Here is a 576716-nt window from a genome sequence, read left to right as displayed (position 1 = left end):
ATTTTGCTTGCTTTCCTTACTTACGAATTACTGCCTTGGGGGAAAGAAATGTTTCGAACCTTTGAGCCAGTCTGATCTATTTTGGTGCAGCAGTTGTTCATTTATTAAATCAAGTTCTTTCCTTGCTATGACTGCTCCTTCTAAGTTTTTGATTTCCACAAAGCTATTGTTTACTACTCTGAGTAATATGGAATGTTACCACAGTTGGTAGCAGGAGGACTGGATCAAACAGCTGACAAGCCTTTACTCTGAAGTGCTGGTAAGCTGGAGGCCCAATTCAGTAACACAATGGAAGGCACAGAGTAGGATATGGACTAGAGAATGGGAGCACTTGACAGGAAAAGTCACTACAGGTTATTTTTCGTGTACTGAGGTAAGAAAAATCCAAAGCTTAGCAGCTTCCTTAGATCAGTAAACCTCAAACCCTTTTTCACATGAGGGCTCGAATCCACCCCTGAGGTAGCCTAACTCATCTCACTTCCTACCTTTGAGGATACAAGCAGCACCTTTCTCTGCCTCTCTAGAAACCACAGCACCACTGGCCTAGAGCCCAAGGGTTTTCACCTTTGGCAGATTTTTTGGTTAATGTTTTTTTCATTCTGGATCTAACTTTTCCACTGATTTCATTTCTTGTCAGTTTATTTCTGCTTTCATCAATGAATTAAACAAAACAGATTAACCTGAGTCAAAGTGATATAAAAAGTAAGGTAAACACGAAGTCATGAGATTTGAAGAGGAATCTCATGAAAATTTATTTCCATCCTTTAAGTCCTAAAAATTTATTCTCTCTCATCCAACCAAATGTATTTTCTAGCAAAATTAATGTAACAGAATTAAGTGTTCTCTATACAACAAAACCTGTTGATCAACAGTTCAAAGACTTTCTAAGGAACAACAACGTGCAGGACTTGGCATACACCAATTATCATCTAAAATTACGAAAACATGAACCAAAAGCCAAAATGAAAATAGTTATGAATTAATCTGATTCTGTCCAAGTTCTGTAAAGTCCAGCAAACCTCAACAGTATGTTTTTTTCAGCAGAAATGCATTGGCAGGCTACTAATTTTTCCAGGCATCAGATGAATACTAAGGAACAGAAGTTTTAATTATAAATGCAAACAAACTAAAACACTGTGGACATTTAACAAACATGGGGGCATCAGTATTCCCTAATGTGTGCCACATAAGAGATTAAGTCAGCCCTCAAGAAGTCAGCTTTAGAGGTGCAGCAGGAATTTTCCTATTGATGCTGCTAACTGTGCATCTCTGAGATCACAGAAATATTTAGTGCCTTGCCCTTTTCTATACACATATATCAACACATTTTACTTTTCCCCCACTCCTCCTCCCTACCAACATCTGTCCATAAACCTGAAACCCAACAGCGACCGAGACCCTTAGGAACTGAAAGCTTGTAACAAGTCAATGTAGATGATGCTTGTAAATGCTTCAGTAACTCTGAAGAAACGGTCTGTGGACAAGCCCAATAGTAAAACTGTAGCAGGCATAGGTATAATTGTGTTACGAATAATTAAATTAGCTTAACTAACACAATCAGCAAACAGCAGCACCGAGTAAGCCAACATGGACTGGACGTTTTGCCTCCTGGAAAAGCACAGGGGCTGGGAGTAAAGCAGCACAGCTCACAGGACTCCTTTGCCACATGCCATCATTGCAGCTACTCTTCCACACTGGGTAAAGCTGGGAGGTGTGGGAGGTGTGTGTCTGCACACATCACATTTGCTACATCTTGCAGGTAGCAAATCCTGTACAACCAGGGGAGGGGAGGCAGAACAGCAGCGTGATGCACATTACCAGCTCTAGAAATACATGGCAGACATGCCACTTCATTTTGCCTCACTTCTTAAAATGGAAAGAGCAAGACAATGGACATCACTCTTGCCCATCTGCAGGATGCCACAATACAAATAATGAAAAGGTTTACATGTTATTCTAGAGTCAGAAATAACCAAACTCAATATAATGCTACCAGCATTTTGAAGATGCTCTGTAGCAAATGGAAGAGAGCTATACAGGCTGTTGTTTCTCCCAGAAACTGCAAACACTGTATTCTGCACTGGATTGTATTTGAGCTGCTGAAAGTTCTCTTGGTCCCTCATCTTGATTTAGGTTTTTCATAAACTGTACTTCAGGTGGGAGTTCCGTGAACACTCTGCCTGGAGGATACAGTCTTGTCTGAACTCCAAAACACTGTAACTCCCTACTGGCTGATCTACAGTTAGGAGAAAACTGAACATTGTTTGGGTGTTTCAAGCTTCATCTCCATTTCAAGTGGCACTTGACATTTTCTGCATGAAGAATGGATAAAAGCAAATGCTGAAGGACTTGTGTGCTTTTTCAGGCTTGATAAGCGCTACTTGAATTTTGACTACTTGGCCTGATTTTGGCTGGGATAAAGTTAATTTTCTTCCTAGTAGCTGGTGCAGTGCTGTGTTTCGGATTTAGGATCATGATTAGCCAAACTCCATGTGGCGTACACCAACACTGTTTGCCTTTTCTATGCAAAAAACCCCTAGAGCTCTCACTTCTTTGGATCAGCTGACTGGTTCTTGGTTCACTGTCCCAGTCTTAACCTAGAGTAGCTCTACTAAGTTTTCCAAATACTCCAACTGCCTGCTGCAGTATTTAGACACTATAAATTGTAAGTACATTTTTTCCCATGAAGTACTCAATTACATTTATTTTTAAACACTTAATTCTAATAACTGATCAATGTTACACAGCAAGTTGTTTCCATATATCCAATATAAAGGGGCAATAGCATTGCTGTAACCAAAATTGCCTAAGAGTACAAGCAAGGTAAGGCTTTGGTTTAGCTCCTGGGAACTTGTGAGCAGGTTGTTCTGGACGCCCCCTCTCAAACAAGCAGGGGTAGTAAAACACCATGAATATCTTCTGGCTCTACTGAACTCCTATCTGACTGGTTTTAAGATTAATACAGGCTTCATAATGGCATTCTCACTTGGAGCCAAACTTTAATTCCAAGTGAATAAGGACTTTGTAGGAAATTGCTGTTCTGTTTTAGAAGGTGATTCTGCTTTGTGTTTTGCTGGGAGATGGAAACGCTTTGCAAGGACTGCTTTATGGGTATTGTCTGCTTTCAGCACTTTTGAAATCAAGGGAAAAAAGCAGCAAAAAACCCGGTTTCTTTTCCACACAGAGTTTGTATCTGTATAAGATGCTCCCCACTACCTGATTTCACGTCTGCTAGAATTCTGGGGTTCTCTCCTTACTAAGCTATGCTATTAAATGAATATATTGCTCAGTCTTAAGCTGTAACTCAAAGGACAGCTCTGCCGCGGTGACCCAGCCCACTGCGGGGCTGGGGCAGCATGATGCCAATCAATCCCAGCCCCTCCCCTGGATCGAGTTTCCCGAAGAGGCAGACTCAGAGGGTGGGTCGGTGGGCGGCTCAGAAGCCTAAGCCGCAGCCCCCCTGGGCGGTGCCCGGGTCCAAGCCGCCTCCCCCGGTTCGGGAAAATTCTCGGTTACTCGGTTGTTCACTGGTTCTCTGTTTTAACTCCCCTCTCCGTTTCCCCCCCACCCCAGTGGTTCTTGTTACATTGTATCCTCCCCCGGCTTGTAACTCATTGGTTGTTTTCCCCTTTCACCGCCGTTTTCAAACTCTCTATAAAACTGAGGACAAGCCTCGGGGAGGCTCCCATCGCATTCCATCCCTTCCGAGCTCGTTCGGGTTGTGAAACTTCTAACAATAAACGTGTGTTAGGAGCCAGACCAGAACAGCCTCTCTCTTCCTTTGTCTCCGAGCTGATGTGAGCCGACCCTGTCGGCTCCTGCCGTGTTCCCTCTGCATAGAAGCCAGCTAGCCAGCTCAGCCAGCAGCTCTTTTCCTGATGCCGAAGTCGCTTCAGCGACGCACAGAACGCAGCTGGGCTCTCTCTGACCTGGGGCACGCCAGAGCTCGTGCCTCGAGCAGCAAGAACTGCGTTACAGTTCAGATCCCATTTTGAAATCTGACTGAAGCTTTATAAGCATGGATTATGGTTGAGGGCTCTGAAAAGCAAGCCCAGTACAAGAAATACTTCCTCCTCCCTTTTCCCACCAAAAAGAAGTAATACATTTTAAGACTCCAGGATGCCAGGGCCTGAACTTAGGTTTGGTGACTTTTAAAATTTCTCTAATATGCTGTGACGTTCAGGAGATTGCTCTTGGAAAAGCCTTTTTATGGCCTGGCTTTCATTTCAGCTCTCTGCATAAAGATTCTATTCAGAAAAGTTTCAAATGTATTTATGTGCAAGAGCAGTTTCTCCTCTCTGAGGTTTTTTTTTGGACTGAATGGGATTGAAGAAGGGCTATGTTGCTTAGGGCATTCCTTTTCCTTCAATGCCTCATCCAGACAGACAACGATACGCTGTATTTGTTTTAATACGTCTTTGTGCGCTACACAGAGTAGTTTAATAGTGCTGTTTGTGAAGAATGCTTTGGTCTACATTGCTGCAGGCTAGGAAAACTGTGCTTACAAATTCTAATGGAGAAGGATACAGAGCTATTTTTAGTTAACATATTGCAAGGTTTCGGTTAGGCAGTAATACAGGCGTGTTAGAGCTTTAAATATTGGTGATAGAATCATGGAAATGTGTGGCTGGAAGCTCTAAGACAAGATTAATTATATATATATGCTTCACTATAGTTACATTCAGCCATTTTCCCTAATTCTCCTAAATAGTTCTTGTCGTACCCCAAGGGGCACCAAAAATCTAACTGTCCCCTTTGAAGTACCCCCACTTGTTTTCCCATTATGGCATTTGACATTTTCAAAGAAACTGATGAATAGAACTGGATTGAGAATGAGAGGTTAATTTAGTCCCAAGACTAGAAAATTCAACTCTGTCTATGAAATTTCAGTAAGCTTCCTAGCTCAAAACATATCTCCTTCTTCCTGTTTATCTGATCTGCTGCCTTTTTGATCTAAAGAAGAAACTAGATTCATTTGATGTGATTTCTGATCAGCAAATCTGTGCTGATAATTCTGCACAACCTTATTCTGTTGTTGAGGCACAGAAACCAAGCGTTCCCAAATTTACCATGGTACCTGTCTGAATTATCCAGTTACTCAAACCTAGACTTGACTCTTCAGGTCCTCATCCTTCATTTTTGATCACTGCCAGCCTGGTTGGACCCTAAACTGTTTCCTCCAAATTCTTTTCAGTAAATGCTCTGGGTTTCAGAGGCAGCTTGGACACACTCCTTAATAAGAGAAAGAAATTTACATAGCTGAAAGCCAACTTGAGTTGATGTACCCCAAAATACTTTGAAGTTATTTTAAAGTCACCATCTTTGTCCTCTGTTACTCTTCTTATAATTGTTTTATCCAAGTGATAAAATTCATGGTAACAAACAGAACATTAGGCAAACTAGAAATGCCTGTGAGAAGAAAAACCACAAATCACACACAGAGAAGGTTCCCTGGATGCAGCTGCTCCAACAGCATCAACATGCTCCATGTGACATAAACTTGACAGACAAACTACAGGAGGAGGAAACTGAATCACGAGTTGAACAAAAGGATGGCAGAAATGGTGAAAGCTAGAACTCCAGATTATTTCTAAATGTTTAGAGGCCACATACATTTGCATAAAAGCACAGACTGTAATTATAATATACACAATCTCTGACAATATATTATTCCTATATTTTAGGTTTTCACTTGCTATTTTATTCAGTTTATAAAATATATTCATATATTAAATCAATCAGCACTTAATATAGGCCAAGCTGCATAGATTACTAAATACTTTCTCAGTCTTCAGGGCTAATTTGATACAATCACAAATGTTAGATTTTCATTAGCCTGAAGTTGAAATGCATAATTGAATACAGCATAATTCTAGATAGAATTTATTAAGAAGAAAATGAAGGGCTAGGTTTAATGAAAAATGAAAATGGTACCACTCTGCCTAGAATATGTTTTTCCATGCCTCTTGGAGCTTTTTTCCCCTATTTTGTATTCAGCAAAATGAAAAAAGTTTACAATCTGAGCAGAGATTTTACAGCGTCAATTGGCTCTTCAAAACAGTTTCACTTTCCTCCACACTTGAAAGACTTGTTTTTCTTTTAAGAAAAAAACTAAACAAGTAAACACTTGATGTGGCCTTTCAGTGAAAGAAAGGTTGAGAGATGGGGCATCTTCTAAAATTTAACAGAAACCAGAGCCAACTTGCATTTGGTTACAAGAAGATTATACTGACTTCAAAGTGGGAGGTACATTACATGAACTACTACATAATGAAACAGATGGGGACCTAATATTCATCCCAAATTCTAGTCTGACTCATGCAGTGATGTAGCCATTTAACATCTATGAATTGGAGCCCAACTGCATTAGGTGCTGCTGGAAACTCTCTCTGGATGGGATTGGTCAAAAGCTGTGCGGACTCAGACACGAAATCTGATCCCATGGAATGTCCTGGTCTGCATGCCCTGTGCCCAGCAACCGGGGTGGAAAATGAGACCCTGAAATACCAGGTATCAAAGCTGGAAGTGAAACTTGACATATTTCATGTGGGATGGTCAAAATGCTTGCTTTTAAGTCCTGCTGATTTCTAGAAAAACAGTAAATATGAATAATCCAGTATTTGTGACAATAACACACAGCTCACTAAGTGGCCACAGAAAATGTGTGCCATTGATTGTTGAAGATTCTATGCTTCTCTTCTTAGGCAAAGTTCCAGTGTGGGGCCCAGTTTCACTAAACACACTTTATTCATTGCCTAATAATTACAGATCTAATTACCAAGTTATTAAAATGCTGCTTCATAAAGGCTTGTAAAAATCCAACATATTCTCATGAAAACTGTTAACAATGTTTTCTGTAGGATAAGCATCTTAAATGACTGTCAAAGGACTAATGATGTCTGAACATACCTTAACCTACTACTTTGTTGCAGATGATTACATCAAAGACAGGTTTTTCACTTTGAATAGATTTCTGAAAATGTGCCAATGGAAAAATAACTTAGACTTTAAAAACCAACATTCTGGCATTTATTCAATTACTTTGATATCTCAGACCCAGATCTACAAAAAAAGACGAAATTGCTGAAAGGAAACTAAAATGGAATAAAGCATCAGTATCCCAGCAGGTAAATCTCCAACCATCATCAATCCTCTCCAGGTCAATGTTTTTAGTAGTCCCTAAGTTTTCTTGCATGTGACTAAATTTGCAATTTCTGTGCCATACCTAGAATTGATGCTGTCTTCATGGAGCTGAGTAGTCTGACCGACCATCAAAACAGACGCCCACCTGCTTGTCTTCCTCTAAGTCCAATCAAGCATGCAGATACTCTTCAAACCTGCAAACACACTCAAATATGAAGCACAGCCCTTGAGCACTCCCTTTCTACAGTGCATAAAGCCTCTGTAGGGGATGTAGAAAAGCCACTCTGTTCTCTTTAATCCAAAAGCATCGAAATCAGGATGTCTTAACTGATCGCTCCCTACACTCAAATGTAAATTGCCTTGGCCTTGGGGGAGATGCTGTCCACACTTGTGCTGCAAGAAAGGCTTTTCTGGTCTCTTTTTAAAAGGAATCCTTAATTGAAGCAATATGTGAGAACACAGGTGAACTTGACATTGCAGCACCGTGACTATGGCAGGTAACCCAAAGGAGAGGAGACCTGAACTAGAGCTCAGCTTGGCCCTGCTCCTAAGAACTGACAGCACATTTCATATTCACCAGTTAAAGTATGAAATGCACCCAGCTGTGAATTCTAGTCTGACACGAGCTCCTTTTGCTGCCATAGAGTTATTAACTTAACCTCTGGAGAAGGAAAGGATTAATATATGTCCTCCTTATCCATACCCCTTTCATGTTAAGGAAAGACTCCAGAGCCACTGAGCTGGCCTGCTGTGACCCTCCTCTCCAGCACAGGATTACAGCTGCTGGGAGGGCCAAAGGAACCAGAAGTTAAAGATGCCTTTTGGGGTTTCCAGCCATTGCCACCTTGGTCTCCACCACTGCCATGATCTGGCCTTCTTACAACCTTGTGATGCTTTGGAAAGGCGTTTGTCCACTTACGAGTTCAGAGGAGGAACAGGCAATGTCAGATATGTAATATTCTTCAGTATTACATGTCACTTAGATACATGAAGGAACGATTTAAGTTATTTTCTACTGTCATGACAGTTCAGTCCTAAATACCCGCTAATCACAGTTGAGATTTCCTGACAGGATTCTCCTGGATAAAGGCATTTATTATTCCCCTTCATCTTAACAAACAAACAAACCAAAAAACAAAAACAAGGAAAAAAAGAAACAATTTCCCTGGGGCATGATCCCCATCTGAAGTCAAGAGCAAGATTTTCATTTACTTCAATGGGACCATAAATTTCTCCAAATACTCTAGGAGGTACCATGCTGAAGTACGCTGCTCTAAACATACTTAGAAGTAGTATGTGAAAAATAAAATACAGAGGTATATTTTTAATATGGAAAGATAAAAGTGGAAAGCCCTGCAAAATCTGCAGCAGTACTTTCTCAAGGAGCTACTTAATCCAAACATTTATGCCATGTCCAATCCTACAATCCTACTCATAGCAATAACCCCTTCTGAAGGGAAAAGGAAAAATTAGTTGCCAAAGTCTATAATTAAGTATAAAAATATCAATTAGTTATAACTTGATTAGCTTTTACGGAAAAAAACGAAGTAAAACCTCTCCTTGTAACTGACATAATGCTGGAAAGACATTCCTCACAGCAAATCAGCAACATGCAGACATTTTAGATCAAACCCTTTCACGAAGTGCCATCCCATTTGAATCACAAAGCATAAAAGCTGCGAGTCTTCAAACCTGTCCAAACACCTCCAGCAGGTGCCACACCATGTCATAATTAGTCATCCACAGTGCTTCTCACAATGCCAAACACTTCACAGCACACAGAGCTACTACGTAACTTAAAATGAAGAGCACAGCCTCATGCTGCGAGACAAGTTGACTAAAGGAAGTATAAAACACTGAAAAATAAAATCCTTACAAATGAAAACATGCTCTGCTGAGACGCCTCCTCGTTATTTATCACTGCTGTTGGAACATCTTAAAATGAGCCATTAAAACCAACCTGGCATTGGAATGGTAATGAATTACACAGACTAGACTCAAAACACTCCTAAACAATTGCTCATGCAGGAAACTCTTGTGACCAGTAAAGCACTCTCACGATGGAGGTGTTCTGTCTTGGAGTGAGGAACAAGTTTAAAAAGTAAAAAAAAAAACAGACTAGGGAGGTAGGAAGAAAGCAAACTGCTTTCCCAATTATCTTTGTCAAGGCTAGTACTGCAAAAAAGGCTCTTCTTAAATATAGAAAGCATGTGGGAAGTAGAAAAGTGTAACGTTTTACTAAGTCTGAAGGTTGCATAATTGAATTTGATAAACTGACATTTTCCTAGGAAGTTTTAAGATTCCAGAAGATAAATACATAATGAAAATAAACCTAGTTCAGCAGCTTTTGATATACAAAATTATATGCCTTCACTTCAGAAAGAAAAAAAAATATTAATTTCTCCTGTCTTTCAGAATAGAGTCAGCACTCCCTTTCCTGCTTATACTGTTCCTCAATACTTTCAAAAGTTATGTGAGAAACACAAGGGAATATCAGAACATGGAAAATACCTCCTCATGTAGTTTATGGTTCACCCAACTGAAATTAAATGTAGTGACTAGACAATGGGGAATGGCTTCAAACTGACAGAGAGGCAAGTGTTAGATTAGATATTAGGAAGAATTGTTCCCTGTGAGGAGGATGAGGCCCTGGCACAGGGTGCCCAGAGAAGCTGGGACTGCCCCATCCCTGGAAGTGGCCAAGGGCAGGTTGGATGGGGCTCTGAGCAACCTGGTCTAGGGGAAGGTGTCCCCCCCACGGCAGGGGGCTGGAATAACATGAGCTTTAAGGTCCCTTCCAAATGAAATTGTTCTATGAAGTCACAGGAATTTCACGAATCTGGTGTTATTCTATGAAGTCACACCAGAAATGTGTTTTTCTACAAGCTTCAGCTCTACCACATCAAGAAGGAATAGTAGAGACAAATACTATACACCAAGAAACCAGAGGACACTTTTTGCAGTACCTGGATAGCTTCACAATGATCTTCCCCCTTTCTGACTCTTTACAGCAGGACAGTATCCCATTTCCATAGCAAAAGCACTGATAACTTCCAGTTTATTGAGATCAGTTTCTATCATTTTAGGTTGATTTTTAAAAAAATCTTGAATAAAATGATGGATTATTTAGTTGCATCTCTTAGGTATCTACTGGTAAAAGCACAAACAGACTTAGGTCTATGTTTGTCTATTTTTCGTTGTCATTGCTGCCACTTTTAACAATCCTAGATGCCAGCTTCTAAGAAAATTCCTGGATCAGAGCCTGGAATGTTCATAGCCATTTCTGTTGCCAATGTTGCAGTCCTGAAGTGGCAAAGAAAGTCCTGTAATCTGGGTACACCTAAACCTCAACCCAGGTATCTCATGTGACCTGGCTCTGAGTTGCCTCCTATGAGTGAGATGACCAGCCCAGAGGCTGGTCAGAGCAAAGTCCAGACTCAAATTTTACTTTTCAGGGAGCATTCTGGACACAAACACAAAGTTTCTGTCAAATATTACTTTTCCAGTGAGAGCACAAGCCTGTGTAAAGGAAATTATGATGAGTAGCCAGAAACTGAAAAGTATTAATTTGAAAGTAAAAAAACCCCCATACTTTTCTGCATTACAAATGCAGATGAGCTTTTCAAACCAGCACAGAAGCTTTAAATTCCAAAGCTGAAATTTCAAAAGAGTTTGTTGGGAAATGAGCACTAAACCTCAGAACCTCAATTAGTGTTTAGTCACGCAACTCCCTATGAAGCCAACAGAAATCCTACCCTGAAAGCTGTTTTTATTTCTCACCTCAACAGAAATAGTCTATTCACAATGACACAGATTGAATAATTAGTCAAAGCTACAGAATTTTGAGCTGTTGGCTCTCATGGATGGGTTACATCACACACTTGGTCTGTAGGCTGCCTTAGGCAACATGCAAAACTTTTTCTCCACTCTGAATAACTAAGCAGTGCAGCATCTGAAAAAAGTCTGGCCTTGCCAGTGGTGCACCTCAGAACTAATTTGCTCATCAACAGAGATTTGAGGCTGTCCTCTGTAATTTCAGTTCACAAAATGTGATGTGAAACCATGACTGACTATACTAGCACCAAGTGTCACAGGTAAAACACAGGTGAATTTTTTCAAAGTAAAAAGACACCAAGGAAAAAGCTGGAACCATGGTACCAATTTGCCAGTAAGTTACAGACAAGGATAATGAAGGCCAGTGTTTGGACATTTAAGCACTGGCATCTTGAGGATACAGTTGAGGACTTTGAAGTTGCCCAACCCCTCACTCAGCAGAAGTATGAACAAAAGCAAGAATTGCAGTCGTACAGCTCTCTTCCTCATCCAAACAAAGCCTCATCAGATCTCTCACATACAAATATTTTTGTGTCTGGCTTATTTGTTCACCAGCATGGCAAAGCATACAGGAGCCATCCCATCTGCATTTAGCCACCTGTGCCTACCTGAGCCACTTACGTCTGTCTCCTTAGGTCTGTAGTAGCTAGAGATGGTCATGGGGGAGTTCAAATCCTCACTGACTGTAAAAAGAACGCGAACTGAACGGCTTTTACCTCTAGTTAAATGACCACGTTAGCAGACATAAATGCTTACACAGTTAAGCAAAAGCAGGCTGACAATTCTAGGGAATTTTCCAGCTTGACAGAGCACCTGAGCTACAGTGATATATATGAAATCCATTTGAATTTGATAGATCAACCCCACATTTTTTCACTGGTAGAGCTAAGAACAAAGCTATTCTTTTCTACTCACAAATGCATCTGACCTCTAGAAACCATTACCCATTGTACAAAAACAGCCATATATGGTGACTTCTCTCAGTGCTGTCAGTTTGATTTCTTAGAGAAGCGTATTTTCACCTAAGGAAAGAAGGAAGGATCGAAGCAGTTCTGCAGTCTCTCTCTCTCTAGCAGTCTCCCTACTTAGATGCTACCATTCCTTGGTTATGTTCCCTGCTGTATCTCAGGGCAAAATCAAACTTGCACTAATAAGCCATAACAGTCATAGCTGCAAACCCTTACAGATTGTTACAGGTCAACTACAGAGATAGGAGCTTTCTATAGTGCTAATGAAGGGCTTTGGGAGGTTACAGTCCTTGAATGCAAACTTCCATTTCTGTCCCAATGTTCCTGAACAAGAAATGAAGCAACAATCAACCCCCCATAATGGGCCTAGAGTCAGACTTTACTCTCCCTTATTACCCGTGTTCAGTATTGAGTAACTGCATTGATACAAATGCAGTTACTTCAGAGTCACAATACAGTAAGTATTAGACTCCAGCCTCATGATTTTCATTTTAAATCATGTCAAGGGAGAAAAGAGGGGAAAAAGAGAAAAAAAGAGGACCATCTAGGTGTGTATTTTCATTACCATGACTCAGTTTGTTTAGTATGCTTTAACTGGGAAAATAGACAGTGCACAGCACAATTGCCAACATTAACTGGCACGGCAGTTTGTCCCCCAAACCAAGCAGAAATTGAAATCCTTCCTTATTCTACTCTCCTCCAAAAAGAATGGGTTGGGGCTCAGTAAGGATCTCGGCAACTCTGCTCTTTGAAAAGATTTGAGGACTAATTCCTATTACACAGCTGGTGTCAAGAAGGGTAGTTAAGCAAAGCCTCTCCTCACGAGTCCATGTTTGTCACACCATACACGCATTAAAAACATTTTCCCAATGCCTCTCTCGTGCCATGCTGGCACTCTCAGAAGACAAGAGGGAACCTCCCAGAGTGACACAGCTATTCTTTATCTTTCACTTCACAAAGTATAAATTGTCAACTTGGCACTTTAGATTTCTCCTATTTGCAGGCTACAGAGTATGCATGAAGCACCCTGTGTCTTCCCTTTTATCGCCTAAAAACCTGGTAGCCACAAGGGTAGGATGTCTGCCTGTAGTTCTTCCACTTCTCCTGTGATTGTGACGGCAAAATGAGAACCAGGGAAGTTGCTGAACAGACCCAATGTAACTGCACTGAAGCAGAGAGCTACTGCTGCTCTTGTATTCCTGAAGGTGACTGTCTACTTCTTGCATGTTGCTGTACAAAATTAATATTGCTGAAGGTGATTGGAGAGGAAGTTACCTAGGGGCCATATCCAGCTGTAACAACACTCAGCAGGAGTTAATTACTTAACTAACCTCAGCACCAGCTACACATGGGCAAGGGGCAGAGCAAGACAGAAAGTCTTGAACTAAAGCTTAAAAGGAAAAAGTTAAAACCAACTGACTTGTGTGGTAGAATTGCAAGCAACTAAAACTATCTTTTAGGCAGAAAAGTCCCTAGGTTTTAGTCTGGGGTTTTGGTTTTTTTTCAGTAGGAGGAAATACACTACAAACACTGCCCACAATGTCTGAGCAGAAGAACAAAGGCTGCATCAAAGTTACTATCTTCCATTTAATGTTTTCTTAATTGCTTTCTTTCTAGCAATTTACCCAGACCTCAGTGGTTGGAAAGCCTGGCAAAGACCTGGACAAGCTGTCTGGAAACAACTCTTAAGAGACGTAGAGTGGTTCTATGACAGTCACAGAACTTTGCCATCAGAGCTAGATTTTCATTTTCAAGGTTGTTTTATACATTACATGATGCATCCTCCACTGAATCAATGCCTCGGAAATATCTCTGGAATGTTACAGACCTAACAACAAATTCCTCTTTAAGAAGCGCATCATCTGAAACTAAAACACCTCAGTGGTTATGCAGTAAACTATCACAGTATGGGATATGAGGCAGAAAGTACTTATTTTCATTTTGTTTTAGGAGAGAATACAGCCATAAATATGAAGTACAAAATTTCAATTGCTTATTTCTTATGCTACTGGCAAAAGACTCAAAGTAAAGAAAAAAATCAAACAAAATTCAGGTCCTGTTGTATTTGAACTATACTAAGAGCAAGCAGATACCTTTTTCTGCCAGGTTAAATAAAATAACATCCCCTGGGCATACAAACTTAGCACTACAAAACAATGAGAAGCGCTTCTGTGAGTGTTATGAAGACAACACATATCAGACGCTCTTCAGTGATTAACTGAACTCCAACAGAGATATAATCTAGCAAATACATTTACTGTGGAGTTATTTACCTGAGTAACTTCCTGTGTGAGCTTTGCATGTTTCTATTCACACTTATCTCTCTATTCCACAGTGGTATATAATACTACTAAAAGAAAAAAAAAAGTCATTTGAAGGACTGTTTCCTGTGCTTACTCAATTTATCCTCAAATCAGCGTGAACCAAGTAACAGCAAAGGTAGATTTGGGTCTACAATGTTCCTCAAGAAAGAATATTATTTAAAAACAACCATGATTGACCTGGAAGTCCTTTGGGACAGGTGGAAATAGTGAAGCTGCCCAACACCCAATTTTAATGCGCACCTTGATAACCAAAACATTAAATCCTCTTTACTATCATCAGCTTTCCCTTCTTTATTTGGATACAACCAGTGACAGTGGTGTCCCACCGATAGAGGTCCTCACATGCCAGCCAGCAGTACTGGACGTGGATCCTTTGCCCGGATTCTGCCATTTCTCTAACCAAACCCAGCAAGTCACCCCAATGTGATCCCTACCACGTGCTTTTGGAATGCGAGAACAGCAAGCTTCAAATATATTCTTTCTGCAAAGGAACAAGACCACACGGAAAGAATACCTTTTTGCTTTTCTTGTGTTTTCTAAGCATTTGGTACAGAATCTCTTTCAAAATTACTTGAAAACAACTCAGAGAAGTTCACAAATAGAACAAAACTTTATACATCCAAAGCTCTCTTTTTCCTGCTGTGAGGATATCACAAGGCAGATCTCTCCTGGAGCTTACAGGACCAGCTCCCATCCCAGCTCAGTCACCTGCTGATAAGACTACAAAGAACTCTGATCCTTCTTTTTTTTCTAACTACAATAACCTGAAGCACTAAAATCCCAAGCATAGTGAAACCTGTAGAGGTATTCCAAGGAAGCAATAACTGCAGGAGTTATTGAACTTGCACAGAGATATTGTCTCTTGATCTCTTCTTCCCCTCCCTGCTATTTTATGCATATTCCGGGTAGTAAATGTTTCCTGGAATATAGAAAGGGTTAAATAAAAAAGGGGAGGAAAAAGGAGTTGAAAAACCCCCACCATTTCAAAAATAATGACATGGCATTGAAATGAGAAAACCTGTCAGGGCCAAATATCAGTATTGTTAGTGCAGTTACACTTACTAACATGAGACCTGCTGTTTGTAGCACTTGGACTCTTGGCACAGTTTACATTCATACAACTTTTCTTTCAGTTGGAAAAAACAGATCAGATGGCAATGCTTAAAAAGTTTTTGGATAATTATCTCCTTATTTCTTCCCCATACTTCCAACTCCAAGGTGTGTGTGAGGGATTTCAGTTAGCTTTATAGCAGCCTTGAGTAAAATCTGAATTATGGCCTGGTAGCCATGGTTAATGGGCAGCTGCTGCTCGCTGCTGCCACCGCATGGGAGCGGGCACGGCCCAAACGCTCAGCAAAACGTAAGGGAATTTTCTTACTTTTCCAATTTTACAGGTGTTCATCAGCTTGTAAAGCCGGGTTTCTCTGCCCATATTGAGCTTCAATTCTAAAAAAGTTATTAAAAATAAAAGCATATAAAGATAATATGAAGCATCAATGAACTTTCCACTTTTTTCTTCCCATGGAAGCTTTATATTTGGCAAACACAAAGCAAGCGCTGAAAACAACTATATACCCACAAAATAACCAGTACTAGCCCCTGAGAGCGAAGCTCGCTGTTGGTTTTCACATCTCTGATAATACTAAGGAAATTGTCCCTTTGGGGAGAAGGCTCAGCACATGGCAAGAAACTGTGACACAAAAATGGAAAGTCAGTGAGGGAATCCATTAAATATTAAAACAAGGAAAAGAGACAGCTCCTGGCATGATGGCATGCCAGGATTCGAATATTGCTTATTTAAATAAATACGTTCACTTGAGAATCCAAAACAAATCCAAGAATGTTTTCAGTGCAAAGCAAATCTTTTCTGCAAGTCCCTTTTCAGTTTCCACTCATTCTAAACCTGAACTTTGTGAGGTCCAGCCTAGACCTCCATAGAAAAGCAAAATATATACTTGAAAGAGAAACTGGAAAACACAAGGATATAATGCAAATAGCACATGATAAAGTAGATAAACACAAAGAAAAATTTTTGCTTTAAACTACCCCCAGTAAAAATTTTAGGAGGCAGCTAAATGTTTGCCCTTCTGAAATCCCAAGTGAAGTCACAAGTTCTAAATGTAGAAAGATTTACTGATTAGTTCTCCCAGGTGTGGAAACGCACAGGGAAGAGAAGAAGAAAAGGCGAAGGACCCAAAGACAAAGTAAGCAGTAAAGGAAGTGACTGAATAATAAATAATCTTTGGCGGTCTTCCTTCAGAAAAGCAGACTGCAAGGTCACAGTAGGGGGAATCTGATTAACAGCCTGCAATGTATTGGCAAGATCACCAATGTATTTGAGCAGAGACAATGCCAAGGCCTGAGAAAGATGTGAATTAAGTAAAATAAGATCTTTAAAATGACCTGGACACAAAGAGACAGCCCTAGAAGGCAAGCAGAATACAAGTGCGGCCCTTCACACCAGGGAGTCCATTTGCTGCTACACTCTAGGTCAGCTACAGCTACGGACAGACACAAATTATTGCCTTGTTAAGAATTAATATTTAAGTATCAGTTCTAAGTGCACAGAACGGGCACTGTTGCTCAGCAGAAGCCATGGCTGCTATAAACTCTACACTGTGATAAATGGTGCTGTATCTGAGGCTCCCTGACATTTTCTGCAGGCAGGATTGTGAGTAATGCCCAGTTCCTGCACATTATTGACTCCAGCCAACTGCACAGTCTCACATTTTGGGTCTGCCAGTGCAGTTTGCTGAGGTGCACAATCCCATCACATCACTGATGTTACCTCTAAGCACAAACAAGAACCGCTTTCCTCCAGAACAGAAAAACCAAGAGTAGCAATTCCAGCATTACTGTAGAACAGGACTGCACAATACTGATCACACCTCCATAGAAGAATTAATCATTGGCTCTTCAATTTGTGACTGTCATGTAAAGCTAGCTGGTAAACAGGTAATTATTTTTATATTATCGCATTGAAGGCATTGATAATTGTTACTTATTGAGTTGTTTTGCTACTCCTTTTGCTCTTCCTTGAAGACGATGAACAGCTCTAGAGTTTACCGTAAGCCAGGCTCCCCAGGCTGCACCATCTCAGCAGCTGCTGCTGCCAGATCCACATCCTGGCACCATTAGAACGTAACTGTGGCACGATTATTGGGTTCCTGCAGTATAACCTCCCTCTGATTTAGTGAGTCAGGCTGGCAGCTCATATGTTCAGCTTTCTTTATTAGCTGAGGTGCAATTATGCAACAGATAAAGTCCCCTTTAACGCAAATACCATCTCTTTATGACGCTATATGTGTGTTCATTAGAACTCTTGGTGTCTAATGTTTTATGAGTGTTGTGTCTCCCGGTTCTCAAGGAGAAGTGATAAAGTCATAAAAATTCTGGTATTTGCTTCCTTCTTCTCACCTTTCATCTTCTATTTACATGAGGTTGCACTAATGCTGTCAATTATCCAAGCATCATTTGGTTTTGGAAAGATGTACTTTTCCTACCTACTGCTTAGATAAGAGAAATGCTCTGAACTGCATAATTTCAATTCTTTACAGCATGCATGCAAAGAGAGAGAGGTTATTGCTGAATTTTAGGACAGTCCTCATTTTATTTATGACTTCAGTATTGCTTTTCATTTTCATTTTTAGTGATAATGACTTGCTGTCTTTGATACGAATTTTCAAGGTCCTTTGTGAACACTTCCTTGCTATGGTCTCTTGGATAGATTAAAAAAACCAAAAACTTCTCAATGCTTTACAAATAAAGCTATCAATTAAAGTCTCATACAAGCTTGGATGAAAGGAACTTATTTCAACTAATTCACAGGGAATATAAACACTGGACAAAACATAATGAAGCTGTGCTTCTTCAGTTGTAGAAATTTCCTTCCCGGTGACATCCTGCTGTGATACACGGTCACCTAGGCCAGTGAAGAGCTTTGACTATAGACCAGCACTGATTCAACCACTGCTATCACACCAAGAGGCATCAGTGAACACTAAAGTGTTAGAAATAGATAGGAAAGACCCTACCAATGCATTTTATGCAATTTTCAGATTTCCAAGAAAATTGCTTTCCTTAAAAGCAATTCAAGGTATTGTCTATATGTTAGTATATACATACTCTGGGCACAGGCTGTGATATTCTAGCTTGCCAAACATGCAGCAAGATGTTCACAGTCTCCGACCCTACACCAATAAATCATGTTTCCATATAATTTTACTAGCATTATAAAGTATTTCAACTTTTAATAAATCTAAGACTCACTGAATTGTAGACAACCTATCCTTTACTTGGATACAAATATCTTTTCCTGCTGCACCTGAAATTATTAAAATTCCACAGGAATTAAATTTAGTACTCAATAAAATGAGAAAAAAAAATATCTGTAAAAACTGCTTTAACTGGCTCTTTCCCAAGGTGTTGTAAAAAGTCCATGATATATTGTCAGTGGGACTTAAATGTTCTACAGGGGCACATTGTATTACTGTTCCATCCTGAATCTCCAGAGAAATGACAGATTTTTAGTTGCTATTGTTGCTGCTGGTTGGTTTTTTAAATGTCAATACAGCTAGTCCTTTAAGACAACAAACCCAGAACCAGCAGCAATCCCCCCTAGTATGAAATGCTATCATCCTGGATTAAACAAAAGTAGAAACAATATTTTCAAAAAGCTTCTTTCTACTAAGACAATTAGCAAAATGGCTGAAATCTGGCACTAATGTATGAAACAGCTCTCTCAAATAATAAAAGTGTAACTTGTTTCCAAGAGTCTAAGTTAGGGAGGACTCCAAAGCCTGTTAAAAGCAGCCAGGCAAAGAATGCCAGGGAAGGTTTCTGACTCCTTGGAGCATCACACCAATCAAACTCATTTTGGGACTGCCATCCCCAGGTGGAATCTCAGGGGCCTGAACTCAGGATCCGGGCTCAATGCACAAGAGGAAGAATGAAGATGCTGGGACTGATCCTGAGTCCCCCACTGGAACACTGCGATCAGTCAGCACTGGGGTCAGTTTGCCTTCCCATCAAGGCCCACGATCCCTCTGTGCTCCATACAGAGCCTATCCCTGCCCTGCAGTACTCAGTCATCCCTCCAGCAAACCCCGCTCGGCTCCAGCCGGAGGAACACCTACTTCGTGCTCAGAGATGCCCAAGGGCTCAATTACTCAGACTTTCTAAGTCACTGGGAACCCCGGACATTCACACACTTGGAAGGTATCCCTGAGTGACAGGTAAGCACCACACAGGAAAAATCTGAAAGAACATCATGTCTAAAAGTAGCAATAAACAGCTACTAGGATTTTAAGAAGCCACCAAAAATACCAGTCAGATAAATCCAGGTATTTCCATTAGGAAATAATGATGCAGCTTTCATTGAGCACTTTACAAAACCTCACCATTATTAAGCACCTACCTCACCACCTTTAAAAATCTTACTCAAAGTGACTAAATCCCTTTATGAAATAAGAATAACCACTGGTTCTACATTCCAATCCAGACTGAAGCAATTAGTATAGGACTTCAGTAGTTTACAGTACCATTGTAGTAAGAAATTATGGACCTATCTTTTATTAAGCTTACTATGGTGAGGAGGTTACATGGAATTACTCCAAAAATGAACACCAAAACCCCTCCAAGTTAGAGCTTGATAGTGTGTCTTGTGATCTCTTTATCTGTCATCCACACTGAAAAATCCTTTGGACAATGAACTAACCACCTTTCCTTTCCAGAGCAGTAAGTATGAGGTACACATATAAAGAATAAAATTAATAATGTATTTATGTGCCAACTCACCTAGAAACATAAAGGACCTTTGTGTTGTGTTTCTCCACCCCCCCCAATCCTCAGGTTTTTTGACACAGAATCTGACCCTCAGAAAATAGCACAAAATCTCCACATTATTATAATAAGCCAGGCCAAATTGCAGAGGGAACAAATCAAACTTCTTAATTTGTGGGGTTTTTTTCATATAGCCATCATTGGATTAGTCACCTTCCGGTTCTCCCCATAAGCAGGCAACAAAAAAGAAGCCGAGGAAAATCAATGTGTTTTGTCAGGGAGAATTCAGGGCACCCTCCCTACAATCTCATGCCTTTTCTATCACCCATTCCTGTGTTTCTTTCTCCCCTTGGAATGTGAGAAGTTTTCTGAAAGGAACTGAGTGCCAGTAGCTGCTGCTGCCAAGGAAGAGAACAGCAACAGGGGAGAGCTGAGAGCAACACAGGACCAGCTCAGGGACAGGAAATATACCCTAAAAATCTGTGGGGGTATCAAAAGGATACCAGAGCCAGCTATGGGTGCCTTTGGTTTGCATCACAGGGCAGCCCCGGACAGAAAACTGAAATGTGGAAACATCTTTGTGACTACAAGTATTTCCCGCAATGGTACTAAGCTTTTTATATCTTCAACATTCTTGACTTCACAAACCCACAAAAAAGAGACACAAGACTGTACTCAAACCTACCAGAATATACACCATCCATATTATATTCTAACTATAGTAGCTCAGGCTGAATATTTGTAGTAATTCATTTTGCTTATTAGGCACCACTATATCCTCAAGCCAAGCTGAGGATAGCTGACTCTATTCCCCACAGTATGGCAGTGTTTGCCCTCTTCCCAGTGATGGCCTTCTGGGTACTGAGGTTTCTGGTTTAAATAAGGCCAAACAGATTCTCTATCTGTACCAGGGCGTGCGTGTGAAAGGTTGTTTTTGGGGGGCTGTGGAGGTGGAGTTTTTTTGGTCTCTTTTTTTTTTCCTGAGGTAAATTTTTAATTAAATGTCAAATCCAGCTTGGCACTGGAAACACACTGTATGACTTATTTGAGGAAAAGCTGTCAGCTTGTCTCTTCCCCTGTCAAACTCCCATCTGCTCTACAGAGATTAGTTTGGGCGATGGATCACCATTTGGCAGGGATTCATTCTGTGCATGGCTCAATAATACGCAATGCAGGGCACAAAAAAAGACCACCTATGTTTTGGAGTTGCAGTTCCCAAAGTACTTGAGAGTATTTGGGGAATTTTCTATGCCACTAAAATAAAATAAATGTAAAATGTTACTTAGCTTTCAAGCAAAGGCACAAAGAGCAAATCCATTCACATCCACCACTCTTCAACCAATTTTCACTATTAGCTGAGCTATATTTAAACCAAATCCTGCTCTTCCTAGAAGTGACATTTCTACACTCTGGTGGCCTAGTAGACAGAAGAAGGTTTTAAAAGCTAGTGTTCCTGGTTTTCTTGAAAACTACTGACTTCACTGCACAGCCTCAAGGAAATCACTTAACTTCATTAAGTCTGTTTTCATTCTGCTAAATGGTTATTGTTTTTGCACCAACACCTTGACTGCCTTAAAATCCAGCTACTTAAACTCATTCCTAGCGGCACACATGCACATGAATTTGATTAGTTTTGCTACTAGGTTTTAGTAAGACCTTAATTATCTGCTTGAACTTTTCCCTTTGTCTAATTTATCTACTGCTCCCATCAGAGTTCTACACCCTCTCCCATAGTGCTTACAGAAATTATATAACTAACCTGGAGACCAGAAGAAAAGTTGGGCCCAGCTCCATTTTGCAGTAACAGGAGCTATCCTGAATGGATTATTGAAGCAGCTGCATGTTGTATCAATATCAGTACAGCCTGTACTTGGCTATAGATCTTTCTGCCAGAACATGTTAAGGTTTAACACCTCTCTTTGAAAACTGGCTGTTTCTCCCCCGCAAAGACCAGATGCCAGGATTAAGTGAAGACCCTTTAATAATCTCACATCACAGCTTGTGGCTCAGGGAAGGCATCTTTGAAGGGTTTAACATGAATAAGAGAAACACAACAGGGACAGCTTATGTGAGAGGAGAATGGAGTCTAATTCACTGCGAGCTTCTTCACATGTGCTGAGCTAATTAAGACCACTTTTAGCACAGTAAATTTACCATAAAGAGAAGAATCCTCCATTATGCACAAGAGTATGTCATAGCACACGGTGTATGCAACAGAAGAGCAGAGGTAACAGAAGATAAGCTTGCTTTAAGGTCCAGTTGTAACTAGGCTATACAAATTTGTCCTTAAGCTCCAGCTTTGAACAGAGGTGTTTACCAAAGATCAGGATAAATACCAATGTAACTGATACAAAAGTGGAGTTTGTAGCATTTGCAAGTTGTTACTGGAACTTTCCCCATTAAGATGTGGGTATGCTACCTCAAAAGGAACATTAAAAAATATTCAAAATAGCAGTTTAATTCTGTTAGTTTTATTGGGAAGTGGTAATAACTCAGCAGTATTAATACTCCAGTAATGCATTATTTAAAAGAATAAATTAAAGTAATATATGAATTACAGTTCACAATTCAAAATAACATTCAAGAAACAAATTTCAGATGAACTACAGGACAGGAAAACTTTTAATCAAACATGAAAAGAACTTCTAAAGTGGGCTAAATATATACAGATGCATACATTACACTCAATATTAAAAAGTGAAGAAAAAGCAAGCATCTCTGCCTCAGAAAATGGACTGAAATTGCCCATTCCAGAACCTACTCTGAATGAGGGTTCATTTAGATCCAGAGCTAAATTCCATGCATGGCATGGTAACACCCATTTTAATGTAGGAACTACTGAATGTAGGTGTAATTTACATGATACCATCACTAGCCAGCCCTGCCCAAGGAAGCTCACTGTGCTCATGACGAACACAAATGTGAGGGCATTCCCATACCTTACAATTACTTAATTAGTCTTCAAAGTGCAATTCAAACTTCAATTAAAACACCTGACTTCTCTGGCACTGAGTGGACATAACACCACAGCAGGCAACATGTCTTACCACCGCAGCATTCTACTTTGGGTCTAATACTCCAACTACTGTTTTCAAATATTTACCTCAATTTTGTGTGTTATGCAGATCATAAGCCATGTGTTGAAAAAACCAGAGGATCTCACATGCTTTTCATTTACATTCACACTAACTTGTTTTTCTTCCAAGTTCAGATTGACAATGAAGAAATAAACATAAAAGACAGCTGGTTATTCTTTGCATTAGATGTGTACTTTTCTAATCTTCTACCTCTTTGTCCCTCTAACAAATACCAAGTTTTCTACCCTGATGAAGTTGGCAAAAATTAAGATGTAGATATTGCCAAACTGTATTCTCCCCGTAATTAATCTGTCCTCGCAAATATCTTTAACACGTGCAGAAAACACACGTACGTGAAAAAGGAGTGACTATTTCAGAAGATGTCTGCACAACAAATAACAAATTAATGTTTTAACATGAAAAACCCCAGCTAGCTCATTACGCCAATCACTCCTGCACATTTACTGAGAGAGAATCAAACTTGTGAAGGAATGCAGACATCTACATCCGGACTTGGTATTTCTCAAAAAATCCAGTGACCTCTGAAGTAATGGAAAGCTTCCGTGCTGTTTGGCATTAAAATCATACCTGCAGGACATTTACATATGCTGACAGCCTGTACTCCGAGATGCTGAGAAGGAGAGTTGTAGCTTTTAAAAGCTTCAAAAAACCCCAATGTCACATTGCACATGCCCTTGATTGTGCTAGACATATTTTAAAAAAGAGGGCATAACATCAAAAGCAGAAGAAATCATCTGCCATAAATACTGCGCCTCATGTTGCAGTCCACAGTCAGGTCAAACGTATTCTGTTGTTAGGGCACATATCATCTTGAGCATTCCCAGCAGTCACTCTTGCATTGCATAAATAAAATTACCCAGGCTACCCTTCAAATACTGGTAGTTGCAGTTACAAGAGTGGCGCAGTGTGGGGAGAAAACGGTTTTTTCTCTAAACAGGTACACTGCCTCTGAGCTGTGGGTTTCGCCCAGGAGTGAGAACCCGATGTTCTCAGGCAGCTCCTTTGCACCCCTCGTGTCCTCTCAGCAGACACGAAATCCTGCAGGAGGCTGGAGTACTGGAACACACTGGACTAAGTACCAGCTCATTCAAAAAACACACATTAGACCAATCCAGCTTGTGTGGTGCTGCTTCAGATTGAATTCAAGGATTTACCTGCAATCCACCTTTGAACCTTTTTCTGTCCTTACACAGAAGTTACGAATTAAAGATCCCTCTCCCAGATTTCAAAGCAGATAACTGTATTTATTTTCTGTATGTACTTATCAATATAGAAAAAAATGAGGAAAAGCAGCCTGGCCATGTACATCTGAGCATCCAATCTACAACAAGGAGTGCTTTTAGCTCGCATTGCCAATTTTATTACAAAGTACTTATTCCAATAACATATTGACTCTTCCCCTCCCATTTTAAGTTTTCCATGTAAAAGGTATTTTCCAAGTCTGAATTAGTCCTATTGTATTTCTCCCTCCACTTCACTCTCATTTTATTCCTTTTTTGTACAGGGAATTTCCTCCCCCTAGCTCAAACACAAGGGGATAATGGGGAAGTTCTACAGTAAAATGTAATGACTTTTTTCATTTTGAGGTTAGGAATTTTTTGGTTGGTTGGTTTTTGCTATGGACTTAACAAAAATTGTTAGACTTCTTCAGGTTTAATCTCAGGCCCTGGTAATATTAAGCCAAAGCAGTTTTTTAAAAATACTATATAGATGAGTTTTCACATTTGCACCCAGAACAGATTCAGCACACCACGATGAAAAAATGGCTGGCTGGCTAGTTGTAGGTGCTAGTTTTGAGTTCAACAAAAATAACTGTATCCAGATAAAAAAAACATGAAACTCCTTGAAGGACTGGGGATAAAGCTTTTATTTCCAGGATTTCAAAAAGAATCTTAAATAAATGCTACGCAATTTTTGTAGCTATTAAGCTGTGATTATCCACCCACCCTTTTTCAGTTACTGCAGGATACTGCCTGTTTAATTTTTGTTGCCTAAGTGACCTGCAGGTCCCCTGGGACTCACAGCTGTTAATGAGATGGCTCTTGGATTTCACTTTTTAAATAAATGTTTTCAAGCAATTCCCATGGTAAAGAGAGCATGAGGATCAAGACTAAAACAACAATAGTTTGCTTACAGTCTGTGAGTAGTGGAAGACAGAATGCTTTCAGACTTGTCACCACACATCTTGTGCTTTCAAATGCTGCCCTGATCCGTTCTGAAGTGTGCTGCCCAGAACTGAGAAGAAAACCATGTGCTTTCAGAGACAGAATGGAGAGGTTTTCAGTGTCTGAGAGAGTATTTCAAACACTGCAGAGAAGATGAGAGAAGGAAAGCAAATGCTGGAAGACTTCATGCCTCTCCTCCCCACCAAAGCCAACAGCACTTGAAAAAGCATTCCCATTTCAGTAGAGCCTTACAACACGTCTTCTGGCTTTTTTTATGGAAGCATTGCTGTTTTCAATAGACTTGTTCATGGTAGTGAAGGGCTTTTCCTAGAGGGTTTATTCTTTCAAGAGAACAATTCTTTTCTGTGACCCTCTGAACTTCTGGATTAGGACTCATTTCAAGTAGGAGAGCGATAGACCATTTCCAGGATTAGTCCAGAGGTATTATGCTTTGATGGTGGTAACTCTACCCTCTAACAGATAGAGTTCCTTATTCTGCAAGTGATGTTCGTGTACTATGGGTAACTGATTGGATGTGAATTTGGACATGAGAAGAGGGGCTAATTTAAATTTCAAATTCTAGACAAATCTTTGAGTTCCTGACTTGTATGTGCGAGGCAGCACTCAGGAGAAATTTTTTTTATTCTCCAAGGTGTCAGGTTCTTTTCAGCATTTCTTCAAATTACTTGTGGATCCAAATCTTGGAGTGCTAATACTGCCATTAACTTTTTATTTTTACTTTTTCGAAACATAACTAACAGTGGAGTTTTAAAAGACACACTTTACTGGAGTATTCACACAAGGTACTTAGGCCTCTTGAACCTTAGGAACAGGTTCTCAGGTAAGGACAATGCACCAATATTGTCCTCATATTGTCCTCAACTGGATTTATTAGCAAGCTCATTATCTTAAGACCGGGAATAAAATAGTTAATAGTCATCTTTGATTCCTGGCCATGAGATGCTAATGTATGAAGGTGAATTGAGCACTCTCCTTTCATGCTAATCTCAGGCCCTCCCTGTGGCTTTAACACATGATCAGATTTAATAGCAAAAGAATTGCCTGTGAGCCCCGTTTTAATCAACTAAATCATAGAATATCCGGACTTTGATGATCCTTGTGGGTCTTTTCTAAGTCCAACTCCATGAAACAAGAGATTAATTTTTTAAACACAAATATCACAAAGCATGATGTACAAGGATGATGAAGCCATCCTGCATAAGCACAGCTCCTGGATATCATTAGCACTTGCCTTTAAGCAAGCACCAGAAAAAGGAGCAAAAGGATAGAATACCCTAAGACTGTGTGAGACTAAAAAGCAGAACTAGAACCACCTCTGTCACTGGACCTAGTATGAGGTATAACAGTTTTGTTTATAAGATAGCCAAGAACACCTGAAGTTGAAGTTCTTGCATTTAAAATACCAAGTGTTTTCATTTAAAGCGACTGTCAATAAGAGGCATTCCTAGTACAATATGCCATTTGATCCTTCATATTTTTGGGATGGGAGACTGCTTACTGCATGCCCACCCACTACAGATCTGTATCTGGCATGGCAGACTGTCATAAACACTCTCTAATAGTCCGTGTCTGGCCACACAAAATATTGCTCCATAGCCATTAGTATAGGGACATATTTGGCAAGTGATGGCTAAGCAGAGGGAGGACATGAGTCTGAAAACTCACAGATAGATAAAGATAAAGAATTTACTGTTCTATACGCTGTAATAGCAAAAATAAGAAAAGGAACATATAGTGTCATATCAAGGAAAAATATTTTGACAGACTCTGGAGAAATTTTCCAGGGAGATTTCCAATTGAAATGTCACTGCTTTTAAAGGGAATGTAGGAAAGCATTAGGAGACAGTCTGGAAAGTAAAACCTCTGACTTTATGAGATGTGCCAACCACTCCCAACTTCTTGAGTTGATGGTGAGGCACACACACCAAAACAAACCCACAAAGGCACTATGTACCATACAGTCCTAATCCTTTCTCGTGCTTACAGCAAAGCAGATGCAAACTGGCATTCTCACATAGCTGAAAACAGCTCCTTGAGTGCTTGCTTAACATATTCCAACACCTCATTGCCAATTCCTGTAAGGACAGAAAACTGATGTAACAGAGAGTAGTCCAAAAATAACAAAACTTGACCATCTTTCATTTGGCATTCTAACAGAAATGCTCCCTTGTGTAAGCACAATGCACTCCTGAGACTGATTCCCATTAGCTATTCTATCAGCTTTATTTTATTCTACAGAAGATAAATAGCAAATGTCTTGCAATATTAAATTCCTTCCTAGTAAAACTTCCACTGGTAGCAGTATCTCAGGATATTTCTGAGCAGTTTTGCTGAGCTGACCTCAAGGAAGAATCTCTTTGCTTAGCAGAAGTCCAAAATAATCACCCGAAATAACGACCTGCTCTTCCTCCCTAACTATTACTTTATTCAATTTCGATTTGGAGTGCAATATCTTGTAATGGTAGATACAAATAGAAATTATCAACACAGGTCATTGCCAAATTTTTGCTGTGCACTTACATTGAAGTAGGAATACATTTATAAAATTACACACAGAGGTAAGAGAATACATGCAAATCAGGTTTTGATTGATAAGAAACCATTGCCATGTTTTCAAAGATAAATGCCTCCCATAATTACACAATTTATATGGGACTAGTTCCCATAAAGCTTTAAAGAGCACTGATGAATTGATACACAGCAAAGTTTGAGCATTCACGATCATTTTATGTAATTTCAGTTCACCATCCCAGCATTTTGACTCTCTACAAAACAAGTAACTACAACAAAACAGAGTTTCAGCGAGACGAAGCTTCTCTGCCTGTCATTTGTGTGTCTGTATTGCAGAGCCTTGAGAAACAAGGATGTCTGATGAGCCACTGGACATCAACATCTGGGCTGCTGCCACCCCATCTACAGCTGGCTACATCTGTGTTACCAATAACACCCCTAAGATTTCCCCTCCAGGATTTCCCAGAAGCATCACATCTGTTGCACAGCATTTTCCTTAGATCCACTCTGTACAGAGCACAATTAAGACACACAGAAGAGACAGAGGCTAAAAGCTTTTCATACAGGTTTCTAACTATTTCCAAGCCTGTCACTACCCTTGAGCAGAACAATGACTCCAGGAGAAAGAATGAGAATAATAGAAGTAACAGAAGAGTTGGCTTCAAACTCTGGGTACAATATTTTTATGGAGAATATGGATATCAATAAATCTGTATGCAAGCCTGTGACAAGGATCTGTCCCTCTGGATCCTTATCAAGAGATTCTAAGTTATGTTTTAAAGGCTTGTAAATAACTTCATGAATAAATCTGCTCAATCCAGTACATTTATACTTCCAGGATTATACCAGAACAAATGTCTATAAACAGCTAAGGCTCAAGTTTTCAATCTCCACGTGCCATGTTTATGGGCATTTTCTCATTAAAAACTAACATATTGACTTTCATCATCTCATCTGCAGTAACAAAATTTGCCTAAAACCAGAGTGACTTTGTGATCAAAGGTTCAGGTTCTTTTCCCAGATACTATGAAGAAGTTGCTTTAAAATTCCAAGTATTCACACAGATATGCTGGCAAGCCTGTCTGTTCATCTGGGTTTGGTTTGGGGTTTGTTTTTTTTTTTTTTGACATAGAGCAATGTGGTTGCCATTACTGTAAAAATTTGAAATTATGGAACATAGAAAGCATAAGGAGGTTTTCCAAAGCAGCTAGAAGAATGAGTCAATAAAATCCACTAATGTCAAAAGGAGTAAGACATAAGAGAGTGTCATGAAAATACCTGAAATTAAGTAACAAAAGCAAACATATTATTTTAGGAAGAAAAACACCCCACTCACAAATTTTTAAATATACTGCTGTCTTGAACCAAGTTTTACAGTTAGACCAATACATCAAGACTAATAAAATACACACCTCCAAATATAATGTATCCAATGTACAGCTGATCTGAGTAAATCCCGTAGTACAATAAAAGCATTAGTCTTGAAAATTTGTTGTTTTTTCCCTGCTGTAACTTCTGCAAGTTTCAGGCCACATATATAATACATTTGTAAACTGTAAATTCAAACTCACAACTAGCTTATAATCTTGGTTTAATCGCTGTTCTTTTAAAAGATTAATGAGTCTAAAAAAGCTTATAAGAATAGGAAAATGCAAATCCTCTGTTATAATAGAAGAAAAATCCAGGCCTGAAAACTTCTGTTGGGCTTGAGTAATGTATTTTGGATAAGCCAGAGACATCCTTCCAATGTATCCCTTGATACAGCTAAATATCATTGCACAAGCTACAATAATATATGCATTACTGTCCCCTCACTTGGCTCCCAAGGCTCATATTGCTATTCAACTCTACCACTTGGCATGCTAATAAGAGGACAGAAAATGATAATTACCCTTAGGGACCACATTCAAAAGCTGCCCTTTTCATTAAAGAGGCTCGTTCAGAGCCCAGGTTAGCTCACAGTTGAAAGGAAACCTTATGCCATTTGCCAGTCTCCTGAAACTTCCAAAACAGCATTATTTGATTAACAACCTTTACTCTTTATTGCTGTTGATTCTTGAATTCAGAGTAAATAAAATCACAAAACATCAACGCTGTTATTCTAAAAATAATGCAATTAAAGCAACAATTTCTATTCATTCAGAGAAGGACTGAAATGCTAAATAGACTTTAAATATTCAAACAACATGAACACTGGAAAGCTGCCAACTTCGATTCTATAAATACAGCCCAGGTAAGGCTAACCTTTGTTCCTGCTCTCCTCTAATCTGGCCATATCCCCACCAAAAACAGCAATAACAGCAAAAAATTTATTTGTAACACAGAAACCCTGGAGACGATTGCCAAAAGAACTCTCAAGAAGCAATGTACTCAACCCCCATCTACTTGTCAGCATCCATGGGATTTAAGGAGTCAGGTTATACAACCTCATAGCTATAAATCACTTGCATTTGTGAGACAAGTTCCGTGTGGGGATTTTTTCCCAGGACAAACATAACTTACAAAAGTTGCAGTCAACTTAAGTAATTCTTAATTATAAGATTACAGTTATTTCTCCCATGTAATTCTCAGCCTTTTGATTCTGACACCGGCAAATTTCTAATTCTGCAGAGTCAGTACAGAAATGGTCACATCAAAAATAAGTGCTCCAAATTTTTGGAAAAAATTAGTATTTGTGCTTCAACTTAAAAAGCTTTGGAGGCTCACCATTAGTCCCCAAAATACCTCTTGTTTATCAAAATAATCAAATTAAATGTAATTTGAAATCAAAGTAGACAGAGATTAGTGCTTTTACTTAGAAAACTACTATAAATCAGGTTTGCAATGCTCATTTGTAGACGATGAACGACCATGAGCATCACACGGGTGACTAATGATTACTGAGCACATTACCTTGGTCAAGTGGGTTATTTAGTTCTTGTCATCTATCATCCTTTATCTCCCTCAAAATAGCATGAATTAATCTTTCATCTCTTATATCCTCCCCTTAAGTTAATCAGATGTAATCAAAATGCAAACCATAAAACACAACAGACTAAAAATCAAATCGACGCTAATATCTCTCTCAAAGTAAAAGATGCTGTTAAGAACACCTTGTCTCCTTCTAATCTGATTTTCTTCTGAAGCACAGGCAAAATGTACTTAATGATAAATGTCTGAGAAGTAGAAAGTAAAGGGGCTTTAAGGGGAAGGCCTGTAATAGGTTGTCTCAGGCAAACAAATTGCCATGATAAGACAGTAAAATTTGTAAAATAATGTGCAGAAAGAACAGTTCATTCACTTAGAGGCGAAGCAGAAAATCAGTTATTGACAAGGTCTGTTTATGCATCTAGAATATTTTGCTATTCTCATGAAATCTACAGGTAAACAAATATACTGTAGATGGGCACAGGACAATGACCTTCGTTACCAAACCCAGTCATGTGATGTCTAACCGTCCACAGGATGGACCCTTGCCTTGTTCTGTAAACAATTCTCCCCTTGTTTGGCAAATTGCTCCCTGTCCTCACTTCTGCTCTTTGGTTGCTTCATGAACTTTCTAGAAGTCTTTTGTAATACTTCATTCTCTTAAACCATCGAGAACATGAAAAACGAAAGAAAAGGAACCCTCTCATTTACAACAGCCTTTTTTTTTTTTTTTGCTCCATTCTTATGCAATTTCTTCAAGAGGCCACATATGCTCTGTGGTATTAGATGAAGCTCAGCAGGAAGCCACACTAAAAAGAAAAACCTGTTCTTATCTAGGGCTGTGCAAAAGCCAAAGATTCGTTTTTTATGATACTTGTATTGAATTAAACCCACAGGGCAGAGAGGATGATACGATCTCATGGGGAATCACTTCTATCCGAATGACCATCCTAACGACATCCTTACTGCAAAACCTGCCTTAATAACTCCTTACTGTTCCTGGTTTCTGTTCCATCTAAACAATATCCTAGTCCCCATAATGGGTTAGGAATTTTGCTGCTGTGCTTTGTTGAACTACACTGGTAAACCTCAGAAGCAGGATGCTAGGTTTGAATTCTGTGCTAGTGTTTAACTAAAACTGTATTCCTTGGCTTTTCATAGCACTTAGCTGTAATGGTCCTAATGAGCTCTGTCATTACTAGGTTCATTACCTCCACAACTGCTGAAGTTTCAGCATCAAGTCTGCAGGCAGAAGAACCTTGCCAAAACACTGCAGTTTGTGCAAGTAAAACCAGAACTACTTATGGAACACGGGCTGAACTTTGGAGCAGGGGAACTGAGAGCCAGAGGACCTGAGACACAGAAAGCACCATTAAGGCAGAGTTTTAATGAAGGTGAAAGAGCCTCATAAGGCTCTAACATTCTCAAATGTGTTCAGCAAGTGAGGGATAAGTTTTCCCTGTGGGACTTCAGGGTAACTGAGCTGAAAAAACCTCAATGACCTAATGCTGTGGTCATTGTGAGGAGTTCTTTTGATTCACTTGGAGGTCTGTAGACAACGTTAACGACACACATAAGACAAGAAAACGCAAAGCACTTTAGAAAGCACCTTAGTTTCAATAAATAGAGGACTATTGCCAAACTGACTTTGTAAAGGGGTATTAGTTCCTAGTACCTGCCAAAAGTTGAATGGACAGCCCGACCAAATTATGACATGTTAATATGCACATTAAAAAATCAAAGATAAAGGTTACTAAGTTGATTTATCTATTTGGACTTTCTGATCACACCATAAATAAATCACTTAAAATTTTGGTAAAGACTTCCATACACAAAAAAATATGTAACTGGATCTGTAAGTCCTATTTTACCATCATTTCTCTTCTGAATAATTTTCTTATGAAGAAACTGAAATCACCATAATCATTTCAGCATTCACTTTACATTTATTTTAGCTTTCATGTTTATCTCCGTATAATTTTGCATGTGTCTCCATAAAAAAAATTACCATGACAATCTGGTTTTGAATCGGGAACTGAATATAGATAATTGACTCAATTCTTCCATTTAACTAATGCTTTATTTTGATTCAAAAATGTTAAGTTGCACTGTTTATGCATATGTTGTCAGCATAAGCTCCTGTACCAAGAAAACATCTGTCAGGACCATAGGGATTTTACTATTATCCACCACTTCCTTGTTAATGTATGGTCAATACTATGACAAGTAATCTCTCAATAAATATGCAGTGGGGAGATAAATTGCCAGAAAGTTGGGAGTACCAGCTGTCAATACAATTAGAGACAAAGGAGGACTGGAGCTGGTCTCAGAGGATTATACAGCCATTTGGGAATTGACTTCCTTGGGGGTTACTGTTCAGAGCTTTTTGTCATAAAATGAGCCCATTTGTTGAGAAATACCATTTGTCTGCTCTTTACTACATTTACATGCATTATTTCTGCCTTTCCCTGCCCAGACTACTTTTGTAAGGTTGTCTCTATAAAAATGTACTTACTGTACTGTACATTTTCTCTACGGACATAGAGATTTTTATTTATCCAATTGTACTGGCCCAAAGTATGAACTTTTAGATCTAAACTGAAAAACAGGACAATACACTTATGCAAGAAATCCCCCACTTCTCTGTTCTCATATTCAGGTCTTTGTTAGGGGAAAGAAGACAGCAAAGAGAACACAGAATGGAAATTTATCTCTGGGAAACGATGGAGATCACAGAAGACAGGCAGTGAGAAGCAGATAAAATGAGCACTTCCTCTGTCTCTCTCTTCCTGCTCATTCTTAAGTAGGAATAATTCTGCTACGCAAAACAGTAGAGTTTTTCAGCTTTCCCCACAGAAAAATCACTGCATGCCATCCTCTTTGCTGAAGATTGAAAAGGCAGAAACGAATTTTCAGTCCTCTCCACAGTAGCTTGCTTTCAAGGCTTTCAGGCTGCACATGTAAGCAGAATAAATCCTCTCTTGCAGCAAAGTTTGCTTTATCCTGCAGATATCAGAGTTGGTCAAAACTCTTCTGACAGAATAGCTTTACGAAAGCAAATGTCAGTTTGAAAGAATCCTAGCACACTGGAGGAAACACATTGATTTTGTCAAAATTCCAATGACATTTACTGGAACCCTGCCCAGTTTCACGTCTGCTCATCTTCCCACCTCCTCAGCCAGTATTTCCAGGCTCACAATGAAAACAAAAAGCAAAAACAAAGCTAAATTAAAGAAAGTTGAGGATTAAAATTAAGGAGTTGTTCAAAAGCCTATGTAAATGAATTATCTCAGTTTCTTAAGAATAGTGGTATTTCAGAACTGATCTAGCAGGATAGTTTACTACATTTTTTTTTTACTCTCAGACTCTTCTTTTTCACATTTTGGAATTCTGTCTAAAAGAAAAATTCCCCATTCCGCCCAGGCACCGCTGTCCATAAAACCATACCAGCCCCCTTTGTCTTAGTTGTGCTGCTTGTTGGTTGGCACAACTGAAGTACTGAGATTGTGGCCTCAATTGCCCACAGAAAACAGAGGTGTCTGAGCAAAGCTTCCCATGACAACCTGCAGGGCCACTTGTTCTATGATTAGTCTTGAAAATTGCAGGAAACACCATTCCAAAGCACGTTTATCTTGGGACTGCTTCAAACGGCAGTAAAGAATGGTCATGGGGGGTTAATACTTTTCTTGGTTGTGCTAAATGCCAAGCTAGCATTTACCAAACTATGAAACACAAGAACACAACTGTACAACATCAGATCAGTGCTTGTGCTCTTACACAAAAGCTTGGAGGATCCTGGACGAAACAATTCTGACCCAACTGAGCTCTCAGCTCATTCATCCTTCAGATCTTTACTGCTACCATAAATTTGTCTTCATTGCTTCTATCCTATTTTCATCTTTTTCTACATTTTTGTAGAACTATCATGCCTCACTTCTTGTTTCTTATAATTACAACAGCATTATTGCTGTATCACAAACAAACTAAGGAAAATACAAATCAAAGTAGTGTCTAAAGTAAAAGTCTAAGAAGCACTAACCCATGCCAGGCCCAACTCCACTGATATTAATTAAATTCTCTGTGTTTGAACTACAGCGCTCTGCGCTTCTTGGAATTGATCTTTTCCAGCTCATTTGTTGCTGACCGAATGCACAGCCTGCCAACCATCCTTCTGCTGCAGCACTGATCACCTTGTTAACAACTGCCATTAAAGAACTGGTATACAATGCATTAGAAATCTCTCAATATTTAATTAACTCAAATCTTCACTTCTGTTTTAAACCATATCTTCTCCTAATGCACCATATACTTCCCTGTTTCACTGTGATTACCATTCATTAAAATACAGTACTTGGGTTTTGTTAACATGACAGCCTTGTGATTCTACATCACTGTTGTGATCCATGACCTTATTATTTAGTCCATAATCTCAAATTCAGCTTTACTACAAGAAACAAGCAGCTTGAAATGTCAGTCATTTGTAAGGTGAACAAAGTATCAGATCCATCAAGTACAACACGTGCAAAACAAACTGGTATTTAGGTGTGTGAAGCAAATGCCAGCAACCACAGAATACAAATGTAATTTAATAATCCATCTCAAAGTAGCAGTCCAGAACAACACCCCAAAGCCCTCTCCCAACAAACCTCCATTATTTGTATGATATTATTCCCTCTTCCCTTTATCTGCCTCCATCTGTCTTGTTTGCTTCCTTTCCTCAGTGTCTTAAAAGTTAAGTACACTTAAAAGTTACACCAGACTAACCTAATTTGTCCAATGATTGAATTCTTCCTCACCATCTCAGAGGGCTGTGTTGTACTTGAGCTGTGTTCAATATGTTTTAAAGGAATACTGTTAATAACAGTACCACCTGTAGATAGAGCGGTCAAGGGGCTGGAACAGAGCCTTGCTGAGGGTAGCTGCAGTCTTTTCTTTATAGGCTCCCCTCTCCCATTTGTTGTGTGCTGCCCTGGCAGCAGCTTATTCAGAGCAGGACTCCTGTCTCTCAAGGGGAAAACTCAACTACACAGATGTCTTTTAACATCAGAGAGAAACACACATTTCTAAAACACCATTTTTTAAAAGCAGAGAATAAAATAATCTGGAAAAAAATGTATCCCAGAAGAATCTAGTTCTTCCTACTGAATACAAAGCTCACAATTACTGCCTTTAATGTAGGCAATTAACTGTTACTAGAGATGTGAAGTTGAAATTGAATACTATCCCTGGTTTCTCTCGGATAAAAAGCTGGAAATCTTTGTGTGTTTTGGTATAAGATTTTCTAGATTCTGTTTCGCATGGAACAAGCCCAGTAACAGTTGTTCAATTCCATATGTCTCAAGTAGTCTGTGACTGAACAGTTCTTATAGATCAACAAAAATCTTTGAATTCTGATTAGATTAAATGAAAAATAAACCTTGACATGTTTGAAAGCTTTCTTTTAATTGAAGCAGGATAAAAACCAACCAAAGATAAGGAACTGAAGGGAGTAAAAAAGGTAATGAAAACCTGCACCATGCAAGACTCCAAAAAACAACCACATCCACACTATACCAAGGAAGCAGGGACCACCGAAGAGACAGAGGGCTTATCTTAGAGCACCAACACAAACATGTTATTTCTCAACACATTCTTCTCTAATAGTAAGTTCTACATGTGCTGGCTACAGCTTTCAAAACTGTAACTTTTAACTCTTCCTCAGCTTTTCCAAGAAGACCAGAATTGCCTGGCAACTACAATCAACAGCAACTACCCTTTTCTGTGTTAAATGAAAAAACCCACAAGCCTCTAGAATTTTCCATAATTGTTCAACTATTCAACAAACAGCACAAAAAAGTTTACGTGTCACTTTTAACACCCTTACCCAGGTTTTTTTCATACTTGTTATACTTTGCCCATTTAACTCCTATGATGGACTGAATGGAAATTGTTTCACTTGCACAGTTTTAGCACCATTTGTGACAAACATGTATTCTTCCTGAATTAAAATAGATACTGAAAATAATGGAAGTTTTTCTAAAACTCTGAAGAAATAGTAGCAACTTTATGACTCTGGAATGACCAGGATATTATCTATTTATAGCCTGAAAGACTAAGAATGCTTTTCAGATATGTAATGCAATTTACAGAAATCTTGTTACTCTTCATTGGATCATTAATCATTTTTGTGGTGGTTGATCTATCAACTGCCAAAAAAAATTAATGAACAAAGCTAACTAGACAACAACTTGACTATTATTTGCTTGGCTTACCCATAGTATTACACCCAAGTATTGCTACAGATGTGTTTTACATTCCATTAAGAACAATTTTAGCGGCATTGATGGAATAAAGAATTAAGCCTACTCAAACCAAAAATTAAACAACTCTGCAGAAGACACAGGACTAGCACAAAACAGAACAGTCCCACAGCCCCTGGTCAAAACCATGTCTTACTACAGAAAAATTAAAGATCTGATTAGCAGTAACACTGCATTTTCTTGTGTCCTGAAATGTGTATGGATGAGAGTGCTACTCCAAGGAAAAAAAAATATGGAGGAATTCTAGCAAATTACCGAAAGCATGAGACAACTGATCTAATTTGGGCAGTACTGAAAGTAACCTACCTAGCGGCACACCAGGTAAATTAAGAAATAATTTCATAATGCTGAGAAGTCTGTACAGTGAAAAAATCAGGTCTCTGTTCAAAACTTTTTGGAATCAATCTCAATTAGTTTAAATTACACTTGATGTTATTCCTTTTTCCTAAAACTCTTGATATTAACTTCTGTATTTTACCAAATTACACACAGATACTGTGCTCTGCATATGAATCACTTCATATGATGAGCTGTCTGCATTAATTTAGATTTTATTTAACTGGATTAATACTAATAGTCTGTTTTGACAATTAGAAAAGGTTTCTCAAAGACAGAAAATATGATACATTAAATTGTGTTATCTTATCCTGGCATCTACAAACTTAGAGATTACTGTTCATTCGAGGCATCAAAAGAGAACATTAATGAAATATTGATCCTCAAGAATATAAAAGGCACTTTTCTCCCTCATTAGAACCAGTTTTGATTTGCAAGAACTGTTGGTTGACTCACACCAGAAAGATACCATTTAAGTATTTTCCTGAGAATGCCTACATTTTTGCACAAGTTTAGCATATAATGGTATTTCAGAAAATACTGATGCTAGTTTTTAACTTCAAATGTAAGAATTCAGTGGCTGCTAGGCAGAAAATAATTCATTTGGGCTTTGCTTATGGATGTTCAAATGTTGCAGGGTGTAACTCAAACCCAGCAGTTATGCTGGTTTGAATTTGCATAAGCAGTTCACATTTTCAAGCCCTTAAAGTCAAAGTGGGCATTTGAAATATTGTGACAGTAATGATTTAAAATCTGCTTTCTTAGTGGCTAGTCAATGAACTGAGTATCAGTTTGAGCAGTATTGTGAAATAGGATATGGACAAGTGGTCTCCTCATCCAGGAATTTCTTAAGAGATGTTATAGAATAAAGACAGATTGGTGAAAAACAGTCACCTACATGCAGATACACTTCCAGTTAGCATCAGCTGCAACTCCACTTATTAAAGGATTATTATTCTATACAGCCATCATACTTACATAACCTTTAACTTCACTTAACTTAGTTGGATTTTAGAAAGGGCTAGTAACACCACAGTAAAGGTATTTACAACAGCAAATCAGGCTCAATGAACCTGAAACACAGATTTTTAGAACTAGTATAAGAGATGTCACCAAAAAAATCTAGTGTCTGGTACCAGTTGTTCTTCCCCTCTAAGTAAGGTCAAACCTTTACAGAAGCCTCCCTTTGATCTGCCATTTAGCAAAGGACTAAAGTTTCCAAGATTTCACTTCTCTAGTTCACTTGAGTACTTGGAGAAATAAAACTATGATACTAGACAGAAAATAAACCCCAAAACTCAATATCAAGTGTTTATTTTCATCTACTGATAACCTGAGCAATACAGTATGCACATTTAAAATGGTAATATCCTGGACTTCAGTAAACTTATCCATATTTCAGAGACTGTGCCATCTGACCATCTCCCTGCCAATCATCTCCCAAAATCCTGCACTCCCAGCATCATTTCAGGAAACACCATTACCGAGATCCGTGTCTCTCTACCAGACAAAATCAGAACTTCCCTTGTTTCTCTCAGTCTGGTGGTGGCAGGGAGGTGTTTTTTGTTTATTTTTCTTTCCCTCTGAACAGAAAGCATGCATTGCAGGTGGAGTAAGAAAGTGCAATTTTCCACTCATCTTCATCCTTTTTAGTCATGTTAAAAAGGAAGCTTCAGGTACTCACAGGATTGTTAATATGTAAGAAACAAAGGGCCTCTCTCCAAGGATGTTCCCTGGTTTAGCTTTTTAATGTTGTATGAAATCACAGAAGGATTTTTCACACTTATGAACATGTATTAGCTATCACAGAAAAGCATTATACTTCCATAACAAGAAGAGTGGCAATGAAAGGCAAGATTTTTGGAACAAAAGCTTTGTTTAAAAATAACACTCCTATTCTTGGTTGAACTGCATTTAAACTTACTGCAATATTCTCCTAATCTAAAGCTACAAAATTTCTAAAAGGGTGTTATGGAAAACTAATAGATGTTAAATGAGTATATTAGTTCATTAAATTTTCACCTCGCAGCCAATACCGCAATGAACGGTATTAATCCATAATCACTCAGCCCCTTATTACTGCAAGTCAAATTAAGTTCAACACTGTTTTCTTGGTGCTGTGGCTAAATAAATGTTCTTCCATCAACTTTGTTCTTCTCTAAGTTTTTAGCCATTACAGCAATGTACTTTGTTCAGACCAGACTCTGGAGGCAGCTGCTGAAGGAGTCCCTGCTCGTTGGTTCCTTACTGTGCTGCAGTTACACAGCCACAGATACACCTGATTCCTTGCTACAAACCAAAACAGCCTTTGAGCTTCTTTCTCATATGTGGTTTTATGATCCTTACAGAGTTAGCTGCTTAATTGGAATAGCACAGGATGTGACTGCCACTCTCAGTATTTCTCTCCTGATGAGTCTCATCTGGAAGGAATTGTTGTGGATTCAACGCAACTGAATGAGAAGCTCCCACATGTCATCGCAGCAGCTGACTTGACACTCAGTAGAAATCTTTCTGAAAAAACTGTGAGGGAAATGATCCTAAGGAGTCTTTCTAGGAGACTTGGTTCAAACTTTTATCTTTGGTTCTGATACTTTGAGGCTGCAGGATATCGTAACACAAAAGAAATGCAAATATTGTAGTTAGTTTGTTCTAGTGGATAAACTGTGGGATAATTTGGCTCGTTTTAATTAGAAAATCCAAACTTAAGGTAGTTCAGGATAACAAACACAAGGAAAGCATGAGTGAAGTTGTTACAGTATTTGCATTTTAAATACATGACACTCAAGAAATACAAATCTGAAGTGCAGGAGTTAATTTTTCACAAGTTTGTAAAACAGTCCAGAGTCAACAATATCTAGAGCCAAAATTTGACCATGGTATTTTTAATGGTAAATATCAAAGAACAATTTAAGACCATGACAATGTCTAAGAAGATACACGAAAAGAAAAAAAGGCAGACAACAGAAAGCTCATTACTTTGAAGCTGAGGGAATTATTATAGCTGAAAGGAAGGAAAGCAGAATTTGCTAGCAGAGAATTTGGATAGTGGGTCAGCACTGATACGAAATACAAAGATGCCCGAGGAAAGGAAATGTTTATCCCCCCTCTAGAGAATGCAGAGGCACCTGTTGGTACTTAAGCAAGTAAACTAATCCACAGCTGGGAGTCATTCTTGTCTGATAAAACATTACCACCTACCTCCTCAAAACAGGGGAAAAAGTACAAGGAGAAGCAGCCTGATGATACAGAAACAAAGGGAAAATTCGGTAGTGTGTGAAAGGTGGTATGACAGTACTAAATGGAACTGGAATAAAAATTTCAAGTTGTAGACCAGGACTGACAAAATTCCACTAGGGTTTATATCCAAGACTGCGCATGGTGGAAATTGAAGAAAATCCTGTTCTCTGCTTTCAAAAAGCCCATCTCCTATTGAACAGTCTAATTTTCTGCATTAACAGTAACTATAGCAACTAGGAATACATGTAGGAAAATCATCTGTACCCACAGCAGTAACAGAACATCTGTGTACCAAGTCTTCAAATTACCAAGTTCTCAGTTCTGAATACAACTGGATCATTAGAGGACTTATAACACAAAGAATACCATCAGAACCTGGAATTTTTCAAATGGCATCTAAGATCTTGCACGATGCTTTGAGAACTAACACCACTCCTTCTACTAGAAAAAACTATAATCTTGTGGCAACATTTGTGAACGTACCTCAGAATATGTGAATCAGTAGTATTTCATCTACAACAGCTCTTCCTAATGACAAAATTACTGTGGTCAGGCTAGACAGTAAAGACAGCAGCAGAGAAAGGGTCTCAGCAAAGAAGTGTTAGAGAAAACAGCCAGAACAGAAATACACTTTTTCTACACTGAGATTCTAAGTACAGAGTAAGAGCACTTCCCCATCACATTCTGAAAACCTAAATGTATAGCATATTGCAAAATGGTTAGAGGAAAAGATTAGCTGGAGACCCCCACAGAGATTAAGTATGTGAATATTTATTATCCTTGTATTTCCAAGAAATACCCTAACTTACTTCGCAGTTCAAAGGAGAGAGAATATTTGTTAATAGGTATCTGAAGTGTTCAGCAATTAGGTGGCAGCACTCTACTGCAATTGCTTCCAGGAGATGTGTTCATGTCCTCGAACTGCCACTTACAGCCTAAATGATGTCACTCCTCTGCCCAAATAGAAGGACTTGTGCCAAAATTGGTTTTCCTAAAATCCCTTCAGAAATAGGTGCATCAGCTTCTCATGAGGTAAAAATTCTAAAAATCAGAGGCATCACATAACCAAAATTCCTTTGTGTCTACACTATCAAGATAGAGAGATTTGACATTAGATACTAACCCCATTCCTGCTCTGCCATTGACTGGTGGACTTGGGGCAAATTAAATGTTTCTGTCTCTCCCATCTTTTTCATTGACAGGTCAATCTCTACATAGTACAGAGGAACGCTGGCAGACTTGGCCACAGTACTTGTAAAGCACGTTGATCAATAAATCAACCTTTGGACTACTTTAGTGGAGGAATACTTTTTTCCCCCCCGACAAGCCCTGTACTTAAAATTCTGAAAATACAGTGGTTCCTTTTCAAAGCATTGGGAATCACAGTCACTGTTTCCACTTCTCTCTTTGCTCTGTTTCTGGGAATCAGTGCATTCCTCTGTATGCATCACCCTTCAAAACTGCTCCAGTCTTCTGCAGCTGAGAGCCAATAACAAAGTGGTAGAGAAATCAAAGCTAGCTGTATGTTCATAGGCTTTCAAAAATCAATAAGTAACTCATGTTTTTAAAAGCATTATTGATACAATTAGAATCTCTTTACAAAGATTCTGATGACAGGTTTTGTTTCAATTCTTTTCTTATTGCCTGGCAATGTGACCTGTATATTCCCTGGGTGAGTGACATGAAAAACTGTTTTTCCTGTGAAATAAAGTATCTGATGTTGGCTCTCCAGGATTCACATCGAGGATTGTCAAAACTTGTTTGAAATTGGTCTTTGCTTGCTTGTTAGTGAAACAGATACAGCACTATCCATTTTACTCTACAGACTGCATTTAAAGATTGCACCTGCAGCATAGGGTGTTTCCAATTTGCTAAGCACCACTGCTGCCACCTAAGTAACAGCTGATTTTGCCTAAAAAATGATCAGGGTTACTCACAATGAAGGAACACCAGGAATTTCAAGTATGACCTTGATGTTTTTTCCTTCTGATCTACTACAGTTACTAAAATAAAGGTCAGGCTGGAAATATATATCCATTTCTAAATGGCTAAAACATTATTTCATTCTGGTAAGTAAAACTCAGCTGTAAAATATGAATGCCTCCTTTAAACCAGTCATCTATCTTACGAACTATTATTGAGGACTGCTCTGTGGTCTTCTCTATTAAGGTTATCTATCATGTCCCAAATTAAGAGCTTGAGCCTACACAGAAAGTACATGTATTGTAATAACTTACATCAGTTGAACCCTGGTGCCATTGGAGGCTGCATTTAGTTGCTCCTTGCCCTCAAATGATTTAAAAATCAGCAGGATTTTTGCTTTTATGGGACAGTCAACTTTTCTTAAACAAAGCTAACATACCAAGAAACAAAAGATCAAGACAAAGGTGAAACAGCTGGGTTTACTATAATGTCTGTTCAGCTTTAAAGCTGGTAAAGGACAATATGGCAGTTACAATGATGCACAATCCCATCAAAGGATTCTCATGTAAAAAATCAGGCCAAAACAATAACTAGTTGATAAAGTCTCAATTTAAAAACTATAACATACATAGTAATTATATTCCATGATGTTGTTATAAGCAGAAACAATTAAGCCTTTTAGTTAATGCCATCAATTCTCAGTTTGGTCACTGTTCAGCTTCCTCAACTTTCTGAGCTTAAGTCATACCCTATTTGACAACAAAAAATCAGGTACGGCTGGGGTCTGCAGGTAGAAGCCAACATCAAGCCCTCCTCCACTTTTAAAAGAATGTACAAGCTATGATCTGTGAAAAACATGTTCTTTCAGTATTCTGCTAGCAAGTGTCAATGTACCTTCAATGTAGAAGTTCACACTGAACAGGCTGTTCAAGCCTTGCATCAGCTCTTAACAGCCCTGAGCAGGAATCAGGACCAAACATGCAGTCTTGAGGAGAAAGATAAATACATAATATTCCAAAAACTCCAGGCTATAAGTCATCAATAAAACCTGAAATTCTCTACCTCTATCAATTAAAGTAAAACACAGCAACAAAAGTATGTTCCAAATGAGTAAGGAATCAGCACAGAATACTAGCACATGTCAGCACAGATCCACAAAACCCCCATGCTTGTAGCTGTATCCAGAAACTTAAGATCCTAAAAAGCAACATAAAAGAAAAGAGACCAGCAAGTAGATACCTTCACTCACATGAAACTGCACAGACTTCTCTCATATGGGCAAGAGGATTTCAAACCATGCGGTCTAAAGCAGTGTCAGCCACAGGTTCCACACCTGCAGGGCACAGGTGGGCCTCTAACGCACACTGAACACCATGCTGCCCTGTCGGGAACAGGCACTGCAACGTGGCTCCAGCAGCTTGTGTGAGAATTTCAGTCTCCTTGGTGCCAGATGCTTGCTTAATGACTTACTGTAAAGTTTCTTTCCTACAGGTGGGTAGGGAAGCTACATTTGTTAAGGTTCCAGAGTAACATGCGGCATGGGGACAAACTTCTTCAACAAGTTCGCTCAAAAAACTTTCTTGCTGATGCTCACCTTGGATTTATGGACTGAGCATTCTTGATTTTAAAAAATTAGGAATATAAACATCTTTGCTAGATCATTACTGCCCAGCTCTTCCTTTTTTATATGCAATATTTAATATGCGTGACTATACAGTATACTATAAGCTAACAGCAGTCACTGTTGAATCCAAATGCATGTATTAGTATAGTACATATTATATACACACTGTGCACTCTTTACATATGCACAGCAATTCTTACAAGCATTTTCTATTTGCTTTTAAACGGGTGCCTTAAGCTGAGACAGCTGGCTGCAAAAACGCCCTCTGCTGTTGCGATGATTCCGTTTGGGTCACCTCCCCACCTGCTTCCGGCACAGATACATCGCTGCCGGGTACCTCCTGAAGATCAGCCGACCTTTTCCTTGGTGCTGGTGCTAGAATGCCAAGTGGCTACACGTGCTTTGCTTTTTGCCAGCACTCGAGCAAGACCCACACCAGCATGAATTTGAGTCATTCTCTACAGTTTTCCCCTTAACTCCTTTCATCAGCAGACTTTGATGTCATTCTTTTTAAAAATTAATGCATTAATGCTCTGAGCAAAAAGACCTTGGCAGGGAATAAAACTAGTTCCAAGTTTCTCACATGCTCATTAGCTTCTTTCTAAAGATTTCCCATTATCTTGTGATTTTGTTAAGTATGAACCCTAACACCGCATAGAATTACTTTGTATCATCCCTTGCCTACTAATAGGATTATAATTATTATGAAGGACTAAGCCATGGACTATCAGTTAGACAATGGCCAAGAGAAAAAAGTCTCTTCTTTCTTTCCCTTATACTTAGTAAAAGACAACCACCATGGACAATGTAAGCAACTAAAGGCTGTAAACATTTTATATATCTAGCTATATGGGGCCAGATACCCCACAAAAACCTAAACTGTTCCACAACACTGTTACACACACTATACAGTTGTTCTGGCCAAAAACCCCTTCAAATTTCCATAATCAAACAACTAAAGCTCACACAAGATTGAGTATGAGGCTTTTCTACCCTGAATTCAAAAGCAGACAGCCAGGTCTGGTGTTAACTATCCAATGACATAAGGTACCCAGTAAAAAACCAGCCTGTACTTAGGAGTATATGACACAAGAATTGATGTAATCTGACATGCTCCTCAGTACCACCCAGTTGCCTGTAAAATGCTGCTATGATTTCCCAAATATCTCTTGTCAATATTTCAATAGTTTGTCATTTAGACTTTCTTTCAAAGAGAAAACCAGAAATTAGAACTATTGTATGTTTTCCTGAAGAACCCGACAATTTGAAAGACTTGATACCATAGAAATTTAGGAAGTATTTCCTGTTTAGCTGTGCCAACGTGGTATCTCTGTATATTTAATTACACTGTTTCAGAAACAATCTCTTATTTCACAACAGTCCAATCGTTTCAAAATAACTTCATATAACACAGTATGGTCATTCAGAAGCACAAAGACAAAAAGACAAAACCATTCACTGCTTAAGGGCAGTGACAGCAGTGCAGGATTAAAACTCAGCAAAATACTCCTGCCAATCATCTCTGCCAAAACTAATTCCTCTGCTCAACTGCCCACATGACAAAAAAATTAAGTGAACAAATTATCATAAAAATGACAAGTGAATAACCTGCCGTTAATGTCTTCTCTGCTGTAGTTACCTCTAAGTCTTAGAATTTGGTATTGCATGGCCCCAAAAATGCAACAAGTAAAGACACTTTGCAGTTTAGTGATCAGATCTACATTTTGCTGTCTTTTCTGGTGAAAAATATCCAAGATTATGCAGTGAGCACTTCCCAGTCTTCCTCCCTTTCTACAGTGTACTAGCACCTACTACAGCAAGTCATCTGCACAGTGGAATGCAACAAGCTACAAAAGAGCAGTTTTGGGTTGGATTTACTTCTGACCCACATTATGCTCTGTACCAAGACAGTTCCGAAACCCAGACGTTCTACAATCATAACTGATACTCATGAGGCTCAAGGAACAGGATATGAATTCTGGATGGCCAGAGTAACCCAGCTAAGCTTGCTTTCCACCTACAAGGCCTCTCTCCCTGCTTCCCACCTCCTCCAAAACAAGTGCCTGCAGAGACACTTCAAGTTAGATTCAGAGCTTGCAAACAAAACTTGCTCTGATTTTTGGGAACTCTGCATGCAGTGTTCTCTGCTATCTCATCTGAAATGAGAGACTCATTAAGGCATAGAACAACATCAAGATAACAGCCCAGTCCCTAGTGGTTGACAGCTCTATCAAAGCTCTGAACCTTGTGGTCATTAGGCACAGCAGATGGTTGAGATTTTAACACAAGTCCCTGCAGTTTTATTTTTGCTACAGCTTGAAGAAATTAATGCACAAATGCCATTTGTCAAAAACTAACTGAAAAAAGCCACGTTGGGCAAAACTGCATTTGCTAAGAATAAACTTATTGCTAATAATAGTCAGATTTGGGTAAACAAATATTTCTCTCTTGTACAGATAATCAATTCTCCACAGATACACTAAAATTCAAAACTGACAAATACCCTCCAAGCCAGCAACAGTTTATTATGTTGCATAAAGACAATACAAAAGGTGGCTTAGAGCACATTACAACATCAGCTATCTAAGACAATTCACAGGTAATAGTCACTGATAGCAATTGGAGGTAGGTGTTTTTATCACAGCTTGGCTTCTGTTTATGCAGAAAACATGATTAAATTGAACTTTATTTCTACATACATTACTAAATCAAACAAAGCACAAAGGATTTCCTTTTAATAGAGCGCTCTCCAAGCCGTCCAGATGAAACTCTAGGGGTAACACACGACTTGTATCTTTTTAAAATTTAGTTGTAAGCACATAAACATTCCAAATTACATTATTTTTATTTTCTGGTATTCCTTTTACAGTATCAATTGAATCACTAATTACTTCAGGATTAAGTACTCTTAGAGGCTAAACTAATAGAAAGAAATTGGTCACTAGGTAGATGCAAGAGCTAAATCTCAGGGAAAGGGCAGAGAGGCAGTTTCACAGTAAAAGTTAAAATAGGGATGAGGGAAAGCCTAGAATCAAACTAAGGCCATATACTTGGAAATACGTCACCAAAGCATGAGCAATCTCATACACAAAGGATCCACTGAACGGATATGACAAAGCCTACTACACACTCACACTAGGTGCCATCTGACTAACCTGTAACAACTGAAAACCTTCTGAAAAGTTCATTTGCTTCTTGTGTGTAGCTGACCAGCTGGACCACAGACAAACAACCAGCTTCTTGCATCAGCTCACTGAATTGCCAGCAGTTGTGACAGTAGCTGCAGCTACACTTGACTCTGATATCCAGAATTTACACCTTTGTGGTTGCCTGGTGACTTTTTAAGGGATGAAAACTTGTCCTCATGCTTACCAGAGTCTGGAAGTGCACTGGCAAGTTTCCTAAAGGTGCAGATGCTTTAATAAGCACAAAGAACAATAAGACTTCAGGAACACCCCTGTTTGACATACCTCAATGTACTTTTTGCTTGTATATAGTTAACCTGATTAGTATTGTACCACACAACTAACCGGTGTACCAGAAATTACATTCTGCTGTTTAAGAGGTTGCTTTAATAAAATTAATTCCTTCCTTACATTTTCAATATGGTTGGACTGGAATAAGCAATATTTGGCTCAAAGACAGCATCCTGAAAGACCGGAGAGAGCACTTCTGTGTGTCTCTGAAGATTCATCTCAGATAGGAATATGATCTGCAACTGTAAACCATCCTTAAACAAGCTGTCTCTGTCCCACCCAATGCTTTTTGGAAAAGGACAGCTTAACCAATTAATAGAATCTAAATCCCATACTCAGAGGACCAACTGTTTAAGAAAAGACAACATGGCCTTTCACCTGCTATCTCTATGCTGCCTACTGCATGGTCACAGTTACAGCACCCCCACAGCTGTGAAGGATCCTGGCATATACACTGCCTTCATCACATCTGCAGAGAAGGAATATATACTGTGATACCTAATCCACCATAAACTCTTCTACACAACTACTAGGCAACAAATTCTCTTGGTTGTATCAAGCATCACTGGGGATGAAGAGCAGTAAAAACTTGTTTCTCTTTGCTTCACGGTCACAGACAAAGCTATTTACCATATTCATGGAAAATAATGAGATGCTCAGCTAGGGGCTTATCACTATGATGAAACCTCATTACCAAGTAAACTTCCAAATATTGAGTAAAGGGACTGTGAAGGAGAGGAAGGGAGCTGTGCTCATCTACATCCACTGCTCACACCAACCCTTACACAATCTGTGATCGACAATGTACCTCAAGCTTCTAAAGGGACACACTCACTACAGAGATACTGAACAGAGTTTGGGCAGACTTGGACAGTAAGAAAACGCAGAACCAAATTTCAGAAGAAACATTCTTATCAAAACACAGAAATGCAGACACAATATATATTTAGTACAACTACTCTTCAAGCCAGAGTTTGTCCTCTGTCTAAAAGTTAGCCTTTGAGGTAGTTTGCTGTCCCATAACTCACATCACCCCAAACCCACTTCATACCCACTATTATTGTGGCTACAAAGAATGATTTTAAGAGAACAGAAAGTGATCTCACTCACCAGTGCACTCACTAGCAGAAAAGAACTCTAAAGTCTTTTTACTGTAATAAGCAGAATATACTCTGCTGTAATTGCTGGGCTGTTCATTTTAGTCCTCTGGTAGCATTTACTGAAATGCCATCAATTCAAATTAGTTTTCATAAACTCTGCAGTCTGGGACATTGAAACAGCAACCTCTTTCTAGTATTCCTTTTCTAATAAATAGCAAACTAATTAACTAATATCTGATAAACAGAAAAAGCAAACCAAATTCTATTTATGTATCTTGTTTGTTCCAAGGCAATTAATACCATTACAGAAACAGCACCTATTAAAATTTGCAAATACACATGAATATGTTGCAAAGTTATGTATCTGCTATATAAAAACAACGATGTAAAACCAAATCAGTTCACAGAAGGTATCTATAAGATAACCCCATTCTGGCAAAAAATACCCCCTTTAAGCCCTTCTCTCTCAAAAAAACCCCCAACACCAAACCCCCAAACAAAAAGAACACCCTCCACAGAAAATTCTCCCCAAACTTCTTCCCACTTTTTAAATTGAGCAAGACAAACAAACCAAAAGCCACAGACACCTTATTTCATCCAAAAGATCAACAGTAATTGCTGTTAAAATTTTAGCCTGCTAGATTTGAGTTTCACAATCTAGCTTTGTTTTGTTTCATTTCTCACATGTTTCCTGTCACAATGAATGTCCTTTCTATGCACCTACACCACTGAAATGAAAGACAACTGGGTTGATTACAAGAACCAGAGACTACAAAACACTGGCAAGGCCACAGAAGACCTTGCAGTATTTATTGCTGACAAGAAGAATGACTTTAATGTCCCTATGCCACTTTCCTCACAAATTTCTTTCTACCAAGGCCATTAATCAATATGTGTCACTGACACGGCAGAGGCTGTCAACCCTTTTGGTTGTTATATTGCTGCAGAAACCACCCAGGGCAGCTTCACCCAGAACTGACACCTGAGCTGAACTCTGGAAGCACTGTAGCAGTTGTCAGTGAAGAGGTGATTGAGACCTACCTGCTTTGCAACACCCTCCGTTTCAGGCTGGGTAAGACATTTCTAGGGATCCATTACAAACACCAGTCGCCTTTTAAATTTTAGTTCCCTGTCGCTTAAATACATTTTCATTACTTTAAAAAACCCCTTATTTCTCTCCCCAAGAGTGATTCAGTGGGTCAGAAGAGATGCTTGAAGATCACTCAAGCTGTATGTTATGATTATTTCCTACAGCATTTGGCATACAAAATTTCAGCTTTGTTTACCGATAACCACATTTCCCCAAGTGTTTGTGTGACCCCACTTCTTCCACTGGGTCATAAAAGAAACAAGACATCACTATCATCTTCCTCTTTTGAAGACTGAGGAAAAATATACCAGGTCACTTGCTACAATTACATCAGAAAATTATGGCACCCTCTACAGTACAAATTGCATTTAGCAAATCTCAAACTTATGTCTTTAATACTAAGTCAGCTTCCCTCACCTGCTGACCTTACTTCCAGCTCAATGACTCAAACTAAACAAGCTAGAAGTGATCTCAAACCACACCCTGAAACTTTGGTTCACACATGGACAGGCAGGCCAAAATCACCACAGGAAGAGGGTACGTCTACAAACTATATGTAGGGTACTTGCACAACAGACTGATTAGCTCAAACCTCACTTATGTAGAAAGCAATGATAAAATCACAGTAGGGAACTTTGGAAACACATACTACCTAAAGAAAAGATTCTTTAATCAAACAAGTAAATTCAAGAATGAGAAAAATTTAACTTCCAACTACAATTAAAAATTGCCAGCTCAGCCTCTCCCCTACTTTTTTTGGTTCTACTGGTAGGACCATTTGGCTACAACAAAGAAATCCACAGCCAAGTGAAAAATGTGTCACGAGGAGTTAAACTCCTCTGATATGTTGCAAACATTTTTTTTAAACTCAGAGTAATTGTTATTACCTTTTAAAAGAAAAAAACACAGCACTGACAGGAAAAGGAATTGTTACACTGCATTCCCACTTGCATAACTTAAACGCAAGCCTGTGTTCCTAGATGTAAATATACAGTACTCATCCCAACATATTTTCCAAGTTAGACCACTGAGTTATTTCCCTAATGCCTTGAAAACAACTTAATCCCAGAACAGTGTGGGGTCTGCCCCACCCTGCCACCCTCCAAACTTTTAGGGTAACATCCAAATGCATTCCAGTCCTTATTCCCACTCAGAGTGCACCAAGCCAGCTGAATGAGAAAGCTTCAGTAGTAAAGATCAGCAGTAAATATTTTTATAATCAAATACAGGGCATTGTTACAACACAGGCTGTCAACAAGTGAGCTGTAAGCTCCAGAGGGAAAGAAAAGCAGAAGACAGCAACTGGTAGTTGATGAAGACAGCTCCTAGTAAGCTTGTCATCCATAATCAACTTTAATAAAATTTCCTTAGAAATTTTTAAGATTTTTCAGTACTCCCAAGCATAGTCTCGTAAAATAAATACACTTCTCTTCCTCTGAAATCCAACTGTTGGCACTCAGAAAACACACCCCCTTCTATCAATTTAGAGGCCTATCAATCACACAGCACAGCAGGTACACAAGTGAATCCTGCCTTTTTCCTCACTCCTCCTGACAGAGGAATAACTTACAAGTAACAGGAGTATTGCTTGGCTCTGATATGCAACAAACTCCAAATAGTAACAGTCCCCTTTCAAGCATTATTCACAAAAACACTCTAAGCACAAGAACTCACAGGTTGTCAAAAGGAATGACAAAAGTCCTTGACATTCATCATTACAGTCCCGTCTTCTGTTTGCTGCTTCAATGTGGGAAAACACAGAGCTATTCCCTCAGAACAGGTCTGGAAGAATACTGCTGATTACTTGATTATTAGGTAGGTTCTAATTTAGAAAAAGCAAGATTCCCAGTCAATATTACTACACTGATGTAAATAAAGTCTTAGCTCAACTTAACAGCATGGAGCTTTCAAGAAACAGCAGAGTCTGGCCACATAACAATCAATGAAATTTTGTCTGGTAGTTGACAGTTGGAAAACATGAATTTGAGAAAAGTGTATCTGCATTTCATTAAGGGACTGGCACTATGAAATTCTTACACATTGCTGTACCATGAAGTGGTACATAAAAAAGATGGAGGATGAGAACCACTAGGAGTGTAAAGTGAAAAGCCTGGTGGCCATATCTATTTAAACATGTACAGGACAGAGTTTCCCAGCCCACTAGTGAAGGACAAGACCAGAACTCAGCCACACAAATGGTCCTACAGCAGTACAGCTCCACACACAGGAACACTTTAAGCCACACCTTTGACATTACTGTACATATTCTAGCCCTAAGTTTGCACATTTTATTATCTGACATAATTACCAAGAGGAAAATATACACAATTGAATATTTACTGTACTCATGAAAATTTATGTAAACTGTTGTATTTATAAACTTCCACTACCTGTTAACACCAAAACACCCCAAAGCGTTTGTTGCTTTGCTCTTCACTAAGGATGCCATTTCTATTGCCTGCTCATAATTGCATTAAACTGTAAAACATCTGGCAAGAAGATAGGTCTGAAATCCAAGCCAAGAGACGTAAGCAGACAAAAATATGCAGACACAGGAGGATTTTTCCCTACCCAATCCTCTGCTGCTGCTCTTGTTACATGGTTATTGTTTCCCACCCTACCTCAGCCTACTCAATTACCAGGTGCTTGCTTTATCTTGGCTTCTTCAACACCTCTTGGGCTACAACCTGAATTCCACCAAACTAAGAGTACTGCTCCAAAGGAACGCTGACCCCCTGTTCCCTCAGTGGGTGGGAGATCTAACAGCAACAGAAACCATTTTCTTTTCTCCCAGGCTGACAGCAGGGGTTGCAGTCCAAGTTATGTAGCCTGAAGCAGTTCTGGAGTCTGCTCCTTACCCACCATGCTACCGAATCTCTGCCTAAGCGAGAAATAAACAAAATGGTTACTTCTAAGCTACCTTTCCTCCCAGTTTGCAAGGTTAGATTCAGTTTGGAAACTGTTTTTAATACTTACTAAAAGGCACTACAGAAAAACTTGGAAAAGCCCCACTGTCCAGTTGCTACTGTTACCATACTTGCCCACATTTATTACCCTGTAAGTATCATTTGCAATACTTGGTTAACAACATCTTCAATCAAGTACAGGACAAAGTTTGTTAACAACACAAACATAATACTTGCCTTATATACATGCTTTCTAAATAAAACCAAGGTAATTCCCCCCTGGCTTGCCCCCTCTATAAATGGTGGGGGGGGGGGCAGGGGGATGCAGAACTCTTCAGTAAGCAGCAGTCCTTACACCCACAGTTCATCTAAAATACAGGTGTTATACTGGTGCATGCAAAGCTTAGGAATCACATGCATGAATCCGTGCAAGCCAAATGCTTAAGTATTTAAGGATTAATTTCAATATTGATTTCCACAGTATATTTTTTTTGACTCTCTGCTTTATGTGGATTTGGCAGACATGAAGCCCGTATCAGTACTTTATAATTTTTTATCAAACTTCAGTAGAAGATTTTGAGCATGTAAAAAAACACTCATGGCCCCTCCCAAACATTCTGGGCAAGTGCACTCAAGCCTGCTTAAATATTATGTATACATGAAAAAAACAAATAGAGCTTTCTGTATTTGAGAGAAAATAAAGCCCTCCAAAAAACACCCCAAAACCCTACATGACAAATCCCTTTGTATTTAGCTGCTAGAAAAGGATTTACTTATTTTCTCTCACAAATGATTAAAAAAAATAAAAAAGACAAAAGGCTGTGAATAGCTGTTACTTAGCTGGTGTCTTTTCAGAAATGTATTCCTTAGCACAGAAATTGTACTTCTATGTCTTAATTGGTTTAACTTGCAATTATTTAAACAAGACCCTTCTGTGAGCTCATTTCCTAAGATATTCAACTAGATCATTTTACAGAAGTTTACTTCATATTCAAAAATCAAGCAGGGATGGATTTTTCACAATTGCCTTCCTATATTCAGATTATTTGTTTAAAGACAGCTGTCTTTCACCACTGCTTCCCTTAATCACACATCCAAGTGATGAACTACTATGATTTGTTATCTCACATTTCTCTTGTATTGGAGATCAGCTTGGGATTGTAATGTTTTGGCACTGCAATTCAGCTGTGTCCTAGTTCACTTTCCCTCCTATTTAGGAATGGGTTATTAGGCCTATCTCTAAACAATGAGATAAATAATAGCTGTTGAGTTTATTATATTTGAAGATCATTTTTCACTCCACCTTCAGCAATGTCTGTTCACAAGCTGACCAACATCTGTTGTGTAGAAACCGTAAATTCTTTATGGGGAAATAATTGAATCACTAGACAGAAGAACACCAATATGAAATACATTGCCATTAATTCCCTTCCCCACTTCCAAAGTTCACAATCTGCTGGGAGAGGTTTGTTAGAATGATGTATGTATTTAATTTAATCCAAATGGGAAATACACTAGGTTCTAAAATGTTAAGCATACTATGGCCATTATTATCACATATTAGCTGTGATCCACCACATGACCCCATATTTTCCCAATAATATAGGGATTTCTATTTCTCCATAGTTTATTATTTCTCTTCTTCCATCTTAATTCACACATGGCTGCATTCACACATAGCTGCACATATCTTCATTATACAATACACAGAATAGAACACCTTGTTCTCTGTCGTGGCAGCCCCTATGGCTGCTTTCACACAGGCAAACATTGGAGATCAGTGGAGGAAACAAAGTTGCAATACTGCTGTAAAACTCTACCCCTCGAGAACGGGGCTGTTTTATCTCTTGAGCTGCTGGATAGTGACAAGAAAGTTCAGAACTCTGGCATCCTTTTATAATTAAATAAGCTGGGCAGAAAATTCATTAAGCTCCCTTGCACATTACACAAGCAACAACACCCTAAGACTGCTCATGTCGCAGTTCAAGACCAGTTACTGCTTTGCAACTCAAGCATGGAATACATCAACACATAGTCAAGTCACAGAAAACATCAGTAAACATCAGAAGTGTTTGTACAGGTACCTCCTATATTTTAAAAAGCAACCCAAAAGAGCTGACAGTAAATAGCAGGTTTTAATGTGAACGTCACTGCAAATTGTGAAGGAAAAAGCATAGGAACAATGACCAGTGGATTACATATAACATCCTTTTCCTCATGAATCTGTGATTAGACAAGAAACTAAGGCCCATTTTAAAATTAAAACCAAAATTGAAGATATTGGGCTCTATTTTACTGATTAGTATAACAACAGAAATGCAAATGATTACTATTAAAAATGAACTTGCACAAATCCTTTTGATCCAGATTACCATACTATCTAAAATGAGTTTTAGAGCCTAGAGGGACTTTGATACACATCAGCTGCATCAGGATCTTGTCAAACATTTCTGGGTTATGTTGTATGAAAAAGCAAAGAGCCTGGAACACGGACTGGCAGAATTCTGCGAAATACCTAATGGGGATTTTGGCTCAGGAAGTACTGACAGAGGACACAGCAAGGTTATCAGGCCATCTGGCAGTCCCTGAAAATACTCAAAGGAGACATGATATCAAGCGCTTTATGCTGAGGGCGGGAGGCGGCAAAAAAAAGAAATGTTTACTGAAATTAAACCACAATAGGCTCAGAAAATAGTATTCACCTCATACCTAATGGAACTAATCAGTAAACAGTGACCCATAGATAAAGTGCTGAGGAAATTAAAATAAAAATTCAAAGATGCTTTGGGAAAATACAGGTGAAAAATAAAATAAGTTACCTAGTTGGAAGAGACTTGGACAAAAAAAACCACTGCAAGTGTCTTCGATATCAGTGAAGATACTGAAAATGCTCTGGGCTGAACTGTTCCATGCTTGCAAGGATCAACACAGCACAATTACCACTCCCTTCATAGGCATAGCTGGGACATGAATCGGTGACCTCTTGTTTTCCTGGGGAATCTATCCAGTTGAAAGGCAACCAGCACAAGGAAAGAACGACACCCATACAAATACAGTCCCTCCCCCTCTGCTCAAGTGAGGAGTGATTCAAAGGCACAGCAGTGCCCCACACAACCAGAAACTTGCTGTGGCAGAAGGAACTCAGGTAACATTATTTCAGCCTGTTCCTACGATGACATAATACGACCACTGAAAAAGACACCTCTTCATCTGGTGCGTCTTCTCCTTGACGCCACTGCAACTGCCGTGTGATCAATGAATTTGAAGTTATGGAGAGCTGATCTGGCCCACTTGGCCCAGACTCAAAACACAATGCTTGTTCAAGGAAAAGGAAAAAAAATCTCCAGAGGGAGCTCAGAAAAATATCTGTGTACTCTCCCTAATTAATCTCTTAATCAATATATTCTCTTGCAGATAGTATTACTGTCTCAGTAAGTTTCAACTTTAAAAATTCTGATATTAAACAGACAATATCAAGTCATAACTGTCCAGTACCACGAGAACCCAGTCATTTTCCTCTGAACACAAGCCAAAGAAGAAAAACATTGCCTTTTTCATTCTATCCAGAAATATTATTGTAACAGATGATTAACAACCTTTCTTAAATGAAAAATGAATACTTGCATTTTGAAGTTGTGCTTGATGTTATCTTTTTTCTCAAATTTTATTCAGAGTTAACTTGAATCAGAGGGTGGGTTTTTGCTATTCCTATTAATTTGTTTTGGACTAAGAGCCACATATTTCTAAATAAAACAGGCTATATGTGAAGATAGACCATTAGAATCCAGTTTAATATGGAACTAGAGCATTGTTCAAACAATTTGGTTTAATGTGTCTTGGTCACATGGATTTACTGACAAACCCTTGTTTTCATGTAAAATACAGAGCCACAAACAAAAGTCACCACACTTAAAACCATACAGATCTGCCTAACTGCAGGCAGCATTGCAATCCCCTCAGCCCAAGCTATCAAATCCCTGTCCATCTGTACTTTAAACCACAGCTCAATTTTCAGCTACTCCATCACTCTTCCACATGGGGAGAAACGAGAAGCATCAAGAGATACTGAACATAGAATTTTCACAGTTGGTCAGCACATCAGTGCTCAAAACAGCTGTTCTTATAATCATGGTGCAGTGAAAAAAATATATTCATTAGCCTCCAACTCATACTCTTTTATGCTGTTATCGTGTTAGATACAGCTCTTAAGCTATCTAAATATTGGAGCTTTAATGTCTTAGAAGAAATGCGTCATGTAAACCACAACATCTTCAAGGACAACAGACTCTTAACACAGTTTGCCTTGTCAAAATGAGCTAACCTCACCATTTACAAACAAGTTAGATTTGTGAGAATTAGGATGCAGGAGCAAGACTCAAAACCAACACAGAGCTCACATCTACTCTAATACTTCTGAAGGCACCAGGCTACTGTGTTTTTCCCATCCCTCTTCATTCCTTGCTATTATAATCATCATACAATCACCTTTCTTCTATTAGAAGCAGGAACTTTTCCTTTCCAGCGTATGTCTAGAACACAGAAAATACCACAGGGGGACAAGCTTCCAATACACTGAAGGCACATGCTCCTAAAGAGGAGAGCCATGGGAGAAGTCCACCTCTGAACTCCAATCAATCCAAACAGCTCTCAAGACTCAGAGGCTCTGAAAGAGAAGTTAAATTACTAGTCCCTACGACACTACTGCTTCACCAACAGCTTTGTGTCTGCTGACAAGCTGTCCCGACTTTAGGTCAAAAAACAAACAGTGCTTGAGATCGCATTATTTTTAATGAGGCAGTCCTACCCACATTTTCATCCCTTTTGTTCAGCCACTTTTCTAAAGGAGGGAAAAAAAAGACTTCAAACAAACTAACAATCTTGAATCCCTTCAACACTGCAGACACTATCCAACTGCTTTCAGTTCAGGTTAAAAAATAATTTTAAAAACCCAACAAAACTCCTCAAAACACACCAAAGAACTCCAGAAACTATGAAAGTGATACCAAAGGTAGGATGGCCTCTGACCCACAGATCAACAGCTGCTGCATGGTTCATCAGAAGCTGATGACCAACTTTTCCTCTACTTCCACAGGGTGACACCTGCAGAACTGTCCATCTTTGGCACTCTATTCCCCTACAGCAGCTCCTGCAGGAACAGATGTTATGAGCTCATTTTATGTGTACTGGTCGTAAAAAATACCAGATGTTTGAAAAGGAGGAGGAAAAATTTGGAGAGAATGTACTTCAGCAAGGACAGTGTCTGAGGCAGCAAGCATTATGGAGATACCAAAATACTGTGTTGGTCTAAGCTGAGGAAGAGAAGGTGTGATGTTTAATCCTGCAGCAAGGTCAGCACTGTGCAGAGCAGCTGGCCCACACATCCTGTGGCAGAAGAGCCTGCCAGTCCTTCCCTTGCAGACTCCCTTTTGCTCCAATATCCATTGCAGAAGCAAACACCAGCCAAGTACATCTCTACTTTGTGCTCTGCTCCGTGCACTACTGTCAGTACTGACATGTTGTGACTGTGCTTTTTTTTTTATGAGCAGTCAATGGGAATGTCATTAGTAACCTGACAGCTCAGCTTAGGGAAAAACACCAGGATTTCAGGAAAAAAGACATGGGGTAGCATCTTAAGCAATTACTCTAGGTGACAATTCCCAAGCTATGACAGTCAGATGACAGTGCAGTGCCAGACAAAAAATGATCAACAACTGCAAGTGAACTGGGTTAGACACTTCAGTGGCCACTGGCTGCAGCAGGGATGCCACTAATTAGACATGGAAGCACAGGATGTACTGGAAACCTGTCACAATATAACACTACTTGGCTGCCAGACTGCAGCTGGTATTTCCTCCAGCCACAGATACAATATATTAGTTTATAATTTAAGTGTAATACTGCTTATAACATTTAAGATATTAGAACAAAATTTCCTTATCCTAGTGAGCAGGAAAAAGGCTCCTGACTGACAGACTTGGCTCAGTCTTCTACGCTTCAGCAACAGTAAAAGCTCTACAGTGCTGAAAAGAAAACATGCTGCTAACAGACAACAGCTGCACACACTGCTCCAGCTCCATGCAGAGGAACTCAGAAAAAGTTCTGCTTTTTTTTGACCGAAATAAACTGGGACCAAGACTGAACTTCATGCATTTTGCAGCAGCAACTCAATTTCTTTCAAAGCTCTCAACCTCTGAGTAGCTCAAGAACCACCTGTCATTTAGGTTTCAGTTAATTCTATGATAAACCCCAGTAGTAAAACAAGAAGCTCAAGGTTACCCCATAATTTCTATTAAAATTTCAAGATAAAAATTTCAACTTATGATTCAAACCCAGTCATTTTATATGAAAAAAATGCAGATATGAATTTTACCTCAAAGAGTGTAGAAACGTGGGAAAATAAAGTGGAAAACAAGAGAACAACCTGCAAACACCATGGATAAAAGGGAAGTTCTCCCCCCTGCTGTTTGTATGACTCTCCAAACAGTTTCCCACCTCCTTCACTGGAAAAATATTTTGCAGAAAAATAACCATTTCCAATGTATTTTTCAGAAGACAGAAGACTGTTTCTTTCACAGTATCTCAACCATCATCAGCAGTGACTACCACTGGTAGAAACATCTGAATTCACAGTAAGGAGATTCTCTCTTACTTCTGTTGTTACTTCTAAGAGATCTTGAACAGGTGAGATCTCAAGACTAAATTTCTGGATGCAGTTTCGTTGGTTTGTTTAGAAATGGATTTACCAATTTCTTCTCAACACTGCTGCCAGATTTCCTTCTCCTTGGCACCATGAACAAACATTATTTAAACAGGATCCAGGTTGTGGACAATTGACAATTTCTCCCATAGCTGCAATCTCTTTTTTATGGTGTTTCACCTATCATCCTTAAATCCTTTGTACCTTCCATGCCCTTCTTCTTGCTCCCCTCAGTGTGTTACTATGCACTGAGCGAGACAAGCTCTGCTGCCTGAGCAGTGCTCAGGGACTGCGGGTGGAAGGACAACCATTCCAAACCTGTGACTGCTCACTGAGGTCACAGCAGGCAGCAAATATCTGTCACGGAGGGGAAAGGGAACACCTCGTTTCAAACCATTATCACAGCACACAGCTCAGTAAACTTCACAAGCTGAAAAAAAATAACACCAAGATTTTACACTGGGTGTAGGTAAAAGTCCTTTCTGCCCACTTCCTCTGTGACAGACAAACTGCTTTGACAGAAATGACACGTGAGTTTTCCCAAGAAATGAAGAAAAGTGGTTTCAAATGATTACTTGTGTGACAAAATGGATTTTTAAACTGTCCTAGAAGTCATGCTGCTTGACCAATAATTAGATAAATAGGCAACAACAACATTAAAGATTCATGTTACTCATTTTAAAAAATACCAGCCTGTCAGAGGTGCTAAAAATGTACATCTGAAGAAATCTGGCAGTAAACACATAAATAATATGTAATAACCAGCCATTTATCCCCATGTGCCTAACATTACAACAAAGAATAAAGGCATTCTTCCCCAAACTGGGAAAAATAGGAAAAAATAATTCAGGGTTCCACCTTTTTTCTCTATAATGCTTAAATGGAAAGAATCCCGCATTGCTGAAATACTTTTAATTCTAAAGCACACTGTACTCTTCATCCTCCCACTCCTCAAAGAAAGAGATTTGGCACTAAAATTTAAGAGATTAGTGCCCAGCGGGTGATGATTACAGTAGCATGAAATGCAAGAACCACAATATTAAATTGTGAGCAATGTTAAATCAGCTTAAAAATAAACAAAAAGCCCCTCACAAACTACACAACTAAAAGCACAAACCATACCCATTAAAGTTTTTGTTTGAGCAGAAGAAACACTCTCAATACAGTCCTTTCCACTAGACATTTAAGACCCACTGAAGGAAAGCAGCCTGCTCCCACTCCTTGACAGTGCAATTCAGGGTTAGCTGTGCACAAGAACCATCTACTGATGACCAACCTTTAATTTAAAAATATAAATGCATGAAAATCCCCACATTTGTATAAATGTGACAATCTGATACTCCAGTCAGGCCCTTGCTAGTAAGAGGTCACTACACTCACACTGTGCTTACTGCTCTCCTCACCTAATACTTCTCAAACACAGCAACAACCACTACAGAAATAAATGAGTTTTATAAAGTAAAATAACACTGTGTAAAATACATATATAAGTAAAACGAATATACAGTAATTTGGTTAAAGATTTTTATCATCTCAGCTGCAACAACTTTTAAAAAAATTTCCAACTTCTCTGAAGCATAATTTGCCTTGAAAACAAAAACCAAACTTCCATTGTTCAGTGTCTGGGCTGCAGGTTAAAAAGGTCTGCTTGAGTCAAAATATTTATGTGCCTACTTAGCGTCAATGACAGACAATTACTTACCTTTAGAGACCGATATCTTGTGGGACACTGCCTGTAGGATTCTGCAATAAAGATGTACTAAATACTTACCATTCCAACGCTTCCTGAAATTTGTTTTATTTTCCATTTTTTCCCTTTGTACAAACGTGTCAAATTTTGTCCAAACCAAAAGGCATGAGACATTTAAAAAGGCAGTGAGTTTATTTGTGGACAGGACAAGACTTTATTTGATGTTACCCTCATTCTACAGCACATATTAACCCTCACATTTTTTTAGCTGACGGAATTCACCTTCTTTCTTCCTGTTGTTTGTAGGTTCTGTGCATAATCCTATAATTATTTTAAAGAATTCTTGAATACTGATGGCAAACCTGATAGCAGTTCTCAGTGTTTAAATAAATATAATTCAAAACAGTAGTGACTGCACGTGATATACGTCATGGGTTGCCCAAGAAAACGGTGGTAGTTCATGTCCTACTACAGATTGTCACATACACAAAAAGAAGATTCCATTAAAAATTCATGTTATTTGCTCTTCAAAAGAAGCATCACATTTTTGATCTTCCAATATTTTGTCAGAATAACTACCACAGCACTTAGCTTGCAGGAAGTATTTCTGCTACCCTACCTCAAATATTTAGGGTACCCAGTGCAGTATTCTAGCACATCTAGGTTCAGAATTCTGCTGCATGCTCCTTTAAAACTAAAAGGATAAATTTTAAGTCGGAACAAAATTCTTTGCTGTTGCTGTTCCAGAGGGAAAGTGAAATTCCTAGCTTTAGCTCTTAATTGAACATTGAAGGCTATTCATGCTTTATAAAACCCCAGACAATGAACACAGACATAAAAACCTCACTTCATACTTCAAAGGAAAACCAAAACCATCTCTCACTCGTTACAAATCTGGTTGAGTTTCACAAGTTTCACCAGACTTAGAGACGAGAAGGTTTTTTCTCTCCTAGACATCTTCTATATTCTTATAAGCTAGCTCAAAGTCTCAACTTTTTAATTTTTCTTGACTTTATCAACTCCGAAGTATTAAAACTGTAAAATTAACCGAACTCATTTATTACTCAGCCATGGTGGTGTGGAGCAACAAACCCCTCAGTAAAGTGTCTGTCACTAACCTTCATTTTTTTTCCCACAGGAAAGCATTTGGGATCTGCTCACTATACTGCTGCCTTCACCAGCATCTCCTGTTCTGTTCTGTCCTTCCACAGCATACGGAGTTGGAAAAGCAGCACCATCTTCTCCTCGGAAGCAACAATACCAAAGCCATTATGTTTTACTGCCTTCCCTTAATCGGGTATTCCCCAGTAAGTGCTTCTCCCTCTGCAGCCCTCAAGGCCTTTATGTCCCTTTCGTGATCAACGGTCCCTCAGGAGCATTATTTATTAAATGAACGGGCATTTGTCTCTGCCACCTCCCAGCATTTGCATTGGGTTTTTTTCAGGAAGATCAGTCACTAACCGTGCCTTTTCGAAGCTGCAATAGCCAAAACTCACCCTGTTGCTGCAGCCTCCCCTCACAGGTCAGGTGCGGGAAGGAAGACTCACCACCGTCTCTCAGCTCACCTCTGGCCAACCGGGACCCACCTCTCAGCTACTTCTGCTCGCTTTGCAAAGTCAAGACAAAAAAACCCGAATCATCCTCTGAGCTGAAGTGCCCTTCTAATCCCCTCTCTCAGCGCACGGAGGGGCCCCTCTCGCCCCCCTGCCCCTCAGGTGCCCGCTCCGCCTCACGCTCGGCCGCCACAAGATGGCGCCGGCGGGACCATTGCGAAATGGCGGCTGCAGCGCCCCTGTGAGGGGTCGGGGAGCAAGAGCTCGGGCTTGGCGCCACTTTTGCCCGACGCGAAATTGGGGAAAATCCGTAAATAGTTCCTCAACACCGTGCCTAAGAGCCTGAGGCACGGGGTGGGATTTCTTCCCCTCATGTCACAGTTCTGACAGCCAAGGAGTTCACTCCTGGAGGCCCAGGACTACTCTCCATTTCCATCGAAATAACTGATAAACACGCCTCTCATAATAAATACCCATCAACAAAGCCTCCATGTAGTCAGTGAAAAAATGTAAAAACAGTAAAGGTAAGCCATAAGATGAGTCTTCTTCCACGAAGTCACTTCAAAAAAATAAAGGTAGGAAACACGTCGGCCACAAGTTAATCCAAGTGAGTAGCAATGTGGTTACTTTGCATCCTGAGGAGGCTGCTTTGTAACAAAGAAGAGAAAGGAGGCATTTGGGATTTTTAAGCACCATTTTGGCTACAAGATACACTCTTTTATTGGGAAAAGACCACTCTATCCGTTAGCCACGGGGGAATTGTAACCATGGCAGTAACACAGTTCCGCTCTCCTGTACCAGAGCGCATCAATCGCCTTTTGAAAGCACTGACAAACCACTCAAGGCGAGTCTCCTTCCTCGCAGAAATGGCTGGGCCAGCCTGGGGAGGTAAACAACATGTTGACAATACAGTATTAATCTCAGCACCAAGAGGAAAGGACAGATGGACTCACTTTTCCTCTGAAGGATAAGTGTGAGGTTGTACCAGGCGGCTTAGATAACAGAAAGGAAAAAGCAACAGAGATGAGGGAAGGAAAGGAAGCAAGATTGACAAGGTAATTTACTACCTATTCTTTGTGTTTCAGGTAACACACCTCATCGCTCTCTAATAAAGCTTTCAAAGTTTCCCAGATGCTCTCAAATGGAATCCTGGCATAAAGTGATTTTTATGCATGGATGCATTATTTTCTCTTTACCTGCTGTATATTAAGGACAAACTGGAATGTGCTCTACCAAATTTCCTACCCACTCTCCCAGGCATAGATGAAACAACACAAAGTAACACTTTCCAACATGAACAGCCGTGAAGAAAAAAGAAGTAGCAGAGCAATACTAAAAATGCCCAGTTCATTTCTCCTTGGATTAGGCACATTTATCTGCCAGCTGAGCTACTGTTTCCTGTAGCACACCACATTCCAGCTTGACCTTTCCGTTTTTAGTCCTACCAGGACTGATATGAAACCAAAGAGGAAGAAAACTGGACTCTCTATTTCAGCAGATGGCATCTTCCCTCCTGAATCCAGGGCTGAACCAGGGATCCCGGGCTGTGATTTGGGGCATTTGGGCAGCAGGACTCGCCAGCTCTCAAACAGCCTGAACAAGGACAAACTGTTTCAGCCACTTGTGTCCTTGGAAACGTCCATGTTTTGTTTGTAAAAGACAAGCAAGAGAAATATTGCCTCAGCTTGGGAGTCACCCAAATCAGGCAGATGGAATCATGTCACTTTGCTTACACAGTTATTCACATCCCCCCTTGGATTCAGCTCTTCTTTCCTTTAACCACAGACCACAAAGTTGTGTTCTTCAGTAGATTGACCTCACACAGTTAGACCTATTCATTGAGCTTTGTGTTGACACTTTGTCCAGATCCTCAGAGGCACAACACAAGATCTTGTCAATATTTCTTTAGTAAAAATACTGGTTTCTAACCATAAATCTAAAAGCTATATCAAAGGAATATAATATCTTTTTTTTTGGTCAGAGCACATGACTCCAGGGAGATTTGTCTGCAGAAGAGGTCGCACGTGTAATGTGTGCAAATGCAACTGTTTTGTGGGCAACTTCATTTTCCAAAAGACACAGCAAAAAATTGGTAGCCCCAGTAGTTTCAAATCTGAAAGCATACTGACTGTGGTAAAATCTTTCTTTACACTGCAGAACAAAAGATGCAACATATTTTATGTGCCTGATTGCATCTCAGGAAAAGATAACAAATACAAGGAGACTGATTGCAACAGGGAGAGGACAGACTCCAGAAGCCTGTACTGTTCACTAAAAAATGCCATGAGATTTGCCCAGAGGCACAGGGAATTCATAGCACAGTGAACTTGACCTTTTACAGGTGCTATCACAAAGCCAATGGACACTTAGTTTTTTGTGCACTATTTTTTTCTGTAAGTATTTTTGATGCAGGAATATTTGGGCACCTCAGTAAATAGAGGGACACTATACTTGCATATTCAGACACTGAGCCAGCTACCAGTGAAGTGATATGAAGAAGAAACAGATTCTAAGATTCTTCTGTTCTTACTCTACCACCTGTTAAAGGTCATGTTTGGGAAACTAAGACCTAAGGAGATGTCATTAGGGGCATTCAAGCATATCCTGGACAGAAGACATCACTTGGAATTAATGCAACTCCCTGAGAAGACAGCCCTTTAAAAAAAACCAAACTAGCCAATGAAAAACAGCTACAACATTTTAAAGGGGTAAAAAAAATACTCTAAGTAGAGCCAAGTTTTAAAATTTTCAGTGTTCACATCTGATCAGAAAGAAACAGGATTTCACAGAAAAGTGGCAGTATTTCTGTGAAGATCAGACCTAGAAGCTGCAGTTACTTCAGATGCTCTGCCCACAAAGAACCTTTTCATTTTTTGCTTTATTGTTTGTGACTATGAAATGAGTTAAAAAAAGAAAAAGTTATTAAGCATTCAGTTTGAAGTTCTGCTTGGAAATCATACATTATAGCACTTCTGATGGAATAATTATTGACTACATATTAATGAATTAAGTTAGATATGTTAACAAAAGTTTGACAGAAAATTGTTAAGAGTGTAGTGTTTGCCATTCCCTATTGATTTTCACCAAATACATATAAAGCAGTACTTTCTCTATAACTAAAGCTTTGTGTTTGTTACAGTAAGTTTAACTTCTTGATTAAATTTCAGATAGGTGCACTGCAATCTTTCTCTCCTGCCTTTTTTGCCGATAGAATATTTGTGGAAATGAAACCTTATTTTAAAAGCTAACCCCCCTACTGGGATTTGTTCTTAAGTATCTGCCTTCTGCCAGCCAACAGGTCACACTTCAGACACAGCTGTGATCTCATTAAACACCACTGCACTGCCTCACTTCAGCCAGGAAAGCACTGAAGGGATGAACACGACAGAAATCTTTTTTTACAAATCATGGTGGTTTTAACTATTGACGGATATTTCAGGAAGCATCCGTCAATAGCTCAACAGTAACCCCAAGATCCTGCTGTACATTCTAGAGCTGTTGAGGAATTGTTACCTTAATCTGGTTGATGATTATTAAAGTATCTGTATAGGTTTTCTTCACCACAGTTACTTTGGTCTCACCCCCAACATGACTTGCACATAAGGCTTTAAAGGCAGTCTGGCTGTGCTGTCTGCTGGGAGTCACTGCAGAGCAGCAATAACAAAGACCAGCATTGCAGCAGCATCTCAGAACACCAATGAGGTCGAAATAGGCCTGAAATAAAAACCTAAATTTAATAAATTTGAACTGGACAAATGGCCTAAATATGTGCTTGTGTTCGGGAAGGCAGAACTGGCGAGCAATCTGGCTGGGGAGAAAGCAGATAAATCCGGGAATGAGCTCCAAGAAAAAAGGTACAATGATTATTGGCAATCGTGGAATGAAGAAACAGGAAATACCTCCAACACATGCAGAGCAGAGGGGGATGCCATCAAACCCCAGACCTGAAATTTGTGGCTCAGTACTGTGTCTGTAACTTTAGTTTGATCTGGATAACAAACACACAATGGGCTGTCAGTCTGTTCTCCTCCCACAGCATAAAGGAATGGGTTACTTGTAACCTTCTGTTAGGGGAAGGTCACTAAAACTTTCCTGAAGAAAGCACTTTTGGCTACCTTGGGGACTAATAATACCTTTTTATTCTGCTTTTGGAGAAATTGACTGAAGCTTCAGTGCCATTTAGCATCATCTTTCACACACAAGCAATTGTCCTGGACAATTAAACACCTGCAATACAGAGCCTGGTGAGAGTCCCTTCACTGCCAAATGTCTCTTTCACTGAGAAAACAACATGTTGAAGGGTGAAAAACAAGATTTCTTGGCTCAGAAGAGCTCTCCAAGTCTCTTCCTTTTCTTTCCTTCACTTTCACAGCTTGTTGCTACTCTGAACAAGGTATTGACAGGTATCTCAAAATGCCATTTTTCTCATCAGTGGTAGAAATTATATTATCATCTGCAAACTGCTTGCCCTAAATTCTATTGGAATTCTCTCCCACAGGGGAGAGACTCAGGATCCTGTTCATACACAAATAGAAAGAGCCATAAGCCATGAATTTCTATGAAGACCTGCAACTTTCCCTCAACACTGGTCAGTAAAAATATATATCCCTTCCTGCAAAAAAGAGATGACAAAAATCCTGTCTTTTGCCCCAAGCCAAAAATTGAGTTTCCATGAATTTTCCAAAGTTTGTGATTTTAATGAGATATTTAAAAAAGTGATTAACAAGAAGAACTACTTCTCTAATTATAATAACCTTCCCTATTCTTTCAGAATAAATTTTGTTGAACACTTTTCATGTGATTTGCTTCATTATCTTTTCATTTAAATCATCTTTGATGACACACCATTTAATTAGGTTTATTGTGCAGGTACGGATAGTTAAACTTGTGCATTCAGCACATGCATTCCATTTGACTAACATAATACATCTTATTCATGCCACTGTCACCATCCATTACAAAAATTAACAAGGCATCATCCAGTTAAACTAAGTCTGCAAAATGTTGTTTATGAAGAATTTTTCTTTCACACCACGATAGGATCCCTTATTGATGACTTTGCTGGTTCTGTGATCCCAGTCAAATATTTACTTGTCAACATAAACTGTGACATGTTACCTTCCAGGGAGTTAGCCACTGTTCTCCTCTAGTAATAAATATGATTTCCTTTGTTGTAGTATTATTAATGTTGCATTTTTTTCCTGTTAGGAGATTTTACAGCCAGGAAAAGAAAGAAAATTGCTTAGTAGTTAATAGCAATCATTTTATACACACACAGCCAAAGTCTCACATAACTTACAAATTTACTTTAGCCTGCAGCAAGAGTATACATTCACATGTTAAATTTGCAGATAAATATGTATTCATGTGCACAAACTCATTATTGTCAAGACATATTGTTCAATGGCTAAAAAAAAAAAAAAAATTGGCTGAATATCTGAGTTCTGGCTGTGACCATTAAGGGTCCTACAAAATCCCCTCCACTTCCATTACTGTTTGGAACAGCTGCTTTTCCAAATGAAGCAAGATTTGCAGGGAGGAGTCGTATGCGTTCTCAGACCAGCTGATATAATTGTCAGACAGAAGATAACTGCCAGCCATGGCAGTAGATTTCTTGTGCACCACTGAATTCACAAGGCCTGCGGCTGGGCCCCTTTCTAGGCCCATCTGTTGAGAGAGAGCGCCAGGCAGTAACACTGAAGAGCATCACAGGACAAAACCCTCCTTGGCTGACACCCCAACTAAAGAGCCGTGGTGCTTACACCTGGAAGTGAGCTGGCTGGATTGCCTTCCCCCAGGAAAGGGATCTGCTGTGCTCTTCTGGCAATAGATTGAAGTCCAGGATTCTGAGATGGCTCAGACAGTTTCCCAGACCTAAAGATTAACTAGTCATTACTTTAAATAATTTCAGCCACAGTACCTCTTCTCCAGAAAAGTGCTTCACTGTAAAATAGCTTCACTTCCAGCATTTTGCTTCCTATAAGCTGCCTTGCTCAAAAAAGAAAAAGCAAAATTGCTGGGACCACAGAAAAACAACCTCAGTCCTGTTCATGGTGGGTCTCTTCTCCAAGGACTGTGCATTCAGTGACTGTTTCGTCAAGGAATGTCAGGCAAGTGCTCACAGATAGGCTCAGAAATACGTGGCTCAGATAAGAACAAAACCAGTCATAGAAGAAGATCTTTTAAATTCCTGCAGAACATCTGAGGAAAACCAAATAAGAATGGCTAAGGATGCTCCTTCAGAATAACAAAGCTACTTTGTAGGTCAAGTTCACTGCAATGCTGTGAAAAGTGCTTAGGGGATCAGATGTTTGAAATAAAAGCCCACGATGAACAGCCACAGCTGCTATGCGCCCACCCTTCCAGCAGGTAGAAAGGCAAAAAAAAAAAAAAACTTATTCCAACTATGGACATCAAGAAACATTTTAAGACCTGTTCTCTGGGTTTCGGGCTTTGTGACAGTAGCCAGGACTGTCGTGCTGGGGCATCAGCAAATGAGAAGGTCCAAACGGTTTGAAGGCAGGTTTGAAAGAGGATGTCAGTCAGACAATGAGAGTAAAGCTGGAGCAGCTCCAAATGAAGAGAGAAACAGCCACCACTACATCTAAGAGTCATAGGGAGATTTCAGAGAAGAAGAGATGATGGCTAGAGTAGAACAAGTAGACGAGCTGGGCATTAAATCCATAAAATTTTTAATGGGACTATTTCCTGAGTGCTCTGTTTTGTATAGCTACCTGAATGAATCTGTGGTTAAAATATATAAATACATTTCAAATAAGCAGAAAAGGTGCTTTGTACTCATGCCCTATTTTTCTCTTTTGCCTTGTTGCTCTGATACTAGCTTGATCTCTGAAGTCTATACATGCAGAGGTAGTTAAAATTCTAATTAAAACTTGCGCATTTTTAACATTTAAAATTGTATAATTAAAGACCTAACAGTAACAGAAACACGAAGAAAGAATAAAAATTTTCTGAGATGTTGAATTTCATAGTTCATGACTTTTCAGCACTTCATTATGCAAATCATGTAGCACATGCTCCATGATTAGCACAGCTTTCTCAATGGAATATGTCTTTCTGCTATTAAATTAATTTCCTATGTCTGCTTCTTCTACATTCTCTTTGTACTTGCTGTCCTCAGCACAAAACATTAAAATGTAGGGTCATACTAGAAATCCATGTATATAGACTTAAGTCCAGTGCCCAGAGAAAGAAGGAAAAATAATGTGCAATGTAAAGTTTATGCCCAATGTAAATAAGCAACTATTATCTGTGCTCGTCAAAGTCCTCAAGGACAAAAGCACAACTTCTATTTTTTTAACCTCTATATTTTACTGCAGGTTGACAAAAGATAAAAATCTGTTGTGCTGTGGTAAAAACAAACATTCAGGGGCTATATTTTATAAATGGAAATAAAATGGCTAGCCTTAAAGTTTTTAGTGGGTTTTTTTTCCCTTTTATCTATATTTTCATCCAGTGCTATTCTCCCTCAGGGCAACTATTTTTTTCTTGGCTGGTCTCCCTCTCACTCCAGTATATATTTGGTTACGTCATGGAGCTTGTACTTCACGTCAGGCAGCTGTTCTTATTCTACCAGCAGCAATAGCAAAGCATCACTGGCTTAATCTCTTTTTTGCTTTTAAGACTGAAAATGATAATCAGTATCTGTAGCAATTGTTTTATTTGCAGGAGAATCTAGGCTGTACAAGGAAGGTGCTAGATTTCCTGTTTACCCTTACATTATATGAAATACTTACAGTTTTAGTAAAGAAAACTATGCCTGTATATGGTTGGATCAAAAGAGAGATATTCAATGCTACTGGTCCCATACTTCCCAGAACAGGGATTTGACGTAAAATTGAAGTTTTGGCCAGCCAGGCAAGCAACCAAAACCAGCTACAATGCTTAATGTCATCTGTGTTTTAACAAGTATGAGAAAAGACAGCAGACAGCAGTGGAAAAAAATAAGCAATCGCTCAAATAAAATAAAAAATTGTATCTCATATTTGCTGGTACAATGAAAGTGTAGGTGTTATGAGCATCCAAAAATCACTCACAGTTCAGAATTAAGTCCCTCCAATGTGTTTTCTCCAAATGTCACCCATGTGCCTTCTGTAATATGTACTTTAAAATATCTTTTAGATTTTTTTTTTGGTCTACTTAAAAATACATGATTTTTATATTTAAAATTTTGAAATATTTATTTGGTTCTTGGGAATTTTCATTCACACGCTTGTTTAAAATAATAGTTATAAAAAAAGGAACGCAACGAAACACACAATATTTAGATGAAGCCATAAAACCAGTGTGAAAATGTAAAACCCCATGTCCTTAATCCTTGTCTGACTTAACATAATGAAGAACACTGACTTCCAGACCAATGAAAAGAAGCCTGACCCTGATAACACCCACCATCTTATTATTATTCCTGTGAAATTCCTATTATTATTTCAGTGGAAATGTGTTTTATACACTCCCATACAGTTTCTCCTGTCCCTCCCATTCTTGTCTCAGAGACAGTTTTCCAATTTCCTCCCACCCACATCACCCCTCCTTGATTCTGACAGCAGGTCAATCAGTGGGAGTCCACTTAAAACCCCATTCTTCCCTTAAAAAACTCTTTCCTGTTACTTAATCTGGTATTTTTGGGGAGGGGTATTCTACAGAGGATCTAAGCTACCGAAGTACTGCTGAAGAAAATGAAGAAAATAGACGGAGATACAAATTAACAACTTCCTGTTAGGTGCACATTCAAAAGGGATTTTTGTGTTACTTCTGGCCAGGAGCAGGAACTGAAATAACACCCAAAGAACACAAGCCTTAATCAGCAGCATTTGCAGAGGTAATCCGTGGGTTTTGCTAGAACTCAGCAGTACAGTTTTGTTTAAAATGGTATGTAAATGCTGTTCAAGTGTAAGGAGAGAGCTGAAATAAAAGACTACCACCAGTTTAAAATGTGGGTTAGAGTGCTTGTGTTAGGGTGAAATGATTAAAATTAATGCTTTGAAAGATTCAGTAAATCAACTGGATTTTTTTTTGTGTGTGTCTTCGCACACCTAAAGCTCCACAGAGTGGCAATGAATTGCAATTTAGAAAACCTACAGAAAAGAGTCTGCTGTAACACTTCAGGTGCCTCAATTCCTTTCAGCCCCTGTTAAAAGAATCCCAGGTGGCCCTTCTGTCCTACTGTAATTTCTGTTGTTTTTTATCCAGAACACTTCCCTAATACTTAGTTATTCACAAGGAAATCTCAACAGATTTCAGCCACTTGCTTCCTCGCAACCATAATATGTAAATTTCTAACCTCAGTCTTTGTCCACAGTGCATTCCTTTCAGTTGTGATTCCCTCCTCCAAATGATTTCAGCTGAAATAGATACACTGCTTGGTTACACAGCAAGGCTTACAGAGCTATCAACAAGCAGGGCTTGGGTATACCCCCCAAACAAAACCATTTAATAAATGACTGCTTTCAGCACTGCCCATGGAAAAACTCCCAGGAGTCAGGAAACACATCCTGGTAAAGCACTGTGCATCAGCACACTGACATTTTGCTCTGTTTTCCACATTGTTCCCTGTAGAAAAGTTAGGAATAAGTGCAAGCTGCCCCTGTGCCGCAGTGGACCAGAGTTTCCACAGCTTTGCTACTCTCTGTGCAATGGAATTGCACTGCAGGATTTGTCCTCTGGCATTTAAAATGATACTCCAGCCTTCAGTGCCACTGCAGGGGAGAGACTATTTGCTACTGCTGAGTTCAAACAGCCACAAAAATACAAAATAACCTTCACAGTAAGGCTCAGCCATTTAATCATAAAGTCTATAATCAAGCAGGCTACTCAACTGAGAATGCACACGGAGCCAGCTGGGAATAGAGGAGAAAAATAACCTAAGCCTTGTTCAAGACTGTAAAGACACAGCACAACCTTCAGTTCCATCCCCCCTCCCAGAATTTGTCTCAGCATTAACCTAGAGCTGAAATTACTTTGGGAAATACTTTAAAATCTCCTAGATACCATAAAGCTTGTGAAAACACTTGGCTATTTCACCAGGATGCTTCAAAGACATTGCTGAATGCCCTTTGCACTGACTTTTTCTTCTTGTAAACAAAATTCTGACAGACTGTAGGAGCAGGCAATGGCATCCAGGTGATTCATAACAGTTGAGGCTGTTTCCCTCTGCACCTTAACTATCTCTCTCCTTTCTCATTTTGCTCTTGAGGCACTTGTTTGAACGTAATTAGGCAGAATTTAACGTGCCAGCCAGTACATATTTCAAACAGTTTCCCACTGCATTTTTCCATAGGTGGCAGCAATGGATAGACACCTGTCTGCCTCATCTTCCAGGAATTTAGTAATAATAACCCTGAGCAGAGATTTTACTCATCAAGAGTATCTTTGTTGAAACCTATCCTTGCAAAAAGCCCAGAATGAACACTTACAAATAGCTCACTAAATTCTTTGCACATGTTGTGAAGGATGTCACCATAAAAAACAAGGCAGTATACTTCAACCACATAGAAGATGATGATGAATTACTGCATGAATTAGACTTGATACATCTGATTTTAAGGAAATATAAGCACTGATACATCCTTTATGTCTCCAAAGCATTTAGAGGACAAGAAAGAACTATGTGAACCATATAAGCTTCACAAGCAGCACAAATCTCTATTCAACCAATAGAAGTTAGCTTATTTCTTTCACTTCTGTGATTTAAGGGCCAGCTTTCCCTGTCCCAACACAGCACAAAAAACCTTGCAGCTATTTCATAGCAATACAAATAGGTCTATTAAAAATGAGCAGAAAGGGATCCTGAGAACACAGCAGCACTGACCCAGGTAGAAATGAGGTGTACCCGAGTTAGCAGTTCTTGTGCAAAGTTTCGTGCTATACTCTTTACTTGCAGTAAAGGTGTTTAGCACCTAACATATTTGTTATGCCCTTAACCCTCATGGATGGTGATTTAGAGCTCTGAACTAGTTCTGCTCTCAGGTCAAGATTTTTCCTGTTAGAACTGGGGTTATTCCACCTATGCTTCACACAGTTAATCTTTATACTCCTATGTAATGCCTTAGAACTTTCAAAAATTCCCTGGAATACTGCCAGTAGGTTAAAGACAGGACACATCATCTGATGAGAGGTCAAGTATCTCTAGAGTTGTTCTGTGGTTTAAATGCTTTTCATTTGAGACTAATATTTTTCTAAAGGGAAATAAACTCCTGCTGCTTTTTGCTGTATGATACATATATTGAGGAGAGGTGGGTTGTGTACGTGTTTGTTTCTGTTTAAGCTGCATCCCTTCCAGTATCTCAATAAAAGAGAAGTGTGTATTTCCAAAAGGAGAGGAATCAGCTGCTTACTAAGTAGCTGTAGTTGGTTCAGTTAATAAACCGGGCAGCTTCCTGTAGCTGTGCAAACCCATGAGAGAACCTTCAAATCATGGAATGTTTAGGGTTGGAAGGGACCTTAAACACCATCTTGTTCCACCCCCCTGCCATGGGCAGGAACACCTTTCACCAGACCAGGCTGCTCCAAGCCCTGTCTAACCTGGCCTTGGACGGTTCCAGGGATGGGGCATCCACAAGTTCTCTGGGCAACCTGTAACAGTGCCTGGAAAACTTTGGTAGTAATCTTCTTGTAGTTCTTTAAATTCACCCCAAAATCCTTTACAGGAACACTTCAAAAGATAAACATACGTCATTTTCAGAGCTGCAACATTTGTACCACAATACAGACAAGTTTTCTGCGAGGTTTGTCATTCAGAACTTTTTATTCCCCTCCATAGATCCAGCTGTTTTTACCATGTTTTATCATACCATTTCTAACTTGATGCTTCCCTCCCCATTATGCCTTTCACTTTGGGGTGATTTAGAAATGTTAATTGTGAACAGCTCTTTTCAGTAAAACAATCCTGCGTCCTTGACCACGCTGATCATCCAGCGGCAGCAAAGGAACCCCGTTCCCCATTTGAACTCAAAGACCACATTATAAAACTGCTTATTTTTCACAAGGTCTGTTGCTAGTTAAGCTAAGATTTATTTGAGACTTTATAGAAACCATTGTGATCTTTGGTGTTTTTATTTGTGGGCCAAGTGCTATTATTATCTTTCCTCATCTTTCAGCCTGGGAAAGAATGCTGTCTGTCTTTGCAAGCAGTTAAAAAAACCTCAACGAATATCAGTCTGTAAAATCAATTTTAGCATGATGCTGATGAAATTTGCACTTTTGAACAGCTGTGAAGGTGGTTTCAAGGGTGAATGGTGATGCCATATTTAGAAACAAAACCGAGACAGGTAAATAGCATTAACTGCTGAATTTTAAAAAGCATCTCAGAACCCTAAGCAAGTGATTATGTACCAACAATCCTTACCCAACCCTTTCAGATGACCATACATTTCTGTAATTACCTTGATTACTGGTCCTGTGTGGTAACTTGAAAACCACGAACAAGCAGACAGGCAATCCAAGTCATAACCCTACAACCACATACTTGGAAAACATTTGAGGTAATATCATTTGGGCAAGTTTAAATTTTCAGTAGAGAAAAATTCTAGAAGTTCAGAAAATATTTGATCACTATTTCCCCCTGCAGAATCTGTCATCCAAAACATCTCTTTGCAGACAATGTTTTTTATATAAGTAGATCAATGTGTTATGCATTACCGGGTAAGGATAGCAGCTGAGATCTGACACAAAGACCCGAACTTTGTGTCACTAAAAGTAGCTAGACAAGGAAAGCACTATTGCCCACTAAAAGAATAAATCTCCTCCATTTGTTCTAAATGCACTCTGTTATATAAACCACATAAAATGTCAATATGACTTTCACAAAACAAGGAGCATGTCACTCTATATTTTGAATGATCACCACAGCACTTTTTGAAGCACCAACTTAACTTTAAGCCTCCATACCCATATTTAAGGTATTATAAATATTTTCCTGTAGTTCACTAAGGAGGGTGGCAGGATGATGAGTGTTAACTAAGATGATTAAAATTAGTTGAGTGAATATTTCTCTTACAGTCCTGAAAATGATACCCCCATTGAGCCTTTGTCATTAGAACGACTTTTGACAGGAATGATTATTCAGGTTTGTAAGCCTGAGTTCACTGGAGGCAGAAAAGAGGAAAGGATACGAGTGACAACTTCACATTGCCTGCAGCTGTCCAGCGGTGAGCATGTGCTGAAGGAAGGGAAGGGTAAAGTAGCAAAGGGAAGTATAATGTACAGGCATCTGCAGAAAATGCCACCCGTTCTGGCCAAGACAGCCACACCAAGGGAAAATGACAGGAGTGCTCAGGTCAAAGGAGCAGGGAATAATAAGGATGCTGGGATTACTAGAAATAAAGCGCTTACCATAAAGCTAAGTGAATTTGGTGATGGTAACCCTCCTATCAACAAAATGACTACAGTGTTTCAGGACATGGTTTGAAAACACCATCAAAAGTAAGGTACAGACTGTTTTCTTCCTAACAAACTCCGCTTGCCATATTTGAATTCCACCAAGGAATTCATTAAGCTGTATTGATTTATTGATACAAGAACCTGATCTAATTTGCATGTGTAAATTAGCAGGAAGAACATTTCCCTTTACTTTGCTATATAGCTGGAATGATTGTTTACTTAATTTCCCACTGCACAGCTCTGGTTTTGCAAAATGCATTTGCAACCAGGGGTGTCATCTCAGATTTAGTTACATGTTACATATGCTTCATAAAAAGGTGAAGCAGTGCAAATATAAATATCTGGGAATTACAGTTTGCTACCAGCATAAGGCTCTCAAAACAGAACACATCGATCCTTCAGAGCACTTGAGTTTTTCCTCTGTAGAAGTACTAGAGAAAGCTTCTTTGCGTCTTCAATTTCTCTTAAGACAAAAGAATTTTCTGTTATTTTTAATATAATCATCTTTAAACTGTTCTGTACACACCTTGGTTCTAGTAGTTTGTTTATCTTTGTGGGAGGTGTGAGATACAACTTGCTTGAACGTGAATTAATACATCTGTTTTAAAAGCCTTTTTTTAATTAAAAAAATGGCCATTTGGACAGTGTGTTACTTGATTCATCTAATTCAGTTTGACTCGGCAGAGTCCAAATGTAAAGTTATAATCTCATACTGTATCATTCTATCAGCTGCTGAGGATCAGAGAGTTGAACACCTCTAGTTGCACTACCAGCTTCCTTTCAGAACTCCAGAAAGGAGAAAACCAGTGAAGCCCATTACACTGAGGATTCAGAGTAGCTGGTTTCCAGCACTGTGCAGCGGGAGCTGACCCAAAGGCTGCATCATATTCCAAAGGGTCTGGTCCTTCAAAAACATGACATGATACAGTAAGGCAACAAGCTCCTGTCAGTAGTTAACTTCCAAGGAGTGACTCTTATTTCATCTGAGATGTGTAACTGCATTACTTTTAATTCTTGGTTAGTAACTTGGAAGGAATAAATAAGAAAGTAAGATAACTCTAAGGCTGTGACTTTGTATTTTATAAACTCCCCAGAAAACTGTTGTGAAAACAACTTAAGTGACTGAGGAATACTGTGGCTGTTTACTGATCTGTCCAAAACCCAGCAAGGTCACATCTGCTCTGAAGTGGAAATTGAACAGGATGTTTTTGTTTTGTTTTTTTGGTGTGCTGGGAAGCAAGTCTTGGAGTGCTTCATTTTCTTTTAAGTAAAATTTGCTAGGAAGCCACAACAGAGAAGAAACACAGAAGATAAAGCTCCCTTCCACATGCAGTGTGTCAGGACCTGCAGCACATCAACATGTCAGATCTAAAGTTTATGGCAGCATCAATCAAGACACCAAATTCATGGGGTTTGCACTTAGCGATTAAAAACAAAACAATAGTTATTTAAGCATGGTATGCAGTATCCTGCCAAACCACCTTGCTGGCAGAACACTAGGAGATGACTAGAAAGACTTTTAAATATAACATTACAGAAAATTTCTCCCAAATTAATATTACTGACTTTTATTATTATTATTACTCCCAATTGTTCTGAAATATGGTCCAGGGGAATTATTGGAAGCTATAAAAAACCACTCCCAGAATTAGCAAAGCCACAGTAAGTAGGCTCTATTACATAGGAATCAGCACAGCTTATATAAATGCAAGGCACATACCAAAAACATATTGATTACCTGTGTTGCCAAGAGCAATATGTGTAAGAGAGGTGAGATTAATACAAAATACAGGGATTGCCAAAAGGCCTCCAACAGGAATCTTTTAAAAGCGTTTCCAAACAGGCTGAGCAGTCATGAGAAGGAAGGTCCTCCCATGAATAAAATAGGTGATTAAAAAAGGAAGATATTGAAGGTCAGTGTAAAAGCCATTTCTCTCTCCAAAGAGAGATACTCAGCAGAGTCTTACAGGATTTATGAGAGACCCTGGTGTTCAGCATGTTTTTAAGTTATCTGGAAAAAGGAGTGGAGAGTGTGATGACAAACTTTCAGGATGCTACTGTTATTCATGGTGGTAAAGATAGGAATTGACTGTGAAGAAGTGCAGAAAAACCTTGCAGCCAAGGGATGGAGTGAGATAATGGCAGATGAAATTCAGGAAGGATAGCTGTAAAATGATGCACAAGGGAAAAAAATAATTTTAGCTCCACAGTGATAAGCCAGCCACTAATACGTAGGAACAGGATGTTAAGGTCAGGGTAGATAGTACTGTGAAAACATAAATCCAGTACCCAAGAGTGCAAAACCAGACATGAACATTAGCAATTACTAAGAAAGGAGAAAAAAAGCAAACCAAAATATCATTAGCTCCTTCTGCAAATCCACCATGCTGCTGCATCTTGAAAACCGGATGCAGTTTTGGTCCTTCCCTTGCAGTGAGGGTAATTCAGGATACAGAATGGCTCCCATGAAAGGGCCCACTGGATACCCCAGCTCTTCCTAAAGCTCAAGCAAATTGGTTATTGACAGCTGTCCTTTCACTGCTGCTGCAAAATAGAGGAGATGATGCAAAGTCCAGAACATCGTTCAGTGTTTTGAATGATTATTTGCTGCAGTGTGGAGTCTTCTGATTTTGATAAGGGAAATAAAAATAAGCTTTCAAGCCTAAGGATGGTAAAAAGCAAGGAGAATGACTGCAGTACACTGAACATATACTGAAAAAAGCCAAACCAACCTTTCGCATAATCTTGTCTTCCATGTAGTTGAAAGAACAACATATCAAATTTATGGGAAATGGCATTTAGAAATTACTAATAATCTAACCTTCTTTTTCTCTCTGCTTATGCTGGTTAGCCTGTGAAGCTGGAGGAGAAATTATTCCTTTGACCTGCAGGGAATAGCTATAAAGAACTTAAGCAGGAATTCGCAAGACCAGAGATCAGGTTTGGATTTCGTACTACAGGGAATCAATCCATCAATGCAATACAGCAGTACAAAGGTATACAGTGTCAAGAAGCCAAATGTTAGGGAATTAACAAAGTTAACAATCAGCTTGCAATGGGAATTTTTTTTAATAGGAACCAGTAAACTGGAACAGAACAATGCAGACTACAATGTAATCCCATTCAGAGTGGGGCTACTCAGGAGCAGAACTGCCTTGCTACACGTATTATCTTTTCCCTCTGTCATTCCATTGCACTACCAAGGATTCCAAGAAATTGAGACTTCTTTTCCCTTTTAACCTAAACAGCTATTTGTTTATGAAATAAAAGAATATGTATCATAGAGATACCCTGTAATTAAAAAACCAGTGTTAATATAAATCAGTTATTTTAATAAAAGCAAATGGCTACTGTAGCAATTTATTACAGAGAGACCCAATAAATTGAAATCCACGTACAATACTGGTTTGTTTGTTTTTTCAATAACACATGAAGGTAACAAAAGTAATAACTACTGAGGAAAGCTAAATGTTTAAGTCAGGAAAGAGTGAAGACACACTATGGAAAATGTGAGAAGGAAACAAAGCATCACTCAGCTCACTGAAGTTGGATGTTTTAAGCTTCAACAATCAATGTCACCTTTAGTACAGTAATAAATATCTATGTATATATATACACACACATATAAGCACTCCAGCAAATTATACATGCACTCTTCGTTGGCTGACTTCTCTTCCATCTCATTAAAGTGACTCCTTCCTCCTCTCATCCCCTCTCTAGGTGTAATAGTGTCCCTGCCTTCTGGCTAGGTGATAATTAAATCCACTACAGAAGTGGCAAGTGGATGGGAAAGAAACTATTTATGCTTATTCAAAGAGGAGGGGCTCAATTAGCACTTCATTTAGGAATTTAGCTATTAAAATTTTATCACAACTCGGATGTAATTCCGAACGCCCAGTTCCCTCCATCCATATCAGGCTGGTTTGGTTCTTCCTGACTGTAAGGTTGTAAGTCTTAAACAGGAATCTCAGCTTGGAAACAGGAAGGTCAAACAGGAAAACAAAGATTTAAGTAAACGTATGTTCATACCCAGAGATCATGAGACTCCAATACCTTGGATAAAAGAGATGCAAATATCTGCAGTGTCTGTGTTCAGGTAGCTGAGACTATTAACAGAGATGGAAATAAAAATTCTGTTGATACACCTCTACCTATTAAGACGCCCTGAGAGCATTTCAGGTTGTTCTGCACTACAGGAAAAGTAAGGCTAGTGCAAACTAATACTGATATGCCCCCCCCCTCAAAAAATCCACGGATAAAATAGGATTTATACTTAAAATTCCTCTTACTGCTCTCTATTACCCTTGGAATAACTCCAGAAAATTCCTCTTTTGTGAAGGAGTTAAGTGCCCATTTCACTTTAAAGTGTCTGAGAAACACCATTGAATTAAATATTCTGTATACAAGAGGGGAGAAAACCAGTTTTCGGTACAAAAGATAAAGTAATTAATTTAAAAAAACATCAACCAGTTTCCAGGAACGTCTTCAGGGATTTGCATGCATTACCACTGAACAAGTACAGAAACACACAGGCAGAAATGGAGATTTATTGGTCTAGGCTGGTCTCATCCAAGCAACAATAAATTACTCTGCTCCTGATAAGAAGCAGGTATTAAGCAAACAGCAATACAGTTCTTTAAACACCTAAATTATCCCAACTTGGCAACTTCAGAAGATCATAAACAGCAAAGAACTATTATTCAAATCGCAGTCATTAGAATTTACAGGGAACAGACCAATATTGCTATCAGAAATATTGAAAATATGGATAGCATGCAATTCCTAATCTCCTTAGGTTCATTTCTCCTGCTGAAGCTGTTGAATGACAGAAATAAAAGGGTGAACAAGCTCTTTTCAAGAATATCTCTCCTCTAATGGAGGAGTTGGAATGGTTGTGGTTAATCGTCCCCTGAGTAAGACTGAAGATCCAAGACTGTTATCACAAAGCTAAAATCTCACAAGTCCTAATCACATATTTCATGAAAGAGCTCTTCTAGTCAGGGAGAAAAAAAAAAAAAAAAAAAAAAAAGAGGGTGGGAGAGAGAAAAAAACCAAGTGATATTGTTCTGCTTTCTAGCCAAGCTCCAGTAGTTTGGAAAGCTGAATGGACCTAATTGAACTTCAGCATGAATCGCCCTTTCTGAAAGGACTGCCCAGATTCCCAGACCATCTAAGGCCAAGCTTCTCTCCACTGCAGTGCTTTGAGAAGATCCCATTTGCTGTCAGGGATCCATTATGCCCAGAAGCTCAGTCCCATCAAACTGTCAAAAATTCCCAATAAGAATGTGTTCTGAAATGCTGAGTTTCTAACAAACTGTGCATTCCTTCTTCCCAAAGGTAAATGTATGTTCTGAGCTGGATTGTCTCACAGAGGGCAAGTAAAAGATTACTATAAAAATGAACAAGAATTTCCCTTCCCCTGCATCCACCCACTGAGAGCTGAAAACATCCCTATCATTTCCAGGATAGCTCTGATTCTGCTGCACAGAAATCTCAGAGTGACTTCCCCCACAACGGTCACGTTATTAATAAGAGTGGCTTACAACCACTTTTGCAGTCTATTGCATTCCAGGGCCTTGGCTTTTATTACATTAGTTTTTACAATACTAATACATACTCATCTGCTTACACAACCCTTTCCATTGGTTTTTCCAAAGAATTAGGGGTCAAATTTCTAATTGGGGGGGTGCAGATTTTTGTTCCGAATTACAAGATTGAAAGGGCAGCCAGTATGAGGGGCACTGATTCTTTCACCCATGTGGCAGTCATCTTTCACGAGGTATCTGAGCCCCATTTTCAGCTCAGTGAATAGGTCTGGAAGCAGCCTCTGCCCCAGCACAGCTTGTCTGTACTAACAGCAAGTTACATACCACTGGAATACTGCATTGCCTTAACTGAGTTCGTGAATTTCTGCAGATGTTATCTGGAAATTAAACAAGAAATTTTTCAGGTTTTAGCACACTCAATTTAAAATATAGCAAAGTAGTCTAATTTAGACTGCAGATCTTTTGATAATGCTTCTCAGTATCACATTCATTAGTTCAAAAAAAAAATTACAAAACTGCTAATAGTGATTTCTACTAAGGAATAGGCTCCTGCTCTTCTGGTCCATTTTAATCAAAGTGTCATTAATTATAACTAAATTAGTTTTATCACCTGAAGCCCAGCACATGATCTTTGCCCTGACATTCAGCATATTAAAAGCTTGTATAGCTATCTCAAATACTTCTGAAATTATGAGTATCAGGCAGATCATTTTTATACCTGCTATCTTGAATCCTTTGACATCTTCCCTTAGAGATTACCTTGGCCATTTTTCCATTCAAGAATTTCACTCTCTTCTTCCAATTATTTGTCTTGTAAATTTCTCAGTACATCCTCTCAAGAAAAGTTGTTAACAAACAGAGAAAACAAATGACACTGGCTTCTTCAAAGCTGTAAACTCTTGACTTCTTCCAGTTATCCATCATCTGCCCATGTAGAAATTATTACAGTCTACTGCAGTAGAGATTAATCTCAATTTTAAACATCCTGATGGTAAAGAATTCACACAATTTCAAGATGCATCTTGCCAATCTGGCACTTTATGTATAAGAACAAAAATTTCCATAAGATTAAAAAAAACACTCATACACAAAGTTGATGTGTAAAATCAATGCTATTGGAAGAAGTGAAAACTGTGTAATCACTACAGTTTTTGCAACATGTTAAAACCATATGTCATCCTTCTTTGATTTGAGAAATTAAGGAGTCCTACCGTCACAAAGACTTGGGTTGAATTGATTGTGGTGATTAAGCCAGAAACTATTTTTGGAACTTCTGTCTGATTTCATACATATTTTAAGAGTAAATAATAATAAAAAAGCAAAGAAAATACAAAGAAGATTAGGAATGACCCCATTACTCTGTTAGGAAGGCATGGAAAGATCAGGGTTGTATGAGTAGAGTCCTATCTTCCTTTAACAAATGAAAGCTAAAATAAATGTTACAGGAGACATTTATACAAAAACCTGGAGAGGAAAACTAGACTGAGGCTAAAATGTGTAAATCGCTGAAAGATGATTCCTAAATACCAAGAAATACTTAAAACAAAGCTTTGAAACCATTTTTACTGAGCAGTAAATCAGTTAAAACCATTTTTACTCATCAGTAAATCAGTTAAAAGCACTGCTTTTTTTCTGTTTTACTCAAACTAGTCATCAATGAGTAAATTCAGTTACCAAGTAACTCTTAAAAAGACTGATTTACTGCATGTTTACAGTGTTACAGTATTCAGCCAGGCTGTGAACAGCATCAGCAAGCAAGTCCTGAAGTAAATAATTCTGTCCTTAACCCCTCCCCACTCACCACATAGGAACAGTCATCATCAGTTCCAAGAGATTACAAATACTTCCCTAAAACTCTTATTCTGTAAACACTTTTTTTTTTTCCTTTCACACTTGGCTAAACCTCATCCAGTAAAAAATGGAAACAACTCATCCTACAGTAGTCTCGCCCAACAGAAGGTTTTAGAGGCAGCAAATACAATACAAAAAAAAAAATTGAAGAGAGGAAGTAGACGAGAGCTAAACAAACAATTCCAGTGTTGGGCCACCTCTGTACTATACAGGGGACAAAACAGAGAACAGGCTGGCTGTTCAGATAAGCTCTTTTGCAAAGCTGCTTCTGATTATCCAGTTGGACCTTTTTAGATTATGTCAGAGCTGCATACCAATTTCCAAAAATGAATGGCCAAGTAGCATTTCTTTTATTAATTGCAAAAATCCTCCTATGCACACTACATTGGACAAGGGGAGAAACGCTTTTGTCTGGAGGAGAACACTAACAAGGAAATGAAGGGAAAGTGTAGCAAGAATGAACGGCAAATGATGGAAAGGAAAAGCGGCAGTTTGGAAATTGTGTCCTCATAGAAACTCTGTGGTCAGACTCAGGTAACACTTCGAGCATGGCCCTGAATGGCTGCTTTTCCAGAGTAGAAAAGCTGAACATCACCCCTTCCCTGCCCCTCCCACCCCGCAAAAAAAAAAAAAACCTGTTTGAAAATGGCCAGAGGTTTTCTTAATTATTAATGTGGGAGGAAGGGTATTCCAGTGATAGCTCATTCTTACACAAGAATCTGCTCTTCCATCAGTTTATAATTTCAGTAAGAAGCATCATTCCTGACAGACAGACACAGTGTCCTAATTACCATATAATTTCACAGTTTCATGCATACTGTTGACTTTAAATGGCACATACATTTATTTAATTTACTTTTAATCAGAGCTTCCCTGGGAGATGTGTTTGCATACTGAAGGTGTGAATGTCAAGTAAGAGGCCTAAAATCTTGCATGTAATTGAGCTGGGCCTCAATTCCTTTGTTAACTTGCTCACATAGCTGAAGAGACGACACCTCCCCCTAGGTTATAATGAGACCTACAATACATCAAATACACTGGCAGAGAAGCTAAAATTTTATAATGGAAATAATGTTTTTAAATGCTTGAAAAAGTAATTTTTCTCACCACTAGGTCTTCTAGTACATGAATTTAAGGGATTAGGCTGCCTAAAACTAGAATTGAAGCAAGTCAGTACTGAATCTCGGGCTGAAAACACACAACTAAACTTTTTTCTGCTTAATTTCCAGTTCTCAAACAGCAAATAGCATTGCACAAGTCTAAAGCTGCTTCATTTTCACATTTGGACATCTTGTAATGCAATAAAAATGAAGCTTCTAGCAATTCATGTAATGTTTAATGCACCATTCCTTAAGTGCTGTGCATTTCATATTCAAATTCTGTCATGATACTCAGAATATACCATTCCATATCTTATAACACTTGGCCTGCTTAAACAATGCTTAAGCATATTTTTAAAGGAATCTGGTGCTATTGTGACCACTTTTCCTGTGCCCAAGCAGTGAAATGAGGCTTGATACTGACATTCAGACATTGTCACTTCATTTTTTTATGTCATTCCATTTTCCAAAATGAACTTTTGAACATTATTATATCATAACAAAGACAAGCAACTTCTATATTAGCAAAAGTAAGTATAACAAGTTTAGAATTGTAACTGTGAAACTATTATACACACCTAAATTTCCTTGTGAGGAAACTTTCTGTACATTCACATGCAGTATTTTCATATGGAATTGTACATTAATATTAATACTTCATTGCATATACATGCATTTTGTGAATAACTAATAAATAACAGAATGGCTTAGAGCAGAAATTAGAAGTGGTGCAGTGAATATTGTCTGTAGAAAGGGCTCTGTGCAAGAAAAACAGTGCAATAAATGCTGTTGAATAGCATCTCCTTCAGGGTTCTCCTACTGAAAGCAGTGCCAGGTAATTAAGGGCTATTAGTTTTTGTCTTCACTCACAAGTAACAGCACCATAAACTGGGCTCTTAATAAATGACACCTCGAGGTGACAAGCTCCCAGCTATAGCACTCACCCCATTAAAGGGCAGTGAAATGGGTTTCCATTTAGGCTGAGCTTTATGTCAGTAAGAGCAGTTGCAATTTAAATTGCCTTTGGAGGCTCAGCTCAAAGCTCAGCTTAAACCTATTTAAAGACTGTCAACCTGCTTTTGCAGAGCCAGACTTGTCTAGCTTCAGGTGACAAAGGCCCACCTTGGTACAGAGCTCACATCCCAGGACAAAACCAGGAGATGGCTGTCACAGGCTGGTGCCACATCTCCTTTGTCTTTCTATCAGTGGACCTGCAAAAATGGCTCAGGGACACTTCTTTGGATTCTCTGACAGGTTCGAAAGAAATGTAAAATGAGATTCCTTGCAATTTTAATGCAGCATTATTATAGGCTGTAAAAGGTTTTGTCTTACTTGGATCATTCCAAGACCTGTCTGCCTGCCTACATCAGGCATGCCCAGGGCAGCTGCTTCGGTCTCAAGCACCTGGAGACCTCCCTTCAGCCTCCCAGGGAAGAACTCTGTCAGGGTATTTCCAGACACACTGAACTACTGCTCTCCAACATGCCCTTCCCATGCTAGTAACAAAACCAGGGCCATATAAGGGAGATGGTGATGCATCTTTGAATCCCAAGATGGTATTTCAGAAAAACCTCTGTTGTACAGGTTTGTAGCAATGTGACTCAATCAAATACATTTCCTTCTAAGAGGATCAATGTAACGTAATAGCATTTTCACAAACGAAAGCATTGAAGTATTTTATTTTGGTCAGTTCTGAGTTCATTCCTTTTTCATCTCCATTCCTCTCATTCTCTAGTAATGTACCTCAATTTTGACAAAACTATAAAGCTAGGTAATAGTCAAAAGACCAACACAAAGTGTGGGTGACACTTAAAAAAATCCAACCAAACAAAGCAAGACAACAACTACACTGGCAGGAAAAACCTTGCTTCCAGAGCCAGAGATATAACTTGGATGGACACTGGAAGAAAAATGCATTCATAAAAGAACCAATCTTAAAACCCAGCAATATCTAAGGATACTGTGGCCTAGTACATAAATCCTTACAGTTCACTTTTTTCTTACATCAGAAAGAAGGAAAATCCCATTACAATCAAAACTCTTGTCCGGTGTGCAAGAGCCCAGATTAATAACTGAAGTTCTTACCATCACATTTCTTTGTAGCAGACACTTCAAAGTTGTAATCTAAATTCTGCTTTGGAATTGCAGAAATTACAGTTACAGAAATCTCTCTTTCAATCCACTCTGAAAATACACACAGATTACAGAGAAAGATTTTAACCCTTGGAGATTTTAGCTCAGTACTACTTCTTCCCGTGTAGTCTGATGTTTGAAGACTGCATACTGTCTAATTTCATAATGAAAACTTGCTCATTTACAGCCTGTTGAAACTGTTTTTCTATCAAAAAAGGACACTGGTGTTTTTAGCAGCAATTCAGTCATATATATCACATGCACATAATTGAACATCTGGACACATGACAAAATTGAGATGGCTGCTTTACTTCCCAGTTTTTAACACACTCTTGCTGCCACACAGTATGCAGGTCTGTTGAATAAGCATATTTGTCACAATAAGAAAGGCTTCCCAATGCCAGCCTTGCAGGCATCAAATGATTTGCAGCTGGTTTTCAACACTTCCCTGAATTTCCGTTTCTTTTGGAAGCCAGGAGAGCTCTCACACAACAGGCAGCTTGTTGCCAAAGGGGAGACTTATAAAGTACTTGGAAAAATTATGTGTTACTAAGTAGCAAGAAACCAAATCCATCTCAGCAAGTCTAATCTGAAAATAGATGGAAGTGCAGGGATATCAGAGGAATGGCTGCCTTGCTTCACTCTGTGCTGTGCATCTGCCTAGGGGCAAGATGCAGCCTTGTTCTCACACAAGGCTGTACTTCATAATCAATTGGTTGAAAGGAACTTTTGGGGCAAAAAAAAAAAAAAAAAGACTCAAATGTTTTATCTACCTGGTGAAACTTTATTTTCTATTGAATTCATTATTTTAAAGAAACATCAAGTATGGGAACAAGAAAGGGGAGGTAAGAGCAAAGAATCCAAATTACTCCATCATGTAGTTGAAAATTACTTTTTGAATAAAAACACTAGTTATGCTTTTCTTGCTAGGCTTAGGTAATATCACAGGCAAAGGAACACAAAAATAGATACAGTACTTGCAAAAATGAACTACACTCTCATTATTGAAGGCTATAATCTTCTGGTTAAAACAACTGGAAAATTTTGCTAGGTTTAATAAGGCATCTCCAACTTATTGAAAATTTTATAAGGAGTAATTAGGAGCTCAGTACTCCTAAAATCAAACTCTTCTTCAAAATCTTCAGTAGAAAACAAAAGCCTTTTTCCCTATAACACTTTGAGCCCACTGCCTCTTGTCCTGTCACTGCAAACCACTGAGAAAAGCCAGGCTCCAGCTTTATGTATCCACATATCCAGGTATTACCCATATTTTGGTCATGCAACCACATTCTATTGCCATGTGTCTTCTATGATGTGCCACATAGAACATTCTGTCAACAAGGTCTGCCCCCAAGCTTCTCTTCAAAAGGCTGAACAACCCCAGCACTCTGGCTCTACTTATTTCCTATTCCCTTCAGCCCCCCTGGTGATTTCTGGTGGCCCTTCACTGTTAATTGGGGAGAAACACCAAAGGAAATTTCCAGGAGATTAGTTCTCTAGGACAGGCTAAAGGGAAAGAGCTCTCCAGCCGTGGAAAGAGCAGCAAGCAGACTTGATGGAAGTGTCCAAGGAGGCAATGAATTAAAAATCGAAGATACCTCCTGTCATGCACAGTAGAGTGGCATTTTAAGAATTTTGAATATGAATGAGAACAACATAACAACTGCACTAAAAACCAGAGTCACAGAGAGAGAATCTTTATGAATGGTTGAGTAACAACACACAGAGAAAGAATCATCTTGTTTTGAGAACAGGGGAATATTCTGGCATACAAATGAGCCCACAGAGCAGTGGGCTCCACTGAAAACAGTGGGGAATGTGCCTGACTGGCACTTAAGAACAACAGGGTATGGAGGAACAAGCTCTGTGGGATTATGCAGCTATTAAAGGTGAAATACATCTTGAGAAATAAAAGGAGATTAAAAAAAAGTCAAATGCAGAAGACATAATAGATATGCAAAATGGTCTCTGTAAAAATGATAACAGCGTGAACTAAAATGAGCACCAGGTTTTAAATGAATATATTAATGTGGCCTTCCTTGTTATGGCAGCAATAGCAGGCAGGATGCTGTTCTAGTACAATGCAATTGGTGTTGGATGGTAAATAAAAGCCACCACTGGTTCAAAAAGTTCACAAGAGAAGGATCTCTTTGGCAAGTCACAGCCATATGACACTTCAGGTTGTGACAACAAAAAAGCCACTATTTAATAGCAATGATAAAATACTTACTCAATATCTGTCCATGAGAAAAGGAAGGCACAAAATCTGTTACCATGTAACTTCAGACAACAGGAAGAGTTTAAAAGTGAGAGAAACAAAGTGAATGAAAAGAACAAGTAAAAAGAAAGCAAGGCATCACGGAAGGGGTTTAAAATAGACCCCAAATGGCTAATAAGCACTTGGTAGAAGCTGAGCAAACACACAGCTTTCAAATGAAATGATTTCTCCATAATGCTGGACTTTTAGTGAGGGGAAAAAGAAAAAAATCAAAAGTGCTCCCTAATTTCTACTTTACCATGCTTGGTAATTTCTATTAACTTGCACATAGTGTTCAATGCTTGACACAGGCAAGCGTCAGCCCACCTCTGTGGCTACATGAAAATTTAATAATACAGGTACTATTAGCTTCAATTAAAATTATTCATCCTTGTAACTTGCTGTTTTTACTTAGTATATGATATTTACTTATTATTACAATAAATCTATTTAGCACCTGCAGATAATGACCCCACTATGCCAATCACCAGGACTACAATCAGGGTGTGATCGGGGATCATTCTCAGGGACAACAGCAAACTCCTGCAAGGACCTAAAACTCTTTCAGTATTTACCCTCCATGCATCTTGAAGGCCTGATGTATTTGTTATAAAACCACAGTTCTTCAAAATCTTCCAACAAATTATTATTAGCTTAAATAAGTATTTCTCATGCAAGAGTCAAAAATGAATTATAATACCCGGGATCTTCCATAAAGTAGGGAGGGAAGAAAGCCCGAATTAATAAGATAATTAGTAAGATAATTAATGAAGACTAAGCAAAGGCAAAGCAGAGCCAACTTAGAAGGAAGCAAGGGATTTAGGAATGAAGCAGAAATCACAGTTTATTATGATCAGACAACCAAAAAAAGCAGAAATCACAGTTTATTATGATCAGACAACCAAAAAAAAAAAGGGGGGGAAGAACCCCCCACAATCAAAGATTATTGACTAACCAGGGAAAAACTAAATTTAAATAGTAAAGAAAAAACCAAACAAAACTGTCTTGTCCTATGACAAATAGCTGATAAGCAGTTAATTTACCACCTTATCTGCTAATAACTTCTATTTTAGTAGCTTAAAGTAAACCATTGACCCAGTAAATTTATATGTATCTCAGAACAGGAAAGAGCAAATTGTAACACAAAAATACTGCTCTTTCATAAAGAGCAGTTTTGTTCTACCACATAGAAGTTCCCACTGATCCATCTGAACAGATTTGCAGCAAATGAGCTAGTTTTCAAAAATTAACATTATTTCCAAGTGGAACAGATGTAGGCATGAATACTCAGATACAGAAGACAATGGTAGATTTGCAGTTATCTCAAATGTATTTTAGCTGAAATCTTGACTGCAGTGAAAAGCAGTGTGCCTTGCAAAAAACTTCTGGAACTCTTGGCTCCAATCCAACCTCAAAGCTTAGCAGAGCTGGCACAGGTCTTTGCATCTGCTTACTGTCTTTTGCCCATCATGGATGAGATTAAGAAGAATTTGCAGTGCAAACAGTAACAAAGTGGCTTCCTACATTTATATTACATGGGTCATTCATCATATTTTAATGGCAAAACCTTCCTCTTTGATGAACACGGTCTCTTGGTCCATCAGCTAGCAACATTTATTTTTTTCTTACAGTGTAAACTCCCATTTCTCTTTTTATGAGTGCTTCTAGGCAAAATTCAAATAAGAAATGCTTGGGTTGCACAGCTCTCTCCAGGAGCAAACAAACTGCCAGCCATTACCACACTCTCCCTGTAAGCATTTTAGCCTAGAAAGCAGAGGACCCCACACTGGCTTTATCCTCCTCTCCACTGATGTTTTGGGGTTGTCTGTTTAGGCATATATGGATTTACAAGCCACAAGACCAACCTGGACTTTCATGAGAAGCCCTTCAAAGCTCACAAAGGAAATTAAGCCCCTTGAGATAAACATGCCAATGCATGGTGATTGGCAGGACTTAATGGGAAACAAGTTTATATAATTTCTTACCTTAAAATAAAAAAAAGTGTCAAGGTTTAGTGTGCAGGACAGTTATTAACAGTTTGATAACAAAATAATTTTAAGAATAATCCTCAGTGTTGCTGTTCCCTCCTCTCTCCAGCTCTGTTTGCTTAGGAGCCATCCCACATCTTCTGTTCTCAACATATTCACCTCTTCCTCTTTTGTTTCGTTTGCTTAAAAAGCCAAGGAAAACGTGCAGAGAAACTTCAGCTCATAGAGCTGTTGCCAATGTGAGGACTTGAGACAATTAGAAGTTATTTCAGGTCTTATATTCTGTGGGAACTTTGTCATGGAAAGAGCTTTCACCTTTATGTAACCCCCTTGGCAGCAGTGAGTTGTGAAGTCAGCAGGCACAGTCCCACTGCTGCTTTAACAGTCATGAGCAAAGTGATAGCCCTGCTGGAGGGTGGTGAAGTGTTAATTGGCAAATTATGGCAGTGCTGCACTGAGGCATTGAGGATAAATTGCTGCACTGAATATGCATTTTCAGGGCTTATCGGGAAATGGAGCGGAAGATGTAGAAAAGGCAGCTAGACCTACTACTGGGGAGGTGGGAGTTACCCAATTTATTTTCTGGTGTGTCTGCAGCCGTCTCACAGCTCTTGGAAAGTGGTTTGTACTTTCAGGGATATTGTTTAATTAAAGAAGAAACTTTATCTCTGAAAGGTTATCTAATTCCCTCCACAAAACTGTTGAGTTTAAAAGGCCAGTGCTGGGTAGAACAACCAGGATTAAGCACTAAATGCTTATGTTTAAGGCCATTTACATTCCTGACTGCATGGAATACAAATTATAAGAATTGGACTAACAATGAAGACTGTTGTTTAAGCCAAAAATAAAGACTGACAGTTCTATTCATTGCCTGTGCTGCTATAACAGGTGTGTAATATTGACGGTTGTCCTAGACAGCCTGAGAAACATTTAATTTAGATTTTATTCTGGCACTTGTAATGAATCAAGTGTCCTTGTTCACAAGCAGTCATCTACATTTCCAGCCACACAAGTCTGCAGTATTTTACAGTGGAATTTATGGTGTTGCACTGCTACTGGGAGCTTTGCTCCTGGAGAAAAAGCAGGTTAAAAACAACAGCAGTTCCATTTCTTGCTCAGCAACTTTGGGCCCCCATTGCTTCAGAGGGGTGGTGATGGGACATTCCCTGCTCTTCCTCTAGGCCAAAATGCAAACCCCAGCTGAACACTTTCCCTTGTTCTCTCTTGGCTGCACTTTCACCAGTCCATACTAAAAAGGGAGAGGCCACTTGTGCATGGATAAAAACCCCAAAATTTGACAGTGTACCTATTGAGTACTGCTGCATTTGAGACCTGGGAAGTTCAAGACAGCCAGTATGAACCAACAAAACTCCCCAGCCTCCACCAAAAAACCAGATCAAAGCTCTCTAATATGAGCTAGTCAAGAAAAAAATAACATGAATTATTTAATAAAGTGAATTTTCCCCCGTAAATGAAATATGCTCTTCTGTGATACTTAACTCTCAAATACTAAGCAACGCTCTTAATAAAAACTTTGGCAAATCTCTTCCTTTTAAGTTGCATTCAGATTTAGTTGGATGAATTTGTTCATAATTTTAATTTTCTGCCTTTAGGTTACTTCCATCTTCAGATAACACGCATTCTGTGCAAATTTAAAATGCAGTTCAGTAGCAGTCCGTGAATAAAACAGCCTGCTAGAATAGAGTCCTAATATTTGGTATGATTTGTAAAGAATTCCCATTTCTGAACAAGACGAAACATAGATCAGTGATAAACAGTTTCACACAATTTCCTACCCCATTTTAAATCAGAACTGTGACTTAAGCAGACAAAGAAGTCTTCTGGACATCACATGGAATACAAAGCACAAGAGACATTTGGGATCTGCTGTTGGAAGCTGGAGTTGTGCAGCTATTTCACAAAGAGTAGGTTTATCTGGAAGATTTAGGAAAGTTGAAAGCCTGACATTTGAATATGTTGACAGCTGCTGTCCTTAATTCTGATGACAACTGCCACATGTTACATACAGAAATTCTATAAAGGTCACTGCAATATGTAAATCAAAGACTGGGGAACATTTGCCAGTATCACTTTAAAAGGTGGTGTAAAGTTTTCACCCTTGGCATTTTTTAAAACATCAGACAAGTGCTCTTTTCTCATTCTAACTGTCTGAACATTACAAGTCACCGAACACACAAGTGATTGCAAATAATTTTCGCATGTACCGAACAAATGCAAATTAAATAAGTCATGTATATGGTATGACTCAGACAGGGAACGCTCAGTAATGTTGCCTGCATAGGGCTGGGGAGTTACTATTACCCTTATTACTCCATAGCTCTTAGTAATGGCCTGTGCCAAGTGTTATAAAAGTATTAAATATTTTACTTACATTATCTGGCAAAGAACTGCCAGAAACTTAAAATGCCTCAAGTTCTCCATATGAAAGAATATCAGAACAACTAGAGAATACTAGTTTTTGCTGAAAGCTCTTTCCCTGTCATCCTTACTCAACACTTATGCTCAGCAAAAAAAAAAATTGTTTTGTTTAAACAAAAATGGACTTAAGAATGGATGTATTAGTTTATCACACAATATGAGGGAGAAGTAGAGGACTGGGGTTATGAAGGACAAAATAGAGCTGCAGCTGGAGTGAGGCTACCCAGGGAAAGGAGAGCCTATAGATGTAGTATACTTAATCTTTATTCTTTCCAAATGAAGTTACTAATTTAAATATTTATCATTGTATTAGGAGACAAAGTTGTAAAATGGGTTTCGTGCTTTCAGGTGAGCAGCCAAAAAAACGAGAATCTCCAGACTGTAGAACCTAGCGAAATTAAAAAGAGCCTGTTCCAAACTGGACCTTATGGCACTACCTCCACCAGTGAATTGCTGGGATTTCCAGCCCTTGAGGATATTCCCCATTTCCCATCTGTGATTTGCTTAGATGTACTACACAACCTAAACACAAGTATAAATGCTGATTCTCAAGCTGATTCAATTGTTTCAATCTGAAATAGCTGAGTACTGTCCAGAGGCAGAGCAGAGGAACTGCTTGTGCCACCTGCACGTGCCAGCGCAACACCAAGTCCATGGGCTCCTGGAGTTTCCCACCCAAACTCTACTCATGGCCTGAAGACCCGGTGCAAGAAATCTGCAATTCTTCCAAATAACACCTGAGAACACCACAGTTAAAGAGATACTGACTTGTCTGAACATTAGATTCCAATAAAGAATTTAATGCAGTGAAGAAAAGAATAATCCATTCTATTGTTTTGCTTCCAATGAAAGAAAAATCATCAGAGCCCAGCATCATTTCCCAGGCTGCCTGTGCAGACACAGGTACCAAGAACTGTGTCAGCAAGTGGGACACAGGGACTCATTGAGATGCACTTGACACAGTGGGAAATGCCAGCACAGCCCTGTCACCCGGTGTCCTACTTCAGCTCCATTACAAGTGACACGCCTGTGCTAAGGGAAGCACTTCCAGCTCTTAGAGCCACATTAGGAGCTGCTAATCAATTATTTACTGAACAGAGGCAAACAAAAAGGCTTTCACTACACTTGTGCATGATTCATCAAAGCTTTGGCTGTTAAGGCAGCTCCAAGACTTGGGAAACAAAACGCTTGCTTCTTATCTCAAGTTTTTCCACAGAACTACCTTTTGTAACTTAATTCTGATTTAAGGTTAACAAAAACCTATAAATTGTTTTTGCAATTTCATTTTGAGATTACCTTACTACACCAGAATATATGAAATATAATCTATGGCTTGTTTCACTGAGGTACAGACGTTGATAACAAAGAACAATTGCACCAAACACTTTGTAGGCAGTAACAAACAACTCTCTGGTGGATCCAGCCAGGAAAATATTCATGCCACATACTAAAACAAAGTTTGAGAAGCCCCGAAACAACAAGGAAACACAACATTTAAATGTTTTTTCAATCAATTAAAAATCTACTTTGAAAGCATTCTATCAATTTTGTCGACAAAACAAGTGGAAAAAATGCAACCTAAGTATTCACAGGATGCAATTTCTGCAATGGTAAGAAGCTCCCAAACTAGAAATGTTAGGTTGTGTACAGCACATCCTTAACAAAGCAATGAAGGGGAAAAGGAGCTATCTTGTTTAAGCATGACCTTTTCTCACCTATAAATATCTATAATTACCTACTGTTGCTATTTTCTAAATCTCCTCTTTTTACAAAAGGAAAATTGGCACCCATTTCTTGACTGTCAGAAGAAACAGGATAGCAATTCATTAAATGCCAAGTCTTTCTGGTTCTTCTTGCATAATGTCTGTGGATAAATGTCAACCAAAGGAGCAGAATGGACAAAAATGCCCTTTTTGGCTTCTTATGTATATAAGGCCTTGCATGCTTTATATCCTAAATAATGGATTTTTCTTTTTTGTGTGTATTTCTCTTGATGTTCTTTGCTTTCCTCCTTCCTCCCACAAGGATATGCAGAAGTCCTCTCCAGTAGGAGAAAAGAATGAGGCTGACAATCCACAGAACCAGCAAGCACCTCTGGACTGGCACGAGGGAATGGATGGTTTTATCTAACTCTGTGGGCAAGAGAGGACATAAACAGTCCTCTCCAGAATGCCAGCACTCTGAATAGAAAGCCAGCCTTTTGGAGAATGCATATTTAGGTATTTTAATGCATTGCACTTTTGTCATCTCTTCCTCCTCTACCTCTCGATTTGAAGGGTTAGAAATTCACCTTGCCCTTCCAAGACAATTTGTATTTAGTGCTCCCAAAGCTGAAGATTATTAAACACACTTGCTGAACTCTCTCAGTTAGGAATAACATCATTAAGCTAAGCTGGACCACTCAGAGTAATTTAATTTACAAGCATGTCAGGGTATATCCTGCTTGACTCGTGTGAGTTCAATGGATTTATGCTGAACTTCTGAATCGCTGATTAGCTGCAGCACTCATGAGAACCTTTTGGCTGGCAGCAAAGTCCTACCCCAGACAAAGCAATAGAAATCCAATACTGACCTGGTGAAGGCATGGAATGCGTGGGACACGACAACTAATGCATTTACAATGCGTGGCATTTGGCCAGAAGAGAATTACACACCACTGCTGCTTCTCATACCAATCAGCCTGATTTTCAAACCTGGAAGCTACAATTGTTATTACAGGCAGCATCCACATTTGAAATCTGCATCACTTGAATTGTAGAACCTTAATGATTTTTGACCACCTTAAATTTGCAAGAGCTACGTTTGCCAGCAAGCCTGAGATGTGTGTACTCATCCATTTCAAGATATACATTTTTAATTGGCTCACTCTTCCTCAGGCATGGAAGATGATTACAAGTGTTGCTTAGGACTAACTTGCTGCTTTTCCTTGATACAATAAGACACTGAAAATCAAGTACTTCTCTATAAAATTAGGAGACAATGTCAAACATGGGATAGACTAATGACTGGCATTGAAGTAATGGGTTATTTAAGAATTACCTGTGTCAATTTCCAGCAGGGCTACGCTACAGCAGGAGTCCAAAAATGGAGAGAAGTAAAAATAAAGGATAAAACCAGACAAGGAGAGCAAGAAAAGAGCAAGTACCTTCTCTGCCCTGAAAGACTACTGTATTTAAGTGTGTTTATTACTTAATACATTTCTCACTTTCATGAATTTATTGTGGCAGAAGCCCAAAGGGTTGCTCACTACATTAAAGAAGTTTTGCTACCAACCTCACCACCCAAAGAAAATAAAGGGAGTAGGTGGACTGTTCTTCTATGACAACCTGGAAAAGGACTTTTGGGCTCTCCTCTAATTCAGCAGTTTAAAGCACTGTTGTCTTTGTTTGATAAGAAAAGAGTCTGACCTCCTGGATTGCAGATGGAAGAAGAAATTACCTTATCTGAAGCACCCTTAGGAAATTAGAAATCATTCATTTATGTTCTCCTGGGGACCTGCGATCCATTATGTATTTCTCCCTTCTTTAAAGAATTGAATAAAGTAGCCTTGACACAAAATTAAGACTTCCTTATCCAAACTGCTGTACAAGCAAAAGAAATTCATGCTTGTGATTTCATCATCCAGAGTTATTTAACAGTGCTTATTATGAGGCACTTCAAATGATCCACTTCCAGGCAGAACCATGATTATCTAACTAGGATTAGGTCTCAGTCACTGAAAAGTGTCCCTTTGCCATAAGCTCACTTAAACCTTAACAGGGAGAAGTGAAAGTATGTTCCCATTAAATAGCTTTGTGACAGTTTGTGTAACAAAACATGAGCTCTCTTTTGTCCCTTTCTTTTCAGTCTAGTTAATTACTCTTGTAGATTTTATCTGCTGACATAAAGAGAGAAACATTAGAGACTTCTCAAATAACTCAGCAGGGTAAATGATGTATTTTGCTAGCAGAAAAGACTTTGACAAATGTCAGTCACATATTGAAAAGCACTTCAAAAAGAACTCTGAAAGCCCTAGATACAAATGCCATCATAGTTAGATACGTAGCATTTTCCTATCACTCATGGACAAGCATTTTATAGGCAGTTCTACAACCAAACAGTCTGTAATCCAAATCATGATGTGCATTTGTTTTTAAGTAGATAGATTATATAGTCAGAGAATAACAGGGAAAATTTACTTGTTCTATGTTGCAAGTACTAATTCTATTTTTCTTTTCTTGTACAGGTCTTTTCTCGTATGAACTACTCCTCTGATCACAAGTCTAATACAGCTTAAATACATTTTCAAGTTTTCACGATAGGGTGGAGTGGAACCGTAGAAGAATATGCAGTTTATATTTTTCATGTGTATTTACTTTTCCTTCCTTCTTCTATCTCACATGTCACCCAGCAGGGTTGTTGTAGCATGGCTCTGCAGTGCCTCTGACAGACAAATGCTATGGTTATTCAACCTGGAATATCTATCAACAGGAACAGTTTGATTTTCTGTATGACGTAAGAATAAGAATGTGATTTCTAAGCATGACACAGTAATAAAATAACATTATTAGATATCATATATGTCAAAGATCATAATTAATTTTCTTGGAGACTACCTTAAACTTACTGTTGTCCATTCACAGCCAACACACCAGCAGCAGACTTGGCATCCCAACTGGATGATCACAAGTTAGCAGTATTCTGCACTTACCATTACCTGTATAACCCAATAAGAGGTTACTGACATATTTTTCAAGCATATTTTGAGGTAAAACAACTAATGGCAGCAGCAGATGACATGCAGTTCTTGAACAGTTACCATCCAGATGTATACAGGAGACCACCATACATTTGCCTTTCAAAAAATGAGTCTTTACTTCCTGCATCTATAATTTTAAATTTTCACAATTTTATCCTGTTTTATACAGTCACTACAGGCAGTGGCATTTCACCAATGCAAGTGTAAAAAAATGAAGCAAGGCACCCTCAAGAATGCACATCCTCACTGATGACGAGTCTGTGGTAGACGCAGAGATAAAACAACATCTGAACTGATACCTTGACCCTTTGGCATCCTCAGAGGACAAACATCATCTTGGATCAAGTTTGCTGACTGAAATTCAAGGAGGAGTTCATACAGAATGGTTACAATTAACTTGCAACTCACTGCTCATGAAATGACATGTGTTTCTGCAAAAAAAGCAGGATGGCACAGGATGAAAACTACAAAGCAGTTCTGGCAAGGAAGATGTTAAAGAAAGATACAGTGTTTAAAGAACTTGAACAGAAACTAAAGAAATTTCACATAAACTGTGTTTCTGTACAACAAACCTACCCAAGGACAAGGATTTAACCTGATTTAGTGTCGCTCGAGGATCAATCTCTTCTAATGCATTATTCTGTCACTATAGATTGGTGGATTGATCACATCTTGAGCTGAGCTTTACTCTCCAGCAAGCCCCGAGTCATCTGTCCAATTGGTTTCCGTGGCACACAGTCACCGAGCACTAACCAGATGTGATCGATATCCCCTGCAGTGCAACAGCTCCTGTGTTTAGCCTGCTCCAGACTCCACTAGAGACAGATCACTGTCAGCACCACTTTGCACTGATGGCCCAAGTGCAGCACCACGCAAAGCACGTCTGGCAAGGGTGGCTCAAATGGCACACCTTCATAATGGGATACCTGTGAACTTCCCTGGCAGTTCTGCTCCAGCACAGGGAAAAGGCCTCTGCCAGAGGAGTCACGCAAGGAAGATTATTATTCGGATGCATTATTTGAATGCTCAAGTTTTGCAGGCCCAGTTTTTTGTTACTACTACTACTGCTCTAAAAATATCTATTATTATAACTGTGGTTAATTATACTGTATCTCAAACCCATAGACAGAACCACACGAGAAAAATGCCTTATTACTAGAATATTTCACCATTATGGATTCCAGAAAAGATCTAAATGGCAGCTACCAGGCTGCACTTTACAACAGGTAAGAAGTGGTGATGGTAGTGACAAGGGAGAGGAGCAGCAAAGCTGAGACAATAAAGCTATTTAGGGGCCAAGCTGCTTCTTGGCATTTGTCCACAGCATCCCAAACTCAATCTGCTACCAGAATTGGACTCTCATGTAACAGGATCTTGATGTGGCTTCTGCTTTGGCTGCGCTACTCAGAGGCTTGTGGTGGTTATTTTGATGTACAGAATGCAAGGGCAGGCAAGGCAGCAGATTTTCTCCAGCTACTTGGAATCACAATGGAGGCTCTTGCTGCAACTGAAGCAGCAGTCATCTTGTGGAGAAAGGGCTTTGGTCACCTCATTGAAAGATCGTCAATTAATTGAAAGCCCAAAGCTGAGCAGTTCAGGGCTACAAAGCTGGATTGAGAAAGACCTTGTCACAAACACTTTTTTATGTTTATTTTTCCCCTCTTTTATCCAAGAGAGGGATAAAATGATTCTTTCAAAATGCTAAGGCTTCAGTGTTATGGGAGGGTTTCACTGTAGAAGGGAGACTCCTGTGAAAGTGATACTCAAAGAATAGTGAAACTGTAAGATGGGAAAAAAGGTGAGGAGAAAGTAAAAGCTTTCAGCCATCCAAGATGAATCTATATGTTAGTTACAATAAATACCAGTACCAAATTGTAATATTATGTGCAAGTCTCAAGCAGTATCTGCACAAGGGCCACCAGAGTGGGACATAGAACACCTCACAGGTTCAGTGGTTGCTGGTGGGAATTATACACCAGCACCTGACTGGTCACTGAAACTGCTCTACCTAAGAGCTGAGAATGAGAGCTGAGTTCCTCTGGGACAGCAATAGCACACCTCAGTATGGTCCAGTTCTGTGCTTAGCCCCAAAGCTGGTTGGGTGTATGTGCAGTTAAGGGCTGGAATCTCAGGAGACTGGTTTGTGAGAGTGATGAGACAAGGAAATGGCAATCTGCGCTTGGAAAAGACTTCGAGAAATTTCGATCAAAAATCATTACCCAAACCAACCAACACCCCTATAAAAGTCTTAAATGAGGTCTTCTAAAATCATGTTTGTATTCTTGGGTTTTAACAAGATGAACTTTGATCAACACTCTCAGGAGTTCCTCCATTATTTTTTTCTTTCCTGTGTCTTCTCAAACCCAAATTTCCACAGACCTCACATCCTACTATGATTAATCAGATGGATTCATTTGCCAGTCACTCATTTCATCTGCCCTCAGACGTGAGAGGTAACAGTTCAGTTATGGCACCATACACACCACAGTGGTGAGTGGCATCACATAAGTAGAACTAAATTTAACTTAAAAGAGCTAGCAGCAGTGCCAGGCACAGAGGAGGACCTGCAGTGCCAGAGCCAACGAACTCTAGCTCTCTCACCACAGCCAAATCCAAGTGTTCCAGCAGCCCAGCATCCCCATCTTCCAGCCACACAATGCTGGTTTCGAGGGATGAGCTGATAATAAACCACACAGGAGCTGAAGAGCCCAGGAAAATAGCTGCTAACTACTAATCATGTCATCATCACAAACTCCTCCCAGAATCAGTTCCATTAATAACTACCAAAAAATTAGTATAGGGAAAGTTGAATTAATTTTTGCTGTCTCCCTCCTTTCCTCCAATGAGGAGCCTTTAGAAGTCTGCTCTGCAGCAGCTGAAACCACTTGTGTTTCCTTCTAGTTTTTGGTGATGTCTCCAGGAACAAACGAAGATGTAAAGCGTCCAGTTCAGCAATAGCACATTGGATGGCAAAACAATGTGATTGCACACAGCCTTTGTCCCTCCTAATTTGTGTGATAACAAATGAAATTAAATCTTACATGCAGTAAACATATTGTTACATAGCACATTCCTTTTTGTGAACTAATCTAAAAAAATAATGTACGGATTCATACAAAACTGCTGATGGAGAAGACTACCACCCACCACACCATTAGCTCTTGCATCTTATGTTTGCAAATAAAACATGCTGTGTAGAAGTGATTGCCTTGGAAGTTATTGGTACATTTGAATGCAAACTACCAAACCATGAAAAATGAGGCATCCATTTGCTATAAAAATAAATTAGGAGGCAATGCTTTGCTGGCAAAGCCATTTGAGTACCACAGTTCATAACTATTCATGGTACCATTAACAGATGTCTTCGCTTGTACTGTGAGCAGCCTTACGATATTGTCATATTCAGCAGTACTTTATATTTAAAGTGAGTGCAAGCAACTTTGTTTTAGAATATAATAAAATCCTGCCCGATGTAGAAATCCCCTGGGAAATTATACAATAATGTTACCTACATAACTAATTTTCTTCTTATGAAATCATGATTCCCACTACACTTTTAGAGCTATTCCAAGTATTGTTTAACATCACCATTTCCATGTTAATATCTCAATAAATCACAGAAATACAATACTTCATATGAAAAGTGAGCCATACATTTGGGACCATAAGTTTTCCTTTCTAAATTAAAAGGGGAATGAAATTGATGCTGAATGTACTGTATGTTGTTCAGGGGTAGTAAAAGCACCCAAATGCTCCTAACAAAGCAAGGCTACACACTGTGCACACACATTCACATCAGATATTGTGGAATATTGCTGAACTATTTAACTCTGTGCCAGGAGAGCTGGGAAAACAAACCACAGCACTGTTCCTTCAGAGATTACTCAGAACTAAAAGCACACAGTTAACCCAAATGAACTTCCCACCTTGAGGCACTTGTGACACCGCTATTCGTTCTTCTGCATAAAGATTATTTGGAATCAGTACTGAAGCAATCAAAGGCACACCAGAACTCTCATGCTTATTAGAAATATTAAAACGATGGCGAATGATTTCATGTCTTGTGGTACATCAGTGAACTACTCCTCACTTAAATGTCAAACCCTGCTGCTGGCTACACTCACCACATTCCTTTGTCCATCTGTGTGTAACATGTATACCTTTATTTTAAAGTCTTTAGTGGGGGTTAATTGTCCCCCACCCCCTTCAGACCCTCACCATAACTCCCATTCCTTAACTGCATGCAGATTTGTAGTTAAAACAATTTCTACCTTTCTCTACAGCTCCTCACCAATGTTCTATTCATCAATGCTGTTTTCCAGGCAGGATTCTGTTGGGGAAGGCTTCCAACAAATATGTCAAGGCAAGAAGAGTGGTACATAAATAAAGGAAATGTATTTTACATTTGTGAAAGATTATATGCATTAATTTAGGCTTTGTTTCAGTTTTGTACTTTCCAGCCCTGCGTACTCTGCAGATCATCTCTGTGCTAAGTTACACAAACCCACCACAGGCACCTTGTTAGCTTTCAGAGGGATGTGGTTTTTCCCCTTTCTGAGCTTTTTAAATAACAACCAGAAGCCTAAGTAATAGCTATTATTTCCACAGTGAGAAAAAAATGCTCAAATTAGTGTGATAATGATGGCTAAGTGTTAGATGGGTGATTAATTCCATGGGCAGGGAGAAAGACTGTCTTTAACCAGTGCATAATGCATGTAGATAGTGTTTCTTACTATTTCCATAAACCATCCTGTTTATTTCTCCACAGTAATCTTCAAAATACTGCCAAAGTGGGAAAGCAGGCATAAAACCAGGCCTGGTGGGGACAGGGCTGGGCACAGCTGATCACACTCACAGCTATGGCTGCCCAGGCCTAAGCCTTCCTGGAATTCCCAACCCACAGGCAGAGGATGTCTGGATGGGGGTCCCCAGTGAGGATTCTCAGGAAAATTATGGCATTTTAGTGCCTTCTTTGACAAGCCAAGTTGGCATTCTTCTCCACAAAGAGCTGTTATTCCTTGGCTGTGTAAATTCTCAGTGGCAATTTGGCAAGGAATTTTGTCCAAATGCTTTCCGGTGAACCAAGCGGGCTGTGTCAACAGGCATCAGGCTTGGCAGCTGCCTGAAAGCTTCATATCATTTCCCTTTCTATCAACTATTTTAAGAACTCTTCCCCACCATATTTACCCCTGTGAATACTAATTAAATTATTGCATGTTATATTTGATGGTATACTAATTGTGGTGTCAGGCAAAGGCATATTGATACATACCAATGAGGGTGTCAGGCTTACTGGGTGCTTTTTTGAAGCTTTGAAAGGTCTTACTGTCATTCACACCAGCTAAGGGATTTTTTGAAATTAGGGAAGCTTTTTTCTGTGTGTGTTAAAACAATTTCTCACCTAACTAGAGCATCAGATCTTGTGAAAATGGGAGATTTAAGTTGGACACGGTGGTGCAGCCAGTAAAGTAGGGAACTGTGAGGCCTTTAGCAACCTGCCAACATCCTGCACCAACCAAAGTTGTTTCCCTCTTCTCTCTCCCTCTATGCCTTTATTTTCTGCCTGGAATCAGGCTGGGTTAGTTTGACCACATGTATTGGTTCTTATTTAGTAAGAGAAAGCAGCACATTATTGATAGTTAGTTATAGAAGTGTCACAAAGCAAGATCAATAGTGCTCACTGCAGCAGAAACCATGAGGCACAAGTAAACCTACCTTTAAAGCTCCCTAAACCTCACAAATGGGATATTTAAATACACATTTCATATCAAACTTACAATATTCACACAGTAAAATCTTAGATATATTGGTCTGGATCACTTATTTATAATTCAACAAATATCTGAAGGTAAAATATATATCTTCACTAGAAAAAAAAATTAAGCACAAATATATTGTTTCTGCTTTACACACTAGCACTACATGTGAAATCTGACCAGAAAAACCACATCCTGCCCCCAGGTTAATTTTAATTTCCCATTGAAATTGTCTGAAGCACTATGACTATGCATCTATATCATCCAATTAATCAGAAGTAAGCTTTCTTATAAAACTAGTTCCCTCATGAAAACAGTCCAAGTAACAACCATCATTTGAGAAGAAAAAAGGATGAAAAATAAAAAATGCCTACACCAGAGCCTAGGTGAATTTTTTTTACATAAACTTCCAAGTTCTTGCATGTCTCAAGACCCCCAAAAGAAGCTATGCAACAGGAAAATCAAAATAAGTGGGTACCCTCAGTTGGTAAGAATAGAAAATAAGTAGAAAGAGTATTCAGGCAGATTACTCAGAGGTGTAAATACATATTTACATTTGACCCCAAAATTGTTCAGGATTAGAGATGCAAGAAACATGCCAAAAATAGGAGAATACATTAGAAACAGGATGAGAACTTTTACACTCAACCCAACAAATACCACACTTGATATTAAAATGAATGTCGAACTTTAAGTTGTTATTTTCCATACCAAATTTATACCCTCAAATCCCAGTTTCTTCTCACTTCCAGGGACCAGGTATTCTCTTCCTGCTGGCTGTTTTCCCCATGCCATTTTACCTACACTTGGGTAGGTCTATCACTTTCTAATGTACTAAAATTTCATCTTGCCTTCTCTCGTCCTTTCCTTTGCACACATGTGGGGCCAGCAACTATGAACCACACTTGTTGGTTTGTCTAGTTAGCAGAATTATTTCACCTCTGTATCTTTTCACCCCTCTGACTGCTCCATTTTCTGGTACTTAGATGTTCTAAAATACAGGTATCATTTGCAGAAAGTCCTTTGTTGAACATCTGAATTAAACAAAAATACTTTCCCATGGAGTGTATTTGCATCCCAGACAAAAAACTCAGCAAACCAAGACCTTACCAGTCTCTTTCTAGAGCCAGTAAGACCCACTCCTTCCGACAAATCAAGTAGCTAAGTTACTCCTAAACCAACACATCCCTGAGAAAGCAAATCACAAAATTGCTCTTCAAAGCTGAAAAAAAATCAAGAACCCTAAATAGGTTTTACACACCTGATACTTGTATGGGTCAGTGAAAAGCTACAGCTGGCTCCAATTCTGTAGCATTTAAAAAAAAAAAAAAAAATCAAAGCAAAAGGAGAGACAGCAGGAAGTCATTTTAGAAACTGAGGGTAAAAGGAGTATTTCTCTGAAATAACCTTCACGTGGGCTTGCTGTGCTTCCGCTCACTCAGAAGAGGCATTAATGACGTGTGTTCCATGTGCATCTGTCTTTGATGACCCTAGGGATTTGGAAGCTGTTCTGCTCACTAACTTTCTACTGCTTTTTTTAGAACAAATTCACACTTGTACCAAACAGGAAGCACTCAACCTGTCCACCAGCTTTTTCCAAGGTGAAATGTAAATTGAACAGGAGACACATGTACTCTGGGAAACTAGCCCTTCTTCTGCAGCACTCTACCATGGAGAGAGAGCAGGAGAGACTGGAAAATGGAAAATCAAGTTAGAAAATGGAAGAGAAAGGTTATTTCCACTTCCCTTTCTATAGAAGTATTTTAGGTCTCTATTGATACAAAACTTCCTGTAGCCTCTAGAGGAATGTCTCCTATAATTCTTCCCTAACTACAAACTTCAGGGCCGTGGTACATCATGTTGATAAATACCTATGCAACATAGAATCAAGGAGTAATAATTTAATTGTAACACATTAATGTGGATCTAATAGAAGACGGTAATGTAAATTCCCTTAATAAACATACCCTAAAGCCAACTGTAACCCTCCAAATTATTTTAAATTGCTATGTGCCATTTGGTAAACACAATTACCAGTCTTTATTGCAGTTGCTATCTTGGTTGAACAGGCTAAGTTGGCAATTAATCATTGGTGTGCCATAATGTTCTGGAATTCATTGCTACAGATCTGTTCTTGACTGATGGTATAAGAAATCGTTTCCTCTGTAATCAACACAAAAAATTAACCAAACATGTTCATCTACTATGTGGTGCATCCTGTAGGGGAGAAAAATCTAACATCATGGCCATTTACATTGCTATTCAGGTGTTAACTGACCTTCTAAATGAACTTTTCAAGAGGGGCCAGAATATTTTGCTTCAATATTTGTGAGGTTAAAATCGTGCATGATCTCAAATCATAGCATTCTACATTTAACAGTTTTGAATTCCTTCAATCATGATACCCATGAAAGAGGGTCATCAAATTCCATTCATTATTATAGTCCTAGAGGTGTCTAGTTATGATAGCACCAATTTATGCTGTCTTTTAACAATTCTTTGAAGACTTCTAAATCAGGGCTGCTGTTTGTTTTTTATTAAAAACAAGAGATGCAAAGTTGTTGCAAATAATCTAAAACTTCACTCTGTTGCTGTTTTATCCAGATCCTTCTCACGCTTAAAATTTATCAATAGTACTTGATTAAACATTTATTACATCACTCAGGTCAGAATGCAGCATTCCAAGCTCTGCTGGTATTTCCTTGCTAAATCTCAGTTTTTAGGGGTTTATTAGTCCATTATCTTATAGCTCACTGAACTCTCTTATAATAATAGGGGATTATGTCTGAAATGTAATTAGTTCAATTATTGATAGCACTTACTTGCAGGCCCCCAGTTTCTACTCTACAGCTGGTGGATAAATAAAATACACACTGGGAACTTCAAAGAGAAAACATTTTTAAAACAAAATTCTATCTAATAGCATAGAAAAATAATCAGAATATCCTTGAAAAGGCCTGAAGCCTCTTTTTGGGGCAAAAATGCAAAACGAAGCAGTGATTGCAAATTCAGTGTGCTGGTGGGGTATCTCTAGAGCCTCTGGTAGGAGATTCCCAGCTGTCACTTCCTGGCAGAAAGCAGGATCAGTTCCTCTGGGGAAAACAGGCATCACTTCCCAGGAGATGTTATGCACTGAGACTACACATGACATTTGTGAGTCTTGTAACAAGCCCGGATTCATCTAAGCCAAAGCAACTGACAGAGAAACAAATGTGTGTTTGCTCTAAATGCACTATTTTACTTCTCCATAAAACATGACAACAAATATATGTTGGATCAAAATAAATCCAACTGATCAGGCTGACACCTCAAAAATGTATAGTCTGCCGTGTGAACAGAGCTCTGAAGCTATAGGAGTGACTTCTTGTTTTAGCAATGGAAATAGTTGTGCATATTGCCAATAACAGGAGGGCATTTCCCCCTGCTACAGTGGTGTTTCAGTTCCTGTATCAGCAGTAAGGATCTGAATATTCTCATGAAGATGCTCTGAAGACAAGAAATCAGAACACAAATTCACATTTCAGACAGGGAAGATGCACTTACAGTACAGAATTTCACCACACTTACGCAGATATTTCTTCTTCCTAGCGGATTAGGAAAAGAATAGAGAGAAAGCACCATTGTCTGTTGGATGAAGAAGTTTATCAGGCATAGGTATAATGCAACTTATGAAAAAATAACACAAAATATAGCTTAATTCCCATAGATACTGCACAACATGCCATGATTGTATAAGAGATGTATAGGCAATTGCCTTAAAATTTTTGAACAAATTATATTTTATTAACTAATTTCAAATTAATTGCAACACAGGACCAAAAAAAGTCTATAGACATGCCAATAACTTGTACTTTTTGATGCTGATGTAAAAATGGGGAAAAAAGCGCCTCCTTCTGTTAATAAGACTTCATAGATTTCTAAATGCAGTACTTAGAGAGAAAAACTGGAAGGAGTTCCTAAAAATTGTAAGTTCTGCTCACAGCACAACAAACAGCGAATTTATGCAGAATAGCCATGAAGGTACTTTGTTGTAGTCTTCAACTCTCCCACAAGGTAGTTTTTTTCCTCACCAAACTTTGCAAATGAATGCTGTATATTTACATAGGGAAGCACAAACCCACTGCTATTCCCAAATTCATACTCAGCCCAGCTGCACATTTGAACCCTGCATTGCCATGCACTGTTATTCCACCCCTGTTACCTCTAATTACTCAGTACCTCCCTGCCAACACCATTCTGCAGCCTTCATCTTTTCTAACTGATTTTACTACAAATACTTTCCTCAAGAGCTACACAAATTATTTTGTACCATGCTACGCTGAGGAGTTGTGAGTTTTCACAGTTTCCAGCCTTTCCTGTGTCTTTTTTATTACAACATGGAAACATATGGCTCAGTTTCAAGTGTCTAATTGACAATATCTACAAGTGCTGTTGAGAGGTTCAATTGTATGTGTAACATCTGATAATCTGATTGTATTTTATTTAAGTCTCAAGAGCACTTGAGATGTCAACAGATGGCAGCAGATATTCTTTGGAGAAAAAACAAACCAGCCCAGTAATTCTATTTCTTTTAGAGAGTTGTCTTGCCATTTATTGAGGTAGAGTTTGAATGTAGTGGCCAGAATGAAATAAAGTGAAAAAAACGTCAGCAGATGAAAGAGACTAAGAGTGAATTGGTTTGCTTTGTTCATCAAGAAAGTTTTGGTTAATTACAGATGTGTTTCAAGCAGGATATTCATATTTCATAATCCAATTGCTATACATAGGCACAAAACTACTCTTCATATCCTATCCTCCAAAAGAAATGGCGTTAGTGAATGGGAACAGATACCCACTTCCACACTCTGCAGATGAGGGTACTACTGTTGTAGGGTTATACTTTGGAATACAGATTCCAAGTAATTTTTTTTATTTAGAGCTCAATTGGCCTCAAGAGAGTTTTGATGTTCACAAATAATACTAAATCTTAATTGCTTCTTTTGATTAAAAATACCTTGGATAACCAATGTATTTAGCTGGAGCAGAAGAGATGAGTTAAAGTTTAAATGCAGAGCAAAGACCTTTTGCTTGTCTTATAATGGAAGGGCATTATTACTGATAAAAATATAAAGTGTTTATGTTCTTACAGTTATTTCAGGCCTTTTATCTGTGATTTTTTTCATAACCACGCTAAACCACAAGCCACTTCAGCTTTTAATATTAATGCTTTCACAGGAGTGGAAAGAGAATGAACCAGAACATTTTATTGTTTGAGAGATGTGTTCCTCCAATCCTAGTTTATTAATCTTAACAGAAAATCCCTTTATTAGAAAGATGTGTTTCATTACAAGGAAAGAAAAAAATGAGAATGTTCTTTGAAATGGTCCTTGAATTCAAGGTGTGCTGTGAGCAAAGTGTTACATATATCCTCAGCTCCTGCATGCATTCCCAAATTGCCATCTGGTGTGCATACATTATGCACTTGTATAATAACATGCAGAGCTAATATTGTTTTAAAATACAAGTTATGAAAGTTAAGTCAAATATATCATACCTGACAACTCATTTTTCCCTGCAGCTTTCAAACAGACATGTTTATATTATCCTAATCTCATACTGTAGTGTTCAAAAAGGAAGATGTACAATGTGAAAATGAATTAAAGAATAACTACCTTTCAGCCCTTAGTACACGACTGGCAGGAATAAGACCCAAGTTGACTACAAAAATCTTTTGAAGCCTTCTCCCTCCTTCTGTTCTGCTGCTGCCTGGTTTATCAATGAATCAAGTATTTGGTGGAGGTTTTGGCCAATGGATGAATTTTGCCTGCAGGAAATCCATATGGATTTTGTGGATACTTACAAGACGTGTAAGGGGCAGATAATATGAATAAAATCCTGTTATCTTTATAATAAAGGTAATATATAAAAAAAGGCAGAAAATACAACTCCTATCAACTATGTCAATTCATATCAACTCACTAAACCTTGACTTGACATAAGCTACAAAGCCATTTGAATACTGGTGGGGATTTTTTTCTTCTAACTTTTTGGTGAAGGGGCAACAAAATTTACACTGCAAAGTGAAAGGAGTTCCTACTCCCAGAGAATTTAAAACAGTAGAAGGAATTACAGCTGCTTCAACAGTGCATGTTCACCATCCTTCATTGCACACACACACAGGGGACATCAGGCTATGATGTGCATTTAACATTTTCTGAAGCAAATCTTCAATAGGAGAGATATGTGTCTTGGTAGGTGCATAGAGAGATTACTGACAGTATTCAAAACCAAATTGCAATTCATACATATCCCTTTTTATCTTCACTCAATTCTAGTATTCTTAAAAAAAAAAAAGGTAATTCAAGCCTTTTACGGTATGAGCACTATGTTCCCTTTGAGAATGTGCATATAAATGGAAGAGAGGAGAAAAAAAGTAAAAACCAGTTATCTGGGGAAACATTAATGCATTTAGCTGTGGTTATTGTTCAAACACAGTTTCTGCTGCATGCTATTATGTAAAATAATAACATCATTTTCCTTTTAAAATTGCAAGAATTAGAAAGAGATTATAATTAAGGCAAGGTTTTGACCTCCAAGTTTCTCATGATCCAAACAAACCAACACAAAAAAAAAGATTCCCACATGAATTGTGGCAGACTTATTCATGCATCAGCAGGAAGCAACCTGCCACCAAATTCAGTATCTCAGCCCTTCCCCCTTAGCTTTTCTTCAGCTCTTTTCTGGGCACTAGAAGACAGTTCCATGTTCTGTACTAGCCTGACAGGGCAGGATCCCAGGATTTCAGGATCTCAAGAACTTGCCAGCAAATTTTCATATAGACTATATAAAGTGCAAGTAGGGCTTGTGCCTGGGGGAAGGGATTGCTCGGTGTTTGTACTGTGAAAAGGAAATCCCAATTCAAATAAATCTTTTACACTCTTCCATTCTACTGTGGGATGAGGGGGGAGTGAGCAAGTGGCTGCATGACACTCACTTGCCAGCTGGGGTTAGCCCACGACCGTTCATATTTAATAGTCTCCTTTCATACCCCTCCTTTATTCTTTCCAATTCTGAAATACATGGAGATGGACTGTTTTGGGAGGAAAATTATGTCAGATCGGTATGAGTTGTAAATAATTCACAAGAAAACAACAACTGTTCTTCTTCAATATGAAACATTTACTCTACCAAAGGCAACAAAGCTGAGTTTTGTATTTGTTTTGATTCAGATCTGCATTAGTGATGTGATCCATATGATGAAATGATATCACATCACTGCTATGGCAAACACTAAAATATGGAAGTGTGAAGTTGTCCAAAGCGGCCAGGTCACTTTCTTTGAAACCTTCAGTTTGGACCTGGAAGTGGGAATTGCTTGCAGTCATTTAGACAAGGAAGTGAACACTGATTATGACTGGTCACAAGTGCCTGGCAATTATCCTGGTTAATTAGCAGTTTCCTGACTGGAATAGACACATCCAGCCAGAGGTTTCCCATTCTCAGCCTGAGAGCAAGTGAACTACTGCCAGTTGCAGATGTTTAATGCTGTCCATCCTCCAAACAGTCTCAGCCCACAATTTCAGAAGTGCTGTGGTAAGCCTGCTATTTCAGGGCATGTAAAGTTCTACAGAATTAATTAATTTGTTAAAATACATCTTATATGTTCTGTAATCTCTGCTTTACTGTCCTGCCGAAGATTTAGGCACAGAGATTAACATGCAAGTATGCATGTGGACAACATGGCACTCCAGTTGTAGTAGACAAACGCTCTATGAATAACTAGTAATTCTTTTAGTATGGAATCACCCAACCTATTCCTGAAGAAAATGATCATTAAAGAGGAGACACATACCAGCGTCTGCATCTAGAACTCACCACTGTCCTGGAATGGAAGATTTTCCATTTCTGTTATAGCATTAATATAGAAGTCACTGCTCTTCTAATTTCTTGCCAACTGTAATTTGAAAAATACACTAAAGTAACAGGATATGGCTGAAAAACTCACCTATGATTTCTCTTTGCTTCTGCTTATATTTAAGCAATTAACTTATTTAGAAAGCCTCTGCACCAAGGCACAGAGCACAAGCACATGTCAAAGAATAAAGAGTTTATGAGCCGCACAAAGTACTGCCTCAAAAATTAATTTAATAGAGATACAAACTGAAAAAGTACCATCCACACACTAGGATGTTTCCAAGAATATTCCCACCCTGTCACCTGAAGTGCATTGGAAAACGTAGAGAGATAAACAGCTATTCTGAAGTGACAGCCAGAATGGTAAAATCTTGAATGACAACAGATGCCTGATTTACTTTTAAAACCATTTTTAACTTTTTGTGTACTTTTAGCATAGAGATTTCTTCCTCCTTCTGCATTCCTCATATGTAAATAGAGTAATTGAGTGTGGCAGGAGTAGTTTTGAACCCAGGAAAATTGAATGAGTGTGTGAGAGGAAGAAAATTCTATAGAGCCCTAAAAAATGGTAAAGTACCAAAGCAGATATTAATATTTTTGAAAAAGGATGACAGTATTTAGTATAAATTAAAATAAGAAATATCATTGTGACAGAAGAAATGAATTCTGATGTTTCGGTCTCCTTCATTTTTTCTGCTGAGGAATCCTGTTAAACTTAGGGAACCTTTCACAGCCCATTTATTTTATTGTTCTGTTAAGCTTATGGAATTTTTTTAAAGCAGTGATTCAAACAGCTTTTTAAACTTCCCTAAATAGTGCATCAAGTACATTTCATAAGATTAACAAGCATTCTCTGCTATGAATTAGGCAGTTCTGAAGGTTTATTTGCAATTTCACCCTAAATCGTACTTTTGAAAGTTTCAGACAGAAAGCTTAAATAAAGCCTGTCTGAAACCAAGCATGAAGTGATGTGGTGTCTGTATGCTGTAAAGATGTGTGTGGTTCTGAAAATGACCTCCTGAAACCACGTTTAGCAGTGCAAACGGTGATATTTGAGCAGCTGTTGTGAGAAATACAGATCAGGCTTTTAGTGGGATAGAGAGAAGAGGATGGGGAATCCTCCACCTTGGTTTTTTCCTATCACTGAGGAAAATATTGTAACAAAAAAGAATGTGGTCACCTTGTTTCCCTAGAACAGCAGCCGATACTTTAAATCCCACATAGGTGAATTGACAAAGAGGTTGCCTTAAATATCGGAGGCAAGCTTATCCGTGTCAGTGTTCCAGTGAGGAGCACCAAAGAGAAGTACGTGCATAACAACAGCTAAGGATTTGCTGCCTACATCCCTGTTACAAAAGAATCTGCCTGGAAACTTCCTCTTAGTAGGGAGAAAATTGTTGCACCTAAGCTGACTCATGCACATTTTAGGGAGCAAGCACACAACTAAGCAGGCCCTCGATGTGGCAAGCAGCCAGGAAAAGCACCTGCAGGACCTGTAGCATCAGAGTCCGTTCCCATTTCACAGAACCCATGGCAAATAATCCTGGAAAGAACTTCTGTGTCTTTTGCTCCAAACCTGAACATTTCCTCATTCAAAAGCTTTCTTTAGAGGAGGAGAAGTTCAAGATGTAAAAACTCCAAGATTCTTTTCACAAAGCCATTTGCTACTATAGCAGTGACTTCCAAATCATGTCTTCATTATGATCTCCATCTCTCAATTAAAACAACTAAAACCAAAATTCCCTCCCAAAGCTCAAAACCGCGTTAGAAATGGCTTGAATAATGAGATCTGTGTGAATTGCTGTTGTCTTTTGCTTTTTCAAGAAGCTAATAGTACCACATTTCTTATTGTTCTGTGCTCTGATAGAATATGCTGTGATCTGTCTTCCATTTACCATCACTGCCTTGACTTCTTACGGTCACTGAAGTTACACAAACTCTGGTTTTGGTTTCAGCTTTGTTTCCCCAAATTCAAAAGAAAGCAAAACACTCTAAGGAGCCCATGCTTCTGTATGCCCAAGAAGTCCCTGCTTCTGTATCAGCTTTCCCTTTTACACTCAGAGATAACAAACTGTGTGAAATCTCACTCCTCTGTTCTGAAGGAAAGGTACCAAAACTCCAGAGCATGTTACAGTGGAGCTAAGGGAAGCCCCAGGCATTGCGCTGCCCCAGGGAAGCTACAGTGCACTTCCAACCCAGCTTTGTTGGCTCTTTATTCCACTGCTTTATATTTTTCTTTCTTTTCATAGACTGATGACTCCATCTGACAAAATACAAGCATCCTGTTATGACTCACTTTATGTATATTTTATTCTCATTGATTGTTGCTTTGTCCTTCATCTTTCTCATTTCAATGGACCTTCCGTTTAATATCCGCTTATCTGTTTTCCTTCCGTGACACATTTCTCTTTCATTCCTGACATCCATCATTTCTGGTACTTTGTTTTAGCACTGATTGCTTTTTCTTTCTGATTTTAGCATACCTAGATATTGGCCTCCCTACATTTATGATACTTCTACGGTTCCATGGTTTCTAGTAGACCTTAGTGGTCTTTTATTTTTAAATGAAGCAACATTCTCCTGAATTTTCTTTCATTTTTCCCTGATGAAAGCTGATCTGAATTCCTTCATGTGATTAAGAAATTTGTGCCTGCCTTTACTCTAAGCATAGGTGTATTTTTATAGAGCAGCATACAATACATGTTGTTCGGCTGGGTGGGAACCAACAGGAGAAGAAGGAAAATGGAATGAAAATTCTTCCAGTTGAGTTCCAGACATAATAAATCTTTATCTTAGCCCTGATTTGCAACTGAAATGTTCATCTGTATTATGCATTTGCTCAGCTGCAAACATCTGTATGCCATGTTAGATATTTCCACTTGGCGCTGAAATTGAGAACAACATTTGTGAGAAAATGACAGCAGGCAAAAGAACAAATTTGTGTGTGTTTCTAATTTTCCCTCCCTGAAAACACGTCATGAGAGAAAAACGATACCAAAATGAAATGTTGGCATATCCAGTATTGGCAATTTATTCCTGATCCGCTTTCTGCTTTTCCGTATTAAGCTGTTTTTGCTCTGTTTAGGTAAACCTGGATGCTTCAAAGGTGTAAGAAAAATGACTGCTCTGGGACAATCCAAGAAAACACATCTATGCTTGTGGTTTCATTCTTCCGACGAATAGGAAACATATTTTCATGTAAGTAGATAATGCCTTTCAGTTAATATTAAGTGGAGCCCTCAGGAATAGCAATAATATTCTATGTATCATGAAATTATGAAAAGAGCAATCCAAAACAGATGTGAACAGTATAACTAAGAATAAAGTTTTAAATGAAGCTTCAAGTCCCTGGATTTTTATTTCAAAATTATGTCTTCTAAAAATTTCCTTTGGATTTTCCTTTCAAGTCAACACTGAAATCAATATATGATTTCTGAGAGTTTGGCATAAGAAGTTGTTTTGATGAAAACCATCAGCTCAGCTCAGCTTAAACAGCCCATCATTCTCCAGGAGGAACAAATAAAGGTGAGGACAAGCAGAAAAATTCAGAAGCACACAGGTTTGGATCTCATTTTTTATGAATTTTATGCATCCAGTATGGAACAGGGATGATATTAAACTGTTAGTTTGATACAATTTGAGTTTTTCAAGTTCAATAATGAATATTACTTATAATACCCAAGGAAGCAGTTGGGCTTAAAATTAACAGGTTCTTGCCAGACTCAAAACATATGTGGGACCAAAGAAATACAGATAATGAATGTATTGAGTATTCTCAAGTTTCTTGCTGGGTGCTTTTTGTTCAGGACTTCTTTTCAAGTCCAATAAACAATTTTTATTGAAAAATCAGTTTTTCTCTTTTATAAATTTCATCTGCGAGCTCCTGATGGGAGAGGCTGTTATATGAGGCTGTTGGTGATATGAAACAACTGGCCACAATAATTTTCAGCATCTGTTTCTAGAACTTTTCCTCATTAGACCTCCCACGTGAGAAATGTCTTTCTTTGTAGCTTCCTTACAGCATGGCTGGTATTAATTGATAATACAGCAGTAAGCGAAGAGAGCATATTACTGAGGAGCAAAAATTGTCTGAAGGACCCCATTTTGTGAGCAGATTTAAATGGCCAAAACAAACATCCAAGAGAGGCAGTGGCTTTTCCAGGTTGCACAGCGGGTCAGTGCAATTTGAGAGCACAGGTGTCCTGACACCAACAGCTGGAGTGTGCACCCCATGAGTTCTGCCTATCTCCTCCATATTAATTGGAGATTCAGTCCTGTTAAGCCTCCAGCTGGTTTCCACACTTCTCCCAAATGCAGTTAAAGTTGGAAAGTTGACCTTGTAATAACTAATTATTTTTATGTGCTAGGCAGCATAGAGACACGCAGCATAATTCCTGCATTTCCTCCTGTGATAGGCATTGATTACCAGACTGAGGGAAAGCGGGCAAACTCATTTATTTAATACAAATGTTATGTGAGAGTATATATACTATTCCACATATTTCTTTCTGTGCAAAATCAGGCAGGGGGAGGAATAAAAGGCAATCAGACAGATTACTCTCCTTAGTGTGGGGATAATGCAATTTATTCCCCTTATCATTTTTTCAGCGACAGGCTACTGTTTCCCAAAAGGTTTGATTAGGCTTTTAATTAACTTGAGCTGGAGGTGATGTGACCTCTAATTAAGTTTAATTTTGTTTCTTCTGGCAGTATAATAATGAATGTATTCAAATGGGACTCGCAGATCAACACACCCAAGCAAGTTAGCAACTAATAATGAAGGTTATCAATAGATGTGAAAAGGGCTTTAAAAAGAAAGTTTTTAGCCTTAAAATTAATCTGGTTTTGTGAGCAGAAATTACTGAGGCGTGTTCCCATCATGCATGTATGGCAGTATTTGGTCCAAATCGCTGCAACTCCCAAATTAATATCAGCTCAGTACCTCACAGGTTGTAGCGTTCACTAATGTATGTCTTTGTGTCAATTATTTTTATGGTGGTGATTATTGCTTGTTTTATGAGAGCACCCAGACATCCCAGGTAATAGGATGTTCCCAGGATTCTAAGCACTGGATTTGATGACATAAATGATTGACAAGTTATACCCAACAAGTCAAAAATCAAGATGGATGTTACTTCTGAAAGAGTTTGAAGGAATGAAATAGTGTTTCCATAGGTGATGAAGATTGACTTTTCCAAGACCACAAATGAAACCCGCAGCAGTTGCAGGAAAAGGACTTCAAAATGCTATGGAAACATAGGCTTTCTGAAGTACAAGAATATCCTTCCTTTTCTAATCTCTATTTAACAAGCCCCTAAGTTGTATCAGGCAGGAAGAATGTTTTTAAAAGCTCATCTACAACATTAAAAGATAGATATTCCACAGTTGTCAATGTTGCCACAATAACTTTCTTGATGGATGTTATTTTGAGTGTGATGTATGAGGTGAATGAAATTAAATTTAAAAAAAAATTTAAAGCATTTAAATCTGGGCATTTTGCAGATCCTTTTAAAACTTAATTTTTTTTTTCCCTGAAGAATTTTCGCTTGTACTGACTGTCATGGACAAAGGGTTTATGTGGGAGAAGTATTGCAAAGGATTGGTGCTATCAGCGCAAAGTTCTACAAAATGTTTGGTAGAAAAAGTTCATAGATTTTTGCTTGTGAAGGTTATTGTTGGTGAGGGTTCTTTTTTACATTTTTCCCCTCCTCAAGATTAATTTGGAATATTCTCTTCAGTTAAAGTCCTGCAGGAGTTACAGGAGGCCATAGAAACATAGATTCAGTTAGGTTGGAACAAACCCTTAAGACTGTAAGTGCAGCACTACCAAGGCCACTCCTTAGCCCTGACCCCAAGTGCCACACCTACACATCTTTTGAATCTCTCCAGGAACACTGACTCCACCACTGACTCCTTGGGCAGCCTGTTCCAGCATCTGACAAACCTTTCCTTGAAGGAATTTTTCCAAATAACCTAAACCTCCAGTGGCTGAATCTGAGGCTGTTTCAACCTATCGATTGTTACTTGTGAGAGGGAACCCCATATTTGTATAGAACAAGCAAAATCTCCTTCCTGTGAGGTGGCTGTGAAGAAAAGACAGGTAACTGGGAACCCCACTCGCTGGAAAAAAAACAGCTGGACTAAATTCTACAGTAAAGGAAAAGAATCATGAGGGTAGTCATAACAGGCTGAAATGGGAAGGAACTGAAAGGTGAGGAAAAGGCAAAAACCTGTTTCTGAGGAAGTAAAAGATGGAAAGCAAATGGAGAAATTTTAAAAGGAGTGACCAATCCAAATAACTGACCTTGTGAAGAAAGGTGTGAGAAATAGAAATTAATGCTACATTTAGTGTCTTTGTAATTGAAAAGTGGATTAACGAGTAGATTATGGAACAAATTGGTATTTCTGCAGAGTTACTGACTTATGTTTAGTTATCACTGGTCCTTACTTCCCTGAGTCATAAAAGACTGACAGAAGAACATCAATCCTTTGGGACTCCCATATATTGGGTATGTCTCACCAATTTAACAACTGTTTAGCAAGTGAGAAAACAATCTTACTTGGACCAGAACAAAGGAGTCACTAATTCATATTGCCAGTGGTAAAAGAAGTTATGTTTATAAAGCTGGGCATGTTTGGTTGATTTAATTTGAGTTATGTATTTATGAACTTTTCTATTTTGGAGCTACTTTTAATAAAGTTAGTAAAACAAGAATGTTATTATGTCAATATCAATAATATTTTCTCTGCCTATCAAAACAAAATGACAATTGCTAAAGCACAGCTTGCTGCATAAAAAGATAAATCTAATCTGATCATATTTATATAATGTTGGAATTCTATTAATCATACAAAAGCTTGAAAGCTTGTCTTTTAACAATTACCCCACCAGGCAACATAATTTAGCTAGGGCTACATTTTCTTGCTTCTAGAAGATATTATGTTTACTCCTTCCCTGATTTTCTAAAAGCTTTTTACTGTACCATTTGACTTCTGGTTATTCAGGATAAACTACTGTGTAGTGAATTATTTTTCTTTTTTTTCTGGAGGTACATTTGTCATGCAGACATCTGCAATGTACAGGCTTGTATTATGGAGACAAAATGTAAATAGATTTCTTTCTGTCTTTTAAAATAATTTCAGAGTTCAGGAACAGGGAAAATATTTTGTCATTTAATAGAGTTACATTGTTGTGTCATGTCTCATTTTGCCTGCTAGAGTAGAACATTGCTGAAAGTAACACAAAGTATTTAAAATGTCACTTATTTGTAAGCTGACTGGTTTTTTTTAAATAAAACAGAAGTGGTATCTACTGATATCTACATTTCAGAATGTGTTGGGGATAAATCTTGCGAAAACTTTACAAAGTTCAGTGTTTTTCCATGGAAGTGAAAGGGACATTTGATTTTTGGAAAGGAAATTTTAAGCACACACAAATAGATGAAAAATTAATTTTGTGTTAAAGGATAATGTTCATGGGCAGGCAGTGAAAATTAAAGATTCATCTTAACTGTCATCATTTTAGAGTCAAGAAAATTTAGTTGCCTCTAAAAAGGATCATATTGCCAATTCATTAGTATTGAGTTTCTTGCCCTTGAGTTTGTGAAGTGCCTAAAATGCTTTGAAGCAACCTTTAGAAAAATAAATAAAACCAGGACACCATTCTCTGAAGAGACTTGTGCATACCCCTTGATGCCATTGAAAAATCAGCTATTAAAACAAAAATATATTTCTTCAAGCACAGTATTTTGCAAAGATAGCAGCACAAAATACAGAACTTAGTACTTTAATTCCTACGCGTAGAGGCATAAAGAGAACTCTTAAGTTGATGTCTTTCAAATATTCAACAGTATATTCTGCAACAGTACTTTTTAGCTACTGTAGCTTTTGCATCAACAATCTGGTAAAAGTTTAGGATTTTATAAATTAACTTGAAAAATTATTGTGCAACTTGAATAATTGAAAACTTATTCCACTTCTAAAGTTAAAAAGAACCTAATCAGCTCAACGCGCCAAGATATCTGAATTCTGGTGATGCTATATTAAATCAGGTAAATGTGTCTAGTTTACAGCTAATTAGGGAAAATAAAAAAAATAAAATGGATCAGGGAAATCATTGAAACAAGGAATCAATTTCCAGCGGCTTTAGATAGGCACCTAATATTTTTAAAGAAATGGAAACACGTTTGCTGCCTCACAGCAGGAGCATTGATAAACCTTTTCTCCCAGTTAACTGAAAACTTTCAAAGGCTCTCCTGAGAGCTGAGAGAGAAGGGAGAGAGCCCTGCTAAAGGCGATTCAGAATTTATGTGTTGCAGTGCTCTCTAGAGGTCCTTTTTTTCTCCACTGGCTATAGAGGGAGTCCGGAGAAAGCTGATTGAAATACCTGAGCTTGGGACCTCCAGTTATATGGGAAGAGAGGGAAAACACCAAGGGAAAGAAATTTGTGAGACAGCTATTATATATATATAATATGTATGGCTACTTTTTCAAGCTCTCTGTAAGTTGTGCTTATTTTTATCTCGTAAAAACATTGAAAAATAAAAAAAATAGAGCACCAAATTTAATGCATTGTTTCACAGTACAGCAGTAGGCTATTTAATTTTTCTTAAAAATTAGACAGGTTTTCCTCTATATCCCATTCTTCCTCAGGGTTCTGAAAACAGTAGTTTAATTATTTCAGATGCCATTCTGATGTTACTGAACACTTAATTTTTTATTTCCTTTTCCTTGAAACAGTGGGCTGTGAATGCCGGAAGGTTACTATTTTTACTGCAAGTAAATCACACCCTGTAAACTCCCTACTTCCGTGCTCTTTGCTTGTGCTCATAACCTGCAGCGTCTTCCTAGATGGTTTCTTGATGTTTTTGGCCAAGAAAAGATGAGCTGCGTGAGTTTTGGACATGCACTTGCATTCTAAGCTAACTTTCTAAAGGTCAAATGCTAATTTGGTTCTGGTGTTCAGGAATTGGTGTCACAAGCTTGAGAAGGCTGGCAGGTGAGCATGTGGTGTGGAAACTAGGGCAGGCTTGTCAAGCAGTACACTTGAAATGAAAGATTAATAAGCCTGTCTTTAGTCAATAAGAGCACCTGGCCTAAGAAATCCCCTTCTATTAGTGTCAAAACCTGACTGTTGGTTGGTTGTACTCAAATTTTGATGTGGCCATGATGATTTCGTGCTAAACTAAGGGGTTTATTGTAGCATAAGAACTTTAGGTAGCCAGCAGATTATCAACCCATGATAACCTATACGATGTTAGCATTACATCAGCCTTAATTTGTGATGACTGCATTAAATTCCATTTATTCCACCTGCTTCTTCTAATTTCTGCAATTGTTCTATTTATCTGAAAACTCTGAAGCATGGAAAGAATGAAATATCTTACAGAAGCTGTAAGATGCTTGTAAGCCTTAGTCATATTTCTAGGTTTGCCCACTTTACTACCTTTGAAAATTCCCCCAGCTGAGTGTAAAACAATCCAGCATGTTGTGGGTCAACAATGCATGTTAGAGTTTCAACAGATCTTCTCATGTTTATGCATTTCAGTTTCTAAATCTGTGTCTGCTGAGACATCACAAAGATTTTTTTTTTTTACTACTGGAATTATTTTTGCGTTTTTGTCTTGTCTGTCCAGGTTTGGGGCCATGCAGCTACTTGGCATCATATTTAGACAGGGAAGGGACGAACTGCTGTTTTAACAGCTGCCCCACGTCCATCAGACTTCATTCAAGTTGATAGTTCATAGAGCAGTAAAGGCAGAGGGCTTTGTGTACATTGCCATTTTTTTCTTTCATGCAAAATCTTTCATCCAGGTGGAAAACAAAAAGCTGTCTCAGCAAAATAGATCCTGTTCCATTTCATTGTCCAGAGTGTGCTGCTTTTAGTTTAAAACAGTCACCTGTATTACTTCATGTTTTAGCTTCTCCTTTGCATTCATGAAGTGCAATTTTTATTCTCTGAAAAACATTTATAACTCAGATGTAAACACCTCAGGTTTTTAACATCCAGTTAATCCTATTGACAGCAAAAGGCAGAATTTAGCACCATGACGGGAAAATCCATTTTGCATCACCATTTATTACTGGGAAATGCTTTTCCTCTTCCTGATTCATGACAATGAAAAATCCTCTTTCAAGGGCATTGTTTGACTTCCGATTTAATGTAAGTCTTTTTCTAAAAGTCCCCAGGACCTGCTTTGTTTAAACAGTATCATCTATTTTATATCACTGCTATTAAGAGGTTGCTTTTTGATACATAAACCCAGCTATTTAGCATTTGCTTTTGCTTGTTTCAGCTTCTTCACTTAATTGTTCTAAAGGCTCCATGAAGAGACTACCCCCTGGAGAAGTACCACTATCACTTTCCCCCACACTTATTATTCATAATTTTCAAGAGAAAGCAAAACTATAATAAATTTCTTTCACCTATGGCATTGGTTTTCCAGTGATGCTTCCTATTTGGAAAGTCAGTCCTTAATATTTGGAGCAGTCACAGTGAGATTAAATAGAAGATTAGTGCACAAGTGAAACTCCCAACTCTTCATGATTCCTGGTTTTACTTAACCACAATTTATTTAGCATAGAGACTATGCTTCATGGAAAAGTTTTAATGGATCAAGTTTGATCTCAAAGGCTTTAAGGTAATATCAATTCCACCCTTTTCCAACAAAGAAGAAGAATAAAACAGAAATCAGTCTGCAGTATAAATTTCCTTACCTTTTCTTATACAAAGCACTTACTTTGAGGACTTCATGAGGAAAATAACACAGCTTCACTAGAAAAACAGCTGCCATGTGGATGTGGAAAATGTGAGCAGAGGGGAAATGTCTGCATTTAGGTAAATCTGTGTGTTGCTGGTGAGTCTTTGATCAAGCCACAGCTAAAAAACTAGTCTTAATTGGGATAAATGTTTCTTACACAAGTATCTACACACTCACAAACATCTAAGTGTGCTCTTGGTAATACTTCAGTGAGATCCAAGATAATTACTCAAGCAAACTTTACTGTAAACTTTTAACAGCAAGAGAGAAGAAAGAGTTATGGATATTCATATTAAGTTTTGTTTTCTCCTTGGGTGAAAAAAGTAGCATAGGACATGTCAGTATCTCTAAATTATCTTCATAGTCCTATTTTTAAGTGGTATGTCAAAACTGAGCTACATCTCTCACTTTGACACCTTGTAAGACCTAGGCAGGAAAAATGGAGGCTCCTCTCAGACTGGTAAGACTAAATCAGGGACCATGTACTTCTTCATACAGATAGATAAATCCACTCATATCAGGAGAATTTTCTCATGTTCTAATCACTAGAAGACACTATGGTAACGTGTGGGAAATATGGAGCTCTTAAATAGAACATAGATTTTATATCAGTGGGTACTATATGGGGCTAACCCAGGATTCCCCTAAGCAGAAATGGTTGTTTTCAGTTCTGTGCTATCCCTACTCTTCAAAGGAAAGATGAATCACTTGCACAGAAAGGAACAAAGTGTATTAGAAGCCCATTTAACTGGCATATAGTAGACAGACAGGAATAACTATGGAAATTTGTTACAGGGAAAACCAGCTTGTGTTGTGTTAGAAATTAGTTGGCTTTTTATAATTTTTTCTCTGAGGAGGCTTCCCCTTCCTTTATTCATGCAATATACATGGGATATTATTTTCTGGATGAAAAACCTCTGGATCATAAAAGCAAAGGCAATCCTCCCTTGTGGAATTTTAAAGAATTATTAGATCTCAAGGGAACAGAGACACATTGGATGATTAGTACATGTAGGAAATTGCTATTTCATCTTGAACCTTAATGGGGAAGCCTCCATCTTTTTTTGGTCAGTTGAACTTCAGCTGAATTGTGTTATTTACACACAGTATTGACCTTAAAATGACCCTCCGGGACAGTAAGAAGTATGCCCACTTAAGCATGTCTAAACAGCAGATAAATGACAATCATCCTTTTTGATCTCAAGAGATTGTCATTTTTTTTTTGTAAGAAGAGGCTATTTGTGCATCTTAACGTGTTAATGTGCTCTTTCAAAAAGGAAGGTTATGAGGTAAGGAGCAGGTGAGACAAAGGTGACTTATAAGATAAAGACCTGGATAATAGACAGAGAAGATGAAAGTAAAAGATAGCCCTGCAATGTCTTTTATCTTTTCAAGATCAAGGGGATTTTACCAGATTAGCATGAAAAGAAGCCTATGCCTTGTACATTATGTAGCAGTAGATGTGTTAGTAACTTCAGAAAGGTTATTGCAACACAGTTCTGCAGTGTAGACATGCTTTAAATATTTGTGTGTATCTGCTAATTCCTAAGACTTGTTTCTCTTTATGTATCTAATTTTTTTTTATCCATACAGGCAAACTAAATTTTTGCTGATTAGGAAATTTCAACATTGAAAGTGGTTTTTTTTTTTTACATTCCTAGATCCATGGTTAACCCATTTTATCAGTTTCTCTGATCTGTGAATACTTTCAGTTTGATAATGCCAGCTTGCTGATAAAACCTTTTCCCCAAAAATTATTACCTTTGTGTCAGGTAGTGGTACACATCTTCCTGGGACAGCCTACACAGGGGAAGTACTTGCTGCTAAGATAGGAGGACTTTGTGAGACTCAGGAATTCCAGGCAGCCATGACCAATTCAGAGTCATCTGAAAATAAAATTTTAGTGTCAAGTATTATTACTATAATTCTTTTTATTATTTAAAGCAAAACAAACCAGGTCTGGAAGGCATCAGGTAACATATACTTCCCTTTAAACTGAGAACTGTGCTTTGACGTATGAGCTGCATCCACCTGACTATGAGTGAGGCCTTGCAGTCAATATTCCTCCTTAAATTTCCCTATCTGATTGAAACACTTGCTCGAATCCCAGCTTAAATCCTACAGCTTGACAGTTGCACAGAGAGATCTCTAACCTGTGCCATTCATCTGCCAAGGCAGCCTTACTGCTTAGAACTGTGACTACACAAAATATGAACCCCTTTTTCAGTATACCAGCCAGCTTTGTATTTTTTTGTTCTATTACATTCATGTTTCTTACTCTCTTTCTCCACTGCCTTCTTTCAGACCTTTACTATTGCAGGTTCTCTTTAAAGTCACTTCTGTGTTTCCCCTTTGACAGTCTCATGACAGGAGAGGCTTTTCCCACTTCATGACAGTTTAATAATACAAACTGTGAAGCCAGAAGAGCTTGTCTGTGTTTTCTGAAATATTCACTGGCACCCAATATGTTCAATATTTAAAATCTCATATCACAGTTAAAACATTCAAAACAATCTGTGGCAGAGACTGAAAATGTATAATAACCATATTGTTTAAAATACTTTTTATGAGATACCATAAAATTGCCTTTCCCACTTGAAGTGAATAATTCATTAGGCAATAAAAGTCAAAAGCAATTTTTTTTTTCAGAAGCGATTTACTATTTAGTATATGAAATAAAAGCAACAGGATTAGAATTGCTGTTAATTTTTAGAAGACCCTGTACCTGAATGTTCAATGCCTTTGAACAGTATTAATATAACTACTGAAGAAAACAAAGGCTGATTTGGTGCCTGTTTTCAGTGGACACATAAGCTACACCTACACCTAGACATCTGAAAGCCTCCCTTGATCTTGATCAGCCTTGGAGCATGCCTGCTTGCTGTGTTTCTTGGAGAACACTGTCAGAGTTTAGACAGTTTAGCTCACAGGAGATCAGCCCAAATAGGTGATTGTGAAGCACTCGTGCATGGTGTCAGTTCAGTGTTGTATTGCTACTTAATGAGACACAATTAAAGACAAGGTTCTGTAAAAGAGAGACAGAGTACTGCAAAGCATAGCTTGTCTTGTCCACACAGTGAGTAGTAAGACACAAGCAGGGCACTTACTTGCCTCACTTCATTTTCAGTTTTCTAGTCATCATAACAACAATATATATGAGTTCCAGGTTTTCATGCAGAAGTAGTCATAATGTCAAACATTGTGCTTGTAGAAAACAAGAGTAAGTTGTTAATAATGTAAGTATTATTGTTAGTTTTATGTTCCATGCTTTTCATGGAAAATACTGGCTTCACCAACTTCTGCAAAATGTCCAGCACAAATTATTCTTCGTTAGTTCCCACAGACCATTGTAATACCATTAATATATTGAATAATTGGCACTATTTTCATTTAAACAGTGTCTATTAAATAGTATTCAACTGTAAAAAGGAAGCTAAATATTGTGCAGCGCAAAGAAGCAGAATGAGGTCTTGCCAGGTGGATGAATTTTGTCTATCCATGTGAGATACTTCACTGGATGTTCACTTCTTCAGAAAGCAAATCCACTGTAATCCAAACAACCTTACCTGTAATACCGGGAGAACAAGAGCTGCATCCTTTGATCAGTAGGATGTACAATGGACTATGGAAGCGTTCCCAGAATCCATGGGCTACTCTGCTTCCCACACGAAAGACTACCATGAGAAAATGAGTGATGTTTGTTGTTTGCTTGCTTTAAAGTAATTTATGTGATATTGAGATAATTAAGCTATTTAATGAATGTAGAGACATTCACTGGCAGAGGGAGTGAAATGTTGTTGAGAGAAAAACCTGCTGTAGGAAATATACATTATAACATCTGTTTTGGCAAAGAAGCGCGATCTGGACAGGCAGTTATCTTGAAAAGTCTCCCTCAGAGCCCTGAGGAAAGGGTGGTTTTGTTTGTAAACACATGCTCAGAAGTTTCTCCATATGGACTGAAAAGTAAGTCTCACAAAACCATATGTGGCTATTATACTCTTTAGGTAAAGGGTGGTAAAGACTGCAGGTGAGACCATATCCTCATCTGCTGCTCTCCCATGGGCAAGACTCCAGTGTGAACAGGTTCACCCTGAATCTGAGCACGTAACTGCATATTGTGCCACCAGAGGAAGAAGGACTGAGAAATAATGGCTATTGTCCTCTACTTCTATAGCTTGAGACTATATCCAGAACCCACAAATTCACCTACCAAATGACATTCAATTTTCCAGGCAAAATCAGTGACCTAGACAGAAAGAAACAGAATGCTGTGCATGCACCAGCCCAAGGTACAACAGTTCAGGCCGCAATAAATTTTGCACTTAAGGAGAAACTCAATCTGCTGTTCCTCATTAATGATTCAGACCTGATGCTGGAGCCTGGCATTTGTGGGGGCCATTTCTTCCCTTCCTTTTTAATATGTAGAAGTGCAGTGGGAGGCAGAGCTTTTTGCAGCACTGAATGTCATTATCACCCGTGCTTTGCAGTTCTGAAGTGCTCAGGGCTGTAGCATCAATTCATCGGGGATGCAGAGCAACATCACCACGGCAGGGCTACACAGGAAACCTGGGAGTGCGTGAAACATTCCCTTAATCTCGCTCAGTGAGGGGTGTTGCTGTTTTTGTACAGGAAAAGAACTTTGAGGACCACTACCTGCCACACTCCTCTTCTCTCCTCTCCTCTCCTCCCTGGAGTGTGTGGAATAATGCTGGGAGCTTTGCTGCAGCAGGAGATGGCTCCACTAACCGGGAATTACGTGTGCAGAGGAGAGGCCCAGAAGGACAGGCTGCTGTGTATCCTAACTCCTACCCCAGTAAAACGGGATTTCTGCTTAGGCCATCCTTCCCACTGGACATGAATTAATCTCTAAGTGATACCCTTTAAAAATGCTCTCCTGTTATCTGATGTTTACTTAGTTTGTAATACTACAGCTTGGTATAGTCTGTAACTAGAAATGGAGCAATTTTTACGTAGGCAATGCTTTTTAAAATATATTATTCTGTTTATTCCCAGAAGCAATGAAAATTTCATTACACAATGTCAATTTACCTAAACAAGCTCAAAGGACAGGACCTTGCAGGTGAACTAAAATACTCTCTTTGTGTTTCAGAATTCAAAGGGACAGAATGATGCTTCATAGACTAGAAACCCATGCAAATGATTTTCTCCATTGTTGATTCTTGGCTAAGAAATCCTGAAAGGAACGCTCTGACTCACGGTGTTTAATCGGCTTTTGGGTCGGTGCAGCTCACAAGCAACAGAGAGCTGCAGGGAGAGGGAACTTGAAAGGGGAAAATGCATTCCCAAATGTTTCTGTAGCTACCCAAGTGACAATCCATCTTACGGACTCACATGCCAGCAGACCAGTTTTATCCAGGCAGAGCACATGGTGTTGGGTATTCATTAATGATTTTATGACAAATCAGATGTATTTTCATCTCCAGGTATAAATACATCGTTGGAGATTCCGTTTCTCAAAAAAAGCATGAGTGCACGAGGATATACAATTTAAGTTGGATTTATTTTTCAGCAAGTGTTTGTGCATTTCATTTTCAATGTTTTCCTATTTGAAATGCCATCTCAGGAAAGAGGCAGCACCTTTAGAAGCTGTCATTGCCAGCATCTGATCTCACAGCAGAGAGCTCACTTTTTATGTTAATCTCGCATCCTCCAAACACATTATATGTATTGAATTCCTCAGGAAGGCCTCACTGCTTTTAAACTCAGCATATGGTGAGCAGTCAGCAAACTGGTCATATTATAGCAGGCTAAGCTTGGAATAGTTTTAACACAGAAAGAAATGGGATGTGAGGGCTCCTTGTCATTGTGCTACCAGAAGGAAACATCTACCTTATTGTCAATTCATTACTCATAACTGTTAGCAAGCGACACTGATGCCACCTCACAAAGTGAGCAAATGTCTGTCTTGGGCAGCGTTGTGAGGGACTTCATGGAGAACCAGCTCATGGGGTAAGGCAGAAGGCTCTGAGGCCTGTGCTCTCCCAGCTCTCCCGAGCATATCTGAACAGCAGTTATTTGCAGAGTAAAGTAGGACACAGGGATTTAAATTGCTCTGAACTGTACATAAAATCAAAAATCTTTTGAATACACCAAATAAAATAAATTATTTAAAACTAATACTGTTCCTTTTCATGTGGGCAGGAAGGGAATAAGAGAGGGGAATCACACCAGGGGAGCTGACTGCTGTGTTGTGTACAAGAGTATCCTGTATCTAAGACAGAATTTTACCACAGTGTTTGACTTGTTTGATGTCTGAGGATAGGAAGAAGCTGGAGTAGATGCTCAGTTCCATCAGCAGCACTATCACTGTAACTCACACGAAGGCAGTTGGCTGTTTTCCCCATTTGAAGGAGAAATTTGTCTTGGTGTCATGCAAACTAGCATTTTTCTGAGTTGATTGTTTGAAGGTATTACCCTCGGCTTTGCTGTTGGTTAAGCTTCCTGCTGTGATGTATTTATTTCAAGAGAAAATATTTATCCATTTTTCACTTGTTACATAAACCTCACTTACATTGCCTTAATGTGACCTAAAGCACATCTCTGACCAATACTTTCTGCACTGTTTCCGAAGGTGGACTCTTCCTTTTAAAATTTTTCATCAGTAAAACAAATCCAGGAAAAAATGTTTTAAGTGAGATGATACACTCTTCTATTATTCTAGTTTTTGTTACTCACCACCTACAACTTTGGACTACTCTAAGCAATAAATCTTGCATGACAGAGATGGACACATCTCCATAGTCATAAAAGCACAAGACATGATCAAAACTCAGTAATCCACCAAATTATTACATTTCCAGGAAACATTCTTCACACTCTCCTGAAGTACTGGACTTTGCTGTGGACATAAAGGCATTGAAAGGGGACTCAAGCAGCTTTTGCGCAATGATTTTTGGAAATTTAATCTGTGAAAGTTAATTGTTAATTAACAAAATGCACAAGGAAGAGAAAGGTTAAGCTTAATTTCACAACTCTTATTGAAGTGGCAAATCCTTTTGCATTGGAAGACTTTATTCACATGTGAATAAAGATATGGAGCGTTAGAGATCTGAACGCTTAGCTTTCCACTTAAATACCCATATATAGACCAACTTGTTACTTGTTCAGTCAGCTTGCAACCTACTTATATATTAGATATACTTATCTCTAGCACTGCTGAGCAAGCCCAAATTTGTATTTGAAGAGTTATGCAGGTGTTTAATTAATTTTAGAATCTCATAAATAAAGTTACATAGGCTGTTGTTATATTGGGAATAGAACAGGAAAAGAGAGCTCATATCCCAAATTGTTTAAATTATAGGTTGCTTCAAAGTTGCTTCACTGTAGCTATACTAGTGTAAAGAATGTAGGAGAGACAAAGCTTGGAGACGAAAGTAGCGTCTCTTAGACCATATAATATAACATCAAAAGTTAGACCAATCCTTCCTCAAGTCTGAAATAAGTTCAGTAAAGCCATTTAACTACTTTGCAGCAGGAACTTCATGTCCTGTCAATTTTCCTCACATTGGATAAAATAGAAATCCACATTGGAAACTTTTCAAGCTCTGCTTGGGTAGAAACTCCTCAAAGGCAAAAAGTTACAAGAAAACTTTTGCATTGGCCTGTAACAGGAGGACTGTTAAATACTTAAATCAATAAATGTATAGTTATGCGTACACACATGGCTGTTATAAAATCATCAATTGAATGAGAAATAAATAGACAAACTAAATGTTTTTCCAACATAGACACATTAAAACTAGAAAGGCACTGTCAAGAAGCCCATATTTATGCTTATTGCTCCTGAAAGTTTAAAAATGTGAAGTTAGTTAGTTCTTTATAAACTTCTGCTTACTTCTATTCTGTTTTTCCTGGTTTATATGAATACTTTCTACTTTATATAAGTTTGGTTATATAATTTATGTTTTACTGTAACTTGAGGCTACATTCAAAGCCTCTTTCATTTTTTATTTTTATGTAGCCCAGAATCCTGCCTGACCTGGAATAGTGGCACAGAGAGAATCAGTGGCTATATGAGTCACAATTTGGTCTGAAAGAAAATGAAACAATATGAATCAACCTCTTCGAAGTTTTAACAGATTCAAAGCTGTAACTTTAAAGGTGATTTTAGTGATGTTTAAGGCCACATCAAGAATGTCCACTTTTCTGGGTAAAGTGGTGGGAAGATTTTTTGAAAGGTAAGTATGTGAGATGTGTGTGCCTTTTTTTTTTTGCTTTGTCAAAATGAGATGTTAATTTTAAAAAGCTGGAAGGATAGAATCATTAAATATAGAGTTAGTAAGTACAAGGGGAAGCTGCTGTTGGGCACCTTCAGGAACTATTAACTCACAACAGTAGAATCAAAAGTGGGAAATACTGGCTAAAATCACATGACTATCGAGTCCAATGGTTATTAATACACTCAGAGTGAGGATCAGGACTTGGCTCGATGCACAAAATCCAGCATCTCTCCTTATGAGGGTTCTACCTGCTGCCATTGCCAAGCGGTGCCTCACAAACCCTACTTCAAATAGAGAGGGCCTTTTGTCATTTTCGTTGTTTTGGTTTTGTTTTCCAGTCGCAGACATGATTTGCAAAGGGAATAGAGATCTGGAAGAAGTTTAAGGATTTCAGACAGGCTTCCACAAGGAATTTGGCAGCACTGTGCAGGGGCAAGTTCAGAGTGTGAAAATCAGTATAATTTAAAATTCTTAACTGGTCATATCCAAAAGATAGACAGTGGTTGCTGAAGCTGCACTACCATGATGAGATCCTGCAGAAAGCAATTTAGGTTATTAGCACAGAGAGGGCAGAAGAGCAATTTTCCAGCTTACACAGTTAATCAGTAGGAGGCTCCCACTTCCTCTGGAGGGAAAGGGGAACAGTGCTTAAATGACAGTGATTCATAAAGCAGCTTGAAAACATTATAACGCTACGAAAAAGGCATTTGAGAATGGAAAGAAATGAAGAGGAGAGAGAGAGATAATTTATACCATGGACTCAGGAGAGCAAGGATAGTGAGAAAGTTGTCAAGGCCTACTGCATGTGCCAAAAACCAAAGCCAAATCATAAAGCTAACCCACACTGCTGACACAGCAAAACCAAATGCCTAGCACAGAGATTAGGTTACGATTAAGGGGCATATGTGTTTGCCCTGAACTCTTACCCCAATTCCTTTGAAATAGTCTCAGAAAAAGGAAGTATAGTTACACAGAAGATCATGCACATCAAATCTGTTTCACTGGACATAACAGGCACAGCAATTTCTGGGCCACAGTTTAAGAAGCAGTTCACAGTACGGGTTTAGACATGGGGCCTCTGGATAGCTATCCCCTCTCCCTAGAGCCTGGTAGAAAAGGGTGTCAAAATAGTAAAGTGCCTATAAGGTGGCAGTGGAACGAGACACCAGTCTGTACTCGGCCCTGCAAAATGATGAGGTGGCACCAGGGAAGCATGGGTTGACACACCTGCTGACACCTTATTTAGCTGGAAACTGAAAACAAGATTACTGGCACTGAGTAGGAGCGGATATCAGAGTCATTGAGGACTTGCAAAAATACAGAGATGTGAATAAGGCTGAACAAAAATATTATTTAGAGTTCTAGAAGATGACATCTTCACTAGAAAATTACACTGAACACATCTGAGATGAGAACTTGTCACTGTAACGTGCAATTTTGTCTCAAAAGACCTTTGCTTCAGATCTCTGAGGTTGCCAGCCCCAAAGGACATGCACTGGAGATAACAAGCTGCACAATGAAAGGCAGAGATAGTGGCTACCAAAAGTGAGGAAAGAGCAGTCAGGCAGGATGGGTTACTTCCAATTAAACAGAGTGACACAACAGTAATGTCAGAAAGGAGAATATCAAGCACAAAACCCAGTGGAAGCCACCAAGAGTATTTATTTTGCACTGTTAAGCATTTTGATTATTAGACTAGATGTAAGTGTGGAACATTTGCTGTCATGTGTGTTCGAGAAGATTTATTAACAAAAGTGAATTTTAATTGGTAATTCAGAGGCAGTGGGAACTTGGATGGTGAATATAACAGAAAAATTGAAAGCACTTTCTATCAGAGAGTGTCTTTGCTGTCAAACAACATCTATATCCTTGCTCTCCTTTTTGTGCCTGTTTTCTCTGCAGTAACTCAACTTCCTCAAAAGCAAAACCTCTGTTAGATTCTGGGAAAATTTCATGTAGGGTCCACAAATAAACAAGCTGGACAGGTTCCAGAGAAGGAGCCAGGAAGAATAGCTGGTGAAAAACATAATGGAAGGCAGTGTGTCTGTCCCTACAATCCTCAGCACAGGTGGCTGGTTTGCAGCAGACCTCAGGTGCCAGGAGACAGAGGGGCTCATTCAAAAGGCAGCAGGGACAAGGCCACACTGAGTTAGTGTTCCTCAACCTCCTAGCTGGGTAGTACTGGCCTCTCTTTATGTTTTTAATTTTAACTTTGTTGAAAAAACCTATATTTTTTGGCAGCTAACATCATCCTCAGGACAAGAATAGCAGAAACTGAATATTAGAAACCATATTTTCCAAGCTCTATTTTGTAATCATATAATGATACGCAGACCTAGTTTTACTTTCCTGTATGAGACCCTGCTTGTACACATTTAACCCTGTGACTATGAGGAAGTTTCTTGATTTTAAACAGCCTGAATAACTTGCACACATCTGTTTTACAAAAGGCCGTGAAATTGAAGTGTGTTTGAGAAGAAAATCTGAGTGGGACAAAACATTTTCTTTATCACTCATTGATTTTTGTAGCTTTGTTGGAAAATTCTTGGCCCTGTTAATTACACAAAAAGAAGTATGTTTTATTGCTAGAAAGATCTCTTTTATCATGGAAAACTGTCAAGCTCAGGAGAAGAAAAAGGAATACTGTATTAATAGGAAAAGGTGACTGATCTTGTTAGACCCGAGGTACTTTAAACGAATTTGAATTAGGCTACTGCTGCTCCATCTGACTTTCTGCAGTGCTGTACAATCTGGTAAGTGCTCAATTTATCTGTTTCTCTGTGTGTGGAATAATCCGTGGCCGTGTCTATAAAAATAACATGGCATAAAAATAACTGAGTAAACTTCTTACTAACATTTGGATAAAAACATTTAACCTGAAAGTGATGTGATAATTGTTCTTAACATAGCAAGTGTCTAGTTTTTCTAGACTCCACTGAAAATCCGATCGATGAATAAATATAAATGTAACTATAAATATGACATAGCTACTTACTGATGCTACTTTGTTGAAATTCTATATTCTGAGGGGTTTTTTTTGTGACAATTTGACCTTTAATTTATTGGCAAAGATGGTCGTGTTTGATATCTCTTGGCTCAGTTTAACTGAATCCTAAAAAAAATTTAGACGCATCTTCATTTACTGCCTTGACCTGCAATCTCATGATGCTTCATAAAGAAATCACAAGAATTTAAAGTCAAATACATAGGCTTCATTTATACTCTTCCCCCAATCAAATCACAACAGAAGGGTGATACAATGTGGGATTCTCAATACATAATTGTAAATTGGATATTTTTACATTTTCATTGTCTTAATGATTAAAGAAAAACAGGTAGATGGGAATTGTCAGCCTTGAAAAAGTAAATACACTGGGATTTAGCAGTACTGCTATCCCAGATACCCTGCACTGTACCATTGAGTCTTCCAAGATAAAAGTGTTGGAAACCCAATACACTTAAAGGATATCTAATATGACTTGTCAGCAGCCTGTTATCTCTGTGCTTCATAGTCCAGACAACATGAAAAGCGGAGAAGAGAAATTCTGGGTTAAAACAATTTTATAAGTAGTACCATGCACTAAAAGCACTTGCAGCAGTTGGTGGTGTAGTACTTGTGGTACTTGTAGTAGCAAAAGTATTTACCACTTTGGAACATCAAAGACCTAAAGTAAGCACCTAAAATCAAAGTTAGGAACCCTTTTAAGACTGGGTTTATAATGTCTGAAATTATGTATGACAGATCCATCCTTTCACATGCTGCAGAATTCCCTGTTGGCAGCAAACCAACTCTGTGAGTGCACACCAAGGCAATCCCAGCAAGGAGACGTGGACAGGCAAAGATAAACAGCAAAGTCAGGGATAGTGTCAAAAATGTCAAGTTCAGGATCAATTAAGAAATAACTTCACAGAACCCCTGCCAAATCTTTCAGAAATGATGGTTTTGATCCATGAGGTGCCTGAACACAACTCCTCTCTTGGCCATAGACATAGAGGACTTTAAGGCTCCTTCCCGGAGTTGAATTACAGCTCGCATCAAATACTAAAGGCAAAGTTTTCAAACAGATTATACCTTTTGCAAGGGTCCATTTATAATAACTGGAATTGCCATATTGCTAGGTTTCCTTTCTCTCTTCCATGTAATTGTCAGGCAAGTGATTGCTTTATGTAAAAAGCTATAATCTTTATAATCAAATATAATTTAAAACTTACACTAGGTGGGATAATGTTGCGTCAGAACCACTCTCAAAGCTACAATTAAATCTTTTGTCAGTGCTTTTCTTACGAAGTCTGGTGCTCATTGGGTTTTTCATTTATTCATGAGTGTTTATCCAAACTTCAAATGCACTTGTGCATAAATATAATTAAAACATGTTTATTTTATATTGAGGAATATGAAGGTAATTAGTAATGTAATGAGTTGAAGGTCAGAGCAATCACAGGCATTTTTACTTAGTTTGTACTCATAATTGTAAATATCTTTGCACATGTACTGTTTCCTTGCAGCTTTGGCATACTGGCATAAAAAAATTCCATTATTCCCTGCTTTCAATTTACAACCTCCCTTCTGGTGTTTATGAATATTGACACGATCTCCCATTTTGTGCAATCAATAGCTGGAACTACACAAATACATTTTTTTAATATGAAGGAGCACAGAACATTTGAAGTCGTGCCTGATACTCCTTTATGTATATTAATGGCTTGACTGGATAGGGATACATGGTCTGAAGGGGACTGAATTATTCTTCTTCACTTTTAGTCCAGTTCCAGCACTTTTGATAATTACTTGGACTGTGACTGTACAAGGCTGTGAGAAACCTGACCTAGACAGCTCTGCTTTGACTATGTGACGTCCAGAAAACCAACCCGAATTTTTCTGGTATTTTGTGGTTCTATTCTATTACACCTCATATCATCAAGAAACCCCTTGTGCTAGAAGGAAAGTAGCTAATCATTAATATGCAGTTCTTGTATTGTGAATTTCTCAGTGCCCATATGGCCTCCCACGTTAGCACCAGGAAAAGGACAGATGTTTACTTTATCACAGCTGGAAGCTGAGTTGCTCAATGAACAACAAAATGCAAATCATTATGCAACAATCCTTAACGTAAAATACAAATCAAGCAGGAAATAAGTAAAAATTGTTTGGAATCTAAATATCATGTAACAGTTAAAATGTAGTCTAGAAGAGTAAATGCTACATAAACACCCCTTCTAAGATGTGCAAACAGTACAGCTATCAGAGGCCCTGCTACCTGAGGTTTTGGCCCTACGTAGTCTAAAAGAGAGGCATACTGTTCTTAGGCAGGATTTCTCAAGGGGAGAGGGAAACAGATTTAGTTTTGAAAGTTAATTTAATTCTGGTTAAACATCCATTCCATCTGCCAGCAGGAATATAGCGTTCTGTGATACCACAAAAATGTGCAAAAAGTAAAAGATGCTCTTAAAAATTGCACAAAGCTGATGCTTGAAAGGTGAGATTCCCTCCATCTGTGCGGGATGGTGGAGCAATCAGGCTCTGAGGTACCTACTCCAAACCCAGAGGGAATGTACAGAGCTCTGTAAGTGACCTGTGCATTGTGCAGACCCCTGAATTCCCATACACAGGAATCCTGCTGGTCCTGTTTCAGCGCACACGCTTTACCAAGTGGTCTAAGTTTGGTCTGGTGCTCCATTTTGGAACTGCAATCACAATTTATGTTTGCTGGTAATGAAATCCACTTTACTGCTTCTCTTTCACAGCCACTGATGCTCTGAACATCATACATGGCACAAGCCTTTCACTCCTGACAGGACCCCATCTGTGCCCAGGGAATAAACTGCTGGAGGACCTTATGCCCACCCTGAGATTGGGGTGCTCTAGGTGATACTGCAGGAAAGAACTCCCACCTTTCCTCCATTGGGAAGGAAACAGCTCTAACTGCACACATGGCATATTCTAGCAAACATGACATAACTCCAAACTACAAAAGAGCCATTGCAAAGCATTAAATTTTTCATTTAGATACACCCATTGTACTCTCCCACATTACTCTACGTACAGGTCATTCTGGCAGTGTGTAGAAAATGCAGCTGTGTTGCCCTAAGCAACTTTATTAATAGGTATATGATACTCAGTAGTTAAGTAGGCAAAATTAATGCTGAATGGAAAGGTCTGAGGTTTGGTGTTTTCTTATAAAAAAAACGTGATTTATGCTAGACATGGCCTCTTTGAAAAATCTGTAATCCTGGTGATTAAGAAAGCCTGAGTTCAGAAATTGGGAACTTGACCACAGAGAGATTTGGGTAAGATTTCTAAAATCAAGTGATTCAGCACTTACACTCCACTGCTTTCTGAGTATCTAAATGTCTTTTGCAGATGGAACTTAGCTACACTGGAACATTAATTTCTGAAAGGCATCATGGGAATGACAAAATAAGGAGCTAAACTTGGATCTCCTGTAACTCCATCACTTCTCTATCAGCCCACTGTTAGCTAGTGAATGGGAACCAAAAGATGAAATAAAGTAGCACTTGGGGCTATAACCGCAATGAGGGGAAATATAAGAATTCAATAAATCACAGATATAGTGAAAACTAGATCACATTTTTAAAAAATATTTTCTATTTTATCATCCAAAAGTTCTAGTAGTGATAGAAATAAAGAAATTAAAGTTTACACTGTTTCTTGCTTTGTATGAACTCTTTCATTGATTGCAGGACTCTAGAAATGAAAAATTGGTTTGTTCACTGTAACATTTTCAATGAATCATATTTAAGGTGACACTCTGGTATTATACTTCAAAGCCATGTAGCAGAGAAACATAATGACCTCCCTTGTAACCGTGGAGTTTTCAATGGAGTATCCTCATACAGCAGTAATTTGATATTTTGCAGTTTAAAAATGTAATTGAAAGCATTTTTATTGGATGTGTTCTCATTACAGAGCCACCCAGCCTTCATTTGATAAAGCTGTTTAACAACGGACTGAAAATGAATAATCAGTTAGAAGGGAAAAAACCACTGATGAAAGAGGAAAAATAAAAAGCTTGGAAAAATTTTAATCACTGTAAATTTTGAGATAATGACATTGCTCTTCAAGGTATTCTGATTTTTTCTCTGCCAGCATCCAGGACCCTCTGTATTACATTAAATGCTTCACTGCAGTCTTGCAAGGTTTCTAAGATGTAAACTGGCAATTCACTGAAGCCACACTGAAACAGCAGCACTGCCTCCTTTTCCCTGTGTGCTACCAGACTTCTTCTTTTCCTTATCTGTTTTCTTTCACTGCCATTTTATTTGATATTACAGCCTTCATATGACTTCTGAGCAGCTTTAGGAAGTACTTACAAACAAGTAGAAGTTTATCTTCCTTTCTGTTTTACCAGTCTTTGCATCTCTTAATTCTAATTTTTCTATGTGCTTTTCAGCTTTCCTGATTCAACAAAGGACCTGGCACTAGTTTTATGCCTCAAATTCAAATGAATGAATTGGAAGTTAGGTATTCAGTAATTATGGATTATGTGCATTTGAAATTTGAGAAATTGGCCATACATTATAAGAACCAGCTGGGTTTGACAACTGGTGATGAGCTGTGATCTGTTTATGTAACTCAAATGGAATGGAATAATGCCAATAATTCAAAATAGAAAACTTGTAAACTGCATATTTTTTTAGTATAATAAAAATCTGCTATAGATAAGAACCCCACAAGAGTGATCAAAAATAAACAGAGTAGGAGACTCATCCTGCTTCATTTTTTTTCCTTAACTGTTTGTAGGCTGAGATTTTTTTTCCATGCTAAAGCAAGTGAGATGAATTTTGAATTCTTGTGCTGCTAATCTCTAAATGCTAAATGTCCCTCCGTTTTGTTAATTTGCTTCAGCAGCTCCCATGAGACTATTCTGGTTACCACAAGCATGTTTTTATACTGATTGATTCAGAGACAATAGACAGAAAAAGTATAAAACCAAATAGCTAATAATAGAAAAGTAACACTGGCTGTTGTAATTAAGGACAGCTTTCTCTCACTTAGCAATAAACTACATTTAGATTTTGTAAGTAATTGGCAAAATAGCAAGTAAACAAAATCTACACATTTTTCACTTAAGTTTCTTGTCTCATCTGTTCTAGAATACCTCTATCTGTCTTTTTTGATGTTGTGATAATGAACAGTTTTAGGGTGTTGGGAAGCAGAAGGAAAAAAACCCAAACGATTTATCAGAAAAAATCTTCTTATTTGAGCAACAGAAATGTAGCAATGCCTGAATCTTAATTTCAAGTTCAGTTTAGTTCCTTTTACAAAATATACAGCTTCCTCTCAGGCACTTGTCATTTTTTTCCTTATTCCCTGAAATTATTGCGGTCACCCACTGCCATTTTAGCCCCTTGTGCTCTAAATAATTCTGCTTTTTACTCCTTTTTCATTTGATCTATGTATATTTTTTCCTTCACTTCTTTCATCAATGTCATGACTCAGGCTGGAACTCTAAATAGGTCTTCAGAAGTGCCTTATCAGTAAACTGGATATCCCTTCCAATTTCATTAATGGACCCAAGTGTCAAATATTAATTTTCCTATTATATTTCTTTCTGATGTTTCAAATACTAAAAAATACAATGCAATTAATCTTGTTCTTTCAGCTTTTAAAGCAGAAAAATCATACTAAATAATTCATGCTGAATTCCTTTGAAACTTGTTTTTTTTTTTTTTAATGGTTCATGTAAGGGAGGAGAGATAAAGCAGTGACATAATCTACAGAAAACACAGCACTGCAGGATGCAGCCACACAAGTGTCATACAATGGTCTCAATCCTGAGCACACCCTATTACCTTTCAGAATATGTGGATTAATTTAGATCAGTAATAAGGACAATAGATCAGAACTCCCTACTTAGATAACCACTGTGACGTTACTATGGAGGGTTTCCACTGGCTCATTTAAGTGTTTGCTGAGAACTGATATTTGCCAAAATGGCCAAAATCTAGGATTCACTTACATACCAGGGTTCCTGGAGATCCCAATGCAAATCCAAATGGTACTGAAATCTGTATTCCATTGTGTCACATGTCACAATTCTCTGTAAAGGAAATAATGAAGGATTCAGAAGAAGCTTTGATATAACGGAATAGAAAAATAGCAGTATGGATCTTGAAATCCTGTGTTTGGGAAACAGAATTCATGTCATAATTCTAAGAAGCAATATCTGATATCTTCTCCAAATCCTGATTCATCTTCTTTGATTTTTGTATCAAATATTTTTGCTAATAAAGGAATGCATTTGAATATAAGAAAGCATGGGAAAAAAAGAAAAGGTAAAGCAGGAGAAGGCAAAGAAACCTTTGGTACTTGCAGAAAAGGGAAAAAAAAAAATGAGAACATATAACAGAAGTAGATTTAAACTTTGAAAAAACCTCACGGGGTTTACAGCATATTTTACTAACTCTCTTGGCATTAGCTTTCTAGCAAATACTATGGACCTGAACTCTCAGATGAGGAGAAGCAGTCTGAGCAGTCTTCTACTGCTCCTCAAGTGGCTTTGATGCAACAAGTCAGGATGGGAAGGCATATGGCAACCGGAACAATATCTGGAGAAACAGCAATGAAAAATGATGGTCATTAAAGAAGATCTAGGGGATTTCTGCTGCTATTGAAGAATCTTAAGAATTACTTTGTTATTAGAAACTGATGCATGATTCTTATTTTGTTTCCACAGTGTAAAGTGATTTACTTCAATAAAGCATTTCAATCTGCAGCACTGATCCATGAAATCCAGCTTGGCTATCCTGACTTTCTCCCCAAATACACATGAAAAAAATTTCTACAGAGATATGTAAATTTTCTAAGTGTACTCACTCTGATTTCCCCCTCTGAGATATTTCAAAAAATACCCCGTCCTTTTTCCAAAAGATAGCAGTGAATGCAGAAAGATATGGACAGTATTTTACAAGACTTTATCTGAATTAGGAGACTACTGCGGAGTATTTAGGAAAAATTATTAAGAAGAAAGTTTATTCAGTTCTGGGGTGTTTTCTGTTTAGAAAAAGTGATTCCCAGGAGATGAGGTGACAGCTGTCCTGTAGCAGCATTAGCAGTGTACTTTCAGCAGGCTTTTATGGACAGATGTTCTGGCAGCTTCTCCTTTCTCTCCCTATGCAGTGTTTGCTCCCTAACCTGCTGCAAGGGAGAGAAAATGGAGTGATAAATGGCATGAACATAACCAGAGTTAAACCGGGATACTCTCTGAAGGCTGTGGGAAAAGTTACACTTTTTCCACAGAGATAAAGCCTTAGTGTATGATACGATGTCCTCTGCTCTGAGCAGGTCCATGGTGCTCAATAAATAAGGTGAATTTCCTCAGTCAGAGACATAAAAATAGTGTGTTGCACCTATGCAAGGAGCAAATGATTTTTTGAAAAATTGGGCTCTTAAACTGTATTATGTATAACAGTTCTCCCCATCACCGTTCATCCATCCAGATAAAATGGTACCTCTTTCCTCTTTAAATGTCAAATATGTAATATATATTTTGAAATGGAAAGGATACCTTAGGGTACATGCTAATGTAGTTCCTTCAATTACATTTTACGATTATGACCTTTATTTCAACAATAATTTAATGTTTTAATTAAATTTGTAACCATTTTCATTGCTGCAAGATGTCCTTCATCTCTCTCTACTGTAATTTAATGAAGTGGTTTTCAATCACAATCAGCAATACCTAACAATAAATTTTAATACCATTTTTCAGGACTCTTAAGAGGATCTTTCATGTTTTAAAACAAACTTCATACCAGTGCCATGGCAAGGAATAATTCCAACCTCAACTGTAAGCGAAGAATACACATTTTCAGTCTTCTCAGCCAATTCTTGAGATGTAAAGAATACCCATCAGTAATTACAATGTCTCTTGATTTATGGCACGTTTCTTACTGAAAATCAGCATCTGGATGCAGGTTACTGAGTTCAGTGTGCATATACCTTTAACATCTCAAATTTTCAAAAATCCATTTGCTGGGAAAATAGCCATTGATATTTGAAATAATAATCATGTTTGAACATCTTTTGACAGTATTAGGATCTGCCTGGCCACAGACATTGATGAAAGGAGTCACTTACACAATGCAGGAGACTTCTGGAAATAGATTACAGAAGAATATTACTTGTACACCTTCCAAAATTTTGAAAACAGCATTTATTCTTTTGAAAACATCCGTCTAGCATTTATTCTTTGCAGCAATTTCTATCTGGTTTCAGTCTTCTTGTTTCTATAAAGATGATTTCTTTTCAACCAGGTTTATATTGCCTACGGTAATAGGCAACAAAGGTGTTCAGGAAAGGAGAAAAGAACACCAAGAAAACAATGCGCCGAATATTTAATTTGAAGAAGACAATAAACTACTGCTATATATTCTTTATATAACACCAGCAACTCTGCCCATATTTGCACAGAAGGGGGAAGCACAGCAGCAGAAATAGGAAAACCATTAACAGGATTAACTCATCATCTCAGAAAAAAAAGAAACAGGGATTTTTTTATTTTTCTTGCACATACATTGAAATTTTCTTGCAAGGACATAAGAGACTTGCACCCTTTTGTGGTATTTTAACAACAATCAGGGAAATCTCAGCTAGTTTCTAACTAGGAAAATGTATTACCTTAGAAATAAAAAATCAGGTGAAAAGAAAAATCAGAGCACCTAAACCTGAAGAAATGTTGACAGGGTCTGATAACATGGATTTTTATATTAGAGTCACAATGCCAGTGCTGTTGCCAAACCTCACAGTAGCTGGTTTCAGTTCAGGTCTGTATATTGGGGCACAAGAACAGACCTAGTCTGGGGCCTGTAGGTGGGTTGAAGCTTGATGGTGGTCAGAATCACCTGAAAGGAGCTAAAGAATTGTAGCAGATTGCAACAGTAAGAGGAAAGATGAAGGTTTTCTGAAGCAAGGCAGGGAACAGAAGTGCCAAATGGAAATGAGAAGTTTCCACAGGAGAGAAGGTGTAAAGCAAGAAAGCAACGGTACATGTGGTGACAGGAAAAAATCTGGGCTGCAGTGCAAATGAACAGAACAGAGTCAGAATCTCTGCACTGATAAAGTCTGAGCAGATGCCAAGAAATATAACCTGGATTTTGAGAAAATATAATGAGCCTTGTAACGCTGTGAGCCCTATATAATGTCAAGTAATTTTTTTCCCCTGCACTCTTCTAAATCTTAGGTAGAACAAAGGTACCTTCTACCGCGGATCTCTCATATCCCTCTTTCTTGGAAAGTGGTGAGTAAATTTTATCAGTTGCATTAGTGTAACTTGAGTTTGCACAATAAGGATAAGCTATGTGAACCTCTGGTGTGATTTGATACAAATTGCCCTACCTGGGTAACGAGAGAAGGCTAGAAATTACTTAATTCAGTTCTATCCTCTGCAGACCAAAAGCAATCAGGAATATACCTGGACAGTCATCACTTGTGGAGTGCTCTCTATTCATTGTGTGGTCATTGGTTTCAGTGCAATTATTATTTCCAGCCATAACTTGGTAATGAATGAAGAGGATTAACTGCTGTTGTGCTTTAACAGTTTCAACTGTGCTCAAAATTCTTTCCTGTCTCTTGGCAGAAGGAGAATGTCTGGCTTTCAAATGGGTTTGAGATGCATCTATATTTGTTAGCAAATGATCTTCACTTCTACTGCTTCTTAATTTTAAAATGTATATAGCTCTCAGCCTGAGACTCCTTTGGTTAAGAACAGGAGTGATTTATCATCTCTCTATAACTTGGACTGCTTGTCTTGCCCAATTTCATGAGATACAAGTGTTACTTTTGACAAAACAGCATGATATTTTTCTGAACAAACTCAAATAGTGGTTTTCCTGGCTATGTGCATATTTTGAGTATTTTTTGTGCCAACAATGGAAAATATTTTTCTCCTAATGGTAGGCTTTATTTTTCATTTCTGCCGCTTCTAGTTAAGAAATTCTCCAGAGAACCATTTACATGAGACAAAATTGGTTCTCAGAAAATATATCAGAAATGCCAAAGTAAGGAGAATGCATAATCTAGTGTATGAAAAAGATAAAATACCTTATCTACTTTGTGTCAAATTCTGGCAATCAAACTATTGTACTTGAAGTATCCCTCTCTATCTGTCAGTGTAGGATGGGTCACTGGCTTCTTCATTAAAATCCCAGTTTAGAAAAATCATCACTATTTCTCAAAAAAAACCCAAAACAAAACAAACCAGAACAAAAGAAATCATAAGCCAGACTTCTTCTAGAATGCTGGTTCCTAAAAAACAGCCTTAGTGGTTTTATTAGTTGTTGATGTGTGATTAAGAAGGTGAGTAAAAGTGCCTCAAAATGTATAAATTAAGGACCTTATATATATTTCCACACCTCAGTTTTTCCATATCTGAAATGGTCACATTAACGGAGTTGGGATGGTTTAGATTATTCTATTCCCTGGCTGTTAAAATGATCAGAATATCTGCTTTAGGGAGCTCAGAGATGACTAGAAGTTGTGAGAACATCTGGGCAGATCTCTCATAGCTGAGATGGAATCTTTTACTTTCTCTTAAACTTGTATTATGAATATAGAGGTTCTTGTCTGAGATAAAATCAAAAGCAGAAACACTTTAACACCCCAAACTCTTTCAAGTATGAAGGTGTCAATAAGTTGTTGATTCTGAATTATAAAATGAAAGAAAACACTTCATCAAATTAAAAAGTACCTCAGGAATCCAAAGAAGGTTTAAAAGTAAATGCATATTATTACTAAATCCTGAGCCATAAAGAGGCCCTGGAAAAATGAGCTTTACAAAATGCATGAGATGCAGCTTAGCAGTATACAGATGGTACAGAGGTGCATTCCCAGGAAGAAAACACACTGTTCAACTTGCAATTCTAAAATGTACATAGTGGTTTTATCCTACACTGTAAAATAATCTGCAGGTAAAAAAGATGTTTTGGAACTGCATTAATAGTAAAGAATGATAAAGCCACCTTATCTCTGTCCCTCCAGAAATATTTGCTTCAAATGAACATGTCAGGAGTGTGAGTGTCTGACTATAGGATAGTGGCACCTCAGACTGGCGTTTTCACCACTGGCTCACCTCCTCCCTGTTATGCTGAATTAATAAAAGCTCAGGTACAATGGAGTTTCAGGTTTCATTTAGAAGCACATGGGAGTCAATACCTGTGTTAAGGTAGTTTGTGTACACAGAATGGCTGTGCAAATACTTGTGGCAGGGTTCCCTGAAGAAAAATGTGTATTAGGGGAACAATGACTTGCAGACCATTTTCAGAGTTTAATAACACCATTTTCAAGCTCTGTCTCTTAGTAAGAGACAGATCTATTGGAATATTAGAAGGAAGGCACAGCAAAGGAAGTGATATGCACAGTCTTTTTCTCACTTACTGTAGAGCTGAGACAGAAATTTTTATGATCTTATTGGAGTCATGATGTCCTGCATACAGGACAAATGAAATCACTATTTTCCCAGGGAATTATTTGTCTCTCCCTCTTGGTGTGGTGCGGCCAATGTTGTTTAACATTGCGGCCAATTATGTTTAAACTTGGTGTTAAGGCATATGCTTTTATTCCAGACCCTCTTAAACATTCCTGTGCTGATGCACAAGCATTATTACTCCCAGAAGAGTAGAGAAGTTTTAACTACATCAAACATTACAGAAATTAAGGAGATCCACAGGTATACAAGATCCACAAAATCTTTTCCTTTGGAACATAAAGTCTCATTATTCATTGACAATCAGCAAACTGGGTCAATGTTGTATTTATCCAGCAAAGTTATTGTCAAAGGGTGGGAAGGAAATTTCAAAAGGCTGAACTTGGCGCTCAGGAATCCGCTCCCAGCCTGTCTTCCGCTCCAAGTCAAGCTTTAACACCAGACGGTCATTGGTTACCCTTCAAAATTAAGGTCAAGCTAATTGGTCTAGAAGGTCTATACAAGCATTTTATGAGAACCAAATTAATACTAAACGAGTTAATCATGATTAATATTATTACTGAACAATTAAAAATTATAGGGCCATTGTTTTAAGGCCTGGTCCAGTTTACAGCTAGCTACCTCATAGTAAGAGAATATGTGCTTCTGAGCTAAAAACACATTTGATCAGTAGAGGCAATGAATTTTGTGAGGAGTGGTATTTAAACCATCAGATACTTATAAGTAGCAAAAAGTTTCTGAAGCTCAATAAGTTTACTGCCCTTTGTAGCAATCCCTTTTTAACAGATAAATTCGGAAATCCTAATCCCAATCTCTTCTGTACAAGTTTGGTCCAACTGACATTTCTTTATTGATTTTGGTTGAGTTGCTTCTCACTGAACTGGGGACAGAAAAAACTTCATGGTTTGCATTTGAAGTTTGAATACACTGAGATTCAGCTCACAGCCACTAAATCTGGTTTGATAACCAGAGATAATTAGTGGCTTACATTTTTAAAATAGATTTAGTGAAATCAGCAACGTAAAAAATATTCACTAGAAATTTGCCTATTTTTCAGACAAAGTTTTTGTTTTGCTTGGAGGGTTTTTTTCGTTTCTTTGCTGATTTGTTCTTTCCATAAGGGATAATAGATTTTGTAGGACCCATATAATGGATTTCTCTTATATGCAATATAACTCAGTAATTCAAAGTTATATTGTATCCATTACTGGTTCAGATTTTGACAATTTTTTGCAGCTCCAAGTAATAATTTTAAATACAATTCTGGAGTCATTTTCTAAAGAGCACCTTCATTCTTTCAGGCAGGTGAAAGGTTAGCGCAGACTGCCTGAACAGCAGATGGCCAGCAGCAAATCTTTTCCCTGCTCACATGATTATAAAGGGAGCACACTGCTATAAAACTGAGTTTGGTATTACTAATAATCATAACCTACTGATTGATTTATAAACAGCCACCTGAATATTTGCAGAATTTTACGTCAAAGAAATTTTTTATTTCCTATAAATGGATAGGAATTATTCTGAAAAAAGCATGATCCTGCAACACAGACCTTCCAAAACATCCAAAGTCAAATCCCAAATGTTCCTGGTTTCAATCAGTAAAAATTTTTATTTTTCAGTAATAACTACCATGAAACTGCCATTAGTTTTAACAGTTCTGATACTGATTTTCCTGGCATTTTAAATAAAACTGAAACATTGTCCTCTAGTTTTGCTTCTCTCAAGTAGCAGGATTAAAAACCGTATGATTGTACATGTGAAAAAATTATGTTCAACTCTCAGTCACACATCATCCTTTCTCAGGTTGCTGTTACATTATGTAATATTATGTTAACATAGAATATCTCAAATTGTAAAGGACACATCAGGATCAAGTCCAACTCTGTGCTCCTCACAGGACTACCTAAAGTTAAGCAGCATGACTGGAGCATTGTCCAGATGCTCCTTGAATTCTGACAGGCTTGATGCCTATTATATTATATTATATTATATTATGTTATATTACATTTTAATGTAATTTGCATCAATGTATACTAGAGGCTGATCTCTAAGTCTGAGATATTTGTCAAATATGGTATTAATATTCTTCTGATTCATTATAAGAAATGTTTTGCAGATGTTTCCCACAAAAATTTAAACACAAAGTTACAGCTTCCAATAAAGCTTATTCTTAGCAGTTATGTCTATTATTTAAATTCATATTCTTCTAAAGCACCAAGTGCCCTGGCCTATTCTGTTTTCTTATGAATCTGTGGAACACTGTATTACTTTTAAAAAGTAATTAAATTCCTTTCAATCTTTCCATTCATGGTGGCTTAAAAGAAAAAGCTATAATCCACCTTACTGCTTTTGTTGCATGCTCAGTATTTACATTTTTGTGTAAAATCTCATTATTCAGACTGCTGATTGAATAACTTTGAAGTGTGTTGTGTCTCATTAGCAATGCTGCTCATTATGCAGGGTATGATGACTAATGGAAAGCCAGTGCCTCACAGCTCTAGGTGATAGAGATTTTTTTATTATGAGCTACTGTTGAGACATGAAATGATTACAGAGGTAATAATAAATAATTAAAAACTTAATTACAATTTCCTTTCAAGGATCATCACCAGTTTGCCCATATTTACGTTTTTGTTATGATGTTCTATGTGGGTGTTTCCTTCTACATGTACATCATTTCAAATGACAAATATTTATTCCTGAAATGATACATTTATATGAGTGACACAAAGTTAAGGGTGAGAAACCTCTGAGCAAGGTTTTGAAAATGCTATGGTCCCTAACCCTCAGATCAACACAGGCCAATGACCTCAAAGTGGGAATCCTAACATTTAATTCTATTTTAATCCTAATAATGATTCATTTAATCCAAATAACGCTTGAGTAAGCCTCAAGATACAGAAAACTTGCATTCCTACATTAAAAAATATGTTACTCTTTTCTCTTTCTGCATTGAAAAATACATCACAACAAGGTGATCCACACAATAGTACTAATATAGGAAAAACCTCAGCCCAAGCAGAAATATACACAGTTACACATGTTCTTCAACAGAAATCATGTATATGATTTCTTCATACCAGATAAATAAGGAATCCAGTGGAGACATAATATAGGTATATATATATATACATCATGATTTGCTTTTCATGAAAGGTCAACCATAACTTCCTTATCCATCAAGTTTGTAACAGCGTATGAAAATAAGGATTTCCAGCTGGGTTTCATATCATGTTGTGCATTACCCAGGGTTTCAGCTCTGTGAGTGAGAGCATTCAATTCTGCTAAAATATCTCTAATTTCCATCATCACAAACAGCTCCTTCTTAAGAAAAGAGGTGAATTCAATTTTTTTTCGGTTGTTTGTTGCATAGTGAAATTTTTGATTAATAGCTACTTTACACACAAAACATTTAGAAAATGTGCCATCCCTTTACAAATGCTTTTACAAGTCATGGTTCCTGGCAGAATTTGTCTACTTGTATTTTATGAACTGTATTCTGAGCTAAAATGAAAACCAGTGTTAACTTGTCAAAGAAAAATGAAAGACATCCTGAAAAGCCACAGAGCTAAAAGGAGCCTATTTTTAATTTAAAGGAAGTACATATGTACCACACTTAAATCATTATCCTCATCAGGATGACAGGTGATGCCAGGATAATAAAAAAAGTCTCCGATTAGAAATCAAATTGCTATGACAGAATCTAAAGGCCACAAAGCCTTCCAATTCCCCTCCTCTCTGTCCTCTGTGTATATTCTTCCTCTTCCTCCACAATAAACTGTCTATTCATTCAAATTCAAGGATACACTGCAGGCAAGAATCAGTAAAGATCAACATCAGAAAACAAACCAAACAAAAATAAGATATATAGCTGTCACTATAAAATTTTCTAGCCATAAAGTGAACCTCAGGAGAAGAAATCAACTGTACTGCTGAGAAGACAGGAATGCCTTTTGTTAGCATTTGCTTCTGGTTTACCAAAATAATGAAGTGATAAGATATCCACTCTGTGTTACAGATCTCGATTCTAAATCAGGAAATACAATAATAACTTAAGACACACAGTGCAGATTCCCTTCTTAGTTGTAAAGGAGAACAGCCCTGCTACTATACTGGTACTAGAGCCAGAAAAGGAGCTACCCACGTATGTCCCACTTCCAGGAAGCAAAATGCAATTGCAGGGATATTCCAGTAGCAGCAAGTCCAAGCAAATGTGTCTCAAATTATTTTTCCTTGACTGTGTTGTTTATGATTTAACTACATCACAAGTATCAGTAAGTGTACTTTGAACAATCGTGACATTTAATTAACTAAAAATAACCATTGTTTACATGTAAATTAGATACTCATTGGAGAAATCATTTCTTTTGAAGTGAAATGATGTTATCCTTATCGATTTGACTGACAAACTTAACTCTTCATTATATTATTCCTTGCCATCTAAATTATCAGTAGGATTTGATATGACCACAAGACTTAGATTGCTGCAGAAGCTTAATACAAAGACCACCTTCTTATTTAAACTGCTATAAGTGAAAATACTTCATCAGTTTCTCAGATTTTGCCTTCAGGAAACATAAATCTGGAAGTTCCAATGGGTTAGACAAGACTGAAAAGTATATTGGGCATCCTTGATCTAAGGGGGCTTTTCCACCTACACTGCAGAGTAGCTTTGCTTATTAACTACATTTACCGCCCTTTGCAAATGTGTTTAAAGATTACTCATTTCCACAGTCTAGGGCTGGCGAAATGAAATTACAATAAACTGGAATTCTGTGCCCCACTGATCAATAGTGACAAAACCACAGATGTCCTTCTACTGCACACAAGTCCTTCTACTACTTGAACGCACCAAGGACAGTCCTGAGCACTCCTCCAGGCTGCAGCATTGGTTTAAATGACTGCCATGGTAAAATCTTTCTGCGTTCCTTTATTTTCCCAATACAGACTCCTGTAATGTCTGAAGCTAATTTGTCATAAAATAGTTGTTTTCTATCTCAGTGTGCCTTACAGTACCCTATTCTCGCCTGAGTACTTACACAAGTAATGACTTGAGGGGCAGAAGGTGGCAGAGATACTCCAATGCCTTCATTCTTTTATGCCTGGGTGACATTTTTAGCCAGCAAAGCATGGCCTGTAACAGAGAGAAGGTTCTTACGAATTCAGTTCCATTGTACTCCACCTATTAAGCTCAGTTTCAGAGAATTCAACCTAATTTTTGAATATTCTCTCAAAAGCTCACAAAGCTCATGGTGCAACTTTCTTCATTCCTCAGTTCTCAGAGTAATAAAACTCAGTGGTGTTTATTACCTTGCCTAGAGCTCCATGACTTTTTCTGGTTTGGTTGCTATGGGACTTTATATTTTAAAAGTTTTCATTGACTTGAGTGCAGATGTTGTACCGTTCCTGGCAATAGCACTCTACAGCCAAATATATATAGCTATAATGGTAATTTCAATAGCTAGGCTATTTTTTCTGTTTTGTAATATTACTCTGCTATTAAACTTTTATAGCTGAAACCCCTAAATTAGTATCTTCAGCATTTCTATACACCTTAGAAAAATGGCTCTTCTAACTTTATTACCCAATACTGTCACCTATCAGAACGTGTCATTATTATTTCTGTTTGGTTCGGTTCTTTGTTGCTCTTTCTCTGTACATTTACCTATTCTACAGCTATACATCAAAATATTATTATTATCACCTCTCCTACTGTCTTAAATCTCAGCACACAGTCCAAAAATGCATCATGTTTGCTCTTTTCAAGGCATGCCCATGCTCTTTTCTTCCCATGGTGGGATGGACATTAAGAGTTAATAACTTTTCCAGTTCTTTTTAACAGCCTAGAAATATGGATGATACAGATATGATTTATGTGAATTTGTTGACTGCTGACAAAAAATTAATTATTGCCTCTAATACACAGGACTTACAAATGAAGTGGAATTGAGGGAGGAATCCATGTTGGACCTAAGGCCACTGCCCTTTTTGTTCAATTATTTGATTTCATTTTATACAGGATGTCTAAGAGTCGGGAACCCAACATGGTGGCAGCTGAATCAGTGAAGTTTTTTTCAGCTAAGTGGGTAAATAGCATCTCTATTTTTTCATTTCAAAAAATGAGGTTAAAACAATTCCATTTTGTAGCCAACCTGCAGCAAGAAGACCTTGTCAGGTAGCAGCAGAGATTCCTAGGCAACTAATTAAGATCCAGTGCCTTCCCACAAAGGTGTACTTGGCCACAGATGTGTCATTTTGCACACTGTTGGCTGCATTTATTTGCTATGACTTTGCAGCCCCTTATTAGAAAGACATTTTACTTTTCAAACAACATCCACTCTAAATAAGTGGAGAGCAGGTCTCTGAAACTTGGAACATATCCCAGACAAAACACAATGCACAAAGCTGTAACTTGTTCAAGAAATGATACCAGAAGTTAGAATATGTTCCTGATGAAGCTGTAAACTTCAGCTGGTAGACTTCTCAAAATAAGGTTCAATCTTCCTGCTTAGTGATGAGTGGGGTGAATAGCACTTCCATCTGTTGTATTGTGCAGAAATAAAATAAACTTCAAAGAGGAAGCTCTTAACCTGTTTGTTTTTGCTGAAATGAAAATACCAATTCAGCAAGTCATATTTTGGAAACAAGTCTCCAGTAATCATAATATTTTTTCAGATGCCAGATGGCCTGGCCTGTTCCCCTGGTTTGTGCATCAGAATAACTAAATGCTTGTATTTCTTGATGTGCCCTTTTAGGGTAGACAATGAATATGTAAAATCATTAAAATTAGAAGATCTGAGATGAAACCTCAGACCTACCAAACCCAGGGACAAATCTGCCAGTGACTTTAGCACTGTTATATTTTCATCACAGCTACATCCCAGAGTTGAAAATATGTCTGTTTTATTTTGACAGTGGCATTTCCAGACAGATAGACTGTTTCTTCATATTATTGCTTCAACAGACAATCCTTAGGAGCTGAGAGTGCTCTAAGGAAGCATTTTACAACAGTAAACAAAGGCACATTAGGAGTGGCAGAATCTAAATATTTTTTTGACTATTATTTTGAGTGACGTATTTTATAGTGCTTTTTTTTTTTTAACCTGTAAACAGACATACTGCTTTCCTCACATTTACAGGTCAGTACCTATACAATATACAATTGATAACCTGTAAAAACCCAGGGGCTTTAAAAGCTTCCTGAAACGAAAGTTTCATTTCAAATGTTTCCCTTAACAATTTCTTGGAAATGAGTTATCATAACCCACTCACCTGAAAAAATGTGGTGTTTTGGATCTGTTTACAATTGTACACAGATTTCACCTAAATTTTAAGTTCCCTAAAGACTGGAGCAAAGAAAATAAATGTGACAGTTTCATAGGCAGTTAGCAGAGTAAGAAAAGATGTCTTTGGAAACTCCTCGCTGTCTGTTTACTATAGAATACTCTGGAAATTCCTAGACTTTAAGAATGAGAAAGTTAGTTACCTACATTACTTCCAAGGGTTCTTTCTTCAGGACTGTACCTTCACAAAACCAGTACATCTTTCTTCTTCTGAGAATTAATGTACTGACAGTAACCACTAAGTGGGTAAGAATTCATGGTGGTAGATTGCTGATGGGTATAATTACAGCCAAGCCCACCTTTCTGTAATGTTATTTCATTGACCTAAATGGATGCAGCTTTGTCCACCTTGTATATGACACAAAGAGGGTGTAGAAGTATTACTAGACCAGACTGGTCTTACCAATTATTCCTATTTGACAGGACATGTTTGGACTCACAGCATGTGACATGCATTAAAACCACAAAGACTTCCACCAGATTAGTGTTTCTAGTACAACATTAATCGTTATCCAGGGCACATATTTGAAAAACATACGCTTCTGACACTGCACTCATTCGAAACAACAAGCATTTTAATGCTGATTCCAAAGGGAATGGAATTTGGACTAACGAATTATACAATGAACTCCTGTCATTTTTGCCTATTCTTTCAGCTAATAAGGCAGTATTAGACAATGATTGTGCACATTCTCTTGTCGTGCTACACTGTTACCGTCTGGGTTGTCATGCTGATGTAGCATTGAAGATGAGCTGAAGAGTGACTGTTAATTATTTATAAAGAATTCTGTGGCTAACTTTGCTCTAAATTGGGCATGTAATGAATGCCTTACTGCAAAGCAGGGAAATAACACCTATTATAGGCTAGAAATGAATCATTGCAATGGCAAATCATTTTCTAAGCTGCAGTATTTTCTCTGTTATTGCTTTGCTTTAAACTTTAGTGAAAAGCAATTACTTTATTCTTTCTCTTTATTTTTATTGCTGGTGATTCTTATGCTAATTTTTCCCTCTATATTTGATTTGATCTTGAAAAGGCTTTTAGAATTTAAGATTAAACTGAATTGGTGATACTGCCCCACCATCTTCACCTCCTACCTTTATTACCCTCAACCCCCACTCTGGGTTACGAAGAATCCTTAAGAAAATACATTGAGCAAAATCAAAGCTATTACATTTAAATTGTTTCTTGTTCTAAATAAATGAGACAAATCAGCATCCTCTAGTCATCAGAATTATAAAAGTTTTGGGTTTTTTTATACTAAGCTTATTATTAATTTAATAGTTCAAAGAAACAAAAGTTCCCTGCATTTGACGTGTTACCTATTTGAATTTTTCCCCTTGAAGGATCACACGTCTCCTGCAATTAAGTGAAATGTATTCACTTGTGATACCTTTGTTGTTCTATGCCAGTGACTTAAGTCTGTATAAAACATGTAAATGTTTTCCTTGCAGGGAATTTAGTAAACAGAATGTGCTACTTTTCAGATGCATCAATAATCACTTCAAGCAAACAAAAAATAAAAATCTGACAACAAACAACTTACAGTTGTACCCATAAACCTAGAGGTAATTTTTAGATCATCCGTTTTCTCTTGGACTACAACATTTTAGAAAAAAATATATTTATTATCAAAAGTCACTGACAAGACACAGAACTAGTGAAGATTTACGATGTTGAACACTTAACAGCAGAAATTAAGGACAGAGCTCTCCAAAGTCCCCTCTAATGTCAAAAGGGAGAGAAACTTTAAGTACAGATCTAGAAAATTATCTATATTGTGATCTTTGTATTATTTCTAGTCAGGTGAGATTAAACCTCAGCTTGCATTAAACCAAATTAATTCAGCACTAGTGTTCCTAGAAGAAAACTTCACAGTATGCCTACAATGACTGCCAAGGTGCTTTCAATTTCCTTACCTCAGGAAGATCAAATGATGCAGAACAAGAAATGGAAATGATACTTTCCCTAAAGTTGGATCAAACATAAAGGCAATATTTTCTAAAAACCATAAAATGTTACAAGCAAGTAATGAAATACCTTCCTGTAGGCCTGGGGGCAATCTTTGGTGTAAGTAAACCTGAAAATGTGCTAAAAAAAATCCTTGAAAAAGGCTCCTTGTTTTTCTGCCCTTCCCTGAACTCTGGCCTGGGACACCATGTTCTGTTTATGGCTGTAATGTCAGCAAACACTGAACCTTCATTCAATTTATTTTGGAAAACTTAGAACAAAAAACAAATTCAGACTTCTTGCATAAGCCTCAGGCAATTGTGCGTGCATTATTTCAGAACAGATATTGCAGGTTAGCTGGAAAATTGCAGTAAAAATGATTGTCTCAGTCACAAAGGTGGCAGTGTCACATCTTTTCATTCTTCCCAAAGAAGATCAGGTGAATTACAAATATAAAAGAAATCTGTTAAAATAATTTATCTAGAGAAGTCTAGGGACATAGGTAAGTCTTTAATTTTTTATGTCTTTGAAAGCTCAGAAAATACAGGTATAGCTAGGCAATAACCATGGTGAAAAAGTAGTATGCACTTCAAATTTCAAGAACTACTATCAAAAATCAGACAGTATTTTTTCATTTCTATTAACAGAAATTTCTTTAAAACCTCACTGCTGGCTTTAAGATCAAATAAAACACATTGTGACTGCCAGTGAGCCAGGAGATGAGTGATTTAAATAGCTTTCCATCCTTACCATTGATTTAATAAAAAAGTAAGTTAACATCAAACAATCCTAGCAAATTTTCTGCAGCACTAATGATTCGATTGTGTTCTGATAAAAGGCTATATTTATTGCACAGTCCAGATCATTAGACATATAATTTTCCATAAAACTATTTTAAAATGTATATATATTTACCTCTGAGTAATGTTGGGAACTTATTTAAATGCCGAAATAACTGAAGTACAGCAAAAGCACTTTTTAATATCCCAAATTTAGCTTTGTTCTTATGATTTGGATGGATGAGCATAGTTAATTTTAAATTTTTTTAATATCGCACCCTTACTTTCAGGTTCTTTTTTCAAGAATTTGAATAGAAATGGTACAGTAACTCTTGTTGGCAGTTCACCACAGGATAAATGTGTGAACTGAGCACTTGTAGAAATAATCAGATTCTTGATGAATGGTTGTCACTGTGCTGTTCAGAAGTTTTTATGGAGTTTTACCTACCTCTTAATAGCTGAGATCACACCTGGGATAGGCCTGGTACATTCCAGTTACTGCATCTGTGGACAATAATAGTATGAGGATTTGGGGGGGTTTTGGTTTTTTTTTTGTTTTGTTTTTTTGTTGTTGTTGTTTTGTTTTTTGTGTTTGGTGTTTTGGTTTGGTTTTTTTTGAGTTTTTGCTGTCATTTTTTAGACCAATGCAGACATTCAAGATGCAGACTGAGATGAGACGAAACCATGGAAATGTTTTTATTAACTTTATTTTTCCTTGTTCTGACTAAACTGGAAGCACCAAAGCTGCACCTAACTTTCTGAGATGAAATATCATCATCACATATGGTTTAGGAGATCCTCGTGACATAAAACCAGAAACTTCAATTTGAGTTGTTGCAAGCAGCTGAATTAATAGAATCCTGTAAGTGAAGGGGCTTATTTTGCATGTAACATTTTAGTTGCATTCAAAATCTAAAGGGCCATTATTAACATTTCATCCTGAAGAAGCTATTATTTCACCATAGATGAGTGAACAGATAGGAGGACAAGGTCCTTTCTAATTTGATTGCACATGACGTAATCTGTGATTACATTTTGTTCAGCAAGGCATTCAACCAGTCATTAATAAGAATTCCTACCTGTTTTTAGAGCCTCACTAAGAGTGCAGTCTCTCTGGCTTTCTAAATTTTAGAGGAACTTCACCTGTGCAAAATGAGAAGCGCTCTTGTGTCATTTCCAGTGGTGTGGAATTACATGTAGACTCATAATTTGCATTTTATTGTAAGCTGAGCCTTTATTAAGATACACAGGATTAGAGGTGCGTACCTCTTACTAGTGATATCTGCAAAATAGAATCCTCTCTTTCCCTCTCCCTATCCCATAAGTCAAGAAGTCCCCCACAGTTAAGAGTCAGAGGTGAACAACTTTTGCTTTGCTGCACCAATGGTGTGTGCCAGCAAACATTCACTGTGTGCTGTACATCCCTTTAGCTATTAAACAAAATCCTTTCCTGAATAAACTTTCTGAAAAGACTCATTACTTTTTATTATGTTTTTGAGCAGATTTCCAGAAGGACTAGGAGAATATTCAGAATCATAGGGAAATAGTTGTTGACTACTGGCCAGTAAAATTGATTTTTAAAAGGGACATAATACATACTTTGTGGTTTTTAAACATATGACATCTAATCTTTAACACTTGAGCATGGTACATGAAATAACTAATTCCCAGCTTGCCTGGCCTTACAAATGAGTCACAGTTTTAGAAAACAGCAGAATCATTTACATCTGCGATTCTGACTTGATGTTTCTTAAAATCATTTATCCCTGTGAATTAAGCAGTGGTGCCTAATGTATTGACAAATGTATTGAATCCACACAGACCTACTGAAACCCTATGTTTAAAGTTATAGCAAAGTAGGCACTGTAGCAGGTAAGGAGTTAATGTGCAAAATATTAATAGCCCTGAAGTTTCTTTCTGTCAACAACATATAGGCTGTCCTTTTGAAACCTTTCAGTTGTAAATAGCAGTTCTGACAGGAAGGGTAATGCAGCCTAGGCATCATGTGCTGTCTCTTCCGTGGACTTGAAGCCTTTGAAGGCTAGAGGCTGTACAAAGAGAACCGGGAGAGATTACAGGAGAATTTTTCAAAGGCATAAAGAGTTCTGAGGGACCTAGCTCCTATTCAAAATCAATGAGCGCTGGACACCTAATTAGCAAGGGTACTTTGAAAATCTCCCACTCCTTCTCCTTTATGCAAGTTCTTTGCTATAGAAATTGTACTGAAATAGAAATCTAATTGGGAAACACTGTGACCAGAAAACCACTGTGACCAAAGGTGAGGAAGTGGATTAACTGCATATATCAAGACAAAAACTTCTTCTCAGGCATGTTTATTGCACTTGCTGGTTGAAATCAAAATCGAAATCTTCACCAGTGTGCAAACTCTTTTGTTTTTCTCCTTGAATTTCAAGATTTGGACTCTGAAGATATCTTGTCTTTAGAAATTAATGTGTTATTTTTCAGCAATATTACTCTGCTTTCTGTTGATATTAGTGTTGCTTTCATAAAATAATATAAAGGCCCCTATCTGTGTTTAGAGGGCAGGACATACTCAGCTTGTCTGTGCTATTCCTGATAAAAACATTCTTTGATGGCCAGAGGTTGTGTCTGATTTCATGTTACAAGATAGCAGCTGCAAGCAAGTGGATGATCATTGCTTTCCCACCACCCTCCCTACTCTCTCAGGTTTGAACCAAGAACAAGGAATGATGGGCAAGCCACTAAATTGCATGTCCATTACCTTCCAAAATGTAAACTCGAGTGCTAGCTCAAACCAGTATGACGTGGGAGCTGAAAGCTGGGAACAGGAGAATGGAGAACCCAAAGAGTTTGGTGAGACCTGTTGTGTGCATGTCTGCATTATTGTATTACCTACATTCATAAACCAATCCTCTTCAGAGTTTTAGATATGACTGGCCTTGGAACAGTCATTTTTTCATTTTCATTATTATTTTCCTGACCGTTACCCTGCGCTATTTCATACATGACATTCCAGTGGATTATTACAAACCAATACATATTGTGTGGCACCTAAGTAAGCCTGGACCACTACAGTAATTAATTTCAGTTTAAATTCTTACACTTTTTCTCATTTTCAAGTCAGGTACTCCCTTACTGAGGCTCTGACTTCTGAAGTGACTTATATGACTGGTGAGAGAAGATCTTTGTATAACCACCTACAGTTGCAGAAAGTATTTTATTTACCTTGTTTCTTCATCTCCTGATAAATGAGGATCAGCAGGGTCACCTGACAGTAAGGAAGCTTACCAAAACATTATATCATTTTTACATATGCTTTGAGAAAGGACTCAATTTTCTCCCTCAGGGAGTTGAAATTAAAGAGAAGTGAAAATAGATAAGGTACACAGACTACAGAAAGGTTATTAATTAAGAGTTTACTAATGTTTATGTGCAAATGGAGTGTTTCAAAAAAGAAGCAGGAATGGTCGCTCTCATGCAAATTATTAGAGAACTAAGGTTGTTTTAATGAGAAGGACAAGGGCCACAGAGACATGCATGGCTCCATAGCAGAAGAAGTTTTTACTAGCAGCTATTGACAGACATGCTGGCAGCTGAGCAGAGATTGGCCTTTATATCTCCTTGGCAATAGGTATTTCTTTTGCCAGAAATAATTCTGGTCTTTCATCCAAGAGAAACTTTACTTCTTTCCCTTAAATATCATTCTGCTTTTTGTCATTCTGCCAGCTGATTCAAAGTCTCTGGCTTAGTGCCTTGATATGACAGATTTTCGACTTGCCAAAAAAGAAAAATTTTATATAAAGCCATTCTGGCAAATATCTATTATTATCAAGCAAGAAAATCAAGGTCCCACTTGACATATACATCTGATTTTAATCAAAGTATTAAGACTGATATTGATAAATGGGCCAGGAATTGCTCAAACGGTGACTAATGCTACACTGCCTGTGTAATAATTAGCTTAATGACAAGAACTACTGTGATGCAGCATGCCAATTTTCCCTTTGCCTTTGCAAAAAGTAGATAATATTTGAACTTCTTTGAAATAACTGTATGCTTTAAAATACTTTTTGTTTACATTCCATACAATTCTTTCTCTCATCACTCAAAAATTGTGCAACACTTCATCAGGATGTCTTTCGTAAGGGGACTCATCCTGAGCTTTTCATCCAGCTAGAACTTTTCCTTGTTTTAAGTCAGGGTTTTCTCACAGAAAAATATAAAAAGATAAAAATATTTGGACCATAATCCAGCACAGATTTATTAATTTCTTTCACTTAGAATGTATTTTCACACCATGAGTCATAGTACCAATGATAATCTTGCATCTTTCAATGCATGCAACTAACTGTACACTATGAAACAGGTAAGTATGTCAAAGTTGTCTCACCTTGTAGATGCAATTTTTTTTTTTTTTTTAATAAGAATAATTGAAATTAAGAGAGCCCTGGCTTGCCAATAAAGAGCTTTTCATTTTTAACAGAAGGATTCAATATGTGAAATTTGGAGGGAAGTGCTTGCAGATCCCAGCATTTCCAACAAAAGCATAGTTCTGATACATGAAAGTCTCACACTTTGGAAGGTGCCTACTACTGAGTGTGATTATCCCACCAATGCATCATCATCACAAAGCCTTCAGGGCAGGTTTCAATAACTTGTTTGTCTTACACAGGACAGCAGAGTTTTGATCAGTGAATTCAGTTAGGAATTACTTGCCATGGTGATACACAGCTAGATTTCATTTACCATCATTTTATTACAGCCTCTGCAGCTAGATTCCTTTTATTATAGTTTTGTATGCTGTTACATTTTGCCTTGTAAGCTGGGGGGTAGATGAATATATTCCCCACAATCCATTAATATAGTGAAACTTCTGTTTCTCCCACTTCACATTAGTGAGGGAAAAGAAATCTGGCATGTGCACTCTCTGCAAGACAATAGATTTTTAATGGGTCTAATTCAAGAGTATTTCTTGCCAGGAAGGAAAAAAAGGAAAAAATTGCACTGTTTTGCAAAAGTTCTGTTTCTTAAAAAAATTCTGTACAAGAACTGAACCATTAAAACAGCAAACACATGAAAAGTATATCCAAAAGAACAGGGGATGAGATATGGATCCATTTTTACTTACACCAAGTGTTTACTTAGCCAAGGCACTTAAGCAGCTGCCATTAGATAGAAACATCTATCAGACTAACGCAGGCAAAGTTCCCTGTTTCGCACAGTGCTTGCCATGAGATGTTTAGCTTTAGAGAGGGGGAAGAGGTAGTATCTGTCACTTCTTTAAACTGAGATGGTTTGAGGAGCTGCACCAGGCTACTGTACAGCCCAATTTTTCAGAACATGTCAGAGGGCAAATGTGAATTTCATAATATTAGTGATCGGTTCTGAACCATAAAAATGCTTAGACTATTAAGAACTATGAACTTGCAGCTGAGGCAAGCAAAAAGAATTTTCTGTATTTCCTTTTCTATACTTACATTTGGATTTTGATGTTCTGAGGAAAACAAAACACTGTTCTCTAGAATGCCATGCACAGAGACAACAATTTGTGACTTGAATTCTTATAAATAGTTTGTCTTGTTGTCATCACAGTTTCCCCTCTCCCTCCACTCTTACTGAAAGCAGTACTTACAGGAGCTAAACCAGGAAGCTTTCCAGGAGTCTTTTCAATCCATTAATTTACTTTTGTGATGGGAGGCTGTGGTCTAGGTCCAACATGGCAGGTCAGTGTGGCACCTATGGAAAAAGAAGAGAAATACACTGAGAACAATAATTCTCTGCAAATGGCAATCCTTAGAGAGAAGACAATGCTTCATCTGTGAAATAATAAGCAAATTAACACATTTAATACATGTGGAAATGTGTAGGAGTAGTATAAACAAAAAAGGCCATGGTAGAACAAACACACTGCCCCTAAGGTGAAGGCTTTATCTGAGATAAAACATTTATACTGTACTCTGCACTCCTTCCAAAGAAATAAAGAAAGATAAACTCAGGCACCCTGCACTTTTCAGGTCTTAATATCAAACGTACTGAAGCTCATGAGTCACTGATTTTAACTGGTTTTGAATGAGACCCTTAAGGAGAAAAAACTGTATCCATGAGAATATTCCCTACTATTCAAGCAGTTTGAACATGTGCCTTGACAGAGTGTAACCCAACCAATTACCCATGCAACCTTGTATGTGAATAATTATCAGTTTATGTTGTCCCTGCTCTGACCTCCAATAATTACACTGTCAGCAAGCAGACCTCATCAGTCACTTGCCAACCTTATCTGCAGATTGGGGAATAAGAGTTTTGTTTACCTCTCCTTGAGTTGCTGGAGAACTACAGAGAACATCTGCAGCATGATTTAAAGAGTAGCTTGTAGTTCTCAAACTCCACTGTTTAGGTAGTGCGAAGCAAAAAGCTGAACAGTTGAACAGGAGGTATCTTTGGCACCCTGAATATTTCTCCTTCAAGTATCCCTGTCATTCTCAATTGTTAACACGGACCTACTTAAATACAGAGCTATTTAAATACTTTTAAATGTTACTTGCTGTAGCTCTTCTCTCTGTTAGCTTTTGGCAATATAGGAAAGGACAGGAGAGCAAAGGTCTGGAGAACTTTGATCCCTTCAAACATTACAGGTTTGAAACACCACATGAACCATCTGATACAGTCCCTTCAGTAATCATCTCCTCTGATTGTTTACTTGCCAGAATATTATATTCAGCCTTACATTTTATATTTCACACTGTCATAACAGAGAGCAATTTTTTATTTGTGCTTGGCCTGTAAAAGTTTATAGAGACCATATTGTTTGATATTATTTTCTCCTCATATTTCATTGAAATCTCAGCTGCCAGCTTCCTAGCACTGAGTACATTACTTTTGAAGTGCAGTGTACCTTCTAACAATCTCTTATTTCAAAGCTTACATTTCCAGTCATAACTCAAATCTGCTTTTCTCCCTATGGTGCTCTTCCTCTGCAGATTATGGGAGTTGAGTTCTGTTAGAGGATTAAAGCATTAACAGTATTTACTTACATCTGCATTGATTTAATTTTTGGGCAGCTTTACTGAGAATACAGTAAAATTCCTCTTCATTGAAAGGAAGGCTCACAGAATGAACTTTGAAGGGCTGTAGAGTTATTTGGCATTGTTATCCCTAATCTGTGTGATGCAGGAAGGTTTCCACTTTCATATTTCTACAAGTAAAATTACTTAAAAGTTTTACTTCCCATTTTGGGATTTTAGGACCTAAGTTCATCCTGATCAGCATTTCCCAGTAACAAGAACCCATCTGAGAAAATGTCAAGGTGAATCACAATACACAAAGGAGGGGCAACTTCCCACAGATAAGAATTTAAAATCACAATTCTCCTGTGAATCCCAGAAATCATGGCTCTCCTAGAAAATATTACTTATGAGTTTCCCTTGATTTGGCTTTTCCTTACAACAAATTCCCAGGTAAATAACTCATTGACGTGTCAGATTTGATACATCAAGTCTATCAGCACCGCTCATGTGACACAGGAATTTGTAAGAAGTATTTACTTGAGAACTTCAACAATAAAGGGAAAACTTTCAGTTTAACCATCTCAGCAATACCCCGTGACTTTTCGTGGCTTTGCTGTCTTCAGTGAGCCTCAGAGGAATATTAAAACAACACTGGGTATTTCTGGTAGGCCAAAGGAATTTCTTATTTCTGCTAAGGATATAATTGCTTGCAGAGAAAATGAAGGTCAATAAAAATCACGACAGAGGTCAATAAAAATCACTTTATTAGTTTGGTAAGACTCCATAGTCTCAATTTGGTTTTCTTAACATTTAATACTACAACACTGAATTTTATTTTTTTCCTCTAGTCTGTTTGCAAGCTTAGCTGTTTAAAAACTGGTATTAAAGAAATTACTAAATTTCCAGAGACTGCTATCAGGGCTCAAAAAGGAAGCACAGACAGTATTTTCTCTCCATCACAAGCTGTATTTGTCTTCCTATCCAGGATGTTATCCAGAACAAAGAAGTGCAGTCAGAAAGGGAAGGAAGTAGAGCAACTCCACACTAAAGAAAAATTACAATGCAAAATGAGGAAAAGGCAACAGATGGAGACAACTGCTGTTACAGACCCATTATACTGCCTCCCCTACTCTAAAGGAATATTTATTGCCCACCTGCTGGCTAAAAAGGTGAACATTTCCTTTAGAAACTAAAATGAACAAAAAAGGGAAAAATAAATTTTAAATGGGTTTTTCCCAGTGCTTAGAAACCAAAATGAAGCACAGACTGAAGTTTATTTTTTTCTTCCTTCCTTTTATTTCTACTTTTTCCAATGAGAAGCCAAAATGGAACTACCTGGCTTTGCCCGCTAGAGTTATCATACACCCATCATTTTAAGGGAAATAACTCATTTCAGTCATTACAGGAGCAAAAGAATGAATGAACCAATCTTTCTCAAAGCAACACTGACAAACATATTGTTGACTTAAAACCTTATTTTCAGTATAAAATTCAGTCTGAAGAAACCTAGTTTATGAAGACAAACTCCTGAAACACAAATCCATTATTTGAATCTTTACTCCAGAAGTCTGAAGCCTGGCTGAATTTGTACCTACTTTGGTATCAGCCCAGCAGCCTCTGGTTTTGTGCTTCCAAGGCTGGTAAGGAAAGGCCAAGGTGTGGAAGAAAACTGCTACACAGTTTAATTAGTGACTTCATGAACTGCAACTGCTTAGCACTTATGCATATTAATATTCTTCAATGTCTCATTGACTGTTCTGGGGAGGATAAAGCACCACAGGCTGTGGTTTATCCTGTGATACCAGAAAATGGTTTCTCTGCTCAAAACCTGGAAATATCCAAGGAAAGGTCTTTATCAAAGTTCTTGGAACACTTGACTGTAGTGGTTTTGGTTCAAAATATTCATTACTTACTTATTTTCCTTCTGTGAGATAAGAATTAGGAGAAAAGCAAAGCAGGCACAAACCTTACACAGTTGCAGTGCAATGAAAGAGCTTTATTACTAATAGAATTAAAAGTAAAGAGAAAATAACAAAACAAAATTAAAGCAAATCACCCCCCCGCCTCCAGCCAGCACTTCTCTCCTTTTACCTAGCTCACACAAGGGATAACAGAACATGGGATGTTAGTCAGCGTTCCAGTTCTTGAAAAGTCTCTCTCTTATGCTTAAGGGAAAAAAGGGTTTTTCCTTCAGTTGCACGTGGTTCCCAAACTGCCACTAACAGCAGATCCGCCCGGAAACAAACAATCTGCTGTGTGTAGAACATCTCTCCCATGAAAAATCTCACAGTTCCTTCACACTGCAAAACATGGGCCATCACATGGGGTTATTCATCTTTTTAAGGATAAGTTCTTTTGGCCTGCACACAAAGACTTTTCTTCGCCACAAGTCTCTAACAGCCTCTCACTACTTCTATATAGCCTGGCATCGGCATTCTTCACCATCTTCACAGGCCACACAAGGATTCTCCATGCCCCCATGTTCTTCAAATGGATTAAAGAGACAAACAGTTTGTGGTATTACAGTTTCTTACCACGGCATGCAAGAAGGTTTCTTTTAAGCTGCGCGCCAGAATCGCGGCACCGCCCTCTTTTCTCCCGTCGCCATTTCCAGCTCCGTCCCACGTGACTCACTTCTCTTTCTCTCTGACTGACACCGCCATGCTGAAGGGTGTTTTTGTTCGGGCTTTACGGTGGGGAAAGCCTCGCTCCCTTTGTGCTGCTGGCTGCGTGGTGTCCTCTTCAGTTCAGCACGAAGTGTGCTGGCTGCAGACAGGAGGCTCTGCCGGCTCCCGTTGACTCCGCCGGCTCCGCATGGAGAGGAGAGGGACCCGCCGGTCCCCAGAAGCTGCGCTGGATGGGTTTAGCTGTGAGCAGTCCATGGCTGGGTTTAGCTGCCTGCGGCTCTGAGGCAGTCCCCCCCAGCCACCCAGGGTCCGTGCCACAGCGTTGGGAAAGGGGGAAAGGGGCAGTGGCCCCGGCCCGGCCCGGCGGGGCCGGGAGGCTCGGAGCCCCCCTCCACCTTCCAGCAAGCGAGCTCCGACAAAAAGGGGCAAGTCCCGCCTTTCTGTGCGGTTTAAATATGTAAATTGTGAGAAGCGTAATTGGTCTTAAAGACTGTCCATCAACTCAGGGTCAACCCAATACATTCACCTCACCTAAGTAACCTGTGATTTGGAGGGAATTCTACTCAGACTGAGCTACTGATGCTCTGATACTGATGTTGATACTGAACTCCAGAATATCAGAGCTACTCAGACTGGAAGGAAAATCAAGAGCTTCAGAGACCTGCACCAGTCCTTGAAAGAAAGCAAGAATTCCACTTTTTCTACTGAGAATACCATCTAAAGACTGAAAAACTGTCCAAAAAGGAATGAAGACCTAAAACCAGTTGAAAATAATATTCTGATTTCCAAGCCTCTGTGAGACTTCTGCATGACTACATTTCAGGAATCTTTTTTGAAAGTCATTTTTTGGCTACAAGATCTTGTAGTACCCTCAGTCTCACACAATATTAGTTATTTAAATAGCATCTCAACAAACAGATCCTGCTCTGCCTGCCACTAAAATGCAAGCTCATGCAGAATAAGCTTCTCAACTGCTCATCCTGGCCTTTCAGATATAAAACATAAGACAAATGGAGAACATAAAAACAATTAGAGCATAACACGAAGGAACAGATTTCTTAAAATATTCTTGTATCTATAAAATGCATGCACTTCTGTAAAGTGACACAATAACATCTACAGTAAAAAATTAAACAGTTGCTCATGCTAATTAGATGAGAGTGATATAAAACCAAAGAGGTTTGGTTTTTTCCTTTTAAATTCACCCAGAAGTCTACCATAGCATGTAAGAAATTATTTGCAGAAATAGCAGATATTTCAAATGGTTAGTCTGTTATTACAGTTGAAAGAGCAATAATCTTTGCTAGATCATTTTCAAGACACCAATAAAGCTGCATTAGGAATATTTCAAAATACAATATTGGTACACAGTCAGTTTTATAACGAGCATTTTTGCCATTTGCATCATTACCATCATTTGCAACTGCTAACGCTGCTTGTTCACAAATTAATATAAAATTGGCTATTTGCTTCCAGCTAACTACCCAGATAATGTGATGAACATGGATCATCATTGGATGTGAAAGATATTTAAAAATATTTTGATAATTCCTACTCATCCACAAAAATGGATTTACGTCTCTAGAATATATTTCATTGTATCAGGTTCAGAAATCATGGAAACACGGTTATCCTTATAAAATCATTCTCTGTAAATGATGGAAAGATAAGGATTTGAAAATGTCTCTAAACTATTAGTAGCTTCTTCTGTAATTTTGAGAATATCTTGATGTGCAACTGAGTTGTGATTTTTGGAACTATATCAGAATAAGCAAGATAAAATCAGAACAAAATAAGCAAGATAAGATTAGAAAGACATTTTTAGGCTGAATATTATTTAGGCTATTTTTCCCATTACTTGAAAAATAAGCAAAAGAAACTTATCATGTATGTACTTAGGTTCATGAAAAAGCAATTTAACTGGAGAATAAACCTCAGTAAGGAATCAAAGAAAATTTATCAACATGAAAATTCAGATCTAAAAATTTAGCACACTAGAAAGCAGAAATAGAGATTCCATTAAGTGGCAAATACTGTTCTGCAACTAACTGATTTCATATTCCTATTTCAAGAAATGAACTTATCCCATTCCAAATCCAGCCACTCGTGCTGGAATAAGTACTGATTTCTCTGAAAACCACAACTGTTAACGAGCACTGAATGCTGGCAAGAGATTTTTCTTTATGATCAACGTTGCAAATAAACTCAGGGGAGTGTGTGCATACTTATATGAGGAAATATTGAAATGTTCTTTCCTAAAGCCAAGTTGTTGTAATACATCAGCATTGAGAATTAATTTATTGATTTCTATGTCAGATACAGAATCTTGAGAAATATTTACTGAAGATGAATAAACTTTGAAATCAAATTTAGTTTTCCATGACCCCCGTTAAAGTGAGAGTTAATTTCAATAATTCATTAAAGGATTGATTCACTGATAATTTTAACATAGCTTGAGAATATCTATCTACCTGAAAGTTGCCATGTTAGTATACTATATAACTTTAAAAAAATTAATCTATGCCTTACTGTCTTTTGAGTTTTAGAGGAAAAGGTGAGTTTTCTAATGTATGTCAGACAACTGGTCCTTCTCATAGCTGATTCTCCTCTTGGCAAGGGCTGGTATCAGGGGAACAGGACTGTAAACATGCAGAGCATTAGACACAGACAAACCAAAGCTCAATCACTCCACCAATAGTTCCAGTACGCTTTTTACAGTTCAGGTACCACATAGTATAATTTGTTGCCTGTCAAGTCCTTACTGAAGAGAATAGGAAGGAAGAATAGGCTTCTCACTTATCCAAGTGATGGATTATCCTGTGTTGTCTACAATATCTGCTACACCTTTCCTTCTATCTGTTTTGAGGTGCCATAAATGTCCCTGCTAAGTCCTGTGATCCACTGTTAAGGTCTACATAGGGCATAAAGAAAGAAGGATGATTATTTCCTTGATGGAAGCTCATCATCTACCTCCCAGCAAACTGTGATGCTAGTAGTGAAGAAATTTCTTCTTGCTGCCATGCCCTTAATAGGCAATTAGCTTTTACTCCATAAAATTATAGCATATTCCTTATTTCAGTTTACATAACTTCAAGTGTTAATTATTGGTCATAGAATTGCCATTTGAAAAATTCCACATAACTATTTCCTACTATAAGCTTCTGCATCTCTGATTTAAACAGATGGACGCTGAGCTGTGGAGCACCCTATTTATTTTTAGATGTTGTAGCTTTATTTTTGAAAATTTCAGTCTTGTGTTTAAGGATAAAATATGCATATCTATGTCTGTGTCAGTATCAATGGCATAAGAACAGCAGGTTAGCATTTAGCTAACAGAGAGATATTTTCTCAAGTCCCACCATAGTGAAGTCTGGAAAATGCAAATACACTGCTGCTCTGAATTGTCTCTGATAAAGTTCCCAAATCATAGAACATTATCTGAGCACATCAGAGTGCTCTGCAGCTCTTTTAAGTCCTGTCTCTACACAAATATTTTCAACTGGCAGCTACCATACAGAGCAGAACATAGAGTCTCACAGTGTGATCTAAGTTGACAGGGATATTTGCATGCCATTGTGCATGGATTTTTATACGGAAAGGGATAGCAGGAACCTCCTCTCTGAAGTCAACAAACCCAGACAAATTTACAGCAGCCAGGAGCTGGTTCTCAACATACTCAGCTGCTCCTTTACCTGGTTTATTTGTCAAAGACTCAATAACTCTATCTGCTGAAAATGAAAGTGCACGTCTAAGCATAACAGAACAACTCGAACATTTACTACAGCTGAGATGCCAGATTCAGCAAGATCCACATTCAGAGTAATATGTTTGTTAATGAAATACCTGGGCATATGGCTAATTTATGCTTCTCAAGCAACTCCTGTAGCCCAGCTACTGTCACTGTCATAAAATAAATAGTTGTGCAATTCATCTGGCTAGATTAAAATCACGAGCTCATAGTGCATCAAAGACAGCTTTATACTTAGACTGTGGGTCTGCACAGCAAAGATAGAAAATGTAATTTCACTATTATTTAATTAAATAAAGGAGAAAGAAAAACAAGTGGAGCTGTTATAAGGGTATCTATCCCACTTGACTCAGAGAACTGTGTTGGTAAGTCATATTCAGTGCTAAGCACATCAGAACTTGGTAAGAATCAATGCGGCTGACTGGCATCCCAACAGGCAGATTAATCTGTGTGAGCTCTCTTGTTTAATAGACATAGCCCAACCCTCTGTAAAATACTATCTTTCATAGTATAAGACACCTAAGCAATTTTTATAATTAAAAGTATTTTGATAATCTGTTCCTCAGCTAGAAAGACCTACAGTCAAAATGTCAACTTTAATCTTATTTTGGTAGCAGGCACCTTCTTAAGAAGGATTCTACCTGCACTTATACAGCACTAAATTTGTTTTTGTTAAAGAGGTAGGGAGATTACATTGATCACAAAAGTGACTAAATGATTTTTTGTTACAGGTCTTCAGTTTATCTCTGAAATGTAATTCAGTGGACACATACATGCCAGTAATGAGCATGAGCAATCACAATCCACAGAACACTGGAGAAGATGAATATTTACAGGGAGTGAAGAAAGCCAAATAAACCTTAGCTCAGCCACACAGGGTCATTGGTAAAATATTTTACGGGAGTATCTCACTGTAGCAACTTTAAGAGCATTTACTGCGGGTGTTCCCCCGGCGTAGCTGTGTTTGTGTCATCATTTTTATCTTGGAATTTTCTTGCAGCTCTTTTCAGCTGCTCTCCACAGTTGATGAGTGTTACTAAAGAGTGTCTATGATCTGTCCTGAAGGTAATGGCTCATCAAACCCACACAACCCAGCAGAAAAATATGGCCGAATGAGGTGGCCTCTGTAAGCTTGGGCAGAGCTGGAGCGTGGATATGAGCAAACGACACTAACAGACTGCTGGCTATTCTCAGGTGCCACTCTGTAACACCTTTGCCCTTTCTCTCACTGGAGACAAAGGGTTCACTGCAGAAGGTGGAAATAAATGAAAATTTGCATGTTATGATACAAAAATCTCCAGATTCTCTAAGCAGCGCTCATATATTTTGCATTATAATGACAGAAAATTTGTATCCTAGAGTTCAGGAGCCGTGGGAGCCCTAGGCAGAGGCAACTCACTCCATCAGCGACACTAATAACATCTGTCGATGTCAGGAAGAGTTGCAAAAGATCTTGCTGAAAATCTGAAGGGCATTAAGACTTGTTAGTGGTAGAAATTTGAGCTCTGTGACAGTGGGACAGTACAATATATTCTATCCAGTCAATCCATCTGAATGCTGGTGTTTCTCAAAGTATATTTCCCCTGTTCCAAAAAAGAAGAAAGAAAAATAGTTCATAGACTTCCAAGATTATGGCTTCAAATGAAAGAGTGTGGATTAGAATGCAGTCATTTTGGCATAAACTGCCCAGAATTACAGATTTTGGGAACAACCTGCCTGCTCAGTGACATTGGTATTCTTGTCAGCTTCTCTGTCAATAGCAGCAGTATCTCTGACATGAATACCAATGAAGCAGTAAGGACTGCTTCATTACATGTTTTGGTGGTTTGGAAGCAGAATTCTACCTGCTCTCAGTTAATAGGAAAATTTGAAATGACAACTTTAAGCAGATCTAGACCAAAATAGAAATGAATAAAAACCTAAATTTGCTGTGAAACTGTAATTGTGTTCCTTCGATTGGCTTTATTTATCACATCAATAAGATCCATGGGAACAGCAAGAACAAATTTTCATATCATCCTGTCATAGGTCTGGGTAGATTTGCAAGTTTCCAAGTCATGTTCTTGTCCCCATGCTGAACAAAACAGAGTTTATCAGTATCAACAGGAAGTCACATTGAGAAGCAAAAGAAAAGAAACCAGTAAGCTATACCTACTCCTGAAATTTGAGGTCTCTGCATAAATGTTTCTGTAACATGCCATACTTACAAAGTAAACAAACTGTTTTCTTGTTTTGAATCATATTATGCTTGGCTTTTGCTCTTAATTAGTATAAGTGGTTGATAAATATAAAGATAACATTCACTAAGCCTGTAAGGGAAAGATTTCAGGAGAGACTCCTGTAATTGTTACACACTGATATTGCAGAGTACGTCCCACACACACTTGTGCAATAAATTGGGAAATTTAGTCTGCCATTTCTCTGGATCAGTGGAACACTGCTCTCTCATTGAATTTTGGCATGTGGAGAATATTACCACTAATTATTACCATGCAGACACATATTTCACTTCAGACCCTCTGCAACTTTCCAAACCTACATAGCTTTTCCACCAGATCACCACGAGGTGTATGCCTCACTTCAGAAATGTCTCCTCAAAGAATTTCAAATTCTGCTCCCAGAATGCTGAAATGCTGAACAGCTTTAATTTAAATAACTTTACCATAGCATTTTCATCCTGTGTTTCCAGGTAATGGAATGGCTGAAAATTCATAGAGCACTGACACTGCTCCCAGGATCTGGAGACAAGGCTTTGCCACTGGGTCAGCACACAACCTGCACGAAGACCTGGAGCAGTGGGGAAAAGCTCCTCAGTCACAGCCCATCTAATCCTGCAAGGACAGGTAGCCTCACTTCCACCCAGGGCTTCAGTCACAGCAAAGAACTTGAGGAAACCCCAAAAATTGCTTTGAAAAACATACCCTTAAAGGTTAAAAGAATCTAAAATGTAGGATTTACAAACGTGTTATTTATGTTATGGTACTTTCATTTATTGCATCAATAATTTTGCCCTCAGAGACAGATGGGAGCATCTCAAAGGCAGATGATTGCCTTTAAAAGGAATCCTGATGTCCTATTTGTAGCAGGTAGAATTTCATCATAAAAATATCAATTTTCTCATGTTGCCTCAAGCCTAAATAGCCAATACCATCTTAAATAAAATATTTACAGATGGATAAACTCTATAACCACTGGCTTTTGTAAACTGCACAAATCTGAATCTCTGGAAATTTGTTAAGAGGCCAGTACTGATGCAAGCACTTCAAGTTGGTATGATCAAGAAAAAAAATTTAAAATCGTGGTTTAGTATTATGTACAGGTTTGGATTAAAAAAAAAAATAAAATTATTATTATTTTGTTAACTAGCTGGTCTTTTATAGAATTATCATAGCACATAAGAATAAACATTTAAGTGCCTATCAATATCTAGGAGTCTACTCTCCTATTGAGTTACTTAAAAGCCACGTAGATGTGGCACTTGGGGACACAGTTTAGTGGTGGGCTTGGTAGTGCAGGATCAATGCACTCAATAATCTTAAATTGATTATTTTACAGGTCTTTTCAAATGTAAATGATTCCATGATCTGGTACATGGATGAAATATTAACTTACTCATCACTGGAAATACCCCCTAACGATTGTTACTTATTTAATAGACCACCCCTCCCTTTCTTCTGAAGCTCTTTATCCAGTGTTCATTGTGCTCTTGTACCACAGTAATCTCTGTGAATATATACCCTATACACAATATATGTTTATACACAGTATTTCAGAGATCAACAGAGGATTTGGCATGGAATAAAAAATACATAAAACCTATAATTTAAAATAGAAAAGTTATTCATTAACTACTTGAACAAAAAAAAGAAAACACATTGTTGGAACAAATTTATCATACGTGAGTTTTAGGTAGGTTTTACACCTTTTCTTGGGTCCTTTGTCTTTATTCCAGGGAGAAGAAATTCAATATACAATTTCAGTTTTATTACCTTTGTACTAGTCCCATCAAACAAATCTAGCTATCTGAAGGTCTTTCTCTGTTTTTTATAAGATCGTTCTTCAAATGAAACTTTCTTTTCATTTCAGTATAACATATCCTGTTTTAATAAAGAACTTTGCTTCCTATTGAGAGCATTTTGACAAAATAATATGGTTGCTTTTGTTCGCCATTTAATTTACCAGGGGATCGATAGAGTTAGACATAACTACTTCTAGTATTAAAACTCACAAATTCCAGGGGAACTGGAGGTTAAATCGTAAACAAAATATTTCATTGGCATTGATCTGAAAAGCAGACTGACAGTATTGCTAAAAAATCATCAGCTTGCAATTATAAATCTCCCCAAACTGACAAGAGATGGATTTCATTATTTTGCTTCGAAAGGGTCATTCCTTTAAGGCTGCAAGAGTTTATCAATTTATAAAAGATTAAATGAACCATATTTTCCTTTAGTTCCTGTCACAACTCTTTTTTGTGATTACCCAGGCCAGATCAAGTTATGAGAGTGACTGATCATTTTGCTCTCTATTTTAGGCAACCTCAAATTTACAGAATTTATGACCCATACTAGATCATTTGTGATATAAAGATTACAGGTAACCTGAACTTACTTAATGTACTGTGATACCCTGCCAAGAGTACAGCGACTCATAATGCCACAAGTGTATGAAAAAATACACGAGTTTCATCCTCCTTTTGGGCAATATCCACCAAAGTTACAGTAACAGCTTATTTCTTTAAATGAACAAAAATTTTGATGTACACTGTAGGTAAAAAAAATATTGCCTTCTTTACCTAATTTCACTCACCACCCTTTTCTTTTACTCCAAGAAAAATATGAGTAGGCCAGTTCTTTAGATAACACCTCTTGCTCTATTTCAATCACTAATTTTGTACTTAATTGTCAGAGAAAAGGGAACATTAACAAATTCCAAAACAAGCACATCACCTTATAAATCTCTGAATGAAAACTGTGGTAAAAGAGAATCCTTCTCTGAAAAGCACGTTTCAGATGTTCATTATTTGGATTCCCACATTACCAAAACATTACAACTGTGATTATATTTTGACTGTTGATATCCTTATCAATGGATCATGCTGACACCCAGCCCCAGGGGATCAATCCCTCTGCTGTGCTGATGTCCCAGGCATGACAGAATTCTCCACCTGGTGCCAAGTACCCAGGAGGCACAAATTTCTCTCTGGAACCAATGTTCTTTCTGCAGCTTTGACAGCAGAATAAAGGCAAGAATCTGTAGCAAGCTAGGAGACAGTAAAAATGGTGGGATAATAACTAAACCCCAGTTCCTTGTTCAGGTGTGTACAGCCTTCAGACTGCTGCTCATTTAATTGATAAATTCCTGCAGTGGTTTCCTTGGAGCTCACAAGGCTGGGGAACACGTGGTGGATTGTTTGGTGGTGGTATCTGGGTAAGCATTAGTGGGAACCAAGCCTGAATACCAAGAAATAAGAGAAAGCTAATGAAACAAAATACAAATACTGCCTTTTAAATTATTTTGATCTATTCCTGCCCATGAAAACTTAGCATGCCTCTGACTCTTGTAGCTTAACTATATCTTAAAAACACCAAGCAATTTTTTTTTTAATGGCAACATTTTCATAACATTTGCAAGATTGTAAAGATGGTTTGTTTCTTAACCTTGAAACTTAACTACATCGTTGGAAAACTAGTGAATGAAAAGTAAAATTTGTAAATTTTTTTGTAACAGTTGTAACACTGTAACACAGCCTGTCTCCAAGCTAAAAGCTTTACATATTAAGGCGTTTAATAGTAAAGTTGTTCCAGTTAGCTGTCTAAACCAACAGGGTATTGTCTGCTTATGGGATTTATCAAGTTTGTTGGCTCACAATATTTTGCATTCAGAGATCAGTTAGGACTGTTTATTATGAACAGTTTCCACGTGTAGGGGAACTTGCATTGCCCCTTAGCTGTCACCCATTCAAATCCAGCTTCAGGACTCATAATGGCTTAAAACAATTTACAGCTATAAAACAGCAGCATAAACACCACATTCCCAAGTAATGACAAGTCTTTGTCCCAAGAACAGCAGAAAATTCTCCCACATAAACTCTCACATTTGTTTTCTATTGAACTGGAACACAAACTAGTTTTGGAGAGTTGCCACCAGACTTCAGCGATGAGCTGGGGTGAGCAAAAAGATGCCATACAGCTATAGCATCTATACAGCTGCTTCAGCCCATAGAGGGGTTCTTTAAACCTTTGTTGCTTGGAAATGAGGTTTCCAAGTGAAAATAATATAAGCTGGCATTTTAAAAGCAGTGGTTATTGGTAGTGTAAAGATAGTTATCCACTATTTTAAATACAAGTTTTCCTTCCTCCCTGACCTCATCTGGTACAGCAATGCCAGGGCCCAGGACCTGCTTTCTGGCATTTATGGCAATGAAGACTCAAAACCCAAATCTCTTCCTCAAGAGCTAACAACAATCTCTGTCTATGTTGCTGAATATTTTTTAAAATACATATTTTATTAACTTAGGAGTACTTAGAAGGTCAAGGTTCTGTGTGTTTCCACCACACTGAGAAACTCTGATAATCTCATTAGAGGTTAAAACACACTACAGGCTGGGTCCATAAAGTTTTCATGCATGGATGTATCTGAACAGCTCCTCTGAATTCTATGATTTGCCAGCAAAAGAGAAAAAACTTCATATTTTTATAACCTATCATCTGTCAGTTGGTATCACTATCACTTGCCACTTAAATCTGTTCTACCTACCAATCTGCATCACCTACCAAAACCAGAGCTGTGTTATTTTCACTCAGATGCTGTGTCCAGTGTTAATTAATATTTTTTTTGGCCAGGTTATTGTATCATTTAGAATAAGGTACTGCATAACTTTCTGGTGTGTCTGTTAAGGCCATAAATGAAGAAACATAGTTGTGGTGCCATATGTACAGTGATAAACAGGAAGATGAAGAAGAAAATATTTATTATTATTAAAATTATTATTATTATTGCAATAATGAAAAAGAGCAATTGTATATGGAAAGTGAATACCTATAAACTTTGTTTGAAGTATTATTGGCCTTTTAAATTTGTTTTCATGAATTGAAATTATTGTTTGTGACTCTTTTTCCTGATTTGGACAAGGCTTGTCAAAGAAATATTTTAGAAAGACGAGGACAACTTATAGCCATTATTACCATGAACATCATCTTGCAAAAGAAAATTTCAAATTATTTCTCCCACCCACTTCCTAGTTAAAAAAAGAAAATACTTTTGCTATGCAGACAGTGATCAACATGTGCAGTTAAAATCTTGCTATAGCACTTCAAAGCAACCTAAGTGACATTATTCTGTTACGTTTCTTCTTTACAAGGAGAAGCAAAAAATCATAAGACGTATCTTCAAAAAGTTTTGCTTTTGTCAGACTGTTCACCACTGACATTCTAGTCTTGAAACTTAAATTAAAGCAAAACCCCTCCTCCCAAAAATTCCACTTCTAATGTTCAAACTGTCCTGTCCTTCAGTTAAACTGAAATAACTGATGTTATGCTACAAAATGTAGTTTCAGTTACACTTTTGCTTTATTTTTATGCACTAGATGGTTTAAAGGAATTCAGTCTAATAAAAGTCAGCTCAGTTAAAAGGATAACTTCACCAGCAGTTTAATCTCCCTCTTGTTTTAAGCTTTATATCCCCCCATTTTTGAATCAGATCCCTTCCAGCCTTCTAAGAATTTTTGGGTCAATATTTCAAAGTTTCCTGTATTCTAAAAAGCTACTGATGCAGCTGATGCTTTATAGCATGATGTTATCAACCCATCAATTTTTTATAATTATTTCCAGTAGTCTACTCCCATCACTCCACATGTAACTATCTGCCTGAGGCCACCACTCAGAACATTGTTATGTTAAAGCATAGGTCAGCAAGACTTTGCACCTTACCTTGGCCAAATTCTTTTTTCAATTGCATTTCAGTATTTTTGCTTAGTCATCCATGAACAGGGCTTTATTAATAGTCATTTTGAATAACAAGCAAAAATTTACAATATTGCAATATTTGCTAATGATTCAGCTTCATGTTTACAAACAAGGCTCAGCGAAATAGGTAAAAGTCAGAAACCTGTAGATACTTGAAAAAATCCATACTTCAAATTAGTTCATACAGGTCTTGTTGAATGAGCCAAGCTTCAGTGGAAAAGCAGGAATCATCAAAAACAGATAAGTGAAGGAATCCAAGCAATGAAAGAGAAGGAGGCTCATGCTTGGCATTGGCAAATGGCAACTAAAAAAAAAAAAAAAAAAAAAAAAAAAAAAAAATCAACATCACTATGGAATTTATTACTCTTGGATAAGAGAGCAGCAAACCAGCTTAGTTCTTCTTCAGAGATCAACAGGAAAGCAAAAGTATTTTGATCTCTTTTAAACACCTAAGATGCCATTTTTATTTCTTCTGCACAGGTTTCTATGGACCTGCACAAAAATTTTGCTTCTCTTCCCAGTTCATTACAGAAGCAAACTTTGACTTCTGATCTCCAGTCTGTAAGTTAGTAATTTTTGCTATTGAAAAGTCTGTGAACAGCCATCCACTTTCCTACACACACTTTACTGGACATATAACCCAGTATGTTAAAATTCAAAAGTTTTTGAACTTCTATACCTGATTCCTGGCACAGGAATTGAAGATATCATCTAAATTTTATTTAACAGTTAGATTAGCCAATATAAACAATATTTGATAATCTATGTCCTTGAACTTCCTAAAACAGACTACTGCTGTTGCTCACGTGAATGCATCCATAGCCAAAGGAATCAGTGAGCCTGCGTAAAGGGCACTTGTCTGAACATCCACCCCTCTTGGTGCCAGCAGCAGCAAGAGAATGTTGCCACTGTTTTATGGCTCTGTGCCACTGGGAGGTTTCCCAATATCAGTGAAGTTGTGATGACCCTAGGAATTGAAATTATGTGCTTTCATGCATTAATTTTGATGCTGGCTGAGAATACCTTGGTGCATTTTCATGTAAAATTACAGTAGTAATATGCTTGAGTTGCATAAATCTGGAAACCATATACATTTTCATTTATTTATAATCACATTTTAATGACAACTATTAAAGGTACGAATGTGAGATTGCTAAGTGTGGCATTTTGCAGAGTGATGTTTTTGAAGATGTATTTTCTGGTTAAATTATTTCATTTATATCAAGCTTTCCAAGCTTACTGTGACCCCACCTTCAGCCAGTCAGCAAAAGCAATAAACAAAGAAGCTTTGCACAGCAGACTTTTCTTTTCACTTAACTGCTTATAGAACCATCATCCAAAGATTGTTTTGGAAACAGTTGTCTGACTCACTAAAATTCAAAGGAGGATTTCCCAGGAACAGGAGGCAGGAGGAGCACCACAGCATGCAGTTGCAGCTGGGAAGAGATGGCAAAGGTTCAGACACACAGCAATGCCTATGGTGCTGTCTGCAGACTGACAGACAACTGACCTTATTTAAAGAATTAAACCCAAAATTAAAAATTACTGGCGGTATGATTGGGATTTTGATTGATGTAAGTAGGTTTGCAGACAGTAATACAAACTAATCCTCTCATAGAAACCATAGATCTGAAAGCACTCTACAAAGTAAGCAGCATCTGTATCAGTACTTTATAAACAGGGTATTTCTGGCATAAGATAATGAAATGCTTATGTTATTCAATAGGCAAATTACAGACTTCAAACTAAAAGCTTAAGTCTGTACATCCTATATCAGTGATGAATTCCTGGACTTACTCCTTTAAAGAGATTAATATGATAAAATTCAGAAAGGTTTAATTAATCTGTCTATGGCTGGGGTTTGGTTGTTTATTTTTTCTTGAGGTACACATTCAAGCAGATATTTAGAAGGAAATGTGAGTTTTCTTACTGAAAACAGGCCAAGATTTAGGAATAAAAGGCAGCTGAAAGGGAGTGTCTGTCTGGGAAAGAGTTAGAGTGCCCTGTTCTCTAACAGGCAGGTTGCCAGAACAACACTGGGTTTGTGTGTGTGGAATGGGGGGAATGGGATCCAGGTATGCTCTCTTTGAAGCAGGAGCTGTTGAGAATTTGTGTTTGGCAAAGCTGCTGCAAGAACAGCTCCATCTTTCTACCCCCTGTGTCTGAGTTACACCTGCAAGCCAGAATTGGATTTATATGCACACAGCAGAACCCACTCTTATACACACACTATCATTTAGATACTTTCTGTTATCAATGTTAACTATTTTCAAAAACTCGAAACTCTTGACCTACGTCTAACATAACTGCAAATCCTCTTGAGTTCTTGATAATTCTTTAAACCAGTTGTTCTTATAGAAAATACTCTCTCTTTGACAATAATATCAAAGAAATTATCTTTTTTCACCCATTCCCCAAGCTAATTTGTCACTGGAAGCTGTGCAAAGCAGCCTGTATCAATCACATTACACTAGAATGCATCATGCCATGTACTAAGGCACGAATGATGTAAGCTAAGAGTTAAGATACTGAGAAGTTAAAAGACCATATTCTTATCTCATGTAAAGTGACTTAACTTGGTTGGGGGAGTCGGGGAGATGTCCTCTTTGGGGACAATCTGTAAGATAGGATGTGCCTTATCTGCCAGCATTACACCATTCCATTTGATTGTGTGTCGTTTGCTGTACCACTATATTGGTTATGTACAGGAGCAGATTCAGCATGTATTGCTCCATGGATATTTGACTAGCCATGGAAAATCACCTCCTGGAAGAGCAGGTGGTAGAAACTGATCTAGGCAGAAGTGAAATGGTGGTGTTTGGAAAAGAAAATGTTTCAAAAGTTTTCCCAAAGCTTACAATTTCTATTTGTTAATCCAGTGCACGTGCCTGGGTCTTGTTGGGTCCCTTCTAAATTTTGATCCTCATGTACCATCAGTCTGCAAAACAGGCCTTTGTCCTTCCATTCTATTGCTTCAATTCTGCCTAAGGACAGTTTCCCGTAGCAGTCTCTGTATTTGCCACCACATCTGTGTGTTCAAATCAAGAAAACACAACATAACCTCCATACTCACTGCAAGCCCATGCCTGTGCTACTTATATAGATAAGTTGAAAGCATTTCATGCAGTATGGCAATACAATCTAACAACTTAGTGAGAAGAAAAACACCACAGAATTCAGTATTCCTGTTTAACAGGGAAGTCTAGAAATGCATGAATAAACTGGAAATAACTTTAGCCCTGCACAGGGAGTGAAATCTATGTCATTTATACTGTCATGTAAGTGAAAATACAAAAAAATTAAGAATATAAGACTACAAAAATATAACAAGATAGTTAAATATCTTTAAATATAAATAAAAGATAGTTAACTATTACAAGTACAAAAATGTAACTAAATAGATAGGAACAATCTGAGATTTTCCTTTTTTTTCTTTAAAGCTAAGCTTATTTCCCACTGGAAAAATGTTCATTACAATGGACTGTAATAAATATAAATACACATGTACAAAAACCAAGTCATACTCTTTGATGTCTGATATAAGATTCCTGTCTAAATAAACCCATCAAGATTAGGTGTGATGGTTTTGTTTCTTTGTGTAAAAGAATCTCTCATGATAATGCCTTATCACAAACCCTACAGAACTTCAGCCCAACACATCTGATACATTAACACACATCCAAGCTCCTGAATTTTCATTCAAAATGAGTCTGCATTTTTGTAATATGGTTAAAACACAAGCAGTTTCAGGTTAGTCAAAAGAATCTAGGACATGAACAAATACTGCAGTGGATAAAGATACCTTACCAGGGCTGTTTCTCAAGTGAAAATAAATGAAAACCTTGAGAGCTTAGAATTGCAGCTGTCAAGGAAACTTGCCTGTCTGGGCATTCTGGAGTCGCTGTTGCAACTAGGATGGAGGGCCCTTCACACCTGTGCACTCTGTACTCACAACCAGACCAGGTTTCCTAATTGGCTTGACCCCAGGATTCCCACAGCTGAGACTCAGATATCATGACTCTTAAAATAATTTAATCATGTTGCAATAAGAAAAATAACAGCTCGAGTTCGGTGCCTCGGATGAGGGACCCCAAGCAAAGGAAACCCTGTGTTTTTATACCCTCACAGTCTAAGTGCTTGACAGTCTGGAGTCCTCATCTCCTGCTGTGTCTCCGCTGGTCACCTGGCACTGATTGTATGCCTCAACAGTGTGAAGTCACCACTCTGTGTCACATTTTCCACGCAGCTCTAACAAAGTAGTTTGCCATAAAGTCATGGGAGTTCTCTGCCTTAAAAGCTTCTTATTTTCCCTTGTGATGAATTGCTTCTTACACACATTCCTAGTGACTCATGATGTTGATGCTTAGGCTCTAGGCCATCTATGGAGGGCTACCAATGTACATCTCCCACTAGGGTTTTTCTGTGTAGGGAAGTCTCAGAAAAAAAAAATGGGCCCACATTATATTTACCAAGGAAGAAAGGAAAATACATCTTTTCCAAAAGATATGGTTCAATAAAAATCAAATGTCAGATATATAAAGATGGAACTTTTTGTGCAATAAAGGAAATAGGAACGAAAACACCACTATGACACCTTAACCATTTGTCAAAACAAATAGTCATGAATGTATTCACCTACCTTGTGCTATATCTCATCTGATAACTAATAAAGATGTGCCTGAATAAGACACATACAGAATGTGCCAAAACAGTCAAAAAAACCCCAGCACCTCAAATTAATCTTCTAAAACTTCACCTTCTGAAATACATTCATTTGGTCAAATTCACCTACTAATTCCAGTGTTTAAATATGGACTTAGAGTAAGTATGTTCTTGTGTGATACTGTAAATAACGAACATATTTATAAATAGCTTCTGTTTCATTACTCTGTGGCTTCCACTGAGGTGCCAAGGATAAGTCAAATTATGAAAGTAATTGTGGATCGTAAAAAAAGAAATAATTAGCTTTGTAATAGAAAAAATTTCTGTAGTTAGTGTAGAATGTTAAAGCCAATTTTAGCTTCGTTAATCGAAGTAGTTATTCAACATCCATTAATTCAGTACCCAGAATTTAAAAGAGGCAACTAATCAATAAAAATAAATGAATATTGATATGGCAGGACTTCTGCAATATTGTATTTATAGTGCCCCTGAAGCCAGTTAGATCCTACATTAAAAGATCAATAAACTAATGCAAAGGCTAACGCCTTGCATCCAGAAAGCCTTGGTGTCAGGGGATAAGGGGAAGGAAGTTACTATTTATTCCTGTGTTTCTGATGAGATTGCAGAACTTTGGTTAAGATTGAAACCAGGACATCGATTACCTTTCCGGTAGAGTCCAATGCTACTTTACAATGTTCGGTCAACATCCATATATTAGGAAAGGGCTTCCTCTTCCCAAATATTTCAGTACTCTCCTCTGTTGTTCACTGAAAAAGAAAGAGAAAACATCTCCTTTTTAATCAGCAACCACACAGCTCTGTAAACTTTGCCCAACTCATTGCTCAGCTTTCAAAATGGAGGGAGAATTAGAATAAAGTCACATTCTTTTTACTGAATTTAAAAAAACCCCATAACTAATCAATGAAAATTCCAGGCTGAATAATGTCATACAGAAACTTCAGTAACAGCTATCAAAAAAATCACAGTCAGCACCTTGACCAAATGGTAGATTCTGTCTGATACATATAACATAATGTTATATATATATATAACACATTCCAAAAATGTTATATATATATATATATATAACACATTCCAAAAAACATGTATTACTGCAAAACTGCATGTAACACTCAGGTTCTCAGAATTTAAAAGCAGGAGTGTTTGTATGGATAGACTTGGACTGGTTTTATTTAAGGATATATGAAAAATAATTAATGAATTTTGCCCTAAAAAATATGACCAGATAATACAACCTCAAAACAAGCATGATTTGATGAAAACCACTTAATTAAAAAAAAAAACCTTCACTTTCTAATTATTTTTCCCCCCACATTTTTCATTAGATTAAATTTGCCTTAAAACCAGTCAAATCTGATAGCTCAGTACTGTAATACATGTATTTTACTGCTGTTCGTGGAAAGAGAAGGAAAACAATACAGAAAAAACCCCGATTTTCTATAAGATTGATATCCTTCTCAAGCTGTTTTTCAAAATGATTGTTTCAATAATTTCATCCTCAACAAAAATTCTCCTTAGAGTTTAAATCAGATTCTTTAAACCACAGTATTTTCAAACTTTTCTAGCAAAAATATCTCAGCCTTGCCTACCTTAAAGTTTGTCTTCACCTGAACTTTTATTTTCTGTTTTTCTTGTTTTTGTCTCAAAACCTTGATTTCCAGGTCAATGTGTTCAACAGTAAGGGTGACTTAGTAAGGTAACATTCTTTAGTTTTCTGAGCTGCCTTCCAGTCTACACTATGAAGAGATTTTAAAACTGTCTCACTCCCCTTAATTGCTGATTTAAAGTGATACACAGAAAAAGCTAAACTTTGGATAAAAATATATTCCTAAAAAGTTTTGTATTGCTCAGGTTTTAAAGTACCTAAGAAAGAACTACCTAAAAAATTACTAAATTACTACAGTAATTTGACCTTGGTCAAAATGATTGACCTAATACAAAAGCATTAATATTAGTGAAACAAACAGAAATAAGCAAATCAAAGATTTCCTGACACTTCAAGGTATTTTTCCTTAGGACCATAAACCTTCTCTGTTGGTGTTAAAATTGGCTCTTCCCTCAAATCTAAAATTTTCTGCATTTTCAAAATAATTGACCTGGCGGAAGATTTCGCTGCACACTTAATGTACACACTCAACAGCTTTAATTTCTGCACCTCTGTGCTGGTTTTTAACTGGGATAGAGTTTGCATGACCTCTTATTTATTCATTATTTTACAGTGTAAGTTATTTTTTTGCAAAAAACTGATCTTCAATGGCTATTGTTAGGTAACTAACTGTAATAGTAATAAAAATATTTATGTACATATGAGCTTCCCAGGCAGCCTGGTCAGCAAATCTTACTTATTAGTACTAGCTATGTGTTGATTTGCCAGCTCTACAGAGTTTAATTACAATTTTTAGGTAGCTGTGATTGCAGATTGAGACCAGTTCTCATAGCTGGATTTGTTGGGTTTTTTTAAAGAACAAGGATTGGTGTCCTCTGACCTCACCCTCCTTATTTTGATGATTGTTGTAATCTGTCTTTTAAAAAGGGCACTTTTGTTTAAATAAAGACTTGAAATTCATGTCTGGAAATAGTGTAAACAAAGGAAAAAGAATACAGTCTTTGCTCAAACTTCCAATATTTTGACAAGATATAAGAGCTGATTCTGTTTCTAAATGGTGGTAGTGAAATTAAGATTGATGAGTAAGTATCAGAAGAAAATAACTTTGAGATACATGCAATAGCATTTAATTGCATCATTTAAATTCTTAAGCATTTCAATTTTATATTCATTCAGGGTTTTGCATAATTAATTTGCAGATTTCCAGAACGCATTAGGATGGAACTTTTAAATGGATGGATGGTTATTAATAGATGATATAAATATATTATTCATTTTTTTTGGTTGTCATTGTAAATTGAACCAAGTACTTCTGAATGAATATTAAATTCAACATCATCCCGTGAATTTAAAAGCAAAATGCATCCTCAGTAATAATTTGTTGAAATATAGAATACTTGAAGTGTCATCTCATAGTAAATACTCTGTAAGAAAATGTTAAAACTTGTTAATGTCACACTTCCCTTTTCTCTAGAAAATGGCAGGATCACCCAGGCAAAACTGGATTTCAAGTAGTCAGCCTTTTCAAAAATGTCAATGCCAGGCAGATCTACTCTAGTCCAGAAATAAATTCTCAAAGCTCAGATTACCTAAGCAATACTAAAATCTGCAGTCCAACTGAATGCTGTGTTAGAGAATAATTGCATTTATACCAAAAAGCACTAGAGAAAATATATTAGAAGATTGCCTCAGAGAAACTCCACTAACTCAGGAAGAAAGGTCAAAAAGGTAGGGAAAAAAAGGTAGTCTGAGTTAAGGCCAGGCTCTTTCAAGAGCTATTTCCAGAAGATGACACAAATATTCAAAATGATTCTCATTAATTAAAACTCCAACACTCTGTCAATATATCTCTTTTCAGTGTTTCAATTCTAAGCCTGCGTTATTCCCTATTACTCTGCACAAAATAAATGAAGAAATATCTTGAATCTCAGAACAATTAGTCTAAGTTCACTTCAAATGTGAAAAGAACTGGAAAAAAAGGGAAGAGTTCCGAAAGGGTTGATGACAACTCATCTGCAAGGGAGATCTACAGGTATGCCTCACTGGGAATATGTCACCAAAACAGCCTAGAAAAATCTCAGACACTGCTGGAAAGTTGCTTTTCCATGTAGCTTATTGTTTATAACTATCTGTAGTGGGTCTGGCTGGGCTGAAGTTAATTTTGTTCACAGCAGCCTGTCTGGTGCTGTGTTTGGGATTTGTGAGTGAAACAGTGATGATAAAACACCCGTGTTTTGGCTGTTGCTGAGCAGTGCTTACATGGCACCAGAGCTTTCTCCTTCTCTCCCTCCCTCCCCCATTAGTGAGTAGGCTGGCACTGCACGAGAAGCTGGGAGGGGACACAGTCCCTGCAGATGACCTGAACTGACCTAAGGGAATGGAGGAGGAAATGCAGATGTTCATGGTTATGCCACCCCAAGTAACCCTCATGTGTGTTGAGGTCCTGCTTTTGAGGCAGGAGGCAAACATCAGCCTGCTGATGGGAAGTATTGAATAAAATCCTGATTTTGCTCTGTCCCAAGGATCACATTACATAGTAACAATTTTGTCTTAATCAAGCAGTTCTTTCTTGACCCTGAATGATTATTGAACAAACACTTCAATTATTAGCACTACTCCCTCATTTAATTCTAAGATGAGGATTCTTGAAAAGCCATGATACACACATAAAATAAAGGAATAAAACCTTTGTAATATTTACTAATCATGGATGGACTAAAAGGTCATCTCAGAAATAGCAGGGGATTTCTCTGGTTGCCTTGTTCTGCATAGAACAGCAGAGCTTGTGTGGACCATGCTACTATCCTAAAAAAATCATCTCTAATTTAATTTTAAGACACTTACATCAAGTTTTTCACTTTCACCTAAGCAGGCCATATTTGCAACAGATGATGTTATAATAAAAATTATGGAAAGGGAAGAAACAGAGCAGTATTAAGCCCAAAGTGTTTCCCAGAGAGCAAGAACCCTTCAAAACACCCTTTTCCTGATTTTATATTCACCTAATTAATCTGATGAACCAATAAGAATTTCTTTCATGTACGTCTGATGGACTAAAGCGTTGCAGTAGCTGTTGTGAGGCAGCCTGAATATCCAAGCCTAGCAGTTCCATAGTAAATCCATTTGTTTAAAGGCAGATACACAGCAAGTGGGGATAAGGCAGGATATTTTAAAAGGACATGCCTTGAACTGATGTTTTCAGGCTTACAATTAAATGGTGGGAGGACAACCATCCACGTGGAAGCTATTCCTTCCAGTATAGTAAGGCAAAAAAGGAAGACAAGCACAGAAACTGAACGGCAGTGCAAGAAATAGAGTGATGTGTCGTATTTTAAAAAGCGCTAATGACAAAGTAAGAGGCTCATGCTGAGCCAGGCTTCACAACCAGCAGTAAGTTTTAAACCTCTTACATTACACCGTCTTTAATGAATGAAGAATCACCCTTGCACTGCCAGTTTTGTGCCTTCATTTTTCTCCTTTAGATGATGGCCAAATATTTCCACAAACTGCCACTTTCCAGCTGATTAATCTATCAGTTTTGCATCTACACAATCAAACTAAGCAGTCCTTAGAAATTTGCTGTGTGAATGATGGCCTCGGTGTTCTGGCTGCAGTGAAAGCCTTTTGCTCATGAGCGGTCTGCACTGCTTTAGCAGCCTTCATAGACTTCCACAACTAAAGCCAGGATGGTTTTTATTCCATTTCTTGTTTTACTTCTTCACCTCCTTTAGGCACCATCCCTTTCACTTTCGATGTCCACACTCCTGCCTTTTCACTACATTTATGAGAAGAAGTGAAGTCACCATGTGCTTCCCAAGCTCTAAAGCTTCTTCTCTATAGGAATAACCGCGATAACCACTGGTCAGTAAAACATGCCAGGAGCGGAACTGAAATGTCACAAATCCTACTCCAGTTCTTGCTGGGTTGCACAGACTGAACACATGATAAAGCACAGCATTTTTCATTGAAGAAACAAATGGAAATGGGTTAATTGAAAAAAATGTTACATAATTGACTGTTGAGTAAATCCCAAAGTGAATTAGGTGATTCCTTGTGGAATTTTTACTTTTTTTAACTGCAAGTCTGTTACCCTGACCAGTATAATCTAAATTTTAATTTTCTCTCACTTCAGGAGATCTGCTTTTTCAATGCAAATATAAAATATAAATTTTTTTGTACTTTCAGGCTTTTTGGATGACCTGTGTACTGGCCTAAGAGTGCCAGACTTATCCTCAAAGCACTTGCTACTGGCTTCCAGCACCTTTGCTAGTCACGCAGTGGTAATTTCTAATTCCTGCTCCTGATGATTGATTACACTGCATTGATACAGCGCCAGAACACCCTGAATTCTATCTTGTCTTGTCCAAACCTGATTTCCTGATCCATCAGCACAATTTACAATGAGGTACGTACTGATTTGCCAAGCATGGATTTCTGGCCTGCATGACTGAGGAGGAGGTCACACTCATCATCCCTCTCCTGGTCCCTGCTAGGATGAAAACTACCTATGTCACACCAATGAGCTGCATTAATCAGACAGATGAAATAATAACTTAAAATAGATATTTTGAGCTCACATCGGTGAATTAAAAATAGCTCAGTACTCTTCAATTCTATCCATTGCACATTCTTTAGCTATTTACAAGTTGTGTTCTCTAGGCCAGAGTCTGGGATAACATCTGGCTGAAAAACAGGTTTCTTAGAGGTGGATTGGCCCTTGATTTTCAGGATAGAATATGTTACTGCTGCTCCTGCAAATGTGTAGTCCATTAAAGCAGGTAATGAAAAACCATCTGTCTATGGTAGTAATCTCCGGTGAAAGCAATCTTGCATAGAAGTCCATACTCTCCCACTGGATGCTTTAATGAAAAAAATAAAGCAGCTGGAACATAATGCCCAAATATTTCTTGATTCTCCAAAACAAAGAAATTCAGAGAATCCAAATGCCCTCCAGAGAGGCAGATTGCTCCTCACAGTAAGGCATTCTGTTAAGGGACAACTGTTCAGTTTCCAGAGGAGATGGCGGAAGTTTAGCTGCAAGGTCCAATCCAGTGTTTATGAACCACCAGCCAGAAGACACACCTTAAAAATCTATTGCTCAGGGGTAGCTTGTAGGCACCAAGTGAGGTGCTGACAGGGATCTAATTTAAAGAAGTCATCCTAGCTCCAAATATACACAATAGAATCTATAGTCAAGAAGAGCGTAAGAATAAAAAAGTTGAATTTTAACGTGAAAATAATGAAATACTGTTCTTACATAGGAGATGTTTTATAGGGAAAAAAGAAGCATTTTTACAGTGGAAACACACAATCTATTCAGTGCTACCAGGAAAACGACAAATCTACAGATACTTTGAAACCATGAAACCTCTCAAGTACAATGATAAGGACTGACAAATAAAAAGCCAAAATATATTAAGAAGGTACTGGGAAAAACATATCCCTTACCTCATGAAAAAAATGGAAAACCAAAATATTGGCTGAGATTATCAGTTCCAGTGTACCCACTCCATATTTTTTCTGAAAATCAGAATTATGTTAAGTATATTTTGCCCTGAGCAATTTTAAGCCAGTGAAACACCTATAGAATTGGACCATTTAGATTAAACTAAGAATGAAAGCAGAATTACACAGTTTCAGTCAAGGTCTTGATGACCCTATTTCATTTTTAGGTTTTCCTTCTGTCATGTCCCTGCCATTTCTCCTTTTTTTTCTTTCTTTTAAAAGTACCCTTGCATTCATCATCCCCAGCTGATCTTCTGGGAAGCTTTCAAGTGTGGAACTGGAGCCAGAGAGCTGCTGAGTCTGTGTTCAGAGCTGAGGCTGATCTAGCTACAGTGAGGAGACAACTGTCTGGCTGCAGATGGGCAGAACTGGCCAAGTTCCATCTCCACACATGGAATGCTGAAGGGTGAAGCGAGACCTCCTTTTAGCTAGGACACTTCACTGGAAAATAAAGTTGAGCTGCAAACTACATACTGAGAAAGGCTTCTCTATTGCCTTTGTGTAAAAACATGGGAAGATCTGCTGGTTTTCTCTCTGTGAACACAGATTCCTGACAGATTTTCATGGGCCATGGCAAGAATAATGTACACAAGGTTTTGAAAACGCTGATAGTACTTTCAGCTGCAAATTGCTACAACAGAGTTCTAGTACAGAGGAACTTCCAGATGTGCCAAAAAACATGGGAGTTCCCTGTCTGCAGTGCCAAGAATCTTATGCAGTTTTAGAGATTGAAGAATTTTTTAAAGCCAATTCCACACAGTGAATTTCTATGCCCTTAGTTGTTGTAAAGCGATGAGGCAAGAACAAAGTTCAGGCCAAGAACTGCAATGCACAGACAAAACTTAATGGAATACAGAAAAAATGAATTGCAAAAACTGCTGTAATTTAAATATTGCTGGGTCTCAGTGTGATCTACATAACACCAAAACATGCACTGCAAATTAAAAACAAAACCAAACGAAGAATGGTAGAGAGCAGAAAAGGCAAAAGTCAGTGGGTCACTACCAAGAAGAAACATGGGAAAAAAAAGGCAAGGAAAACCTTGACTGAGAAGAAATGATCAGTGGGAATTCTGAATTGAGCCTGGTATTGTTTCTGTGTCTAGCAAATGTATTCAGCAGACTTGCATTGCAATACCACTGTTAATCTGCATAGGTAACACTGTAGAGATTAAATGGTTACAAGTTAAGCCTTCACACAAAATTATCTCACTAAGACTTCCCAAAAAGACTTTCCTGAACTAGGAGTCTCCAACACGGAATTCATGGACAGGATTTCAAAAGAACATTACATATTTGTTATTACATAACAAGGTTTTTGACAGAACTGATATTACTCTATTACTTTGTAATACACTAATTTTGAGCCAGTTTTTGTTTTCTTCTCTTTTATTATGTTTTTATGAATGAAAAGCAGAATATTAAGCCCAGTTATCAGTATAAGGTCGTTCTAAAGGTTTTTCAGAACTTGAGAGAGTATTAAAAATTTCCCAGGGTCTTTCCTCTATAATTAGATGAAAATCATACTCTAGATCAGGTAACTTTTTCTCTGGAAAATGTTCAAATCTAGCAAGAACCTTTGAGAACACACTGGAGTTATTTAGAAGTTAGGTTAGCAACATGCAAGCAAATAAAAAAAAACCAACTCAAACCTTTTTTTCCCCCCCCACTCACAGACCACAGTAAACTTCTTTAAGAGTGAGGAATTACCACAGACTTTTTAAAATAGCCTTTTTGCTTTAAACCAGCAGCCCTACCATCTGTTCTATGCTAATTAGGAATGCAAAGAGAACACATTTCACAGTTACATCAGCACATAGTAAGATTAAACTGTTTAAATGGCTGGGTAGAAGCTTCCCATGCTCATACAATGATATTTCCAGCTGTGTTTCCCATGTTTGTGACACATATAAGGAGAAATGATACCCTAGATGACAGGAAAGCTTTAGAGTTACTAAATGTTTCTTTGTATCCACTATTAGATACAACGATCTATCAGTTTAGGACTGCTGTTGGTTCTTTTGAATCTGGACCAGGAGCTTACAGCAAAAGTGAAGAGACAGCATAAAAGAGAACAGTGTAAATTTATTTGGAATTAGAGCAACATCATTGAGTGAAAGAATCTACTCAATATATCATTGCTACCTTAGCTGCTAGAAATTAGTATGAATTATAAATACAGAGATATTACTTTTATAAATATCTGGGAAATGTAACAGGCAGTGGGGAATGCTTAGGTGAGAAAACAACATCTGGCTGGCAATAACACAAATGATACTATTGCTTTAAAAAGTAAAGTTAGTTGTGTCTGAATCTGCAAAAATCACAAATGCAGAATGTAATGGGTGAAATAATAACAGATATTTGAGAAGTAATCAAAAATAAGAACAGATATTTAAATATATGAAAAGCAGTCAGACTGAAATAAAAAGAACGTGCTTGCAACACTGTGAGAGAAAAATCGGACAAGCAAAACAGTTCCTTGTCTTTTATGAAAGATGAGATACTGTGAACCTGTAACAAAGCAACATTGCCACTAGACTTCCACAGGCTGATGTAGGTTCAGACTGAAAATGGGAACAATTGCGGTTTAAGTAAGAAGATTTGTAAGCCATGTATAAGAAAGTTCATAGAATCCTCCAAACTTCTGACTATTTAGCAGTCATTAAACGTGCAGGAGATAGATAATAGACGGCACATTTAAAAATGTATTGGTTAAATTAGTTAGAAATGCAAAGACTGTATAAGATTGCATTTAGTGTTGGAGATGCTATGTTAGATTTAAAGTGAATTGTCAGTTTCTGCTTTTCCCTGTTTCTTTGGGTTTTTAAAATAAAATTCCTGCTTTATAAATATAATTTGCTTTATAAAAAAAGCCTCAGAATAAGTACCTGTACACATTGTATAAATCGATCCTTTTCTTCTACAAGTTTCATACCAATGCTGCTGTGATATTTCTCTGTTCCATTTCAGCAATTATCTATAACAAAGAAATGCATTCACAATTTGTCTAGTGTACTATGCACAGGTAGTGCAAGTTTTTATTGTCAGTCTCTGAATACTTTCCCCAAACTTATTTAGACTGAGAATCTAGTGATGCCGACCTGGTTTTAAACCACTTTTCGTGCTGATCCGCCTTCTACCAGCATTTAAAGAACATCAGAAAATATTCTCCTTAAATATTCTAGGAACCCTGAAGTGTCTGTTCTGTCGTCTCTGTTAAATGGGACTTTCTGAGGGTGTTTTATTCTGGTTTGGGGGGCTGAGGGAGGCACCCCATGGAAGGGCTGGTTCAACTTGGCAGCCTTGTTAGGACACGGCACCAGCTCCTCCCACGGCTGCCCACAAGGCTCTGAGGGGGCTGTTGAAAACAAAGTAAAAAAAAAAAAAAAAAGGAAAAAAAGAAAGAAAGAAAACACACAAAAAACGACCGCTGAAAACTACCTTGCCAAACGCAATGGAGTGAGCAGACAGCACACAGTCACCTGGAAGGCTTTGCCGGTGTGTCTCCACCTGCTTGCCGACCCTGAGGCGAGGCTGAGAGCGAGAACACCGCCCCTTTCGAAGACTTCCGCGGGCGAGACCGCCCTTCCCTCACAGTTTCCCGCCCTTTGGAAGACTTCCGCAGGGCGGGAAACTGTGAGGGAGGGGCGGACCCGCCCTTTCCGAGACTTCTTAGTCCCCCGTCTCTCAGGGCCCTCGGCTGTGAGGGGGAGGGTGGAGCGCTCGCTCCTCAGGGCTGGCGAGAGGCGCTGGCGTTCCCCTGGCAGGTTGGTGGGACCTTGCTGGCTGTGAACACGGTGTGGCTGGTAAGAGTTTTCTCCCTCGTCTGCCTCAGGAAAGAAGTTTGTTTCTAAGAAGAATAGCGCTCTGAGGGGCGATTAATGGCGGGTCCGCGTCGTCTCCTCTTACGGCTGCCTTGCTTTGGGCTGTGGCGCTGACTGAGGTGCGAGGTCACTCCTTTCCTTCTGCTTGTGGTTATACACACATATATATATATATGAATTTTTACATATATATATGTATATATACACACATTATATGTATACATACATGCATGTGTTTGTCCGTCCCTGAATTTGGAGAAAAGACACTGCTGAGCACTTTCAGGCAGGTGAGGGTTAACCCTGCTTGTCAATCTGGTGTGTGAGGGATAATTGTTTCCCTTATCTTATATCCTTAATATACGAACCAGCAGGGTGCTAATAAAAGAAATAGCTATTACTAAAGCTTTTTTTCTCTCACAGAAGAAAACAAGTCCATGATTTTGGTTTTATCTGACCCCAGCATTGCCTTGAGGGAGCGGGGTGGGTTTAAAGTAGCTATTAAAATTATTGCTGGGAAATGAAATTTGATTAAAAAAGCAGCAGCCCCATGGCTTTACAAAAGCATTTTGGTAAAATAGTGCTGTTTCAGGTTGTTACTTGAGCTCTGGGTGCTGCTTTATTGAAGGTATCTACTTAAAATATTACAGATATGAAATGGAAAACTGCCTTTTTTTATTCAATATTTGAACAGCAAATACAGGCCACTAGAAGGTAAAAGGTTTGCTTGCCCCGTTGGTAAATGCTTATTATTTCTGTAGCACAAATGGCTCTTACACAGCAGTATGATTTTATTTTTATAACTTTGAATTTTTTTTTTTTTTTTGTTACTATTCCTTCTGGTGATTATAATTAGGCAGAAAAAAGTGTGTGTGTTTTGTTAGGGGTTTTTTGTTTGTTTTTTTTTTGAAAGGGGGCTCAAAAATGTGAATTGCTGGTACTTTCTCCTTGAAACTGAGCTACCAAAGCAATCCTTGCCTGGAAATAAATACTTGTAATTGCTACCAGCCTTCCAGGGGAAATTACGTGGTAGTCCTTGACCCTCCCAGGGTTCCAGTAGTAGCATCAGCTAAAGAGGCGTTAGAAACGCCATCTCCAATGTGATTTTCATTCTACAAAACCAAATTATATATAGTGGATATAAGCATTTTATTTGCTGACATTTATTCAGCTGAATAAAAAGAAGTCATGTTAGAAGGAGAGATTGGGAGAGTTGCTTGAAAGTAGAAAGTGTGGGTTGAGAACAAGCATCAAATGGTGTATAGGTAACTTCCATGCACACAACAAATAGTAATCTTGTATTAAATAGCATTAATGATGTCAGAAAGGAAAGTTTCAGACATTAACATTTTATGTGCATGTGTAAATGGTTCTTATGGCATCAACCAGAAAATGTTCAATGTTAATACTTTTATTACATTGATTTTATAGAATTATGTTCCCTTAAGGGCTTAGGGAAGCTGCCAATATTTGACATGACTTGTATTTTGTTATGATCAGATCAAGCTTTTAGTATAAAGCTCAGTCAATACTGCCAGGATATTTGGCTGCTATGATAGATTAGTATCCTTCAGTTTTTCCATATGCTTTTGTCTGTTGCACCTCTTTTAAGAAATGGGCTTAATTAGTGCTAATAAAAGTGAGACAAACAAGAATGCTCAATTCTTTGCTGGAAATATTTGTTTTAAGTGGAAGTGTGAATCTCTGTGAAAGGTAGTAGTACATATTTTCTCATTTCAGACTGTTTTCAAACAGCTCACTTGGCTTTTCAGGAGAATCCTGCAGTTTTCAAAAAAAGCACAAAAAAATTTGAGTTTGTGCCATAAAATTCAGAATAGCTGAGGTTCGACCCCCGTGCTTTACTAGAAGGGTGTCCTGTATTTCCTTGCCTTATTCATGCTGTGATTTTGTGTGTATAACAGCAGTAAATTCACAGTGTTACTGTAAAACTCTGGTGGATGCCAACTTCGCCATTTTCAGATAAGTGCTTGGAAGGAGAGCTTTGTTTTTGTTTCTTTTATTGTTTAGGTCTGAAGTTAATACAAAGTAACAGATAAAAATGTTGCAGTGGTTGGCTGCTTGTTACTGTTATTAGTGTTACAGTGTTATTTCTCTGCCAAGGAGAGTTTCTATGTGTACTGTGCATGGGTGCAGTTCCGGAGATACGGGTGGCAATCAAGATAACTTTGAGTTTTATGTTCTTGCGGTTTTTCAAACACTTAAATGGCTCCTACAGCCACGTTTTACGTGTCTGTGAGCTACTTGGAACTTGCTGGAAATGGCAGGCTCCAAGCATGCAGGTGGGCAGGAATCACAGCAGGGCCACCAGGTTAGAGGATTGTTTGCAGCTCATTCAGCAGTTACAAAGATGCCAGATTTGGGGGCCCAAATTGGGTATTTAACTACAGGGTGCGAGTATGAAACCTTTGTCTGGAGTGCCAGATTTGGTGGTATTGGCTGTGTGGTTGACTATAGTCAACCCACGATGCTTGGTAAGATTTGCCTCATGATTGCCTCTCAGAAAGAAAATATGCCTTTATAAGACTTCAAGTCTTTCTAAATCTATAACTTTAATGAACACTGGCTATTGTATTTACCCATTTATGTCTCACTGTTAATAAATTTAGAGTTATTCAGATATACTAAAGCAAACCCAGACCTCTCTAGCTTATCTGATAGAGAAATGGAGACCAACAAGTCAATAATTCTCTACATGTAATGTGTTTTAGTAGAACTACATTACATCATCCTGGTTTGTGATGAGTGATTTTTAAGTCTGAAGTAGACCATGAGGAGTATAAAATCTTTCATGTTTACAATTCTGTTCTGTATTGATATTCATTAAAGCTGAATATTCATTACAGTTTCTACTTGAAAAGGATGCAAGTATGCTGCCAGTGTAGCACAATTTTTCAGCTGAAGTTTTAGGCAGAAAGGTGATAATGTCTGTGCATGCAATGAAATTGATGCTGTGTTGCAGGACTTCTTTTGGAGACACAAAATAAGGGTAAATTTCTACCTGCTTTTATTCTCCTAAGTTAAAGGAGAGAATACAGAAAAAGTTAAACATTAAGGTAGTGTTTATTTCATACTTATCAACCAGTAGATAAGCTTTTTCAGACTGATACTTGAAAAAAAAATTGTGTTAGTGTGCATGTTCTCTATTGAGTGAATACAAAAGAAAATAATTTGTTTGCCAAGAAAATAAATGATATGACACAAACTAAATCAGTTCCTCGTATTTTTCTTCTGGCTGATGGATGTCTGACAGGACCTATATTCTGTCTTGCCCATGACTAAAACAAAAAATGAAATATTTTCTTGTCTTTAATGGCAAATATTTATTCCTGTATTCTTGTTATTTTTTTACCTTGTCTGAGCTGTGCTGGCTTTTCTACCTTTTCTCTGCAGCAGCCATCTTTGCACAGCTCAACTGAGCTGTTTTGGCTGAGCAAGGCAGGGAGGAAAAGGAAGCAGAGACTCCTAACATTTTTCTCATGTACCTACAATGGGGGGTGCCCTTGCTATCCTGCTTAGGTCACTGTGTTGGATGGACCGGATGGGTACATATCCTAAAATAACATTCACAGACTTTGATAGAATTAAAAATGGGCTCTCCTCAGAGACAGCAAGTATTCAAGGTCTAAATTCATTGAAACGTGGTAGTCTGTATTATCTCTTATATTTACCTAGGAATATGAAAGAGTTTGATAAAATAAAAACATTTAAAAAATTAATTTGTTCATCTATTCTTGTCTATATTGTGGGGCTAGCTGGTAACACTGTAATTATCTCATGCAAAAAAATCTTGCTTTCAGATAATTACACACTTTTTCAGCCCTGGTATAATGCACAAGACTATCACTATTAAATTATAGGACTAGATTAAATGTGAAATGCAAACTTTCAAAGGAATTGGCTAGCTCTGAACAGGGGCATTATTTTATTAATCTGAAAGCATAATAAACCTTTCACTTCTACAGTACAAATGCATCTGCATAATTGCTTACTGCTGTTGGGTATTTTTCTTCAACAAAGCCAATAATTTTAGAATGCCTAAATAATAAAGCTTTTTCATGGTTAAAAGGAAGGTTGGAGTAAGATTTGGCATGGTCTTAATCCTGTTTTGAACTCAGGGTCTAAAATGTATTGTTTCTTTTAGGAATAATAGGCAAATTATAAGTATACTTCAAGGGCTGTATTATACATACATTCTTTGCTTGATTCTTTCCCTAATTTTCTCATTTTAAAAAGCCAGAGGTTTTTCAGTTTTGTGCTATTTTTCTCTTAGAACTGCCATTTTCTATTAAACCTAGGATATCTTTACATTAGGCTCACAGATGTGCTAGGGTTTAATAATACAAATATGTATGATTTCTTTTTAACTTGGCTATTACTAGTAATGTGAATATTTAGGAACTAATTTTAAGTGTAATAGGTAGAAGGTTTTTTTCTCATGGAATTTCCTATTAAGGAGGAATAATGCATTAAATAATGGAGGTACAACCAACAGCCCTTTCTTGGACCCTGTAATTTTTGCTTCACTTAGGTTTGCCTGTTGTACTTCCATGTGATTTAGTAGAGATAACTATTGCAGTGCTCAGTGTATGATATGCCTTGAATGACAAGAGCCATAGTATATAATTTAGTACTTAACTTAGAAGCAGCTTTTGTGCTGTGAAAGTGCCATAGGGGAAGGCAAATCCACTGTAGGAATAAGGTGCACAGAGGCTGATGTTGCAACAGATTACATGGCTGTTCCCATTCTCAGCAGGCAAAGAAAATTCTGTTCAAATGACTGAATTTTCAAATTAAGGAGAACTGAGTCTTCTGTTTTATAACTAAATGCACTGCAATTACGACTGTAACACTGGAAAGAGAGAAGCAACCAGCAGTAGACGAAGATATATGCCATGAATCCACTGGGTTAAGAATGAATGAGTGAATTTATTCTTTTTCTTGGAACAATGTGAAATAAACAGGGAGTTGCTTAATAAAAATCCTTCATAGCACACTGCAGAAAAGAGCCATTATTAACCTGTGTAATGAAACAAGTCAGATTCTGTTGAACAAGTTTGTATTCCTGCTGAAATTGAACATTCATCTACAACTGTTTCTAGTTATTCCTCACATCACATCAGAGATGGTAAAATGCCTGTAAAAATTGAGGGATCTGCAATGAAAAAGACTCATTACAATATGGTACCTTCTTCATTTCCCTGGATTTGCAGGGCTATTTGTGCCATTATTTCCCTGGATTTATTTCCTAAGTGCTGTTCTTCCCAGTCACAGATGTCTGAAGCTGTTGTTTGTTGATGAGTTGGCCAACCTTATTGTGCCAAGGTAGTAGTAAGGAGACACAGTTACTGAGGTGTCTTTAACTTGGTTGAACTGCCTCAGAAGATTTAGTTTTTTACCAAATAGAGGAATGTATTTCTTGCTCTAGGAGGTGTCTTCCTGTAAAAGGATGAATATGGTCACTTAAAATCAAGAGGGGGCTTCAGGCTGGGGATGAAGGCTGAATGTTTTGAGGCTCTCATGAAAAACTCCTTTCTCAGGGTCAATTTTTTTTTTTTCTGATTTGAAAGCTGTCTTAATTGCAGCTCACTGATCCTGTTCTTGAGTAATACAGTCCTTTCCTGATATAAATATGATACCACTTTTCAGGTGCTCTCTATGTTGCTGTGCCACTGAAAGAAGCTGACAGTCCCTAGATACCACAGATTGGGTAAATGAACTCCTTTGTGATCTTCCAGTCCCTTTTGATGTAGAGCTCCTGTAGGAAGAATGTGACATGTTTAAACTATACTGCTGCATTCTGGTGGTCTTTGGCATTCAGGATCTGGTTCAGGAACTTTGGGTAGCTTAATGATGCCCACCTAGACATCAGCCTAAATCAAAGATGCATGCCTACATATTGGCAATACTAATTATAAGAAATTTCTTGCTATGGTAAAATTCTGAGGCTGGGTATGGCACTCTTTGAATGCAGTCTGTGCAAGAAGAATTTAAAATAAATTGTTCTTTCCATCACAAAAGAAATTTCTACAAAAATTGGCATGTTTCACATTATTTTCATAATTTACTGGCTCCTGTGAATAATTTTGAATCAAGACTAACAACTGAATGTTAGAAGACATCTTGAAATCCTACCAGAATCCTGGCAGGTTTTACAAGACAGTATTTTATAGTTAAAAATATGAAGTCTGTAGTAAAATTAGCTTGTCCTGCAGCAATCTCCACTACAATTAGATATTATTAATAATTCAGTGTTGAAAAAGTTTGCAGAAGAAATACAGAGCATTAATATTTTATTGTTGCTAATACGCTTTGCTTTCTGTTCACATATTCTGAGTTGAGCAAGGGAAAAGTGGTTTTTAACAGTTTTTTTTCCATATGAGCAGAGAAATATTAATCACTTTCTCAGGAAACTCCCAGGGGAACTTGCACATGGGTAAAGCTTATTTTAAAGCTTTTTTTCTCATTCAGGTTTGTTCTGATTAACATTATATGAGCCTTTTCCTTTAAATTCAGTGTGTGAAATCTTATTCTGCCAAAGCCCAAGGCACAAATTCCCTGGTTATATTTGGAATGAAATTCTGACCCTATTAATAATCAAAGATTTGACAAATGCCAAACTGCTGAATGAGATCAGAACACGAAAAGTCCTTCCATGTAACTAATTTCTAACAGCTAATCACTGGAGTTCTTTTCACTAGCTGGAGGCCACCCAGCCTCAGAAAATGTCCACCTGTATAACTTTATCAAAAGTAGTTGCATGGACTTTGGTGATGACTCACAGTGGCTGATATAATTTGACACAGTAAAGGAATCTGTCAAATCAAAATCAAAGCAGAAGGGAGTATTTTTGTATTTCAGAGTAGAGCTGAGGCAGGAAGATTGGTGTGCTCTGCTGCTGGATGTACATGACACCATGTAAGCACGAACCTGTCTACGAAAAGCATCATCAGAAACCAGAATCTTTGTGAAACTTTAGAAACTGAGTTTTAGATACAATCCCAAAAAACCTACCTTAAAAACAGACACAAAACTTGTTTGAGGTCAGTAGGTATGAGTTAGTGGCAGAGATAGTCTGATAGTATTGTTGTTTCATATGATTAAATTATTCCTCACAGATATGTCAAGTGCTTCCTTTCTACTGTGAATTTTTCATTAAGATTACTTTGAAATAGTCTTGGCTCTGTAATTACCTATTCTGATCACCAGTAAAAGCATTAGTCTTATGTCTAATTGTAATTTCAATGAAGTTATGATTTCATAGCTATTTAACTGTAAAAAGAGTTAGTAAGGCATTGTTTATGGAATTCTACTGCACCCATAAAAAAGGCTATTTCTGTGAAAGATAAAGATGCTATTGCTTTGAGTTCTCATTGAAATGAGAATCCCTTTTCATTGCAGCGGTAACTACAACTTATGGTCATTAAGTCTCAAAAGAATCCTTTATTACCTCCCCTCTTTACTTTTTAAGCTGACATTCTGTAGGAATAAGTAACATTCAAAGATTTTGTGACAGTGTAAAGCTATTCTAACAAGTATTTGATTAAGCTAATGTAGTACTAATCTGTCAATTTTTTGCCTTAACAGTATTATCTGGTTAATCTTTTACTGATTGTGTTTCCTTGATTTTTAAAAAATCAGTATTTTTACGTTACTAAAAAATGCTTTTTTAGTACAAATATGCCACATTCACTGTATTAAAATGGCATTGCAGAGGATAATTACTCTAAAGATTTATTTACTCAAAAATATTCTAAATTACCTAATTCATTAATTCCCGCTTTATTAATGTCCCTGTCAGCATTTAAGACCAGCATGACTAATCAGATGTCAACAAAATGCAATTACTACCAAGTGAAAAGTAATTTTCATCCTTATGTTTTTAATGAGCCTGATACAAAGCAAATCTCCTGTAATTGCAGTGTTCCTCAGCTACTCACAATAAAGTTATGGCTTGGGCTTTCCATCACTACAACTACTTTGCAGAAGAGATTTGAGGTACTGAATTCCTTTCTTTTTTCTTTTTGACTGGCTCAATTTTATGGGTAAATCAGCTCCCTACAGGAGACTTTTTGGTTTTATTGGTAATTACTGAATATGTTTCTGAAATGCACAATTGAAATACTAGTTTTTATTAATCTGTTCCTGGTTAATTTTTTGTAGAGTCCTCTACTGCTGCACTAATGACATTTTTATATTTTTAATCTCAAATTTATTTTCAAATTCGAAAAATATTTCTCTCTGTTAAAGAAATCCCAAAGTTTGGCAGCTTTTGGAGCTTTTATTGAAAAGGAAAATCTGTTTCTCTTTATGAAGGTGTCTTCAGTTATTTTATAATTTTGGGGACTGAGGAAATGTTGAAAACTTAATCGAGATGTTTTTGAACATCATCTGTTATAGTTTGCGATTACTGAATCAACACAATGAGATTGGAAGTTACTACGTGAAATACTTTGCTCTGTGACTCTATCAGAGCCTGTCCAACAGAGCTGGATGTGGTCCTGGTTACTTGGTGCGCTCATTGACATTTAGGAGATTCTCAGTAATTTCTTGTCCATCTGTGAACAAACCCATTTACTAGCATAAATTTGTAGCCATGGAAAAAGATGAGGAAGGAGCTCACATGTAACACCCTGCCTATGTAAATGGTGCGTCTGGTGCTTTTTGAGGTAGTGCCAGTGACTATTTCTAAGCAGACTAAGACACAGTCAGCTGATGGCAAGATCAATCAAAACCATGCCCTGGTATGTTTTAGTTTGTAGAACTGTGGGAGAACACTCAGAGAAGAACACCCCACCTGTACAAAAAATATTAAAATAATATCTAAAGGCCCATAATTACGAAGTAACACACTTGTAGCAGGGCGTCATCATGATGAAAACTTGCTCTTACATAACATTCAGAAAACATGAGTTCTCTTCCTATTTTCCCCCCTCACTGTATCAATAGCAAGTCTTTTTTAAAAAATGGAGTATTGTGGCTTTCAAATCATACCTTAGAGACAGTACAGATTATTTGCAAAGATCAAGACAGAAGAAATATGAAAATTAAATAGATGAACTCTGAGATAATAAAAAGATATGTAGCAGTCTGAGTGTTGGTTTGCCAGCACCGTTGTTGGGTGTCAGGAATTCAGGTCAACAGAGGCGGGAGGAAACGAGTCTGTGGAGGCCTCAACATCCAGCTCTTGATAAAATATGGCAAGGTAAGAAGATGGTTCTGATTTTTATATGTTTTTTTAAATCTTCTTGATTTACTGTTACTTGCTGCTCTTCATATTCATGTGTATTGCCCTACTGAGTACCTTAAATATACAGCCCAAGGTCTGCTGAGTCTTTGAGCAACAATAACTACTACTGTTTGGTTTTTAAATGTAATTAATAATATTTCCAAAGCGTACTGTTAAATCTATAATTCTCTAGCTACTATGACTACTATTTTCATGTGAATGCCATTGGGAATATGAGCAAAGCTCTGCTGTTTTCTGGTTGCCACTGTTTTTAATTGCTGTAGCTGTGCCAAAGTTGACTTCGGATGAAATGGCTTGTGTTATGTCCTTTTTCTGTTTTGGATAGCCAGATTACCCTCGATATTCAGATTTTACAAGCTGAATAGTGTTGCCTCAGCTGAAGAGCTGTCACATGAAGTAACAATCTGCACCTCACCAGTAAAAAGCTGCTGGAATGGTAGCATTAGGAGGAATTTCAACTGTTTGAGAAAATGCGTATCTGCCCTCACCTGCAGCCTAAGGGCCAGATATAATTAGATTCAGAAATACTGTGTAAGAGTATTATATTATCAGATAGAATCAGTTTTGCAGGTCTTTCCTGAGCCTGCGTACTGTTCTACCCAAATTAATTTCTCCTTTTGTGCTGCTTACATCAAAATGTCTTTTACTAAGTGCTACACTACTTTTTCAGGTGAATAACAGAAATTAAAAGATGGTTAACTGCAGTATGGTGACATAAAAAATTATATTTTCCACCCGTCTTTTGAAGTTAACATTAGAAAAAAGCAGTGCATGTGTTTTCTGACTTCAAAGCCATCTAGCATGCAAAATTACAACTTCCCAGTATCCTGATAGGAACTCATTCAGTCAGGTAGCTGAATGACAGCTGAACAGAATCCAGCTGGGCCATTTTCACTTTGAAAGTAGTCTGAAATCCCTCCAGCATGTCACAAGGATTGTAGTATCAGAAGCAGCAAGATGATTTTTTTTATGATGATAGATCTTTAAAAACTCTGTTTTCACACAGACTGGTAAGTCAGTCTTGCCAAGTAGTCCTGAGATGATGACTATCCAACTTAGTGGAAAAGTATCCAAAGGAGGACACCTGCTCTTTAAAGAACAAAAAATGCTGACAGTATAGGTGAAAACAGAGTGCTGTACCCTGTTCCAGTGTTCTGTCTTTGTTTAAACCTTTGAGATCACAGTAACCCAAGGCAAGAAAACTTAATTCAAAATCTGTTAAAGGAATTTTTCATTGGTTTTACTGTTCAGTTAGGAAAAAATGCAGGAACTGAAAATTCACAGAATGCCATGAGTTTCTTTGGAGAATGTGTAGGAATATTCTGAGTTCAGCTTTAGAAGCTCACCAGATCTTTCTCTTAAGAAATGTTATTTGTTGTCACATGTCATAGTGCAACTATTGCTATGTTGGGTTGTGGAATGGAAGTGCTCGAGACTGAAAAATAATTTGAGAAAGAAAAGAATTACTACAGCTTTCCAGATGAGAAGCCAAAGATGCTGGTCCTCCTTCCAGAGAATTATACAGTTGGTGGATCATAAAGAATTTGAACTATGATGCTAATTCTCATCCTCAGGATAATCCAACGGGATAATCATAAACATCCCATTCTTCTGGAAATAATTAAGTTAGAGGGCAATCAATAATTTCAGATTCAGGGTGTTGTGTTGAGCCATTCAGATATACCTTTAACCTCTTTTTGTTTCTCATAAGGCATAGCTCCAAAGTGTGTTGCACACTCATGGCTTTACAGTCATTTACGTAAATTGAAGATCTGCTTTTATATTTTTTCGAAGCATTAACTGTGCAGTTGTTAATCAGATAATGAAAAAGCATCATACTGCTCAAAAATTGTTTACTGTGGAGTTCATTCCTTTCATTTAGTGTTGATTTCTTCTGATTTAAAACTGCCTCTGCTTTTAATAGGTAATCAGAGTAGTTTTTTAAAGGTTAGCTCATGTTTGGAACAGAAAAGTTTTCTTGATTTTCCTGAAGTTTTTCCTGTTTAGATTTAAGATGATAATTAGTAATATTCACTGCTTAATGCTTTAGCTTGTTCATAGCTGCCTATAGAGAGGCATAATCTTTTTCAGAGCCAGATGGTTGTACATCTTGCATCTGTAGTAGACACAAAATTGGCTCCTTGTGGAAATATTTTTTGCAATTTTTTGGATACGTTTCCATACCACTAGTTATAATAATATTGAGTGGCTTTTTTTTCTTGGGGAGAAGAAAGGGGTCATTTGCTTTCTTTAATAAACCCACTTTTTAAAATTAGTTTCCTGTAGAAATTTGAATTGTGAGATCCCACTGGCAATCAGTTTCTGTCACTTTATGCCTGAGTTTATTTGAAATTACTGGCTAATTACAACCAAATTTGCAACAGAAAATTCTGAAAGTTGTAGCATGGGATAATATAAGGCAGAATTTTTCTCATTAGAGGGAGAGCAGACAGTGGCAGTAAAGTCAAAGTCTCAATCCTTGGAAATCAGACCTGGGTTGGACAGGACCTGAGCATTCTCAGCTAGGTAGTATTTCTTTCAGGGTTGGCATTGGACTAAATGCCTTTCAGAGGTCCCTCCATAGCTAATTTATTCTGTGGGACTTTGATGAATAAGCCTGTATGCTAAATGTCTCATGCTTACTGACATGAAAGTCACTGGTGTTGAATGAAAAGAAATAGACTTGGATATTTATGCATCAGTCTGGTAAGATCTCTCTGCATATGGCCTCAGAGCAAATCATACAGTAAATCTGGCATTAGGACTCAGAATCAGATAAGAAATGAAGTAAAATGTTGTTTCAATATAAATTCCTGCTAGAGTGGGATCCAAAATGTTGCAGTGTTTTTTAGGCACTAGGTTTCTTCCTGCAGGGTTTTTGTCAGGGTAGCATCTGTCCAACCCCTCCTTATTTTATTCTGGACCATGAATCATTTGTCCTCCCACAGCTGTCATAAAAGTGGCATAAAGTTGGCATAGACTCTGTGTCATCTGTCCTGGCAGGTTTCAGGGAAATTTAATCCTCACATCTGATCTTGATTATGTTTATACTGCTGTGTGATCCAGTACTACATGGACTATGCAACGATCCTGACTGGACTTAGCTGCCTTCCTTGAATGGGTTTACTGGGAACTCTTCATCTTTGTGATGTAAAGTCCAAAGAATGTAACAAGAAGAGTCTATGGAAATGAACCAGAGTCAATAACATGCCATGATTAATCCCTGAATATTGCCCATAAAAGTGAAGCAAATATTTGGGCAAAGACTCCTACTTTTGACTTAAGAGATAAACTGACTTTCATTTACACAGACTAGTAAGCAAAGTCTGCTTTCTCCGAAAGGAGAAATCTGTATTTTCAGGAATGACATTCAGCTGAAACCAGAAGAGAATCTGTGTGAATGCTGAGTTCAGTAGATGATTGCTTGGAAGGAAAGGAAAGCAACTTTTAAAAATGTATTTTAGAGTTAGGGGAGGTCAGCTTACCGGTCTGAACAGACTCAGCTTCAGTTAAGTGTAGGCAAATAAATGATGGCGTTTCACCATTATTTTAAGTGACAGCTGCCTGTAACTTTAAACTTGAGACAATTCCAATAAATAAGTGTATTTTGGCATTTTTATCTACTCGATTGAGCTATTTGAGTTTTTGCATTGACAATTCTAGTTGTGTAAGTAACTAAAAAATAGCTGTCCTTAGGAGTTAACTTGTTAAAACATTGAACAACAAATTTTCTAAATTTTTAAAGAGGGAGATTAGTCTATATCTAGTATTTGAGCAAATGTTTTGGTTAGGAGAGGTATTGGCGTATTGTTTTGCTAACAGAGCTCAATGAATCTACCAGTTCGGGTTTTTAATCTATTTGGGAGTAGGAAGGACTAAGGGTAGGCTTTAGTATGTTATGTGTCTTTCTCAGTCTGATAGCCTAATTTACTGATAATCAATTATTTAATCTAAGGCTGAATGTGCATCAAAACACTTAAGGATTCACAGTAAATCCTCAGGAGCAGATTCATTAATTTTTTGAAATATTACTTGAGTCATGCCAAGATTGTGATAGGAATAATCTCAGGATAATGAAGCTTTTGCTGGAGGGAAGTCAGAATAGGCTACAGGTCCTCACTGAGGACATTGCTTCTCTGCCAGGGTCAAAGAGAATGAAAGGATGGACGCATTACCAAGTGCCTGCTCTTGCCTCAGTAACGAGCTTACTTTAAGAATGACGGGGCAAAAACCCCAATGTTTTGGTTCCTAATACTTATCTATGTGTTTTCCTCTGATAAATTTGTTACTGAGTGACACTCTTGAAAGATGAAAGCTGGATGTGTTTCTTTGGTAACACATATAGAGACCTCTCCTTGCAATTTGCTTTGTTTTGCCTTGTGTTGCGGATTTCTAATTCTCTATTCCATATGGGTTTGAAACTATTGGTATTCAGATGTTGATGCCACACATCTTTCAAACTGAAGCATATTCGTGTCAAACTGCTAAATATTATTCAGAGAAGCTGTCTGACAAGTCTGACAGTACTTGCTCATCAGTGGTTTATGAGCATTGCTCTTACCTGCTTGATTAAAAAAACCCTTACTGCACTTCCTTTTTCCACTTGCAAGTAAACTGAGTAGTAGAACCAAGTGAGTAGATGTCACTTGCTGATAATGCTATAGATCAGTTGTCAAATTCCAAGGCTGAATTAGCAGAAATATTAAAGAAATACTAAAATTCTCTAGGGTTGGTTTTTTTGGTGGCAAGGATTTGACATGACAAACTGCCGGCTCCTGTTGTTACCAAGGTCTCAAACATCCATTTCCTTTTTGAGTGCAACAAAATGTTTTACCTTGTTAACAAAGTCCCTTTTTGACTTGACAGATGGCTTCTCCAACACATGACAAAGGATGAAATCTTAATTTAAAAACTTAGTTGGGTTTTTTTCTACACAGGTAAATACAGTAGAGAAGTCCTAAAACCAGCATTTCTGTGAAATGTTGAGATACTTGGAAGTTATTGTTAATATGTACGTGTTGCAGTGAGGAGACCAAAATCTTCTTTGAATTTGCACATAGATGAACTGCAAAGTAGCACACAACATCAGGTTCAAAAATGAAATGGGAACATGGGAGATTTACAGCCCTGTTGTGCATATGAAATTTGTGTGTTGTGTATTTGAAAGCATGGCCTTCTTGCCTTTCATCTCCTTCAGGAGAGAGCACAATCATCTTTCTTGTAGATATTCAAGAAAAACCCAACCAAAACATGTATTTTTAAAAACTATGAAAAAAGCAAGCAATCAGTTCCCCTTCTGTAAGCTCCTGGTGGCTTTGAGTACACAAAGCTGCCTGATGCTTTACCTGCTCCTTCACTTTTAGATCCTATTTTCTTGCCTACAGTGGCTGTGAGCCGTGGATCACTAATGGTCACGGAGAACAGATGTAAACCAAATACATACTGTATGAGGCTGAAATCTCTTTTACCACTGGAGTCCCCATCTTGCTGAACAGAAACTGGCACCTGTCCTCTCTCTCTCCCAGGACTGCAAGCCTCAGCTGGGGAAGGCAGAGAGGGAGATCAACACAGGTGTCCACGTTCTCTAGCAGAGTGCTGTAAGAACTTTGGAAAATGTGAGTAAATCTCTTGTGTATTAAACAGAGAGCAAGTCACGGTGTACAAGAAAACTAATACCCCTTAGTCCAGGCAGCAGTGACCTTCTGAATCACTGACATTGCCAAATTCCCAAGAGGTACTGGCATTCAGTTGTTCCTCACACTCCAGCTTTTCCTGTTGCGGGACTGAGGCATGTCATCTTCGATTTCATGCCACAAATCCCTTTCTTTGGCACCTCATTTTCAGTGTATGGAAGAGGAGGGATTTGTACACTGACAATGCCATGAACTAAGCTGCTTCGGCCGAGCATCAAGTCATAATATGTCAAAACTCTGGGTGCTCACATGAGCATGAACATTAGTAAAATGACAAGAGCTACTTTAGAATGAGAGAGACTCAGTAGTGTGTGACAAATCATCTCTATGCAGATCACTAAAAGCCATCCTCTAATCCCATTTTGGGAATAATTCACTTGGCATTATTATCTTCTGCTGTACACAAACCTGCTTCCTATCCAAAGATACAGTATTTTCTCTTATGAGCTGGTTTGAAGTTGCTGTCCAGGTGGCCTACCTTTCGGGAGAGACATGGTGAAGGAAGGGAAAGAAATCAGACCAGCTGTGTTTGCAGTCCATTTCAGTGGCAAGATGCAGTGCAGTCTGGCTGAATTGCTGCTGGATAGCTGTGTAAAGCAGCACTAAGGTTAGCAAGCTTATCTGACTGCAATGTGGTGCCTCTCAACCTTGAGGTGTGTTGACTTGCCCAGTGTGATAGCCAGTCAGTGACAGGAACTGAAACCTTTGGAAATATTTCCCCAGTGTTAGCCAGCTCCCAGGTATCACACTGCCTGATGAGCTTGTTCAGCTTCTCAGTTTCTCTGGGATGATGAGTCAGGCAGACGAGGAATCATATTCCTTGATGCTTAGGTGTACATCTATGCTCATGTGTAGTTTACATCATATCAGCAAAAATTTTTCTGCTTTGCAGCTTCAAAGGCTTGCATCAACAGGGAAAAAGCAACATAGTAGGGTTGAGGTGTGCTGCTCGTTACAAAAGTTAGGAGTTCTGACTTAAGAGATGCTTGGCTTTTCGTAGATGCTTGGAAAAGTGATAGGCAGGAGACTTTAGCACTTCCTGCTCCAGGAAAGATTTGATTCTTAATATGAGAAATTCTCCTTTAAATCAAGTCCAGTTCTATTTTTCTTTTCCTCAGTCTTCCTCAAACAGGGGTTTGTGGCTTGTGTCTGGTCTACAGCATTAACTCAAAGGCAAAGGTCTCCTTTTAGTGTGTGTCCTTATAATACAGAGAAAAGCTGACGTCTTGTTAATAGCATTTAGATGCTGTTACAGGGACAACCCTGATAAATACCAGCAAGGTCAGAACAGTGTCTGTTTGAATGCATGCTGTAAAGCTGTTGTTGTAATTAGTACTAATTATCCTCTCTGTTGACAGAGTTGTAAAGAAGCCAAGTAAGATTTTTTTTTCCCCTTTTTTAGTGGTGTCCTTTGCTGTGATAAAACCGTGTTGATACATTTGCAGTTCTTAATTTTATTCTCCAGGACTTTCAGCCAGGAATCTTTCACCAATGCACAAAGTACTAAAAGCTTTTCTAGAAGTAACTATCAAACAAAGAATCAATAATTTACCATATTACACAATTATCCTGCAGAGAGCTCTGTGTGACCAGATACGTTGCTTGGCAGGAAGGGTATATCCCCTTCATAAGAAATCCATTTGGGTGTTCCTTTCAGCACCAGGAGCTTGTTCATGGCAAAATAAGAATGGTTGAATATAAGTGCACTCAATATAAAACCATATTTTGAATCATAATCATATAAAAATAGGAAAAAAGACATCTGGAAACTTTTGTGTCAGATGTAATTCCAATTCATTAATATAAAATATGTAATTTAGCTTTCATGACAGTAAAACTACAGCTGTTTGCTCTCTAGAATCTTACATTAACAGCATGAATGATTGTCTTTGTTATTTGTCGTTATTTTCATCCTTGAAACCAGAAGATTTTTGGTAGCTGAAGGAGTCAAATGCAGATTAAAATGCTGGTGTTGTTTCAATTGACTCGAAAATTGCAGAATAGGAAATATTTGAGCAAATGCAACCTGGTTTTGTTTAGTGTTGGTGTCGTTGCTTGCATAAACTACCCTCCTTTTTAGACAGTAGAGTGCTGAACTTTGCAGTATGTGTGCAATTTTAAAGTATTTGTATTCAGTGATGAATAATTCTCTCTAGAATTTGTTTCCTGCATGTATCCATTTGCATTTGTATAAAAATTCATGGGTGTATTTGTTCTTTGTACTGCATGGAAGTCTACATCTTTCACTATGATAAAGTGCAATACTTGAGGCACCTACAAAAAAAGCATAAATGGTGTTAGTTTGAAGATACTTGAAGTCCAGCAACAAATCAGTACAATCAGTGGAACAATCATGCTCACTCTCAAGAAAGTACCATTTTATAAATATTCTACTTGCTTATATTCTTTTCAAGCTCTGTTGAAACAAGTAATTTTTATGCTGAGCCAAATGGTAGCTCTTAACACAGATTTCCTCTTATCATGGATTTGCTCCACATTATGTGGAAGACATGGTGAGTTCTTGAAGCCAGTCTGAAAGGCAAAAGCCTGGGTTTAAACAACACTGATTTGTCAGGGACTGGTGGAAATAAGTTTGCAAAGGCTGTATCGAGTGTTAGAATTCCAGAAAAATTTCAACATCTTTGAAAGTTAAACCCAGTTACTACTTATGGTCTTTTGAGTTGGTGTGTTTTTTGTGTTTTGCCTCTTTCTAATCTCACTTTAAATGGCAGATACAATTTCTGCTATTCATGACTACAGTCAGTGTGGTTTTGGTTATTCATGCAACTTCAATTACAGAGATTGTGTGTAGTTTTAGATTTTAGTGATTGACATCCATGTGTACAATTGCAGTAATGCTGATGATGCAGTTACTAAATATTTAGTGTAGTCACTGTGACTTTAAGCCATTGCCACATGAAGACAATAAGTAATTTTTTTTTATATTTTACTATTTTGGAGCAAAATTGATTTAACTGTTTTCCCCACTAATTAGTTTCCTTTGTGTTCTCTAGCTTTTCCCCATTTAAGTCCAGCTTGTTTGGGTTTTTTTTAATGAAAATTTATTAATTTTTTCATACTTTTTCTTGGTTAAATGAAAAAGGAAAGGGACAGGCCTAGCTGTACAGAAACTGTATATAAAAGGAAGGCTGCAATATTTAAGTATCAAAGTTTCTGGTAGGAACTGAATGGATTTTTTTGATTAGTTGTCTAATTAGTTGGTTTTGCCACCTGAGAAAAAAAATGAGAGAATTTCATTTGCTTTTTCATGTAATTACTGAATATGATGTATCCTGGACTATTTCAAATATTTTTGCAGGTTATTGGTTTCAGAAACAGTGGATATAGTAGCTGAGTGGCATTCTTCAATAATATCAAGGTAGTTTCTTTTAGGATGAATGAGAAAAAGGGACATTTCCATTTATTCCCATTTTGTTGGCATGTTACGTGGAAGAAAATCACAGAGAGTGGGCTTTTGCATCTTGTCACCATGCTTGTTAAATAACTTAACAGCATTAGCCTTTTTTATTTGATGGCTGATGTCTGCTGCCATCGATGGAATAACCACCTCTGGCTGACTGGAAGGACAGAAGTATGCTTTGTATCTTTTCCTTTCTGACAGGTATAAGGAAAAGGAGAGTGGGGCTGGATTATTGTTTCTTAGCTACAGCTGTGGTGGTGAGATCTGACCAACTGCTGAATGCCTTGAGTTAGGAAGAGGAAGGGATTTATTCCCTTGCCTGGGTTTTTGTTACGGTTTAAGGAGTCTGTGCTCTGGTGCTGGCTCTTGATACTGCCAGGAATAATAGAAGAGAAGTGGTGATTGAGTGTGGGAAATTTTCATCTTGAATAAGGTCACCACAGTCACCAACAGATGCTGAATCCCCAAAACATAAGGTACATGTTCAGCTGATTTCTTCTACCATCTTAAATTGCACCAAGGAAACAGTGAATAATGAAGGAAGCTGGCATTGAATTATACATTTCATGGCATGACAGTTCTTCTTTATGGAAAATGTTACAGAAATTGGACCGTGCACCTCTTCAAAAGCTCCTGTTTCCTTTGCGTGATGGTTGCTATGGAAAACTCCAAGTTTTCAACTTGCTTGTCACACTTGTGACTGAGGTTTGTAAGAAATAATCATGGTTGTGTACATCTCTTTATAGGCTGTAAACTTCAGAGCCTTATCTTTTTCAATACTTACATGCTTGTGATAAAAAAAGAGAAGCATATTTTTGCCAAGTAGAATTGTTGTATCGCAGATTAGGCTGGTAAAAATTCAGTAACGTGGCATCACATGTTTTAAGTGTTTGAGGTGCCATAATTAATCATAAATTACCCACGTAATTTAACAGTGTATTTTTAATATTCTGCCTTTGTAGCTGTGAGAGCTGTCTGTTCTGACAGGGATAAAAATGGGCAAGAGCTTTGTTTAGCATTTTTTAGCGTGGCCTCTTAGCCTGTCAGTTGATCAGCATTAAAGTCCTGGAACCTAATCCATGTTTTCTTAGAACACAAATCCATTACAAAAGACAATTGTTAAAAAAACCCTGAAGGCAGGAAGGGCAGGAGAAATTCATTTTTTATTGTCCATTTATTCGGGTAGGTAAGTTAATGTATTGTGTTGTAGCCCCTGTTTCATAAACTACCTTTTATTACCATGGTAACTGTAATTCTACATGAGTTTTACCCTCTTTCTTCTACTAATGCAAGTCCCAGTATTGACTGGTTGAATTCTTGCCTTCAGACCCAGCTGATGCCTCAGGACCAGAGCACATTACCCACATACCATGAATGCTTCACCAGGAGAAATTATCCTACTTGCTGGGCCTTCTGAGCCTTGAAATCCTTACAGCTGTAGGTTTCTGTGCTTGTCAGTCTCCTCTGATATGGAGAATTATGTGCAGAGGTATATGTTTCTTTGGAGATTAAAAGCTAAAAATGTAGTGCCCTTTCACCTACAGAGAAGACTTATATTTTCCTGTAGCTGAAGTTATGAGGTCTTGCCCCTTAATAAGGATTTTGAAGTGCAAAAAAAGGGTGAATATTCTAGCAGAGATGACTTCTGAACTAAAGGATTCGAAGATAAATTCCCACCTCCTTTATAGAACGGAGATCTGAGTCTTCTCAGTGGTCTCCTACCGTTTTATATTGTGGACGCATTCTGATTCTGAATGCTGGCTGAAATTTTAACTATGGTTTATATTGTGCAAAAAATGAAGTTTTTGTGTGTTTCCTTTACATAAGGAAATGTTTTGGGTAATATCTTGTCAGTGTGTTTAAGAAGCTAAGTCTCATTAAAATTAACTTCATATCTTCATGTTACTGCATTATTCAGAATTTGTGTTTTGGGGAACCTTTGTTTCTTTCAAGGAAATATTTTGTAGTCTTACAGTTAATGTGTGAGAAATGCAGTGTAGATGCATCCCAGAAGGTTTTCAGCAACTTTTGTGTGTAAAACCAGACAGGTAAAAGCTGAAACAATGCACATTCAAAATGGTTCTAGAAGTAGTGTACTTCATCTTGAGAAAAATGAATTACATTCATATGAAGCCTGCATCGTAACTGTGATGTGCAGTGTGTTAGCAGCAAATTTGGTGGCTACCCTTGGCAAGACCCATATAATTGCATCAGGAGACCTATTGAGATAAACTCAACCTAGACTCAAGTTGTTGTTTATTTCTAAGTGGAGAAAATGTGTTTTTGTTGTTCTCTGAAAGACTGGAAAAGAGCTGCTGTCACTGCCAGTACTATCAAGGACATGTCATTGTTCAATTTGTGGCTTTTTCAGCTATGAATAGGGCTCTTGGAAAATGACTGACACCTGCAAATGAAGTCCTTGGGTCCTGAGCTTGTAACATCACTGGTAATTTAATTACATAGACAGGTAAGAGCTTTCTTGGAGGAATATTAAGATAGATGGGAATGGAGAAGTGAGATTTTTGTCACATCACATTTTTTCTGTCTCTAAGTCATCTGGACTTTTTATCACAAGCCTTGTCTTGACATAGACTATTTATAGTAATTGCCAGAATTTGGCTGCTTCATAGCTTTATTACAGTTTGGATTACTGAGTTTTTGGGTGGTTTTCAAGAGGGTGAGCTACTTTGCAGAAGTGACTTCAGGAAGTATGTGCCAAAATAATTAGTACATTATTTCTGATTTCACTCCAGTGTTGTCTTGGTCATGCAGATTTGAGGAACTGAACTTAAACTTAGTAAGTGTGTGTACCTTTTCCAGGATGAGATTAAGTGAATGAAATGGTTTGAGATAAGTCCATACCTCAAACACATGTGAAATCCTCTCTGTCAGACATGGAATATCAAGTTAGCCTTTGGAGGGACCCATCTCTGGTTTATCCTGAAGGACTGCAGCCCATGGGGAGGACCCATGATGGAGCAGAGGAAAAATATGAGGAAGGAGCAGGAGAAAAGACACTTTACAGATTAACCAACCCCCCCCCCTCCCATTCCTCATGCCCTCTGTGCCACTTGGTTGTGGTGGGAGGAGGTAAAGAAATAGGAAGTTAAGGATTGATGTTTGGCCTGGAATGAAGAGATGGTGGCTGGGGAAGTTATTACAGCTTTTTTCTTTTTTTTTTTCCCCTCATCATCCATCTTTATTTTTAATTGGTGTTCCATTAAACTAATTTATCCTTAGGTCTGTTTTCCCTGTGATAATAAGTGGAAAATAATCACACTGTCTTTATCTTGACCCATGAGATTTTTCATCTTATTTTATCACCCTATTCTGTTGCAGAGAGAGAGTGAGAGAGCAGCTGGCTGGGCAGGAGGTCCTGACATCTGGACAAGGTCAACCCACCACAACCATTTGAGGGTGAGATGAAGGAACATTTTTTTTTTTAAGTATTAGTCCTTAAATTCAGTGTAATCCTGCTTGGTAGGCTCAGTGTCACAGTCATAACTTCTTTTTTTATTGTTTCTCCTAAAGGAGTAGCCTTGAAGGAAGACAAAAATCCCACCTTCCCTGAGCAGATAAGTCTAATTGGAAACACATCTGGTATTTACTGTTCTCTGCAGCAAGGAAACTTTGTCTCCCAACAGATTTACAGCCCCATGACAATCAGTATATTTATCTAAAATTATGATTGCTGTTTCTTCAGTTGCTCTGAAGCAGGAACTGGTTATTATGCGACACAAGCGGCATGGATGGTGAAGCTGGCATCCAAGCAAATTTTAGATATTTGTAGGGTTTCAGCTCAGTGAGAGTTATTGTTTTTAAGATTAATGCTTTTTGTAATCAGCTAATTGTCAGTTGTTTTTCTGAACAGTAATCAAATGTATTCTGAAGTTGTGTTTATTTTTGGACTAGTGCACCTTTTGCAAATTGCTTACCACACACTGAGTGCTGTACAGGAAATTAGACATGAGGAGCTGCAGAAACTGAACAGAAGATGTGGGGTTCTTTTTGTAGTGATGGCATCCATGCTGAGATTGCCTTTTTTCAGTTTCTGCAGATTGAGAATGGTTGTGAAACACAATGGAATGAGGCAGTTAATGGGTGATGAGCTGTTTTGCTGACATGCCAGTACCAAAAACATGACTCCTCTTATATAGTTCAGGATAGTACTGGAGGTTTTCTGAGCAATTACTTGATTCAAACATTCATTGCTTATGAATGGCATTTGTCTCAGAAAACTGCATAGGGATCTAATGAAATGGTAAAAAAAAAATACATACCACATAATGCAAGTTATTGTGCAGTAAAACCATTCAAATTTCAACAAAAAAAATAATAGTTCCTATTTAAAATACACAGTTATTTCTATGAAAACAGATGGTGCTTTTGAGCATTTTCTCTCACTGAAAGCAGATTTCAATAATTAGCTCAAAGATTGAAGCTAATATTTCTAAAGTGTTGTGCAAAAGGAAAAAAATCACATTAGCAGTGCACATTTCATTATAAAAATGCACCATAAGCAGTTCATGCTCCTAAAACATAAAATAGGAAGTGGCCTATATTACGAAGTTCTTCACAGCTCTAGACAGAGTAAAAGGATTAATATTTATGCAAAGGCTTAATCCCATGAAAAGTTAGGTCTTGATTGATATCACCTTTACACTGCAGTTAGAAGAACATCCACAGTAGATATTACTATGTTTCATGGTGGTTTAAATCATAAACTTGAAGGTGTAATTGTTAGCAAAATTTCTGCTGTGTCTCTGTGCCAGACTGTGCTACAGCTTAACATATGGTGGCACTTAAACAATTACTTATTTGCGTATTTCCATCAACAGCACCAACAAAACACTTAAGTTATTGCTGAAAAAATATTCAGGATTAAAAACTAGGGCCGTGACAGGGGTGTTGTAACTAGATGGTCTTTAAGGTCCCTCCCAGGACAAACCGTTTTAAGATTCTGTGATTAAAGACTGTGGATATGGAAATGCACTTAGACCAGTTATACCAAGATTACTTGATACCTTCTTATAAACTGAGATTGCCAGCCTATAAACTCATCTGTTTTTCAGTAAGGCAGGTAACAACCTTGTGTAGTGTTTTATATTATAGTAGCAGCCAAAGGTGGTAAGTAATCAATGGGGCTTACTGCCAAAGTTGAGGCATGAAATGAAAGATTATGACTTCTATGTTAAGATGCAGGTTTTCAAATTTAAAGACAATATTCCCACAGGCAAACAAATATCAGACAGTAAAAATCAGTTTTTCTTCCATCATTTTTCTGCTCCCCTTTAAATTGAAATACAGCCCTTGCCTTCAACAGGAAATAGTAGCTAATTTGGTCAATATCATAGCACATACTCTTATAGTACTCTTTTAGAGCGAGCTCTGTTATAGTTTAGAACTGGCAAGTACTTACAGGAGGTTAGTTTCCTGAGTCCAGTGCGTAGTTTGATTGTGCACTTACCATTAGTGGGTTAGTGCATGCTAATATTCAGGGACAAGATGAGTCAGAACTGTTTTGAGTTGCTCATCTTTAATGTTCCTGCAGTGAGGAACTGAAATCCTATTGCAATTCTGTGGGCATCTAGACCCCTTTGAAATCTCAGTTGACAGACACATCCCTGGGGAGATGTCAGAAAAAGATGTTGATATCCTGAATGGAATATAGGAAAATGTGTCAGAGCTGGCTGTAGGTCTGTGAGTCACCAGTGAATAGGTTGTTGTTTTGATCACGGGAATGAATGAGCTGATTGAAAACCTGTAGAGGGAGATGAAGAGAATACAAATGGCATTGTAAAGCAGTGCCTCAGAGGTGACTGAGCTATTCCTGAACCAAGCAGGGCATGGAAAGCAGGCACAATATTGTGCCAGTGCAAGTGTGGTGCTTGTCCTTGCACAGTAGGAAGCCTGGATATCCCTGCACACAAATGTTCTGCCAGGTACTATTTTGCATGATGGAACAGGCAGAAATACCCACACTGTCCCAGTGCCTCTGTGCCTTCATAGAAATGACAAGTGTTCTGATACTTGCCTCATTGTTTCCCTGCTTTTAGCCCAAGTTTTAGCCAGGCAGCTGAATCCTCAGGGAGAAAAGTGAATTTGATGCATTGAGCCATGACTTTCTCTGATTAGAGGGCATGTGTATGGCTACTGATACGTATGGATAGCTAAATACTCAAAACCATGAAAGGAGGCATAATGGGGTTTGTGAGCTGCATCTTCAAGTGTTAATCTTAAAATGTACTGAATTGACTCTTGGAAAGTAAATGGTGCTCTGATCAAATGGAGCAACCTTTGGACAATGTACGGGTGTATACAAGTATTCAGACAACATAAATTCCTTTTAGATTTTAATAAGAAGGAAGAGTAAGATGAAGGCTTGTTTACTAAGGTATTCATGCTTGCTTTGTCTGTCTCTACTTGGCTATTTGCATTACTACCCCAGCTGTGCACTAAAAGCAGTCCCCATACTTATCAGAAAAGCTGTAGCTTACAAGTGCATTGTCTTATGCAATTCTCTCATGTTGCTCATGTTCCTCTACTTCCACCTAAATCAGGGAACTGCAAGTGTTACACAATGCTGTCACCTGATGGTAAGAAATGATGGTATTGGAGGCTTAGAACTTTAAAAGGAGGGTTTTTCTCTTATTTTTAACCAGTCTTAATGGCACATCTGACTTTTTGTTAGAATTTAGTATCTTTTTTTGTTAGGTTTCAGTGAAATGGAACATGAAAAATCATTTTTTTCCCAATATTCAGGTAGTAGCTGTTGTTGGGATCCCTCAATGGTAATGTTTGTTTCAAGGAAATGAAATACTTCCTTCCCACCTTCACTATACTACCTTTTTATTAGGAGTTGAGAAGTCAAGTTTCCTAGCTGTGTTAAGAAGAAAATACTCCATCTTTGAAAATTTTGTTTTGCTCTTGCTTCTTGTTCTTGTTATTGACCTAAACACCTCAGCTGCTTTGTAGTTTTACCTCTTGTGAACTTCTGGAATAACTTATCCACTGTTCAAAACTTCAGATGAGGAAAGAAATAATGTGTCCAGAATAACCCCATAATAAATAAATCTGTGAGAATCTAAGCAGATAGCTATTACTTATTGGAATTAATTTCTCTATTGAGAAATGTAAGGCAGATCTTTTACAGGTTCAAGCTTAAGATCTGATTCACTTACACTAATACTGCTGAATTTTATCACAGTGATTACAGGAGCCTTCAAGGTGGTGGCCAGACCAGAAAAGGTTTTAAGATTTTTCAGGAAACTCATATGGATCTGCCCTGAATTATAACATACATTGAAGAAAAAAAAATTAAAATGACCCAGTCTTCTTCCAGATGCAGAATTCTGCAAGAATTCCTTTGAAAGGTACAGTTATTAAATCTCTGAATTTGAGAAGGTGTATGAGGTAGATACAGAATTAGAAAAACATTTCCATCATCAGATTAAATGTACTTGATATTATGGTTGATTTTTCAGTGATAATTAAAGTTCCTATTTCTGTGTTACTTTATGTAGTTGTTGGAATTGCTTGGTGAGAGAAGCAGGCAGAAATTTTGCAATTGTGCTTTCACAGAAAGCACTGACAACTTTTTTTAAATTCAGAATGAAAAATACAAATGAAAAAGGTGGAAGAACTACAGGCTTGCTGGAGCTCACACTTTTCCCTGTAGTTCACATCTAGCCTCATAATCCTCAGAAAAGATCACAGGTTACTGAGCAGTGCCTTGTGGACCAATATAGGGTAAAAAGCCTTTAATAAAGGGTGCATGTCTATAACTGCAACTTAATTCCCACATGGCAGCATTATAATAATTTTTTCCCTATGGTATATCCTTATATGTGTAGATCCTAGTCTTCCAGTATTTTTAAAATATACTTTTCAGTTCTATTGTTAATTTAAGATATTTATTATATCTTTTCCTAGTAATTGTAGAATATCACATGTACCTTATGGGGGCAGAAGCATGCTGGAGTGCTTCAGGGACTGTCACCTTAGATTTTAGCAAAGATAAATGTGGTATGTCTTCATCAAAGATCCCGACAATTCAAAGGAGAGGAGTCTGTCACAGCAATTGGCACTTGAAGTTATTATCAGACAAAGACTCCTTTAGAATAGTTAGCAGAGCGTGAAGAAAATTATTTTCATACTGACAATTAATCAAGTATCAGGGCAAACTGCATCAGGATAGGAATACCTAATCCAGAGGTATCACCCCTCTAGCAGTTTCCAGTTTTCCAATCACGAAGCAATCTTAAAGAAACCCGGGCATTCTAAGTGTTTGTGCGTTAAATCACTGATGCAAATATAGTGTCCCCTTTAAAAAAAATAGTGTGTGTACTTCTTAGTTCTCAGTGAGGATAGGAGTGACAGAGTAACTTTTCTGAGGGCACCAGGAAGGCACGTACAAAATTTATTTCTAGCCTGGAGTGGCCATGCTTTTTTCAGAAAAGCTTTGGACTACAAAGAAGCTCATCGTTGCTTTCCCTTGCAGGGATGGGGTAATTTAAACTGTTTTCTTGAGTGGAAATAATTCCCAACAGCTTTTGTGTATTCAGTTACAGATTCTACCACATTTATTAGTAGAATTTAGGCTTAGGAGTTGCTTGAATTACTGTTTGTTGTCTGCTGCTTATAATAGAAAAAAAATCTGATCCGTTTCAGTGAATGTTGTTGTTCAGTTTATAGACTCCTTATACAAAGTGTGAGGGGTGTTTAAAACCTAACCTGCTCACATGTGAGCAGAGAATTGTTGAATTTAGCCAATGGGGCATGCTGTGTAAGAAGCTGTATCTCAAATTCTCCCATACAGCCAAAAAATGGCTGTATGGGAGAAAGGCGTTCTTCAAGTCTTGTGATGAAAATATTCCTGTAATTGTTGAATAATTAAAGTTAATAATGTGTAGTTCATATGGGGGCTTTCTGCCCCATTTGTGCTGCTCTAAAGTGGAAAATGTAGTGGGAAACAGTTATCACAGTGCTTAATTTCTGATGCTCTCATTCAGTTTAATTTCTATTACATAGTTGGAGATGTCAGATTTTCACGTAAGCACAGTGGATGAGGCATAAACAGGGAGGGGGAGAGGAGGGTCTGTGATGCCATTGTCATACCTTGTGGGAATGGTGTTGAGAACCAGCTTTTCACTCCTGTCTTGTTATGATCAGTTCTAGACGTTTTTGCTTTCTAAACCACTAACTGGAAGCTTTGGTCATCCCAGAAAGTAAGTTCGGGGTTTTTTTTTCCTGTAGTAGGAGGGAGAAGATCATGAAAGATCAATAAAAGCAGATCTTGTAGAGATCAGTCAGAATTGTGGGATGGCTTCCATGTGAGTAACAGCTGCTTGAAATATCTTCACTCAGGAAATGCAAGAAATGGGTGGAGGGCAGAAGGGTTGAATAAATGATGAACTCAGTCATGTGGTAGCTGGAGGGCTTCAAATGAAGCAGCAGGTCATGGGTTTGAAACAAAAGAAGGGATACTTCACACACTGTAGTTTATCTGTGTAACTACTGGCAGTGGAATTTCGAGGTAAATCCACATGAAATCTGAGTTATGGAGCTTTGAAATGCAACTTCGCTCTCTTCTGATTAAAGAAGTAGTGTCACACTTTGGAGGATCAGGCTTTTGGTCCAAAGAATGGATACCAAAAGCAGCTGTGGGGCAGCACAAGAGAACAGTGAGTATAAGCCAAGTACAGGAAGCAGCAGTAGCATTATGTTGTGGTCGCCTTGCCACTTAAAGGGGGTGTTTGGGTTTTCAAATTATGTACAATAATACACTTTGAAAATTTTGGTTGTTATTCAGCAAGAGGAGTCTGTTGGTACTGCCTTCTGTAAGCGCTCTTGGACAATCTAGATCTGGTAGAGAGGAACACGAAGATCACTACATCATATCAGTATGTTCTGAGAACTCTTCACTCTGCACATTGGATCTAGCTGGTGTAGAGAGGACACATGGGTTCTTTGTCTTTATCTTAAAAATTCTATATACATGAAAAGATGTCATTACATATTATTACTGAATAGATAACCAGAAACCTTCCGGTTGCTAAACCTGAATTAAATTTGATTGCTATGACAAGTATATAAAGAATAAAAGATTTAAACTTCTGTTTTTAGTGTACATTTATTCTTCTAATTTATCCAAGGATTCAGTCTCTCAAACCCTGATAGAATATGATTGGCAATATAATCCTTTCTAGGAATCTTTGTCTAGATGAGTCTTTTTACCAAGTCTAATCATCCTCTTGAGCCCTTGCAGCATTGGGTACTGAGTGTATTAGGGTCAGCTTCTGCTTTCTTCTCACTAATCTCTCTTCTTGCTCAGTCTGTGCAAAGAGGGAGTTGATTCTGGCTGGGCCACAGCTGTAGCTGTTGGCTCCAGTGAAATCCAGCACAGCAGAGCATGCTGAGCCAGACAAGAGGGTAAGGTCTATTAATAGTGGGAGTGAACTAGACATGCCTAGGATAAAAGGAGAATGGGAGTAAAATTTCATGTGACAAGGTAAAGATGTCATAACAAGGTTATGCTTATAGGTGATTTAAACTTCTTTAAAAATGATCTCAAAGTTCATGAGACATGACATGCTAGAGAGTGCTAGTAATTGCAGTAAATAATCATTTTATGAGCAATTGTATGATAGTAACCCTAATAAATTCTGTTTCTCCCCACACTGAGGTCAATTTCTCCCTGTGTGTAACACATCTTGTGACTAAATTTTCTTCAGCTGTGAAGTTGACAGAAAATATGGGAGTGATGCCATTGGGGAAGATGGCAGTGGAAACACTTAGAAAGAAAAAAATGTGAAGAAGAGATAGTGTTAAAGGGAAATAAATAGGGCCATTACTATATTCTATTTTTAAGGATTGCACAAAAAAACCCCTCAGAGAATAATATTTACAGAGCTGTTGAATTACTAAAGTTGGTTTGGTTTAATTTTCAGCACAGCGAATTGTGGAGCCCATAGATCCTTAAGAAAATTTCAGGAGGAGCAGCTCACATGAGGAAGTGTTAACACAACTGAGTTGTGCATTGCCTGCTTAATACATCGGAAAGGTAGAGAGGCTGGGGGTGTAGCAGGTCAATAAAGTCAGGGACAGTTCAGACACTTGATGGCAAGTGACATCTTTTAGGTGTGTCCTGAGTGAGTCTACAGGCACTGCTATTTTAAATAAGAGCGTGAGACTGACTTGAGCTGTGTAAAGTAAAACCTTCCAAAAGATAGAAACTAAAGCTGTTCTGCTGTGCACTTTAATGCAAGCAGGAGGTTTTTCTTCACTGGGGTTGTCACTGCACTGCTTAGGCTTTATTTCATAAGCTGATACCGTCCTAATTTAAACTTTGACTTTCTATTACAAAGTATAAATCAGAAGATTAAAAACCTCTTGCTATAGATTTTTTAATAGAAAGTGACAGTTTAATTTGGCAGAGTTGAGCGGAAAGGATGCTTAAACCTAGTAGAGAGTGCCAGCATCAGCAGCTCCAGAGTAGCTGGAAATGAAAACAGAAACATGAATAATTAACAGATAAGCTTGAGTTCCTCAGATATTTTGCAATTACTTCTTTTAGAAAAGTTTTTACCTCCGTTAAATCACGGAGTTCTATTTTTGTACTCAACCTGGTTTTGCTTACTGAAAAATAGTGGATGTATGTCACTTGTGTTTTACAGTGGAAGTCTGGCATTTGTTGTTTTTATTTATTTAATGAAAAAAGTGTAGTTTTGGAGAGAGACTCATTTTTTGACCAATAGGTAATTTAATTTCTTGCTGTCATATTGGTGTTTCTTTCCCAAAATACAGCAATCTTTAAAAATATATTCACTTGTTTGTTGCATTCCATGAGGCCAAAGAACCTTCAGTTTTTAGGTGCAATAAGTAATTAGTGAGCAATTGCAGCACTGTTGACAAGACATTCCAAACCAGGGTGCAGCTTTATGTAACAACGAGCTGGTAAACATCTGAGTGATTCCATGTACTTATGGAAAACAGCATAGAGGAAACTATCATCATGATAATGGCACAGAAAATACTACTTTTTTGTAGTATTTATGCCACCTATCTTACTAGCTGTGCAACAACTTCATGAGGTGGAGTAGGATTCAGCCAGATGGTGGAATCAAAACAGCCAATTTCTCCTGCAGGGAAATGACTCTGCAAAATCCCTGCTTTGAAAGTTTATATATTTCAACCTGCAAGAGATTTTGTAAACCCAGATGGTAATTTCAGTTAAGAAATTTGTTTAGAGCATTCTGTTGGTAAAATCTAGGCAATTTTGCTTTGAGAAAAAATATTTATGCCTGCAGAACTGTGTTTTTTTTTTCCCCTCCCTCCTTGTGCCACCTCACCAAGTAGGATGACAGTCTGTTTTTGTTCTAGTTTCCTCTCCATAATATTATAATTTGGGAAATGTGTCTTATTTGAGGAAAGTAAGTAGTTTTTATAGGAAACAAGAGTAAATTGAACTTGGGTTCCACTGCTCTGACTTCCAGTATAAGTGTATTTGTTACAGCCATTACCAAACTGAAGAGAAAAAGTGATGCCAGTTTTCCTATTTTATCCAAAACTGGGCTAATATCTTTTGTATTAAAATCCTGCATTTGATGTTTACCATGCTGCCTTCTATCTCCCTTACAAATCAGCATATATCAATACTGCCATTTTATATGTGTTCTGGATCTCTCACAAAGGATTTGCTTCCCAAAATGTTTATAAACAAGAGCACCCTGTCTCTTGCTGCCTGTAGCTTTTTGGTGTTAGTGATTTTTGTGTAAAACTCAACACAGCAGATTAAAATTCCTCCATCACTGCAAAGGGTTAGGAATATTGCAGAAACAATTCCAGCATGATTTTTCTCCCAAGGTAAAACAAAAGAAGTAATTGAGGTCTCAGCCTTTTGATGATAATGTCTTTCATTTCTCCCTGACATGACTGGTGTAATTAAGGAGGCAGGCCTAAGGAGGGATTCTAGTGAAGTATTAGGAAATCTATAGTAGCAACAGGTATTATCACTGCATAATTATCCTGAGGCATAAAGTCAAAGGAAAAAGCAAAAAAAAAAAAAAAAAAAACCAAAGCCAAACAAACAGCCCCCATCTATATATTTATAAGTTAAAGCAGTAGAATCGTAAACTAAGGAAACACATTATTTGGCTTTTGACATAGTGTGAAGGGTTTTTTTTAGAAAGTGGAATTACTGAAGTATAATACATAGTATTTTCTTGTTCTAATGCTGCTTATATAATATCATAATGAAAGGAAAAAGTATAGAGCTGCAATGCTTTCAGGCTTAACATAATTAAGTAGACAAATGTTCTTGTTCTTTTCTTTAAATGTCAGATTTGGTTCTCGTTATTTTAAGGAGTTTCTTTAAGAAGCAATTGGTCAGGCATAACTTTGAGCAGGCATTTTCGTCCACAAGCCTGAGCTTCTCAAATGCTAATCCCAACTATATTTTATTACCATTCTTATTAATGCAAGAAGTATCATGGTGTCACTTTTCTTATTTTTGCTATCAGTGAAAAGGTTACTGATGAAGTACAGCTCTTGCTGCTTGCATTTTGTGACTGTTTTCAGTTTTAACCTTGAGAACACATTGACAACGTTGCTTAGAGATAAAGCTGACTTTTTACTGGAATAAATTCACATTTGGGACTGGAGAGTTTGAGTATTTGTGTTTGTATTACTAAATAAGCTTTGTATTACTGAAACTAAAAATCTCCTTGTTGTGTTTGACCAATTAAAAAGTATCTGGGAATTGCCTTAAGAAGTTCCTTGTGGCATATTTAAACTAGAGAAGGCTGTTTCAAAAGGAAGGGTATGCAACTCCAAAATCCTGCAGGAAACATTGTTAAACTTTCTCAAGTGCTTTATCAAGCTGAGGCCAATCCGAAATCAGCAGGGGTTTGTTTTTTTTTTTCTATCCTGAAATTTGTAAGCAAACCACGTTTTTAAAGGTAATGTCCACGGCTTCAAAAGATTGAGAGACCAAGAAGTAACTCTATCACCAAAGAGTTTTGTGTGGAAATGCATAGACATTAAGATAAAGATCAGAAAAACACAGTAAAAAAAAATTGCAATTGGTGTCACCTATGAAGTGTATTTTGATTTCATATTCAGTGTCTAATTAAACAGTTTATAGCAGTGTTTTGGAGATAAGTTATTGTTTTCCACAGGAACCTGTAATTATTCTTGAAAAATAAAATATCCATGTTACGTGAAATTAAAGCATCTTACTAGAAAATAACAGGAATTTCATTCTGATAATAGTTCATGGTACTTTCATCACTTCTTTCTACATTAGTGTAGTGGATGTGTTAATCTCCCATGGAGAGTACAGTCTGTAGTATGATGTAGGGAATCCAGTATATGAATCTGTCTGAAAGCTGGGGGATAGGATGAGTAACAGAATGGCATCTGCTGTGAGTTACTGAGGTACTGTCCCTGAAAGAATGACGCAAATGTATCTCTTATTTCCTCAAAAAAAGAGTCACAGCAATGTTTTTGGTACAGCTGGTATTCCTTAGCTGTCCATGACCAGTAAGTGTAATTTTTTTTTTGCTTTAACCTCATCCCTGTATTTGAATCTTATCTGAACTCTTCACCCAAGAAGCAAGGCACGATGGATTGTTTTCTGAGTGTAAGGATTCAAAAAAAAATCAATAGATACTGGTTTTTTCTTATTACTTGCTAAATAGCTTACGTTATTTCTTGAAGGAAAATATATATTTTCATTTTCTTTGTCCATGTTGTCCTTAAGGGAAAAGTAGAATACAATCAATCTGCCAAAATTTGGAGAAATTTTGTGAGTCTGGTGAATTTGCTGTCCAACAAGAATTTCTGTGTCTAACTTGTCAGTGTGGAAGCAGGATGTGATCTGGGAAACATTGATAAAACATGACAAAGAGCTTTTAGTGTGTTTGATGTGTCATGCAAATGTAAACAAATGCTGCTGCACAAAGCAGAAATGTATGGCAGGGAGATGGAAAACATCTCCCCCAAAACAACAGAATAAGCAAAGGACTGTATTTAGCTCTACTGTCCTTTTAAGCTCTCTGAGAATGTTGTGCAAAATACAGCACCAGTCATTTCTCAGCTGAAATATTAAGTGTACAATGTGCCAAGTAAACATTGAACGAATGCCAGGAACTTCCAATAGCAGCTTCAGGTTTGCACCTAGTAAGATTGAAGTCAACAAGGATCTCATTAAGCTGCTCAGGGAAATGTTGAGGCAGGTATGATGCACAGTAATTTGTGAGCATGGATCTTAAAAAGCAAAGGATGTATCTACTTATTCCAGATGACACTGAGGCAGCTGGGTAGTGCTTACCAAACCAAATCAATTTACTTCAGAAGACTTGGAGTGAAAGGCATTTCTTCTGTTGGCATTTTCAGAAATGTAGCTGAAAAATACTAGACTGGCTATTTTTTAGTATCAGACACTTCCATTTGTGCTCGAGAGAGAAGATGATTAGTTTGGGGTTTTCTTTGCTTTGGGGGGGGAAAAAAAATCCTACAGTCTGTAGGAAGTTGCTGAACAAATACCTCAACATTTTTAAATGGAATCAACATGCAAATGTTGCAGCACAGGGTAATGTAATGCAGCTGTACCTTTTGATATGAGGAAAAGAAAAAGAATGATCTATTGGTTACAAGAGCAGAATTTCACACTTTCTAGGAATAACCTGTAAAACTGAGATATTCTGAGGCTTTATCAGTATGTAATCAAAATGTAGAATTTGCATGACGTTCTTCAAGACATCTGGTTTTGATATAGGAGCTCCCCTTGGCAGCTAACAGAAAGTGTCTGATGGTCTTTGAGCAACACTGGGAGCCTTTTGTTTAAATTTAGGAAACCAATACAGAAATTGCTTTCTTGATGTAACTGCACCACTGTGCAATTATCAATTGACAAACACACCAGTCTTTATGTATTAGTAGCCATTAATAACATGTGCTTCCAAAGCAAGTTTTATCAGTGGCTTCAGCATATTTTTCAGGTATGAAAGAGAAGATGGATTGAAACAAGCTTTAAATACCAGCCCGTGTGTACATTTCACGTCTCTCTCTTTAAATACGAAATTCTTCTGTTAGGAGACTAATACATGGATCATCTCTTCATATCTCTCCAAGCACCCATCCTGTCTCCCACTGAAATACACATTAAGCTCATCTATTGTGAAGTAAATCCTCAGAAATCTCTCCAAAATAGACTTACAGGTGTAATGGATTGAATTAAAATTGAGTGACATACATTTAAAAAAATACTTGGTAAAAATAGTTAATCCTGATGAAAGGTATAAATAGCTTGCCTGAAGCAGAGATAATTTTGAACTATAAATAATGTAATACATTTTAATCAGTTTTACTGCAACAATTTTTATCTATGAAATAAGCTATCTAGGAAGCTCTTTTCAAGTAAGTTGAAAGAAGGATATAATTTGCTTGAATGGCATTTTAGTAGTGAAATCTCCTTAGTTTGGAACCTGGGGAAGCTTGTAATGGTGTATTCTCTTTCCTTCTCTGTGTAACAGAGGCTGAAAGAAGACTTCCTGAGAACTTGCCTGAAGTGGTACCAAAAGTACAAGTTTAGATGTAAGCTACTTTCTTGCCACAATAGTGCTGAGGGACCATATTTAGCCAGAAAATTGTGGAAGTTTTACTAGAGAACAATTCAGGTCTGAGCAGGGAATCACAGCATCACATACCATTGGACCTGCTTGTTCCTGCTTGCAGTAAAAAGGTGGTACGTAACAAAACTTAAATTCACTGCAGCAATTGTTGTCATAGGTTTTCCAGACTTGTCAGCGTGTCTTGTAGTTCCACCTCACTCTCAGTTGTGGATCCTATTCCAAAGTCATTACGCAGTGTTTCAGCACCCTCTATAGTGCTTCCCGTTTCCCAGCTTGGGGCTCTGACCAGTAACCCCAAGTGTGTAACAACTGGGATCACTGGCATAATGGAGCAGATTTTGTTACCGCTTGCTGTGCTTTTGTGACGTATTTAAACTGGCCTGTTCTTATGAGATAGTTGGCAAGAGACTGCATCTCTTAAAAAGGAGGAAAGCCTCTTTGAAATTAAAAGCCTTTGAGAGTTATTTTCAGAAGATTGTAATGTTTTCTGTTCTCTGCCTCCTGTGAAGTCCAATTAGCCTTGTCTTTGAGATCTAAAGTTGTGTGCTGAAGGTATTAAAAACCCACATAGAGGTATAGATAAAATAATAGGTCACCAAGTACAATTTGACCCAACTCTGCTGCTGTCTATATCCAAGGCACTTAATTCAAAGCTCAGCCACAGGTGTATCTGGAAAAGAGTTTAATCTATAACTGATAACAGTGAACTACTTGAATGGGCAACACAAGTATGAAACTTTTTCATTTGTCAATACAGACTTCATGCAGTTACACTACTTGTATTTCTTTCTCCCTGCAAAGGTTCAGAATACTGCTGAATTGGTGGCAGAAAAAAAGCTACAGTCACATCCTTACGAAAAACATTCTCTATTCATGGACAGGTTCAAACTTCCTCCTCGGCTTCATATTAAGCAGATTTCTAGTAATGTATAAAAAGCCCTAGGCATACGCCCTTGGTGTACACGATGATGTGCCCTGGTTTTCTTGGTCGTGATTTTCTTCAGTAGTGTCTGTAAACAGATTTTGGACCTGGATCAAATAAGTACGTACTGTTAACACAGGAAGTCTTTCATCTCTGCAGTCTGTCAGAACAGACCTACTCTTCATGGAAAATTCCTAACTGTTCATGTGTCAAACACAAAAGGTAGGGTGTTTTTATTAGTATTTCCAGGTAATACTAATTTTTTCTGCTCGCATAAAGTGCACAGGTGTCCAAGTTTCTTCTAATTTGATGTACTGTAAAAATAACCATTTTGAGGGCCAAAGTGTCATATTTTAATTTTTTTCCCCACATACATTTCAGTGTGAACATACTGTCTCTTGTGAGCTTGCAGGGAGTTCTGAAATGGCCTGCGAAGCAGATAGGAAGCTGTCTCTGAAGAAGAGTACCTGGGAATAAGCTTTGACATTCTGTCTGTCACCTGGTATTAATTGTCTTATGGGAATGGTATTTCTAGTAGTATTAAGTACATTAGGTGAACTAATTGTGGAGGAAGAAGACAATTATGATAATGTGTCTTGTGCATTGCCTTTGGGAAAGTATCTTATTGACAGGATTTATCTGGGTAGGGTCAGTGTCGAAGTGTGAATTCAGCATTGCTCTCCTTTGGCATTCTGAGCTGTACTTACACTGGAACTGAATTACCATCTCCATCTTCCTAGTGCCAGCTAATGGTTTAGATATGATTTCTAAATACATGACATCTTCAAGAGGTTTTGCAGCTAAGAAAATGGGACTAATGTCCTAGGAAAACTTCTCAAACCTCTGACTGGCAGGGTTTCAGTACCTTATTTCAGCCTAACTCATTACCACCATCATCATGAAGAATCTTGAAAAACACAATCTGTGGAATCTCTGTATGCTGTGGGTGAAGGGACAGGGAGCATGCTTGCTGGTGCTGCATGAGTCAGTGTTTTACTTGAGTTCCAAACTACCCTTTCTTTCAAGTTGTGCATTCCAGAGAATACTAAATCACACGTGTCACTCTTGTTTTTTGATCCACTAAGCTAGTTACACCTAGTGCCTTATGAGAGAAGCTCTATAATGGTTATGCTGTAAGAGAAACTTATTCCCCTACTGTCAGTCATTCTATTTTAACAGTTCAGTGAGACACTGCACCTCGCTTAGACAAGAAAAGCAGCAATGAACATGGCCAAGCAAAAAAAGTCAGCACTTCCCTCATCTCATGTGCATTCATTATAAAATCAATACAAATGTAAGTGCTGTGGAACAAGGATGAAGCAATCTGAGGAGTATAGTACTTCTGCATTTGTATTTTAATGACAGTGTTTTGCAGTAGCTTTAATATAGGTCCATCCCAAAATAGACACCTAGAATAGCCATTGTTGCAGAAATAATTCCACCCAGAGGAAGGAGAGTGTTTAAAATACCTACAATGCAGAGTTCATAACTGAGCAAATGCTGACTCCACTATAAAATGCTAGATAACTTTAGTAACTATAATAAGCAGAATTTATTTAGGGACAATGAAAGGCAAATATTAACCTTGACAAATGGGGTGTCAAAAAGACAGGATTTAACACAGAATTGAAATAGTAAAATACTGCTTTTCTTTTCTGCTATTCCGTTCCTGAAGGGAGAAGGAATTCATTAGTAAGTTTTGAGCTTTTTTTCAACTCAGTAGCCTTCTAACTAAACAGAACTTTAGTGCTTAGGTAAGTTTTTCATGCTAATTTAGTTTGTCCCTTCCACTTAGAAATTTCTAGCCTGTAGTCCACTTGCATGTTCTTTCTCTTCATCAGAGGTTCTGGGAGATTTCTCATTTGTTGCTTGATTTATGATAGTGTAATAACTAGTCTAATTGACACTGAATAAATGGAGTGATTGTGAAATAGCTTTACTGACTTTATAAAGGTAAAGAAATTACATAAAATAATAATGTTTTCTCCTGTTATTGGCCTTATCTCTTGAAATAACATAAACCACACCTTCTTAGCTTTATCTGCTAACAAAAACATTATGCTCTCTGTTATACTAGAAATCCAGGGCAGTAAAATCCTGTGTCAAACAACTTTGACAGAGAAAAGGCCTTTGTTTGTAAAAAAAAATGCCTGTGAATATTTGTGTTCATTTGCAGTCAGTTCAGGTGCCTGTATAATTTTGATGGAGTCCATTTATTCAAAGGAAAGGGCTTTTCACAGTTTATGCCAAGGACTTTTGACTAATTAATTGTAATGGATACTGTAAAGCTAAAAGCACTTTATTTGTGCTGTCATGTGAATTTGGGATAGTATTAAAATAGTTTTTCTTTTTATGCATCATGTAGGGAATGAGATGATGGCTGTCTTGCATGTAAATGAGATGGGCTGCTGCATTGGCTGTAGCAAAAGGCTTCCCACCATAAAGCCACTAGTATTTAATTGTGCAAATGGACTACAGAAGTGCTTAATCCAAACACTTAATGACATAATTGTTTAAATGAGGCATGGGATTCACTACAGCCAGTACCAAAAATAGGTTCTTAAGTTGGAATTTAGACTAGAATTTTCTAAACTGAAGTTTTGAGCTGCAGGAGTGGGACACAGGCCTCTTTGTAAGGGTTGTATTTTTAAGGTAGACAGCACAGTATCCGTTAAAATTGGTTGAGGATGTTACATAATGTCAACACTGACCTGGTTTATCCTTCTGCTCTTTTAGCACTTGCAATACTGGGCGGGTTACTTTTATTCCCGCTTGTGGCATTACCATGGCATGTGTTTCCCAAGCTACTGTTCAGCCAGAAATGCCAAAGAGCAACTGATATGTCATTCCATCTTATTTACAGGCAATCAAGATTTATATTGATTTTTACCTTCCGTAAAAGTTTTGTGCCTCTGATGCAGCACGATCTTTTTCAAAAATGTGCTGCAGCAAAAGAATTCATTTTTAAAACAGTGCATTAGAAGAAGACACAAGTGCATGAACATCCCATGTTAACAGAAGTTCTCTAACTGAATTTTGTTTGCAAATGCTGAGCTGGAGATTAACAAAGTGGCTGCAAAAATGTTCTTTGATACAGGTAATGGCAGCCAAATTTGTATGCTGCATTAACTGTAGAATATTTGAGCAAACTGTATTCCTCTGAAATAGGTAAAATATAAGTAAAGCAGTATAAAATGATAAATGCAAATTCAATCTGTCATAACTGTAACCGTTGACAAATTCACTGATTTTTCTGTGTTCTCAGATGTTTTTTTTTTTACTTTAATAAAACCTTCCTGTAGAGCTGTAAAGTGTTTTGGGGATGCTAATTTTTTAGGAATGTTGCAGGTAGATTCACTGCAAAGACCTCTGCAACTTGAGGCCAGTCAAAATAGCAGCACAAGTGGCAAGCAATCAGCCTTAACACTGAGGCTGAAGGGGAACAAGCAATGTGAGACACCAGTCATGTTGTTTTCCTTAAGCTCCTGTGCTGACAGCACCATGAAAACGTGTCCCCAAAACAAGGCAGATTACTGTTTCTGCAGAGTGACAGAAACTCAGCTTCTACAGCTGCTGGTCATTCCAGAGGCTTTGGTGGTGCACATCACCCATCTCCAGAGGCAGTTTTGACAGGGGATTCAAATGGTGACTTTGCACCTTCTTTTGCTAAGAAGTCACACAACAGAAGATCCCGAAGACCTGCTGCGAGGCAACAAAAGTGACAAGCCAGGTCTGTAGCTGCCATTGCCCTAGCAATGGGAGCTCAGCTTCAGAGATGAGCAGTGACACCACTTGAAGAAGGAGAACAGATGGGGAGAATACATTTATGTAGCAGTCTGGTAAACTCGGGTAAGGAGAATGCTAAACTCCTTCCCAGATACACAGAAGAGTCTACTACTGATACACTTCTTAAATCCTGTTGAAGAATTGCTCCACAGGATAGACTGTAAAATATCTTGCCCTCTGCCATCCCTGGACTTCCCTCCAGCACTTTGGGAGGAGCAGCTGCTTGGCCAGCTCTCTCTGAGCATTGCACTGGGAATCCTGGGTGGCAGTGCTCTCTGGGTTCTGAGTTCAGTACGTGCCTTCATTGCTTGGGATGGAACTACAGGGACTCGTGGTTTCAGGAGGAATTAAGACATTGGAATTATGCACAGCTGATTAAAAAAACTGGCCTGAGGAACACATACATCTGAGTATTTAATATAGTATCGTGTAGTCTTTGTTTATCTGCTGTGAGCAAAAGGCAACTCCTCCAGGGGCACTAAGTATTTTGATGCTCTAGTGCTAGTCAAGATAATACTTTACTTTAAATACTCCTCTTAAAATATTCAATCTGGCACTAAAATAATTCATTTTGTTTTACTGTAGCCATGAAGTAAAACATAAAATTGTAGAAACTATAATGGATTTATTTTTTTGAGGTGTGTAGGTGTGTTTCAGTGACTAAACCAAGATTTTTAAAAGCGGTGTTTCACAAGTATTCTACATTTCTTCAGGGAGAATGTGCATGTAATATTGGAGCAATTTAAATTAGAGTTGCTTTCAGGTTGTTAACTATGAAGTGTACTCAGCTGGCAGTATCGGTACAATGGAGTGCATGCACCTAGTACGAAGTACTAGGTAAAGGGAAAAGCAGCAACTAATTTAAGGCACAGCTTTTTACCTTATACCTTATGGCCTAAGGGTAGCTGAGTGGCATATTCAGTGGAAAGCCTAAGAGAGATCACATTTTTAAAGAGTTTCTTCCCTTCTTACTGCTAGAAGGGAGAAACAATCCAAACTACTAATTGGACATAATAGTTTCAAGGATATGTAAACAGACCAGAAAACATTCAGGCAGCTGCAGTTATAGGCTAATTATCTGTTGTTACCAGTTTAATGGGTGGTTTCTTGAGCCACAGAAGCAGGAAAAATAGCTTGGAAGGGGTTTTTATTTTGACAGAAATCTTGTGTCCAGGTAGATCTTTCAGAGGACTAATTAATCTGCAGATATTTGTGTCAGACAGACCAGAGCATTGTAAGGCAAAACCGTGATGAATTTGAGAAGAATCTGAACTTTTTTTTTAATACTTTATTAAACCCAATTCAGACTAATAAAAGAATCTTGTTAAACTCCTTCAGATGTTTGTAGCTCATCATTACAACATCACAGTCCAAAGTTCTACAGCCTTCCTTTGCATGTTTTATTGTTCTCCTTCAAGATTTTAACAAATTAAAAAGTCATTCATAGTGCACTGCATGAGCCTTGGCTTGTCAGAGTTTGAAGAGGAAATTTTTTGTTGTTGTAGTTTCTGTTTGTTAGGCTGCTGCTAAACAAATGGGATAGGACTGATCTCTCTGTTAGGAGATGAGCAGTTAATGCAAGCAGGGTGGGAGGTAAGCAGATTGAGTGAACGGGTGCTTCCATATGGCTGAAGTGAGATCTTTCCGTGAGGCAAATGGAGCAGCTGGAAGTAGGGATGCTGAAGACTTCTGCAGGATGAGCCCTGTTTTGAATAGAGATTTGTTCTAGGAAGACTTTTGTTGAATCTCTGAGGACATCCTTTGACACAGAGGCATGTGACCTCTCTGTAATAATGGTGATTGCTTATAGACAAATGTCTATATCATTGACACACTTTTTAATATTTCTTTGTTGTATGTCTGTGGAGTTTGTCAGCTGGAAGGAGCCTGGTGAATGAAGCCCTGTGTGACTAATGAGCTGTCTGTGCAACATCTGCAGTCTCAATACCTTCATCTCCACTGAAAATAGTCTGGGAACCTGTGCCTTAATGAAACTTCAGACCACACACCTAGAAAAGGTTATCCTGTCATTTCTACTAAATTGGCTGCTGGCTTATTTTTTTATATTGCTTTTATTTTGTGCTTGGTTACTTCTGATCTGCCACAACCTATTCAGCTGTATTCTGCCTAATTTTTCCTTAATACAAGCTCAAGTCAAACAGATACTTTTAGAGATGATGCTGCACTCATTTTCATTTTGTCAGGTTCTTTCTAGTGTCAAACACTGTCTTGTCAATAAGTTCTTTGATGTGGCATTTAAAATAATAATTACTAGTCCTTAAATAAATATCAGTCTTTAAAAATAGCAATAATACAGTAATAACAAATATTATTCCTGTAGTGAAAGACTCTCTTGCCCTTGGGAACTGTATGACAGTGCCAGGATGTAGTGCCTCAAGATTTCCCTTGAGTACAAGTGTGATTGTGGCATTCCATTAATATTTGTTTGTGATAGAATCAACACAACAGAGCTTGAACCAAACACTCAGAATATGTGATTTGTGGATACATTGAAGCAACTGAATAATTTGGTCTGCCCCAAAGATGAGGAAAGACTAGAAAACATTTGGGTTTTTTTATTTTCAACCAGGGAAATGTAATAAAAAATTGTCACTCAAGTGTATTGTCTAGTTATCTTGTATTACTATATCTTGCAAGTATAATTGAAACCCATCACCAAAGATTATCATCTTTTGCTGCTTTTAAATGTAAGGAACAACTTGCTCCAGGTCAGTTACGGTCATTATTAAATGTAAGTAACTGGTGATATTATTTGTATTTTTATCAGCAATAAATGCCTTTGACTGTAGCAATAACTATTCTTTTGATTAGATAATGAAAATCAGAAGTTATCTCTCAAGTAATTTATTAGCACACTGTAAATTTCTAACCATAAAGTGCAGATTCTATTTTGGAGGAGTGCAACTTGTTGAGTGATTTATAGTGCTGACAACACCAAGCTCAGCAAATGCATTAAGTGCTGCAACTTCCTTTTGAGAAAAAATAGTGCTTTATGTTATCAAATAGTCATAAAACTTGCAATCATAAACCTATCTGTTGCTGTTAGCTAATCAGACTCATTCTTCCCTGGATAATATTTTCTGATAGTGTTTTAGTAAATTGCATGTTTTATTGCTTTTGTAACACAGTAACCATCTTTTCCTCAATGATTCACCAACAGGGCATATGAAAAAGTCCCTTAAGAATACATAAATCTTTGAAGTGAAAACATGTCGCCTTCTTTCACTATGCAAATTCATTTAAAAATTCAGTTTCATTGTTAATGAATAGAATAAAAAGGAAAGCTCTTGAACTGGGAAAAGAATTATGGTCAAGGTCAAAATCAGTACTCAAAGCTGTCAGCAACCTTAAAGACGTAAGATTTGCATCAACACTTCTGCTATTGCCAGTTTCCATTTAGTTTCTTTGAAATTCTTGTCCCACGGTATTACACTGGCTTTCAGTTTTTTGAACTTCTAGAAAAATGAGTGCATCCAGCAGACAGTCAAATGAAGGACTGAGATGGGGAAAGTGTACTAAAAGAATTGCTCATTTTCTTTCTTGCAGAAAAGTGTTGGGACATCCTAATTGAAAATGTAGAGCTGGCTGGTGAGCAATGAAATACACTACTATCTCTCCCATCTTCTTGCTTTTGTCATCTTTCTTGTGACAGGGACAGAGATGGAAATCCAAGTCAGGTACCAGCCTTTGACTGCTTCACTGAATGAAAAGGATTCTGAGTGCTTGAGGTGAAGGAAGACAGCAAGAGAACGAAGGGTGTCACCAAAAAAAAAAAAATTAACAATGCTTCTGTGTTCATTCTGAAAGCTATTATTGAATAACTCTAAATCATTAGTGTAATTGTGTCTATATTAAAAACAAGTCATTTTATTGACATTTGATTAGAAAATCAGCTTTATTAAGACTGGGAATAATTGTCCCAGGTTATTTATCTCAGTTTAATAGTACAATAGCACACATCTGCAGTGTGTATTCTCATTATTAAAGGTTCTTAGCACAAATATTTAAATATCTAATAATTGGGGACTTGACATTTATTAGAATGTAGGCTTGGGGAGGGCTAGATAATACTTTTAATGTAACTTGACAGCATTAAAATGAAAGTTTCATTAATTCCATTATTGGAATGCCTTAATGGAAAATTATAGAGATGCAACTTGGATTTACACTTTACTTCCACCTTCTGAGTCTGAAATGTATTATGGTTGCATTTGCTCAAACGCAGCAAGAAAAAAAAGGGATCCTGAATCTTAATATATTTTTCCCCTTACCAATGCAGGGCAAGCAGATCTGAGTGCATTTAGATAGCAATACCTAAGTATCTGTACTTAGAAATAGAGTTAGTGTTAAATGTGCCTGACTAATAGGTGGACCATCACAGAGATTCTTCATGCTGGAAAAACTCATAGCAGAATCCCAGAAACGGAGATTTAGGATAAAATCTTTCTGCATATTCTTTTGGTCTTCTGCTCCCAGATAAAGAGGATAGTGAGCTGACAGAGAGTTCCTAAAGAATCTTTAATGCCAATATCAGGAGATGCAGATGAAAGTACATCAGGATATTCTCGCTATTTTTTTCCCACTTAAATTGAAAGATGGAGTTCTCTTAGCCTGCTGCTCTGTAGAAGAGCACGTATTGACAAATGACATTCTTTTAATGCTGTCTGACAATAGCAGCGCTTTCTGCCAATTTCTGCTGCCAATAATAATGACTGTCTGCTACAGCAAGGAACTAATGAATGTCTCCAAATGACCTTTTAGCAACTACTGTCAACATTAACTACTCTGCAGCATTTTCACCTTCCCTGGAAATTGCTGGTGTTTTGTTTGGAGTGTGTAAAGATAAGTGACGTAAGGACAACAGGATCTGTGTTAGTTTTGATGGCACTGCCATTGGTCTAGTTCTGCATCTTGTGATGGACACTAGAGGTTGTAGTGACAGATGACTTCTAGAGATGGAGAAAGGTGCTTGCCTGTGTGCAAGTTTCTCACATAAAGGCAATAAAAACCACACAAGAGTTGTTCTGACCTGTGCAAACAGCAGGGAATGGGCTTTAGAGACCACTGGATCACATGAAGAACATGTTGTTCAGGTTCCCTTGAAACAACCACAAGCATGTACCTTCCTAGAAAATATGAGGGAAAATAAGCTAAACAAACTGAAGCTAGAATTGGGGACTTAAAATTCCTGATGAATGACAGACTTACTGTGGGACCAATTAAACCTTCCTTATCATGGTAGTTTTCTGTCACGTGTACAGTGTGACCCCTCCTGATTCCCAAGCACCTATATGTAGCTTCCAGCTCAAAATGACAAGACAGTACAAGTATTTGAGGGTAAGGAATAAGATCCCTTGGATTTGAAAGAACACAAACATCTCATCCTATTCCTTAGAGATCTGCTCTCTTGAGGCTTAGGTCAGAAGACCACTCTTCCTAAAACTCTACATGTTTAATGTGTATTTAAAAGTAGGTGTGAAAAAGTCTTTGCATGGCTGTTCTGAACATCAGCTCTTGAAGGGTATTTTTCTTACAAAGCCAAGAAATTGTTGTTCTTTTTGGCAGACAGAGCAAAATAGAGCTGGACCAGTGTACAGAGAAGATGGGGTTTACAGTGACAGGACCAGAACTCAGGGAACACTGGTTTCCAACTTCCCACCAGCACCTCAGACACAGGTTATCATCCTGGCTTTTTATGCTACTAACTTGATAACCTCTGTGCTCTGGATGGCACTTCCCATCCCCAGCACAGGCTTCAGTAATTTACAAACATATAATACATCTAAATTGTTATCCACTGTAGGGAAATGTGTAGTATCACTGAACCCTTATAGTACTGCTTGCTTCATGGAAATTGTTCAAACACTTCTGCTGTAGTAATGTAAGGCAGCTGTTGGGCATGGAAATCTCTTTACTAAACACCAAAGTTTAACAGCATTTTAGCAATTAAAACACAGTATTTTTAGTGCTTAATTTTAGCTTGGTGTTACTATTAGACTAATAGAAAGCAAAGAAATGTGCCTTCCCTTCCCCCATAGTCCCCAAAGAGAAAATTGAAAACCTTTGATATGATTTCTCTCTGCAACATAAAAAAGAAAATTCCTGAATAAAATGGCTTTTAGTGTTGTGGTACACAATATAAGAAAGCACACTGTAAATTAATTATTCTCTGCAGACCACATTATTATGAGATTGAGATAAGCTTTGACCTTTGCTGCATCCATTTGCATAATACAGCACAGAGTACCATGCCATTGTGTATTTTTCATCATCGACATGTGCTGCTACTGATACTAAAATGTGTTCACTTAAAATACTCCACTGTGTGAATTTTAATTGCAGACATATTCTTTATGTTCTTTTTTGGACCAAAGTAGTGCTGGATACAATTGATCGCTTAATACCCACTGGCTTTTGACACCTGAAAGACAACTAGGAGTAGAATTAGACATTGAGAGCCCAGGATATTGATCATAAAAAGTCCATAGAAATATTATGCTTAACTTGAGGAATTCCTGCAGAATAAAATATTAACACTAATTTTGACTAATTTAAAGCTCTCTTTCTTCTCCAAATACATAAGAGGAGCACAGTTATACTTTCAGGAATTAATATTTTTATGTACATGACTGACCTTGAAAAGAGGTGGGTTAAATGATGAAGTTTTTATTCAGCGTGTGCAGACAGAATGAAAACAGTTAAGAAATACTGTTTACTAGTAGGATATCTTAAATACAGATAGTAAAATGGTATGCTAGTCTGGCTGCTTGGCAAATAACTACAATGGACAGATGGTTTTTCATTATCTGTTATATAGAAATACAAGGTTGGTAACAGTGTATTTTGTATTGATGCTTATTCATCTGTGAGGGAGCAATTTTCAGGCTGCTTGTCCAGAAAACATTTTAAATCTTCCTTTGCATCTGCAGAACAGCTGCTTAAACTAGGATTGTCAGTGTCAATGTTTTATTTCTAGTAAGCTACAGGCTGTCCTAATGTCTTCCCTAAGCCAAAGAAATGAGTATAAAATAGGATTTCAGGGCTGGGATCCAGGGTTTAATGTCTATGTGCATTCTTTATTTTGCTGTGTAAAATCTTACTCCATATTCACTCTACTCCTGGTAACTTATAATGTCAACAATTAGCACAGAAAAACACCATTTCTCTTTGTAACAGTTTACAAGTGGTGGGGGATATACTGAGTTTAGGTATTCATGCAACCAGTATGTTTGCTGGCAAGAAACATTGTAAACAATAAGGCCACGGTATAAAATCTTAATAGCAAATATGTCTCAGTTGAATACTTTGGAGAGGGAGGCTGAGGACTTCAGATTTACATGACTTAAAAATTAGAAGTTATAAATTACAGTGTCTGTTTCAAAGCCTCAGTATGGAAGTTGCACTTGATAAGGTGCGTATTTCAGATCCTTTAGGTAATCAATATTCTTTTAATTTCTCCTGTGCCAATAATACTATTATTTTTATCCAATTATCCCACCCCTTGCTGTTGAGTTCCACTCTTTCTGATACCTATTGGAAGCATAAACTACTGGAATAAGCTTTGAGGGAACATATGAAACACTCCAGTGGTTGCTTAATGTCTACAGTATTTACAGAGACTGTAGAAAGCTCAGGATAAATCTCTCTGAAGTAGACAGAGGTATCCCATACATGTGGGAGAATACCAGTTCTTACATAGTATTTTTAAGTTTGGTAATTTCATCCTGCCATTACTACTATGAGAGACACTGGAGATTAGGAGAAACGTTGTTGACTGTACCATGCTGTAATGTGAATGTATTGTGTCCACATTTTTTTAAATGTCACTGAATATGACTGTATTCTATTTCCTGAAAATCAGAAATATTTCAGCGACATGATCATTTCACCCTATCCAATTTTTTTGGATAATTTCAATGAGAGGTTACTCCTGATCTAAAAGTTGCTCTGATGTAGTGATTTTTCAGGCATAAATTTTTAAATCACAGCACTGTAGTCATTTGCACCCTTAGTTACATTCAAAACTTTGATGTGAGACACAACCCAGTGCTCGTGGGCCACCCAGCTTCCAGAATAATCTCCATTAATGTAGTTGTTTGTGCATATCCAGTTCTTCTATGTCGACTGAAATGTTTCCTCCTGTGTTACAGACATGAGTAAACTTCATTGCCTCTATTTTCAAGCTTATGAAAAACTATCCTGAAAGTGCTAATTTTTTATTTCTCTCTAAGCAGCTTTGTATAGTTGTCTCCTGTTCGTAGTAATTCTGCCTAAAATGAAAAAAAGGGAAAATAATGGGAAATCATTAGAACAAAAGAATCAGTCAATCAGCTCAAAGTTTAGGATTCACAGTCTTGGATACTATATTCAAAATTTTAAATGATAAGTGTAGACGATTACATAATTTAGGTCAGATTGGAAGGGGTTTTTTCCATTTTGGGAAGGCGTAACCTTATTTTACCTTCAGACTGTGTTTCAATGGATGCTGCTCTTGAGAAGAAGTGGTCAGTATTCTGACCTGAGCTTTCCTATCTACTAAATAAAATGATCTCCTCTACCTGTCTTGGCTCAGCAAGGGCTTTTAATTTTTCTGTGAACCTTTCTCTTGTGTTAAGGGTTTAGTTATTTAGATCTTTCCATTGCAAAAAGCACTGCCTTCCTCGTCTCAATTTGGTCAAGGCTCAGCTTGTAACCACGTGGAATGAAGCCGTTCAACTACACACACTTTACATCTTAGCCCAAATAAACTGTTTTTTCCTATGGAATATTTTGAAAATTCTTGGGAGTAATTTTCAAAATTTCACATAGAAGAAACAACCAGTAACACAAATATATCAATAAATTAGTGTTCTACTATATTCACTGAAAATGAGGATTAGTTTTCTTTTCTAATACAATATCCTGTGAAAAGAAGTCTTTGTACACACAAAATTATACTAGTTTATAGAAGTTATAAATGCAAATTCATAGAGAAAGTTATACACAGTATGTACCACCGCTTTCATTAATCCTCAGAAAAACAAATATTGAAAAGGACAGAAGTGACCATTTCATGCTATTTGCAAGACACCATTTTATAGTATTGTGCTCATTCCCTTAACTGCACAATTACCAGGGATATAGACTTTCAACACGGAAACAGAATTTTGGCAGCCTTTTGTAAAATGAAAATTTAACTTATGCTCTGATCAGAGGCAGTTTCAGGTATTTTACTTTTTCTGTTGGATGTGTGAACACTCCTTAGACATTTATTTTGGTCTGTGATTACGGCATGAAGAGATGAAATTTGTAGCTGCCATATGTGATTTAATGCTGCTTTAAATGTAGTGATCCTCAAAAAAAAGTATGTTTCAGAACTCATCATAGTGTGAACATTAGACAGACTTCCTAAATGAGGGTGGTAGTTACCCAGCAATTTCCTTCTGTGTTAATTGGAAGAAACAGCTCATCAAGCCAACCTGAAATTTTAAGGTAATGACATTGTTCCTTCTGGAGGTTTTCTCAGCATGATGTGTACATCCTTGTGGTTATTAGTACAGCAGATAACTGAGTTTTCTTGACACTTATTCCAGTTATTTGCTCTGCTGGAGTTTTACGGATACATATTACTGCCAAGCACTATTACCACCCTGAGAACGTCCTTGACAAATTAGCCTGCTGAGTCCACATAGAAAAGGAAGCCAAGCAACTGATTTCACCTTAGTTCTGAAATCTGAAATTTTCTGTTATTTACGTCAGATTCTTCTGGAACATAGGGATCTTAAGAGTGTTGGATCACGAGAAAGTAAGATTTTCTTTAAATGCAATTATTTTTATTTTCTTTTGGGATGTAAAAATCACTTTTGTGATTTCATTGTTTAAATTCAGCTGAATTACCAGTCTGGTTTTTGTGACAGTATATTTTTATTTTGTCATGCTCTTCTTTCAAGGTAGCCTAATCTGTCAAAACAGATTTTGTTTGCTATGGAGCAAAGAGTCTGCTGAGATTGCTCCTCTTGTGGACTAATGCAGATGTCAACTATTGTTACCAGACTTCTCTCATGAGTACACTTATAACTTAAATATCCACAGGATCTGACTTTTGATGGCTCATATGCCAGGTAATGATCAATAAAGCTCAAAAATGCTTCAAGACCTTGATAACATGATAGCGGATGCTTAACAAAATAATGATCACGAAGATGAAGAGATGCTGATTACTTTTAAGAGCAATGCTGCAGCAGTCAAATGAAAAGATATTAAAATTGCAGCGACTTTAGGTACTTTAATTTCTAGCACTTCATTTGAGTTGAGACTTCCAACAGGAGAGTCATTTTTGTATAGTAATTAACTCTCATTTCAAGTGTGCCTTAACTGAAACTAAAAGTAAGCGATGTTTTTTCCTCACTTTCCCTCTCCAGTTCTTATCATTTATCTAAAAATTGGTATGACTGAAGTCAATGCTTCCATTTAAGTAGCATTTCATTTTTTCTCTACATTTGTACATAAGTTTTTATTTATTTTTTATTTGATTTATTGATTTAATTCATGGCCACAGAGCTCTTTGTACCTGGGACAAAATTGCATTCTGCCTTTTAAATTGTTTCAGCCAGTGGATTTTGGAAAAGTAAGCCAAGTTAGTTGAAGGTGTCTTTTTTGAAACCACACTTTGAATGATGGTTTATAGCAGTTGGTACAAATAACCACTTGAAAACTTAAAAAATGCATTGCCATAATTTGAAATCTTAAATTGATTTATGTATGATCCAATAGTTGGCCATACAGTGAACTGGATCTGTCTAATTATTTTCTTGCTCTGGGATCTCTTGGCTTAAAAAAAACGGTTAATGTTAAAAATTCACCCATTCCCAATTTTCCTTTAAAAAGTATGTTTCTGTGACTTTTATGGTAACTGTGGGACATTCAGATGACTGGGGCTGACAAATGATTAAGTCCTGTCCTGAATCTGAATCTTTGGTCTGATTGTGATGGACACAGAGCCGGCTTAATAACTGTGTAGTACCAACATGGTCCGAGGAAAACAATCGGCTTGCACCCATCTGGTCCGTGTATTTCATGGATTGAAAGGAGAAAAGTAATTTCTTGCCTTTCTTGCATTGAGGACAACACTGACTGGTGAAAACCAAGCAAAATTGCTCCCTGAAGAGAGCATTAGTTGTAGTTTTGCCTGGTTGCAAAATTGGCAATTATAAAATGGACTTGTTTTGCTTTACTTGCACAACTTTTCTGCAAGAGTAGCGCCCATTATATTTTTGGGCAAGGCATGGTGATTCCTTGGAGAGTATGCAGGAGGAAAAAACCAGAATGCTCAGTTTCAGAAAATGTCTTTTTAAACAGCCAGAATCAGGAGATAGTGGCTGTTTTATCACTTCCTGTCCTTCAGTGAAATACTGTCTTCTTAAATGCACAACCACCAATTTAATGTGAAATTGTCTTAAATTTGTTGAGCTTCACAATGGCCAATTATTTTTATGAGTATCAGTAAATGTTTATTGCTGGCAGTTATTGTTTACTGTTAATGATCATGAGCCTTTATCTGTCTATAGAGAAACAGCCACAATTATTTATCCTGCTGCGTTGGTTTATTCTGCATATGTGGTCAGCGGAAATCAAATTGGAAAATAGCCACTAAACTTTCATTTGCAGAAAAAATTCACACTTGTTCTCTGACAGTAAGAGGAAGGACAACAACTGTTCTTGGACACTGATTATTGCAATTCATTTTTAATGGTAAATATACCTGAGTTTTCATAATATGGAGTGATAACACCTCTGTTTACATCAGTTGTTCTTAATATTGATTCACAAAGAGAAATTAATATAATATAATTCTATGTTTTTTTTTTTTACTCAGAAAACTTAGATTTCCTTTGAAGTACTCTTTGAAAGACTGAAAAATGAGGGAGGTTGTCATTTAAACCAAAATTAAATTCATGAGGTTCAAGAAATAGCACGGAGAAAACTTGCTAAATTATTAACACCCTTTTTTCCTCAAGTTTCAGGGAGCACATTTGGTACTCTGACACTACCAGAGAGTTTTCTTGAGACTCTCTGATAAATATAATGACCTTTGTGAGCTTGGAAGCTAAGGCAGTTTAGAGTTACTTATTCCCATATCTTACTTTTAATCTTTTGTAGCGGGATAAAATTTGCATAACTCGTCACAGATAACTTCACTGCTTTAACAGATGCTTTAAATTGCATTTAGAAGTGTCTGCAACAGAAAATGCTTCGACAACCCTTTTGGTGAAGAACTTTTTCCTAATATCCAACCTTAAATGATATAAACAACTATGACACAATTAGATAACAATGCTGAAGAAGCTGCTGAACTTCTTATAATGATGTGGAGTCTGGACCAAAAGCCAGAAGTGATGCTTTTGAAATTAGTATTCATAGAAATATTGAAAGCTGGAGTTGCTTTTTATTTCTGAAGACATTCTAGTGGAAAGTCAGAATGAAGAGATTTTAAAGGACCACCTCTCATAAGAACATTCTGAAGTCTGAACTTTAATCAGTGCCTCTATATTTTTTTTTGTGATCTTAGTTGTGGAGAGGAATATCTTGATGTCCCCACACACTCATTGGCTTCAGAATTAAGGTGGTTTTGCATGAAAAAAACCGGCAGGGACAGCCTTTATGAGATTTTGCTTTGTAGCTTTACAGGATCCTGTGGTTATATTGGTTGTGTTTCTGACTTCAATAGGTAACTGCTTTTATGCAGCTCCACACCTCAAAGCAGGGAGTGTGACAGAGTTTGTTTTTGGTTTTTTGCTTTTGTTTGGCCATTTAAAAAAAATGATTAAAAATGAATGATCCCAGAGGCAGATTTTATAGCCTTTCCTTTTACATTTTTAATGTTAATTGACCAATTCCAATATGAATGAAAAGTTACTCGTAAAGAAGCACAAGGTCATGTTTTCTGTAAGGAAAAAGTTCCTCATGTAATCTTTCCTACCTCTGTGGGAAGAGTGCAGGTCAAGCTTTCTACTTGCTTATTCTGCCCAGTCAGTGTCAGGGGATATAGCCTCCTCCTCTCAATTGCTTTTCTGGTTTTCTGCTAGGAATAATAGTCATTCACATGTTCTCCTTCTTACTCTCTTAAATTGGCTTCCTTGTGGTATTATGTATCAGAAAGGGTCTCCTCCACTCTTCCTGGGTACTTTTGTTGCTGAGCTTTATTTCAATTGTCATTAAACTATTGATTCCATCTCAATGGACCTGTGATACCAGCCTTCATCATCCACTTATTAACTGCTGGAAAAAAATATGCTGTTTTCACCATTAGCTTCTAAATATCTGCAAACTGATTTAATTACCTTCCTTCCAACCTTTTCCTGTAACTCCTTGCTGGTGTTATGTCCAAAAGAAGCTGCCCCAATGCTCAGGTGGCTTATGTTTGAGACTGCATCCCAACATTGTGACCACAGCTGTCTTATTGTTTCTTTCTGTTTCCTAATGCTTAATTAATTCTTGCCATTAATATCAGATTGCAAACTCTGCAGTGGTGACTAATTTTTTGTGGGTTTTTACAGCAGAGTGCAGATAAGTACTGGGAATAGATTAAAGCAATCCCCACAGTAAAAAAGTGGAGACTAAGTGGAGAACTCTGTTTCAGCTGTGTTAGGGGCATTATTGGGGTTATAGCTGCAGCAGTACTGGACACCTGCCTGTAGGATTTGTTCATATTCTTCTGAATATTTAGTGTCCTTCAGCCCAGATAGGGATTTTACTCATGTTATTTAAATATGGAATTAGTTCAGAACATTTCCAAGACAAAGGAAAAATTCTTAATTTAATGCCATAAAGAAATTAAAACTTTATGCCATAATTGTAGTTAACTTGGGAATCAAATCTTACAAACAGACCTCCCCAAAAATGAAGATTGGTCTTTACATGCAGTATGCAGAACACTTTGCATTCACTGACTTCTTGGGAGTGTGTGTGGCAGTCTTACTGCAATCTGAGGCCTCTTAAAGGTCTTCCTAAGAGTTGTGTAGTTGCTCTGTGTTGGTACTGCCGCATATTTTTGTCTTTTTTTCCCCAGACTCATGGACTGTGATTTATTGCTCCAGATACTTGTGATTGTTGTGCTTTGAGCTTGATCACTGAAGACAGTAATTGTAGCACTTGCTCTGCTACATCAGATTTAGAAAACCAAAGCCTGTTGTTGGGATATAATTCCTTCAGTGTAAATTCAAGTTAAGGTTAATGTCATATAAGCTCCACTGTTATCCCTTCTAAGTCACGAGCCATGCAGCAAAGAGCATTAGAAAAGCTTCATTTGATCCCAGCTCTTGAGTATTTGGGGAGAACAAATAACAGAGGATTGAAGGAAAAAATGTGTTGTTAGTGTTTGGCAGGAAAATTTGCAACATAAGGCTTAAGGAACTGTCCCTGATGAAAGAAAAGAAACTGGATGTGTCTTCGTGTTTGAAAGACAAGAAGTTTTAAAGCATTTTTATCCTTTGGTATCCAAAAGGTCAGCTTAAGACTCAAGTTTAACACAGAATAATGTGATGGAAAAGTGTTAACACTTGGATAGAACAGGTTAAAATGCTGCTGCACTGGTTCTATTTCTTGTCCCATTGCTTCTTCCTTTTAGCTTGATAATTGTGAGAGAACTTGGACTTGTCATTTCTGTCTCAGGCTAAATGCAGTGAGACAACCAAACTTTCTGATTTTCTCAAATATCTGAGCTTTTCTGGATGTCTGTGCAATCCATTGTTGCCTGCAGAGAGAGCTTTCTTAAACTTCTCAGCAATACAACATAAAACCCCTCCTGTAGATGGCAAAATGGTAAATGCTTCTAATTTAAAGGAATGATTGAATACACAGTGAGGGAGGAACCTGCACATCAATGTATCCAGACTGGTTTAATATCTTTGCTGTCCCAAAGTGTTGATAATGCAGCATGAAGCATTATGTGTCAGACCACAAAGCGTGGGGCTGCACTGTCAGATGGAAAAATCCTCAAGGGACTCAGCCATTATCCTGTGATCTTCTAATAATTTCTTAAATTAAAAACATTTGGAATATGTTGATAACTATTTTGTATTTAAAGCAGTATTCTGGTTATTTACTGTCAACTAATGATGACTTTGAAGTCCCTTGAAGCATGGCAGAGCTAATCATTGCATTGGGCTATGAAAGCGCAACACAGGAAATGGTTGTTGAAATGTAATTTGTATTTTTTCCATCCATTTCTAGATCTGCCTTAGAGGAGTGCATCACAGCCCCTCTAAGCTGTAATGCAAGGGACCCCTCCATCTGCTTCTAACAACCACTGCTTTCTAAATTTCCTGTTGCTGCTGAATGCAGGGCTTACTCTATATTACAGATTTGTAACTGTGTATCTGTACTGAATGACAATGTTGTCAATGCAGCGTGGTGTAAGAAAGTTACGTGACTGTCCTTCAAGAGTTTAAATGAACTTAGTCTGTGTTTATATGATTATTATCTGTAAATAGCATCTGATAGGTTTTAAACACAATTTAAAAGACCTGATTCCATGAGCTTTGCTAATTAAGTCAAGAAGCAGATTTTACCCTGTAAAACATCCTCTTAACATTAAAGAAATTCAGTTTTAAAATATGACTAGTTCAAAGGCAATAATTTCTGTGTAACATACAGAAGAACACGAGTTAAAGGATTTTTGCCATACAATTTGTGGAAGCTGATTTTAGAGTTGATTTTTTTTTTTTTGTGAGCTATTTGTAAGCAGTCCACAGTCTTGACTGTGTCTCTGGATTCATGTATCTGTCATAAAATCTTAAACTGTGTATAACTACTGACAGCTTTCTATCTACTTTTGTGATAAATCAATACCTGAGGATCATGCGGATACTCAAGGAGATTCTCACATCCCATCCCTTGGCTTGGATGCTCTATGGCCACCTGTAATTCAGCTCATCAGGATGTCTCTTGACCACCAAGGATGATAAATATTAATTTCACTATATAACGTGAAATATGTTTTTTATACCTTTTTCCAGAGCCTCCCTTTCTTTGGTGTGTTCTTCTGCCCTCTATTATGTCTCTGTTATCTCTTTTCTGGGAAATTCTCTCTCTCATGGCTCTGCAAGCTTGGGCCAAAGTCAGGAAAACTCTCAAGAGGACAAAACATGGGTTATTCAAGGAGATTTTATTGCCTTATTGATTTTCAGTTCAGATATTTGTGTAAACAAATACGATTTGGATCCTTCTCCCAACCAAGGATCTGAGAGACCACACAGGTATGGCACAAACTTTGACCTGGAAGAAATCCACTTTTCTCTCATTTCATACTGTCTTGGACAAAGACAGGTCCCTTCATGAGTAGTAGACACAGGACAGTGAGTTTTTAGTCAACTAAGTCCTAAGGAAGTCAAACTAATTGTCAAGAAGTTTAACAGTCTGTCTCGTGGTCAGTTATAATATGTTTTCTGAAGTGCCACCTAACAGGCTGTGAAGCACAAGCAATGTCAAAAGACGCTGTTAAAGTAGCTGTGGTGAGAGGATTTTGTCCTCAGCCATGTAACACTGCACTAGGAAAAGATCTTCACATCCCAGCCTGTCCTTCCAAACTAGGAAATGGGGCTGCTTCCCCGGCACTCCTATGGAGCTGACCTGGATATCACACTGAGACCTGTTGAGATGATGGATGGATTTTGGTGTCTCTGTTTTCCTCAGAACTTTACCCAGACATGATTCAAATCTCGGGAGTAATCATGTGAAAGAAGAATCTTTATGAGCAATTATGGATCCTGGAGCAATGTGCATAGTGTGCAGGAGATGATGGTAATGGGCTGAGATTTGATTTGCACAACCCACTGCAACACAAGGGTTAATTGTCTGTGGAACTGCAGCAGGAGGGTTAATTTGAGCAGATTAGATTACCATGATTAGTGGTGCCTGGGGAGCAGCACAAAGTGATTCACCATTTAAACTGGTTTGCTGCTGCTAGAATGAAAATAACCTGTGCAGAAAAATCAAATTATCATTGCTGAGAATAGGAGTGTAAATTTTGAGGGGTGACTATGGTTCTCATACATCTAACTCAACCCAACTAAGATAATTTACAAATTTCTTCTGAACTCAGAAAATATACATGAAAATTAACCCTGAAGGGTTGCAGAGAGCTGAACTATCTGGAATATCACATTTTAAAATGAGAGATTTAAAATATTCAAGTTAGTTTGCTTTTCTCAGTAATTTACCCAAATTAGATGGAGATAATTTAAAAATAAATAAATAATAATTATTCATAATAATAGCAACAATTACTTAGAGGAACAAAGCCTGAAATGCAATGAAGCCTTATTTTGGTCACATATTTTTCTAAAACTCTAAGTAGAAACAGAATAATTTTTCTGAGAGGCAGGACAGTTTCTGAAAACGCACTAGTCTGTGTTTTCAGACAGAATTATGGTCACTCAAAAATCTATATAGAAGAATATTCCACAGTTGTCAATTTTTATCTGAAATAAATTTATTGAAAATTAATGTCTATAGTATGAACATGTGTTAACTACATGAATATGTTCTGTGTGTCTTCCTACTTCTCAGCAGTAGATCTCTATCTTTCCAAGCTAACACTTGCCATTGATTTTAGCTCTTAGTCATACCCATTGCATATTTTCTTAAACAAAGATTTAATCAGACAAATTATTTTGTGTTATTTAGAAAATAATGCTTGGATACTATGATTAAATAAACTCTTGAAGTCATAACACTTATAATTGTAGTACATATCTATGACTGTTACCATGATTATATAAATTAATTGCTAGTCAGTTAACTGTATATAATGTCTTACTATTTATTAGTGCAATTTCTTAAAATAAATGTTCCAGAAATTGTTTTTTTATTTTAGATTTTAAATTATTCTTATTAAAGTTTATTTATTAAAGACTAGGCAATGTATATTTAATAACTAATAGTCCCCAGTGATATTAATTATCAATCAGGATTCACTTAATAGTCAATAAATAACCTAATAAATCTAAATTTTGTAGCCAGTTGTCTAATACTTAGAACAAGACATTGAGAAATTGGAGATATCTATAGATATAGACATATATAGATATCTGGTACTCAGCAGTACATGTATATATTTTTTTATGAAGGTTTTGTCCTGCTATTTCAAATGTTACATTTTGTTTCTTAAACATATACAAGGTTACCAGCTTGTTATTCTAACGAAACCCTGTGAGAATAAATTCTTTTTATTAATATTGTGCATGTCAAAACTTTACAGTCATTCAAATAACGAAAGGAGTGCTCATTGTCTCTCTCCCCCGCTGATGCTGTTCTAGGATTTGGAGCTGGATTCAGACATAAAGTGAAATAGTGAAATATTATAAGAAAATACTTTTTTTTCACAAGACATTTCTTACTTAAAGAGATTGTTTTGCAGTTTTGTTTGCTCTTGACACTATTTTGAGTAAATCTGAGCTTCTAAGACATGCTCAAGGCCATTAAATATTTATGCTCCCCAAACTGAATTTTTAAAGAATATTTGCTGTTTACAGGAATCAGGCTTTCTTTGGTTTTATGGCTTTTCTTACCAGCTATAAGATAGATTTTTTTTTTTTCCCCATTGGGGGAAAAATGATGTATTTTTGTGTTTGCAAAGACTTTTCTCCGCTGAAGAAAGCAATAGGTAATATGAGTATAACACTGTGTTCTTCCATATTTCTATTTTTAAGTACTATTACCTGTGATATTTTCCATTTTGCCTTCTATTAGGCCTGAAATTGGAAACTATTTTAAAGCTAACAAACCCCAGAGTTTACCCCTGTTCTTTGAATAGCAACAGAAGTATGGTTTGACACATAAATGAAGAACAACCTCTGCTTTCCGGCAGGTACTCAAGTGGAACTTTTGCAAGTGGGCTATCATCAGAAGTGAAACGTTAGCTGCTGACTCTGCTGCTTTTGGCCACAGACTGCTGCCTTTATGAATCATGTTTGTCCCTCTGCCTTTTTTGTGGTTTATATGGACTTGATTGAAAATGAAGCACTTGTCCTCTTACCTCGGACTTCCAGCAGGTGAGCTGCAGCAGGAGGCTACTGGCAGGTTACTATCAGCTGACTCCTTTTAGCCAACCTTCTCAATTTCTTTCTCAGATCCTACTTTTGCATGGGGTCATTAAAAAAACGAAACAAAACCAACTTCTACAAAATCAGGTTAGGGAAGATGTTGCTTAATTCTTTATTTCGTTCAAATGAACACTTCTAACATTCACTTCTCTGAGTGATAAAGCCTTCTATGAGAAGCTGATAAAAACAGGAATTTTAAAAGAGGAATATCAAAGATAGGACCAGAGGGGGCAAATTGATCACTGGAAAAGTTCTATTTATGCTGAGGGAGTACCATCAGTTTTGTCTCTGTCCTATCTTTCACTGATCCTGAAACAACAGTGGTGACTTTAAAAAAACTTGTTCCTCAGGAGTGATTGGATCACTGGCACTCTGGGTGCTACCAGCTGCAGCACTGAATCACAGGCAGCCAGGATTTCTGACTGGATCACCCTTGTTAGCATTTTCATACCTAACTCATAACTCACTTTATCAGCAACACTTCGTTGAATTCTGTCTTTTGCCTGAGCTCTTCCCACTAAATATTCCTTGAGCTGAGAAATTATCCTGATCTAAGAATCAGCAGTAATCTTTAACTATGCCTTTATAACTCATGAAACCACAGTAACCTCAATTTCATTTTAGAATGTGAACATAATTTGACAAACACTAAATTGTAGCTTCACTGACATGAGATAAAACAAACTCCTTCAGGGGTCCTAGTGTGGTAGCTCTAAAAGGCAAGTAGAGTGAAGATCCTGAATAATTCGCTTTTCCAACCAGCTTTTAATGTATTTCCCCTGCAAATCAGTTAATGTATCATAGAGCTCAATTACCTGGCCATAAAATGAGAATTGTTGCTCAGAACTGTGACATTACAGTAACAAGAACCCTAATGATACAATAGATAAACATTGTTGCAATACTATCTCAGCTCTATTAGGGTATTTTAAATTTGCATCAAGTCTCAGTAAGGGTGAGGAAGTGCTGAGGTACACAAAAATAATGAAGGCTGGAGGAGAAATTAGCCTTGCAGTACTCTTCAGTCTCAACATTACAAACCACCAACTGTGGTAGTGAAAATGTTGGTTTATATTTGTAAAAAAAGGACTGCAATCAATTAGACACATACTAAGTATTAAGTAATTTCTCTAAGTTGATTCCCTTAGGAACTCTTCCTTAATAAAAGGTCGGTTGCAAATCTACTAAGTCTCCTTAAAAAAAAAATAACCCATAGTGTCTTTCTTTCACCTGTCCTAGACTGCATCTATTTATTAATTTCTAGTCTGAAGGATGAGTCAAGTAACTGTAGTGGTGCCTTTAGCAATGCAAAATGCAATCTTTTAAATATTCTTATTTAGTGTTCCAATTTTAATGAGCTGGGAGCACAGTGAAGGAGATCAGATGTTTGCAGGTACTGGGTGAGGGTAGAAATAATTAGAAAGGATCTAAAAAGTAACATCACTTTTTTGTCAGCTATCTCTTCAGGGACTGGTTTAAATCCCAAACCGTTAAAGAGCAATCACTGTGCAAACAGAAGTTCCAACTGAATGAAACCAGAAGAAGTGGGGTATGACAAATTCCCTGAACAAAGTGAAGGAAGAAAGGTGGTGATATTTATCTGCTGAGGCTCTGGATTTCCATTTCAGAAATACTGTTGTTGTTTAGATATAGGAAAAATGTGGGATTTTACTTTGTTGCACTCTTTTTGTTTTCCAAAATATGTGATAGTTAATAGATAAGTAAAATCTTGTATAAAAACAGTCATATAGTTTTTTAACAAACATGTATTACCCACCTCACTGGATAGTAATTGAGGTCTTCTGTGTTCCTCTAAGAAATATTTTTCTCAGAATACTCTTCTGTGTGATCTGTATTCTTACCTTAGGGAAGATACAAGAGATTCTCTTATTTTAACTTAGCCCACCATTCCCACAGACTATTCTGTGCTTTCTCAGCTGTTTGGATCTCCAGTAAAGGAGTGGGCAAAGAAAAATGGTGGTGGAATCTAATTTTTTTTGGTAGAAATTAGGACAATTCCATTTTTAAACATGTACGTACACTTCCAATGCTTTCACTAGTCAAGGATGAAATTTTGAGCAAACATTAATTCCTCACTTTTTTTGTATGAAGAATGGAATTTGGACTTTGCCCACCAGAAGAGTCCTTGCTATAGGCAGATGATTCTTCTGTTCTTCTTGCAGCAGTACAAGTGGTTGCACACTGAACTTCAAAGAAGAGGGAGATAAGATAGATCCCCGACCTGGCGAAGTCCATGAGTAAGTACATCGGAGAAGTTCTTCAGCCAAAACCAGTTCTTGTGGGGCTTTCCAGCCCTTTATGGAAAATAAGTTGATTCCTGCAGGGTGCAACTTGAAGACTTCCAGACTGAAGTGAGCTTCCTGCTATAGCAAGGATTTGGGTGTCATACATCATAATTTGTATGGAAAGTTAACCTGTGGCAAATTGGGAATTTAAAAAAATTTTTTTTCTAACTGAAAAAACATCACAGCTTCATAGACAGACATTGTCTAGCATTTCTGGTGTGGATTCCTGAACAATTCAGATGGACAGGTAGTAGAATAAGGTAATACAATCCAGATACTGAAAGGATTTTTTGGGTGGTATACATTTAAGCTGAAGCCCCTGATTTATTCAGGCTTTTAAGTACCATGCAAGACTTTCCTGTGGAAGAAATTCTGTTTAATGTAAATAATTCACTGTTTGGTAAATTAGAGGAAGGCAGGGAGTAATGAGACTTCCTAGGAGTTAAAAGCTTCAAATTTGGTGTGACTGTAGAGTAAATGTTAGAAGACAATTTTTAGAAGTTGTCTTCCTTTAAGTTCTGTTGAAGCATTCACCCCACTGTTTAGTGTGCTTTTATTGTTATTCTCCATCATTTTTCCTTGTTGCACTTTTTGATTTGAAAACAGTTTACTGTGCTAGCTTTTTCCATTGCAACACAGTAAGAAGCCATAACTACAAAATGATAATTTTTTTGTAATTCAAAAATAATGGGAGCTATATTCAAATAGAAAATATTCCCAACTCTCCTCTCCCTTCCCCACATCAAATACTCTTTTAAAATTAAAGAACTCTGTACTCTCTATTACAGAAAAATACCCTCCATCAAGAAAATGTTGACATCTACCTGGACAAATCTAGAAATCACTGTTCTTTGTGATCTTCAATGATATTCTTCATTCAAAAACCTCAAAGCACAAATCATTTTACTGAGGCAGGTAGGAGAACTACTTCTATTTTCTCTTTCAGTCTAGCAGCTGTTTCCATAGCTCATGTGACAATATAATGATTTGGGCAGGAAAATAAGAGTTGGAACTATGGGGGTGGACTTTGCATCAGGTTTCAGATGTCTCTTCCTGTACACCTTGGAAGACTCTAAATCAAATGGTGTAATTCAACACAGTTCAGTGCTTTGACAACATAACTAATTTGCTAAAACTAAATTGGCAGTAGCAGCAGTACTGCAAATTGTGATGCTGGTGCTTATTAGGAAGCATATTTTAAATATCACAAATAAATAAAGCTGCAGCAATAGTGGAATATTGCAATACTGGTGCCTATCACAAATACTTATAAATATCACAAATAATTAAAATGACTAAGAGACATCTAAATTCCTAAGTTAACCTCCAAGACTGCAATTTTTAAGGACTCAAATTTTACTAAATCTGGGGATTAATATTTCCTTTGATCTTGTGTCAGAAAGCCACACACAGTGGAGCTGTTTGTGCACTGAGGCCAATCTCCTTTGTGGTTTTTTTGAGCTCAAGGTCTTCATGCAGTATTAGTGAGAACAGCAGCAGCTTAAAGCACTTCCTAATCCTAAAGAGGCCATAAGTAACACATTGCTTTAAAAAGGTGGGGTTGAACCAGATTTAGCGAAGTGATTTGCCTTTTTCCTGTGTTTTAATTTTAATTTTGCTTAACATTGAATTGTTTTAGCATTGGAATAGTTTAGAATATTCAGCACTTACATACACAGTTTACCAGAGGAAGCAAGAACAAGGTTTTCAGAAAAAACCCAAGGTTTTAAGTTCTGTTTTTAATGTTCATTGCAAAGCGAGTTATGTGACTAAACCCATAGAAATCCTGGGAAACTTTAAATTCTAAGGAGTCAAGGATTCGATTTTGAGTTGGTTCTGTTATTCTGGTGCAGACTGGAATGACTTGTTCAAACTCTGTGCATGTTACATGACATCTGTAGTAAGTGAATCCCAGAAGATTTTAAGATTTATTTTGAGTCTGTTTCAATCTTGAATACAATCCCGAAATGATTTTTATCTAGTCCCTGGATATGGATTGAAGCATCTTTGAGATTAATTACATTACATATTGGGGATTAGAAGAAATGGGGAAAATATGTGAAAACTGGGGAGAGAAATTATAGCCTTTCAGTAAAGTAACTACCAACTCAGATCTTGTCATATATTATGAATGATAACCTATTTTTTGCTGGAATCCCATTATATATTCAAGACATTATGGCTGGTAAAATCGGCTGTGGGAGTACTTTTTTCTTATGTACTTTTGTACCAGAAGATGGAGCTGGAGAACCTGGATTCAAGATCTCGGCAGGATCAACGTTTCTTTTAGTAGGGCTGACCTGACTTTTGCTATCTCCGTGGATGAGACCAAAAAAGGAAAATTGACCACAGCTATTTCACCATTTTTAATAGCCCTGTAACCATTAAAACATACTAAGTCCAAGAATAAAAACAGAATCTAAGTAAAGCCAACCTAAAAGAGTTAATGAACAAAGGCACATTTCAGTGGGAAACATCCATAAGGTAATGCATAATTTTCTTTTTTTTTTCCTAACAAATACTTAGAGATTAATTTTAAATTCCAGTGGGACAGGTCTCAAAGCTAAAGCTGAATGGGATTTATTAATATAAGATTATTCATAGCTGATTCTCTACAGGACTTCTGTTGAACTATGAAAAACAAGGGGGTATGATTCTGCAAACTTTTTCACAGGCAGACCTCATATAGAAACTGTTGCTGTGGAATTTTTAAGCAAGACGCCCAACACCTATTAGTTTGAAGAGCTAACGTGTGTTTGGATCCTGTGATGAATGGCACTGAGGATCAGTATTTTGCAAACTATTTTATACCTTCCAGAGCCTGAGCCATGAAGCATGCCCACATGAATGCTGTTTTCAGGGTTTCCATGCAAAATAAAAGTATGTACATTTTATTAACGCAGATGGCAACATTTTTAAAAAGAATCCTAATCGTTCACGAATATTACAACTTCCCCCTCTCCCTCCCACTAATATTGCAGTCACTACTGATCTAACTAATCCTGCAAAAATAGCCTTAGAGAAGGGTTGAAACAAAATTTCATATTTCCCTTTTTTAATACCAACAGTTGCAAATGTGGACATAATGTTGCTGCCATTTTATCTACTTTCTGTAAATACCACATGCAAATCAGTAGCTTTTTTTCTTTTCTGTTTTCAAAACAAATCTTAAATGTTTGAAAAGCACTCTGAAAATAAGTCCTATTTCAATATTTAGCTTAAAAAGTAGTGTACTCTGTCATTTAGTTTTACATAAAATCCTCATTGTTTTATTAAGAATTCCTCAGGGAGTTCTGCATTGTTGGACATTAATTCATTCCATCTTCCAGACAAACCAGGGCTTGTAGAACTTGATTAACTTGAGGCTGCTGCTGGAGTGATAGACAGCTCTTGAACTTCTCCCAGGAAACACCCCGTGTTTTATTGTCCTTGCCTTCCATTCTTCTTCTTTGCAGCCATTTGTGCTTTAAATTATTATAAACCTATCTGTGGCCAACAAAATACCAGTAGTTCCAGTGCTGTTATTTGGTTTCTGTTTTCTAGGTCATGACATGGCACAGTGTGGGTCTGATTCCCTGGTGTGCTACTGCAGATTTTTGAAACAAGCAGGACAAAGGATATTTATGTTGGTCATATTCTGAAACCAGTCATTTTATGAAAGAATTGCAACCTTTGAGTCACTTTGCAAAATTACGTGAATGACACATGTTCTGTTACACTGTGTTTCACGCAGTGATTTCATGAAGTGCCTAAATGTTGCAAGCATTTGTTCAAATGAACACTACATTACTATTATACAGAATCTATCGCTATGAATGTTCTATCGAAGTGGGTTTTATTGAATAGTTAATACTTCCATAGAAAAATAAGATCCATGCACTTCAGAGTTCTCACAGGTGTGGGACTGTAGTTCCAGAAACATGCCTACTTTTGATATTCCCACTGGCACCTTGCTGCTGTTTTAGTATTTTATTATGTAGAGTTTCATAAAACTCTAGTCCCTCTGCTTGTTTATTTATCTCTGAATAAGTAATATAAACACATCTATGTATTGTATCCAACTGCACATGGGATTCTTGCCAGATTATTGTAATTCTGTGGTAAATCCAGAGTGTGATTATTAACAAATAATAGCAAATGCTGTGTCATGATCAACCATAAACCAGTGGGCTTGAAAATTAGAGAAAACACACTTCTTGTAATTTTCTGAAATGTAAAGCTCTCTGGTAAATCAGAAGACCTGGCTCACAGAAGTAGCAGAGCACTGCAGATTGATTCGATAGGTGTGTAATCTACATCCACTTCTACCTGACTCCCTGTTGTAATGTGTAATGTCAATAACATCCTCCTTCTTACTAAAATTGATTAATAGGCAAAATATGGGGTCATCTTTTTAATCTACCTCCCAAATACTCAAAATACTATTTCCTTTTGATGGAGAAACTAATGATTTTAAGTCTTCTAGTTTTGCATAAGCTTGCTGCATAATTTCTAAAGGCTTTGCTGTTACATGAATTCCATTGAAAATTGGTGGTGAGGTCTCGAGTCACTCTTCTCATGGGTCTAGTTTCAGAACATTGCACACAGAGAGAAGTAATACTCCTCAGCCACATGACTAAATGAGTGACTGCTGGAGTGAAACATTATCTATTCTATTTTTCCTTGGGGAAAATAGCATTGCAGTAATAGAATCTGCTTAGACCTACTAAAGGGAATTCCTCTCAGAGCATTAATACCTTCAGTGAGATTGAGACCCACAGGACGAAGATTTATGCTCACATTTTATGAAAAACCAAGAAAGATAAGAATGTGGTCACAGTTTTCCAGTTTATAGCTTTAGCTTGCTGAACTAATGTTTATTTTAAGGCACTATCTTCCTAGGGCTGTTACTCTAAAATTTGAAATAAGAACACAATTAGCTTGTGACCTCATTATAAACAACAGTTGCATTTGCTGTTTTGCATTTTTGTTGTTGAGACTAAATTGGGTGGGGAAAAAAAGCTGATCTCAAAGGTGATTGGATACTAAATCTTGCAAACCATTAATAATCTGCTAAAGCCCACAGTGCTTTTGTCAAATGGTGATGCACTTCCAGACGTTTTCTAATTAGCCTCTTTCAATCTCTTTCTATCAGTTCTATCAGTTTCATTTCCCTGTACTACACTTAACATTCACATTTCAAAGCTTGTATTTTTATGCTAAATGCCCCTGCTGCATAATTAATGTCTTAAAAGAGAGTGTGTATGAGTCAAACAGATTAATATTCTTCCCAGTCTTTTACAGTCTACTAAATTTATTTTAGAAAATTAAGAAAGATTTTTCTCACTCTATTTCTGTCCTTGAATGTAAGTCCCTAGGCAATATTGAATCTTTTCTATGTAGAGGAGGGCAAAGATTTCAGTTGTTGCTGCAAAGTTTCCTAAAGCATCTCTATAGATATTCTATAATTCTGTGTAACCTACTCTATGTTTAAAGTATAAAGGTTATAAATAGCATTTTTGCAAGAGAAGACAAAGTACAGTAGAGATTTTAGCTTCAAAAAATAAAGGCAAAGCCAAGTGTGCCTCTGTCTTCTGTAGCTTCCCCTGCCTCAGTTTTATTCTAAGTTCTGCACAGAACAGAAGAACCATGTGAGTCTTGGTGTGAGGCCACTGAAGCAGACTTTTCGCTCTGATTTCAGTCACCCAACTCTCCCTTGTCATTCACAGGATCCTGTAAACACATAAGATCAGTCTTTTAAAATAAGTCAAAACTCTATTGCTTCTCTACCATAAAAAGTGTGGAAGGCACTTTCTGTTGTTTCATTTCTGATTTGTTAGTTGTGTGAAAATTGCAGGTCCTTGTACTCCTGTCAGTGTCCTATTTCATCATCACATTTAATCATTTGCAGGTGCTAAAGATGCCCTTTTCTAAAATGGCTTTGGGTAGCAGTCATTCTTTGGTCTGGACTCAGTAATTGTGTGATTCACTCAAAAGACTGTAATCATATGACAGAAGAAGAGCAATTAAATATCAAAATTATTCAATTACTCTTAATGTAGGGATTTAAATGTGTTTTGTTGCATTGTAGTGCTTTAGAATATTATACGACACTTGCACAGGCATAGAGTCTGTAACCCATAAAACAAGAAAAAGGCCTAATTGCTCTATGCATGGATTATTTATAACTATGTGGTCTAAGAAGGAATAAGAGTCCATAAAAAGAATGCCACTGAGTGTTAAAACCAATCTGCTTGCTGCATTTTAATTGGGATGAGAGTCTTAGCTCTTCAGTTTCAGAAACATTGCATTATGGATATGGTGCTTGCATTCTAATTTTAAAACAGAAATACGAGAAGTAAATATTGATTAAGGAACTTTGTGTATCAAGGGTATAGTCACTATATGACAGATGAAGCCATTAAGTCTTGGGAGATTTCTGTCTTATTCGTTCTGAAGTTTGGATCTACTGATTTGCTTGGGAGGGGCATGGAGCACTCAGGATTTGTTCATAGAATTACTGTGTCTGCATATGGATTTGTGGAGGCATAACAAGGCATAACTCAAGTATACAAAGAGTGTTTATGTCAGTCTACCTCTCTCTCTTTCTATTTATTTCCTTGATTCATTTGTTCTCTGCTCTCCTACTGAACGCATGGATCTTGACCTCTTAGGACACATGCTGAAGTTTCCTTCTTGTTCTCTCCTTCTCTGGAAGATACCAGCATAAGTTATACCAGTGCATGGGTTTTATACAATAAATTGGCTTGGCACAGAATTTGTTTAAGGTTGGCAAATGGTAATGCCAGGAATGCAAAATACATTTAATTGTGTTGAATGTGTAAAATAATTTCGTCCTGGATTCCCTTAAGTGCCACAATTCAGCCCAGAGTCAAGTTTTACATCCAAGTTGTTACAGAAATAGTAATAATTCAGTCATATAATGGCTCAAACAGCACTGTTATAGTGCACAATTAAAATCTGTCCCTACAGTGGTGCTAAAATCCATTATCACCCTTGAAAGCTACTCTGGACACTTGACACTTAAATTGATCTATCCATCCATTAATGCTCACCTTTTGTTAACCTATCGGTTAGTTAGTCTCCTTTAATTTTCCCCTTTAGTGAAGCAATTCCACTGGTCTACATGTAATTATGGTCCAACATGCATGCCTCTCAAAAATTGCATTTTTGGGAAGCTTGTGCTAGTTTTTGTGTGGGAGAAGTACAGAAATTGCTGTTAACTATGCCCAGAAAAGGAAAAGAAACCCAAAAACCCTAAAGCTGATGGACTGTATCTGTCTGATATACGTTTGACGTGAACCAATTTTTGCTACCTATGAGTGAAAAGAACCAAACAAAACCTACAAATGAATAAAACTGCACAATTGAAAGAGGTGTAAGTTGTGAAAACCAATTGGAAAAAATGGTACTTGCAGTTGGACCAGATATAACAGGACCAGGCTAGCTGTGTTCTGAGACTGAGAAATAATAGAAGAGATGAAAAGTAGCCTCAGCCCTCGGGAGTCAAGGAATAATGTACGCTAATTTTCTTAACATCATCTTTTGATTCTAACTTTTTATCTGATAGTTGGCAATATAGCAGAAGATATATTCAGCAGTAACAACAAGTCTGTGCCACACTCAGTTTAACCATTTACCCATACACCAGGAAAGCAATGCTGTTTAGTAAGGATACAAGAGGGCCAAATTGTGATTTGAAACCCTTTTCCTTTGTAAAGCAAGTATTTTGTTAAAATATCTCTAAAAAAATCAAAATACTGCTTCAGCAAAGTGTCCTAAAAATTACATAGTTTGCTAAATGTATATATTCAAATAGCCAGAGCTCTATACTTAGAAAGCTAATAAGTGTTCTCTCTGGAAACACCAGGGAAGATAAAGATACTAAGTGGTTATTTTGCTTGGAAAAAAGAATTCAGCTTCAGCAAATTGTCTGCTGCTATTGAGGATTCTCAAAACAACACATACCTTTCCATACCTTGTCTACCACCTGCCTTGAAATCCCATTTCAATATGTTTCATTACCCTATACGTTAAATAAGAAAAGCTGAAAACACAGACAAGGCTTAACAGTAATGATACATATGAAGAGTGGTTATTTTTCAATTTCTAATTAAAAATTGGACAGGCTTTGAAAAGAAGTAAGCCCATGTATTGTTTTGAAACTAACTGTAAGATCAGTACATTTTGTAGTGAAATTGTTGCTGGGCGCTGTTACGCAGCAGCAAAACTCAAGAGGTGAACAGCTATCAGTTAACAGTCCATGCAGAATGCATTTTAGGTGGAATTACTAACAACTTGGTGTAGGCTTCAAAGAGACAAGACCTGCAACCATCAGCTACTTCTGGTGCCTGGTCTGTGTGTTCCTTTAGGGTTTGGAGGTGGGGCAGAGAGCTGGTGCTTTGGAACGCTTTAGTGTGTGTGTGCATATGTGCACGCCCAGCTTTATAGGTGACATATTGATTTAGCTCCTTACTTATATTCCTCTGGGAACCTAAATAAACATACAATTCTTGGGAAACCCAGCTACTAATACTGCACTACTGGCACTATGACAGTGCTCAAATTATTAAAGCAAGCCAAAAACCCCCAAATCTAGTAAGCAAAAGTCCTTTTTCATTTATATTCTCTTGCAGTCATATTTCTGGCCTGTGACTGTAGTGTGTTGTGGATGCTCAAAGTAAAAGTTGGTTTCAGGTAATAAAGTACACTTGAATTTTCATAAGTCTTCATGTGAAAAACAGATCCTAAGCTGATCGACTTGTACAATTTTATGATTCACCCTTAGCCATTGGAGCTTAGAGTAGAGAATATATTCTAAAAATGCCATGTTATCAGTGGATTGTCAAGGCATTTCTGATTTAGCCCCTGGCTCTAACCAGACTGTCCTGCTTTCTGTGAGAGTAATAAAAAGATAAGCCTTGAGAGATATGTGGGGGGACAAAAAGCTCATTTGCATTCAGATGAGCTGTTCTTCCAGCCGCTCTCTCTGTTTTATCTTATAAAAATTATCATAGATTTGATCAAAAGCAGAGAAAAGAAGCATAAATCCAAATACAGGTTAACAGCACAGTTTGTTATAATGGTAACTCCAGCAGATAACTGATGCATACAAGCCCGTCTTTCCACTCACTGAAATCTGTGTACTGTGTATTACATTATTGATAGGAGTATTAGATGTGACACGGAAATGTCAAATCACTTCACAATGAGCTGAAATACAGAATTTCATCTTAATAAGGCTTCTCTTAAAATGCTGATAGGGTCCCTTAGCTTTGATGACATTTAATAAGTTTCTTTTTGGCCACCATTGCATATGGCATGCAAAATATTTTAGTGCTAGAAACTATATTCAAGGGATATAGGGGTGTGTTCATAATATAGATAGCATATGATATCTTCAGCCATATAATCTGATAATGCACCTAAAATAAAGGCACTAATACAAGCCTATGAGGCAATCTATTCCTAAGTTTGCATTTCTAACCTAATGTAAATGTCCTTACATTCATTTAGCACAGATGAGTGCAGACCCTCAAGTTCTATAAAGAAATTTTGATCCACTAACCCAAGAACACTAGGTAGTGGTATTTACCAGTGCGGAATCCTGCTAGGATGCACAAACGTAGACCTCTCTCAGCCTTCTCCAAAGAGCCTTTAGCCTACGAAAATAAGATGATAGGACAGGATGTAAAATTTGGTGGCAGATAGCAAACACTGTTTCTTCTTCTCTGACAGACTATTCAAAGGGAAATTTACTTGTGGTAACATTTTTTTGAGCAGAGAAATAGAAGTAAAATTTAGAAAGTAAGTACCTCTGAGCATGGATAAACTCAGAACGTGGTTTAAAATGGCAGATTTAAACAAGATGCAGAGCAGACATTTTTCTTTCACATTTTTTGAATTGGAGCATGGAAAGAAGCTCCTATGTCCTCATTCTGTATGACACACTTCATTTCTTTGTACAAATTGGGGAGGAGTGGACCCAGAAAGGGAGTGGGAGAGGGGGGAAGGACTAAACTGCTTTTTACTTTTGCCTTTGGAGGATCCAAGTTGTTGACTGAAACCTACCTCTGCCAAGCTTATTTTCAGTTTGTAGAAGTCTGTTCCATAATGAATATCTGTCTCTTGGCTGGATACTCAGCATTCGTTAGTGCAGAATCCTTCCTGGTACCGTATATCCTCCTCACCTTGTCCCTGGCACCACCACTAAAATATTTTCCTTTCATTGTAAAGTGAGATTTTACTCACGTGGAATTTTGAAGTGTTAGGGAATGGAAAGTTTTTATGCATCTTCTGAGTGAGCCTTTCATAAGGGCTTTTGTATTACACAGTGGCTACACATATTGGGGTCTGAAGACTGACACAGTTCTAATCACCTTAAAATGGAACCACTTTGATTCGTATGGAAGGCAGCCATTCTCCCTGTTAGCAACTTTATATAACAGTTTACTCGGGTTAAAATAAAATACCTCTTGGAGATAGTCGAGAAAGTGCATAATGATGATCACAGGGATGGATAAGAAGAACATCAACTTCCTCATACCATCAAACTTGAGATCAATATGCAGGCCTGCAGTTATAGCTTAATTTTAATCCACAGTAATCTGCAGACAATCCTTTGTTATCTAAACCAGTAAATACTATAAAGTTGGAAGCAAGTTAAAGTTGGGGGAGTTGGGTTTCTTAAACACTCTTGTTTACAGCAGGATTGGAGAGACTTTGCCTCTTCTAACAATAAGTTTTTAAACTCGTGGGTAATACTGACCTACCAAATACAAATTGATGGCTACATTGTCTCACTTCCAGCAGCCACATTACATCAAAGTAAAAGTGCATTGTTCCAACTTCTGTGGAAGCCGGGGCTGTACATGCCACAAGGAAGTGGTGGAATGGCAGGACATTTCATGTATGCTGTTAGTCCGCAGTCTGAAAGGACTTGGAAATACCAGTCATAGCCACATGACAGGTCCACTTATGTAATTAAAAATCAGTTCCTTGCACCATCGGTGCTACTCTGTCGTGTATCAGCTTGGTGACCAGGTAGATGAAACTGTCGGGGAAAAAAAAAAAAAAAGCTGCATTTAAAGCAAAGTAGTTGCTCCATTGTAAATTATGAAGATAAACCCGCGAGGCAATCAAATAAATCTTTCTCTGACTTCTAGTAATAATTTAAACTGGGTAACAAATATATGCTGCATAATCTGCTTTTAATATATTTACTTTGAAACATGTACATATCACTGTATTACATAATTGCAGTATTTTTACACATGCAATTTCACCCACAAATGGCCACAGGAAATGCGACAGCTTTTGTTTTCTGTTGCGTCTGTTTATCAATGCTTCAAGGTGTTTCTCTATATTTGTACACAGCTGCCATGGCATTAGAAACAGAATGTTCTAAAAATAGGAGTAAAAAACCCAGAGAGCTCTTCTCTGCAGCAGACACAAGCAACATTTGATCCTAATTGTTTTTGCAAAGCATCCTCATTGAGAGGCAGATATCAACAATGCAAATTTCAGAGGGTGTGTGGCTGCTAAGTACCTTAGGTGGGATTTAGGAAGAGCAGTGTTACAGAGAGAAAAGCCAAGATTTTTATCAACAAAGCATGAGCCATCCAGAAAGTCAGGGTCAACATTGCTAATCTGTATCAGGGGAAGGCAAGAATCAGGCCCATCTGCTAATCAAATGCAAGTTACAGCTTTAGCATCCAAGTGATATGCAAATAAATGACTTAAATGTATTGGAGAGTATTAAGCATAAAGTTTCTGTTTCATACAGTTGTTTGAAGGCAAAAGGGGACTTCAGAGGGTTAGCGTTTGGATTGCAACTTTAATTTCCTTATTTGCTGTTATTTAGACTGCTCTGAAGTAGTAATGAGAATAAAAAATGAAAGAAAATGTTGGCTGGGACTGCGATAGGGCTTTTTTCACAGACTTGAAATGGTTTTAATCCATTAAAATCTCTAGGTGAGGGGGAGATTGTAGCCATTCCTCTCTTTTTAAACCAGATTTTCAAAGAAGGATCTGAAATTGCATTTGAAGGTTGGGATGGGTTTTTTTTCCCTTCTTTCATGTGCAATCTAAGAAGTCCAATATTATAGGCCTATTTAAAATTTCATCCATAAAAATCAGTCCTTTGCTTTGTATTTTGGCAACTCTTTAACCTTGCGAAATTCTTAAATCTTCTCAGGGCATTGAAGGTCAATCAAATGGTGTAGGTTTCATTCTTCCTTTAATATGGTTTATGTATTGGGGTTTGACTTTTAGCCAGAGATATTTTCTATTGGCAGCCTAGCAATTGCAGTGTGGAACTCTGTGCAGGTAAATTCATTTGAGAAAGATGGCGAAATTAGCTCCTGAGAAGATGTGCATTGCCTGGCCCAATGCTTCAGCATACTTGAGGTCAGGTTGGCTGTCTCTGACTATCTAATAATAATGAATAATAATATAATTAAATATTCATTTTAATTGCTGATAAATAAGATTTTCCAAGTTAAGTCTGTTTCATCAGTCACCTCCCTGACCTCAGCCTGAGCTTTCTAGTTCCTGCTTTTCTTATTTTCTCCCCTGTCCTCCTGAGAGGAGAGGATGAGCCAATGATGGGTGGAAGTTTGGCTGCCAGCAAGGGCCAGGCCATCACAATAACCACGCACACTCAACCTTGGAGATCTGATCAAGAATCTACTGTTAGTTCTTAGCTTTTCATTGCAAAGAGTGACCATGATGCCATCACTGTGTTTTAATAGAGAATTTTCATTTGTTTCGTCAAACTCAAAAGCAGACTCAGTTTTAAAGTAGAATTCTTCATGGATGATACTATGAAGAATATGGTGTTTATACTCACATCATACTGCCAGTAGAGTAGAACAGCTCATAACTGATTTGGCAGTAAAGACCTATTTTTTCTTCACTAAACCTGCACTAGCGAAATTCATAAGCTGGTGATCTATCTTTACAGTGGAAAATATTTATTGACTTTATTGACAATTTAATATACTTTGTCAAGCTTTGTCATTTAGTTTCTATTGATCCTGAGACACCTGGGGCTGCTTTTGCTTCCGAAGGGAATACACTTGCAAGCACTTAGAATCAGATTTTGGGAAGATGGGTGCAGAAGACTTTGTAATTCACCTCTGAAAAGCATAATAATTATGAATATTTCAGACAGAAATTACAGTATTTAACATAAGAATATGTGAAATGTTATTATGTGAATTTGTTTTATAAATCCTGGGCAAATTAAATGAGGTTTTTGGGGAAATCATGAGCCAGATTTTATAGTGAGTTTGATAACCTCTGATTCTTCTCTCCTTTCTCTGGATCTTGTAGTGAACTTATTATGTCCAAGTGTAATTTCATAATAATTATCTTTCAAATGAAAACTTTCTTACTTGGTGTTAATATATTTTGGGGAGGGAGGAGCATGGAGAAAAAATACCTACTTTTGTGAATACAAGTTAAATTTCATATTGATGACTTGACCCTTACCAGGATTCCACTGAGCATTGGATCAGCTTGAAACTGAGGGGATGACTCATGACTCAGGTGTAAAAACTACATTTCATTCCCTTTATTAGGAGTTTTCTGTTGCCCACAAGAAAGTTAAGAAAACAAAAGAGAAATGGGTGTAAAATTTCCTGTGCCATTTTCAGTTTACTCCTCTTTCTGGAGATGCCTTAGCAACTGCAGGGTATCTGAAAAACTTCGAACTACATCTTTATTTTTGAGGCTCTGTTGAACATTGCTGCTGTTATAATGTTCTTGTGTGAGGACACTGAACTTATCCAAGTAATGTTGGTATCAGCAGTGACTCTAATAAAGCTATGCCTTCCTAATTAATAATACGTTCTTAATGAAACAAAGAATATATTTCTCCATGTATTTAATCATCTAATAAGTATAAGGCTGAATGAAGTAAATACCAAGCAGATTTAAATCAAAACACTGTTTTTTTTGTGTTTCAGTATAGCTTATGTACAAGTAAATTTATTTTTAAGCTTCAGCTACCTTTAAGTACGTACCCTATGCATATTCAAATTCAGATTGATGAATGTTGAACCAAAAGCAGACTATAAAATAGTTAATTTAAATTCTCCTAATTCAGAGGCAAACTATTTTTATAGCTTTGTTTTGAGGGGTTTTTTTTGCTAAGGAAATGGCAAGCATATATTTATCCAGCTCCCTCCATGTTTTGCACCGTCATTATTCCCAGTGATCCCTACAGTGATACGTGGTCAATGACCCTCGCACAAGGTGAACTGCAGGAGCCTTACAGACGTGCCTGTTATTCATCACAGTAGTAGAACAACTGCAACAGCACGGTGACATTTTGCTAAAAGCTCATATTTTTCCCAACAGGTTATTATACAGGCAGAATAAAATGCTTTGTTAAAGACCAACCTCATATTTTCTCTGCCTGAAAGGTCACATTTGTTTGGTTTTTTCTCTTATTTCAGTGAAAGATAAAAAAAATGAAGAGGTAACTCAGAGGAAATGCCAGAACTACCAACTGGTAGTACTTCTGTGTGAATGCCTCCATTTACATACTTGAACTTGCTCTTAGCGACCCTAGAACTAGATTTAAAATGTGTTTTGGTAGGTGGTGTCCGCTGCTGCTGATTCACATTTCTTCTTCCATTTGTTTTCTGTGCTTCTTTGGTATCACTGCTGAATGCCGCCAATAATGAAACTGGTGAGTAAGAGCTGAGGAACTAGCTTTTGAAATTGTAAAGCTGATCTGTAGGTTTTTTCCCTACTGGGTATGTAAAACTGGGTAAGCCATCAAAGTTAACATTCTTCAGAAAATAGCAAGATTGTCCTGCTTCCACTGAGGGATCTGCATTTTAACAAAGGTGTTTGATGGTGCTCTGAAGGAGCCAGATGCAGAATAAGTCAGAGAGAAGTCATTTAAGCAGGAAGTACACATGGTTAATTCCTAAAAAAAAACCAACTCACGTTTTGTGTTGAAGGTAAATGAATTCTGATTCCCATTTTGAGGGTCAACAGGACAAATACAAAGAAATAAATAGAAAAAAGTAGAAAAAACCCAGAAAGATACGAAACAGGACTGAACCTCGCTGGACCAATGGCTGGCATAGCCCAGGGAGCCCCTGCATGCATTTGCCTGCCTGAATGCAGCCCTTGCCTGGGCCCCAGAGGTGGCCCCTCTGGGTATCTTTCACAGCACTCCAGGGACGATCCAGCTCCTTCCCTGGTGGCCCAGGGTCCTGCAAGCACTTTCTGGGGCCACTCAGACACATCCTGGAGCCTTTGCAGGGCCCCTGGCACAGTGTAGACAGGGATCGAATCCAAGCTTCTTTGGAAGATGGAGGCAGGAGAATGTTGCCCATCATCTTCTTTCCAGTTGCCCTCCACACTCTTGCAAATCCTGCTGGTGCACTCAGGCTCTCCATTCGAGGCAGTCTGGAGCTCCCATGCACACCCATCACTCGCTGTGTCCCCTCTCAGATGGAATATCAAGGAAATGACACAGCAATGTGTAGAAAATGTCAACTTTATTCACTTGACTCCTCCCAAAATTTACAGCTGGGGATGACTAGAAGACTATGGGGTGAGAATCTTATGCCAAAAAAGTTCAACTTTTGGAACCGGAACACTAAGGGAAAGTTGAACTTCTTGCGGGAAAGGTGGCAGGGAATCCTACAACTAAGAATGTGGGTTTCTCTAATGCCTAAGATGGGGGATATCGCTGTGCCCGGGCTGGGCAGTGGTCACACATCCCCCGCAATGCTCTGCACGCAGAGTGCCGCGCTGGAGCTGGAGTCAGCGCTGAGGGGAGGCTTGGAGTCTCCTCCTCTTCCAGATGCCCCCCTTTGCTGCTCTCTTGGCTCTGCACCTCTGCAGAGAGCAGTAGCACAGGCACAGCTGCAGCATGGCACGGTTGTGCCTCAGCAGCTGGATCAGCTTCCTGGGGCAGCCGCGCCCCCGGCGGCAGCCGGGCCTGGCACAGGCCGAGGGGCTCTGGCGCTTCTCCTGCAAGGCAAAGCACAGGGATCCCAAAGGAAGGGGCGGAGCGGGCTGAGGCCTCTCGGGCTGCCTTTGGCCTCTGCGCGAGAGACTCGGGCCTGGCTGGGCTGCCCCGGGCAGAGGCTGCAGGAAGAAGAGCTCCGGCCACCTCTGCCTGGTGCTGTCCCCGGGGCTCAGCCTGGGTCCGATTCTTGTCCAGGGGCTCAGCCCCCCTCTGCCACGGGGCCTTGGCCAAAGAGCTGCCCAAGAGGCGCTGCACCCTCGGGGTCCACCCTGTCCTGCCTGCCTGACCCCCCTCCCTCACCTCTCTCCAGCATCTCCGGAGCCTTCTGCCAAGGCAGCATCCCAGGACAATGCCCGAGGTCAGTAGCTCCACCAGCAAGCATGTCCAGGAAACCAGTACCATGTCCACCAACGGGGTTGGCTCAGGGTCCATGTGCTGCAGCTGCAGCTCCTCAGGAAGCAGACCCGAGGTGCCCATGTCCCTCCCAGCAGGGCTGGAAGGGTCGAGGGGACGGGCCAGCATCAGCAGCAGGTAAAACTGCAGGAGCCAGGAGTAGGCCTGGCCAGCCATGGTGCTCTGCATGATGAGCTGCCACCAGCACACAGGCTCTGGATGCTGCTCCGTGCGGAGTTTTGCTCAGGCTCTGGGCACGGCAATGGCTGGGGACAGTTGCCAGCCATAGTGCTGTCCCCAGAGGCTGTGATGTCACAGAATCATGGAATGCACTGGCTTACAAGAGGCCTGTGAGGTCATCGAGTCCCATATGTGAGCCATGCCCACCATGGCAAGCAGACCAGAGCCCTGAGTGCCACGCCCAGGCTTTCCTTGAACATCTCCCCCAATGGTGACTCCACCAGCGTGCCCCGGGGCAGCCAGTTCCAATATCTCATGCCCCTTTTTGGGCCAAAGTGCTTCCTAATGTCCCACCCAAACCTCCCTTGGTGCAGCTACAGACCCTTGCTGGCATCTGCTCTCTCTTGTCCTTGCCCGTGTCTGAGAAGGCAGGCCCTGCCTTGTTGGTCCCTCACCTGTGCGCTGTGCCAGTGAGTGCTGCTCAATTTTTAGGCCACTCCAAGGAGCATTTGATTGTGCCTGCTGTGGAGTAGCACACTGCCATTTCTCATAGGTTTTACTCCAGATTTTCATTAACAGCTCTCCTAGTGAATGCAAGTATGTTTTCCTAAGTATTTGAAGAGTAACAGAACAAAATGCCATCTCAGGAAAATTTTGCTGGTTTACTTTTACTGAGGTTTTTAGATGAGTTGGAAATCCTGAAAATTTTCTCCTTGGAGAGGTAGTAATTTCACAGTTTAGATTGTGGGGACATTGGTTACTCCATGTCGGGGACCTAATGCAGTTTCAGCACCAGAAGTTTTAAACATACAGTGATTGTCCTCGAAGCAAAAACATTTTAAATCTTTTCTGTGGACAGGAATTGCTTGTGTGTTCACATAATCCATTAAGAATTTCATGCCTGGAAAAAGTCCATAGTCCTGTGTGATCTCCTTGGTACTGTTCTTTGGGATGGCTTTTCCCCCATTTTCTGAAGCTGCCCCCAGAAAGGTAATAGATGTACTAGAAGTTCTGAAAGGCGAACTGGTATAGACCTTTGCCTCCTGTTCAGAGGTCTGTGGTGAGCCATGAGACAAAGAGCTTACTTTACATGATGTTCAAAACACAATTTAACCTTTTTGCAGCAGGATGTATTGATAGAATCAAAGCAGAGCATGGCTGACACTAGTAAATGAATTTAAATGCTTATCTGGAATGCGTTTATTTGATTGTTATGCTAATACTGTGGTAATAATGATGATGTCTGAGTACTGAACAAGCTAACACCTGATTTGTAGTTGATTTTCTATCTTTAATGTAGTGAACAGATTCTTAAGAATTATATTTTCTCTCATAGCTGAGGAATGTGTTGTTCACAGGATGAATCTTAATATCACTTTGGTTTTGCAGAAGACTATTTCACCTAAAGATGTTTTTCCTTGCCCTCACTTTAATTTTTATTTAATGTTTTATTTTATTGCCTGGCAGGTTGACCTTTTCAGATTGTGTGCTGTGAAATGTTGCTACTAAGGACAGTTGGTGTCAAAACAGGTTCTTTTCTAGCTTTTATTTAAAATATTGAAAGATGAATGGTTTCTAATTAAGTTACAGAACTGCATATTATTAGGAACTTGTACTTAAAAAATAAGAACAGATACGTCCTCCCTGCTTGTACTCAGAAAGACAGGTTAGTGCCAACTGAACTTTTGAAATAATATGCAGAGATCATGAGTGGCCACCACAAGTGATATATAATTCTGGAAAACATAATTTTTGTTAGAAATCATTTTTGCTTTAATAATGCAAGTTTGTTATATCCCAAAACTGAGAAAATTAGGTATGTTCTTGACCATCTGCATTTGTGTTATATTAATCATGGGGTTTTCTATTAACCTTGGGCTTCACTTTCCTGTCTTTTTATCACTTCTTCAAATACCAGTTTTATACACTTGCTGGCTTGTTATTTATATTTTAAAATGGTGTATCTTAGGCACGTAACTTGATGTTATTGTAAACTGTGAAAATAACATTTTTTTGGTCTGTCTTAATTTGATTAAGTGATTCCTGTGCAAGGACTGGGAGGTTTTGGGGTTTAAGAAGTAAAAGAAGATGTTCAGCAGCCTTGGCAAGGTGCCAGTTTACAAGATGAATATACAGTAACACCTGTGCTTCAGCTGGAATATGCACTATTCTAGTTTGCTAGTTCTGGGGTGTTTTGTTTTATTGTCTGTGAACCCATACCCTATACAGTATCTTTTGTCAGAGCTCCATTTCACTTTTACAGTCACTCTGTTTTCCCGCTTCTGAATTATGGTTTTCTCCATGCTTTTATATGGGGAATTCTTGGTGATAAAAACAGTACATGGCCCATATTGTTTTATGATTCTGATTGGATTTTTTTCCTAGTTTTTAAATAATTACCTTTTGTTTCTATCCTGAGGCAAAATGCATTTACGGTTTCAGCAGGTTTTTTTCCAATTGCTAATCCTATTCAGGCACTAAACAAGGGAAAAAAACCCCTAGTATCATGTGTTCTTACATACCTTTAAATTAATTAAAATATGGTTATATTGCTCTCTGTTTAATTTCTTAATTTTGTAGAGTTTAGAAATCTTTTAGCATGAACTAGGTAGTGAAGAGTGTCTTCATTTCTGTGTTTAACTGCTGAACAAGCAGCCCAGGCTTAGTTTAGAGATTTGCTTTTAAACATCCCTTATTCCTTAAAAAATCTCTCATTTTGCTTGTTTGTAATTGTGTTAGAACATAAAGAAGAGGGAGATCATCCTGGAAAATTTTTCATCTGAACTGAATTTGTACCCTACAGCCCAACAGTGAATGCTCCTTAATTTTCTCAAGGCGTGAAGGAATTCCTCATAGACTCTTATTTTGGGACAGCAGTCATTTCTGTTTGGCTCCATGAAATGCTTTGCACAGTAGAGCTGGAGCTCTGAAGGACAGGGACATTCCAGGAGGATGAACAATAAATAATTCCTATACCTTGAACTGTTTCAAACCTAACACAGCAGAAGGAATTGTTTCCCTAATTCTAAGTATAATGGCGCGCCTGACGGGTTTTGCAGTTCCAGAGCACCAGTCTAAGATGTGTAAGGGGTTTCTGTGAGGAAAAGCAGTTTCTGAGACTGGACTTTTGTCCTGTGGGCAGCCCTACGGTTTTAAGCAGGAGTGTTAAGAGGCAGAGGGATCTGGAATTTAATAAGGATTTGGAAGATTAGTAGATTTGTTGCTAGAAGTGTGAGGGGGGGAAAGTCTTCTACAGTCACGGAGCAATTATTAGATAAGGTACGGGAATAGCCTCTAAAAAGGGTGTTGCTGTTGCGTATGACTTTCCTGTAGCTCAGCTGATGCACCCAAGATTTGTTATGACTAACAGGATTGCAACTAAACAGAATGCAGACATTTTTCTTGTAATTTAGTGAGGCATCTTTTGATCCATGATGAGCTGAGGGCTCACTGTGCAAGGCTAAAAGTAAATGACATGCTCTAAAGAGATTCTGGTCTTTGTGACTTATTGAAGGTGGATAGGACATAATTCCTTTGCTTATTGGGACTGCATATTTTAGTTTTATCTCCTCTGTTTCTAAGCAGTGCTAAAAAAGTGTTACTTCCCTCAATTTTGACGGCAGCAGAGACTCAGCTGGTTAATATGGATCTAAGTAAGGTTTGTAAAATAAAACAGTCTGAAAACCTGTTAGACAACCCAATAATAAATCTTAACAGAAAAGGAAGAAGCTAAACTTCCATCTTAATTTCAGAGATGATTCCTCTGTCCTGTCTGCTTTTCCCATACTGGTGAGTATGTAACCACCATACTTCATTTTGATCCTTACCCAGGACTGCACCAACTCACTTGCTTTCTGCTGCTCCCCTTTGCCTTCTTGTCAGATGGAATCACTGAGATAGAAAAAATGGTCTTATTTAATTTACTTCATTAAAATGTCTCGGCAGTTTTTTAAATCCACTTTGCACTTTTATCTTAGGCTGAATGCTAGTGCTGGCATATATCTAAGGTAGCAAATGTAGATGGAAATGCTCTACTGAACGTAACATAATTATGGTAGGAAAAACAATTATTGCTGCACTGCTAGGAAAAAGATTAAATTGAGCCTGTGGGACAATATGCCTGATTATACTAATTGGTACCTGTGTTTGTAATGCTTACTAACTTTTTTTCTTCAAAACTGTGAAAGAACACTCAGCCATCTAATGTGGCCATGCAATTACTGCAGCTTCATGTTGCCGTGCTGGGGCATGCATGAATGGCTAGTTCAGCACTTAACTCTCCATATATGCTTGTGGCTCTTACAGCCCATTGTTATGGTGATGTCAATTTGGGATGAGAGCACATCTATCTCAAAAAAATCATTAGCAGAGTAGTTAAGGTTTTCAGAACACTTGCTTTTCCTGGATGCTTTCATGAGATCTAATGATGAACTACTTTTTCTGTGAGAGAATTTAATTTCTTACACTGAGAAGGGAAATGTTAAGTGTCTCTCACGCACAAGGACATGCGCTTTGGCACAGTTTCATGCTATCTCAACAAGTCCTTTAATACAGCAGCATTCTTTCTGATTCATTGTTTCCATGTTCCTCACGTAGCTTACAAACCCTAGCAAATTACTGGTGGTTTTTGATTTTCCTGGAGCCAGCAGCACTACTTAGCCCTTTCAAAGAGGTTCCAGCAGGACAGAAGCATGACTCCTTCTTTTTACCCCAACACATGGACAGGCAAGTCTTTCACAGCTCCCATCACAATTTCTTATGTGGACCAAACCAACCGTGTCTCAAGAGAACAACAGATGTTCTCTGCATCAAAGTCCTGTGGACAGCTAGACAAAGTGACTTCTTTCCATGCCTAGTAAGTACCAAGGTCAGCATCTGGTTTTTCACCGCTGCTTTAGCACAATGCCTCGGACTATGAGGTGGCTTAATCTTGCTCCAGTTACAGTTTACCTGTCTCACCTGCTCCTCTAAAATTGATTTATGAAAATTAACAAAGTCCATTCTTGTAACTGGTGCCTTGCTTTTGCAAAGAGATGAAGAGGTTTATTTTAAGAAGTTTATCCACACAGAGTATAATTAGTTATTATTAAGATAAAGTTTTCATTGTGTTCATTTTGTATTTTTATCTCTGATTTATATGAACCAACTGGCTAACAAAATCACATTACCTTGGTCCTCCACTCCTTAGTGTGAGTCTTTAATTTCTTTAATGAACTTTTCCCAGGCAAACAGAGCTGGGACTGACATCTTCTGTCCCTTGACATTCGTTACCTTTTGAGGTAATGCAAAGAGGCCCTGTGGGAACTCCAGTCTGCTTTAGGCCTCTCTTAATTGATTTTCTGTGAATTTTAATGATAAAGCTTCTCAGATTGCTAGTCTGACTTGTGAAAGAACTGGGATGATCTGCTTCAATTAATGCAGGATCTTCAATTTCCCATTAGTTGCTGACAGCTTCATGCTGAAAAGTACTCTTCATTTGGGACCAAAGGTATCAGACACAAAGCAAAAAACATCATTCTCCTTCCTAACTCCAGGAAAAGGACATTTGGCATAGAGGGAAAGAGATCTTGTCTTAGACTGACCCAGAGAAGTTAAAATCTAGTGAGGCCAGTTATTAATCTTATCACTGTAGCCCTTATGCCTTAGCAGGCTGAAAAACTTCATTTTTTCCTACCTGACTTTCAAAACAATTTCCCAGCTGGTTGCCTGTAAAATTCCTGTCATCCTGGGCATCTGGCTTTGTATGTTTTTCTATCTAGATGCTCTAAATGATCGGGAGGCATTCCAACTACAGCGTGCCTGGATAGCTAGAAAACAAGGCCTTGCTCTCTTGTGCAGCAGGATGCCAGCCTTATTTCTAGACAGGTTTTTCTTTTTTTTTTCTCCTGTATGTGTTATGGAAGTCAAAGCGACCATTAGAAAAGGTTGCCTTTTAGAAACAAACACTCCTCCCCCAAAAAAGCCATACAAACAAAGAAACAAAGCCCAAAACCCAAAGCAAGATATTCTGCAAATGTGTTGTAATTGTTACTTTGTTGAAATGTTACCTTTCCATTTAAAAATTAAGGAAATAATATGAACCCTACTCAAAACCAGGAAGCCTACAGACTTCATTGTATATTCAAGTAGGAATAGAGCAGGGAAGTGGATGTTCAGAAAGGTTAAATGAAGTTAAAAGGAAGCAGTCAAAAAGATCTGAATTATTGCAGTGATGTTACTAAAATGTTTACTGTGCCATTAACAGATAAGTCTGTTAATCTCTCTAAGACTTTATTCCTCATATAAAATTGAATATTTAACTGCTTTTTCATCATAACTCATTGCTAAAGGATAGCATAAAGGAAGGGAAACTGGATATATGAGGAGACACATCCTTCCTTAAGACTTGTAATACTTTTACTAGGTCTTTCTTCCTCCTCGTTCATAACACAAGGCTCACGATACAGGATCATTGTCCATTCCTTAAATTATGACTTTAGCAGACAAGCAAGCCTGAAAAACTATTGTAGATGACATTCTACAGTATTTCAGGCTGGGTTAACTGCAGGAAAATCTGGACCTTCACTTTACAGACATGCCTCTGAGCAGTGGAGTTTTGAAGTCTCGCATCAAGTACCTGAAATGTATGTCTACACTTCCATGTGTTCTAACGCCATCCATTCAGCTGAATATTCCTCAGCCCTTTTTCTCTTCACCATACACTGCTGAAACCTTCTGGGTGTTTCAGACAGTTTGAGGGTTTTATTTTGCCGTTGTTTGTGCTTTTTGTTCTGTTTAGTTGAAATAATTTTAAGCAGCCTATGGTGGTTTTTTGCAGAAGAGAAATTAAATTGATGGAAAATTGCGTTATTTGATAGTGTTTGCAATCTGTGGCTATACCAGTGTGCAATATTTGGGTCAGATTGTTTTTAAGCAGTTAATTGTCTACCCAACTGAATGCTCAAGCATAATCAGGCTGATTATGTTCAAGCAGTTGAAAGTTCAATGTACAGTGAGAAATAGGATAGCAATTATCTTCTAAATTCCTTTACACGAGCCACAGGAGGTGCTTTTGTTCAGGACTGGAATCCTGGATAATTTGTACCATCAACACAGTTCTGGTTTTAGTTCCTAATATGTTTTTGGGAAAAAAATCAGCATGCAAATGATTGAAGTCAATTTTTATATTAATCCTCAGGCAGCTATGAGTGGGAGACGCCTGTGATTTCAGACTTCTAAAACAAAGAAAAGTTCAGTAGTTAAAATTCTGAGCCCTGAAAGTACAAGACAACTGCTTATTCCAGGTATTCATTAAAATCATATTCCAGTATAGCCCAAAGAAGGTGCCTGTGCATTAAAAGTATGGGATTACTTTAGGCTTTTTAAACACTTTGTTTTATTGGCCTTTGAATACATGTGATATTTCAAAATGTGGTGTATGTATCTTTTAGTCTTTTATCTTTTAAAAATATGTTCTTAAGAAGGCTCTTTTCAAACATGTATTTGGTGCAAGACACATGCTATCAGAATCAGTAATTTAACATTACAAGTTATTCTCTTAGTTTTCTAGAAATCATGTGCAGGCAGGTAAGTTAGGAAGTTTTTATGTCAAATTCTCCCAGTCTCAAGGGAATTTATTTCTTCCTCTGGGTTGTGGGCAGTAAAGGTGACTTACTAAACACCTGGGGCTACTGTGTTTGGCTATTCTGGCTGGATGTCACATGGATTCCTCTGAGCAGAGCTCTGAGAATAACAGAAGGACAGTAGAGATTTTTTATCATCTTGAGACCATATCTGAAATACAGAATCAACTTATGCTTAATCAGCTTCATGATGGGTGAATATATTAAAACAACAAATATGTGTAAACATTGGTTATTTTTCTTAATCAGCTTCATTTTCTTTTTCCAGCACATCTACACCTGTTGATTCAATCTAGTTGAAATACAATTTTTTTTTTCAATCTGAACTTTAAAAAGCTATCATTTTTCCGATTTTTTTGTAAAGCAATATTCTCTTTGGAAAGATCACACAAATGCTCTGAAGCACTGAGGTCCCTATGCATTTGAAGGAGTACACTGGCATTCTCATTGTGTTGTAAGGTTACATCATAGCCATGTGTTAATTTTCTTTTTTTTGTTTGAACCACTTTGACTCGGTTCACTTGGAGTCTGACAGAATTCAGTTTCAACACAAAGCTCGGGAAAATTTAAAAGAAAAAGGAAATCCAAACTCTGCTTTTTGCCAATATGTCTTTATGATCTATCCTCCACAAGAGGCTCATGCTCCTTTAACAGTGTGGGATTATAGATAATGGGGGAATTGTTCTGCTGCCGAGCTGATCAGAAAAACAGGAAGAGATTAATGAAATCCTCAAACAGGTTTAAAACAGCAGCTTTTATTTCACAGCATCTTTAAGACAGTGCTTCAGAAAACCCGTGAAATCGTGCTCTAAAGCCTCCTGATGCTGAGAAAGACAATTGCCTGAGAGGTTTAAACCCAGCCCTTGTTCTGTGTTTTCTAGACTGTTTTTCATGTGTTTTTCTAACTCTCCCTGTTGATGGCAAGTGGCTCGATAACAGTAGGTGATGACTTGCAGTATGGAATTTTTCCCTGAAATATGTAATTTAAACATTATCTGTAATAAACACAGACTCTTGCTGGGAAATACTAGTTCAAAGCAGAGATCACACCTATCATCAACAACAAGCTTACTTGTTTTAATGGGGCATTCCTCTGCAATTTCACATTAGCGTAAGTTCCCCTTCCACACCTACTTGTATTTCAGATGGGTCACCTTTCTTCCTAAAAATTCATTTCCCAGAGTCCTCTTATTATTTCTCCAACTTGGGCATCTCCTAAGCATAAATGACTACTCTGACATGGGTGTTCCCATCTGTTCCAAAGCTTTTTTGGTTTTGCATTCAATGCAAGATTTATTCAGTGAGGAGGAAATACCTTCTCAGAATCATTCAGGGGTACCCTAACACCTATAGAAAGAGCACTCCCCTTCTGAATTGGAGGAATCTCCCTTCCTTCAAAGAAAGCACCATCTGAAATTGTTTCCCCACACAAAATTTGCTCATGCATTCTCCATCTCGCTTGACAGGTTCCAACACCCGCTGTGGGTAACACAAATGTGGTGAGAATACCAAGTACCCCATGTTCTCAGTCAAAAAGACACTGTCAAAGACAAAATTGTCAAAAGAAAATTTGTTAAAACATGTTGATAAGTAAAATAGCAACAATCATGATGGCCAGATGGTGCTCACAGAAAGCTTTAAAGAATTAATCACTGTGTTCTGTAGGCTGGTAGCAAAATATGTTTGCTATATTTAAATGAAGACACTTTACTGAAGAGTTTCAGAGTAATTACAATTTTCTTAAAACTCTCTGTCAAAATTACATTGAAAGAACTGTGGGCCAGATGATTCAGACCCAAATAACTTGGTTCAAGCATTAGCTGCTTAGTCCAAACCTTCTTCCCTTCCTTGTCTTTCCTGTTGAATATTTTAGCCCTGATGGCTTCATCTGGTAAAGTATTTGATAGAAGATTTTAACTCAAGTATCAAAGAAAAGAATAAAATCACACTGTGCAGTACATTGCAAACGAATATATTTTAGTATTTTATAAATTGCTGCTCTGAACCCTGATCTCAGTGATCTCTCCAATGGTTAGAGCTGAGCCATGATTCCTATCTTTAAGAAACCTATTTATTCACTGTTGCCTTCGCTATCAGATTACACTTTAAATGGCTGTGAAAAACTTCTTCATGCTTTAAGATGGCTTTCTGTGTTTTTGCCTTTAAAATATATTTAAAGACTCTTTAGACAAGTCTTGAAGAGTTCTGCAAAAATTTGGATCCTTTTTGTGCCTTTTTTGCTCCTGCCACATTTCCTTCTTTTTTTTGAAATTTTTTCTGTCATTCTTCCATTGTCACATTTTCCACTGCAATCAGTGAACTCTGCAATGAACTCCACATTTCTCTCAATTAAAAATAAAAAACAAACCAAAACCAGAACCAACCACCACCAGCCAACTTCAAGCATGTCACATCTTCCTTTCCATAAATGAACGTGAGTTTCTCTAATTCACTCTTGCACAACTTGCAGGGGGAAAGAACTTTAAAAAAAAGGCAGCAGTTGATCCTTCTTCCTTTTTCTCAAAGGAGAGGACAACAAGGTTTCTGATAGATTTTTCCCTTGGAAGACAAATGAGAACATCCCAAGCTGTGTGGATTGGAAATCAATGTGCATAAAGCAAGAAAAATAGGCAATGTTATCAAGCATAGAGTTTGCAGTCAGTGAACTCCAGAAAAAATGGGCCATTTTCCCATTTCTGTCTAAGCTGCCAAGCTCCAACAAAACCAGTTCCACCTATGATTCCCCTTCCTGCCCCAGCACACAGTGTTTGTGCTGCCTTAGACTGACCCACCTCTGTTCCGAGAAAGTTTGGTGCATTTTTTTGTAGTATCTAGTGTTGTTTGGGGTTTTTTAAAGCATGAGTATCAATATTATTTTTCTTCTGTATATGCCCGCAGCTTGTGCGTCAAATTTCAAATCTTTCTTTTCTAAAACTTACCCATAAATTCCCTCTTTTCTACATTGAAGCTCCATAATGGGAACAGTATTAGGGAAAATATTTGTAGCTAAGTGCTTCCACCTAAATCCCATTGACTTCTGTGGTGATGAATAAGTCCCGCAAGCAATTTTAGGACAGAGTATTAATTGTTCTTTTCCATCAGGGACATGACATCAGCAAGGTTTTGTACCAATTCGTTGTGCTTTTTAAGTATGAAAGTGGCTCTTCTAATTCTTAACTGTTCTGTCCTGGCATATTCCATGTGTAGAATGTAATTAGGTTTATTTGGAGGACTCTACAGAATGTCTGTGAAGGGAAAGTGTGTGGGTGGAACCTTGGCCCTGTTAAAAGAGATGAAAAGTTTCCACTGCCTGGAATGAAGTTGCAGTTTTTAACTGGGGTTTCGTACACAATGAGATAAGCAGCAGGCAAAGCTCCTCAGTTGCGGATGTTTCTTATCTCAGAGGTAAGTTGTCATAAGAAAATAAGCATTTAGAATCTTCTGACACATACAACATCGTCAATTCTCAAAGAGGCAAAAAAGATACCACTTGAGTCAGTGAAAAATCTGATAGTTGTAGAAAGAATCAAGGGTACATCTTTAGAAAATATTCCTTATAATCAAACTGAGTGAGATTTCTTGGCACTGAAGCTCTAATTCTGTACTGGAAAATGTGTTTCTTCATTTATATGAGATAAGAATTTAATGAAAATCTCTTTCCCTGGAGAGGAAGTTCTTTCATTAGTGCAGAAGTAAGTGTAGGTTAATTTTAAAGGGTTTTGCAGTCCAATTATTTTAATCTGCCAGAAAATTTACCTGGATGTATATGAATATATTAGCTATTCACATTCATTTGAATAACAGAAAGTCACACTATTTTCTTACTTAATCTATGAAGCAATATTCAGTTTAAATCCCTAAAATTGCACTGCTGCCTTAAAATCTTAACATTATACAGGAAATCAGAGTTAGCAGTGAGGAAGGTTCTGGACTATTCTCCATGGAAACAGCACCAGTCATTATCCACGGGATAGTGAAGATTTTAAAGCTAAAACAAAGAAGCTCTGCCCTCTTTCAGTATCCCAATTAGGCTGAAAAATTTATGGGATACTGTATAGATAATCAGCCAACGTTATTTCTTTGCTTGTAAATAATGCTACAATCAGCTTCACAAATTGAGTTCTATTCTCAACCTCTCTTCTGTTGTCAAAAGAATTTAAAATCTGCCAAATTGAAAACAAGCAAGTGAAGCACACTTGGCTTATTTTGCCTTGAGTATATAATAACTTTCCTCAGTCTGCTGGCTGTGCCACTCTGAAATAAATTACGCTTGTTTTTGCAATATAGGAGAGTATCTGTTGATAGTATACCATCTTGTCATCCATTTCAAAAACATTTGTGGCTGCTGACAGCTCTGGAATCCTGAATTTTGATTAAGGAATTCAATTTTGAAATGACTGCTTTCCATTTCTCTTAAATGTTCCATTACAAATGCCTTTGCTGCAATTTGATTTTCGTTTCCTTGATCGCCTTCATCAATTAAGGGTAAAAATTCAAATCAATCACTAAAGGTTATTAGAAAGGAATAGAGATTATTAAAAGACATGTCCACATCTAGAACAATGTGTGCAATTCCAGTTTCTTTATCTCAAGAAGTGCATCGGAAGTACGGAACAGTTTCTCCTATGTATGTAGGACATGGATATGTGTCTGTGTACAGAGACTTTTACTGACATTGAGGGGAACAGGAGATGGGAAATGAGCAAAGAACAGAACTTGAGTCGGACTGGAGTGTAGAGTGGAGCTGGTGATACGCCAAGTCCAGAAATGGGGAGTTTGTGTTGTTAAATAAAGCCATATCTCTGCCAAAGGACAACAGAAAGAGAAGTGACCAAATTTTTTCTAGCTTTCTATGAGTCAAAGAAAACAGATTTCCATCAAATCATGCCTGTTCTTTCAGCAGTCTGAGGTTCTAGCATGTCTCTCGTTCCTGTTTGCTTCTTTGCTCAGTTTTGTATATTTTGCTGCATATTTTGTTGCAATATCTCAAGATGGAAATAGCAGAGATGGATACTGCAAAGATGACCATGATAGCAGGCAGCTGGTAAGAGACAGAACACAGGAATGAATAAGAAGCCAAGCAATGATGAGGAGAGAAATAAATAGTAACAGAGAAAAATACCAGTACACACAGTTCGAACCATGGGTACATCAAGAAGGAAAGCAAATCTTTGGATATTTTCCAGCTGCTGCTGTTCTAATTTAATTTGATTCTCTTCACCCACTGTATATATGTGTACTAGTTTGAAAACAAACCAGTAGGAGGCACCAAGTCAGAATAACAATTTAATGGGGAAGTTTAAAGAAAAGGAAAGAAAAAAACAACTAAAAGAAAACACTGGTTCAAACTGACAGAGTCAAGATACAACCTGAGTCCCTGTTAGGCAGGGTGGTGGTAGCAGTCTGCTAGAATTATGGCTGCAGTCCTCTGAAGCAGTGATCCTGTAGAAAAGAGGGTCTGCTCTTCCTCAGAAGGTCCAGTGGTGGCTGTGTAGCTCCTGTCCTCTGGAAATCCAGTGGAAAGGTCCCCTCTCTGGTTTTCAACCTCAGCTTATATCCACGCTGGGATGCTTGGTTCCTCCCTCTGGGTGGAGCATCTCACAATGGGGTAATGAGTCATGAGGCCAGGTGTTGATTGGGCTCATTAACAGATGATAGTCCAGAGGGAGTTATCTATGAGTCATGCGGCAGGACAATGATGGGCCATTAACAGCAAGATAGTCTGGGGGGAGGAGGCAAGGAAACACTGCCCCACCTGATTTCAACGGCTGATGGGGATGGTAATAGAATACACTGCAACCCAGGACATTATCCACCCCTTATTCTATTACCATCTACATCATCCCAAATCAATACCTTCTTTAAACTCTACACACACATATGTATATATATATATACACATATATATATATATATGTATATATATATATACAATGAAACCCTACACACCGTTCTCACCTAAGATTAGGTCTCCTTGCGGTACACAATGGGTTTCCCCATCTTTTTGCATTACCCACCAAGTGCAACCAGGTCCTTGAGCAAAGACAATCCCACGGATGGGTTTGCCTTTGCCTGAGGTGGGATTGATCCAAACAGTCTTTCCTAAAATACCCCTCAGGTGTACCGCAGGGACTCTATCTCCATCCACTGTGTGCAAGGGTTCAGACTCGGCGGGACCAGCTCGATTGATGGACCCTCGGGTATTGACCATCCAGGTGGCCTTTGCTAAGTTCACTTCCCAATTTTTGAAGGTCCCCCCACCAAGTGCCTTCAGGGTGGTTTTAAGTAGTCCATTGCAGCGTTCAACTTTTCCGGCAGCTGGTGCATGATAAGGAATATGATATATCCATTCAATACCATGTTCTCTGGCCCAGGCGTTGATGAGGCTGTTCTTAAAATGAGTCCCGTTGTCCGACTCGATCCTGTCAGGGGTGCCATGTCTCCACAGGACTTGCTTTTCCAGGCCCAGGATGGTGTTCCGGGCTGTAGCATGAGGCACAGGGTAGGTCTCCAGCCATCCAGTTGTCGCTTCAACCATGGTCAACACGTAGCGCTTGCCTTGGCGGGTTTGGGGAAGGGTGATGTAATCAACCTGCCAGGCTTCCCCATACCTGTACTTTGACCATCGTCCACCGTACCACAGAGGCTTCACCCGCTTGGCCTGTTTGATTGCAGCACAGGTCTCACAACTGTGGATGACCTGTGAGATGCTGTCCATGGAAAGGTCCACCCCTCGGTCACGGGCCCATCGGTATGTTGCATCTCTCCCCTGATGACCAGAGGCATCATGGGCCCAACGAGCTAGGAATAATTCTCCCTTGTGCTGCCAGTCCAGATCCACCTGAGATACTTTCACCTTAGCAGCTCGGTCCACCTGCTCGTTGTTGCGATGCTCTTCATTAGCCCGACTCTTGGGTACGTGCGCATCCACGTGTCGAACCTTCACGGTCAGCTTCTCTACTCGGGTGGCGATGTCCTGCCAAATCTCAGCGGCCCAGATGGGTTTCCCTCTGCGCTGCCAGTTGGCCTTTCTCCAGCGATCCAGCCATCCCCACAGAGCATTAGCTACCATCCACGAGTCGGTGTAGAGATAGAGCCTCGGCCACTTCTCTCGTTCAGCAATATCCAAAGCCAGCTGGACGGCTTTAAGCTCTGCAACCTGACTCGATCCACCTTGTCCCTCGGTAGCTTGTGCAACTCGTCGTGTGGGGCTCCATACTGCAGCTTTCCACTTTCGGTTAGCGCCTACAATTCGGCAGGAACCATCAGTGAAGAGGGCATAACGTCTTTCAGTCTCCGGTAGCTCATTATATGGTGGGGCTTCCTCAGCACGAGTCACTTGCTCTTCCTCTTCTTCAGAAGATAATCCAAAAGTCTCACCTTCAGGCCAGTTTGTTATAATTTCTAGAATCCCAGGGCGATTCGGGTTTCCAATACGGGCACGCTGTGTGATGAGGGCGATCCATTTGCTCCATGTGGTGTCGGTGGCGTGATGCGTGGAAGGAACCTTTCCCTTGAACATCCAACCCAGCACCGGTAGTCGGGGTGCCAGAAGCAACTGTGCTTCAGTGCCAATTACCTCTGAGGCAGCTTGGACTCCTTCATAGGCTGCCAAGATTTCCTTCTCTGTGGGAGTGTAGTTGGCTTCAGACCCTCTGTAGCTTCGGCTCCAGAATCCCAGTGGTCGGCCACGAGTCTCACCAGGCACCTTCTGCCAGAGGCTCCAGGACAGACCATTGTTCCCGGCTGCAGAGTAGAGCACGTTCTTCACCTCTGGTCCTGTTCTGACTGGGCCAAGGGCTACCGCATGAGCGATTTCCTGCTTGATCTGGGCGAAGGCTTGCTGCTGTTCAGGGCCCCAGTGGAAATCATTCTTCTTGCGGGTAACCAGGTAGAGAGGACTCACGATCTGGCTGTACTCGGGAATGTGCATCCTCCAGAAACCTATGGCGCCTAGGAAAGCTTGTGTTTCCTTCTTGTTGGTCGGTGGAGACATCGCAGTGATCTTATTGATGACCTCAGTGGGAATCTGACGCCGTCCATCTTGCCACTTTACTCCCAGGAACTGGATCTCTTGAGCAGGTCCCTTGACTTTGCTCCTTTTGATGGCAAAGCCAGCTTCCAGGAGAATCTGGATGATTTTCTCTCCTTTCTCAAACACTTCCTTTGCTGTGTTTCCCCACACAATGATGTCATCGATGTATTGCAGATGTTCTGGAGCCTCACCCTTTTCCAATGCAGTCTGGATCAGTCCGTGGCAAATGGTGGGACTGTGCTTCCACCCCTGGGGCAGTCGATTCCAGGTGTATTGCACACCCTTCCAGGTAAAAGCAAACTGGGGCCTGCATTCTGCTGCCAAAGGAATGGAGAAGAAGGCATTGGCAATGTCAATAGTAGAGTACCACTTCGCTGCTTTGGACTCCAGCTCGTACTGAAGTTCCAACATGTCCGGCACAGCGGCGCTCAATGGTGGCGTGACCTCATTCAGGCCACGGTAGTCCACCGTCAGCCTCCATTCTCCACTGGACTTACGCACTGGCCATATAGGGCTGTTGAAAGGTGAATGGGCCTTGCTGACCACCCCTTGGCTCTCCAGTTTGCGAATCATCTCATGGATGGGAACCACAGAGTCTCTGTCGGTGCGGTATTGCCGACGGTGCACTGTTGCTGTGGCGATTGGCACCTGTTGTTCTTCAACTCTCAGCAGTCCCACAGCAGAGGGGTCATCTGAGAGGCCAGGCAGTGTACTCAGTTGTCTGATATCTTCTGTCTCCACAGCAGCTATCCCAAAAGCCCAACGATGTCCTTTTGGGTCCTTGAAATACCCATTTCTGAGATAGTCTATGCCGAGAATGCACGGGGCCTCCGGGCCAGTCACGATGGGGTGTTTCTGCCACTCGTTCCCAGTTAAACTCACTTCAGCTTCCAGTACAGTCAGCTGCTGGGATCCTCCTGTCACTCCGGAAATAGAAATGGGTTCTGCTCCCACATACCTTGATGGCATCAGAGTACATTGAGCACCGGTGTCAACCAAAGCCGTGTATTTTTGTGGGTCAGATGTGCCAGGCCATCGGACCCACACAGTCCAAAAGACCCGATTCTCCCTTTCCTCTACCTGGCTAGAGGCAGGGCCCCTCTATTCCTGGTCATGTTGCATGTTGCTCCCTTCCGGTGAATACGTTCCTGAGGTCCCTTCAAGAGGATCGGTCATATTATCATCCCGGTACCGTCTGGAGTTCTGTGTGCGAGAGACCGGAGCAATATTGACTCTAGATGCGCTTCTTGTGGTAGTTGTCCCTCTTTTTAGTTCACGTACCCGAGCTGCTAAGGAGGAGGTGGGTTTTCCATCCCACTTACTCATGTCTTCTCCATGTTCCTGAAGGAAAAACCAGAGGTTACCTCGTGGGGTGTATCCTCTCTCCCTGGTTGGGGGACGCCGGCTCCTAATGGCAGAGACTCTTGTTGGTTCTGGCGAGATCGGGTAAATCTCTTCCTTAAGTTCCTTTTTCAGTTTCTGATGGCCTTCTTCAATCAAGCTCCGGACTTGCTCAGCCAAAAGACTTGTTTCCACGGATGAGACATGGGTGCGAAACGGGGCTGTGACGGTGTCCTCGTAAATCCTCAGCTTGTTCACCAAGACGCCCACCCTGTCCTCGCCTTCCCTCCATTGCAGCGTTGCCAGGTAACGGGAGTATATCTCTGGTCCAAGGCGTGCGAACCTCAACCACATCTGTGACGTGCACTGGACACCATCTGGGCTCTTAGGAAATCTCTCGTCTTCTGAGAAAATGATCTCCAGCACAGCCAATTCCCTCAGGCACCGGATACCTTGTTCCATTGTGCTCCATTTCCCTTGGTGCACCTGGAGGTCTTCTTTACAAAGGTACCTGTCCCTTACACTTGTAAGCAGTCGCCGCCAGAGGCTGAGAGCTTCTTGGGTTCTCCCGATCCCCTGGTCAATGACCACATCCCGGGACAGAGATCCCAGCTGCCTGGCCTCACTTCCGTCCAGAATGGTGTCATTGGCTGCAGCGTCCCAGATGCGGAGCAGCCAGGTCAGGATAGACTCGTTTGTCTGGCGGGTGAATTCCCTCCGCAGGTCACGCAGCTCACCCAGGGATAGCGACCGAGTGATGATCTCTGGCTCTGCCTCTTCTGCTGGGTGCGAAGGTCCTGCTGCATCCTCGTCAGTCACAATGCGGGCTGATTTGCTTTTTGATTTCTTCTTCTGAACGGGGGCAACTGCAATTGGTTTAGGCTGTTCTGGTTCGGTGACGGTTTGCATGGGGACACTGAGAGTGCTTTTGGTTCCCTTCTCCTCGGTGTCAGTCTGCGTGGACATGGACGCTGTTGTCTTGCATCTGGGTCCTTTCTCCTCGGTGTCCGTCTGCGTAGACATGGACGCTGTTGCTTTGCATTTGGTTTCTTTCTCCTCTGTGTCAGTCTGCGTAGACATGGACGCTGTTGCTTTGCATTTGGTTTCTTTCTCCTCTGTGTCAGTCTGCGTAGACATGGACGCCGTTGTCTTGCATCTGAGTTCTTTCTCCTCGGTGACAGTCTGAGTAGACATGGACGCTGTTGCTTTGCATTTGGTTCCTTTCTCCTCTGTGTCAGTCTGCGTAGGCATGATGTTTGTTGCTCTGCTCTTTTTCCCTCCCTCATCCTGAGGATGCTGTGCCATGGCTCTGATCCTAAGCATGGTGTACATGGTGCAGGCTGTACAGAGAAGACAAAGCAGAACTGACAGCAAGTTTATGCCGTCTTTGACATCCAGAGGGAATTCAATATTTTCAAAAACTGCTGTGCCTGGCCTGAAAGGCTGGAAGAAACCACTCTCTACTCCTCCCACCAGGGGCTGGGTGCGATTGTTGAGGAGATCCCAGACATAGGAGCCCAGACTGGGACAGCCAAACAAAACTGAGTATATACTCCGAATGGTATTCATCGCCTCGCAGGTTATTATGCTGTAGACATAATAAACCATTAAAGCAATTCTCATACCATTCCCTGGTTTTAACAGGAGTAATACTACAGGCAGGTAGTTCCCCATGTGAGGAAAAATATAGAGAGCAAGATACAGTACCCACGTAGACAAGCTGAGCACCATGGTGAATAGGTTTCCGTTAACACAAAATTGTAATTCTGACTTTCTCTCAGAGCTGCCCCACGGTGGGCGCCAAATTATGTACTAGTTTGAAAACAAACCAGTAGGAGGCACCAAGTCAGAATAACAATTTAATGGGGAAGTTTAAAGAAAAGGAAAGAAAAAAACAACTAAAAGAAAACACTGGTTCAAACTGACAGAGTCAAGATACAACCTGAGTCCCTGTTAGGCAGGGTGGTGGTAGCAGTCTGCTAGAATTATGGCTGCAGTCCTCTGAAGCAGTGATCCTGTAGAAAAGAGGGTCTGCTCTTCCTCAGAAGGTCCAGTGGTGGCTGTGTAGCTCCTGTCCTCTGGAAATCCAGTGGAAAGGTCCCCTCTCTGGTTTTCAACCTCAGCTTATATCCACGCTGGGATGCTTGGTTCCTCCCTCTGGGTGGAGCATCTCACAATGGGGTAATGAGTCATGAGGCCAGGTGTTGATTGGGCTCATTAACAGATGATAGTCCAGAGGGAGTTATCTCTGAGTCATGCGGCAGGACAATGATGGGCCATTAACAGCAAGATAGTCTGGGGGGAGGAGGCAAGGAAACACTGCCCCACCTGATTTCAACGGCTGATGGGGATGGTAATAGAATACACTGCAACCCAGGACAATATGAAAATACAGTATCTAGCACCAGCAGAAATTTCCTTTGCTTGTGTTAAACATTTGTGTAAAAATAGTCAATATTTTATCTGGATTGTCTTGTACCAATTTTTAAAACAATATATTTGTTTTCTTTAAGGGGGAGAAGTTAGGTTTTACTGAGTAATCAGACCAGACTCTATTATCAACATTGCTAAGAAAGGAATCAGTCTAAGTTGAATTTAGTGGTAAAGGAAGCTAACAATGTTGTTTCTCTGACAACAGAAAAATTGCGCAAAGAGATCAATGTGTTCACAGGAAAGGCTATTAAAATTCTCTTATTGTAGTATAATTTTGCTTTGTTGTTGATCTGTTTTTCTCTGCTCTTCTCAGTGGCTTTCTAAATTCTAGTGAAAAACAAATCTTTTTTCTTTCACAGATAAAAATTATTTTTCAGCTGTAAACTAAACCAGGATTTTTCTAGATAAAACAGCCTGAAGTTTGTTGGTTTATTTGTAAATGCCACTTTGAACTGTGACTTTGGCCTAATCAATGTATTGTTGAGCCTCAAGCTCTGTGCTCCTGCATGGCCCTATGTCCCTGTTTGTGTGACTGGATGTCAGGTTTGAGAAATGACCTGTCCTTGCACGGAGGCTCAGGGGTATGTGCCATGTTTGGAGATAAAGGCTGGTAACTGGGAAAAGCTGTTATTAATTAAATATTCCTAAATGGGAGAAAGAGCAACATGGTTACAGAATGACCTGTTAATGGTGAGAATGGTAGTTGGATAAATAGTTGCAGCAGTGTCACCAGGAGCAAGAGGCTGCTTTTTAATTCAAGGAGCAAAATGGAGGCACTTGATAAATTCATGAAAATATACAGTATTATACTACTGAAAAAAGCAACATGGTGGAATCCACAACACGTCTTGAAAGTTTTGCATAGTACAGGGAAGGAAAACAGTAGTGAGAAAAGTATACAGAATCCAGATTAAGTATCAGTTAGTTCATTATAAGTGAGAAGAACGATAGGCAAAAACATATCTGTGACTGAAGTTGTCACTTTTAACAGGACATTTTGGTTCACAGGAGCTCTTAGTGTGAAGTCAATTGCGTGGATATAAACGGGGAAAGACTGGAATTTCTTTGAGTCAAAAGAGGAAAATCTATCACAAATGTATATAAGAAGTGTGGGAAAGGGGAGGGAAAGTGTTCAAAGAACTCTAAAATTAATGAGATCATTTCCAGAAAAGTGCAGGATTGAACAAGAACCCCCAAAGACTAGAATGAATGGATCGATGAAGAAAATAGTCATATTTTGGAGATCAAGAAATACAGGGCTAAAACCAGATTTGACAAAAGTAAAACAAAGTTGGATTTTACAAAGACTATTAAAACATGTTTTCGAGATGTCTTGCCGTGACTTATGACGACAGCCTACTCCATGATCCTCAGCTTTATGCCCCAAAATGGCTGCTGCATCTTTGAGGCCCAGGCCCTGAGGGAGGCGGGGGCCGGGCCCAGGGGAGCTCTGGGGGGCGTTTTCGAAGTCTCCCGGCCCAGTGGGGCTCGCGGTTCGGTTTTGCTTGGCCAGCTTGGTTTTCGTGACCCAAGCAAAAGCTTTTCCCTTACCTGGATCGGAGGCTCTGCAGCGGCAATCCGCCAGGTGCCTTGCGGTGAAGCGAGGCGGGAGCAGCGGCACCGGCGGAGCGCGGCCGCCCCGGTCCGGCCCCAAGGCGGGGAGAGAAAACCCAACGAGAGCTTCCAGCCCGGCTCTCCGCCTGCCGTGGCTGCCGTGGAGAGGAGCTCGACGCCAGAGAACCACCAGGTCCTTGCTTCTTGCTGGAGCTGCTCCGTGGAAGCTCCGCTCCCCTCAGAGAGAAGCCCGCGCCGTGTCGCGGCACGAGGCAGCGAGGGGGATTCCGTCAGCATCTGCCCCGCTCCCCGGGACCTTTCGGGTCTGTGCTCCTCTGGTGTGGGGGGCGAGTTCTGACGGCTCCGTGTTTAGCAGTTCACTTTTCTTCCTTGCCTTGGGGTTTTTGGTTTGTTTTTTCCACTTTCCTCTATTAGTATTCATTTTCTGTTGGTGGAGGGGAGTTGTTGAAACTCTTTAGAGGAGACTACTCATGGCATAGTGTCCTCTCTTACGTTTGTCTCAAAACTGAGACACAAGTATATTTTAATCTACATGGAATAAAAAGAGAATGAAATCTGGGACAATATCAAATAGAAAATTAGCAAATCATTCAGAGAGAACTAAATTATCTTCAAAAGTAAAATACTGGGATTTATAAAACGAGGCAATATTTTCTTGGTGACAGGTAAAAAGAATTTACATCAAGAACTGAATACAAGATCTGGAGGAAATGGTAGAGATGGAGAAGGACCAGCTATAAATACCAGAAGGTGCACACCAAGGCAGTGAAGAAAAGGCAGATGTTGTTGTAGAGCCCGTCCAGCAAGGTAATTCCAACAGAAAAATATTCATACTATTGGAAAAGATTGATGGGCTCTCACTTGGGAAGCCATGTACAGTCTGAGTCCCCCACAAAGGAAGGATGGGGCTGGAGAGATGCATAGGGCCTAGAAGGGAGTGAAGATTAGTAGTAGAAAAGTGCTGGACAGGCTTAGACACAGGGGAGACAGACAGTATTATATAGACATTAAAAATGCCTCAGAAGTGTGAATACTGGAGGCAGAAGAACAAACAAATATGTTTCAACTAGTTATGTCTAAATCGACTCTGAAAATTAGAAGTGGGTTTCTAATCATGAAACGTGGCAAAGTTTGCAGCAGTCCTCAAAAAAGAGCAGTGAAATAATTGCAGAAATTGTCCAAGTCTGAAGTTTGCAGCAACTGAAAGGTTTTATATTTTGCCAAGTAATTGTCAATTTCTTGGCTTACCTTATCTCACTATATATATTTAACCTTTTATGAGTAGTGACTCAAAAGTTAAGCTTTTCATCTTCTGAGACTCCTTTTCAGGCCCTGCAGTCAGACATTTATTCATTAAACTCTGTGAGCTACTTGTCTGCTTTTGGGTATCATGAACCCAAACATTCACCGTCGGGTTGTTTACAGTGCCGGCCCTGAATACACATGCAGGAATTACCAGGTGGTTACATGGTTTTAGGGGTGACAGATCTATGGCCTGGTATTCCTGGTTTATTATCTGTTTATTTTAAAACACCTGATTTAGTGCTGGGGGAGTAGACTCCTCCGAAGCAATAAGCATCTGTTGCTGTTGTTACTCTGAGCATTTGCAGCCCATAATGTTCTTGTCCCCTTTGGTAGCCGAAGATGAACAAGGGAACAGCACCCAAGTGTCAGTGTGGGGGGACCTGGGTGAGGAGGGGACAGTGTGTGACTACAGAATTAGGTCAGAATTTTCTTCCCAAAAACATCTTTTCCATGGAAATTCACCTATAAATAATATGAAAATTGGAATTTAAACGACAGTCTAGTATCAAAAAATTTATTTCAAAATGCATGAATTAGTGAATTAGTTTTGCATAAGTATAGTCCTAAGAAAACCCCAAGCAGCCCTCCCAGTAAACCAGGAGTGAATATTGCAATGTTTTGGTCAATGCTTTCTCATCTGCAGTCAGATTTCCACTCAGTTCAGGCTATTTCCTTTCAGCCTTTAAGTTTGAAAAGATTGGGAGTGGTTATATTTACATCTGGTAATTGGTATTCCACAGATAGGAAAGGTGGGCTTGTTAGTGCTCCTTATTGTCACGGTCCCCCCTCACATTTTACTGTGAGCCCTTATTTTCAGGTACCTTTGTATCTTCAAAATGCATGTGACCTTCCCTCCTTCCCCTACCACTGTCTCCTTTTAGATAAATTTTTCCTGCTAGTTCAGCTGAAATAGCCATTTTCTGAAACTGAATTAAGGAAAAATTCTTATTACCCATGCTAATAAAATCACATAAGCATTTAATCCAAATGATCTCATATCCTCTGTATGGTGGAGCAGAGGCTTGAGATCAGAGGAGCAATCTTTTCCTGGGATGAGTTCTTTCCATCTCTGTGAAATTTGCCTATCAAGTCACTCGTCTCTGAAAAATCCCATTTTAGGGCATTTACTAGAAACATATGGATTTTGGTAGCTGAAGTCTCTGAAAATGCCCTGGGCACTAAACCTTCTCCAGAAGCAGAGCTTCTGAGTGAACTGTTGCTGTTAGCATCCTTCCCCACTGCAGCTGGTTTTCCTGCAGGGATTGGGACCGTAGAGACCAAGACTGACCTTGGCTGTTCATGCTGTCACCAGTTCCTGACTACAGGATTGAACCATTCAGGGTCTAATTTTGATAGCATTGGATACCTTTCTTTTTTTTAATTTTATTTTTCTTCTGCAAAATGTTTCTAGGGAAAGGAAGGAGGAGAACAAAAGAGTATTGTCTTCCTTCTTTTTTTTTTTTTTAAGGAAATTCATTTCCTGTACCATTCTAATCATAATGTTGAACATTATAGAAGAACTTGGAATGACTAGAAAAGAAATGGTGCCCTTTCAGGAGGTACAAGGCCTTTTATTCAGCCCTCTGTTCAGCTATAGAGTGAGGGTAGGTAATTAAATAGTGACTAGGTGCTCACTTACCCCCACAGGACACACACATGAAAATACTGCTGCATTCAGAGCACCTTCAGTGTGCACCTCTTCACGTTCCACAGCTATGACATCTTTATATGATGTTGTGCCATGACAAATGGGAAGATAACTTCACTTTTCTGCCCATTCATTTTTCTTGTCTTCACCCAAATTATTAAACAGAAAGTGATAAACACAGCAATTTTAGCATTCCATGAAACTACCATTTTTTCTTACTCCATCTTTCTTAGAGGGATATATCTCAAGCTCCAGTTTCTTTATACATGTGGAAAGAATGCAAAGCATAAACCCTTCTGAATCATATTTTCTAAGTCATTTTGTCATCTTTGTTGTTCTCATCTGCTTGGTTTTCAATTTGTCTTTTTAAAATGTCATGTCTCAAACTGAATCAAGTCAGTCGTGCTGCTGAAGCCTGAGCATTGCTGAGCAAAGCAGAAGGATTATTGTGCTGGTTTGACACATACTGTTATTGTTAATATAATCAAGTGAAGCAGTTTTCCTTTTTCAGTGTAAGCATCTTACAGGTGAATCTCAAGCAGTTTATGATTTAACTTCTAATAACTGTGTCTGTCTTTGTAGGAGTGTTCCTTGGCCCACATTTCTCATAAGTATTTGCTCTGGGTTCAATATTCACTAGCATTGTAATTTTTTGGACTGTAAAAAAAATATGTATTTGTTAAAGAGTACATATAAAAGGCATGAGGCAATGGAAGGCTAAGACAAAATGACTCTGTGGCAGGGAATATGCAGGGAATGTCACAGAATCACAGGACTTTTTTGTGGCAGCCCAGCAATCCAAAGATATTTTTTTCCTCGTCGTTTAATGACTCTGAAGTACCTTGATTGTCATGGTGAATACAGCCAGCCACGACTGCTGCATTTGAATCACCCTGACACACTACAGGAAAGCTCAGTGCTACTGCTCTTAATTCAGGGGAGATGAACACAGCAGTGGTGGCATCTGAAACAGAAGGGACAGTAGGCACTTCATGGCAGAGTGCAAAAATGTGCTCCCAAGATGTCACAGCTACAGATACCACCTCCTGAGGGTTGAAATGGATGTGGAAATCAGCAGCTGAAATAAATTGAAACTACTGCTCTAGATCACTTTACTTTTTCACTGCCAAACATTCTGCCTTCTTAATATATGAGTTCTACAGATGCCATAGTCCATTTTCTGTTTTCTCTCCTGTGACCACATTGACCACATCTTCCCAGAGGGGAAAAAAAATGCTAGAGCTCTTCAAGTCCCTGTTACCTCTCAGCTCAGATTATATACAATTTTAGAAGTTTCTCCACAGATGAGAGGAAAAAAAATCAATCTTTTCTGAGCTCCTCAGAGTTCAAAGTGGTAGATCAAGAGTGTGTGCTTGGCAGGGGAAGGTAATGAGACAGTGCTCAGATGTTAAAAATATCAGATCAGAAATATGAGATAACCAGTTATTGACTGCTGCTAATGAAAAAAAGCCTAATATTGACTTGGAGATCAACCATGTTAAAGAAACATGTTACCTGGAATAAAACAGAATTAGTGCCTGGGTCCAGCTGTAAAACACGCTGAGCAGTTCCCGTTGTGTGGCAATTCTGCAGTAGCTCTGCTGTGGGCTCAGTAATTTCCACACCAGGAATGTTTTTGTATGGGCTAAATGTGGCCACATGTGGGAGCAGTGGAGAACAACTACTAGACTTCAAATTCCCTCCCTAATTTATCCCATCGTGGCTTCCATCTGCAGACAATCTGGTCTCATTCCTTATGCCTCATCTGTGCAATCTCCTTCTGCAAGAGAAGTCAAGAGAAGAATGAGAGCAGGTCAAAATCTCAGAATGTGGATGATTTCTGTGAGAGCTGTGGGCACTGAGCACCTGCAGGATTGAGCCTCAAGGCACTTACTTTTCCTTCACATTCAGACAAGTTTTCAGTTCCTGAAATGAGACCGAATACTGCATAAAAATGGATGCTCAGGGTTCCTGTTGCTGTAATTCTGTCAGGGAAAATGGCTGGAATATGGGGGAAGCCAAATGTTGCATTAACACATTAAGTAGTCCTAGCACTTAATCCAGCTTCCCTTACTTTTAATTGCAAAAGTAATGAGCAGTATTTTTGCAGTTTTCAGCATTGTGGAATGAATGGTAAGACATCCACTAAATTCTCCACTGGACCATTTTCCGTGGGTGAAACTCAGGATAATGTTGGCAGAGGAGGAGAATTCTTGAGAGCAGAAGCTCTGCCTAGTGGTGTGCTCAGCTTGATTCCAGTAGGGCAGAAAGTGCATGTGGACTGGGAAAAAGGGCAAGGATGGGGGATTTGACAGCTGGTTTGGGTTCTGTTGTACACAGACGTGCAGCACAGTGGAGTTTTGACCTCTGCAACCACAAGAGAAGCCTGGGGAAGTCATGGAAATTCAGCTGAATTGTTGTGAAATACATGCAAAAAAATTTCTAATTATTTATTACAAGTACCCAGCCACTGGATTACAGGTGCCAGAGCCTGTGGTCAGTGATGGGAGGGTAAACACTGCTGTGGGAGAAGGGGTAATAGATTTCCATCTGAACTGATTACAGAGTTACTGTACACAAAAGCCCAGATTAAGGTTTTGTAATTTTAGGTGTGGCATGCCCAGTCAAAATTCTGCCCTGTGATTACAGTGACAGATAAAATTGTATGATAAAGACAAAAAAAAAGAAAAAAAAGAATTCTTTGTAAATTGATCTATTTTGATAAGAGTGCAGTTATCCTGATTTTGGTTATGTTAGCCATTTAAACCTCCAGTTTTTGATGGAATTCCATGTAATGTCAATAAACACCCAATGGCAGTTAGGAGGTTCTGAGCCTGGATATATGTTTTCAAATGCAGATATCATGAAATATACTATAAAATAGAAATACGTTCTCTGTCAGTAAAACTGAAGTTGCATATAGTGACAATTTGAGCTACAAATTATGAGTGGAATTGTTGTTTTAGATTATGATTTAAATAAATCTTTCACCATTACATTCTGTGTACTTTGAGGAGGGATTATAAAGAAGTAGGAGGAAGTTACAAAATAGAAATTGATAAAAGGCTTATTTAGTGTTTGGGAGTCCTGCCTAAGCAGCTAAAAAAGTCTTTGGAACAGAACCAATCTTTGTGAAAGCTTTATTGATTACACAGAGAAAAGTCCATTTTAAACACTTTCATAGCCCTGTGTTGCCTGAGGAAGCAAAATCTATTACACTTAGATTATGAACTTTTTGTTTATGAACTCAGCTGTCTTAGTGGACAGCAGGAAGAAACTAGCAGTATTATTTCTTCTGTCTATAAAGCAGAGTTATTACAAAGCCCGTATTTTTCCCATGTGTCTACTGCTGCTCTTTTCAAACCATACATAGTGTGAGGTGGTTTGGCACATGCTCCAGCTGGAGCTGGAAAGGCTGGCTCCTGGAAAGGCTGGCTCCTGGAATGGCTGGCTCCTGGAATGGCTTTCCAGATCAGGGAGCTTCTCAGGTCCCCACACCTCCACTGGGTAAGATCTGGGCTGTACTCCCTCATTAGTGTTTGTGTAATTGCTCCAGTTGCTCCAGGCATTTTTCAGGCTCTGTGTTGTTGTGTTGTGTTAGGAGAATGACTCAGATCTATCCGTGGTTAAATAAGCTGTGAAATAAGCTGCCCAGACAACTCTCACTCATCAGGGTGATAGTGCTGCTTTACACAAAGAATTTCCACCTCTCTTTGACCTAAGGAAAGGTCTAAGCCAGAAAGATGAGAGAGAAAAGAGTGATGGCTTTCCTTTCCCTTTACTGAAGAAGGGTGAATGGTAGGCTGCAGTCGAGGAGAGTCTGGATTTGGAAGGTGCAAGAAATCTCCAGCTCCCGGGAGAAGAACAGAAGCTGCCGGAGGGGTAGGAAGAGAGGAGAGAAGGGCCCCGTGAGGCTCCAAAGACAGCGGGGCCTCTGTCAGCTGAAGTCAGCAGTGGCTGCAAACCCGTGAGCTCTGCAGGTCGGCTCTGCCTGTGGTGTCTGAGCTTGGGCCAGTGGGACTGAACTAATTCCTGGAGAGCAGGAAAGGGGGATTTGGGGTACTCTATGTGGTCATATATTTCTTCTGGCCTCCAGTGATGGGGCTGACATTTGGCATCTCACTGAGGGTGAAATGATGTGACCTGCTTGTTCCAGTGCCGTGTCTTTTATCAGTTTCTGCTCATACCATCAATCCAGCTGAAATTGGTACCTGGAAGTTCTTCAAGTCTCAGGAACTGTGAAGTTGATTACATTGACTCTGAACCAGCATCTTCAAACACTTCTCCCTGTCCCCTCCATTCCCCCAAAGCTCAAAGCATGTAGAGAAAAGGGTAAAAATGATAAAATGCCTAACTTACTTCCACCTAAATCTTTCCTTGGAGCTTACAGTTCTTTTCCCTCCAACTGACCCTGACATCTGACTGTGAGAAGCAGACTGTGCTGTGCACAGCATGTTTTCTCTCTCCTCTTGTAATACCTTGCCAGCCTGACAAGTTTTAATGACTCCTTGAATTTTTTTTTTTTAAGCAACAAAATAGCAAAGGATGTGAGAAGCATTTCTTGCCTGTAGTATCAAAAGTTAGAGCCTGCTGATTTGGACAATAGCACCAGGTAGCTGCACTTTTATCATTGATTTGTGTCTCATAGAAGATGTGGATAAACACAGAAATACTGGAAAAATGCCTCAAAGCATTCACAGTTCTATTCTCTTTTACTCAGCTTCTCTTTTCAATATAATTCTGAATGAAAGCTTTAGCAGAAGAGTTCTGGCAGATTGTCAGGCATTCAAGTAGATTAAACTTCTTTCTTAGGATGAGCATTGTAGGAAAGGTTTGCTGGAGAATTAGAAAATAATGCAATGAAATGATAGAATTCTTATAAAATGAACAAACTCCCTACATTTAAGATCTAAGCATACCAGCTTTAATTTCTGTTAGCTGTGATCTTGCAGGGTTCTTATTACAGTTTTACAGATATGCTTAAAATATAAAACATAAAACTTTCCAAAAATAGCGTGTTAGGATTCTTCAGCACTTTTCTCTGTACAAGTGGTAGTCAAAATCAATCAAAATGTTTGCTCTTGATATGAGCAATAAGGGTTTGCAAAAATTGCTGCAAGTGTAGCAAAATGTACGATTGGGTGAGTGGGAACTGGTTTTTCCTCAAAATGGCTTTATTTTGATATGTTTTTACCAGTAAAGACTCAGTGATGAATGTGCACTGGTATCTGAAAGCAGTTTAGAAGAGATTCCAGGTCTTCTGTAGTAGGCAATATGGCAGTCATTGATTTTTAGGGAAAGATCACTCCTGATTTCAATGAATTAGACTTTTCAATTATTAAAAAAAAAACCAAAACCAACCAAACATACATACAATTGTGTCCCACCAAATGGGTGTTTGTGTTTGATTTCTGCTACAGGAGTCTTTGGTGAAACTTAATTTTATTAAGCTGTGTTTTCTTTAAAGGTGCTTTACCCCAGTTTAGAACTCATCAAGTGCTTCATAGCTGCTGAAACAGTGCTCTGTGATTAAATGAGGGCCTCTAAATAAATGTTTGTGGTCTTTAAACAAATTACCTTAATTCGAGGTTTCTGTCTGACAACAGCTGATGTATCAGTGTTGTCTAAAACTGTGCTGCCTGAAAGGAGGGATGGTATTGACAAGCTTTAGATTGGTCTCTTTGGTTTTACTGAATTCTAATTAAAAAAGAATTGGAGTCCTCTGAAGTAGTCAGTGGGAAGGAAGATTGTATTGGTGAAAAATCGTGCAGGTAATTTACAAATATGTGTACCAATACCAGCCAGACATTTTCAGTGCAAACCAACTTTAGCAGGCAAGGTTAGTCAAATTTAATTAATTTGCCTTCATGTATCTTTTGGCACATTGTTAATCTGATTCTTAGGTTTACACAGGCTTTAACAACCAGACGAGAAACAAGCTCTGTGAACAGGTGCTGTGGGCTAAAGACAGCTTTGAACATCAGGTGTGTGCTGACAGGGAGTTAGAATGGCTCAAATTCCTTCTCTGAGCCTTTCCTGCTTCCCCTGTGTTTATGGACAGAAAGAAAGCAGTTTGGGGAAAAAGTTTTACTCATACTTTCTGCTCCTTGGAACTCAGTCACCTCATTCATGTAACTACATGCATTAATCACAAGGTTTTGCCCCAAAAGTGTGGGAGCAGAACGTGGCATTCCCTAGAGCCACTCAGTGCAGCAGAACTGATTCAACTGCAGGTTCTGTGCAGATATGAACTTGAGACTTTGGTGATTAAAGAACCAGTGTCCTGAGCACTTTCTATCTTCTTTATATCCATTTTTTCTAGAAATGCTCTAAGGTAATTACTCTCAGCTAGTATTTTTTGTTCTATTTGTAATATTAAGACTCCAGGGTAGAGTTTGGTGTAGTAAGTAAGCAATGGCATGTATGCTGTGATTAAAAAAGTCCCACCAGATTCCAGAGATGAAGAGCAGCGATGTAAATAGTAGGGTAGAAGGAAAAATTGGTTCTCCATTTCTCTCTGAAAGTTTACTTAGCTTTTTGTCTGGGCAGACTTTTGATAGATTGTAGCCATGGAGCTGTAAAAATAGAACTTACCTTTACCTGCCTCTATTACCAGCAATGTGTGGTCAAGGCTTGCTTGCCCCCGTCACCTACCATATCACCTCTCTAAATTATTATCGATACAGAGCAGTCTAGATCTTGCAACTGAGTATAAAGTTCAAGTAGCCATGCTAGTTTATGTTAATGCTTAGAAAATAATTTCAAAATTAAGTACTTGCCTCATTAGTCTGATCTGCAGGAAATGGACAATTATCAATTGTAAATAAAATACTTTAAATACAGATTAATTAGTTCCATTTGTGGAGCATTAGCTAAATATGGGTCTGCTGTTACAAAAATCATGCTAAGATAGCCATAATACATTTAGCTAGATAAGCTAAATGTTTCAGCTTCCCTTTTAAATGGGCACCTCATCTCTGATCCCTTTGAGGCTGGACTTCACTCAGCATCTTTATTCACAGTATCATTTCCTTACTATATCATTGTTTCCTGCAGGAATTCATGAGGCCACTGGTGTCTTCAAGACACCTTAATCTCATACAGTTTATTAACATTTCAAAAGATCTTCCTTGGAGTTACAGATAACATCATCTGTGGGAGAGAAATCTGATTTTTTTGGTATTAAGTTTGTTGTTCGCTCTGCTCTGAAGCAGTAACAGCTCTGAACCAACAGCTTGGTGTCCAAATTTTAACTTCAATGATTCATTTAGAGCATCAAAAATGAGCTCCTTGAATTAGCATTGTCAGAACTGACATCCTTGTGCAAAACTTCGGACAAAGTTATTACGGGTGCTCTTGGTGTGAAGAGGGAAGAGGTGATCAGTCAGAGATTGAGCCTAATGAGGCACCTCAGTGAAAACTGGATGGGGAATGAGACAGGTTCTGCACAGGAAGAGTTCAAAGAACAGCCAGGTCATGGGCAGAGTAAGAAGCAAAGGGTGAGATGAGAGAAGTGAGGCTAGCAGAAGCATGAAAAGAAGTATGAACAAGGAGAAAAATGTTAAGGGTGACTGACGGGTCAGAGGCTGTGGAAATCTGGTAATGGATCAGAGCCTGGAAAGGAGAAGGTCACTGCAGACTGTCAAGAGGAGTTTCTGTTGACAGCTGGATTTTGGCTCGCGTGGAGGGGAAGGGGCCTCAGGCAGGGTCTGTGAGCAAGGAATGAGCTGCGAGCTGAGAGGGGGAAGGGCGGCGTTCGGTCGTGGCTGGGCGGAGGCTGCGGCCCCGGTCTGTGCGTCCGGAAAGGCCGGGGGAGCACGCGGGCAGCCGGGGGCCGCAGCTCTCAGGGGAAAAGCTGCTGCTGCTGTAGCAGCTCATCTTCCTTTGCATCTAACCCGAACAGAGCAAGGCCTTTGCAGCCAGGTTACAGAGTATGGCTGGAGGAGTACAGGGGCAGGGGGCTCCGCAGTTTGCTCTAGTGCCCAGGAGACACTGCCATTCCCAACTTCAGTTCCACCCTCAAGGCAAGATGATGCACAGAATATGATTATTTTAGAGGAAGAGTTTGGGGCTTTAAATTGTTGGGTCCTGTAATCCATGGACATACATTTTCTGTAAGTGTTATGAATATATTAAGTGCATTTAATGACAAAAATCATTTGACTCTGAAGGAATGGCTAGGATAACGTGCCAGTATTTCTGTATGAAACAGGTTTTTCTCTTTCAAAGTAATACCTGAGGTACTGTGAAAATAATGGTTCTTTCTTGTTGCTTCTTAGTGATAGGTTTTTTTTGGTGGTGGTTTCAGATATCAAACTAGATTTATGGAGAATTGTCATTATTCTCCTTCATTATCTGGATTTTTTAATGAGGGTTCTAGGTGGTAAGAACTCTACCATATCTGCACAACCAGATCACATGAATCTCTAACGGGTTTTTTATATATATTTTAGTAACATGATTAGAGAAGTAAAATGCCAGAGTTATATTTGTCCTCTTAGAAGACACTCAATACTAAAAGAAAGCCATCTTAGCAAATGAATTTTTATGATGTAAGCTGGGCATGAATTCAAAACACTATTACACTTGGAACATAAATGTGTTAAGCTGAAACAACAAAATTAGAGCAGACAATAAATAAAACTCGGGGGGTGTGCTTTTACTGCCTTAACAAAATGAAATCCTTCTAATCATGGAAATTATCACAATATCACTAATGGAAGGATTTTTCTGGGAAACAGACCAGACTGTGTGTCTCATTCCAGCATGTTCAGACATTATCCATAGGGTTCCATCAGTGCCACTCTTATCTGTTGCCAGTTGCCACATACAATTGGTTATATTTGTACAGTGGTTGTGATGAGAGCATCAGCCCACTGCAGCAAAGCCCCAAAAGACGCCTCCAGTGCAAATCCTTCTCAGTTTATTCATGCCACTGAAGAATGGCACTACTCTCCTGAACAGATGGGGAGCATTTAATATTATAGTACAATAAAAAATCCTTAATCAAAGAACAGTACGTTAAAAGAATTAGAGAAGGTTAATACTGGTGGCTTAATGCAGGGGAACAGCTTTTTTATTGAATGCCATTGGAACATATTTTGCCTTTCTGCACACTTCAGCATGCAGCAGTAGCTGAGGAAAATCGTGGTTGAGTACAGGACAAGGACAAGAGAGGCAGAAGGTGAAGAAGAACTGTTGTAAAAGAGATCCAAGCATCATTTCCTAATCAGACTAAGACTTGGATGTGCTGTTTGATACTGAGTTTTAGAGCTCTTGCTTAAAAGCATCCTCCCATACCTTTGGATACTCTTTGCAAAAGGGGATGTTTAAACTTGTGTGATTCCAGTTGAAACCAGCAGAGCTTTCTGATGCTGTGGTCTGTGGTTGCAAAATCAGAGTCTACATGGATCCAAATTCTTAGGAAGTCTGTTTGAGAAATGACTGGGACACTGGAGTATGTATTTTAAGAATTTTCCATGTGAACAATTGGTTTGTGAAAGCAAGAGAGCAGATGTGAGTGTAGATTTAAGAGGTGCAATACGTTGTTTCTCTTATTTCAGCACTAATCTATACCTTTTCAGCCTCCTATTGCAATAAAATGCTATTCTATCTTCAGATCCTGCTTCCAAGCATCTGCTATTTCTTATTTTCAGAATTTGGATGTGAATGGCAAAACACTAGAAATAATGGTCCTTAAAATGAACTTATTCTCATTTAAAACTTTTTCTTATGACTTTTTTACTGCATTATTTAGGAATTAAAAAGTCCTCTTTTGTTACCTATTTAATTTAGTATTCCATAACAGCTTTTCCTTAGTGTGTCCAGGAAAGTGCTGGAAATTTGAGTTTATCTATTAGATATCTGAACCCTATTGATTGTTTCTAATGCTTCTCAAATGTACAGAGTATGACTAAAATCAGGTCAATCTACATCTGCATTATTATTTTCATTAAACCCCAGTTATTGTTCATCATGGTTTTTCTTAAACTTCCCCAGAGAGCACACATAAAAAGATTAATGTAAAACTTACTTTTAATAGCTATATAATCTGAACAATACTGGTCAGGAGAAACATTGTTGAAATTCTTTCTGTAAATTTTTTGTTGTGATGATAGACAGATAACTAATTGCCTGTGATTATTTGAACTGCAGGAATTAGATTGGGATGTGTGTTCTGTTTCCCATCTCTTTCACTGACTTCCAGAGATAAGAGGCAAAATAATATTAGTGGTGTCCACTGATACTAAATTGCTGTATTTTGCAGCTAAAAATGGAAATTCAAGGAACTCATTTCAATATTATTAACTCTCTAGGGGTCTTTGCATCTGTGCCTGGTCCTGAGGACAGCATTTGTCCTGAGTCACACTCATAATGGCTGTGCCATTTCCAGGGTTTTCATTGTGTTGTTTCTTTCCCCCATGTTGGCACCACTGAGCTCTCAAATACAGACAAAAAAGGAAGAACCAAAAACCTAAAAAGCCAAACAACAAATCCCCACCACCAACCCCAAATAAAACAAAGTACGTTTAGAATCTGTAATTCTGTTCATTGCTCTCTGATCATTAATTTTGTGATCTAGTCTCTGTAAAATCTCTTTAAACTGGAATCAGTTCTGAAGTTCTGTTGAGGTGCTGCCAGCAGACTCTGACTTTTGGCTCAGTGTTCTCTGTGGAGATGCAATTTGGACCAGAGTTGTGCCTGGTTTCTTGTGTTGCCAGTGGCTTGGGTTTTTTTAATCACCTGCTTCATCCAGGATTGGGATGGTCAGGAGCTGATTAATACCATACACATTATATAATTTTTGAGTCTTTGTGAAGCAATCCTCACCAGCTACATTTTTGAGCTGGCATTGCTAGATTCAATTTGGAATTAAGACTCGTCAACTAATCTGCAATCCTACCCAAAATAGATGCCAGCTCAATTGAAATAAACTGTGTAGCAGTCTGGGGAGAACTAACATACCTGTGCTATTCCAAAAACTACAAATCTTACATGCAGCTACTTAAACCCTGTGCAATATGCTGACTCTGACTTTAAAAGGGTATGAAGTTAAGCACATTTTGTGATAAAGAAATAGAAAGAACCCTGATGAAGGGGAAACTACCATTTGGAATTTTGGCTGAGGCTAGGATTTAAGGTCCTACATAAGAGTGATATTTCAGAGAAGCAGGAGATTCGATACATGTGCCTGATTGACACAGGTTCAGGTCTTTTTGCCTCTGTATCAGGAGAGCTTGGAATCTTGGCAATGCATCTGTGGCTTAAAATAACATTCTGAAAACTAAGCCAGTACAGAACAAATTGCTTTACTTGACCTGTGGTGGAAGAGGCCTTTCTCACAATGTGTCAGCCTTAGGAGCTGAACTTGCAGCCTACGTTTGTACCTCTAAAATAAAAACTGGATTCAGGCTGCTTGGCACCCAGAAGGCAAAAGGCACAACACCCCACAAGCTCGTGGAGCTGAACTCTCTTAACCTCACAAACAGGAAGGCTGCACCGAGGCTGCCTGAGGGGAGCGGTCCCAGCAATATCCTGGGAGGCCAAAATCCAGCTGTGGGCACTGCCCCAGGGTAGGAGCAGAGGAAGGTGTGTGCCAGGGTCTCTGCCCTGGCAGGGCCTGGCTGCCAGCACAAGCGCAGCTGTCCCGGTAAGAGGAAGGGAAAGTGTTTCTCCCTGGATTGCAGCTCTAAAGCTTTATTTCCCCTTGATCATAGTGATGTCTCTCACCATTAAATGAACTACTTCTCATGCATTTTCTCCCTCTGGAGTTGCTGGTGGTGGGGAGAGAAGAACAAAAGGTGCTTGTGATGTTTATTCTTTCTCTGTGGAACTGAAAATAAAAGCACCCCGCTGCCTTGCAGGGGTTCATTCGCTGCGCAGTGACGCTTCCCACAGGGGTGGGATAAGGCTCGGTATTTGTGCTTTGACTTTCTGGCATGGCTTCCTATGGAAACTAGAGCTGTATAATCCTCATGGGAAATGGCAGAGGAGATGGAGGAAAGAAAGGGAGGGCAGGGGAGATGGAGCAAGGGCAGGGGTCCATCTGTCTGTCTCCCTGGCTGTGTGACCCTGTTGTTGTAGCACTGGCTGCTCTTTGCCTCTTGGTTGAGAGAGATCCCTTTTTGTTCTCCAGTGGCTGGGAAGATGTTAGCCAGACCATCTTTGACATAAGGAACCAGCAGACTAAACTCATAAGAAACTAGACTTCATTAATTCATGTGTTAGCAGAACTACTTTCACTCTTTCATGTATTTTTTTTCCATAAGAACAGCAGCGAAATCTGTATAAACGTGAAAAAAACCCCTTTTTTTTCCTGAAATAGCTTTCTCAACTGAAAAGTCTTCAGCTGTTAGACTATACACAGACATGTACACATGTGCACAGAGACATGCCATCTTTTTTTTGTTAAACATATGCACACACATAGACACAACAGATGTTTCTATCTATGAAGAAACTACCGCGGTCTAAAGTAACATAATAATCCCATTATTTTCTTGCTAGGGTTTTCTTTCTCCATCTGGTAGCCTGGCATTCTGCAAAGTAGTTAAAATAGCCTGGCTTTTGAAAACATTTTGAATTGTCTGGTCTGATAGACTTGAGCTGAAGGTAGAATTATTTTTGTGATAATCAATTACTGTGCTGAGACACAGCTGAAATTCAATCCAAATGTCTGAAAGTCCAAATCTCTCTAGACCATCTCATTGATTATAAACACATCACGCTCAGAACAGCTTTTTCTTCCCACAAATCTACAGGATTTTATAAGCAAAGGAAGAGAAAAATAGCCAAATTCTAAACTGATAGTGTTGGAAATCCTGGCTTCTCCCCAAACTAGATCCAAAGTCAGTCATATAAATGTCATTTCTTGAAAATGGATGGTGTCCAGATGCAATACCATGCTCCACAGCTACTGTGCTGTGTTTTTTAAGCACTACACTGTTGTTTAAACTGCAAAGATTATATATAGGAATGGAAAAGAAAGGCAAACTTCCCAGCCCATGATTCTCTGTTCTATCCTTGCTAAGAAGAGAAACAGAATTACAAGTGAATGTCAAATATCAGTAAATCTATTTTTTTGGGTTGTAGTCCAACAGTATATGTTATCTCTGTTAGAAAAAAGGAGTTAAATTCATATTGGTTACCTTCTGCAGTTCGTTATCTAGTAAAAGTAAAAGTAGAAGATAGTTTTGTAAATTGCTTTGAATAAGTTCTGATCAAATGGAAGATGACAGACAGTTGTTGCATCAGGTTTGTAGGTGACTGGATGGAGGGATCTGCATCCACATAAAAGTTCATAATGCAGCAGAGATGCTGCAAATGCTTCTGTGGTTTATTGGTGGCATTGAAGGAACAGCTCATGTTAGACATAAAAGCAGAAGCATTTTAAGTAGAAAAATAACAATATTGAAACCTTTACAAACATCTGTGAAATCTGGTTTGTGATGCAAATGACACCTCTTTGTTTGATTGAATTCTTACATGCTCTGTGTTTTGCCCCTCTGTAAAGGGGGATGGTGGGAGAACACTGAAATGAGTCCATGAAGTCTTGAAATTGCAGAACTGTGTGGGATTTAGGACCCACAGGGTTGTTGACAAGTATTATACCATTGCACAGATCCCTTATACCAGAGTTACCAATGAAGCCAAAAATGAACACTTTTGAAAAAGTCCTTCTTCCACACAAAAGATGGGAAACATCCTAAAAGAGGAGAACATCTCTTGAAGCAGCTCAGTTCTCAGAGAGGCGTCCCGATTTAGAAGTCCTGGGCTAAAACGCTGAGGGGCGCTTGTGGGAGTTTTTCCCCAGGTCAATATGCACCTCCTTGTTTGTGTAAGTGGCTGAGCGGCCGCGAACGGCGCTGACATTGCGGGTTCTGTGTTCAGGGCGGGATAGCTGAGTAAAGGAGCCAGGGCCGCACATGAAACACAGGGCAGGGCAGGAGCGCTGCCTGCCTGCTCCTTCAGCTGAGCTTGGCCGCCCCCTGAGCAGAGCCCGGCACAAAGCCCCTCCCGGAGCTCGGCCCCGGGCAGCGAAATTTGTATTTACAGTAGCACGGGCTGCCCGCATTTTGCGTTTCCCGGTGTTTGAGCTTGTGTTTGCTGCGTGTTTCACACCCTGATAATGCGTGTTGGAGGGGAAAGGGATGGGAAATGGGTTGTGGTACTTCCTTGCAGTGTGTTGTGAGTTCTTCGCTTGAGAGATTTAGGCCTTGAGAGACTCAGACCTTCTGCAAGACAAAGAGGGGCACGGGGCAGCTCTGTCCTGCAAGAAACCTCTTGGCAAGAGACGTTTGGCTGAAGCACAAATGCATGGCAAACCACAAGACTGTGAGCCTCCTTCTGAAACTTCTCAATACTTGAAGGAAAAGTCACTTCAGGAAATCTGAACAGGCTCTGTGACTGGCACGGGGAGTTTGCTGGCCCTTTGTACAACAGAATTCGGGGAATGATGGGTTTATGATGGAATTTTGGGTAAGGCTCAGAACTGGGATGCAAAGTTACCTGGAGTACATCATTGTGTTGTTAAAATAGAGTGCCTTGATAGAATCTCTTCCACAACTAGTGAAATACACATATCTATCACAGTCCAGTCACACTTGTAGGCATCTAAGAATGACTCTAACATTACTTTAAGAGCACACCAATGATATTTTTACTTTTCTCCTGAGTCATTCCCCTTTCTTATGCACGGTACCATGTGATTTATAAGAATTGGGGTGTCTTCTAGTGATATGTAGTAACACACAGTTCAGCAAGGAAAAAGAAGTTTCATCTTGTTAATATTCCATATTTCATTTGGTTGGCTCAGTGAACCTTACATATGTATTCAGAGATCGTGCCTGTAGACGAATGTGGAGATAGAATTAGCAACAGAACCAGATGCAGAATGTTAAAAATGATCTGGAAAAGGTTTCAAATTCTTCATTTCTGTGACAAGAATTATAACTGGACAGGAAGATGGCACCAGGTAAATGAATTGTAGTGGCACTTAGCTGTAACAGTGGAGAAGAAAGGTGAAAATTCTAGTTTTTAGAACTTCAAGGTCATCATCACTCTCAGATGTTGCAGCATGGAGAACTAGATAATTGTACCAGAACTAGATAAACATTAGTTAACTTTACACAATTTTTTCCATTAAGGTTACAATTCTCAGAATTGAAATTTAAGAATATATCTTTTCTATTTATTTCCTTTTTAAGACTATCACGCAAATAGTTTACACCGAGCCATAATAATTTATTTTCATTCTTTCTTGCTCTGCCTTCATTTGAATGACAAAAATCATAACCAAAGTAGGAAATAGTGCAAATGTAATCCACTCTTGTGTCACAAATCATAGGAAGAAAAAAGTAAGGCAACAATTTATAGTTTTGACATGCCTAAATTACTCATAGGAGTTAATACCTATTTTTCCCTGTCAGATTCTTGTTTGAATCTCACAGTGGTTTATAAGTAATTTATGTGGCAAACATTGTAGCAGGCATACAAGATGGTACCTAATTATTCCAGTCAGAGACGTTTTAAAGCTGCAAATTTTAGGCCTTCAAACAAGCCACATGTTGCAGTCTGGCTGCAGGGTAGAGCAGAAATTTTAGAGATACTGATTTTATGACTTCAGGTTTTCTGACACAAAAATGTTACAGGATACATGGTGTAAAAAAAAAAAAGCTGTTAAATTTACAGGACTCAACACACAGAGGTGTGGGGGATCTTTTGCTGTGTGCCAGTCAGAAAGAGGAAATTTATCAAGCCACTATCATAGCTTGAGTTAGAGTGGCACAGAATATGCATTTTAAACAGCCTTGTATTAAAATGTTTTAATGCTTCACTTGAAACAGCAGAAAGCATCCATAAGATTGCTCTTGAGCTCTGTCATTGCAGTCAGTTTGACATCACTCAGTTTTACATGGTTTAAGTGCTGGCTGCTCTTTAATCCTAATTTCTCCCTAAGTGCTGTTTTTAGTGGAACCCTTTTTTGCATTTTCAGTAACGGGCAGAAGCCATTTTTAGGTCAGTTAAACCCTAAAAATGCTGTCAGACACGGCAGAGAGAGGCAGCAGCAGCAGGAAAGCAGGCTTTGGCAGTTCCTGCCATGTCAGAAATCCATCAGTGGGATGGAGAGTGCTCTCTAAAACACATCTCTGAACTACACAGACTGTGAGAAGGGACTCTGGTTTTATGTTTCAGTGCTCCATCTCAGAGTGTGATTCTGCCTTTATACAGCATAAAGATGGTATGTGCTTGCGTGTCTGTTGCTTACAGAGACTCTGGTTTAATATATTTTTAATTGATAGTAACAAAAGAAAGAGAAGTAGCCTTTGGAAGCTTCATCTCTGGTCTGAAAGCCAAAGCGCTGCCTTTTGTGCTTTCTGCCTCATCAGTCATGAAGGTTTTGCAGGGAGAGCTGAGCTGATGCCAGTGCTGGTCAGCCAAAACCAAAAGCAGCTCCCTTTTGTAGGACTGCATTAGCTTTGCAGCACTAGCAGGACAAAGAGTGAGTACCATTTATTTCAGTTCGTGGCGGAATCAGCCGTGCCTCCCGTGGGTTTCCACGGGCAGCAGCTCAGCCCCATGCAAAGGCACAGAATGCAGAGTGGGACTGAGCTGGAACGTTGGGTGAATGCCACTGGGGCTGGTGGTTCTCACTTCTCTGCCCCCGTGGGCGCACGCATCCACCGCTGGGACAGGACGGAGCGCGGCTCCTTCCCCTCCGGTGGTGTCAGTGCTGGCCGTGCACTGACTGTGCAGGGCTCAGGAATGTGTGCACAGTGCTACCCACCAGCACTGTTTACTGGCCTCCCATTGCCAAAAGGGATCTTCTCACCCTTGCTTTAACTTCTTTAAAACATCTGCTTTGCAGCCACGGGGAATGCTAGGCTAACAACTGTGCTTTTAGTAAAAAGTACCTTGCACTGATTCAGCTTCTCCAGTGTGCGTGGTCTGCTGTTCATATTACAGGCAAATATTTGAGGATGTCCACATTGCAGTCTGTAATATTTAGTTTGGGTTATTAAGAAAGTAATATCAAATTAGAAATGTGTTCCTCCAATATGAAACTATTCTTACTTCATTGAAGTTTTCCAGTGATCACTGTATGTTACATCCATTATCTCCCTGTCCCAAATGTGCGTTTGAACACAACAGGCAGGGAATTCCATTCTGAAAGAAATCCATGATTCATTCTTTTTGATATGCATGCTTGAATTTTGGTATCTTCTCAAAAGTTCATCTTATGATCACAGTATTCTTAGTCGATAAAGGCCTGATTTCAGCAACAAATCAGGTCAGGGTCTGTGAAGAGATCCTAATTTGTGAAAGGATTTTTGTCCCCACATTTACATTATAAATGGTCACCTCTTTTCCTGCAGTCTAAAAGCTCAGTCAAAGAAGTATGAACTCTATCAACGTATACAGCTCTGTTAATCTACTGAAAGAAAGAAAAGTGAAGAAGAAGAAATATAAATTGATGAAGGTACTGTTTGCTATACTAATAAATTATTTCAGTACTTTTACCTAGTTGTAAGTGAAAACCAGTCAGATTACTAATTTCCAGTTTGAAAATCATATCGTTTAAATCCTTATTACTCATCTTCTTGACTAAAAGTTAAATCAGCTAAACTACAGTGCCCAAACAGATACTAAATCAAAGGTACATCTGAAGAGCACAAGTTTCTTGCAATAAAATATGTATTTCTGTGTTTTCTAGCATCACATTTACTGTCTGAATTTGGATTATCTGTTATACCATTGTACATATAACAGCAGGGCTCAAAATATTTTTATGTCTGAATAAGTAATTTCTTCTATAATAAGCATTAAAGATATGCTGCTGTATTTAATTTCTGGAGAAAATGACAGGCAAGCAAGTAGAGAAGTGGTTGCAATAGATTGTTTACAACTGCTCATGCTATGCAGAATTAGACAGGAAACAAATGAAGTTTTATGGAAAATCAGTTAATACTCAGTGATACAAAAGTTGGTTTTGCCAATGAGACTTCATCTCTCAAAAATATTCTACCCCTCATAGTGGATACACAGAACCTGTTCTGGAGGTAGGCTCTGATTTCAGATGAGCACTGTCGTTTGGTTTGGAAATTTGGGGCTGGGCAGAGGGGCAGCGGGCTCAGAGCGTTTCCTACAGCCAGCGGGGACTGCCCGGCTCCACGTCTGGCTGGGAGATAAGGGAGCTGCTTTCAGACTGGGAGATCAGGCACAGAAATCAATGCCAGGATGAATTACTTGGTAAGTGCTGAGACCCTTAGCTCAGTTCTGTGTGTAAAGCGTTTTGTGCTTTATTTATTTATTTGTGGACGTTTTCCTCAGCTGCCTGAGATTAAGAGCAGCTCTGAGGCTGCTCTGGAGTTCCACTGGGGCCAGTTCACACTGCCCAGCCCAAAGTTCACTGCCAGGGAAAAAGGTTCAGATGCTCTTTCCTCTCTGCTCCACCGAGATCCTCTTCACAGCAGGAAGCCTGACCAGGTCGATGAGGTATCAGACTGGCCTTTTCTCAGCTAACAGAGGGCAGGTTTGGAGATCAGCTGCCAGTCTCAGAGGCTGAGAACTCTATTCTCTGGGGGGAATATCAAAAAAAGGTGTTTGTTAATAGATTATTAGATTATTACATTAGATGGGGAAGATCTAGCAGGGCTGGAAGAAGAACAGAGAGATGAAAGAAGACAGGAGTTCTCTTGCAGGCTTTTGTCACACAAATTTCCTAGAATTGTGCTCGCTTCTGGAAGGGACGGATGGGTTGTAAAAGCTGGAAGCTGAGTGCCCACAGAGACACGGGAGCTTATTTATACTCACAGCTTCTGCCTTGCTGAGTACACCTCCAAGGGAGGCTCTCCAGCCAGCAGCTATTCTTAAGTGAATTATCTTCTCTGGTTTTCCTACTTGGAAATGTAGCCACGGAGAAAGGAAACCCTTCCAGCTGCTCAGGCCCCAAACACTTAAAACTCCCCGAATCTGCCTCTGTGTGGAGCTGCTGCATTCATCTCCCCTGTTGTAAAAGCAGCAGCTAAATCCACCCTTCCTTAAGATCTGTACATCAGGTGGAGATCAAAACAGACCTTTGAAAGAGGGATGATAAACCACAGGTATGCCTTCAGTTCATGGCAGGGTGCATTCTGCAGGGTGCTGCCTCTCCTGTTGTGATTTTTCTAGGATAGGAGAGGCTCCTCCTTTATGACTCTTTTGCTTCTGCCTCTTTTTCTGCCACCCTGTAGAGCTGGCCATGGCAACCTGTCCCTAGACTTTCAGGCAGGTCAGATTTGTTGTCAATACTTTTGCTGAATGATCATCTGTTTATGATTTCTTTCAAGATTTCACAGTGTGAAAAAGAAAAGTAGTACAGGTATATTTTAAAGCAAGTGCTAAAGGTTCAGTTTATAGAAGAGCAGTTCTATAAATTGTGCAAAGCTTGAATTTGACAAAGACTTCATTCTAAAAAGATTTTAATGAAAACTTACCTTCACCAATATTGTATCAAGTCTTTATTTTGAGGCTCAGGATGTCATTAGCTGACTAAACACAGATTCAGTTCAAATCACCACTTACCTTTCAATTCAATAAACACAGTCATCCTCCAGGGCGTAGCTCTTCCAGTGAAACCCCAAATCCAGAAGAGAGTGGAAGTCCAGTTCAGCAAACAACATCTATAAAGACCATTGAACAAACAGTAAGAACACGTCTGCCATTGTGGAAAGTAGTGTCTGCCTGCATCATTTCTCCTCTCTTTGCACTGCATTTAATCATTTGCTGTGGTGGTTTTGGTTTTGGGATGGCAGACAGAGGGGTTTCAGAGAAAGACTCTTTCATTGTGTTTCTGATGGAAAAATCAGCACTTTTGCCCCCTGCAGAGTATAATGTGACATCATTGGCCAAGCATTATCTATTCTGCCAAGGAGCTTCCTAGGGACTGCTTTCTCTGGGAAGTGGTAGCTGGTTGGAGCCTTCCCAAAAGCATTGCTGAGTTAGAAGGTGAGGATTGATGGAAGTCATTAAGAGCCAAACCATTGTGTAATTAGGCTGATCAGTATTTACAGCTGGATCAGATGTACAACTGGACCTTTCCAAGGTCCCAGCATAGGTTAACTTATTTGAGTGAACATTCTACAGTCCTCTGTCCAACAATGACCCCTCAAAACACAGAGCAGTAGCTATAAAACTCGTTAAAGGCTCCTGAGTAAATGGGTACTACCCTGACGAATTAACATTCCCAATCATACATAGAAATCCAGTTCTAATTTGGTTTTTTTGTTTTTTCAAAGTTTCTGACATGGGTGGTATTTACTGCAAAAGACTCTATTAAAATATATGACCACTCATGCATGTAAATGAAATCTGAATTAGTACAAGCCATAGAGATGAGTCAGCAATGGAGATTTATGTCTGTTTTAATGTGGTAAGAAGGATCCTCTGAGAAGACAGAAAAAAATTATTCCCATAATTTAAGAAGTGAAGCCCCTCTCAGCAGCACTTGAATACCTTGAAGGATATACATGAGGACTTCTCATAAATTACCTGGTGCATGTAAAATAAAGGTTATTCAGAGTAATTATGTAGGACACTCTAATATAGTAGGGCTGGAATTTACTTGAGTCCATTACTATCATTTGTGTCCTGTCAGAGGAAAATCGATTAGAGGTATACATCAGGGGATTGCACTTTGTTCTGAGAGGTGGAGCATGCACTAAATCCCCTTGGATGTGTGGGTCAGTTCCCCCAGGTCACTGTTGTTTAGTGGATTCATATGAACTGAGCTAACTGGGGATTGTAATTTTGGTGCTGAGTATCTAAATGTCAGCTACAAATCAGTTTATGTGTGTAGCACTTACTGTGGATTTCATCCTAAAAGGACTAATAGCAAAAATCACACCAGACATCTGTGGAGAAACGGGGGTTACACTTACTAGGAGATACACAGATTTTTTAGGGAGCAAGAAAAATGCCTGCCTGCCTTCCTTCCTTCCTGCTTATTTCTTACAGTGTATTTCATGTCTTCAGGTAAGTTAATACAGACAGGCTAAATAAAATAATGCTGTTCTCTGCTCTGCCATTGGAAAATGCCATTAAGACTATAATTGATTTCATAATGTATATTTGCTCATCTTAATTCCATTTCCGAAGAGTAATAGAAAAGTAACTTTTCCAAATAAGGAAATAAGCTTGAGATAATGATATGATAAGAAGAGCATCCTCACACCCCAGTGGAAAATTCCTTCTGTTCTACTTCTGAAACTGCAGAGAGAAACTCTGTAAAAAATAATTGTCTTTCTCACTCTGAGAGTTTATATCACCTGCAGAAATGAGTGTCTCTTTTTTCCCTAACCTGTGAAGTACTTTCACTTGTTTATCTCCAGGAATGTTCTACATTTTACATGTCCCACTGGAGAATCAAAATATTTCATACCACAGGGAGGGTGGGGAGGGGTAGCCTGCAGGAGTCCTAACCCCCTGGCAAACAGGAGCAGTTTATTCCAACTTGTTGGAAGATAATGAAGAAATAGGCTTCTTATCCTAGATCTTTGTTAAAGAAATTTCTTAATGAGGTGTGGGCATTTGGTCAGCTCCTTAAGGGTTTAAAGTAAGGACTTGCACTTTGTGAGAGCCAGTTCTAGCCTGGTCTAGGTTGCTGTGTATTCTTCAGGTGATTTTCTGGAGCTGCCTAGGAGGTGTTTGCCCTGCTGGTACAACAAAACACAGCTCCTTGATGGGAGTAATCCAGAGCCAGAGCCATTGACAGAGCTGTTTAGTTCCATCCAGAGCAATGGGAACGGGACAAGCTTCTCCACTTGCCCACAGGCAAGAAGGCACTGTTTGGCTAGCAAAACACACCTGCCAGAGAGCCAGATACTTGATTCTGCAATCCTTAGCATGGCTGATTTTTTGTTGACTCGTTGCTGACTGAAATGGCCTTTCTCACCAAAACCTGACTCAGCTGGGGGCCACAAGAGCAGCTGTTTCAGGTTAAGTGTCCCCTGTTTACACTGTGCTAGAGTTTGGGGCTTTGCTGCTCTTCTGGGGGCATAACAGAAAACCAAGGGGGTTCTAAGATGTTGTGGCAGGTCCTGTTTGAAATCCTCCAAGGCAACTAAGCAGTTGGCAGTTGTCACTTTATGGATTTTGTCTCAGGGATTCTCTCAGTTATGACCTTTGCTAGTGTTGGAGAACAAACCCCATTTTCAGTGTGCCATCTGAGTGAATGTTTGAATTTACATCTGTCAGCGTGTTCCAGCTCCTCATTTTGCAAGGTAATATTTCTATTTATGTTTTTATACTGTCATGGAGAACTGGATTTCCAGTTCTCCAGCCTCTTCTTGGGAAATAATGTGTTATATTTGCAGTAAACGACCTTGTATCTTGTTTAAGTTTAATGAAGCCTGCAAAGCACTTCTACCAGTTTTCTAAGCTAGTGTTATTCCCATAAGCCTCTCTATAAGTCTTGTTTTATAGGCAGAGTTACTGGACAGTGATTTAGCTGAGTTCTTATCAAAATATTAGATGCGTGATGAAATCAACAAATGTTTTTTATTCAGCTTTCTTCTTCTGTTTGATTAGTGGCAGCTGCCATGCTAATAAATAGATGGTGACACAGCAGATAGCAAATAACACCACACCTTCCAGCTGCATTTTAATTTCCTTACAAGACTGTCTCTCATTTTAGCAGCAGAATTTTTATCTTCATTACAAAGAAAAAATTATTAAGTGTCTTTTTAAGTCTCATTTACATATTCTTGAAGAAAGCAGAATCAAAGAAAAAGTGTTTAAGGAATTATTGAAGCATCTGATTAATTGCAGGCCTTTTTCTCCCTTAGCTGCACATTAATCTTGAATTGCTGCTTCAGTCTTTCTGGTGACTGAAAGCTCCCCATTATTCAGGGGACTTTTCCAGCTGTCTGTGTTGGTAGCAGCAAATGACACTCAGAGGTCTTTGCTAAGAAGCTGCCTAAATCTGAAAGCAAACAGCACAACAGCCTCGTGACAGAGCCAGAACATCTTTTGGGGCTGTCTAATCCATCACTTGTCTGTGAGAGGAATACAATATTTCCCCAAATTTGTCTCCAGCAAAAGGAATTTGTTTGTAAAATCCTGGTGGGAGAAATTTGGTTGTGACTCACACGCTGATAGAACTGAACTGTGCAGTTGGTGCTGATTTACCCTGTTGTAAACAGAACAGGAATGTGGCTTTGGGGTCTTGATATGGCAGAGTGCAATATTACTGGTGTTATCTTCAGCCATCTGAAGATGATATTTCTGTCATGGAAAAGGCCCACCTGGTTCTTGGATGGGCACATTCTTGATGGTGTCTGTACTGGGACACGGGGAACAAGAGTGCATTGCAGGGATGTGCAGGGAATGGGGCATTGTGTGAACATGTGTAATTATAATGACCATTATAATGACCAAAAAGTGATTACTTTTTACTGCTTTCTTTATGGTGCCCAGCAGCAATACATAGTGTTACTGTGTTTGTGGACTCCTCACTATAAATGCAGACAATATGCACTGAAATAAAGGGAGAGATCCAGTCTGCAAATGAAGAGATGTCTCTTTGTACTAGTTAAGGCCTGACCTATATTTTGCCTAGTTAAATTAAATTAAAAGCAGTGTATTTGTGATCTTTTGTTCCATACATAGTAAATGATTGAAAAACATAATGTTAAATGTAATTCCTGATCCTTATTACTAGCAGCATAAATTCATTATTCAGACCTGCTTCCAGAGAAATCAGCTGGAATTTAGTTTCTGCTCTCACTGAGACCAGGATTGAAAGAATCCATATTGATGGGGGAAGTGAAGGCAGCCACGTTTTTGAATGTGATTGAACGTGTAATAGAGCATAGTACTCTCATTCATCCTAATAGGCAAGACAAAAAAATAGTTTTCACACAAGCCTAGAAGTAATACAAATGAATTAAAGTAATTTAATTGCAAAATATTTTAAAAGCCACAATGATAACTTAAAAATAACTGCTGTGCCAAATTTTAATATGATAATGACAGCTTCATTAGCTTTAAAAATGTGCATAATTTACAGGAATGTTGTATTAGCAGTGAGGTGACATTTTCTATTTTGTGCACATGAAAATTGTGTAAATAGGCCATTTGAAATGCTCCCATTGTATATTAAAATTAACTATCACGGAATTAAATTCTTCAGCTTCTCTGGAGAGTTGTCCTTACTCACAGAAGAAGTCCCATTGATTAATGACATTTTTCAAGTATAATCAGATGACATTGGGACAAGTCTAAGAATTACTCATGTGAAAAATACCACCTCCATCCTTCTTTGTTAGAGTAGTTGCTGATAATGGTTCTTTCCATGCAGTTTGCTATTCCAGTGTTCAGTGCTGTACAGGAGACAGTGGGATATTCCAACCATCTACTGTCGGTTTCCTTGAAGAGTTCTGTGTAGCAAGTTCAGGTCTCTTGACAAATAATGCCTGTTTTTATAAGCAAAGCCTTTCATGGACTCGCAGAGCAATCCATGGACATCAAAGAGTCTCTGGAGCACAGAGTGGAAAACTGTGGTTCAACTGCTGCATTGCAGCTAATTTCAGAACAATTTGTATTCCTTTATCGACATTGGATAGACTTATTGATGACCTAAATATGGATGCAGAGCCCTAGCTTATATTGCCAATTTTATTCCATATTTCAAATGTTTTCTAGTTTTTCTAACCATGCTTTCATGCAGCTGTTGCTCTTCAAACTGCTCTTCCTTACACACAGTGTATCCTGCTTGCATCATTGTTTCTGTGACTCATTAAAACACACATATGTTTGAAATGAAAACTCTCCTGAGCATTTAAAGATCATCATCCGGTAGTATATTGAACCAGCTTCCTTGGGATTTACGAGAAGCACTTGATAAAATGTGTCAGCTACTCATCCTGTAATTTATAAACAGATAATCCTCATCAACAAGAGAGAGGGAAATGCTTCCTAAAGCAGTTTTGTTGCTTTTGTAATAGATCAGATTTGTGCAATATGGTACATAATTCAAGAGAATATTCGAAGAGTAAAGCCATAGATCCTCTTAAATGGCTCTTTCTTCTCCATAAGTCTGGGCTGAAGACTACTCTCTGTCTCATATCCTATTCTACTGATATCTGGAATACATTAAAATACTTTTTAAAGTTTTTTTGCCTAAAGAGTAGCTTGCTGCTCTAATTCTATTTGCTCAGCCTTCGTAGTTGATCATGAGAAAAAAGGTTTTGTTTTTATTATTTGCTTTTTGTCATAAAGACTTAATTCTTAAAAAAAGGAAGGTATTAGTAAAATACTAATTAATTAGTAATTAGTAAATGAGTTAGTAAAATACTAAGTAAACAGCTGCTACTACCTCTGACTGTAGGATCCAGAAGCTCAAATAAAGAGATTTAAAAAGTAGTATCCAGAAGTATTACCACAGGCCCTAGGCCCTAGGGTATATCACCATGTCCCGCAGCCATAGGGAGGAGGAGGGGAGAAGATCCAGCAGGCAGGAATTGTGCAGCAGGATTGATTTATTTAATTATTTTACCAACTCTTTTATAGACTTTTTTCTTCATAGTCTAATTGGACAAAGGATCAGCCACCCCTTGGGGGTGATTGGCTAAAATCTTAAAACATCCATTGTCAAAATATTTTTCTACTGTACCATAAACAAGACTTTTCAAGGTTGCAGGTGGTTGGTTGTTTACATAACTCTGCTACCTCTTCTGTGAGAGAGAAAAGTCTCTCACGGACTTGGAAAATAGCAAGAAAATCCTTGCTAGCAGCATTTTTGTATCTACACAGAAGTTAAAATGTTCTCATGCAATTGTGGAGCCGTCTTTGTGTATTCAGCTGCTTAGATAGATAGAATCTTTCATTCACCAGAAAAAAAACCCCAGCATTTGGGTTGAGTTAATTCATTGGAACTTTATTCAGAGCCCTGGTGTGAAGTGTTCGAAAGGAGCCAGTACTTTTCCTGCAGCCTCGGAAGACTTTCAGAGATTCCAAGGAGGTGATACACTCTTTTAAAGCACAGTTTTCAGAATTATCCCTTCAATTAGGAAGAGAGAAGGGGTTGTAATAGAATGAAAATGGCATTGGGGCTCTGTGTGAAGAAATATCAAAGTCAAAACACAGAGCCTTGTAAGCAGGCCAAAACTTATCTTAAAAAGGTGAATTTTTTAAAAAACAGGACGGAATATCTCTGATGAGAGTTGAAATCACTTTTGTCACCTAAATTAATCTGCCCTTGTGTCCTGTAAATCATCTCATGCCACAAATAATTGATCAGCGAGAGAAATTTGGGCTGTGATTTAAAGGGAATTAATTCTTAATTAAGTTGGCTTACTTTGGATTTTCATCTTCAGGGAGAATAGACTGCTAAGCATTCCTAATATCCACCACTTAGTTTAATATTAGGAAAACCCTTCATAAGAGATTAAGGAACTCGTCACATGAAGGAGATGGGAATGAAGTACCTGAATTTTAGACCAAGAAGCAGAACTCCTGGCTGTGTACAGGGGTCTGGTGTCATTTACTGGGGTAGCTTCCAGTTATCCTAAGAAGGGAGGCAGAACGGCAAGTTCTGAGTCCCATGTTTGCAAGGGAAGCAGTTAATCCAGAAATCTTTCCATGATGGTCTTTCCTCTGCTCTTTCTCTGATACAGCTTCTGTCAGCAATTTCCAGTGAGAATAATACAGTCCCTTTTTTGTCACTAATTGTGGGAGCTTATGGGAACGTTTTCCTGAATATTTCTAGAACTGTCTGTATTGTTTCAAAAGTGCTGCTTCCTTACCTCCCATGTTAATTGTTAGTTATTCTGTCCTGCTCCTGGGTTATTTGCTTGCAGATGGATGTTTTCACAGTGCTTTAATACAGTTTGGAACATTAGTTCTGAGTGTCATTTTCCATTTTATTTTTATGTTGCCTTAAGGTCTTTTGAAATAACCTGAGTCTCTGTTTCTGCCACTGGAACGCTGTACAATCAATTGCCTTTGTATGTGTGTGTTGATAAGATTAGTGGGATGCTGTTCCTTGCCCAGTATATTCAAACCTGATGACTTGATGGATTTGAGAATGTTGCTTGATTAATTGCTTGAAGTGCCTGCAGAAGTCAGGAAATGAAGCACTGTGGTCAGTGCTCATGATGTTATTGCAATGGTTGTGAAGTCATGTAGTTAGATGAGTTTATGCTGGTGTGTTTTTAGCCCTTGCAGCTATAGAGAAAATGTGACACAGAAGACTTGACAGGAGTAGCAAGCATCAGGAAGACTCAAAATACACACACACCTCATGATTCTAAGACAGTCTTGCTGTTTCTTAGGGTCTAGCTTGCAGTTTGTCAGTCTGAGGGCAGGCAGCCTTGCTGAAGATACAAAAGGAGAAAATTAAGGAGAAAAGAAAAAGGGAGAAAGTAGAGAAGAGCCTGCCCTTGAAAATAAGAGAGTGAGCTGTGTTATCTTTTTGTGCTACTCTTCTGGCAAGGTATTTGTCCTCTTGACTGACAAAGTTCTTGTGTTTCCCTTGGAGTGTGTCTGTTCATTAGTGTCTCCAGACAGAGGTAGTTTAGCTTTTAATTAAAATACAATTTGCAGGTTTTTTAGTGTGTTAATGAGACAGCAAAAATGAATTCATTGAAAGAGGAACAGATATCTAGGCCTTACAGCAGTGGAAGTTAGAGCCTCATTAGTAGCTAATTATGCAACACAGTATATAAATAGAGCTGTTCTGGCATTAAAAACAGCCTCAGTGCATTACCTAATGACATAAAATGTTTACAGTCTGTTCTGAGTATGGTATAATGTCTTCCTGAAGTAATTAATAGCATATTTAACAGTGACCCAACTGGAATCACAATTGCTTTGCAGGTACAAGTTGAGGGCAAGGGAATGCATTAAAGTCTGGAGGAACAGAGTATTTGTCTGCTAATAAATATGAGAGTTTCAGAAGATGCGGGAGGAACACATGATTTATGCAGGAGGTGGGATAATGTCTCTTTCTGACAAGGACAGAGTACACTGGCCAGTTTTTCCAGGTTTTCCAAAAGTGAGCAGTGAGATGCCAGAGGTCCAAGCTGGCACTTCCAAAAGGGGAATAAGAAGAAGGTGGAAAATATTTTGAAAATCCTTTTTTTTTTATATAAAAATGGCAGTCAAGACTGATAATACACACAAGATGAAAAAAGAGATTTTTGTTTTCGCTATGAGGGCCCATGTAATCAGACAGACATACTCAAAATAGTACCTTAATAGCAAGCTAAATTATGCTTTTAATAAGCTAAAGCATACATAGGATTGTTTGCTCTGCCTAATAAGAACTGCATGTGTAGCTTAACAACCAGTTCCCCCAAGAGTGGGGGAAACATCCTGGCCTAGCACACCAGAGGTGAGCTGAGGAGATGTTCATGCAAATAAGAAAGGCCTGTAAAATGATCTGTGCATTAGTCATGATGATTCCAATTACTGTTGTATTGACCAGCAACCACAGAGCCACAGAATCAATTATTCCTTTAAAAATACAAGAAGCTATTTCCTGGTTCAATTTGTTCAGCAGTCAACAAGTTGAGAGGTTTTTTTTGAGGGAAATTATTTTGATATGATGACCAAGTTAGAGACTGATAAATGTTTAGCTGGGGGTTGGTGAGCTGAAATGACTTTGCTGTCAATTCAGTGCTTTATCTTTTAGTTGTGATGCTCAGTGAAGTAACACAGAGTAATGGAAAACATCATTATTGCATGTGTTAATGACACTATCTAGTGGGAAAGGAGTTAATGACCTGCAGGTTTGTGTTACCTGCAGGTAGGAAAACAAGCTACTTATTAACTGTGCTGGGATTAGTTTAGTTCATTAATGAAAATAACTTTGTGTTCATAAAGGGATCCAGGTAGGCCAGTGCTGAAAGCCTGAGAAATCTGTTCCATGTATAATGGGTGCAGTTAAAAACCATCAGTGCCACCACTGCTGAGAGCCACCGATTTGCCTGATTCTTAATTTACAAGGACAGCTCTGTGTGTGCATGAATTATCTTTGCTGATCACTGAGTCTGAATTTTTTAATTACCATGGTCAGTGTGAATTTACCAGATCTTCTGTGTTAAAAAATTTCTGCGTGGGCATTCTTCAACAGAAAACTGTCCACAGAGAGATCCACCAGGATCATTCTCCTGGGTTTTGAAATAGTTTATATTTTGTATTTATAATCAGGAGGGCAAGAAGGGGACTCAGAAACTTTCCAGATCAAAAAGTATTTCTTACAGTGCTGCAGGTGGTTTCTGTATTGTTAGAACCCTGGGATCTTATTTGGGCCTGTATGGACACGATTTGAAAGATGCTCTTAGAAAACAAGCTATTAAATTAGGGGAATAGCAAATGTAGAGGAATTAAAGAAATGGGTAAGAGCTTGGTCTCATTTTTAGGTAACTAGCTGGCTGCGTAGCAGAATGTACAGGAAAAAAGAATTACAATGTCCTGTTTTGTGGAGAAAGCAGATGAGGGATGGAACATTAAATGTTTTAAAATAGAATATGAACTGTAACTGTGCCCAGTGGAGAACTTTTCAACAAGGAATAGAGAATGCCGTATGGATACAAGTCACGTGGAAATAAAGGAACTAAGAGAAGTTAGAAGGGGCCCAGGGGTCCCTCTGGTACTAAGATATCCATAATCCCTATCAGAATCTGTGCACAGAACCTCTTAGATAATAAAATACAACTTCAAAGCCAACCAACACAAGCACTCGTGTTGGATCTCATCAGAGGGACATGTGAAAGCAGATGTTCTGTGGCTAAATTAATCCTTAGAATGTTAATTAGTTCATTCTCTTTTACTTTTTTTTTTCATCTTGTGCTTTAGCTGTTCCCTTTACCTTGCAAGTTTTCACTACTGGATCCCTGTTTTTGCAGTGTACTTTTCCTTGGTTTACTTGCTCACAGGAATTAGATTTTAATGGAGCCCCGAACGTGGTCCAGGAAGCTGTACAGTGCTATGACATCAAAATTAAGCAGAAGAAAGTGGTGGCTTATGTTCTTTTCTTCTTTTATTTCTTTCCCTACCGGCTAAGAGAAGTATCCTCACAATTCCTAATCACGCAGGGGGGGAAAGAATGTTTTATGATTAGACTTCCTAAATGCTGGCTTACCTTACACAATCTGAGAATTCCTCTGAAACCATTAGATTTGCATTACCAAATATGTACAGTTAAATTATTTTACAGCTATTTAAATGTGAGGCTTTAGAAACCCTTCAATATCAGTTTCTGGCAAGGTTTTGGTATTTTTCTGCTTTCATTATAAAAGAAATAATCGGTGTAATATTGTGGTTATTAATGTAAATTGCTTCATGTATCAAATCAATGATGGAATCATCCAGTGGAAAAAAAGTCTGGTAGATGAATCTTGATTAAAACATTTATGGATCAGAATGGTTTGAGAGACTGTAATGCAGTGGGGCAAACCTTGTCTTTATTTTTATAGCTATTTTTTAATTGAAAATCCTACCTAAGTTGTAATTCAAAGACTTATTTTTAAATTTCTTTATTAAATCACGTTTATTAAGAAAAATATGCTTCTTTTGCATGGCTGTGAAAAGTATTGAATTAATTCTAGATTAATCTTTAGTGAAGATGGGAACATGAAGTGGGAGACTGGTAGCAGTTTAGCTTAGTGTGTTGCTCTGAAGTTCCTGATGAAGGAACCAAACTGGAGATTCTTGCTAGAACAGGTCCAGGAATGAGCTTTCTTCAGCAGAGGAGGTGGGGGCAGAGCACTGGCCAAAGCCAGGCTGGTGTCCATTCCCTCTGTCTAAGAAATACACAAGAACTGCAGTTAATCCAGCTGAGGACAGGCAGCCATGCCTGCCATTTCTGAAGAGAGGGAATAAAAATCTCTCTCGTCCCTGGCCTGTTGGACTAAAAAATGCAGGGAAAGAAGGCTGGAATTTCCTTGCCAGCCCAGCAAATAATGAGTTAGGACCTTGTCACACAGAGGTTGAGATTGCCTGCTACTCTCTGTAACCCACAGGAGCTCTAGCTGGTATTTTCCTTCCTTAAATGTCTGCTTCTTTTGGAAGGTTGCTGAGTGTTGCTAGTAATTGCCTGAAGACACAAAACACTGTGGAAAGTAAACATTCATTTAAATTTGCATTCTTCTGTGGAGTTCACCTCTTGAAATATCCCTGTCCTCTCCCAGTTGGTTCTTCCTGTGACAATCTCTCGTAGGTCTGCCCTAATCAATTTATTCTCCATCTCTGGTCCCTTTTCTGTTTTGATAACTCTGCGCCCACAGCCCCATGTAGGATAAGTGAAGTAGAAAAGGCTCTGGCAGACATGGAAAATCAAATTGTGTTCCTGACATATGGACAGAAGTGAACTCAGTTACCATCATGAGCAGCCACAATTAATAACTTCTGTTTTGTTACTGATACAAACAAACATGCTCTTGGCTCAGGACCAGAGCTCTGAGCAAGTGTTCCTTACCTTTTGATGATTCAAAGGGTTTGAATGTCTTGTTGTACATGTGTGAAGGGTTTATGCTGCTTTTCCCTTTGGTTATAAACTAATTTGCTGCAACTACCATTATATGAAAGCTATTGGTGTCTTTTCTAGGTGGGCTTTTACATCTTCCATTTGTGTCTTCCCCCCGCCCCCTTTTTTCCCTCTTTGTGTTGTTCAAGCTGTGAAAATATTTCTGTCTCTGCGGTGACTCAGGGACACCAGCAGAGCCGTGACAGTTCCATATCTCACCTGCTTTGGCAGTGGTTTCTGCAGAGATCCAGGTGAGTCCCTTGGGACAGATGAGCATTTTTTACACACTTTGACAGTAAGGCAGAGCTGAATTGCTCCTCTGAGGTGAAGGTTATCACAGAGAAGTCCGACGTGTCACAGCTTCCTGCACTAAGTGGAAGGTGATCTGTAGCCCCAGTGTAAAAGCAGTCCATTTCCTGCACTTTCTGGCTAGAATTTAGTTAGGACTGTCAGCATCCTCTTCATCTCCACGGTCCCTGGGGGAATTGCACAAAAAATAGTACAGTGGGAGATTAATACAAAAACGAGTGCCCACTGTGTCATCGAGTTAGATGTGAGTAGATCCCATTAACTCAGTGGAGCTACAGTGGTTTTCCTTAATCTGTAAGAAGTGTGAAATGCCAGAAACTTGCTTTTCAATAGTAGCAAAATATTTTTAGGAGCTTTTGGTCTTTTGAAAATGAGGAATGCTTAGTGGCATTAGTTCAACATGGTGCTAAAGGGAGCTTGCAATTCCTTGAGGACTGTTGGGTGAGGTGATGAGATCTGCTGGACATGGCAGAAACACAGGTGGAACCATGTACAAATTTGGAAGATAATACAGAATTTAAAGTGGAAGGGCACGAAGAGGTAAGAGGTCATCTACTTTCAGTAAAAAGACATCCAGCTAGAAGCAAAGCTAATTGTAAAGGAAAGAAAATACATGTAAGAACATTTCTAAACTTCTCAGAGCTTCTTCATTTTGTAAATAAGTAGTGTGCTTTCCATGTTCAGCAGAGAAGGATCTGGAAAACAAAGTGCATGGTCCCCTGAGTGACAGTGCTGCTAAACCCTAGGGACAGCCTGGCTTGTGCAAGCGAGAAATGAAGGTTGCAGCGCTGCAACCATTCCCATTTTCTCTGAGGAGACTGATCCTGCCACCTGAAACGCCAGAGATTAAACCAGTAACTTGTGCAGAGGGTTTGCACAGTGCAACAATGTAAACCAAACGAGCTCCCCTCTTACAGCACTGGGAGCATTCCTGCCAGGAAGCCGGAGGAGAGCAAGGTTTGCCACGCGCCGCAGACTGAACCTTTTGGCCGCTTGGAAAATGCTCTTCCTCCAAAGCACCTTCCATCTCTCGTACAGGGAGCTGTGGCAACACAGGACTTGGTGACATACATAGGAGAGACCTCATCTGCTTTATGAGCCATATAAAAGTATGATTAAATGTGCTGTCCACTAAATGGGAGCAGCATCGGGATTCCAGCCAAAGAGTAAAAGGATTAATCTCAAGAACATAAAATGTGGTATTTTAGTGAAATGTGAATCCTCCCTGGCAAACAATTGCAACAGGTGTGCAGCTTTTGCTTGTTTCCAGCATATCTGCTTAGGCTACTCTGGCAAACATTTGACTCATTGCTATATATCTAAAATGAATTAGTGTATTTATTTCTGCTGGTTGGATCATCTGCAAATCAGTTGGCATGGCATACTTTCCAGGGAACTGCTCTAGCAGCCATATCACTGACTTCAACATTTTGTCAGGATTCTTGACTTCCATAAGCAAAAAGAGCATTGGGAAAATGTCCTACAAGAACTGCAGCAGCGAGGCAGAAAACTCTGAGATAAAACAGAAGTTAATTTCTTATTAAATGTGACTGGATGTTTCAATTATTAATTGCCATCTATTGTTATTTAAATCTTGGGTGCCCATGGAACACGATGAATGAGAGTATGAATGAGAAAAGTGGGAGAGAAATTAGATGGAGGTGATTTCTTGCTTCATTTTCTGCAACATGTCAGGGTAAAGTCCACTAATTCAGAGAAGACTTTGACCCACTGAGGGAATGGGAATCAGCTTGGAGGATTTAGAAAAATCCAAAGACTTTGCATAAAAAGCTGCTTCATAGTTGGTATGACAAAGCTAAAAAGACTAATGCCTTGCTTAATAAAAGAATCACATTTCATAGAATATAGATTCCAGTTTTAATAAATACATCTCTTTTTTTTTTAATATAAAGCAACAGTGCTACTAATCTAGTCATTACTGGAATTAAATCCATTATGATACAGTTAATAGTGTATTTCCTGTAGTGATATATTATCTGAAGTAGTTTGGTTTTGTCTTTATTAAAAATTCTGTCCCTTTTTAGGGAAAAATTGTTCTCCTTTTTGTTTGTCCTAAAATTGTGAGTTGATAAAAGATAGTATTGGTAGTATTTAATGATACTGTCAACTGCTGCTTCTTCACTTAGAAAGAAGGTTTGAAGTAATTAATTTTAATATGTACTATGACCTTTCATTTGTGTTTAGCTGTATCCAGGTTATCCCTAAATATGTCAAAGTTTCATTTAAACAAGGAATTATAAATGAAGGGGTGTGTTCACTTTTGCTATTCAGTAAATGTATTGAAAAGAAACAAATGCATGTATGACAAGTTGGGCAACAAAAGCATTACCAGGCAGTAGTCCTTGGTCAGCTTTTTCTACTTCATTTAAAATCAGATTTATTGGGTCTGTCTTGCTGGAATCCCTTCTTCAAAAAGGGTGTGTGCTTATAGTTCTTTAGCTTGGGATGGAAATTGTCTTGTTACATGTAAGATTTATTGAAATATTCTCCATTAAAAATAGAATTTCAGCCTAACTCAGGACAGCAAACCAGAGAAAGCAAAGCTGATGGTTTGCATTCATAGGTAACTTACTCTGAGTGTACATACACTCCTCTTATCCATGTAAAAAGGGAAAAATAGATGTTCCTGCACAGTTCAGAACAATGTGAAAGCTTTTAAATCATGCCCAGCCATAAAGCACATCTGCTGCAGTGTTCCCTGCAAAGCTGCACGGAATGGATTAAAGAAATGCTCCTTCAGTTCACCGCGGCTGTTGGAAGAGGTTGCTAAAGCAGACAGCAATGTAGCCACTGGGATCAATTTTTACAATGATATTCAATAAGTCATTAACAAGATTAATGAACTATAATACAAAATGAAGGCTCCTATGCCACGTTTTACTCAGCTCCCTGTAGCTTAAAATTGCATTTTATGATTTTATTAGACATATCACTTATTTTTTCTCAAACTGGCCATTTTACTTAGATTAAAACATATTAAACAGATTTTTTTTTCCATAGAGAAATAGGATTTCTTTTTTAAAAAGACTTTGTATAGTAAAGTACCTTCATAACATAAATAGGTATGTAATCAATAGGCTCAAGTCTGCTTTGCTGCAGTAGCACGAGGCTTAGATGAGCTTTGAGAGTGGGACAGAGCATAATTGCATCGCCTTGCTCAAGTGCCTGGAGCACGAGGGGTGCTGTGTCCCAGCCACACATCCCCTCGGGAAGATTGTTCCTTTTGGTGACTCACATGTTGGGGGAGCCCTGCTGAAGCTCTGTTTAATCCTCCTGCCCAGGATGGCTGTAACAGGATACCCACAGAAGCACAGCTCGGTGAGCTCAGGCAGAGGCCCAGCTTCCACGGAAGGCAAAGCAGGTGCTGAGACCCTCAGCACAGCTTGTCTGGGTGGCAAGGTGTCTCTGTGTCACATGGAGAGGCACACTTGTCACTCTTGGTGACAGCTGTGAGATTTCTGAATTATTGAATGGGAAGTGTCTCAAGAGAAGTCAAAACCAGAATACCCCAAACAAGTTCTTCTTTGCCAGTGATTCAGAGCAAAAGAGGCTTAATAGCCGTGTTTTTGCATCTGTATTATCTCTGCCTTTATTACTTCTCATCTCATCCATTTTTGTGGGTGTTTTGTCTGGTCTAAAAAATTCCAGGTTTGTGCAGCATCTGAGAAGCTGCCCGTCTTTCATGTCCTACTGCTTAGTGCTCTTCCACAAGAAATTTCTCCTCGGGATTTATTGTAGCCCTGCTCCTTTCACATACCTTTGTAGTCTGTTCTCTCTGAAGACTATCATTCTTCTAAAAGAAAACCTCAGGAAATTAAAGAAGTCCAGGTAGGAGTAAGAAAAGTTTAGTGGATATAGTGGCCAGTCTTTCAAAATGTAGTTTTCAGTCAGTCAGTGTGCTGGGAGTTTGTGATGCATCCTTTTGTGCTCCACTGTGATTCTTCAGAGCAAACCTGATGCAGAGAAAGTGGCTTGTGTCAAAATACAGTTGGATGCCATTTGTTCTTCCTTATGTGCAAGTTTTACTTAAAAGCCACCTCGAGTGTTTCATACAGCTGTGCTCTGGAGACCAGATTCAAGATAGGGTACTTCTGTGATTTAGAAGTTAATTTAAAGGACATCTAGAGTGTTGCAACATGCAGAAGCAATGCTTATTTTTGATTCACAGAAGTGCTAGTTCCTGGATTGATTGGTTTAATATCCTTCCTTAATAAAGTAAACTGAATGCATCTTATTCCTTTGGGCTTGTGGGATAGAGAATAAGAAGTTTCAGTCTCTTTGTAACTTGTTAGCTTTGACTTCACAGAGTGTATTAGTGCGCTATGCTCTGCAGTTATTGCTTTATGCACACACCTCTTGTTTGAAAAGATACCTCTGTTATATCTGAAAATGCATATATTTACAGGATATAAGTGAGCTTTCAAATTTAGCTCTCAAGCTGGATATTTATTTGAATGATTCATTTGGAGCAGTTCTTTTGCACTCCCAGTGTTTTGTCTAAGGGGTTTGTGGTTTGTCCTCAGGCCGTGCTTCAGGAAAGCAGTCTTAGCAGGAGAAGATGATTAATAGCACACTTCAGCAAGTTCCCCAATTATGAGTCAAGTTAAATGTTTGTTTCTTAGTAAAATCTCAACACACACACACAAAAAATTTCAACATATACTTAGATTCTTCATCCTGTTCCATTCCACTGTTTTGCCTTCTGAGGGAAAAGAGAGGCTTGCTGCAATGATTTAAATACTATGGTAAGCCATCTGGGAAGCTGCTGACTTTACCAAGTTTTAATTTACTGGGTTCTTCTCAGGAAGCATCTAGAAAAGCCTTTCTTTTATGGATCCTGGGAAGGCCTTTAAGAGGTGATAAATGTGGGCAGTGACCTTCAAACTAGAACTGGCTTGGGATCTTAAACCTCATCCATTTTCAGCAGAGCATACGCTTCCAAATGTGATGAGAAAAGTCCAAATGAGAAAATCTCCTGCCTGCTTGAAGTCTGGACGTGACAGAGACGTGTATTTCATCTTACTGAGAAACTCCAAACCAAGTTTCTCATTTAGGAACCTGAGAAGCATTAGATAGCATTTGTTAAGTGTAAAGGGACAGCTGTTTTTCAGTTTCTGGAGTTCATACTTGTATACTTCTTGTGTATCAGAAGGTCAAGGGAGACAGAAGAAGACCATGTGAAACTGGTGAATGAATGTACTCCTTTATAAATTTTTAATGCAGATGTATTAAATTCTCTGATTACAAGATTCAGGAAAATTTATTTTATGTTGTACTGAGAAGCAATGAAGGTAAAATGTAAACAAAGTAACAGTTTTGGTCGATCCCACGTATTTAGGAAGAAAAGGTTCTATTGTTTACGAATAAAATTGTTCTCCAATGGTGTTAAGGTTTGGGAACAGAAATCATCAAGAGCTTTCTGTTATTTAGAGAAGGAGAATTTAGGCTTGACTTCCTTCGTGTCCTATGGAAGGCCCTTGGAGAATTCAGATACAAGCTAAAATGTGAGAATTGCAAATGAAGAAACAAAGAAGTAAACAGAAAGGGGCAAAGCCAAATGAAAACTCAGGTTGAAAAGGATAAAAAAACTTAGGTATTCTTGTTCCTCCTCGTTCCTACTGTGCAAAAAGCTGACTATGGAGGGGCATATGGGAACAGCAGTGTAATGCCACCAGCCTTGGAAGCATGATTGTTTCCTTGTAATTTATTTACCAAAAAGGTCAGCTCCAGACACAATACCTGTTTTCACCGTGGTTTTCACTGTGATCCCTATTTCACCACATAATTTTGTATGCCCCTGAAATTTTCAGGAAAAAAAAAAGAGATCAATTAGCTGTTTCAGTGGACTTCCAAAAATAGTCTGAAATACTGTTGCCATTATGGGCACGTAGCATTGTTCTGGATGAGATTCAGCTTGGTGTCCTACAGGAAGAAGCTTGGGAAGAGATATCATGAGGTGAGAAAGTAGCTGTCTGAAAGGAGAACCATTATGGGACAGGATGCATACAGTTATTAAGTTGGGTAATAAATCCTTCAGGAAGAGAGGGATACAAAGTGAGTTTATAGCCTAAAAATGTGTTAGCTAATATTTATAATGTGCATCCATCTTTCTCTGTTTCTTGGCTGTGTGCTGGGTCTTGGCTGGTCTTATATCAAGTACAAATGATAATATTAAACAAGTGATTAATGTCTGTTTGAGACAATTGGAAGGTTATTTCCAGCTTTTACAGTGCTGCTTTTTGTGCAGCACACAAGCACAGGATATGGGGTACTTAGCTACCAACACAGAGAGGTGTTTGATTGATCTCCTCCCATTCCAGTTCACTAAGTATGCCTATTTTCAGTGAGGCACAGCACCAGGATAACCAAGTCAGCATTTACTGTAGCTGTCTAGACAAGCTGGGTCTGGTGAAAGCAAAGAAATTCTAAAACTTATGGTGAAGAGAGGAAGAACAGGGGGAAAAAACCCCACTTCTAAGGTAGTGGGGTTAAAGTATTTAAAACAAATTGGATGCCTAAAAATAGAAGCTGCCATTTAAAATAGCAAATGTGAATTGTACTCTGAAATGAAAACATAGACAGATTTTGAGGATGAAAGTTGTATGTTCTAAGCCATATATATATATATATATATATATACACATACATATATATATTCTTGAAAATGCTCATCCAAACCAACAGATTTTATGCAATGCAAAAATAAGGAAGAAGAGAGAATTACTGAGTAGAATGGTGTGAAATAAAGGCCTTGTGTCTGTATACATTTTCAACACCTTCTACTGGAAAAAAAAAAAATTTCTACATAAAAATGTAACTTCTTGGTAAATATTGAAAAAACATTAATGCCTGAGCTGGCTGGAAACACAAAAAACTGTGATTAATGTCTGATTAATTATTAAATAACAACTTTAGTAATATGTATTCCCTGCAGACATAGTCATAGTTGGTATAACACATATTAAGATAATTGAGAAAAGTGTGTCTATGTACAAGAATATACATATTATCCAAATGGATTCAATTAAACCCATATCAACAGTCAGTGCCTCAAAAATCAGGAAATAGCTGATATTAGCAGTTCGAGGGCGTAGTTAATTTATCCCCGCTTGGATTTTGGCAATGTTAATTTATTCTGGAGAAAACATCCTAAGTGTACAGTAATTTTACAGTAGGTTGAAATGCACAAAAGGGAGTGCAACTAATTAAATGAGCAAAAGAATAAAACAAAAGGCAATGAGGAATGCTTTGCTCAGGAAGTGGCCTCGTTCTGGTATCTCAAGATCAACTCCTAGATCTTGTATTTATATTTCTCTTAACAATCCGGTGAAAAGGCAAAGGGAATGTTAATTAAATTATTCATTAAATCCAGAGTTCATACTGTATCTTAGTGAAGCACTAAGATAACAGTGTGAAGAGAAATAAAGCCATTAAATGGGATGCAATAAAATGACCAATAGTGAGATGCAATGCATTATAATCCCTGATTTCCCTTATTATTATCACATCAAGGAAACCACTTCTGGAAACGTGCCTCGTGTGTCTGATTAGTTGACAACAGAAATGTCCCTGGGAAGCATTCTTACCCCCTTTTTACACAAGGTGTGCCAAAGACATGGAGATACAAAGTTAGCAGCCTTTTTTGGATTACTGGACGAGGACTTTCTTCAGTAGTGTGCATGTTTTGATAAGAATAAGCCAAATTTACTCTAAAACTTATGTTGTGATAAAGCCTCTCTTAGGTAATAATGTATGATATTCAACACCCAGTTCAGTACTTCCAAGATTAAAATATTCCACTCCTGTAAATGAGATAAAGATACAAATTAGAAATTTAGGATTTTATCCATGTTAATTAGGAGCAGAATTTTGACATAGATGGTCCATTCAGACCATCAGGCTACCTTAACTGCAGTTTTTTATCAGCTGCACACTTCATAGGTTGCAATAGTTTCCAGACAGGTACAGATTTTTTTGAGATATGTGTAATCTGCATTTTTTTAATATGTTGTGTAAATACTCAATTTACTGTTTAGCTAATAATGATAAAAAGGGTGATTAAATAAAGGTGCTGGTTTAGTATAATTAGCACAGCTGTCTGTGGCTCTGTTTCAGATATCAGTAGTGTTTATTTCATGACAAACATAAGACAAAATGGAGCTGGGATTAGCTTGAGAATTCCAATCAAAGGAAGTGCCTCAACAGCAGTTTCTTGTCAGAAGTCAAGCAGGAAGGAGGAATTCCTAAGTAAACAAAGCAAACCATTGCAGCATCCAAAGATGCTTCTTACTTAGGAACAGCAGGCCTTCATGTACCTATATTTCTTTTTTTCCCCCTTTTTTTTTGGTCTGGGAAAAGCAGACTTAGATTGTGATTGGAACCCCTAACTTGAGTTTTGAAGCTTCACTGATTAGACTTGTCTTTTTGCACTACCCTGCAGATAAAAGGAATCTTTGAGCCAGCCAAGTCTCCAATAATTAGTACCAGAGCTTCATAAATATCTCACTTTATCACTGCTTCTGTCACTGTCCATATGGGAAGTCATGAGCTGCTCTGGGTGTAGGCCATAAATGAATTGATAATATTAACTGAATGTGGTGTAAATCAGGGCCCTGTAAGGCTCATCAGTGAGCAGGAATCAGTATGAAGGAAATAGTAAAATTTCAGGTATTTTTTGCTCTGATAAATAAATTGATTACTTTGGGCTCTTCTGGGAGGAAGCCTAGCACTGGAGTGGAAACCTGGATATCTACTTTTCACCTTACTCTGCTTTAAAATAGTCACACCACCAGTAACTTATATTTGACTGAAGCTTTATCTATAAACACAGCCCTGGTGGTTTTATATCCTTACACCTAATTTCAGTTACGTTCATCATTTACAGGCATATAAATACATCCTGGAGATATAGCCTACATATAATAAATAAAATATTTATAGTTAATAGTTTGGGGATTAGAATAGCTCTGCTTTTTAATCCGTATTTCTCTTTCACACTTGTCCAGGTACCTGGAATTTTTTGCCATTCCAGTCGATGCAGCAAGGCATTTCATCTTTGAGAAAAGGGCCATTTATTTCTGCTCTGGGAAAGCTCCCAAATGAGCACATCCTCTTGCCCCCAAGGCCAAGGTGATCACCATTCTCAGTGATCCACGGGCTCAAGCTACTCCTGGTAACACGGGTACAGTGATGTCACCTTTTGTTGCTGCCATTCCTTGTGGCTTTTCCCCTCTGTTAAACTATCAAAAATAGAGAGCACTATGCACCTTGCTGCATCTGGAACAGTCACATTTGTTGAACACATTCAGCATGGCTGTGGTACTGCTACAACCCTCCAACAATGCACCAGGATTTAAATACAGTTCTCCAGCAGCAGCAGGGTGTGCTTGAGGATGCAGCAGTCCTGAAACATTCCTTTGGGCACTGGGAAAAGTAACACCTTGTTTGTTGTGTTAAAGCAGCAGCTGAAAGAACTTGCATTTTGTCAGGGCTTATTTTCTTCCCCACCTGTTCTCCCCTTTCCTGCATAGCTTTTGTATTTCATTTTGAATTCAAGTTCCAGTTGTTACAGAGTTTTCTGAAAGGCTTTGGAGAAAACATACGTGTTGATTAAATGGGGGAACTTTTGAAAATAAAAGTTTTGAAAGTAGAGGTGGGTTTTCAGTCAGTGTTGAAAGAAATGCCGAAGGGGGAAAAAAAAGACAATAAAATAATCCCCAGATACAAGGACGTTGTTTTTAAGGGCAATTTTGATTTTTTTAAGCAAATTCTTCAGACCTAGTGATTTCTCTTGAAAACAAAGAAAAACAGGTTTTCTGTTTAGAATAATAATCTAAAAAGGTGGTTGAATATACATTTAAATCACTGTTATGTATTACTTTTAAGACATGAAAAAATTAAGTTATTGAAATAGCCTGTCCTTTTTTTTTCAGGACCTGATCCAAACCTAATTGCAGTCAAAGGTAGAGCTCCAGTAGTTGATAAAATATGCTAATCTACTAATTTCAGTTAAAATGAGTATTGGAAAGAAGATTTCAGACAAAAAGACATGAGCAAACTTCAGCTAAGAAAAAATTTAGGAAATTTGTGGTTCGGAAATGCCTGCATACCAGCACTTTATTATTGCTGGCGACATTGGGACAGCCTAGGGGTGTGAACCCCTTTTGAAATGCATGTTCCCTGAACAGTGGATTTTGAAAGCCTGTCAGAAAAACCAACCCTTTTAGCAGCATTTAAATCTGTACTCAGCCTTCAGTATTGCTGAAATCTCTGTGGGACTTACACTTATCCCTAAATGCTGCCCTTAGGAGAAATTTTCATGACAAACTAATTTTCAGAAACATGGCCTGTAAATGTGTGGAAAACCAGCAAAGCATCTTTGTCTTCCCATTTCCTGAAGCTCAGATCAATTATAAAACCACTGATTTTTAGAAGTCCTTCCAAAGGAGCTCTTTTCCTGTCAGCGTGTGTCAGTCTGTCAGTCACATTTCAAGCCATGGATTTGAAAACCGACCTGCAGAAGCAGCTACCTTTGTCATAAATTTAACTTTACAGCTTCTCTGTGGGGCTTTCAATTAGGATTTTTGTTTTAAGAAAAAAAAGAAAAAGAACACTGAAAGTGTCAGTCCAAACACAGTGAGCAATGCTGGTATATGGGAGGCCCACACATATTGTTGCCTTCTTCAGACTCCAGGATGATCAGGAACATAAAATGCCTATTTTTGGATAAAAAGAACTTTAAAAAACTTGTTTCAGGGACATAAAAAGAGCTGGTTCTACTGTTCGAAGGCCTGGGTGGCTCTGGGGCCTGATGGCGTCACTGAGGGCTGAGGGCAGTAGGTGGAGAGGTGGATCTGTGACACTGCTCATAATCCCGTGTTTTCCACTTAAAACTTGATAGTCTCGATGGAGGAAGTTTCAAAAACCCCAGCATATTTCAGTCCTGTTTGCTGAAAGCTTGGATTCTGAGGTGGTGGGAGCTGGTGTGGCTGGAAAGAATTGGAACCCTCAGGCTGGGTCAGAGCCGCCTCGGGCTGGAAGGAATTGGAACCCCCAGGCTGGGTCAGAGCCGCCTCGGGCTGGAAGGAATTGGAACCCCCAGGCCGGGTCAGAGCCGCCTCGGGCTGGAAGGAATTGGAACCCCCAGGCCGGGTCAGAGCCGCCTCGGGCTGGAAGGAATTGGAACCCCCAGGCCGGGTCAGAGCCGCCTCGGGCTGGAAGGAATTGGAACCCCCAGGCCGGGTCAGAGCCGCCTCGGGCTGGAAGGAATTGGAACCCCCAGGCCGGGTCAGAGCCGCCTCGGGCTGGAAGGAATTGGAACCCCCAGGCCGGGTCAGAGCCGCCTCAGCCTCAAGGGCAAAAGCGCCTCCTGGTGTCCGTATGAAAATGGGATCGACTTGTGGGAACTGCGGTCCCTGGCAGCTCTGCTCGCCGGCTGCCTCCCAGGAAAACCCAATTCCTACGGATTTGGGGAATCCCGGGATTCCCTGAAAACCCTGGCTGCTGTTTCAGTTGCGAGTGAGCCCGTCTGGCCCTGCCTCAGCACTGCCGCCATTACCACAGCATCATCAGCTGTGGTAAAATGTTACAGTCCCGGCTCCAGAGTGGAAATTTCCTCGTGAAGTGTGGAGAAAAAAAATTTACAATTGAGTTTATAGCTCGGAAGGTGGTAAAACTACCCTTGAAGAAGTCATTAAATGTGAATTGACTCAATGAGTTCTGGCTGAATCATCAGCAAGTGTTGCACACGCACAATGTGTGTGTGAGGGGGAAGGCAGGAGCCCCGGCTGGGGACTGTTCCTGAAATCACACTGACTTTGTAGTGTTTGTTATTTTCTATTATTTGTATTTGCCACTGAAACGTGGCTGGAAAGCTGATAAAAATGCTTTGGCTAGACACAAGGGGTGCAAAGGACCAATAATATCCCACGCAGACTCTTTGGATGTGTCCCACACCAGCATTCCTCATCCACTGCCTCTGTCTCTTCCACTGAAGCTGTGACAGCACGACCAGGTATGTGCTACATTTTTAAAAGATATTTTCTTTTTAGAGCTTTTAATTATAGATGGACAAAACCGAGAAAAAATGCAATTATAAAAATGCATGAACTATAAAATTCTGTTGGAATTTCTCCGACCTGTAATAATTCTAATGTTTTTGTGTGATTTGTATGATGACTATTTTGCAGGGGGGGAAAAAAGTTTATATGAAAGTGTTCCATTATTATAAATGTCTCCCACTCAGTATGGGAGAGTTTGAGGGGGGCTGAAGCTGATGGTAACTTGCAGCTATCAGATCCTCTCAGCAACTATTCCTCTAAGTTTTTTCTACTTCATGAAATGTGAACTTCATGTCCTGGGTAGCTAGAAAATGTCTCAGGCTTTAATTGCCAAATTGTCTCCCAGCCCTAAATCTCCAACAAGCAGCCAGTGTAAACTACAGTTTAAAAGAGCCTGACTAAGAAATAACGTTCTCCTTTTGAAAATATCGAGATTTTTTTTCTCCCCTAGAATTGATGTTAATCTTTATACCAATTGTTTCCAGATAATATTTATATTTTGAGAAGGGAAGATTTTAAATTAAGCCTTATTTTGTAAATTCTTGCTCAGCCCTTAGCGTGTCACTATTTTGCAAACAGTGGTCCCTTGCTGAGAGCAGTGGTTATGAGCCACCATCTCTCATGGCAAGGCTGAGAATCACAGGATGGAAGAATACGTAATTCACTTATGAAAATGATTGGTATTTAGGTATAGTTCTGAGAACATGATAAGAAGGTGGAAAAAAGGAGAAATCATTTTCCTCTAAAGAAATCGGGCTTGCAGAGTGAAATCTTAGCCTTTGGGAATTAATGTTGTATACAGTGGTACCAGCAAATAGTTGTTAAAAAGAGGTGAACACAGGTAAGTAGCTTTATTTAAAATGAACTGGAAAGCTGTCAAAGAATCCAAGTATCAAGGAGGACTTTGAAAAGGAGGAAGGCACCTAATTTGTGACTCTGCATATCTTTCAGGTGAGAAATCCAGTGTTTTCATGTCCTTAGGAACACCTTTGTGTGCTTTTCAATACAGTTGAAAGGAAAATAACCAACAAAAACATTCTTTTTTTTTTTTTTGCTGCTGCGTTTCTTGACTTTGTGTTCTATATCTTTATAAAGGAGCTGTTTAGAGGTATTCAGCTGAGCTTTGTTCTGTTTGCAAAACTCTAAAACGTATGAAGTAGCAGAGGTGAGATTTCTGAGTTACAGAATTCCAGTTTCACTTGTTGATACAGAGAACTTTGTGGCATTTTCTTAAAATGAAAGAAAAGGAAAAATTAGGGACGTAGTTGTGGATCGGATACAGCCAGATTTAGAACTGTCTGTGGGTACAGGAACCAGGAGCCCCCAGTGTCCTGAGCTCTGGCATTCCTCAGAACCTGGGCTGGCAGTGAGCTGGGAGAGAGAAGAGAGATAAAAAGATGAGGGGGAGGGAGGAGTTCCTAAGTGGCTTTGTAAGGTGGTTCCCGGGCCCCTGGAGGAGGTGGGAAGGTGTTTCTAAAGCCGAGGGAGGACGGAGAGCCCTGGGCAGATGCACTGAGCTGGCACAGCAGAGGAAGGGAAGAATATTCCTGGTTATTATGGAAATGCTTTTATGGGCTCTGCCCTGTCACACACGTGTAAGGGCTGCTGCTTCCAACCACCCCAGCCATGCTTTTCCATTCTGATTAACCCAGGCCTTGAGCCAGCTGAGGGTGCCTTGGAAAGCTCCCTGGAGCTGCTCTGGGACAAAGCAGATCACAAACTGTTCCTCAGTTCCGGCCCTCCCGCTGAGCCCCGTGTGTCTGAGGGCAGCAGGAGGGAGCTCCGTGAGCCTCTCCCACCGTCGCTGCGAGCGAGTTTGTGCCCTGTCCCTGGCAGGGCTGTCACTGTGTCCTGCAGTGCTGTACCTGCTCGTGTTCTGAGGCCTGGAGAGGAAGGTGAGGTGCAAGAGAGAGCCAGCTGGCGAGGGCTGATGTTCACCAGATGTTCACTGTGCCTCTCTCGGGAGTGTAAAGCTGGGAGAGCGCAGTCACGCTGCTGTCAGGCTGCCATGTTGGATTCAGTCAGCTTGTGTCAAAGGTTTCCTGCTGCTCCACACCTCATCTTCAGCTGTTCCCCACCCCTTCCCTGGAGTCAGCTCTCAGATCTGTCAGTGGAACTGCGTTTGGAGTCTCTCCGCAGGCCGGTCGTGCTGAACTGAGCTGTGTTGGATAACCCCCATTATTAAAGTGTTTTAGCTGCTGGAGTGATTTAACCAGAACTGGGTTGGAAGCAGTTACACAGACATTGTTTGTTCTCAGTCCACATCCTTTTTGTCTTTGTTTGTTGGGGCACAGATTGGGGCAACCTCTCCCCTCCTAACTGAGACAGGAGCTGTGGAAGGTGAGATGGCACTGAACATGGGAAGGAAATAAAGTGCTTGTGTCACATGGGAGACTTTCATACAGGCTGGAAGATAAATATAAAACAAAACCTAATTAAGTAGGTGCAGGCACTTGGAAGCATATCAGCATTTTCATGTTTACTTAGATTCATGCCTAATTAATTTAGTTGCTGTAAACTTCTCTCAAGGGAATAAATTATTGAAAAAAATCCCTTCCCAAATACTGTATTTAGTGAGGTAAAGCAGCAGATTTTAAAATAACTGCAGTATTGCGGAAAAAAAGGGCACATTCTCATGTAAAGGATCATACCACTTTTTTTCCCAACAGGAAAGTGGTTTCACAATGGGAGAAAGGGAGCAGAGCTCCTGTGTAAGTTTCTGTGCTTTGGTGGGTACAAGAACTGTTCATTGGGCTGACAGCAGTGGCAGGACCAAGGAAAAGGGAACTGTTTGTGGGAGAGCCGAGCTTCTTTGTACTTCCGTGTATTGAATTTCGTGGCTGTGTCCGAGTTGCACGAGCAGATGTTTTTTAGAAAGCTGAACGAGCAGCCCTGACAGGACCTGAACACCTGGGATGGGGAGCAGACGGGTGGTCATCTGTTGGAGCCTTCAGTTGCATTTTTCCTATGATTAGCTGTCTAATTGCTTGTCCAGAGCTGTTGCTGTTGCTAATCCTTTTACACATGTAATTAATTATACTTTATGAATAAACAACCTTTTTAGGTTGTTTGTCCTTTTTTCTTCATTTGTGGAATGTCAAACTATGATGCTGGTGAACTATTGCTGTTTTTATTTATGGACTGCATTATGGCTCCATTCTGGATGTGTCCATGGAAGGACATGTGATAGCTACTTATTTCTCAGGTTAAATAAGGAAATAACGAATATGAATTGCAGCTACGTTCAGCATGGTAGGCAGGACAGGAGAACCTCAGGAGTACCTCCTGGCTGGCTACCCAGAAGATTTATTCTGTTTTTAAATTAAGAAGTGGGACCCCACTGACATGTCACATTATGTTCAACTTCCTGAAAGCTGAATTTGGAGAGGGAAATAGGGCTTACTAGTTTTGTGAGACACTTGGCAAACTTCTGGGAATGGGTAACATTTTCGTGTTCGCTGTGAGAGAACTCTGTGATGCGAGGGGCCCAAAGAAGAGCTTTGCAAACGTGCCTTTGCGTGGTGCCCTGGTGGTGCTCACAGCCTCAGTAACACTGAGACCATGAGACAGGGCAGCTGCAGGTGGCCTGATCCCCAGGAGCACAGCCTTGTGCTCCTGGAGCCAGGGCTGCTCGGGGCTGTGTCTGAGCTGTTGTTTTTCCTCTTCTCAAGTTGTCTTCTCTCATCCATGTTTAAAGCTGTTTGTGCTTTCATTTTTGCTCAGCTCCAGGATCCCTTTGGACATGCCCTTTCCCCCTTCCTAGCCATGCCAGAATGTGGACATCACTCACTGCTCATTCCTCCCACGTTTCCTCCTAGTTCCTCTTTTGTCAGGGATCTGTGGAGCTGCTGCAAATCCCACCTTTCCTTCCCTTTGTCTAGGATATGTCATCCTGTAGCCAGCACTTTTGACTCCAGTGTGACAGCAAAGAGAGACAGAGCAAGCTGCTGCTCTGTTGCTCAAGCTGCACAGTAAAATCACAGGCACATAAAAGGGAAGAGCATCACTAACCATTTTTGCAAGTCTGTGCAATATTAATGCATCTGAAAAGAACTGCAATTTTGTTTTGAAGACCACTTCAAATGTTGACCCGTTTTTTCTGGAATCTACTGAACTTTGGGGGAGAAACTCACAGGGTTTACAGATTCTGGTTTTGTCTTTAAAATGCTATATCACATTCAATCTCTGCTATAGTCACTGGTGATTCAAAGTGAAAAGCAAAGACTGGGGAGGGAACATCATCGTAATTAAGAAATATTTACAGCTCCTGAAAATTCAGATAAAGGAAAAAAATGAAGTCAGAAGCAAAACCACAGACTAGCTCTTTAAAATACGGTATCTATATCAAAATATTCTGACCCATTAATTACTATAGCCATACTTTGAGAAAGACCTGACTAAATTACAAGGGAAATGACTCCTTTAACTTGTATTGCTCTGGACTAAGGCTTATATTTGTATCTAATATTAACAACTATGAAATAAGGAAGTTTGCTCTTCAGAAAACTTTCAAGTAAAATTTGAAGAGTGAACCTGCACGTCAGCAGACGACAAAAAAAAAAAAAAAAAGCAGGCTGTGAATTCAACAGAAGGAAATATGTGAGCAAGAAGATGGGTTCAGGCTACAAGATCACTGGTGATAACCAGAATTAGATTGTTTGGGAAGAGCTACAGAAATCCTGCAGTAGGCAATTACAGACTCACCTTTCAAGAGGATGAATTTCTTTCAAACCCTTGTTACCTAGAAACTCCAGTTCTGTAGTATGAGGTTTTATATTCTTTCTAAAGCTGTTTAATGATAGTCAAGAGTTAACACTGGAGGCTCTTATTATCTATAGATAGATCCCATTCATCCTTGCAGCCTGCTAAACCATTAGCTTCAGTAATACACTGCAGTAGTTAGATGAAAACTGCCTTGAGAATAGAAGCAAAAAGGATAACCTTTGGGAAGTTAAAGAGCTTGGGATTGATTTTGGTATGTACTTAACTCACAGTGACACCAGCAAATAACATTTCATTAGAGAAAATATAACTAGGTCTGAGCACACCAAAAAAGCTCACCACCCTTGCAGTGATTTCTGTGGACTTTAGATCAGGAATTAAAAGAGGAAACAACAGAATAAGATGGCTAAAAAAAGATACTGGCTTTCCAAATTCTGAAATAGCTTCCAGAGAACTGGTGAGATGATAAGAAAGGTGCTGGACAGTTGCTTCAGTGGTGTGGAAAAGATAGAGGGCTGGATTAGGTGCCCAAATCCAGGCACCAGGGAAGATGCTCTGCAGTCCATCAGTGGGCTGCTGCCAGGAGATGATGGACTATGGATACCCTCAGGGGCTGTGCCACTCGGAGCTGGTGGCTGCCTCCTGCCCTGGTGGAGCCAAAAGAAATGAACCCAGTTAGTCTCCTCTGAATATCAGGTTAATGGCCAGTATTAGGTTGTACTAAAGAAGCATTTTCACTGCAATAACTGCCTGGGATTCCCATAGGAATCATACAGTCAGTGAATACTCTGCAGAAATTTCTGCACTTGATTATTTCCAGGTGTTTACACAGTCAGCTGAAAAATCAAAATACAGCAAGTTGATTCTGTACTGAATTGTTTACATGAAACTGTTTGGTGATGGTGGCTAATCCCCATGACTCAAGGTAAATCTCAGTGCATTGCTTCATTTCTGCTGTTTTCATGAAACACTGCTCTGCTTCCAATCTGAAGTGTGGCATGAGCTTATCTTCTTTCCATCAGATTTTCTTTGGGATGCAGCTGCTTCCTTATGCCATTCACCACTGAGCTAGATGTATTATTTTTCCCCTCTCTCATCTTTTTTTTTTTTTTCTAGATTAATTAATATGGTCCATCTGGTCTATCAGAAATGACCTTTGCAATATACATTAACCACTTTTTAAGCTTATGTTATGTGGCAGCTTAAGGCATGGTACAATAGCACCTTGTGTTAAAATAGGGCTGGCACTTGTTAGTGTATTAATCTGCTGGGTTAACAGAATAAATCGGAAGAGATTTGATAAGATAAAACCTTCTTCTTTCATCCCGTTTCCAGCTGTAGGATTTCAAAATGCTTTTGGCTATAGCTGCTTTCGTACCAGGCTTTCTCCAGGCCTCCTCATTCCTGACTCTTAGGTGGGGAAGCCAAATAAGTGGAGAGGTGAATTGACTGAAACCATTGAAAAATCTCTGTCAAAAACTTAGGGCAGATTTTTGCGATTTTACCAGTGAAAAGTTTCATCTCGCTTAAAGGCCCCTGTGTGAGGGCTGGCAAGGGGGGGCAGAGAGACAGGACAGGTGTGTAGAGGTGATTTGTAGGTGTGTGGGTGTTTGATTGCTGAAAAGCCTCGGTTCTGGAACCCAAGACTTGTGGAGACACATTTGTGTACCTAAAGCTCATAGTAGTTCCAAAAGTCTTTACATGAATTAAAAAAGAAGCTACAGCTTTAGGAGGCTGGGGGTGGTTTATAGAGTTGCAGCTTCCAGAGGTTTAAGTGGAGAATATGGGGAGGATTTGGAGGACTGGGGAAGTCAGCCATGGCCTTAAGTACGTTGTTCCTTTGAAGAGGTAGTCCCCACTTTGTGTCTGCTTAACACAATTCCCACTGGGAAGATGGACGTTTTGCCTATGCCATAACAGCTTTTTCAAAGGCAGATACCTTGGGCTGTCTTTCATTATTTTTATTTTATAATTAATCACTAACTGATGCCCTTTATGAACTAAAAATCAGGCCCAGCAGCTGGGTTATTTGCCTTTGAAAAGCTGTTACTATGCACACAGCACACCTTGCTTCTTGTCATTGATAATATCACAAAGACATCAGGAGGGAAAAGGCTACACTGACATCATGTCATGTCCAGTGCAAGTGAAAGTGCCATAAACATTGGAAAAACATATGAATAGGAAGAGCTTCATTGACAAATGCTTCCTCTGAGCCTTCAGGAAGGGTGATATTTGATACACAGTTAGTATGCATGGAGAGATGTTCAGGAATCTTTCTCTGGACCTGTCCAGCTATTTTTTAAATTTCTCTTTGCAATTCACCCATTTGCCTCAACGTTTTCCCTGCTTTTCTTCCTCAAAGAGCAATGGAAAGAGAGGTAGAAAGAATGCACTGGTGAATACAATTCTGCAGCAGGGTCTGAGCCTCCAGCAGCAGCTGTCCCAGAGGTGTCAGTGCCCGCTTCGGCGCAGCGAAGGTGTCTGAACCAGACAGCACGAGAGCAATTGCAAATTCTGCCTCAGTAAACTGTGTGTTTGCAGGGTACCTGTGTCCTCCTTGCTTGCCTGATCCGTGGTGCATTCAAACTTCTCAGCTGTTTCCTTTGAGTGTGTGTGACACAGACGAGTGTTTGTGATGGACAGAGAGGCAGAGAAAACTCAATATATTAGTAACAGTACATCTTCACACACAGAGCCCTAGAAGTGTGTAATCTATTTTTAAGTTAGCCTAGTCTATCTCTCTGAATATTTCTTACATTGTTAAATAAGTTTAAAGTCTGATTGACGATCTCCAGATCCAAATCTGGATTTCTGAACCATCCAGCTGCATCTACAACCCTGTGGTGAGAGCAGCCTGTCATCAAATGCCACATCTTTTCAAGGCAGCTCACATATTTCCAATGCTCTCCTTAGTAATTAAATTATCACTATTCTAACAAACGTCACTCACATTGTTAATGACAAGATTAGGCCAGTGTTTCAGCTATGAGCTTAGCAGGCCCTGCTAGTGTATTTTGGATTCTCAGTTTTGAATTTTTTTCCTCTCTTTCTTTTTAATTGACGCCTAAGTTGAATATAGAACATAGAATATTCAGGTTTTACACAGTTGCTTAGCATTTGAGTATTTCTTTGTCTTCTCTGAAGTGGCCTTTTCACATCTGTGCTTGACACATTCAGTACAAACGTCATTAACAGATTAAAAAGATGGATGAAGAGATGTAGAACATTACTATGTGGTGGTGGTGAAAGCTTGACAACTCTCAACTTTGCCTGTGTGCATTACCTCATCCTCTCTGTTATTTATTCATCTGAAACACTTTTGCAAATGAAGCAGATGAAGGGGAACGTAAGGTAAAATACGCGTGTTTAGGGCAACTGGAGATCAGAATGAGAGAAAACACCAGCAGGAGCAGAGCACCTGGGTATTGGTGGCTGCTGCCATACCTGAAGTGTTCCCCTTAAAAACATGACTCAAATTATTCAAGAGTTACCAGCATCTCTAGCCCCAAAGCATCTTTATTCTTCTGAATGTGCACGTAACAAATATTTTATAGTTTAAACTCTTGAACCTTCAAGCGATTAAAGCAGGCAAAAGGAGGAAAAAAAGGTTAAGAAAGCGAGCAAAGAAGCGTCCATCGAAAGAGAAGGAAAGGTGCATCCAATCCATCCATCCATTGCACCAACCCCACAGGAAGAGAGCAGAAACACGCACTCCAGTTGAGGATGCTTGTGCTGTGTCCTGGTACCAGCATGACTGGGGACAGATGGTGACACGGCGTTCTTGTGTATCTTTTCAGGCTGAGTTAAACCCCAAAATGCAACTATTGGAGTTTCAGACTTTCTCATCTCCTTGTTGTTTGAAGTGTACTGGATTTCACGTAGCTTAGCTCAAGGCAGTGGAATTGTTTGGGGTATCTGCATTTTTCAGCTGCTGCTGGGAGCTGAGCTGATGCATTGCCACTGCTGTTAGATGTTGCATGAAGGGTGGGGAGTTGACCTCTATGTGCAAAGCTTTATGCTGTAGAGGGTTCTTACCACTATAATTTGTTCTCCTTGCTCAATTTTATCCCTGCTACATGGTAGTAAATGGCCTGGGAAACCTGGGTAGAGTTGTATTAATCATAACAATCGAGGGTTCTGGCTTGAAAAATCAACATGAAGTCCATCAAGCTGGATTTCTTTTTAAATGGCTGGTTAACTAAGCCAATTAAGGGCTCCTCTGCTTATTATTTTGCTGGTTCATTTATTTGGGCAGCAGGATTTCAGGCCCTCTATATCATACAAGCGATGAGTTTGATTTGGTCTCATCTTTTCTGTCCCCTCCTATCACATTAGGACCCAGTTGCTCTTCACAGTTCAGTGTTGTCCCAGAATTCATTTGCAAGCTGGGAGATAGTCACTAACTACTGACTTTCTGGTTTGATTATTGATTGGTTAAATCAACCTGAGTATTGCAGAGTCACAAAACCCAGAGCACAAATCAGCTTCTTTTAATGCTTGGGGGTTTTCTTACAGCAAATCAAGCAAGCCTTTGCTGAGACATTGCTGACTGCAGGTAATAATGACATTGTTTGAACTCAAAAATTTGCAGTTAGAGCTCTCTGTCGGGATGTGGGTGCACAGTTGTCTCTTTTGTCCTCAGCATGTTGGTCTTAACACCTTTGGAGATGGGAATCCCTGTCAGAAATAAGTGGATAGGTTTTCAAAGGGTTGTTTGGCTCTGTTTTCAGTGAGTCCAGCCCAGGTTATATAAAATAACCTGGTTATATAAAATAAGTGAATATTTATTAGGATAGTGGGAATGAATGCTTGCAGTCAGAGAGATCTACTGAGACAAGGGAAAGATCTGGATTCCAGTTGCCACTTCAATTAATACTTAACTATATTGTAAAGTAGAAAATACTGATGCATTTCTTTCAGCTGAGTTATTAGAGACCGTGTTACTGCTATGCTGTGCCTCCCTCTCATCACTGAGTATGCTAAGGGAGTGTTTATTTGCAGTGGTTGCTCACCAGGAGCCGCCTTGGCTGTCTGTACACTTGATTTACACATCAGTAGCTATGTCTAGCCGGCAAAGGTTGTTTCTGGAAACTGGGGACTCGTGGGACAAGGCAGTTTTTAAAAGTCTGATCAAGTGAATTATGTGCTGACATTCACTGTGTCCTCCTTGGAGGCCAGCAACTCACTGGACTTGATGAATTTTGAGTAAGTATATCTTTTTCAACTCTTCAGAATGGAGTTGTTTCTGCATATCAGTTCTAGAGATGCCAGAATTCCTCAGGCAGTTCTATAAAGGAAAAATATATTTTGTCATAAGCTTAATTTTTTTTGCTGTATGGCCAACTCACATCTCTTTAACTGCTTTTTGAAGTATGGACAGAAATTCAGATATTCAAAGCATGCATCACGATTGCTGCTGTCTTGGGATGCATGAAGACTGCTGGTGCCATTCTACCACATTTCTATAACTCACATGTTTGTATGAAATTTCAGATGAGACATTTAAAAAACCCCTTCTATCTCTGTAGCCTTTTGAAAAATATGTAATAAATATATCTGGAGAGCTGTGTTCTGTTCAGTTGAAGGCTTACATTACTTCAGTGGCCATAATTTAGTTTCTAAATAGCCTGAAGATTTTCCAACATGGCCCTGAAGTAGCCATTTCATAGTGCAAAAAGGCTTTTCCTGTCCTTTCATGTTATGATGTGATTGATGTGGTTTTAGCTTGTGTTTCTCTTTCTGATTCTCTTTCTAATTGGAATTTGCACAAAGGGCTCGAGACTTTCAGAATACCTAAATTATTGGTTAATAATTGCGGAGTCTTCGTTTTGTGGGCTTTTCACTTTCAACACTATAGTCAATTTTTTTAGCTACAGACCTAAAATGATGGTGGTTTAGAGATTTATTTGTCAGGATGTAAAGGAAATGGGTTAAGTGATGCTAAAGGTGTGGCTTGTAGCAGCAGAACTGGAAATGGCACCAGTACAAACTGAACAGCCAGGATGCAGTGACATGAATATGTATTTTTCATGCCTCTTGATCATCTTCAAGCCAATGTAAGTGTTCCCCAGAATTGTTTGCTTTGTGGTTTCAGGAGCTATTTAAGTTTGAGATAAGAACAATGCAAGTCTGTGTAATGGTGGGGAATTAGCAGACTCCCCTAGTGCTCCAGAACAAATTCAGGCAACACTGTTAATATTCGTACCTTTCAAAGAGTGTCACTCATCCTTCATCAGCAATTCCAGCATGCAAGTTAGCTGCCACTTCAGTAATTGTATTAGCTTTGTTATTTGTCTGGACATTAACCCAATTCATAGTTAGTTTGCTAGCAGGAGTAGGTTAGGGACTGCCCTTTGTAAGGTGCACTCACAATGAAACATGAGAGATGCTGTGTTTTCTTTTGTTTATTAACTCCTTACTGTGCGCTTCTAGAGGCAATTTTTATTCCCTCCCAAGCCCTCCAATGCACAGAGGTAAATAGTTAAGGACAGGACATATTTTTAAGCTGCCCATGCAATGTTCAGTAATGTTATCTGAAGCTAGACCCAATTCTGAAACTTCTTTAACGTGAGCTTAACAATTCAGAATTGCTTGCCTCACTTTTCAGTTTCTCCACCTTGAAGGTGAGGGGTAATGAAATGCCCTCACTTACCCATCTCTCAAAGGCTTGGGAAGATGTGTTAGGTGCTATGCATAGGGCAATTTGAAGATGAAATGCACTAAAGACATGCTAATTGCTATTGATTAAAGTCAATACAGGGATGAAACTGTAGTAAATAAAGGAGAGATGTCCCTGATATTTGATATATACACTCTGTGTAAAGTTTAATATCCTTTGAGTGCTCCAGAAATCAGATCTCAGTAGTTCAAAAAGTTTCAGCTCTTTGTTTCATTTTTATCTCCACTCACTAGGAAGTGACAACAAACTGAAGTATTATTCCAATAATCTTCTTGTTTATTGTTGTTTAGAACAGGGCGTCTGGCTAAATGTTCATTACCATTTTTTTCACGTCCCAATATAGATCATGACTTCATGGATGCACTAAATAAAATGACCCATTTCAGACTTTTTGAAGGCTATTCAAAAGGCCCTCACATATGTTGGAAAATTGTATAAACTCTGTATACAACAAAAGCAAATCTCCTCTTTTTGTTTTCATTTGAAGGAAAATGGCAAAATAATAAGTTGTGACTAGTGGCATTTCCCTGTGCTACCATCTATTTGTAATGCACTGAGAGGCTGCATTGGCCATATCCATTCCTCTTTTCTCATGGGTCAGTTATGCTGTTTGCATTCAAATCAGTCCCTTAATCAAGCCTGTTGATAATTGCAGCAGTGCAAGGGAGATATTTATCATCACAGTGTAATGAAGGGCTTTGTTCCAGTGCAGCCAAGTCTAATGTTGCACTGCCCCAGTGGACCATTTATGCACATGTGTGCAGTTTGTTTCCCTCATCAGCACTTCCAGGCACAGGCATGCTTGGGTCCCAGGGATGGGGTTAGATGGGCAGCATTACAGCCTTAAGTATGGTAGGCTTGGTTTTGTTTGTGAGCTATCTCTTGTTTAATATGCTGTGAAATGCTAACTAAAAGTTGCTTATGACTGTCCTTGACCAAAAAAAATGTGTGGCCCTGGCCAAGTTCATGATCTGCACCTGTAATTTGGACTCTGTGAGCTGAGGCAGATGGAGCCATAAAGCCAACACAGCCTTGCCATATCTGACTCTTACAGTTTTCTTTGCAAGGTGTGTTCTGTGGGGCCAGGGTTAGGTTATGGATAGGAGGGAGGAGGAAGGTACCTTCCTCTCAGTCCCATCTCATGAGAGCAGTAACTCAACTCCAGGTTGCACATACAGATGATGCTGAAGTATCTTCACATTTGTGATGTTCACCTTTCCCCCTCTCTTCTGCTGTAGGACAGTCCTGTAAACAGGACTTTGGCTTACTTGGATCCTCTACCAGTTACTAAAGTGCAAGTACCATTAGCCAGTCAATTTTGGTTCCTTGTAAAGGAATTCAGCAATGTCCTTCAGTATTTCAGCTAATGGCATTATGTGCCTGGATTCCTCAGTGTCCTCTCAGAATTTTTCCCCTGCAGCTTAAATACTGAGCACTGTACATAAAGTTGTCCCTAATTAAAAACCATCATTGTGGATACCTGCTGTTCTGGGAAAGAAAAAACTCCCACTGTAGAAAACCCAAGTAACCCAATTCTACAGAGTACAGTTCCTCAAAACCTGTTGTCCTGTGCAACATCAGAACACAAGCTTGTTCTGTGTGATGAATGTGACAAAACCCTGGTTACAGGTATTAATTCTAAAGAAATGAACATGGAAACAACTTATTTTTGGTGATTCAGTTTATTAGCACACACTTCTCTGTGCAGCCAAGCCTAAAATAAAGCTGTTTTGGAGCTTTTATCCATCACTTAGGAGGGTTCTTTGAACGGCCATTCAGCTCAGCAGCGTTCCCAAAATGCCTCAATTCCAATCTCACTTTGTATTTCCATTCACAAGGCTTCACCCTCCCTCCCCCTGCCGTGTATTCTATGGAGATCCTAAGCAATCTACAGAAATTCCATTTTATTGCCCAGGTAATGGTGTTATTTGAGGCTTCAGATTGTTTAGGTGCATCCCCAAGTAAAACACTTAGCAAGTGCTGGAACTCTGAAATTGTAGCGAGATGAAAGGCAGGGCCCTTGGTGCTGCTGTTCCAGACTAAAGCTGAAATTCGGATGGATTTTGGCTTTCCTGACACTTCTCTGGGTTTAGATTGCTACGAGCAGCCCAAATTTAAACACAGTTCCACGTTAGAGAGACATGCAGGCTCTCTGCTCAAATAAAGGATGTGGTTAAATACCTGTTCCTGCCCACCCACCCACCTTTATGGCAAATGCAACAGAAAGACTTCCCCTTGACAGCCCTTTATGACAAGTATGGCAGCAAGTAGGAAACCTGGATGTTGATGCGACAACTGGGCCAGGCTTTTTTAATCAGCTGGGACAGCTCAGAACTGTCTTATTGACAGGGGTCTTTTCCTATTTCTGTGTGTGTGTTTTAACCAAGTCATGAGCAGTGTCATGTACACTTGAGTGCACTTAACTCCCACTTGTTTGTTTTCAAGAATCTGCTTTTAAGATTTCTGGGCAGAGAAGGTCACTGGGAATCATTAGTTCCTGCTGCCGGTCAGGATTTTGTGCTGCAAATTTGTAATGTCTTTGTGGATAGCACACACAAGGAACTGGGAATGGAAATGCTGTTTTAACTGGTTATTGAGCTCCTGTGCAGTGACACAGTTATTTGTGAATAATTTGAGATACTTTCATTTCTGAACTGTGTTTGCTCACTGTTTAAGCAAAATAAATGCCATCCCACCAAAACCTGCTTGGGTCCAGAAAGCAAATCAAGACAGATGATTTGATTCCTGGGAAAGCACAGAACAACTGGGGCTGGCTTTACTGCACTCAATAACAGATCCCCTGCTGCCTGAAGGGAATGACAGGAAAATTCCATGTGAAATGATATCACTGTTAGAGTATTTTAGAAAATATATTTATTGTGAAAGGAAATAAGTATGTAAGTAGGTTGAAGTTATTTAAGTTTAGGTAACTTATTTTTCAGGTACTTAAATGTTGGGAAGCACTGGCAGGATGACAAGGAAGTGTGTTTTTCAATTCAGAAAAGTTCAGTAAACCAAATTCAAAGAGTATTATGTCTTTAAAAAACATGGCAGTGACCTGTTCTCAGGTAGTTCATGATGGTTAATCCAGGATGAATTGTGATTTTATACCCCTAGGACTTACTTGCTCATCAATTATCATTTCACACCTGTGATTAAATTCTGCTTGCACTATGAATAACCAGTGCTCTCACATAAAGACATTGTGGGTCATTAGTAACAGCTTAGAAATCAAGTTGTAATGAACTTTTTTAAAATTGCAATCAGCAAATGTTGGTCAGCTGAGGGGATTGGTTACAAACAGGTGTCCATTACTCTTTTTAACCTGTACCACTGGAGTGATTAACTTTGGTTCATCCTATCTACCACCAGTAGAATAAGAAAAGTGACAAATGAGGTGATGGCTTGGAGCTGACAGCCATTTCCTCCATCCCTGGCTCCTGCATGTGCTCCTGTCCCCACTCAGTGCCTGGGCCCAGGAAACTGCACCACCACAGCTCTGGCTCTTCCCTCCTGCTGAAGTGGGAGCTCCATGTCCAGTTTGTTTCCCTCCATTGTTTCATAAGGGTGACAAAGAGATGACACAAATACCTGAAGGGAATAGCCATTTCCTCGTCTCCTAGATTCAAAGATCACATCTGTGCACTGTGAAATCTCTTAGCTGCTGGAAGCTGGGTGGGCACAGAAGAAAAATCTGTCTCTGTGCTTGATCTGTGTCCCTTTTACCTGGCTACTACCTGTCTCCAGAGACAGTGTCCTGGGCAGATTTTTGCTGTGATTTAGGATAGCCATTCCTAAACTCACAGGGGCAAGAGCTGTGCTGCTTTCATGTCCAAGCCCCTCTCCGATCTACAGCAGTGATCCCAACAGAAACACAAGGAATATAAGGGGCTGGAAAAAGCTTTAAGGAAAAATGAGTAAATGTGAGAGGTACTGAGAAAATAGAGCCTGCAATTTCAAGATTTTTGTTTATTTGTGCACGAGGCCATCACTGCTGTCAGGGAAGGCCTGACTCAGAGGTGTGTTTCAATTACATTGCTACGAGTTGGACGTAATAAAAATATTTAGGATTTGAGATGATTTGTGACCTCTTTGACACCGGGAGGATGATAGGAGAAGGCAATGAAGAGTGTGACTGAGTGCTTTGTGCTGGCTCCTTGTGTCAGATGTCAGCCCAGCCTGAGAGAGGTGATGGCTTGTGCTCCTTTCAGAGCCCTCCACAGGCAGCTGTGCCTGGGTCAGTGCTGGTGTGGAGCAGCCAGCCCTTGCTGAAATGAGTGATTCACACATTGCACAGCTGGTTTTCCATAGGGAAAACCCCTTTGTGCTTACCTGAGGTATTGGCTCCCTTTCCCCATGGCTGGGAGGGATATTTCAGTACTGTTCAGTAAATGTTAACTATCACAAATAGTTACTATCAGGCAGGGTGGAGAGCACCTGGGGGAAAATGAACTCTGAAATAGTATGGAATGATTCTGTAATGTGGTAGGTAAAGACCTCCCCTGGATAACAAACAGGAGAAGAGCAATTCCTGCTCAGTATCCATGGGTCATTCTTCCCTTTAGAAAAGAGCAGGTTCCCATGTCTTTGAGGTAACTTGAGTGGCTTTTGTGTTTTTTAATACAGCAGGTCAATTTCCAGGAAAGCTCACTATTTAGTGGGTCTTTTGTCTACAGAAAAGATAACATATTCAAGTGGAGCAACCCAATTTTTACACATTTTCCATACTAATCTAGTGTTAGGAATATCTGTAGGAAGTGCTGAGAAATGTAGAACAATAGCTGGGTAGTCTTTAAAGTAAAATTAATTAGTATTAGGTATGTCACTAATTAGTTCAGAGGCCAGAGTTGTGTTCCAAAGCCGTATTTACTGTGTTCGGACAACTCTGAGACAATCAGGCAGGAGAAGGGTGTTCCCAGTCTAGAGGGGCTGTTTTTCCCAGCTCAGCAAAGGAAATGGCCCCTTTTTCTGAGCAGTATTTCTGTGGCTAACACTGGGAGAGGCTGAGGCTATTAACAGCTCAGGGAACTGGAGCCAGTGATCAGGCAAGCACTAATCCATCTGTCCAGGAAAGCTCCAAACATAACTCCTGCACTGGCTCCTCCCCTCCTCCTTTCCTTGCCTGTCCAAAGTGGCAGAGGCACTCATGGCACAGGGGAGGGACGATGGATGGAAGCTGTAACTGCTGTAGGGAAACAGAATTCCCAGCATGGGACGTGACTGGGATGCTTGGCAGGCATCAGTGGGCAGCTTTATCTCCACGTCCACACCCAGTGAATGAGTCCTGGCAGTCTGTGCTCCAGCTCCCTGCTTGATGGAGCCATGATCTATGGGCAGCGTGGGAATGAGCTGCAGGGATTCCTGAGCCCAGAAGAGATCCCAGAATTTATGTAGTGGAAGTCTCGTGTGCCCCATAAATACACAAATATCTGGGCACAGACACTGACTTGGTTCTGGAGAGCTTTTAATGCATTCAGATTAAAACAGAGTGAGAGTTCAGGGCACACTGAAACTGCTCTACCTTACACAGCATTGTCCATTTATTCTGCAGTTTTGGTGTGATTTGGGGGCTTACAGCAAACCCAGGGGTGCCTTTGCAGCACATGGCCTAAAGCCCAGTGTTTCTGCAGGTTGTGGTTCTCTGTATTAGCTCTGTGAAGGTCTTACTCAAAGAAATACCAGCTAGGAGAGCTCTGGGCTGGAAATTTGGCTTCCTTCTGGGGCTACCAAACCTGGGTCTGATTCTTTCAGCCACACAGCAGCAACAGCCCTTTATATGGGAACCCTCTAACACAGAGGTGCTTAGGCCATCCTCTCCGTTCCAAAACAGCAGAGATCCAGCCAGTGTCACAAGGGGCCTCAGCAGAGAGAACAGGTTCCTGTTCATTGTGTTTCCAGGTCTTCCTAATGCTTGGCAGTTCCATAGCAAAGGGATCATTTCCATAGCAAAAGAGGGCGTGACTGGTCTTTGGGGGTGTTGGAAATCACAAAGCCTTGGCATTTCTATTTCCAACAAACCCGTTATCCTGAGGGGTCCTGAAGGGTGAAAAGTGGAAGATGGTGCAGATGGGGTTTCTTTTGAGACTGGCTTAACAAGAAAATTAGGAACTTTTCCTTTCAAGAATGCCAGTGTCTTCATCTAAAGGGAAGCTCAGGGCTCCCAAGGAGCAGTTATTTCTCTTTTCACGCCGCACACGCAGCGCTGATGGACGTAGCCGGACATCCACCTGCAGCAGCGGTGCCGAGCAGTTCCAGTGGAGTCATCACACACACAGAGGAGCCACTGACCTCTCTTAGAGCTTGGGAAAAACAAACTGGCACAGTTAATCCGTAGACAGCTGTTTAGGGAAGCCTGACACTGATACTGTGAGGATGTGCTTTTGCTTAGTCTGAGTCTTTGCTCCTACGAATGTTGGAATATTTGCAGTAGGTGTGCTTCCATACAGGGTAAATGCTATGAACCCTTTTTTTGTTTGTTTTTTTGGTTAAAATTGGGAATATGTATTCTTAAATACAGCCAATCATGCTCTGAAATTACATGTTCTGGAAGGTTTTGCTGAAGTATTTATTTTTGCTGTAAATATTTCATTGGAATAAAGCAGCCAGGCCCAAGGAAGCCCATGGTCATTGTTGTGTGCTGTGATCAGCAGTGGATTTATTTCCTATTAACTTTGCTCTCTGGTTCCCTGAGGCAGCTGAAATTGGGGTTTAAAAGCTCCTGGGACCAGCTGCCTTCATTTTGCCAGCTCCACCAGCTGGAGCAATGGCAGAGCCTGATTCCAGCCAACGTGGGGATTTGTCAAGAGGCAGCAGGACAGCAAGCAGGGAGTAACTGTGGCAGAAGGAAGGAGCAACTGGTGGCATTTGGGTAGGTGGTGCTGTTGGATTTCTCTTTAAAGGTGTGGGCATGGGTAGAGTTTGGGAAAGGGAGGGACAGTAACCAGAGCTCCTGGTGGTGCACCGGAGTCAGTCCCCCAGTCCCAGGTTATGCCCGGAAAAATCCCCCCGTTGCTGAATTTCTCTGGAGCAACAGTGACACCTTGTGGGTTAATTTTAATTGTGTTCCACATGGAAATATTTGTTCCCCCCCTCCACCTCAGCCTGTGTGGAAACCAGCAGTTGGAATTGAGGCAGCATCCTTGGCCATCTGCTCGGCACATCCCTAGACCTGACAGCACAAGAACTGATGGATGGCAGAACTGCTCATAAAGCAGGATGCCAAGGGCTGCGTGGAAATTCAGTTAGCAGGATCATATTATTGGGAAATAGTGTTTTAATTTGCAACTGATTGGTAATTGGATATTACACATATTTCATTAGGAAGACATGGAGAAAGCTTGGTTGCACATGGACAACAGAAGGCTGAGGCACTTGGTTCCTTTCAGACGTTTAGGGATGGCAGTGTCCTTGTTTTAATTTGGGAAAATGCAATTAATGAATGTGGTTTAGGTCTCCATTCCCATCATGGTAACCCCCCTTTTTATTTTGGTTTCCATCTCTGAGCATAACTTTTGCTGCTGTGTTTGCTAGTCTGCTTGCAAGACTTTATTCAATTCAGTCTTAATTTTTTTTTCCTGGCATATTGAATTTGTTGCTCCAGAGGATTTTTCATTCCAGCTGGGCTTCAGTTATTCTCAGATTCCCCCAGGCTCCGTTCTGATTCCTACTGTGATTTGCATTTGTAGCCTTTCGATGAGTAAACATTAGAGCTCCTCCAACTCTGTACTGGCACATCCTTTCCAATGGCACTCAGCTCCTGCTGATCTTGGAGAAAAGCTGGATGCTTTGCATAATATTTTGCATGACATTCAATTATGGAGATCTTCACATTTAAAAAAACATGGAATTGGGAGAAGAGTGATCTCCTATTAATTAGCAGTCTGATGCCCTGGACTCATGTTGATAATAACAGTTCCCCTTGGTTATGGTTTTAGTAATCCGTAGGAAAACATGCTATTAGAGATATTAAAAATTCATTTCTGAACAGTATTGGCAGCTTGAAAAATGGCATTCCCTCTTTTAATTTTAATTAATTGTAATTAGTTAATACTCTTTTAACAGAGCAGTTTTAAATAACACATTCCAGATTTGAAGTACTTATTTCCAGCAAACTTGAAGATAACATCTTTGTGTTAGCACATACTTGTGCACACAAGCACTGGAATGTCTCCTTAAAAAAGCTTTGAAATCTCTTATTGAGCATAGTGACACGAACTGTGGGAATGGGTGAGGTTTCTAAAGATGTAGCACCCAGGTTGATGGTTAAGGTCCTTTCCACCTATTTTTTCCCAATACACAAAGCCTTGTCCACACATTTCTGCACATACAGGCAAACGTCTTCAGTGGGTTTTTGGAAATGAACGTCAGTGCCACACATCTCCTCATCCCCTCTCCTTTCTCGTCTCCCTGCACTATGCTCATGTTAAAATCCACCCCCTGCCTTGCCATAAATACAATGTATTGGTCTGGGTTAAGGACTGCTCTGCATCTTGTACCTGGCATTGCTTCTCCCCAGGTTCCCGTGCAGGCTGCCAAAACACTCCTATTTTGCCCATGCCTAGAAAAAAAGAACCATGATTTTCAGTATCACCACACATCACCTTTGTTGTAAAATTGGCAACATCCACAAGGATTTTCTTGTGGGAATCATAGCTTTAAAAGTGAAGAAGTAGAAAATAGAGCCCACAACGTAATAATCTCCTAATCTTGTGAAGTGGTAATTCATCACAGTGCCATCTATTTAGAAACATTATAAATCAAATGCCTTCCTTGTACCTATAAGGGTGTCTATAGCAGATTGGTGGGGTTTAATTTATTGAAAATAAATCAAGGGAGATAACAATCCAGCAATCTGTCAGTTCCAAAACTACATTCTGTTGGACATTAAACATTAATTAATAAAATAATGCAGGTGCAGTTTGTCATTAATACATTTTTTAGTGTAATCCATGTTTCCATTTTGTAAATTCCTTAGGATTGTGAATTCTCTTCCTTTAGCCACATGTGCACATTATCAGGGCAGGGGGATGCCCGTCAGAGCAAAATGTATTGCTGCATTATCCCTTAGAATTTATTCTGCTGTCTTGGAAGGAACTTTATTTTTACCCACAGTGCAACTCTTGGGTTTTTCACCAGGTTCTTCTGCCCTTACTAGTTAGTATTCACCAATTTTCCTTCCTGCACTTTTGCATGTTTAATAAATCATGAGTGTTCCTTAGGTGTAGGAGTACCCTTAATCTGCGGGACGTTGTCCCTGGGAAGGGAGTTACTTTCGTGGGTTGTACCCAGGAGTTACTGATTTGCAGCAAAAAGTACTTAAATACATTTATGCTCTTTAATACTCCTATTGTGTGAGCTGCAAAGGCAGAAGCAGGTTTTAAAGGTTATTCTCTAAGTGTGTTTAGGTCTTGTACTTTCTTTCCTTAAATAGTTTAAAGATGTAATTTAGGGTAACTTTCTTCCAGAGGAGACCAAAGGCAGTTCCTTCAGGAACGCTTTGGCACAGCAGCCGCCTTGTCCACAGCTCTGTCCCCAGAGCAGGGCTCAAACCAGGCCTTTCATCTGGCATGAAGGATCCAGCTTCTTGATGGTTCCTTCCTTTAAGCTGTGCTCTTAGAAATGTCTTTAATTAAAATCCATTAAAATTAGGAGGAAAGATATTGCCCAAGTGCTTGCAGTTAATGTGGAGGGTCTGTCCAGCTGGCAAACTTTCCCTATGTTTGGAATTATTAGAGCATCAAACTGCAATTTTAAAAATTTTTTTATTTTTAATGACTTGAAAGCTAACTGGAAAATTCAGACGTAAGTTCTCCTAAATGTGAGAGTTTCCAGTTACACTGCAGTGATTCAAGAAAATCTCAGTATCTGTATTTGTTTCAATAAGCCTTACACCCTCACCTTCCCATATCCTAAACTTCGTAATATGTGGTGCTGAGGCACTTTTAACACAATTTACTCTGCGGTTCAGGGAAGTTTGGGATTTTGCCTGGTGTAACTGAGAGGAAAACTGCCACCTACATGGAAAATGCAGTGAATTAAAACAGCATCTGATATTTAAAAGAAAAAAGGAGACTGACAGGTACGGCCTGAAGAGCTTGTTAAGGCTCCTTAATAATTTGCCTGGTTTTCAAAAGATGCCAAGTGCTTGACAGGTAGTGAGGAGTGGAATTTACCAAAGGGATGGAAAGTGGTGGAGAACCTGAGAGTTCTGAAACACAAATGGTGATTGCTTCTGACTGCACTCTCTTCTCATGTCATCTTCTTAAATATGTCATCAATTGAAAATTTTAGATACAGAACTGAGGGACAGAATCTTCTTGGTACACACTTTAATCCACTTCATGGCATTTTGATTAAAGGCAATCCTGAACTGGTTTTGTTGCCAAATAGCAGCTCTGCCAAGGGGGCAGCAGCAGGGACATTTCCAGGGTCAGCAAGGTGGCTGAGAAGGTGAGAAGGCCTCGTGCACAGTGCACAGAAATGGGCTAAAAAAGGGAGAGTAGCTCCTCCTTCCCAAATAAATTCTTGTGGACATAAAAGCTGGAAAATTAGAAAGCATTTTTCAACAGTAATAGCCATGACCTTCTCAGAGGAAGGTGCGCATGGTTTTGCTGTGTTTGAAAGACGTCTGGATGTAACATTCTGGGGGATGAGGTTGGTGGGTTTTTCCTCTTAAATAAAGATGTGGCATTTAAGTAATGGCAAGTAGGAGGCATTGCCGGGTACTTTCCGTGGGTGCCAGCTGGAGCCTGTTCCAGCAGGAGAGTGGGAAAGGCGTTTCCTTAGTCTGGCGTTGCAGGCAGTGCTGCAGACCGGGAGCGATCCGGGCTGGCTCTGGCAGGGAATGGAAGCAGACAGGGACTGTACCTGTGAAGGGTGGGCGGCCCCTCACCAACAGAGCAGGGGCAGCGTTTCGCAGTTGCCTCATCTTCTGTGTGAGTGCTTCCCTGGGAAATGCAAAGTGAAAAGCAGCCCAGACTGATGCATCTTTGGCATTTGCAATAGAGAACATTTTCATCCTTGTGAATTACTCCTCTGCAGCTTGGCCATGCTTACAGAAATGGCAAGATGTGTCTTGAGTGTCACCAGAGACGCTGTCATTCCCCCTTGGGTGGTGGGACCACAGCAGTTAAATGGGATACTGGTTGGAGAGGATAGATAAGGATCACAGCTTGGAAGGTCTGCAAGGAATTCTGCAGGTGTTGGTGGCATGGTACAGGATGGGGCAGAAACTCAGAGAAGGCTTTGAAGGGATGTGACAGCAAATGTTTATTCTGAAATAGCTGTCACTCATTTATTCACTTTTTCTGGAAGGGGATTTGAATCCAGGCAGTAAGCTGGAAAATGAGGAGGAGAAATTGTGGATAAAAGTGAGAAATCGAGGGATTTGTGAGAAAGACAAAGATTGTGGAATGTTTCAATGTTTTGGTTGGTTTTGTTTATGAAGAAGGGCTGACTGGTTTCTGGAGAGAAACTGTGAAGCACAACCGGGGTGTGCTTTATGGCCTGCGAGCTGAGTACACAGAAAAACTGACACCACCACCACATCCATCCCCACTCCCCCCCTGGAGTTTTCAGGTATGTGATGTTTAGGACACTGTGTTCCTGGTTTAAAGGCACAAAAGAAACTAGGAGAGGTAGAGTACTGAGACAACTGGTCCTTGTTCACCTGCAGTCAGTGACCCAGAGGTGGAAAACCCTGCTGGGATGTGTGCACATCCTTCATAAGGAGATTGTGAAAATCTAGCGATATTTCTGATGCTTGCAGTAACTTGCAGGAGTTGTCCACAATTTTCCTGTTCTTTGTATGTAATTATTCCAGTGTGTTTCATGTATCCAGCACTAAGTGTGGTGCAGTAATTCATTTCTCCCCTACAACTCCATGTGGACATTTCAGGGCCAGGAACACACATTTCATCAGACAATTTGACTTTTGACGAGAATTTGCAGAGTGTACAAATAATTCAAAGGTCACTCCTCATAGTAAACCTTGTGTTAAGAAACTTCCTTTGTTTTGAAAATCCATTGAAGCTGAAGTTTTATGCTAAAGTTAGCATTACAGCAAGAGCTGCAGCAGGAACTAAAATCCTAACAATTAAAATATAGCTAAATTCACATCTAATACATTTTTCTTCATAGGGAGGTGAGGGAAGGGATATTTGCGAAGCCAACGATTTCTTGGGCTATTTCTTGGGTATATTTCTGTAAGTCAACATAAAATCAAAATACTTGGTCTGGACACACCAAATCTGCTATTCTGAGTGAAGATGCTTTTCATATGTGTGCTGGTTTTGGCTGGGAAAGAGTTCACTTTCTTCGTAGTAGCTGGCACAGGGCTGTGGTTTGGATCTGTGCTGAAGACAGTGTCGATGGAATCAGAATCAGGGGTGATTTTGTTATTGCTGAGCAGCGCACTCACTTTTACTTTTCTAATTCTTTCCCCCATCCCACTGAGGGGGAATGAATGAGGGGCTGTGTGAGGCTTAGTTGCTGGCTGGGGTTAAACCATGATGTGTTTAAGGTCTATCTCCTTCTGTACTCCAAGAGATTTATTTATGTGTTATGATGTTATGGTTTCCGAAGAACTCTCTGGCCTTTTCTTGCCTGACCCCAACTGCAGCAATACCTCAATGCCTTGTGCATTCCGTACAGTGCTTCTAACAAAGTCCATTTTCTCTCTTTATTCACCATTTCAAAGTCTCTCTTGAGCCTCCAGGCTTCTTCAGCAGAAGGAAGCTCCAGGGCCTCCTCCTTCCTTCCCAGCTTCTCAGTGGATCCAGCAGAACCCTGAGCACAGGCTAGAGAGCAAAGCTGCACCATGGAAATCCTGGTGGAAATTCCATGTGCAGTTTGGAGGCACTCATCAACACGATGGTAAATGAAAAATGAATAATAACAATCTCTGTATCACAAACCCCACAAGGAACGTAGGTTCAGCTGCCCAGTATTTTCCTCAGCCTCATTTCTGATTCCTTTTGATAACTGTTGGTGCCACTTTCTGGTGCCTGGCCAGAGATCATCACTCAGTCCGGCTTCATTTATTCCTTTCACATCCTGATGACTGTGGATTATGGTGAGTGCACAGTTCAAAGCTGCTGGTGTTTGCTGTGATTTGTTTACAGTGTTACTGAGGGATGTGTTTTCAAGGACTGAGCTTGGCTAACAGGGTCACTGAGTGGTGTCAAGCTGCATTTAGCAACATGGAAAAGGACTTTTGTTAATTTTTTATTGCAAATACTGACTGATTGCTGGTCAGCACACAGGAGTGGCAAAAAGGAAGAACCAGGAAACCTGGAATATGAGAGGCAGTGAAAGTCCCAGGCAGGGATACCCTCCCAAGCCTGCCCTGGCAGTGGGGATGGCAGTGAAGGGGCACGGAGGTGTTTCTGGGCTGGAATTCCAGGAGCAAACCAGGACACGGCAGTGAGGACAGGCTGGAGCTGCAGAGCCTTCCCGAGTGCCTTGCACAGGGAGTGATCCACGGGGAGTGTCCCATGGGATTCCTCTGCGAAAGGGATTATGTGTGTTCCAGGAAAAGCACTGGTTTGATTCACTCTGTAGAGAAAAGTACAGGAAACAGGGCTCCATCTTCTCCCAATCCAGGGGCAAAATATTCATTGGCCTCATTGTGAGCAGCCCCAAGGCCTTGGCTTCAACTACTGACTCGAGCCACGAGAACATGGAAGAATTTTATGGCTGATGTGTTTTGTGGAGAAAGTCATTCCAGTTTCTGGGGAAGCACCTAAGCTCTTCTACAAGAAGCTGAGTGATGCTTCCTGTCAGGAGCACTCCCCAGCTGAGCTCTCCCAATGCTGGGAAGAGCCCCGAGTGTCCCTGGGTGTCAGGAACTCGTGGAATGCGTGGCCTCGTGCTGTGCTTTGGCTGAGCAATTCCCTGTGCGCATCCCGAGGTGTGGGCAGCGCACATCTCTGCGCACGGGCAGCTGTGAGTCACCGTGAGCGGGGCACAGCCTGCAGAGGGCAGATGAACACATCGGTGCCTGCAGGGAGCGCAGCTCTCACGGCTTTGCTGCAGCCCAGCACCTGGGCTTTAGAGTAAGGAGTTATCCATGATGGAATTCACTCATCAGCTGGGTTTCTAATGATTCCTCTAGCAAGGAGAAAGAAGTGTCATGTGGGATCCTATCCAATATCCATAGGTTTAGACTTCAGCGGCAATAAGTATTTTGGAGACATGGATGTGATCATTTAAACCACTTAAACTGTCCTCACCTGCCTGAAGGAGGCAGGAAGAGTGGGAAACCAGCAGACAAAACTGGTGCTGCTAAATGATATAATGAGCTCTGTGTTCAGTTCTGATCTTCCAGCTTTACCATTTTGAGGAAAGAAGGTGTAGAGAGGTGTGGCAAGAGTACCCAAAAGTACACATAACTTCTGTGTGAGCAAAGACTAAATACATTAGAACTTAGAACTTTTTACCCGTTCAAAAAGGGATGAGTGGGAGTTGTGTAGGAGTGGTGGGGGCAGAAGGGCTGTAATTGATTTCTGGAGTTCTGCATGTGCCATAGAAATGTAACCAGGCCTACTTTTTCTCTGCCTTTTGTTACATGAACCTCGGAGGCATCAAATTAAAGCTGTCCCAGTAGCTGAGCAGCAGAGGGACGCAGCCCAAAGCTGGGCTGCCACTGCTGCCATCCTTTGAGCAGTGACTGGTCCTGATGAGAGCCACATCTGGGTGTGACACAGTGTGGGCAGGCACAGCCCCAGGCAGCTTGGTCACTGTCCTCACCACGCTGTTTAATTCCAGAATCTTCTCTAAAAAGCAGGCTGGGCATTGGTGGGATGCAGGGATGCTCTTGCTGTGGGATTGGCAGCGGCAGGAAGTGTTGGAGCCCTTCCCAGACTCCTCTCTGACATCAGAGTGCCCCAGGCATGAGCAGCCTGGCAGTGCAGCCACCTGGAGCTGCGGTACCTCCATGGCTCCTTCAGCTCTGGGGCTTTCTGTGAACTCTTCTGTCAGATAATGGAGAGCTCTGAGCCTCTGGGCTCATAAAGCCTGGTGATTTCATGGTAGGAATCGAACCTCTCTGAGGGCTCAGCTTTGCTATTCCAGCTTCATTCACTCCTTGTTTTGGGTGCGTGTCACCCATCTGATGTTCAGCTCTGCTGTTCCCAGAGCAGAATCAGCACTGGCTGGATCCTGCTCAGCAGAGCCCGAGCCCCTTTTCTGAGGGGGATGAAGCAAACCCAGACTTGCCCTTCTATTCTGAGGAGTGAAAACAAGGCAAGGTTGCCTTTGGAAGTGTGGGTTTCCTCGTGTTTCTGCAACTCCCTGTCCTTAGGTTGCTCTTCTTTGTCTTTTAACATAAAGCAGTGTTGCCTCCTGCTCCACAGCAGAGGCAATAGAGGAGGCTCCCTGGATAAAAGCTGGGTGGTTCCCTGCTGCCTTCAGTCTTGTTCTGCAGTGGATTTTCTGTGCAAACACCCTACAAGGGCACTGAACAGGCTGCTGATGGGAGGAATCCTTTCTGTCCTGGCTGTGGTTTGCAAACCCCTCACTCCCACTCAGATCAGCAACCTGATCATGTAATTAATGGCCCCAGACAGAATTCAGTGTTGGCCTAAAACAATTATTACCATCCAGCTACTGGTTAAATATGTAATTTTTCAACTTCATTGAGTTCTTGCCTTCCTGCTGGTATTAGCCTGGCAACCCTCACACTGCAGCAATTTCCCCTTCGTTTGCTCAAGGTGCTGCAGTCCCGGGAAGTCGGATGGGGCCGCATCAGGCGCTGACATTTAGGTGCCGTAACTTCTCCTGAGAAGGACCAGAGGCAGTTCAGGAGCTGTGGGCAGCACACGGGTGCAGCTCCTTCCATCCTCTCCTCTGCTCCTTGCCGAGCCACAGCAGCGCCAGTGTCAGTGCTGACAGACAGAGGGGCAGGGCTGTGATGGGCAAGGAAATGCTGCTTTTCTCCTTCCTGGAGAGAACATTTCCCGGACAGAAATGGGAATTCTCACCTGCTCCCCAGGGGCTACTGAAGGCTGGAGATGCAATGGCCACATTTTGTGGCTCAGGCCTGCAGGAATAGTCACCACTCGGGGCAGGATTGTTGTTCAGCAGGGCACTGCTAAATGGGCACTGGGCCCATTAAACACTGCCACTAGCTGGGCTCCCTCGGCCTGCACACATTCCACCTGCACACATTCCACCTGCTCAGTGGTGGGGAGACTGCAGGGAATACCTGCAGCAGCACTGGCATCGACTAAGGAGCAGTGCTGAACTGAGCCACAGAGAGAAATCTTAATAGGATGGGGCATTGGCGAGTGGGTTTTGTTCCTCTTGGAACACCAGGCTTTGTTTTTCTTCCCTTCAAATTCACTTCTCTTGGCCTCCCCATTTTCGGGTTTGTGTTGGACAGTGCCAGCCTGTTTGTGCAGCACCTGTACCTCATCCTCCTCTGGACTCCTGCTCTCTGTCACCCCAGTGTCTCCAGTGCTTCCCAGCTCCATGCCATCCCCACATCTGCACTGCTTCCCAGCTTCCCAGCCCCGTCGGTGGACTGGGGCCAGGGAGGGCAGTGGGTCGTGGGATCCCCAGGGATCCCAAAGGAGCCCCTGTGGAAGGAATGGCTGCTCCCGCCAGCACAGGGCCCGACATCCCAGCGTGCTCCCAGTGCCCCAGCAGGGCGGTTTGCCTGGAAAAGCCGTCAGGCGGAATTTGCTGGGTTTTTCACAGCTCTGATTTCTCCATCCCCCAGAGTGTCCCTGCTAAGAGGAAGCATTGATTGCTGCCAGCCAGCACACACACGTAGGAATGTGATTCATTCCAGCCCAGTTCTCAGAAGGACTTCTGTCAGCTGTTATCCCTGCTAAAATGAGCCTTTTCACAGTTCTGGGTTTCCACCTAGCACACACACAATAAAATCACCAGAGGTGAAATAAACTCCCCTTGGCCTGAGAAGAAATTTTATGTTGTTGTAGGGGATTCTTTCTGAAGAAATAACACTCATCTTTCTACTGCATTAATTTATATGTAAAGCCAGCACCGTGTGCATTTGGTGTCAGTATCGAGTCAGCAGAAACCAGCATAGGCAGCTGGAAACAAAGGTGCTCTGGTCCCACTGCACAATATTAGTGTTAAAAATATCTATTAAAGGCCAGATTCCACACAGGAACTGATGCATGCAAAATCTGGCTAAGAAAAGAAGAGCTTATTCAATAGTAAAATGCTAAACTCAAAATGTTTCTTTGCGTTAGGATTTTCCCAAGTATCTCATGTAACGTTTGTTAAGAGATTAAAGAAAGGGCAACACTTTGGTAACCCTTCTTTAAGTGTACATATTTTCTATGTTAAATGGGTGTATGGGGGTGCAAACCCCTATGGACAGGGGCTGCTGGAGAAATCCTGTAAAAGTGATTGTGTGCTAGAGACCTGAGTCATCATTTTGTGCTATTGCAATGTCTCTTGTTCTGTCAGTTCAGTTAAACCTGCAAACAATTCAACCTTTAGAGCTTTAATATTTTTAAAGAGACATTCATGCCCAGGTGTCTCAAGGTGTTTGTTCCGTCAGGCTGGGTTTGATATCCCTATTAAAGATATATATATATATGGCTCACTTGATGAGAAAATCTTCTTCAGAGAGAAGGATTTTTCTTCAGCTTAAAATCTGAAATATAAAAATGAGTATAATAAAGTGAAGAGGCAAGTCACGAAGCAAGGGATAGAAAAGAAAAATGTCTGTGAACATGTTCTACTGAAACTGTTTGGATTTCTTAGGAAAACATCCTCTGTTAGTAAGGCAATTAGAATTGTTTGTTATGTTGAGGGGTTTTGTGCCAAATCTGAAGAAATAACTTGAAGAAGGAAACTGATTTGAAAACTGCAATCATAAATGGTCTTTTTTCTGAGTAATGAAGAGGTGAACAGAAAGGGGTGCGATGACTTCAGGCCTTGTGTTGTTGCCAAGAGCAGAATGTGCTCGGGCACAGAGGAGAGAAATCAGAGCACTGAGGTTTCAGTTTGTAGCTCGTGGTGGTCAGGCCGATTGGTTTGCCTGGGGCCCTGGTAGGGGCCCGGGAGCAGTGGGCAAGCACAGCGTGGAGGAAGGCCCGGGCACGGGCAGGGAGGGCCGGGCGCTGCTCTCTGCGCTCTGCCGAGGGAAGCACCACAACTCCCGGCACGTGCGGCAGCCGGGAACACCAGCTGGGAGCCGAGGATTCGACGGCGCTCCCACTGATCCTTCCCCGTACCTCTGGGAGTGTGGGTGTGTTCAGTACCATGGCGTAAGCCAGGGCACAAGTTTGAAGGGTGAAACTTGGAGACGTTGTCTTTAAAAAGCCTTGATGCTCATTTTCCCTTCCTGTTGTCATAACTTTCCCCTTAGCTCCAGCGGCTGCTGGGTCAGTGTTTTTGTTTGGTGCCACTGCCTCCTACAGAAGAAATATTTTGTAGCTACAGATTTGGAAGGACAATAATGCTGTGCTCTATTTTTGAAGAAGCTGCAGTTACCAAAGATTCAAAAAGCAGCGGCCTAGGACCTGCTGTTGCAGTGGTTCGTGGGAGGAATCCAGGTAGACAGGAAATGGGCAGGTTGTTCTTGAGCTCTTGTGAGCTCTGGTGCCAGGCTTGGAGCAAACATGAGTGGTGCTGTGACCAAAGCAGTTTGACCAGGCAAGGGTGACCTGTCTCTAAATAAGTGCCACGATGCTGCAGTGATGATCTCCATCTCACCACTGTGACACACGGAGGATGCAGGGACATCCTCTGGTTGATGGGTGTTTCCTGCTCAGAAAACTGCATCCTCTATCTTCTGTGCTCGGCCCAGTGTCAGAGCAGTGTTAGCAGGCAGAAAAATGGGGGTGGTTGTGCACTTTTGTGATACAGTGTTCACTAAGAAGCATAATCAGTGCCAGAAGTTGAAATTTTTTGTCAGTAGCTCAGGCCCTCCCAAGAGCTATGAATTTGGGTGTAGGTGAAAATTAGTCCCTGTGGTTTTGTGTTCCATTACAGGAATTCACAGCTAGCCCTGGGCTGAGGGCTGACCCTCTCCAGGACTGGGGCTCCTTTTTTATTCCTGGGTAGAGGATTGTCTTGGGGGCATGGTTTGGTTGGATAAGGAGGTATGTGATTGTTGTTTGTGGGGCATCTATTCAATTTTCAGATTTGACATTGAATTTCTCTATGATTCTGAACCAGTTCTGTATGAGCTTCATCAATAAAATGCTTGATCATCCAAAGTAGGAAACAGTAAATGATCATTCAGCAAAGCCAGGCCTTGATCCATTTGATCATGATGGGTGATGATATGAAATAAAAGCTCACCACTGGTATATTCTTTTCTAGAAATACTCTGTAAGACAGTTTTCAAACCCATGCACTTAGCAAGCACCACATAATGAGGTAATAGCAAGTGCTGTATCATGTATAAAATGAGAGGCTCCATCTTTCCGTTCCAGGAGAAATGGGCTCTGTCCTCAGAAACCTGAGTGTGTGTTTACCTTGGTGATATCCTCAGCAAGCAGAGCTTTTCCTTGTCAGTGCATGTAACTTACCTAACAAACTCCCCAAGGCACACAGCAATCCTCAGTGCCAGGGCTGGCATCTTCCAAGGCTGAAGTGGCAAAGCTGCAGAAGGTCAGGCCACGCTGCCCGTGGAGAGAGCTTTGTCTGCACCGCTCATTGTTTTGTTGTTCACCCCTCCTTGCCAGCACAGTAAAATTCACCAGAATGTATTTAAGCAAAGCAGGGACTTGTTGGTGTTTGCTGTTTCTAGAGAATGGGGTCTTCTGGGGGGGCATAAGGAGTGAACTCCCTCTCCCCAGCCTTAGAAATGCTGTTTCACATCTGTTGTGAGTTTCTGATTCATTTTGACAACACCTTACATATTCCTGCCTTAAAGGTCAAACCTGCTCCTTGCCAGCGACATCTGACAAATGAGAATATCGGTGTTGGAGAAAAATGACATCCATAATAGGTTAATCTGCTCTTTATCAACTGAACCTGAGAGGATGCTCTTGAAAAGGGATTGGGGAGATTCACCATAAGCATTTCTGAGTCTCTCAAAAGCTCAACTTAAGCTTCCGCTGAAACAGACTAAAACTGATCGATGTCATACCTGAGAAATATTGGGGGATCAAGGCAGATGCCAAGTTTTCCCCGTCACTTAGGATTACTCTATCAGTGAACCTGACTGCATCACTAAATCTGCAAAGGTGCCCTCCAGACAGAACAGGTTTTACAGGACCTTACTGTCAAAAGAGCTCCAAAAAAGGTACATTGTGTTTTTCTAATAAGTGTTTCTGGAGCTGAGAAATAGACAAAGGAATTTTAAAACATTTTGAACAAACCCTGAACCGACTCAGTGTATTCCATGTATGTCCAGAGTGGCACTGCAGCTTTAGCTGGAGTGTTTGGCATAGTAAAATTAATATGGATACAAAAATTGAGAACAAGGTTGATTGGGATAAGGAACAGGAAGAATAAGTGGCCCAGAACTCTTGGTGAGGAAGATCTCCAGGATCCATGGTTACCTGTTTCCCATTTCCCTCAGTTGAAGAACTTGGGGTCAGCAGCTGAAGTTATCATGTGACAGTGTGAAAAATGAGAGGTCCTTAACCCACTGAACGGGGCACCACAGACTGCTGCTGATGCAGGAAGCTCTCAGGAATTCAAAAAACAATCAATCAGACATTCATGGGCAGGGAAGAAAAAGAAGTCAATACTTGCTAAACAGAATTTTCTGCCATGGCCCAGTAAATTCCCAATAAAAAGGGGACTGTAGCCTGGGAGAGACCAGGCCAGTCCTCACAGTCAGGTGGTTTTAGCCTTAAACTCTCCAGACCCCTCTTAGGGGCCAGTTCTGGATTCATCCCTGGGTTGGGCAGAGCCAGTGGTGTGGCTGTGTGTTTTTCCTTGCTTCTTGTGGCTGCATTTTACTGCTCTGGTGTAGGATGGTAGAAGATGTCAGGTAAATTACAGCTTTTGTGTAGAAAAACACATGCCTTTTATACTGAGTAGGAAATAGTCCATCTGTTGGGGGAAAAAATAATTGTAATTTACATAAACACCCCTAAAAGGTACTTCCTCTACAGTATGTCTGTTTGTCTGGGCTCCTCTGAGTTTGGGAATATGGAATCATAGAATCATTTAGGTCAGAAAAAACCCTTAAGATCACTGGGTCCAATCATGAAACATTAAATGGGCTTTGGGCTGCCCACAAAGAAATTTCTGCCTTGGCTCTTGGCAGTGCTGTGCACTTGAGGCTGTTCAAAGCTCAGGAGTGATGTGACACATCATCCTGTAAAAACCAATTAATCTAACTCTGTAAAGGCTCAATCTAAAACTGATACACAGAGAAAATTAACTGGGCCATTACTGATAAATAATGCTGAAGCAAACAAACCATAAATCGAAATGACTTCCTTTACAAATGCATTCGCAGAGTTCCTGTCAGAGCTGTGCTCTGCTGCTGCCCAAAGCCCTCGGAGCAGAGGCTCTCCAGGTGCCGAGTGTGGTTTACAGAGGCCCTTTGATGTTAAGGTGACTCCAGCGGGCTCCCAAGACAATGAATTCCAGCAGTGTGAAAGCCACCTGTGACCGGGCTCCTCTTCCCTGGCAGCAGAGCTGTGCTGGAGGCTGCAGGGACACCTGAGCAGTGCATTCCCCCCGTGCCACTCCCTGTTCAGCCCATGGGCTGCGACGTCCCGGCAGCGGGAACGGGAAGTCCCACGGCGGGAGCGAGGCCTGTGCTCTGCTGGCTCGGAGCGACAGGCAGGGGGCCTGGGGGAACGGCAGGCTGTTCTCTGGGGAGGAGACACATGGAAAATAGGGAAGGGCACCTGCTCAGCAATTGCACCAAGTTTCACGTAAAAGGAGGGAGCTCAGCGTGGTCCAACAGCCCCTCAGCAGGTGCCCACTAAACACCAGAGGTGCGAATGGTGGCAGTGCCAGCCACCCTCCCAATAACTGGGCAGCACTGGCAGTCCAGGGGCAATTCCTGTCCTTGTCCAAGTCAATTCCAGTGGATTTGGATGGGGGAATGAATTCCTCCTCCGAGTCCTCTTCTGTGCGGTCTCTCACAGTTACTCATAGTCTGTGTTTCGTGTTGCTTAGAGAAGTGCCAAAGCTAAAACCTCGAGGAGCAGACCTTAATCTGACTCTATAAATAGCTTTAATTATCTCCTCCTTTCATTTTATTTTATTTTCTTTTTTGAGGAAATCCTAATTGACTTTGGTTTTCTACAGCCAGAGTTAATCCAAAATACGTCTCTTCGGGCCACTTTCTGGCCTTGCACAGATCATAGCACACTTCTTTTTTCCCCTTTCATCTTTCTCCTTGCTGGTAAGGAAATGAAAGGAGTGAGAGATGATGCGAGAGGAGCTCAGTGAAGGGCAAGTGCAAAGCTCCTCGCTCTCACCTTTGAAATAAGGAGGGAGCATCGCCCAACAGGTGGAAGAGGGAACTGGTGGAGATGCCTTGTGAGGAATGTGTAAGGGATTAATATCTGAGAAGCCAAGTGAGTGCTGAGGGTGTAACTTGGAGATGCACAATAGACATTTTCCCAACAAAGGGAAGAAGCAGTTCCTCATATTTCTGGGGAATATCAGTGTTGCTGTTACTGCTGTTAATAACTCTCACCCCAGGGCTCAGGCCATCACCAGCAATCATTTCTGCCAGGTCATGGGGATGGCTGAGTGTCTCCTTTGCTGCTCAGTGACGCTCAGCAGTCCCAGTTCTGGTCAAAACAATTGTAGTGGGAACTATGAGGCATAAAAATAATGAGACCAATTTTCACAAAGACGTTTCTCCCTCGTGAATGCAATCCCAGCAGAGCAGGGGCAGCTCTCCCTGCCTGTGCTTTCTCCCAGGACCTGGATGAGCCTCAGTGTTCAGCAGGAAAGGGGTTCCAATGAACTGTCTCCTTTCTCCTCTTATTGGAGTCCCAGCTGTGGAAAGAATTAAGCAATGAGGTGAAATAATTGTTTAAAATTACTGAAAATGAATCTCGATCACAGCCTCAAAACTGAGAGCCACGATCATTATATTTGCACTCTGGTGAATGCCCACGAAGGTACTGTTGTGCACCAGAGCAGATATTTGTGTATCCACGTTACCAGGCTGAAGTGTTGGTGATATCTCAGTGAGCAGGAAAGGGGCTGCCTTGGCTGCACCCGTTCGTAACAAGTGGATCCAATATTCGTGGATGATTTCCAGTCACCACGTGCATCAGTCCCGATCCTTAGGACGGGCTTCCAGCTCCCCAGATGCTGCACTGGGAGTGGTCTGTGAGCTCTGGGACACCACAGGTTCGTACCAGCCCAGCTGACCCTTGGGAATGTGGGCAGGGGTGATGGCTTCCCTCGGCCAGGGTAAGGAATCCCTGCTTGTTCACAGGCGGGAATTCCCCGGGTGTAGCAGCTGGGAACGAGGGCCGATGGAAAGGGACACGAGCTGAAGTAAAAAAGATCAGGCTCACACCAACAACTGCTGAGGGAGCTGAACAGAGGCAGCCTGGGCAAGGCAGAGGATGGAAATACTGAAAGGTGAATGTGCCGAGACTCGCAAAGGACAGAAAGCAAAAGTCCAAGCAAGCAAAAGACAGCATAAACCCTGATGAGAAAAAGATTCTTTCATGTGCCTGTTAGTCATGAAATAAATACTTTGCCTTCCAAGAGGCCTTTGTTTGTCCCTGGGCTTTTCTGTCCTCATGCTGGAGTACTTGAAAGGTCTTGGGCCAAACCAGAGCAGTTACCAACACTGCGGATGGAAAATGGGGAAATATTGCAGCTCCTGTGGAAGGTTTGGGAGCCACACCCGGGCTGCCAGAGGAGCCCTTCCTCAGTGCAGCAGGAGCCAGCTGGAGCTCCACAGCCAGGCAGGAGCAGGCTCCTGATCCCAGTCAGGCACAATCAGAGCCTTGCACTGACCTCACAGGGCTCGGGGCAGGTGCTCAGCTGGTTTTTATTGTGGACTGAGGGAAGTGTTCAGGCCTGGAAGTGCCTCCCAGTGCTGCTGGATAATCAGAACCTGGCACAGCTGAGCCACAGCAAGGCTGAAACAAGTGGTCAGGATAAGTCTGGACACTGGGGAAACTCTGGGGCTTTTCCAGCTTCTGGAATTCCTAAGAGTGACCCTGCTGGGACTGTGCAGAATATCCACTGCAAGGGTCATCAGTCATTTATGGATGGCAGAAGCTCTAGAAATTGAAAAAAATACTTAATAATCAATTGATCTTTACATGGACAAAGGTTGTTTTTCCCCTCATTCCCCTGCTATAACGGGACTTTGCCTTAACAAGAGTAGTCGGACTCCAGCAATGAGAAAGCACATCAAACATGAGGTCTGTTTTTTTTGACCCTCACTAGCTACAATGTTGGCTCACAAAAACAGAAGTACTGACAAAATAAATGTTGGTAAAGGAGACAGCCATTTAGTGACCATGGATTCTGAAAACTCGTGTGTTTGGAGCCACAGGCAACCTCCGAGCCAGCGTTCATCGTGTTGAGAGCTACTCAGGAATTGTATCACCTCGTTTCACAGCCCCAGCTCCCCAAATTATACTGTTTATTGCAGGAAGAACACGATGCAATTTGTTTTGCCATTACCTGTGTGACAACAACGTGTGTCATGCAAATGTCATGAGCAGAGATGACAGCAGGCTTTGGTGTGAGAAGCAGAACAGGTTGGATTTAGGGTATGCTAATGAGATTAGAGGGAGACAAAATATAATATGAGCAGAGGAGCATGTGGATCCATCCAGGGATTTCTGAAATGGAAAGCTAAATAGGCAAAGATTGAGCATCAGGTTTAATTTATCACTTTCATCTCTTTCTGCTTTTGAAACCTGGTTAGTAGCATGGTCTTGGGCAGAGTTTTAAGGAAGAAAACGTCATCAGGCATTATTAATCTTACCTATATATAATTGCCTAAAAGAAGGAAAGGAAAACAACGTTGTTTATCTTTGTTCTGAAGCCTGCAGAGATTGTGGCTATTTTGCATAATGCACACTGGTATCAGTTCATGTGATAGTCTATAAAATGAATATTAAATGCTTCTGGCCAGCTCTTAATCCTGCTCACGGAACACCGAGCAAGTTCTCCCCTCAGGAAGGGCCCCGCTGGCCGCCGGTGCCAGGCTCCCCCCGGGCACTCCCGTCCATCTCCTCCTCCTGGCAGAGCCTGGGCAGGGACCCCACGTCACCGAGTCCCTGCGCAGGATGTGGCTCCCGGGCTCGGGGCGCGGCCCTCTGGCACTGCGCAGTGCAAGGGGCTCGCTGGCTGCTGCCGAGCCCCGACTGCTGGGATTTGAGTTCCTCTTCCAGAACACCCGCTTTCCCTAAGAGAGGCAGGGCAGCCGGCATTGCACGGGAGCGCAGTCGTCCTTGGGGAGCTGCTCCTTCCTGGCAGCGGCCGGTGGGAGCTACCTCATCCCGAGCTCAGGACAAGGGGAGGAATACCTGGATCGTCACCTGCTGGTGACTGCTCAGGCCTGGGGATCTTCCAGCCCTTCAGTTCCATCCGGCCGAGCAGAGCTGGGGGTGTTCCCGTGCCTCAGGAGCGCCTGGAGCCATGAGCGGCATCAGTCGGTGAGCTGGAGGCGGCACAACCAGCCTGGTGTTTGGATAATAGGACCTTACCTCTTTAGGATAATAAGACAGTGCAGATAGGCTGCATTTAATGCCTTCATTTCGGGGGAGGCTTCCTACCCTTTTATCCCGCGTGTGGTTTTTTGCTACACTAAAGCAGCTCTCACAACAGACTCAAATGTGTGAGAGGTCCATTCCCTGTCACCATCTGTGGGGATGTCCACGGTCAATTCCACGACCCTGTGAACTGAGACTAATAAACTGGGCGTTTTTCTGGTCTCAGAATCGGAGTCTTAAGTCCTGTGGGTTTTTGGTTTTTTTTGTGGGGGTGAGGGTGTGGAGGGCTCAGGGACAAAGTCCTGCACTGTTGGCACTTGGAACCAGTCCCATCTGGCCTGGCCCAGGGCTGTGAAACAGTGACTTCAGTCCTGTGTTTTGGGAGTGCAAAGCCTTGAGCACAGAGCCCAAATCCTGCATTTTGGGGCCCAGCAACAGTCCCAAACCCCGTGTGCGAGTGCTTGGAACACGGAGCCCTGGCCCAGCGCTGTCCGGGCTCGGCCCCGGGCTCATCGGGGCGGGTTCAGGGCTGAGAGCACCGCTCAAGCCCTCCATGCTGGGGCTCCGCAGCAGAGGCAGAGCTCTGGCTGAAGCCCTTCCCACCCCCGGGACACTGGTGGGGCCTCTCCCCGGTGCGGATGTGGTGGCGGAGGACGAGCCGGGAGCGCCGCGTTGCGAGGCTCGTGGGGCCGGTGTCTGGGGACTCGGGACCAGCCCCCGCCGCGGTTTCGGGTCCGGGAGGCCCCACGGCTGCTGCCGGGGCGGGCAGGGAGGTGCCGGGGGCAGGAGGCGCTTCGGGAGCCGCGGCGTTCCCGGGCGGTTCCCCGGCCGCTGCTCGGGGACCCCGGCGCGGGCACTGCGGGACCGGGCGCACGGTGCGGGGGCGGCCCCGGCCGGGGCTTTCCAGCCTTTATTCGGTGCCTGCGCGGAGCCGCCGCGCCCGTTCAGCGACCCCGGGCCCGACGGAGCGGGACGGGAACGAGGGTCTGGGGCCGCCGGCTCCCGCTCCCCGCCCGCTCCTCCTGCCCGCGGCGCCGGGACGGGGAGGGTGACACCGGGACGGGGCTCGGGGCGCGACAGAGCCCCGGGAGCCGCGGGGAGAAGCGGCACCGGCCACGGCCCCCGCGCCACCGCCGCCCACCTGCGAGCCCCGCCCCGGCCCCACCCGCAGCCGGGAGCGGCCCCGGGCCGAGGGTCCCGAGCGGCGGCCCCGGGCCAGGAGCGGCCCCGCCTCAGGGCCGGGGCGGGGCGGGCGCGGCGCTGCCTCAGGGCCGGGGCGGGGCGGCACCGGCGGGCGGGGCCGGCCCAGGTGCGCGCGGCGGGGCCCGGCAGGTGCGCGGGGCCCCAGGGCGGCTGCGCGGGGCGGGGCCGAGGGCATTTAAACCCCGGAAGTCGCCCCCGGCGCCATTTCCAGCCCGGCGCTCGGTGGGGTCGGCAGCGGCCGGGCCGCGCTCCCCCGGCCGGGCCCAGGTGAGGCGCGGGAGCCTCGGCCTCCCACCGCTGCTTCTCTCTGTCCCTTCTGTTCCGCTTCCTTTCTCCCCCTTATCTTCTCCTCCTCCCTGCCCCCCGCAAACCCCCAATTCCTCTCCCCCGTAGCTCTCCCCTTCCTCCCTCGCACCTGCTCTCCCCCTGTCCCCACTGCCTGCCCTCCTACGCAGCCCGACCCTCCCTCTCTTCCTGCCCCGTTCTTCCCCGCTATCCCTGCCTTCTATGCCCCCTGCACCCCTCCGGCCGCCCCCTGCTCACACCTTCTTCCCCTCCTCTCTCCACGCTCCCTGCCCATCCCGACCCGACCTCACCTCCCCCTGTCTCCGCTTCTGTCCCCCTTACCCTCCGCTCTTTCCCCCTCATCTCCCCTCTCTCTCCTTTACTCTTTCTCTCTCTCCCCTTATTCCCCTTCCCTGTTTCCCCGCAGCCGCGGGGTTCGGGGCGCCGGATAATAAAGCCCAGAGGGCCGGAGCCCGGCGCCCCTCGCTTGAGCCCCCACACGGGGCCGGGCCCGCTGTGCGGGTCCCCCCATGCAGTTCACAAACACCGCCCGACAGCGCCGGGGCTCCGGCTGTCCCCACATCACACTGGGGGCTCCCGGGGTTGGGGGGGCGGGGGGTTTAGGATGGGCTCCCTCCTCAGGAGGGGTTGGGCTGGGCTGGGGTGGGGAGGGTTGGGGCGGGGGAGGGAGAGAGGGAGGGCCCCCTCCGGAGGGGGGGGTCCTGGGGAGGCGGTTGGGGCGGGCCCCCTCCGGAGGAGGGGGTCCGGGGTGGGAGGGGTCAAGGGGGGTCCACCCCCTCTTAGCCCCTCCCACCCCGGGCCCGCTCCTCCGGCCGGGGTCCATCCCGACCCCCTCCCTGGGACCCCCTCCTCCGGACCGGGGCCCGGGGGGGGAGGGAGGGGCGGGTGGGGTGGGTAGCAGAGGGGGTCACGTCACTCTGCACCATAAAAATAAAATGTTCTCTAGAGCAGCAGCCGCCCCCTCCCCTGTCCCCCCCGCCCACCCCTCCCCCCCCGGGCCCCGGTCCGCAGGAGGGGGTCCCAGGGAGGGGGTCGGGATGGACCCCGTCCGGAGGAGAGGGTCCGGGCTGGGAGGGGCTAAGAGGGGGTGGACCCCCCTTGACCCCTCCCACCCCGGACCCCCTCCTCCGGAGGGGGCCCGCCCCAACCGCATCCCCAGGACCCCCCCCTCCGGAGGGGGCCCTCCCCCGCCCCAACCCTCCCCAACCCACCCCAGGACCCCCTCCTGAGGAGGGGTCCCATCCTAAACCCCCCGCCCCCCCAACCCCGGGAGCCCCCAGTGTGATGTGGGGACAGCCGGAGCCCCGGCGCTGTCGGGCGGTGTTTGTGAACTGCATGGGGGGACCCGCACAGCGGGCCCGGCCCCGTGTGGGGACTCAAGCGAGGGGCGCCGGGCTCCGGCCCTCTGGGCTTTATTATCCGGCGCCCCGAACCCCGCGGCTGCGGGGAAACAGGGAAGGGGAATAAGGGAGAGAGAGGGGGACAAGCGGGGCAGAGAGGGAATGGGGGAATAGAGAGGGTAGAGGGGAGGTCGGAGGCCGGGTCAGGAGGGGCAGAGAGGGCGGACGGAGAATGAGAAAGAGGAACAGAAGCGGGATCGGGGTTTGTAGGGAAGCGGTGGCCGGGTGCGGGGGGTGTAGGTAAGAGAGGTAGAGGGGGAATGGGGGCGGTGGTCGGGCTGGGTGCCCGGGGAAAGGAGAGGGGAGGAAGGAGGGGTAGACTGGGAGCTCGGGGTGTGCAAGGAAACAGGGAGAGGAGGGAAGGGGGTTTCAGGAGGGGAGAAGGAGCGGGGAAAGGAGAAGAAGGAGGGGTAGAGTGGAGGGTCGGGGTGTGCAGGGAGAGGACGGAAGGGGGCACTGAAGGGAGGGAAGGGGAGATACAGGAGGGGAGAGGGAGCCGGGTCAGGGGTAGGAGGGGGAGGAATGGAAGGGCAGTGTAGGGGGTCGGGGTGTGTAGGGGAGCAAGGAGAGGAGGAAAGGGGGTGTTCGGGAGCGGGGTAAGGGGTACGAGGGGGAGAAAAGAGAGACAGAGGGGGGAGACCTCACCGGGGCCCCGCCGGGGGAGCCCGGACCGGCCGCGTCCGGCCCCCCCGCGCTCTGAAGGAGCAAATGGCGCCGGGGGCGATTCCTGGGGCTCAAATCACCTCGGCCCCGCCCCGCGCAGCCGCCCTGGGGCCCCGCGCACCTGCCGGGCCCCGCCCCGGCCCGAGCACCTGAGCCGGTCCCGCTCCATCCCGAGCACCTGAGCCGGTCCCGCTCCATCCCGCGCACCTGAGCCGGTCCCGCCCCATCCCGAGCACCTGAGCCGGTCCCGCCCCATCCCGAGCACCTGAGCCGGCCCTGGCCCGCCCCGCCCTTGGCCCGCCCTTGTCCCGCCCCGTGCGGGGCCGCTCCGGGCCCGGGACCCTCGCTCGGGACCCTCGCTCGGCGCTGTGCGCGCCCCGGCCCGGGGGCCGCTCCCGGCGGAGCTGCGGCAGGGCCGGAGATTCGCTCCCGGCTCCTGCCGGTGCCCTGCTCTGGCTGCGCCCGGCGCGGGGCTCGGGGCCCCGGGCACGGGCCCGCTCCGGCCGCGGGGAGCCGGGGCTCTGCCGGTGCCGGGGCAGACCCCGGCATCCCGTGCTGAGCCCGACGCGCGGGGCTGGGCTCTGCCCGTGCCCCCAAACGCGGGGTTTGAGCTCTGCTCTGAGCCCTAAAACCGTCCCGGGAGCCCGGGCTGGGCCCCAAAGCACGGCACTGGGGCTCCGCCTCCAGCCCCAAAGGCAGGTCCGAGTCGCTGGTTCTGAGCTCTCCGGGGGCCGGGTGAGCCCGGGATTGGGCTGTGCCAAAGGCAGGCCTTAGAGCTGAGCAGCAGAGACTCACGCTGAGCCCGGTTTGAACACCAGAACACGGGATTTGGGCTTTACTTAAGCCCTCCAAACCCAGCACTCAGCCTCTCTTTGTGAGCCCAAAAATTGATCAAGTGAGTCTGATGCTGAGCTCCCAAAGGCAGCGCTGGGCCTCTGCGAGCCCCCACAAGCACCCGGGGGTGGCTGAACCCCAGCCGGCAGCTCTGCACCAGCAGCAGGATCGGGAGGGGAATCAGAGCCGTTTTCCTGGCTCCTAAGTCAGAGCATACAAAGCAGGAGGGTCTGAAAACCAAGCAGAATCTGCTTTCACATCGGTTTCAGTCAGGACTTCTAATTTATTGTCATTTAAACTTGATTATATCATCGGAAGTGGCTTAGGAGTCACTTCTCTCTGTGCTGCCTGGCTCTGGGGCTGTCCAAAGGCACAGGGAAACCCATACTGCTGCTTCCCGGGGAATCTGGGTTGGGCCCATTCCATACAACACCGTCATCAAACCCAGGCGTGCCACACAACCTTTATTCGATAAAACATTATGACAGAGAGCCCCAAACCCAGGAACAAACACATCCTGTAGAGCAGTCAGCTCCCTGGCATCAGTAACAGCCACGAGTGGCTCCAGCTGTGGAGCTGCCCCAGGTGCTTCTGGTCAGGAGGAGAAAAAAAACATGGAAAAAAGAAAAATTTTTTAAAAGACAGGAAGCAGTGGGGGTGAGAGAAGGGAAAAAACCCTACAACAGAAAAGAAATATTTGAAAAAGAAGGGGAAAGAAAGGGGGGGGGAGGAAAAAGGAAAAAAGAGAAGGAAGAGAAAAAATGAAGAGCCTAAAATATAAAGTAGCAATGCAAAAGAAGCAAAATGCAGATTGAACCCATCCACGCACCCAGGAGGCAGCTGGGCAGGGGGTAAAGCTGATGAAGCAGCAAAACTGACCCTCAGAGCACTGTCTAAGTAAATAAAAAACCAAACCAATAAACAAAAACCCCCAACCAAATCCCCCCCCTGCCCCCCAAGCCCGCTGGATGCAGGAGGAGCCAGTCCGAGTTGCTGGAATCAGACCAAGACAAAAGTCCTGCAGCAGCCCCTCCTGCCCCTCAGCCCAGGTGGGGCAGCCCTGCTGGGCCCCCCTGCCCTGTGCCTTGGGTGAGCTCCCGGTGACCTTTGGGAGCAGAGAGTGGGGCAGGGTGTGGGAAATGAGCTCCTGCCATAGAACGGCTCCCAGTCTTCCCAGTTGCACACAGGCACACGCCTCTGTGCCAGTTCTCCACTGGAGAAACCCCTCTTTGCCTGGTCCTTGGTCCCAGCTCTCCTTTCCTCTGCAGACACATGCAGCATCTGGACCACATCTTCCCCACTGTCACTTAAACCTCCATCCTGGGGGGAAACAGAGGGAAAGAGGGTCTGTGCCAAGGCTGCAGGGCGGCAGGGAAGCGGAGCCTGCGTCCCAGGGATCTGTTCTGAGGGGAACACCCGGGCTCCAGGGGAGCACACGGTGCACGGGGCGCTGGGTGCAGCGGCTGGACTTCATCCCTCGGGACCCGCTCATCGATGCTCTCCCCAGGCACGCTGTCGAACTCCTCAAAGCCAACTAGGTGCCTTAATAATTAGGAATTCTAACAGAGCTGACACATAATCCCCTGGAAGGGGCAGCCCCCAGTCTGGGACCTGCTCTGGTTCTTTTCTGGCTGCTTTCCAGGGAATGTGCTGCTACTTCTTGTAGCACCACAGATGCCCATTTTTAGGGGATGAAAATCAGAGACAACTAAGGAGAACAGGGAAGGCTTATGGAATTTCTTTAGCTGCACTACCAGCAATGGAGGAAAAACTATGGCTCCTTCTTGTGCTTAAGGACTGCCCAGAGCAGCAGCAGAGACTTGGTTTCTGTTCTGTACAGGGGTGAGTTTGTTGTAACCTCTTGGTGCTCATCTTCAAGTGAGTATGTGGAACGGTAGTGCCAGTATTTAATGGGGCGGTAGCTCCCGTTCTTTCCCCCCTATTAAATGCTGTCTTTGTCTCGATCTGAAGCGCTGGTGTGCACTCCAGGATGAAAGGATGCACGCTCCAAGCATGAAGGCAGGACTCCTGAGGGGCATGGATGACTCCGGTGCTCCAGGTCTGGGCGCACGGCGCCCGTGGCACTTGCTGAAAAAGATGCGGCTTTCCATTTGCCGAGCACTTTGTAAATGTTCTGCAGATACCTCTGGTTGTGTCTCCTCAAATATCTGCTTAATAACTACTGTGTTTTGGTTTATTTTAAACTGTGTTCACCGAAGTTAACGACACACCTCCCCACTTGTCCTCCTGCTTCTTTTCCTTTTAAATAATTTTAAGCACGTGATCTTTCCGTGTCAGTATCACGGTGACATAAGGATCTGCTTTGGCTGTTACATTTAAAGTGTTAGGAATGACCTTCCACCTCTATTCAATTACATGGGATCTGCTTTCTCAGCTGGGCCATTTATGATCATTTGTCTGGGATTTTCTCTATTGCTTTTCATTGTCCATCACAGAAATTTTCATGCTTGCACTGAATAAAAAGAGGCAAGAAGTGATGGAATGAGTTGTTAGAAGCACGTTCAGAGGTGCCTGATTCCACAAATGTTACTTTATGAGCCGCAGGCCATCCTGGGGGGACACTTAAGGGGGAGGAGGGGACAGTGCCCAGGATGTGTCATCTTTATGTCTTCTTATCAGCAACCTGACTGAGCCCAAATGTTTTGCATAACCAAAGTACCGAGTGAGACTCAGGGGAGCCCCGGTTGCTCCGTACCCTGTACCTGACAGGCGGCTGTAGCCAGCGGGGATTGGTCTCTTCTCCCAAGGAACGAGCTTTCATGATTCCAGCATTAAGGAAGCCTTGTTACTGCCCCCCACTGCTCTTCAGTGGCACCATACAAGGCAAAACCAAACCTCAGTCAAAGGTAAAAGGACTAAATGAGTGCAGAGGCACTTTTTCTGCTTCAGGACAGCAATAAACTGAATCAATAAGGGTTTTCATAATTTTGGGAGCTGTTGGCTGTAGGGTGTGTGAGGGCTCCGATTTCTGTGTTAATTTGGTTGTCTTCGGAGTTTAGAAAGACTGAAGGAATAACTGTTCAAGATTACTGTGTCTGTCTCATTTCTGTCATTTCTGGCAAAGGCTACTAAGGTCGTGGTTTTTTTTTTTTAATCTTTCTCCTACGGGTTTAACAGTTTTTTAAGCAATTGAACCTGATATTTGATCTTGTTCTTCCCCTGCCACGAAGAGGAGGCAAAACAGGGAATTTGTTTCTCTCGGGTTCTTTGGGAACACCCTAACGCATTAGCACAACCAGCAGAGATAAATCCAAAAGTAAGTCTAGGGCTCACCTAATTTTTCAGGGATCAATGACAAATGCACAAGTGTCATTTGTTTCCTACTCTTCTATCATAAGCTTTCTTTTATTATTTTTATCTCCCGTGCCAGCAAAATTGAGTATGTCCAGAAAATAAATGCAATACAGTGGAAGCAAAGCTCCAAAAGCTGTGAAGTTAAACAGAATCTGGAATACTGGTGGTTCAGTTGTGTAGAACTCACACGAGCAGGAACAGCAGTTTACCTGACTGTTCTTTGTGCAACATCAGCTTTTCCCTATGGAGGCACGAGGGGCTGGAAATGCAAGTGTCTCAAATGCAAATCTGGGCCTATTCCCTGGTAATGGCTGCTAAGGTCAGTTCTTTTGTTTTTGCCAGGATAGATGTGCAGTCAATGTTTGTTTTGTGTCTGAAGCAGCTCGGCACAGTCACTAAGAAATGTCTCTTCTTATTCAAAGCCAAAATGTTCTCACTTTGCCACTGGAAGTTTTGGCCCAGCCCAGAAATGCAGGTAAATCCAAGTGTAAGCAGTGTCCAACCCCCATCTAGGAAATCTATGTGCAAGCTTTAGGATTGCACAAGGAAAGGGAGAGGGTGGAAGAGACCCTCAGGTGGCTCCTTTATTGCTGCTGTCATCCCAATAAAGAGAACTGAGGAGGTTTAATGCTGACAGCGTCTCTGAATATCCCACTGTACGTACACATTAAAATGTTCTCCCTTTGGAGCAATCTGGCCCTTTACCAACCTCCCAGTGGCCATGAAAATAAACTAAAATGCAAATTATACTAAAATAAATCAAAGGGCGAGGGTAAAACTCCTATCTGCAGAATTCTTGATTTGTGCTTGTGGCCATCTGGTGTTGCTGCCCCTGGGGACAGTGACCTTCCTCTCCTCCCTCTGTCCGTGTTTCATTCCCTTACCTCTCTGGTTGCCACACTAGCATTTAAATGCTGCCTTCTGGCGTGTAACTCCTTTTTCTTTTTTTCCCCTTTATTTCTCTCTGTTTGGAAGTGTGTTGGAACAGAAATTTCCATCACAGCAGCTCTGCTCATAGAAACATAGCACAGTCTCACTCGTCGCTCAGTGTGGGCAAGCACCTTCAGCTCCAAGGAGCTGTGGAGAGCAAGCACTTGGTCCCTTAGGAAGCATGGAGTGATCAGTCCATTCTGTGACAAGAAAATCCAGACAAATGCTATGGTCAGCCCTAACCAGGAAGATGCAGAGCCAATGACCTAGAACCTGCCATAATTATATTTATAATTTTAATGTAATTAAATGGTGTGATAACGCCAAGGTGGAGTTCAGAGAGCTTAGCCATTCCACTGAGGCTGGTGAAGTTACTTACGGGGTTTTGTATCAGTCTAATGTGTCTGAGCAGGATCAGGAATTAAAAGAAGAACTTTACGGAAATATTTTCAGAAGGATTGCTGCAAGGACCAGTGCTGCTTCTGGGGGGCCAAGGACTGAACATTTTTCTGTTGGATTCCTCTCAGGAAGTACAGACCTACTAGTGCAGCTGTGGAAGGCATGGATGCGATGTTCCATGGAAAGAGACAAAACCAGAAAGGTAAGAAGGTCTTCTATCTCCCATCCTTCCCTGACCGCACTCTCAGGAAAAAATTCCAAACAATGAAATAAAGAAGAACTGGTTCCTACCCCTGCAGTTCAGCTCTCCATTTCATCAAAGTGCTCCTTGACATGGCTTCGGTAGGGCTCTGCAATCCCCAGGAGAGGATACTCCCCATTACAAAGCTGCTGTGCATCATCTGGCGCCAGCCACAACATCTGCAAAGGCAAGGTCCAGCGCAGAGCAGATCTGGAAAAGGAATTACCTGTGGGCCCAGGAGACAGGAGCTGCCTCACCAGTCACGCCGTGCGGGCGGTGCTGCCTCTGTGGGCAAGCCAGCGGCCTCGTGCTGCAGAGCACCCTGCGTTCCTCCTTCCTGCTGAGTGACGGTGCAGATACTGGTTCAAATGGTATCGTGTGTTTATCAGTACGTGGTACCACATTTCCCTCCCTGGAATAAGAGAACTGACATACACAGTACATTTTATAGGAGGGTAACTGTATAAAGAAGTCATACAAATATGTAAAAATTCAACTGTTCACAAAAGAAATGGAAGAACTGCTGTTATTGTCAATAATATAGAACATGAGAATAGGCATCTCATCTGTCAATACATAAAAGTCAGAGCATTTCCACCCTGGAAGTGCTTCCAAGATGGATCCTCTGAGCATTTACAGAAGCATGCAGAAGCAAAATACAAGATAAACACACTTGGGGTGAAAGGGCAAAGGAAGGAACTAAGAAAATGATTCAAGTTGAGCCCTGTCTAGCAGCAGCTGTAGACCTTAGATAGATCTGGGGAAGCCCCATTTCTGCTGCAATCCTCTTTCTGCAGGGCCTGACGTGGCGTTTTGTGGCTGGCTGGAAACTGCTCATCCCAGGCTTTGATTAAAACACTGTACAGTGTGCGAGGAAGCAGAGACTCATCCTGAGACTTCTGAGTTATTCCTGTTCTGCTGGAAGCTGACATTCCACTGACAACCATCTCATAGCTGCTTTACACTCGCGGCTTTCGGTTTCTCATCTCAGGGACACAGACCAGAGCAATGCCTTTTTTTTTTTGCTAGTTTATGTTCTTTGTTATGAAAACTTCTCTCAGGATAGTTGATATCTTTTGGCTTTGTATTGCAGGCACAGTTTTTCTCCTGGTATAAATTCCTTCAAAGCCAGAAAGATTGACTTTTTTTCTTCACTTGATAACTTAATGGAGGTTGTCTTCCTGCTACTCAATTAGATTGCATTTCTGCTGTGTGGGATAGAAAGGAATAAAAAGGAAAGAAAGCAGAAAGAATCCCCCCCAAGTGCTACTGTTTCCCATTCTTGGTGCTTTATGTTGCAAAGAAAACAATTCCCATAACATAACCTCCATCATGAGAACACCTAAAATCTGAGGTTCATCTAAGCTCCACTGGATGAGAATTAGAAACAGAGAGTTTAATTTTAATGCAATTTTAGGATTGAGACATAGGCTGAAAGGATACGAATCAATTGTTGTGAAGTTCTCTGGTGCATAAGCCTTGATTTTTCACGTGATGTGAAAAGTTGTCATTCATCTTTACTTCTTTATTTTGCCCTTTAGCCAGCAAGGTACTACAAGCTTCAAATTCCAGAATTGCAGCCTTTTGCCTTAATTTAAGGTCAACACAATTATGCTGCAGCCTCTGACTGTTTAGCAGAGGTTATTACATGAAATGAATGACACAGGTGCACAGGCAGAGTGCGATAAAGGCAAATCAAAGCATTTCATCTACCACTTTTCACCTTTTACAAATTGTCTTGGAAAATGCAAATCACCCTGCACTGTAGTTCACTTGTTTCTCAGTTTCTGCCCCATTGAACAGCGTTGTGTCCCTTGAAGTCTCTTTCCAGTTTCTTACACTTTTCACTCTTTCTTTCTTCCCCCTTTGCCTGTTAGAACACCACTCTTCTTGCTCCATCATTCTCCCTGACAGACTCCTGCCTGCAGCTTTGGCAGAACACTGCTTTTTGTTGTAGTTCCTCTGATCTGTTTTGGTGCCCAGAGTGTCAGCTTGTTTCTGAAAAGACAGATCTGCTTGAAAGTAAAGATGTCTGCTCACTGAATTCCTCATGTGAATGACTCAAACTCTGTTTGTGGAGGGACTGGGAGACAGATCTTTCCTCTCCTTTTTTCCTTCATTATGCATGAAGGAACATGGGTGCCTGACTCCCAGAGATGTGGAGAGAGGGACAGGTTTATAGCAGAGCAAAGAGAAGGAAGGTGGTAGGAAGAGACTATTCCTATCTGACCACAGTTGGACCCTGCAGAGCACACTTGCTATCAAAACATTTCTCTCTCTGATAAGTCTGAAAATACACAACACAGAAAAGTGGCTGTGAATTACCTCTAAATGTGGCAAAACATTTTAAATAAAGGGCAAAATCCTGTCTGCTCTTTTTATTGCATTAGAAATAAACAGCGTGAACAGATAAAATGTTCAGGCACCAGATGAGAGCAGACAGAACCAATAAAATCCGAAATAAAGAAGGTGTTTTATTGTGCTCTGGTGAATGGGGGATGATGTCTCTGAAATCTCTCTCCCCACCTCCCTGTGTACGGGTTGGATGCTAAGGGGCCCTTCCTGTAATTGCTGCCTCGCGCTTGCTGAGCAGGTGGAGACAGAGGAACACAAGAATAACCTCTGTGAAACTCCTCCAATGACCATATCCAGTCCCAGACCGAGGTCCCTAATAGTGCTTTAATGACTGTGTAAAGACTTACGGCACGTGAAGGCTGATCCCGGGACATGCGGCACGCCATCCATAAAATCAGCCACGTGCCAGCCTCTTCCAAGTGTAGATAAATGAGTGACGGAGGAAGAGGTCACGAGGATTACGCAGAGTAAGAGATTTTCTGGGTGTGAGATCATCAGATCATTCAGACCCAGCACCTGTGTAGCACATGGTAAAAAACCCCCTGCGGGGCCCTGGCGTCCGTCCGCTACCTTGTGTTAAACGGGTGCAACGAGGCACCGAGTCCTGCTCGAGAGCCACTCAGAAATGGGAAATCAGACACTGCCTTTGCTGTGGTGTTTGGGTGAACTAATTCAGAAAGTTCAGAAGATCCCTTTGCCTGTCTTTAGACAGTAAAATACTGCAGGGAACATGCAGAAATGACCTGACGTGTTTAGACCTTATTGTGAAGGAAGAGCCACGGGAAACAGGAACACTAATTGTTAAAAGGAGCGCTAGGACTCACTTCAGAATTGATCTGTCCTTTGTGAGGTGAGTCTTCAAGTGGTGACACATCATCCTTGGGAATTCATCCTGCCAAAAGAGAGGGGGAAAAGAAAAGGGATTTTCCTGAATGGCTACTCTAAGTTTTAAGAAAAGTATGACTGTATAGAAGGAGCAATAGCAAGAGAGTAGGGAATGTTCTGGAGGGAAAAAATAAGAGATTGTGCATTCCAGACCAGACAATGACAGAATGGACTTGGCCACTAAGTCCAGCTGCAACTGCAGCAGTTGAATCAGCTGGATAAAATCTACTGTGTAAGAAGAAAAGTCTTTATGCAGACTTGCAGCAGAGTCTGTCTTTTGTTAAGGAAAAACCCCCAAACCTTGCAATGTAAAATCCTGCACGTGGATTATACACGCATTTTGTGAACATATTTCAGATCAATGTGGAAGAGCAACAATTTGGGAACCTGAAATATCAAGTGAGAGCAATTTGTACAGCCAGCCTGCTACACTGTGGGACTGCACAGCCTGAGGATGCCCCAGCTGCAAATGCCCTGATGCTGCTGAATCTCAGTTTGAACTCAAACTCAACCCAACAGTCAGAAGGTGCCTCTCTAATTCCTCCTCACAGGAATGCATCCGTTCATCACTTCTAGGTTGTGACAATGGATTTTCATATTAAGGAAGCACTTGCTTCCTAATAGAGATTATATTAAAAAGATTAATTTGGAGTACTTTAAAAATATTTATATTCTCACACAATAATTTATTACCCTATACCTTCATTACTGATATCAAAAGACATGAAGAGATTGATGAAGAATTAGAATGGTCCAGCATAATCCAGTGATTGAGTTTCCAAGTCCCACTTGAAGGTTATGGCTGTTGACATTTAATCTACTTGATTTGATCTAGCATGGAATTTTGGCTTCTCTGCACCAGAAAGCCCATTTGTAGGTGTATGTTTCACCCTGTTCTGCAACAGCACCTCAGGTGAGATGAGAGGTTATTGTCACGTTAAGTCGTGTTTGCTGCTGCATGTGAGAGCACAGCTCGGATCGCCGAGGCTCTGGTGAGCACACGGGTAACTGGATTTGCTTGGGCAGTTCTCCTGGAACAGCACTGTGCAAAGGTGGGGGCTTGCCAGAGCTCTGGAATGTACTTCTGTGAGTTAGCAAAAAGAAAGGAGGGCTGTACAGACAGAAGTGCCCAAAAGATCTCCTCATAACTGGGAACTACCATGAAGTAACTTCACTGAAGCGTCATAAATATGTTTATCCCTAACACAGGGCTGAGCGTTTATTCATCATTTGGGCTCCTGCCACAAATCATTCCCATTCCAAGAGCCAAGTCAACAGATGGTGCACCAGTAACCTTCAGTGACCTGCTGGCTGGGCAAGGATGCCCCAGCCCTGACAGGAGCTGACCCACCCGACACTGGCCAGGGCTCTACCGAAGCACAAACGCTGCCTTAAACAGAGCACTTCCCCAAGAACAGCTTAGCAGCTATGCCAGGAACCACCTCTTAACTCAGGCACTGCATAGCAGTGCTGGGAAAAAGCAGTAATTAATGCAATTAATTTTTTATCACCCAGGAAGAATTTTACAGACAAACACAAAGGTAACTAGTATTTCATTGCTTTTCAGCTTTTTCACAAAGAGTGAAGCAAACAGAAATCTGGTTTAGCTGCCAGATGTAAAAGAGAAGCTCCAAAGTGCTGGCTTTTGTGCACGTGTTTGCTCACAGATTGCAGCAGCCTATCAGCAGCAAGTTCAGTTCAGGGCTCTGCTCACTGATTCCTTACAAATATCCCAGCTTCTACAAGTGTCATTGTAGCAGTCAGGTTGTCTCAGTCCATCAGTAAATCCGAGCTGAGAAATAAATATCCGTACTCACCATCGTAGAAAGGGCTTGGGGTCTCTTCTAAATGTCTGAGGAACTTAGAAACTCCTGCTAAATCTCCCATTCTTGGTAGGTATCACAGAAATGAGGAAGCACTTTTCACAGGTTATTGATAGATGCAAGGCTTTCCTTTGGCAGGTCTCTGAAATAAAGCAGAAGTCAGGTTTGGTGGAAAGCAGTTACTGTGATTTATAAAGCAATATTTAATATTAAAGCAGAACATGAAACTCCTTGTGTTTGCTGAGCTGCCAGACAGAAAAACTCTGACTGAGCTCAACTGAAACAGAAGATTTTGACCATTTTGTAACGCCTTCGATGCTTATAAAGGACAACAGATTTTGAAACGACAACTTAGATGCTCTAAATCTAATATTCAGAAACATTTCTATATAAAAAGATGTAAAAATCAAATATTCCTTATAATCACTGAAAGGATTTGGAATTTTTCATCAATTCTCCAATTTAAAAAAAAAAAATCTCAGCTCAACTTAGACAGTCATGAGTACTATCAAAAAGGAATTTCTTTTGGTGTCTGTAAATAGCACCTTTGTGCCATTACAGACAATTTCCAGCAGTCTTGGAACATGGCAATCTTTTGTCCTCAAATATTAAAAGAAATACACACTGAAGTATTTAGCTATAAATATATATATGCTGCTGTGCTACACTGAACAGGCACTTAGCAGCCAGACACTGCACATCTTGTGACTTCACACCTCCACTGAAAGCAGGAAATCTCATTTGGCCTCGCTCCTGTCTAATACAGTTCTATGCTAATGGTGCCAAAATGCAAAGCAAAACTTGGACAGGCAGGAAAAGAAGACAAATGAAAACATTCTCTGAAATAACTCCTGGAAGATAAGGGCAGCAGTTCAGCTGCTTGATAATTATCTTGCCATGGGAGACATTATGAGCGAGGCATTTATTTGGGCTGTGTCTTACTTTGAGCTCCGTGAATAATTGAGAATAAAATTTCCCAAAGCGGGCAGGTAATTCCAGTGACCTGTGCTGGTGAGAGCATGGTTTAACATCAACGTCCAATTCCGTGCCACAAACCAGGAGTCTGAAACACCACACCAATCCCCAAACTGAAAATCTTCACTGGCAGGAAAAGGTGTTCTGTGCTATAAAAAAATTCCCTTGTCAAATTGCTCCTGCTGAAAGGATGCCAGGAAAATTCAATACAGTGTAAATAGAACATGAACTGGAAGTCCCTCACTGTGGGTTTGATTTACCTGGCTGGGTTCCAGGGAAAAATAATAGTACACAACACAGTGCATGGATACATCAGCCCACTGCACTTAACACTTTTGCGTGGAGTAATTAAAAACGACCCCCTCGTAAATTATGTAGCAGGAGTTTTGTACTGAAGGAATTAAAGTGCAATTCCACATACTTGTATAATCCTTGCTTTCCCAGTAGCTACAATCTAATAACAGTAAGTCAAAGAAAAACAAGGGAAATTTGAATCCTTATTTTGTTTCAAAAGTGGGCCTTCTGTGTACAAAGTTGTTAGGAATTGGACTGCTACTACTTGGTAGTAAACTGTTGGCAAACAAAAAACGTGCTACCAAAAATAACTTTTCATGTCTGTTTTTAGCACCTGTCACCTGGGGATGCTAAACTTTGGTGGCTTGTTGTGGTCAGACGTAGAAAGCGTGCCCTCCCTCCTCCCCTCTCTTCTGCATCAGTGTAACTGTATTGACTTTGTTGTTTCGGAGTCGTACGGGGAGGAGTGAGAGAAGAACCATTCCCCAGGAGTAAAATTCCAATTTAAGTGTAGGCTTGGGTACAGCCACTTATCCATATGAATTATGTGAAAGTCATGGGTACTCCGGGTGTAAATCCAGGTGGAACCGTGCCACTGATCTATGAATGTGCTGCACTCCTGAGAGGAGAAAAAACAAACCGAAAGACCTGACAGCCTTATAAAAGCATTCCCATCGTGGCATAATCTTCTAGAAAAAAAATAAATCATAGCCCATCTTTTTGCAAATTGACCTGTAAGTCCCTGGCAGCAAATCAATAGGATACAAATGAAAAATAATAATGCAATAACAATGCTATGTATTATCCTAGGCCCCAGATGAAAGCCTAGGAACGATCGATATGATGAAGATTCAGCACTGCTACTCTCTTACAAAGGAATGGCAAAATAACAGACTGATTTCAGAAGGTGGCTGTAAAACACACCAAACCCATCTGCCTCGCGATGGAAAGAGAAGCCCAAATATAAAACACTTCCTTGTTTGTTTGTCTGTTTCTTCTCCCCCAGACTTCCATTAATTTGAACTGAAATTCGAGGGAGCAATTTTTTTGTTGTTCTTTGGAGAAAAATCAAGGAAGGGAAAGAATCATCCATTTATCCTCAGCCCAGGAAGCTCAAAGACAAAAGCTCACTTGCCTACCACAGGAATATGAGAAGTGGTGGCTTCCCCCACGGACCTACGTGCGCTTGGTTCAGTGTTTGATTTTAATATTCATTTCCACTGACAACGGGCACGCAGCACGTGAGAGACAGGCCTGCTTAGGAGGATGGCCCGCGCGTGACACCTCACGGAAGGCTCAGAGGGAAGCACTTTTAGTGCCGGCTTCGGGGCTGGCTTGTGCCCAAACCAAGAGTCAATCCTAAGGCCAAGAACTACAAGGTAACTGATTAAGCAATTAATAACTAATGGTATTTATTTCTCCCTGTAGGTTTGCAAGGTGCTCTTTGGACAAGCAGCAAAAGCAGAGGCTTCCTGAAGTCAGGCAGTTCAAGGAGAGGGGATGAAGGCAGAATTGAGGGAGAAGTGGCAAACCCACATGAGGACACCAGCAGTGCCAAACAGCCCTACCCATGCAGCTTGTGTTCCTGCCCGTACGAGGTGAGCAGCTGCCTCCTGCATTAGTCTCAGTATCTACCCACAGCCACCTCATTGGGCAAGATTTTTATAAATGAGAGCATGAAAAGGTTGTGGCAACTTGTGCAATCCCAGGACGATGTAAAATAACTTCCACAATCAATGCAACATGGCACATGGCAGTTACCCTTCGATCTCACTTAGATTTTCATTTTGTGTTACCAAGCACAGGGTGAAAATAAAATGCCTTTCCTGAAAGGCAGCCAAAAGCCATGGGTTTTGAATTCCACTTTATGTTCAGAGCTTTATCACAATTTCATATGAAGAACAATTTCATACTAATGAGCTCTTAGCATAGAAATTGCCACAATTGCTTCAAGGTGCATTTGAAGTTATTTATCTCCATATGGGTGCATTGCTCTAAGAATTTTAAGACTTATTTCAAGATTAATCCACAGTTTGTGGTTACAAGGACAGAACAGAGATCCTCACGTAGCTCCAGCCCCAGGACAGGCCACCACCTGTGGGGTGACAGGTGACAGTTCCCTCTTGATCCCATTAAAACCATGAGCATTGAAGTTACTGTGGCCTCCCAAGTAAAGGGTGAAAGTCTCACTTGATGTGACAACTTCCAGTTCCTGTGGCACATCAGCCAAAGGAGATGTTGGAAAGTATTGCTGGAAGGCTCTCTCTGTCAGGGTATGGTAAGATTTCCCCATCTGAATTCTGGGGTTTTTTAAGCAAATTCTGTTCGCATGGAGTTTTTTACCCTTTATAGTGTCTCTCTCTGTCTTTTAAACAGCATTTGTTGCAAATCAGAACCACCTCAAAAATCTCGCTTTGGGGATGATCTGAAAAAAAACAACCAAAATTCTTTATAGAAATAAGATGAAGTTTTTCAGACAGCTGCAGTTCCCACCTGTTTGCAGCATTTAGGGAAAGAAACACACAGGCGTTTTTCCAGATGTGCCAAACTGGTTTCTGCATTATCCAGTCCTTCTGTTCTCCCTTAGCATGCTGCCATTGTCAAACCTGAAGGGAGAAGTCTAAGGAGATGCTCCTTCTGAGCCTGCAGAGCAGTCCCTTTTCCATGCAGGCCGGCAAACCGAGCCCGCGGCGCTCTCAGGAATTCACCGCGACGCCCAGAGGAGCAGCAGCTGTTCCCACTCCCTGCTGGACAGCAGCGCACCCGTAAAAGCGCCAGCACGAGCCTCTGCTGAGGCTGCGCCAGCCCCTGCTGCTCCTCGCTGCCCTTTTCCCGCAGGGAAAGCCTCCCCCAGCTCCTCTGGAGGGGGGGTTGGTTTGGAGAAGGAGCGCCCGAGTCCGCTTTCATCTGCTTCGGGCAGGAATCCACGGCTGCAGCTCTGCTGTGGAAGGAAAGGAATCGATGCCTGAGCCAAACAGAAGCGCCGGGCCCGTGCGCCAACGAGTGCTGCAAATGTGGGAAGGGAACAGGAACTGGTGCCCTTTCCCTTTCTCCTGGTGTCAGCCCCTCCTGGCAGAGACACAGATGCAGCATTGCTGGTTCTTGCCTGTGAACTTGAAACAGGCAAAGAAGAAAGACAGGTTGCAGGCTAGATAAGGAAAAATCTTCCAGTGGAAGTGACTCCGTTTCAATTTTAAAAAGCCAGGGGAAGATACCCTGCAAATACTCTTTTCTACAGTCAGGGCTGGTTTTACCTTGGATACTAAGTCAGAGCTAAATATATTTTCAAAGACCAAGAAAGCAACTCTCTTCCTGTGCCATAAAGCCAAACAGTATTCTGCTTTCTGTTTCCAAGGAGGCTGCTAAATCACACAAATTATTCTTTTAACTGTTTTTTAGCTGCTGTTCCTTTTTTTGTATGGCTCATGGGCCCTAAGAGCAGCCTAAGCTCAATGAAACAGGCAGTCAAACATTACACAGCCCTCACTGAGAAGAAACACAACTAATTTTGAAAACTCCTATAGGATTTGTAATTATCAGAACCTGACTTCTACAGCTGAGGTATCCCAGACCTCAGGTATCCCATTTCGGGAGAGATAATGCTTTAAGTCAAGTGGAACAGTTTCTTAACCTTGATTTTTTGTGCTCAGGTGTTTATATTAAAAGACTGCTTAGTCATAATGTGAAGCAAAACAGGGATAATTCAAACCAAACATCTAAACCCCAAGGAAAGCCAGAAGGGAGAGAAAAACCAAAACACGCCAAAGGCAACCGGGAGTGAAATATTTGAAATCAGTCCTTAGCCTTCCTGATTTTTGGAGAGGACACAAGAAGACAAGGGTAAAAATATCCCATATGTAAACAAAAAAAAAAAGGCTGCCTGCTCTAATTAAGCAGTATGGAAGGAAACATTTCCTTGCTTCACAGTGTGCCTTCCTTTCCACTGATAAAGTCTGGAGATCTGGAAAGACCACATGGTGACCTGCTGGTTCAGACAGCTTTAAAAGTAGAACCTGCACTACTGTCCCAAAAATAAATACAGCTTTTTCATGCACGTGTTCAGTCAGTCTTTTGTGTAAGAAAAATGGGAATATGTTTGCTGGATCTTCAGACCTCTACACTTAGACATGAACATTTATACCTTGGACATAGAACTGACAATTCATCCTCGAAGTGTTTTTCCAAGGTTGGAGCGGACCATTCTGCACTGCAGGAGTCACTCACCGAGTGTTGCCCCAGTTAGGTGTCTCACTGCAGAAGAGGTGATGGATCTCCTGTGGAGAGCTAAGAAGCCCAAGGTGAGCCACAAAGCAGTCAAGTCCATGTGGAATATCACTCGTCAGCCTTACCATTCTGAGAGCTGAAAAAAAAAGATCCACGTTTATATTAAGCAAATGGAAAAGGGAAGGGCAAGGGAAGATACTTTCTGAAAACGTTGTACATTTTGTGCTTAAACACAGGTGAAACAAAAGTGCTGTGTGAAAATCACAGTCTGAAACAAAGCCCCAGAAAAAGAGCTAAAGGCTGTGCCTCCCTTCATTTAATTTATTTCCAGAGTTATCCAGAATGCAGACACTTCATCCCTAATGCAAACCTGCAGGCAACATTATTTATCTTTAGGAAGACCTGAAGGCGAATGTAATTCAAACGGCGATTTTTGTCTTTTCATCGTGTGGGGTGGGAAGAAGAGATGGATTAAATTGCTTCTGGAGACACCAGTACAGCCTTCAGGAGGTGGTGGGGCTGCGGTTCCTCGCCGTGACTCAAGGACACGTTTGCTGTCTTTAATGAAAGGCAGCTTCGAGTTTCCAATGGAAAATGACAGAAACATGATCACGTAGCACTGGCTCTGTGGTATTCTGACTTGTTTATTTGATGCACCTCAAGGAGGTATTTCACCACAGCAGGACATGAAGCTGTGGCTGGAAGAACCAGCTGCATGTGTGCAATAGTAGAGGACTTTTCTGCCTAAGGGTAATTTTATGCCACAAATAAATGCTCATGGTCATAATGAAAATGACTCTGCATTCCTTCATAGTTATCACATTAGATAGTTTTCATCCTTCTTAATAAAAAAATTATTCATAAGAATGAAACTGGCGTCTAAAGCATTTGATCACTGCTTTCAGGAAAATGGATCAAGGGGTGGTTTTCATTATTTTTTCAAACCGAGAAAAATACATTTTAATGAGGGTGTTTTAAAGCTTTACCCCCTGTCTTTCTTCTGCCATTCCCTCTCATGACATTTCTGTGCTGAGGTCACAGATGCCTTAGCAATATTAAAAGATATTATGCATATAGGCCTGAAACACACGTGATCTTCCCTTAGAAGAAGTTTAAATTTTAAAGTTGTTGGAATGCATGATCCAAGTACCTGGAACAGCTTTTCAATAATCTTTCCACAGGAAAATGAAATTAAAAACACCCATCAGGAACAATTCCAGCTTCCACCAACTTGCTTCTAATCAGGAAACTTGACACTGTTTGACTGGTGCTGGCACCTTGTGCTCCCCAGGGTAAGCACTCTCCAGGGCAATGAATTGTCTCCCAAGGCTTCATCACACATCCCAGAGAAACACAGCTCCAGCCCCCAGCCATATGGGACAGGATTGCACCCTGACTCTGAGCACAAGGATGTGTGCAACCCACACCACCTTCAGCCCGAGGCACCTGCTCCTCCAGCTACTTCTAAGGCTAAAAGTTCATTTTCCTCTTCATATTCCTAAAATGCAGCCTTTCATAGAGGTAAAGAGAGGAGAGGGTCAGGTTTAGGTTCACACCCTTCACTTGCAGTGCCTGCTGTGCCCAGGTCCTGATAGAAATTGTCTTTCCCTCTGCTCATTATAAAGTTTCCTGCCAGCATCATTTTCCGTGCCATTCACTTCTTCTCTTTTCCCTTTGCCAGCTCCAGCTTCTCTCCTGTGTTAGGTAAAAGTTATCTATTCTCATTCTAAAGGTGCAGTATAATGCACTCCCTACTTATTACCTCTCATGTACTACCCAGGGAAGGACCTGTGCACCCCTACAGCACCCTGGGACACGCAGCAAACCATTTATTTCCTGTCCTTTGGTTCTCCTCGGTGCCTTTGGCACAGGGGAATGGACAGATGGTCCTGGGAGCCAGTGCTGAGGCAATAAACCCCTTGGAGGGGACACAATCTCTTGTCACAGGCCTGAGAAGTGATTTGCACAAAGTACCCACAGCCCTTCCAAACTACATAATAGAGGGAAATAAATAATAGGGAAATAAATGAGAAGAGCGGACATGCAATATGTAAATATTTTCTGATTTCTGCACAAAATGTTACCCCAATGACACTGTGCACTGATGAATGAGAGAAGTAGGGCAAACCAGGATGTTTTCTCCAAACCTTTGGCAGCCATCAGTTCTCCAGAGCTCAGAATGACACAGTTGGTGCAGCGTATGAGGCTGGGGCTTTCAGAACCACCAACACAACAGGATGAATCCTCAAACACCAGGCAGAGGTGACAAGATAAGAAGCCCAGCACATCATGTCTAAGATATAAATGGATCCATCTGTCAGCAGTTACTTTATAAGTGAATTGCTCCCAATTATGCTAGGAACAGCTTTTAATGAAACATGATTTTAAAGTACTACAGAGAGGAAGGAAACGTGCAAAGTAAATTCCTGATATAATGAAAATTGAAAAGACTGATAGATTCTGCTATTATAATTGGCAAAGAGAATGGAGGGTTTTGATAGAGGTGACAGTAGAACAGCTTTTGGGGTATTATTTGGCTGGGATAGCAATCTTCTCATCATATGTCCAGCCTGTCTTCAGAGGTCATTTTCACGGTACATGTTCAGATGAGAAATAGCAGTGTTATATGACAATTTTCTGATGGCTGCAAAGAAATGTTCATTACGTTGTCTTCTTGCCACAGAAGGGATCAGCCATGTATCAAATGGTGGGAAGGCTGTCAGTGAAAAACTGGAGTTTAGGTATTCTGAATTTAAATCCTTCAACACAGTCCACACTCAGCCCTTTCTCTTATGACAGGAAGTCAATGAACCGATATTAAGTGGCAGGCAAACTTTTTTTCCCCCTCCAGTTTCTTCTGGGTTTTGGTGTGAGAGAGACATGGATTGCATGGGTGGCCCCACACCTGCTGAATACAGATCTGAGGGAGTGAGACACATTTCTTTAGGCAATCTCTTAAGAGCTCTTCCCACAGCTGGAACACACCACTTCTGTTTGGCAGTCACCAGTGCTGTAGCCTCAGAGAGGGGGTTTAATAATGCTGAATTTAAAGTTATTAGAAATACCATTGCTTTCACAAGTACACAAGTATTGAATTACTACATCTCTTTGAGATGGGCTGAATTACGAGTAGTATTTCATGGACTGATTTATGTTGGAAATTCACATTTACAAATTATATTCACCAATAAACTCAGCTTAGGTATGACACAGAAGTTATTGCTGTTACTCGGGAAATGTTTTCTGCTTTGGCTTTTGTTCTTGGGAATGCTGTACACCAAACGATATATTTCCCACATGAAATAGCTTCCCTGAAACATCTGCTGCCAGAAAGTTTGTCTGGAACTTGCAATGATGGATGAATTTTTGACAGGTAATTGCAATTCAGATCAGATGCAGACAGATTTAGTAGTGAGAAGCTCCCAGTTTATTAAAATCACCATTGATTTATTTAAGCACCCCCCTCTCTTTTCACCACCATTCAGAAATGAATCACTTGGGTATGGTGTTCAGGGCTCATCCAGCTGCTCATAATATGAAATACATCAGTTCAGCCCAACTTTATCTATCTCTCAGCACTTCTGAAGGACCCATCAACACAGTATCCAGTCGCTAACCAGACCTGACATCTACAATTAGTGTAAACCAAAGAAATTCTATGATTTGGATTAGTTACATGGTTTAAACTCTTCAGGCTTACTACAGCAAATTGTCAGCACTATTTATCACACCTATGAAAATTATGTTTCTATTATATAGAAATATAATCCCAGTACAGCTGGTTTGGATTGTGCCAGCTTTAGACAAAGGAAAGTTGCATTAACCTCCTTAGGCTCCAGACAAAAAGGGCTGATCACACCCAGACATCTGATTTTAAATCCATGTTGATTTGAATAATGTTATTGGCACATGGTATTTCCACCAGTCCTCAATAAAGTAAGCAAAGATTCACTGTAGATATTGTACTCAGCTCTGGCTGTTCTCAGACAGATTTCCATCAAACCTTTTGGAAAGTTAGACATTAACTTTCTTTGCAACTCACATCTGTTCCGATAAAGGATTAGTTATGCATGGATAGCAGCCACATGACCTTCAGCTATTTTTCTTATACCTTTCCCAGACTAAACAGAGGTAGGGAAGCGTGGGACATGCTTGGAAAAGAGCCACGGAAAGTTGAGGTAAAATGAGCATGGCAAATGCAGACACTTAAAGCATTTCTACTTGATTTAACCCAGAATTGGCATTACTATTATTTCAGAATGGCCCCTGAAGTGACTCAAGGAGAAGAATGGCAGAAGGTAACAGATGATACCATGCCTTGAAAATAACCTAAAAATACACAACTGGCAGCACCTGATCTGAGATCCCAGTATTCTCTCCTGCACTGGGCACAAGCAGACATCAAAGGACAAGTGAGACGAGAGCAATGGGGCTCCTCTGAGTCCTATTCCACCTGCCAATTACTTCCAGCCCAGAGGGACTTTCTCAGCCTGATGTAATTTTGTGCATTTACTGTCAAAGGTAAGTACCATTAGGCTCATATGGACACAAGTGTCTACTCCAATTTGTTTGCCATTTAAAGTCTATTTGGGATGCTGCCCTTGCCCTGAGCCATTGAGTGTTTCTTTTATTATTCCATATGCCAGTAAGTGTACTTAAAGAAGGAACCTAAAGGCATGTCTACTTTGGAGCAGATACCATAACCTCTTGCTGAAAACAACACTAAGACTTGTTTGAACAGCGACTCTTAAACTGGTTTAGCTGTTTGCTGGAGGGAATGATGGCCACACAAACGTTCTTCATGTACGTGCAACAGTGAATTACAGAAACATTAATGCCCATAGAAGATCCATATCATCCCTCCCACCACAGAGGTGGTGCCTTTCCCATTCAGTCCACCTCCTTCTTGCTGTCCCACAACATGCATTGAAGTGGCTGGGATTGCTCCATCCAGCCATCCATTCCTTGGCTAACTATAACTCTCACAGGTACTGTGTCCTAGTACCTGGTTTGACTGTTTGAGCCCTGTGGTTCTGATTTCCTATAACTCACCTACCTGTCTGTGCCATCACAGGAGGGGGAAATACAGTTTTGCAAGATGTGATCCATCTCCAGTGAGCAGAAGAGGAGAGTAAGGAGTAATGTTTTTACCAATATTCATCCTCTCTTTAATTACACAGGCTGCTGCAAAGAAATTATTCTTCTGCCAGAATTTTCCAGCTACGAACGCTCATCAATCTTTTAATGATTTTAGATAGGATATGGGGATTCTCTCTCTCTTGCTTATAAACAGTGGTTTAAATCTTTACTAAGCTAATATTTTAAGGAAAGAGGACCCAGTGTCTCTGACAAAGCTGATTACAGAACATCAGAATGAGGCTACACCTCTATTAAAAAAAGTTGTATAGAGAGTGAAGATTTATAGTGGTGTTCTGCTGATTCATGAAGAGTAGATATGGAAATGCATTTCTGGCAGCCACTCAGTGATGAAATATGTAGCATATAATGCATTTGTCTGTAAGACAAATATGTGTGTTGGCTGATTAAAGAAGATATACGAACTTGTGAAAATAAAGAAGACTAAATTATTCTCAGGAACAAGCCAGCTAATTATAAAACCAACAGGAAACAAACTGTGTCTGTTTATACAATTTTTGCTAAGCAGGAAACTTTCAATACTAATTTTTAATTTACTTCATATGCAACTTCAGTATCTAACAACCAATATAAACTTTGAATATTTGAAATGCACCACTCTGCTGGTTCTAGGCCATTTTCAGATGTGGGACTCCTTGCACAGCAGGCACAGAAACCTGAGGGGTTTTTGATGACTTTTTTTTTTAGTTATCATCAGAATCTGTCAATCTAAGAAACAATTTTTTGACAAAAAGCAGTTCAGCTTCAAACATTCAACAAGTGATAAATGAAGCTTTTCAATAGCAGAAGTGTCTACATGTGTTGATAAGCCAGTATGTGAATGCTGATGGATAAATGTCATCTGCCTGAGAAGGCTAAATTTCAGCTTGTCCTCACATGTAAATTATTTGCATTTCTGCAGATGTGTTGATTTTACATGCCTTTTGGACAAGAAAATAGAAATGTTAAAAAACAGCTTCTCCCTATTTATGTTTAAAAATAAATTACTCAGTTGCTCTGTCAGGTTCAGAGACTTCAAGCAATTGATGCTGTTTGGAAAAAAAATATCAGGATATAAATCATCAAGCTTATAATCTAAAATTTCTGAAGTCCTTTTGCAAAAATAAGACTAAACTGTGTCATGAGGTGAGAGCTTTGAAAACTATAGATTTCCTTGAGAATTAATGGTTTCAAACATATTCTCCTAAGTTTCAGCTTTGCTAAAAGGAGAGATGGTAGGTGTAGATAGATCTTTTAATTCAAAAAGGAAGACGGGGTGATACCTAAGAACTGAAAATTTTTTGGATTTTTTTCTGGTTCTGTTCTGCTGGGTTTGATGGAATGCACAATGTTCAAAGGATGTTTTGCTTTTCATATTTCTTTTTTGCATTTTCTCTTCTATCCCTTAAGAAAAAGAAAGAGAAAAACATAAATGCCAAGAGAGAGGGAGCGTTTGTTGCTATGTGGCATACAAAAGAGAGGGGAAAAAAGATGTAATAAGGAACACACTGAAGATTGTTGTTACAAATTTCTGTGAAGTAGAAGCAACTAATTTATCAACTCCTATGTAAAACCCTCTATGTTGCTTTCTTTGCTCATCCATACCTTTTATCTTGTTAGGATGGGACATAAAGACATGGTGTTTAACCAAAACTATAGAGTAGCAAACCAGTTGAATTACATTGCATTCACTTTCCAGTGAAGAATTCGGACCTATTTGCAGCCTTTTGAGGAAAATTCCAGTGGCAGAGCTGGTAGCAAAGCCTGTCCTTATGTGTCCGGGGGGTCAGTGGATACTGACCCCAAGGAGGTACATACTGGGATTGTTTGCTGTTCTTAACCTCTTAGATTGCAGGGGACAGTACTCCAGCCCTTAGGTACCAGCCTGGAGCCAGCCTGGGAAGCTGTATGAGGACCAGCCCTCCGGTGAGGCAGAGCAAGCTGGTCAATCCCAGTTTCTCCCAAGAGCTGCACCAATCCATGCCATGAATATCCATGGTCATGTGACCAGGCTTTATTCTTTCAGCATGAGCAGCCATGAACTGAAGTTATGTATTACTTATAATATGTATTATTTTGACCTTTCTCATCTTCTGACATCACGTTCTCCCCACTTGACTTGCTCACCAAGCTCTTGCCTGACGTCTCCCTCAGCCATGGGCCGGGGTCACCCTTTGCGCTGCACTGCCCTTTGCAGCTTCCCCTTAATTTGATCCTCCGTGTCCATTTTGTAAAGTTCACATTCAACAATCCTGTTTTCTTTTACAATCATGACAGAGTGTCCTCCTGCACAGTTGTTTACTCATGACTTCATTCAAGTCTGGAACTCTCCTCTCCCTGGCTCTTAGGCATGAATGATCCTTAGGATCAAATCCACCAAGGCATCGTTTAAGTGACAGCTACTCCACTAAAGAGGACAGGACAGTACAGGGGAGGAGAGAGCAGGACCAGACCCCTTTACTGAATGATGATTTCTGCATCTGATAAGAGAGGCCACAGGAGTAGAGTCCAACTACACAAACCCAAGAATTTCTCTCATATTGAGAATTTGCTGGTCAACTGGTAATTATTTTTCAGCTTCTTAGTAGTGGGGACTAGAGGCTGGGACTTTGTAACTGCACACAACTCTGTTCATTATACAAAATATTTTAGGTTCTTCATTTAATAAAGTTTTACTGTCTTAGTTCATCTACTCCGAGAACACTGTATCTGTTCAATATCCCTTGTTGGCACCCTGTGGATAATACAAACAATTCAGCACCAGCAGTTTCCTGTGTCACAATTATGGTCTCCTTTCAGTAAAAACATTAAAGCTGTGCCAAAATCCTACAGAAACCTGGAATAAGAGTTAAGTGGCATGCTTCATTTTTTGCTACTGTGGGCCCTTGAATCCTACCATGCTACTGGAATCATCCACAAACATTGCCCAGGATGAGCACCCTTGGTCAGTAATTGCATCCTCTTATCTTCCTCTTTAGCCTTCCAGTGTTTGGATTGAATTGTCCAGCCTAATTATTATCCTGCAGGATATCCTACAGGAATCCCATCAGATAAAGAAAGTGTTTTAACACCATTAATGCAGCACAAAAAATCTGAGCCCAGGGCAAAGGTACAAAGCAAACTGGGCATGCTACTCAGAGTGTTTTTGTTACTCTGCTCTGCTAAAGAATAAACATTTTCAGTAGCTTGAGGGAAGGAGATTTTGATGCCATAGCCAATATGGATCAAAGTTGAACTCATCATTTGTATGATTCTCCTTGGATATATAATAAGAACAGTTTTTTAACTGTTTAATTAAATGTGAAGCTGTGAAGCATTGAGAGAAGGTGGTAGGTTTATATGAAATTCCAAATATTCCTTGTAATCAGGGTATTTTAAATAGTTGACTGAAAACAATACCTAAAAGCCCCCAAACCTTTGTCATTCATACCAGAACTAAGCATAAGAAGGGATCTGGTATAGAGGTGAAAGATTAGCTCTAAACCTGTTCTACTTTTCTTCCAGAGCCGACAATTTACAGAATACAGCTTGGAAAATTAATGGGACTGATCCTATTTCAGGGTTCTCTCATTAAACTGTACATTAATATAATAAAAAGATCCTGTACCTTTGATAAAACACCACGTGCTTTGTGATCATTTTTATGTATAATGCCAGAATTATTTGGAGAACAGTAAAAATTATTTCAAAGCTCTAGGCTGAGAACAAATCCATCTGATGTCACTCTTTCAGAAGTTGTCCTTCCCTTGGCTATTGTTAATGCTGGTATTTTGAGCAGAATAGCTCACAGTACTCTGATGGCTACCCAAAAAGGACTAGAAAACAGAGGTTGAGTGAAGTATTTTACCAGGCAGAACAAAAATAGTCAAAGGTATTAAATGTAACAACCTCCACCCCCAATGAGAAATCTGATGATCTAAACTGTAAAATCATAGGAAGATGCAAAGGAATTCAGAGACTTAATCACAGGCAACTAAAGCCCATCAGCTTCAGAGACAGAATTAAACCCAATAATGTGTCTTTACCACCTCACCAGTGGACTTTGCCATTAACTCCTAAATGGGAAAGATTTAAGAATAGGTTGAACAGTCTGTATGGCAAGGAAGAAAACCTAACCAAGGACTGCAAATAACATTTTTATATCCATAATTCTATTTTAACTATCCCTTCCCTTACAACTCTTACTTTACTGCAAAATGCATTTTTTCCAAGTAGAAATAAATAATTAAACAAGTATTCTTACTGAGAAGATGTTTGATGTCTGTTGAGAAATCTGGGCTATAATTTACAGAAAATAGGCTACCTAATAAAAACTCATTACAAAAGTAACAGGATTGGAAAGGAGGAGGACGGGTCATTTCTCACAAGGAAGTGATGCATTACTGACTCTAACGATGTTTAAAAAAATCAATACTTTTCTTACTTTTGCCTTTCCTAGGCTGATAGATGATATCACTTTTTTCTTCCACCTGTGCTTCGACTTCCCAGCTGATGCTGAAGCACACCCTGTTTCCCTTTGAATTTAGGTTCCCGCTGAGGTGCCACCGCACAGTGGAGATCGATACAGGGATACCACGTGCCTGCCTCCAGCTCTACCCCACAGCCTGCATTCAGTGCACAGACAGGCAGAGTGCACACCCAGAGCCATGAAGACAGCTCAGTACTCTCATTTTTGCATTTTCTCCATGTTTGGTGCCATTTTACACATGACAGGAACAAATACCTGCCCAGTTATCCGTAACCCACATCCTGCCAAGCATTCCTCACTACTGTAGCCATAAGGCCTTTCAAAACTTAAATTAGAAAGTATCAGCAACTGTGGAAAAATGAAATGACTCTACTACAAATTATACTCTCTTTCTCCAGCATTTTAACGCACCTGTAGGGATGGAGGTGTTTTAGGGTATTGCCTGTGTTTCACATGCTGTGGGAATGAGTAAAACAGGTGACCATGAAATGGTTTTTGTAGCAGGAACAAATAGAACTAAAGAAGTTAATACGGTTTTACGTAAAATCTAATAGAAAACCTCAAAACACAACAAAGCCCAGGTAAATTTACTGCAATTGGAAAGGTTAGAAATATTAGAAAAAATTATATAAAAGGCTAATAGAATATATGATGTCATTTTAGGTGCCTCTCACAGTTTGTCCTTTAAAATACACCAGCATCATAGATTTGGAAGGTCAGGAGAAAAAAAAAAGCAACACGTGTAGCATCTCCTGTTTGTTTTCCCATCTCACTGCTTTCTGTTTTCTCTGCAGTGACCTGATGAGAGACCATCAGCCTGAAAAGTGAACTCAAACTTCACAGTCAGGATTGCAGTGGGACGGAATCACAGCTTGGGTTTTTAGTTTGCAGTTGCACCAAAGAACGAAGCTTTACAGTCATGGAAAATAAGAAGGAAAAGAGCACAAGATCATGACTAGAAAATGAACACTTCTTTCTCACTATAAACTTGTTCATCAGGCAAGTATTTCTCCTCTAGTAAAAACTAATACATGCTAAATCTGCAGTGAGAGCAGTTAAACATATATTACAAATAATGCACCACCCCTACTCAATAATGTCAGTGAAACCAAACTTCAACATTTTAAATTGAATAAAGCAATCAACAGTGTATGGTAATGTTAAATCAAGATGAGTCATCATACAAAAAATGAGGTTTTTTCCACACAGAGGAAAGATTAAGGCCATCTTTAGCGGTAGAATCATGAGAATAACTTAACCATCCAGTTTAAATGCAGCCCAAATACGTTTGAGACGCACAGCTGAACAGGACAGGGCCAGTGGGTGAAGAACTGTCTGCAAAGGGCCTGGGTCACCCTTTACACACAGGTGTGAGTGTGAGGTGCTGCGCAGCATCGCTGTTTGCAGAAGCTCGTGGAGACACTGTGGGTTACAGCTACGGAAATGTTCCTGGCACAGCCCAAATACTTCCTCTTCCAATGAGTGTGACAAACTACTAAAGATCAGCAAGTCGCTGACCTAAGCAGTGGGTTGGGATGGGATCAAGAGGTGACTCTTCTCCCTTATGCTCCTTTTCACTTAGAGAAGAGGTGCTGCAGCTACCAAAACGATGAAGGAAAAAAGATCCTAAAGGGCAAAATGCCCAGAGCTTGTGAATTACAGAGAATTACACTGACTTTTGAAGTAGTTAGAAATGATAGAAGGAGAAAGACCTTCATATTGAGGGAACTTAAAACACAAAAAACCGCTATTCATCATCATTAGTAACTATTTTCACAGCAGTTGGGGGGGCAGGAGAGGGGAGGGAAGCAAAAGGCTGCAGCAGAAGCTGAATGAAGAGTAAGAACTACCAGCTCCAGACCTACTGAAAGATTCTAGGTGAAGCAAGTGTGACTTGCTTCCCTTTCTTACATCATTCCACCACTGCTCCAGGTTTTACTTTTTTTTATCTGCTGTCCTGTCACTGCACGATCCATCAACATAACCATGCTTTGCTAATACAGAGAGCAGCTCATGTACAAGTATGGTACAGTCCTTATTTCTTCAGATTTTGTTGCATTTATGTTTTGAAAAACAGTCACATATTGCTTCCATGTATTTTCTTTTATCCTGACAGCTCCTGATTAAAGATAATTCAAACTTCTCCAGGCTGGTCAACAAAGTATTCTCCCTCATCATTTCACTTAGATTCTGCTATGGAGTAACAGTGTAAATATGGCAGGTCATTTGTAAGAGTCTCCAGTCTGTTATTCTTCACCTCTTCTTCCTAAATTTTTAAAGAAAGTGCTAGCTATAACATCAAAATATTTGACAAAATGACCAGATACTAAAAAATGCCAAATCCTGATCCAGTTATAATCAGTATAATCCCAGACATATTCCCAAAGCTTTTACAACAATGCCTGAGTTCAAGGTGGAAAGACTTAAACAAAATCCACTGTCTTCAGATGCTAAAACCTACACCATTTGATAAATGGGGATTTAGTTCCAATTAAACAGATGATTAAAGAAGAAAAAGCTCAAAGAATAATCAGCACTAATTAAACTAATGCTGCTGGTATAATTAATCAGTTTTGCAACCTGCAAAATTGAGATAAGGAGCTACAAGATGTACAGATGAAAACTCACTATGTAGAAACTATGGATCATCATTATCCAGAATAACACATTAACACTAATTGCTCCTGGGGGTGAGTTGTGTTTCGCCCCCTTTCTCCTGGCTGCTCTGCTCTCCCACGCTCCCTGGCCCATGGAGCTGCGGCCACTTAAAATATCTGCAGTGACCTAAAAGGACAAAGAATATTAACCTAATACTGGCATTCACACCCCTATCTATGCACTCAAAGAACTCATATCACAGCCTGTTGTTGTTTATGAAGCTATTTTTCAAGAGCATATAAAGTTCTTTCACACCACACGCTGGTAAAATAAACTATAAAAATAATTTTACAGTGACATGAAAACTATAAATCACAAAGACAGAAATTCATGGATGCACCTTTATCTAACGTGCTGCCCTTGAGTCCTCCTGGTGAGCACTACGTATAAGAATATAGCAAATGCTCTCCAATAATCTGGGCTTTTACATATTAGCTGTAAAGTGATGGAATAATGGATCAGTAAATACCGTTCATCTCAATTGTGTTTCAACATTAGTTTTAAGTTGTCCTGGCCCCTAGGTTTAAAAACTACCCTTAGCACTATTCAAAGTAGTTTTTGTGATTTAATTTCATATTTATGTCTTTACTCAGTTGCAAGAGATGTTTCCAATAAATAAAGAGAGCAGCTATGAATCTTCCATCACAGCTGTAAATTCTTGCAGCAGGCTACATTCTTAGTGATGCAGAGGTTGGCGCTTGTGGGCTCGTTCTTGATAAATACATCAATGTCCGTCTGAAGCCCCTGGTGGAAATATGGCTTCAATTTTTTTCTTAAAAACATGGATCAATCATTGTTGCCCTTGCCTATTCTTTTCTGTCAAACGCTTCAAATGTGCTGGAGTGTCTGTAAAAAGTTTGAGAAGCACTTTGGATACATGCCTTACGATGCTATTGTATAACATTTAACTTGGGTGCAGCTCTTGCTTTCTTTGAGCTGCACAAGGAGCTGGCTCCCACTTGGAGATGAATGTGATTAATGGCAATCCAACAAGTTCAGCAGATTTCATCAAGCCGTGGAAGGGCCCTTTTTGCCTGCAGAACACCCTGAGATCAGGATCTAACAGCTCCCTGTGCCCTCAGGCTCTAGGTTATATATTCTGTGTCCATGGAAGACAGCACAGAACGTCCTACCAGTAGACATAGAGCACAGGAGGTTTACACATTACATCAGCTTTATAATTTGGTAAAATTTAGAATTTTTAATTAAGTGAATAAATTAGAGTTAAATAAACTACAAATCTACTTTAGTAAAATTCACAAAGTAAAATTTTCTCGTTTACTGCACTGGCTAAAAACCTCTGTTCTGTGTTTGGTCAATTTATTCTTTTTTGTTGTTAGATAAGTAACCCTTACTAAAAAACAAAGGCAATTCCAGACCAAGAGGATTACTGGAAAGCCAGTGAGAATTAAACAATTGTTTAATGTGGTATTTGGATCGCTCACTAGTAATGAAGGAGAGCCAACATCTCTTCTGATGTCCAAGTCTCTCATCATAGCTATATCAGCCCTACCAGTTGGATTAAAACATAACTCCTTTGAAACTCCAGAAGTTTGTGACTCTCTGGAAGGAAATTGCGATGGAAAGAAAGACAGGAGGAGTGAGCTTCCCCTCCTGTGAAGTTTGCTACTTGAGCTTTTTTTTTGCCAGTGACACACTCACGTCCACCTGAAATGTAATATGGGGAAGTGGCTTTGATCCTTTTCTTTCTAATGATCTGCTCAGTCTGAACCTTGTCATGAAAATGTGACACTACCATCTTGTTAATGCTCACCTTCTAGAAGAGCTGTTCTTTGAATGAAAGCATCAAAGATCTTCCTTAATCTACTTTATGGGAAAGTCTCAATTTTATGGCCGTATGCAGTAAAAAAAAAAAAAAACAACCCAGTATTTCAAGTTACAGCATTACATAGCTGAAGCCAGCCCAGTATAACCCATCAGTGACTGCTTGGACATCTTCCAAGATCACAAAAACTGACAAAACTTTTGCACTGCAAAAGTATTTGCTTGCAAAGTATTGTTATCAATATTGCCTTTTCCTCAAAAAACCCCCCAGTGATATTTTTAATGGAATTTCTTTGGGCTCATTAAAAAACCTACCACAACACTGTGAGCAGGAACAAAGTGCCAGTATAACAACAATATGCTCAAAAAAGGTCTGTCTGCACTCCAGATGAAGCACCTTCTGAAGGAGGTGCCCTCCCCAAGGTGACAACCTCATCATGAAGAGCCTGAGTGAATCCCTGTGCTGCCTGGCACAGGAGAAGCAACCTCTGGGAAGAGACCCATGCACCCATATGTACCAGGATATGGGAGAGCTCATGGCCTCACACACTGCTGGCAGGGCTGTACCACACTCCAGTCCAAGGGAGCAGGGACTGGCTCCAGAATTTAACAGGAGAAGCCAGGAGCTTGGCTCAGCAGGAGAGCTGTTACCCCATCAGACCCTGCAGAAATACTATTTGTCCCCAAGCCACAGGCTCCAAACACATTCAAGGATCTCCACCTGGCAACATGAAAGTAATTGTGACTTTTCCTGGGCAGTATTGCACAGCAGTGCAGTCACTCACCTTCCTTGTGGGAATGAGAGAGCCCCTTCTGTGTCCCCGCAGCAACACGAGTATTCCAGGCACCCTCATCACTCCTCCTGGCTCAGTGATAGATACACTGATCTATAACGTCCTAAAATTCCAGCAGCAGTCTGCAGAAGGCAAATACAAGCTGGAGCCTTTGAAGGTCTTCAACATGCCAGCAGAGGTGAAGCTCTGGAAAGGAAAGGCAAAATTGTTGGTACCTTGCCTGGTCTGAGCCAGCCTACTACAACCCAAGCTGCCTCAGTCTGTGCTGCAGTGACAGATGGCATCAGCTGTGGAAGGTGCTTGGTATTTTTAATGTCAAAACGAGCCACAGGTGGCTGTGCTCTTCAGCAATATGGGGCAGCCAGAGCCATGGACAGACAGTGGGGACATTTGGCCAGGCAGATGAATCTCACCTTTGTACCCAGCGCTGTGGCTGATAGGATCCTTGCAGCAACAAAACCAGAGTCAAATTAGGAAGAAGAAATTGCAAGGTTTTAGTGGACTTCTACCATAATTTTGTTTTACTCAGCATCGGTTCTAAAGATGCTAATACTGCACTGGTTAAGTAGAAGAATTTGAAAAATGTAACACAAGCATAGAAATTCTCAGAATTCCAGATCCAGGCTGGTCGTCTTAACCCTCCCTCCCCCCCGTTGTGTGTTCTTACCCATTATCCACAGCTCACGACATGGAAGGTGCAATTCCCCAGTGCCCACACATCCCTATTCAGCTTCCCAGTAGCTTATGGACCTTGCTTCAGTTTCTAGGCCATGTTATTTGCTGTTCACATATCAGGATTCAAGTCCAAAAGTAATGGAAACTGTAGAACACCCCGCTTGTAAGTAATGTTAGAGATTACTTTGGAAGCAGAAACGTGGTGTGTGTGTGCTGAAGGAAACTGGAGAAGCATCTCTAGGATGTTCTGACTCTTACAAGACACCTCACCCCCTGAGCATTAGTCAGCCTGTGTTCACACACAAAATGGCAGAGTGACCCCACAGCCTGACACAAAATGGCCTGCTCCAAAACAGGGCCCATTTTTGGTAATTAGGTAAATTAAAGGCATGGGTTTCTTGCCAAGAGCTGCTCGCTTGCCTCTGGCTGCTCCCTAGCAGATGTTCCCACCCGATCCTGCTGTTTGGCACATGCTGCCTGTATCCAGTGAGTAATAAATAATATAAATGAACAGCCACAGCTCAGTCATCTGCAGCTGAAACATTCCCCAATTAGCAGCTTCCCTAAACATCATGTGGCAACAGGTACAGCCAGAGAAGCGAGGTAACTTCAGAAATGCAGACAGGTGCATCTTCTTTTGTGCAAGAGAGAAAACAAATAACAACAACTAAAATTTAAAAGCAGGTAGATTTTCAGGTTCTCTGTACTTTTGATTGCAACAATAAAAAAATGGAAGATAATATTCCTTATTACTCCATGTCTTACATCTGGTACTTCAGACAGGTTGTTCTTACAGAAAGCCTCACTCCCCACCCCATTTCCAAGGCCTTGGATGCCCAGGCTTCAGGACAGCAGGATTAAACAAGACAGCCTGAGAACCAAACTGGTTTTGGAAATAAAGCTAATTTGGGATGGTGAGCTAAGGAAAGGGAGTATGTGAGCATCTGCTTGCAGATGTTCTCAGTGCACAGATGCAGATATGCCAGTGGCATGTGACTTGTCCTAACAAACATGCCAAAAAAATACACCAAGAACAAACATGCACCTTCCAACATAAAACCTGATTTCTCACCAGACAAAATCTGCCTACATCTTAAGAGCTGTTTAGTGATATATACACACACACAAAGAAAGAAAGCTGTGAAGAATGTAACTACTAGTTTACTAAAACTGTAAGAAATGAAAAAAATAGCTGCTAGTTTATTTACTTGTTGACTTAAAATCTGTCCTCAGACCTGGAAGGAGCACAGCTGCTGTAAGGGTCCAATGAGGGCAGATTTTAGATCACATAAATTTAGATTTTTTCCTCTTAGCAACTTAATACTCATGAAATTATATAACAAATCTGTAAACCAATTACCAAATGTCAGAAGGTGCCCTGATTAAAATACACACATTCCCTGGAACGTGCTGTATTCACAAATTAGCCATGTGTTATTTGTAGCTCCTCAAGGCACAATAATGAAGAAAGTGGTAATGAAATCTGAAAGCCTGAATATCTCCCTTATGTTGGAACGCAAATCCCATGAGACCCATCTGTAGCCCAACTGTGGAAAAGAAAATATCCTTTCTAAAGCAAACAAAAAACCTACAAACAGCTTCCCCCGCCTCTGTAGTTTCGTATTTGTTGTTTCATTTTTAAAATTAGGCTGCAAATTAAAACCCTATCATACTGCTTCCATTCATTTAATCATGATGATACTTTGAAATTCCTTATTTCTATTCTCCAACACCACTACATACATCCCAAATGCTTCAAAAAGACACAGTCCTCTTTATTCCCCGTTTCTCTCCATGCAAGGCTGAACTCATATGCACACCAATTCCTGCCACATGTTCCATGGTGAGATTGAGCTTTAACTCAAAACTCTTGATTGCTTCACATTCAAAATTTGCATATTTACACCCACACTTGTTTATTTCTTCACTGGTTCAGTTTTCAACATCCACATCTGAATGTCTGTAAGGCCTTTGCTATGTTGTCTCTGCCTCTCTCACTTCCCAGCACTGACTTTTGGCTATTGTTTGTCCCACATTTTCTCTGTCCATTATTGATCAGAACTGTTACCCTGCTTCCCATGTGAGTTTTCCCTCCTTAAAAATAATGTATTAACATCCTTTTTTCTTCTTTACTTATGGTCATCTATACATCATATCATATGCAGAAAAGCCTTTTTGAACAAAGCTGTGGTAACTACTGCACTGAAATCTTTTACACTCAGCCAATTTGGTGCAGGCAACCTGTAGCACTGTAAGACACAATTAATTCATCATATTGCAATGTGAGTTCCAACCTGCACAAAACAAGGATAAATGAAGGAGACTGCCTGATTTTTTGGCTCATGGACCAGCTCTGAGGAATGAGTGGGTTTTCCTCATGACAGATGCAAACACCACAGAACTGCTAAAAACATTTGAAGGTCCATCAGAATATCTGAATGGCTCTAGTGCGATATTGATACAATAATCAGTATCACTGCCTTTCCACCCCCGGCTCAGTAACATCCTGGCCTTTCCACAAGAGCCTTCATCCATCCATCCACCCACCATCTATTTTTCAACAACAAACTATTGGCTTTTTCCCTCTTTCTTGTAACCTGCCTCTCTGCCCCTCTACATTCATTGCCCATTTCCTTATACTGTTAGGAACTTATTTTGGGCAGATGAATGGGGCAGCTCTTGAAGGCATCTGAAGGGCAAAAAACTCAGACTAGAACAGGAGCTGCATCTTCATATTACTTTTGCAGACCTGACTCGCAGCCAGAGGGTTAGCAGATGGGCATGTGTTGTCAGAACATGTTCTGAATTTAAACAAAATTACACTGGCTCTTGCTGGGCTGCTGCAGTAGCACAGTGACCTCTGGAGCCGTGTCTACCTCTGCCCTGTGCTCAAAGGTGAACTGTGGTAAGGTTTAATTTGCTTGATTTAAAACTTCAGTGTACGTAAGAGATGTGGATCACAAAAACAAGTCTAAAACCAAATATATTAATTTTTTTCTCATCTTCCCTAGCCTCCTTTTCTGCAATTCTGTTTTTTATTATTCTGGCTTTTGAAGAGCTCTGAGATACACATTTTTGAAATATTTCTAATTAACACAACCTTCTGACCTTTGCTTTTGAAGACAAATATGTAGCTGTAAATGGTAAAAAACCAAAAAACAGCCCCCCAGATACTTCTGTCTCAGCTGGTTCCAGCCTCAGATACAAGGCAGGAGACTTCCATGGGAAAAGGTCTCCAGAATATAGTTCTGTGGAGGTGCAAGAGCTGAACACAAAACCTTTGGGGTTTGATTTTAGAGATTCATGGATATTTTAGGCTAAAGACAGACTTCATCCGCCACTCCATTGTGGACTGAGTAGGTTTGGGAGGGCTTCGGGCCTGTGGTTTTTGTCCCTTATGGATAGGGAAGCGTCTCAGCAATCTTAACTTCGTCAGGGCCAGCTACTGCAGGATTCCAGGCTCCCTAAAGGGGGAGCCTTTCCAGGAAATCCCTTCATGCCTTCCCACAGACAGTACATATCCTGATGGCTCGCTCTGTGCCACAGGCAGCCAGGCATCATTCAACACTAGGATGCTGGCAGAGACAGAAAGCCTCTCTTTTTATGGAGAGGTCAGAGTTCAAGTATCTTAACCTCAAATTTCAAAACACCATTGTAAACTCATGCTTTGCCTATTTTGTTCATTCCAGAATGTAACTGTGTCTTCAGACTGAATGGAAACGTTGGGTGCTAAACATTGCCTTTGTTAGCAGAAGCAGACTCTATAAGCTATTGTGCTATTATTTTTTTCAGTTATCTTGGCTTCCTTAATATCATTTAGCTATTTCTTTTCTTTATGGACACCTTATCCTGCTTGATTCTGTTTCACTTTGAACTTTCATTGATGCTGAGGATTTCACACATTTTTTATCATAGTGTGCAAAATGCTGATGGAATCTTTCTGCAGACTCTCTGGTGAGAGAACAAGGTTATTATTATCATCCCCTTTGTACTGTATCTCCAGAAATCTATGCACATGCTTTGTAGCCACCCATTTTGCACTGGAAGCTGAAGAAATAATTTTGTTTTACTCACTACAAAAGCACTTTTCAAAAGAGGTGTCTTTCTAATTGTCCATTTTTAAAGCTGGTGCATGCATAATGCAGTGCTTTCAGGAGGGTTTGGAGTGATTTGCTACAATTATCTCTACCTTACCACTGGGGCTGCTGCCTGGCTCAGAGGTGAAACCATCCACGCTGAAAGCGAAAAGTCTCTGTTAGATTTGAATTCAGAGTGAAAAGAATTTCATTCACCGAGGGCAGTGACGAAAGACCTGCATCCAGAGTCTGTTCCAGTCATCCAATTACTCTGTTCCTGGCATTTTCAAGGATGTTAAACCCACATGGAGCTTTTGTGACCCTAATCCTCTATCTATAAAGGCAGAGAAGAAACAGTGAACTCCCTTTTCTCCCCTCGAAACAGTTTCCATATTTCCATTAATTCAATCTGCTTTCTCTCTGCTATCCTAACTTCTCAACAGTCTATGCCAAGGATCAGCAACTGCCCAAATTAAATGGCCATTGGCTACAATTATTCAGAAATATTTTTATGTAAGCAGCAGGTTCACCCAGGGTACTCCAGCCAGCCATGCAGCCATTCCCCACTGGCACACAAGCAGCAGCTGGATATTAAGACATAGTTGTGCTATCCATATACTGCCCATATGCTCACTTTGGAGAAGCTGGAGAGACCTGTGTCTTGGAAACAGGATTAAATGGAAATGATTAAATTAACCAGGGGAAAAAAAAAAAGCCATCCAGTGAGTCTATTGGCTTATTGTGTTCCATATTCCTAAAAATTCACTTTGCAGTCAGGACACATGGGGTTTGAATAATTTTCTGCCTTTACACTTTCCCTGCCACTAGAAGTAACATGGGGATGTTTTTCAATAAACAAATCTGCTCTTTTTTGTCAAGGTTTGTGTACACTCTGAGTGCATTGGTGACATCAGATTCTTCACTGGGGAAAATGAAAAAACCCCAACAAAACCAACAACCCACACTACTGAAAACCCAAGAAGCCAAGCTGGCCATGTCCTCTGAAATATGGTATGAATGAAAAGAAAAATAAAATGAAATCCCCATCCAGTACAAACTGGGAAGTGATGGAATTAGGGCTTTTCTACTGCGACTGTCTCCAGTTACCACTCTTCTGAGCATGGCTTTATCAATTTTGCACTGAAGATGCTCTCAGGCCAAAATTCAAAAGGTGACTGACAAAAACAGGAGGCCAAAATGAAGCAAAAGAATCACAAAGAGAGCCTATGGAAGAAGCCTTCTGTAAAACATGAGGGACCCGTGGGCCATATTAGATTATTTTTCTCTTTTTTTCTTCTTTAATTCTCTTATAGTAGACAGTAATTCTTATCCCCCTTCTTTGAATCTCTGCAAGGTGCAAACTCTGTGTTTGGATGCAGGCAGACTGGGAAGTGCAACTGTGTGTTAGACCTGCTGAAGCTGGGAGGCACATTTATAGTGAGTAAAAGCCAAACATATAAATCACACACAAATACTACATTCCAAAATCTCACAACGGGTGAAACAGATTAGTGGATCGCTCCCCCATCAGGAGCTCTGCCCATTACTGTGTAGGGCTGCTTGGAAATAGAGCACAACTGTGACACAAATTACATTGTTTCCATTTATCATAAAAGGCCTCAGTGATGCAGTCTCATGTATTTGTCATACTCTGCACAAGCCTTTGAAAAAACCTCAAGTCCATTACCTTCACTTTTCCAGATGCTTTTAGGTGATTGGAAAAGAGCACCGCTTCCTTCCACCTGCAGCCCGCAAGAAAAACAAAATCGCTTCAGGAGAACAATCGTGGCTACACAGCCACTCCCCTGCCTCTTCATCCTGTGTATCCGTCCGTCCAGCAGGGAAACACCTGCAAGAGACACAAAGAGAAACTGCCTCTTCTGCAGGAAAAGCCCACCTTACCCATCCAAACCATCCTGTCCCTTGCTCATACACTGTATACTCTCACAGTGTAACTACGGTTACTATTTCCATTCAAGGTTATCAATATTTCTAATAAAGATGGGCTGGAGACAAACCAGGATCTAATTATTAATTATATTTAGACCTGCATGCCCAGATGGGTAGGAAAAAATGTTCACTCAAGAGGAAGTTTTCCTTAACTCCAGCAGATCCTGGATTTCCCACTGAATGTTTTCATTCTTAGGATATCAGCTGCAATCACCAGAAATAACATTAATGACTTTCAGTGTAGTGCAAAAATAATTAGAGGCAGAGCAATTGTCCAACTTACAACTTAGCTTATGCTAAGAAAAGGCTGAGAAAAATCATGTGAAGCTTGATAACCTGAGGGAGAAAAAAGCAAACAAGCACAGGGGTGAGGTCTAAATCAAATATGAAGCAATCTATATTTTCCATTAAAGCCATTGTGGAGCTGGGCATTTTGCAAAGCTCTTGATTGAAAACCATGGGAAAGTTAATGGATTTGACTCAAATGATCCTCAGCACTTCAATAAGAAGCAAGGAGAAAGGAGGCCCACAAAAGCAGAACTTGAAAAAAAACATTAGTGCAAAACCATACAACATAAAAGAAACAATTTAAATTGCTCTAGGAAAGAGTATAAATTGCCTTGTTCTCAGAACTGGAGGAAGAGTCAACAGTGCAGAATCTCATTAGAATTTAAGCACTGTATTTTTTTTTATAAACAGCATATCAGTAAGATTTACCAATATTGTCTCAATATGCTGAAAGCTTTATTATTTACTCTTTGACATGTGGTACTTTTCTAATTCTTTACTTTTAATAAAAAGCAGTAGAGATGTGTACTAAAGACTTCATTTTTTTAACATGGCTGAATTGAAGGCTAATTAGCACATTCATATCTGTCAAAAAATACAGTATCTTTTGTACTCATATTTTTGGGCTCTTTTGTGGTCAGTTTAATTAAATTTGTTGATAAAATAAAGGAGGAGATTTTAAAAAATTAATAGTTTAGGCTAGGTTTTTCAAAGGCAGTTAGTAGTTAGAGCCCAATAAACTAAGGAGGGAATCAGCCCAATAATTTTCTAGGGCTTTTTTTAACGTTACCCTTGAAATTTTAGCATCATCAGGAAAGAACAAGGAGCAGTCATGATCCAAAAGAGCTTCCTGGGATTATTGAGGTGCTGAGCAACAGGAGTTCAGAGTTGGAAAGGCGGCTGACAGCCTCTTATGGTGCTGTGTTTCAGAAGCTGCGATTTCAAGAGGAAGCAAAGTGGGTCATAAATGCTACTGATAGCTGAAAATTAGGAGATGAAAAACACTTCAGAACATTTAAGTGTGGTAGATCTGATTACAGCAATCAAAATGCTATCCCATTTCACTACATTTATCTTGAACAGCAAGGTTAAGGAAAAAAAGCAAAAAAAAAAAGCCATATGATCCTCGATGGTGCAGTATGCATAAATGTTACAGTCCTGACAGGGACTACACAAGCAGTGACCCAAAAGTTAATGTGGTATTTATCTTGTTTTGTACTGTCAACCAAAACCATTACTGCTGCTTCAACAGGAGTTTCACTCCTACCTTATGGTCTGAAGCAATCCTTTGTCAGTTTGGTATTGAGGAGTGATCTGTTTCCCACAGAATATCTGCAAAACCAATTCCATCCTTAAATATCACCCTGAGGTGCCTGTATGTAGTTATTGGCCTGTCTTGACTTGGTCCATGTTCCATGACCAGTAAAACAGTGATGTTCATCCCAAGACCTGAACTCGGTCTCATGACCATGAGCAGTCTGTGTGCTGCAGAGCACCTGGGCACGTACTCCTGTGAAAAAACCTTCCTTGCTGAAGACACAACATCTCCAAGGATCACTGCATAAACCTCTGCACCTTCCCCACAAAGTGCAAAACAAATCCATAAATACACAGTGACACTGACAATAAAAGCTCCAATCCAGCCAGCCCCAACTGGATCTCCTCAAACAGCAGAGGACAAGAGAATAAACAACAGATGACAAATGTTAGGTCATTCCCACCTTAAGCCAAAATAACTCCGTGCTGCTGCCAGATATGATTCCTCTCTTCCTTCTGTCAGCTGACTCAGCAAGCTCATCCCAATCCATCTGGGAGCTGTGCTATGCTAATGAACTATGGAGGGGTTCAACAATATATCAAGTGTGATATATTAAAGGCACTAGAAAACAAACAAACAAACCCACAAAGAAAATAAACAAATCTGAGTACCAATAGTAGTACCCAATGAAGATTAAAAATACAAATAAACAAAATAACTTCATGTGGTTTAAATCTTAATCCTCAGGGATGAGTGGAGCATCAATGTCCATATGCCTTGTTTATTATCCTGTAAGCTGAGAATTGAAATAAAGTCTTACAGCAAATAATCAGACAAGATTTAATGATATGAAGTGCTCATTGCCAGCCTTTTAAAAATTGATCTACCTGCCCCTATTGCTAAAGAGGTTTGTCCAATAGCCAGTTTCCACAGCTCTTTCTTCAGCAGAGGAAGCCACTGCTGTTCAACCCCAGCTTTTTATTACACTCTTTAATTTCTTTAAGCAGTAAAATATAAGGTCTATTTTCAAAAGTGAAATAAATAATGAGATTGAAATAAACTCCATGAAAAGGGAGGTACTCAGCAGTGCTTCTGAGTGCCACTGTCTGGAGAATCAATGGGAAATATTTCCATTCAAATACCCAGGAAGCACAGAGTGCATTAGCAGTTGCTTTAATCATCTTTCACACAACAGCCATCAGTGCTGTTCTCTGTGTTCTCCTCTGCTCAGACTGTCCCTTCCCTTCCTCCTTGGAAACGTTCCATCACACAGCTTCCCTTAGGTGCACACCAAGCACAGCAAGCAGTGATGTTTTCCATTTTATACTTTAGGAATTTCTGCAGGTTTAACAGTTTTAAAACAGGCATTAAGCTGCTCTTTCTTGTGGTTTTTTCTTCAGCTGTGAAAGTCCTTAAATCTCCTGAATATGCACGATTTGACCTACTGAGCTCAGTCATTTAGTGGCATAAACTCTTAAATATGAAGTCAACAGATACTTTAGATGAGGTGTCAACAGTGTATAGGCAACAAGCTGACATAAATCCTGTGGAATTTAACTTTTAAAAAACCTTAATTCCTTCTTTACTCCAGAAAGATCTCTTGAACCTTTTTCACAGCTTTATGTGTCTCTTTAAGCTACATCGGCAGGATGTGCAGCAGCTTATAGATACAGCAATTAAGCTATGAGCAAATGTATGTAAAAACACAGTGTAAGAGCATTTCCAAAAATGGACTCTTCAGAAAATCAATACATTTTCACTGAGGCAGATCACCCAGCATCATCATCAAATGAATTCTACTAAACCAGCTGTTGCAAAAGGAATCAAACCCAAGCACCAACACGGAAAGCAATTATATTCATTATGAACACACAGGGCCATTTCAAACAGCACAGCTTTTCACAAACAGCTACGCCACTCCTTGGAGCCCCATTTGGATCTCAGCTCTATCATTCGGCACTTCTATCTCTGTATACTCAAAATAATAATAAAACATTCTAATTCCTGGGGAAAAAAAGGGGAGTTTTGTCTTACCCAGGTTATAAGTAGCATTCTCTTAACCTGAGGTGAAAATACTGATGAGTCAACATTTTCTTAACTAACTTAATTCTAATCCTGGTATTACACGGATCCTTGAGGAAGGAAACCTTTTTTCACTGGCTTCAGCAGCAGCAGAACAGGAGCACCTACTGGTGTCTCTAATGAAGTTGAGAGATACTTCCTTCAGTTTCTCAAGGAGGAAGTTGAGGTCTCCCTTAAAGAGCAAGTATTACAGATTGGTATTCTTTCTTTCTGAGGCACACAGCATTTTACAATGGAACTTAATGAAGTAGGCTCTAGGGTACTTCCTGTAATATATTTCAATAAAAGAAAATATAAGCCAGTAAAGCTGCTCATGTAAGCATTGAGGATTTAAGAAATTACTTAAACAATGAATGCATGAAGCTATTAACCTTCTTGGAGAATTAAAATGTGCCCCTACATGATGAATCAAAAGCAGCAAGTCATTTCAAGTCTGCAGGATTGATTTTATACATGTGACTGAAATATAATTACAGAAACATGAAATTGTGTTGTATCTAGAGAAAACTACACCAGACTTCTAGACCATGAGCACACCTTTGCAACAGCCTTCATTTTGTACATTTGTTACCTCCTGGCAATGGTACAGAGCCAGGAAGGTTATATGGTGGTAGTTACCCTCAAGTATAGGCACAGTCTAGTGAAGTTAGCCATTTTTCAGTTTTATTTCATTGCAAGATTCTGCTGTGCTGAAATATTAGGAGGATCAGCATGACTAAGTAAAATTTTGCTCATGCACAGTATTTTATAAAAGCAGTAGCAACAAAAGAGCCCTGATACCAGACTAAGCTGGGTACAGGTTATCTACATATGTCAGGTATTTAACAGGAAATTTTATAATAGGAAAGGCTTAGAAAATTTACAACACTTTCTCTCTGAAACAGGTCACAGGAATGTTCTCTGTTTAAAGCAGCTGGAACACTGATACTGTGAGATTAAATAAAACATAAAAGGGATAAAAGAATTACCATATATTTAAAAACACACAAAACTAAACCCCAAAGAGCAGAAATAAGAACAGTGAGAGGCATTTTTTCCACTCACTGAAGTATCCTACTACTTAAGGAAGCCCTTCCTGGTGTCCTTTTGCATGTCCCTGGTTTTGTGTGTCCCCATCAATTCATTTTCCAGTGGCATCATCATTACCGTATTAGCACCAAGATGTCACTGTCAATTAGGAACTGAGATCTTTGGGATCTCTTAAAGCAGTCACTTGGCCATCAAATAATATCAAAACAGCATTACCATAATATTTATCCGTTTGGTTTTTGGTTTTTTTTAGTTTTTACCAATCTGTTCAGCTCCTGAGACATGTTCATTTTATTGCTAATGACATCACATCCTGCCTATGTGCTCCCTACACAATTAATACCACTTTGCATCTGCATGGAGAGGGCCAAGAGCTCCTGTACAAATGATAATTAAACACCACGGTAAAGAGATGTGCAACTGCTCAGGGATGTATGTCAACAACAGTTCACTGGCAGCTTCTAGGAGATGAAACACAACAAGCTGAATTTTAAAAGTAATGGAGATCTTTTTTGCCTCCTGGTGGAAGATCTTTCTGAATGACCAGTTTAAGTATATTTCAACCCCTTCTACCAAACCCAAGATAGATGAACAGGTGAAAACCTGGGCAACCTCTAGAGTTTAATGAGTGCCTCTCTGTCCCTAACGCCTGTGAAAACTCTGTAGGGATGGAGACAAATTATTATTTGGAATCAGCCCCGAGTTGTGTCCTGTGTCTCTGAGCACTGATACAAGCAGGTTTAGACCAAATCTATAACTGAATATAACAAAGCCACAATTTTCCTTGAGGAATGTGGCAACAGCACAAACCAAGCTACTGATGCACATCACCACCCACGGACACACAACAGAGCTGGAACCTTGGTGTGAGGTCTCGGAAACCTTCCCCTGGTGAAAGGAGTACAGGGGCTGGACTTTCAATGTGATGTAGACAGAGCTGACTGCTAATTCACAGAGCAGTGTTGTCATCCCAAACAGCCTCCTTCACATCTCTCTTTTCCTAAAATTTGTAACTTTTGTATACACCTGCAGGGAAGCAAAGCCTCCTGTATCTGCCCCTTCAGCTCACCAGCCCAGAGCAGGTCACTTTTATATTTACCTGATTTCTCACTTTTCCTCAATTTATATTTACCTGATTTTGGTGAAGGAAAGCTGGAGAATGAGGACAGGAGGTGTGTCTGTCTGCTGTTGAAATCCATGTGCAAGAGGCCAAAGACAGTCCAGGGCTTTTCTTCCCTGGGGAGAAGGGCACAGTCCCTCTTGCACCACTTGATGTCTCACGGATTTTACTGAGAAGTTTCATTCACGCAGGATCTCCGAGATTACACAACTCACTACCAATGAGCAGACTGCACCAGGAGATGATGAGGAGTGGGACATCAGGATATGGCTCAAAGTTCTCTGTTTCCGTCCAGAGAGGCCACGCTTTAGGGGTGTGAACGTGCATCCAAGAAGCACAAGGCTGCAAAGGGAGGTAGCTGCTCTCCTAGAGGCTTCAAAATGTTTCTATTTCTGTTAGCACAGCCTTATATCCAATTTTATTAATTCTGGCTTTTAACAAATCTGCCTAGCTCAGGCTGAAATATTTTGTACTAAATCTACCTAAGAATCCCTTCCTCTCTTAGATGGAAAGAGGAATAATTACAACTACAAATTTGCAGTAATATCAACTCCAATCTGCTGGTGACATGACATTGTTGGCCTGTACATCAGGACATGGGGTTTGATTGCAACAGCTTGGGGATAGCCACAGAGAACAGCAGAGTAAAGGGTGATTTAAACTTCCCTACTAAAAATTTGTCTGACACTAGAACAAGGGCTGGTGAAACAAATACTTAACTCAGCGCACGAGGAAAATCCATTTCCTGTATTAAACAAGACTGGGTTCTGCTTAGGAATCAACAAGGAATAAAAAGTACCCCAGAATGGGAGTCTGGCATTAGGCCTAATTTTTCCTTTTTTGCATGAAAATAATCTCTTCTTAGCACAGACCATTTGAGTATTCATGCATATTTTATAAGCACACACCAGCATTTGTTTCTTAACTTTCACTGGTCACAGTTGTCCATAGTTAGCTACACCTATAAACAAAATCCATGAGGAGGAAACAGTGTAAAAAGACAGAAAAATTGACATGTTTGCCCCCGGAAATCACGCACCTTTAGTTGGAAGGGAAGATTTTAGCACACCCACATGCTGCTAGCAGCAAGCTCTTTTGCTGCCTGCTCAACACACCGCCCAAACCGCGGAGGGCACGAATGGGAGCAGGAAGCTACCTGGAAGTCACATGCTGCGATCACCTTGCATTCAGCAGCTATTTTCACACTCTATAAATGAGGGCTCCTGGCTATCTGGCACAAACCTTCCCCCAGCCCTCTTCTACACCGAGCATTAAGTGCATTGTAATTCCAATATTCCTATTCCCTGGTAACAATATGTCATTCCTCATATATGTCAGGGGATTGGGCCAACACATACTTCAAGCTTTTGCCTGCAGTAACAGGTAATACACAAACCCAGCTCTTGGCCAAATCTGCACACTGAGCAAACTTGACAGGGGAACCACTGGTGCAGAATGAATGCAAATCAGGATGCCAGTTTATTTTCCAGTCAGTTCTGCACATAACTAGAATCTAATCCAGTTATGGTAAATAGTGAAAATCTTGATGTAAGGGTAAAACATATGTAAATTGCCATTGTGATTTCTTAAACTGAACTGGAATCCAGCAAATGCATCTCGTTTCATTATTCTCTGCAGCAGAGAAGAAAATTCAGTTGCCAAGAGAAAATTAAAAATAATAATACCAGGAACACACATTTCACAAACGCGTTGTGTGTCTTAAAAAATAAGGTCCCTGGGTGCTATAGAAGCCAATAAATTATTACACAGGCAAAGTATCTCAGCACAAAGCAAATTATCTGCTCACATATAGAAAAATGAAATGGTGCCACTTCAAATCTGAGCACAGCACTGCCGGTGCGCTCTGCACCGCTAATGAAGCTTTAGAAGCAATCATTGATGACTCTGCAGAAGTCATGTCTGCTGCCAGAGCTGTCACTTCACATAAAGGCCTAGTGGGGGAAGCCATAGGAATGTCTGGAGCCCCTCGGAGCCGGGAACTGCTCAGTGGCAGAGGCAGGAGAGGTGGGAACGCTGGGCACTCTGCCATGCTCCCCTGCCAGCCCCGACACAGGTGCCCCTCTGCCTCCTCTGTCAGGGCTCTTCAAAGTAAACTTGGTGGGAGCTAAATGGCTGCCTGGCCACAACTGCACTGTGCTGCTGAGGGCATTTCTAATGGGCACAGTGCTGAGAGCTCAGTTTTCCTCCACACACGCCCTCGCACATCGCGCCAAGTGACAGCACCATTTGTGCACTCAAATGGAAACACAGCACACGGAGTAAATAAAGCCATGGGAAGGTTCGACCAAACCATGGCCGATTTTCTATGTTATTTACTCAAACCAGTTTTAAACCAAAATATTATGCAGCTAAGTAAGACCAAAACCAGAAGTTTGCTCTCAAAGAATTCCCCAGAAACTGTACAAAATATTCTATGCTAAAGTAAGTTAGGAGCCATTTCGTTCCAGAAAAAAAGCTAAGGTTGTTAAACTGCAAGACATGAATTTAAAATCCTCTCAAAGGTTGGTTGTTTTTGTTTTGTTTTTTAAATTTCATGGCACTTTATCAGCAACTCAGTATTTTGTTAGAGAAAATGAGATGATGCCTGGAAATATAAAGGATTCCAAAAGCACAGCGAGGACAATACAGTGCAGCTCCTGAGCCTCTTCTTGCAGAACCGAAACTTGTTTTTCCATTGTAACCCTGTCACATAGAAAACAAAAACAGATTTCTGAAACCCTCACTAATGTGTGCGCCTACTGAGCCACTGCCTTTGTCTGATGTATTTTTCTGCATTGCCCTCATTTCACACTTCCTCAGTTCTTTGCCCAAAATCTGCAGAAGCCAAAACACGGAGTCTCAACAGTTCCACCTGTGCCCCTCAGGCTCCTCCTATCATCATCTGATTTAGGATCCTACACTGTACACTGTTAAACAAACCAATTTACGAACACTTGAGTTAAAGCTCAAGAAACTGAGAAATGACTCTGATCATAATAATGTAGAATATGTAGAAAAACAACAACACTCACCTTCTGTAGCTGCATGCTCATCAGAAGCAGGATATACACTCACAAGAAGTGGCCCCCAAACAGAGTATTTGTGACCATCACCTTGTGGACTGCAGGTATACCTCCTTGTTTGTGTAGCAATCCTCATCTGCTTCCAACAGCCATAAATTGAAAGGTTACAGGGCTTAAACCATTTCCCAGTTATGATATGTCTATCAGGCAGCAACAGATGGGCAATAAACTTTTAGCCATAAATGTTCCTGAGAGCGGCAAGTTCACGGCCATAACCAAGTAACATCAATTGATGTCCAAAATGCAATCTGGGCACGTCGTTCCCTTTAACACCCAACACCACCTTACATTGCAAGGTACTTACCAGCAGCCTCCAGGTTAAATAACACCCGCTAAGGTCAGCTGGGATGGCTCCGAAAGGCTCCCGCCAGACAGCCGGAGATTTGTGGCCTCCTCTGAGCCTCCAGCACTCCCTGATTTCATCCCCGTTCCATCGAGCGCTCTCAGTATCACTTTAGACTGGATATTGAAATCACTTAGCAGCAATAAAAAAGAAAAGTGCCACAGATTGGATCCCATTTTGCTCAGCACACATCTCTAAACTATTACCAGTGTGAAATGAAATCTAATGTCTCCCTTAGCAATCCCATCTTCTTTGTCCTTCTGTTTTTCTAGGAGTGTTATGATACACTAAATCCATTTGGACACACAATAGTACACAGGTCATACCAGAGATTTCAAGAAGAGTTTTCCAAATTTACGTAGCCACCACAGCAGGTTGCTTTTCAGCCATCACACTCTCACATAAAAATCCATTAATAAAAGCAGAAGGCAACAATGCAAACACCTCAGTGCACTGCTTTGGGCTGGGGCAGTTCATTGTCTTCCCAGTAGCTGGTATGGGGCTGTGTTTTGGATTTGTGTCAGAAACAGGATAATTTGGGGATGTTTTCATTGTTGCTGGGCAGTGCTCACACAAAGCCACAGCCTTTTCTGCTCCCCTGTGGCCCACCTCCTTCTGTTTTCCTTAGGTTAATTCTCGTGGTGGTAGAAAACAGAAAATGTGGTTGAATCTCTGCAGTTTCATCTAATGCTCTCTTCAGGGACAGGAACTCCACGATGGCACAAACACTGGACAGAAAACGTGACCAGCTGAAATCCAAATGCCTTGAGTTTCATGGGAGAAACAGGGCAACTGCTGTGGGCCTGTGCTACCCAAAATGCATCCTCTGAGTACTACCAAATGCTCCCTGAATTCAGCCTTCCTTTCCCACTGTTTGTGATGCCACCTCTCTCCCTCAAACCACATCTCCTCTTCCCCAGCACTGGAAGTTTTGCTGAAACAGTGCATCCAAGGCAGGTGACCGATGTGCAGAGCCAACTAAGTGATGGATGTGCAGGGCAAGTGAGGATACAGCGTGCCCCAAGGAGGAGTTTTGGGGGAGGATTTCTGCGTTGTCAATTACTGAGAACAGATGTAGCTTATAGAGCTTGGGCGGAAAGCTCATCTGATTGCTCTTGGCCAAGTTTAGATGATGGCTAGTCAACAAAATGCGATGCCCAAGAGACTGTGAAACTAAACCCTCTGGAAACATGTCCAAAGAATAAAGCCAGTGTAAGGCAATACTGCACTAATAAATCAACTGAGCCCCTTAACAGTAACCGAGTCAGATATGCGTATAACGATGCTGTTTAAACCATCTGAGTGGCTTGTCAAAGCTGTTCTATCAAAATAATATACATAACTACTTGCATTAAACACAAAGTACAGGCAGCAGCTAGTTTTTCTCAAATTTAATAAATGCTATTACTTCCTGCAGTCTCTCTAGGTAGCTGGCTGTTCCACTGTCTTGTTGGATTGCAATTTTAACTCCTCACTATTATTTCTGGAGTTCCAAAAATGTCATGAAGACAAGATCTGGCATGGTGAGCCTTTGACGCAGCTCATCAGAATTACAGACTGACTGGTTACAAAATAAAAACTCCTAAATAAAAATAAAACACTGTTGGAAGGGAAGCTTGCTAAATATCTGCACTGCTAATCTTGCTCAGTCAATAAGAATGGTGTATGAAACACAGAAGTATAAAAAATTAGCAAAATAAAAGCTGAAGGCGAATGCTACTTAAAATATATTTCTATTCTACAGACAACAACAGGGAATACGTTATTTACTACAAGGTAGTTAACTGTTTCATGGGAGGATCAGTACACAGGTTTTCTCCATCTGACTTTCAGACAGAGCATGTCAATCAGTGCTGGACCAGAACACGAAGCTTTTGCTTGCATTAAATAGCATCTTACAGTGTGGAGCAAGGTAACTTTTGGCAAAAATAAGATTATCACAATTTGTCCTCTCATTCATGTTCAAAGTTCGGTAGAATCCTACCGGAATTTGTACTTTCACCATTTTGTTTTCCATCTGTAACATAAAATTGCTGCTTAAATGAAAGCGCTGAACCCCATTCGCCAAAACCATTTTGGATGGGGGAAATGGATGACTTCTGTGTCAAAACTGTGTATGGCGTTTCTCCCACTTTTACAGTCAACTGGCATAAGGCATGATTTAAGTAAAGAGGAATCCCACATTAATTTAGGAAATGGAATAGACTGGCCAATTTGACACTGAACATTTGGAATCATGAGTGGTCAGGGGTAAAGCTCTACTGACAAGGGGAATTCCCAGCTACAAACCTGAGAAGGCAACAGCCCGCACCACACTCATACCCTACAGAGGCTCCCATCTCAGGCATGGGAGTCCTCTCTCTGCCCATTTTTCACCCTGGACTTCACCTTTGATTCTCCATATCCCAGGTGACAAGAGAGCTCTGCTCTTTTCCCGAGATGGCTTTCCTTTTTCCCTTATTTTCTTTAAACAAACAACAAAATCAAGAAAATGAAAACCAGTGCCAAAAAGAGTAAGAGTTCTTGTTTTCTAGCCCCATCATAGGTTGTAGGATGCAAAGTAAATGTTTGCTCTTAATTTTCCCTGATTAGACTTGAGTTACAAGTATTAATAACCACTGCAATTTGCAGTTAGTTCCCTGGAGGGAAATTTCACACAGAAGTTATTCATCTTTCTTTAGTTCTTCTGTTTCTGTAGACACTGGAAACAGAACAAAAAAAGAATTCCTTGGGTGAGGAAGAGATGGGCGGAAGAACAGGTAGAAGGTGCCTTTCTGAAGTGCAGGTATGAGGTTCACATCTACATGGGTTCTTTGCCTTCTCCTGGGCCACATTTCCAGGGGACAGCTTCATGTATAGATTTTTGCACATGTAAAATCTGGGTGAAAACCTCTTGTCACCATTTATATATTAATAATATCCCGACTGCAAACAAAGGTGAAAAGCTCTTTAAATGGAGGAATATTGTTTCTCTGAGTACGAAAAGTTAGGCCAGCACTAAAAGCCCTGGTTATTGATGCTCCCCCCAGTCAAGATTCTGTTTGTGTCTCTCAGCTGAAGTATATGGCAGACAACCATTTTATGTCATCTACAGGCTGTGTATGTTATAACAGCATCCAAACGTCAAAAATAAATTTATTTCCTAAGACACTGCCTCTTAAAGAGCCTTTTACATATAAATGTGAAGGGAGACTATTAGCATGGCTGTTAGACCATAATAAAGGATGTTCATGACTTGTCTCTTAATTATGCTTTTTCACTCTCATCTTGTGGCAGTACAATTCCCTTTTCAACCACAAACCATGTTCATGACATACACATAACGCAGTAAAACTGAAGCATAGAAGAGCAATGGATCACATTCATCTGTGCAATTGAATCAGAAGACAATACAACTGCAGAGAATCTGTAATTCAGTGAGTCTCTTTGAGAAGATTTTGAAAGATCCTGTTGCTGCAGATAATTCTGGCTGTTGGGTTTACAATTTAAGGCTGACATGTTTTCTATAGAACTTGCTAACAACAGAAAAACGGTAGTTGTTGGGCTTGGCTTTTTTCCCTAAATAACTCCTTAACCTTATCATTAGGAAATCTGTTCTCTCACTTTTCTTTACCACATCATACTGACGTACAGCTGTTGAAATGGGACAAAAATCAAGATGTTGGTTGTATTGGCTGTGTTTTGTACTTACATGACAGACATTTTTCTGCTTAGGTAAGAGAGAACTGTTGATTGAATTTAGTAACATTAATAATTTTTCTTCTAAAAAAAATTAGTCTTCCGGACCAGAGAATATTCTATTAAAGCTGGAAATGTTGGGGGGAAAATTAGAATTACAATGTATTCCATGCTGTTGGAATTTTCCTTGTCCCATACTTGTAATTGCAGTGCAGTATTTTGTTCTGTACACAAATGCTGACAACTTTGTTTTTCTCTAATCTGAATAATTTCACATCAATCCGAAGCAGTAATATCCTCATGGGAATTGGCTTAAAGCAATGAAGGAAGCTTTCACCAAATGTTCTCCAAGAAAAGCTGATGTTTCGAATATAATTGGGAGACAGGCACGGCACTGAACCAGATATTCTGGGTTCCACATGGTGCAGTCTACAGAGACAAGCCAGATGTTTAGCACTACTGCTGATACCTTCGTGTCCATGGGGAATTTCACCATTTATTTGGAAAACAATTTATTAAAAAAAAGTCCAAAAACCCAGCATATCAGCAGCATGTGGTTTGTTACAGCAAATGTGCAACCTAACGTGTTTGAGAATATCAGATTTCTTTTTTAAAAAGAAAGGCTTAAAATGCATTCACACCATTCAGCTTCAAAAAGCACAGTCTTTGTTATCTAAAATAGACTGGGCCACTGCAGCCCAACGATTTCTGAATAAAAGCAGGTCATTATTTAAAAGAGGAGATTTGTAACAGCAGACATATTACAAAAGAGACTGTCAGATATAAGCACCCATAGGAATAATGTGTGGGGTCTTGCATGATCAAGAATAACTCCCACAGGATAAGATGAGAAATATGGGGCTGGACCTTTTATGCTTTCATGTTTTCTGTTCTGTGTGAAGACAATAGCTCTGGATTTTAAAAGTATGGACTTCTTTTCAGCAGGCTAAGGATACCTACAGTTTTAAAAGGTCACTGGAATTGGTTGTTCTTGAGTCTTCAGCCATCTTTTAAACAGACCAAAGCCAAATCACTGTAAATAGCGCTGTAAATGGGTCTCCAATGCCACCAGAATATAAAGATAAAAGCAGAAGCTCTGGTACCGGCTGGCCACCCTGCATCAATGACCCTGTTTCCAATGCCACCAGCCAAACCAAAGTTCTGTACACACATCTTACCTGCTGCGTTTTTCACCTTGGTCTAGAAGCTTACTATTATTTGCTATAAACCATTAGTCCAGCCTAGCTCCACAAAACACCAGGCTGGGAGGGAAGCTCAGAGAATTACCCCTGTGTAAGAGCAACAACAAGGACTTTGCTGCTGGTTTATTATTGCGCTGTTCTGACTACAAACTCACCTACACTGGGTGCCTGTGTGGTGCCTTTCAGCCCCCTGACAAACTCAGCAGCTCTGGTTGTTGTGGCTGGCATACACCTCTCCAAGGGGGCTGGATGCCACAGTACCCCTTTAAGCATTACATACTGGAAAATGGAGCAGGGATCTCAAATGGCCTTTAGCCGTTAACCTCAGGAAGCAGCTTTAAAAATATTATTATTGTAGCTGTTAATAGTTTCCAAAAGGATGACTCCTAGGGCTGCAAGAGCTCATTGACTTCACACACACACATCCTTCTCCAAGGTTAAATGGGAATGGTTCGTGAACACACAGCTGAGAGCAGAATTACCTAATGAAGTGCACTTGCCCGAGCACAGCCAGCTCAGACAAGAGTTTTCTTGCAAACATAAAAAGGTGCTTTTAATGTGAAAACCTGCTTTTGCTCCCAGCTTGGAAATGTTTATGGGAAACGGTGCTTCTAGGCTCTGGGACACGTGCATGCATAAATGCACAGAGCTCTGTTAGCATTTACATCATTGTGGTCTCAAGGGGGAAAAGGTCTGAAAAACAAACCTGTTTTTACAAAAGGACAGAAATTAAATTATCCAAGTTTGAGCACGTTAGTGACAGCCAAAGGTACTTACCAAGTTAAATCCACTCTCTTGATAGGCTCCCCAAGAAACAAGGAACAAAAGTCAAAAGGAGGCATTTCCAAGGCAATACTGCAGAACTGGGCACTGAACTTCTCCAATCTAGTGATGAGAAAAGGGGGCATTAGGTAACAGCATTTTTTGGGGGAACTGGAGAGAAAAGGTGATGCTGAAGTGATGGACAGCATAACACTCATGGTGGCTAATTTGATAATAAATTCAGTTACTGTCACACGACAATTCCACATCATACAAAGGCATTAAATAAGAATCCCTCTGAAAATCTCAACTAAAATTCCAGGAGTGACTCTTTTGACTTACACAGTAATTTTTTAAACCACCTCTTAGAGCAAGGCAGACAATATTTTTACAGTTTCGTTAGAGCTGTGGAGTATCTTTCTGTGTATAGTGTAAGCTCCCTTTACTCTCTTCCTTTCTCTTCTTCTCATAGATGGTGCTTCACTGGAATATCAATCATGGATAAAAGTTAATTTCCTTCATAAGTACCACTGTCAGCTAACTGTGCTCGCCTCTTACAAAGAAGAGCTCCAAAGTGCATAGAAGAGAAAACTGAAGAGACAATCACAGCTGCCCTGGAGAGTAAGATTCATGGTCTGCAACAGATCTTTCACATGATGCTAAATTACATATTACGAAAAGAAATAATAAAAAAAGACAACTATTTGTGTGCTTCTCATCCTCTGGGAGCCTGATCCCAGTCTGACTGACAGATCCTCAAAAATGCATCTCGAGAGCTTGGTGAACCCCTAAGAGCTGCTCTCCTGCCTTCCTGCATAACATGAGCCACAGAATTTCATCCAGGCATTGCTGTATCCACGCAGAACATGGTTTGACTAAATTAACAAAATGCAACATTTCTGACTGGATAACTGCCAACCCCCACCTTGAAAGTGTAATCAGATTGGATTGCCTACCTACATCCAGAATGTGAGCTAGGAAAGGTCCTGCTAAGCAGTGCTTACAATTTTAGATTTGTATTTCTGGAGCTTTTTATCTCTTATTGAGCTCTTGAAAATACCTAAAACACAAGCATTATCTTCTACATCGTTTCTCACTATGCAACAAGAAAAAAATTATATTAGCAACACTCTAATGATCTGGTACAAAACAGAAGATTCATACATGATTGCCTATGCTTAAGCCACGAGGCAGTGAAGTACAAAGACAAAAGAGGCACCAAATCAGTATTATCATTAGATTAAAAAAAAAAAAAAAAGCAAGCAAACCCTCCAAACATGTTTTGCTAAGCAGTGCTGTTTGGGAATACTCTCCTTGCTTTTCTAATGCTTTCCCATTGGGAGGAGGGTGGAATGCATGTGTTGATTTGACTAAAATTTCCTTCCACAAGGGCTGTTTGACTTCTAAGTAACACTGAAACACAAATAACCTCACTCGATTTACATACAAACTACTCTGATGAGCCAAACGCCTTCCCCTGGCAATAGCTGAAGCAGCACAGGCTGTGACTGAAGCACTTCAGCTGTTCTGCTCCTTCCCCTGCTCAGATGCTTCCCATTCTGCAGGGAATGAGGGAATGGTTACACAGCATCAAGTTGGGGAGAAAATTCAGTAACTTTAAGTCTCTAAATGTCCAGTCCCAGCTTCTTTGTTAACATTTTGCTTCAGCAAAGTACTTCAGTGTTGATGACAGCGAGGGGAAGTGGCGGTGTTTGTTATCTGCCTTCTTTTAGTTATTCTGTGAAATTAAAAAAGGGAAATTGTTTATTGGTGCACAGTCAATTTCCATCTAAAAGCTGAATCTGATTGCATTTTGATTTTACTTTTGATAGATTTCTGACAGAAAATACATCTTTATTTTTAATTAATCCATTCAGGAACCCTAACTCTGCATAGAAGCTCACGCTTTTTATGTAATTACTTCTAAAGGCTTTTTCCATCACAGCATGGCTATCTCTTCAGATTACTTATTATGTTTCTTTTCCTCTGTTAGTCTTTGTTGATGGAAAGTCAGCTTTAGGTAGCGAATTCTGTAGGCAAGGCTGCCTGTTCCCTGGGAAGCCCCTCTGCAGAGTGAACTAAACAGCTTCACTCGATCCTCTGAGTGGATCTGTACAATCCAGAAACGGTTACCAGCTTGGTGTACAGGCAAAGTGCCTCTCCATCCTCCTGTTTGCTGAGAGCTCTGTGTTTACAGAGAGGCAAAGCCATATCAAGAGCATTCTCTAAACACCAGAAGTGTAAAAAGAACTAGCACAACTCTCTAGTGCATCAGCTGCGACACTCACTCAGGAACCATTCTGTTCAGTATTTAATCCTAAGGTTCCTTTAGCAGCTTGTTCAATTATGGGATGAAAGAAATAAAGAGGAAAAAAGGGAAGGGAAAAAAAGAGATACAATTAGCCCAGAGTTCCCATCACCACCACCATTCATCACCAGCCTTAAGAAATCAAAGCTCTTTATTCTCTCCCACTCATTCCACTTATGTTTAGCACTTCTATGTCAAATACAGCAGATTCAAAAGAAGTGATTGAGAAATACTTTTTCCTTGAGTAGCCCAACAATTCAAGTGCCGTTGTGAATGAAAGGAGCTCTCTTTGCCTTAGCTAAACTACACACAAGTACTAAAGCAACGCACTCAGCGAGGCAGGAAAAAAGCCTCGCTCTTTCTCAGCAGATTATGGAAAAGAAGGTATAAGGAAAGGGCTTAACTCCAGGAAAGGCTGTTGATCCCATGAATGTGGGAGGGGACATGTTTGTGCTGCTTTCAGGGAGACCGTGACACTTGCAGCCTTTCCCTTTCTGCAGAGAAGGCTCTTGAAAATGTGAGTTAATCAGGTGTTAGGTGTGTGTGGTGGCACTGAGCTGTTTGTCACCCGTAGCTGGATCAGCCATGGGAGCTGGAGATGATGCCCCTCAGAAGGAACACACAGGTACCGTTCCCTCTGCACCGCCGTGGAAAGGAGCAGCTGCCATTGTCACTGCACATCACCCGCTGGAGCAGATACAAGGGAACCACTGCCAGGATGAATCCCTCTCCTGCCTGTTGGAACATGCACAGGGAGGCTGCTCCTTGAGCAGCTTTTGCTACTTGTCTCTATTTTTTGCCACAGAAGCCATGTCTGCACAGGCAAGGGATCATATGCCAGAGTGAATGGGCTCTGATTAATGCAGATCATATCCAACAACCTTTCCGAGTTCCTTCTGGGCTGACATGCTCCGTTAGTCTCCGAATGTCACAGAAAGGTATTTAAACCCACACAGGAGAGCAGGGATTAACAGGCAGGAAAACACACGGCCACCAGAGCAGCCACTGCAATCACGGCAAACACTGCACACCGTATTTCCACTGGCCCTCCCTTAACAGTGGTTGGGAACTGTGCATGGACATTTACTTGGGATGGGAGCTGTAGATGCCAACTGAACCCGCCTGCCCACTTCTGACAGCTTTGGACATCATTGACACCCAGAGCAGGACCTTGAGGCCTCAACTCCAAGGCCACCAATGCAGCCTCTGCACCACCAGGCTCAGGATGGAGTTGCACATGCTGCGACAAACCAACCTTAAAGCTCCTCCCATTCCGTGGTCCCTCTTTATAACTCTCCCATGTCTTCCTTGCCCCTGGATGCCCTCTCTAGGACATCTGTACCTCCTGTCTAATCCTGCTGGGGCTGCTTCAACTCACTGACTCGACAGAAAGGCACCACAGCAACAGAAAACTCTGAAACTTCACGCCCTGCTTGCCCACCTCTCCTCCCCTCAGAAACCCAGCAGGACTCCCCCAGCTCGCCCTCCAGAGCTGAGCCCCCATGTTGCTCTGGGCTCTCTCCCTCCATGGGTGGCAGCCCTGGAGTCTGCACGGGGCAGCTGCTGATTCCAAGTTGTTTCTGGTGGATCAGGACTGCAATTTGTTTTCCTGCTTGTGCTTTTATTTCTGCTGTCACAGAGCGCCGCTGCTCTCCCTCGTTCCTCCACAAATCCCCACTGTTGGCTACATCATCATCTTAACCCAATGCTTTCTTCCTACTTTTGCAATATTAAAAAAAAAAGCTTTTCCAGAGAACACAAAAATGTAAAGCAATGTTACAAAAGCAGACTTGTAGCAATATTTACAGATTTATAGTTACATGGCTGTTGCGCCTCCGGGTTAAAATCCAGGGGAGCACTTACTGTTTGGGATCCTGTGTTCCCATGGACCCATCCAAATGCCTGCTAGTAGGGATAGAAGGAAACAGTTCAGGGTGTGGTTAAGAGCTTATTGGATTGGGTGAAGAGGACAGCTGCTGGGCACCCAAGGTGCCATCACCTCCCACCACCATTCTGCTCCAGCCCACCACAGGACGCAGGAGCACTCACATTTACTTGATTTCCAGGCATCAGGCTTGCAATTGTTAACTGCTGTCACTAACTGATCAGACACTGAGCAGTTCCAAAAATACCACTCTGGGGGTGACAATTTTCTGTCATGTGCAATCTGACATCTTCGGAAAAAAGTGGTTCCTGGACACATGCAGGCTTTTAGATATTAGCACCAACAATTATTTCTGCTTCACTTCTTACACTTTTTGTGAGTTTTAAATATTTAGAGTTCAGCTTGTTCAAAGATTTATTTTGCTTTATTTTTGATATTTGCTTTTTAACTGTCACACCTTCTTTATCACTGCTTTCAACATTCTGAGAACTTACATTTCAAACTTACTGAGAATGTATCAAGGGATTTGGTGCTGGTACTGATAGACAGATTCACTCCACAGTCATTTTCTTACCTTCAAATGCCATTGAGATGCCCTGGCTACAGTGCTCTCCTCAACTATTGCTCAGGTAGCCTAAGTCCATTTTTCTTGAATAAGTCTCCAGACAGACCAAACCAAAAACCTAATTATTTTTGCACATTTTTTCACATCAAAGGGACTTTTAAGTGCACAGAGATGGTAACAACACATGGTTCCTGAGCTCCCTTTCCATTCTGGACATTCCACGCTTCTGCTTAATTCATAGTAGACCGTGTACCAGAGGCTGATTTCCTGGTACTAACCCAACAACTGCACTGACGTATGGGATGTCACAGTATGTGAGAAGGTCAGCATTTCAGCCTCACCACGCTTACACCCTCCTGGATATTAAAATATGGAGGGGTGAGTCTCCGGCCTCGAGGGCTGACCCGCTCTTCCTGAAGGTCCATAAATCAGCTCCCAGGACTGAGGCTCTGTGCCAGCAGGACACTTAATTATGGATTGGAGACACGTTTCAGGTGCAGGGCGAGGCTGAGAGCAGATGAACCTGTCCATGTAGACACAGTAATTCTGCAGAATGAAGCTGCTTCAACAAGAGGGCCTTGGGCCCTCAAGGACTGTGCAGCCCAGCTTTTAGTTAGGTGTCAGAATACTGATTAAAAGGTGCTCACTTTGGCAAATGTCTTTGTTGTAGGCTCCTTTGCCACCACCATCATCCAGACAACACACTACCCTTAACACACCTACCCAAGTTGCTGCTGGGCTTTGAAGCAACAAAGGGAAGAGATTCTCACAAACAGCTTTTGATTAAAATAGAAAATAACATCAACTCACATTAAAATATAATTCACTGCTTGTTTGATCCTTTGTTTTTAGTCTCATAAAAAAGCAATCATAATCTCTCACAGACTGTTGTTCCCCAGGAAAAAAGTGTATCACAATATGCACTGACTGCAAATGCCATTTTTAAATATTCAACACAGCTGTACTTGTGGAGACCTGACAGAGAAAATTCCCCTGCTCTCTCTTCCTCCTCATTCAGCAAATCAGGCAGAGGATTTTGAACATAAATTCAGACAGTATTTTCATAAATAGAATATTTCAGCAGTTAAGACTGTGGCTTTAAGCAGTCTCTCCGCACATTCTCTTCCTATGCCTTGCTGGAAATACATCAAACTCTTAAGCTGCTGCAATAATCTCTAAGAGACAAAACAGATGGAAAAAATAATGGGAAAAAGTACCTTACAAGCAAGATGTTGGCAACACAAACCCAATGCTTCTGTTCTTTACCTAAATGTTTAGACTTGCAGCAGGCAAAACCAAAATAAAATTGTTTTTGTTTTAAATACGTGGCACATTTTATCTAAAGTACACTTTTCATATAAAAAAAACTAACACAGGGAAGAATTACTCTAATTAAACAAAATACTTCAATATTATTCACTAGCTTTTGCCAAGAACCCCCAGAAAGAAAGAAGGCCATACGTACATGTGCAGAAATTGCAGTCCTCCAATGCCTGCAGCACAGAGCCCCAGCCTCATACAGAGGGTCCTGAAGGGCACAGGGTGTAGGACAGTCCCCAGGTGCTCCTACCGTGGTCAGTGCTGGGGTGAGCTCGTGGGGATCCCCCGAGGCCAGGGAATGCAGAACACCTCCCTCCTGCATGGAAAAGCAAGTCAGGGTTATGGTGGGAACAACTGCACGGATCAGGCATGGAGCTGCTTGCAAGGAGCCTGGAAGAGCACCAGTTTTTATTCCTTTTATTACCTTGTCTCCCCATTACACACCTTACCCTGTGTTGTCTTACCCCAGTGGCCCTGGTTTTGCCATTCTAATTCCCCTTTTTCAGTATTTATTGGACGCTTTTCTCGATCATCTGCCACAGCGGTTTCCTGAGTCCCCATTTTTTTATTTATAAGATTTCTCCACTTCTCACACTGTTATTTTGTTATTGCAGCCACAAATTAGTGTTAGCCTGGAGAGCTTGGACTTTCTCTTTGATTTCTAGATGGTTCCTGCAGTTTCCTTTATTTCTGTTCTGTTTGTGCCATTTTGTGGCCAGGATAGGCCACCTGCTTGGGCACTATTTGGGTATCAGTACCCTCTCATGCTGCTGTCTCAAAGCACACAGCCAGGACAGGCTGCTTGTGTAACTCTAATGTGTATTATGAACTTCCAGTGAGATGTATCAACTTGCTGAAGGACATAAGACTAAAAATGGCAAAATATATACCTAAGGATCCCTGCGCAATCTCAGACCTACAGACTTAAATTCTTGCAGAATGTTTAAAGATATGCAGCTAATACCTTGAAAGAAATGCATTTTATGGAATCTATTTTGACTAAGAAGTGGGAAAAAAAGAAATTAGAATTAGGGGCATGGAAGCCCATACTGATATGTAAGTAAAAATGTGTGCATGTTTGCATGTAAAATCATGCAGCTTAAAAGCACACACAGCTTTGGGGGTTTTTGGTTACTTGGTTTTAATCTTTTCCAAGTCATGGTCCTCAAATTGGGTTTTCTATAATTGGTTTTAGCTGAGCTATACTGCATTGAATTTAGAAACCTTAAATCTTCTTCATCTTATGTTGTTTTTTGGAGATGAATACTATAATAAATTTCATTTCATACTGGTAACAAGCGCAAGAGTTGAGCTAAATATTTACTGTTAGGAAAAAAGTAATGCTTTTCTTTTTGAAGCAGAGCAGCTACAACACCGCCTGTAAATGTTTGTCATTTTTATTTCAGTATTAATAACCCTGTTTTTATGACCTCATTCAAGAAGCCCACAAGAAGCTGGCTGTTCTTTTTCTATCATGTTTGTGCCCTTTACATCATTTCCTACTTCTAATAACTAATGATGATAGGTAATTACTTAACAGATGGTAAAAGCTCTTTAATTGCTTTTAAGGACTACTGAGCTCTGCTGCATTTTGGGAGCATTAACTTCTGTGACTTTCCATCTTCCTCGGGTCATTCCAAGTTTGTTCAGCCATCATTAAATATTCAAGGACTTGGGATTTTTATTTTTTTTTAATCTAGAACAGGAGGTTAGTAACATGCTGCTTCAAACCATTGTTATTTCAAATACATTTCTTTTGTGAGGCCACTCTTAACACCAAGAAACCACAAGCCCTCTCTTTTCTCCCCGGGGGTGATGAGCACAGCAGCCCGTGCAGCCCAGGGCATCTGACCTTTAGTTACCAGGGACGCAGCTCTCTCTCTTTCCTGTAGCAACACACTGTCACATCATTAACAGGAGGCTGGGGGGGAAAAAAGTCAAACCTTAAAACTCAAAGGGGCTGGTCTCATTAATGTCCCTACGCTGCATTTACATTATCTCCTGAGTTACACAGGCAGGAGAAATTCCACATCAGAGAGGGCAAAAGTGAGAGATGAAATTCATAGTTTAACACTCACAGAGTTAGTGACCCTCTCTATAATTCCCTTGAGCAACTTTGAGTGCACTTTGAGTAAGTTACACTTTAACCATGGTAAGTGCTGGCCTAATTAATCAGACACACTGCACAATACCAGCAACTCTGCTGCTGCTTTTCCAGTTCTAACAGCTGTTTGCCTGGGTCTGTTTGGAAATGCGTACGAGGGGCTGCGGCTAAAGACACAGAATTGACTAAAAAAAAATGGACTGCAGCACAAATTAGCAAAGACTACGTCTAGAAACAAATAATTCATTTTTATGATTGCCACTCAAATAAACTCTTGCATTTTGCATGAGACTGTTAAGTCGGAAATAATAAACAAATAAAGTTAGTAGGATTTCTTCAGCTTTAGGATCAAACAGCCCTCCTGGTATATAGCTACGGTTACAAATGATTAGGCTGTACATTTCTCATCTGATGCAAAGAGCTGCATACAGATTACTGGACACACCACGTACGAGCTCTGGTTAAGTGTGCCCAGAAGTATAATTCACTGCTAAAAATAAATGTTTATGACTGATTTGTTGCTTAAAATAAAATAGGTAGATAATATAACAAATGGATTATAAAATGGAGGTTGTGAAACTTCTACTTGAAGGAATATTGTAAATATCCCTCTCTATTTCTCACCCTCATATGTCAGTGTGTATTTATACTGCTGCAGCTGTCCATCCCTGTGTGGCACTCAGTGGCATTGCCACCTCCTTGCCATTCAGTCAGTGATTTAATATTTCAGAAACAGCTCCTGAGGTCAAATAATGCATTTGTTCTCATAACTTGTTCTCATAACTAAGAGAAGTGCAGCGTGGCGTGCTGATTTTCCTCTGCATAGCTCTAAATTGCTCCAAGCACAGGTATCAACCTCCCATTTGTGTGCACTGAACTCGAGTGCCTCCTGCAACACTGCAATTTTAGTTTGGATTGAGAAGAAAATGACAGTGGTTTGCCCAATGAAAACCCAAACATGACCTCAACTTGTATTTTGTTCGATAATCTCCAGAACATTTAGTAAACTGCTGTTCTGAAGGGATTATGCTCACACATAGAGTGATACTTATAATCATCACCATACAAAAATGGACCCACTAGGTATTAATTTCTGATATACTAAGCACTTCCTTTGCAGTTCCATTGTCATCTGGCATCACTGTACCATAAATTTAGAGTGTTGCTGCATTGTTTTGTACCATGACTCTTTATGATTTAGCAATTCTAGGCCGATACAGCTGATTGTATGAGCCATTTGCATTTTCTGCTCTTTAGGAAGATAACAGATACAATCTAAAAACTTTTAAAATAGCACTATCTTTGCACAGCTTAATAAATTGTTATGAATAAGCAAAATCCTCGATCATGTTACACTCTAAATTAGCCTGGGCTTTACATGAGTTTGTAATAGATAAGGAAAAAAAAAATGACTAAAACTGAGAACAAACCAAGTGTAAGTCTGGGAAGGTTCCACGTGGGAGGAAGCTCCAGGAAGCGTCCATGCCTGAAATGCAAGGGAGAGAACTTGTGCCCCAAAAATTCTTCCAAGATGCTTTTTAAAAAAATATTTTTTTAAATTAATCTCAGAAATAATTATTTTTATATTTTAAATATACTGGTGAATCAAGCAAATTCATACCATGAGACTGCATAAATAGTAGTTAGATGTAATAAACAGTATTTACTCTTGCAGCCTGAGAAAAGAAATGTAGTTCCTCTTCCATAACAGATTTTAAAAGCTGAAGCAGAAAACAGATCCTTTCCCTGCCTAAAAAAATGTACAAGGGGTACTGCTAGAAAATTGAGTCTTCCTCGTGCTCTTTGAAGTCCTCCAAAATGCACTAAAAGCAAGCACTTTGCAGGAGGCTCCCTGAAGCTGACAGGATTAGACCTGGGAATGGTCTATCGCCTTAGTTCCAGTCCATGACTCCCAATCCCAGCCAGAGCACTAAGCTCATTCCCAGCAAACCACGGGCTTGCCATCAGCCTCAGAGTGCCAGGTCATGGCCATTTCTGAGACAAAGCACAACCCTGAAGCATTCCAGGCTTGCCATCCTTGATAAAAGCAAAACATATGCAGGAAGGGGAAACAAAGAAGCACCTATGGTTTAATTAAGGGCTGAAAAGCCACAGGTTTCTTCTGGTATTTGAGCTAATCACAATATAAAATTATCATTTGGTAAGATTTCTTGGATTTGCTGCAGCTTCATGGCTCTAGCAGAAAGCATGTACAGGGATGCATTTTCAAGGTTCTTGGCTAATGGGTTTCTGTATGTCTTCATCATATTTATTTGGATTGAAACAATAATATTAGAACTGCTTCCACAGCCTCTGGGTACTCCAGCACACAACTTGCACTACAGCAAAACTCTCTCACTACTAAAACAGGACCTCTGGCAATTTGTAGTTACAAAGAAAGTGTATTTTCAGAAGGCAAAATAAGCATGTTGATGTTATTAAATGTGACAGTGGGTCAGTCTGGGGACAGGTCAAAAAACTGAGCTGGAGAAAACATAAGTAAATAATCCATATTCCCATCACCCGTCCCACTAAAATTTGTTAAAGCACTGCTGGAAGTCATCTCTGAGCCAATGGTGTAATTTATTCTAGAGAAGATAAGAGAGACATCAACACTTGACTGGCAGAGCCCCCACTGCACGGTCCAGGATTCTCCCCCAACACCAGGCATCTGCTTGAAGCATACTTGGATTTGCTATCTCCTTTCCAAGGACTTCTGGGAAGTGAGAGGAAAGGAGATCTCACCTTACAAAGAGCTGGTTGCACTTGAGATCTCTGGACTCAGGGGCCCTCTGGAGTTTGCTGGTGCAGAAGTACCCACGGGGAGCAGGGACAGTTCCTGCGGACCACTTCACCCTGAGGAAGAAAGATGGGGAAAAACTCAGTCCTCAGGTGGTTTGACAGAAATGAAAGTACAAGAATGGCTATTTTTCATCCTTTGGTTGGAACCAAAAAAGTTCTCATGAGCCAAATAATGCACCACGAGGATCAGGTCAAACTCAATAGATCCTGTTAAGATTTTTGTCCTAATGACAAGTCAGTGAGTGAGTGTAGGGAAATACTTAAGTAATGCTTCTGTGGAAAGGTATCTGAGAAAAATACCAAGCACTGCTGCCAAAGTACTGTGAAAGTTTGCAAATCCAAAGGCTTTGATAGAAGACTTCAAGACTGTGAAATAAACTTTACAGTTTTATTCATCATCCCAATAATCCTCACCAAACAGAGGCTGTTAATCTTCTGCAGACTGGGAGGTTAAGGAGAAGAATAAAATGTTGGTAGTAACATGAAACTATGTTTCATCTACATTTTTATACGCTTAAAAAAAAAAATTTTTTTTTAAACTTGATTCCACTCTAGTGGAAGGAAAAATAATTAGGAAGAAGGAAAAATCAGCTTAAGTGAAATCAATACTTGATTGTTAGGTAGCAGCTGGGATTCTGACGGTCTGGTGCTTAAACAAACCTACATGGTGCCTTCAGGAGCTCCACAGTGCAACCACCATCTGTAACTCTGGAGCTAAAGGAATAGCAGGATGGGAAATAAATGATAGGAAGTAAAAAGAACTCATGGTATTATAGGTTTACCCCCTTTTCTTTCTCTATTTAATTTTCCAGGGGTGAAGTGACTAAAGAAAAGATAGAAACAGACTGTCATTTATTCTGGTTGGGTTTTTTTCAGCTAAACTTTAAATTTTTATAAAAGGTACAGCATCATTGTTGCTGTGTCTACACCAGCACCACCTTCATCTCACTGAACTGCATACAAGTGCATTTACATTTAAAGAAGCAATCTTTCTTATCCTGATGATGTGAAATAACAAGCATTTTGGAACAAAATGGTAGTTTTTTATTTTTAAGCACCTGCATATAACATTACATCCCATAGTCTTAGTCTGTACAATTAATATTATCCATCTGATGAAAAGGAAACTCTATTTTTACTGGCAATAACAAAGAAATTCAGACCAGGAAAATATAATATGCATTTTTCAGAAAGGTCCCATCTATGGATGAGAATTTCTTACTACAGGAAAATGGTTCTAAAACCTCGTTACTGAAAAAAACAGTTATCTTGGAAAAAAGGATCAGGCAATTTTCTTTAAAGCTCAACCATTATGAAGTGTGTTTGGGTTTTTTTTAATCCTTGGAAATCCACCTTCTCCTCTAGCAGCTTGGAGCTTTTTTTCTCCTTATATTAAGTAAGGATAGATTTTCTTACTTATATAAAAAGCCTGTGGAAAGAAAAATCCTGCTTAATTCTTCACAGCAGATCTTTGAGCACAGACGTCCATAGAGCGACTCTACACTGCTCTGAAAAATGGGAATGAAGTTCTGGGTGCAGCTTACAGACTTGGGTTCTGCTCTAGAGAGGTACCTTAAGCAGATAAGGATGAATCTTATTAAGCTAAATCCTTTCATTTCTGCCCTTGGAGTCTGGGACAGGTTGAATGTGATTTCAGGAAAGATCGTATCTGAGCTTTGGACTTTAAAAGCACTGAGAAAAACACACATGCCCACTTCAAACCTCTTTTTGATCTGGGAATATAAACCGTGGCCTGTGCCACTGTGTGAGCAGAGGATGGGGCACCAGGACACACCTCTGGAAACAGCTGGAGAAATTTAAGACTTCCATGCTGCTGAAAATAGCAATATTATTTGCCCAGCGGGTGCTTAATTTTCTTTGAGCAATGTTTTGTTCTTTAGCTGTCTCTAGCATTTGATTTGGGAAAATGAACTGCTGTGTGGCTGACAGATGTTTGAGTGAAATCACGGATCGTGATTTGGGGAAAATGATGGATAACATTCTTCACCCATTTACTTAAGGTGCTTTTTCCTCATTAAAAATGTATTTCATGCAAACTGAGTGCATCGTATAATCTTGTAGCTATGCAAGTAAAATTCACTTTTGGATTAAGAATACAACTCTTTAGCTTGCATGCAGAGGCATGAAGTCATCTATCTTAATAGCTTTAGCTTGTGAAAGACAGAGGGACCAGAATGAGGAGTGCAGAATCATGGTACAGGTAGATGTGTGTGCAATACAGGCGCATTCTGGCTTTCCTGGAGACTGGGGGAGGCAAGAACACGGGCTCTTGAAACTCCTTCCACCAGGAGAGGGCTATCTGTGTTGCCTCCTAAAGATCTTATCAGTATACCCAGCCTAAGTATCTTGCATTTCAAAGATTCTCTTGGGATAACACCAATCAGACCAATCAGCAGAGATCAGTTCCTTACCTTCTCACCTCTGTCTGTTGGTGGTGCCTTTCCTAGACTTGCATTAAACCGGGATTTTGGGAAGCTGGGGTTATACTGGTAGTTCTGGGTGTGGGCAGTCTGTAACCCAGTGGTGTCTGGAAGGCTTCATACTTCCCAAGCCTAAATTAATAATACCAACCCATTATTAAATGACCACTGGAAAAGGATACAGCAACAAGAAAGCCATTTTGTAAGAGCACACAAAAATAATTACCCTAATACATTTCTATCCAGGGAAAATGCACTTTAAACCTCATGGGAAAATGGGGTCTTTCGGGCTGCAACACCCTTCTCCTAATTCAAGGTTCACAGGACTTAGATAATACTGAGTGAGAGCTTCCAGCATTTTGCCATCCTCCGAACTTAACTAGAGATGTGAAAATACTGGTTTGCCAATTACCAGGCAGGGCATTTCCCCTGACTGCTCACAGATTAAGTGTCACAAAAATGTATCAGCTCTGAATGTTTCTCACTGGAGCATCACATAAACACTTGCAAAAAGGGAAAAGCAGGAAATCTTTGAATTATAAACAAAAGAATTTGAATAATCACGATCAAGATTTAAAAAACTGTGCTTGCAAATAAGCACAAAATATTTCCATAGACCCAGGGATTCCAATGATAAAGTGCTCAGAAATGTTCTGCCAGAGGGCTATGTTTTCCCCTTCAAGAAGTTTTGATCCATCAGCAGCCATATGCTTTAATTTACTGGTTTAGGCTCATTTCAGTGACATTTTGCTTCTGATAAGAAAAATCTAAGTGATCTAAAAATCTATGTGATGTTTCAAAATGAGTTTTCACTTAAAATGTATAATACATATGCGCAAACAGATTTTGATTTTGTCAAAACTTCTCCAGCAATATAATAACAACAGGAAAATAAGCAGGAACCGTGAAAGGAGAAGAATAAATTGCCACTGAAGGAGACTGGGGCTTGGGGTCATGGAAGACCTTCACTGTTGTTAGACAATTATCTTTTCCACAGGCCAGGCAACATTATTGCTTTTGGTCAGCATGTAGGGACCGGATATGCATGTTCCTGATTCTGCCTCACTGAAAGGGAATGGATTAAATGATCTGTTGAGAAAACTTCCCATTACAAATTTCTTTAGTTTTATGCTTTTTATAAGAAATAACGAAATTCTTGAGTTACTGATTCCACAGACTAGGTTTTTGGACCAACTCCATAAAAACAACGGTGATTACAGAGTATTCTGAAATTCTGTTTCCATATAAGCTGGAGATATTAAAATAGACATGCTCAAATACATGTTACTCTGAATAAATGAAATCAGGTTGTATTTACAAGACTGCAGTAAAATATTTGCATTGGCATTAGGAAAACATTTGGGGAAATTCCCAGGTCTAGCTGGGATGCAGGACTTCCTGACTCTACATTATAGTGTGGGATTTGACTGTCTGTCTGTAGGTGAATGTCATGGCCACGTCATTAGTAACAAGTCTCCAACCAGGTTCCAGTGAAAGATTCATAGACTTGAACTGATCCCTGCTTCTGATCCTGGTTTTGAACCCGTGGAGTCTTTCAATGTACAGCTTTAAGCAAACTTGGTGCTGTTCTAAGCAACTTTGGATATCAATACTTTTGAGAATGAAAAAGGGAAATTGTTCTTTGACCCTGATTTATGAAATAACTTGCACTCTTTTTAACCCATAAAGAGTGCATTCATTTTTGTCTTATGGAAAAAGTCAATTATGATATTTTGCCAGGGATGTTCTTTCCAATGAGATTCAGCTACTGCCATCTATTGATATATATTGTGAAGGGTCACTGTGAAAGTGCACATCTTCCCTGTACCTTTTCTTAGAGGACTGTAAAATATCAGGGGTGAGAAAAGGACACTGAAAGAATGCTTCTCCTTCCCAGCAGTGAAAAGCAGGGATTTGGAACTGGAAGAAAATATCAGGAGTAGTCTGAGGGTGGGGTAAAGGCATGTGCAGATGTTATTTTAGAGGTACATTTTCCAACAAGAAGGGTATAATATCCACACATATAGGGGTGATCTGTCACTAAATGACTTCTCTAAAAACCAGTCTGAGATGTGTAGCTGTGTTTTCCTCATTAGCTCATATTTAGATGAGTTGGTCAATGTTCAGCTCTTTAACATCAGCCCAACCTCACCGGACATGAAAATCCTCCAAGCCTTTGGACAAGAGCCTATTTCCAACCATCTGTGGAAGGAATGCACTGACCTGAATTAATTAACTGAAATTAAGCCAGTTTTTTAAAGGGATGAGACCAAAGCAGGAGATGCACTGAATTGGAATAAAAAATGAGTTGTGACTTCCAGCAAAGCCCTGACTATGTGACAGGGAGAAAATTGTGAACTTGAGGAAAGCAGCTCTGGCAGAGTGACCTCATGGGAGTGGAGGAGAAAGCAGGGAAGGGGCCAAGGTAGCATTTAGTAATTTCTTGTTGCTGTGTATCCCAGCAAAATAATGCCATCCCTCAATCCTTCTTTTGGTTTCCCTGGTGCTGAGCAGCAAACAGTCATTATCTCCACCAGTCTAAGACCCAGGGTCTGACAGCTGTATAACAGACCTAAGGGCTTTTTCAATGTTATGCCTTTCCCTTTCTCAAATAAACAACAAGGCTATTGCCTGGCTTTCATGAACATTTCTTGTCTCACTGTGTCTTTTACCTCTGATCTTGCAAAAATAAGAATTCTTCCCTTCTGAAAATGAGCTTACCTTGTCTAAACAGAAATCTGCTTTATTAATTTGTTCTCAGCTGAGATACAAAATATCCACTGCACACTTCCTGCACTATGTCAGCATCTTGCTAATTACTTAAGCAATTCTTCTTTTTTTTTTTTTTTTTAATGAGACATATTGGGGAGAGGCAGAGTCTGTCTTCGGTTACTCATTTCATTTACTCAAATTACAGCTTTCCAACCCAATACTGCAAAACAAGCGCTCCAAGGTAAATTCGGAAGTCTGCTGTGTTACGATCCCCGAAGTATAATGCAACTAGAGCCATGGCATGAATGACTAACGCTTTAGAAGCAATTATTTCATGACGAGGTGAATTTCTACCTCACAACAAATGTTTCTCAGGTTTTTGTGTGCTGGTGCTAAGAACATCAGACAGATTAAACAAGCATTTATAATCATGAAGGGAAACCAGAGTGATCTTACTCTTGTTGGAGGCAGCTGAACTGGGGCAGCAGGGAACTGGAAGGTAACGGAGACCTGAAGGCTCCCTGTGTCCCCTGGATCAGGCTTTTCAGAGCTTGTTGATCCTGTTGTCCATGGCCAGGCTCTCCTGGATGAGAACACCACCGCAGTGCAGTGTGGCACAGAAGCATGATGGACACTGAGAAAATGAAGGGAATTAGCATTAACAAGCCAGTTAGCTGCTCTATGAGAGAGTGGTAAAGGCATGGATGTCTGATGTCAAGACTTCCTCAGGGAATTACAACCACCTATTGTCTACTAGGAATACACAAGTCATACACATTGTTGCCCAGTTTGGCTATTTTTTTAATTTATGGTATTGCAGTACTTTGACAATGGGTCAAAGGCTGAGTTACAGCTCCTAAAGCTCCCCGGTTACCTTGTGTGAAATCTAAAAATAAAAATAAATAGTGCATTATTGCTAGTTCAATAAAATGCTATGCGAGAATAATAGGTCTTTTCCACTTGAAAATGGAGCTCCACACTTCTGGGGTGACATTCCCATTCCAAGGACTGCAAGCTCACCACAGGCATTTTCCTCCTCTCATTACTGCCCTGTTTCCCTTTCCAAACAAAAGTTACACTAGTTACTATTGTAACAGCCTGCACATAATCTGCTGAGAATAAATACCCATGTAATGAGCCTGAAATGATATGGTAATTTCTTAATTCAAAATAATTACATGGCTATTTGTGCCCTCCAAAATAAGGTATTACTTATTCAGCCCAAACAAATTGCTGTTTGCCCAGGTTTTGAACTCTGGTAAACAGTGGAGCAGCAGTCATGTGCATACTGAATCCTGAGACAATTTTATGTTAGATGTTTACATACACAGAATTGGAAACAAATATTTGTCAAGGCAACAAGCAGCTTTTAGCACAACCAAGGGAAAAAAACCAAACCAGAAAGCCCTTGGAAATAGGACGAAAACTTGGCTAAGTCAGAATGCTACAAGGGCACCAGCTGGCTCAAAGTCACCCAAGTGCCCTCTAAAACATCTCACAAGCTTGAAAATGTTAGATAAGAGGATGGGAATTGTTTACTTTATTTTGGCTTGTCATTTGTGTCTGAGTGCCTATCTCCCTGTGTCACCTGGAGATACAGATAGGAAAGCCACCACAGAAATGAAAATGGAAGGAGGAAAGGTAAGGAGGAGTGAGGGCAGACAGACCTTCAAGCCATTGATTCCAGCCAGCTTTCCTCGAGTCAATAAAACATCTTCCACTGGCTTTGACGAGGGCTGAGCAGGCCTAGATTTCAGAGCATTAATGTAAGATTTAAAATCCTCTCCTTGTGAGCAGTAGTAAAAGGCTCTCCATGAATGTGAAAAATGTGAGCTGCAGTCATGACTATTGACTTCTCAAATTTCATGCTCTCTCAGACTGCAAAAAAACCTGTTAATGAAGGACTTGGAATTGGACTGATGTTACTTTGTGGAGGAAGGCAGAACCCTTCAACACCCAGAGTGGAGATCAAGTACCTCACAGACACCCACTGAGTGAAGCACATGAGTGGACTAAATGGAGTGCACTACTTTTTATCTGAGATTATTAAATATTTGGGCCTGGAATGAAAATTAAATCCACACTTGATTTTCTACTCCTCTATTATACAGCTACACTTCAAACACACTACGTTGAGTTTCATAGAAAAAATAGGCAGACTGAAGAAGCAAGATGTTCAGAGGTTCACAGATTACAAATAAATAATATATACTCTATTCTAACAAGGATTTGCAACTTACAACAGGGTGGTCCAAAGGGTATGATGAATCAAACACAACCACTGTTCGGCTTCCAGAAGCATCTTGCATCTGCTAAGAGTCATCTGATGTTGTAGACCTGCAAGAAAGCAGAAAACACAAGATTTTCTAACATAGGTGCCAAAATAGTAAAGCTTCATGTGACTTCAGTGGTAGCATTCATTTTATGCATACTTTGAAATTTTTGTTTCAGCATTAAGCATCTCTTTATCTATTCATATATTATAACTGGACTATTCCAATACTTTCACTTAGCATCCCTGCTGCAGAAAAATCAGCATTGTACCCTCTGCTTCATTTGCTGAAGGTGTTCAAGGTGCAATTATTTTGAACACTTGACCATACCAGAAAAATTGCAGCTTTCTATAGCATCAGTAGAGTTATCATTAAAATTCCTCATCACTGTCTTGCATTGTTTGGAAACAAGCCACATGTAAGAGTACAACACAACACCATGTGCTGGACTATTTATTTAATTGTTTACCCAGAAACCAGATTTTTTTTCTCATTATTTGTATTTCTCAGGGCTCAGAAGCAGGTTAGGTGCAGTGAAAGGTTGTCTTCCTGGAAGCAGTTTCCTGGTTGCTTTCTCTGAGGTTGTGTCACGAGGCTGAAGCGTCCTATAGCCCCTTCCTGTGGCCAACTGCTTCCAGGCTGCTTTCTGCTCTTTCGTGCCAGGTCAGTTTAATTCAGCCTTGCTCTTTGCTAGGGCTGCCTTGCCATTCTGCACATCAGCATTGGTTTAGGTGCTCTTGATGCTAAATTAATTGCACATTTCCAAGAGAACATTGTGAAGCTCTCTACAATTTTCGATATGGATTCTTTAAAGCACCACAAGAGGAGAAAAACCTAACTGCAGGATCCAACATTCGAAATCCTGGTACAAGCAGCAGTGCATGCAGGTGCTGACGTCCATTCTGAGTGATGATGCCCAGATTACATTAAACACATCAGCTAAAACGCTGGCTTTTATTCTAATGTAAGCGTCATTATATCCACTCGGATAAATTTATTTATGCATCTCAATGATATTGCTTGTTTCAGCTTGCTTGGTTTTAATTCAGGCCTGAGCTGCTCTGCAATCATTTGTTCAAGTTTATAACGCTACACGTTGTTCCTTAATAGCTTCATTTTGCTGAATTTCCATTTATTACTGTCACTATTACAGCAGGATTTAAATTTTTGTAACTTGCTTATCCTAGCATGAATGTAATTTCATTGACATTTAACACTGATCCTGAAGGCTCCTCTTTGACTGTTTGTCACCTAAAGATCAAATACTTTTGCTGCTGACTTTTAAAATCAATTATAATCTTGCAGGATTTGGCTCAGAGGATAACCCAAAGTGAAAGGCGGGGAGTCTTAAGAGAGAGGGTTTCCCAATGCATCACATGAGATTGATTTTTCATGTGCAGAAACAAAAGGTCTGCTAACGAGAAAAGAAAGAAAAGGAAAGAAAAAATCCAAATCCCTTAAAACAAACAAAAAATCCCCAACCCAGAGTCTTTTTTATGATACTTGAAAAATATGAATAAAACGGTTTTTCAGTCATTGAAATTTTAGAATCTGTTGTAAAAGAATTAAACACCCATCAGTAAATCCCTTTATTTAATATTACAAAAATTTACATTTAAAATCTATTTAAACTACAATTTACCATTTTAATAACAATATTCCTCTCTCTGCTTTCCAATATTCATAGTTTCATAAAGTGGATCTGAACTAAATCTCCAAGTTCAATAAAAAAATTGAGGCAAACTGAAGTACTGTGCTGGGTGATTTTCCATCAAGAGATAAACAGATAAAAGCCTTCACTTTCAGAGTCGTTCCTTGTCTGTATAAATGACAAATACAGATTAATGGAATCCTCAGAAAAAGAATAATAGAGTATCTTAATGGAATGAGCAAATGTTTCCTTGAAAATACCCTTTCACACTACGCACCATAATTGTTCTTTAAATTCCCAGCGAGAGCATACATTTGCCTCACACTCTGAATTAGGTTGAAAAACATTTTAAGGTACCGAATTTGAAAACTGTTGGAGGAATTATTCACATATGGGTAAGCAGGAGGGCCACTAAAACCAGATTAAAATTAAATATATTTTAAAGGCAGACTTTAACAGTGTACTGAATAATCACATAAAACAGACATTAAAATGCACGATCTTGTGTAGCAGCTCTGGGTGATTGCTGTTGTTCGACCAATAATTGGGAGAAGCTGGGGGAAAGGCAGAGCCAGAAGGCAGAAACATGTGATGGGAAGTAACTCTGGGGAAGGTGGAGGAGCTACAGACAGAAAACCTGCCGAAGTTAAGGCAAGGCCAGATGGGCTGGCAGACAAGCCCAAGGTAATGTAATTGCTTACCTGGGAGTGTGTGTGAGCCAGAATCCGCAGGATTGTCCTTTCCTTGTCTTTCCCAGCTGCACAGTGCTCCAGGTATCCTTTCCTCAGCCCTTGTGCTTTTCAGCCTCTACTCCTCAAGCTGAGAACCTCCCTGTTAATGAGAAAATAGCCATTTCAGGAGCAAGCCAGAAGTTCCTGGGGGACACAGGGCGACCTTTCCAGATGGATATATCGACATGGAATTCAATTTATGAACTATTAACACATAATTTTCCATAAAAATTACATCTCAAAGTATTTTCCTAACGACAAAGTTTTCTTCAGAAAATTGAGTACTGGGGTCTGCTTTAACGACATTGAAACAATATATTATATTAAACTGGACAAGACATTCTACTTGAAAAACAATGATTGTCAACTGTGTTTTCTTAGAATACTTCTTTCTGGGAATGTTTTTAGTACAAGAACTCCAACATGCTGCGGAGTTGTGCATGTCATTATCTGGCTACACATATTCCAATTATTTCATCCTGGGAGAGGTGTTTATCAGCCCCACAGAGAAAACTCGAGGCCAGGCAATAATGGCCACAGGAAGGCTCATAACTGAAAGAAAAGGAACCAGATCACTTGCAGTGCTTAAGTGCAGTCAAAAATGCCAGAACAAATTATGTCAAAATATGTTTCCAAATCAATGTTCTTTGAAATCTCCATGCACTGAAGGCAGATTTTAAAATTTTGTCTTCTCTGGAAATAAAAAAAACCCACTGAAATATCCAAGGGGGGGACAACGTGCAATTTCCTCTCATCTGCTTGTGTCTATGCCCCATGTTAGGACACAGCCTCAATAATGGTGGCCCTTAGCAGTGAGGCTAAGGGTAAAACAGTTAAAAAGTTATAACTTGGGCTCCACAGGAAAATGATGGACATGAATCTGGGGAACCCTATCAGTGCAATGAAAGTTTTACTTGGGGTAGAATCTTTGTAATCGAAATCTAAATACAAATAAACATATGTGTAATGTAACTGTTAATGCACATACAAGACACTAAAAGCAAAATCACAAAGATGTTCTATCGTCAGAGCTCAGCATTAATTTACTTTCCAATTCCAGTCAATTTGTTATCACAAATGCTTTCAATTAAAATGTTTTATTTGATACAGGGTGAATTAAATCAATCTTTTTATTCTGATGATAGAGATGCACTTAGCAGAATATAAAATAGTGATTTAATGGCTACTTAATGGTCTGAAGCTTTAAATGAACAAATCATAAATTAAGGCTTTTGTAGCCTTTTATGCTTTCCCATTTGGATCCTAAAAAAACAATTTGCATTCATTATGTAGGTCTAATATAGAATATCTTGCTCCCCAGTGACATTCAGCTGCATTCCAGTATTTGTCACGAGAGTGTGCTTGACAGCGCTGCCTTTGGAAGAGCTTTTAGTGTAAGGCGTGGGACACAACCCTTCCTTGGACAGAATGATTTCAAACTTCTCCAGGTGACTCTGAATCTGCTCCAACATCCAGATTGAATCACACTAAATCCATTTCTTTGTCTGCAGTTCACTTCATCATCTCAGACCAGGCAGTAGGGACGGATCTTTGAAACCTGCTATGAAAACTGAGCACAGAACCTGGGTAAGTAAATCCTAAGTTTGCAGTGAGACTGTATGAAAGAAATTCCTTCCCAAAAGTCTTGGCAAACATTGCTACTTGAATCAGATCCACGAGCCAGTCTCCCCTTTTTCCTGAGTCACTGTTGATTACAGCACATCAGTAATTTAGCAGCTAGGAAAAAAAACATTAAAAATAACTTCACACGCACTCACACATATATTTATGTGAGTTTTTAAAGATTCATCTTGGGTTAAAAATATAATTTTTGGATTAAAGTATTTTGAATGAAAAAAAAATCTGAAAAGAAATAGTCAAAGCTAAAAAAAAAAAGAAAAACCCTTAGTGTTTTCTCTCTGAATATAGTCTGAACTTCCAAAAACAATTTATAGTATTTTTCTTTCAAAATACCTGATTCAGTGCATTCTACAAGCAGAAAGTTTTTAAACACTAAAGGAAAAATAACTGTTCTAACAATTTAATTCCATTTCCTGGGGCTTTTTTCCTCTTCTGTGCATTCTGTGCTACTCCCTTTCCCTTTAGCACTGGTACCTGCCAAGAGGGCACATGGGGCTGGCCTCAGTGGTGCCACAAACGGGCTCTGTCTGGCAGCTGGGCCTTAATGCGACGTGTTTGCATTTCCCCCTGTGCTGCACGTTAGGGATCACCATGATTTCACAGCCACTGTCATCTCCAGGTCATTTCAGTCATTTCTGCCTCCTGTGCAGTTTCTTCCCATTAAGGAGCTGGGTTTGCAATAATTCTCCCCTGACCAATTACTTTGGGAAGCACCATTGTGCCTTTCCTCTTGTTCCCACTCTTAGATCCATTTTCAGCTTTTTCCATGTTGGAAGCCTACCAGGATTATATAATGACAATATTAGTATCTCAAATGGTACCTGAGAGCTTACATCCTCCTATTTCAAAACCTCATTATATTTTTAAAAAATAATAAATAACCCCATTTTAATGTCACATAAATTTATATGTGAACCCTCTGTCACAAAAAACTGGTCCAGCTGCCTCTGGGACTGTCAGCACAGTAAATAGATGGCATCAATAAAACAAGCTCAACCAAACAACATAATTCTCCACTTTTCAGGGGGGAAAAAAAAAGCTGCAGCAGCAGCATCTCATGCAGTCTGATTTTTGATTAAAGAACCAAAACAAACCAGTGAAAAAACAACAAAACTTACTATGAGGCCTTCAGAAATCCATCTGCTTAGACTCTTCATATCTCTGTCACCTGGTAGGGACTTTGATATTTTAAATGAATTGGTCTGTGGTAGCCCACAAAAAAAGAAATTTGCATAAAAATCAAGGGCTATTAAATGTTCTGACTAGCATTCAAGCACTTCTGCTGAATTCACAGATCACAAATACTGGAGCAGAGTAAATTAGAGATGTGACAGCTGAACTACTATTGGGGTGTTAATGCACACCAGTTCTGTAAGCGAGTTTTCTGGAGAGGTTAAAGCTTAATTAACTTTTTACACTAAGAAAGGCTAACTGCATATTTTGTGACTTCCAGATCACTTCCATGTGTTGTGCTTCTTTATGCATGCAGCCCTTTCTCCTGCTGGTGAGGTAGCCAAGCAAATGTTGAATCCAGACACCAAATGCATCTTCAAATAACTACTGAATTTATTACTGAGTAAAAGCAGGTTTCCTATCACTACCCTCACACCTCCTTCCCAGTACAAGTATTTCTAAAGTAAAATAATGCATGTAATGGCACCCTAACACACAAGATTTCTTCCAGTCAGGAGGAAATTTCATGTAATGATACTGTAGATTGTGTAATAAGTGTTTCATGAGAAGTCAAAATTACAGGGCTCCTTGTCAAAGCATCTTAGGAGTATTGTGTTCTCAAAATACAGAGGATTAACCCTAAAAGACCCCAAACTTCTCTTTAGCAAGTTGTGCTTCAACAGTGAGTTTCTTCCAGAGCTGCTGCTTTCTTTGTGACTTTCTTTTCTCATTTCCATCTCACTACTCTGCCCCTAATCCCTTCTACCTTCATCACCCTTCCTTCCTCTGAGTTTGGGTTATCTCAGAGTCCAGGTTATACAGAGACTTGTTTTAAAGCACTGGAACATGTCAAAGGGGTTCAGATATTCTGACATGTGGGTTTTATGCATGGAAGTACCACTGCAACTGATCCTTCAAGGGAGAAGTATCATGGTAGGTGGAAGAGCCAAAGTCCAGTCATGCAAACAGTTCCATTACCAATTTACCCCGAAGTGACTGGAACTCTTTATGCACACTACATATTACTGTGTTTTGCATGGTTTAAAAGGACCATTGTTACCCCCCAAGCTGCTCATGAGCCAACAGAAAACATTGCTGAAGCAGCTCTTACCTTAACTTTAGACCAGGTTCTTGCTGAAACAATTGTGCACCCTGGTTTCAGGGGAATCTGACTTCCCGACCTTGATGTTGCTCCAGCATGGAGTCAGACCATGCCTGGGAACTCCTCCCTGGTTCCACAGGGCAAACACATGCTGCAAAATCCTGGCTCCAGTAGCATTTTGGCAAGAAATTCTAGAAATCAGGAGAGCTTTGTAAAAGCAAGCTTTTCCATCTAATTTTTCAATATTACTATTTAATTTGCAAGTTCTCTGCCAAACACACTTTCATGCAAGTTCATTTGCATTTTTCTGCTACAGACTGATTTAGCAGAGGAATAAGAATATTCTAAGAAGTCACCAGACACAAGAATGGTAGAAAGCCAAAGAATACTTTCAAAACTGCCAAGGATTGATATAAACATAAGGAAGAAACCACAAAGTGCTCCAATGAAAAGTTCTGACCGGGAACTCTTTCAAGCACATCGTGGATTTGCAAGCAGCTGTTGTGGTGTTGAACAGCAAATACTAAAAGCATTTCAGCTCATATCTAGCTGCACAAAAGGTGTTTATTCACTTTTTAATCCTTAATCTTGTCAATATTTTCTATTTCTGAAATATAGATATTTATAACAGAGTGCATCAAGATGTTATTTTGATACTTATGGTAACATCAAATCTCCACTAATCAGTGAAAAAAACATATCATCAGTGATAAAAATACTCATTCCTTGAGGTATTGAGGGCATATCACTGAGAACAGATTACAGACTCATGGTGAATACATCTTACTAGCATGGATTTCTACAATATCAGGCAAATTTCTGAAGGAAATAATTTTTATAGGCTGTATTTAGTATTTACTTTGCCAATTATATTGTACAATTTGGGTATTTCACTAAATGTAAAGCAAAAACAAACTGTGTGCACAGACATATGAGAGTATAAATACATATGTACCTAAATCCTTATCAATGTTTTAGAGTTTTATAGTGTCAAATTTAAGATTTTTATATTATTGATGTTTTACAGGAACAGCACAATGGAGGACCATTCCAGTAGCTCTACACCAGAAGCTTTAAATTTGGTTAAAACATTCTGGGTTTGGTTGTGTTTTATAATTAATATTGACATTACAGTTTTCCAAGGGATAACATTTAGGCAAACTCAGTAGTTCACAAAAAGTATATGAAAGTCACCAGTTTTCCAGTTTCTACAAATGTCAGCATATAAATTAACAGCCACTTAAAACAAAAAGCTACTGATATAGCAAAAGCAGAAATCACAGAGCTATCTAAAATATTCTGTGAGCATTTGCAAATGGTTACTGACAAAGCAGTCATCAGTACAAATATTTTTCACACACACAGAAAGGACAATAAATAAAATTACCCTTCGGAGTCCTGTATGTGTTTCAGCTGTTGAGAGACTTACTGAAGTTTTGCTAAAAAACTTCTTTAAAAAAACAGAAACTGACATGAATACTGGAAAATTTTTATAAAGGATCTATGGTTTTTGACTGACACAGTTTTTGACACTGATTTTAAGATTAATATCAATATTAATGACATAACTTCTGTAAAGGAAGTCCTAAGTTACTCTGAATTGAGTATGTAGAAATGGAAGCATCTTTTAAAAAATATTATATAGTCCATGATAACCCGTTATTCAACTGGAGTGTGTTAGGCTGCTTTATTTCACAACCCACTAAATAAGTTTTATTTCAGTGCTTACTACTTTTCCTGTTGTGAAAAGAAAACAAAGTTTCAAAAGTTACTGATGAACATTCAAAGATGGAAACAATACAACTATTTTAAGTTCTGTATCCTGCTCCTGTCCCTTTGTAAGGAGTAACTGAATTTAGAGAGAGTGACAAACCAAGGAAAGGGCAATTAGACATTAGAACATACAATTCCTACAAAGTTTTGATGTTGCTACTGTCTACTGTTGCTGTATTGCCAGAAAGCAAATTGTTAGCCCACAGATCTCTAAAATATGCACTCGGAGCAAGAGAAAGAATCTGCTGAGCAACCAGCAAGAGATGCACTGAGACGAATTTGATTTATTTGGGGAGCTCCACAATCAGCTAAACCATTTGGCATCAGCATAAGCACCTTCTTCAAGAAGCCTGCACAGTGTGCCCTCTCACTGGTGCCTCCAAGAGTTCTGAAATGGCACCTGACAAGCACTAGGCTCCATTTTTCATAAATACTTTCATAGCTTCTTTCCTCAATGATAGCTTCCCGTGAACCTCAAGTGAATGAAAAGAACAGACACACAGGTAAGTCACGACGGAAATTTTTCATGAGCTTACATAAAACAGGTGCTTAGCAGTGAAAAGAGACGTTTAATAGAAGCTGTAGGAGTATTTCTTTATTGACAGGTCCTTCTCCTTCAGCAGCCACTGCTGAAGCTCTGGCATTCTGGACCCTTTACAACAGCTCAGCACTTGGCCGGTCAGTAACTGAGTGACCTGCATGTTTTCCTAAAGGAAAAAAAACCCAAATATTGTGGGTTTATTTCCTTCTTCTTATATTAGGCTAAAAATAATTTTGCCATTCTTATCTTTGAAGACAGTCACAAAGGTCTCTGTAAAAAACTTTTTCCAAAGAAATCTTTGCTTGTAGTAACTTAACTGATATGTCAATTTTGAGAGTGTTCAAGATGTGTAACTCAGGATATGCCAGAAAAAGCTGAGGTTGTAGATAGTGGGAAAGAATATTTCACAAACATGTCCATATCCCTCTTGAGAAATTTTAAGTAAACAGGGCATTATCCACCTTTTTAATTATTATTATTTGCTCGAGAGAATTATGGGTTTGTACCAAATACTTAGGTCAAAATTCTAAACATTAGTTAGAAAAAATGGGTGCTTTTTATCCAACATAAATTTTTGAAAGAATTTTGTAAGGCAAGTAGATGGGTTTATGTCACTGAACTTTAAGTATTGATTCTAATCCACCTACACAAAGTCCTGCATGACTCATGGCATAACATACTTATCACAAACATAGTTTTTAGACTTGAGAAATACATATTTTCAAATTGATCTTCCATGATCAAATAACAATCTCAAAGAAGCTACAGCTTTCCAGACTGATTTCTGCTGTTCTACTGTTTTTGCAAATCAGTTGTTTGCTACCTTTTTCTGTTTCACCTCAAAATATCTGCCAGGCTTGGAGAAACAGTGCACAACTGCATCATCAGGATAGAGCTGTTCACTTTGAGGCCTCGATCCCAAGCCATTAACATCAGTGAAAGTCTCTTATTGATTGCAGTGGATGGCAGAACAAGCTGTACCCAGGATGTGCTGCAAATTGCATTTGATGTGCTCTGGCTTTTTCCCTTTAGATACCTGTGTGATCATAGTGAAAGACAGTTTACCTTAATTTCTAACTGATTTTCAGAAGAGGGGCTCTTTTTTTTCCAAAGCATTGACTAAATTGAGTTTCTTCTGATAGCCAATCAGTTCTAAGAATCAAAATTTTCTCTATTTCTGTTTCTTTTTCAGTTCATCAGCTCGCTCTCAGAGCCTTGCACAATGATGTTCAGTAGGACCTCGAGAGACTCTGAAGATCCTGCACTACTGAGGGGTGAAGGTATCATAAATGAGGGAATGCATTCATGACCTTTGTTGTTCTAAGTTCCTAAGCAATAAGTTGCTTGCAGAAAATGATTTTTAGCTTTCCCACTGAATCAGTTAATTGCCTTCCCACTTTAAAAATTAATGGGATATGTGTGAGGGTATGGTGGCTCCTGCTGTTGCCTACACAAATGTGGTACCATCCGGGGTAGATAGAGGTAGCAGCACATTTTACATGGTGCTGCCAAGGCTTTGCAGTAACAAGCAATTCCACATTCCTGCCCACTTGGCACCTGTGTTAATGCCACTTCCAAAGCTATTAAACAGGCATCCATGCCCAGAGTGAGTCCTGCCTGCTTGGACATGATAGATGAGAGCCAGAGTCTTTACGGCTTTCCTCCTTGGGACACTAAGATCCTAAGTAGCTGCTTTTCTCGCTCATGCCACACCAGAAGGTTGTTTTTCTCAAGTTGAACTCAGTGAGGCTTCATTGGCCTGAAAGTAGTCTCACTAAGATGCCAAAAATGAATTCCTAACGTCCAGATTCTCGAAGATATAAAAGGTGAGAGTCACACATGAATAGGCAACACACTTTTTGCGTTAGTCTACAGAGGACTTCTTTGCAATTTTCCATACTTTCATGGAAATAAAAAAACAGTTTATGATTGGTATAATGTTGCTTTCTTTTCTCTTCCCCTGGAAGCTTTAGGAAGGGATAAACACGCTTCCTTTGTACACTTTACTTTGTATTTCCCAGTCCTAATCTTCTCTTGTCTGAATTTACCTTTACTGTGTCTAAATTTCAGGACATGATGCCTGAATGGTCTCTTCCTGCAGTGCTGAACACTCTTCCAGGGACAGGGCCATACCCCCATACCACCAAAGCCAGAAATTAAAAGCAAGTCCTCATGGGGGTCATGTCCCCTCCTCCCATTTCCACCTCTGAGTTTTTGCTGATATTTCTGATTTACTCATCCAAGTGTTTTCTCCACTTGAAGTGGCTGCTCTACAGCTTTATTGTGATTCTTATTTACATCTATCATTATAATGCAATTTGCTAAGTCAGGACTAATTCCTCAATCCTTTTTGTTCTGAAAAACTTCCAAAGGCAAAGGTGAAAACTGCAATGCTGCGGCTGCTACTTGTCATTGTGCTCTGTGATCAAAGCACTCAATGCCCAACCCATCAGAAACCTGAACTACAGCTCTCAGCCTGTATTTCCACCTGCCATCTTTCTTTCACCTGACTCTGAAGTAGGTGAAAGACTCTGAAGTCTGACACCTCAGACCTGTGGTATTCTCAGGCATCACATTGGAGCACTTTTACTTCTTCTTCCCAACTTTAATATCCACTGAACGTACATCAGTATCCTGAAGTTCTTAGCTCAAGAGTGACAGCAATAGCAATTGGTTCCTGCAAAACTTTGGGAAGTTGGCCACTTTATTTCTTCAACTTTTTTTTTTTTTGGTAGAACATTTCAGTCAGACCAAAAACAGTAACATGCTAGATTGCAAAATAATTTTAGTGAAGGTTTGTGTTTTAATTTAGTGAAACAAAAAATAAAGAAAACTAGGAAAAAAATTATTAAGCCTTATCTTTTCCTTCAGTGTAATGGAAAATAATAACTAAAACCACTCTCTCTGAGTCATCCTCAATTAAAATACTTTAAGTTTTGAACTTAGCAGCCAAAGAGATAAATCACTTCTGAGGAACACAGAACAGCAGCAAAAGAAATGTTATGTTACCCTTAATTCACCAGTGTCAACCATCTTGATTATTTTCTTTTTGTATATACTTTAAAATTCAAGTATATACATTTCTGTTTAAAAACATCTTTGTGTATATATATATTCTAAATCCTAGCTGTGAGTTGTAAGAGCACACAAATAAAGACAGAATTCTGAGTAACGGAGTACTTTGGCATATATGTTCATTGCATCTTTTACATTTTGCCCAACATAAACATCATTTCTGTTCCTTCCATGGGTAAAAACTGTAGGCACATGTGACTGCGAACACACAGAGCTGGGATTTCGTGTTTTCAAGGTCTATACAAAACAGATAGAGGTGTTTGCCAAAGATCAAATATTTCTTATCGGCTTCAACCTCTGTTATTGATCTGGAGATTTATGGCTAAAATTGAGTAAATGATGTGACCTTGAACTAGAGCTCCTTGGATTTAAAGTGTAACCTGATTCAGCCCTATTTTATATTTTATTTAATTAGGCATATATTTTGACTTCTCACCATGTGTCTTTTGAGGGAGAGGGTAAAAGGGACATGTTGTGATTAAAGCCGAAAACTTACAGCACTTTCTGTCATCCATTTTGAGGTGGGCCACAGACATTTTGGCCTGATTTTTCTTTTAATGCTTTCACAATCTCACGGAGGTGCCTGCACACACTTAAGGTAGTCAAAGCCTCTTATACAATGCAGTAGGAGCCTCACAATTCTGCTGACGTGTTTATTCCATAAAGTGGTGAGCCACCGTGAGAAATCTCCATGGCCCACGGCTGCATTTTTAAAGAAATGCGTTGTTCTGACTGAAGATGGTTCACGTTTTAGAACAACAACAGCTACAAAATGCTATTGCTGCCACTGCAAGTCATTTTATACCCACCTAAGTGTGTATATGACACGACTGTGTGTGAGGGGAGAGACCAGAAAATATATTGTTTGCTTACACTGACCTGGAGTCACAGCTCTGCCAGCCTGAGGCAACAACGGCTTCCAGCAGAGCTGGGATCAAGTGGAAAGCTCTGCTTGGCCCCTTGAGCCACCCAATCCTCCAGGCCAGGGTTCCTCTGGAACAGGGAAACAGGCCATTAAAACTCCTGTGTGTATGGAACGTGTCTGCCTGAAAAATTAAAAATGTATGATGCTGCGTTCTCCACAAGAGTTGGAAATGAAGTGTTATAATAATGAAATATTAATATTTAAAGTAGAGAAGTACAACCTCAGAACACAATATATCATACTACAGTTTAGTCACCAGCAATAACTGCTCTGCACTTGTGGACTAATGTGCTGATGTAACAAAGGGAACCAGGTGAAGACTATTTTTACTTCCACATATCTAAAATAAAACTAATTTTAATAAAGCTTCGTTTGTTTATGACAATGGCTATCTTTTTAACAGTTACTGCTAACCTTAAGTGCAAAATCTGCTTATAATTTAAATCAAGTTCAGTTATATTTAAAAAAACCTTCACAATAAAGTAAGAAAGAAAGGAGGCCTGGATGCTTCAGGAAGATGTTCAGGTGCTGCAGTATTTATCGTGGCATTCAGGTGATTTCAAGAGATACCCTGTCACTGTATCCATTATCTCTTAGCTCGGAATGTCATGGTTTACATGGCAGAAGCCCCAGAGGGAGTGGCACAGCACAGAGCTCTGGTTCGAGGCACTGGAGCTGGAGGCATTTCCCTGGCTTTGCTGTGCACAGGCCGCTGCCTCTGCTCATGCAGAGAGAGGAAATTAATCCAGCACATCCTCAGCAGCAGTATTAAGGCTTGGTTTGCACACAAGAGAGGATTATTCTCAATTTAAATAATTTTGTGTGTCAGGCTTATCTCAACAGCATGACTCCTCACAAGTTGCCACCTCCCAGCACCAGGGAATGCGGAGATAAGACAAAGACAACTGCTGTGGCCACCCAAAAAATGGGTGACTAAAAATAAAGAGCTAAATCCAACAGTGGGATGGTAAGCAGGGTACCTGAGGGAAGGAGAGTTTCTGTCTTCAGCTTCTTGCATAATATGAACTGAATGGATAAAAAAGCAACAACCTCCTACCAACTTTGTAGTTTAGCCATCAGATTGCACAGTAATCACACAGAAATTTCATGGCAAGTTGAGATAGGAGCAGCTAGAGCATCGTGTGGCTCTCACTAATAGGTCATGGATTAGACACACCAACACTATTGCTGAGTTGGTAGTTTTAGTTGTTCTGCTCTAGCCTTCCAGGGACTTTGTATTTTACACAAGTTGTAAAATCTGAGCACTGAGGAAGCTACACCCACCAAGATACAAAGTGGCAAAACTGATAAGGCTAACAGAGGACAGCAACAGGATTAGACAAAAGAGACCATGATTAACTTTGGAGTGAGTGGCAGATACAGCTGGAATCAGCATAACAGTGATAAAATCATCTTCATCATCATAGAGAAAAAGAAGTGTTTGGATTTAAAAAATACACAATCAAGAAATGTCAGCAACAGGCACTCTGAAAAACAGAGATGAAATCAGGAAGGGAAACATGGAGAACACTTTGAATGCAGCCTTTCTGGAAGGTAATAGCTGTTGTTAGAGCTGTCATCTATAAACCAGTCAGAAGACAGATATACTTAAAATGTCCTGTCCAATAAAGATCCCAAATGTCACTCAAAATGATCAGACTATTTATTACAGACTCTGTAATGGAAACATGAAAGAAGGCATGGGACGACAGAACAGAGACAGATGGACTGTTTGCTACATGTCATTTAATATCAATCAGTGACAAGAATTTATTAACACAGTTGCTGCTTTAATGCATTGAACAAGCTTAAAAACATTCAATGCACTGGATGGTAAGTGATAATTAAAATGCACCTCACAAGGCTACAAAAACTGTAATAATCTGCTGAAAATATCCAGTATAATTTATTTATCAAAAAAGCCCAAGCTCTACCTCCCCCCACTTCCCCCCCCCCCCCCCCCCCCAAATTCTTATTCTATAAGAACAGACCTCACTTGGTTTTTGAAGAATTAAGGTTGTTTCTCTACCAGTAGACACTGGAAGATGAACTGAGTATCTACATTATATTGATGATACTGGTTTCTACTTTTTTTTCACCTAACTCTGCTTGTGCCCTTAACTTTTAAGCATGGTCCTTGCAAGGGACCTCATGGAAGCAGGACAGTATGAATGCCAACAGAGCAGACTGAGCAGAGCTCTTAGAGAGGCAACACCAATCTGCTGCTATCTCAAATATTGTGTGTTTTCCCAAGCACTAAATACCACATTTTCATCTTTCCATTCGTGTACCCTTATTTCTCAAAGCACATTATTTCTCTAATCCATCAGCACTGTGTATTATCCCATGATATATATTGCTTCTAGGGGAAAATCGCCAAACAATAAATAGTTATTATACTGAAAAAGACCACAGACCTTTTCTCATTCCCTCCACTGACAGAGTTCTTCATCCAGTTTGTAGCTGCCACGTCTGGTGAGCACTTCTTTTTGGCATTTCTAAACAGTTATCTGTAAGCCAAGTTACTTGTGTCAAAGTATTTTCTAGGGAAAAAATACATGAAAAACATTATAAAAAAAGAATAAAAGGACCTCACTGTATACATTTCATTTCTAAGCTGTTCTAAAATACAGGAATCTAAATAGCAGTGTCCATTTTTACCATAAATGATGAATAAAAATATATTAATACATTATATATTTTTAACGGTTTAAATTATTTTATATTATTATGAAAATCCTAAATTCCTCTGAAACTTGCATATTTTCATGGAAATCCTGTAGCAGAAATTCCAGCTATTTCAGTAGTGATCCCAATGATATTTTGATACCGAGAGAGAGAATATTTCCAGAAACAAAGAAACCAAAAAAAGAGGAAAAGAGGCCTCTTCCCACCCTGCTCCTTCTCCCAGTACTCAGAGCCTTCTAGTGAAGCCTTTCAGCAATGTTTATACACTAAGACACTTAAAAACGAAAAGGGAGAAAACAAAATTTCAAACACATATTCCAGCGGGATGCCTGAGATGGAGAAATTTAAAACCCTTGCAATTTTCCACAAGGAGATATTTTTGTTATCGTACTGACACTGACAGAAGATTTAATGTTTGCCATCTCTGTAAAACCATTTCATCAGCTGAATTCTCTGTACACAGCACCAAATCTGCCTGACAGGCACTACCCTGACCCACAGCTATGAAGAATGGGGCATATTATATTCCAGCATACACCTAGAAATACATAAACTGAGGATCTGGCCTTTTTGTCCAAGCCCAGTTGCTTAGCAACCCATAGAAGCTTTTTTTAGAATATTTTTGAAAAATAAGGCCCTGTCATTCAACAAAGGAGTTTTGACGTTTGAAATTGTGGTGTTTTTAATAGCTGAGACTCAGTAACATAAATCTTAAGGAGAAAATCATTCTCCCACTGAAAATTTTTCCCTCATTTCAGAAGGCAGGAATTCCTGCTTGCTGCCTTTCCCCTTCCTTTTTATTTTAAAGCCAATACTGCTCATGATCTCCTGGCATTTCCCTGCTCCTCCGCTGAGCATGGAAGGTGCCAGCCGTGCTCGTGGGCTCCAATCGCGCCTCCTCTCCACATGATCCTTCCAGGAGCACTCCTGAGGAATGACAAACGGTGTCCGTAATCCGGCACATCACCAGAGCCCTAATCAAATTAGACTTACTGCCTTTGCAATCACAAGTGGGTCTTCATGTTTTATGTCCCAGCACAATTTGAGTCAAGTTGGCTTGCCAGAACACTGCTCCTGTCCTCATAAAAGTATATGACAGCTCTAACAAGCATTTGGGGAGCAGGCAGGTGCAGCACAATGCAGGCACGGCAGCTCTAATGAAAACACACACCAGACTGTTTGCCTCGCTAAAAACTGGAGTTCCATTAGCAAGCCAGACAAACACCAATGACAATCAATTAGGGGTGATTTGGATAAGACATTCTGCAGGTGTATTAGATTAATTCTGGTCGCATTAGTTCACTGATGTGCTAATTCTGTGTATTTATTTAGACAGCACAGTGGGGCTTGCCTCTAACATTAACGGCTGGGGTCTATTTCCTGCTGTGAGGAATGAGAAAGGCAAAATGCTACCAAAATTTGTTGTGCCAAATGAAAAGGCTTGTGCTCAAGTGCTTACAAAATTGCAATTCAAAACCCAGGAAAGAAAGTAGTCTGAGATATACATCATTTACTGCTTGATTAAAACACTTACATAAGTCTTGAACCGTTAAGAATAATAAGTAGGTTCTCAGTGCATGATTTCTAATCCAATTATTTTTAAGAACTGCTAGAAATATAGCTAAGCATTATCACCTTTGCCCCAAAATCATGGTAGCAACACAGCAAATGAATAATTCAGGCAAACAGTATTAGGAATTAGTTTATAACTATTCCCTGAGACTCTACCATAATGTATCACATAATAAACAGAAATAAAAAGCTACGTTTCACAACTGTCTCACCAGGTTGACTTTTTGGGATGCAGTTTTACATGGAGGGATAAATATGCTAATATAGGACTCAAATATTTGAAACTCATTGGAGAGAAAATTTATTATGGCTTCTAAACAATATTTGTGCTGTGCCATCTGAAAGACCATTTTATAAATTTCAGTGTTTTTGTAAACATTAAAAATTTTTAGCCTCAATCTGTTCGATTTCATTTCCCGATGCCTAATCAGTCTTGTTTTTCACCTTTATGGTTACTGTTTTAGAGCAGGGCCAAGTTGGATCTGATACAAAGCATCCTAGCAGATCCCTCACTCGCATATTTTGGTTAAGTTTACATACCTTTAGCTCAAGGAAATGCTTTGGATCAAATTATGCGACATTTCTCAATATTCCATATCAAATGACATATCCCAATCTGGCTACAAATTTTCACCAAAAAGAATGGAGAAAAGGAAGAAAAAGCAAAGTCTGATGTTCTGAGCAAAATTAATATTCTCAGAACAATGTGAGTTTTAATAATTTGCATCCAGTGGAACATGGAACAGTTAAGCAAAACCAAGATCATCTATGCCCCAAGGCCATGCCAGTGAAAAGATTCACAATTTCAATTTAAAATTATACCTGTGCTGGTAGTGTCAGAGATCTCCTGATTTCTTCTTTTGCTTGACTTTTGCAAAAAGAACAGTGACCTGAAAAGGCAGATTCAGCAAAAGTCAGCTGCACCAGCAGGGTCAGGCAGATATTCAGTCATTACTAGATCATGTCTTGCAGCTGGTGTGGTCGCACAGGTGTAAGGAGGCAGAAACAGCACATATGCTTTAATGAGAGACCAAAAGAAGAAAGAAGAAGAAAACTTCATGTGAAAAAATCCCATAAATTAATGCTGCCACCACAGCACGTGGCTTTGAAACCAACATCTTACTCAAGTCCTTATTTTACAGATAAATTGAAATTAATTCCTGTTGCAAAAGCCACACACTCCCTACTTTTTCTCTTTACAGACTTGCTCACAAACAATAAAAATGTAGAAGAGATCCCTGTATTCTTCCAAACTGACTTGAAAAACCTACAAGAGCTGGACACAGAATGGCTGAGCAAATCTCAACAATGAAAAAAATGTTAGCTGTTGTTTGTACTGTTATTACTAAAATGTACTGTTCAGTGATAACTTAAGAACAAAAGGATCGGATCAGAGTAAGGACATCAGAGATTAAAAATGCAAAGTAATCTTCAACAGAATTAAAAACTGAAATTAAATAAAGTTGCTCAGTGATATAAATGCTGCCCCTCATTGATCTCTTGGAAGTGTGCCAAGTTATGGTTCCATTTTTCATTCAAAAACATTGTTAGGCACTTACTTAGCTTGCACCAGTTAAAAACTAAATGCAGTGAGTTATAGCATCCACTAGCTGCGGTTCCAAAACCCTGACTGCTTTCAGAATTTTCCTAGAAACTTGTCTGATAGTGTACAAAGACTCTGAAGCACTGAGTACCAGAAATTAGGGGACGACAGCGTCCAGTTGTCACTGAAGTCATCGTTTAGACATCACTTATTCCACATGTTACTCATGTCTCAGACTTATTCTCTATTTTGCAAACTTTTAGAACCCAATCACACAAAAAAAGGCCTCCTTTATTTCTCACCACAGCAGGGTTAAGAGACCTATCCTGGAAGGAAATAAAATCCCTCAATGACACTTCCAAATTTTGGCAATCCCATACACCCAGAGTTAGCAGCTGGACCTCCAGAAATCATACTGGGGAGGACAAACTTCTGTTTTGCTGAACAGGTTCTAGCTCTTCCAAACTTCTCTGAATTCACGAAGACTAGATTTTCCAATAAAAATATTGAGAAAAAAGCATAATGTCAGCCACATTCACCTTCTCCAAACACAAACTTTTTTTATTACAGCTGTGAGGAAAAGCTGCATCATCTTCTCCATTTTAGGCACAGAACAACTGAGAGGCAATAGGAGCACAAAAAGAATATAGAAATATTTACAAATTGCCAACACATTTTCCCATTTCTCAGTGTTAGTAGATGAATCATTACAGCTGACCATTTTCCCATTTTAAAACATAATTTCTTGGGAAAATGGCCTATGTCACACAGATAAAACCTACATAGATACTTTAAATCCACTTAACGATGATGTTTAGCAAGTGAAAATTTGAATGCCAAACAACCTGAATAAATGCTGTCTGCATTACTTTTTCCAGGTATTTTATACAAATAGACAAAATTTACAGATGACCCAAATTTTTTCAGGTAGCTCAAGAAGGGAAAAGATTCTGAATAAATCCATAGTGATCTAACAAGGCAGAAAATATAAACAATCAAAGAATATGAACACTACATATGAGCCACTGCTTATGAACAATCAATAAGCAATTATTAAAGTTAACCCACTTAAGAAGCATATAAAAATATCAACTTGGAAAAAATGAAAAATACTTTAAAGTCAAATCTTATTTTATTTATAAAAAAGATTACCCATTCTCTGTAGAGGGAAAAACAACTGTACCCTGAAATTGTTTCATAAACCAGTGCATCTCCCATTTAGCTATTTTATTCACTTCTCAATTTCCAATTATTTATGTCAACTATTAGCTGTGGGACTCTGAATTTGTGCTGGCTGATCATAAGTAATCTCTAATATCTGATTCCAGGCAAGGATTAATTCTATAATCATGGCAGTTCTTTCAATACTAATTCATGTCTAGACTTTTTTTTAAGATCAAATCTAGAATCAAATTAATGGCTGTTTTAATTTACTCATTCTGTTCCCTGGCTCCATTTTCTTATTAAAGATGTCAACTACTATTTCAACACTTGTCTGAGAAATGGCAATCTCTTGGGAAAATACACATAAGTCTCTATGTATATCAGGCTGACAAGGCACCAGCAAGATGAAAAGTTGTAAAAAGACTTCACTGTTCCCAGACTTCTGATGCTTCATCAAATATGACAGTAAAAAAAATTAAAAATTAACATAATTCAAAAGTATCAGAAAATATCTATGACTTAAAAAAGGAAAAAAGATTTTCAAGTTTTCTACTGAGATGTCAAGAATACAAGCTGCATTTTCAGTGCTGCTGCATGAGCTCTTCAGATGACATTATGCCCACAGTCCCATGTGCTCATCAAAAATCAAATCAACATACTTTGGCAGATGGCGAACACCTAATGCAAAAATATGTTGATCAGTTTTTAAATTTGCAATAAACTACATTCTTCAGTTTAATGCCCGCTCTAAAGAGAAATCTGTGTTTGTTTGGTTGGGGGTTTTTTTAATTTACCTTGAAATCTGCATACAGATCAATGGTTCACAGGACTACTTCCTTAGCAAGGACAGTTCTCAGCATCAGCAGATTTATGTCAAAGGCTGCCAAGAGATGAAGTCATTGAAGGAATAAATATATATTTATCAGAAAATGAAACAATCTTGCAAACCTCTTTCCATTTAACCACAGAAGTCCGGCTCTCCTGCCTATGATTCAATAACCCATGGGGATTAAGAGCATTACAAGAACAAACACTTTGCCCAAACAAATTATTCTCTTACAAACACAGAAGAGAAAGAACACCAGATGTTCAAAAGGAATTGGGTGTAGATTTAAGAATCAAAAAGGATGATGAATATGGACCATGAAATAGAGCATTGAGCAATGTGATAAGCATCTGTTGAGTAATAAATCCAGTCTTTGTGCAGTTCTCTCTGCAAAGCGAATTTAATGGGAAAGTTTTCAGTCAGAAAATAGTGGCCCTTTTAAGAACGCTATCTTACATGTTAATACAAATAATCACCTATGACCAAACAAAACACTATTTATCTATGAAATAGAAGTCTTGCACTTTTATCAACTGATAAATAAATGATTGCTTTTAAGGACATACAATCCAGACGGGAAGTCAGAAGTGACCTACCCCGTGAGAAAACACAAGCAGAGACAGAACCCTTGAAAAACATGTGCACAGTGCATTTTCATCCCAGGTTTTTCCACTGAGAATTTACAGCATGGGATGAGCATCCTGGCACCACGGCAGGGACCTCAGCTCAGGCCCAGAAAGCTTTGTGAATGACAAATGTGACCTTCTCAGCACCTTAGAAGGCATTTATGTCAGTACATTTGCCTCATACTGAAGTTTTGGATAGGGAAGAATTAAAATCTGATCATCTCACATCTTGAAAAATTGGCAAATCTGCGCTTCCTCCTCAGTTCACCACTTAACTTCTTGTAAGGAAAGCAGAACCATATGGCGCATGCTATTTTAATTGTTTTGCATATTAAATACAGAGTAGTTAATACTTCCCCTTTGTTCCTGTAGGAGACCAGAGGGATGGTTCAGTGGCTCCAAACAACCAGGTGGGAAGTGTGGGGAGAACAGGGCGAGATCTGCATAGGTGGGACATCACTGCTCCACCCCCACCCGCTGAGCCTCAGTCAGCCTCAGTCCACACACAAACAAAGGTGGCCAAACTCAGGGCCTGACACAAAATGGAGGAGTGACCCCACAGCCTGACACAAAATGGCAGCGTGACCCCGTGGCCTCACACGAAATGGTGGCGGGACCCCACAGCCTGACACAAAACAGTGGAGTGGCTTTCCCCCACACCCTTACCCAAAATGGCAGATTGATACCCCGACCCCCGCCCTTACCCAACATGTCAGACTGTCCCCCTCACCCAAAATGGCGCCATCTGTCCGTGTGGGCCCCACAGGGACCATCAAAGCACAGCCGTGCCTGGTGAGCCCCAGGGGAGCAGAGCAGAATGAAGGACACGGCCCGTGTCCTAAGGTCTCCCTGCCCTGGATTTAAATACAGCTCAGAGCACGCTGGATCCCAGCATTTTTCCAGAAATAACGCACTCATTTTCTACCAAAAGAGACCACCTTGGCTAACGATGAACCATGTTTGCCCTGACAGCCTTTGCAGTAGGATAACACAGTGTAGAACAAGACAGTGTGGCTCCAGCAGGGACAATAGCAATTGCCCCAGCTGACCCTCTGGGCTCTACACAGGCCTGTTCAGGGTAGGAGAATTCACTGGAGTCCAAGATGTAAAACTCCCACATGACAAGCAACACAAGTGTTCTTTGAGATTCCCATCCGAGAGAAAATAACCACCAATAACTTTGGAAAAAATACTTATTTTCCTGGTGTGTGTTTTATCAGCACTGCGGGCTGTGGTTTGAAGCGGGAGCTTATCTGCGTAATTGCTGTGGTCAGCTCTGGGTTTCTGTGGAAGCTGGTTGCTCTGGAAAACTTCAGGTGAACAGCAGAATCCTGCTTTTGTATCTGGCTACAAGGATTTGTGCTTCATTCCATCCCTGTTTGCCTAAATGTGTACAACTCCTTTCTAAAAGCTACATTTACAGTCTGTATTTCCATGCTGCTACTTTAGAATAGCTTTCATCTGCAAATAGCTGTACTCCGAAGTGAGTCTGCAAGCAACATACCTGGGAAGTGTAGGGATTCAGTTCCTCTGTTAGCATTTGAAGCTGCTGCTCAAGTTTTACTAACCCTTTGCTCTGAGCAAACTCTTCCATCTTTACCCTTTATTTTAATGACTGATTAGAATTTCTAACTTAACTTCCAGCACCAGAATGTGTTACTGCTCGTCTTTCACCTTCTCACCTTTGGGTGTTCATTCATTATTTAACTTCCTGCTTTCTTACTAATTTTTATCGGTGCTCTGCAGGTGAATCGACCAGTTTTGTTCATCTCTCACTGAACTGCAGATCAGCAGCTGTTGCACTGCTGTAACAGTTGTCATAGGTCAGTAAAATACTATTTCATTATTTCTTAGCTTTTGCAAAATATCCACGTCACATGAATGCCTCAGTGTCTGGACATAAAAACCATAATCTCTACAAACACTGAATTACAAATGCAGCATTATTCTAGGTCAGGCCTCACATTTTTTGCATTAATCAGCAACACAGAAACACATGTGCCTGCTACACCCACGGCACAATGGTTCCATCTTCCAATATATCCAAGTGGAAGATACAGCCTGCCCTGTGCAGTGCATGGCAGGAGAAGGGAAGTGTCTTGTTCCCTGCAGGTGTAACAACATTTAAAAATCACCTCCCACAACTCACCCTCATCAGGCTTGGGGGAATTCTTCACAGTACCTGAAATAGATAACCGAGGAATGAAAACCACACTTTGGTACAAACATTCTCTGATACGACAGCGTAACAGGATACACCATCTTGAAAAGAGATAGGACTGATTTTCACTCCTACATTATCTCAGAAATTCAGATTCAGACTCTCCCTTTCTCCATCTTGCCTTCACATGCTGCATCTAGCTCAGTCATGATAACAAGACCAGAAGTGTGTTTCTAGAAGACGCAATATTTAAACTTACATCCTTCTAGAAATGTTAGAGCTCGGTTACAGGCTTGCTGGCACAAATTACTAACTTGCCGAGCTTCAGAGAATTCTCATACATAAACAGGGTACTGCAAAAAATGGCATTGCCTCCTCCAATAATCAACTGTTTAAATGAAGCAGATCAACATACATTTTACTCTAAAAATATCCTATTATTCTATATGTAGCCACAATATTATACAGCATTTCTGAGGGGGGGGATGGGGGGGGTGGAATTAAATCCATAACAAAACACAAAATCATCTGAGATATTGCTGCAACAGTGAAGAGGACATGTACTTTATTGAGCTTGAAGTAATTATCTCCAGAGGGTTAGGAATGGTTGTTTAGTGCTGTATCTGTCATATTAGCCCAGTAACACTTCCCCCCTTTATTCCTACTCCAGTGTTACCAAGGGAGTGATTGTAGAGCCTTTGGTATCAATTTGCTGTCACAAATTAGCAAAGTGAGCAAGTGAATTCCCTTTGCTCATCCACACTGCAACAATGAAGTCTAAAGAACAGAAATTTGTCTAAAACATGACTTACCTGAATGATTACAGAAAATAAAAATACTCAGCCAAATATCCTGAAATGCCACAGCACCTGGAAGCAGGTGGAGATCCAGCCCATAGCAAACTCACAGTTACCTGTAGAACTCTTGTACAACCAAAGCACAACAAAGCACATCCCTCTTGAAGGAAAATGTGCAATTTTGAGTAAAAGCTGCTCTTTGAGAATGGCACAGAGAAGATAAAACTGCAGTGAACATTTAGATTTGAGTGCAAACTCTCTCAGCTTTTTTTCCCTTTCCTTCCAAGAACCATTTCAGATCCAGCTTTAGATATCTTTATGCCTTTTGAGGGCACTTTCAAGCAAAATAACTGTTTCAATTTTAATTTATTTTACAAAGCACTTTACTAGTGAAAGGAGGAAAATGCTGGTCAATGAATACTTGATCTCTCTACATTTCCAGGAAACACTGAATTAAGTCTCAAAAAGCTAATGAAATCTTGCTTGAGGGATATTGCCCTTTATGAGGGTCACATGAATGCCCCATTTCTTTCTGGTATTTATTAATGTGATTTGAGCAGAATTAATTAATTTTTTTTCAAAAATTAAGAGAGCACAAACACCACACTGCTTGCGAATATATTTCCTGTAATTCTTGCTGGACCCCAAGGTGTAAATCTTGCACAGAAACGGGAAATTGTTTGTGTGGCAGATGCTGAGTCCAGCTTCAGTGTACAGCCCCCCATGGAAGCTGAAGCTGCCTAATGCTGAATACCATGAGATTTAGAAATTCAGTGTGTCATAAGGGAGCCCCTGAAGGGGTGAAATGCGGGAGACAGATTTAATGATTTGCTTGTGTTAATTCAGCATGTGCGAAAAGATAAAGGTTGGTTCATTCTGGTCTTTTAAAGAAAAAGGCTTCTTACATCATTTTTAGAGTGAAATCAGATTCTTTTCGCACAAGAACCTAAAAACTGTACTTCTATTTATGTATCTTAGCATAATTATACAATTTAAAATGTCAGGTGCTGTTAATGTTAATTCTCAAATCATACATGCAGACACACGGTGGAGTTCTCCAAGGGCAGCTCAGGGCAGGCACGGTCCACACCCATTACTGCTTTTCTCCCTTAAACAAGAGTTCCACCATATTTCTATTGTTAAACTTTTGTGTAAATCAAATGCAGGAAAGCGAGAGTCTTTGTTTACAAGAACAGAGGAACAAAAATAACTACTGGTAACTTTTCGGGCTGGAGCTCTGAATGCTCATTTATAGTACTCATGAACCGAAGAATTATTTTATTAAATATTAATATTCATAAGAGTGGGACTAAACATCAAATTCTTCCTACTGACTATTGCCTTCATCTAGAAGATTAATTAAATTAGGTTCTATAAGGGCAGTGATTTTTTTCAGAAATCATTTGTATAGGAATGGTCTCGTTATCCAAATGTTATCTTTGGGCAATAAATTCAGCAGCGTTACTGTAGGCGATACTACTCATATTAAATTAATGGATTGGAGAGCCTGATACTTCTTAACGAGCTTAATACACAGGGAGATTATTAAGTCAAGATTTTTGTTTAATATTAAAATATGCTGATTTCTCCTGGAAAAAGAAGATGGTAAATTCTGTGAACCAGAAAAAAATGACAGATTCCCTGCACTATGTTCCACAATAAGAAAAAGGCTAAGTAATGTTTCATGGAAAAATACGAATTTTTAAAATGAGATACTTCATCATGATTTGAGCAAGTTCCTGGGCAGGACTCAAATGCCCTCAGGCTGATGGAGGAATTGAGCCCAAGTTTCATATTTCTTAAACAAGCTGGCCTTAACAGTGCAGTCGCACTGCCATCCTATTTGAGTTTGTTAAGCAAAAACTTAAGTTTATGTGATTTAAAAAATGAGTGTTCTTAACCATGCAGCAAATATTTAAATTTTTTTTACTTTATTTGTGCTTTTATCAAATCCTTCATCAGAAGCATGTTTAAAACACTTTCTCAAATGAACCTTTTCCATAAAGATTTTCTTTACTTGAAATGTGACTTTTTGCATTTTCATCCTAAATACTTATCCAGTTTTTGATACCCTTTTCTCCCTCTTCTCCTCTAGTTACTTGTTCATCCCTGCTCAGGACAGGGCAACTGTCAGGGTCCAGGAACCAAACTTCAGGTAAACTCAATGCCCAAATTATTAGGTGATAAACTTCAGAAAAGCTTCATTTCATCCTTAGACATATTGAGAAACTTCTAATGCCTCCAAAAATAAAGATTACCTGGGAAAATAATTTCTTGTCCTCTTTTGCTATACATGCAGGGATGAAATCTTCTGTAAAGTAAGGAAATCACTTGCACACAGCAAGGCTGACAAATTTAAATGCCTACCAAATGTTGCTTTTCTGTCACCTTGAATTCCTGCAGCTCCAGTAGTTATTCCTTCACCCTGCAAAGATCAAACAAGTTGATCTGCTCAGGCCTTAGCAGAGACTCATGTAGCATTTAATCCTTGTGTTAGTATACATGGAAACACAATCCATAACATGCTCCTTTCCAAGATTAAACAGTTTCCCAGGTCGTTAAGCAACCCAGATACACAAGTCTGAACCCAGAAACTGCCTCCAGCTTATGGTCCTACTCCAGTACACACCCAAGGAACATGGAATGGTTTTTCTTCTCACACCACAACTCCATCTGAGCAACAATCTGGGTCAGCAGGCAAAGGGCTGAATACAAAACAGCTCTTTTTTTTTAAATACAAAAAATATTTCTGAGTTAGGCCCAGCTGTGACTGTTCTCAATGGTTAGTCTTCTAAAATTTTCCTAATACTAATTCTTTATCTAGAATTTTTATGGTGTGCAATGATATAAGAAAACCCAAATTAAAAATAGTGCTAAAATATATATAGATGTATCAGCAATTACTTCTATTTTAATAGCAGCTTCCACTATTTATCATTCTCCCAGGCAGCACTGATTTTTCAGCACTGTGTACAAATCAACCTTTCTTAATGCTTTTTTTAATCATGTTGGTATCAAAGATTACAATATGAAACTACTTTCTTTGAGGCATTACATATTCATTTTGGTTAGTGGGGAAAGAGATGGAGAGCTAAAGCTAAAATCCTACTTAATTCTTGGAAACGTCAGCATTTGTATTCATTTCTCTGACATTATGATGTACCATTTGTAGTTGAAATAAATTATTTTTTCGAATTATTATCTCAGTGCTTGCAGAACAGCATATTGAAATATACATTGGTTATATTTTGTTTGCTAATGTATCCTAACATATGCCTACCTAATTAAAATAAAGCTTTATATATCTAACCATGAAGATATTGGAAACATTTATAAATTCTCAAAATCTGCCTATACAGGGAAAAGATATTCCACTTTTGTTTAATATTCTTCCAGTCGCCTGATGTGAGTTAAATGTTCAAACTTTGTGTGAACCGAATTCTAGGCTTAAGTGCTCCTTTAAAGTCAAATTGACACAGCTAAATTTATTGATATAAATATACCATATTTTTCCTGTGAGAATTTCTGTCAGACTAGTGTTGTGTTCTATTATGGATAATTAAAGTGGCTCTAAAATATCATTTTTATTAAGGGAAAAGTTAATTTACTGTGAATTTTTAACTAAGGGTCGCTTTCAATATTACTTATATAAATATGCTAATGGACTGAAAACTAATTTCTGTTAAAAAAAAAAAGGAAAACATATCTTCATCTTGTTAGAATTCAAAGTCTAATTAAAAAACTACAAACCCAAGACAATAAGCCAAGATCCAAGATTCGTAGTGGAACCATGAAATTTGACAGCTGGAAAGTTTTGACGTGTTGGCTTTTTTAATATAGCTTTTTCTTTTTTTTTTAAGAGTTCCATTTCAGAGTTTCTCATCTTTCTAAGTATTAACAAAATCTAGGTGCTGACTGTGCAGAACCAGGCTTGGCAAACTACACAACGGCATGTGTCATTACCTGACCAAATTTAAACATCATTACTTACCAAAACAGCTGTAATATTCCATATAGGTTTACTGTGCAATTCTTATTCTCCTAAATTAAAAATGGTACAGCCCCTGTCGGCCACGTGGAAAGGCACTGCTTGAGTTCCCTGGATTCTGTGCAGAGCACAGCTGCCCAAGTCATGTGGAAAGCCCAGCAGATTTCCAACAGGCTCCAGAGAACCTGGAAGTTGTGAGTTATTGAGTGGTACTGCTGATAAGTGGAAAAGCAGTCTGATTAGCACTTGATATGACATCACTCCCAGCATCCTATCAATTACCATTCCTGTCACTGGCTCTTGCATATATTTATTTTGACACACTGCATATGGAATATGAACAATCTCCTTTTTACCCCCCTTAAAACCCAGTAAGGAGACTTTGGTGATCTGGAACAACCAAAAGGCTCCCAACTGCTTTTTCCTGCAACCTAACGAGGCCTGATAAACTTCCATTAAAATATATTTTATGCTAAAACCCAAACCATTCTCTACTACTGCTTGACAATGTTCTCATCAACGTGACACTTATTTGTATTTTGGAGGAATAATTACCAAGCAACGGTGTTAGACTGAAACAAAGCATGAGGTAAAAATGACTGACTGTCCCATTTTCCTCTCTCACTGCTGAGGGAAGCAATTGCCCAGGCCTGTGGCACACCGGCGCTTCTCCGCACATTGCAAGATCCTTCTTCCCTTTTTTAGAGGAAAATTAGAACCCAGAGCTAAAGCTTCTAAATTTTTTGGAAGATATCATATTCATGAGGAGAATTTGATCATGATTTTCAATACAATCCATAAAAGCCAGTGATTTCATACAGTCACACCCTGGAAACATTATCAATTCGATTTATGGGTTGTATTATGGCTCCGTTCTGGATATGTTCATAGAAGGACATAGGATACCTAGCTCCTAAATAAGGAAATAAAAATAGCACTTCCAGTTAAGTTCAGTGTTGTTGCCAGAGGTAGGCAGGGCAGGAATACTTCAATAGCAGAGAGGGGGACAGAGCTGGAACATGTGAGTCAGCCATAATTTTTATTTTATTTTTTGAAATTAAGAAACAGTACCATTGTCTTTAACAGTACCAGTTCTGAAGGAAGCAGATTTAATGATTATTAGGTCAATTTAGTTTGGACAATTGCCAGTGCCTAGGAGAACTAAACCCTGGAAGAAGCACCTAAAGTCTATCTTATCTCACAGAGATTCTGCTTTTTGAGTAATGAGAGGCTCTAGGATGATTTCTAGGAGTTTAATAGCTTTCCAGAGAAAGTCTCATGGATATGACAGATCTGCCATGGTTCCTCCGTTCATCCATCTTAGTGAAAAGGTAGAGAGGTTCCTAAACTGATAGGTGCTAAATTAGGTTGTTCTGCATTTTCCTGAATCTTTTAACATGGGATTTGATGCTGAGGTTGAATAATTTTTAAGACCATATGGAATCACTCAATTTACACCTGCCACAAACCTTGACACCTGAACTGTTTTCCCTAACAAGCAAGTATTTGTGAGCCAGCGCAATCCCATCCTTCTTCTGAAGTTAATAAAAATAGAATGGCAGAAAACCACTTAAAAAAGGTTGTGCTCAACTGTTTTCTATTGGCTTGGGAAAGTGTAAAACAAAATTATCACTCGTATACAAGCTTAGTGCAAGAAACAGTAAATAAACTCCACTCCTGTCTGTTGCTCTGGGCTTGTTTAATACCACAAGGATAATTACAGAAATGGACTGGGTGCCTTCAGTAAGAGGGTTTATAGTTCTCTTCCAAATACACAAACATTGTCACAACCTCTTGCAAGAGAGAATTCTGTGTTTCTTCGTAATATATGTGCATGTATTTCTCCAATCTTGACTACAATCATATGTTGTATTTTCCAGAGTCCATGTGGTAATACATATTAGGGAATTTTTGCATAGTTGAAATGAATAAAAGATGTGAAGGCAAATTAATGTCATATCTCACCAAAACAACGAAAAACAAAACTATAAAGTGAACAGCAGGAACTCTGCTGTAAATGGGTAATGATAAATCACATTAAAAAAACTTGTAAATTGCTGAGATGACATGTTGAACATTTCCTGAAGATCTCAGCAGACAAAACCAGAACTCAAGTACAAAATTAATTTTCCTGTCACCTTCACCAGTATCCTTAGGTCTCTTTAACCCTTCCCTAATTGCTGGCTTCTGATCCTATCCCCTGCAGTGGCAGTACAACAGAGAGAGGCTGATGCCTGTGGTGACCAGTGATAAATGTGATATATTTGAATGAATCTCACAGGGTGACAGATCAGACAAAATGACAGAATGCTGAATGCACTGAATACTTCTTTCCAGATCAAGAAAAAAAGAGAGAGAAGCCCGAAGTTGTAGCCTCAGCAGGATCATTAGCCTTTCCATCTTGATGCCACAAGGGCACTAAGAATTATTCAGGATGAGCAAAGATGGTAAAAATTAAAAAGATTTTATGCACATGCTGCTTTGCAGAAAAAAAAAGAATTAATTTTAATTAATTCTTCAAAAGGGAATATTCATTTAAATTCTGATTTTGGTTTAAATAAATTATTTCTTCTGCAAAAAACCTTAAAAAGTACTCATTCTATCAGAATTTCTCAAGTGTCTTAGCCTTTAGAAGGAGAGAAGCCTAAAATTTAAAACCTCAAGTCCTAGATAATTTCTTGAGTAAATAATAACCTCAAGTCAATAGAAAGTGCTGGATGTACATGGCTCTGTCCAAGCTAAAACTGAACACTTAAATGCTTAAAATAGGAAAAAGAGCAAAATTTGGAGTTCTAATTCTGGCAGTTGAGTCTAATTTTTAAATTTTGGGCTTATTTTCATTTTGCTTTAAAAGGCTGATGGATCTTCAGGGCATCTAGATTTATTAAATAATTAGATGGTAATACATATAAACATACATACATACGTTTTTTAAACCAGTGGCTCCTTATTACTTCTGGTTCTTCAGCAAGATCATATTACTGATGTTCTGGCTTCCTCTTTCCCTCTCTGTTACAGACATAGGAATTCACGGATTGTTGAAAAGATGCTACATTTTCAATAAGTTGGGAAGACCTTAAGTCTGCCTCTGACAGATAGCAGAGCTTATGGAAAACCCGGGCAAACAAACTGGAGCTCAACAGTGCCGAAGAAACGTTTCACATATAAGCTGCCACTAACTAGCAGGAATTCTGCCTGTTTTGGCAGAAAGAGGAAAAAAAAGACAGTCTGGATATAAGATGCAGGTGTTGGGTTTGACTTTTTTACCTATTTATATTAAAACTGATTAGAAAAATACACTGAAAACAATTATGCTGCTGATGCACATACTCTATTATTAATGGGAAGGTTTAATGCATGGAAATCTGACTATTACGGCAAGATTTTGTTTGAAAGACAGTGAAGAAAGTGAAGGGGAAAAAAATAAGCAGAGGAGGTGATTATTAGTTATTCATAAACATCTGAAGGTGTGTCCTGCCCAGATCATCCCTGATTTGAGTCCTGCAGCTGGGCTGTTGCTAATGAAATGCTAATTGTCTGCTCCTTTGCCCTGTGCATTGGGACTAATCTCACATTGATCTGAGGAGGCAGCAATGCAACTGGCTGTACAGATTTCCTCTGAAAGGCCTTTCTGGCAAGTCCAGCAATTATAAGCAATTCTTGTGCAATTACAGTAATTACTTAGGGGTCCTTTTACCTCAAGGACATTTGTAAACACTCCTTACTCCTAGCTGTAACAGGAGCAGCGCTAATCACTGCAGCACATCTGTGTTCCCCGAATTGAATTACTGGCATGGCAGATCTACAGAAGGGTGCCAATGAAGGCTCGGGTTCTGGCTTATCTTCAGTCCTGGTTAGAGGACAGTCATGAGTGACTCTGCTGATCATGGTTTAGGATTACATTCAAATAGCAATACATTTGGATCATTTTTGCTGTTGGGGCAGTGGATAATTGTTAGGCTACAACTCATTAGCAGGGTATTGTAACATGACCTTGCCACAGAAATACGCCATGGAAATTGGGGACAATTAAAATACAGTTGCTGTCAATCTAAGATATGTCTCCTCAGACAACATCATACCTATCTTACCAGTATTTCCCACTCCAATTTGCTGAGGTGCTTCAGCATTTCCATAACTTGAAGCACTTCAGTAATGCTATTGAAGCCAATGATACTCTCACATTTAAAATGAAGCATATGCTGAAGTACCTTGATGATGGGTCTGAAAACCACTCAGAAACATCACAAGTACCACATTAAAAGAATTTTACATGTTTAACTTTTTCTAGCAGACCAGACGTGTCCACTTTCCAAGAGATTAAATATGCCTGGAGCTGGGTTTTTCCCTAATGATATAAAACTGCAGTTGTCCTTATTTCTCCCCACACTTGGCTTTATAGCAACCAGAATGGTTATTTGCATGGAAAGGTGACTCTTGCCCTGTTTCTACATTTGAAGGATACTAAAACCACTACAGCATGATATTTTGTGGCAAATAGTAGGATTGAGCATATGCAAAAGGAGTATTATCTCCAGACACAGTGCACTAGTTCAGATTAAATTATAAGGTCTGTCAAATCTCATGGCTACAGGCACTGGCTGTTGTTACTGTGCATTTATGCAGATCCAGAAATGTTCTCTCTGCTTCAGGGCACGTGCAGATATTCTTGCCTGAAAAAGGTCAGAGGCTAAAGGAGCCATCACCATTAAAGACAGGACAGATTTCCCACATGCCACACCAGCTTCCTTCACCTTCCTAGGGAACACTGGGCTTTAATTCCTGTTGGAGTAAGGATACAATGTCAGATGGCCTGTTGTTTTTTATTGGAATGTAATAGTTGCATTTATAAATGGGAATGACATTTATAAAATGGGAAAAACCAGTGGGGAGAAGGGAAAGTAATGCACGGCTTTTGATTGGGTGTTTGTTTTGTTTTATTTCAGTCTATTGAGTCACACCAGAAATCCCTCACATCAAACCAGGACTCCAGCACCACACAGCAGGCCTGGCTTTATGAGCTTTCTAAACCTCACAAGTCCAGGAGGACTGGACTTAGTCCATTGGACTAAGACCCAAAATTTTGGAAGTTCCAAACTTAGCCTGGGGTGGGTTAAAGCTGGCTGAATTCCAGGTTTGCTCTCCAGCAAGGAGGTTGGAATTGCTAGGAGAATCTGAACTCATACACTTGGAAACACTAGGATGTAATGTTCTGACCCCGTGACTCTAAGGCATTAGTGATAGCTGGTAATTAAACTGATTTCTGCTCTGGCTCCATTGTGGATTTTTAGACTGAAGGACATCATCAACTGTTTTGGCAATATATTTATTTTTTTTAAAATAACTAAAATAATTACAGTTTTGAGGAAACATTGGAAAATGGTGCCTTGTAGCCTGGCCAGAACTAATATAAACTTTGGTTTTGTGAGAAATGCACTTAAAACTAAGGTCCTTCAGTTCCCACACGGAGTCCTGGGAAATGTGTAGTTTATATGCTAGATGTCCCAAAGATTTTCCACCCAATCCTTACAAAAAGCTTTTTCATCTTAAGAAAATGGAGTGCCCAATCTTTTAGGTTATTCAAAGTCAGTTCTAACCCCAGAGAATAATGAAGAACAAAAAACCCAAGACCACAACCACACAAAAATCACTGAAACATTCACTTGTGTAAAATTACAAAGCTTATAGTAATTTCTAAGGATCCTGCTTAATTGCTCAACATCTCAGAGTTTGTAAAACTGGTTAGATACCTTTTCCATCCAGGTGGCACTGGGCAATTCTTAGAGCCACACCTTTCTTGCTGTCTCTTTCAGGAAGACAACAAGGATTGCCAGGAACAGCTGCTTTGGGTGACCTGTCTTCTCAACCCAAGGTGAAAGGAGCCAGCAGAGTCCAGCATCACCACACAGACACACTGGAGAGGAATAACACAAACAGGCAATTACACTCTTTTCCCCCCTGCTCCTGTCAGAGCTGCTTAATTTCTAGCAATCTTTATGGAGTGTGACCTCCACAATCCTCCCCTCACTTAACAAGACACAAAATTCACCTTTTCTGTGTCATATTGTACCTGTTAACTGGAGCCTTGATCTATTCACTACTCTTCTTTCTTGAGCATCACACCAAGAGGAAGGACAGCACACAAGATGGTGTTGTTGAGAGTGAAGTGTCTACACTGAGAAATTCTCCTTCTAGTTTCAAGAAGACAAATTTTTTTGCCAAATACCTTGGCAACATTTTCTCCCTCATTTCCCTATTCTGCCACATCACTTCATCTAAACAGAAGTGGTGGAGTTTACAACAGCGTGAAGCTAGGGATTCAGATCCTCACTATTTTCTAATCAGGTGAAAAGGCTGACAGCCCCTTTCAAAACCTAATTAGTACAGCCTTTTCTTGCCAGGCAAATTCTCACTTGCACAAGTGAATGTTTTATGGGGTTCTGGCTGCCGGCCGCTCTGAAGTTTTAGATGAGTGGAGGCATTTCACATACATTATTCCTTAATAAACTTGTGCTATTCTTTAGAATGAGTGTTTATGCAGGATGCTCCACTTGATTTATTCTCCAGCTGCCACTCCAATAGAGGAGAATCAAGTTAAACCTCCTCCTGCTCCTTCATTTCTCCTCCAAAAATGGGACATAGCTGCCTCACCTGGGAACACCGGAACTGCCCAAGACAGTGCTGTGTCCCCTCCCTGTGTCCCGATCCTGCCAACTCTGAGGGAAGTGTTACTTCCCTGGCAACTCTCCACTCACTGCCAGCTTTCAGTGACTAGAGGAATTTTCAATTTCCTCTTGTGCAGGCATTGCTCCTGGTGCGCTGTTGCAGACGTTTGAAGAGATTCATCAGAGTCCTGAGCCAGAAGCCAAACTTCTCCTGAACATTTTCCAGTTGGCCCCAACAGCAAGTTATGGGAGCCCTTCTTCAAAGCTCCTGAAAAGCAAGAGAGCCTAAACAAGCTTAATTAAACCGTTAAGCTTCTATTCACATCACTGGGTGCAACTGCAGGATAACGCTCTTGGGTTGCTTATTTTTTTCCCCCTCCATATTTTTCTTTTTATAAACACAGTGCCATGGGGTTGTTTCTTTTTTATTTAGAGATGCACTGATGTGAAGCAAGGGCTTAGTCTGATCAGAAATTGCTTCTAGTTATCCAGAGCTCAGTGGTACACACTTCATTGCTTGCCTTCTTCCCCTGGCTGATGATTCCCCTATGATAAGCAGAGGAATAGCTGTGGTTATGTCACTGCTTTTTTGTTGTTGTTATTTATTTTTGTCTATCTCTTGTCATCATTATATAATTTATGATAAAAGAGGACATCCACAACAAGAAAAGCCCCTCAGACCCTGAAAATTCAGGAAAAAACACACACACATTCTAGTGCCTGGTGTCTGACAAGTAAGAAAAACTTGGTAAGGTGGGGTTTTTTTTTAGATAATATTTAAAGTTAATTAATTCCTCAAGTGAATTCCTTGTGAGTCCTCAAAAAAAGTTCTGGACATCCTATCGTAACAGGAAACTACAGGACCTTCTATTGCTAGTGTTTAAGGAAGACATTTCCTTCACAAAAAGGATTTGCTCCAGAACATGAGTTGTAAATGCAGCTTCTCTTCCTATTGAAGACACAGCAGGAGATTGCATTGGAAGTTACCTGCCCTCAGGCCACCCGTCACCAAAGTCATTGATATAAAATATTTATAAAACTACACTTGTAATAGCCAAGACCCTGTAAGGAGGTGTGAAATTCAGCTATATAATAAACTCACTCAATATGTAAAAGAACTCTCATTCTAAGCTTCACAGCTCTTTAAAACCTCGAGGATGACTTTTATTCTTGCAAGAAGTGATCAATTATTTCTACTTCTTTCTTGATTTGTCACTCTGCTACCAGCAGGCAGCATTTTGACTTGGTACAAGACAACCATCACTGTCAATGTACTGTTAAAAGGCCAATAAACAATGAAGTAATTATGGCAAAGATCCTCTGCCTGTGGGAATTAGTTCCATTCTCCCCTCCAATCTCTGATCTCAGAAGTCAGTGTCAAGAAATCCTTTCTGAAGAGTTTCCCAAGCATACAATAATCAGCCTAGCAAAACTCTAGATCTGTGTAATTTTGTGGCTCTTTAGAGCCAGAACTAAATGTATTTTCTTCCCAAGTCTCTGCAAACACCTACACAGAATTTCACAGCTTGCAAAGGTCTCGGTGCCAGAAGACAAGTGACAGAATGCCTAAAGCAGAGTTTCTGGCTCTGGGACCATGTCCACTCCAAAGGCAAGGTTCAAGCCCCCTGTTTTCCAGGCAGGAGCTAACCTGAAGGATTAGAAAGCCTTTAAGCAATGCTGCAGCTCCAGCAGGGAGGCTGAGCTGCCAAGACCTAATTCTAAACTACATCTACCCCTTATGGTCCATGGGTATTTCACTGAAGTTAAAACCCTGTCAAATCCTTCCCTCCCATCCTGACACGAAGAGTTTAGCGAAAGCAAGAGTGTTTCTGTGTATCTACAAACCTGTAGGGATAGTACACACGTGTCCTTTCTTTCATGTATTATTAAAAAAATTTAACTCGAGGAAGAATTTAGGTCTGTGACCTTTAAACTTCCTTCTCTGACATGAAAATTCAGTAATACACAGCATGGGGATATTTGGCATGAAATGAAAATGGCCAGAGATTTAATTAAAATGTAAGTTATTGTTAGCAAGAAAGGTCATGCTAAGAAAATGTAATTTCAGGAGTATATTAGCAACAACACTCCACTGTTATTTGCATGTGAAATATAGATTTTGTACTTGACATTTAGAAAGGATATTGGAACTCTTTATAATGGATGCTTGAACACTTTTGTGTTCTTGTGCTGCTTTTGTTCACATTTTTGTGTAATTGGCTGGATCTCACATACAACAGTAGTTACATTTTATTCTCTAAGCCTGAGTGCCTAAGTGATCTGGGAATTAGCTCACAAAAGCTGATATAAGTTGGAATAGAAAGCAAACTGCAGCATAATCCTTACATGGCTACAGCTTCAGAGGAGCTCAGATCTTCACAAGAATTCCTCATTTTGGGGTAGTTAATCATGCACCTTACATAGGAATGTTTAACATTCCTCAGGCAGAGTAATTTTAGTGATGACCAAGACCCCGTCTCTGTTTTGTTTATAGGGCACTTAAGTCTCTGTGGAGAAGAGGCAAAGCTTTTCCTTGGAGAGAGTGCTTGTTTTATGATCTGCTAATAAAAGTAACGGTGTGTCATACAAATCAGTCTAACTCTGGGGAAAGTGGGAGGTGAAGGCAAAATGCATTGGCTTAATTGAAAGCATTTGTTTAAAATATATCAATACAGTGGGTTGTAACTTGAAAGAACACTCTAAATATAGCCACACTCTGTTGTTGACTACAAAGAGGCTTCTGCTCACTCAGAAGAGGTTTTTTACTGATTTCTGCACTCCTAGTCCTGCAGAAGCAGCACCACTGTGAATGATTCTGTATAAGTGCACCTTCTGCTTTATCCACAGCCTCCAGTGCACTACAGATATGACCAGGTGTTGCTGAGAACACAGAAAGAACTGCAAGCACTTGCTGAGGTGCCATTTTGGCCTCCAGAACATACACAGCTGGTAGAGGTCCTCAAAAAGGTTTATCAAGCCCAGTACTGAATTCCTGGCTGGAAATAACTTCTATTTTGGGGGCATTTTCAGTTTCCGCTCTACACAGAAGAAATTACTTCATTCCAGGGAACTAAAGCATTAGGTACAGTAGGATGACAAACCAAACCACCTGAGCAAGAATGTGCCTTCTAGGAAAGGCTGATGAAACTAGAAATAATAATGCACATTAGCTTTTATCCTTTCTATCACCACAACACAGAGGGACAGGACCCTGTGTGAAGTACAGAGACACTACTGTCCTCCAGACCTTGTAATGAAAAAAAACCAGCCTGTAGTTTGAAGCAAGCCCTCCAGTGTCCAATGGAAAGGGCCAGTCAAACAGGAAAATGGATAGAGAAACTCCCAGGCATCAGCTGATGTCCTTATTACAGAAAGATTTGCCCTCCAGGCTCAGACTTGCCTTAATGCCTTGGGAGCTAGTTGTGAAAATCTCCCCAGCCTGTTCCCAGATCCCTGCCTCTGCAGGAGAGACTGAGCCTTAAGCAGTACAGCAAGGCTGTGTGCGGTGCTTCCCTGAAGCTGGAGTTTCTACCTCTGGATTAGGATGATTTTTGTATTAAGAACCTTAGAACACGACAGCAAATGCTCTGTATGAGAACATCAGAATGGATTGTACTATCTGCTGTATGACAAGCAGCTCCACATAATTGCTAGCACTCAGTCTTCCACAGGGTTTTTTTCTGCAAAGTCTCTTACATGCCTGTCAGCAGGTCAGCTTTTATTTCAAATACTGAAAGGAGCTTGTCTAATGCCAGCTAAATAGTTTCGTAGAAAGAAGAGGAAAGCATGTGATGGAAACACAAAAGAACTGTTGGTTTCCTCAACATACGAGGATAAATAAATTAAGGCGCAAGCTTTAAATCTGATAGAAATAAAACAGAAGCACAACATTCCCAACAGCAGTGTTTAACACCACCTGTGCAGCGAAGTGCAGTTGTGAAGTCAGAAGCACAAGCAAAGGAGCAGAGTTAGTAGATCCAAAATGTCAAGATGATGTGTCTTCTGATTGTGTAGCTTGAGACAAAGTTTCAAAATTGGCCATCTGATCTGTGGTCTAATACAACTTTTAGCACATAGGCAAAGTAATAAATCTGAGTATTTTGCAACTGCACTTGTAGAGATCGGTCTTTTGTGTATTAGTGCATTCTAAGTAGATATGCAAATTAAGCCTTAAAACTCAGTCTTTGAAAAGAGTTCTCAAAAGCAATAGAAACAAAGGTGTCAGCCAATCAGGTACCTTCCAAGCCAGGCACAAATACAAAAACTCTGCCAGGACATCCTGGATAGATCTCTTCCAAACTGCAGAAAATTCCCCATTGTTGATGAAAGGCCACTGTAATTAGTGACGGGGTATCTGTTAGACTTGCTTTTAATCAACTCAATATACAACTTGGCTTCATGCTATTTACAAAGAATACAGGGTAATACAAGTTCAAAGACTTGACAGACACCTAAACATATTGCCACAGTTTCCAGCTACAACCGTGATGTCCAAAAATACCAAGTTCCTTTGACAACCTGTAAGTTTTGTTCTTTATACTGAATTAAATTTCATTGATGATCATTCTCTTAGATTTCTCTCACAGGCACAGTGGAAGCATGGTGGGCTTTTTCCCAAATAACTTGCTCTGGGCTACTATAAATAATCTCCTTTCTTAAAGGCATTTAATCTTGGGCAAAAGGGGTGAAAGAAAAAGCAGGGATGTGCTAATACAGCCAGGCTTGAATGTCAGATCAAGCCTGCTTTCAAGGCATCTAGGAATATTACACAGCTAAGAAGAAGAGAAGATAAATACAGGGCAAAAGTGTGTATTTCTGGAGATCACAAGGGGAAACAATTACTTTTGATATCCACTTTTATATAGCAGCAAAGTACGCAAATATCACAGTAATAATTATAAATAGTAAACAAAGTAATTATCAACAGAAAAATCACCGTTAATAGAATATTCTTATGCTTTGGGAAAAAAGCCATATACACTGAATATTGACTTTGAGGAGAGTGCATCCAGAAAACGCCAGTTCTGAGGAAAAATAATATTGGCCATGCATAATAGGAAATTAGGGGAAAATACCACAGCTGTATTTCATTTATTATTAAATAGTAAAATAAGACCTTTGAATGTTGTCCTAAATGTGTATTGCTGCAGGGGTGATTGATGCCAGACAACACCAGAGCCTGTCACAGATTAATGCCTTGCCAAAGGCAGAGATGCATGGGAATCGTGCCAGCCACTGAACATGGATATTACTCCCTGCTTTGGTGTATACATACAAATATAGTATTTCAACTTCATTTAAAGAAAAAAAAAAAAGGCTCAACAGACCTACTGTAGTCTATTTATGCTGCTTGTTACCAGGGTCCGTGCTGCAGGTGCATAATTGCCTAAAGCCATCACTTCCAAACGGAACCAGGCAGTTTTACTATTTGCTTCCTTTCTTCCTTTACCTCAGCAGAAACCTTGCATTTACTTTTTCCCAATGGGAGGAAAAACTGCTGCCAGCAACTCCGATGGGACTGAGCTGATTAACTGATTAGCATCCTAAAGTAGAAGGTTAGAAAGAGAATTTTCTATTATGGAGCAATTGCCATTGGAAAGTAATCTTGTTTATTAACTGCCTTTTTATCTTCTCTGGAGGGTTCCCTGACACAAGATAATGGAATTTTCTCACTCTTTAGTGTTTAAAACTATAATCATATCCAGAAAAGCAAGCATTTACTATGTCATTAAACCAAGGTAGGGAGGACTGACTTGAAGAGTTCTTGATGCCTTACAAAGCTTTTTATCATTTCAATTAACATTGCCAAATGTTCTGCCTTATACTGCAGGCATAAATGAAGTTTTACAGGCTTTCTAGGTGTGTTTATATCCTAATTAATTTTAGCTACTGAGATTAGTTGCAGGAGTGAGACTACACACAGAAAGCGCAGGAAGAGCTGATAAAGGGCAGGGCCATGAAAAGCAATTTAGTTATATACCTGGGGAAAGGTGCTCAAAGGTATTTGCAATATACTGCCTGCACTACTTGTTTGCCTGCTAACTTCATCATTTCTTAAATGTCAGTTTAAAAGTTCTGTTGCTCCTTCTCCCTGTCCTGTGACAAAGGAAAAATGACCCTCACAAAAGCATGTTTCTTTTTCCTTATTCCCTGTGACAAGTCAATGATGCTGTACCAAAGATGCCTCTTCCCAATGCCAAGCCCATCCATTTTTCCCATGTAGCAGAATCCCTCTGAGCAGGATTTAGGGTGTTTGCTCATTTGTTCATCATTCTGCCTCTGCATGGGAAGATTTAGCACTGGGCTGAAGCAAGAGCACATTCAGAGCACTTGCAATTTCCTTACCAGGAAAACTATTGCCTCCCTCGGATATTTCCGACCTCTTCTCCAGGTTTTCTCTCTCCTTCTGCCTTTCTCCACACCTAGGGAGATCCAGGAAAATGGCATCTTCCCCCACTGCCCCTGTGCACCACGGGCATGCAGATGCCAGTTCAATCCAGGGGAAGATGGATTGATCTGAACAGATCGGCAAGCCCCATTCTCAGGCTGTGAATCACAGCAATATTCTCAAGTCGTGCATTATTACTTTTCATTTGTTGCTTATTGATTAACTGTCAAGAGTGAGATCTTGGTTTTTAAAACAAGGCAGCTGCGGTGGTCTTTTTTAAAAAAGTTTATAAAAGTGAATATCTAATACCAAAGGCCATAGGTGATGGGGCACTGCTGTGTGCTAATATCTCTGCCCACAAGGACCTTCTAAAATGGAGCACTAATTTATTTTTCCAAATCAAACATTCATGTTTTCTGGAAAGTCTTTGCCTACTCAGGATCACTAACTTTTCACAGAAGAAGAGTCAATTTTTGTTTCTATTGGAGAAAAATTTTTATAGATATTCTGCTCCCCTTCAATGCATAATAGCACAAAAGAAGTTAAAAAAAAAAAAAGTGAAAGCTAAAATTCCAAAATAATTTCCATTAAGACAATAAAAGCCTTTCCATTCATTAAAAGCTAAACTTGTATCTTACAATTACAATTCCAATGACATAAAATTAGGTTTAAAACATCTTTGGAAAAATTCTCAACATTTTGAAAACTTTAAAATACCCATTTCAGCTGTATTGAGAAGTTAATATAAAATTTTCTTTCACATATACATATATATATATGTGTGTGTGTGTGTCAACAGTTTGCCCCTCAGAATTAACACTTCCTTGTAATGATGCCTCATTTATAGTTCTCATAACCAGCTGAAGACTCAATAACTCATCTCAACCGTTTATTTCGGAGCAGTGGTGTCACTCCCCAGCTTTTACTACGGGGCACATACAACAGGCACATAAAGCAGATTATGTCAAAAGCTCTGCTCTCCCTGTTTGCTTTGCTGTAATTAAAATAACTTAGCAAATTTGCAGTAAAGAGCAAATATTTACAGAAGGCCTGAAGCTCCCTGTGTCGTGTGTACAGAAGGAATGATAGCATCCTAATTCCACAGACTTTTCAGCAGCAGGTAAATACTGTTATTACAAAATTGCCGTTTTCTGTGTCTGCCTCCCCAAGCTGGGAAATCAGTCCTGGGGCTTGAATGTGGAAAGCACTAAAGTCAAGCATGATATGGACTGGGGCTTTTTCTTGCTGAAATAAGAAATGTTAATTTTGAATTAGAAGACACTAGCTTGGATGTTTTGTCACAAAATACTAGATTTTTGATGGATCTAGTTTTCCAGAATAGTTGATTTTATATTTACTCTAATTTGTTGATTATTAAGAGCACATTTACTAAGCAATGCCCCTAAAAATGTATTCAGTAAGAGATCTCAGTCAACCCTTATCAAGAGGGTTGTTTTGTTGTATTGAGAGAGGTATTTTCTCTACGTCCTTCCAATATGTACACCAGCAGTAAATATCATTGACTAACCAGACAGAGAATATCTGAAACGTGAATTTAGCACGTGGCTGTACAACTGTATAATGTGAGAGTTAGTACAGGTAATAAAAGAGTGATTGTTTACTGTTTCTTGTGGTAACATGGAAGAACATAAAGATCTGTCAAGAAATAATCAGAATAAGCCACTTTGGATAAGAGAACCAATTGTTTCTCATTTACAAGCTTCTCTAACTTACTGGCTTTGTAGGGGCTTCAGATATGAAATGTCAGATTTATCAATACAAGATGGCATGTCAATGCTCCTTCCCATGGAATTTAATAAAGAAATTTCAGTATAAATCAACACAGAAAATGTTATCTTAATTATTAAAGCCACCTTGCATATAAATATTCTGCTTCTGGCACGTTATTTTTCATCTCACTCAACTCTGGAAATCAATAAATGGGCTGAGAAGCAGCTGTAGGCTGTGGAAGGGGCTCCCTCTCACACACCTGGAAGGATTTATTTGGGGCAAAGAAAAACAAGATGTTGGCACCAGGCCTAACTTATGAACAAACTACAGCACAGAAGATGCTGATATTTATTACCTAAGCTTTTTGGGAGTTTTCTTTTAAGGATACATAAATATCCTAAGGTCTGTCTGCCAGATCCTGTAACAAAATCAAAGCAAGTGTGGCAGGTTGATTGTTCCCTCATTGTTCAAGGCATTGACCATCACACAAGGGTTTTTTTCTCTTAACTCTTAAACAAATGTTGGGAAACCATTGAGAACTAAAAGTTACTTGAGACATTTTTCCCAGGACAACAAAGCTAGGAGAGGAGAGATTTATTGTAATTTACGTATAAAACAAATGTGATTTAGAAGTAGGCATGGGCTGACTCTAATGACTTCACAGGAACTATGCAGAAACCTAAATGTGTGTATTTATCTCTGCCATAGCATGCAAGGAAAACAACATATTAGTTTACCTATATTTTTAAACACTTGGGCTTTACTCAGTGCAAATTAGACCTAAGGAGAGATTTCCTTTTACTAAGTGAACTTAGTATCTGGCAGATGATGGAGGACCTTCTCAGGGAAGGCAAGATATAATCAACACTCTTTTGTTTAAAACCAGGTTTGAAAAAAAGTTTGTACACCCAAAAGAATAATCCTTACCAGGGGAAAAAAACCAGCAAGGAAATTAACCTGAAAGAAAATTAGAGGTGATTCAGAAAAATTAGAATGACAACAATGAACTCAACAGTGATGCAGTTATTGTTTCATGCTCCAAATGCCTTTGGAAAATTTTCAGTTGAATGTCTCCTTTTTTTAATTACCATTTCACTCTGAAAGCCTACTGACCTCTCCACAGTTCTCTGAATTTTTTTTGCCTGCTAAGCTACAGGTAATTCATTTCACTTTGTAAATTCAACGCTGTCTCCCCCTGAATAAAATGAAAGCCTCCATTCTATGTACAAAAGACAATGCTTTTCACAGTTGTAAAACATTTGCAGGAGCTACAGTGTGATCTACCATTTTAATGGGCAGTGAGTGGTGGACATGTAAATATTCATTCTACCCTTTCTTCCATATATTCTGCAGGCTGCACAATTAAGAGTCATGTATCAAACACGTATAAAGGGAATGTCTTCTTTCTCTGCATGTACAAGAATCAACAGTTAAGCTACTTGTGGCTTTTTTCAGGTTAGAGCATTTCACTTTACTTTTCCTCAATATGTACTTTGGGGTTTTTGGTTGGTTTTTTTATAATGGTAATGTAATGACACTTGATTAAAAGCAAACAAAACTGATCAGCCAAAAGCTCCTCTGTAATCCCAAATGCAATTCTCACCAGTTTGCTTTCCTGATAGCGAGACTGGCTCTTGGTATCTGCCATCTGCTTTCAGAAAAAACCTGCCCTCCTAATTTCCCCATACGTGCCATTTTTATTGTTCGTGCTTTTCTCATAAGGAAAAGCTGGGATATCTGAAAGTTTCTAATTGGATTAGAAATTTGCTTTTAAGAGCTATGAGGTTTCTTCCTGCCTTCCCAGCAACAGTTTTGACACTTAAGTTTTAAAAACTGCCAGGGATTACAAGGACAGCCCCTCTGCATAACAACACAGATCAACAGGCAGTATTTATTTCTGCCACTCAAAGCAAGCCAACCTTTATTTCCATGAACTCAAGGAATTTCCTAAAGGTCAGCATCACTCTCTGTGTAATGTGGCCATCTATTATGCTATATTGACTCCAGCTGCTGCGGGAATAATTCACTTATCTCCTTTCTCTATTTCAGTAGAGCAGTTAAACTAGAAAGTATGAGCTGTTCATAGAGAGCAAACCAGTGAGAAGGCTGGTGCTGCTTCCCTTCCTACTAACCAGGCTGTTCCCAATACTGCACTGTGGGATGGGTCACTGCCAGGTGCTCAGTGCTTGGAGGAAGGCACCCAAGATCCACACAAAACCCTCAACTGAAACTGAGGCTCCAGACTGGCTTCATCTTACAAGCAAATTGTTTATATTTTTCCCTCTCCCCACTCTTGCAAACAAAATAGTTCCATTCACTGCAGAGAGAGGCCACAAATTAATTGATCTTTCCCAAGAGTTCATTTCTATCAATAGCAAGCTATTAGGCCAGGCCTTGCCAGCGAGTGAAAGGAGGCACACATTAGTGCTGTGCCATTAGTATGCTCCCTAAGTACAGTGGAAATGTCATGGGACTCTGGGAAAGAGGCAGCAAAAACAGATGAGTGACATCTCTGACATAAGGGAACAAAGGAAATGGCTCCTTTACCTGAAAGTAAAGGAAAGTCAAAACTTTCCAGGTAAACTCAGGCTTAGAGAGAGAAAAGTGAAGGGCAAAAGCCAGGGTGGAAAATGCCAGCTGTGCCTCTCTTCTACGACCCTGGACCAAATGTCTTACTCAGAAAGTTACACTAAAATTCCCGTCGGAAGTTGATTTTTCCAATTACTATTGTGAGAACTTAGCCTACCTAACTAAACAGTGCACGTGTACCATCTAGGAATAAATATTTAAGCAAAATGCAAACTGCACACCAAAATGAATTTCTGAATCAAATATTGAGAACAGAAGTCCTACTAGTTGAAATCCATTACGTGTTGACATTTGTCCTGATTAATTGCCTTCAAACACATAGAATCCTACAGCCAGCATTCTCATTTCTTGGGGAAACGTTTGAGTCCTGTACCCATGATCCCCCAGAGCACAAAATCAGATCAGTTTTCCTCTGATTTGCTACAGTTCATACGGTGACAGTTGGGCTTCATTACAGATCTTATTGTCAAAAGACAACTTTTACCTTATTTCCCTTTCCCCTTCTTCTCGTGTGACTGATGAAGCAAAATGAGAAATCCAAAGCCAAAATACCAGTCAAAAATTTAAGAAAGAAAACATCCAGTTTAAATGCCTGTTTGGCAATCACAGTTAGAAACTTGTTCCATTTTCTTATTCTTTGCAAACATTAAATCAAGTAAGAGTTCTTAAACTTGCCACTTCCTAGATAGATACTCTGCATTCAGTGAGTGCAGAGTAAACTGTGAAGGCATATGAAGCCAGCCTCAGAAAAACATATTTCCACATGCTTATTAATTTCTTTAATCTAAAATCAAGTATCACCTTGTTTTTTCGATTGTGTATCTGAAATACATCATATGATGGTATGATGTACCATCATAAAGCAGCTTGTGAACAACGAGGAGCTTTTTCCCAGCCACCACAATCTGGCATCCAATGATCTCTGCAAGCTGCACATTTAATTAGTCTGAGAAACTCATTAAGGTATCTGGAATATTAAGATGATAGCATTGTTCTAACTAGCACTGTGCACAATCTAATATGGCAGATGGCACAGGCTGCTGACACCTGGGCTGCTTTGCCATCTTGCTGACAGATACAAACAGTCAGCAGTATAATTGTAAGATACATAATCATGAAAAAGGGTCTCAAAATAAAATACCCATCAAATCTTCTGCTTTCTGGATGCTTGTTTGTTCCTAAAGAGGCATTTTGTATTCAATCGCTGGGTTTGAAACACAAGATGCACAGGTTGAGGCTTTGTTGCTATTTCTTTAAATGCCACTTAGGATTTTATGCCCTGCTCCACCGAGGAGCTGAGTGCATTTTGCCTCCCGTGGAAGTGACAACACAGTGCTATCAGGGTCAGGAGAAACTTTATTCCTCCTCACCTGAATGCTCAGATGACATATTCACTTTTGCTCCTCATTAGTCCAGACTCAGAGAGCACTTCCAACGCTCCAGGGGAGCTGATTAAAAATGGACAAGCTTTTACATTCCGCAGCTTGCGACTGCTTTTACCTCCACTGATAACACTGATGTGATGGGAACTCTTGCTCCTTGCAAATTGCAAGGTATTTTTAGGGTTTGGAGAGATACACATAGCCCAGACAACCCAAAGTTAATTAGCAAATCTTCAGGCACATGGTGTGCCCAAAATCATATTGAGTGCAGAGAAAAATGTCATCTAAGGTGTTTGTGGGGAAATGGTGTTTTGTTTGCACGCCTCAGTAGCAATGGTAGACAACAGCATAGCATCAATTCACAGGAGAGGGAGAGGAGAATGTGTGTATTTGTGTTACAACAAGCTTCTAAAAAGAACCTCTACCATTAAACATTTCCCTAATACCTAATTCCTTTCCGGTCAAAATTTTAAAAATTTCCTCATCAACTCTGCTCAGAATTTCCAAAAGACCCCATTTCCTTTTGATTTGCCATCAGTTTAAGTAACAGAAAAATAATTCAGGACTGCTTCAGTAGGCAGGATCCAGTCAGATCTCACACAGTGGTTTGCTGCAGAGCCTGATGAAGTGCCTTTCCGAAGAGGGACAAAAAACTGGTCTCGGATTCCTGGGATATATTTTCTATCACCCAGGTTGCTGCTGCAGAGATGAAATAGAACATTATTTTCACAGAGACTAGTGCAGTACAATGCTTCTCCCCTGCACCACTAGTCTTATCTAGTGAAATGATGATTTGCAGCTGAACTTTTAGAACCTATTCCCGTAATTTTCCATGAAATTGTTCCAGAAGCTTGGATTGCTGCAGGTAGCGTTGTCAGAAAGTGAACTGCAAGCTTTAGCGCTACAGTGCTTGGGGGTTATTTTTCATTATTGAAATCAGCCTGGACACCTTCCACTGATCAATGCAGGAAATTAATTTCTCGTATTTCCTGGCATAAATATGTCTCATCAGCACTGACTTTTTGTACCACAGCCCCAAAAGGGCAAAGCATGCCAACCCATGCATGATGACAGATTTGCAAGGATTGGCAGGCAATGGGATCGTGTTTGAGAAAGCTGCATTTTCACACAACTGTTAGCTTATATATGTGTGTGTGCAGATATATATATATAGATATATATATATATATATTTACTGCTCTGTGCTGGCATCACCTTTTGTGGTGATAATGCCACATGTTCCATTTCCTCAGCTGCGCCCTTCACCCTCAGGTCAGAGGCTGGGTTTGCTGGGCTACAACTTTTCTGTTATTAAGTATTCCTTCCCACTGAAACACACCTTCCCTGCCCTCCATGCCAGACACTGTCCTGCAGTGAGGAATGCTCTTACAGAGAACACGCTGACGTACTTGGGAGAAAAATAATGGTGTGTTTTTCTTCCCTGAGAAGAAAGTGAACAGATCATAGCACAGCACAACAGTTTCTAAGCTTAAGAAAACCAAATGTTATAAAAATATCACATTAGTCTCATTTTTTATCTCCTGTTACTGCAGTACCTATTTATTAAGAGCCCACAGAGCTGGTCCACTGAGCTAACTTAATGATATATAGGCAATGATAACCTTGTGTGATATTCTGTTAGTCAAGCAGAAGTATCCATATCCTATGGGAAGATGTTTTAAACACATAAGAATTAAGTAGATTTTTTAACACCGACATACAAAATTGGTATAGAGCGTAACATGTTTTGTCAGTTCCAAGCAGATCTTTGGAAATATAATGAAAAAATTCAGTGAGTTTGAGGCTTGGTCTCTTAGAGTAAATCCCTTAATTAAGCCAAAGAAAATCAACTGGCCAGATGCTTGAAAAATGTCCTCTCTCTCGTATCACACTTCTGAGGCTGGTCCACAGTTTTTTCCCCTTCCAGGACAAGTCTTACTACCCTTTGGCTTGACAAGCTTTCCTCGTGAACTCTTCCCACCATAAAGCGTTATTTATTTTGATCAGATGTACAAAGGGAAAGAGAGAGAGGGCAGTTGCCAAGAAACTAAGTGCAAGCAGGAAAACCTGAGCTTTCCCCAGACATAGGTTCATATTAATCTTTCTGCCCAGGGGGAAAGGAGAGAACCTGAAAGGCTGCAGAAGAGCAAAGTGTATGAAGAAAAGAAACAGTCTGTTTCTTCTTCAGAAGCAAAATAAAGGAATTCACAATTATCAATGCTCTTTTGAGCACAGTTTCAATACATATGCTCCAGTCAGATTAGGCTGTTTCTTAGCACAAATTTGTGCTGCTTTACTTGGTACAACCAAACACAGATGAGATTTGTTTCCTGCGAGGGTGGATTTGCCAGTTGTAATGCAAAATACAGATCTCCTCAAAAAGCCATGTCCTTCTAATGTGACATGGTGGAAAACACAGATTGGGGAGGGAAAGTGGGCTTGGGAAAGGTGGTTCTTCTAAAACAAACCTGGACAAGCAACTGCCTACATCAGAGTTTCTCAGCTGTAGACACATATGTTGGACAAAAATCAGCGGTGAACAGAGAGACTTGATGGAAGGCATAGAAAAATCTGCCCTGCAAGAAGGAAAAACTTACAGGGTTTTGGTTTTGTTAAACATCAAAGGAAATAAAGCCATGAAAGACCAGATAACTCACCCTAGTCCTAGCTATACATTCTCCATCCACAAGATGTGCAGCTGTTTTCCTTTTCACATAGATTCCCACCCTGAATCAGGACTATTCTGTAAGGCCTCAATTTAAAAGCTGCATATCCTTTTAAGAAGAATTTCAAGGAGGAGAATTTCCAATTCAAAATGATTTTATTTTGGGGTACCATTTGCTCTGTAAAGATTACAACTTTAAAAATAATAAATTGTAACTGGGTACCATACTAATGTGGAACTTCCCTTGTGAGAGCTGCTGTAATTACGAGCTGTCCTTCCAACAGAGCTGATTGCAGAGGATGATGTTAAACACATGCTTGAGGTGAGGGCAAACCCCAGCAGTATGCTATTAGCTCCCTCCTCTGCCACATTACTTCTATGTATATATTTCCATTTAAAAGTGCATTTTTATTCCAGGTTGGTGCAGTGGACAATCAATCCCCAGGCATTCGGAAAGGATCTCAATTTGACAGCAGGACATACGCTGATACTCGTTTTCAGAATGTGAATGCTCTCTGGATAGCCAATTCCACTCCCAGCACTTCAGTAGGAGACTTAGGAAAAGAAGGTTATATTTGAGCTTAGCCTAGCAGGAAGCTTCCAGCACTGTATTTTGGACTTCTCCCCTGGTCTTCCCAAACTCTTGCTACCTGTAAGGGTGACATGACTCTGACAATTACTAGAATCTGCTGGTAGCAGTTCTGAGTGTTACCAGTTTTTCACCGTAAGGACAGTAAACTCTAACAAACATGATTTCCCTTGCCAAGGAATTATGGTTTTGTGGGCATACTGTCTTTTTCAGCCCCTACATTTAAAACTACCAGAGCCTGAAGTAGAACTTTTCATATATTATACTTTCAAGGTTACCACCAGCAGTGCTCCAGGCATCATCAATGTTCATCACTTGGTACTTTGATTTTCTGATTAGGGAAGCATCGACATGGCAATAAGACAGCTAAATACCAGGGAAATCATTAATCAGGAATCCCAACTATTGTCAGATCTGGCTTCTGTCTTAGATCATTACATTCCTGCCCTACTCCTTTCCCAATCTCCTGCCTCTCAATAAAGCATTACCCACCGCTGCTGGAACCACACACCCCGTGCAGCTGAGGAGGGCTTATCTCTTTTGAGGCAATACATCTGAGCTAAAGTAAATTACACAGTTCATTTACCATTTATTTACTTGCTAAGTGACTCAGTCCAATCATTTCACATTTTAATTTTCATCAGTGATGCAGTGTCTGGCTATTCTTTATGTTCAGAGAGTTTTTCTATCGAGTCATAGAACTAAAGGGTGAGCAATGCTGAGCTACTCGATGCAGTTTTCCTGTGTGATTGACTCCCATCCTGACACCATCCCCATATCCCGATTGCCACCATAAATTAACACGTGCTTACAAAATCATGTGTTTACTCCTGAGGAAGCAAGGATGGGGAGAAGACTGAAAACAGCCCCACTTTAAAATGCTCTGAGTACAAACTTATTTGCTGGGTGACTTCAAACCATCCAAAATCATAGTTTGTCCATATAAAACATGCTGTGCTTTTACTGACTGAGGGCATCAGTAATTCCTTCTTCAGTTTGCTCGGATTTAAGGACTTAGTTGTTACATCAACCCCTTTTTTGTTTCTGCTTTATTCTTACGTGCAGAACATTAATAGCTCATTAACAAGCTGTAAACATCCATTGTGACAAAATATAAGTAATTTATATACAGATAGAGCATAAAGTGGGATGTAACCAGATTTTGGGGAGGTGTGGGAAGGTGGGCGAGAGCTTTTCCCAACCTGTAAAGAACAGATGAGTGTGTGCTGTATATGAAGTCAAACTGCAAATCCTAGTGAGTTTTATTATTAGCAAAAGGACTGAATTTATTTTTTGACAAATCATGGTGGGGAGAAAAAGCAAGAGAACTACAGGGATACAGCATGAGATTCAGACACCATATTTTATCAAAGAACTGTGTGAATCTGAAAGCCAAACTCAGAATTCTTGCATGGCATGCACTCCATTTTTCATAGCCAGCCAGAGATACAGATATTAGAGCCTAAAACCAGCATGTCTTGTCATGGCTTCTTCAGCCAGCTTTTCACCCAAATGCCTCAAAAATCTGGGCCTGTCTCTGATGCACCACAGAAACACACTCAAATTCCCAAAAGGGATTCAGACTTGCATGACATGGAAGAGAATAGAGTAGCGAGTACAGCAGCACTGGCTAGAGACAAAACAGATCCCGTTTAACCCTGCAGTTAGACCCCATTTGTAAGAGGCTGTTGAGGGAATGGCAGACATGAGCAAACGGGGGAGATTACTCCTATTTCACTACTGCTTTTGAAAAGCAGCTTAAAATTCTCCCCTGTATAATTTCTTAATTGCGCAGTGTCACACTTTCCCTTAAAATAAGAAGTTAAAAAACAAAGACAAAAAGCCTGCTGGTTAAGGTTTACTTGCCATGGTTGAGGATGCCTCCAGAAGTGAAATAAGACCTAAGTAAATGCAGCAACAACAGCAAAAATTCGGCTATTACTCACATCCTTCACTAGTTCCTGGGAGACAGAGCTGCCCGAACATCTTAAGCTTATAAACTTGATGTACACGGAGAGACTTGAAGGGAACAATCCCTGCTGACTGGTGTACAAATGCTCAGAAGTTCAGCAGTGCTCACAGCCAGCAATTCCCTGCCCTGGTGAACTTCTCTGAGCCTCTCTGAACACTCAAAATAAAAAGGAAATTGTAAAATGCACAGCTTCAGATTTGGAGAGTACCCTGTTATCTGGCAACACATGCATAATCTAACAACTGATGAATGAGGTCCTGCTTCACTGAGAACAGCTCATCTTCACAAGAAACACTCCAGTCTCAATGAAATCCTTAAGAAAAAAAAAAGGAAACCTTTTCTTGACATGTCCAGGAAGCCCTTTCTGTGGAAAAGGACGCAGAGAAACAAGAGATGGCATCAGAGAGCAACACAGTCTGGCGATTTAAGTAACCCTTTGAGATATGGGAGAAGTATTTCAGCTGCTTCTTTCTCCTGAACCACAACGGGGCATCCTGGCAAGAACCTTAACCACCAGCATCCTTCTCTCTCGCCCTTTCACTTATTTTATACCCTGTTGACAGAAGGTTAAAAATACATAGTTTCATCACTGCAACTTCTACCTGCTTTTGGAAACCACTATTGCAGTATCTTTCTCTGAAGCTCCATATTTATAAACCTAGCTGATTTTCTTTTTTAATTTATTGAGTAAAATTCCCTTTCCTGCTACAATCCATAGCTGTTAAGAAAAGTGAGGGGAGATGTGTGAAAAGACCATTTTGTGTCATCCTTGCTGGCAAACTCTTTCACAACTATTCTAGTTCAACTAAGAACTCTCTATTAGTTTGGACTTTTTTTATTTAAAAGGATGCTTATTCTTAAGTAGAAATCAATTATTTATGGTATGAACCCTTAGAAGAACAGCACTAAGTCAATTCACATTACTTAACCCCAACAGATGCATTTTGAACACTTCAATGTTCATATTGGCTATTAAGAACTCACAGTATTTCTACCACTCCACACTGGCACAGCAGTCAAGATACTTTAACACACTGTTTTATCTGGTAATCTCGTGCCTTCAGAACTAGAGGTAAAATTACATCCCCCAGTAAAATGTGTAACAAGACACATCGATGTTTTAGTTTTATTGAGGCATATTTCCCATGGAGCTGAATATTCTATTTTTCCATGAGGATAACGTTTCACAGCTATCAAGAAAAATGTTTGTTGTGAGCACTGTGGTGAACGAACTGTCACAATATCCATGCTTGTTCCCCTGTTCACACGTAAGTCTTTTCTTGTACTTCTTAGTCATAACATGATTTGCAGATTTCAGGATGCTCCACTTCGCAGCACACACCAATTTTTACGTGTCCCAGGTCCTGACTTTTTCCTGATATGTCTGCTCCCTCTTGCATTCTCAGGAGGAGGGAGAGGAGTGTCCGCCTTGCAAACAGCATGAATATGTTCTGTTTGAGCTGCATCTCACACACACACACACAAAAGTCCTGTTAACATCAAGCAGAGAACCACACAAATACTAACTGAATTTCAACTAGATACCCTGCATAGATGGTATGTAGTCCCAAAAGGTTATTTCTCTCTCCTGCAATAAAACTAACAGGGCTGATGTCTGATTTTTCCCTGTTTGCTTCTCAGCAGCCAGGAACTCCTTGTTTCTTTCTGCACAAATCTCAACAATGCAGGACACCTTCATCTTTATTTGGAGTAACTTGGGCTTATGCACAGTTGGCAGTATTTTCAGCTTTTTGAGGAGGCACAGGAGTTTAGTCCTTTCCTGCCTAACAGCATTTGCCACATTTAAACTACACATAGCAGGAAGTGGAGGGAAAAAAAACCCACCAAAAACTATAGGAGGGAAGCAAAGTTTACAACTGTGAATCAGATGCCTCTTCCCTGCTGCTCTGGCCAACATGAGCAGCATGTTCTTGGCACTGAGCTGTGGAGCTGTGCAGGTAAGGCACAGGTGAGGCACCTGTGCTGGGCAGTGTCAGCTGCTGAGGGCTGGAAGCCAGCTCTGTGCCCAGAGCATGTCCCACAGTGGGGTGCCTTCAACTCCTGCCCACCAGACACTGCCCTGCTCTTCCCTCCTCCCGTTTTTCCGAGGGATCATCTCCTCCTGGTGTGAGGCAGGCATTGTGTGCTCCCTGGCTTTGTGGAGCCTTCAGTATTACCTCTCATTCTCTCGGTGTCAGGTCCTGGATGACAGCTCCAGGGCAGCTACCGTGCTCAGGAAGCAGAGAGGCAGATGGTATTTGAAGTCAGGAGTTATGGCAGGACGACAGCTAAAGCTATTTCCCTAAACAGCCAGCAGAACAGATTTCATCAGAGGTAAAAGATTTCAGAGTTTAAGAGATTTAGCAGAACTCAAAAGCAAGTCCGTAGGACAGATAAGGAAGCTGCTAGGAGACATGAAATAAATTTAGATAATTCCTTTTCACCTACCAGGAGGAAGAAAACTATAAAAAGAAAATACTGCATAGCTTTAAAAGGCATTGTTAGGTTATATAATGGTTGACCATCAGCCATTTTCACATCTTATCCTCGACAAAGCACACAATCTTTTTTCACAATTGCTGGCCCTTGATAACCACACGCTTGTGTATCTATTCCAATGTCTGCACCAGACCTCATCTCTCCCTTTTGCTGAACTCAGAGCTATTTGCTAACTCAGATCCAGAGAGTCCAGACACCCTTACCTTTTAGGTGGTCTGTTTAGCATAAATCATTTAAAATATACTATCTAATTCTAGTCTGTACTGTTTAGTTGCTCACTGTTAAACCAGATGAAGGGCTCCAAACACCAAAGCTGGTCTCCTGCCTTGTCAGCTTCCCTTTGACTTTAACTGCACCCGTAGATTTCCCCATTACAGGTTCAGAAGACACTGCCTACAGCAACACCACTGTTGTATCACTATACGTGTTCACAACAATTCTCTCCTAGTAACTGTACTTTCCCCATAAACCAGCTACATATAAATCGCATTTGGGTATTCAGAATTCTTCTGCCAAAACCACGATGTTTTCCATAGGTTGGGTTCTTAAATACAGGAGGTTAACTGCACACTCATCTTGCCAGCCTTTCTCAATTTCTGGACGGTAACAAATAGGGTTTTTTTCTAATCTTGTTATGAAGCGTAGGGTCATAAAACCTATGATTGTATTGCTGTGAAAATGCACCACGGGCCCGAGGCACTAATCCACTCCGTGTATTAGATTAGGTTTCCCTTCTGCAATTGCTCATTTGTACTTTTAACACTGCTCGCAGAGCAGGGCCCTGAGATCCATTGTTCATTGCTCATGTTTAGGGTTTCCTTCTTGCTGTCACTTGAATCACTCTTGCTGTCATAATGGCAGCAGAGAGAAAATGTCCATTACTTTCGTTTATAGGGAAACATTACTTCTCTGAGACTAGAAATCACTGACATTTAAGCCCAGTAAACAGCCTTGATTCAGACAAATGAAATAGTAATGCAAGTGCTGTATTATATAAGTGACAGTAGATGAAGCTTATTTTGGTAGAAAATTTAGGGAGAAGCAGGCAAGGAATACAGAAAAGTCCTTTTGGATACCTAAATCACAAGACAACGAAGTGACTTTTAAATTTTCTTTACTGCACTAGTTAAAACAATACAGATTAAAGCTCCTCTCCAGAGGAAGGGATTTAAAAATCCTGTGCTAAAAATACAAATGAATATTCAGACATGCTCTTGATATAACTATGAGGGTGATAGGGAAGGAGTTACAAAACAAAATTAACATAAGTGAGTAACGAACAAAATGTCCCAGTAAAGTTAAAATCCAGAAGATTTGATTACAGGGAATAAACACCTCCTTGAAACAGCTCAGGGAAAAGAATCAGTTCTAGAAAGGACAGATCAAGTACCAATGCAGCATTAGGCAGTCTCCAAGAGTTTGATCCTTACAGAGAGAAGCCAAGGAGCAGTTGGCTATTTTACATAGAAACTGTAAAACAGATGTTATACGCACAGTGATAGCCATCCTACACTAGCTGGAGATAATTTAGTATCAGGATCATCCCTGAGAAGCCATACAGTCAAATGTTATAGGGAAAGCCAACCATGCCTGTGTTTAAAGGGAGGTGTTTTAAAGCAGTTTGAAGAACCAAAATTAATAGTCAAAATGCTACATGAGCATACTGCTCTCAACATCTCAGTTCTAGAAAGATATCAGCTGGTTTAGAAGGATTCAAACAAGACAAAAAGCAAATACCACTTTGGAGCTAATGACTTTTACAGAAGATTATTAAAGGCAATGAAGAGTGAGAATAATGCTGCTGCTCAGGTGGAGTTGAGCCATATAAAGAGACAAACAAGACAAAGTGCCAAGGGAAACAAGGGCTGTACACCACAGCAATGGCCTGACAGCAGGCTAAAGAAAAATGTAAGCACAACATCAGGAAAACTGCATAAAAGAGTTTCACAGAGGAAAATGAGAAAGTTTTGTCACTTCCATCACTTTTAAATGGTCTGAAGAAAGCTTATCCAGCTGGAAGAACGCCAGTGGCACAGATGGACACAGACCACATGACCTGATGGAGTCCTGTCCATTCAGGGTCCTCAGCCAACACAAAAACCAGCACAGCAGATCAATGGGAATGGCCCAGCCTGGACTTTCTTTTTTCGGTCAAGTTTGAGATGCTCCTTAGCAGTACAATAGGGAGAGAGAAGAGTAAAGCTCAGCTCCACAATCATAGAGCTCCTGCAGCTTTAGATAAAATTAAATGTAAATACAGAAATCGTCCTTATAAACTTTTAAATGAAATCTCAAATTTGGGATTAAGACATACTAAGCTTTTCCCCAATTTTCTGCTAAAGGAGATCTTTTCAAGCTCAGGCATGTCAAAATAGAGCTATCTGCCTCTATCACAAACTAATTTGAGCCAGAATTTTCAGCTCTGTCTAGCACAGAGATTAGATAGCCCAGGCAATTTTTATAGCAGGTCCCAAGCTGGAGTGGTCCGATTGCTCTTGGGGAGATTTATGGAAAGTCATTACTGATTAGTATTACTGATTGACAATGATTAGTACTCCTGGAAAGATAAGTCTTATTCTACACTACATGGGTTTAGAATATCAATTACAGGCAGGGAATGGGTGGTTTCACACATTTTCTTGCTCAATTCTAGATGAAGGAGTGAAGCCACATCACTCACTGCTAGCATCCTGAAAAGCTGAAAGGAACAGTTTGTGAAACTTCACTGCTTCCACCAAATAGCTGCATTTCACTTTTCTTTTTTGTCAGTCTTACACATCTTCACAGGCATGTGAAGCTGTCAGAAGAGTTAAATGCACCAGGCTATAACTGCTATCCTAATTATAACTACCCCATGAACTCAGAAAGGCTGCACGTTTGTCAAACAGGAAATTATACATCATGGTGTAGGAAACAATCCTAGTTGTAGACACTGACTGGCTAAACTGGTCAGCTCCAACATTTCCTCACTCCGCAATAATGTCATTACAACTTTAATGTCATTTCTTCACTGCCTCTTTCCTGCTGGTTCACTGAGCGCAACTTAATGTGCTCCATGTGATACCTGGAGGGTTGGGATGTGCCACAAGAGCAGCTCATAGATCACGTAAACATGAACCATGTAGTTTTGCATCTCAAAAAAGTTAGTTAAAGAAGCCACTTAAAATCAAAATGGTGCTGAGCAGCACCCAGAGGCATAATTAGTTATCTACAGCTTAATTAGCAAAAAAACTTAAGTGTTTAAGTGCATTAAGCAGGTCTGAGATATCAGCAACAAACTTTGAGAAGTTCTGAATTTTTATTATGTGCATCACTTATATCCTCTTTGGAAAAATCCAAATTCTTTAAAACAAACTGAATGAACATTTGCATATAAATTATTTACTTGTTGTTTTGGACAGGAAAACAAGCAAACTAAATGTGGTTCACTAACAAGTCATTCACATTCTGCTTCCAAAAGGCAAAGCAGCACCCCTGTATGTAAACAGGAAAGGGCAAACTCTGCTCTTCCTTGGAACAAAAACTTACTGCCTCATCCATGAACTTTTCCAAATGTGGATCTAAACCTTTCTTCCAGACATTTAACTTGCCAAAATTCCCTTCCAAGCACTAACAAAATGAATACATCTATTTACATGAGAGGAGGTAAAATGTGACTTTGCAAGATAAAATGAATTGCAAATTCTTTGTTTATTCATCCTCTCAGAGCAAAACCATAAGCCTGTAGCTTACACACTGTGCTTCACCTTGCACATCCATTTGAGTTTAAAAAGTGCAATGTTGGCAAAAAAATCTAATCAGAACCTGTTCTGCATTGATTTTCCTTTTTGTAAGGTCAGATGCCATGCTTTGTGAACACAATTCTAATCATGTCATGCAGATACATAATTTTCTTGGTCTCCAAAAGAAGTTCAGTGCAAGAACACCACGAGGACAGCTGTGACTACTTGCTCTCTTCCACAAAGGAGGTTATTATTCCAAAAAGAAGATTTTTATTCAAACACATCCACATTACCCACAGTCACATATTTGCACATTTCTAATAACTTGCTCTGAATCACATAATCTGCTTTTCCAACTTAAAGTGCCTTTATGAGAACTTTGCACTTCCTCAGCCAGGACTTGTTTATTCTTTTCACTTCAGAGCCAGAATCCACCACCACACTACTGCATCTTACACACAATAGAAACAGACAGATGGTCAGGTTCCACTGCAAGAAAAACTGTAGGTGGAAGCCACCAAAAAGAACAAGAACATGTGTTTTTCTGCATATAAAGCCATGCATGTTGAGATAGGAGCCAGCATCTAATACACTGATATCAACTCGAGTTCTGAAAAACATAAGCACTTTCTCCAATGCCAAGCAGCAATCCACATTTCTGCCCCAAAGCTGAGGCATTCAAAGATTTCCTTCTCGCGTGCTCATCTTTTTCTGCAATTAACATTTTGTTAGAATCTTTACACGGCTGGGCATTGAATATGGTCCTTTTTGAAGGGCCACTTGAAACACCCCAGGTGAGCTTGGGTTCAGTCCGTGCTTCACTAAATTCATGTAAGAGAGAAAATCCTTGACTCCTCAGGTTGTTGGTTTGCTTTTGATGAAAACCTTTGCTGCTTATCCTTGCAACCTTCAGCATTACGTAGATGCACATTTCCTGCAGAGTCTTTGCTGTGATTTAGCTGTTCTCATATACGCAACCTGGAAAATGCTAAATTCCCAGCAAAAACCTTCCTCATTCTGACAGCAGAGGAGCAGCAGCCTCTAATGGGCTCCCAAGTTGCTCATGCAATTGAATTAATATCTGTCCTTCAGCTGCAGCAATGCATGAGCTACAGTGAGTGGGAGCCAAATTCTGTGGTGGTGTCGGGATGGGACCGAGTGCCAGAGGAGCTCACAGCCACCCCAATCCCGCTCCCAGGGGCCAAAGGCTTCTGCTTGCAGGAAGCGCTGCTTCAGCAGCATTCCCGATCCTGCCAGAGTCAGGTCTTGTGCTGGAAAAGGCTTTCTCATCCCCAGGATCACAAATTATGAGGAAGGAAGAGAAGTTTTAGGAGCAAGCTTGCTTTATAAAAGCTGATGTTTTTAAGCTATATTAAAATACTCTAGCCTGAGCGAGGATTTCCAAATCCTCTTTTTCATAATTATCTCCATCATTTGTCACCGTAGTGCATGGTGTGCTCACAGACACACAGTAAAACCCTACAGATTGCCTGCAGCTGGTCTGAATATTAGATCTATTCACCCCCCCAACACAGAACTTCTGAGAGCATTCCATTACAAAATTCCACCATAGATCTTGACTAGAATTCCACTGGAATCTCAAGAGAGCAAAATAATTTGGTGCGTCTGTGAAAAGATGAGAGCATTTGCGTCAAGGTCTTACCTCTGGACTTCTAAAAGTTTCATAAGGCCCAGTAATTTTTTTTTTCAATTAATTTCCAGAGTGTAGAAAAAACAGTTTTCCCCCTTCTCCCATATCATGGGAGAAAGCTGAGGTTACTATCAACAGATCTAGCACTGATTGCTAAAATATTAACTCATTCCTCCTGTATCCCGCTTCCTTAGGGATGAAAAACACCAACAAACAACCATTGGGGAGGTTCAAAAAACTGAATAATGTCTGCAAAATGCCTTTCAACATGCAGATAAAAGCCTGCATCTGCTTAATACTTTCCCCAACAAATACCACCATTTCTGAAGTAAAATTTGACAGATAATTAATTTTGTGACTTGCCTGGCTGTGACACCCAGGTACTCAGCATACTTGCTTCCTCATCTGTTAGAAAAATGATACTTTGTTCTGATGAAATTCAGTCCACAGAAATAAAAACCTAACCTGTAATAAATTTAGATCACTTCTTTATTATTATTCCCAGCTGATTACATACTTGGGATGAGTCAGTAAAGCTCTTTGCAAACAACTTCCAGACTGCAAGCATATGGGATGTCTTGGAAGAAATGGTGCCAGGTACAGCCATATGTTGTGTTGCAATAGCAAATATATCCCGCACTCAGAGAATCCGTCTTGGAGGACTGGGAGATGATGGGGGTTTTCATTCCATCAGCAGACCTGGAAGCAGTTCTGGCTCTTACTTCGTGAGTGGTGGTTTAGCAAACCTAGAAGAGCTTAATCCCTTAGGCACTGACTCTGCAGGGCATTCATGCACCACATGCCCTCTGTAGTTTTAATGAGTAACTCCCTTAAGACTAATAATATCTGAGAACATAAAATAGTTTATTTCCTTATATCCATTAATTTACTATTTCATGTTCAAATAGTCTGCACATGTCTGCATGCCACAACCATCATGTGAAACCACTGATGAATCTTCTCTGGTTCCAGTATTTTGGATTCTGCAGAGTTGGATTCTCACCCCACACATCTTCATCTCCAGAATTGATGTCACCCTTGTCACCGCACCATCCCTGACTGATCAGATGGTTCCATCTTCATAATGCTCTGTGAAGTGGGGAAGTGAAACATCTGTTTCCTGGCTGGATCAGTACATCATCAATTCCATTAAGTGGTTTACCCAGGGCTATGGCAGACATGCAACTGAGAAGGAAATAGATCTCCTGTCTCCCATTGCGGTGTGAGCTTCTATTAGAATCATATTTTGCCTTCCCAGCCAGGCTCAGCTCTATTTTCCTATCCATGAATAGGTCATCTATTTGAAGGATAACCCACACACTCAGGCTCCCATCACTTCAACAGAGTACATCTACAGATCAAAGGACCTGGCTCCTGAAATTCCCAGGTCCTGCCTAGTCATCAGTACCCGCATTTCCAGCAGGCCTTGGATGCTCTTTATCACCATCCTCTGGGCGGTCCTTTGCTCTCTCATTGCTACTGGCACTGCCATGCTCTGAATTAGGCAAGCTCCCTTCCAGCTCCTTTCCATGGTGACAGCTACAAAAGGCCTTTGAAGTCTGCATGCAAACACTTTGGAGGCCAGACATCATATTTTTGGAGCCCCAGAATAAAAACAAGAGAGCCAGATGTCAGTTTCTACTTATACCTATTCCTGGGTGGTTTTTCTTTTAAAATGTGAGAGAATGATGCCTCTACGTAACAATGAAGTAATTGTTTTCTCTTGACATGCATAGCCATTCAAAATAAAAATTGAACTGTAAATCCCTTCCTAGCAGGGACATTTGGCATGAAATAATAATACCTCTTGATTATTCATAAAATTTGCAGGCTAGGAACCTGCTATCTCAAAGCTAAGTTATAACTAATTCTCAAAACCCCATGGATCTTAGACAACTGCCTTCTAGACACTGCAGGCAATCCTTCATTTCATTGATGTTTCAGTTATACTGTGACAGGCAGCCAAAATCTGGAAACATCCTAAGGAAAATACACCACACTATCCGTAAAGAAACCATTCTAGTCCACAGACTGCTATTCACAGGGTTCTCTGTGAGCAACACTAATTACTATCAGATAATTAAATTATTTATTATTCCTTTAGTAACTGTGCCGAAATGGACCTGAAGACTGAGTGCACACACAAGCAGGAAGATATATTTTTTTATGCTGGCTTGCTGCCCTGAGGTATTTTAGGAAGGATAAAAGTCATGAGACCTTGCCTTTCAAAGCAATAGAGCAAAAAAGAAGAGGCACACAGTGGAAATTAAAAAGAGAATGTCTCTAAACCAGTCAGTTCTTTGTTTAAATTGAACTATATTTCTTCTTTTATTTTTTACTATCCACTGGTGAAAGTTTCCCTTAAGAGTTGATCAGACAAACCTTGTTGGCCCAAAACAGATGCATGAAATCAGTGGGGATATTTTGGAAGGTGGAATTGCTTGTGCAAATACCACCTTTCTGATTATGCTTATTCAAGTATTTAAGCAAATTTTTAGCTGCTGTCTTTCTTCCAAACACATTAATGCATCACCCTGGCAAGGCCTTTATTTGTTTGTATTTACTCACAACCCTTTGTACACTTTACAGAACTTGGAGCTGTTTTAAGTAAAGCAGATGTTGCTTTTCCCAATTGTTTTCATTAACACGAATGTTAATGAAAACAGTGTAACTGTTTCTCTTTAAAAATACAAAACCAGTTATGTGGAAGGCAAAGCTACTCATTACTTTTCATCTTAAAGAAGGACAAAAACCAGGCCTAGAGGCACAAATTCATAAATTGCTCCTGTGGGGTGGAGAGCTCTATGATGCAGCTCTGTTCACAACAATATAGTCACATACTAAACACTAAAATAATAAAATCCACAAAGTTTAAATGTATTCCTACTGCATTTTTCAATGTGATAGTTAAGATGGAGTCTTTACTTTCTAAAATTACCTTAAGCTCTTCTACAAACCAGAAATTTTATAAGCTAATACCATTACCGCCACCATTACAAAATTGCTTAAATTTCTGAGTATGAAATGCTACCAATTGTAACAAATGGCATATTTCTTTTAATGAACAAATTTCATTTAGTGAGCAGAATATTTTCAGTAGAATATGCCTACCCGGTTCAAATAAGCCATTAAGTTCAACTACATGGAATTTCCTGCCTGAAGTGCTCCATAATTAGCAGCAATAATAAAAACGGAGATAAAGCGAATCCAGGGAATTTACTTCTCTGCTATGGTTTTCTTTGTATTTGCTTGCAACATATAATAAGATTTTAAGGTGTATTCAAAGGAATGACTGAATTTTAGGAAAGAAACCACAATATTCATTACCATGCCAGAAAGAGCAAAACCCTGGGTCTGAACTGCTCCGTTGCTCCCAGCCTTAGAGGATGTTTCCCGAGCAGCTGCACACACAGGGGTGGAGCAGTCAGGTGTCCAATGATCCCAATAATTAATAGGAGTTAATAAAGCGTAAAAAACCCCGTTTTGTGACATCAATTATGTCTTTGGACACAACAATGAGCAGGTTAAAATAATAGACAGACACATATGGTCAGGTATTAGTTGCAGCCACTACCATGAGTGACCTCATATATAGCATAATTCAATTTGGAAGATATTAATGGTTAAACTAATTCACTATAATTGCAATCTGGAAATCATTTGCACTTCTAACATTAAGTCACATCTGCTTTTTTCAACAACAACCATTAATCATCGAGATAATGCAAGAAGAGATCCTGTTTCATTAAGAGTCATATAAACACAGTTGAAATATAAAGATTAATTCAGGAATCATGATGTAGAAACAAGATAAATCTTATTTTTCCTATTTGTCACATAATGGGCGACAAAGGACAAAGAAAAACGGAGACATGACATCAGAACGTTTATTTCTTCAGTCAGACAAGGTCATTCCCAAGAAATCCAAACCACACTGCAAGTGCTCCACAAGACAAAAGCACACAGGGAACTTCTGGCTATGTCTGAGGAAACCACGCTCCTCTGCAAAGCATCAGAAGCTTCATTTTGGGAAGCAGGAGCCAAAGAAATTTGGAATTACCTCCTAACCATCCTTCTTGTTGTTGAGAGGTCCTGAGGAAGAGCAGAGAAACCATTTGGTTCCATGACAGAGTATGCCTTTGCATACTGTTTTAATACATTAATCCACCCTGTCCTTCTCCCAGAGAGTTCTAAAAGCCAAGTGCAGAGTCTCCATCTCTGCACAATCCTCCCCTTGCCCACCTAAGAGGTTGAGATATAAGGAGCAGATGCTACTAACTCATTTTATATGCCCTGTAAGACTAATTTTTGACCCAGTACTGGATGTTTCCAACATAATAATACTGGAACATTTGATTTCCACTTCTAATGAAAAACTCAGATTCAATTACTGAACTACCTGACCACCAAAACATCCATTTATGCTTCTAAGTGTGTGCCAGCCACTGACAAATCATTAAATTATTGGCTATAAAGGAGTAAGGCAGGATGACAGATACACACCTTAAATTTTTACTCCATTTTGTTTTTCCCCAAAAAGCTTGCTGCACAGGTATTGGCTGAAGTTCGTATTTAAAGTCCTGCTGGTAAGAACTGATGCCCTCAGAGATCCCTGCACCCTGATCCTCTGGCTTGACACGAGTGAGATGTATGAAAACTTTAATCCCTGAAAAGAATCGCCCTAATACCAGCAAGGAGTCAAATCCTGACTCAAAGTCTGGCCTAATCATAGGTAGTATTTTCTGTGGGTATAAATGAATGCAGGTTTCAGTGAGTTTCTCATGTTACATCAACCTCTGAGCCCTCCTGCCATCTCCCTTACCTCAAAACGTGTGTTGTACCTTTGGAGGGAGTTCAAGATTCCCTGTACAACTAAAGCAGGTCCAGAAATTGCAGCCTGGTGATTCAGAAAATGATGGAGAGGGTAAACAAGGCAAGGTGATGGCCCATCTGTTCTCTGGGAAGGAGCTGGGACTGACGCTCAGTGCCGCACCTGCTTTTTCCCAGCAGAGAGCTTGGATCCTGCGGCCCAAGCTGGGACAGCCAAGTCTTTCATCACCACTCAGTACCAAGGGCATGGATCATCTCTCAGGATATCTGCTGCCCAGGAACTTCCCACTTCATAGTTTCATCACAAAAGAAATATAGTAAGATAATTTCTGTCCGTGCAAAAGCTGCAGACAAAGCAACAAACACCACCCTACTCAAGGCAATGGCAACTTGCCGACTACTTCAGTGGGATGCAGATTACATCTTAGAACTTTTTTTTTTTTTTTTTGGTGTTTGGAAAGATTAAAAAACCAACCCAACAACAAAAACCCCAAATAAATCCACAAAAATACCCCTCAAACCTACCGAGGAACAAACTGGCTATTTGAATGGGCAGGATTGTTATATTGGTGGTTATCGATCAAGCAGACAAACTGCTGAAATAAAAAAAGGAGATTTTGCATTACGTATTTACATGCAAGATACAGAGAAGATATAAAAAGCTATTGGAAAATCACAATCAATAATAATATCTGGTAAAATTTTATTACATGTCCATTTGATTTTGGCTGCAGCTCCAAGAGGACCCTTTCCACTCTATGAAGTAAGAAAGACTGTTGGGTTAATATCATTTTGGCAACCATTTACTATGAGTGGGGAGCTTATTCCCCCCCTTCACCTCGGACCTGCTGAAAACTGGGAATGCTGCAAGCACACAGGTCAGCTACACATCCATTGGCATCTCCCTTCCCTCCAGCCTGTGCCGAGCAAGGAACGAACACCAGAAGGTGGCAGCAAGGACTCGGCTGAAACCCACGGAGCGATGCCGAGAGGATCCTCATCTCGTACACATTTTCACCTCACATTTTAGTCAATAAAAACAAAACTGTGACCCCTGCTTTTCCATTCCTAAGGTACTGCCTAAAAGCTTGAGTGGTTCTGGCTACGGAAATCAAAATCTGGCCATCTACAATTGTATTTATGGTTACACTAAAGCTGTCTCATGAATAATGGTTAAAGTAAGTTTAAGAAGGTAGATGAAAACTAAAGCATTTAAAGTTAAAAAAAAATCAATTTAAATTACTGGAAATCAGGAGGTTTTGTTCAATAAGAATATAGAAGACTTATGGAACTGTTTTAGATGATAGATTTCTGTACAAAAAGTATTTAAGGAAAGAACAGAAATAAACTAGAGGTTGTTAAGGAATGAGAGCCCAGTCCTGAAATATGTTGACCATTTACAATTCATAGAATCTACTTCAGTGTCAGCAAATGCAGTTCAATAATTTCGAGTTTACAGAGCACTTTAGCAGATAGAACGCAGCAAAATAGGAAGACCTCTCCATATTTTCCCTCCCAAACCCAGTAAAAATGAGGTCTGACTAGATCACATTATTTAAAAAATATTATTTACATACCCATGGAACCTTATTACTTAGGGTAAAAAGCTAAAATACGACAGCTCTATTAAGGACTCTGAGAAATCAATCCAATTTATAAAGTTTTCTTTATAACAAGTGCCAAACAGTGGCTTACAGAAAAGCAGATGACATTCTTTGGTACTGTAGAACCAGCCACTTTCAAGCACCAGAGAATTCCTACAATATTTACCACTACAAGTACATACAGTAATATATGAATATGCTGCTATTAGTTAAAAACAGCTATAGGAATAATGTTACTGAAGATCCCACACACCCTGATTTCACTTGGAATTTTCCATATTTTTTCTTGTTTGTGCTGTAGTAAATCTTAATTAAATGGAGTTTGCTGCTTTCAGTGTTTCTGAACACCAGCATTAGCAAATTTGGCATTCACTCACCTGGGTGGCAATTCTGTTTCTGGCCATCATCTACACCAAATTTTTACGCTAACTGTCCACAACTATCATGAAAAAGACTAATAAGATTCATAGGCTATTCTTCTTCCTTTCTATCATTAAAAATAATGCTTTTTATAGTAATTCAAATATTTTAGCAAATTGCTTTTGAGTTACAACAGCAGAAAAAAGGATAGTGCCATCAAGAGCTAGTTCAGAAAGCCATTAAAAACTTATCACACCCAGGAAGAAAGTACAAATCTTAATTCAAAGATGCTTCTGGTTTACCAGATAATTATAGCTGCCAATTTTAATTTCTTCCAGCGCAAAAGCATTCAGAGACAAAAAAATTCCCAAAACAACTCTGAAAAAATGTATGCTTTGCTAGAATTTGCATATTTTGGTTCAATCAAAAAATAATTCCATTTTCAACTGATTTTTCAAATCACCTTTTCACACAGTGGATTTCTTTGTAGAACTTTGTTCTCTCTTGCAAGAAAAAAAAAATTCCAAAATGAACTGACTGATTGACTTATGCTGCAAAATCCATCAATCAAGATGCCCTCTCCTGTCAGGGAACCAAGTTTAGTCTTTTATCACTGTAATATAAATAACTGTCATGCTGAGGAAGAAATAACAAAAACAGCATTCACAAAGGTACTCAGATACCCTCACAACAAGATTCTCCACAACATGATGTGAAATTTTATAGAAGATTGGAGAGGTCACAAGTGAAAACAGATTTTCAGTGTCTCAGCCATGCCAAAGCAGTGACTACAAAGATGCCATAACCCAAATTTGGATGTGAACCACACTGAAATGAAAGGCTGTTGAAAGTTGGAGCTGTTCAACTGTGGGTGTACAGAGCATTCTCTCCAGCTTCACCCCACCACATCCCCCCAAAATTCCAGCAGCTGCAGTAGAACTATGCTCCGAGCATAGTATCACATTTTATCAACAGTGGTATCAGATGCATGATGATAAATTTATGAATTGTGAAAGGGTTTGTCTATTTTGACTAACTGTAATTAACCAGGCACAAAATTGAACTGGAAAGTTGGGTAAGAATGATTCCCAAGGGCTTTTTCATATTGACATATTATGTAATACAAAATAAATGGACTCATTGTGCACTATCCATTACTATCATCCATTTTTTTCCATTTTCTCTGTCTTTTTGTACTGACAACAAAAAGCTGGCCCTTTGATGTCCTCATCAGCAGAATCCCTTACTATGTGTTGTCACTTCCAGCAGCAGCTTTTCCTGCATCCTTTCTGCTGGAGTTAGGAATTACAGCCCTGTTTACTTGTTGTAAGGAATGACTCTGAAGGCTGACAGAGCAGAACTGTGCCATCAGTCAAATGCAGTTGTCCAAACCATTCAGCGTCCCCTCTGTTGTGCCCATTTTGGCAACTTTGGAAGGCATCAGGGTCTAGCTGTGAGGGACTCTGGCTCCAAATCTGAAAGAACTGGGTCACAAACCCTGGCTGTCACTGGTGTGTTCCTGTTCTGTGCACATCAGTTAATCCTCTTTCTCCTCAACCCCTGTCCTTTCAGATTCAAAGTGCTTTGCATCACTGTCTCTCACTATTGATACAGTCTAAACTCCATTGAATTACAAGGAAAATATCTTACATGGACTCCAGCAGAGTCACATCTTTCATACTGTGCTGATGCAGTGCTTAGCACCAAAAAAAATCCCTTCCTCACCTGGGGTTAACAGAAAATACAACTGCTGCAGGAAAAAACTACTGTATTTAAGAAGAAATGTCCTACAGAGTGTCTGGAAATAATAACTAAAAACACTCAAGCTTTTAATTGCAGCTCAAGCACCATTCTCTTGGTAAAGATTGGTGACTACACCAAGGAAATAAAGCTACCAGGATTTTGTCACCTCTAGAAATGTTCTAAGTTAGAAGTTAACCATGGTGCTGTGGCTAAAACTGTTTTTCTGGATGTGAAAGTACATATCCAGAGTGTTAGCAAAAAGACTTTATTTCTTTGGGGAGGGGAATATCAGGGAACTGCATGGTGGGAACAATGGCAAACTACACCCAATGGCCAAAAGCTAAATCATGTAATTTTTGACGTGGGACATTTTCAAGACCAGCATCTTTAAATCAGCTTCCATCCTTGGTTCTGATGGTGAAGCTCATGCAGGAGTTAAGATCAGTTCCTTCCAATGTATTAACACCTGAATCAACCAGGATAATTCATCATATGTTAATTGTTTCTGATTCTAGAATAAATCCCAAATTTTCTAAAAACCAACACCCCAGTAAATGCAATGCATGGACAGAAGAGGCTCATTTGAGCCCTGCTGAATTGTACTCTCATTTCAAGGGATGTTGAAAAAACTTGATTCTGGTGTTATTCCTAACAAAAAAATGCTATCAGTCCTCTGAATTGCTGAATTAAAACAGCTTGAATAGAATTAATGTATTTATATGGTTTTTTTTTTTTTCATTTCGAAGTGGATATTTCCAAGAGAATCTTCATTAAAATGTTCCTGTTTTGACAACATTTGCATTTCCCAAAAGAAAATGCCTGTCAAAGTTTTCTAATCCCCTCTACTTCGTAATTTTTGGTAAATTCTATGTATAGATCAGCAGCTTTTTTCCCTGAAAACCTCCTTCCTTGATTAGAGAGGCAGAATCAAAATACAACAACATTGTTAGAAATTAGTATAATGCAATCAGCTGAAAACCAACCTGATCTCTGTGGCACAAGCTCTGTAACGAGATGTCTATATAGAGAGACGCAGGCCAGTGCAGAAAGGAGGAGGAGGTTCTGTAAAACTTGGGTTATTATTGTTAATCTAGAAAAGGAGGAGCTCGATGCTGATCTCTGTGAAGGTCAGACCTTAAAGTGACACCCAAAGGAGCAAACAATGTAAAGAAAACAACCACAACAGAAATAAGGCTTCTTGGAGACACCTGTTTCTGATGGGGGGGAATTTGCATTCTTTTTGTGGTCCTCTGAAAAAAATTTGCTCAAGACCCAGACCAGACAGACAGATAAATAGAAAACGAGTACATTTTAAAATCAAGAAAAAAACCCGAAGCCTTGGCTCTGTCCACATTCCACGCCACAATTTAAAATGATAATTCTGTTCTAGGAAACACACGCAACAAAAATTTTATGCTCAGCTTTCAGGAAGAGGGGGGGAAGTGACAGATAAGTTAATTTGCTATATAAAACTACTTAAATACATTTTTATCCCTGTTTTCCATCTTCCCCTACCAATGATACCAAACAACTCATAATAGAAGTAATACTTAAACCACGCTGACTTTGAATTCATCTTTCCCCTGATGCTGGCACCCTGTCATATCAAAAAATGAAACACGTCCACTGTAGGATTCCTCCATTTCATCTCTTTCCTTGTATTTTCACTGTTCATTGACAACCTCTACTCCCTCCTTTTCTCAGGTAATCCTGAACTGAGCCCTTGATCACTCTCCTGGGTGGATGTTCAGCTGCCCTGTAGCCTGCGCTGCTTTTACTCCGCAGTGGCGCAACCAATACAAAAGGCCCTACAGGGATAGGAAAAGATCTCTGAACCTGACTGCAGCAATGAGCAATATCACTGCGTAGTTCCAACTATCCCAGTTCTCCTTTTGCTTTTAGGGTGGAGCTGCAGGGGAAGAATCAAAGCCTTTCAATAGGAAAAGTATTAGACATATGGTGGGAAGAACTTACTTACAAAGGAAAAATGTTGTTTCCAGATTAATTAAATGCTGAAAAAACTTAGGAAAATACTCACAAATATTATGGAAAAAAAATCTTAACATATTTTCAGAATACAAATTCTGCACTGAAATGGCAGTTTGTTATTTTAAATACTACGTAGAGAAAACTATTCAACATTACACAATTTATTATGACCAACAGCAGGGAGATTAAGATGTATGGTTCCCTTCTGCTAGCTATTGCAGAATGCAACTTAAATTTGTATTTTCAAATTCTAATGGCAGAGGCTTTTTTCAGCTGTAAAATTCCTGTTTTCCAATTTCAAATTTTGCTTTTTTAAAAAAATGTTCTTCTATATGTGGCTCCCAAGAGTTTAGCTGGGTTTCTTCCTATTCTTGGAAAACTTCACTAGCTGAGGATCCATAGTGAGGGGAGTTTGTTTGATTTTTTTTCTTTTTTTAAGGAGTATAGAGAGCACTCTTACGACAGTAATACAGACTAATAACTAGAATAGTTTAATCCCATTTGAGCTACAGTTTCTATGTTGGACAAATTATTTTTGCTCTTGCACTTGACTCTGCTTCAATTTGCAGCAAATGAAAACTGTATTCTTATGTTTAGTGCAAAACAAATTAGAAAGGAAAAGAAGGTCAGATCAAGCAGAATTTACTTAGGCTGGCAGAGACATTTGCAGCAGTGGGTTCAAAATCTGACCTTAGATTCACATCCAATTTAATATAACTTTGGAGGGGTGAAATTGCTGTCTGATCATTCCCATAAGAGAAAGAAAGATCAGAATATATTCCCAGACTTGGTAATTTTCCAAGCAGAAGTAAACCTGGTTCACACTCACTTCCTGCAGAATGAGACATTCTCATTTTGTCAGACAATGAGGGAAAGCCTGTGCTGAGAATTTCTAACTTCCTTATCAGTGTCCATTTGTAAAAAGGTGTGTACAGTATTTATTGAGATTGATGCTTCTCTGCCCTTGGTTTAGCTTGAGGAACAGATTTCGACATGCTTAAGAAATTTACACAACACCTTGAGCCCAGCCATTTGGCACTAATTTAAAGCACAGGCATCGCATATGAGTTTTATTAAAGCCTCTCCTGCCCCATTTGCCAATCAATGAGCTACAGCAGACAGGGGAAAAGGAACAAGGATTCCAGGGCTTCTGCAATGCTCATAGGGGTGGGATTTATGGGTAATATGTAAAGTCACAGATCCTTTCTCAAAGTATTGGCCAAACTAACACCTGGTGAGCACTTTCCATCTCTTTGCCTCTGGCCCTTGTCTCCTAAAGAAAAAGAAGACCAGAAAAGGCAGAGGTGACTTCCTAAAGTCTGTCTCAATACTTGTTCTATGCAAGAAAAATGCAATGGAAGTGGCTCCATGTGAAAATGGGATTAACGGTGCTGAGAAAAATTAAAGATGGGCACGGCTTAACTCAGTGTTAACCACTTGGCTTTGTGTATTTCTTCATTACTAAAGTATGAACACTCTGCTCTCATTACAATAAATTTCAACTTCATTTGGTTTTTCTCCGTTTGCTCTGAATAATGCGTTCACACGGAAAAAAATTTTTAAAAAATCCATCCATTTGATATTAGAGTATTAAAACATCACTGGATCATAATTTTACGGCTATGTTATATGCACAGTTTCAGGCTTGTCACTAAAAGCTTAGAATTGCAAACCATGATAATTGCAAAGCAAGTACAGAATTGCAAATGAGCAAAGAGTTTCAAAATAGAATGGTTGAAATTATAATGATGTTGATCCACTCAGTGCCATTCAAATAAATCCTTTAGAAAATTCTGTCCAGTTTCCAAAAGTAAAATTTCTTCCTTCCACTTTCCATGCATTATTTGTCCCTTACATTAACCTGAACAATCAGGACTTTTATTTTTAGAAAGTCAAAGCATTCCCACGTTTGTACAATATATGTGTTATAACAAAAATTTTGGCTTGAGATTTAGGCAGAAGCCTGGAGTTATGAGAAATTTTAAGACTTCTGATCCTGTGCTGCTGATGTGTTTTGTGAAAGGATGGCTCAGTTGTTTGGCTGGGAATCACCCAGCACTGTGCAGTGCTGAACCAGATCAAAGCACAACAGCATGGACAGAATTACTCTGCCATCAAGGTATCACCTTTGTTTTGCTGTGAACTGGGGAAGGTCTGCAGCAGGTAAGGATAAGGACGGCTGCTGGAAATATCTGAATAAAGCACGTGTGTTAGGCTCACTTAGGCACTCAGCTTGTGTGGATTTCCAACAAACCAAACTGCAAATGTCTAAGAATCTGGCACACGAAGACTTAGAAATAAACACAAATTGTTCTCTTTTGGACAAAATTCATGCCTTGACCCAAACAAGCAGTAGGTGCTGTGCTCAGCTTTCTGACAGAAGAGTATTCCCCTCACATGACACTTCTACATCCTGGACAAAGGGAACAGAGGAAAAGAAAGAATGAGCATATTCCAACTCCTTAGTTCAGGTTTGGGGAAAACAAAAAAGGAGGTAAGTATCACTACAGAAGAAGATACTGCCAGTATTTTGTCACTCTTTCCAGTAGATCAGGTGGTGTCCATACCGACATACACCTGAAATTCATCAGCAGGTGACTGAGAGAGTGAAATAACCACTAGAACTTTCACAGCTTCAGAGACTTCCAGAGCTGGCAGCATTTTTTGATTATTTGCTGTCTGGTCTCCTACAGACCACAGCATCTTAAATATCACAAGAAAATTTAATGAAATCAAATACCTTCTATTAAAATAATTAATGCCTCAGAAAGGAAGCCAAGACTTGTCAAGACAGGAAAGGCAGAACACTTCTGCTTTATCAGGTAGTTTTTCTTCCCCCTCCCAGTTTCAGGCATTAACCACCAGTCTTAACAAGCTGTCTTTCTCCATCTGGAACAGGTGTGCTCTAACTCTTAAATACTGATTCTTAAGTAATAACAACTAAAGAGATCTCTACTATCTGCCATTATTTCTCTTTTACACTCCAAGGCAGCCAACTCTCATTTACTAATTTTGCAGTTAAAGAGATTAGGCTGCTTAGTCTGAGGCCTTTCTTTTTGCACTGTCTCTGGGTTTTTATGAGTCATTTTTAAACAGTGGCCTCCTGAAAGGCAGGAATACAGCACTGCCACATGAGTATCAGCAGAGTTGCACTCAGAGGCAGTGATGAAAGGACCCCTTTCTTGAGCTGCTCCCTAGGTCTGACCTGCGGGTGCCCATTCCCAGTTGGTGTTTCAGATCTCTTCCAGAGCTAGTCTGCTTTTCCAGACACTTCCCTTTGTTCTACAGGTCTGGCCTTCACCCCTTTTATGTTATCAGAGATGACACAATGTACTTGGAGATGGATGATGGGAATGTTGAGCACCAGGCATAATCTCTCTCCCTTTGGAACTCAGTAATGTTTTGCCATTGACTTGCACTTCATGAAGTCTGACAAACAGCTTATTCTTAGTTCATTTAACATAAGCTTTAATTATACTGTTTTGTACTTTTTTATTAGTGAAATGCCATCTGATACTGACAATACCTTTATGAAATCTAATCCTATTATTTCATGCAGGTAACTTTACTAAGCCAGCACAGAATCATTTCAGAGATTTCCTGTTATTGATTACACTGCTATCCTTAGGTCTTTCAATATTCATTTCCTCGTGAGGCTTTTACTCTTCTGTTAAGAATAAATGCAACATAACCAATCTATAAGTAGCCGGTTTTGTTCTACTTGCTGTCTTATTTCTAGAGTTTCTAAGCTTTTGCTTTGTTACAACTCACATTAAAATTTAATGTCAGCTGATGGAGACTTCCCTGAGCTTCTTAGAAATCCGAGATGAATTCTATTAAATTTAAAAATGTGAAACACAGCTCCTTTGGGGTGGAAAGTTTAGCAGCACCTTGATGAAATGCAAGTACATGCTGCTACCTTTTGAGTGCATTTGCATACAACCCTACGAAGCCTCTATCTTCCTTTTTTTAGCCTTTTTTCTCCCCCTGCAGCAGGCCTGGGCAGGTCAGGAAAGCCAACCCTTTCTGAAACCACTGTGCTGGCAACTATTGAAAAATACTGAGTACACTGGTGTCACATCAGAACTTTCCATCTGTCTCCCAAGGTCCTCCTCCTGGCACTCTCACTGTCAAACACAGGGTTGGTGGGGTTGTTCTTCTGGACAGGTGTGACTTTCTCTGACTTAGCAAATTTTGGGGAGATCTAAGCTGGTGGATGAGATTATTCTGATAATATATTTCATTATATTTTTAGTTTCACTGGGTCAAAACATTTCAGAGTTAAGAACTTGAATCAGAAATAGAAAGCTTACTGTGTGCCAATCCTTAAAATAATTTTCCTTTGTTAACATTCTAAAAAGAAAAAGCTGACAACATCCAACACACTGAGAAACAGCAGCTATGCACTGCAGCCATACTTTATAGCATCTTTAATAGCTAACTGTGGATTCAGCACCCCTAAAATATTATCATTCTGGAGCCAAGCAATATGATGCCATTAAAATTCTTTATTCATTTATTTGAAGTTGTTTCACTGACTTATTCCATTGCCATCTAAGCCATTACAATATCAATTGCAGTGTCTCCCAGTTATGATGTTACGGTAATTGCAGCCTCATACGTTTCAATTTGTCTATGCTAATTTTGGTTGCTGCACACAGCCCCTCTCCTGATGTTAACTGCACTGTCTCAGACAGTTTGACTCACACAGTAACCATTCCAGGGATCCATAACTGCAGCTTATTGGCAGTACCTGGACTTAGGCTGTCATTTACATCAAAATTAATTCAAGATCATGTTAGGTGTATGAAGAAAAAATTCATTATATTGACAGTAATTCCACTCTAAAGCATTTGAATTACAAGTCTATTGTAAAGGAGGAGGGGAAATCACATTCTGGATCTTCAGCTACAGCACATTTACAAAAAAAAAAAAAAAAAGATGTATTTTCCAGACTTCTCTAAGTTTTGTAAAACATTTCACTAAAAAGATGCCCTTAGGATTTCAACTACATGGATGAAATATTATCATATTTCCTGCCTTTTTACTGTAGGTAAGACCTGAATGTTCTTCTGCTTTTCAAAATGTTTAAAATGAAGTTTAGCCACAAGTAGCCCAGAAGACCTTCCGAGATCACGGAACCTGTTAGGCTCTGCTTACATGCAGCAAGGAGCGGGTAAAATCCCAGGTGTTGTGTCCTGAGCACAGAAACAGAACAGGAAGGTCTCGTGTCTGAGGGATCCCCACGTGGTGTGCACAGAGCACTGCCCCTCCACTGCTTCACAGGGAATGTACCTGCCCTGCAATCCTCCCCTCGGCCTTCTCTCCTGCATCCCAGACACCTTAGGGAGGGAGGCAGCCATTTGTGCAAAACAAAAATCCTGCTTTTATTCCCCAAAGCTATATAACCTTTACATACAAAAAACTAGATCCTACTTTCAGAACCACACACAAAAAACATCCATTTATGCCAGTAAGTGGCCACTCCTGAGTACAGAAGGGAAAACGTTAATTATGTGCAATGAGGGAAGTATAGAAAAAGAACTTTGCAATTGCCCTGTCTCGCCTGACTCCAACTCTTGGTGCTCTTTTCCCATACCAGCCGTCAATATTTAGAAAAGACAGATCAATAAAAATGAGGGTCAAATGTTCATTTTGACAATAACAATCAATAATCACATTATTGACCTGGAAATACAATTTTAAAAAATTAAATGCAAGAAACTCTTAGTGCATCACTCTTTTTAATTAAAGTGCTTGCTGCTATGCTCCTCCAATGTCATTTATCTGAATTGTCAGCTATTTTTACAGAATTACAGCAAAAATATGACCCATTTGTGGGTTTATCTGGAGTTTAAAGGAATCATTTCTGTTGGTAGCAAAGAAATAACTAAGGTTAAAAAACCAAAAGCAGCTATGCGAAAGAGCTCCAATATCCCAATAGATTGTTTTATAGGTTTTCTGAAAGTTTATGATGCCTTAGGTTTTAACTTTTATATTTTTCTTGTGGCCTGTTAGCTGCTGCTCTCTCATGCTGGTTAGACATAACAAACCTCTCTAGGTTTCCATATCAAGGACACCAGGCCCCAAAATGTATAAACTAAAATCCTCTGAAGGGGGCACACTTGGGGTAATTACATCATGAACTGAGATTATAACTGGACAATTAACCCTGATATGTAAATGAACCAAACTTATAAAAGTGTGAAGAACTCATGACCCAGGGTCCATCTTGCATGTAGCCTTTTTGACTGCCCAGGGTGTACCTTTGAAGGCCCCTCAAATAAATACCAATCTTTATTCCCTTACTCTTGTCTAGTCTCTGTTGTTAGGTGGCTATGTCAGGCATCATTTAAAATCAATCTTTTTGCCTTTTCCTCTGTAACTGGAAAAAACTACTAAGAAAAGATTGGACATGAAATAAAGGAAATGATTTGCAGTGAACTATGATGGCTATCTTTGCATGATACATACCTTCTTATGGCTTTTTTCCTCTTCTATTTTATCCATATTTGCTAATTTTCTGCTAAATCCAGCAGTTTAAATATGCTTTATCACATATGTCTCCAAGTAAGAATAAAACACATTAGGAGTACCGTGCCAATTTTGATAGGCTTGGTTTAATTTAGTATTTTAACCCAATGGAGAAAATTAATGCTAACACATCACAGACATGGAACAGTGCAGAATTATCAAAAGGAGCCTGAAGAGAAAACCAGGTGAGAATTACAAAGTGAGAGAGTGAGTTACAAAGTGCAGCAGCAAAACAGCTCATCTGTGGAAGAGGCCTAGAGAATCTATAGTCCTTTTAGGAGATAAAAGATGGGAGATGTTTACAATTATATAAATTAGAAATTGTTTTCATAAGAAACTTAGTTCAGAGAGAGTTCCTGAATAACAACATGACCAGATTACTGCTACATGACTTGATATTCTAAATACGCTGCCAGTTATTAAAATAATTACTTGATTGTTTTTATGCTTCTGTCTTTGAATGCGGACACCCAAGGTCTATTTAAGAAATACGGGGAGAAAAATCTGTTTCAAGAGTGAAAACTCCTAGCTTGTCCTGCAGACAACCATACAATTTTCTTTTTCCTATTACCATGTCCTTTCCCAGCAAGGACAGGAAAATTACATCCTCCAGGTTTTTGGGCTGCAGTACTCTCTGGAGGATATCTGAAAATGGATACCTATTTCCATTACACTCTTTACACAGGATTTTAGCCACCTTGCTGTTTTTCATGCCCTCATTATTCACTAACCCCATGAGTAGGACAGGGGTCCCAGCACTGCAGACTGCACCAAGCTCCTGGAAACCAAGGAGTTCTGCCTAAACAGAAAGGTGCTCTGGGCAAGCTGCAGAAAAGACAGCCTTTTACCTTCAGACAACCCTGCTCCTCTGTTCCCTCTGAAGGTGGATGCCTGGCATTCATCAGGCTCCTCAGCTTCCCTCCCTAAACTGGCTGCCTGTTTTCAGGGGCAACAGTCCCCTCTCTGCACCGGTGTAAAATGAGTTTTCTTTAATAGTTCTGAGTACCTGCAGTGGCTGAACAAATTTGTCCCTAGGTAAATTTGGCTAATAAAGCAGTTTAGTAGTTCAGCAAGTTCAGCACATAGTTAAACCAATCTGAAGAGGAACACAAGTTGAGACTTCCCCCTGTCTCTCTTGGTAATCACAAAGTCATTTATTCCTTTCTGACTAGACAACTAAGAATTTTCCCTTCCCACTAATACAGCTATTTTCTGTCAGGTCCCTGAAATGGAGGACTTCTAATCAATTTCTGTTAATTTGATAAATATAATCAAATAAATCATGCATTAAAAAAAGAAAAAAAAAAAGACAAAATGCATCACTCTAAGTGCGGGGCCTTAAAAGCTCATTTAGCCTGGGCACTCTGCCCACCACTGAACTGCTGAAAGGGGAATCAATTCCATGCACTTTAGTGATGATCTTCTCTGAAAAAAAAGCCCTTTCTGTGAGATCAGATGTTACGAAATAGTTGCAGCTCTGTTCCAAATGATGAAATTAGGTGTTATTTTTTCAAGTGCTGGTAGGTCTGCATTATCCACATTTTCAACTCACTCCTAACTCAAAACACTAATACAGATTCCAGTGTTGAATATTATTATCACAGCAGTCGCAAAGATGTTCTAGCTGGATGAAAAAGCTAAATGATTAATTGGAAACACCAATGGTAGATAATGGGATAGAGGTTCAGATTTCCTAATTATATCTATTGCCAGTATCTTCAGGATAAAGGACATGGGAACTAACCAACTCAGACAGGCTATCCACCCAGAGGTTTGGAGTTTTTATGATTGTTGTGCTTGATCTTACAAGCTATTAATGAACTCCCATTTATTGGTACATATCAGACATGTTCACAAACACAGAAGGTGAATCACCACGAAGTCCAGTGGAGGAAACCCTGCTCCTGAAAGATCCAGATCCATTAAAAACAGGAAGTCTGCTCTTGCCTTCAGAAGGCCTCCTAGAAGATTAGCTGTGGAAGGGCTGGTCTCTGGTGTGTGCCACTGCCGGTACACGGCTGCGGAGAGATCCAGCGTCTCAGGAGGCACATGGCAGCAAGTTACAGGGTCAGCAGCCCCTCCAGTCTAATCTTGGTGTAAGCTGATTAAGTGAGGTTGTTCCTTCATCTCTTCTCGTGTCCTCTAGAAAAATCTCTAATGATGTTGGCTATTTTGGAAACAGTAAACAAATGCCTTCATTTGCATCACAATGCAGCCGGAGTTGGGAGCAATTACAATGTGAATTGATGGCAGAGTGCAGACACTGAAGGCAGCTGAACCGTAAATCAGGGCTGAACTATAAGTCAGGAGCTGCAATGGCACACCGAGGGCTCAGGTCCCCAGCAGGAGCCAAGGGAACAGCGGGTGGATCCCTCCGAGCTTCGGGATTATGTGGGGAGATGAAACCTGAGGGTTCAGGAGGGAAAGGTGCAACAAGCAGGAATCAGGAAGGCACTGGCATTCCACTAAAGAGTCACTGAGGGCTCCCTATGAGTTTGTTCTATTAGTTCATGCCTTAAACCCAAAAATTCTTGTTTCTTCCATGACTTTCAACACAAGCTTACACATGACATGAGACAGCCCCGGTTTCCACATAATGACACAATAAGCTAAGAGCCATATGGCCAGGACAGGGCACAATTGCAATTCTAACCTGAATAAACAGGAAACACAGGGGGCTGTTAAAATGTCATCAACAGAGAACGTAGGAACATTTGCCCTACTGCTATTGACTGTAGATTAAGTTATCCAGGGTAGTGATATTTCATCTAAAAAAAAAAAAGGGAAGTACCACAGGAAAAGCTGGGAGAAACAGGTAACAATACAATGTGCATATGTACTCCACTCAAATGTCAATGTCTTCTGAAAATACTTCACAGTTTGAATTTCAGTATAAAACAGTACCAATTCCTTTCTAAAATTTTACATGAAACCCAGGAAAGACACGAACCAACTTCAGCTAGCCAAAATTATTCACCAGGAATGAAGAAACCAATATTCTGTGGGAAAAACTGATCTCAAGTTATAAAGATACCTGGAATAGGCACAAAGCTTTGATACAAAATTCTTTGAGACAGAACTGAACAAGAGATGTCTTTGTTCTCCTTTTTTGCTGTCTAGCATATGAATACGCTTCTAAGTGTTTAAAAATTCAAATAGCACTATATTAGTACCAGACTACTTGCATGCATTACTGAATTTGTAGAGGTCCTGTAATTATCTTTAGCTCATCTGAAGGATGCTCATTTTTCCCGATGAACTCATATGCTTAAGGATACAACTGAATAATCCAAATATAGGAAATAACATTCAGTATTAAGGAAGGATCAGAAAAATGGAACACTTGGCAGTGTCACCACCTGCCTAAGTTTACTCAGAATTTGTCCTTCCTCAAGAGGATCAACAGACATTAAAAAAAAGCAGCAGATGGGGAAAACCTCCACTGGCCCTGTTAACGAAACGGACTGTTTTGGTTCGTCCCAAGGCAACAGAAGAAAGGAAGCTAACACAAACATAAATTAAATACAAATACAAACTCCTTTCTGTCAGAGCTGTGCCATCAATTTAGTCAGAGCAGCCTTGGGGAAATCAACTTTTTGTCAGTCAATACTGGACAGTTTGGGAACTCCATTTGATCATGGTGCAGTTGGAGAAGCTGAAATAATCATCTACCCTTTAAAGTGTCAGGGAGACTCAGTTAATCACCTGCTGACTGCTACCAAGGACCCAGGCCTTCACCAGCACTTACTCAAGATGTGCATTTTTAAAAAAAAACAGATTATAGCTGGATGGAAGGCACTGCAGAAAGAACCAGATTCATGCCTGACTTTGCAGATCTTGCATAGGAAGAAAAAACTTTAGTAGAAGAGAAGCTTTCAAATAAATGTCCTGCTGGTTTTGATTTCCAGGTGCTTACTTTGGAGACTCATTACATGAACAGCATTCCTTTACCATCTTCCAGGAGTGACAAACTGAGTTTCCTCAGCTAAGCCTTCCATAGCAATAACAAACTGAACAAGCAGGTTCCAGGAATTCCTTCTTATTTCACCTCTTCCAAGGTTTCAAATGGCTGCACCTACTGCTCAAACTGTATTAGAAACATTGTTTTGTTTCTTTTATCGAAAAAGTATGAAGTATATATGCAGTTCCTTTACAGTTCTCCTCCCTAGGCTTTGACATCAAGTGTATTTCTCATCTACTTTGAAATATTCAAAATTAACAAATCCACAATCTCTTTCCCAGCCTCCTTATGTGTGGTAAACATTTGATAAAGGCCTGAGCAACAACACTGATTCTGAACTCAGCTTGCAGAGATTCCAGGACCTTAGGACAATTCTCTATTCCCAATCTCTTTTATGCAAAATAAGGACAGAGGAAAATTTTAAGAGTGCATTTGGGAAGATAAGTCTCAGCTACATTAATTCGAAGTTTGTTCAGTTTTAATTACAACATTTGAAATGAGATAACACAACACCATAGAGAGGAACTCTAGCAATGTGCCAAATGTTTTTATAATTCACCACAATATCCTTACATCCTGCTGTTCAGCTTACAGTGACTTTTCGTTTGCCAGCCAGTAATACCACTCTAATCACCTACTATATTTTAATTTTCCCCCTAAGAACTATATATTTGATATTATTAGCACTCCTGTACAGAACTGTAGTAATAGTTCCATTTCTGTAATTTAATTTTCTAGCTAGGAAAAAGGTATTTGAATGTGCAAAACCTTACAATAAATTCTGAGAACTGGGAGTTCAGAAGGAAAAACCCCACCATGGAGAATTATTTTCTCTGCCAGTGAATTATTTGCACATTTCTGTGGGGCTTGAACACCAGCAGGGCACCAGCTGTGATCCATCAGGGTGATCTACACGACCATGAGACAAAGGGTAAGAAAAAAACATGTAAAAATGAGAAAAAAGTGCAAAAATAAAGCGAACAAAAGGCATGTTCCCTCTGAGTTTCCAAACTTCTCAGAGGAGAATTAGGAAACAGGACCACGGAGATACTTCTGCCCAAATTTTGTTCTAGTTTCCAAGTTATTACAACTTTCAGTATCACTTATTATTTCAAGCCTGAGAAGCGCCTTTCAAATTTATAGGGCCTTGAGGACTGATGGCTCTTACCTTTTCACAAGTACTGATGTGATGAGGAGGAGCAAAAGTGGAGCTTAGTCTGCAAAAATTTCACAACTGTTTCACTGATTGTGATGGGATTTTCAGTTTTGAAATGTTGCATTGTTAAGTGACAACTTACAAATGAAGAAGAAGAACAGAGATCTATCGATACAGTTCTTGGTGAAAAATAAACCGTTTGACAAATTTGATGAGATATTTATCTGGACAATAAATACAAATGTATGGTATATTTGTCTTTCTAATGGTGTGGTCCTAGTATTGGCCACTTTATATTAGTCTACTTTTAAGTCCTGCAGCACAAACCTAGATTTTATTACTTTACCACTTACAATTCAAGCTGTTGAATTCACTTCCATCAAAAAGCTCTTTGGGCTGCTTCATCAGTTAGAATCATTGCTTGGAAATATTATGTGATCTATGAGGCACTGCATATTGTTTCTGAACTATGACCTATCTCTTAGGTTCCTTGCAAGATTTTCTCTCTTTTTCTTAGTACCTAAAGCAGTTTGCTTTAGATTTCTGAGATTACTGCCTCAGTCCTGAAACAGAAAATACTGATCTTTGTTCCTAAACTGGCAGAGTTTCTCTAAACCTTCTAAATGTAAAGAGGATGTTGTGTTAATTCCTGACACTCACTAAACTCATTACTCATAAAGTAGTGAAAGGCTTAGACCTTGTTTCTTTCTTTATTAATTGTTCTTATTTATTACACAGGTTTTCATGAAGTTTGAAGTACAGCTGGGAGAGACACTTTCTATCTGGTTAAGCTTTTCTTATTATCTTCAGCCTTAAGTCATCTTCACTGATGTCAGTATAAGACTCACTTAACTACAAGCCCTGGATTTGTTCCCTAATTACCAGAAGCCTTTAGTTCAGTTACATCATTTTACTTAAAAGGCTCCATTCACTTTACATGTGCTGACAAATCCAGCTGGCCCCAGTTCTTTAAAATAAAGGTTATTTGTCTGAAATGCACCTTCTCCAATTTTTACTACTCAAGGTGCTTGAGAACAGGTTAAATATTTACTTTTAGTAACAAGAATTGCCGGTCCTATTAAAATACTCTTGAGAAGTTATTCAAAGGGTCATTTTACCTAAAAAGAAAAACTGAAAATGTGTTTCTGCCATAATGCAGCAAGGACACATTTTCAGATTATTAGTACCAAAGGTACATTTAGCTACAACACCTGAAATTCATTAGGACACACACTGAACGGTATTTTCAGCTTGAACAAATAACTTATTGCATATGCTCATATTTTTAAAATACTTGAGCAACCTTATGTTACATAAATATAGCTCTCAGCTAGTTGTCTTCTTCAGCATGAAATGTAAATGTATTTCTCATTACACTAATGAAGGCAGTGCTTCAGTGCATTTGAAAGGTTGCCAAAATGCCAATACAGGTGTTGAAACAAAATCATTTGTCAACAGCATGGGACAAGGGCATGGCTGTTATTAGTAATGATAAATGGGTAGAAAGTCCTTTAGCTCTCGCCAAAATCCTGATAAAGACTTACTACAGAAACACCACATGGTCCTCTCCTTCAAGTCATACCAGGGCTTGTGGTGTTTAATTAGTAACTTGGGGTTTATAAACAGAAACTTTTGGGCAAAGTCAACTGAGAATCACAACCTAGCTACTTCTACCTAAAATTTCACTGTGATTATTTGGCAACCTAAAACCATTTTCTGGAAATATTCCAGCGATTACTCCAAGCAAAGGCCAATATTTAACAGGAGTTAGGACAGTTTGCTGCTGCCAGATTTGATTTTCTACATGCAAAATAGCAAATAACTCTTAAACTCAGAATTGCAGTGAAACATTGTGGGGTTCTTTAAATTGCAAACCATTCTGTACCACTGGGTTTGTGAAGGAGTGTTTTTAGGATCCTTAAGTGAGCAAAATTCCACAAGATCTTAGGGTAAACATGGGACTTATTACTAACGGTAATAAAAATGGGTACCATTAAATACCATTTATTACCATAAAATGCAAAATTCCATTTCATTTCCTGCTAGCACTGGATAATGCAGCCCTAACCATTTTTTTTTGTACACTGGGTGCAATTTTAACCCTGACAAAGTCCGAAGTCTTCCATTCACCACTTACAAAATAAATATTCCCTATGGCAGATTACCAGAGGATTGTTGGAAATACTTTTTGATTTTTCCCTTTTCTTCAACAGTAGATAAACTTCTGAAAGAGGAGGATGAGGAAGAGAAGACTTACCTAAAAGGGATTTGTCAGCTACAGTGATTATGAGAGTGCTTGGGCACATCATTTGAGCCCCAAATACATTTACAAGGAAAATGAAAAATGATAACTAAAATTTTGTGTGTCTATAATACCTATGTTTATTATTTTATATATGTATCTTGTAATAAATCAAAACAATGAGATGTTACTTAGAAAGTTTACTGCAAAACAACAGTTCCTATTTGGATTGAATTATATCAGTTCCAGCTCCCCTTGGATATATTTTACTCAGGCTTAAAAGAAATTGAATAGAGTTTATCTTCAAGAAGTAATTTAATAAGAAATACCCGTGTCGCAGTAAAATTTCTGCTACTTAAATAATGAGTGGCCTCCCACCTTTTGTACAAATACATGGTACCACAAAGACAAACAAAACCCTTATCTGAAATAATTTAAATGCCAATTAATTTCTAACTTTAAAATCCAGAGATGGGTAGAGGCACTGGCCTGAAGAAAACTCCAAGATAATAATGGAAATACACTGATTTACACAGAACATTACAAAAACCATTCACCTGCTCTATAAAACATACTCAGTACAAACATTTCTTGTTTGGTAGGAGGCTGTTATTAAACTAGATTGGTATTGACAGCTCTCTCTGTGGAGAGTCATTATAGGTGAATTACAGTGACAGTTTTTGTTGGGATTGACTGTCATTATAAAGTATCTTTATTCGGTTGATTAAAACTCCCTGAATCTCCCACTCCATCACATTTTTCCCTATTGTTCTTCAGTCTCAGCTTAAATATTTTGAAATAATTTAAGCAACTTATTCCCAATAGGAAAAACTTATCTTTTCTCAATTTTTAAAAGAGTCAGTATAAAAGTGAAGTTTCACATTGCTTTTGACTTGTTTTTAAAAAGAGGGACAGGGACATCACACCTTGTTCCCTGGGATTTTCTGCCACTTAATGCACATTTGTAAGGACCAGCAGAGATACACAGAACTGTGTCATACAGAAAAAGACAAAGGTGGCAACAAACTGGAAAATATCCTTGTCAGCTGTATTTACAAGTCCTACCAGTCTCCCTAAAAATTTGCATTAACACCTTGTCAGAAATGTAGCACTGAAAGATCTTTTCAAAAGTCCATCTTTCCTGCAGAAAACGCCCTGTCTTCTTGCATTATTTACAGAGATTAAAAGATGTTGTTACCGAAGAACAAATCAAAGAACGGCAATTTCATTCATTTAAAAATTTGTTTACTATTATTTTTTCACTTCCCACAACCCCCCGCACTTGATCTATGATTCAGTGCAACCCCATAAGAATTCTGTAATTTCACGTGGAGGAACTATCCTTGTACAAAACCGTGCAGCTAGAATTTCCTTAAAATATGCAGCCCAGAAGATGTGAATGAGGCACAAGTATGAGATACTATTAATGTTACAGAACCTGTACTATACAGCCAGCAGTTTGTGGGCCTCACTTGGGCCCAGCTCAGGCTCTTAGAGAGGTCTAAAAAGCAGCATTCCTTTATTTATAATGCAAGTTTATGACTAATGTTATCTACATGTAGAAGCATATTATGAAATAGTAAAATTAGGAGTTTTAAACCGAGTTATTTCAATGTGGTTTGCTTGAATGAGGAACAATGTCCCCACTCAAGATCTGCACTGGTGTCTTTCAGCAGACACTTCCTGAGGATTGCAGGTGATGGAACTCGGAGCAGCCCTCACCTGTTCATCTGGGAAACGACCTGCAGCTTAATCTCCCCTGGCTACAGGCAGGAAACCATAAAACTTCGAATTAAATCAAAACATACCAAGCACCCAGACAGTCTGCATTTGCCTTTTGTCCTTTTCAGCTTTCCCAGGAAAGACTTCACACTGAGCTTCACAGCTGAGTTTTCCACAGGCCACCCCTGAGCAAAGGGTGTTTCACATTCCCAGTAATCGGAAATTCAGATTAGTCAGTGGGATTTCAGTTTGCAGGTAGAAATCTGTCAATTGCCCTGAAGTTGTTTATGCAAATCCCTGGTTTTTCACACAAGCTGTACTGGTGAAGTCAGTGACTGCTTTTGCAAGACAAAGGGAGCACCAGTCAGCCTCTTTAGCCACATTTTTTAAAATGGAAGGAAACTCACAATTTTCTCCCTACTGCACAGATCCTCTGCGGATCAGCACAACAAATAATGATCTTTTGGGGGGATTTAGACCTTTTGATTAGTGATAAAAGTAGGCTGTACCACTCTAAGGACAAGGGCAGGAGTTCACAATCATCTCCCAAAAAAACCCCACACCTACGAACCCCTGTACTTTCGTGCCATCAATAAAAGGAAGCATTCAGAGATTAATTATTCAGAGCAGATACATCACTGAACTTCAGTGAAAATCGGCAATGGCTTCACATAGGGATTTTTGGTAACACATCCTCTGATATTCTTTTGCCTCTTAAGGCATGTTTAAAACGATGATCTGTCTCACCTTATGTTGGCTTTCTCCCACGTCCACTCATGGCAGAGTGGGAAATCTGTATTTTTCTTGTCAAGTTCATGAAGCAGTAATGGGGACCAGATAAATAGAGGGACGAGCCAATAATTACTTTCCCACCAGCAGGTATCTGTACCTCCTGACAACTCAGAAATAAGGCCCCGCCCTTAAGTTAACAGCACTTTCAATAAACCACATGCTAAGCATTTACTGAGGATTCTGATATGCATGAATACTCACGGCAATTCAACTGTCCTGTCTGACAAACACTCAGCAGGAGGGAGAGGTTATAGGTGTCATATATATATATATATATATATATATACACACACATTTGATCGTTTATGTTACGTAGAGCCTGCCCAGGCCCTTGCCCTTCCCTATCCAAATATCTCCACAAACAGCAACTAGATGGAACAAATGAGAGCATGCAGCATACATTGTTAGCATTTGATGGATGTCCACTGGCCTAAGTGAAATGGATTTGTGGTCTCAGGAAATTTCCAGCCAGCCAGAACCCAAGCTGTAAAAAGCCATGACCACAACAAGCACTAAGTAGCTCTCACCAAGGGGCAAAGGCCAAGGAGGCTGCAATCCCTTAGCCTAAGGAGGCTGTGGCAGATCTCAGGCAGTCAGGATAACATGCTCCTTGCTGCTGAATGCACCATTTAATTATTCAAATAGATCCATGAGGTTTTCATTTTTATGGTTCCAAACTTGATTTCCCCTTTGGTTTTCAGTGCTGCGCGTTGCAGGTACTTCCCGTCCCATAAAGCTCATGCTGGATTTTCAGGATTCCCCAGCAAAGCAGTCCTGCCAGAGCTGGTTTCTAAAAGATATGAGGCTACAACGAACATCAGTGTGAAACCTCCCAAGGAGCTCAGTGCTCAGGAACAGGGAAATCATAAGAGAGGGAAGTGAGGATAAGAAGGCAGATCTAACCCCGAGTTCAGAATCAGAGCTGGAATGGTTTAACACACGGTATTACAAAATCCCTCTGACCCCAGGTTCCAGGAGCAGAGGCTGATTCAACTACAAAGAGAATGATGAAAGAAAAAGTAGAAAAAGGCAAATGAAACGACTGACCGCTGTGCATGAGATGACTTTGCGGACCTGGTGCTGCTGTAGCTACTGTACAGGGAGCTTTGGAAATTGAGAAGTGAGACAGATGTTTTGATAAGTACAACAGAAAGGTTTGCAGTTTGATACAGAACAGGTATTAATTCTAATCATTGCAGGTGCAGAGAGAACATTGCAGCTACCTATCATAATTACTTAGCAGTTAAGACATATTCATTTGAATGGTTAATACATGTATCTAAAGAAAAAAAAAAATTAAGGTTACCCTTAATAGCCCTGGTCCTTTCCATGATCAAAAGGCTGTTTGGTACCAAGGCCCTTCTGCCAGTGGTAACTATATTTCTGTCTTTTAATTAGCATTTCATTAGTAAAATGAACAAACAATTCTAATTTGCAAACAACTCTCTTGAACAGCACATAATCCTAGATACAGATGGAGTGAAAATAAGATGCAACTGATGCAATACTTTGCCACTAAGTATTCTTTGCTACACCGGTACTCAACAGTCCTGCTGTGGTGATGAAAAGAAGTTCCTTCCAGTCTAATGACAGGGTACCCAGAGCATAACAACAAAGATGGAAAGAGAAGAAAATTAAAAGGCCAGAAAAAAGATAAATTGATGCTTGATCTTGGTCGCTCTGTCCCAATTGAAAGCTCAATTAAGCAGCAGACTGGTTATTTGAGCAGTTCATACAAGAAAAATAAAAACAAATGCACAAACCCCACAAGTTTTAATTGGATGTGTTCTTCCCTGCTTTTCCAGGCAGGCTGCACTTTCAGCCACCGACAGCACCATTATCAATGACAATCCAAAAGGAAGCGCCCAGATGTCATGGCTAAGAGCTGCTTTTGATAATGTCTGAACCCTGAAGTGCACCCCTGGCTTTGCAGAGGGGCCCTGGAGGAGCGCTGTGGGCAATGAAGGAGTGATAGCACTGTCTGCTAAGGAGCTAATTGGCAAGGAATCCAGTTTTGGGAAGTGTTCTTTAACCATGACCTCCTTGAACAAACCCAGAGGTATTTTCCAGCCCACACATTGCAGCACACCTTATTCTCTCCCCTCAAAAACAACAAGCTGCATTTGCTTTGTAGTGACAGCTGTCATTGAAACAGAGGCTTGAGAATGGATCCATCAGCTTTTCCACCTTGGAAAGCTGATGGACTGCTACTTCAAATGGGCTCAATTTATCTGTCAGAACACAACATATATACATATACGTATATTTTAACATTATTTATAAAATTGTAACCTGCTATTTTATCACCTCTACCAGCTGGTGAGTCTGTCACAGAGTCATCCTCCATGCTGGAGCAAAAGAAAAGAAAGATGCTGGAATTCTTTATATTAATTGTGATCTCAGCAGCCTGGCTGGTACTGATGTATTAAAGGAGAGAAGAGAGTAGGAGTAGCAATCAGAGGAAAACAAGAAGCAAAATTAAAATCTCTAAGATGTGAACACTAATGAAAAAACTTTCAATGTACATTTCTGAAAGCGATTGGTATTAAAATTTTCATAAAGATAATCCTATCTGCTGCCATAAATCAAAGTGTAATGTTCACCTATGTTCCTGAAGCACGTCTATATCTGGGTACCTCATACAGTAGGCTGGAAGCAGTTTCAGTGCTATTTCTCAATATATATTCTACAGCTTTTTATTATTTTTTTAATTACTTAAATACCTCCAAGTCCTTTGAGTTTATTACATATTAATATTTTGATTTTAAGAACGTAGAAATTAGGTTCCCATGCTTAGCCCCCATATGATAAAAGCACCCAGGTACACTTTTTAAAAAGTACTAACTCTCCAGCTCCAAGTAAGTTCCTCTGAGTAAAGAATCTCAGACTTCAGACACACAGGCCCCAACTCCCAATAAGTTAGTATTTATATTTCAAATTTACTTGTATTAAGTGACTTTACAGGTAGTTCTGATATAATAACTTCCTAATATTCTACTACTCGGCACTTTAAAAAAAAATACAGTTATTTTTAATTTAGCTAGCACCACAATTCCTATCTGTCATCAAAAGGGAAGTGTTCCTGCCTATCGCAGCAGAACACCCTCGGCAAGGGTCAGCAGCAGAGCTCAACAGCTGTCCCTGAATTTCAAGTGGCATTTGTGGAGCTCACAATCAGTGGCACAGATGTCGGGGGGTGGAATCACGGGCAATTCCTGTCACTGTTCCAGGACATATGTCTCCAAGTGGCCAGTTGCCAATGGCACAGCACAGCTGAGGATCCTCTGCTCCCACTTATGCTATGGGACAATCAGCATTCCCTTCTAAGAAGGTGAAGCATGGATGGAAGCAGTAGGGCTGCCCCCATACACCTGGAAGCGCCCCAGAATCATCTTTCCAACTCAGGGTGCATTTTTCCTGCCAGAGAGGACAGATGTTATCTTGCATAAAGTGATTTACCCCTAATCACCATTAAGATCTGCAGGGAAGAAAGGCTGATGGAAGCTGTAGGTGCACGTGGAAATTGTCAATTAAAGCTGGGAAGTCTCTGTACAGAAAAGCAGCAGGATGCAAAAGCTCTGACAGGCACAGTCTCTTCCTTTTTTGTCCCTTTGCTGGTGAACTGCAAAATGTTCCTGTTAGGGTGAGATGACCTTGTCAAAGTGATGTATTTATTACCAAAGAGTTCATCCATAAGAAGAGTACACAGACGAGGCCCCATGATTAGTGGCAGCAAAGAAATAATAATTTCTTTCTGTTTTTCTACAAGCTGTGATGGCAGGTAGAGCTGTTGCACAGCTCAAACCTCTCACCAGCCTACATACACCTACTTCAAAAGAGCACCATTTTTCCTTTTTTTTTTTTTTTTTTTTTTTTTGTAAAAAAGAGAGACAGAGTAGGCAAATTATTAGGATATTTAGCAGAAAATGTTGCTGACTCATTTACATGGAAGCAGAGAGGGAAAAGGGAGAGCTTTGGGGAGGACATAATGAGTATGGAGGGATAAAAGCACAAGGGAGGGAAAGAGGGCTAGACTATAAACCATCTCATGTACATTGGAGGAGTGGAAAAAAAAATCTTCATTTGGTGTTTGGCTGTCAGTGAAATCATAAAAATTCGGAGAGCTATATAATCTACAATAAGGTGGTTCATCTTTTCTTTTACGGCTTTGCTGACAGGTATAGCAGATTCAAATCTTTCCTTACAACAAACTGGGAATAATTTTACAGCCATGCTCTCCTTTCTTCCTCCCTTTACCTTGACACCCTTTCTTCAGTTTGTGCTGCTGCTGACATTAAAAATGACTCCCTTGTCTAACCAGCATCTCCTCAGCCAGGGAAGAGGAGAAGCCAGAATCCCTCTCCCTTTGGAACTCCAGCACCCCCACATCACCCACTGGCCTCCGCTCTCCCAGGAGACCCCAAGCTTGACCTTCGCATCACCTTTTGTTACAGCTTAGCAATACGTGTCTCTAATGCAGAAAACATTTCCTCTATGCTTTTCTTGGATGTGAAAATAACATAAAATAGTCGTAACCAAAAATAACAAGCTGGTGACCTGTTATTTTATTTAGTACCTATACTCACATCCCTCCCCAGCAGTCATTTTACCCATCTGTCAAAAATTATGGTGAAGTAAATACCTGAAAGCCAAAGGCTTCCTTGTGCAGGCTGAAGTTGCTTTTTCCCCCTCTCTTTCAAGAACAAGGCAATCAGTCACATTCTGGACTAAACTAATCAAGTATCTGACTCCAGTCCGTTCTTGAGGATTTCATGCTTTGTTATGATACTGGTAAGAGAATTGTTCTTCATTTCCAAGGAGGGCTGCACTGCAGGGTGTGCAAGAACAAGAACACACATAAGCCACACCAGGACCCACTCTTACCAGACTTTCTATGTTCAGTAGGATGGGGCAAAGGAGTGCTTTTTAGGAAAGTGCTTTTAGGAAAGGTGACTACAGGGAATCCGATACTGTAACAAGGAAATATGGCATTTACTCATAAAACTTCTTACTGCTAAACACGCATCTCATGAAAACACACAACCAGAAAAACATTTCATTAAATGTTTCGGAAAACAGGGATTTAGATTTCCTTTTTCCCAGGCTGTATCCCATGGCCGCAACTGGCCAGCAGAAGAGACAAACTGTCTCAAATGTTTCAATAGTGTTAAACCAAACCGAGAACCGTGTTACAAACCAGATACACAGAGCATGAAGTTTTCAAAATATTTAGCAGTGTGTTCATTAGGTTTTGGTGTAAATCACTACACATGTGGCAGTTAAGTAGAGCGCAGTTTAACCAATGAAGAGAAAGGTAGAATTTCATTTGTTTCCGGTAAGTTCTCTCTTACTGTAATCTGTCAGAAATCCAAGGAAGGGAACAAAACGATTTTTTTTTAATCACATTTTTCATAAAATCCATTCTACATTGCTACTTCATATGTAAGAGAGTGGCATGTACTTTATTATGGATATGTACAGGGATTAAATATTTGTTCCTGACAAATAACAGTTGGTGATGTAAATTATGATGTAGTTAATGAGAGCAGCTGGGAATGGTGGCAGGGAAAGGCAGAGAAAGAAGAGGGTGGTGAAACACTTCCATCCAAATGCTACACAGATCAACTTTAATATGATTTAACAAGGTATGTATAGGGCTGCTTAGGTGGCCAACATCACGCCTTTTCTTCCCAAGAGAGTCAGGAGAGGTGATTTTGAAAAGGAGATTTAGAAAAGCTTAGAAACAGTTAATCTATAAAAGTGTTTCAGACAGGAGCTTTCTTTTTCAAGAAAGCTTGAAAGGTACATACGGGACAAGTAGGCAGAGTGAATAGAAAAAAATGCTGGAATTTCAAGAGGAAACAGCCATTACATGTCACTACAGGTGAAAACTCTAAATATTTTTATGTGGAAACCTTACATTAAATATCTTGGAAAACAGTATCTAATACATAGAGCTGAAAGATTCCCAGTCAACTTTATTTTTACTACATCAGTCATTATTCACTTTTTGATACTGTTCTAGACAAGCAAAGCCATTGTCAATAAATTCTAAGATGATAACAGTGTCAGTTACTTTAAAAAGTAAGTATCTGTAACTACATATGTAAAAACTAACAACTACAAACACAAGTTATGCAAGATGGAGCATGTATTAAAATGGGATCATTGACAATAATTAAAAGAGTTCTCCACACCTGCAGCAATAGTTTTACCATTTGTTAGGTGGTATTATGCCCTTCACACTGGTATAAACTAGGTAGTGCCTAATTACCACCAGTGCTCGCTTCTGTTAGAACACAGAATGTGCAGAGTACTACTTGCAAAATTATTGTCACATCTCCAGAGCCCAGCCTGAAGAAAGCCTTAATTAATCTCACCCTCACTTTGAGAACAAGTGCAAGAGTTGCACAACAGTAATAAAGGCATCAAAAAAAGCTACAGATATGACTAAAAACTCAAAGCATAACCTCTCCTTACATAACAGATTTAAGGTAGAAGGCAGGTTGAATACACCTTTTCCACTCTTTTTTATTTCTTGGAGTAAATAGTTTCTCCCTAGATACACACACGGTAGCACTTGGAAAGAGGAGATAAATCCTGTGTCTTCAGGGGAGTTGACAGGATGGGGATTAGATTTCTGTGGGACTTCGCTGTTCTGGATGTTTTATCTATGATGGCCATTTCTAAGTTAAAGATCAATTCCTTCCACACAACTGAAAGATGTTCTGCAAGTAACAGATTTTCAGGTATGGATGTGCTAACAAAGGAAATTAAAGGAATACTTTTAGCAACACTTGAGACAATACTCAGCAAATGCACAAACTGGCATAATCACGCTCAGTATAAGAGAGCAACAATAATTGAAAGTAAAGAACTCAGTCAAAGTGACAGACTTGAAAATACACAGGAGAGAAGCGACCCAAGGAGCTACACATGGGCACAGTTTCCCTGTCAACTAGAACATGGTGCTACAAAGAGTAAAACTATTACTGAGTGCAGTGTGGGCTCCATGAGCTAGCAATCCCATTGGCAAAGTGACTTCTGACTTCAGTCGAGGATTCTTCAGATATGAACACAATTAGTAACTGAAAACATGTTTTAACACACCTAAACCAGGCACAAGCCACAGCATGAGCAGTATATTGCTATAACTGGCATATGTCAAATGTTACACATTCACCAGCACAATAGGTCAGGGCATTCACAGCTTTTTATGATGTATGTTTGTTATCAGAGAAGCCCAAAAACCCAAATATTATTTTAACTCCTGTGTGAAATACAAGCAATGTTCCTACCTGACAAAGACACGTCATAAATAAAACACTAGCCTGTTACAAGTGGCACACTTAGGAGCAAAGACCTCATTGCAGGAAACATCAAGACCTTCACTCAGACAGCTGAAACAACAAAAGATGCCCCTGAGGAAAGCTGAGGTCATAAAAGGTTGGTCGAGCTGCCTGGTGAACCACACTGTAATACACAAACACCTCTGCCTGCTTACAGAGGCAGCCAGTGAACAGATCCACCGGGCACAGCCACCAGTGAGGATGGGCACTCACACCACTGCTAGAGAGGCCTCATTACCCAGCTTCCTCTCATAACAGCAATTAGGGACAAGAACAACCTGCTAACAAAAAGTGTTTGTGACAATTAAAAGCTTGGTACATTTGTTTTGAACTGCCTGTAGTATTAACAGAAACCACTATGCCATTATTCAGCTCTAAACCAGACTTTATCACTATTGTGACATTTGATGACAGCACTTCCCTTCTGCAAGGGTTTTATAATGGTGCAATAGAAGCCACTTATCCAACCACAGAATTTCTGTTCTGTTATTCAAATGTTATGTTGTTACAAGTTGTTGCAATGCTAGTTCACCTAGCAATAATAATAACTTTGTAAAAAAATAAGCAATGAAATTGAATTAAATCAATCACTGGAGGATTGCTTTGGGTTTTTTTAATTGGTTTGAAAGAATATGGGGAAGAAAAAAGCCCAGATGCTAAACAAAATAACTCAGAGAAAGAAATTATAAAGGCCATTACACAGTGATGTAGACTGTGAATCTGACTTTAAATTGTTAGAAGACTTATTCAATTATCAAACTGTTCAAAGTGAAGCTAAGAATAGCTGTAGAAAGATAATTACATTCTCATGGTTTAGTGCTGCCATTTGATTATTTGAAATGTCCTTTAGACTTTCAAAACTGATGCAATATAAGAACAAAAACACTTATCTCGTGCGCAAGTCAAAAGTGCTTTTCAAATATTACATGCTGTATAGTTTAAAATTTATGTTACAGTTAAAGATCTTATTGAGCTGGAAAATAAAGAGACTTTTCTTTTCCAATTTTTTCTTCGGTTATTTTCCAGTCAAGTAACATAATCCTACTTTAAAACTCATAGTCAGTAAAAAGCAGTTGACTGTTCACAAGTTTTCAGCAGTACAAATTGACAGTAATATTTGATAAAATATGTGGACCTCTGAGAGAAAGTTGTTTTGACAATTTTTAAAATGCAAATTATGTAACTTCATGCATTTTATTGTAGTATTTTCCTGTAACTGCCTTTTATGTCACAAACCAATATGCTTATATATTTACATGTGTTTGTGTACTAGAAAAAATGGCACTGGTTTAAGTGGAGAAAGAAATAGCATGCACACAAAAATAAAAAAAGTCCACACGTTAAAATAAATATACACATAAAGAAAAAGGAAATTTGTGACCTAATTTTCATTTACTTAATTGTAAATAAGCACAAAACCTATACTGTGTATGGCTCATGTAGTCACTGTCATCTGCTATAAAATGATTAATATATCATAAAGAGTTTTAAATTTTATCCTTTGTAGACATTATGGATAAACAGGCACAGAAAAATACATCTCCAAGCAGTACAAGATCCATCTTTGCTGAAACGTTTTGTTTCAAAAGCAGAACTCCTCAGAAATGCATCAGTTTTGACAAAGCTTTGAACATGAAGCTGTCCGAGGTCCAAGGTGAACATTCCCTGGTTACTCCTGACTGAGAGACTCACATTGAAAACTTAACCTTTCAGACTGGTAATAGACATTTCAACAGTTCCACTTCACAAAAATATATAAATTATTTTGTTTCACTCTCACAAAGAATACTTGCCAAAGACAGCTACGCTCTCTAAACATCAGCAGCAAGTCATTTTAACAAGGATCATGTCCTAGCCTTTACTTTTAACTTTCCAAAAAAGCTAACAAATAGTAGGATGATGTTATTTAGTGGTTTGGTTTTTTTTTTCCTTTGGGGGGCAGGTTGTTGGTGTGGCTTTTTTTTTTTTTTTTTTTGTTTGCTTCTTCATTTTAATTAAACCAGCTGTAAAATTCTACACTGTTATTTTATCAAGTTCATTTTAAATAATTACTGTCCTTTACATTGTAGAGACACACAGTCCTATAAGCAGAAGAAACATCATCTCTCACCAGCCATCCAGGCAATTAAAAAGGTGGAAAAACATAAATAAAATTTAAAATTTTAGCTATTGTTCTCATTTTGAGTAAGAGTTTAACCTAATCACATCACCTTCTGAGAGACTCAAATGAAGGTTGTCAGAACATGAGAATTCATTACACCAGTGGCACCCTGGCATTAGGAAAACACCATTTAAAGTATTCTGGGCCTTTCATTAGCCACCCAATTCTTCAGCCATTTCAAGCTGAAATGTGTATTGTATATTAAGCTGATGCAATACATTTTGATGTCCATTATTGAGCCTATTCACACCCAGTTAAACCAATGTGATCAGGGGGATGCTGCACTCCTCTACACGCAGGGAGCAGCTGGCAGATATTCTCCATGGGATTTCCATTACTGCAGCCAAAAAAGGCAAAGCCCTCATACCCACGACCAAAGCACAGCACAAGCCAGTCTTTCGTGTCAGAAAAATAAAAACCTATTTCCAACATCAGTAAGAAGTTCCTAGAACAGTAAGGGCCTATAAAGTAATCCTGACCTGAGCTGTTGTGCGAAGCTTCCATAGAATGGCTACTCAAGAAAGATGAACCTGAACTTTGAAGCTGGCAAAGCCTTCATCAGTTTTCAAAGGAGCTTCCAGGAAGAAGAAAAAAATCAATACAGTTTTTAAATACTAGAAAGATGATGCCCACATTGCATATCATCATAGGCAATCTAGAAATTCTAGTACAGCTTCTTTTCTTCAGCTGAAAGGAAAATGTAGAGTCTCTAAGCAAAATCTCAGAACACAGGATTCAGGCAAGAAAGATGTATACAAATTTTGTGGAGAAGAAGAGCAGGCTGCTAGTAGAGATGAACCAAACATTTACACAGAATGGCTAAAAGAATTTGCAATTACTGTCATGTCACATTTTCTTTTTTTGTCATGTGCCTCCATTGTCTTCTTTTAGGTCAATCAAATTTCAGTAGGCTTCTGTTACCACACTTGGACTCGGTTTCAATTTGTTAGATACATCCTTGCAGAAGTGTAAGATGAGACAGTTTTGAAAGAAGATATTTTATTGCCAATGAAGTATTTCGGGATCCAAGCCACAGATCTCCTCCTAGCCATGATACAAATATATAGATACATGTGTATATATGTATATTACACATGCACAAATGCATACATTTATTTGCATATATATATATAAAAATATATATTTTTAATATGTTGTTACACATACACGCATGCATCTTTATCATGAAGTTCTAAGCAGAAAAATTTCACTGGATCAATAGCTAAAATAGATAATTATCAAAAGAGTTGAGAAGAGAGAGTGGGACATGAGAAAACAGCATTAGCAGCCACTTCCTGAATAATTCCCACAATTCAAGGGACATTCTTCGATAAAGCACCATCTCTTTGAAAGCAGACTCTGAGAGCCCTGCTGAAGTGAACACGAACCAGTTCAGAGCATCCCAGGGAAAGTCTAAGGAGAGAGGTCACAGCTGACCAGGAACCCACCCCCAGCTCTGCTGCTATTGCTTAAATGTCGCTCTGTGAATGAGCTGAGACTCACCAACAAGCCTGTTTTCCACCTCTATGAAATAATTAAATATGATACTATTAGCAGCATCAATTAAGGCAGATAAAGTAATAGTCTAATTGAATGCTTGAGGAGGCTAATGGCTTTGCTTTCACTTGATAATGGATTGCACTCCTTACTCGTATGCTATAAAGCCAGACATGGGATCAATACTTCCTTCTGCTTGGAAAGTCTGCTTGCCTGGAGCATAATAGATATCTAATTTAAGATTCTTTGCTCAGGCTTTCTTCTCTTAATCAAGGAATAATATATCATTTTTTAAAAAGTACTTTTTTTAGAGGCATAATTTCCCCATCATTGCGTTTTAACAAAGTTTTAAGTAACTTCCTCAGCTTTAATTCCATGGAAGCAAAAGGTCCATTTATCTTAGGACACATTCCAATGTGTAATTGGTAAAGGAGACTCTCCTGACCAGCTCAGCTGCAGGAATGTGTCCGTATCTGGAGCCTTGTTCCCCCAGAAGGACTCTTGAGGGACTGCAGAATGCAGAGTTTGCATGTTTACAATTAAATAAATTGTGGGGGAAAATCAATTTGGATCATTTCATTGTTTTTCTCGTCCAAGGAAGCATGTGGTTTTTTTCTTCCTCAAGGAAGCCTAAGGCAAACAAATTTTGTAGCATTTCAATCCTGAATCAACGCAAAGGAAAACTCTCAGCCCCAAAATGCATCAGGATACTGAATGCATCCCAGAAACATATAGCTACTTCAATATAATTCAGAGCTCACATTTTCAAGGACAATAAATATATATTTGCTGTTGAGTGCTGGAGAAGTTTGTCATGAGCAACATAGAAAAACCTTTCAGGTTATTGTAGGACTTTTAAAAGAAATGAGTCGTGAAGAAAGAAATAGTGACCTTTGCTACATTTAACTGAAAAGATCCTTGTATTAACAGAGAGAGTAACCAAACAGACTAAATGGTTGGAAATGAGGTTTCAAAATGCTAAACAAATAATGGCATAATAAGATTTGCATTTAGCACTGAAATCTGTGAGTAGCATTAGCAAAGAACAGCTTTTTCAAGCTGCTGATTCTGCATTTACCAGAAAAATCAGAGCAAACCTGCTCACAGGAGTGAAGGTATGAACTTTATTAAGGATAAGACAAATCCAAGGTGTTTTAGGACGCTGTCCTTCCCTCAGCGACAATATCATGGGTCTCTGGTGTGAGTCCCTCGTTACAAACCCCGTGGTGCCCAGCAGGGGATAGATCACACTCAATGAGCTGGACACATGAGGAGGAGCAGTACAGAGCTGCTGCTGTTTCCAGGTGGGAGGCTTGAGGATGTGCTAAGGAGGTCTCTCAGACAAGCACTGCACAGCCAGAGCTGGATAAAACAGGAATCCCAGAGCAACCCCTCTGAGCAGAGAGACAATCAGTTCCTCCAAGGAACCGCTGCTAAGGAGAGGGAGGCTGAGCTGTTTTGGGGACTGAAAGCAGTCACTGAGCTGAGGCAGTGGTTATAAATATTCTATAAGGGGTTCCATAATGTCATTTAGCCACTGTTATCATGGCAAAGTTTGACTGGAAAACTGTGCACTTGAGACTAACATTATACGATCCAGAGACACCTGGAACAAACACTGAATGAAGCAGATTAAGTAGCTGGTCCCAGAGTGATTCCTAAAGACTCTTCAACCATACGCCTTTTACAGGTACGCAATGCAATATACATTTCAAATACATATTATTTAAAGCAGCCCCTTCAAATGACTCCCTTTGCTACTCTGAGGTGATGAGTCTGCATTATCAATCATTCTCCTGAGGAATTCCCAAGCCCTTTCTACCACTGCCTTGGGTCTGAAAAAGCTCCACCTCAGTGCTATCTATATTAAAGCAAGAGATTTAGCTCACAACTTGAAATACATGAAATGCATATAAATAACTTCTAACACAGTAAGAAGTAAATTAATCCAGAAACTTCGCTGTGAAGACTTTCCCATATAAAAAAAATGTGCTTTTACTGCATTACCTAGAATTATCTAGAAATTTCTGAAGTAAAGAATGGTTAAGAAAAAGGTTTCAAGTGTCGATACACAGCAGGTTGGCAACACTTTTTCAAATATAAATGACTGTTTATATAGCTTTCTAATACAAACGTAGTAATCCCAGGAAATGCACACTGCTTGTACTGTTGCTTTTTACCTACGGACAACTCAAGAACTCCTTTAAAAGTCCTCTTAAACTCAAAAACAAGGTGCCTGTTATTGAGAGGGAAACACAGACAAAGAAGCCAGATAAAAAACCTGGCCTCACAAGCTCAGACATAACATTTCTGGTCTGCACATCCTGGAATGGACACCTGCAACACTATATTACATTTCTAAGAATACAAATGCTCTTGTCTCAGTGCAGAGAACCCTCCAGATTTAGAATGAGAGAAAAGAGGTACAAGCAGAACTATTTTATTGCCATTTAGCTCTTCCCATAGGTGCCCAAGTTCAAAAATTAGACCTTCAAAGCCTGTCTCTCCCCAGCCACCTCCTCAAAGTTCTTCAGCACATAAGGGTTTTTCAGTAAGCTCCCACGGTTTACTGAGACCTCTGATTTCTGCAGTCATGCTCTCAATCCAGGATTATTCTCCTTTCACAGTCCCTCTCTGCCTGTCCATGGCCTCCAGACACGTTGTATTAAGCCATTATAAATCAAAAGTGAAGGAGGTTTTCTTTTTCCTCTGCCATCATCCCCCATTCCTCTCTGCACCCTGTCCAACAGCATACAGGCAAAACCATCCATCATATCAAAGTGTACATTTGTATTGTTCCTCCTTGAGGGAATTTCAGTTCCCTGCTCACTCCCTGCAGACACAGCATGAAAGGGAGGTTGGGCTTGCTTCTGCACTCGGGCTACCCTTTTAAACTGGAACCAGTTCAATATTGACTGTCAGATAGCAGAGTAAAGCACTCAAGACTGCCCAAATAGAAGGTAGGATGCTCAGCGGGAAGGAGGTACAGACAACTTCTTAGTGTGCCTGAGTGAAGTGTCTAAGTGACAAACTGAGGTAAAATGAGAACCAACACCACTATCAGGGCTTACTCCATGAATATTTCTTCATAAAGACATATTGCAGAAAGCCTGGCTAAATGCATCCTTTGCCTACTTTGCACTTAGCATTCTCAAGACACCAGCTGCATGTCATCTGTGAAGCATCTTGTAATTCTAAAATTTAATTTGATAATCATTTCTGTTTCCTCTATTAACTCTAATGAAGCAGGCTCATTAATTTTCCAACAGGTACTGCTTATTTTATCAAGCTGATATGTCAAAGCATAGCAATGTAAGGAGGGCCTTCCCTCCTTCCCCAGGTCTGAAGAAATTTGCTCTGAAAGGCAATGTGCACACACTGGATTCAGTCCAGAGTCCAAGAACACTGTCAGACTTTGTAAAGCCTTGCGGAGTCATTACTGCTGGAACTGAAGACAAGTGCACTTCCTCTGACACGTGCAAGGACATGAAGGTAGTGCTGTTATTCATCTTACCCCTGACGGATGCATGAATACTCAACAGAAAACATTAAGTCACTTCTGATGTCTTAGCACAAGACATATTTAAATGCTTAGGAGAAGACACCAAATAGCTCTTTATCTCTTGCATGTCCAAACTGTCTCCTGGTAGTTAAAAACACATACATGAATTCTGTCATTTCATTTCAGGTAATAAAACCGCCATCAACTAATCAGCCAAATCACAGGAATGTGGAACAGTGGCAAAAAGCTGAAGTGCACCAAAATCCCAGCTACTGGCAACACCACTGACAAGAGAGGCTGAATTTCCAGGAAAGAGCAAACAATGAGCTATGGCTGCATGCTGAAACAATAGAAATGTGTAAACCCCTGTAGTAAATCAGATGCTGCCAACAGCTTCAGAGGTTTTTATAGCAAAAAAACCATGCTAACAGGAGTTTTAAGCATATAAAATGGAGACTGAGAGAGCAACATACTTGAATGGGAAAGGCAAAAAAATCATCATGCTTCCTATAAGTAGTTATGATTTCTCATTATACAAATGTGCCTTGAAGAGTCACATTAACGCAGGGTTATTACACCCAGTAACTACTGACCCCGGGGTCACAAATTAAAATCAACCAGATCTACAACTCTATTTAAATTATAATACACCTCTCATTTCATGGAGGAATCTCATCATGAAGATCATAACTGCAAATTGCCCACCACACACATTAGGCAGAAGTTGGATTTATTTTAAATTAAAAAGCAGCATTTCTTATACCCCACCAGCATACTATCAGTGTCATTAAAACATTTTGGAAAGCTCTAGTTTTAGTTTGCCTTCAACTTCTCTGTGGTAGAAAAATAAGTTACTTATTTGAATTAACATTCTTGATACATAATGTTAACTCTTTTCTGGCTTGTCTTTTCTCAGGTTATCAGAACAGTTAAATTTATCCTTCTACCATAAAATATCAGAAGAAATATAAGACCGTGTTAAACATGGATTTGAAAAAAAAAAAAAAAAAATTTGATCAGGTTAGGCTTCATTAAAGTTTATGGTGCAAGGAAAGTAACATATGCCTCCAAACAGGTTAATAAACTCATAAAAAAGATATTAATGGCACTGACCAAATGTAAACTGTTTGATAATCTGAAGCATGTCAAGACAGGTAGAACTTTTCCATAAGACTTGGCAATAACAGAATATTTCAGAGAACAAAATTTTTCAGTTGGAAGAGACCCACAAGAATCATCTAGTCTGACTGCAATATATATCACCTGTAATTTTTATCCCAAAAGAGCTTAAAATGTTTGTCTGACTTCATGCATAACAATCACTTAATCCACTGAAATACAGCAGCTAAATTAATCAGAGCTAAAATTGAAGAATAGGGATAAAAATTTGAGAGAACATTGTCATTGTTTAGAGTCTACAACATTTGTTAAAGGACACAAAAATTAACTATGGAAGAGCACTTAAAAAAAAACAAAGAGGAAAATAAGCACTAAAAATTAGATATGAAACTGAAGCAATATGCTCTGGACTTCAGCCTCAAAGCATTGGAAGTGAATCAGTGCTTAACAACTGTGGATTATGTTTAATTTTTGGCAATCCAGTGAGACATTTTGCTAACAATGCACGTAAACAGAGCAGAGCAAAGATGTACTTTTTAACATTTAAATTTCCAGGAAATTCTTTTTCCATCTCTCTTCTGCCAAAACTGAAAAACATCTACTTGATACAGTAGTTTGACCCCTCAGAATGTGCAGGGTGTGATGAATTTGTCTAATGCCATGTTAACAATTTTTTTTTAATATCAGTGCTAGAAGTGTCAAGGAAACATCATATCCTGGTCTAAGTTTTTATGGCATAAAATGAGAGTGAAGTACAAAAAAATTCAACATAAATCATAAATATTATGAACCTCAGCCAAGTTCAACTATATGGGTGAAATTCTGTTCTCAAAGTACCAAATAATTCTGAACAAATGCTAATGGAGAATGAACCATCAGGAACTATTAGCTCGATCCCTTTCTGCACAGGGAACTTTTTGTGAATTGCCCTGTGTTGCCTTGGACAAAGGTAGAGAATAGATTTCTCACTTTGAGCAGTCAGCCTTTACAGTGAAGGGCTACCAACGGGAACAGAAACCCCCTCCTGTCAAACCCCTTTCCACAGAGCAAACAGCATTGTCCAGAATTTCACTGCAGCAGCCCCTTGCCAGCAAAGCACAGGTTACAGGCTCACTGCAGAACAGCCATTAGTGAAAGGCAGAACCAGACAGGGCTGATTAATAGGGACGAACTGGAGTGGCACTGGGAAATAAAGAGGGACACAGATCATCGTGATGGACAGCTGACATGTACGCAGGAGAGTCACTGCCAGGATTAGTACAGCTTAAAAAGGTGTTTGAAAGGACGAAGTACACGTTTCTAGAAATTTTTGTCACATACAATGTGGGGTCAAGACAGTGAAAAAGTGTACAGAAGTGTATTTAATGAAAACGGACCTAGGCAGAATCCAACCTCTGGGTAAAGGACAATATGAAAAGTGGAAAGGGAAGCAAGGTCCTCTGAAGGTCAAGTTCAAATGTTAGATAGGAAAGAAAATTGCAAGCCTGCAGAGCAATAAAAAGCAAAGTTAAAAATTATCAGAACCACCAGCAGTACACAATCTTTTGGCAGTATTCTCAAATCAAACATGAATTTGCTACAAAAATTGGGACATTAAGCTTTGAAAGTCTGTTCAGGGAGCAATAGAGCAGAGCAACATCTTAAAGATGCTTTGGAGAAAGAATCTGTAATGGTTAGAGGCACCTGAAAAGACTAAGTCAAAGCAACTCAAGAAAACCTGATAATGGAATCACAGACAGAGCATGAGAGAAGGCAGGCAGTGACAGTATCCCTCAGAGAAAAGGGCAGAAATCCTAGTCATTCTGGATTTAATGGCAAAGGGATGGGCAGTGGGGTGGACAGATCGAGATGTTAGATCAGAGAGAAAACAATTTTGAAAGAGAGCTCTATCCAAGGGGTGTTCACACAAAGGAAATTATGTCCACATATTCACAGCAATTCTTTTAGGTTTTCCCAGAGCTATGATTCTAACTCCGTTCACAGGCACCAACACCTGCCTACAAAACATGACATTTCGAGAGACTGAAATGATCTGAGCACTGCATTTCCTTTTCAGATGGCTCATACTCCTCATATACATCTCTGGCTATGACAGCACCAAGGAAGGAAGGACATGGACATCTAATTTCTAGGCCCTCTACATAAAATACGCTCCCAGAGCTACAGCCCACAATGGCACCAGGTCTTCTTTATTGTTCAGATTTGGTAAACACCAAACACACTCTGCAGACTGTGGTAGTTTCACCTAAAATACAACATTCTGCACAAGTCTTGAAAGCTTTCTATTGAGCTCAGAAGCTGTGTTTTCACATGGATGTCAAACCAGCACAAATACCCTTCACTCAGAAAGTTCAAGATTCTCAAGGATATATTTTCAAGAACTCAAACCATCCTGATAACCACAGTGTTGATTATGGTGATCTGTTTTCTTGTTTAATTTCCTGTACTCTGAAACCATTGCACAAACCTCACCTGTATGTTTGAACATGTTTGGGTTTTAACCTTGAAGATCTGTGATGATTTTAGGCAAAGCTTACAGCCAATAGAATGTTCTCCTCACGTCTATTTCCAAATATATAACATTTATATCATTGCTCAACAGAAGCACCAGAAAACCACACACTCTCCTTGTACAAAGGCATGACACCACACATGCAGAAACTACCCTAAGTCACAGGAATTATATTCCCTTCTAGTATTTCCCAGTGTCAAAGCTTAAAAAAACCACAAAGCAAATCGCAATATGTAGCCTGTTTGTCCCTAAGAACACCCATAAATTCTTTCTCACCGGATTTTGTTCCCATCTCAGCTGGAAGCATCCCTTTCGCTTTTTATTTTCCTCCAGCTTTATCACTGGATGACAACAGGAAGAAGGCTCTGATCTCTGCTAAAGTATCAGGCAGACAAGTACTCAAAGTGTACAGGTGAAACATAATTCTTACAGTGCTTGGGGTTGGGTTGATGGCTGGTTTTTTTCCTTTGGGCGTTGCTGGCTTTTTCTGGGGTGGGGTTTTTTGTTTCATTTTTGCCTTTTTTTAAAAAATCCAGTTTTTCACATTCACATGTTTCTGGTAGTGATTTTTAGGAAATTTCAGTGAGTTTGCTTGAATTTTTCCAAAGTTATTTAGTTAGGTAAGTAAGCAGTCAAACGCAGGTTTCAGCAAGGTAAATGACTTAGCTGAACACACAGACAAGATTTCCTAAGTGTGTTTCCTGTGCAAATACTCAACATAAGGAAGCCCACACAGACCAAGTCGGTTTCTCTGCCAGGCTTTATCCACACTGCATGACTGAAGGTGGAACCTTCAAGAGTACAAGATAACACCAAGATTTATTCTATTTTGCTGCATATTTGCTTTTCATAATTTCCACTGTTGAACCAGCTAGACTGCTAACCTAGAGAAATACCTTGCTTGGCTGGATATACCTAAATATTTGTGTTTCCAGTTTACAACCAACATAGCAGGCAGCTGACTAGAAAGGCTCAATTAGTACAAATGTTATGGTCAAAGATTATCAATAAAGCCAATGCTTCAGAGTTCTGCAGATTGCTGTTGTTTGCATCAATATTCACTGGGCAACATGAAGTTCACACTAAGACCAACTAAGAAAACTCAGATATTACATAGTTTGCTGTTTATAACCTAGTCTAATTACTTAAATGGAACTTTAACTGTATTCATGATCAAATGTCTTGTCAGTAACAACCAGAGCATCAAATTCAGTTTTATTTTCTCTAGAGCAGTGGCAGTGAGCTGTTTCAATTATAGTGAAATTGTTTTGTCAGCACATTGTTTAAAAGAGCAATAGGGCTGTGCTGTACAAAAATACAGATACCGCTTACTGTGACTTACTGAAAAAGAGAACTTGCATAACCTGCTAATCTCTTCAGAGTGCTCAGTACTATAAATATGTCAAACCCCCTGAAATCTCCATATTAAAGTATTTGAGAAAGTAGAATGTGAGTAGAAGACATTCACTTGGATCAAATTACTATGAAGAGCCTTTGGAGCTACTTTTTACAATGTCATTCAATGAAAAGCTAAGAGAGATTTTTATCTTTCCATGATTACTAGATCATTACATTTAATAAATGTAATGCTGTTTAACACTATTGTAAAAGAAATGTACTTTTCCAGTGGCCTGAGTCATCTTTTGCCTTCAACCTCCTCTTCAAAACACCACTTGCTTTGGACTGACCATTAAGTTGTGATTTAGTCTATAAATAGTTGAGAGGAAAAAAAGCTCTGTTCCCAGTCAAAAAACAAGCAAGTTTTTACACTGAAAAAATGCAAGCCTATCCTGTAATGCTCCCTAATCTATAAATAATTAGATCTCAAGTGCTTTCTAAAGGTCAGTGATACTATGTTTTCCCTCCTGAGGGATAAACCAAGGCTGTAGCAGAGCAATGTGGCCTCTCCAGATCCACCCAGTCAGTGACAGACAAAAACAAAATCAGGTCTCCAGAGGTCCAATGGACTGCTCTACTTGCCACCTTCTTCACACACCGGATGTACCTCAGGTATGTTTGTGGCTTCAGAGAGATTAAAGGAGTCAGCTTGGACTCATGTAACTTTCAGATTAAATGGAGCATGTGAATTAAATGGAATAACTAAAACATTTTGAACATGTAATATGAAGCAGTGATTTTAAACTCTTAAGAGATGGAAAAATGGCAGGTGAATTTTTGTGCTCACAGTTAGGCAGAGACTTAGCTGAAGAAATTGAGTTTGTAACTGAATGCATATTGAACACAATGATGCATACTCTTAATCATCTCTTGAAAACACCTGATTTCATTTAAAGCAACACTCTTTATTCCTCCTGGTTTTTGCTTGTTTTGAATATTCAGAAGCACACCACCTTTCCAGTTCCCTGCACTTACCCTGACCCTCTCAAATCTGACTGGAAATGTCACTTAAAGCATAAGCAGGCCAGGTCCTCAGAGCATTCATTTTTCACTCACTGCTTGAATTTAAAACCAGCCTTCTCATTTGCAAATTTTTAATTAGATTAACAGGTTTTTTTTCCTTTGGACACAGAACTCTTCATGAATTAGCTTGGTTACAGCTTCCTCTATAAATTTAACAATTACATTGGTGGCTGGAACTGGATGATCTTTAAGGCTCCAATACTCATCAAGTCCATTTCTGTCATGACTATCGCATTGTACTTTCTAAAACACATTTAGCTATGGCTTGGAGGTCTTTGAACTCCTGAGACAGTTTAAAAGAAGCAAGCTCCAGGGCAAATATGGATCATCTAAGGAAAATAAGGTCTGAAATCTGCTGTCAAAAAATGTGACAGAATTCCAGCAGAAATTTCTGTATTTCAAATATTTCATAAAGTTGCAAAAAATAATTTTCCAGCAGGTCATCTGCAGAAAATGTTGTTATAGTAGTACCAGAATACCAGAATATGCTGATTGAAACGAATTCTTTTTTTACAAAAAGGAAAAATCAAAATGCAGAACTCAGACTTGTACTATCTCATTTTAAGCTTTCCTTTTCCTCATTTCAAATTCCCTTGTTCCATTATCTTTAATCCTCTTGTATGCATTGATATGAATTATTCAATTGCAGTGAAAAATAATGTTTTCCAAAGTTCATTTGATTATTTGAGCCTTTCCTTGAAATATTTTGAAACTTTGATTTTTCACTATGCTTCAGACTGAAAACACTAAATTGCTTGAAAATTTCCCTGTTATTTTTCCAGCCCATGAAATAAGAAAATTATCACTGGGGAAAAAGCAAGGATATTCCCTCAACCTGCAAAAAATCAAAGAAACAGTGTAGAAACAAACCATTTCAAAATAAAACCTACGTGGTTTTCTAGCATGATGAAAACACCAGATTAGAAAGGTACAGCCTTCCCATGAGGTCATGAAGTTAAAGTAGAAGCCAATAACATTTTGTGTTCATGTGTGATCTTCAATATCGAATGGCCCCTCATGTTGTGTCAGGTTAGGAGGTTCATCCAAAAAGCACTGCTCGATAAAATGATGTGAGGAGCTCTACTATAGGGTTTGACCTCACATAGCTTAAGGGCAGATGCCAGTGAAGCACTGTCACCAGCTGAGGTGAAAATTCACCTCATTTCCTTAACAAACCAACCTGATCTACATCCTTTTTTTTTCCTGGAGCTGTGTAACATGTCAAGATCTGACCTACTCTGAACCAGCTCACTGAGGGACAGAGCGCCATTTTTTCTTACTGCAGCTTTCATCTCTGAGATGAGGAAACAACCACTAGGGATGTCAGTTTTATGGCATGTCCTGGAATGATTTGAGACAGGAAGCACCTTTTCTGAGATGAAAAGGCAGTTTTCTACTGAGTGTCCAAGGCCAGCTAAAGGAAAAGGGTTATTAGCACAATAAAAATCATGAATGGTTCACCACCATATTCCAAAGTCAGAAACAGCATCCAGATTTATGAGCTATAAATGTTCTTGGAGTCAAAGGAAATCCAGCACCCTTTGACTCTGTCCCTATCACTCTACTTTTTCTTCTGGGAAAATACGTAATAGAAATAAAATGCATAAATGGGTATGGAAAGGCTGGAGTTGCCCTTCCTTTTCATGTAGGGTTTGCGGATGGGTATCTACATCACAGAAAAGTGTCGCTGTTAATTATTATCAGCCAGTACAGCTACCACCATGATCTGGCAATTTCTCACACCCCAAAGTCCATCCACTCACCCCAAGCAAAGTTCTTGACAGAAACACCCAGCTTATACTAAGAAAATTGGCATATGCAGTCTCACTTCTCTAGGAGTTTAGCTCAAGCTGATTTAGGGCCACCTGGATATCCCTGTCAGCTCCCTTGCTGATGAGAATTGCCAAATTAAGCTCTTCCCTTCAATTGTCACGAGTGCCTTATTTCATCTGCAGCCTTGATTGCCCCCTTAAAGTACACCAGGGAAGTACTTGCTATGCACATCAAGCAGGAAGATGGAAGAGTGCAAAACACAGATCTAGAGTGATTATCCAAAAATCAGACTGCTGAGAAATGAAGCACAATATCAGTTAAAGTGTCACTAAAACAGAGTTATGAGTACAGTCAGGTAAAATACTCGATAATTGCTTATAATTTTCAGTGTTTGGAAAACAATTTCCGGGCCAGATGTTTTCACATTGTATTAGATGTTTCACTCCCTGTCAAGAGTTGTACATTTTCCCTAGTTTATGATTCAAGGTGTTAATCATATTCAGTCTTTCAAGATGATTACCTGGTAACATTAACATACAAATGTACAGTGATTATCTCTGCTTTTCAGAATTCTTTGCATTTTGCACAAGGAAAACAAATAATAAAAGAAATAAATCAGTCTCCTTCAACTTGCATGATGCCTATTACAAAATGAAATTACTATGAATTCAGAGTCTATGAAAATTAGGTATTAATCAACTTCAAAGCACAGAAAACTTTCACCTAAGCTTGAAAGTAGCAGCACAGAGTTAGAATCTTTCAACAGGCTGGAACTGACAGGCATTACTGCCTCATAAAACAAACACATTCCTCACCTCCAGCAATCATACAGTGCTTTCATATCCTATTGATAAGACTAACCAAGTGCTGAGTATCTGCAGCCATTTCTGCCTGAGGAATATACACCAATTTACAGTATACTATCATAAAAAATTAGGATACTATTTCAGAGTGTAGAGGAAAATACTATTGAATATCCAGGCTTCTACCGTGAAACAGTAAAAACTATGTAGCAAAACTGCGTCATGTTCAACACCAGCTGAATCTAAAAAAAATACAGGTTATTTACACAGGAACTTGATAAAGGCAGTATGATGGGAATACATCTCCAGCTCCCACTGATTTCCCTGAAGTTCCATGAAGTATCTAAATTTGTTCCTAGTGGATTAATACATTTTTCTAAGTCTGAATTCATTATGTCCTGCTGCTTAAAGCAAACAGGGACCATCACAGCAACAGTTCTGTGTAGTCATTGCTAGACACATTTATGCAAGACTTGAATTTTGAACCCTTGTCTTGTCAGATTTCTTAATGAGTTCATAAAATAAACTTTAATGTGCATAGTACATTGTCCTGTAACTATGAGATATCCAAATGGCTCATGACAGGTGTTCAGAGGGATAGAGCACAAGTCTCCTTCCTTCCCAGCAGGAACCAGTGGTGAATACAAGGGGCCACAGCCTAGGCAGGAACACCAGATCTAGATTTACACACACCCCCACTAACGGGGCGTAATGCTGGCTAATTCCTGGTGCTATGCTCTGCCCATTGCTCTTGCTTCTGTTTTTCTGTTGGGCCTTTCATGTTACACCATCAAGGCTGAGTGATTTAAAATAAAATAAATCTGATTAATCTTTCAGTCACTTCATTTTTATTTCTTTATCCTTTGCTCTCATAGTTGATACTGCCCCGGTCCTTTTGACGCCTCCACGGTTCTGGCAATGAAAGATATTATTTTCAAAGAATATGGGAGAAAAAGCCAGAGGGAAACATCAATGCACCCACATTTCCCTTTGTTTTTCTTCCCTAAACTCATACATATTTGAACTGCAGTCCAGCAAACAGCTTCTCTTATCAGGCAGGAGCCAGGATCACCTATTTCAGAGTTTTCCAGTATTATCAAAACACCTGGATTCAAAAACAGAAGTGATAAATCATCAAAAGCAGCAAATGAAGAGAAATGTTTCTCTAGGTTCATGAGAAAAAATATAAACAGGAAAGTTTGTATCAACTCCATTATAAATGAGTTGCAGCATTTTGCCAATAATTTATTAGTCCTGATTTCACTATGATGACAGTGCACCTCACTCCTGCTCATTTTAGTGCTATTATACAGTTTGCTTCTTCACACTGAATGATATCTTCCTTTGCAAGCAATGCCAACTTGACTGCCAAGCCAGACTTCAAGCTCCAATGGCACTGATGACTCCACGATTTTCAGGGCGAGGTGCCAACAGTGTCATCTACAAGTTCCAAAAAACCAAACCTCTGCCTGAATCACTCTACTATTCTCCAGTTCCAGGCTGGTTCTCAGAAGTTTAGGTAAATTCCTGGTACTCTTGGCCATTTGCTAGTAATTTGCATGAAGACAGGATGTCACTTTAAATTTTGCACCTCAGAGCCTCATTAAACATAGAATATGCTACTGAAAGAAATCCCATAAAGACAGTAAGAGCCAAAAGAATGAATCCTGCATTTTATTCAAGGCACAGGCAAAAGGATTACAAACCTCATGATGTGAAATGATGTCTGCACAGAGCAGCAATGACAATTAAGACCTGGGCAAGGGATTTATATGTGACGGGCACAGTGATGACTCTCTAATGTCTTCAAGCCTACATTCTTAATACACTTCTGCATTTAATATTAATTTTACTTTTCTCTATATTGATTCCATAATTTATCTATATACATTTGATTTTATTTTTCTTCAATGTTTTAAAGTCTAGCTAAAAAATAAAACCTATGCAGAAATTACACCAAGCTTTGCCCCCAGCGACTCACCAAAATCCCTCAACCATTTAAGAAAAAGTACTCAAAAGCTTATCAGTCCACAGCATGTTCTTTCCTTGACATATGGGCTTTTAAACTTTCTCTGGTGCACACCAGTGTGGTCTACTGAGTTATTACCTTACAGACTGCATTTTCAAAGGAGACTAACTTTTGCTTGGCCATAAGGCTTGTAGATTGACAAGGGGGGAAAAAAATCACACAGTGCTTTAAGGGCACAAGCCCCCATCACTACCTTTCCCAAACCTTGTTTACTCTTCCTGTGTGAGTTATTAGAGGTAAATTAGCATCCAAGGAAAAGATTGAAAGTTTTTTTTTTTATAAAAGTACCTCAAAAGAAGAGCCAGTGGCCCAGCATGTATTCCTCATTTTCCACCTCATGATCTGCATTATGTATCTTTTATTCCCTCTGACTTTTCTTTAGTTCTAAGAGCAATATTATGTAATAAAACTGGAGGCAAACCACCTTTAACTACCTCAGTTTTAAAGGAATAATTACTTTAGCACAGAATTTGACTTAGAATTTCAAGCACATGAATCTATGTTTACACACACTGTTTTTCAAGATATTTTTCTGTTAAAACTTTAATGATTATTTAGAAATAATGAAGCAAAGTGTTATTTCTGGAAAGTTAGCCATCTTTCAACACTAGCTAAGAGAAAGTCCCAACAAATGGAACTGTTTGAGGAGTAATTAATGCACTTGATGTCTATTTTTATTGTAGGACTACATGATTAATGAGCTGTCATAGTCTTAAGGCATTCCCTGGCATGTTTCTGTAAGCTTGTTCAGATAATAAGCCTTAAGAGATGAATGAAGCATGTCCTGCCAGATCTGCTGGGATGATTTCCTTGTACGATAACCGGGGGACATGAAGTATCTCAGCTATTCCTAAAATATAATCTGTCTGCTCATTAATCAAATCCTGTCTCACGCTGTGTGAGTGCCATGACGAAGAAGAGAAGCACATGACAATAATGCACACACAGGGTCAAACAATCTGGATTCTTCAGTTGTGTGGGCTTCCCCAGGAGAAGGAAAGGTGTACACAAGACGTTGTCAGCTCTGAGAGAACTAGTCCACAGGGCACAATGTGCAATGACCATCACACCACAGATAAACTCAGAGAAAGCAAACAATACTTGCCTTAATCTGATGAATCATTTTCTAGGATCTCTGGGAGCAGGTCTTCTGTCAGGACACAACACAGGCCTCCAATCACTGTCCTTTCATGTGGGCTTACCTCAGAAAGAGTACTTGCAGAGAGGACATTGTGCGATCACCGCTCAAGGACTTCCTGGAAAAGGAATTGTTCTGAGGAGTAAATTTTCCTCTGTAAAGCAGGATCAGGTGGTCAGCTGGTTACTCTTGGCAGGTTTTTCTGTAGAGACAGAAAATCAAGAGGTCACTAGAAAGTATTTTTAAAAGAGAGGTATTCTATAGTGAACACAGCGTACTTTTAAAGCCTCTTTGCCTAATTTGTGGGTGGTGGTGTAGTGTTCTGGCTGATTTTTTTCTGTTTGTCTTTCCTCAAAAAAATAATCTAAATTATGACTTCCCTGACTCTGAGATATTGCATCTAAAGCCACAGGGACAGAAGGCACTGCCCACTAGTCTTTCCTATCCTAAGTTATTTGGCAAATTCCTGAAATGCACCTGCTGATATTAGGAAATTATTTGGATGACTTTAAACAAGGGTGGAGCTAGACACACTGAGAGCTAAAAATTGTACCCTGATGGTCCCTCTGTATCTACTAACTGAAGTAGAAACAGTGCAGCAGAGAAGCCATCCCAGCATCTATAATAATAGCTCTGGGCTGTTCATTACTAACACCAGCAACAAATGCAAAATTACCAATTAGAAGTGAAGCCCTATCACCTCCTGGGTTTCTTTTCTGTGCTGTCACGAGCAGAGCTTTAGACTCTCTGAACAAAAAGGATAGCTTGCAATACAAGCTGTAAAATTTCACATCACTGTCATATCGAATGAATTTAGAGAGAAGCATCTCCGGATTGCAGAGTACTGCGAGAAAGTTGCCAGGAAACAAAGTATTCCTCCTTTTTTCTCTTATGTTTCTCTAACCTAATTTTCCTTTCTCTGTTCCTATTCATCAGATGCAATGGCTTGTCCATCTTATTTTGTACTATAGTATTTTGACAGACTAAAGGTTTTCGATAGTCAGATGGTAACTAGGTTTACTAGTTTTCAATTGCAAAAGAAAATAAATCCCATAACAGCCAGCATTTCTTGTAACTTATCTCTTTTTGTTCTATTTCTTTTATTTACCAAGCATAAAACAAAGACCAAAACTAGATTAAGATAATTTTCACAGTTTGTTCCATCAGAGCAAAACCAAGTCATGATGCTTTCTCTGAGTTCCTAAATACCTAGAAGACAGGATTTGGTTTTTATGATTTGTTGTTGTTGTTTAGGGTGTTTTTCAAATAAGAATTAAAATCTGAAGGATTCATTTGAACAAAGAGGTCTTCAAAACAGAAACAATTATTGAAAGGTTAGCTGCAGAGAATCCTGATAAAGATCAGGAAAACTGGATGCAATGATTATAGCTCACCTCTTTACTGAAATCTAAGGCCAGAAAGAAAAAAATCTTCTAATCAGACTGTTATTTTTGCAACAAAACCATCCTATGTTGGTGCTTATTAAACAGCGAAGTCTGTCCACACCAATTGAATGAAATAAATTTCTAATACCTGAAGAAATAAAAAGAGGACAGGGGAAATATCTTCCTATTAATTTTTCACCTAATTGGAGGGGATAAGCTCTACTAGAAACATTTTCGCAGTAACAGGTATGGCTTAGTACATAATTTATTATGATGCAAGGGAATGCACATCTAAGTTTACAACAAGAATTAAGTCCAATATTATCGGATAATTAATGTGACATTGACAAAGCAGCTTGCTGTATGCATGTATGCATACATTACTTGGCAAGCCTGAAATATATTTGTCCTTTCCCGATAACCAGCTGTGCAATAAATCACAGAAGCATTTTTGTATAATTCTGCATACTGGAACTTAAGGACGGACAGCATTAAATCAGGTAATTTCTAGCTCCCAGGAACCATGCAATTTTTCTGAACTGGCCATGTTCAGAAATCCCAATACTGGAATTTCACCACGGTAGGCGCCTAGGCCGAAACACAGCAAAACATGGCACCATACAGGTTACCACAAAGAAAATTCCCTCTATCCAGCCCAAACCAGTACAACCCCATACACACGTGATGGCAATACCTATCAAACAAGGTGGTTTCAGTTCTGAAACCGGAATAGATAGCAAAGACCTCCCAGAACAAGAGAGAGAGTTTAAAGAAAATCAACCTCTCCTTTACTCAAGAATTTTTGCTGAATTCTTCTACACTAATCCTCTCACACCTGCCTAAAATGACAGATTTTGAGGGATTTTTTTCTTTTTTTGTGGGGGAAAAATAATGCTCTGCAGCCTGAAAAAGAGAACATGAAAACAAGTACATGAACACATTGCTTTCTTTTTGGAATTTGCACATGACTTTTCAGTAGGCTGCCTTCTTTGTCAGACTGAAAAAGTAGTGAGGTGCCAGAGTCTTAGGAAGTTTTTAAAAAAATAAGACCAACAAAGTAAACCAAAGCATTTGCCAGAAAACAAAACAAACTGTATCATTTCAAGAGGGTAAAATAAGGTAAATCTGTCTGGGGTGGATGCTATGAGAACACTGTTTCTGTCACTCCTCAGAGCAGGGTTAATCAGGACTTGCCACCAGAATTCACTTCTCAATCAGTACTAATGTGCTACGTGCAACACAGACCATTACGAGGAGCATACACAAATGCTGCAGAATATCACAGAGCTCCTGTGTCAAGCTGCCTGGAAGGGTCACATCTTGTTTTGCTTTGAGCAAGTTCATATAAAGTCTGCTCTTAAGAAAGTAAAAGTTTAAGAGTGCTCGTGGTTGCTGTGCTCCGCTAAGGTTCAGTTCTGCCGTACAGAAACACACGCTATGCAGAAGGTAAAACTGAGCTTATCACATGTTGTATCTCCTTGAACTACCCCAGAAAAACCACTGACACCACAAGTTTTGTTTCTGGTGCCATGTGCCCGAGCACAGGAAGCCCAGGGCTCGAGGCCAAACAGGAAGCGGTGCCTCGTAGCACGAACGGAGCCGCGCAGCTCCACAGAGCCCCTGCGCCGCGGGTAATTAAGGAGCTGGCAGTAATTGAAAATAGCCCTGCTTCTCCCACAGTAAGTACCCTGCATTACTGCTTGATGTATGGCAGCTACTGACAGATGACAGAATAATTTGTCTTTTATTCAACTCCAGCGCTGAATTATTGGAAGTTGGAGTTGTCTGTGGCCTAGAGGGAGACATTGTGCCGGAGTTTCATTTGCTGTTATTGAAGGCAAGAGGTTTATAAAAGTTAATGAAATACAGCCAGCAAAGAGACTGCAGAGGGTCTCAATCTCAGCAGCAGCACGCAGATGCCTCTTGCTATTACACAGGGCAGAAAAAAGGCACCAGTCTTTCCAAGCTATGATACCAAAAAAAATATTTAACATTTTCACTGGAACTGCTATTTTTCTATCATTTGACTAACTCCTAGAACTGTTAATTTTCCTGTCATTTCCTTAATATTTTAAGTCATGCACAGCAATCTTATAGAACAGACACTAAAATGAAGACAGCAGTCCAATGCTATTAAATATTTTCATGCTTTAAGAGACTGTCTCAAGCAGCCCACTACTACAATTAGTACACTTCAAAGTCCACAATTAAAGATGTGTCCTGCACCAGCCAGTTGTTAGGGAGATGGTCTTTACCTAATGAACAAGTTGCATATGGACTCTGACTACAAAAAGTGCAAATAATTTCCAAAAAACTTTCTGACAGTTAAAAATTTAATCCTCTATGAGGCATACAAACTCATATAATCCTAGGGTAAGATGAAAAGCACTTTGACAGAAAAAAAAATTAACATTACTTTAGAGCCATCACTGAAGGACTTAGCACCTGTTTACATGGCTTGGTTGTGTGGGTTTAAAATAAATCTCACTAATACTTTGGGAAAAATCATGATGCTATTTGCTTTCTGGGATATAAAAAGAGATTAAAATGTCAGGAAAAGCATCAAGTTTTCTAAGATGCACTATTTACTGATAATGGCTAAATAACTTTCTCTCATTACAAAGGAAAATGATTCTGTAGCAAAATATCCATGGATATCCACTCTGATGAACTCTATCTTTAAAGCAAGCAATGTTTTTCCACTAGAATAACTTGAGGGAAAGAACTGCTCACACTTTTCTCTTTTAAATGAAACAAAGGCAAAAATATTGACCTTGAATGTCACTTTTATTACAGCAGCTCCTTCAGCTTTGTCATAAAGCTCCAAGGTTACCAGTGCTCTGGAACCCAATTACACACTACATCACCACCAGCGCTATTCTGGCTGCTGAACCATTTTCTGAGCTGGGCAGGGAAACATCAGGCAGGCTCCACAACAGTTTCTCAATGCTTTGCCTATAAAAACTAGAAGCCTGTCTCTATAATATCAAAGCTGCAAACTGAGAAGTGATTCAGGAACGATCCTTCCCTACAGGGCACAAAGACCTTTCTCTTCACCTGAGCTCTCTCTCCATAAATCTTCACACTCTGCCTCTTCTACAAGTACCACAGCAGAGCTCCTGCTGGAACACCACCTAACCCCCTTTCCATCCCCTGCAGCTGATTTTCTAGGGAAGCTGAATGTTGCAGTAACTCTTGTTCTGCTTTTGATCATCTCAGTGAGAGAGGCAAATGAATAAACAGAAAAAAATAATGAAAATACAGGAACAGGTGTATGAGGCCAAGGGGGACAACAGAACTGCTCGAAAGAACTAAGCGAGGTGAGAGGAAGGGAGAGCGAGCGTGTCGGAGGGAGGGGAAGGAAGTGGCTGAGCAGCACTGCAGGTAAAGCTTTCCTGTTGCTTTTGATTTCGGCTGTGAGCAAAGCTTCTCTCCAGTTAAAGAAAATGAGCTTTTTCAAACTACTACAGAATAAAGCCCTACCCACATAACCCCCCGAACTTCTCATTCTTCCCTGGGTGAGCTCGTAATTCTACTGCAGCCAAATACTGCTGTAAGCACTCCCCAGTCAAAAACCCTTATTGATATACATACATTAAAACAGTCCCATATTTTCAAGTATATTTACAGGTCCCTTCAGTTTTTTTTCAGCATTAATAGCAGTGAGATATTAAGCATTATGGGTTTTAACTTGAAGGCTTCTGTATGTCTGAGTAGGCACACTCTTACCTTTAACAAACTGGAGGCTGTTCCTCACCTGATAACATTAGGCCTTAAGCCAGGATGAGAATTTTCTTTGCTAAGAACTTCCGAGGCAAACAAGCTTTATATAACTTACAGGACTTGCAGAAAGTTAACAGTATATTCAGAGCAGAAAGAAGTGAGAACTTTTCTACTGAAAAATGATGCAGGAACAAATAAAACCTTGAAGAGTAACTTTGATGTTCTATCAACTATTTTCTTTCATAATTACGCTGTACTGCAGATTCATTCAGTACATACCAGCTACTCGTTGCTCTGCAGAAATGTAATCCTATTCCCACCAAGTAAAACAGATTTTTTTCCCAAGAATAAGCAGGATTGCACCCTTGCAATCACATTCCCAAGAGTTACCAATGCACATTAAGCACTCTTGTTAGAAGTAGTTTCATCAGTATGTCATTTCATAAAAGACTAAATGCTATATAAATCCCTGGAAATGATTGTGTTAAACATTTTAATACTCTCTATACTCCATTTTCACTACACTGAAGAATGTTGCATGCATATTTGCCCAAAGTTTTCTGCCTGAAGATGCTCACTAGTTCTGCACTGGTGGAGAAACATGCTCAGGTTTCTGAAAAAAATGTCTCTCCTTAAAGCTTAAAGCATTTTCTTCTTCATTCTTGTTCTTTCTTTCACATGCTGTCTCTATAAAGTACCTGCTTTTATGCTGCTCTCTAATCTTGTTCAAGCATTTGAACAAGTTGATTTGGAGGAAGTTTAGGGGTTTCTTTGTTTCTTTCTTTGATCAGTTTGTTGTATTTTTTTAGAAAATTTGTTTAGAGGTTTGGGGGTTTTTTGGTGTGTTTTTCTTTGTTTATTTGGTTTTCCTTCTACTATGCCATATTTGGATTATTTATTCCAAATTATCTAGTTTCTCTTTTCTCACATTTTCCCTTTTTTTCTATCCATGGAACCAGACTGTCTTCATATTTTCCAAATGCCACAATAGAAGCTCTGAAATCATGGGTGACTCCTGTGGAAGCTTTTGTACAACTGTAGCGAATTTTGTTTGCCCTGAAGAATACTTTGTTAAAAATTCTGAAGGTTAGAATGTGCTCAAAGCTGATGTGATGTTCAATTTTTTTTTTCTGCTAAGCCAAGCACAAAAACATTGAAATGCTTTTCAGATTATTGAGAAAACTGATAGTCTTCAACAAGCAAGACTCACCTTTCAGAACCTCACAATGAAAAAAGCTCTACAGGATACCTACCCCTTTAACCTTACTTCAAAAACAGGAAAAACAAGAAACAAAAACAAAAACCCTTACTTCAAAAGCAGAAACACAGAACACAGCTTTTCTGTTCTTCTAAAAATGACATAGGAAAACATGATATGCACGCAAATTTGCATACATGTCATCAACCAGACACTGTACATTGAACCAAGAGTAGCTTCTCAGCCATGCACAAGGGATAAGGTTAATCCTATGTTCCTCATTTAATCTCATTCCAAACTCTATGCTGATGGGTAACTGTGGACATGAATAGGAAAACCAGAAGAAACCTCACAGGAAAGACAGCAAAATAGGCAATAAAAAATAACAACAACAACAAAAAATGTTTTTATTTAACGACCCCAGCCTTTAGGACTGCCAAGCAATTTGTCCCATTCCACCTCTGCCCTGCACCTGAAGGAGTTGTTGAAGAGGAATGTTTGGTGTACCATCCCTGTACACAAGGATGGGAGGGCAAGGGTTTCAGCTGGAGCACTCACTGCTCCCTGTGGCTAATACCGACTGACACTTCTCAGTGCTTGCTGTCGATGATAGTTTTGCAAAAGCTAAACTGGTTGGAGTGTAATAGTCCATGCTCGACAAGTGCCTCAGGCCAGTATTTCAGCTGGAAGTTCCTGCTAGAACAGCCTGTCATTTTCAAGAAACGTTATATTTTTCTCTTCACCTTCTCTGCCTTTCTCCCCACCCTGGAAGACTTTGTTTCATCCGTACTGAAATACGGCTATTTTTATTCAGCTATCAACAGATTTCCATACACAAGCTCAAGGCACTGAAGGTTGATGGTGTATGCTAAAGGTCATGCAGCTACGCATTCAACTAGTTTTTTATGTCTATAAGCATTCACCTATATACAGCAAAGCCAAGTGATTTTTTCGTTTGTTTGATCAGAAGTTTTAAGTCTACCGTCACTGATTTCCCAAAGCACTAAGCTTTTTAAAAAAATTCACGTGCACTCAACATACAACATCTTGAGGTTAATCAACATTATTTGCAATTGATTCTTCCAGGAAATAAGGGAGGGTCTTACAGAAAAAACTTCCACATGATCAGCAGAATCAAGTAGAGCTGCATTTACATTGCACTGGTAACATACAGACTGATAGCTCCCACCTAGATATGCATCAGTGTTCCAGATGAACATCCGTGTGACTTGATGAGTCCACGAAAAATTCAGCTGTGGCTGCAGCCTGTGTAATGCTGCAGAGCAATGGGTGCCCACACCTCTGTTTCTCTTTCCTCTCATTTCTTTCTTCTCTCTCCCTTTCCCTGCCCTCACACCTCCACTCATTTCACCCTCCCACACTATATCCAAGTACAGGAACAGCCACACCTGATAATTAAGAACATGGTGACTCCATACAGCCTTAGTGTCTCTCTGCCCATTTTTGCAAGACAGAGGAACTTCAGGGTCCCTGAAAGTAAAGAAGTTGAAATCCAAGTTAGAAATCAAACAGCCAGCAACACTGTTTTCTTCCTGGACTTCTGTTCAGCCTGTGTAGAAGTTCCCTCACTGCACTGGCTTTTTGATTCTTCCACATCTACTGTCTGAAGCAGACACTGGGTTTGTGAAAGAAGGCTTTTCTGCAGTCCACACATGCATTAATTAAGAGAAAGATTTCTGATTTTCATTATGTTTTCTCAGAGCAACTGAATTAAGAGTACCTGAAGAATTTCATTAAAACATTGACACAAGGGAAAAGAACAACCAACATTTCATATTCAACCAAAAAATGTGCCAGATTTCTCTTTTGTGGCATACAAAGAGAAATCACAGAACGGTTTGGGTTGGAAGGGACCTTAAAGGCCATCTAGTCTACCCCTCTGCCATGGGCAGGGACACCTTCCACTAGACCAGACTGCTTCAAGCTCCATCCAGCTTGGCCTCAAACATTTCCAGGGATGGGGGCGGCCACAGCTTCTCAGAACAAAAAACTGGGAATTCTGATAGAACTGCAAAGTAGTCCACACACATTGGCAGAAAAGTCATGAAGAAAACTCTCCCCCCCTTTAAACTTTCCATTAAGTGCTACACCTAGTTTAATTTAAAGTGAGTCTTCCACACTATAATGGACATTAAATTTTCAGCTACTGTAGCTTTTAGACTCCTTGTCACAGGAAAGAGCTCTCATGACAGACATTCTGTGTGGAATTGCACGCATTTAGTTTTTCACATTCAGCCACTGACAAACACCAGTGCAGGAGTTTCTGAAGTGGATGTTCCTGCACAATAGAAACCATTGTCATTTTGGCAAATAAGAAAAGTCCTTAGCTTCAGCCTTGTTTAAGATGGGAAATACTCAAAATTACGTGACATGCCTTTCCCTGCCATGGGTATGGTTTAGGGAATGTGTCAGTTCCCATCAGTGGAATATTTCTGCTGCAGTCTGCTTGGAGCATCTCCTTTCACCATGAGAGAGAAAGGAAAGGGTCAGAAGCAGACAGAAGTTTCTTCTAGCAGCTTTCCCAGGCAGGGATTTGGAGCATTTTATCACCACCCATGATTGGTTGGGTTCAGTCAATACTTTGTACTCTGGTTCTCAAAACTGTATCCAAAAGGGAGAAATGTGCTTTCTCTAGATAAAGATTCATTTTGCTATGTCAAACGCGAGGCCTTGTCCCCAGTGTGCGCAGATCTGAGACTGAGCACAAAGTGGGGTCTGCAACACGATCTGACCACGGGGAAGCCAAGCTGCTTTCAGAGAGACCCTCACATGTAGGAGGCTGTGAGCCCGAGCAGCCAAAATCTTAAAGGGTCCTCCCCAACATCTTTTGAACTGATTTACAAGTCTGACTTGAAAAGTCCCCGACGTGTATTTACAAAGCCAGTAGTAACCCTTTATGTGACGTGAAATGGCATTACAAAACCCGGGGCCCAAACATTTCAAGGCCCCAAGATAGAGGCTGGTCGACATAGAAAATAATTTCTTGTACGAAAAGCTTTAAAAGCTTTCAAAGCTTGCTGTAAATTTTTGCATTCATTCCTTTCCCCCAGACTCCAGCGACTCAGCCCCCTGCAGTTACCTTGTACTTTAACTGCTGTATCAACAACTTGTTTCAGAAAGAAAAACAGTTTCACAGCCATCACACAAAATACTATGTCTTCCTGCTACCAACACCAAAGTGTCGTCTATACTTATACCTTTCATTTCCTTTTCTCCTCATTTTTTGCAGTTAAAGCATCAGACCTAATCCTTATCCCTTTACTTGAGGCAACACCAAAATTAAGGTATTTCTAAGCAGATGTTTGCCAGTTTACAGAAGGCACAGAACCTCCCAAAGAACTTACAAGTATTTGCCACAATTAGAGATCGTTCTGTACCTACGAGTAAGGACTAGGCAAAAATATAACTCAGTTAAGATAGATGCAATTTGGTAGGTTTATGCCGAAAAAACAAACATGGGTTTTATACAGAGTAACATTGAAGTCAGCTGAAAAAGTAACTAAGCCCAAAATGCTGCTTCAGAATTATCTAAAAGAGAGGTAAGAGCTTAAAAGCAATACAGCTAAAATGTCAATATTTATTCTTCATAGTAAGCCACTCTCAAGAACATTTTGGTTTTTAGCTTCGGAACTAAAGGCTCTCTAAGAACAGATGTCAGTACAACTGTGCAAGTTTACCTGATAAGAACCGAGACAACAGTAATAAAGAAACCAGGATAAGGGAATTCTTAATTAGCCCTGTGCCCTGCCAGCGGGAAAGGGCAGCCTGAGCGAATACATTGGTGTGCTTTTATTTTAGGTTCACCTGAAACACCTGGTTGGCACTCAAAGGCATTTCATCTCTTGCCTTCACAGCAGCCCAAGAATTTCAGTGTTGAAGCTGAAGATGACAAACTTGGACATATATACCAGAATTTACATAGTACTGCAGACTTCAAATAAATCAAAACATAGATAATGCTTTCTGTCACTGTTTTCAAATATACTTAACACATACAGTGACACATAACACATATACTTCAGGGAGCACAGATATTTTGGAAGAGAGATATCAGGCTACCCCATGGCTGGAAGACACACCAGAAGCCAGTGTTAACTGGGCAGTGGAAGGAGAACCAATCAGGCTGTTCAAACATGTGAATTAATGGCATCCCCTCAATAGATTTTACATCTCATACACACATAGCAACATTTCTGACATAGTTATTCTGCTGTTAAGATATGTTCAAGTGGGAAAGGGGGGACCAAAGTTTGAGCACGAAACCAAAAAAAAAACCAAAACACTTTAGCCCCCAGGGAAGAAGACAGCACCACATCAGCACAGACAGCCCCAAGAGACCCTGAGGTCCTGTCCCTGCCACCCTGGCAGCCCTGAGAGCCCCCGCACTGTGGTACCGCAAGGCTGTACCCACCGGAGAGGCTCCAGCGCCCTCAGCCCGGAGCCACCATGGCCGCTCCACGGCTCCTTCCCTGAACACTGACAAAACTCACCTACCACGCTAATCACACACACGTACCTTCAGCACTGCAAAAAATTCCAACTATCCTTGTCTCTCCTCTGATCAGTTCCCCCTCCCCGGTCCGGGAGACCCCCGTCCCTCGACGGTGCCGGCACCGAGGGGCTCCGCCTCAGCGCTCGGTCCCGCCGCCTTCGCACCTCGCCCCGCCCTCAGCCTCGCTCATGCCTCCTGATCGAAAGGCCGGCGTTCGCTGAGATCTGGCGAAGCTAATTGGGGTGTTGTAATATTTGTCTGCCCCAAGCTGCCTTGTGTCCATCTCTTACCTTGGAGGCTCTTACAAGTAAATAGTACGAACAGAGCTCTCCCCGCTCGCCCCTCGCCCCAGCCCTCAGGCCCCCTCGCGCGGGACCCGCCATTGCCCGCCCTCAGGGGCCCGCGCGCGGGAACCGCCTCTCCCCCTCAGGCGCCCTCGGTCCAGGAGCTCCCCCTCAGCCGCTCCCGGCCCGGCGGTCCCGGCTCTCCTCCCCTCAAGCGTACAGGTAGGCAAATCAGTGAGAGAGGTTGTGGGAAGGAGAGCGATTAAAGACCAGAAGCAACAGCGGTGACCGGCGATGGAGGCGGGGAAGCTGCGTCCCTGACCCCTCGCTTTCAGCTGTAGCCGAACTGTACCTGCACAGCCTGTACCTGGTGTGGAGCTGCACAGCCCTGGCCAGCTGCTTGTTCAGGGTTTTTTTTCCAAGAGTGCTGTCTCTGTGACTTACCTGGTTTGGAGGGCAGTCTGCCACTAGTCTTTGAGATCTTAATTGTAGATCTCAGGCAATATCACCAAACTGTTATATTAAATCCCAGCTATGTATTTAAAATCGTATTTCCTAGACTATTGTACCATGTGGTCATTAGTAATAATAATATTCTCAATCTTACTCCCTGTAACCTCACCTGTATAACCTGGAAATATGAGTAATTAAAGTCTGGTAAGTGGCAACTAATTGCAAAATAATTGATAACCCACTCAAAAATCCAAAAAGTCTCTATGCAGCAAAAGAGCTCATAGCTTTAGCAGAGAAACTTTGGGGAATTTAGAAGGGTTTTGCACCAGTGCTAAACTTGGTATGTTTTGTACTCAGTATCTTGCAGCACTTTGCACATTGACGAAGAGGAAAATTATTACCAGTTTTCCAAAAGTTCCATCTTGGAAATCAATAGTGGAAAGGCTAAACAGGATTAAATAGGCCAAAATAAACCTGAGAGAAACGTGTTATGTGAAGATTAGAAAAATTAGGCCCAGTTTGGAAGGAAGGCTTTACCAAACCTTCAATCGATGCTTTTCATGGCAATTACCAGCATAGTTTTTGTGAACATCTTGAAGATTAGCTTCCCTCAAAAGGCCCATCCCATTTCTTTGGTGATAAAGCTGATGGGATTAAGAATAAATCCATTACTGTGAATAATGTATCATATGATGAGTTATATTGGTTGAGTCTGAGTAACCTCTCTGTCAGAGGTAAATTTAGCGCAGGAAATACTGCCTACCCACTTTGCAGAATCCAGTTCAGTCGCATTAAGCTTAATGTGTTACAGCAGAAGACATCAGGCATAGCTTTTCCAGCAAAACACAGTACAGGAGATTGCAGGTTATGAATGTTTCACAGAAGTCAAGTTAATTGTAGCATTAAGAATCAGCTTTTTGTTGGTACAATGTAACACCGTCGGATTTCAGCCTGCGCTGCCCTGGGTGTTCAGACGTGCAAGGAAACACTCCATTAGTCAGCTCCCAGTAGGCTTCTGCCTTTTCCCTGCGTTACAGAATTTTTAACAGCCTATTTCTAAGCACAGCTTTCTCCCAGCCTTCAGAGCATCACAACTTGCAAGCAAAGCAGGAGTTTAGGGGTTAAGAATAATTGGAGGGAAACGTTCACCCATTGTAATTGTTAAATGTGCATTTGTTTCACTTTAATCGCCCATTTGTGTTGAAACCTTATTTGTGTGCCTCTCTATAATTTATAATATATAGCTCTATACTTAATGCCTATATTTAAAAGTGTATAAAGTATATGCATTTATAATTCATAACATATAATGATATAATGAAGTTTTAGCTTCTGAAACGAACAGTTCATTTACATTTTTACCACGTACCTAACGAATTTGGAAATTCAGGGTATAGATTAGCCTGATCCACTTTGACTCAGATTATTTACGGAATGAGTAGATGGCAGCATGTATCCCCTGTGATGTGAAGTGCAAGGAAGGATCTAGCATGCCTCAAAGTGATTTTGTTTAATTCATGCAAGTCCATAGGTCTCAGGAATTGGTTTAAGGTTTTCTTCATCTAATTTTATGTAGCTTCTTCCCGTTTTATTGTGTTACTGTGCTCAAGGGGCCACAGCCCAGGGAAAAGTGGTTCTGTTCTGTTCATGGCATTTCAGGCTTAAGGCCAAATGGAGCTACACAGGTGTAAATAAAGAGCAGATTTGGTTCCCAACGCCCCTTGTGCATGACTTGAAGCTTAACTGGTAAGAGAAAGAAAAAAGTGGACTGAATTCCTGCCTTATTTAATTCCCCTAATAACTACTCTGTTGTTTAATTACATCTATGTAATTGCACCACCCAGGAAAAGACTTCAATTTAGGCCATGTGACTGGAGTTTGCGCTTTTAAATTTAGATCACCGACTTGTTAAATATGTCCTGCAGTTGTATGGCCAGGAACTGACTTACTGTGAATCTGTTTGACATTATAATTATTCCTGTCATTGAGTTTACAGCTTCTCCTTTGATCAGGGCACTTCAGAACGATCCCTGCTCAGAGACCTTTCTGCTAAACAAGGCTATGGTTTAGCAGGTCTGCAGTATTGCTGATATATGCACTAGCAATTAAGGTCTGACAATGGATGTACTGGCAGCCATGGACTTATCTTCAGCAGCACAACTATACCTAGGTGTAAGTCTGTGCTAAACACACATGATGATCCTTTTTCATGGATGGGCAGAGTAGCAAATGTCTGTTTATTTTTCCCAGATGGAAAAAAGGGTATCAGGAGAAACAGGCTTTTTTAGGTTTTGCCTCACAACTATGTTTGACTTTTCAGTTTCAGAGAACTGATCCTGTTTTTACTGAGAAGGGGAAGTTTAAGAGCAATCATTCTACGCCTCCATGCAGCTTATGCTTGTGCCAGGTTCTGGTTCCACTAAAGAAGGAAAATATTCCTGTATTTTAGAATTTGCTCATTAACCAGAATTATGAGATAGCAGACCCTGAACTTGAGCTATAGAGGAAGCAGAAATGGCTTTGACAACACCCACTGCAGCAATTTTGCTCTGTATTAACTTAGACAACAGGAAAAAAATGCTTAAAAGTTCAGAGCTGAACTTTCCTTGCCAAAAGAAGTAATTTAACTGTGAAAG

The sequence above is a fragment of the Coloeus monedula genome, assembly GCF_965178545.1.
Source record: "Coloeus monedula genome assembly, chromosome: 5".
Classification (NCBI taxonomy): domain Eukaryota; kingdom Metazoa; phylum Chordata; class Aves; order Passeriformes; family Corvidae; genus Coloeus; species Coloeus monedula.
Note: the sequence above shows the minus strand (reverse complement) of the source record.